At 45.6% G+C, this 576,716-nt stretch overlaps 17 protein-coding genes across 63 annotated transcripts in view; 9 read left to right on the forward strand and 8 right to left on the reverse strand.

The window, feature by feature from the left end:
* Positions 1-56,027, reverse strand: part of PITPNM2 (phosphatidylinositol transfer protein membrane associated 2) — a 206,790-nt gene extending 150,763 nt beyond the window's left edge. For all 11 annotated transcript variants that reach the window (XM_075568304.1, XM_075568312.1, XM_075568309.1 and 8 more), the window contains exons 1-2: positions 55,792-56,027; positions 17,229-17,312 (exon numbers count right to left, since the gene is read on the reverse strand). The gene's annotated coding sequence lies outside the window, so the exon portion shown is untranslated. The remainder of the gene's footprint in view (positions 1-17,228; positions 17,313-55,791) is intronic.
* Positions 56,028-58,755: 2,728 nt separating this feature from the next.
* MPHOSPH9 (M-phase phosphoprotein 9) lies at positions 58,756-93,000 on the reverse strand. 5 transcript variants are annotated; one of them, XM_075568321.1, is made up of 25 exons: positions 92,723-92,970; positions 91,918-92,037; positions 88,928-89,046; positions 87,783-87,909; positions 86,489-86,578; positions 84,411-84,952; positions 83,165-83,288; positions 82,155-82,239; positions 81,168-81,262; positions 80,583-80,699; positions 78,472-78,902; positions 77,468-77,623; positions 77,097-77,184; positions 75,139-75,354; positions 74,543-74,590; positions 73,045-73,109; positions 72,637-72,738; positions 69,143-69,277; positions 68,011-68,183; positions 66,952-67,113; positions 65,271-65,391; positions 64,899-64,987; positions 63,375-63,541; positions 61,218-61,286; positions 58,756-59,808 (listed from the first exon to the last, which is right to left on the reverse strand). In XM_075568321.1, the coding sequence occupies exons 3-25, from the start codon at positions 89,011-89,013 to the stop codon at positions 59,707-59,709; spliced, it is 3,390 nt and encodes a 1,129-aa protein (XP_075424436.1). In that variant the 5' UTR covers positions 89,014-89,046; positions 91,918-92,037; positions 92,723-92,970; the 3' UTR covers positions 58,756-59,706. The 5 variants fall into 5 exon arrangements, with proteins under 5 accessions (XP_075424436.1, XP_075424438.1, XP_075424434.1 ...); XM_075568323.1 differs by having other exon boundaries at positions 91,918-92,040; positions 92,879-92,940; XM_075568319.1 differs by lacking the exon at positions 91,918-92,037 and having other exon boundaries at positions 92,879-93,000.
* Positions 93,001-93,094: 94 nt separating this feature from the next.
* Positions 93,095-99,117, forward strand: MTRFR (mitochondrial translation release factor in rescue). 2 transcript variants are annotated; one of them, XM_075568324.1, is made up of 3 exons: positions 93,095-93,232; positions 96,423-96,710; positions 97,590-99,117. In XM_075568324.1, exons 1-3 carry the CDS (start codon positions 93,143-93,145, stop codon positions 97,809-97,811), a joined length of 600 nt encoding a protein of 199 aa, XP_075424439.1. In that variant the 5' UTR covers positions 93,095-93,142; the 3' UTR covers positions 97,812-99,117. The 2 variants fall into 2 exon arrangements, with proteins under 2 accessions (XP_075424439.1, XP_075424440.1); XM_075568325.1 differs by lacking the exon at positions 93,095-93,232 and adding an exon at positions 93,253-93,353.
* A 2,685-nt stretch (positions 99,118-101,802) lies between these two features.
* CDK2AP1 (cyclin dependent kinase 2 associated protein 1) lies at positions 101,803-109,875 on the reverse strand. 6 transcript variants are annotated; one of them, XM_075568328.1, is made up of 4 exons: positions 109,781-109,875; positions 106,840-106,937; positions 104,393-104,519; positions 101,803-103,737 (listed from the first exon to the last, which is right to left on the reverse strand). In XM_075568328.1, the coding sequence occupies exons 2-4, from the start codon at positions 106,906-106,908 to the stop codon at positions 103,670-103,672; spliced, it is 264 nt and encodes an 87-aa protein (XP_075424443.1). In that variant the 5' UTR covers positions 106,909-106,937; positions 109,781-109,875; the 3' UTR covers positions 101,803-103,669. The 6 variants fall into 6 exon arrangements, with proteins under 6 accessions (XP_075424443.1, XP_075424444.1, XP_075424442.1 ...); XM_075568329.1 differs by having other exon boundaries at positions 109,787-109,863; XM_075568327.1 differs by having other exon boundaries at positions 104,453-104,519; positions 109,600-109,851.
* Positions 109,876-122,637: 12,762 nt separating this feature from the next.
* On the reverse strand, positions 122,638-154,580 carry SBNO1 (strawberry notch homolog 1). Of its 4 annotated transcripts, XM_075568333.1 has the most exons (33): positions 154,209-154,580; positions 151,692-151,823; positions 151,150-151,254; positions 149,422-149,728; positions 148,853-148,897; positions 148,010-148,110; positions 147,349-147,442; positions 146,690-146,850; positions 145,993-146,126; positions 145,354-145,444; positions 144,498-144,659; positions 143,884-144,019; positions 143,701-143,806; positions 143,416-143,569; positions 143,025-143,207; positions 141,551-141,648; positions 139,291-139,442; positions 138,539-138,742; positions 137,861-138,040; positions 136,811-136,986; positions 135,195-135,326; positions 134,946-135,081; positions 133,396-133,508; positions 133,060-133,131; positions 132,876-132,975; positions 131,555-131,629; positions 129,493-129,639; positions 129,309-129,403; positions 128,600-128,692; positions 127,519-127,656; positions 127,308-127,384; positions 124,493-124,686; positions 122,638-124,177 (listed from the first exon to the last, which is right to left on the reverse strand). In XM_075568333.1, exons 2-33 carry the CDS (start codon positions 151,821-151,823, stop codon positions 124,035-124,037), a joined length of 4,236 nt encoding a protein of 1,411 aa, XP_075424448.1. In that variant the 5' UTR covers positions 154,209-154,580; the 3' UTR covers positions 122,638-124,034. The 4 variants fall into 4 exon arrangements, with proteins under 4 accessions (XP_075424448.1, XP_075424449.1, XP_075424450.1 ...); XM_075568334.1 differs by lacking the exon at positions 148,853-148,897; XM_075568335.1 differs by lacking the exon at positions 151,150-151,254 and having other exon boundaries at positions 154,209-154,579.
* Positions 154,581-163,327: 8,747 nt separating this feature from the next.
* KMT5A (lysine methyltransferase 5A) lies at positions 163,328-182,807 on the forward strand. The gene is made up of 8 exons (XM_075568337.1): positions 163,328-163,453; positions 172,259-172,356; positions 173,766-173,922; positions 175,850-176,048; positions 177,146-177,233; positions 177,329-177,388; positions 178,350-178,540; positions 181,192-182,807. The coding sequence occupies exons 1-8, from the start codon at positions 163,444-163,446 to the stop codon at positions 181,400-181,402; spliced, it is 1,014 nt and encodes a 337-aa protein (XP_075424452.1). The 5' UTR covers positions 163,328-163,443; the 3' UTR covers positions 181,403-182,807.
* A 1,658-nt stretch (positions 182,808-184,465) lies between these two features.
* Positions 184,466-202,750, reverse strand: RILPL2 (Rab interacting lysosomal protein like 2). Its single transcript, XM_075568338.1, has 4 exons — positions 202,280-202,750; positions 201,085-201,236; positions 186,079-186,189; positions 184,466-185,268 (listed from the first exon to the last, which is right to left on the reverse strand). The coding sequence occupies exons 1-4, from the start codon at positions 202,592-202,594 to the stop codon at positions 185,238-185,240; spliced, it is 609 nt and encodes a 202-aa protein (XP_075424453.1). The 5' UTR covers positions 202,595-202,750; the 3' UTR covers positions 184,466-185,237.
* A 79-nt stretch (positions 202,751-202,829) lies between these two features.
* SNRNP35 (small nuclear ribonucleoprotein U11/U12 subunit 35) lies at positions 202,830-221,065 on the forward strand. 2 transcript variants are annotated; one of them, XM_075568347.1, is made up of 3 exons: positions 202,830-202,969; positions 204,233-205,041; positions 220,907-221,065. In XM_075568347.1, the coding sequence occupies exons 2-3, from the start codon at positions 204,236-204,238 to the stop codon at positions 220,941-220,943; spliced, it is 843 nt and encodes a 280-aa protein (XP_075424462.1). In that variant the 5' UTR covers positions 202,830-202,969; positions 204,233-204,235; the 3' UTR covers positions 220,944-221,065. The 2 variants fall into 2 exon arrangements, with proteins under 2 accessions (XP_075424462.1, XP_075424461.1); XM_075568346.1 differs by having other exon boundaries at positions 202,881-202,997.
* Positions 206,290-233,624, reverse strand: RILPL1 (Rab interacting lysosomal protein like 1). Of its 6 annotated transcripts, XM_075568342.1 has the most exons (9): positions 233,102-233,624; positions 229,917-230,067; positions 222,155-222,273; positions 219,068-219,286; positions 218,335-218,501; positions 216,611-216,706; positions 213,806-213,892; positions 212,113-212,200; positions 208,794-208,931 (listed from the first exon to the last, which is right to left on the reverse strand). In XM_075568342.1, exons 1-9 carry the CDS (start codon positions 233,384-233,386, stop codon positions 208,926-208,928), a joined length of 1,218 nt encoding a protein of 405 aa, XP_075424457.1. In that variant the 5' UTR covers positions 233,387-233,624; the 3' UTR covers positions 208,794-208,925. The 6 variants fall into 6 exon arrangements, with proteins under 6 accessions (XP_075424454.1, XP_075424455.1, XP_075424458.1 ...); XM_075568339.1 differs by lacking the exon at positions 212,113-212,200 and having other exon boundaries at positions 206,290-208,931; XM_075568340.1 differs by lacking the exon at positions 212,113-212,200 and having other exon boundaries at positions 206,290-208,931; positions 218,335-218,498; positions 233,102-233,623.
* A 9,413-nt stretch (positions 233,625-243,037) lies between these two features.
* On the forward strand, positions 243,038-252,382 carry TMED2 (transmembrane p24 trafficking protein 2). Of its 3 annotated transcripts, none has more exons than XM_075568350.1 (5): positions 243,038-243,162; positions 246,169-246,361; positions 248,406-248,426; positions 249,586-249,693; positions 250,124-252,382. In XM_075568350.1, exons 1-5 carry the CDS (start codon positions 243,070-243,072, stop codon positions 250,246-250,248), a joined length of 540 nt encoding a protein of 179 aa, XP_075424465.1. In that variant the 5' UTR covers positions 243,038-243,069; the 3' UTR covers positions 250,249-252,382. The 3 variants fall into 3 exon arrangements, with proteins under 3 accessions (XP_075424465.1, XP_075424463.1, XP_075424464.1); XM_075568348.1 differs by lacking the exon at positions 243,038-243,162 and adding an exon at positions 244,627-245,009; XM_075568349.1 differs by lacking the exons at positions 243,038-243,162; positions 248,406-248,426 and adding an exon at positions 244,630-245,009.
* Positions 252,383-257,552: 5,170 nt separating this feature from the next.
* Positions 257,553-272,870, forward strand: DDX55 (DEAD-box helicase 55). The gene is made up of 14 exons (XM_075568352.1): positions 257,553-257,703; positions 258,890-258,940; positions 259,438-259,524; positions 260,214-260,305; positions 260,763-260,825; positions 261,332-261,481; positions 262,322-262,511; positions 263,802-263,884; positions 264,341-264,472; positions 265,895-265,987; positions 266,459-266,573; positions 268,978-269,146; positions 271,079-271,386; positions 271,840-272,870. The coding sequence occupies exons 1-14, from the start codon at positions 257,596-257,598 to the stop codon at positions 271,990-271,992; spliced, it is 1,794 nt and encodes a 597-aa protein (XP_075424467.1). The 5' UTR covers positions 257,553-257,595; the 3' UTR covers positions 271,993-272,870.
* EIF2B1 (eukaryotic translation initiation factor 2B subunit alpha) lies at positions 272,684-280,157 on the reverse strand. The gene is made up of 9 exons (XM_075568356.1): positions 280,000-280,157; positions 277,802-277,903; positions 276,965-277,104; positions 276,155-276,271; positions 275,733-275,845; positions 274,458-274,526; positions 274,297-274,372; positions 273,186-273,311; positions 272,684-272,877 (listed from the first exon to the last, which is right to left on the reverse strand). The coding sequence occupies exons 1-9, from the start codon at positions 280,010-280,012 to the stop codon at positions 272,722-272,724; spliced, it is 912 nt and encodes a 303-aa protein (XP_075424471.1). The 5' UTR covers positions 280,013-280,157; the 3' UTR covers positions 272,684-272,721.
* Positions 280,106-289,567, forward strand: GTF2H3 (general transcription factor IIH subunit 3). 3 transcript variants are annotated; one of them, XM_075568353.1, is made up of 13 exons: positions 280,106-280,251; positions 281,244-281,323; positions 281,437-281,543; positions 282,307-282,467; positions 282,982-283,047; positions 283,665-283,694; positions 284,711-284,739; positions 284,854-284,928; positions 285,145-285,198; positions 286,453-286,521; positions 287,349-287,484; positions 288,144-288,180; positions 289,124-289,567. In XM_075568353.1, exons 1-13 carry the CDS (start codon positions 280,242-280,244, stop codon positions 289,191-289,193), a joined length of 924 nt encoding a protein of 307 aa, XP_075424468.1. In that variant the 5' UTR covers positions 280,106-280,241; the 3' UTR covers positions 289,194-289,567. The 3 variants fall into 3 exon arrangements, with proteins under 3 accessions (XP_075424468.1, XP_075424469.1, XP_075424470.1); XM_075568354.1 differs by having other exon boundaries at positions 282,985-283,047; XM_075568355.1 differs by lacking the exons at positions 282,982-283,047; positions 283,665-283,694.
* Positions 289,568-297,682: 8,115 nt separating this feature from the next.
* TCTN2 (tectonic family member 2) lies at positions 297,683-326,560 on the forward strand. Of its 6 annotated transcripts, none has more exons than XM_075568365.1 (19): positions 297,683-297,843; positions 297,927-298,031; positions 298,578-298,663; positions 299,806-300,001; positions 301,068-301,168; positions 301,852-302,051; positions 303,529-303,661; positions 304,421-304,562; positions 304,655-304,720; positions 305,046-305,180; positions 305,929-306,003; positions 309,630-309,710; positions 311,579-311,687; positions 311,829-311,932; positions 318,189-318,342; positions 320,628-320,744; positions 323,745-323,779; positions 324,008-324,061; positions 326,184-326,560. In XM_075568365.1, exons 1-19 carry the CDS (start codon positions 297,759-297,761, stop codon positions 326,303-326,305), a joined length of 2,100 nt encoding a protein of 699 aa, XP_075424480.1. In that variant the 5' UTR covers positions 297,683-297,758; the 3' UTR covers positions 326,306-326,560. The 6 variants fall into 6 exon arrangements, 5 of the variants coding, with proteins under 5 accessions (XP_075424480.1, XP_075424479.1, XP_075424478.1 ...); XM_075568364.1 differs by lacking the exon at positions 324,008-324,061 and adding an exon at positions 325,034-325,087; XM_075568363.1 differs by lacking the exon at positions 324,008-324,061 and adding an exon at positions 325,718-325,771.
* Positions 326,561-328,791: 2,231 nt separating this feature from the next.
* On the forward strand, positions 328,792-352,266 carry ATP6V0A2 (ATPase H+ transporting V0 subunit a2). 2 transcript variants are annotated; one of them, XM_075568359.1, is made up of 20 exons: positions 328,792-329,139; positions 329,788-329,866; positions 332,655-332,752; positions 333,462-333,599; positions 335,537-335,637; positions 335,928-336,054; positions 336,402-336,484; positions 338,448-338,541; positions 339,698-339,910; positions 341,367-341,517; positions 342,075-342,214; positions 342,993-343,150; positions 343,674-343,761; positions 343,952-344,070; positions 344,780-344,990; positions 345,243-345,362; positions 345,967-346,086; positions 348,423-348,540; positions 349,074-349,245; positions 349,633-352,266. In XM_075568359.1, exons 1-20 carry the CDS (start codon positions 329,023-329,025, stop codon positions 349,733-349,735), a joined length of 2,550 nt encoding a protein of 849 aa, XP_075424474.1. In that variant the 5' UTR covers positions 328,792-329,022; the 3' UTR covers positions 349,736-352,266. The 2 variants fall into 2 exon arrangements, with proteins under 2 accessions (XP_075424474.1, XP_075424475.1); XM_075568360.1 differs by having other exon boundaries at positions 335,540-335,637.
* A 490-nt stretch (positions 352,267-352,756) lies between these two features.
* Positions 352,757-446,978, forward strand: DNAH10 (dynein axonemal heavy chain 10). The gene is made up of 79 exons (XM_075568357.1): positions 352,757-353,046; positions 355,423-355,539; positions 356,883-357,043; positions 357,551-357,659; positions 358,481-358,596; positions 359,025-359,253; positions 359,947-360,104; positions 360,419-360,649; positions 361,874-362,064; positions 364,116-364,314; positions 364,852-365,046; positions 365,260-365,430; positions 366,761-366,937; positions 367,380-367,556; positions 369,781-369,950; positions 371,812-371,963; positions 372,964-373,128; positions 373,430-373,637; positions 374,437-374,593; positions 374,953-375,429; positions 377,294-377,452; positions 379,265-379,381; positions 379,678-379,780; positions 382,536-382,714; positions 382,848-383,059; positions 383,527-383,683; positions 386,936-387,169; positions 387,263-387,385; positions 389,010-389,243; positions 390,303-390,526; positions 391,711-391,980; positions 392,077-392,260; positions 393,410-393,544; positions 396,139-396,291; positions 397,356-397,544; positions 398,777-398,923; positions 400,107-400,298; positions 401,586-401,704; positions 403,572-403,730; positions 405,493-405,628; positions 407,182-407,304; positions 408,147-408,281; positions 408,753-408,969; positions 409,082-409,201; positions 410,258-410,403; positions 410,909-411,061; positions 411,803-412,063; positions 412,856-413,028; positions 413,206-413,299; positions 413,545-413,712; positions 413,853-414,041; positions 414,125-414,296; positions 415,856-416,059; positions 417,684-417,764; positions 418,526-418,723; positions 419,868-420,029; positions 422,280-422,454; positions 425,348-425,529; positions 426,751-426,887; positions 427,525-427,742; positions 428,927-429,148; positions 430,261-430,408; positions 431,078-431,357; positions 433,981-434,210; positions 435,107-435,380; positions 436,175-436,279; positions 436,961-437,115; positions 437,687-437,841; positions 439,181-439,364; positions 439,720-439,920; positions 440,264-440,473; positions 441,726-441,821; positions 442,561-442,732; positions 442,898-443,029; positions 443,847-444,058; positions 444,251-444,418; positions 444,711-444,891; positions 445,885-446,030; positions 446,651-446,978. The coding sequence occupies exons 1-79, from the start codon at positions 352,812-352,814 to the stop codon at positions 446,795-446,797; spliced, it is 13,947 nt and encodes a 4,648-aa protein (XP_075424472.1). The 5' UTR covers positions 352,757-352,811; the 3' UTR covers positions 446,798-446,978.
* Positions 446,979-448,717: 1,739 nt separating this feature from the next.
* On the reverse strand, positions 448,718-476,215 carry CCDC92 (coiled-coil domain containing 92). 8 transcript variants are annotated; one of them, XM_075568370.1, is made up of 5 exons: positions 475,924-476,215; positions 472,735-472,807; positions 461,798-462,000; positions 460,951-460,992; positions 448,718-450,064 (listed from the first exon to the last, which is right to left on the reverse strand). In XM_075568370.1, exons 3-5 carry the CDS (start codon positions 461,925-461,927, stop codon positions 449,289-449,291), a joined length of 948 nt encoding a protein of 315 aa, XP_075424485.1. In that variant the 5' UTR covers positions 461,928-462,000; positions 472,735-472,807; positions 475,924-476,215; the 3' UTR covers positions 448,718-449,288. The 8 variants fall into 8 exon arrangements, with proteins under 8 accessions (XP_075424485.1, XP_075424482.1, XP_075424484.1 ...); XM_075568367.1 differs by having other exon boundaries at positions 475,900-476,215; XM_075568369.1 differs by having other exon boundaries at positions 461,798-461,944; positions 475,972-476,214.
* Between the last annotated feature and the right edge of the window lie 100,501 nt (positions 476,216-576,716).

Genomic DNA, 576,716 nt, shown 5'->3' on the forward strand with positions numbered 1-576,716 from the left:
ATTATTATTATTAACGCCTTTGCTTACCACCAATGCAATCCTCTACGTTTGTAGTAAGGGTGGAAAATGTCTAAGAAATGGCTGCAAACCTGAAGGCAAAACAATACAGCCCAGAAACCAACAGACCCCCCCCCCCCCCTCCTCCCCGGGTGCATACCGTTTCGGGGAGCGACCTCCTCCTCAGGTGTGGGAGCGGCTCCCAGAAAGCGTTATGCAGCCCGGGGGATGATCTGGGTTGCTTTCTTCTCAACAAATGTGGTTGTGTTTTCATTGTATATGTTCTATTTCAGGGCTCCTCACGGGGTGGCCCCTGTGAGGGGCCCCGATGTTGCCCTTTGGACTCTCTGCTCTGGCTCATTTCATTCTAGTTGCCCAGGCTGCTAAGTGCAGGTTGTCGCACTGACACTCACGTGACACGTTAAGGTCACGGCATTGATACATGGCGCACATGTCATACATGCGGGCACAAGCCTGAAATATAGTCACTCTGAAGTCTTTAAATCAGGGGTAGCAAACTCAGTCCTTAAGGGGAACCAACAGGCCAGCTTTTATGGATATCTCTGCTTCAGCACAGGTGGATCAATCAGTCGAAGACTGAGCCAGTGATTGAGCCACCTGTGCTGAAGCAAGGACCGATTGAGCCACCTGTGCTGAAGCAGGGATATCCATAACAGCTGGCCTGCTGGTGGCCCTTGATAACTGAGTTTGAAACTCTTGCTTTAAATGTATCTAAAATGACATTACAATAAGCGTGTGGCCTGCGGCCCCCATGCGGTTTTTGATCGGGCCCTTAGGGGCCCTAGCTGAAGATCCCAGATCTACTTGCTTTGTATATTTATTCTTTGCATTTGAATATGTTTTTCTATTTTCATATGTTTGGACAGCGCGGGGTCATTTGGGTGGGGATTAGTTCTGGGCGGCAGCGCCATCCTCCCTTCCCCAGACATTATTTTTCCACCAATCAATTAGATTGTAAGCTCCTCGGGGCAGGGACTCCTCTTCCTTAATGTTATGTTTATGTCTAAAGCACTTATTCCCATGAACTGTTATTTATATTATCTGTTATTTATTCGATTACCACGTGTATTACTGCTGCGAAGCGCTATGTACATTAATGGCGCTATATAAATAAAGACATACAATACAATACAATACACCGCAGCTATTAATTGTAGTATATCTTTCTTTATACATGTTTAACTCCTATAATTTTGTATCTTGCCCCCCCGAGCATGTCCTGCTCTTTGGACTGGAAATGTCCGACTGCGTGTGGCTCTGGGGAGAGCTTCATGTTAACCCCCCAGATGCTTAATATTTGAAACTGTAATATATCCTGCACCAAGCATCAGATTTCCCAAATAACAAGAGCACTGGAAAAGGAAGAGGAGATATGCAAACAAATAATCAAATCAGTGCTGCTGCTTACAGCTGCAATCCTCTGCCTGCGGCTTTAACCCCGTCTCTGCCAGTGGCACCTGTGATACATGCGATCTGGCAGGGAAGGGGTTATGCCAACTTATCTATTTGCAGAACTCAGGAGTGGAACCAGTACGCATTGTGTGATGTGATGGGCCGCAATGTACCGAACACAAGATATTATAAACCTGCCACACACACACAGACACGACACACAGACAGACACACAGACAGACACACACAAACAGACACACACACACACACACACACACACACACACACAGACACACACACAGACAGACACACACAGACAGACACACACAAACAGACACACACAAACAGACACACACACACACAGACACACAGACACACACACACACAGACAGACACACACACAGACCCACAGACACTTTAAAGGATCTCGGTGATTCACGCTGATAACAAAAAAGTCTAAATATTTGAAATAATTTTTAAATGCCCCAAATGTTGGGGCGGGTTCTATTTACAGAAGGGAATATTAGGAAGGAGATTTAACCATTCGTCTCATTTCATTCACACCAATGATGTTGTAAGATAACAAGAGCAAGTCGCAAACCCCAGTTTAGACCGTTTGCCAGCATTTCCTACATTTTAATAATAAAGAAGAGACCTGTGAGGTTTGCAACGCTGCGTACGTGGTCATTTCATCTGGGAAGATTTCCCATATTGGTCTATTCACAGCGTGCTCAATCCTCACCACACATCTACACTTCTCTGGGACCAGTATGGCAGCTAGAGCTGAACTACTTAAATTAGCAGCCCCTCTCACCCGTTTAGCCCCTATTGTTTTACGGGGGGGGGTCCCCCCATGAGCCAAAGGCCACTATTTTTGGCTAATGGGATCCCCCAAGTTCCTGAGATACGAACTGGTGCAGTTACCGGGTTTAAAGCTCCCTCAGGGTAAACAAAATGCATGAGAAGTCTCAGGCCAATAGGAAGCTGCAACATCATCGGATGAGGCTTTCTATTGGTCAGCCATTTAAATCCCCTTTAAAATCAAGGAAGTAATACCGATAACTTCCCCAGCAAGTATCTCAGAACCCGTGGGCTGAAATCAGTGCGGGTTAGCCCCTGGGTGCTGTAAAGTAAATAATGGAGGATGTGTGCTTTAATCACGAAGGCCTGGATGTACTAAGCACAGTTAAGGCATGTAACGTGTACCCACTAAAGTGAACGTTACAAGCAAAGCGTTCATATTAACGTCGGTTAGTGGAAATGATATGCTAATTAGCCACTAAACGCCATTAATATTAACGAGGTTGCATAACGTTACATTAAGTCAGAGCTAAACATGGCATTAGCTATGCCTCATTACAGCGTGGGACCTACAACAGAAGACGAGACTTCATTCAACTTACAGCTACGTTGTATTATATTACCCCATTGCCCAGTACTAGATGGTAATTGGGTCTACTAAGGGTTTTATATAGTATAAAAAGTGAATTTAATTCATTTTTATCATGTGTGGTAGGGATAGGATTAACATCACATTATTTAAAGATAACATAGCATTAGCCTTCAAGCAGCAATACTACTTTCCCCCTTTTTTGTTTATTTGTACATGTAAAGCACGCAACAATGTATCATTCTACATTCTTATCTAAGCTGGCAATCGTTTGCAGCTCCTGTTATAAATCTGTAACAATCCTGATTGTGCGCCTAACGAAATGGCCGCCTTCTAACTTTGTGCTGCAGTCAGTGAAATGCTGCAGCTGAAATGTAACATTATATTACTAATTGTAACACATTATTGTTACAGCTTTCAGAGTAATAGACAGTCTGCTGTTTGGAACACAGCAACAGATCTGTTTGTGATACTTTGTTGCTCAAAGGTCAGAGCTCAAAAAGGTGCGTGTGAGAGACTGTTTCAAAAGAGAAAGTGGCTATAACATTCTAAATGGTTGCCGTAGCAACAAGAGGATGATCTGTACATTACAAACATAATTAAAAATTGCATTAGGAGGGGGAAAAATAATGCCGACGTATCATCTTATACTACAGAACTGATTTATTTCAAAAGAACAACACATATAACCTGTCGCCTCCCGGTGCCCCAGTGCAGGTATCGCAAGCGCAACGTACGAGTGACGTCACGCGGTCACGCACTGACGCCGACACTACGAACGAGGCCTAATGCTGCTTCCGGAACCACGGACAGCTCTGTAATTAATAGTAATTATGGCTCCTCTCTACTTTCATCCCAACAAAGCAGGAAAGATTCTATTGATTGACGCTGGGAGTTTGGTCATAGGGCGCCGTGATGTCCGGCTCTGCTTTGGATGTGTGGAGATGGGCACTGAGATATTCATTTCAACTTTAAAAGCATGAAACGCATCAGCAGAGCCACAGCGCAGAATTAAAGATGAAATGTTTCTGTACCAAATATAGAACATTTTGCATGAAATTTGGAACGATGACACATTTCCAGTGTGACGATATTTAAAACAAGCTCTAGGCTGGCTTCCAAAGATGTAACCCTATCACTGCTGCACAGACAAGCATACATAGTCCTCGTGGGAGATTTCCTATTGTAACAGATTTGCCTTTTTTGTTTGAAAGGGGAGAACCTCGACCCTCTTTAATAGCGTGTCAGCGATCAGATGCATTGTAAGGAACCCCAACCCTCTCTAATAGTGTGTCAGTGATCAGATGCATTGTAACGACCCCACACCCTCTCTAATAGCGCGTCTGAGATCAGATGCATTGTAAGGAACCCCGACCCTCTCTAATAGTGCGTCTGAGATCACATGTGTTATAAGGAACCCCAACCCTCTATAACAGCGCGCCTGAGATCAGATGTGTTATAAGGAACCCCAACCCTCTCTAATAGCGCGTCTAAGATCAGATGTGTTATAAGGAACCCCAACCCTCTCTAATAGCGCGTCTGAGATCAGATGCATTGTAAATTCTTCTGTATTTGGTACAATTTTCAAATGATCTGAAAATCGCAGGAAACCCTTTAGAGGATATCCGGAGAACCCAATGGTTCCTAGGAACCCCCGTTGAAAAACACTGGCCATCATTGATCTTTATGATATTTAGTATGCCAATGTTCATCTCATTGTTAAATCCCTTTACAGTCAAGTGAACATTATATACAAATCTCACTGCACAGAAAGAACGTGTAACCCCTTTCTGCCGTGCGTTCCCCTTTCTGCCGTGCGTTCCCCTTTCTGCCGTGCGTTCCCCTTTTTGCCGTGCGTTCCCCTTTCTGCCGTCCGTTGAGGGCTCTTCTTGCTGAAGAAGGGTTACTCAACTCAATCAACAATAGCCAAGTGATTGTAGTGTCAGTGTGAACGCATTATCCCCATTCTGCACGTGGGAGGCGGTGTATCTCTGAACACACATTTCACTTGCCACTTCCTTCCTCAGTGCGGTTTAACCGAAACAAAAGAACAACAACGCAAGGTTTTTCGGAGTGACTCAGAAATGATTGATGAGCCTTTTATGTGAAAAAAAAATAAAAAAAATTAAATTCAATAAACAAAACTAAGTGCTGTGTCTCTGCTGGTAACATGAAGTTAGGACATATTTCCGACGCAGCTAATTATGCCGGGAATTGTGCACACATAATGGTAAGTCGGTGCGGTTATTTCTTAGCTTATTGGGGCGGCTTCCCACTGGGGCGCTATGATGTGGTACCCAAAGAATTGCTCCTCTAAATGAATCAGAACGTGGACAGCACGGACATCAGGGAAACCGCAAATCTGTATCTCCATCTGTAGGAGTCGAGGTGTGGCTGAATCCACCCTCACTTGTATGGAGTTATACACGTGTAATCCTACTCTACCCGGCTCACAAAAGAGGGTACTTATTTACAATGGCGCCCAGCGTCTCTATTCACCTTCTCAGGGTGCTGGCATCGGGCTGGCTGGGCGTGTATGCTGAGATACGGTAATGAAGGGCGCCAGGAACTTTATTGGTACAAACAAGGAGCTTTATTCGTTGCCTTGATTAGATTTCACATATACGGACATCTTCTCTTTAGACAATAATGAGCGGCAAATAATACAGTTGAGTTAGGTATTCTTCCCTGGTAGCCTTCACCACTATCCTAGTGAGGTTCTGGACTTGGTACCCTTAGCACTGGGTCTGGTATCCTCTGTCCATGCGTTTGGATTTGCCTCCATCCCACCAGGACCCGTGTTAGAGATACTTCCATCGCCAGGGATACATATCCCGTCACCCTGCGTTGTACCCCCCTTATCGCGAGGCATCAGAAGGGGCTCGCAGTTAGAACGGAGCAGTATGGGGCCGATCCCGCGGTGCTCCGAAACACTTTATGTAAAAGGATTTCCCCCCCAGAGTACCGTGCATCCTCCTCTTTCAGGGCAGGGGGCTAACCTCGGACCATTACTATGGGCTATGCCAAGAGAGGGCACGTTCCCCAACTATAAAGTAATAAAGGTGACCAGACATCCTTAAACATGGCACGCTATATACACCGAGATCCCTCTTCTGTAACTCCTCCAGGGACCTGAAGCTAGAACCTCTTACCCCCACTATAACTACTAGTGACATCACTGGTCACCATGTCTACAGGGGGAGTGGTTTGGATTATACTGGACCAGGTGACAGGCTATGCACCTTCTAGAAGGTGGGCGTGGCTAGGCTTCTGCCTAGCCACCCTGTACCATGTGATGGGAGAGGGGCGTGCCACTTTCTAAGCACATAGGGTTAACCCTTTAAGGCCCTTAACCTTTAGTAACCCCTAACAAGGGAGCTACACGCGATAGGAGTCAGTGTAATCATTTCATTCGCGGTTTCATGGAACGCCGGGATTTACCGTCAGAATCTTCCCAGTAAAGAGGATTTCTCTTGGCATCCAAACCCCCAAATATCCCCTGTTTTTGGACCGGGGGGCCCCGACAGCCCTCCAAGCAAGAGAAGTATTTGGAATATTTGGACAAGCGGCATGATCATCGTTTCTGTTTGTTCTAATCGCCTCCTGAATTATTCACACAACAATGATCTTTTCCGGGGCGAATTAAAGGCTGCGTGGGCGTGCAAGATCAATGTGGGCGAGACAATCCCCGCTAAGAATATCTTTAAAAGGTTCAGTGCCATTTGTGGGCCGGAACAACAAACTAATGGCGGAGACTTGTGTAACAAGTAAAGGCGAGGTCAGGGGGTTCTCAAACCTTTGCTTCTCGCTGACCATTTCAAACGGATATGGACCGCCACCATATACACCGTAAATGTTCAAATAATACCCCGGGCCTCTGGAATGCCCTTCCCCTCAACATCCGACTGGCACCCCCTCTCTCTCCACCTTTAAGTTCTAGCCTAAAACATACCTCTGTCACAAAGCATATGAGTATCTCCGCTGGCTGATACTATATATCTCATATACACCGACCGTGGCCCCCTGCAGATGCACTTAGCAGAACGCCCCCCTACTGTCTCTGTACGTTCTTCCTACTTACCACTTAGATTGTAAGCTCTTCGGGGCAGGGACTTTAGTTTCCTAATGTTACTTTTATGTCTGAAGAGCTTATTCCCATGATGTGTTATATTATGTATGCCACCTGTATTACTGCTGTGAAGTTCTATACACAGTGGTGGGATTAAAACATTTTAACAACCGGTTCTTACCTGGGCCGCGGGCGGCATCTAACACCGACCCCAGGCATCGCGGCCATATTGAGAGGATTTGCAGGGAAATAGATGCAGGGAGATGCTGGCAGACGCCGCCTGCCGCCCGGACAGGTGAATGAAGGTAAGAGAATTAAGCACCGGTTCGGCAAACTTGTGAAATGTTCGTACAGTATCAGGTTCGCACCACTGGCTATATACATGGATGGCGCTATCTAAATAAAGCTATACATATACAAGTTGCAAACGTCCTTACCAACTGTATATTAATATTACAAGCGCTTTCGTTATTGACTTCACACCCGCACTGCTTCCAACATTAATCTTCATAAAATAACTAAGAATATTGCAAAGTGTTAGAGCCACCATAAATATAGAAACTGCATTCATAACACCTTTACTCCAGAGAACGCACCGCATTGACTGAAGGAGTTAGGTTACCATACGGAGTGCCCGGCCGTTCGCACACTGGCTCTGTGTTTATTGCAGGATAAATGTCAAGAAGTAACACACACACACACAGATCCACACCCAGTTTCACATTCGCACACAAAGTCTGCACCAAGACAGATACAAACAAGTCTATATCCGCCAGATCTGCTCAGCTAGTCCGTCCTCCCATAGGGATATAATGATGAACAATCACAGTTAAACTAATGGATGTGTGCTTCCTACTGAGGCTGTCCCATTAGTGTCTGCTCTGCACAGGGAGACTGGTCCAGACAATGGCAGTATTAACCCTTCGGCTTCCAGACAGGCCTTTCAATAGGTTGCAGAGCAATGCACTACAGGCTGCTCTGTCCGCCAAGGGGTTAAATCTATATAATGATTTTATATTCCTTTTGTTTCAACTTTGCCCCTCACTCCCTTTAGATCAAGGCAGGTAAACATGCGGCCAGCGGGCGGCGCCATGCAACCCTCTTCACTCAAGCAGAGACACTGCGCTGGTGAGCAGGTGAGTCCGCCTCCCCGATCGCCACCCCGTCCCAGAACGGGAGAGAGGAGGGGGAGAGAGAAAGGGGTGATGGGAGAGAGGTAGAGAGAGATGGGAGAGAGAAAGGGGTGAGGGGGAGAGAGAAAGGGGGGGAAAGAGAGAGAGAAAGGGGTGAGGGGTAGTGGTAGAGAGAAAGGGGTAAGAGGGAGAGAGAAAGGGGGGAAAGAGAGAGAGAAAGGGGTGAGGGGTAGTGGTAGAGAGAAAGAGGTGAGAGGGAGAGAGAAAGGGGGGAAAGAGAGAAAGGGGTGATGGGAGAGAGGTAGAGAGAGATGGGAGAGAGAAAGGGGTGAGGGGGAGAGAGAAAGGGGGGGAAAGAGAGAGAGAGAAAGGGGTGAGGGGTAATGGTAGAGAGAAAGGGGTGAGGGGGAGAGGGAGAGAGAAAGGGGGGAAAGAGAGTGAGAAAGGGGTGAGGGATAGTGGTAGAGAGAAAGGGGTGAGGGGGAGAGGGAGAGAGAAAGGGGGGAAAGAGAGAAAGGGGTGAGGGGTAGAGGTAAAGGGGTGAGGGGTAGAGGTAAAGGGGTGAGGGGTAGAGGTAAAGGGGTGAGGGGAGAGGTAAAGTGGGAGGGGGAGAGAAAGGGGTGAGGGGGAGAGAAAGGGGTGAGGGGGAGAGAAAGGGGTGAGGGGGAGAGAGAGAAAGGCGTAAAGGGGAGAGAGAGAGAAGGGTGATGGGGAGAGAGAAAGTGGTGATGAGAGAGAAAGAGAGAGAGAGATATGGGGAGAGAGAAAGGTGTGAGGGGGAGAGGAAGAGAGAAAGGGGGAGCGGGAGAGAGAAAGGGGGAGAGGGCGATGGGGGAGAGAGAGCACAGTCCTCTTCACTCAAGCAGAGACACTACGCTGGTGAGCAGGTGAGTCCGCCTCCTCGATCACCACCCCGTCCCAGAACGGGAGAGAGGAGGGGGAGAGAGGAGGGGGAGAGAGAAAGGGGTGATGGGAGAGAGGTAGAGAGAGATGAGGAGAAAGAGAGATGGGAGAGATGGGAGAGAGAGAGAAAGGGGGGGAAAGAGAGAAATGGGTGAAGGGTAGAGGTAGAAAGAAGGGGGTGAGGGGGAGAGGTAGAGAGAAAGGGGAGAGAGAGAAAGGGGTGAGGGGAGAGAGAGCGATATGGGGAGAGAGAAAGGTTTGAGTGGGAGAGGGAGAGAGAAAGGGGCGAGGAGAAGAGAGAGAGAAATGGATGAGCGGGAGAGGGGGAGAGGGAGAGAAAGGGGTGAGGGGGAGAGAGAGAAAGGGGTGAGGGGGAGAGAGAGAAAGGGGTGAGGGGGAGAGAGAGATGGGGAGAGAGAGAGAAAAGGGTGAGGGGGAGAGAGAGATGGGGAGAGAGAGAAAGGGGTGAAGGGGAGAGGGAGAGAGAAAGGGGTGAGGGGGAGAGAGATAAAGGGGTGAGGGGGAGAGAGAGAAAGGGGTGAGGGGGAGAGAGAGAAAGGGGTGAGGGGGAGAGAGAGAAAGGGGTGAGGGGGAGAGAGAGAAAGGGTTGAGGGGGAGAGAGAGATGGGGAGAGAGAGAGAAAGGGGTGAGGGGGAGAGAGAGAAAGGGGTGAAGGGGAGAGGGAGAGAGAAAGGGGTGAGGGGGAGAGGGAGAGAGAAAGGGGTGAGGGGGAGAGAGAGAGATAAAGGGACGGGGGGGGAGAGAGAGAGATAAAGGGACGGGGGGGAGAGAGATCGAGGGGATGGGGGGAGAAATACCAGTGATGTATACGTATTTTTAACAAGGAAAGCTCAAGAAAAAAAAGTGTACGCGTAGGATATAGTGAGTGTTTTATTTTTCCTTCCGCCGCTCTGATGACGCGGCCAGAGTCTGTCGGATTTAAGAATTGGCCCTCAGCTGTTTTGAGTTTAACGGGTCTAATTTAGATTGTAAGCTCCTAGGAACAGGATCCTCGTTACCTTCTTAACACTGACAAGACTGTAACAATGGTATTTGGGACCAAGACTAAATTTGTAAAGCTTCCAGTGACTGAGCTCCTGATTCGAACCAACGCTAACACCACCCTAACCCCTGTCACTAGTTTTAAATACCTGGGCTTATGGTTTGACTCCCACTTAACATTCGGGATGCACATTGATACCCTGACAACCAAGACCTATGCCAAACTAGGGGTACTTTACAGGAACAAATCCTCCCTAAGTCTCCTGGTCAGAAAGCGTATCGCACAGCAGATGCTAATGCCAATTATCGACTATGGGGACATAGTATATGGCTCGGCACCTCAAACCCACCTTAGCAAACTTGACACCCTCTACAATTCAATTTGTCGTTTTGTTCTCCAATGCAACTACAGCACACATCCCTGCGAAATGCTAAAAGAACTAGATTGGTCATCACTAGAGTCTAGGCGCAAAGTTCACCTTTCCTGTCTTGCCTTTAAATTCTTTATGGGTAAGCTACCCAGCTACCTGAACAAGCTCCTCACCCCTACCACATGCAGTACCTATCATCTGAGATCAGACTCCAAAAGACTATTCATGGTCCCAAGGCTCAACAAAGTATCCAGCCGTTCCTCCTTCTCCTTCCGTGCACCCCAAAACTGGAACAACCTACCAGAGACTCTCACATCCACCACCAGTTTAAGTTCTTTCAAAACTAAGGCTGTCTCACATTTTAATCTGGTCTGTAACTGTTTCATACGCCCATAACATATATTATCTGTAACTGTGCACGCAATGTCTTGTATATAATGTATACCTTGTTCATTTATGTAACTGTATTTGTAACCATGGATTATTTGTTTTACTCTGTGCCCAGGACATACTTGAAAACGAGAGGTAACCCTCAATGTATTACTTCCTGGTAAAATATTTTATAAATAAATAAATAAAATCTGTTTGTCATCATTTGTCTGGCATTCGGTTTATGCAAGTTATACAAGTCTGTGATATATATATATATATATATATATATATATATATATATTAGTCCAGCATCAAAACCGGACTGATAAAGGCAGCACTGCAGCGACTCAAAGACTTCTGTGCGCTTAGATACTGTGCTACTATTAAGGTTGGAACATTAGTGTAATTAAATTGGGCGCATTAATTGATTGAATGACATTTGGGATGGTTAATTTTTGCCGTCCGAGGCCCTGATGTAATTACACGGGGAGTCTTTGCAGCAAACTTGGTGGAGAAGCTGCATCCACGGGCAGCGGCGCCCGGCGATCAATACACTCATTTACTAGGCAACAGTTTGTGCCTAATCAGGTACCAACACTCGGCAGAGCGGAGTCTCTCAATCAGACGCAGGCCGGGCTGTCATCCCCGGCTCTGCGGAGGCGTCGGAGCAGGTTCCATCTATACCGGCTGCAGTATCAAGTACTCGTTCCCCACAGAGGCGCCTCCGAGCAAAACCCAAAGGTACAAACTGACATGGTTACCGTTTCCCCTGTGCATCTTGTGCCCATTTAACAAACAAAAAGAGATTACAATTCAGGCCCGGGGCTGAGACTACGGACACGCAGAAAATGAGAGGGATTCGTATACTGACCTCTACCACCTCTGCTTGGAGGGCGTCTTAACGTGTCCACTACACCTTCAGTGAAGGAACCCGTATCTTCCAGCTCAGCCCCGTATTAGGAGATTAGCGCCATCCCGGGTGCACCTGTCACGGAGACCCTAGTGACATGGCCGTGACAGCGGCAGTGTGAGAGCGAGTGTGCGCAGTAAACATTCGGAGAGGACGGAACCGCCGCTGCGGATGTCGCTGTGCAGGAAGGGCCATTCCTTCTGCGGCCGGAAGATATCACGTGGAAACAGAGCTGTACGTGGCCAAGCCACAAGGCCATCGCAGCAGAAAGAGAGATAAAGCATCAGTTCACATTTGGGAAAACTAAAAGCAGTATGAATTAGGACATTACACCGGGGGCAGAGCTGGTTTTTTATTTATTCTTCTAAAAGAAACCATTTAGGCCCACTTTTACTAAGCAGTGCTATTCCATAAAATACCTTGCAGGGATGGAAGAGACCCGATGGCTCATTGAAATGAATAGGCCCATAAGGTGCCTGCCGATGCCGGGAGGCGTTTTATGGATTAGCACCACTCAGTAAATATGGGCCTAAACGGTTTTCTTTAAAAATGTATTGAAAACAACAATTCCCCCAGATATCAATTTTCACGGTTCTAGATCTGAGATCTAGGGTGGGTGGGAGTCACCTGGAGTTCATCCAATATGATCCCAGCTCCGGTATCTGTGATAAGACTGCACATATGGCCGTGGGGTCACCAATAGAAATTCAGCGTTGTGAGCTTTCCATTGGTCATCGCATGACGTCATGTATGATGCCTGTAGCCATGTTGTATTGGTGTCCCATTGCTGTGCAATACGAGGGGACATTACAGTACATATTTATCCCACGGCTGACCGCTCACTAGAAAGGTCTCGTTGTGTCCACCCTCTGTTACCACACTTTGCTGGCAGAGGGACGCGCGGTGCATGGGTCTCACCAGTTGGTTTCGGAGACTCCCCCCTACATAAACGCCCTGGGGTAAATACGCTTCCTTCCTCCTGAGCTATTACAAGACACGAGGTCGGTACGGTCGAGATCGCCATTCACTGTAATTACCAAGTCTCATGTTGGTTCATTACAATGCATTACAGGCTACAACTAATCCACAAACCAAGAAGGCAACTTGCTCTTCACACTACAACTGTTGCCAGGAACGAGAACATGTTTCCAGTAAGTTCCGCCATTTCAACGGATCAAAAGATCTTCCAGCTCGTGCCCCCCTCTTAAATGAATTATAGCTGCGACAGAAGCCATGTCTGAGATACTTGGGAGACGAACGAAGCTGAATATGCAAATTATTTAAATAGCATATTTCCCAGGATGCTCACAGGGAGCTTCCCACATGTTGCAGGATGAGTGTTTTGTGAGGTACAAGTCATTAGGTTCTCACATAAATAGGACACGCTCTTCTTCTCCCTCTTCTCTCCAGTCCAGCACGAGCTCTGGCCTTAAAATGAGCAATCCCACATAGTCAGGCAGATGAATGTCTTAGGGGGGTCTCTGAATGGGGAAGTGTTCTCCTTCCCTTTATCCCACCCCCCACCCCCTCGTTCTTATCAAAGACACAATAAAGATAAGGGGACAGGGGGCTCTGGCTGTACAAGCGCTCGCTGATCGCATCGAGACATCACACGGAGACACATCCTGTGACACCACACAGAGTCACCACACGGAGTCACCACACGGAGACATATCCTGTGACACCATACAGAGTCACCACACGGAGTCACCACACGGAGACATATCCTGTGACACCACACAGAGTCACCACACAGAGTCACCACACGGACACATATCCTGTGACACCACACAGAGTCACCACACAGAGACACCACCACAAAGAGACACCACCACACAGAGACACCACCACACAGAGACACCACCACACAGAGACACCACCACACAGAGACACCACCACACAGAGTCACCATCACACAGAGACACCACACAGAGACGACACCACACAGAGACACCAATACACAGAGACACCATCACACAGAGACACCACACAGAGACGACACCACACAGAGACACCAATACACAGAGACACCACCACACAGAGACACCACCACACAGAGACACCACCACACAGACACCACCACACAGTCACCACCACACAGTCACCATCACACAGAGTCACCATCACACAGAGTCACCACACAGAAAGCATAGAACCCAGCACACAGACAATAAATAGAACCCAGCACACAGAATGCATAGAACCCAGCACACAGACAATACATAGAACCCAGCACACAGACAATAAATAGAACCCAGCACACAGACAATACATAGAACCCAGCACACAGACAATACATAGAACCCAGCACACAGACAATACATAGAACCCAGCACACAGACAATACATAGAACCCAGCACACAGACAATACATAGAACCCAGCACACAGACAATACATAGAACCCAGCACATAGACAATACATAGAACCCAGAACACAGACAATACCTAGAACCCAGCACACAGACAATACCTAGAACCCAGCACACAGACAATACATAGAACCCAGCACACAGACAATACATAGAACCCAGCACACAGACAATACATAGAACCCAGCACACAGACAATACATAGAACCCAGCACACAGACAATATATAGAACCCAGAACACATACAATACATAGAACCCAGCACACAGACAATACATAGAACCCAGCACACAGACAATACATAGAACCCAGCACACAGACAATGCATAGAACCCAGAACACAGACAATACATAGAACCCAGCACACAGACAATACATAGAACCCAGAACAGACAATACATAGAACCCAGAACACAGACAATACATAGAACCCAGCACACAGACAATACATAGAACCCAGCACACAGACAATGCATAGAACCCAGCACACAGACAATACATAGAACCCAGCACACAGACAATACATAGAACCCAGCACACAGACAATACATATAACCCAGCACACAGACAATACATAGAACCCAGCACACAGACAATACATAGAACCCAGCACACAGACAATACATAGAACCCAGCACACAGACAATACATATAACCCAGCACACAGACAAACTGATAGACAATTGCTATAACCAATAAGAAAGTACTCACTTTATTGTAATAATGTCCAATCCTGATAAGATCCGCTGTCTGCTAAACACTGACTGGCAAAGAAGCAGCACTACCTGCTGTATTACGGACGGGCCTCTGATCTAGCAATATTGCCACCTATGTCCACAATCGGTCTGCTTGCCCTGCTCCTACACATCAATATAACGTACAGAGAAAGCCACGGCTTTATAGATCATTTACAGCACGGGTACAAATGTACATGTAAATTATTCAGCAGGCAATTAGCGCAAACTCGTTAGCACACTCCTCCGTACAATCCCATTTTCACGGTATAATTAGGATTTTAAGCTTTTATAGGCTTCTCCAGCTTTTCCACTGCACATAACGGTTACTCTGTGCTTTGCATTATCAGCAACGTATACAGCACCGTGAGCCATGCATAAGGGAGAATGTGATATAGATATATAGATATATACCCACTTCATAATACAGTGTGTGCATATATTAGTGGGATAGTTAAATACAGGCATACCCCGCATTAACGTACGCAATGGGACTAGAGAATTTATGTAAAGCAAAAATGAACTTAAAGTGAAACACTACCTTTTTCCCACTTATCGATGCATGTACTGTACTGCAATCGTCATATACGTGCAGAACTGATGTAAATAACGCATTTGTAACAGGCTCTATAGTCTCCCCGCTTGTGCACAGCTTCGGTACAGGTAGGGAGCCGGTATTGCTGTTCAGGACGTGCTGACAGGCGCATGTGCGAGCTGCCGTTTGCCTATTGGGCTATATGTCCTTACTCGCGAGTGTACTTAAAGTGAGTGTCCTTAAACCGGGGTATGCCTGTAAAGGTACTCCAAATGTTGCTATATTGGTTGAAATCCATAAAAAAACATTTTAAGAGGGATCTCAAAAAGCAGGTTATAATAGAGTTAGTGTATTTAAAGAAATGATATACCGGTATGTAATATATCCCATTTATAAATTGTCATTTCTTTCCTATGCACACAGTAAGATATACAAGAGATTCTTGGACGTAAAACAGCAGTTGAACATGTTTTCCCCGTGTTAATGCGCTGGTTACAGTGTATATAGTGCTGCTAGTGCTTTTACCGAGCGTCTGCATTGAAGCATTACATCACATTTCCATCATGGTATCGTCCCGGAGTTGTGATAAGACAGGTGGGCTGTCTGCCTGAGATCCGTTACCTTGGCGCACTGCCTGCCCATCATACGCAGAACGCTATCCAACTGCTACATCCTTCACCAGGGCTGGCCAACTCCTGTCCTCAAGGGCCGCCAACAGGCCAGGTTTTCAGGTTATCCCTGCTTCAGCACAGGTAGCTCAGTTGAAGACTAAGCCACAGATTGAGCCACCTGTGCTGAAGCAGGGGTAGCCTGAAAACCTGACCTGTTGGGGGCCCTTGAGGACTGGCGTTGACCACCATTGCCATACATGTAAGCATGTCTTTATTTATATAGCGCCGTCTATGTACACAGCGCATTGCAGCAGCAACACACGGGACATTAGGAAACGGCGTCCCTGCCCCGAAGAGCTTACAGTCTAATCAATAAATACCACCGTTTATGAACAACGCGGGGTTAAATAACACACACTCTCGCGCACACACTCTCGCGCACACACTCACACACACACTCACACACACACTCTCACACACACACTCTCACACACACACTCTCACGTCCAAAATAAATACATTAATATAGGGCATTGTTCTTTAGAACTGCACAATGTTGGGACAAAACACATATACAGTAACAATACGTCCAGCACACGCCCACACTGAAGGAGTATACTGAAGCATACAGGACACCTGGGTAAGACTTTCCTGGTCACAGTATTACAGGATTGGGGGAAATAGTGACGTGATGGGTGGGTCAAACTCCTCGCCCCGAAAAACAATTCATACGTAAGATCCCCCAAAAAAATCCAGCAGACACACCAAGTAAAAGCTATTCTGCTTTAAGGGAATCAACCCCACCAACTTCAACTCATGCTGTGTGTGCCCGTTCGCTCGCCCGCCCGCCCGTTCGCTCGCCCGCCTGTGCGCCCGCCGGAACGAAATACACAGAAAGTCAAAATAACGAAGCAGTGGAACAGTTTCACATCAGCATCGTTCACAGTGACCTTCCAGTCCAAAATAGATTGCGATGGAGAAAATTGGATTAAATACAATTATTGTGCACATTTTCCGAAAATAAACGGAGCGCGGATGACAAATAACAGACTCGGCAAGCAAAGGGATATCTGGAAATAGCTCATGAAACAGATGTAATCTGGTTAAAGTACATGTCCTATTTGTATAACTAGTGAAATACCGCTCACCATAATAATACATAGTTTAATGAGAAATAAAGTTTCAGCTGGTGCAAAGGGGATAGGGATAACAGACATACATATAGAAGGAGCACCAGCTGAAACTTTATTTTTCATTTCCTTATATATGTATAAAGTACATGTCCCACTACAAAGACAAGATAAGAAAGGTACCAGGACGGGAGGGAGCAAAAACCCATCACTGGTCTGAGCGCTTCCGCGCCCCGTAATGGCGCGTTAACTGCGTTACTGAGCGATAGGGGAGGCGTGTGGTTTACCTGATGGATTCCTGGGTTTTGACGCAGTGGACACACGAAGGAATCGGGCGTTAGTGCTGCCTCCGATCTGACCCGGACATCATCCTGTTTGAAAGAAAATATGAAATATAACACGTTAGCCTTATCAAAACGTCGCTGTCTAGTGGAGCTGAAAGGGACTGCTGTATGCAAAACTATACACACACACACTCACGCGCACACACTCTCGCGCGCACACACTCTCGCGCGCACACACTCGCGCGCACACTCTCGCGCACACACTCTCGCGCACACACTCTCGCGCACACACTCTCGCGCACACACTCTCGCGCACACACTCACACACACACTCTCACACACACACTCTCACACACACACTCTCACGTCCAAAATAAATACATTAATATAGGGCATTGTTCTTTAGAACTGCACAATGTTGGGACAAAACACATATACAGTAACAATACGTCCAGCACACGCCCACACTGAAGGAGTATACTGAAGCATACAGGACACCTGGGTAAGACTTTCCTGGTCACAGTATTACCAGGTGGTCACTTTCTACCCCTCCCACCAAACAAAGCTCAATACAGTACATGGGATCTGGTTTATGATCTATTTACTGGGGGGGATATGTAGGAGACTGGGAGGGGGAGGGTTATTGTGTACACAAATGCGCAGTATAATGACAAGAATGCAGTCTTTGTTTTGAAGAGACTAGGGGCTCTATGCACTAAGCGCCGAAAAGCGTTTTATCGCCAAAAGAAGCCTTTGCAATTCAGTAAGTGCCGATAAGTGGCCAAAATCTGCATTTTTTCTTCCTGATAAAAAATTATAAAGCCACTTTTCGGCACCTTTCGCCACTTTTTTAAATCGGCTGTATTCTAGTAGCCCCGATCATGTTTTCGGTGCTTATCGGTGCTGATCGGCACTCTCGAAAAGCCATTTTTTCGGCAATTCGTCCCGCCAACTCAAAGTAGGCAGCTTGGTGGGGAGAAGCATCGGCAAGGGCGACACTTAGAAAAAATCAGGCCTTTTTCCTGTCTGTGATTGATGCCGGGGGTCTCCGGAGCTGAACCGCTTTGGTTTTAGGTCCGGGGACCCCCTGCTTCCCGAGATACAGGCCCCTTTATGGGGTGCCGGTATCCCTCTGCTTTGTTTACATTCCGCAGTCACGTGATCGGGACATTTAAATGCAGAGGGATACCGGCACCTCATTAAGGGGCCTGTATCTCGGGAAGCAGGGGGTCCCCGGACCTGAAACCAATGCGGTTCAGCTCCGGAGACCCCCTGCACATGTACACTATCAATAAAAGTTGTTTTGATATGTTTTTATTTTGCCGATGTTCGCGCAGAGAGAGCGGCGGGTCTCTCTCTGCTGCAAACACATATCGGCAGAAATGGCCTATCGCCAGGTTATCGGGAGCCAGGCTCTTTTATCACCGGCTCATCGGCGTTTTGCTTTCGCAGTGATTCGGCAGGGATTGGCATGGATTCGGACCTTATTGAATACTGCGAGGGCAAATCGCCAAAATCATGCCTATCGGCAACACTTGCCGAAAGCATTTTTTCGGCGCTTAGTGCAGGAGGCCCTAGATGTTTCTTCCCCTGTACGTAAAAAGATGCTTTAACCCATTCTCTGCCAGAGTGCATTGCAATGCATGATCCCATACAAACAAGGGGTTAAACTAAACACCAATGCAGGGGTGGACAACGCCAGTCTTCATGGGCCACCGGCAGGTCAGGTTTTCGGGATATCCCCAGCTTCAGCACAGGTGGTGCAGCCACTGACTGAGCCACCTGTGCTGAAGCAGGGATATCCTGAAAACCTGACCTGTTGGTGGCCCGTGAGGACTGGAGTTGGCCGCCCCCTGCACTAAGGAATGGCTGGCAAAACGTTGGCTCGATTTGATGCGGCTCATTTCTGCCCGGCAACAGCATTCAAGGTTTCGCTTGTCTCGACCCGTTATTTAATGAACATCTGCCCAGCAGCGGGCCACACTCTCATTTCACTGCGGCCGCTTTAGCCGAGTGCGGACTACAAGGCTGGGAGTCATCTGGCTGCTTTATCCAACGGAGGCAAACTTGGGGGGGTTTGTGTGTGTCGGTGTTTAAAAGAAAAGGCAACCTGCTCATATCAGACACGTGCTTTCTTGGCAAGAATACTACGGGGACACGAGAATGGCCACGAGTGCACGGAATGAATTATTAAAGACCCAGATTGGCTCTCACCCGTGGCCCCCTCGCCTCTACAAACACGGCAATGCTTTCTGCACCACAGGTGGCTCAATCAGTCCCTGCTTCAGCACAGGTGGCTCAATCAGTGGCTCAGTCGATATCCTGAAAACCTGACCTGTTGGTGGCCCTTGAGTTGGCCACCACTGACCTAAAGAGAGTGATGACTTCATAACTCAGACTAGATAGACGCCCTGTCCCCACAAACTCCCTTTGCAGCACTAGACAGCATCTATATATAGTCAGGCACCACTATTTGAGACATTACTTTTGTGTCTGTTCTCGAACTGAAGGGCACATGTGGGACTAGAAAGCCTGCCATTACCCTACCTACCCTGCTGAGATTTCAAGTTAAAAATACAGCATCCGCCTCTGGCGAGGTTTAACCCTAGTGAGGCTGAACAAAGCCTGGCGCTGGGGCAGTGGATATTTGTGGGTGACCTCCACAGCACACCTTGAAAGCGAAGGGTCGTCTCTGTATTAAACCCCTAGTCTGATCAAAAGGGCGTAGTGGCAGGGCCCGCTCTGTGTGTGCTATACAAGACATTGGGATAGATACTTATTTATTCATAACATGTGTTACCAGGAAGTAATACATTGAGAGTTACTGCTCGTTTTCAAGTATGTCCTGGGCATAGAGTTATAATGACAAATACATGGTTACAAATACATAGATACGAGTGAAAAGGGTTAAACATTATATACCTTGCATGCACAGCAAGAGATAATATATATTCTAGGCGTATGTAACAGTTACAGACCAGATTAAAATGTGAGACAGCTTTAGTTTTGAAAGAACTTAGACTGGTGGTGGATGTGAGAGTTTCTCGTAGACTGTTCCAGTTTTGGGGTGCACGGTAAGAGAAGGAGGAGCGGCCGGATACTTTGTTGAGCCTTGGGACCATGAACAGTCTTTTGGAGTCGGATCTCAGGTGATAAGTGCTGCGTGTGGTAGGGGTGAGGAGCTTGTTCAGATAGATGGGTAGCTTGCCCAGAAGGTATTTGAAGGCAAGACAGGAAAGGTGAACTTTGTGCCTAGACTCAAGTGATGACCAATCTAGTTCTTTGAGCATTTCGCAGTGATGTGTGTTGTAGTTGCATTGGAGGACAAAACGGCATATTGAGTTGTAGAGGGTATCAAGTTTGCTAAGGTGGGTTTGGGGTGCCGAGCCGTATACTATGTCCCCATAGTCGATAATTGGCATTGGCGTCTCCTGTGCGATACGCTTTCTGACCAGCAGACTTAAGGAGGATTTGTTCCTGTAAAATACACCTAGTTTGGCATAGGTTTTGGATGTCAGGGTATCAATGTGCATCCTTAATGTTAAATGGGAGTCAAACCATATGCCCAAATATCTGAAACTAGTAACAGGGGCTAGGATAGTATTAGAGTTGGTTCTGATCTGTAGCTCCTTAATTGGAAGCTTTGGAAATTTAGCCTTGGTCCCAAAATACCATTGTTACAGTCTTGTCAGTGTTTAGAAACAATTTGTTTTGGGAAATCAAATTTGCAAGTCTCAAAAAATCAGATTGAAGTATGTGTTCAAGGTCGGAGATAATAGGGCTGTGTGTATATAAGATTGTGTCATCAGCATACATGTGTATTGAGGCTCCCTTACAAGCTGTGGGAAGATCATTGATGAACACTGAGAAGAGTAGGGGCCCCAGAACAGAGCCTTGCGGGACACCACAGGTGATATCCAGGGGGTTGGAGTTAGAGCCTGAGATGGACACATGTTGGTAGCTTCCTGATAGGTAGGACAGAAACCAGTTTAAAGCATGTTTCCCTATTCCAGAGCTCTGGAGCTTGTCAAGCAGGATAGCATGATCAACTGTGTCAAAAGCCTTTGCAAAATCTAGGAATACTGCACCAGTGAGTTGTCCCCGTTCCATTCCACACTGGATCTCATTGCAGACTTTTAGCAGGGTAGTTACGGTGGAGTGTTTGGGACAGAAGCCAGATTGGAATTGGCTAGGGAAATTTGTCTTGGTGTAGTAATCGCTTAGTTGGGAGGGGACACTTTTTTCCATGACTTTGGATAGGATTGGGAGAAGAGAGGTCTGTATTGGCCCAATGACTTTATCGGCGCAGAGACAAATCATATTACATTCAGTCTCCTTTTGTAAAGGAAAACAAGGAAACCGCTTTCCACTTTCAAAACCGATTTCAAAACACTCCTGTGTGTCTGTTACCACATCAATCGCAAAGAAACAAGGGCCACCAACAGGTCAGGTTTTCAGGATATCCTTGCTTCAGCACAGGTGGCTAATCAGTCCCTGTTTCAGCACATGTGGCTAATCAATCCCTGCTTCAGCACATGTGGCACAATCAGTGATTCAGTTGAGCCACCTGTGCTGATGCAGGGATATCCTGAAAACCTGACCTGTTGGTGGCCCTTGAGGACTGGAGTTGGCCGCCCCTGCGCTACACAGACCTCTGGAACCAGTTCTCTTTGGTCCTATGCAGAACTACACATTAACCCTGCGAGTACCCCAGGATGTCGTCACTGACGTCATGGACTTTCATAGCTCACTTTTCATGAAGCGAGACCCGTCGCGCAGGAAAGAGGACGGTGCCCCCTCTTCCGTTTCCAGATCCGGTGACGTCACGTGGTCACGACGTGCCGTGGGACTCTGATGCCGACACTTGGAAGAGTTCAAAAGGAGGCGACTTTTTTTTTTGGCGCCAGCCTCAAAGACGTGCTCTTATTTCACGGTCCCTAGGAGACGTCTTCCAACGTGCCGGCGAGAATTTCCAACGCTGCCTTGGCTGTGACGCGGGGCGATAATGTCCACGGGACAAGGGAACGGATTAAAAACACACGGCTTCCATCTCCATGCTGGGACTCGCCAAACCCGACTGTCACTCTTCATTAGTGACCCAATTTAGCAAGGTTATGGGTCCGTGCTTGGCCTTCAGCCTCCCAAACTGATCGCTTCATTAGAGGTACAAGCAGGGGAGCAGCAGAGGATGAAAAGGCAAGAGAAGGGCACAAATGGGCTTTTCCCCCTGCTGTAACCCTTGTTCCTGCTACGGGGACCTGCAATGTATTACAAAGCAGCAGGAAGGGGACTCACTCACTGCAGTGACCAGGGGGTTGTGGTTCAGTGCAGATTCTCCACCTTTGTATATTATTCCTAAATACTTTGTGCGTGCAAATGCTTTATTTACAGAACCCTAAGATGCCCAAACACTGAATTTTACCTATACTTCTAGGGACCCGATGCTGCACCGGTGCGAGCTGGAGAAAACCCCAGACATGTCCGGAGTTAGCAGCTATTAAACGTTGGGTCTGTCTCATAGTGTGGATCACTGCGTCCTTAATATGGGGTCCCTGGCTGGCGAAAGAGGGAGCGGCAGATCTAACCCCAGACTTAGGCCTCGTTCAGGGTGCCGGCTTCGGAGGGGGGGGCGTGCTTACGTGCAGGCGGACGTTAGATACAAATTGTTTCAACTGAATAGCGGTTGTCAGGGTAGCAGCTGCCCTGTCGCTGAAGTACGGAGTTGACGCTGGCTACAGTTTCGATTAACAACCCAAGTTGTTTTTTGAAGCTGCAGCAGCGTCACTGGGACCTCGGCAGCCAATGAAATCATTCTTGAAAATGATTTCAACACAGCAACACCGATCCCCAAGCTGCTGCCTGTCGCCCCGCCTCCTCCCCGCCTCCTGAAAGCTTGAAAAGGTTTGCTGGGGGAGGATGTGCACACATCGCCCAGCAGACGCTCGCACACGCGAACGCCCGCCCTCCAACTCCTGTCTCTGGCACCCTGAACTCAGCCTTAGCATCACACTGGGTTCGGGAGGCAGAGACGGGAGCATGATGTTTGCAAAGATGTTGCAGAATATTTCCCGAACAGATCCTGGACAGCGTCATAAATGGAAGCAGACTGCTCACTGCACGCGGTGTCCCACCCCCGCTCACTGCACGCGGTGTCCCACCCCCGCTCACTGCACGCGGTGTCCCACCCCCGCTCACTGCACCCCCGCTCACTGCACGCGGTGTCCCACCCCCGCTCACTGCACGCGGTGTGTCCCACCCCCGCTCACTGCACCCCCGCTCACTGCACCCCCGCTCACTGCACCCCCGCTCACTGCACGCGGTGTCCCACCCCCGCTCACTGCACCCCCGCTCACTGCACCCCCGCTCACTGCACGCGGTGTCCCACCCCCGCTCACTGCACCCCCGCTCACTGCACCCCCGCTCACTGCACGTGGTGTCCCACCCCCGCTCACTGCACGCGGTGTGTCCCACCCCCGCTCACTGCACCCCCGCTCACTGCACCCCCGCTCACTGCACGTGGTGTCCCACCCCCGCTCACTGCACGCGGTGTGTCCCACCCCCGCTCACTGCACCCCCGCTCACTGCACCCCCGCTCACTGCACGTGGTGTCCCACCCCCGCTCACTGCACGCGGTGTGTCCCACCCCCGCTCACTGCACCCCCGCTCACTGCACCCCCGCTCACTGCACGTGGTGTCCCACCCCCGCTCACTGCACGCGGTGTGTCCCACCCCCGCTCACTGCACCCCCGCTCACTGCACGCGGTGTCCCACCCCCGCTCACTGCACCCCCGCTCACTGCACGCGGTGTCCCACCCCCGCTCACTGCACCCCCGCTCACTGCACCCCCGCTCACTGCACCCCCGCTCACTGCACGCGGTGTCCCACCCCCGCTCACTGCACCCCCGCTCACTGCACCCCCGCTCACTGCACGCGGTGTCCCACCCCCGCTCACTGCACCCCCGCTCACTGCACCCCCGCTCACTGCACGCGGTGTGTCCCACCCCCGCTCACTGCACCCCCGCTCACTGCACGCGGTGTGTCCCACCCCCGCTCACTGCACCCCCGCTCACTGCACCCCCGCTCACTGCACCCCCGCTCACTGCACCCCCGCTCACTGCACCCCCGCTCACTGCACGCGGTGTGTCCCACCCCCGCTCACTGCACCCCCGCTCACTGCACGCGGTGTGTCCCACCCCCGCTCACTGCACCCCCGCTCACTGCACCCCCGCTCACTGCACCCCCGCTCACTGCACCCCCGCTCACTGCACGCGGTGTGTCCCACCCCCGCTCACTGCACCCCCGCTCACTGCACCCCCGCTCACTGCACGCGGTGTGTCCCACCCCCGCTCACTGCACCCCCGCTCAATGCACCCCCGCTCACTGCACGCGGTGTGTCCCACCCCCGCTCACTGCACCCCCGCTCACTGCACCCCCGCTCACTGCACGCGGTGTGTCCCACCCCCGCTCACTGCACCCCCGCTCACTGCACCCCCGCTCAATGCACCCCCGCTCACTGCACGCGGTGTGTCCCACCCCCGCTCACTGCACCCCCGCTCACTGCACCCCCGCTCACTGCACCCCCGCTCACTGCACGCGGTGTGTCCCACCCCCGCTCACTGCACCCCCGCTCACTGCACCCCCGCTCACTGCACGCGGTGTGTCCCACCCCCGCTCACTGCTCCCCCGCTCACTGCACGCAGTGTGTCCCACCCCCGCTCACTGCACCCCCGCTCACTGCACGCGGTGTCCCACCCCCGCTCACTGCACCCCCGCTCACTGCTCCCCCGCTCACTGCACGCAGTGTGTCCCACCCCCGCTCACTGCACCCCCGCTCACTGCACGCGGTGTCCCACCCCCGCTCACTGCACCCCCGCTCACTGCACCCCCGCTCACTGCACGCGGTGTGTCCCACCCCCGCTCACTGCACCCCCGCTCACTGCACCCCCGCTCACTGCACCCCCGCTCACTGCACCCCCGCTCACTGCACCCCCGCTCACTGCACGCGGTGTGTCCCACCCCCGCTCACTGCACCCCCGCTCACTGCACGCGGTGTGTCCCACCCCCGCTCACTGCACCCCCGCTCACTGCACCCCCGCTCACTGCACCCCCGCTCACTGCACCCCCGCTCACTGCACGCGGTGTGTCCCACCCCCGCTCACTGCACCCCCGCTCACTGCACCCCCGCTCACTGCACGCGGTGTGTCCCACCCCCGCTCACTGCACCCCCGCTCAATGCACCCCCGCTCACTGCACGCGGTGTGTCCCACCCCCGCTCACTGCACCCCCGCTCACTGCACGCGGTGTGTCCCACCCCCGCTCACTGCACCCCCGCTCACTGCACCCCCGCTCAATGCACCCCCGCTCACTGCACGCGGTGTGTCCCACCCCCGCTCACTGCACCCCCGCTCACTGCACCCCCGCTCACTGCACCCCCGCTCACTGCACGCGGTGTGTCCCACCCCCGCTCACTGCACCCCCGCTCACTGCACCCCCGCTCACTGCACGCGGTGTGTCCCACCCCCGCTCACTGCTCCCCCGCTCACTGCACGCAGTGTGTCCCACCCCCGCTCACTGCACCCCCGCTCACTGCACGCGGTGTCCCACCCCCGCTCACTGCACCCCCGCTCACTGCTCCCCCGCTCACTGCACGCAGTGTGTCCCACCCCCGCTCACTGCACCCCCGCTCACTGCACGCGGTGTCCCACCCCCGCTCACTGCACCCCCGCTCACTGCACCCCCGCTCACTGCACGCGGTGTGTCCCACCCCCGCTCACTGCACCCCCGCTCACTGCACCCCCGCTCACTGCACCCCCGCTCACTGCACCCCCGCTCACTGCACCCCCGCTCACTGCACCCCCGCTCACTGCACCCCCGCTCACTGCACGCGGTGTCCCACCCCCGCTCACTGCACCCCCGCTCACTGCACGCGGTGTCCCAACCCCTCTCACTGCGCCCCCGCTCACTGCACGCGGTGTGTCCCACCCCCGCTCACTGCACCCCCGCTCACTGCACGCGGTGTGTCCCACCCCCGCTCACTGCACCCCCGCTCACTGCACGCGGTGTGTCCCACCCCCGCTCACTGCACCCCCGCTCACTGCACCCCCGCTCACTGCACCCCCGCTCACTGCACGCGGTGTGTCCCACCCACGCTCACTGCACCCCCGCTCACTGCACGCGGTTTGTCCCACCCCCGCTCGCTGCACCCCCGCTCACTGCACGCGGTGTGTCCCACCCCCGCTCACTGCACCCCCGCTCACTGCACGCGGTGTGTCCCACCCCCGCTCACTGCACCCCTGCTCACTGCACGCGGTGTGTCCCACCCCCGCTCACTGCACGCGGTGTGTCCCACCCCCACTCACTGCACGCGGTGTGTCCCACCCCCGCTCACTGCACGCGGTGTGTCCCACCCCCGCTCACTGCACCCCCGCTCACTGCACGCCGTGTGTCCCACCCCCGCTCACTGCACCCCCGCTCACTGCACGGGGTGTGTCCCACCCCCGCTCACTGCACGCGGTGTGTGTCCCCGCTCACTGCACACGGTGTGTGTGTGTGTCCCCGCTCACTGCACGCGGTGTGTCCCACCCCCGCTCACTGCACGCGGTGTGTCCCACCCCCGCTCACTGCACACGTTGTGTCCCACCCCCGCTCACTGCACCCCCGCTCACTGCACGCGGTGCGTCCCACCCCCGCTCACTGCACCCCCGTTCACTGCACGCGGTGCGTCCCACCCCCGCTCACTGCGCGGGGTGCGTCCCACCCCCGCTCACTGCAACCCCGCTCACAGCACGCGGTGTGTGTCCCCGCTCACTGCACGTGGTGTCCCACCCCCACTCACTGCACCTCCGCTCACTGCACGCGGTGTGTCCCACCCCCGCTCACTGCACCCCCGCTCACTGCACGCGGTGTGTCCCACCCCCGCTCACTGCACGCGGTGTGTCCCCGCTCACTCCACGCGGTGTGTCCCCGCTCACTGCACGCGGTGTGTCCCACCCCCGCTCACTGCACCCCCGCTCACTGCACGCGGTGTGTCCCACCCCCGCTCACTGCACCCCCGCTCACTGCACGCGGTGTGTCCCACCCCCGCTCACTGCACGCGGTGTGTCCCCGCTCACTCCACGCGGTGTGTCCCCGCTCACTGCACGCGGTGTGTCCCACCCCCGCTCACTGCACCCCCGCTCACTGCACGCGGTGTGTCCCACCCCCGCTCACTGCACGCGGTGTGTTCCCGCTCACTCCACGCGGTGTGTCCCCGCTCACTGCACGCGGTGTGTCCCCGCTCAGTGCACGCGGTGTGTGTCCCCCACGCTCACTGTACGTGGTGTGTGTCCCCCCACTCACTGTACGCGGTGTGTCGTCCCCCCACTCACTGTACGCAGTGTGTGTCCCCCACGCTCACTGTACGTGGTGTGTGTCCCCCCACTCACTGTACGCGGTGTGTCGTCCCCCCACTCACTGTACGCAGTGTGTCGTCCCCTAAGAAGATGATTGCCTGGCCCAAGTGCCTAAAGGTGGGGTACCCCTCCCGGATTTTTGGAGGTCTGTTCCTACTGAGCTGCCCATGGTGACCACATTTCCCCCCCCCCCCCTGTATTATTTCACTTTGTGTTTTATGCTGTACGCGGTGTGTCCCCCCCTTTTTGTGTTTTATGCTGTACGCGGTGTCCCCCCCCCTTTTTGTGTTTTATGCTGTACGATATTATGTCCGGCAAATATATTGAAAACAGTGTGTTAACAATTTCATAACAGCTGCTGCCGCTATTAAGTAAGGGTTACCGCACCTGTCCTGCTTTCTTTTTGTACCATTTAAATAAGTTTTTTTAGCAGTATTTTTGCTACATAGAAGGGGCAGAAATGTTGCTGATGAGACTGTAATCATAAGAGCATGCTATTATTTATATTATTATTATTCTTAATATTATTATTATTATTAATAATATGCCTATCAGCGTAACATGGAACAAATCTCCCCCATACACAGCCACACCAAAATATATCCAATACAGATTCAACAGACACATTTTGCTTAGTGATCTCTCAAAAATACAACCCCCTCCCCCCCCCCATTCTAACCTGGGACAAAATGGGTTAAACGGTTGTTTTACTCGGCACTCATTTACATAGGGTTACAGCAGTGTGGGGGTAAACAGGAACTAAGGTACAGAATATCCTTCCTGAGATGCAGGACAGATGGGAGCTGCGGCCGCGGTCTGCTTTCTACAGAAATCTCTCATCAGTCACTAATGAGCCTTCCTGTATCTCCTGCTCTGGTCCTGTTTGCCAATCCCCCACCCTCCCCGACACAAAGATCCTCCCCTCTCCCCCCTCCCACTCTGACACAAGGATCCCCCCTCCCACTCTGACACAAGGATCCTCCCCTCCCCCCCTCCCACTGACACAAGGATCCCCCTCCTCCCACTGACACAAGGATCCCTCTCCCCTCCCACTCTGACACAAGGATCCCCCTCCTCCCACTGACACAAGGATCCCTTCTCCCCTCCCACTCTGACACAAGGATCCCTCTCCTCCCACTCTGACACAAGGATCCCCCTCCTCCCACTGACACAAGGATCCCTTCTCCCCTCCCACTCTGACACAAGGATCCCTCTCCCCTCCCACTCTGACACAAGGATCCCCCCTCCCACTCTGACACAAGGATCCCCCTCCTCCCCTCCCACTCTGACACAAGGATCCCTCTCCTCCCACTCTGACACAAGGATCCCGCCCTCCCACTCTGACACAAGGATCCCCCCCTCCCACAAGGATCCCCCCTCCCACAAGGATCTCCCCCCTCCCTTTACGGATTGTATAAGGCCGCTGATGTTGGATGGCTGAGGTCAGCGTCCAATTTCTATAGAGCCCCCATAAAAGCAGCAATGCCCCCCCTCACCTGTGCGTATGGTCCCCAGCTATGGCTGCTTTAAGTGACAAGACGTCAGCTCCGAATCGCGATTGATGTGGACATTGCTATCTGTCCGTCTACAGATTATTACAGGTAACTCCAGTCCTCAAGGGCCACCAACAGGCCAGGTTTTAAAGGATATCCCAGCTTCAGCACAGGTGGCACAATCAAAGACTGAGCCACTGATTGAGCCACCTGTGCTGAAGCGGGGATATCCTGACCCCCCCCCCCCCCCAATCCCATCCACTTAATAATTCCAACGCTTCGAAACATCAGATTTTTAAAAGAAAAACAGCATTAGGAAGGGCGAGAAGCGATCCCGTAACCGGCCGGAGTCTGCCAGTGCTGAAATCCCACGGGTCAGCTGGAGACCCTCTAAATCGCACCTAGGAGGAAGGGAGATAGGGTAGACTGGATAGACAGGATAGGATAGGTAGGATAGATATGTATCTGATAGATATAGATATATCTGATAGATATAGATGTATCTGATAGATATGTATCTGTACCGTGTTAGCCGAGCTTAATAATCAAAAACGAATAGATGATACCGTCCTGTGGCTAACTAAATGCTTTTATTTGTGCGAGCGTTCGCGATACACTGATCTCTTCTTCCGGCGATGTTACAATGAATAAAGCAAGAAAGGTTTAACTTAAAAACAGCGCATCCTGGAATGTATCTGTGACTGAAGCCTATCCCTCCCCCCTGTGCTGTATGCAGTTTATGACTTAAGGTGTTAAATGGTCCCTGAATGTTAGTGATGTAAGAGTATCCATTGTAACACCGCTGGGAAAAGAGATCAGTGTATATATATATTTTTTTTTTTTATGTTCATTTTCTTTACGGAAAATAAAATGCTGAGACGTGTGGTCATACACAGACTGATTCAGCCACCTGTGCTGAAGCGGGGATATCCTGTGGTCACACTCAGACTTATGTCTCCTGCATAAAGCATGGGATATTAAGAATAAAAAAAAAACGCTTTGGAAAGTGCAAGTCTCTTAAAGGAAAGGATTTTAAAGGGGGCGGCGGGAAAATGGCAGATAGGGCAGGCTGCTGCTGTATTACACCTCTGACTGACTGTACCTCAGTACAGGAGCAGGCTGCTGCTGTATTACACCTCTGACTGACTGTACCTCAGTACAGGAGCAGGCTGCTGCTGCTGTATTACACCTCTGACTGACTGTACCTCAGTACAGGAGCAGGCTGCTGCTGTATTACACCTCTGACTGACTGTACCTCAGTACAGGAGCAGACTGCTGCTGTATTACACCTCTGACTGTACCTCAGTACAGGAGCAGGCTGCTGCTGTATTACACCTCTGACTGTACCTCAGTACAGGAGCAGGCTGCTGCTGTATTACACCTCTGACTGACTGTACCTCAGTACAGGAGCAGGCTGCTGCTGTATTACACCTCTGACTGTACCTCAGTACCGGAGCAGGCTGCTGCTGTATTACACCTCTGACTGACTGTACCTCAGTACAGGAGCAGGCTGCTGCTGTATTACACCTCTGACTGTACCTCAGTACAGGAGCAGGCTGCTGCTGTATTACACCTCTGACTGTACCTCAGTACAGGAGCAGGCTGCTGCTGTATTACACCTCTGACTGACTGTACCTCAGTACAGGAGCAGGCTGCTGCTGTATTACACCTCTGACTGTACCTCAGTACAGGAGCAGGCTGCTGCTGTATTACACCTCTAACTGTACCTCAGTACAGGAGCAGGCTGCTGCTGTATTACACCTCTGACTGTACCTCAGTACAGGAGCAGGCTGCTGCTGTATTACACCTCTAACTGACTGTACCTCAGTACAGGAGCAGGCTGCTGCTGTATTACACCTCTGACTGTACCTCAGTACAGGAGCAGGCTGCTGCTGTATTACACCTCTGACTGTACCTCAGTACAGGAGCAGGCTTCTGCTGTATTACACCTCTGACTGTACCTCAGTACAGAAGCAGGCTGCTGCTGTATTACACCTCTGACTGTACCTCAGTACAGGAGCAGGCTTCTGCTGTATTACACCTCTGACTGTACCTCAGTACCGGAGCAGGCTGCTGCTGTATTACACCTCTAACTGACTGTACCTCAGTACAGGAGCAGGCTGCTGCTGTATTACACCTCTGACTGACTGTGCCTCAGTACAGGAGCAGGCTGCTGATGTATTACACCTCTGACTGTACCTCAGTACAGGAGCAGGCTGCTGCTGCTGTATTACACCTCTGACTGTACCTCAGTACAGGAGCAGGCTGCTGCTGCTGTATTACACCTCTGACTGTACCTCAGTACAGGAGCAGGCTGCTGCTGCTGTATTACACCTCTGACTGTACCTCAGTACAGGAGCAGGCTGCTGCTGTATTACACCTCTAACTGACTGTACCTCAGTACAGGAGCAGGCTGCTGATGTATTACACCTCTAACTGACTGTACCTCAGTACAGGAGCAGGCTGCTGATGTATTACACCTCTGACTGACTGTACCTCAGTACAGGAGCAGGCTGCTGCTGTATTACACCTCTGACTGACTGTACCTCAGTACAGGAGCAGGCTGCTGCTGTATTACACCTCTGACTGTACCTCAGTACAGGAGCAGGCTGCTGCTGTATTACACCTCTGACTGACTGTACCTCAGTACAGGAGCAGGCTGCTGCTGTATTACACCTCTGACTGTACCTCAGTACAGGAGCAGGCTGCTGCTGTATTACACCTCTGACTGTACCTCAGTACAGGAGCAGGCTGCTGCTGTATTACACCTCTAACTGTACCTCAGTACAGGAGCAGACTGCTGCTGTATTACACCTCTGACTGTACCTCAGTACAGGAGCAGGCTGCTGCTGTATTACACCTCTGACTGTACCTCAGTACAGGAGCAGGCTGCTGCTGTATTACACCTCTGACTGTACCTCAGTACAGGAGCAGGCTGCTGCTGTATTACACCTCTGACTGTACCTCAGTACAGGAGCAGGCTGCTGCTGTATTACACCTCTAACTGACTGTACCTCAGTACAGGAGCAGGCTGCTGCTGTATTACACCTCTGACTGTACCTCAGTACAGGAGCAGGCTGCTGCTGTATTACACCTCTAACTGACTGTACCTCAGTACAGGAGCAGGCTGCTGATGTATTACACCTCTAACTGACTGTACCTCAGTACAGGAGCAGGCTGCTGATGTATTACACCTCTAACTGACTGTACCTCAGTACAGGAGCAGGCTGCTGCTGTATTACACCTCTAACTGACTGTACCTCAGTACAGGAGCAGGCTGCTGCTGTATTACACCTCTGACTGACTGTACCTCAGTACAGGAGCAGGCTGCTGCTGTATTACACCTCTGACTCTACCTCAGTACAGGAGCAGGCTGCTGCTGTATTACACCTCTGACTGACTGTACCTCAGTACAGGAGCAGGCTGCTGATGTATTAACTGACTGTACCTCAGTACAGGAGCAGGCTGCTGCTGTATTACACCTCTAACTGTACCTCAGTACAGGAGCAGGCTGCTGCTGTATTACACCTCTGACTGTACCTCAGTACAGGAGCAGGCTGCTGCTGTATTACACCTCTGACTGTACCTCAGTACAGGAGCAGGTTGCTGCTGTATTACACCTCTGACTGTACCTCAGTACAGGAGCAGGCTGCTGCTGTATTACACCTCTGACTGTACCTCAGTACAGGAGCAGGCTGCTGCTGTATTACACCTCTAACTGACTGTACCTTAGTACAGGAGCAGGCTGCTGCTGTATTACACCTCTGACTGTACCTCAGTACAGGAGCAGGCTGCTGCTGTATTACACCTCTAAATGACTGTACCTCAGTACAGGAGCAGGCTGCTGCTGTATTACACCTCTGACTGTACCTCAGTACAGGAGCAGGCTGCTGCTGTATTACACCTCTGACTGACTGTACCTCAGTACAGGAGCAGGCTGCTGCTGTATTACACCTCTGACTGTACCTCAGTACAGGAGCAGGCTGCTGCTGTATTACACCTCTGACTGACTGTACCTCAGTACAGGAGCAGGCTGCTGCTGTATTACACCTCTGACTGTACCTCAGTACAGGAGCAGGCTGCTGCTGTATTACACCTCTAACTGACTGTACCTCAGTACAGGAGCAGGCTGCTGCTGTATTACACCTCTGACTGTACCTCAGTACAGGAGCAGGCTGCTGCTGTATTACACCTCTAACTGACTGTACCTCAGTACAGGAGCAGGCTGCTGCTGTATTACACCTCTAAATGACTGTACCTCAGTACAGGAGCAGGCTGCTGCTGTATTACACCTCTGACTGTACCTCAGTACAGGAGCAGGCTGCTGCTGTATTACACCTCTGACTGTACCTCAGTACCGGAGCAGACTGCTGCTGTATTACACCTCTGACCGACTGTACCTCAGTACAGGAGCAGGCTGCTGCTGTATTACACCTCTAACTGTACCTCAGTACAGGAGCAGGCTGCTGCTGTATTACACCTCTGACTGTACCTCAGTACAGGAGCAGGCTGCTGCTGTATTACACCTCTGACTGTACCTCAGTACAGGAGCAGGCTGCTGCTGTATTACACCTCTGACTGTACCTCAGTACAGGAGCAGGCTTCTGCTGTATTACACCTCTGACTGACTGTACCTCAGTACATGAGCAGACTGCTGCTGTATTACACCTCTAACTGACTGTACCTCAGTACAGGAGCAGGCTGCTGCTGTATTACACCTCTAACTGACTGTACCTCAGTACAGGAGCAGGCTGCTGTTGTATTACACCTCTGACTGTACCTCAGTACAGGAGCAGGCTGCTGCTGTATTACACCTCTAACTGACTGTACCTCAGTACAGGAGCAGGCTGCTGCTGTATTACACCTCTAACTGACTGTACCTCAGTACAGGAGCAGGCTGCTGCTGTATTAGGCATGTTTTATAGTTGACGCTGGTGAGCGTGTGGGCGCGCACGGCATTGCGCATGCACGTGGCGCGCGCGTTTAGTTTATATAGTTGTAAGCGGTGGCGTGTTTGTGTATAAAAAAAACATTAAAAAAGTGTATTGTGGTTTTTAAAACTTTAAATTATTCAAATAGTTGTAATTTTAATGGAGACATAGGAACGCACCTATGCGCAATTCGGCTAGTGTTTCTCAATCTGTATTGCAGCCTCCCTGTGATTGGCTAAAGAGCGTGACGTGCAATGGCAGCAGCGCCAAAAGATTCTTTCCAGGTCTTTCCCCCGATCTGCCGGCTTAACGCTCACTGCCGAGCGTGCGCGCTGCCGAAGTATAGAGCGTCAGGCCTGGACACAGCCAATTCTAAGTGCCGCGCGCGCGCGCTCTATCACACGCCTTACACCTCTAACGAGCTGTCCCTTCAGTAAGGGAGCTGGCTGCAACAATTACACCCAGATAAGATAGCAATGATCATAAACAGTTATCAGCAGCAGTGTAAAAGTAAATGGATTTAAGTTAATAGCGTTTGATAAGAGTCAGTAAAGTCGGAAAATGTAACTCTTTCAGAGCCGACGTGGCCTAAACGCGGTGTGTGTGTGTATGTATGTATGTATGTATGTATGTATGTATGTATGTATGTATGTATGTATGTATGTATGTATATATATATATATATATATATATATATATATATCTATATCTTTCCCGCACCGCGTATGTGTCTTAGGCCGAGCTCATGGTGGCGGCGCGGGCACTCCTGTAGCCCCAGAGACGCGAGCGCTAGCTGCAGGAGATTGGGGAGGCGATTGGGGAGGCGATCAGGGTGGGGCGTCGCGAACGCATCACGGAGCTGGTTCGCCCTCATTGGCTGAACCAGCTCACGTGACGCTGACGTCACGCGATTGCAGCCTGAAATCTCAATTTGAGTTGTGGCGGCAAAATGTAGCAGCGTCGACGCGCACAGCGCCGCGGGCAGTTGAGGAACTACCATAGGGAATCAGGTAAGAGTCCCGGAAGTGTGCGCGGACGCAAGCGCGCGCACGTAGCGACGCCGCCACCGTGAGCTCGGCCTAGGCTGAGATTATACCAAGTCCTGCAAGGCGGCAGCGCTATTCTGTGATGTCACCCAGCGCTGCCGCCGAGCGGCATCCTGATTATACCGGGGAGACAGAGCAGAGGAAGCGTGGCAGAGGCGTGGCCACTAGTGGTTCGCCCTCATTGGCTGAACCGCTCACGTGACACGGCCGTCGCCAGTGAAAAACTAATATCGGAGTCTCTTCCTCTGCCGTCCACTTTGCAGTACGGCGTGCGCCGCGACCGCCCCCATCGGTATGAGCGCTTTGTTGTGGCGCAGCGCCACGCGTGTTTTTCGGGATAAACACAGCCTTACACTCCACTATTCTCTATAACAGGGGGCTCAACTCCAGTCCTCAAGACCTACCAACGGGTCAGGTTTTCAGGATATCCCTGCTTCAGCACACTGAGCCACTGGTTGAGCCACCTGTGCTGAAGCTGGGATATCCTGAAAACCTGACCTTTTGGGGGGGCTTGAGGACTGGCGTTGAGAAACTGTGCTCTATAATGATCCCGAATACCGTACCTACGTATTGTACACCGTTACTTATTAAATAAAGAATTCCAAAACCCACTGACAAGGTACAAAGCCAAATTAGCAGCCGCGCCGACACCTTATTTTCTAGGTCCAATAAAAACCGAAAAGGAACCTTGTGGGATACAAAAGACGTCTACCGTAAACTATGCAGTCCCGGTAAAAAGGTCTGATAAGGGAACAAGCCACTTATTGCGCCCTTTCTGGTAGTGCAGACACCGTTACATTCATTACTGCGACTGTATAAAAGAGAGAGGACTTTGGCGCGATTGGCATCTCATTCAATAAATTACCCAGTACCCTCTGGTTTCGCTGCTCGGTGGGAAGCTGGCATCTCATTACCCCGCGGGGAAAAGCCTGCGCACATTTTGATGACTAAACCTACAGTAGGTCTGAAGAAATATTTATATAAACCCCCATATATAGAGGCAAAGCTGTGTTTTAAAAACAACCATTTCAGCTAGAATAGAATGGGAGTCGTTCTGTTATAAATGAACAATTAAGTGGGATACAGGTTTAGAAATAAAAAGTGATCATCTGTGTTTGTAAATACAACCAACCATCCATCAGCCACTGCTATTATTCCTCATACAAAACAATACTCTGCAGTGACATACAGTACTACACTATCAGGAGGGGTCAACTCCAGCCCGCAAGGGCCACCAACAGGTCTGGTTTTCAGGATCTCTCTGCTTCAGCACAGATAGTGCTGTCATTCTGACGTGAGCCACCTGTGCTGAAGCAGGGACATTTTTAAATCCTGACCTGTTGACGGCCCTTGAGGACTGGTTTTGGCCACCCCTGCGGTAAGAAAAATAGGGGGTCTGTAGCCGCCTCGCTTTGCTCTTGGAATATACTCCTGGACCACGCGTAGAAAGCATTGCAGGGTATCAACTGCAAATTACTTTTAATTACAATGTTCTATTCTAAGAAAGGCCTTCTCCGCTGTGAATTACTGCCCAATTACCGTTACCACTACGAGCCCCTATAAATCTCCTATATACCAACTGCTAACCCAAATAACGCGCTGCTCATTCACACAGCGTGCTCACGTTGCAGGGAAGAGCGGCCCCCCCCAATTATCTCCCGAAAACCCACAACCCCTCACAGACCCCAAAACTGAAAATGCTAAATCCAGGTTTTTTATTTGGTTTATTTCTGCCAACTCCAGGTTGTAATTTAAGCGCCCGCATCCACAGCGGTAACTACGGCTAAAGATAAGATGGCGGTTTTATTAACTCCTTTGATGCCAGTGATGATTGCAGTGCGTGGAGGAACAGCGCACACGTGCGCAGTTACGGAATAATCTCGTGTCTACTAAACGGGGTTTGCATTCCAGCAACAAGGCATCAATCATTACCGAGCCCCTGTGTTATGTTACTCTCACACAGCTATACTGATCCGCGTTACCCACCCTCACACACGGCTATACTGATCCGCGTTACCCACTCTCACACAGCTATACTGATCCGCGTTTCCCACCCTCACACACGGCTATACTGATCCGCGTTACCCACCCTCACACACGGCTATACTGATCTGTGTTACCCACCCTCACACACGGCTATACTGATCTGTGTTACCCACCCTCACACACAGCTATACTGATCCGCGTTACCCACCCTCACACACGGCTATACTGATCCGCGTTACCCACCCTCACACACGTCTATACTGATCTGTGTTACCCACCCTCACACACGGCTATACTGATCTGTGTTACCCACCCTCACACACGGCTATACTGATCCGCGTTACCCACCCTCACACACGGCTATACTGATCCGCGTTACCCACCCTCACACACGGCTATACTGATCCGTGTTACCCACCCTCACACATGGCTATACTGATCTTTGTTACCCACCCTCACACACGGCTATACTGATCCGCGTTACCCACCCTCACACACGGCTATACTGATCCGCGTTACCCACTCTCACACACGGCTATACTGATCCGCGTTACCCACCCTCACACACATGGCTATACAGGCGGTCCTCGTTTTACGACGAACGGCTTATCCGACGCTTGTCAATGCATCCCTATGGCCCGTTTTACGACGCCCGAACGGCTTATCCGACGCTCTTACGACGCTTTAAAAAATTGCTACAAATGAACAACCAGACGGCTGCAGGCTAGGGAGATCATTCTGAACAGTCTGTGTGAAGGTTTGGTGGTGTATTTTAGGCCCTAAACCATGGCTGATCAAAGCAAAAAGCAAAGTGCTGTTACTCCAAAAAGGAATAGAAAATCTATAACTTTGGAGACCAAGCAAAACATCATAAAGCGCTCTGAGAAAGGAGAGACGAACACAGAAATTGGACGTGCCTTGGATATACCTCGCACAACTATTGTGACTATAATCAAAGACAAGGCAAGAATCTTGGAACAGATCAAGGGCTCAGCACCTATGCAAGGTACGACAATAAGGCAACGTGCTGGTCATATTGCTGAGGTGGAAATACTCCTCATCATATGGCTGGAAGATCAATCCCAGCGTCTTGTGCCAATTAGTTTAGCCTTAATTCAGGCCAAGGCTTTGAGTCTGTATGAGGACATTAAGCACCAGCATGGAGAAGGGGCCACTGAGGAAACGTTCACTGCAAGTAAGGGCTGGTTTATGCGGTTTAAAGAGAGGGCAAACTTGCATAACATTAAAGTGACCGGTGAAGCTGCTAGTGCTGATGAGGAGGCAGCTAAAACCTTCCCTGTTACATTGGCCAAAATTATAGAGGACGGTGGCTATTGCGCACGTCAAGTGTTCAATGTTGATGAGACTGGGCTCTACTGGAAGAAAATGCCCAGTAGAAGCTACATTGCAAGAGAGGAAAAATCTATGCCCGGGTTTAAAGTTGCAAAGGACAGGCTGACTCTTCTGCTTGGATCAAATGCTGCAGGTGATTTCAAGCTAAAACCTTTGCTTGTTTATCATGCAGAAAACCCTAGGGCATTCAAGGGTTATGCAAAGAGCACACTTCCAGTGATTTGGAAGTCCAACCGTAAGGCATGGGTAACAGGGAGCCTTTTTGAGGACTGGTTCCAGCATCAATTTGTTCCGGCTGTGCAATTATATTGCATGAACCAGAACCTCGATTTCAAAGCATTGCTGCTCCTGGACAATGCTCCTGGCCATCCCGTGTACCTGGATGACCATCATCCAAACGTCATGGTGGTGTTCATGCCCCCCAACACCACCTCACTGATACAGCCGATGGACCAGGGGGTTATCGCTTCCTTCAAGGCCTACTATCTTAGGCGAACATTTGCCCAGGCCATCAGAGCAACCGATGTGGAAGGTGGTCCAACCGTAAAAGAATTTTGGAAGGGTTACAACATTCTTCATGTAGTGAGAAACATCAGAGAGGCATGGAATGAGGTGAAACAATCCAATCTAAATGGAGTTTGGTGTAATTTGTGCCCGGATTTTGTGTCTGATGTCCAAGGCCTTACAGAGACTGTTGCAGAAGTTACAGAAACTGTTGTGCAAATGGCCAGAGATCTCAACTTGGAGGTGGAAACCGAGGATATTGAGGAGTTGCTCGCCTCACATTCTAACGAGTTGAGCAATGAAGACCTCATGCAATTAGAAGAGCAAAAAATTGCTGAAGAGGAGGCCCACCAATCTGCTGATGTGGCACAACCACAGCCACGTAAATCTTTGTCAAGCAAAATGTTGGCTGCGGCATTCAAGCACATTGATAGTGCACTGGCCATATTTGAGGACAATGACCCTAACATTGAACGGAGTTCAACAGTCAGTCGTGGGGTGTCTAACCAAATCAGCTGCTATAGAGAGATCTACACGCAGAAAAGGAAAGGATCTGACCAGACTTCAATGAAGAGGTTCTTCAAGAGGCCGAAACCTTCAACTGCACCTACACCACCTCCAAAAAGTCAGTTGTCTATTGAAGATCCCCCCCCCCTCATCATCTTCCTCCAATAATTGATGTGTTTTTTTTTTGCTCATGTACATTTCTGTACAGAATACAGCATAGTTTTATTTTTATAGTTTTATTTTACAGTTCTGGAATCAATAAATATAATGTTTACATCATAATCTATGTGTGTGCAGCATATCTTATTGCTTGAGTAACATTTTCTGTGTATTTTAGCATTAAAAACGCCTTCAGGAACGGAACGTTTAATTTAAACAGTGTTCCTATGGGAAAACGGGTTTCGCTTTACGACGCTTCACTATCCGACGCCATTTTGAGTAACGCATTGCGTCGGATAACCGAGGACCGCCTGTACTGATCCGCGTTACCAACCCTCACACACGGCTATACTGATCCGCGTTACTCACCCTCACACACGGCTATACTGATCCGCGTTACCCACTCTCACACAGCTATACTGATCCGCGTTACCCACCCTCACACACGTTTATACTGATCCGCGTTACCCACCCTCACACACGGCTATACTGATCCGCGTTACCCACCCTCACACACGGCTATACTGATCCGCGTTACCCACCCTCACACACGGCTATACTTATCTGCGTTACCCACCCTCACACACGTCTATACTGATCCGCGTTACCCACTCTCACACACGTCTATACTGATCCGCGTTACCCACTCTCACACACGTCTATACTGATCTGTGTTACCCACCCTCACACACGTCTATACTGATCTGTGTTACCCACCCTCACACACACGGCTATACTGATCTGTGTTACCCACTCACACACACGGCTATACTGATCTGTGTTACCCACTCACACACGTCTATACTGATCTGTGTTACCCACCCTCACACACACGGCTATACTGATCTGTGTTACCCACTCTCACACACGTCTATACTGATCTGTGTTACCCACCCTCACACACACGGCTATACTGATCTGTGTTACCCACTCACACACACGGCTATACTGATCTGTGTTACCCACTCACACACACGTCTATACTGATCCGCGTTACCCACCCTCACACACGTCTATACTGATCCGCGTTACCCACTCTCACACATGGCTATACTGATCCGCGTTACCCACTCTCACACACGGCTATACTGATCTGTGTTACCCACCCTCACACACATAGCTATACTGATCTGCGTTACCCACCCTCACACACGGCTATACTGATCCGCGTTACCCACCCTCACACACGTCTATACTGATCTGTGTTACCCACCCTCACACACGTCTATACTGATCCGCGTTACCCACTCACACACACGGCTATACTGATCTGCGTTACCCACCCGCACACACGTCTATACTGATCTGCGTTACCCACCCTCACACATGGCTATACTGATCCGCGTTACCCACCCTCACACACGGCTATACTGTTCCGCGTTACCCACCCTCACACACGTCTATACTGATCTGTGTTACCCACTCACACACACGGCTATACTGATCCACGTTACCCACACTCACACACGGCTATACTGATCTGCGTTACCCACCCGCACACATGGCTATACTGATCCGCGTTACCCACCCTCACACACGGCTATACTGATCTGTGATACCAACTCTCACACATGGCTATACTGATCCGCGTTACCCACCCTCACACATGGCTATACTGATCTGCGTTACACACCCTCACACACATGGCTATACTGATCCGCGTTACCCACCCTCACACACATGGCTATACTGATCCACGTTACCCACCCTCACACACGGCTATACTGATCGGTGTTACCCACCCTCACACACGTCTATACTGATCTGTGTTACCCACCCTCACACACGGCTATACTGATCTGCGTTACCCACCCTCACACACGGCTATACTGATCGGTGTTACCCACCCTCACACATGGCTATACTGATCCGCGTTACCCACCCTCACACACACGGCTATAGTGATCTGCGTTACCCACCCTCACACACGTCTATACTGATCCGCGTTACCCACTCACACACACGGCTATACTGATCTGCGTTACCCACCCGCACACACGTCTATACTGATCTGCGTTACCCACCCTCACACATGGCTATACTGATCCGCGTTACCCACCCTCACACATGGCTATACTGTTCCGCGTTACCCACCCTCACACACGTCTATACTGATCTGTGTTACCCACTCACACACACGGCTATACTGATCCACGTTACCCACACTCACACACGGCTATACTGATCTGCGTTACCCACCCGCACACATGGCTATACTGATCCGCGTTACCCACCCTCACACACGGCTATACTGATCTGTGATACCAACTCTCACACATGGCTATACTGATCCGCGTTACCCACCCTCACACATGGCTATACTGATCTGCGTTACACACCCTCACACACATGGCTATACTGATCCGCGTTACCCACCCTCACACACATGGCTATACTGATCCACGTTACCCACCCTCACACACGGCTATACTGATCGGTGTTACCCACCCTCACACACGTCTATACTGATCGGTGTTACCCACCCTCACACACGTCTATACTGATCTGTGTTACCCACCCTCACACACGGCTATACTGATCTGCGTTACCCACCCTCACACACGGCTATACTGATCAGTGTTACCCACCCTCACACATGGCTATACTGATCCGCATTACCCACTCTCACACACACGGCTATAGTGATCTGCGTTACCCACCCTCACACACGTCTATACTGATCCGCGTTACCCACCCTCACACACGACTATACTGATCCGCATTACCCACTCTCACACACACGTCTATACTGATCCGCGTTACCCACCCTCACACACACGTCTATACTGATCCGCGTTACCCACCCTCACACACGTCTATACTGATCTGTGTTACCCACCCTCACACATGGCTATACTGATCCGCGTTACCCACCCTCACACACACGGCTATAGTGATCTGCGTTACCCACCCTCACACACGTCTATACTGATCCGCGTTACCCACCCTCACACACGACTATACTGATCCGCATTACCCACTCTCACACACACGTCTATACTGATCCGCGTTACCCACCCTCACACACACGTCTATACTGATCCGCGTTACCCACCCTCACACACGTCTATACTGATCCGCGTTACCCACCGTCACACACGGCTATACTGATCCGCATTACCCACTCTCACACATGGCTATACTGATCTGCGTTACCCACCCTCACACATGGCTATACTGATCCGCGTTACCCACCCACACACACGTCTAAACTGATCTGTGTTACCCACCCTCACACACGGCTATACTGATCCGCGTTACCCACCCTCACACACGTCTATACTGATCCGCGTTACCCACCCTCACACACGTCTATACTGATCCGCGTTACCCACTCTCACACACGTCTATACTGATCTGTGTTACCCACCCTCACACACATGGCTATACTGATCCGCGTTACCCACCCTCACACACGTCTATACTGATCCGTGTTACTCACTCTCACACACGTCTATACTGATCTGTGTTACCCACCCTCACACACATGGCTATACTGATCCGCGTTACCCACTCACACACACGGCTATACTGATCCGCGTTACCCACTCTCACACATGGCTATACTGATCCGCGTTACCCACCCTCACACATGGCTATACTGATCCGCGTTACCCACTCTCACACATGGCTATACTGATCTGCGTTACCCACCCTCACACACGGCTATACTGATCCGCGTTACCCACCCTCACACACGGCTATACTGATCCGTGTTACCCACCCTCACACACGTCTATACTGATCTGTGTTACCCACCCTCACACACGGCTATACTGATCCGCATTACCCACCCTCACACATGGCTATACTGATCTGTGATACCCACACTCACAAACGGCTATACTGATCCGCATTACCCACCCTCACACATGGCTATACTGATCTGTGTTACCCACCCTCACACACGGCTATACTGATCCGCATTAACCACCCTCACACACGGCTATACTGATCTGCGTTACCCACCCTCACACACATGGCTATACTGATCCGCGTTACCCACCCTCACACACGGCTATACTGATCGGTGTTACCCACCCTCACACTCGTCTATACTGATCTGTGTTACCCACCCTCACACACGGCTATAGTGATCTGCGTTACCCACCCTCACACACGTCTATACTGATCCGCGTTACCCACCCTCACACATAGCTATACTGATCCGCGTTACCCACTCTCACACACGTCTATAGTGATCCGCGTTACCCACCCTCACACACGGCTATACTGATCTGCGTTACCCACCCTCACACACAGCTATACTGATCCGCGTTACCCACCCTCACACACGTCTATACTGATCCACGTTACCCACTCTCACACACGGCTATACTGATCCGCGTTACCCACTCTCACACACGTCTATACTGATCTGTGTTACCCACCCTCACACACACGGCTATACTGATCTGTGATACCCACCCTCACACACGGCTATACTGATCTGCGTTACCCACTCACACACACGGCTATACTGATCTGCGTTACCCACTCACACACACGGCTATACTGATCTGCGTTACCCACTCACACACACGGCTATACTGATCCGCGTTACCCACCCTCACACACGGCTATACTGATCTGTGTTACCCACCCTCACACACGTCTATACTGATCTGTGTTACCCACCCTCACACACGTCTATACTGATCTGCGTTACCCACCCTCCCACAGCTATACTGATCTGCGTTACCCACTCTCACACACGGCTATACTGATCTGTGTTACCCACCCTCACACACGGCTATACTGATCTGTGTTACCCACTCACACACACGGCTATACTGATCTGTGTTACCCACCCTCACACACACGTCTATACTGATCCGCGTTACCCACCCTCACACACGGCTATACTGATCCGCATTAACCACCCTCACACACGGCTATACTGATCTGCGTTACCCACCCTCACACACATGGCTATACTGATCCGCGTTACCCACCCTCACACACGGCAATACTGATCGGTGTTACCCACCCTCACACACGGCTATAGTGATCTGCGTTACCCACCCTCACACACGTCTATACTGATCCGCGTTACCCACCCTCACACATAGCTATACTGATCTGCGTTACCCACCCTCACACACAGCTATACTGATCCGCGTTACCCACCCTCACACACGGCTATACTGATCTGCGTTACCCACCCTCACACACAGCTATACTGATCCGCGTTACCCACCCTCACACACGTCTATACTGATCCGCGTTACCCACCCTCACACACGGCTATACTGATCTGCGTTACCCACTCACACACACGGCTATACTGATCTGCGTTACCCACTCACACACACGGCTATACTGATCTGCGTTACCCACTCACACACACGGCTATACTGATCTGCGTTACCCACTCACACACACGGCTATACTGATCTGCGTTACCCACTCACACACACGGCTATACTGATCCGCGTTACCCACCCTCACACACGGCTATACTGATCCGTGTTACCCACCCTCACACACGGCTATACTGATCCGTGTTACCCACCCTCACACACAGCTATACTGATCCGCGTTACCCACCCTCACACACGGCTATACTGATCCGTGTTACCCACCCTCACACACACGGCTATACTGATCTGTGTTACCCACTCACACACACGGCTATACTGATCCTCGTTACCCACCCTCACACACGGCTATACTGATCCGCGTTACCCACCCTCACACACGTCTATACTGATCTGTGTTACCCACCCTCACACACGGCTATACTGATCCGTGTTACCCACCCTCACACACAGCTATACTGATCCGCGTTACCCACCCTCACACACGGCTATACTGATCTGTGTTACCCACCCTCACACACGGCTATACTGATCCGTGTTACCCACCCTCACACACACGGCTATACTGATCTGTGTTACCCACTCACACACACGGCTATACTGATCTGCGTTACCCACTCACACACACGGCTATACTGATCCGCGTTACCCACCCTCACACACGTCTATACTGATCTGTGTTACCCACCCTCACACACGGCTATACTGATCCGCGTTACCCACCCTCACACACGGCTATACTGATCCGCGTTACCCACCCTCACACACGTCTATACTGATCTGTGTTACCCACCCTCACACACGGCTATACTGATCTGTGTTACCCACCCTCACACACGACTATACTGATCCGCGTTACCCACCCTCACACACGTCTATACTGATCTGTGTTACCCACCCTCACACACGTCTATACTGATCTGTGTTACCCACCCTCACACACGGCTATACTGATCTGTGTTACCCACCCTCACACACGTCTATACTGATCTGTGTTACCCACTCACACACACGGCTATACTGATCTGTGTTACCCACTCTCACACACGGCTATACTGATCTGTGAAACCCACCCTCACACACAGCTATACTGATCCGCGTTACCCACCCTCACACACGTCTATACTGATCCGCGTTACCCACCCTCACACACGTCTATACTGATCCGCGTTACCCACCCTCACACACGTCTATACTGATCTGTGTTACCCACTCTCACACACGTCTATACTGATCTGTGTTACCCACCCTCACACACGTCTATACTGATCTGTGTTACCCACCCTCACACACGGCTATACTGATCTGTGTTACCCACCCTCACACACGGCTATACTGATCCGCGTTACCCACTCACACACACGTCTATAATGATCCGCGTTACCCACTCACACACACGGCTATACTGATCCGCGTTACCCACCCTCACACATAGCTATACTGATCCACGTTACCCACTCTCACACACGTCTATACTGATCCGCGTTACCCACCCTCACACACGGCTATACTGATCTGCGTTACCCACCCTCACACACAGCTATACTGATCCGCGTTACCCACCCTCACACACGGCTATACTGATCTGCGTTACCCACCCTCACACACAGCTATACTGATCCGCGTTACCCACCCTCACACACGTCTATACTGATCCGCGTTACCCACCCTCACACACGGCTATACTGATCTGCGTTACCCACTCACACACACGGCTATACTGATCTGCGTTACCCACTCACACACACGGCTATACTGATCCGCGTTACCCACCCTCACACACGGCTATACTGATCTGTGTTACCCACCCTCACACACGGCTATACTGATCTGTGTTACCCACCCTCACACACGGCTATACTGATCCGCGTTACCCACCCTCACACACGGCTATACTGATCCGCGTTACCCACCCCCCCTCTCCTGGGATATACTGCGCCCCCCCCCCTCTCCTGGGATATACTGCGCCCCCCCCTCTCCTGGGATATACTGCGCCCCCCCCTCTCCTGGGATATACTGCCCCCCCTCTCCTGGGATATACTGCCCCCCCCTCTCCTGGGATATACTGCGCCCCCCCCCTCTCCAGGGATATACTGCCCCCCCTCTCCTGGGATATACTGCCCCCCCTCTCCTGGGATATACTGCGCCCCCCCTCTCCTGGGATATACTGCCCCCCCCCTCTCCTGGGATATACTGCCCCCCCCCTCTCCTGGGATATACTGCCCCCCCCCCTCTCCTGGGATATACTGCCCCCCCTCTCCTGGGATATACTGCGCCCCCCCTCTCCTGGGATATACTGCCCCCCCCCTCTCCTGGGATATACTGCCCCCCCCCTCTCCTGGGATATACTGCCCCCCCCTCTCCTGGGATATACTGCCCCCCCCCTCTCCTGGGATATACTGCCCTCCCCCTCTCCTGGGATATACTGCCCCCCCCTCTCCTGGGATATACTGCCCCCCCTCTCCTGGGATATACTGCCCCCCCCTCTCCTGGGATATACTGCCCCCCCCTCTCCTGGGATATACTGCCCCCCCCTCTCCTGGGATATACTGCCCCCCCCCCCTCTCCTGGGATATACTGCCCCCCCCTCTCCTGGGATATACTGCCCCCCCCTCTCCTGGGATATACTGCGCCCCCCCCCTCTCCTGGGATATACTGCGCCCCCCTCTCCTGGGATACTGCCCCCCCCTCTCCTGGGATATACTGCCCCCCCCTCTCCTGGGATATACTGCCCCCCCCTCTCCTGGGATATACTGCCCCCCCTCTCCTGGGATATACCGCCCCCCCCTCTCCTGGGATATACCGCCCCCCCCCCTCTCCTGGGATATACTGCCCCCCCCTCTCCTGGGATATACTGTCCCCCCCTCTCCTGGGATATACTGTCCCCCCCTCTCCTGGGATATACTGCCCCCCCTCTCCTGGGATATACTGCCCCCCCTCTCCTGGGATATACTGCCCCCCCTCTCCTGGGATATACTGCCCCCCCCTCTCCTGGGATATACTGCCCCCCCTCTCCTGGGATATACTGCCCCCCCCTCTCCTGGGATATACTGCCCCCCCTCTCCTGGGATATACTGCCCCCCCTCTCCTGGGATATACTGCCCCCCCTCTCCTGGGATATACTGCCCCCCTCTCCTGGGATATACTGCCCCCCCTCTCCTGGGATATACTGCCCCCCCCTCTCCTGGGATATACTGCCCCCCCCTCTCCTGGGATATACTGCCCCCCCCTCTCCTGGGATATACTGCCCCCCCCTCTCCTGGGATATACTGCCCCCCCTCTTCGGGGATATACTGCCCCCCCCCCCTCTCCTGGGATATACTGCCCCCCCCCTCTCCTGGGATATACTGCCCCCCCTCTCCTGGGATATACTGCGCCCCCCCTCTCCTGGGATATACTGCGCCCCCCCTCTCCTGGGATATACTGCCCCCCCCCCTATCCTGGGATATACTGCCCCCTCCCTATCCTGGGATATACTGCCCCCCCCTCTCCTGGGATATACTGCCCCCTCCCTCTCCTGGGATATACTGCGCCCCCCTCTCCTGGGATATACTGCGCCCCCCTCTCCTGGGATATACTGCCCCCCCTCTCCTGGGATATACTGCCCCCCCTCTCCTGGGATATACTGCCCCCCCCCTCTCCTGGGATATACTGCCCCCCCCCCTCTCCTGGGATATACTGCCCCCCCCCCTCTCCTGGGATATACTGCCCCCCCCTCTCCTGGGATATACTGCCCCCCCCTCTCCTGGGATATACTGCGCCCCCCTCTCCTGGGATATACTGCCCCCCCCTCTCCTGGGATATATACTGCCCCCCCCTCTCCTGGGATATACTGCCCCCCCCTCTCCTGGGATATACTGCCCCCCCCTCTCCTGGGATATACTGCCCCCCCCTCTCCTGGGATATACTGCCCCCCCCCTCTCCTGGGATATACTGCGCCCCCCTCTCCTGGGATATACTGCCCCCCCCCTCTCCTGGGATATACTGCCCCCCTCTCCTGGGATATACTGCCCCCCCCTCTCCTGGGATATACTGCGCCCCCCTCTCCTGGGATATACTGCCCCCCCTCTCCTGGGATATACTGCCCCCCCCTCTCCTGGGATATACTGCCCCCCCCTCTCCTGGGATATACTGCCCCCCCTCTCCTGGGATATACTGCCCCCCCCTCTCCTGGGATATACTGCCCCCCCCTCTCCTGGGATATACTGCCCCCCCCCTCCTGGGATATACTGCCCCCCCCCCTCCTGGGATATACTGCCCCCCCCCCTCTCCTGGGATATACTGCCCCCCCCCCCTCTCCTGGGATATACTGCCCCCCCCCCTCTCCTGGGATATACTGCCCCCCCCCTCTCCTGGGATATACTGCCCCCCCCTCTCCTGGGATATACTGCCCCCCCCTCTCCTGGGATATACTGCCCCCCCCCTCTCCTGGGATATACTGCCCCCCCCCCTCTCCTGGGATATACTGCCCCCCCCCCCTCTCCTGGGATATACTGCCCCCCCCCTCTCCTGGGATATACTGCCCCCCCCTCTCCTGGGATATACTGCCCCCCCCCTCTCCTGGGATATACTGCCCCCCCCTCTCCTGGGATATACTGCCCCCCCCCTCTCCTGGGATATACTGCCCCCCCCCTCTCCTGGGATATACTGCCCCCCCCTCTCCTGGGATATACTGCCCCCCCCCCTCTCCTGGGATATACTGCGCCCCCCCCCTCTCCTGGGATATACTGCCCCCCCCCTCTCCTGGGATATACTGCCCCCCCCTCTCCTGGGATATACTGCCCCCCCCTCTCCTGGGATATACTGCCCCCCCCTCTCCTGGGATATACTGCCCCCCTCCTCTCCTGGGATATACTCCCCCCCCCCTCTCCTGGGATATACTGCCCCCCCCTCTCCTGGGATATACTGCCCCCCCCCTCTCCTGGGATATACTGCCCCCCCTCTCCTGGGATATACTGCCCCCCCCCTCTCCTGGGATATACTACCCCCCCCCCTGTCCTGGGATATACTGCCCCCCCCCTCTCCTGGGATATACTGCCCCCCCTCTCCTGGGATATACTGCCCCCCCCCCTCTCCTGGGATATACTGCCCCCCCCTCTCCTGGGATATACTGCGCCCCCCCCCTCTCCTGGGATATACTGCCCCCCCCCCTCTCCTGGGATATACTGCCCCCCCTCTCCTGGGATATACTGCCCCCCCTCTCCTGGGATATACTGCCCCCCCCCTCTCCTGGGATATACTGCGCCCCCCCTCTCCTGGGATATACTGCCCCCCCCTCTCCTGGGATATACTGCCCCCCCCTCTCCTGGGATATACTGCCCCCCCCCTCTCCTGGGATATACTGTGCCCCCCCCTCTCCTGGGATATACTGCGCCCCCCCTCTCCTGGGATATACTGCCCCCCCCTCTCCTGGGATATACTGCCCCCCCCTCTCCTGGGATATACTGCCCCCCCCCCTCTCCTGGGATATACTGCCCCCCCCTCTCCTGGGATATACTGCCCCCCCCTCTCCTGGGATATACTGCGCCCCCCTCTCCTGGGATATACTGCCCCCCCCCTCTCCTGGGATATACTGCCCCCCCCTCTCCTGGGATATACTGCCCGTCCCCTCTCCTGGGATATACTGCCCCCCCTCTCCTGGGATATACTGCCCCCCCCCTCTCCTGGGATATACTGCCCCCCCCTCTCCTGGGATATACTGCCCCCCCCTCTCCTGGGCGTTACATTGAATAAGGACCAGACGGGTACATGGGAAGGGGCGTTACATTGAACAAGGACCAGACGGGTACATGGGAAGGGGTGTTACATTGAACAAGGACCAGACGGGTACATGGGAAGGGGCGTTACATTGAACAAGGACCAGACGGGTACATGGGAAGGGGCGTTACATTGAACAAGGACCAGACGGGTACATGGGAAGGGGCGTTACATTGAATAAGGACCAGGCGGGTACATGGGAAGGGGCGTTACATTGAATAAGGACCAGACGGGTACATGGGAAGGGGCGTTACATTGAATACGGACCAGACGGATACATGGGAAGGGGCGTTACATTGAACAAGGACCAGACGGGTACATGGGAAGGGGCGTTACATTGAATACGGACCAGACGGATACATGGGAAGGGGTGTTACATTGAACAAGGACCAGACGGGTACATGGGAAGGGGCGTTACATTGAACAAGGACCAGACGGGTACATGGGAAGGGGCGTTACATTGAATAAGGACCAGACGGGTACATGGGAAGGGGCGTTACATTGAACAAGGACCAGACGGGTACATGGGAAGGGGCGTTACATTGAATAAGGACCAGACGGGTACATGGGAAGGGGCGTTACATTGAACAAGGACCAGACGGGTACATGGGAAGGGGCGTTACATTGAACAAGGACCAGACGGGTACATGGGAAGGGACGTTACATTGAACAAGGACCAGACGGGTACATGGGATGGGGCGTTACATTGAATAAGGACCAGACGGGTACATGGGAAGGGGCGTTACATTGAATAAGGACCAGACGGGTACATGGGAAGGGGCGTTACATTGAATAAGGACCAGACGGGTACATGGGAATGGGCGTTACATTGAATAAGGACCAGACGGGTACATGGGAAGGGGCGTTACATTGAATAAGGACGAGACGGGTACATGGGAAGGGGCGTTACATTGAACAAGGACCAGACGGGTACATGGGAAGGGACGTTACATTGAACAAGGACCAGACGGGTACATGGGAAGGGACGTTACATTGAACAAGGACCAGACGGGTACATGGGATGGGGCGTTACATTGAATAAGGACCAGACGGGTACATGGGAAGGGGCGTTACATTGAATAAGGACCAGACGGGTACATGGGAAGGGGCGTTACATTGAATAAGAACCAGACGGGTACATGGGAAGGGGCGTTACATTGAATAAGAACCAGACGGGTACATGGGAAGGGGCGTTACATTGAATAAGGACGAGACGGGTACATGGGAAGGGGCGTTACATTGAATAAGGCAGAGACGGGTACATGGGAAGGGGCGTTACATTGAATAAGGACCAGACGGGTACATGGGAAGGGGCGTTACCCTCACACCTTAGCTGTATATTTGGGCAAATTATTTAGGTGCGATTCCTTTAGGATACACGGGACCCAACTCATCTTGATTTTGTTTTTTTATAGTAGAGGCTGTTTCTCTGGCGACCCGAGTAAGTAAACAGCTCGTTCAGTCTTATGTAACCCCAATATACCACCAGCCTTGCAATAACCCCAATATACCACCAGCCTTGCAATAACCCCAATATACCACCAGCCTTACAATAACCCCAATATACCACCAGCTTTACAATAACTCCAATATACCACCAGCTTTACAATAACTCCAATATACCATCAGCCTTACAATAACCCCAATATACCATCAGCCTTACAATAACCCCAATATACCACCAGCCTTACAATAACCCCAAAATACCACCAGCCTTACAATAACCCCAATATACCACCAGCCTTACAATAACCCCAATATACCACCAGCCATACAATAACCCCAATATACCACCAGCCATACAATAACCCCAATAAACCACCAGCCATACAATAACCCCAATAAACCACCAGCCATACAATAACCCCAATATACCACCAGCCTTACAATAACTCCAATATACCACCAGCCTTACAATAACTCCAATATACCACCAGCCTTACAATAACCCCAATATACCACCAGCCTTACAATAACCCCAATATACCACCAGCCTTACAAAAACCCCAATATACCACCAGCCTTACAATAACTCCAATATACCACCAGCCTTACAATAACCCCAATATACCACCAGCCTTACAATAACCCCAATATACCACCAGCCTTACAATAACCCCAATATACCACCAGCCTTACAATAACTCCAATATACCACCAGCCTTACAATAACCCCAATATACCATCAGCCTTACAATAACCCCAATATACCACCAGCCTTACAATAACCCCAATATACCACCAGCCTTACAATAACTCCAATATACCACCAGCCTTACAATAACCCCAATATACCACCAGCCTTACAATAACCCCAATATACCACCAGCCTTACAATAACCCCAATATACCACCAGCCTTACAATAACCCCAATATACCACTAGCCTTACAATAACCCCAATATACCACCAGCCTTACAATAACCCCAATATACCACCAGCCTTACAATAACCCCAATATAGCAGCATTACAATAACCCCAATATACCACCAGCCTTACAATAACCCCAATATACCAGCACCCTTACAATAACCCCAATATACCACCAGCCTTACAATAACCCCAATATACCACCAGCCTTACAATAACCCCAATATACCACCAGCCTTACAATAACCCCAATATACCACCAGCCTTACAATAACTCCAATATACCACCAGCCTTACAATAACCCCAATATAGCAGCCTTACAATAACCCCAATATACCACCAGCCTTACAATAACCCCAATATACCACCAGCCTTACAATAACCCCAATATACCAATCTTACCATAACGGTTATAGAGCCGGGTAAATAAGGGAGAGGGAGGAGGTTATAGAGCCGGGTAAATAAGGGAGAGGGAGGAGGTTATAGAGCCGGGTAAATAAGGAAGAGGGAGGAGGTTATAGAGCCGGGTAAATAAGGAAGAGGGAGGAGGTTATAGAGCCGGGAAATAAGGAAGAGGGAGGAGGTTATAGAGCCGGGTAAATAAGGGAGAGGGAGGAGGTTATAGAGCCGGGTAAATAAGGAAGAGGGAGGAGGTTATAGAGCCGGGAAATAAGGAAGAGGGAGGAGGTTATAGAGCCGGGTAAATAAGGAAGAGGGAGGAGGTTATAGAGCCGGGTAAATAAGAAGAGGGAGGAGGTTATAGAGCCGGGAAATAAGGAAGAGGGAGGAGGTTATAGAGCCGGAAAATAAAAGGAGAGGGAGGAGGTTATAGAGCCGGGTAAATAAAGGAGGGAGGAGGTTATAGAGCCGGGTAAATAAAGGAGAGGGAGGAGGTTATAGAGCCGGGTAAATAAGGAAGAGGGAGGAGGTTATAGAGCCGGGTAAATAAGGAAGAGGGGGGAGGTTATAGAGCCGGGTAAATAAAGGAGAGGGAGGAGGTTATAGAGCCGGGTAAATAAGGAAGAGGGAGGAGGTTATAGAGCCGGGTAAATAAGGAAGAAGGAGGAGGTTATAGAGACGGGTAAATAAAGGAGAGGGAGGAGGTTATAGAGCCGGGTAAATAAGGGAGAGGGAGGAGGTTATAGAGCCGGGTAAATAAGGAAGAGGGAGGAGGTTATAGAGCCGGGTAAATAAAGGAAGAGGGAGGAGGTTATAGAGCCAGCTGTCGGGTAAATATACACTTACATATATTATATGGCACACTTCAATACATATGGGATATTGTAGGGGGGACCAGCTTGCCTTAATACATATGGGCTATATACAGGACACCTACACATCAGGAAAACATGGATACATCAATGCATAAGGGATATATGGAGACATTTACTCATCTCAATATGCGACAATAACTAAGAATGCTATTCAACTCAATGTCAGAGACATATAGGGGACACCTGTCCCCCCTCCTTGTATTAATGTCATATATGGGCATTTTCTCATCTCCGTGTATTAGAATATATAGGGGGAGCCTTCCTTATCTAAGTGCATAGGAATATGCACGTATATGAACCCGCTATTCAACTACAATACATACATGCACTCTCACTTTAATACATCAGGTCTATATAAGGGACCTTTATTCACCTATAGAATACTCATTAGAAATATTAATGATATGTCTGTTTACCTCAATACATTAATGGCATTAGTGCTCTCACCTCAATGCAATGAGCGTACTAATATATATATATATATATATATATATATATACACACACACACACACGGTAGTCTTCATGTCCCTAATGTATTAGCTCTATATGGGATCCTTACTTGCCTACATGCATTAGAAATATTAACAGCGGAGCTGTTACCCTCCATTGATCATATAGGGCTACTTTCCCTTCAATGCATTAGGAATATATAGGGCAGCCGCTTATGTCAATGCATTAGGAATATACATAAGGGAAGCTGTGCTGTTCTCAATGCACTCTAGGTACATACGGGAGCCTAACATCAATGCATTGGGGAAATATATAAGGGAACCTTTGCTGTTCTATATGCATTAGAGGTATGAAAGGGAGCCGTTCACCCCCATGCATTAGAGGTATATAGGGGAAGCTTTACACATCTAAACGCATTAGAGTTATATAGGGGAGCTTATCACCATAACTGAGGTATATAGGGGGAGCCTCTCACCCCAATGCATTACATGTATATAGGGGAGTCTCTCACCCCAATGCAGTACAGGTATATAGGGGAGCCTCCTCCCCCCCATACATTACAGGTATATAGGGGAGCCTCCTCCCCCCCCCATACATTACAGGTATATAGGGGAGCCTCTCCCCCCCCATACATTACAGGTATATAGGGGGGCTCTCCCCCCCAATGCAGTACAGGTATATAGGGGGGCCTCTCCCCCTCCAATGCATTAGAGGTATATAGGTGAACCTATCCCGCCAATAAATTACAGGTATATAGGGGAGCCTCTCTCCCCAGCATTACAGGTATATAGGGGAGCCTCTCTCCCCAGCATTACAGGTATATAGGGGAGCCTCTCTCCCCAGCATTACAGGTATATAGGGGAGCCTCTCTCCCCAGCATTACAGGTATATAGGGGAGCCTCTTCTCCCCCCATACATTACAGTATATAGATATATAGGGCACAGCAGACACCGGGCACCGGGTTGGGGCAGCGCAGCCGCCTCCTGCACAATACGGGGAGACACCGAGATGCCACTTACCTCCCAGCACCGGCCGACCGGGGCCTACACCGTGCGCGGCGCTGTGCGCTCCCCTCAGCGGGAACCCCCTGCGGACACCCCGGGGAGATCCGTGCAACCCATTCCTCCTGCTCCCTGCACGGGGTGTCCCGCACCGCCGCCGCTCTGTGCCGGGGACCGGTCCGGGGATCGCTCGGGCAGGAGACTCCGGTGTGAATAAGGAGCCGCACACATTCCCTCACTGACCGGGAGCCGCCTGCTGGAGGCTGCGCGGTACTGCAGGGCGGGCAGGGGAGCCATCTGCTGGAGGCTGCGCGGTACTGCAGGGCGGGCAGGGGAGCCATCTGCTGGAGGCTGCGCGGTACTGCAGGGCGGGCAGGGGAGCCATCTGCTGGAGGCTGTGCGGTACTGCAGGGCGGGCAGGGGAGCCATCTGCTGGAGGCTGAGCTGTACTGCAGGGAAGACAGGGGATCCACCTGCTGGAGGCTGCGGCTACTGCAGGGCGGACAGGGGAGCCGCCTGCTGGAGGCTGCGCGCTACTGCAGGGCGGACAGGGGAGCCGCCTGCTGGAGGCTGCGCGCTACTGCAGGGCGGACAGGGGAGTCGCCTGCTGGAGGCTGCGCGCTACTGCAGGGCGGACAGAGGAGCCGCCTGCTGGAGGCTGCGCGGTACTGCAGGGCGGGCAGGGGAGCCGCCTGCTGGAGGCTGCGCGCTACTGCAGGGCGGGCAGGGGAGCTGCCTGCTGGAGGCTGCGCGCTACTGCAGGACGGGCAGGGGAGCCGCCTGCTGGAGGCTGCGCGGTACTGCAGGGCGGGCAGGGGAGCCATCTGCTGGAGGCTGCGCGGTACTGCAGGGCAGACAGGGGAGCCGCCTGCTGGAGGCTGCGCGGTACTGCAGGGCAGACAGGGGAGCCGCCATCTGGAGGCTGCGCGGTACTGCAGGGCGGACAGGGGAGCCGCCATCTGGAGGCTGCGCGGTACTGCAGGGCGGACAGGGGAGCCGCCATCTGGAAGCTGCGAGGTACTGCAGGGCGGGCAGGGGAGCCATCTGCTGGAGGCTGAGCTGTACTGCAGGGCAGACAGGGGAGCTGCCTGGAGGCTGCGCGGTACTGTAGGGCAGACAGGGGAGCCACCTGCTGGAGGTTGCGCGGTACTGCAGGGCAGACAGGGGAGCCGCCATCTGGAGGCTGCGCGGTACTGTAGGGCGGACAGGGGAGCCACCTGCTGGAGGTTGTGCGGTACTGCAGGGCAGACAGGGGAGCGGGGAGCCACCTACTGGAGGCTGCGCGGTACTGCAGGGCGGACAGGGGAGCCACCTGCTGGAGGTTGCGTGGTACTGCAAGGCGGACAGGGGAGCCACCTGCTGGAGGTTGCACGGTACTACAGGGCAGACAGGGAGCCACCTGCTGGAGGCAGCGAGGTACTGCAGGGGAGCCACCTGCTGGAGGCTGCGTGATACTGCAGGGAAGACTGGGGAGACACCTGCTGGAGGCTGCGTGATACTGCAGGGCGGACAGGGAGCCACCTGCTGGACGCTGCGCAGTACTGCAGGGAAGACACCTGCTGGAGGCACTGCAGGGAAGACACCTGCTGGAGGCACTGCAGGGTAGACAGGGGAGCCACCTGCTGGAGGCTGCGCGGTACTGCAGGGCGGATAGGGGAGCCGCCTGCTGGAGGCTGCGTGATACTGCAGGGCGGACAGGGAGCCACCTGCTGGAGGCTGTGCGGTACTACAGGACGGGCAGGGGCGCCACCTGCTGGAGGCTGCGCAGTACTACTGCAAGGCGACACAGGAGAGGATTGAGTGCCAGAACTCATGCCATAGCTACATACCAGGGCACTTAAAGGGTTAAAAAAATAATAACGCTTTCGCCCTAGGTGGGAAGCACGGGGTCTCAGAAACTGAACCGCTTTAAATTTCAGCTCCGGGACCCCCTGCTCTCCAAGATACTTACTTGATTCCAATATCTCACTTCTGTTTAAAAGATCCCACGGCATGCAGGCCAGCAGGAATCTGCAAGGGATGATGTTGCAACTTGCTATTGTCCTGATGGACCTTTGAACAGCCATATTGTTTGCCCAGCTATGGATGCTACGGCCGCCCCTTCAGATGTATGTATGTTGGGAAGCAAGCAGTCACCGGAACGTAAACCAGTGAGTTTTCGCTCCAGAGATCCCCTGCTGAAAACCTTGTACAAAAATGAAAAACGAACAGCAACGCCACTTTAAAACAGACAACAGATACTTTATCCTATATCTATACTTACATTATATTGATCCAGAGGAAGGCAAACATAAAAACCCCTGTGACATATCATCCAATGCCATCTCATAAGGGGAAAAATAAATTCCTTCCGGACTCCCAAGAATTGGCAAATCGGATTAATCCCTGGATCAACACCCTTCCCATGTGTACTTATTTGGTATATCCCTGTATACCTTTCCTTTCTAAAAAGATGTCCAACCTTTTTTTGAACAAATCTATTATATCTGCCATCACAGTCTCCATGGGTAATGAATCCCACATTGTAACTGCCCTTACTGTAAAGAACCCTTTCCTTTGTTGCTGGTGAAATCTCCTTTCCTCCAACCTAAAAGGATGGCCCCGAGTCCTCTGTACGTTGGACGAATAGTTCTTATAAAAGCACCTTGTATCTGTAGACAGATACAAGTAAGGTAGCAGTGATACCTTTAAATGGGTAACTCGTGGCTAAAAAGCGTTTAAGGTTTCAGGACCACAAAGGGCCCTTGGTTCAGGCCGGGCCACAAGAATTGTAATGCAATTTCAGATACATTTAGAGACTTAAAACAACATTTTGAAAGTATTCAACATTTGTGCATGGCCTGGAAAGAGCAGAAACAAGAATAACTACGTACAGTATTATTATTTTTGCCTTCTAAAGTAATTCTACAAGTCAACTTTTACATTGGATTCGTCTTAATGCAGCAAATCAAATCATTTTGCACACACACACGTATTTAGCACGTTTCAAAATATTTATTGCTGTATTGTTCTTTATTCCAAGCAAAACTGGTATTTCATTGGTATTCCTACAGAGCAGTGAAATCAGCACCGCCGGGCGCGTTTGAAGCAGGGGGAGGCAGAGCTGAACCGTTTTAGTTTCAGCTCTGCGGATCCCCCAGTTTCCTTTTAATTTGTAGTCCCCACTGTCCCAGGGGAAACAAAATGGCCACCAAAGCGCAGGCCAACAGGAAAACGCAACAGATGACATTGTGGCTTCCTATTGGATGACCACCGGCGCCATCTTTAAATACCCAGCTCGGGGAATCCCCCGGGTTCAAACCCAGCACACAAATCTGCAGCGGGGCCGCTGCTTTTAAATTGTTCCTCGCAGTCCGTGCAGGGGAGGATTGCAATGCATTAAAAGGCCTTTCCAACACTGAAAGGGTTAATGACAAGAAATGAGGTAAATATACATGGGAAACAAACACAGATTATAAAAATACATTGCTGCAATGCAAGCTTGATTGTAAGAAATAAACGTTCGTTGTGGAAGCGCTGTGTGTTACTAAACATTAAAACGAGCAGGGACCACAGGTAACGACTCTATAAAAGTGGGGGTCACGTAAAAGGTAGGAGACCCCCCTTCCCCCCTGTTGGTAATTATCTAATAGGGTACATTTTTATATCCTTAGAACAGAGTGAGATAACGTTCACCTTTAAAAAAAAAAAAAAAAATAGGAGCTCTTCGGATAGTAAAAAAATACAATTTACATTTCAGTTCCAAACCTGTGTAACAAAAATACAATTCCGTGTGAAGTAGAAAAGCGCTCGGTGTAAAGTACATCATGACTTGGGGGGGCTGCTGCCCTGGGGGTCCCCTGCCCTGGGATCACACACAGGAAGGAGATTCATATGAGCATAAAATAAAAACACTAGTGCCAGGCAGTCAGTTCGGGGATTTGTATATATGTCTCAAATGTTTGCGGACGTTGGTAAGACGTGAGATTTTCTCAGGGTCATTCGGATGGATCCCAGCTCCTGATTGATCTTTTCCAGACGATCTTCCAAAGTTTCCTGGGAAGAAAGAGAGGACGAGAGATGACCAGGGGTTTGGGAGGAGGAGTGAGCTTCTAATAAAGGCAGCCGGGCTACATATGGACGGTCAATTTTTCATTCAATATCCCTACCTTCCCTAAGCAGCATGGGGATGTAAGGAACTGGTTTCGGGTTCAAAACATGATACTTGCCAAATTGGTATGCGTGGCCCTCTGTTCCCCATTTGCTGCACTTAGACAACAGTTATATAATGTGCTGGGAAATATATATATATATATATATATATACATATATACACATATACACATATACACATACACACACACACACACACACACACACACACACAATATGGTCATAATATAAAAATATACTAGAGCAGGGGGGTGCAAAGTATTTAAGTCGCGCCCCCCCCCCCGCCCTCTTATCTGCGACGTTGCTATGAGAAGATGCTGGAGAGAAGGTACGAGGTAGTTACAGAGGCGCCGCGCTCTCCCCCGGCAATCAGTTTAAACGTTGTGGGGAAGAGCGCGGGGCTCGGGTCGGATACCCCCCTTAGAATGTTTCTCGCCCCCTGCCCCCCAGTTTCCAATTATCTGCATTGGATCTGTCACAACCAGCTGCATGAAAAGACATGTACATTTGGAAAGTGTCTTTTGACACACACGTAATTTTGGGGGTTTATACGAGCTTACTGGGTATCTGTGTGCTGAAAATAATGAGCTTTGGCTCAGATGAGACCACCTGCCCCACATCATGTAAATATATATATATATAAATAAAATCAATAAACACACACACCACACACCCCAACAAAAAGGGGGTAATACTCCTTTAAACAGAGGAAGAGGAATGCCAAACCAGGACCCCAAGAAGCAGAATTTGGTAGTTAACAGTGAATTTTGGGGGAAGCCAGCAAAGAGATTCCAGAAGGGGAACAAACACAGAAGAACCAGAGGGTTCCTGCTACAGTGTTTTGAAATCGAAAGTCAGAGCTCCACAAAGCACAAGGTTACAAGACAAGAAGGACACAAGTCCAAGGTTACAAGACAAGAAGGACACAAGTCCAAGGTTACAAGACAAGAAGGACACAAGTCCCAGGTTACAAGACAAGAAGGACACAAGTCCAAGGTTACAAGACAAGAAGGACACAAGTCCAAGGTTACAAGACAAGAAGGACACGAGTCCAAGGTTACAAGACAAGAAGGACACAAGTCCAAGGTTACAAGACAAGGACACGAGTCCAAGGTTACAAGACAAGAAGGACACGAGTCCAAGGTTACAAGACAAGAAGGACACGAGTCCAAGGTTACAAGACAAGAAGGACACGAGTCCAAGGTTACAAGACAAGAAGGACACGAGTCCAAGGCTATTCACTTTACCTACACAAACAAACAAAACGAGCGAAACACTAGAAAACGGGTTACCTTTTCTACTCTACTTTGCAAGCTCGATCTTCCGCCGGGACAGGGCACACGACTGAGAGCAGCTTCGATCTGTTGGCATAAAACACGTCACACTTACTACTTAGGCCTCGTTCTGGGTGCAGGCTTCGGAGGGAGGGCGTGCTGCCGTGCGAGCTGCCGTGGGACACAATGTATTCAAATTGAATACCGGTTGTCAGGGTAGCAGCTGCCCTGTCTCCGAAGCCCGGAGTTGACGCTGGCTACAGTTTCACTAAACAAAAAAATCGTTTTTTGAGGCTGCAGCAGCGTCACTGGGACCTCGGCAGCCAATGAAATCATTCTTGAGAATGATTTCCAGACTGCAACTTGGATCCCTAACCTCAGGTCTGTAGCCCCCTCCCCGCCCCCTGAAAACGTCTGCTGGGGATGAACACACATCGCCCAGCAGACTGCCGCCCTCCCGCCCTCCAACTCCTGTCTCTGGCACCCTGAACGAGGCCTTAACATTTAATGTCAAAAACATAATTAGGTGTTAAATAAGGAGAAGAAACCATGAATACAATGTTGCCATTTCTAACCGAACATGCAGAGATAATGTTAAAGGTTCAGTCCATGTAATATCACACGTGTTTTTTAATAAATGAGTTCTGTAGTATTAGATAATACTTACTGCATTATTTTTCTCTCCAAATTCTACTCTTAATACCATTTTTAATGAGTTTTAATACACTGAGCATCCTTTGATTTCTATAGCAGGCTTTATCCCACCTCCCCAGCGGTGCAAGATATGTGCAACACTTTCCTGTTTGTGATAATTTGTTGCAAATGTTTCCAGCAGTTTGAGTTCCAAACTGTAACAATATATGTTACTGTTGTGAAGATTGAGATAATGTGAGTGGCTATCATCACCTCCATTTTGGCCTAAACCACCATTTTCTGAGTGTTTGCTATATGAATGTATATTTGTCTCATTCGTGAATGAATGAATGAACTGTGAATGTTTGAATCTGCAGAGTATCGCTCCTAGATATAACTAACCCTTTTTAATTCCTACAAGGCAGGCAAGAATTGAAATAGCATTCGTAAGCGATTAGACATTCCTGCTGATCTGAGTTCTTTCTTATCTGACAGCCACAGCATACATACAGGGCTGGACACAGTAACTCCCTTATGTCACAGGGTTGGGAGGCCCACATTATGGTAAATTATCGATAAGAATATAGTAATGTAAAGCATATATATGTATCAACTAATATATTTTTGCATGTCATCATATCATCACTTATCTGTAAGCCAGCCCCCTTAAGGGGTGTATTACTCATTTTGAAATGTATAAAAATGTGATACTAAGCAATATGTTTTCAGAGGCTTGAGTTCTTTCTGAATTCTTGTCTCCCAAATTGTGCCTTGGTACAGATAAACTCATGTGTTACGTTTTGAACCCTGTATTTGACTCATTGATCTTATTTCTAAGCTTTGACACTGTAGTATTACAAGGATACATTGTAGCTGCTGAGTTACACAAACTGAAGGCTTGATTTAAAGTGGAAGGCAGCCATTTAGTGAACCCTGGAAACAGCATCTATGCTTATCGATTACGGGAGAACAAGTCGTTCAGCATTTTAGGTCATTTGTTTTCAACTAAGGTAATCTAAGGCTGCATATATTAATATATACATTTTTATATTTTTTGCAAGTGCTGCTTGGACTGCCTAAAGATTTCTTTTCACACCAACAATTAACACAAGACATCTGCTGAAGATGCATGGTGCACATTCAATAAAATGAGTGGCTTAAATAAGGGGTGCTCAACTCCAGCACTCAAGCTCCCCCTCCAACAGGTCAGGTTTTCAGGATATCCCAGCTTCAGCACAGGTGGTTCAATCAGAGGCTCAGTCGAAGAATGAGCCTCTGATTGAGCCACCTGTGCTGAAGCAGGGATATCCTAAAAACCTGACCTGTTGGGGGGGGGAGTGGGGCGCGTTTGAGGATTGGAGTTGAGCGCCCCATGGTTACATGACCGTTCCTTTACTGGGTTACTTTAGAACAGTGAAATATTTGACATGTTTAGTTGTGGGAAACAAACCATTTCCTTTCCTATATAAAAAACCACCACACAAGCCTAATACATACTGTACGTGTTGATTTACAAAGAAAGAAATGAATATAAAAAGTTACCTGCTGTTTTTCATGTATTAGTTCATCGAAAAGCTTCTCGGTATCAGCGATTTTCTTCCTCCTTTCTCTGAATGTGAATTCGGTCTCGTAGGGCGTTACTAGAAAAGGAGCCAGCGGGTCTTTACTGCGCCCGGGAGGGGTCCCCGGGCTAAGAAAACTCTTCCTGACTGTAGGAACAGGGCAAATAGAAAGACTTTGTTTGATGCGGCTTTCTCTACCACACAGAACGATGACGACGCGGAACATTAACATCGTCCCACAAAGACGTTAGAGAACCCGCATGTTCCAGAAGTTCCATTCGGACCGCACTTCATACGGGATTTATACAATAGTAATGGGTATGCAGGGATTGTACAAGGATAACAGCCAAGAATCAAAAGCAAAATATTGGTTGTTTTAGAAAGATATATAATTAAAAAAAAAAAAAAAAAAAAGAGAGAGAGCAGATGCCCCCCCAAAAATGGGGTCACCGGAACTGAACCACATTGGACCGCTCCCAGAGATATTTACCTCTGTATCTGATGCCAGGAGAAGCTCCGCAGGTTTAAATGTCCAGGTCACACGAGCCAATAGGATTCCGCAAGTGATGACGACCCAGCTTCCTATTGGCCCACGTGATGCGGGAGCTTTAAATCCGCCATTTCAATAGCCCCACATAGCACGGCTAGAGCTCCTACCGGCACCCCCTACGGGGGTATAGTATCTTGGGAAGTAGAGGGTCTCCGGAGCTGAAGTTAACACAGTTAAGCTCTGGAGACCCCCTGCTTCATTCCTATATAAAACTATTTTTTTAAAGAGGGGAAAGCAGAATTGCTGCTTTAATTGGTGGTAAACTATAGAATAAGGTATGTGATGGAGATCACATGCTCACGTTTTACTTTTCAGATGTACAAAAACAATTCTTAAAGTGATGGAGAAAACAAGAAAATGCAATTGTTTTCCCTGCAGCTTTGTCCAAGGCTGCGTCCACGCTGGCATTGAGAGCGCGGCGCCTGCAGTTTACTTACTGCAATATAATAATCCTTGCGTCCCCGCTCACGCAGCGCGCACGTAAGGTCCCCAAGCTTGGTGCTTGGGGAGACAGTTCGATTTGATTTTGGAGCACAGAGCAGTCACATGACCCTGCTCTGACCAATGGGGGGGAGAGAGGCAGTATTGCAGGACAGCGAGTGACGTCACTGCTCTCAAGCATGAGCGCGCTCAGCGGCAGCGTGGCCGCAGCCTAAGTTACATGTGCGTGTCATTACTACACTGTATTGTAATGTAGGCCACACAAGAAACAAGAGCAAGTCAAAGGGCGGCTTTGCACAAAAGGTTATCCGGTAGATTGTAAGCTCTCCGGGGCAGGGTGCACGTCTGATCGTAAGGTTTAATTGGTGTTTGAAGCTCTTATTCCCTTTATGTATTACACCTCATGATGGGATTTTGTTGTACCAATTACTATTGTGAAACACACACACGCACACGTGCACGCACGTTCCTTGTGGAATTCTGCGCACGCGAAAGCAGAACACATTTGATTACCCTCTGGGTCTTCATGCGACGTGAACTGAAGTCTCTTTCTTGGAGAGGGGTCTTTAAATGTAGGTGGATCATCCCAAACGACATCAAACCTAGAATATATATATTTTTTAAATTAAGTAAAATACAGCAAAGTCTGATCCATCAGAATCCCTCATCCACTGCAAACATGCAACATGCAACATGCAACTCCATTACATGCCATTCGGAAAACTATACAAAACCAAAAAGAACTGTACAGCTGCATTTATTAATGCAACAGAAAAGCAGAAATACCACACCCCTTGCCAAATCTTTACCAAGATTTGGGTTATGACGTAAAATTCCCCAAATCAATATTATAGTGAAAGGACTCCCGATTGATTAAAGTCTCACCTTGTCACTGTATTCTCCTCATTGCGCTGTAATTGACTGAACCCTGGGGATAAATTCTCCCTTGGCGAACGTTTTGGACTGTATTTCACAGACATCGGCGCCAGCATCAACTCTCGCTTTGCTGCAAAACAGAAAGCTCTGCGTTTACTGCAAGCAGATCGCAGGCCTCAATACCCTGCTATATACCACTATATATAGGATAGCCAAAAGATTACAGCCCGATTTGCCAATTGGTATCAACAAACTTTAGGATATTGCCATCACCAACAAGTAAACCTAGATTGGGCTCACTGATATGTTCTGCAGGCAAACCCAAAGAACAGAAGGAAGGGTGAACAAATTCATATTGTTCACCCTAAATGAGAAAATTATATATACATATAGCGCTTTACAGCAGTAATTCTCGTGACATAATATTATAACATAATGGGTATAAGCGCTTCAGACATAAAACAATAGGAAAAGAAATGCCTGCCCCGAAGAGCTTACAATCTAAGTGGGGAGAACTTAGAGACAGTAGGAGGGTGTTCTGGGAAGTGCGTCTGCAAGGGGCCACAGTCAGTGCATCGGAGATGTATAGTGTCAGCCAGCGGGGCTGCCCATACGCTGCGTTAGAGAGATGTCTTTTAAGAAAGGTGGAGCCGTTATCTGTACGTGATGTTGACCGGTATCACCTCCACCCCATTTCAAAGTCCAATAGGGAATAATTTATTCAGTTCGGTGTTACAGTGGGTAACAGCCATCAGATGTCAGAACCACAGAAGAATAGCCTGCATGGAATATGTATGTTGGGGCAAAATGCATTTTCTAGGGAGAAAGCAGCTTTGGGGTTTTTAAGAATAAGACGACCAAATTATCAACTCCTGTTTTGATCATCTGGCCTTATTTCTATATAATTGTGAAATGGGGACAATCCCCCCCGGGTGCTACTAAAATTCCTGTGGATAATGTAATCAACCATGGGGCAAAATCAAAGAGATAGTAGAGACGGACCATAAATAATCCTGTAAAAGCTGTTCCGTGGCACTATATGATGTGGTGTAGATAGACAGGTTACAGTGTCGACTCCATGTGTGGGATGGAGGAGGGGGGAGTCAGGGGAATGAGAATACTGCCCAATGATGAAGGGCAACCCCTGAATATGCACATCAATCCCTTACCCTCCACCTATGTAATCCTCCTGTTCTGAAAACACTGGATAGAATCCTGTATACCCACTGGCCACTTGTAACAGTATAGATACTTGATTGGTAGGTAGTATACTCACTACTGTGATCGTATGTCTCGTATGGCGTGCTTCGCTCCCAAGGTAAGCAGCAACAATAGGAGGAAACTGGAACGAGCACTGCAAGGAATCCGGACTGGAGGCAGGGTTAAAATAAAGGCGATAAAGGGCCTGTCGGCAAGAAACGCATCAGAGGAGCCTGATGTTTGTTATATGTCTTGAGGCATCATGCCTGAAATAAATTTGCCTTTATTTCAACCCTGGCTCCAGTCCGGATTCCTTGCAGTGCTAGTTCCAGTTTTCTCCTATTATTTCTATATAAAAGCAGTCAGGGTACATCGAGAAAACAACGAAGAAAGAAAGACTGGATCTAATACATCATACGCAGAGAAGGACAACGCATCCCTGGCCACAAAAGGTGCTCAAAACAATAAATAATGCCTCCAACATCCTCACTTGGAGTGGTTACGGAGGTTGGCTTCCTGTTGGAAGGTGGAAGGGACGAAGACCTTGGACTAGGAGAGTTCAGTCGTCTTTGGCGATCTCTGTGTTTCTCAGGAGACCCGCGAGGACTCCAGCGGTGAACAAACCCAATGCTTTCCCTCCGACTGGACAGTTCTGCAGGGCACAAACATAGAACATTGAAAATATGGAAAAGTGAAACTGGATCTGCGAAACGCGTAGGGCGGAGTTCCTGGGAAAGGCAGCGCGCCAGTATCCAGCTCGGAACACACAGTTTACGTTAGCGGACGCGTGAAGGAGCCATGAGGACGCTGGCGAGATCCCCCTGCCTGGATGAGTCCCCCTGGCACCATCTCGTATACCCACAGCCAAATTAAGCCACCTTCACATGCTCGCTCGGGGAGAGGATTTTTCATTGTATACATTTATTTTTATATACAAAAATACCTTACTGCTATGAACTAATTGTGCGAGTGCATTCCTTACCACTTCATTCTGTACTACTAATTATACTAATTAACTGTACTTCCATATATTATATAAACACACACACACGTATATATTTATTTATTTTTCCCAACCCCAGTTGCGTTTACAGTCTTTTTAAGACCATTTCTTTGAACCTGGAGTTACTAAGCCGTAATAAAAACTAGCAAGCTACATCCCTGTGCTATCTAACCTGGACATGTTTTATAATCATTTATCACCAACTCAGAATGGTAGGGAGATACAGTAGCACAGACAGCTTGCGGTGCAACAATAACATTCATATTTATACCAATATGTTAGTGCTCGACGGAGGTTCTATTGGTTATTGTATATTGAAATACATTTAGTCGTGAGCTCTCAATACGCCAACCTATGTTTGAACTTTTCTTATTTACATAAATCACTGATATCATCAATTATTCATTTGCTAGTCTGAGAAATAGGACAGACCCTTCTGCTGAGCAAAACTAAAAAAAGGATAAAAGCACAGAATCTTGTCACAAGTTCACTTTACTCTTATGGCTGATGTGAAAGTGAAAAGAAACCCAATTCAAGCAGACTTACTATAAGCAGCATTTTCTTTTTCAGTTTCCGTGCCCCAACTTTCCGATGCTTTTTTGTCTTCGAAATCTCTCATGGCTTTTATAATTGGGCTGTCCCGACTTCCGCCATCTTGTCTCTTCAGCTTTGTTGCTAACGTGTCATGTGAAGGATCCCTTTCTGGAGGAGAATGGTACCTTAAATAAGATTTGCAAAATGCCATATAAGAAGCATATATTTCCTACTGCATTCTGCTAGGGCCAGTTAAAAGCAGCTGCACACACTATGATCGCCACGTTTTTTGTGTGTTTTTTTTACTTTAAAGAGATCTCTACCAACGCGGTGTTATATATTTAAAAATAGGATGCTCCGTTCAGGAGATACAAGCTTTTGAAATATGTGTCCGAGGGGTTAAAATGGAGCTTTTCCCCCAGAGTTCAGTGCAGTCTAAAAGGTTAGCATGGTAACCTCAGAGGCCAGAGATTAAGAAAATAGTATTTTGGGGGAGTATTTTAATGCTTCAAAAACAAAATACAAAGCTGGACATGCTCAGGGGGGAAAGATATTAACTTTCAGTTAAACGGACACAGGATTCAATGCGAGATTGCGGCTTTATTAAACCATCCTCCAATTCAGTGGCTGCAGCAAAACAATTTGGATGATATACGGAAAAGCAAAGTGATATACAGTAGTAAAGGCCGTGTGTGTTCCAGGCTCGGTATGTTTTTTGTGCCTGTGTCTATATGTATACAAAAGTATATACATGTACACGCACACACGCGCATCTTATTCAGTATGCTGTGAATCCGCTTGACACTCATCAAAATGAATGAGACTAAGAACTCTGGCAAGAAGCAACTGCACCGCATACTGAATGCAGGTTATAGGGGGACATGCCGCTACGAGTTATCACACAAATTCTGGCGTTTACGGGTTAACACATCATTCATGTGCCCCATAGAAAGAAAAGGGGGTAACTCACTAACTAAAGAGTGCCAATCTGACACCATTACTCGTAACGTTCCACTGACTTCCATGTGCATCTTTGTTGCAATAGATCTGCACTCTCTCTCTCTCTCTCTCTCAGCTTACAGATCATCTCCCCGGGGGGCGAGCGATCATTACGCGAGAATTCCTTTCCTTGCGGCCGGCTCACCTGTTCGGCACATACGCCGCCTCCTGCATGTTATCCGCTTCCCTTGCTTTGTTATCCAGAGGCTGACCAGTGAAGATTGAGCACTCGGCTGGGGTGAGACACTTCCGCTTGACCACATCCACTGTACGGAAGTTACTAGAAGGGTGAAAAGTTTAAGGACTTTAAAAAAAAAAAAAAAAAAAAACTAACGACAAGTTACGTAAACATGTTACCTCAACAGGATTACACAAATCTCTAGATCTCTCTCAGGAATGGATAATCCTGGGTGCCTGATCGCCCAGGTGATAATAATAATAATAATAATAATAGCATGTTCTTGTATAGCGCTGCTAGTTTTACGTAGCGCTTTACAGAGACATTTTGGAGACAGTCCCTGCCCTGCAGAGCTTACAATCTATGTTTTTGGTGCCTGATTAAAGTTTGCCTCTGGCGCCTGTGCCGCCGCAGTGCTGCGCAGACCGACTGGTCAGTCACTGTCACGACCTGCAATCGTGCTTTCCTAGAGTGACCGAAAAACAGGATTGGGCCTCACTGTTAGCTGCTGCGGCGGTGACTGACTGGCCGGTCATAGCTGTGCCCCTTTGGCTTGCAGGGGGAGGAAGGGGAAAGAGATCGGAGCGGGTAGGAGCGAAACGCAAGAGGCGAGAAAGGGAGCGAGGCGCAGCGCTCCAGGATTCCCTGCTCCCAATACTGACAGTGTGGCCGGGAATGAGGGGAGGAGGGTATGTGTGCGTCAGTATCAAAATCGTTTGTCACACTACTCCTCACTGCATTTCTGCAAACAAAAAAACATTCATATTTATATTTATTTTATCCATCATCAGTTAAACGTGAAAAAAACAAAAACAAAAAAAACGATTCAACTCATATTCAGATGTGGTACACGACCTGTGGAGAGCCAACGCCCCAAGCCACATGGCTCTTGTAACGGTTTTGTTTGAGTCAGTGGGACTCACTCACTTCTGACAGCGTGGCTGGGGTGCGGGGGGTGCAGTTCGGTCAGTGTGTCAGTGTCAGAGTGTGTGTCACAGATGCACACTAACACACAAGGGCTTCAAAGTTCTGTCTGGCTCCTAAAGGTTTTATATGTTTGCCCACCTCTGGTATTATGCAGCATACACACACATACCAGTAACAGTACTGGTCTATATCTGATTTACATTGTCCATACCAGTAACAGTACTGCTATATATCCGATTTACATTGTCCATACCAGTAACAGTACTGCTATATATCCGATTTACATTGTCCATACCAGTAACAGTACTGCTATATCTGATTTACATTGTCCATACCAGTAACAGTACTGGTCTATATCCGATTTACATTGTCCATACCAGTAACAGTACTGCTATATATCCGATTTACATTGTCCATACCAGTAACAGTACTGGTCTATATCCGATTTACATTGTCCATACCAGTAACAGTACTTGTTTATATCCGATTTACATTGTCCATACCAGTAACAGTACTGCTATATATCCGATTTACATTGTCCATACCAGTAACAGTACTGCTATATATCCGATTTACATTGTCCATACCAGTAACAGTACTGCTATATATCCGATTTACATTGTCCATACCAGTAACAGTACTGCTATATCTGATTTACATTGTCCATACCAGTAACAGTACTGGTCTATATCCGATTTACATTGTCCATACCAGTAACAGTACTGGTATATATCCGATTTACATTGTCCATACCAGTAACAGTACTGCTATATATCCGATTTACATTGTCCATACCAGTAACAGTACTGGTCTATATCCGATTTACATTGTCCATACCAGTAACAGTACTGCTATATATCCGATTTACATTGTCCATACCAGTAACAGTACTGCTATATATCCGATTTACATTGTCCATACCAGTAAGAGTACTGCTATATATCCGATTTACATTGTCCATACCAGTAACAGTACAGGCATACCCCGCTTTAAGGACACTCACTTTAAGTACACTCGCGAGTAAGTACATATCGCCCAATAGGCAAACGGCAGCTCACGCATGCGCCTTTCAGCACGTCATGAACAGCAAAACCGGCTCCCTACCTGTACCGAAGCTGTGCGCAAGCGGGGAGACTATAGAGCCTGTTACACATGTGTTATTTACATCAGTTCTGCACGTATATGACGATTGCTGTACAGTACATCCATCGATAAGTAGAAAAAAGATAGTGCTTCCCTTTAAGTACATTTTCGCTTTACATACATGCTCCGGTCCCATTGCGTACGTTAATGCGGGGTATGCCTGTACTGCTCTATATCCGATTTACATTATCCATACCAGTAACAGTACTGCTATATATCCGATTTACATTGTCCATACCAGTAACAGTACTGCTATATATCTGATTTACATTGTCCATACCAGTAACAGTACTGCTATATATCCGATTTACATTGTCCATACCAGTAACAGTACTGCTATATATCCGATTTACATTGTCCATACCAGTAACAGTACTGCTATATATCCGATTTACATTGTCCATGCCAGTAACAGTACTGCTATATATCCGATTTACATTGTCCATACCAGTAACAGTACTGCTATATCTGATTTACATTGTCCATACCAGTAACAGTACTGCTATATATCCGATTTACATTGTCCATACCAGTAACAGTACTGCTATATATCCGATTTACATTGTCCATACCAGTAACAGTACTGCTATATCTGATTTACATTGTCCATACCAGTAACAGTACTGCTATATATCCGATTTACATTGTCCATACCAGTAACAGTACTGCTATATATCCGATTTACATTGTCCATACCAGTAACAGTACTGCTATATATCCGATTTACATTGTCCATACCAGTAACAGTACTGCTATATCTGATTTACATTGTTCATACCAGTAACAGTACTGCTATATATCCGATTTACATTGTCCATACCAGTAAGAGTACTGCTATATATCCAATTTACATTGTCCATACCAGTAAGAGTACTGGTATATATCCGATTTACATTGTCCATACCAGTAAGAGTACTGGTCTATATCCGGTTTACATTGTCCATACCAGTAAGAGTACTGGTCTATATCCGATTTACATTGTCCATACCAGTAACAGTACTGCTATATATCCGGTTTACATTGTCCATACCAGTAACAGTACTGCTATATATCCGATTTACATTGTCCATACCAGTAACAGTACTGCTATATATCCGATTTACATTGTCCATACCAGTAACAGTACTGCTATATATCCGATTTACATTGTCCATACCAGTAACAGTACTGGTATATATCCGATTTACATTGTCCATACCAGTAACAGTACTGCTATATATCCGATTTACATTGTCCATACCAGTAACAGTACTGCTATATATCCGATTTACATTGTCACGCATAGAAGGCAAACAAAAAAAAGAAACTAGTGCTGCTGAAGCAGAATACTTCCTGTGTTGTTCGCGGAAGGATCGCTTGTAGAAACAGTTAGCGTGCATATTGCAACTTACTTGGCCCCCGACTGCCATAGCTGACCTTCAGCGATATGACGAAGTTTCATCATGTTTTCATGCTCCACTTGCTTGATCTGAGCTTCAAGTTTGGAAACTGTTCTAGTTCAAGAAAAAAAAAACCGTGACAAGTAAAAACCCCTCTCTTCCACTGACGTCAAGCAAAAGAGCGGTCACAGACCTCAGAAACACAGCAGTAGTATGGACAGACTTCCCCAGTGCACATGGATGCTACTAACTGGCGTCAGAAGTGTTCAATGTTTAAATGTTGGAAATGACAAATGTGAAAAACACAAAATGTGGCTCTTACAAATGATCTGAACCCATCCATTATCCCAATGCAGAAAAGTGCGTTGCCAACCGGTTGAACAGTGAAAAGGGATGAACATTTATTTACACGAAAATTACCTTTTAAGTTCATTAATTTCAGTTTGTGCATCACAAAGTTTGTTCTCAGTTATATTTAGCGTATCCTGAAAACAGAAGGTAATTTAGCAAATTAAAGCCAAAGCAGACAGAGAGGGGAGCTGAAAACAGACATTGATTCGTTGACTAGCAACAGACTTGTCATAAAACCAATCATCTCTCACAGAATATGCAGACGTCCTGTACACAACTATTGTTTCCTCATCAGATTATACAAATTTACAGGTATCATTAAGAAAGATGTTAAAAAATAACAAAAAAAAAAGAATCCAAGCTGCACTTTGAAATTGATTAGTTCTCGTTTGATCGATCAGCAAAGATCCTGCTACCCAGGATACACTAAATGGCCGACCTTTCTGTTCAATCACTCCTTCAGTCAGTGTAACTCAGCAGCTACAATGTATCTTTATATTACTACGGTAACATTATATATTGTTACAGTTTGCAGCTCAAACTACTGGGAATATTGGCAACAAATGATCACATGCAGGAAAGTGTTGCAAAGATCTTGCACTGCTGGGGAGGTGCTAAAGCCTGCTGTAGAAACAAAAAGATGCTCAGTGTATTAAAACTAATAAAAAATGGCACTAAGAGTTGAATTTAAAAAAATAAAAAATGCAGTAAGTATTATCTAACTACAGAACTGATTTATTAAAAATAAATAAATCACACGCCTAGGATATTGCTTGCATTGCTCCTTTAACATATTTATGGTTGTATCATGAAGGTAACATTATTACTACATGCAATTAAAGATACACAATGTGTCATTTTACGATTGCACAATAATGGAAACAGACTTTACTAAGGAGTTATAGAATAAGAATTAATCCAAAAGAAATAAGCGGTGCACAGCAAAAAAAAGTACCAAACGCAGCTAGTAGAAAAAGGCTCGTTATAATGAAGAGACTCTGACAAAGTCCCGAACGGGATGAAACGCGTCAGAGTGCGCTTGGTTGTGTAAAGCGTGTCCGTTTTTTCATTAAAAACAAGCCTTTTTCTACCAGCTGCGTTTGGTACTGTTTTGCTGTGCACCGCTTTTTTTCTACGACGGACTCAGCTGGCAGCGCGCGCCTCTACTACGCAGACAGAGCACGGCCACCCTCGCCTCTTACCAGGGGATTCACCTCCGGAGCAGACGAGCAGGCGGGTCTCAGCGTGACAGCAGGTACAGTGGGGGCTGAGGGGTTACTTTTGGAGTGAGCTGGGTTGCTCCTTATTGGGGCGGTTGGCGGTTCCGGTACACACCCCAGTTATTACCCCTCGCCTGCACAATAGTCCGCTTTGCTTACAGACCGAGTATTTATGATGTGCCATCTTTTGTCCGATTGGCCAGATACCTTTATTATTAATAAGGATGTTATATTCTATTGTGCAAGCAGCGCTGCAGCACTGGCTGTGGGAGTACTGTCCCATTCTTTTCCATAGAATAAGATGTGACTGGGTCCGACATAACAGGAGAGATTATATTTTCTCTTACCTTCACTCTTTCGTGTTCCTTTCCAAGAGACTCATATTCTGATAGAAGCTGTAAAACAGGGAGATAATCACATTGCAGCATTTCCCTGGAGCCCACGCTCACATCCCGCTGACGGAAGATACAAGGTCACTGGGTGTAGAGGATTATGGGATACATCGGACCTTTTAGTATTGTGCAAAAAACAAGATCATAAAGAGGTTTTTAAAAGGGAACTAATCTATAAACAGGGGGGCTCAAACTGGGGGGCGCGGGATTTTTTTGGGGGGGGAAAGGGGGGAGCGGGCGGTTGCAGAGGACCCGTGATCTTCCACAAGGCATTTAAATTAAATCCCGGGGGATCGCGTGAGGCCTCTGTAACCTACAGAACGGTATTAGAAAAGCAGCCATATAGTGAACCCCAGAGAAGCTGCCGGCACCCCTTAAGGAGGTCTGCATCTCCGGAAGTAGGGGGTCCCCGTAGCTGAAATGTATGGGGTTCAGCTCCGGAGACCTCCTGCTTTAATCCCACATTTAAAAAAAAATGAAGGGGAAAAAACCATCTTGGATTGGGGTTTTATCTATATTAAATGTAGAAATGAGATTTAATTCTGACTTACGTCTTGAAACATTTTGTGTTCCTGTTGTATTCTCGCATCTTTATCGCCCGACAGTCTGACGGCTTTCTCAAACGCTTCCCCGACGTCTTTCAGTTTAGACTGTAATCTGCTGATGGCGTTCTCCCTCTCTTTGCCTTGTGTGCGCATTTCCTCAACGCGTTCCTGTAAAGCTTTGGCGGTGCCGTTTGTGGCGTGAAATCTCTCGCGACAATCGGTCTACAAGAACATGGCATAATAATTACTATTTTTAAAAAAAGGTGTGTGTGTGTGTGTTATATATATATATATATATATATATATATATATATATATATATATATATATATATATATATATATATATATATATATATATATATATCCCGCATTAACGTACGCAATGGGACCGGAGCATGTATGTAAAGCGAAAATGTACTTAAAGTGAAGCACTACCTTTTTCCCCACTTATTGATGTATGTACTGTATGCCAATCGTCATATACGTGCAGAACTGATGTAAATAACGCATGTGTAACAGGCTCTATAGTCTCCCCGCTTGCGCACAGCTTCGGTACAGGTAGGGAGCCGGTATTGCTGTTCAGGACGTGCTGACAGGCGCATGCGCGAGCTGCCGTTTGCCTATTGAGCGATATGTACTTACTCGCGAGTGTACTTAAAGTGAGTGTCCTTAAACCGGGGTATGCCTGTATATACATACATACATACATACATATATACAGTGTTCGACAAACCTATACATTTGCTCGCCCCGGGCGAGTGGATTTAACCCCCGGGCGAGTAAATATTGGCCCAAGCAGCACACGTTTGGTACTAGGTGGCGAGTAGATTTTTTTGTGTGGCGAGTAGATTTTTTGGTGATTTGTCAACCACTGCATACATACATATACACATATATACACACACACACGTCCATTCAAATTTCCATAATCTATAGGAACGCGGCAACGCCTCCTAAACACAAGCATTTCTTTTAACCTTGTATGAACACATGGGTCCTCGGGAGGTGAAGCGAGTACTCTCCGGGGAACACGCCAAATGCTTTTGACAGTAGTTGCAAGGAAAATAAATAAATAAATAAAAATATAGAGATATAGCCAATAAAGAATATCACTTGTCAGCACATTCACATGCCTTAGGCCGCGCGTATAGTGCCCGCGACGGGCGTCAGCCGTCGCCGCAAGAGAAAGTTATATTTCGCTTTGCGGCAGCGTCGCGGGCGTACTGGCATTTGATTGGTTATGGGGCTGTCACGAGGCGATAGCCCTTGAAAAATCAAATATTGCCAGCTACCAAAGTTCGCGACGCGACGTCGCTCCGTCGAATTGTCGCCGTCGCGCTGACTATAAGCGCACGTGGCGGGGCAATGCATTTGTTTTTGGGCGACGTCGCCGTCACTATACGCACGGCCTTAGGTCTGCAACCCTGTCTTTCACCATTAATCACCCAGCATACAGTACAGCAAGGGATTCTGGGAAAAGACATGCAAAATGAGCACACAATGAAGACGTGAATGTGCTCACAAGTGATCTGGCTTATTGGCTATATGACAACGGTGGAGGTTTTTTGTCGCCTTTTTCACCCACCATAACTTAAAAAGTGTGTGTATGTGTGTATATATTTATTTAGGCCCTGACCAGAGGAGCTTCCAATCTAATCTATGTCATCTCATGACATTCTATTGGCACAACCTTCTATTGGCAGCCAGAGTGAGGCTGTCCCGAGTGGTCTCACAGACAAGTATTCCTGAAAGGGAATTAAACAGGGGGTCCTCATCACATGGGAGCGCTGCGGTTCATCTCTGGGGACCCCTTGTTTCAAATACAGTAAAACTAAATACACACACACACACACACACACACACACACACAGCACAGATTGCTGCTTTAAGAGCTGCATAGGTTCCATGGTTTATAACATAATTAATATAAATGACACAACGGAGCACAATCTGAATTCTTACCAGTTCCATTTCAAGGTCATTGTTTTTGTTCTCGAGGACACGTATTCGCGTGCTGGCTTCTGTCAGGGCTCCCTCCATGTGGTCACAGCTAAGGAAATAAACATTCTATTTCACAAACAACAAATACATAGACGTACATACACATTTCTTTCACTTCTGCGTCACCAACCTAACATGTAACACTAACCCCGGCACTGAAAGGCATTACAATACAAGAATAGAATGATAAAAACGCAATACATGGATATGTGCACCTATCGGAAGAAAAGGAATTTCTGGGCTGAAGAGCGTACAATCTGGCAGCAAAAAATGAATACTTGGTAAATAACTAAGGATCTATAGTAGCAAAGTAGTATGAATGTCACAATTACCGCTCTGAAAGACTGTGGATTTTCCGCAGATCTTCTGGAGCAGAGGACGTGCTGTTGGCATGAATCTGCTGTTTTAAGTTGTTCATCTCCGACTCATAATAGTCACGCAAGTCTGCCAAGTGGCGACCATGCTTTTCCCTTAAACTTCGCCGGATCCTGAAAAACAAACACACAGTACTGTAGCCATGACTCTGATCATGGAGAGTAGCGAGGAGGTGGAACCCCATTGAAGGTCTCCACAGAACACAACGCAAACAATAACTGCGAAGAACTGCAGTTCCTGTGCCACTGTCACATTCAGAGTGTGTGTACATTTATAGCAGTCTTTAAATCAGGGCGGCTAAATGTGGCCCCGCGAAGAACTTTGCATGAGCCTTGGACTCTGCTCATTTCATACTGGTTGCTTTGGCAGGAAAGTGAAGGATTTCACACCGAAAAACATACTAGTACATTAAAATAATATAAATATATGTTTAGAAATGCTTGAAACAAATGTGAGAAGTATCATTTTAGTTCTCTAAATCTTTGGCGGGCAGCAGGTGGGCGCGGGCCGCATGCAGCGCTCAAGGGATTCCCTTGTGGACCCCCACCTCTGGCCTCCCCAGCAATAGAGATGTTACGGGTATGGATTATAGAGGGGTGGGGGAGATGGGGAGAAAATAGAGAGGGGGGGGAGAGAGAGGGAGAGAGAGGGAGAGAGAGAGGGGGAGAGGCGGAGGAGAGAGAATTATATAATGCCATGGCCCTTTAAGTATATCATGCTGTGTAATTAAACTCAAAGAAAAACAATGGTTTACGCATTCATATTTTTTCAACAATTTCCAAAACCATTGCTCAAATGTGAACTTCCAAAACTTGTACCTAAAATACCAATACAAAAATAGGAGCCGAATCTTAAATGAACTTATCATAAAAATATACATATATTTTTTTCTTTCAAAACAACTACTGAAAACCAGATACACGTAAAGTACTTTGTACCGGGCCAGATACAAAGGACTTACTTAGATAGCATTAAAGGATGATCAGCAGATAGGAAGTTGGTGGATTCGGACATGCCTTCCTCTGAGCATGGTACAGGCGACTGAGCGATTGATGAACGTGATGAACTATTTGTCTCGTCATCTGTACAAATGACCCGCTCATCACGACTGGCATCACTAAGGGACGGGGCGTAATTCATATTTACAATGTTTTGGAATCGAATCGCTTTCCACTGATCCAGATCCGTTCCTTGATGCTGGTGGGGAGAACGGTTTGGGCATTCCCCCAGCAAAGAGGAGCTAGAAGTTGCAGGAGAAACAGACTCTGCGTCATAATAATTAACAGAATCGTTTCCCAAAATAGAGTCAGGGGTAGAAGGAATTCTGCTGTTGTCGGTGTTGTGAAAACGGTGTTGTGGCTTTCTGTGTAAAGTTGGATCAAGTGTCAACACCTAGGAGTAAAATAAATTCAGATAGTTAAGCGCCATCATTTTCCTAGTGCACATAACCGCTTCCCGTCTTATCTCACTGCTGCAGAACTGTGCACAAACTGATAAGAGAGTGATGCTAGCTCAATGTCACACTGCCTGTAACACCACTGCTAAAAACAGCCCGGTCTTTTCCGCATTGCAATTAGCAACTTTCAAAAGCACTTTGATAAGAATGATTAATTATAAACAATACTACCAGCGACAAAAACAAAAAATCTATGTTGTGTAAAAATCCAACAATTTACCTTAATGGACTGTAAAGATAACAAACATCTATTGCATGACAAATATTCTGCACCTGTGTTACCCAAGGTCATTGTGACCATACTATTATTTCTGTTGAATATTAAAGTATTTAATTTATTCATTTATAACTATGTACAACATTTGTGGTTCTCAGGGTCCCGTGAAGCATTTTATGCTACCAAAAGCCATTTCTAGATGCGATATGCATGTATCAACCTTGCTACAAAATCCCATGCTGTTCTGCCTATTGTCTATGGTACTGTTATGATATCATCATGAGATATTGGGTCGTTTAGCCCCTTTGGTGCTTTAGGGGTTAATGAGCTACACTTGTTTAAACTAAATACAAAATGCTGGGTTTCAAACAGGTCAGGACTGTTTCTTTGTTCTGCTCTGAACTTCAAAAGGGACTTACTTGGGGGGCGGGGGTCCATCCTGGCCCACTCAAGGTGTCAACTGTTTTAAGCAAGTTCTATAGACATGGTCTGGGTAGAGCAGCTCCAAAGCATCCACTAGGAGGGGAGGGCCTATGCCGGTGCCATGCAGAAATAATGTACTTACGTCTGGGCAAAGATTTGGAAAAATCAGATCTCACCAGAGGCATGCTTTGGACAAACCACGAGACCTCCTGTTCTGAACCAGCCCCTCTCTGGGGAAAATCCATAGCATTTGGTAAAGTATAGGATTTTCTGTTTTACCCCTTTTATTTTAAGAAGCTGTTCTGCCTTGTATTGTAACTATGTTTTTTGTAATACCTTTTCTGTAATCGAAGCACTGTAATAATGTATATATATACATTTATTTTTTTATTTAAACATTTGATAAGTAATGCTTTGGGCTCTGAATGAACTGATTGCACGCTCTGGGGAGTAATTACAAGTCGGACACATTTTGGCTACAACTGATTTGTGTATGTTAAAGTGCATAGTTTTTTCTATACTAAACAGGGACCTGGAACCCTGGCAAATATTAGTCTGATATCTTATCATATTTGCATACCCTCAGGTGGTGGCAGTGGATAGATATGATTTGCCATTGAGTAGGGGTTAATGTTAACTCACTGGTTACTGGAGGAGGAGAATAGTGGGGTGGCTTGAGTAGCCATGTGTATTAACCCTGGTTACATATCAAAGTCACGTGCGCACTGGTGTGCTGTTCGTGGCGGTGGTATATGGGGACCGATTGAGGAGAGAGAACTCATTTGAGGGACCTTCGTGAACGTGAAGAGTGGGGCAGCCTGTGAGCTGTATATAAGTCCTTGATCCTGTAGAGGAGATATTGTCTATTTGACGGACCATTGTGGAGGGGAGAAGTGAAAGCGCTTGCGGGCGTGAGCATTAACCCGTGTCCCGTATGCAGGTCACGTGCTAGCTGGGTGTCAAACATGACAGGTACCTCTGGCGGATGAGTGTGTTCAGCGGGCGATGGAGACTTCCAGTCAGGATAATGGTTACTCTCTCTCTGCTTTCTCTGATAGAGATGTGTTAGGGACGGCATCCTTGCTTCATCAGACTTGAAAACATATTTTAAAAAATTGATTATATATGTATATATATTTATATATGTACGAGTACGTGTGTATACACGTGTAAATACATGTGTATATCCATATACACGTGTGCGTGCATGTGCATACGTGTAGCTAATTCATCAAAATTAAGAGTTCATGTAACAAAAATAATCAAATTAATGCACAAGGATACAAACCACTAAGGAAAAATACAAAAAAACATTGTTACTCAAACAATCCATGGTACAATATCGGTGGCAGCAATTAGCAACTTTTTCTTGCCCGGAGCAGCATACGGTAAATTAAATAGAAGAGTCTCCCAAATTAAAAGCTTCCTTTCAGTACATTTGGTAAAAGGCATTATCGTTATTATTATTCACAGTGGTGCAGATATTAAGCTTAACTGTCGAATACTAGAGACATGGAATGGTTTTTACACACAAGCAGTGAAATAAATGCATATACTGTACCTCTTTGGTGGAGAAAAGCTTGGAAAGTCCCATTTCAAAGTTTTCAGGCAAGGAGTGATACATCTCCTTCTCATCCAACCTCCAGTATGTGAGCCCTGTTAATAATACAGAGGACATAGAAAAGACTGGTTCCCTGAACTAGAAATGATGATAATTATTAATATTTGCCCTGTACAAAAGACCGCAGCCCCCATATACCAAGCAGTATTCTGCTGGAAACCACGTTACAGGCCATTCAAGGTCAGGCTGTAAAAGGGGTCTTGCAGCGCCAGGTGTCTTATGGCAGATGACCACTTAGTGAACATGGGCCTAAAACCCAATAAGAAGTCCTGTAGGACCAGATAAGACTACGGGAGTAATTCCAATACACAGGGAAGCGGATGTTTGGCTGTTTCCAGCAGAAGATCTGTTTCAGTTTATGGGGATCTGTGGCTGCTTTGGTGGATACAGAATAAGGCTGAGGTCCCGTTGCACGCGTCCGCACGGATGGCTTGCTTGCCGGCGGCGCGTGCAACTCGCTGTACCGCGATCTGCGGTCTACAGGCTGCTTTTCTCGGAGCGGGGGGGGGGCGTGGCCAAACGGGTCGGGGGGGGCGCGGCCATGACGGGAGGGGCGCGGCCATGACGGGAGGGGGCGCGGCCATGACGGAGGGGGGCGGGGTCCAAAACAAAGCAGGGCTCACAGCACTGCAGCAGCTCCACACACAAGCACACAATAGCTGGCTTGCCATTCGTTGAAGGGAGCCAGTCTATGATTGGCCCCTTCGCGTACCATGTGACGCGTTGCCGCAAGAGAACACCATTCTCTCGTGTCTCCTGCTGGCTACCGCGTCACAGCATGTAGCAAGTTAGAAGTGAGGAGGGACTGGGACCCGATCGTGAGTTCAAACAGGAATGGTAAGTTGAGCTCACGCCGCCGCCCGCGCACACGGGCGCAGCGGGTCCCAGCCCTAAGGCTCTATGTTGCAAAAGCATTTATTTATTCACCTGATCCAGCAGAAACTAAGGAGTTTGTACTTTCAGTACGGTTATCGAGGTAAAACGTATATGCAGAAGCATCCATGTTTTCAGCCTGAAAAAAAAACCAAATGTAAACAGAAGCATGATGTAATTAATAAAAATGTAATTAATCTAATGAATCACACATACATGGGAAGAGAATCATCAAGTCTACGCAAATATATATCTTTTTTTTAAAAACACAACAACTTTATTTCATAATAACCATTTCTCCCCAAGCGCGTCACAATTACAGTATAGTGCACGCTATGCATAGGAATGTTACAGACACAGGTCCCGGCCCAGATGAGCTTACAATCTATGATTTTGGCACTTGAGGCACAGGGAGATAAAGTGACTTGCCCAAGGTCACAAGGAGCAGACACCGGGAATTGAACCAGTGCTTCAAACTCAGTGTCGTAGTCAGTGTCTTTACTCACTGAGCCGCTCCTTCAGTCATTAACCTTCAAATGGTTACGTAAACTGTTATACATCCTTTGAAAAGAAGTTAACATTGGCTACCTACTTTGTACGTACGGTCATGATAACATAAGTCTATTTTTTTTTCCATCACTGTAGCATTAACTCAGAAAAGGAAAAAAAAAATACAGCTCAACCCCCTTATAACGCTGTATAAAGAATCACATTGCGTTATAAGCGGATCGCGTTAGAAATAATGTACAATTGTATGCATTGTACAATAAAGTATTTAAGACCCCAATAATCGTGTTGTGTAGTATTCATAAATACGAAAATTGAGAGCCACGCTTGCATCGCGTTATAAGCGGATTCGCGTTGTAACGGATCGCGTTATAACGGGGTTGAGCTGTACCTGTAATCAGGACAAATATCCTTAAAACACTTTATACAATATACATGAAGAAGGAATGCCAGCATGGATATAGTAAATGACTCCAAATGTCAGTGTTATTTTACGTATATCCAGGCACCAAACCAGAAGAAAGCACACACGCGCAAAAAATCTTTATACAACTCACATTGCCCGACGCGGCTTCGTCACGCGGAGGATTTGCGCACACAGGTGGGAGCGAGACCGGCTCCGATGGGTTTGACTTCTGATGATTGGGCTTCAGCTTCTGGGCCCAGGTTGTTAAAGGTTTACTAAAAAAAAAAGGAAAAAAAAGGTTAGAGATATATTCTCATTATTCTACTTAGACGGCAATCTTTTAATACAAACAAAAGGCAGAGTCCCAGAGCCCCCAATTAAATGTACCCCAGTGGGAAGAGAGCTTTAGATAAAAACCTAACCTTTATTATATTGCCTTAAGAAAAAAAAAAACTAAAATCAAGCAACCAAAACAAGCTATGTAACACGTAAGCTAGAAAGGGAGCGGGGAGGCCGCGGGTTTATTTCTGTGTTTCACGGTAATTATCTTCTTGGGGTCCCAGCCACAAACTGAGCCCCCGTGAAGCCGCCCACCACGAGAACATGATGCATCAGTTGTCCTCGTGACACTGCAACATAAGTATATACCAGGGGCGGCCAACGCCAGTCCTCAAGGGCCACCAACAGGTCAGCTTTTGCAGGATATCCCTGCTTCAGCACAGGGGGCTCAATCAGTGGCTCAGTCTTTGACTGAGCCACTGATTGAGCCCCCTGTGCTGAAGCAGGGATATCCTGAAAACCTGTTGCTGGCCCTTGAAGACAGGCGTTGGCCTCCCATGGTATATATTTTATCAACAAACATGAGCGCACGTAACGGGAGAACTTTGACGCAGTCCACGTTTCATATTTTGCCCACCACCTTCCACCCGGAGGATAAGGGGGCCTAGTAGTATATACGGCACATTTTTGTAATTATTATAAGTGGGCTCCTCTTCACTAAGAATATGTGGCTGTTTAAATACCCCCTTCCAATGTTATCACATTACTCGGGCAGAGAACGGTGCATTCAGACTCAGTCTTTGAAGTGGGAGATAATTCGCGCTAACTTCCGTGTTTCCCCAAAAGGAGTCTGCGACCTCCCTGCTAAGGGGCAAGGAAAGATGTGTGTGTGTAAAGTGCTGCGTACACTTGCTGTGCTATATAAGGAAATGCACTGTCCTGCATTGTTGCTTTGCAGCCGACCACATTTGCAGGTATAGCACATAAAACATAACTCAACAGTGAAAATAAATACCAAAACCTGTATGAATTTCCCAACATTTTGGTCATCCAATGATACTTTATTTTGGTCAAACACCATTCCTAGGTGCGTATTCCTCAGTAGTTACACTCCTTACCAGTTGGATCTTTCCTTGTTACTTTTATCACTGGGTAAACGGGATCCCACAGGTTCAGAGGTAAACAGAACTTCTTCCGATGATTTCTCAGGTGTCAGCAACCGACATTTTTGATCAGAAACCTGTATAACAGGTCTTTCATGTCCTAGAGGTGCCAGTGTTAAATTATTATTCAAAGATTCGTCTCTGCCTTCTTTCGAAGCCTTCCCCGTACATAGCCCGCTGTCCCATGTGGCATTTTGGTCGCACCCGCTTACACAAGCATTTGGCTCAAAGGCAGAATGTGTCCCGTACCCACTGCTAACTGATGTACTGTCCAGAAAATTATCTTGTGTACAAAAAGCTTTTTGCTGCATTTCAAGTTCACTAGGGATAGGAAAGTGATTGGTAACTGCTTCTCGCCTCTCGTGGTCATCTGGATACTGCACGGCATGGATTCCTAGTGAAGGTGTATTACTTGCCGTGGCATCTTCTTGGCAAGGATTCCGTTGAGACCGTCTGCCCTGTTCCTTCACCAAGTGTTTAATTTCATCATGTATGAGCTGAAAACAAGGGTACACTGAAAGTTAGGACACATGCATGATCAAATAGCACAGTATCAAGACCATTACCAAACTAAAACCACTGAAGAATGGAGTATAGAAGTTCAAAGGTGCAATGTTCAGTCCGATTTAATCCCCAACATTGTCCTTATGCTTATCTGTTAAAGACAGTCATACGCTCAGGATTAATATCTGTATTAACCAAATGAGGCCTCCGGTTTCCTCTTCAAAATCCTGTCATCTGAAGTATTCAAGATCAGGGAGAACATCAGTACTTATTCTGCTGCAAAAGGGAAACGAATTTGGGGACAGCCGCATAGCAGACAAGCAGCTAAAAAGTATAACGACATTTATTTATAGACTGAATTACGATGCCACTGAAGTCGAACAAGTAACCTTTCCAAAAACCCAAAGGGAAAACAATGTAAAAAGTATGACCTTAACGGTCACCAGTTTCATGAAGATTATAAATCTGTTATGAAGTTGTTATCTAACATTCTGCCACCATTTGTGTTTCTGGTGGAGACAAAACATTGGCAAACATATAATGGCTGGTTTATTAGTGCATCAAGAAGGGTGAAATGTGTATTACAGGAATAGATTACAGGATAATTTTACAGAATATTTGGGGAAATAAACTAATCCAGTTCTTGGTTAAAAAAAAAATATATAATAATTTGCTTTACTATAGCTTTCAAGATCAGCTCACAGCACAAATATTTAATTTATTCGTATTAGTTAATACTGGCGATATGTACATATATATGTACGTGTCTTTCTTTATATAGCGCCTACAACTGTACTTAGCGCTTTACAAGAGAGGCAATACAGTACAGGGAATTATAGTACAATACTATCAGACCATATCCGTGGCCTGGCGAGTTTGCAATCTAAGGCCGCGCTTATAGTGCTGGCGACGCGACCCATGACGTCACCCGCGAAAGTTATAATTAGATTTTCCGCAAATGTCGTCAGCTACATCACGAATGGGGGCAGGCTGTGGTCTCTGATTGGTTTAGAGACAGTCATGTGGCAACTGTCTCTAAAAAAAATCAAATAGACCTGGCTTCAACATTTTTTTGCCGCTCCGTCGCGCTTACTATAAGCGCTTGTGACGGAGTCAATGTATTTGATTTGGAGCGACGTCGCGTCGCCAGGCACTACAAGCGCAGCCTAAGTGGTATGATGGGAGACTTCCAGAGACAGCAGGTGAGGGAATAAGTGCAGTACAAGGCACTCAGTGGTAGGAGTGACTGTGGGTGTGGGACAGTAGCCATGAGTCAAGGCTAATAAAATACTTCATTTAAGAGGCGAGTTTTTAAGGTTAGTCTTAAAAGGTGGGGAGAGAGGGTGCTTGGCGTATACCTAGTGTAGGGGTTTCACAGGTAAGGGGCAGCAAGGGGAGAAGGTGGGATATGGGGTCCTGGTTAAGCAGTTATTCTGGAGCAGAGGAAGTTTATCTGCAAAATGTGAGGTCAAGGAAGTGCTGCTTTTATTGGAAAATGTACATCTTGTTTACAGACGACAAAAAGTTACCTGCATCTGGTTGTTAAACTGCTCTTGCTGGGCATCCATTTGGTCTTGGCATTGTCTCTCCACCAGCTGGAATAACTGTAACCATCTTGCCTAAAACAAAAGCAAGAGATAAGGTTAAGTTGAATCTATTGACAACAGCAAGAACATCAATATGTACAACAGATCATGCTAATACGCTAATATTTTTTTTATAATTCTGCACAGCAAAAAATGATCCAAGGTAAAAAAAAGCCCTGTCATATTCAGAGAGGCTCACAATGAAGCAACATTTCAGTTAATACCACATATGCTACAAATATCAAGAGATGACTTCCATTTTACTGTCATTTTTCTATCTCTTCTGCAACATGCCTCTTTCAAACTTTTCTGTATATTTGCACTCATCTTTGCTAGAGAACGCTGCAAAATTATTTCCACTTCAGGCAGAAAAAGGCTTTAGAGAAACAGTCACCGACGCTAAAAAATGTGGGAGGGGTTTAATCTTACCATCTAATGGGTTTAAAAGCAGAAAAATATGTAGCACTGCACGATTTAAATATTATTTTTATTAGAGGATTGAAGCAGGGGACCCCCTGCTTTCAGAGATACTCATCTCCGTAGGGGGTGCCGGTATCTATGCAGCCAGGGAACTTGTGTGCTTAACGAAATAGCGGCTTAACTGTCCTGAAGGCCAATAGGACGCCGTGACGTCATCCCTTTGCAGCTTCTCCTCATTGACCAGCGTGACCTGGACATTTAAACATGAAGGAGATACCGGCACCCCCTACGGTGGGATCTCTGGAAGGGCGTCCTCGGAGCTGAAATTAATGCACATCAACGCCGGAGACCCCCTGCTTCAAACATGTCTTTTTAACAAAATGTGCAGTACTACATGTTTTGCTGCTTGAAGTATTTAAATATAAGGCCTTGAAGGTTTGATTCCAGTCGTCACAATAGGAGCCTCCTGACAATATCAGACCCTGATTTGCCATCCCCAAACCATAGGCACGACTAAGACAAGCTGCTGCAAGTGATCCAAGGTCAAGCCTCACTGAGAAAGGCACAGGAGACGGTTCTGCCAACGTATACACAACGGCCATCTTCTCAGAACTTGCAACAACCACACTATGTCAATGACAAAGGAAAACAATGGGAATGCTTTATAAGGGCGATGGACTTCTAACCAAACAGAGCCACTCACCTCTCATTTAAAAGTGAATATACACCCTAGCAGGAAAGCTGTACCTCAGGGATTCTGGTATGATTAAGTCTTCCATAGAAGAACGGGATACAAATGTTATGTTCTGTCAAATACCTCACAGCTTTTCCTTGCTTCTAGATCTGTCCACTCTCTGTTGCACATCTCTTCTGTGAAAGAATTCTGCAGCAAAGCACATGGAGAAGACGTCCCCGAGATTGCCCCGCCACTGCTTGTTCTACTTCTAGAGTAAAAAAAATTAAAAAAAACCTATTAAAGGGTTACTTTGTTAATAAACATTTCATAACGTGTTCTTTTCAAGTTCCCAGACTTCAAAACATGCTTGTTTCTCCCCCCACCAAAAAAAAATATATACACAAATGGGGGTATCTCAAATACTTAATTAAATTTCCAATACTTTTGCAAAAGTGCCGACATAGATACATACATGCATACATAATCTCTCTCGTGCGCACATACCTTATAAAATGTTAGCAACACAGCAAGGAGTTTTTAAGACTCAAAACATGCATGTCCCAAAAACAAAATTAAGAAAAAAAAATCCTAGTGTGAGAATGGCTGGTTATGAAAACTAAATGAATGTGAGGCTTTAAGTCACTTTCTCTAAACTATTTAAAGCGCAGGCGAACTTGATGACAAAATTGGTTTCCCAAGACACCCAGCTGCATTAACTAAAAGGGAAGTCGTGCCATTTCCTGAGGGTAAAGACCGGGAAAGCGGTCACATTTCTGGGAGCCGCATGCTTGCGTGCAGGCAGCATGGGCAAAATAAGCACGTAAACAGCTATATAATTTAGCACGCACTATTCCATCATTCTTGTGCCATGTCTCCCTCTGTCAGAATTGATCACCAGGTTTCTGTGGCCCTTATCAGCAAGACCATGGTTTAATGAATTACCCACAGTGTCCTGTGAAGCTGCTCCTCCGATCATCATTTAGTGTACAAGGAGCTCAGAGGCTTCCCGGTCACGGAAACACAGGGTCACAGCATATTGAATAGGGAGCCATGTCTTGTTGTGTATTTTACTCACAACCGCTAAATCCGTGGTGTGTCAGAAGCTGTATTACAACACCAAGGACAACAATAGGTCAACACACCTCCATTTGTACATAAGTACAAAGGTCACACAACATGCGACTTCCCAACTGATTCACACATTTGGCACAATGCTGGATATAAAAAAAACAACTTTCAATGAATTTAACAAATAAAATATACTTGAATTATGAGATATCACTTACAGGTTACCGGGAGGAGTTTCCACACCATGTTCTGCCGGGAGCTCAGAGAGGTCTGGAATAGTTTTCGTCGCGTTCGACACATCCATGTTGACAATCGATTTGTTGCCTGCAATTATCCACTACGGATATAGAAGGGTCAAAGCCTCTTTACTTAAGAGAACACACAGCTTCATTACTTTAACATATCAAATTAGTTTCAGGCAATTTCTTTTAAGTGATCTGTATTGATGGTGGAGAACCATCTACTCTTCCAACAAAAGATTCTGAAAATAAAAAAAAAGGTACACACACACACACACACATTTATTCTAGGAGTGATAAAACAGGGGTGGCCATCTCTAGTTCTCAAGGGCTCAATCAGAGGCTATATAAGTGAAATACTTATTGCCCTTAAATATATATACACTGAACATGCAATGTTGCACTAAGTGTGTCATCTTTTTCATTGAGGGCTTATCCTGCCGAGACCTGATACTTCCAATTGAGAGAGCCTTCTATGCAACACGTTCATATCCACTGCTGTTATTCTATTGAGAAATTGTGAGTCCCCAACTGTGAATCATTGAGCTGTTTATTCTGTAGAACATACTACACTATATATTTTTATTTTTCTCCCCACATATGGTGACATCTGCACTCCCCACAAGCTTCTTTCTACAATCAACGACGGGAGTAATTGGATCTTCTCCTTAGAGGGTTGAGCTGCGAAGTTCACTATTTTATATTATTCACATTTATTTATAATTTATATTATTCACACATTTACACATAAGAGCACTTTTTTATCAAAAGGTTTACATTTATATATATATTGCACCTCTATAAGAAGCGCCTCACACACCTTTTTTGCATTTGAAAATACTTGCCAACATTGTGACAGAACACAATGGTAACTATTCTGGATCAGTTTCACCCTATTTATGATTATTTATACTGTGATCCAGTGACAAACCAATTATCAAAAAGTAACATCTGCTGCTGGGAGCAGGAAGCCCCACAGGTGGCCAGACGTTATAATGAGTAACATATTCCTTTCTGTAAAACCCACATCCATGAAGTCCATGGGGGCAGAGAATACCTGTGTTTAAAAATTCAGGAGGAATTGAGAACTGTATTATGTATACTACTAATATAGTACACACTTTACCCAGACATGTTTGTTCTCTACTAAAAATAATAATAATAATAATAATAATAATAGTGGATACATGCAATTGGGAAAGTACAGTAAGACATTAAAAAAATTAATTTAATTTTTTTTACACGCACACACACACACACACACACACACACACACACACACACACACACACACACACACACACACACACACACACACACACTAGGGTCGGGACAATGACAAGGGTCTGGACAATGACAGCACATGTGTATTCCTTTGCCCACTGCATCTATATTTACTTACATTATAATATTATTCTGTGCTCACTACTGATGCTGCCCTATTTCCCCCACACACTTCTCCCCAACCTCCCTCCTTTCCCTCTGGCCACATTATTAATTGCCACCTGCTGGGGGGTGGAGAGAGGTTTTGCTTGCCCACCCTCCCCAGACCTGCCCCCTCTTACCTGCCCTCATGCCAACACCCACACTGCATCTTCTGTAGCAAGTTTATCATGCTGTGGGTGGGAAGTAGTAAGTAGTCCCCGCCCCCCTCTCTAACTATTGGGCGGGAGGTCCCTCTTGTTGTAGAATGTTGACATCAGCTCGCTTCCTGATTGGACGGGACAAACGCCAATCACCTCTGCCCGTCGGCCCTGGATCTTATTGTTATATGTTGTTGGCGGGAAGGTCACGTGACAAAGGGCATCAGACTATAAAACACATGAAACCAGAACACCCAGGAAATACGTCTTATACAGGGGGTAGGGGCATCACGTCTTATACAGGGGGTAGGGGCATCACTATAATCATGCCAGCCACATGCATGCCACCGACCTGTCCCTCATTAGGACATCTTACTGTGAGGTCAAACATAACACTGCCTGCAGAGAAATGACCCCAGACACTGGGGCTGGTCACTGCTATCTAATGAACCTAAGGAAGGGGCAGTATTTTGATCACAGGTTTCAGTAGCTGATTTTGTCCATTTGGTCTCAATTCTACAACCCCCCTCCGACCTCCCCCCAAATGACAATTGTTTGCTACAAAATTTTTTTTTTTTAACATGGTGCTAAAAATACATAAAAATGAGATATAAAATGGGATGCATCTCAAGCACCAGGAGACGCTTGGATAGAAGCCTTGGGCGTATAATATAGTGCGCTACCGTGCGTCAATTTTAATTGGCTGTGTTCTATAGATGTTTCTATACTTGGGACGTGTGCGCGCGAGCACGGCCGTGATATTACAATAAAATTGAAATTTCGCACTGCTGCCACGCCGCAAACCAATCACAGCGCAGCCTAACGCTGTGATGTCAGAATCACGACCCCTAACCGCACACGTCACCGCTTGCACCCTAACAAGTAAACGAGCAACGCCACATGCGCACCAGCGAGGACTACATTACACCCCATGATTTTAAGAGATATATATACATATATACATATACACACACGAGGTTCTTAATGCCGAGGGTGAATGGTACGTTCTGTGCACGAGGAAGACTTAACAGGGTAACATGTTTGTCAGTTTGCCTCTGTTCACAGCACGTCTTACGCCTTATTGTGCCTCACACCGCTCTCCGTATATCTACACAACTTCTGCTGCTCGATTCCTCTCCTGCTCTTCTAGACGTGGATCTGGTCTTCTGACCTGAAATATCTCTCCTGGCTTCCTATTTATCTCGAATATTCTCGCGGCGGCGATAAAAACCGGGACAGTGGCCATAAAAGTCAGGACAAAAGGCCTAAAAACTGTGACTATCCCGGCTAAACGGGACGTCTAATCACTATATATCCCTCAACTCTGATCGCCTGTTACACCCCTATTCGTCTCATGCTTGAACCAGGAACGTCTCCTTTTTGCACCTCTACAGCCGTCTCCCACCATTTTCACTCGTCTCTCTCCACTTATGGAATGCTCCCGCATTCAATAATAGTCGTCCACCTTCACTTTCCATTTTTTCAAATCCCAGATTGAAAACTCACCTGCTGAAAGAAGCATCTCATTAAATTATTTCCGGGCCCCGACGCACTCCACCTCCCCGGAACTTGCACATTTACTCCTATTGTGCCAGCGAGTCTCCCAAAGTACCATTTAGATGGTAAGCTCCTCAGGGCAGGGCCTCCCTTTCCCTCATGTTATCATTGACTAGCAACTCTTCTCCCCATTGCTAGATACAATGATACATACATCATCACAGACTTGGAAGACATTTTTTAGTATCCCCGGGTCTCATGGCTTTCTATTGAATGTCACTACTTTTTTTTTTTCTTTGCAGGCAGTAGTATCAATAAATTATATTTTTGGGGAGAGGGGGGTGCACTGGATCAAAAACTTGAGTTTTAAATGACTTATAAGAATTAGAGACTATAACGTTTATGAAACCAGCTTTACTAAAATGAGTGACATAAGTGGGACTCACTGACAGGTCAGTAGGTTTACACATACATACATACATACATACATACAAATATATATATATTCTGACGTTATTTTTCACTACGGTTTTATTTTCTGACCAGAACCTTCAGGTTCCCCGGTATTTGGGTCACTGGGACCTGACACACGTGGGCCTCACAGTCCTTCAAAAGGGGGCTCATTCTTTATTAGCAACGATACTACGTTAACATGAATGCCCCGATTTGGAGAGAAATAACTTTCAAAACTCACTCATTTGGGATCCCAAACGGATAGAAAATGAGCGTAATAATGTCCTTTCCTGCTCAGAACCTCAACATAGCGCTTCTCCAAGTCACTGCCATCCAATTATCCCGCGCCATCTGTCCTCTACCTCTCTGCCAACCCACGGGAGCTTCTGTCACCAACCTGCTTGTCCCTGGCCATGTCACACACCGGGCCATCAAATCCGCCAAGAGCCTGATGTACCCTCTGCAGTGTTAACGTTGTCACGTAACAATAAAGATATGAAGGGAAAAAAAAAACGTCCTGCCTCTGAAGCCAGCGGGTAATAAATCGAACAAGTCGCAGCTGATTGGCTTCTCGAAGATTTCAAATGCGAGAGGAGCAAAAGTACGTGCGCATGCGCAGGCGGAATCCCTGACGCGGTTTAGCTTCTTGCCTTCAGTCAAGATGGACGACCCTCATTCCGCTGTGAAGTATGTGACTGGAAGTGGGTGCAGGCGTGTGAGTCTGCGCATGCGCAGTGAGCAGCAAGTGGATGTGAGTATAAAAATGTCTTCCTGTGTTGTCACGTAGTTGGAGTGGGTGGTGGCCCTGGCTGTTACGTTAACCTGGCCAGCCTCAGATTATGCTGGCCTTCCATTGTCTATCTTACATTGACGTAATATGAATTATTATCATTGAATAGTCCTTTCTCAGAGCCTCCCTCATTAGCCAATTCAAATGTATTTTGTATTCCACATACTTATAAATGTATCTAAATTGAGGTTGCGAGATGTCCAGTATTGAACCGGACTGTCCTGTATTTGGACACGATGTCCTGTAAAAAATGTGAGGTAATACTGGACATGTATGTATATACCGGTATTACCTCTCTGGCCATAGTAATTAGATTGTAAGCTCTTCGGGGCAGGGATTCCTTTTCCTAAATGTTACTTTTATGTCCGAAGTGCTTCTTCCCTTTATGTGTTATTGATATTATTTGTTATTTATATGATTGTCACGTGTATTACTGCTGTGAAGCGCTATGTACATTAATGGCGCTATATAAACACATATATACACATACATAGTGGCCTGACTGACTTGGGGGGCTGTGGGATTTCCCCGAGCAGGGCTGTTGTTATGGTGTTGGGCAGCTTCCTCCATCCTGATTGGCTACTGCTGGGTAATGCAGCCAATCAGAGAGAGATATGTGGGACCAAGGAGAGGAGGAAACAGCATGGAGAGCAGAGTGTTTGTGTGTGTGTGTCTTTCGAGCGCGTCGCACCTTTCACCATTTTGTCCAGTATTTTTGGAGAACCCACCTGGCAACCCTACTAAAGATTGTTACTACACTACAACCAGACTATGTATTCCCAAAGGAGATCTCGTCAATTTCTTCTGGGAAGCGATGTTTCGATTAGGGCTGAACATGTATCTGTGGGTTTGAAGTTCCAGTGCTATGTCGTAAGGTGTATTACAGATGCTATGTAGCAAAGTTCCCTCACTCCCTGGGGTTGCCTCCTGCCAATGTTTACCTTTTCATTTATTTAACTGGGATACTCTTATCCCAGTTTTGTGCCTAATTACTGGAGTTCTATTTCTGTTTCTAATTCATGGCTGAATTTGGCCATGGGGCAGCAAGTAGAAAAGCCCTTGTATATAAGAAAGAGACTAGTGCTTCGATATTGCAGGGTCCTGCATTAGACTAGTTTAAAACTTTCATATATTCACTTGAAAATATGACATGTTTTTAGGTGCAAAGTTTAATTGCCACACCTCTGAACTACACAAAGCTGAAATGATGCGGTGAAAAAAAAATGCAGAGTGCTTTATAATGCTTTGTTCATCCATACACCCGTTGCACAGGTGTTCAGCGGCCAACAGAAATGGGATCCCTTCAGGGTCTGGCTTAGTTTCCTTTGTTCCTTCCTTGACAATATAGATGGAAAGGAGACGTGGGATGTCAAAAGCCCCATTTAAAATACATCAATGAAGAATTCTCAGGTCCATCGCACATTGTAGACACTCCATCTGTATCCTATATTTTGTCTACACTTAAGTATAACGCAGTGACTTCAGGAAAGGTCTTTAGCAAAATAACTTCTATGTAGACTTGTTTAATGGATTTTGCCAACATCCAAATCCGTAGTGGCTTGAAAGCTGGAATCTAACATATTCTTCACCTTCTACCAGAATCCAGCAATGGTTTTTGTAAGGTACAATCTTTAAAATAAGAATAAGTATTGGAGGGAATCCTAAAAGAGCAAAATTCATTAGAAAATATATTTATTCGGTAGTGTAAATTTGTTGCAGGTTGATACCTTTCAATAGATTATCAAGAGAGATTTTCATAATATATTAGTGTACACATCGCTGTAAGGCTGCGCTTATAGTGCCTAGCGACGGCGATGCGACGTCGCTCCGAAACAAATACATTGACTCCGTCGCAAGCGCTTATAGTAAGCGCGCCGGCGACGTCGCAACCCAAAATGTTGAAGCTGGGTCTATTTGATTTTTTTTTAGCGACAGTTGCCACATGTGACTGTCTCTAAACCAATCAGAGACCGCGGCCCGCCCCCTTTCGTGACGTCGCTGGCGACAGTCGCTGAAAATCAAATGATAACTTTTGCTGGTGGCGACAGCGACGGGTGACGTCATCGGTCGCGTTGCCAGCACTATAAGCACGGCCTTGAGATTCTGAAAGCTCTGTACACATTGTTGGTTCATTAAAGCAGAAGACCATGCTGATATATATAAATATTTTAATATTTTTTTTATATTTATTCAAGAGATCAGGCGTGTGAAATTTATAAGTAGAAATTGGAGGTTAAAATGGAGCTCTCCCCCAAAGCCCAGTGCAGTATAAAGGTTGCAATGGTAACCTCAGAAGCTTAACAAACAAAAACAACACTTTTTTTTATTTTTCTAGTGTTTTTTTTTTTTTAATTTTTATAAAGAGCAGGACACTAACATAACTCACAAAGGCGTCTGGAGGGAATTGCTTCTTTAAATGGAATTACAACAATCGCTCTCCTTCAGTACTAATACAGCTTCTAAACCCTTACACTACAGTACATCAGTGGTGTTCAATCTTTTTTTGGTTAAGGAATCTAATTGAGAGATTTTCAGTTCCACAGAATTTCACAAAAATAGCGCGTCTGAGATCAGATGCATTGTAAGGAACCGCAACCCTCTCTAATAGCGCGTCTGAGATCAGATGAATTGTAAGGAACCCCAACCCTCTCTAATAGCGTGTCTGAGATCAGATGCATTGTAAGGAACCCCAACCCTCTCTAATAGCGTGTCTGAGATCAGATGCATTGTAAGGAACCCCAACCCTCTCTAATAGCGCGTCTGAGATCAGATGCATTGTTAGGAACCCCGACCCTCTCTAATAGCGCGTCTGAGATGAGATGCATTGTTAGGAACCCCAACCCTCTCCAATAAATTCTTCTGTATTTGGTACAATTTTCAAATGACCTGAAAATTGCAGGGAACCCTTTAGGGGTGCACACTGAACCCCTGTTAAAATACACCGCACTACACCATTAACATATTCAATACTTAAGTGTCCGGACCTAATTTTGCAAGCAGCTCTTTCTTTATATCTTACTCTATCTTATAATACAGTTGATAACAGACCAGCAAATAAGAGAACACAAAACCGGGTCCTTACCTTAGCGTTGACCTACATTCCTTGCAAGATTTGTAATTATTGATGCTCTATTTGTTCCTCATCCTTTAGACAACCACAATAACCATGACAACCCAGGGCATCTTTTGTTTGGCCAAATTACAGCCGTCTTGGAAACCATGGATCTTTGGGACGCAGCTGAAGTTTCTGCACCCGTTCAATGCGGGGATATTATCCCAGGCAGCGGGGAAGAAGGATTCCCCTTTCGATCTCCTTGAACTGCACGAGAAGGATTTGGAAGAGCAGTTCGTTAGGGGCCACGGCCCCGGGGGCCAATCCACTAATAAAACCAGCAACTGTGTGGTTCTGAAGCACATCCCTTCTGGGATTGTAGTAAAGGTAACGCTTTGTTCTCTCTCTCTCCTTTATTTAGTATTAAAAGTAATGTGCCGGATCTAACCATATACGGCGGGCATCTGTCTCTTAACCCTTTCCCTGCCGTGGGGTAATGTCTGGCTACCTTTTTGAAGTGGGTGATCCCAGTGTCCGCAGCCCCCCCCCACCTCCTGAGACCTTGGACAAGCCAAAGTGTGTCTCGGGCAGCAAAAATTAGATTGCAAGCTCTTTGGGGACAAGATTGTGTAAATGTGCATGTACATCGCGGGGTATAATGTTAATGCTATACAATAAAAATATATATATATATTTAGAAAAGGCCCAGTTCAATCTATACAGTCTGAAAAAAAATCAGCTTAAACTTCCTTTATTCTCAATTTATATCCTGATCACAAAGTTAATTAGGCAATCATTTTGGTAGTTTTATAATTTAGTGAAATATTGGTGTGTTGTTTTTTTAGTATATGGAAATATTTTTGCAGAAATTCCTTAAAATTGTAATTTCTGTTTTGTTTGTTGTTGTTGTAAACTGCCTCCTTAGTCAGTGCAACATTGGAATCGCAGCTGCATTCTGTCCTAAGTTAATAGGCGTGTGTGTGTGTGTGATCGTGCATTGAGATTTTTCAATGGGGTGGGCAATTCCACTCCTCAAGGGCCACCATCAGGTCTGGTTTTCGGGATACCCCTGCTTCAGCACATGTGGCTCAGTCAAGGACTGCACCACCTGTGCTGAAGCAGAGATATCCTGAAAAGCTGACCCTTGAGGACTGAAGTTGCCCGCCACTGAGCGATCACGTATGAAGGAGGAAAGCAGGGAGGAGTATGTAACACATACACGCCAAAGGAAATTAATCATATGGGGGGGGGGGGGGTTGTCCTCAGTGTCACCAAACAAGATCCGTCGAGCAGAACAGGAAGAGAGCACGAGAGATTCTACGGGGAAAAATGGACGTTTTCTACAAAGGAGAAAGTAGTGAGATCCTCAAACAGAAAGACGAAGGGGAGAGAAGAAAACAAGAGAAGAGGAAAAAAGCTAAAGAAATCCTGGAAAAGAAGAAACATTTTAGAGTGATGCAGTCTATGGAGTCGGAGAGTGAAAAATAAAATCATATGTTTAAGTTGCAACCGTTGTGTAGTCGTGGTAAATGTTTGTCCTTAAAAAGTGGTTAGCTCAGTGGTTTCCAAACTTTTTTTTTTTTGTTAAGGAATCCTATAATTATATTGTGAATTTCTGTGGAACTCCGCTCCCTCTCTAATAGCGGAGATAAAGTGACTTGCCCAAGGTCGCAAGGAGCCAACAACCGGGAATTGAACCAGGTTCCCCTGCTTCAAACTCGGTGCCAGTCAGTGTCTTTAATCATTGAGCCACTTCTCCTGGATGCATTGTAAGGAACCCCGACCCTCTCTAATAGCGCGTCTGAGATCAGATGCATTGTAAGGAACCCCGACCCTCTCTAATAGCGCGTCTGACATCAGATGCATTGTAAGGAACCCCGACCCTCTCAAATAGCGCGTCTGAGATCAGATGCATTGTAAGGAACCCCAACCCTCTCAAATAGCGCGTCTGAGATCAGATGCATTGTAAGGAACCCCGACCCTCTCTAATAGCGCGTCTGAGATCAGATGCATTGTAAGGAACCCCGACCCTCTCTAATAGCACGTCTGAGATCGAATGCATTGTAAGGAACCCCCAACCCTCTCTAATAGCGTGTCTGAAATCAGATGCATTGTAAGGAACCCCAACCCTCTCTAATAGCACGTCTGAGATCGAATGCATTGTAAGGAACCCCCAACCCTCTCTAATAGCGCATCTGAGATCAGATGCATTGTAAGGAACCCCAACCCTCTCTAATAGCGCGTCTGAGATCAGATGCATTGTAAGGAACCCCAACCCTCTCTAATAGCGCGTCTGAGATCAGATGCATTGTAAGGAACCCCCAACCCTCTCTAATAGCATGTCTGAGATGAGATGCATTGTAAATTCTTCTGTATTTGATACAATTTTCAAATGACCTAAACATGCAGAGAACCCTGGTTGAAAAATGCTGGGTTATCTGTATGTTGTAAAGTAAACAATACGTATAGATGAAAACTACTCCCAGCTCCAAAAAATAGCACAAAATGTGAGTATTCAAGGTAAACCAAGAAACGCAAATAAATATCCATGCAAATTAATTTAAGTGATGCAGTAAGGATTTGTCATCCGCAGCTTCAAGCAGGTTGGGGAAAGAGTATATGGAATGATGTCACTGGGTGATTGAGGATGAGGAAACCAGAGGGGAAAGGTGGACACTGAAAGACTCCTTGAGAAAGGGCTGCATAACCTGAAACGCGTGGGAGAATTGTCCTGTTATGTTTTCATGTTTTTTTTAATATGTAACTAATAAACTTTTTTTATTTTTTTTCTCTACCTGGTGAGTTGATCGTTGCCCTTTTTTGGATTTTTTGCTTGTCTACCAATTTTTTTTCACTCTTGTAAAGTGAACAAAACTGTCCAGACAACTGGTCTTGTGTCAAATCAATAGTATGTTTTATTGTGCAAATATATTCCATCAACATTTTCGGTCCTATTTTTGAAACACAAGACCAGAGGAGGGCCGCCCAGTCTTGACTTCCCCACATTCTACCCCCCCCCCCCCGAGGACGTTGGGGCGATGGGCACCCATGGCAGGGGACAGTGGAGTGCTTCTCTGTGTATGATAGAGCTGTATGGTGTGACCTGCTTTAACCTTTAGGCCACGTCCATGCTGTGCGCGACCCAACACATTGAGGTCTATGCTCACGTCCACAGCGCACGCGAGCGTCAGCGCGGCTGTTTTTGTGCGAGATTTGTCTTTTTCGCGCCACGGCCGGGTCACGTGAGCGGTTCGCCCAATGAGGGCGAGCCAGCTCTGTGACGTCATCAGCTAAGTCTCACTGTGGCGCAGATCTATAGTCCACAGATCGCTCCGGCTGACAGGCACGTGCTGGCACCATGGACTCGGCCTTAGGTTGACCTTATTTATGACGTTACCTGAATGTTACAAGAGCCAGCGCTCCAGGGGCCCCTCCAAACATTCTGGGAACATCATGCTGTTTGTACTCGTTTCCTGTCGCCGCAGCAGTGGAGGACACCCACTTTCCTCCCGCATCATCAAGAGGCTGCTCGAGATCATGTGATCTCTACCCAAGCACATGGTCAAGATTTCCGGGGGTCCCAGACATCCAGCATGAAGCAGGAGTCTCTCTACCTTTTGTTTTAGAATTAGAACAGGGGGTGGGGGGAGGTTGCAGGAGCAGAGCAGCTCAGCGCTGGGGAGCTGAGGAGTTTTACCTTTTTATTTTGCCAATAAAATTAAGATGGCTGCCAAGTCACACTGTCATGCCTTGGTGAATGGGTTAAAAAGGTGTCGTAGCCTGCAACAGGCCCTGAGGTGGTGCTATTTACAGGCATACCCCGGTTTAAGGACACTCACTTTAAGTACACTCGCGAGTAAGGACATATCACCCAATAGGCAAATAGCAGCTCACGCATGCGCCCGTCAGCACGTCCTGAAAATCAATACCAGCTCCCTACCTGTGCCGAAGCTGTGCGCAAGCGGGGAGACTATAGAGCCTGATACAAATGTGTTATTTACATCAGTTATGCACGTATACGACGATTGCAGTACAGTACATGCATCGATAAGTGGATAAAAGGTAGTGCTTCACTTTAAGTACATTTTCGCTTTACATACATGCTCCGGTCCCATTGCGTACGTTAATGCGGGGTATGCCTGTACTAAGTTGTCCTTAACATGTACTACAGCAGGGGCAGCCAACGCCAGCCCCACCAACAGGTCAGGTATTAGGATATATCCCTGCTTCAGCACAGGTGGCTCAGTCAACAATTGAGCCACCCGTGCTGAAGCAGAGATATCCCTAATACCTGGCCTGTTGGTGGCTGCTGCTGTTGAATCGCACTATTTAATGGATCTGGTCATTTCCAAACCTACGCACATTATTAAAGTCGCAATCCCTGCTGTTTTTTTTTTTTTGGTTTTTTTTACACACTCGTACTTTTTACCAATAAGTATCTCAGGAACCAGAGGGTCTCCGGTGTTAAGAGCATGGTTCAGCTCCGGGGACCCCCGATTCCCATTCTGTATAAAAAAAAAGGTTTTTATTAAAAGCGGGTGTCAAAACGCCAGGATTGCCACTTTAGATTTGTTCTTTAAAAAAAACACATACACCGGATGTCTGCTGGAGGGGGTGTGGCCTGAGAGGAGATATGGCACATATATGGTGGCTCTGCCCAAAGACACAGCGTTTCTGGACGCACATACAAAATATGCTGCAAGAGGCCACGGAGCTGAGAATCCCTCTGGACCCGATGATATACCTGCTGGGATAGCCTGTGGAAGAGATCCCCTCGCCGGAAGGTAAAATGATCAGATTCATCCTCACTGCCGCACGCTGATCAATAGCAGCTGCCTGGAAAAACGTCAACGTGCCTTCCACACAAACAGTGAACAAAAGGCTGCGAGAGGTCAAAATCATGGAACTGCTATCGGCCCAGCTCTCCCAAAAAGTGGGAAAATTCCACAAGATCTGGGACTTATGGTCCCCATTCTAGGCTAAACCCCCAGGCCAACCTTTAATACAGAGAAATAAGGGAAAAAGCAGTAGCAACTAACAAAAGAATAGCAAGAATACCGCCTAGTTCCTGCACGCTCAAACCACACCAGACTTCCCCCCCAACGCCCCCCTTCTCTCCCTCTATCTCTATCCTCTCTCTCTCTCTGTCCTTTCATACCAAATTGATGAACCACAAGAGTGGGTAAATAAAATTAAGAATATTCATGCATATGAGGTCACCCTCGTCTAACTCATAAAGGTATGGGGAGCCATACTATCAGATCAAACGTGTACGTTCCTGAAACCTAATTGTTATTAAGTATGTGAACCCTAGTGACTACTTGGTTAAAATGTATTCCACTCTTTGTTGATGTATCTGAAATGCATAAACCAATATTATATGTGAAAATCAATAAAAAAAATTGAAAAAAAAAAAAAAAAAAGAAATACAAATAAAGCTAAAACAAGTGGTTATCTTAAAATACCCCCAATGCTACTCCTTAGTGAAAATAAGCTTTATTACATCAAGTAATAAATACATACAAAGATGCAAAGAGTTAGTTCCCCATCATTTTGTTCCACCAACATTTACAGCCTTAATGTGAATATGTATTAATTGCAGGTAAGGCAGAAACCTACATCCACCCCTAGAAAAGTCGTCGTCTGCTTTTTGTTAATAACTCATGCATGTTGAATGGTTACCGAAGTGCTTACAGCAGGGCTGCTCAACACCAGTCCTCAAGACCTACCCAACAGGTCAGGTTTTCAGGATATCCCTGCTTCAGCAGTCTTCAACTGAGCCACTGATTGAGGCACCTGTGCTGGAGCTGGGATATCCTGAAAACCTGACCTGTTTGGTAGGTCTTGAGACCCGAGTTGAGCACCCCTGGCTTACAGACATGCAAGTGCATGGGCTCACGGTGCAATCCCCACCCCAAAAATAACGTGGCGTTGAACACATCGTAGGATACAGCGGCCAATAACCGGTCAGATCCTAAATTATTTCCAAACAGAATGTAAAAACATTAGCAATTTCTAAAGTTTGAAGAATTGCGTAATATCCGCGTATCGGCCCCGATCTGGCAGTAACTGCCACTGACTTGAACTGCGGTTACCGCCAGACCGGGCGCCATACTCCGGCATCTCGGCTTTTGAGTCTGTGACTGCTATTTCGTCTCCCAGAATCCTCCTCGGCCGTCCTTCCCAGTGACATCACCAGATTAGAAATAAAGCTCCAATCGGCCACATTTTTCTACCAAAAAAAAATACAAAGGAACAAGTGTAGAATTTCACACTATAATAATAATAATAAAAGGCAAGGTCCTCATTGGTAAGCTGGCTCCAAACTGGGGAACCAAAACCAATACATCAAAGAGAAGCTGCAACACCTGTATTTTGCAACTCTTGCTTCAATAAAGACTTGGGAGTAGACGGCATCTTCACAGATGTATTTTGATGTGCGCCGTTCCGGGCTGCACCGAGCCCTTTGCCAGGCATTGCAAAATACAGGCGCTCCGGCTTTCTTTCATGTATTGCAGTGGTTCCCAACTCATCCTCAAGAACCCCTCCAAACCAGCCAGGTTATGATATCCTGGCTTGAACACAGGTGGCTGACAACCCCCCCCCTGTGCTGAAGCTGGGATATCCATCAAACTGCTGGGGGTCTTGAGGACGAGTTGGAAACCACTAAAATCTATCAGATCCTTTTTTCTACCAGGCTGCAGCTATTTCCAACAGTGTTTTTTTTCTACCACTTCTAAAAAGGTCTAAAAGGGATTTTAGGTGGGGGGCTGCAGAGATGCTTGCTCAGGAGAAATAAACTACTATAGGGGGGTTGCACCTTTTTTAAATGATTGTATGAGAGATTGTGTTTCTTACAAACATGCATTGTTATTATAAAACCAACACAAATGATGCAGTATGTACAGCATGAAAATCAATATGGACCCCAAGTTTGGGTTTTGCGAATGTAGAAGTAAAAAAACAAAAAAAAGAAGCTAGAAAACTAATGCAGATTATGAAGCAATGTATTCCTAATTTCCATGAAAAATTATTTGAAAAAGTAAGTAACACTTTTTTTTTTTTTTTTTTTCCTTTTTTTAATGGAAATCCTGTTTACTTGTAAAAATCTCATTGTGTTCATCATCTGTACAGTATATAAGATAAGCGGGGTTGGGGGGGGGGGGGTGGAGAAAAAAAATTATGTTAACCCCTTGATGCGCTGTGTCGCAGGCCTCTTCCGGCAGTGAGGGGTTGAAAGTATTCAGAAAGACTGCCCTGAAGGTTTGGAAAATCCAGAAAGAAAGAACCGTTTGTATGCTTCGGAGTGGTAGCGTTGGCGTGGCTAGGATCTAGCGTTGGCGTGGCTAGGATCTAGCGTTGCGTTCTGTTTCAGCCAAACATTCTCGTACCAGTCCCCTTGCGTGGATGATACCTGGGGAAGGATAGTTGGGTTAGTCTGACATAAGACGGTTAAAGTACTGTACAAACAAAACACCCACGAGTGTCTCTGCATGTGTTCCATGTATCCCCCTCAAACCTGCTCTTTCATCCCACTGTCAAACATACTGCCGTGAAGGATTCTGGGTAATGCCATGCAAATGAGCACGGCAAGTGTGCTACTTTAGCTCCCTTTTATTTTTAAGCATGGATATTTCCTGAGACAATGCACCTGCCGCGGCCGGCGTACAGCAAATCCTGGGTTGTGGAAGTGCAAAGTCCGCTAACCCACTGACAGACTGTGTCTAACTAAAAAACAGCTATAAGCATGTTTTTCATGCGTTAAAACAGGGGTGCGCGGGATTTTCTGGGGGGTGGGGGCGCGGCGCTTACAGATGCCCTGCGCTCTTCCCGAAGGCATTTAAATCAAATGCCGGGGGAGTGGTGAAGGCCTCTTTAAGGTCCCTTACCTTGGCTCAGACTGCTTCTGGCGACGCGTCACCATGGCAACGCAGCATCAAATTACGCCGTGGGGGTCACGTGATGCACATGACGTTGTGACATCAGAACGCCGGAGCCAAGGTAAGGAGGGGGGGGGGCGCGCGAGCAGGGGAGAAAGATTGCGCACCCCTGCATTAGAACATCTTTACCTCGTTTTAGTCTCTCCATAGCACTTTTGCTACCCGCATAGGTTGGTCTAATTTCTTTACCGAGTTCTTCTATGATGACTAGAAGCTCTGCATACTTGCTTTGGGGCACTTGGTTACTGCTGCTTCCCTAAAGCAAGAGATGATACGAGGTTAAATGTACAGCACGGGGCAAAGCAACCACCCAGGTAACACATATTCACAAGTTTGTGTCGTATCTCTGAGGTCCAGTACTTGCAGCCAGGGCCGCCATCGTGGGGTTGGGGGGGGGGGGGGCGGAAGAGATACAAACACAACTGTCCCGGGCCCGGTCGGTTGAGGGGGGCCTGTCTGTCAGACCTGGAGATTGTTCTTGACCCAAGGTAGGTCACGACTTCCGGGATCATCCGAGTGGCCTGGGCCTTTTCTGAGCCCATGCAAGAAATGTCAGTAACATGAGAGCCTTCGCCCCACCTACCCGCTGCTCAATAAGTTCGCTGAGCACCCCACCCCGGCGATGATAACTTGGGGCCCTGGGTTACATTTGCGTTCCGGGGCCCCATAGACGCTACATACACACACACACACACACACACACACACACACACACACGAATAAAGCAGTCAATAATGCCGGGTTTTACGTTTTCCTTCTCCCACTCCTCTCTCTCCCCCCTTCATCTCATTTAATACCTTATGGATGTCCCCAATGCGTTCCGCCTCTCCTCTAGCATTCTTGCTTTCTCATTGCATGTCAACTGACTTCCTCTCCTTTTCTGTCTAAACTATATAGCTATCCGAATCCCCATATCTGCCAGCAGGCTATGTGCAGTATGATGTCACCGATGAGCTCACGCTTGATACATACAAGACCCACTGGCTTTTACATATAACCCGCCAGCAGGAGCGATATAACCTTTGTTACATCTCTATCAATATCTCACAACAAATATTTTCAAGAGGATATTATAAACATAGATAAGTTAAAATATCTATACATTATAGATTGGTCAAAAACCTATGACCACCAAAAATACCATTGAGAAAATGTAGGCAAGTAGCATTGTTACTTATAAGTAAGGTAATGGCATATGTTAGTGACCCTTATTTAGCAATCATTCATTATGCCACTTATTCTTAATGCATGTATCCTTTAAAATGTGCAATTCCATCCAGAAACAGGGTTTCTTTTAATCCGTAGTTCTTAACCTTTTTTTGCAACCCCCTCCCCCCCATCTTATTTTTAAAATGTCGCTGGTATTCCATGTACGAGATGAGACGCGATTGTTGCCTCTTTGCCTGGAAATAATCCGCTCTATCCCCAGGGTCTTATTCTGCATATTCCAAAGTGGCCATTCTCAGATGAAAATTTTCCCAAGGGAGTTTGGGACCGCAAAAGCCAGAACGGCCGCTACTGAATATATAGTTACCGCAGGGTTTCTCAACTCCAGTCCTCGAGACCCCCCCCCCACCAACAGATCAGGTTTCAGGATATCCCTGCTTCAGCGCCAGGTGGCTCAATCAGTGGCTCAGTCTTCGATTGAGCCACCTGTGCTTTAGCAAGGATATCCTGAAAACCTGACCTGTTGGGAGGGCTGGGGGGGTTCTTGAGGACTGGAGTTGAGACCCCCTCAGATTACCTCCTTAGGCCAGGTCCCCACTGGCCACTGCAGCGCCCGCTGTTGGGGACGCTGCAGGGACAATAGCCGCTGCACAATGGAACCGGGACCGCTGCGAGGGGGGCGCTGCGCTCTGCCGACAGTGACTCCTGCTCGCAAGAGAATTGTGATCAGGAGTCGCGACGGAGCGCTAAGCCACGCCCCCCGGCGGTTCAGCCAATGAGGGCAAACCTGCCGGGTGATGTCATGGCCGCGCCCCCGTCACCCCCCCCCCCCCCCGTCTTTTGGTCTGCAGCTCCCTGCAGGGGAATGGGCTGCCCGCGCCGCCAGCCTCGCTGACGCGCATGCAGCGCAGGTACTGTGGCCGCAGCCTTAGGCCTTGCCCCCGCTGCCTACTACAGCGTCCGCTGTGGCGGACACTGCGCGCACGAGAGCCCTCCCCGCAATGGCGCCGGGCCCGCTGCGAGGGGGGGCCGCAGCGCTCGCGCGACAGCTACTCCTGCTCTCAATAGAATTGAGAGCAGGACTCGCGTCGAGCGATTAGGCACGCCCCCCGGCGGTTCAGCCAATGAGGGCGAACCTGCCGGGTGACGTCATGGCCGCACCCCCGTCACTCCTCCGCCACGCCCCCCCCGGTCTCTCCTCCTGCAGTGAGCTGCAGACTGGGGAATCGGCTTAACGCGCCACCAAAAGCGCGGGCGCGCGTTACAGTGGCGTGACCGGGGCCTTAGCCTTACTCCTCTTCATCACAACCATACTTGATGACCAATATAGGACTCGTCGTCACCTTTATCAGACCAACATAACAACACCCTTTATAGACCGGATGACACCAACCCACATTGTAACTCACCTGTGTGTACCCCAATGAGGGCGGTCCATAATCATTCACCAGCTGTCTGTATTGTGCAGACGATGCCATGCTGGTTGAAGGCGAGTGAGCGCTTCCAGCTGTTAAGAAATTCATATTGTTACAATAGGAAGTGTCAGCAGGGAGAGGGGAACACAACTTCTGGATTATGTTTGCTTGGTTAACCTGCTAGGTTGGGCAGTAACAATGCCACAGTTTTACATCACTAAGTGATCACGTCATCACAATGGCTCAGGGTTGCTGTAGAGATCGGTGTTAACCCCTTAACTACCAGACAGGGCCCAAACCACATCGATCCATATATGTTGTTACTGTATGTTGCACTATGCCGCGGGACATTTTGCCGCAACGTAGAAACGCTAAATATTAAAACTAAATTATTATTAACTCTCCATGTATATCAATATATTTTTTTATTTATTAATGCCATACTTACAATCATTGGTTTTCCACTCTATTTAATCGTCATTTAAATATCCATTCATAAGCCAGTTAAAATTCCACATAATTGTTACTCGATTATTAACTGAACAGGGATTATTTGATGAATTAATACTAACAAAGGGGTGTAAATGTGCTAAATAATACCCATTACTCAATGTAATTATCTAGTTAATATATTTAACATATATAAATATCTATATATAGATATAGATACACTGAGAGAAATAAATCCATACATACACAGATTGTGTTGGTAATGTGATTTTGCACATAGCAAATTCTATGTGTTATTGGGCCTCCTACAAGGGGTCACTTGTTTGGTGCGCTCCTGCAGCCCAGCGATCTCTGCTCAAACTGCAGGCGTTGGGTCGCGGCGTTTGGGGGCGTGTAACGGACACGTCACGTAGCTGGTTCGCCTCTATTGGCTGAACCAGCTCACGTCACGCGACAGTAGCACCAAATTTCAATTTGGGTTGTGGCGGCAAAATGTCGCAGCGACAACGCTGCACTTTGCCGCCGGTGGAGTTTTCAGTTTGAAAACTCCCACCGAACTCGAAATTGCGACGGAGGTGCGCGCATGTCGCATCGCGTTCTGTCTGAGCTGGCCCTTGGACAGGTTTGCAGTCCTGCCTGTCACCATTATCACCCAGCATACAGTGCTTCCACTGCAGCAAGGGATTCTGGGAAGTGACATGCAAATGAGCACAGTGCCACCTTTGCTTCAAAACCATATAACATGGTCCCCTAGCTTTAGGGACCATGTTATATGGTTTTGAAGCAAAAGGTGGCACTGTGTGCTCATTTGCATATCACATCCCAGAATCCCTTACTGCAGTGGAAGCACTGTATGCTGGGTGACAATGGTGAAAGGCAAGGTTGCAAACCTGTCTATGACATGCAAATGAGCACACAGTAAAATTTCCATTTGCTACCCTATTTCCTTGATTCTAAGACGCACCTTTTTTCCGATTTTCACATGTCGGAAATCGGGGTACGTCTTATAATTTTTTTTTTTAAAGTGTCTAACCCCCCTCTTCACTTTCCATGTTTCCGGAGAGGTCCCATGTCAGCAGAGGATGAAGCGAGCGGCGGCATGAGAGGTCCCACATCTGCAGATGGTTGAACAAGACGGCGAGCGTGCGGTGGCGGCAGGAGGCCATAATAGCAGGAGAGCTGAGCAGCAGCAGGTCGGCTTGGGAGGTGCACGCCAACACCGGACGTTGACCGGTGTCTGACTTCCGGTTACAGTGTGCACCTCCCAAGCCGTTCCCCTATGCCCCTGCTCAGCTCTCCTGCTATTATGATCTCCTGCTGCCGCTGCCAACGCACGCCCGCCGTCTTCTTATCTTCATTCACCTGCAGACTTGGGACCTGTCCTGCCGCCGCACACCTGCCCACTGTCCATCTTCAACCATCTGCAGACGTGGGACCTCTCCTGCCGCCGGCCACTTCTTCCTCCGCTGACATGGGACCTCTCCTGAAACATGGAAAGTGAAAGGGTAATTTTCCTCGATTGCAAGGGCCAAATCGATGGTGCGTCTTACAATCGAGGAAATACCATATACACACACACATATATACACACACACACACACACACACACACACATATATATATATATATATATATATATATATATATATAAAACACACACACACAGTATACACACACACATAGTATATACACACACACACACACTATACACACACTATACACACACACACTTAGTATATATACACACACACACACACACACACACACACACACAGTATACACACACACACACACACACACACACACACACACACACACACACACACTGCAGTTCCCACAGCCGCCAGCAGAGGTCCCGCGTACGGCGCCTCCCCGCTCCCGATCAATCAGCCGCCTTGGGGGAGCCGGCCATGGAGGCGCCGAGCGGGCTCAAATCAAAGGGCTCGTGTGCTGCCCCATGTCCCCCGTCACCGGGGCCTTCCCCCGTCACCGGGGCCTTCCGCTCCCCCCGCGGCCTCTCCCCGCTCCCTCTCCATCCAACGCCCCCCCCCCCAGCCCGGGGAATCCCACCTCACAGCGGTGAACCCCCACAGCCTGCGGCCTGGTCCCCCGACTCCCGGTCCCCGCCGCTCCTCACCCTGCGCCCCGGGGAGCTGCGCGCTCAACCCGCGGCCTCTCCATCCTCAAACCCCCCACCCCGAGGAATCCCCTCCCCCCCCACCTCACAGCGGTGACCCTCACACCCCGCGGCCTAGTCCCCCGCCTCCCGGTCCCATGTCCCCCCCTCCCGGTGCCCGCACTTACCCTGCGCCCCCCCGGGGAGCTGCGCGCTCACGTTGGGTTTGTAAGACATTCCCAGGGACATGGCTGAGGGGAGAAGTAATGTCACACACACACCGTGCCCTGAATCCGCCGCCTGTGCGCGTGTGTCAGTGTGTGTGTCTCAGTGTGTGTGTGTGTGTGTGTCTCTGTCTCCCTCACACACTTTTACTTGTTTACAGCGGCGGCACCGGCAAAATATGGCGCCCCCCTCCTCTGTCACCCACAATGCAATGAAAAGTCTTCTTCTCTCCAGGGCCCCCCTCCCTGACACACACCCCCACCCCCGACCTGACACACACCCACGGGCACACGCAGGGGGGGAGGCATTGTTTTTTTTTACCTTTTCTTTCTGAAATGTAAATAAAAGATAAATATGTATTTTTATTCTTTAAACTTTATTTTTTCTGGTACTTTTTTGGTGTGTGTGTGTGTGTGTGTATGTGTGCGCGTGTGTGCGTGCGCTCAAAATAACTTTTATAACAGGGTTTCAATATTCTTCATACCAGGTTTTTGTTTGTGTGTGTACCATTTGTTATTAAAATATAAGGTTAAATGAAGAGAGCAACTTCAATGACAATTTACAGTACTTGTATAGTAACATGATGTGTGCAAACAAAACGCTCCGTATTAATAAAAAAACAAATCTAGGCAGGTAAAAATAAAATGGTATGTATGCCTATAAACCGTAAAACTCAAAGCAGCATAAAAAGGTGTGTAACAGGGTATGTCTATTCTGTCTGTCTTTCCCCCTGTTATGTAAGTTCCTGCTAGCTGCAGGCTGTGACAGTTTAATTCTGTGGCTTGTGACACCCCACCCCACATGCTCCTCTCTCATGGACAGAAGTAAGGTGGTTACTCACGGCCTGTGTAAGCCTATCGGGGATAGGTATAGACCATGAGGCCGCCCCTTCTGGTTCCTGATGGGAGGGAGTGCCAAATTTAGTCCGTCCTGCTAGGGAGGAGGAAGAGAGCATTAGGTCTGTGAGTCTCTCCCATCGCGGGATGAGAGTGCCCACCCCCAGTCCCTGGGGCTGGGGGAACATCTGACTAGACCAACAGATGCCTTGTAATATCTGGGGTGAGCATCATCCAGAGGCCTGGAACCTCTGAGACCCTGCACCGCTGTATGGAGAACATCTGCAGTGATTGCCAGAATAAAGATCCCTTATTCATCATACTCCTGTCTAAGTAAGTGTCAGTCCCTGGGAAAAAGGGAAGAAGTATGCAATAGTGGGGGCTGATCTCCCAACACCCTGGAGCCCATTACTGCTGGAGGCGCTAAGCACCCTGAGAAGAAGCTCAGAGAAAGAACCTAAGCCAGTCCTGATCTCTATACCACCGCAGATCAGCTCAGCTCTCCTGACCCTAACAAGTACACGCACCACACCCTAGGTAGCATAGGCTGTGTATCTTCCACTGTGGGGGGGGGGGAAACATGCTACATGTGTATTTTGTGCCTGTTCCTATGTAGGATTTATGATCTGATTAAAATCTCTATTTAATGCAACAATCCGGCTTGCTCAGTTTTTTTATTATTATTTTTATACATTTTCATATCACTCCACATTTGATCCGAGAGATCCTCCTGAGCTGCACTGCTATTTTCAGCTCTGGGAAATAAAAATGGCCACACCGCAGGCCAGTAGGGAAACCGCAACAGATGACATTGCGGCTTCCTAATGGATGACCTCAGCCACCATGTTTAACTGTAACTTTAATTGTGCATGCAATGTCTTGTATATAATAAGAAAAAGAAAACACAAGAGCGCACCAAAATGAGAGAAATAAAGTGTATTACCAACAATAAACAATAGTAACCACTTACATGAATAAAAACTTTAATAATCCCCGGTCTCGATCGTCACTTCTATGGTAGAGCATGAAATAGGGTAAGCAGGGGCAGTATCACTCCTCAGAGACCAGTCCCGCTCGCTGGGGCTGTCCCTGTAGCGCTGTCAGACCTCCACGAGTGTCAGCGTGGTGGACCGCGTAGCGCGCATGAAATGAAGCCCCCTGTAGCTGTCCTGGAGATGCCTGTCCGTTTTGGTTTGTGCGATCGTGAGCGGAATAAAAAACCACTTGTGTGTAGGCTGGCTATGAGTATACGAAACGCGTCGCGAATGGTGTTGCTGGCTCATTGTATACTCATAGCCAGCCTACACACAAGTGTTTTTTTATTCCGCTCACGATCGCACAAACCAAAACGGACAGGCATCTCCAGGATAGCTACAGGGGGCTTCATTTCATGCGCGCTACGCGGTCCACCACGCTGACACTCGTGGAGGTCTGACAGCGCTACAGGGACAGCCCCAGCGAGCGGGACTGGTCTCTTAGGAGTGATACTGCCCCTGCTTACCCTATTTCATGCTCTACCATAGAAGTGACGATCGAGACCGGGGATTATTAAAGTTTTTATTCATGTAAGTGGTTACTATTGTTTATTGTTGGTAATACACTTTATTTCTCTCATTTTGGTGCGCTCTTGTGTTTTCTTTTTCTTGGAACTTGGCATCGCCATCGGAGTTTTCCGTTGGGATCCATCTTGGAGGTGGGGGAAGACACCTTGAACAACAGGAGCAGCAAAAGATCAGAGAGGAATTACCATTCCACACCCTTAAAGAGCAAGAGCGCGGACTGGACACTTTTTGTCTTGTATATAATGTATAAACCTTTTCACTTAATGTAACTATGTATTCGTAACCATGTATTGTTATAACTCTGTGCCTAGGACATACATGAAAACAAGAGGTAACTCAATGTATTACTTCCTGGTAACACATTTTATAAATAAATGTTTAAATAACCAGGAAGTGTACCATCACCTAAAACTCTGAGCTTTAAACAATGCAATTTAGTTGCAGAGGAACCCTCCGTTCAAATTCTTTAAAAAAAATCCCTTTTAATTTGAGGTGGGATTGCTGCTTTAAAGCAGAAAACCTATTATATATATATATATATATATATATATATATATATATATATATATATATGTGTGAAAATCTTGGTTGTGAGTGTCTGGAGACCATTTGATTGGTCCATCGGTCCGCCCGCCCTCCCACGGCTCTCATTGGCCGGTGTCTCGCCCCGCCCCCCACGGCTCTCATTGGCCGGTCTACTCTAAGCCACTGTTCCACTCACACACCACACTCTCACCCGTGTGGACTGCTCACACCCCAGAAGCTTCCTCATAATGTGTGAGATCTGTGAGCCTACCCTGCGGATTACATCCGTAACAAACACACACACACACACACACATCCCTGGAGACGCTGACCACGACACCAAAAGTAAGTACAACACTCCCACTCTCTCATCCCTCCGGACTTGCCCCCCCCACTATCACCCCTCAGGCCCTCCTCAACGGCTGTCCGTCCTTATCTTAGTTAATGAGTAGTTTATTGCCTGTACAGCATAGAGTATGATCATACACACACACGTCAATGAGACGCTCTTCCAGGGGAGGGCCCAAGCAGGTCTTATATACATTTTAGATTCCTTTGTTTAACATAGGTTACTAGGCAGAATATAATAACGACTCCCTTATTCTAAGCCAATCATTTTACAGATCATTAAAAGCTGGTTAAAACTGGATTAAAAATAATAGCATGTTCTTGTATAGCGCTGCTTGTTTTACGTAGCGCTTTACAGAGACATTTTGCAGGCACAGGTCCCTGCCCCGTGGAGCTTACAATCTATGTTTTTGGTGCCTGAGGCACAGCGAGATAAAGTGACTTGCCAAAGGTCACAAGGAGCTGACACTGGTAATTGAACCAGGTTCCCCTGCTTCAATCTCAGTGCCAGTCAGTGTCTTTACTCACTGAGCCGCTCCTTCTCCCAAAACAGCTCTTTATGGGAACCAGGTACTTCTTTATACCAGGAATGCGGATGTTAAACTACTGGCACAGTCGAAAATCTACTGTGAGCGAATCTCATTCATACCACACACACACATTTTTACACACAAAATGGACACTAAAGACATAACAGAACAGACAAAATGTAATCAGAACATAGCCATCAATTCTTCTCCAGAGACCCCCCAGTCCTTTTCAACAGAGCCAGGAGGACAAAGGACTTTTAATTCAAAGCTGTATTCAATCTGAACCCCTTCAGTGTACATTTGTGTCGCCCCAAAGGGTGTGAGCCGTTTGCTGCCATTCACTGCTGTTTGGTGATGTTAAAGCTTCTCTATTTCAATGTGATACTCACCAGCCCTTTTATCCCCTGTACCCAATTTTCCTACTCTATCTGTCCATGAAATGTCTGTGAATCGACTGTATAACCCTGTTCTTTTAACGTAACCATGTATTGTTATAACTCTATATACAGTCATGTGAAAAAGAAAGTACACCCTCTTTGAATTCCATGGTTTTACATATCGGGACATAATAACAATCATCTGTTCCTTAGCAGGTCTTAAAATTAGGTAAATACAACCTCAGATGAACAACAACACATGACATATTACACCGTGTCATGATTTATTTAACACAAATAAAGCCAACATGGAGAAGCTATGTGTGATAAACTAAGTACACCCTTACTGCTTCCATAGGAATTAAGATGCTAAGTAGCAGACAGGTGCTGCCAATCAAATGCCCTCGATTAATTGATCATCAGCAAGTGTGACCACCTCTATAAAAGCCAAAGTTTTAGCAGTTTGCTGGCCTGGAGCATTCAGGTGTGTGTTAACACAATGCCAAGGAGGAAAGACAGCAGCAATGATCTTAGAGAAGCAATTGTTGCTGCCCATCAATCTGGGAAGGGTTATAAGGCCATTTCCAAACAATTTAAAGTCCATCATTCTACAGTGAGAAAGATTATTAAAAAGTTGAAAACATTCAAGACAGTTGCCAATTTTCCCGGGAGTGGACATCCCAGCAAATTCACCCCAAGGTCAGACCGTGCAATGCTCAGAGAAATTGCAAAATACCAAAGAGTTACATCTCAGACTCTACAAGCCTCAGTAAGCATGTTAAATGTTAAAGTTCATGACAGTACAATAGAAAAAGACTGAACAAGTATGGTTTGTTTGGAAGGGTTGCCAGGAGAACGCCTCTTCTCTCTAAAAAGAACATGGCAGCATGGCTTAGGCTTGCAAAGTTGCATCTGAACAAACCACAAGACTTCTGGAACAATGTCCTTTGGACAGACAAGACCAAAGTGGAGATGTTTGGCCATAATGCACAGCGCCACGTTTGGCGAAAACAAAACACAGCATATCAGCACAAACACCTCATACCAACTGTCAAGCATGGTGGTGGATGGGTGATTATTTGGGCTTGTTTTTGCAGCCACAGGACCTGGGAACCTTGCAGTTATTGAGTCGACCATGAACACCTCTGTATACCAAAGTATTCAAGCGTCAAATGTGAGGCCATCTGTCCGACAGCTAAAGCATGGCCGAAATTGGATCATGCAACAGGACAATGATCCCAAGCACACCAGCAAATCTACAACAGAATGGTTGAAAAAGAAAAGAATCAAGGTGTTGCAATGGCCCAGTCAAAGTCCAGACCTCAACCCGATTGCAATGCTGTGGCTGGACCATAAGAGAGCTGTGCATAAACAAATGCCCACAAACCTCAATGAACTGAAGCAACGTTGTAAAGAAGAGTGGGCCAAAATTCCCCCACAACGATGTGAAAGACTGATAAAGTCATACAGAAAACGATTACTTCAAGTTATTGCTGCTAAAGGTGGTTCTACAAGCTATTGAATCATAAGGTGTACTTAGCTTTTCACACATGGCTTCTCCATTTTGGCTTTATTTGTGTTAAATAAATCATGACACGGTGTAATATGTCATGTGTTGTTGTTCATCCGAGGTTGTATTTACCTAATTTGTAGACCTGCTAAGGAACAGATGATTGTTATTTTGTCCTGATATGTAAAACCATGGAATTCAAAGAGGGTGCACTTTCTTTTTCACATGACTGTGTGTGTATATATATAAGACATGCAGATGAGCATACAGTTGTATTTACATTTGCATATTTGCTTTGCTGTGGAGGGTTTTTGTCACTTTTTTAACTCACCATAACTTAACTCAGTATGGTAAACCCCATCCTTTAGCTTCTTTGCCTAGCCAGTTAATCAACCCCACACTGATGAGACCCATTAAGGTCGAAACAGCTGTCTGTGGGTGGGTTTTCTGGCTATGCACCTTAACCCTGGCTGTGCTCAAAGCTGTGACCATGCAGCAAGCTTAAGCCTATAGGGAACCATGTTAAAAATGGTTTTTGAAGCAAAAAGTGGCACTGTTTGCTCATTTGCATGTCATTTCCCAGAATCCCTTGCTGCAGTGGAAGTGCTGTGTGCTGGGTGATAATGGTGAAAGGCGGGGTTGCAGACCTGCCTAAGACATGCAGATGAGCATACAGTTGTATTTACACATATATATATATATATATATATATATATATAAAACAATGGAAGAACAAGGCACTAGTGGAGTAACTACCACCCGGGATGCCTGGGCACGTCCTGGGGGCCCCAGCTCGGGAGGCCTCCGGACTCTTGATGAACCTCTCCAAGCGGTTACAGAGGCCCTGCGCTCTTTCCCACAGCAATGAAAGTGATTGCCACAGAGAGACGGCCTCTGTAACCCAGCAGCCCTCCTCCATGCGCTGCGTCATCATGGCGTCACAACGTGACATGGTGACGCAGGGGCCCCTTAAGGCGAAGTTATGCCACTGTAAAGCACCTGGGTAGGTAGAGGCTAAACTATACCCTCTGTATATCCCAACAAACCCTGGAGGAAATTCAGAAAGAGATTGAGACATATTTTCCGTTAAACGTTTCTCCTGATTTGAGCAGTTTAACGATCTGGGAAGCCCATGAGGCCAACAATCAGAGTAAAACTAATCTCTATAGCTATATCCTATATACTTTGTACCCTGCATCATGTTCCATTTGTATCTTTTTAACTATTCTGTGCCGTTTTGTGGTTTGTCACTGCGTGTCTTACATTACCCTGTGGCAACCAAGAGGTTTAATTCAGGATCTTTTTGAGTACGGTTGTACTGGGTCCTGTCAGTTGGCAGCTGATTAAAGATGTGCTTCTGGTTTGGGCTGTATACCTGCCCTTGTGATCCATCCAACAGGTGTATATAATTATTTTAAACCTGGAGTTGTCACGCGCAAACCAGTATTTATAGATCTGATAACATACGTGTTACTCATTCTTTGATAAAGCGCTGTTCTAGCGTGAAACGCGTTAGAGGTAACTGTCCTCCGCTTTCTGTATCCTGTGTTCAATAAATCATTTTTATTAGTACTCCGCTTTCCAGCTCTCGCCGCCGTTTGTCAGCTGTGCAACCCCAAGCGTTCGTTCTCCTAATCTCCATAGCTGCCTGGAAAAGAAAGCAGAAAAGAGATTGATGCCTTGTCGACTGAACTGGGAAGGCCAGTTACCAACCATCAACTAAACTCCTCAGAGGCGAACCTAGACAAGATCTTGGAACGTAAGATTGAGCTCAACTCACTTATGATGGATAAGACAGAAAGGGACATAAGATGATCGCAGCGGAATTTTTTATCAACAGAGCAATAAGCCAGATAGGATGCTGGCTGCTATATTGTAAATGTATACTCAGGTGGGTATGTTGAGTGGCAGGCAGGCTTACATGATATACGACATGCCTATGATATGTGAGGCATTTCGGGCCTTTCTGAATCCCTATATAATTTACCAAAGAAGCCCCCCTAACCAGCGCCCATAACAGACAAGACCTCTCCGCTTTCTTGAGTTCCTGTAACCTTCCTAGAATACCACTGGAAATCCAGGGTGACTTGGACAAACCAGTATCCACTGAAGAAATAGCGTTGGCTAGGAAATCATTGAATAATGGTAAAGCCTCAAGAGCCTGAGGGGTTCCCGAATACGTATTACAAAAAATGGGGTGTCCTGCTTGCCCCCCATCTGACCCGGATGTGTAATGACTTTTCAGGTTCCGCTCCCTCAGATCTCATGGCCCAGGCGCACATTGTCATGGTCCCCTTGGAGGGCAGAGAAGCTCTGGATTGTGGCCTTACACGCAGAAAAAGCCGTTGATAGACTCCAAAAGGGACTTCATGTTTGCCACATTGCAAAGCTTCGGCTTTGGTCCCAGGTGGACTAAGGGCCCTATACAAGTGCCCCTCAGCGGCAGTTAAAATGAACCGCATGACATCAAGTTATATTCCCAATGGTACCAGACAGGGTTGCCCCTTATCTCCCCTGTAATTTGCGCTATCAATGGAGCCCCTGAGTAATCTTATCTGCTCTAACCCCAACATTTCCGGTTGTCAGATAGGTCAGAAGGAATATATCCCTGCTTCAGCAGAGGTGGCTCAGACCCGGCTTCAGCCTCTGATTGCGCCACCTGTGCTAAAGCGGAGATATCCTGAAAACCTGACCTGTTGGTGGGGGCCTTGAGGAATGGAGTTGAGCACTACTGAATTAGAGCATGTTAAACGTGGGTAATGTATGTTCCAGAACATTAACTGTGTATTTACACGACTGAATCCTTTCCTTATTGTATGCCATTAACGCATCTTACTTCCACAGCTGTTAGACGTCCTGGCTATTTTTGCCATGTGGCAATGCTTGTGTTTTTGAAGTGGTAAAGAACCTTTACATTCCAGGGGGGATTTCTACACATTCCCCCCCCATTATTATTATCTTTGCGGTTTTATTGGACAAACCTTAAAATGTGAACATTGTGTATGCCTCAGCTGCACCGTGGGTGTCCGGGCAGGTTTATTTCCGGTTACCAGCCAGTACAACAGCTCACACCTCTCTCCCAAGGAACAGCTGCATACAAGTCCCGTGCCACTCCCTGCTGCCAAGGGGAACGTGTACACTTCTTCACATCCTGCACACTAGCAGCACAAAGGGGGGGTTGGTAAAGACAATTTGTCTTCCAACATTTGTAAGACTTTCCGTTCCAAGGGTAACAATCTGAACCAAAAGGCTGCCTTATCCTTGGATTTCTTTTCCCATAAAGTGATTATACAGTGTGTGTGTGTATATTAAAGGAAAAAAAGGACTCTAGCCAAGGATTTGTCATTTTCTATATGTGCAGCTCGGAGAGATAATATGGACCACTCATGCAGGGCAATGACTGACGCTCGCACACAGACAATTTGGTTAGTACTGAGCCATTTTGTGACGTATGAGATTAAAGCAGCAAATGTGACTGCAAGTGAATAATAGAGCGCAGATAAAGTGATCCCGGTATAGTGCAGCGGTGGGCAACGCCAGTCCACAAAGCCCCCCCCAACAGGTCAGGATATCCCTGCCTCAGCACAGATAACCTGACCTGTTGGTGGCCCTTGAGGACTGGAGTAGGCCGCCCCTGGCATAGTATCTGTGTGCTGGTATATTTGCACGCAGCACACGCACAGCCTTTGCCGATTGTTACAGCGGTAAATAGGCCAATTCATTTCACCGCAAAGCACCAAACTTTCAAGTAACAATCCTGGCAACTTCGGGTTGTTTTTTTTTCCCCCTTTTACATCGGAAGCAGGGGAGCGGATTCTCCGGAGGGAAACCGCGCCATGTTCAACGCCAGGGACCCCCCAGTTCCCGATATACATACTGGTGTAGACTTAGTGCATTTAAACGGGAGTCCAATAGGAAGACGCAAACAATGGAGGTATTGAACATTCCTATTTGCACGCAGGACACGGGATTGGGTGACCAAAATGAATTCACGAAAGAGTACACCACAAGTAACTTAACCCGTCAGGTCAGGAACCAGGTTACGAATATGGAGCAAATTCCGGTCTGGCGGTCCCCATGGTTTCCAGAATTGATCAAATGAGAACGCCTAGTAACCGGCTTTATCTCTTATAGGACATTCCCACAACTTCCATGTTGTGAAGTATCTGTGTATATATCAATATGTATGTCACAAAGGTTTGCTTTTTACTTATTAAATAAATGGGTTACCTTATAAATTTGTAATACCAGCAAACATGTATTTATAATGCAGTGTTTGAATGTTAACCCTTGCAGTTCCAGGGGTGCTAGGTGATATACTGCTAACCGGTCTGGTGCTGAACTGGTTAATACAGCATTCTATGACACCCAGTGCCACTGGTGACAAATTGACACCCTTTCACTTAACAAGGTCTGCCAAATGTTGCAGCCTCCCCACCGCTGGCAGCACAGGGGGGGTAAGGAAGTTATGGTTTCAAAAAAACAGATCACTGTCAAGATACGTAATGCCTTTGTTTTCCAGTGACTTGCCAGCACAGCCCACGCCCCTCCCAAAGTGCATCTCTTCAAGTTCCACGTCACTCCCTGCTGCCGAGGCGTACACTTCTTTACACCCTGAACACTAAAATGGCACAAAGTCTATTGTTGGTAAAAGACTGCTTATTTATCCAACACTTCTAGGACTTCCAGTTCCAATGGTAACAATCTTAACCAAAAAGGTTACCTTATCCATGGTATTTTTTTCAAAAAGCCATAAAAATAATTAAGACTTTAGCCAAGGATGATCACTGTGCTGCTCTGTATGATCGTATGTAACGCACATGAAGAGAAATTTGAATTATAACCAGAAATCATTTTACAGCAAAAGCAGTTACCCAAGCAAAATAAAAACCCAATGGGTGTTTAATGCAAAAAATAAATAAAAAATATTCAAATAAAGCAAAAAAAAAAAAGACCTAGCAAACCATCTTCAGGTGTACCCTAGTTTTTGCATTTTAGGTTAGGATCTGTAAGTCTCAAATCCAAAGGCAAAAAAAAGGCTCTTGCACAGCATTGTGGGTAAATGTGAAACAAATTGCATGCTTGCTAATCTAGCAGCCACTGAGGGTTCTTTTCTTAAACAGCCACGTCTATTTTTAAATAGAGCATCGCCAGTTATGATTATTTAGAACATGTTTTACCAGGAAGTAATACATTGAGAGTTACTTTTCATGTATGTCCTGTGCATTACTTACCAAGATTCAAAGTGGCCCAGTTTTAAGTGGTATGGTCGAGTTTAACAGGAGGGAAACAAGGGGACTACAGAACACCTACGGACCCTCAATCCTGGATGTGAACTACGCTGGAAAGGTGGACACTTTCTATTCCAGACCACACATCTCAGCACTAAACTACTGCTGCCATGATGCTGCTATTTATATTTGTCCTGACTTTGCTTCTTTTCAAAATACACATTTCTTTCTACCAGCCCCATGTCTCCAACTCTATTCATATATCTCCATCTTCTTTACCCCTCAATAAAAACACCCACACAAATACTCTATTCACACCCTCTATCTACTCCTTCCTGCTGCTGGGGATCTCCCCTAAGCCTGAAGCCAGACATACACCCCTGATCTCACCTACGCCTCCCTGCCATCTTTTCCCCTTTAAATGGTGTTAACCTTTTCATTTAACACCCATCTACAGCACTTATTCCCTCACCTGCTGTCTCTAAATTTCCCCTCAAACCTCTTAGATTGTAAGCTCTTCGGGGCAGGGATTTCCTTTCCCAGTCTGATTTTTGCTGCACTTATTGTATTTTTAAAATTCCCTGTACTGTATTCTTTGTAAAGTGCTGAGTACACTTTTGGCGCTATATAAATAAAGACATACAATTAGGAGTAACTGTCAACATGATCCAGTTCAATACCACATAAAAAAATAAATAAAAAAAAAAAGTGTAGCCTCCTGAGTTTCACGAAACCAGCATTACGATTCTGAAAACACAATGCACCGACATCACCAGTTTAGCCTGAGACTAATGAAACACACGGTGTGCATTACAGACAATGATGGCAATGAACAGCATTTGTTGGACTGTGGAATCCCAATGACAGAGTATGACGCTTTTTTACGTTGCTGGCGTGTTGCATTCCTGCACAGACGGGGTAAATGTTCAGTATGAGACTAGATCATGCCAAACACGGCTGTAGGAGACAGAAAGGAAATACATCTCCAGAGAAGCTGAACGTCTCTCGCAGTGGTCCTTCCTTAGCCAAACACGATTTAGGCTCGAACTGTAGCCACTGGATAGGAAAGGAGCCGCCCCCTTATACAGGTTATCCCAGAGGAATGCAGAAGACACAGAATGTATGGGAAATTGATCACAGAAGATAAAGCCAGCATAGAGAGAACATCTCTTTAGCCTGCTGTCTGGACTGGAGCACGCTGTGAAGTTCAAGTCACTCTGCCTACAAGGAAGACGGTGAGTACTGCTACAATGTTCATGTATCACAGCCATGCTACTGGTTACTACCACTTAAAGATTTAGATTGCTGTTTCTTCAATCAAGTTAATGTGATACTTCATACTCACTGCATATATTCCTACAATTCTTGGGCAAAAGGAACGGTTGAGATATAGATATCTATATCTATTTGTTCACTGCTGCACATTTCTGATGGACATTTACCTGTGTTGATGGTTTGGATGCACTGTTTGGGTTTGCTACATAGCTTACCCTGGTAATCTTCTTGGAAGATAAGCCAGGGCAGGGATAGTATGTGTAAGAATGAAGTAGGGATAATGCTTTACGTCTATGTACTGGTGCTTTGGGAGAGTCTGTGTCAGATCAGGCTGCTTATCCTCATCACACAGAGGTAGCCCCGTACTATTTATCCCAATTGCGTGCGGTGCTTAAATAAAACAAAATCTACTTTGAGAAACTTCTTGTCAGATTAGTTCCTACAGCACTCATATGATTTCTTAAAAAAAAAAAAAAAAAGTATTTTCCAAAACAAAGAACAGGGTTATGGATATTTAAATGGGGATTTTAATGCTGGATTTCACCTTTTTAACCTTCCCACTGCTAAAAAGCCATTTGAAATAAAGCACCAACAATTTCCCTCGGAAGCTCAGTAAACCAAGTAGCCAAACACCAATAAAAACCAAAATCTCAGTTGCTGCATATGATTTGATCAGTTGAAATAATATTATTGGAGGTAAGGAAATACATGAAGGCCATTTGTAAAACATAATTTTTTTTTAAGTCAATTATAGCCACAAAGGCAGAAATGTTCTGCATGAAGGAGCACCCAAACACAGAAATCTGCTTCTCATTAGTACAATAACTTTTATTTTATTTGCTTCCCACAAGATGTTGATATCTTGTAGCTGTTTTTTGTGGTTGTTTTATTTTGAACAGGTTTATACAATCTCAAAACGTTCAATAGTGCAACCTGTGCAAGCAAGAGACAGAACATTGTCCTTTCACATCCTTATAAACATCTACTAAATCGGAGGCAAAAAAAAAACCTTACCCATATAGATAAGTGACTATTCACATTTGTACATTACAATTTTAAACAGCTCAAGAAACTCTACAATGTCTTACAACATATTAAATGGTATTCAAGTTACAGATTAGGCAAACACAGCAGGAAGACATTGAGTGTTCTATGTAACATAGCTTACAACTCAAGATCTTTCTCATCTTACCAGTGAAATTTACCTTTTATTAATTTACAATAAGCGATAAAAAAAAAAAAATTGTATGTGATGGAATTATATTACTCCCAATATCAGATTAGGGAAATTTTCTTAAAAAAAAAAATACATGGCACAAGCCCTTTTCTGCAGCACATTAGAAAAATTGCATTTATACATTTAAAAGGATTTGTAGTAATTTATGATTTACATCACAAATTTTAAGAGCAAACGCGTTGAAAAACCCCCTTACGGAGGGAAGTAATACACTTAAATTAAATACCGGGATAAAAATACGATGTAAATAATAAAGGGGGGTGAGGGGAAAAAAAAAAAGTTCAGCAAATCTTATTTTTCTTCCTCTGCGACTGGACTTGCTAAACTTATTCATGCTTCCTTGCGCTGCCTTAACCAAAACCGGAGGGGAACACAAATATACCCTTTTAAATACAGTGCATTAATGAAAGCATGCATCCTTAAAGGTTACACAAGTGGAGGGTGGGGGGAGAAAACCTAGATATATATATACATATTTATTCGCATTATACCTGCCAAGTACATGCATTTAGGGAAAACTCCCACAGGAAAAAAAATCATTGATCACCGAGTTAAACCCTGAGCACTGTATGGAAAATGAATGAAATTAAGCGAGCCGTTCAGTACAGTTTCCAAACGGACAACCAGTGCGATAAGGGGGTTGCCATTTCTACCCAGCACTGAAAGTGTTCAATAGAAATAAAACAAAAAAAAAAAACCCAGCAACAAGGGGAGCAGATGGGACGCAACAAAAAGAAATGTAGCAACAAAAAGAAGGAAGTAGGGAGATGTGCCACTATAAGGATCTTGTCATGTTCCACCAACATCCCTACAAGTGCTCGAAGTCCTGACTTGCAACAAGACGGAGCCTCCAGCTATCCCGCAATTAGGTTGAATTCTTTGGAATCTGTCCCTGATTTGTGCGCAAAAAGTGATGCATCTACAGCTTGTCCTAATACACCCAAGTCTCTTGGCGGCCCGTTCCCATCTACAGGGCGCTGAAATTGCTGATACTCTGAGGGTGAAGTTGCTGCCACATCTGCTGCTGTTGTACTGCGATCTGCTGAGACTGGTCCGACGTTGACAAGAGAGTCACAAGTGATGAGAAACAATTTGCAGGAATGATTAAACCTGTTTAAAGATAAAAAAAAAAATGAAGTGTTAGCTGTGTATTGTTTTGATAGCGCCGCAGCATTGTACATAGACATTTTTGCAGGCATGGGGCAGCCGTTGAGTTTACATCATCATTTTGGCGCCTGAGGCACAGGGAGATATATGGAACTTGTACAAGGTCACAAGAAGCAGACACTGGGATTAGAAACAGGCTCAAACTCCATTGTTCATTTACTCACTGAGCCGCCCCTTCTAAATGATTCTAATACTGTTAAACAGGAGTATAACACATACATCATCTAGTTGTATAGGATACTGGCAGCAAACACTAACCAACAATCCTTTGTCCGTCTTCAGTTCGGAGCCGAACTATTTGCATTTTTACGTTTGTACCGCTGACGGAGGCTAGGACGCCTTCCACTTTAGTCCACACGCTTAGGACTGAGCCGCACAACACATAGTATGTTCGGCACCGCAGGCCGATCTCGCAGACGAGGCCGAGACTCGCTTTCTTGCAGTTACCTCTCCTAGAGAGAAAAAGGGATCCCGAAGAGAACATTAGTATACAGAGCAGCTTCTAGTGCATTTCTGGAGGAGAGGGAGACGAAGAGGGATTCATTGTGTTTGCAAACCGCTACACTTACTGCCAAGGTCGCAACGGTCAAGAGGTTTCAAAACGTTCTGGGCACTTTATACAGAATCAAATATACGTTTTTCTTCTAATGATTTTACACAGCACTAATATGCATTTAATGACAAGACATTGGATAATGGATGGATGGAAGTGATGGATAATTCTGATCATTTACTACCATTTGCTTTAAATATACAAGCTATAGAAGCGGAAAATCAGCACTTTGCACCAATGAACTTTTTCTTGAACTTTAAAGAGATCTCATGTTCTTTCCAAAGCGGTTTTTATTTTTAAGCTCTGATGCTGCGCTCCGGAGAAACGTTTGAAATATGAAGTGTCTCCACAGAGTTCACTGCCATCTAGAGCAGTGCCAGTCCTTAGAGGCAAAGAATAGGTCAGGATATCCCTGCTTCAGCACAGGTGGCTCAGTCTTTGACTGCACCCCCTGTGCTGAAGCAGGGATATACTGAAAAACCCAACCTGTTGGTGGCCCTTGAGCACTGGCAGTGCCCGCCCCCTGCTCTAGAGGTTACCAGTAGAAACCTCAGATGCTAGAGATTTAAAAACAATATACAGGCCAGGTCATGCTCAGTGAGCAATACACCAACATTATAGGACTTGAGCTTTTGATGGGGATTGCTTTATCAGTTAGATAGGCAAGATTAATTAAGTTACATATCAATTTGGAATACAGTTACTACAGTCTATTTTATGGAAACTCAAGTACATGCAAATTCCACCCTAACCAGGAGTTGGGAATGCTGCAAATCCCCCCCATAACCGGAGTAGGGAACGCTGCAAATTCTCCCCCAACCAGTCAGGAAAGCTGCAAATCCCCCCCATAACCAGATTCAGGAAAGCTGCAAATCCCCCCCATAACCAGATTCTGGAATGCTGCAAATCCCCCCCATAACCGGTGTCAGGAAAGCTGCAAATCCCCCCCATAACCGGAGTAGGGAACGCTGCAAATTCTCCCCCAACCAGAGAGTCAGGAAAGCTGCAAATCCCCCCCATAACCGGAGTCAGGAAAGCTGCAAATCCCCCCCATAACCGGAGTCGGGAATGCTGTGTTGGTTTTACAAAGTGCTTTTAATTGCCGCTTCCAGAGTTATTTTACCGGTTTGATGAAGGATGAGAAGCCAAAGTACACACCCTTTTAGGCCTTTTGTTTCAAATTAAACAGACTTAACCCTTCGTCCCTAACCAATGCTCTGAAATGCATTACTAGGTGTAACGCAGAGAATACATAAAGGAAAAAAGGTTGATCTGCAGAAATATAATAAAGGCTGCAGTGTCAGATATTCCAGGCTATTACATAATTAGTAAAAACAAAAGAAAAAACAGGCGCACTCCTAGTGTATTGAAGTATAAAAAAGTTTTATAGGACTGTAACATATAAAAAAACCGCACTCACAAAGAGAGTTCAATAAAGAGCATGTATGAGATATACTCAATCGCCCGAGAACTGCAGGGGTCCACGCCAAAACTTCGCGTTGGTGCCACCTCTGGTGTATCCGGTGACCTAGCAGGATGTGTGAGTGCTCCAGGAACCGGATGATGTCAGACTCAGTGTCCCATGCAGAGACTTCCTCCGACTACACCTCCTTCAACTGGCACTGCTCACCATAGGAACCAGCAGACAACCGCAGTTTGTTTCTGCAGATATCTTTGGGATTTGGTGATCCTTACATTCGGGCTGCAAGTCTCCGCTGGATTATGTATACTTATGGACTCTAAGTTGTGAACTGCTTTTTATATATTTTTATACATTTTTTATTTATTTTTCCTATTTTTGTATTGCTTTATAATACTATTTATTAGTTATATATTTTTATTATTGGTATATATTTCAGTTTACCGTAGGTCAGCTGCTATATATACAATTCGCCTTTAGGGATTCATTGGTCATATAGCCTTAATATTCCAATCTGTCTGATACAGCTGATCACAATTTAAATCGGTTATACTAAGGCGCTACTCCAATCTGTTCTTGTCTTTATTAAATAATTAGTGTACACATTTGAGAAACTAGTTAAAGGCAATGAAGAAATGACTTAACCATTAATAAAATGTTTTTCTAGGTACTTCCATCACAACGTTACATTAGAAGATCTGCTTGTGAAGTCCACAGAGGGCGTCCACAGAGGGCGTCCACAGAGGGCGTCCACAGAGGGCGTCCACAGAGGGCGTCCACAGAGGGCGTCCACAGAGGGCGTCCACAGAGGGCGTCCACAGAGGGCGTCCACAGAGGGCAGCAGCGGTTTCAGCAGACAAGCTAATTTGTTTTTGTCGCACGACGGACAGGTCACGTGAGCGGTTCAGCCAATGAGGGCGAACCAGCCTCGTGACGTCACGGCCACGTCGCTGTGGATCATGGGCCACAGATCGCTCGGCCCAACAGGCGCGCGACGCCATGCGCACCCACTATATCCGAGGCCCAAGACCCAGAGAGTTTATTTTGCAAGCTCCAACAGCAATGATAACATTACAGGACAGCAGCACGTGAATACTCACCAATACGCATGGGTACAGATCACAGCAGACGAGGTGTACTGCTCTCTCCAGTGGGATACAGCATCTTCAGAAACCACCTGCCAAAAACCACCGCATAGAAACGTTAACACGCTGTCCGGGAGGTTACAGGTGGAAACAATAAATAATGCCCTGTGGGTATTTTAAAATATCCTGTGTCCTTGAAGTGATTCTTAATCACACCCAAATTTACCTTCTTGTATTTCTTTTTTAGATCTGCCAATGTCTCGAGTTTCAGCTGCTTCCCTGTGTTTGGTCTGTACACCAGGAAAAGCTTCTTTTTGGGGTTTATTTCTTTGACTAGGATGGCGGTTTTCTTGTTATTTCTTATCTGAAGGGAAATGTGTAAGAAAAGTACAGTTGTAAGCAACAAATATGGCCTGGCAAGATACGATTGTAACACTGGAACAACCGATTTTCCCTGTATCAGTTGCATTTCACATCATAATGTTCAGCAGGAAAATAGCATCTAACCCCTTGGGCAACAGGTGGCCAGACGGGCTTCACGTGCAGCCTCCGACCCATGGGAAGGGCCCCTGCAGCCCGTTCTCCCCACAGCAGACTGCGTTGGGACAGTTGCTGTAGATCAGAGCTTGTCCCTGCTCCCTCCGATGAGCTATGCTATGATTTCGCGCTCATGAATTGAGTCCCACTTCTCTCCGGTGCTCAACAACTTCTAAGGGCAAGAGTAGCGGGACAGTATTCGTGAGCATACTGGCGTCATCAAGCAGCTGACCCGAGGGCGTTGGGAAGGGCACTCCTACTCAGCGCTGGAGTGAGCCCGCTACATGTGCTCCGGGGAAGAGGGACAGACACCACACACGTTACACTCCCTCCCCCAAACCTCTTCCATATGCTTTACTACCTCAGTGAATGTTAACCCTTTCACGGTCAGTGGGGCCATTGTAAAAGGCACATGGGCCCCACATGCCGCAAGTAGTTCATGTTGCCCACCGCTGATTAATGCGTTTCATGTAGAAGCCATGAGAGGTATATCGCAGACAGAAGAGACCGTGAAAGCATTTACACCTTCGATCCCAGATACTTCCATTTCTAACGCAGTACGGCTTACATAACAGTAATGAGTAGGAAAAACTACACACACGTCCCAAAGACTCAATTAGTGACACTTGTGTGATGCTTGAAATGATTTTTTGTGTGAAGGTAAATTGCTTACAATGCTTTGCGGGCTGCAGCAGGTTAACCGAACACTTTAATCACGTTGCTTTTAAACGGATGCAAAGGTATTCAGGAAAAAAAAATGCTTTTCTTACTTGTAGAGATAAATAAAATCCATCATCTGGTCCAATCTGTTCAGCCCAAATCTTTGTTGCATCCTCCCAAGACATTCCTCTTTCTACACTTATCTGTAGATAAAATAGAAAGCGCTCAGCACACACAGACTGCCATTTCAAATTTGTATAATGTGTATTTTTGTCACATTGGATGTAGCATTGGGCTTTTCTGTCTTCTGATGTATACATTTCTAATTTGTATTCAGTTGTTTCAATACAACTTAAAGGGCCTGTAACCTGCAGAATATACAATTCAATATTGGCCACAAATAAATAAATATATATTTATTTTTTTTACAGATTTATGGAAAGACAAGAAATTGTTCTATACGGCAGCTCTAGCTCCTATTTTAGGTTTGAAGCTATATTCATAATAAAACCAAGTATATAACCCATCTCTCCCTACTCCCCCAAAACAATATAACCCATCTCTCCCTACTCCCCCAAAACAATATAACCCATCTCTCCCTACTCCCCCAAAACAATATAACCCCTCTCCCTGCTCCCCCAAAACAATATAACCCATCTCTCCCTACTCCCCCAAAACAATATAACCCATCTCTCCCTACTCCCCGCTACTCCCCCAAAACAATATAACCCATCTCTCCCTACTCCCCCAAAACAATATAACCCATCTCTCCCTACTCCCCGCTACTCCCCCAAAACGGAACAGTTTGCAAATAAATACCGTGTACAACTCTACGTGGCCCGAGGTAGAATATCCGGGTGTCAGGAACTTCTTAACGTCGGCCTTCCTTACTTTCTCATCTCCGGAGCCGAGATCTTACAAATAATAAAAACAAAACATGAGCTTGGCTCAGAAGCAAAAACATTCCTGCACAAAAAGATACACAAGAAACCCAAGTCTTTACCTAAAATACCCATGTCATATCTCCCATTCTTCTTGGCATTCAGTATAACTGCACTTAAGGTATCGGAGAAATACTGGAAGAGGGAATTTTGTTGATGTACTTCCATTCCCAAGATCCGGTTAAGGAATTTTCCTATATTATTGTAATCTAAAAAAAAAAAAATTAAAAACAGCCATCACCAGATGAATATATCACAATTACCATTATACAATAAATTAACCGTTACATAGAAATGTGTTCAGGTCACCCAACGTGGCTGACTTCCTGTAAAGCCCCGGGGATCCCTTGCTTCCAAAGATACTTACAGAGCACTTCTGGCATCTCATACATATTTAAACGTTACGTACCACGCCAGCCAATAGGAAGCTGCCTTCCTATTGGCCAAGGTGATGCCGGACCTTTAAACTGCCGTATTAGCCACGCCCCCTGTTTTCCAACCAGTACAAATAAAAAATAAAATGTAGGTGGAAATACCTCTTTAAAAGCAGCCGTCTGTGCTAATCTGCATTCGTTTGCATTTTTTTTCTTTTCTTACTGTTTAACAGATCTATTCTTGCTCTTTCCAACACATCTTACTTTTAATGCAAACACTACGCTAAATACTAAATAAAAAAAAAAAGTGCTAGTCTACTGCGAAGCTGAATCCCCCAATAAGGGAACCTTAAACGTTTCTTCTCACAAAACCAGAAGACAAAGTACTTGGCAGTAAAGATGTCCTCCTTGGCGCCAAACATCTCCTCGGGAAGTATGATAAATAGGATAATCCTTAAAGTTGTCCTTAATGCGTTAATAGCAATTTGCAGCTGTTGCTTCTCAGATGTAGACTAACAATGTTCATGGAGGAGCAATTTAAGACTTGTATAAAGGTGATGTCACCCGTGAGACGCAGAGACTCAGGAGCGAGTGCGACCAGAATTACCATCCTGGTTCCAGCAATAGGAGACGGACGCCGACGCCGGTCTTGATGCGGACGGCATTTTAAAAGTGCACGCAGCACCCAGCACCCAGCACCCAGCACAATTGTAAGAATGCAACTGGCTGAATGTGCACATTAAACAGTGTTCTTAGTTTTACACTAAGGCATATTTTGCCTTATTTTGGGCGATCGCGGAGTTGCCGTTGATGCACTGTAGCAGCCGATATGACCTTTATACAAGTCTTAAATCGCTCCTCTATCAACATTGTTTTTAGTCTACATCTGAGAAGCAGCAACGGCTGCCATTACAGCCTTAAGGATTGTCCTATTGACCAAACTTTCGGTTTAGTTGTTTGGGGCAAAGGAGGACTTCTTGACTGCGAAGGACTTTAAAAATCTGATGCTTCGTTCAGGAGATACAAACATTTTAAATATTAGTGTCTGGGAGCTCAAAACAGTTCTTCCCAGACAAGTCTAAAGGTCATCATGGTAACAGTACTCTAGCTTGTAAGAAAGAAATGATTTAACACTAGCTTTTTTAAAGACTAGAGCAGGACCAGTAGCGGATTTCCTATTTGGCCCGGGCCCAGCAGGGCAAAATCTTGGGGCGGCAAAAATGTCAGCACCATATACTTTTGACGCGCTCTTGGAACTATCGGACCTAATGGGAAGTCATTATCTGTTGCGGTCGGCTCCTTACCTGCCGCCCTCCTCCTCTTTCAGAACCGCACGCCTAATGACATCAGGGAGTCACTGCGTCACATTGCCATAGCAGCGTCAAATAATGTCCTGACGTCGCGTTACCATGGAAACGTGACCCGGTTCGACATCACATTGGTGACGTCAGCTGCGGTTCAGAAGGAGATGGGGCGCGTCAGGTAAGGAGGCGGCCGCAACAGCCGAGTGCCATGGGGCAGTGTATTTTGAGCAGGACATGAAGGGACAAGATTGTAACCTAGGCATTAAACTCATGTAGGCTCCTGGGGGAGAGCGGGGAGAGAAGAGTGTTGCTTTAAGGCTGAAGGATTGCCTTCATCACCAGAGATGCTCGCTCAGCCCTGCTAAATACCAGTTACGTAATATATCCCAAAACTCCTACTTTCCTATACCTCTAGTTCAAGTGCCACCAACGGTTTCGAGAGTTACCTTTATCAAGGGTCAGAATTCCAGACCGGTCTTCCACATTTATAAGACCAACGCCGATTAACCCTTGTCGGACATCTGGAGGGGGGCAGGAAAAAAATACAACAGGCTTTTTTTTATAAGAAAGGATGGTTTCTGGTCCACTGAGGATCATTCAAGTAAATGGGATTTTCTGTGAGAAGCAAAAAACGCAGAGATGCTTTTAAAGTACATTTTGGGACGGGAGTTTCCATTGGGAAACTGCAGGTGGAGGAAATATGAGTCACAAGCATGTTTGGGGCAATGATTTCTACTGCCCATAACAGGATCGGATCCCCATAAAACGCATGAGCAAACCTATTAAAGCTGCAGTTCAAGCTGCCGGTTTTTTTGTTTTTTTTTAAGTGTTTTTTTACTTCAATAGTTAAATGTGTGTAATACCAACTTACCTACTGAAGATCAAAGCTGCAGGTCAATCCCTTCTCCTTTGATTGATCAGTGAAGATTGGTGACATCATTACAATTTGGTGTCTGATAAACACCCCCTTTTTCAGTGTGAGTGAAATGCTTATGAATATTCATGAGCACTCCTGCACTGACATGTGCAAGAGGGAGGGCAGGGCTCACAAAGGGGTGTGCCAGGGTTTGTGACATGACGGGGCTGTGCCTTAGCAAATGGTTGATATAGGAACAACACGCTTGTTAAAATAGAATACAAGAAAATTGGTCTTTCAAAGTTGTTTTTTTTAAAACAGAAAATGCTAAAAGTATTTGTGATTTATTAAAAAAACACACATGCAGGATATTGCTTGAACTGCAGCTTTAATGACTTCTTGATTGGGTGCCTTAAGAAAAGCAATTATGGGTTACTTCAGCCTATCAGTATAAACAGCACTGGGAGATTACATTTCAGGACCAGTCAACCAGTTTTATATTGGTTACACATTTGTGCCCACTGTTATATACCGAATGGGACAGATGGGAATAGTTATTTTGGGGATATTATAAGGAATCATCTCCAGGTCTGAGGTTCAGGATACCCTTGCTTCAGCACAGGTGGCTCAATCAGTCCCTGCTTCAGCACAGGTGGCTTAATCAGAGGCTCAGTCGAAGACCGAGCCTCTGATTGAGCCACTCGTGCTGAAGCTGGGATATCCTGAAAACCTGAAGTGTTTGGGGGTGGGGAGGCTTGAGGACTGGCGTTTAGCATCCCCTGTATTAGAGGTTACTTCATGCAATCCTGTTTATATTTAATAGGTAGTGCTTGCTTTCAGCGAGCAGCAGAAACACGGTGTGTGGAAAATGAAGGACCTCACATGAAATGACCTGTGCACTTAGAACTCACCTTTAAAGAAGTCGCCAGGATAATCCGCAGGCGGAGATACCAGAGGAGCATCCAAGTTTACGATGGACTTCATAACTATTTCCAATGCATTTCTACCATACTGCAGAGACACAAAACATACTGTAGCAGAAAGTACAATAAAGTATAACAAGGCAGCAACACAAAAACAACACACACAACTTACCTTATTGTCAAAGTTAAAGCGACTCAAATCCCTGGACTCTGTTGCTCTCCTGTCTCCATGTGTTAAGGCCCCCTACAAAAGCATCAAAATGCATCAAACCTCGCAGGCTACCGAATCCAAAAAAGGTCATCTTTACTGACCGTAGAAAACAACCAAACATACACACGTAAAAAAGGTGGAATTTATTTCTTAACAGTAACAGAGCATAAAGCCATCTTCAGTACCTAAAATCCAATTTGTGGCTATGAAATGGTAAACCATTTAAGTTCATATATAAAACATGCAGGCTGTGCGTGCGCTCTCTGGTAAAAACTATTCTACAAAAATCCTCCTTACCAAACTTTCCAATCTTTTTGCAACTATTGAAGCAAATCTTTGTTCTCCGGCTAATTCAGAAATCAAGAAGACGTATTCTGGAGCTGTAACCTGATTGGATCTGTGAGTTCTTCCTACAGAGGACACAGAATTAACAATTTAGCAAGAGAGACAGAAGCTTCCCCACCCCCCCAAAAAAAGGTGTTGGTCCTGAACGTGTAGATTTAGCATAGATTTGATACAAGAGTATTACACAAAAGTTCATGAAGGAGAAATTTAAAGTTTACACAATATGAACCCTTTACAGTGCACTCTTGAGAATGCACAAAATTATTTATGAAATTAAAACTATGTACACGACTCATTGAAACATTTAAAAGCAGAAAACAAGAAACCAAACACACCAGCTATACAGGCATACCCCGCATTAACGTACGCAATGGGTCCAGAGCATGTATGTAAAGCGAAACACTACCTTTTCCCCATTTATCGATGCATGTACGGTACTGCAATCGTCATATGTGCATAACTGATGTAAATAACGCATGTGTAATAGTCTCCCCGCTTGCGCACAGCTTCGGTACAGGTAGAGAGCCGGTATTGCTGATCAGGACGTGCTGACAGGCGCATGCATGAGCTGCCGTTTGCCTATTGGGCGATATGTCCTTACTCGCGAGTGTACTTAAAGTGAGTGTCCTTAAACCGGGGTATGCCTGTATAATCTGCGCATTGGTAATGACTAAAACCAGTCACAAGACTAGACTTCTGAACACAGCTGCCCTGGTGAGAGCTGTATATGCAATTAATCATGTCTAAGATAATAGCGAGCCATGAAAAATTCTGTATAAATTCCTAACATTGTCTTCTTTCCCTTCTCAGTGCCAATTATAGTGCAGTGAAGGTAAACCCCAAATTTAAAAAGAAAATCAATGTGAAGTCAAAAAACATGTGACAGAAATGTATGTGCGAGCAAAAATATTAAGGAGCAAGAAAGGAACGATGAATCAATTAGCTGATGTATGTAAAGTAGAAGCATAGCAGTATAGCTGTGGAGACAGACACACAGACACACTTCAATGCATTAAAATTGATAACAATTGTGTTACAATATGTAGCATGTGAATGCTTGTCATTTTATACTAGCTAGCTAAAAAAGGTGACATAGATGAGGTATATATACATTTGTAAACAAAATCAAAACCTCAAATGCCATGCGGCTTATCATAATTGCTTGTCCAAAGCTACGTACTGCACAATTTATGTTCGTAATTCATGTTGCTCTACAAGAAAAAAGATTAATTATTCTGATAATGAAGTTTCTAGGCTCGATCGGCCAGTATCACGTGTTTAAAGCAATTCAGAGACAAGCAGAGGGATCATGGCTAGCACTAAGCTCGAACACCCGTCTCGTGGTCTTTTAAAAGTGCACTGATTAGGGTTGTCTTCTGTGGGTACATGTTCAACTTCTCCCTTAGTTGTACCACACTCAAATGCATATTTGATCAAGTGGAGCAGGGCCTCTATTCTGTTGTATATAACAAGATCACACACACACACACACGCTCTCTCACCAAACTGCTGAATGGCCCTGTCCGCACTCCACGGTAACTCCAAGGTCATGTGCACTCTCCTCCTCTGATTCTTAACCCTGCGGTCGGCTTGCAGGGAGATCCCTGAGCTGGCGGCCTCGGAGATTATGGCGATGTTCTGCAAGAGACCCACCCACTCATTCCATTAGCAAAACACGTTCTATATGGAGCTTGGGCTGTACATTGCAGCAGAGCTCTACACCAGGAGACATTACAGTAACGTGCGCGTACCTTCTCCCCATCCATGAAACGCTGCTTTTCTGTGATATTTAGAATTTCAACAGGCACATCAAGTTCTGACCGGGACTCGTAAGATATGCTTCCGTCGTCATTACTGACCACTCGACCTTTCCGACCCGTCATCTTTATAAAAGAAATGTCAGATGAATCAAACAAATGGGTTAATGTCAACATTATGGGAATGTTTAGAAAATATGGAGCCAATTCTATTTTAAAATCAAGGCAAGGCCCATTGAAATGACATTTTTTGCATCCATGCTTGTACCTACAAGTGTATTTTAACATTTGCATTTCATATAACTTGGTTGTAGTAATAATAAAAAACGCTAATGTCTCTACACTCGTCAGTAATTTTACAATTCAAGGCATGAATGCATCTGTACCTAACCAGAGTGAAATAAACTGACTGCTAGAGAAGGGGTGCGCAATCTTTCCCTGCCTGCTTCCCTCCCTCCGGCTCCCAGCGCCGTCATTTCATGCTGCGTTGCCGAAGACGAGGTAAGTGAAGTTGGAGAGGCCTCACGTGATCCCCCGGCATTAATTTAAATGCCTTGGGGGGGGGGGGGGGGAAGGGGGGGAAGAGCGCAGGGCCTTTGCAACCACCGTGTCCTTCCTGAAAAATCTTGCGGCGCACCCCCCCCCAGTTTGCGCACCCCTGCGCTAGAGAGTGATTTCCATACACGGTTTGAATCACTGATAATTAAGTCTAACTGTGCACATACAAAACATCAATGTCTACACTTCTGCTCCCAACTGCCCCACGTCCATCACTGCAGGTACCGTGAAGTTGTTTCGAGTCCAATGTCAATCCTGTGCTTTTAATATACGGACATGTTAAACTGGACACTTCGTTGGTAATATAATCTTCTTACAGACATTCGCGACCATGACATCAGGATACCTTATTTCCGTGCGTAACAATCATGAGGTGGTTGCAGGGCACGAACCAACAATGTGAGTTGCAGGTAAGTCCCGCACTAAAGCTACCTAGCAGGCAACTTACATACACACGTTACTGTGTGGATGTGGCTTTAACCCTTTCCCTGACACAGGTGATTGCTTTGCAGTGCATCGCCGGCCGCTCTGGTAGCAAAAAACAAAAACAAGTGTCGAGCACGCGCATTTTAAGTGAAACTTTGTCTTTTGTCAATGTTTTGTCACAGAAATTGTATTTGTGATGATGTTTTCAATGAATAATCAAAAACAGTGACAAAACGCAAAGAAGTTTGACTTAGAACGCGCCTGCTCGGCATACACCCCATTTTAGCCATTTGCATTTCTATATTTATACAAACTGAATTCCGTGGGTGTCCCTGAATCCCGTGGCTGCTGCTGTGGTCGTTCACAGGAGCCCTACGAGGATGCGCGCCGAGCTGCCAGCAGAGCCAACGGCCTCTTCTGCCAGTAGTGATGTCACTTCCGGGAGTGCACTTCCGTCACCAACAAGGCAATTTACTCCAAGGGAACGTTTCATATGTTAGGTGCCAGCATAGAAGTTTCACATCAAAAGGGTTTCTTACACGTTACCCATGAAAAAAATACGTTTGTTTCTTGCATGGAATAAACGTCAAAACTTCAATAAAAGAAAAAACAGAAACAACGTGTACCTCTGCAACGTTATCGGGGCCTCCAAGCTCATCAATGAGCTCATCCAGTGTGTTCGGAGGAAGAACCTCCGCTAGGTCATCAAGCTTGTCAAGCAGCTCTTTCTTCATTTGCTGGGCCCTCTCCACAGCATCCTGACTTGTCACACAGCTGTAACTGGTATTAATACTGGCAGGGGCTGGACAGACAGAAGAGATCGATCACTTTTACTTAATACACACAAATATAATGTCCATCTAATGAGGTTTGCTATACACAAAAAAAATCTTTATTTGAATACAGCTTAACCCCGTTACAACGCGAATCCGCTTATAACGCGATGCAAGGGTGGCTCCCAATTTTCATATTTATGAATGCTTTACAACACGATTATTGGGATCTTAAATACTTTATTGTACAATGCATACACTTGTATATTATTTCTAACGCGATCCACTTATAGCGCGATGTGATTCTTTGGACCCCAAGCACAGCGTTATAAGGGGGTTGAGCTGTATGTATAATTATAAAATGAAACTGAACCCTGTACGGTCCCTGGAAATTGACAATGCTGCCGAGTCCAGATCCCACAGTCCCATTGTATTAATAGAACAAATCTACATCTTGGGGGAACCGCAGATTTGTTTAAAATCAATTTAACTTTATTGCCTATAACACGGTTTTCTCCCAATGGGACACACCTCTTGACATTACAATAAAGCACACCGTACGCAGCACTGTGTACATAGAACTTTAAAGGTACACGCCCTTCCTCAACAAGCGTACATTTAATATTTGGTGCCCGAGGCACAGGGAGAAAAGGTGACCCGTCAGTCACAAGGAGCCGACACCAGGATGTGAACGGAGCTCCCCCTGCTTCAGTCAGTGCCTTCACTTGTACAAGGAAGGGAAGAAAATCAGGGCTCCACGGATTTGCTCAATAAACTAATTTATTGCCAATAGACAACGTTTCGGCCACACAGGCCTTTCTCAAAAGCAGAAATCATCATTCTTCTATTCACTTGTACAAGGACATTGTTTTAAAGTGTGCCCAAGTTGGATGGCGGCCTTACCTGGAGGAGGGTGGATAACACTACTGACAGGAGCCGGTTTAACGACGGATGAGAAGCTGGGACGTTTAGACCCAAGTCCAGATGCTAATAAGGCACTGTGAATGGAATCTGGATCTATGCTTTTCTTTTTCTTCTTTTTGTCTTTGCTTTTCTTATGGTCTTTTCTGATTAACCAAGGATCTACCAGAGCAAACAAAAATGCTAAATTACATCGATCGCTTTGTAAACATTCCTTTGATTTACAGCATCACTAGTTTCATTTCAGAATGAGGACACTTTAGATCAGATAGATATAATAAAAAAATAAATAAAAAAAGTTATTTAAATGAAGTGACGTATTAAAAAAGTACACGCTCACTTGAAGGAGCCTGTAACTCCAAGAACATTTAAACTTTGCTGCCCAAGAGCTTAAAATCCCTGCAAATCAAAGAGCTGCCAACACCTCTTGCAGTTAAGGGGAGACATTATTCATCTTACTATATTCTTTCAAGTTATCGGGTGTTTCCAATGTTTCAGTAACTAGGCCATTGGTTGGAATTCAATTTTCCTCAGGGCATGGAGGAGCACAATTTAACCTTTGTGGTGCTGGTAGGTCCACACACCCACCCATCCCCCCCCCCCTCGGGCAACAGAACTTTGCAGAAAAATGTATCGTTATAAAGGATAAAAATAACTCACCGTCTTCATTATCTTCACTCGATTCATCTCTGAAAGGGTTAAAATCATCCTCATCATCCCCGGAGCTAACGGACTTAAAACTTTCGCTTTCACTTTCCGCGTCCTTATCGGAGGCATCTGACGCGCTATCCATTTCATCTGAACTGCTACCGGCAAGGCCACCCGACTTCCGTGGTTTCTTAGCTTCCCGAGACAGCTCGTCACCTGACAGATACACAGCGGAAAAGTGTTAGGAAGAAATAGAAAAAACAACGAACAGTAGATTTGGAAATCAGATCTGCAGGCTTACAAACAAAACATTTAAGTAAATAAACAAATTGCTTAAAATATGGTCAGTTCCATATGTGAAACAGTTTGCATAACTAGTGTTGCCAAAGCAATTCAGCAGGTCACCCAGGGACTTCATGATCCGAAAAGCAAGAGCTCAAATAATTTGTAACAGGAAAAAAAACAAACTTGCTCATTCAATTCCAACGTAAATATTGGATTAATCTCGCGTTTGTTACTATAGAATGCAGTGAAAGGGCACAGTTCATATTAGACCAGAGGGGCTCAAATCCAGTCATCAAGCCCCAACAGGTCAGGTTTCCAGGATATTCCAGCTTCAGCACATGTGTTTCAAATCAGAGGCTCAGTGAAAGAGTGCCACTTGTGCTGAAGCTGGGATATCCTGAAAAGCAGACCTGTTGGGGGCGCTTGAGGACTGGAGTTGAGCACCCCGGTGTTAAAAGGGCAGTAGAACCCTGGCCTACCTTTTCTCTTCTTCGCTTTGTTGTCTTTGCACGGACTGTCCCTGGGAGAGTTGTTATTGCTTTGTGCAGATAAATCTATTCCTAGCAAACTAAAAAGCTTCTTCCGATCAGGAGCAGGGAAATGTTTCTCAACCAGAGACTGCAGAACTCCTCTGTAAAATTTGAAGACAGAGGGAGAGGCATTTAGCACATCAATACCAATAAAGACATACAATACAAGCGAGAACAAGACATGTCTACTTGACTAGAGAAAAAAAAAAAAAGGGGGGGGGGACCAAGACATTCAATGCCAGTTGCAGGCAACAGAACGAGAGCCAGAACCCTCAACAGGGCTGCACATTACCCACAGCCAGAAGGGACATTGCAGCTGCATTTAGGAGATTCTCACTGCCAGTCAGCTGTATAATGCCAGCGCGCTGATAAATACTGCCACGCTCCTTAGTCTAGTAAATAATGATTAGCAGAGGAGAGGACAAGTTTTTAATAGCACACTGTCATTAAGGGAACAGCTCACTGGAGAGGGGGAAGAGAGCTGCTAGAGTGACCAACCCCAAATACAGCATCGACGGGGCAAGATATAGATATATATATATAGATATATAGATATATAAAAATATATATAGATATATAGATATATATAGATATATATATATATTGGTGTACAATTTTTTAATAAATAGAGCATTCATTACCGTTATGTTTTTTTTTCCTACTAGCTTTCAAAGCAGGTTGTCTCCGGAATTGAACCGCACTTATTTTAGATCCAGGGACACCCTGCTTCCCGAAATACAGGCACCCCAAAAACGGAGGTACGTATCCCACTGCTGTTTAAATGTCCCGTCACATGGGCCAATAGGAAGTCGCAAGGGCTGACAGCACAGCTTTCTACTGGCCCGTGTGATGCAGGACTTCTAAACCGCCATATTTTTAAAACCATCCAGGGCTTTCACTGGAACCCCAAACTGAGGTATGTACCTGAGGAAGCAAGGGGCCCCCAGAGCTTAAATCAATGCTGATTATCTCCAGAGATCTGCTTCAAATTATTATTATTTTATTTATTTTAAAGCATAACCGTAAGGATGACTCCATGAAAGGCTACAAAAATACCTGTGGAACTCGTATATTTAAATATCGGAAGACTTCTACAGCAGCCAAGTATATCGTATTTTAAAGCGATATGAAATTCTATTTTAAACGCGTGATTTTTACTTGAGTTGTTTGGCATTGTCACCCCATCAGAGCCAGAAGGATTAGAAAATCATAGCTCTGCCCGAAAGGGGTTAGAAGCGGTCTCGTGGAAAAACAGAGTTCCACACTTTTCTTTAGGACAAGCAATTTGTCTAGAGACTTTTATTGCAACAGCTGTAGCAAGAGTATCATTCACAAATCAAGACATGCGTCTGATCCAAAAAATTAAACTTAACTATAGGCTCCAAGTAAACTCTTCTATAAAATTTAAAAAAGTGGCATGCATTTTCACAATGGCAGCACTTATGACTTCATTAGATACCTTACTTCCTTATCGTGTTTTTCTTGCAGTTACTGATTAAATATTTTGCTATATTTTAACTAGCTGAGCAGGAAAAAGCAAAAATATAATGAGTAGCACACCTCTCTCCCACTTCTCCTCCCCCAAAAAAACTCACAGCTGCATTCCTCCCCTCGCATAACTCTTCAAGGGGGGGCTAATAGATAAGAGGAAGCGAGATTACTACCCAACAAAGGAATAACAGATTCAGCGTTTTAATAAGGTGAAAGAAAGTTCAAAGAAGAAAAATAATTTAAAAAAATAAACTTCATTACACACCATTTACTGCTACCCATAATATACCAATATATAGCATGACATTTCTTTCCAGCTCATCGAAAAACAAGAGACTTGTTACAGTTATACATAGAAAATAATGTGAAAATAGAGGCTCTGGCTAAATTGATATCAAAACTATTGTTACCATGTGAAGATCGAAGGAAATAGGAATTGTTTATGGAAAGGTTTAGTTCAGGGGTGGGCAACTCCAGTCCTCAAGAGCCACGAACAGGCCAGGTTCTGGATATCCCTGCTTCAGCACAGGTGGCTCAATTGGTGGTTCAATCATTTACTGCACCAACTGTGCTGAAGCAGGGATATCCTTAAAACCTGACCTGTTCGTGGCCTTTGAGGACTGGAGTTACTCCCACCCAGGTTTAGTGCATTACAGGGAAAAATAATAATTCTTCACTATAAGTTTCATGCGACGTTACTATATATGTAAAAACTCACTTTGCAGTTGACACAAAGTCATTCAGTTCCCCACCACCTTCCTCCAAAGCTTCCAACGTCCTAGCTTCTCCAGTGGATTGCAGGCCAATAACCACACACTGAGCCACAGAAGAAAAAAAAAGAGAGACAAAGTGTTTTGTATACAGAACATGTGTTTAGTCATCACACCGCAGCACTGCATTAAAACGCCTACTTAATCCGATCTGAACAGTTAGATCACTGAATACAAATTTACAAGTCATTATTGATAAATGTGAAAATACAAATGCTAGCAGTTTGACTTGTAACTACATCATTGACAGGACAGCCACGTTAGTTGATGCCCGCAATGCATCCTTCCACTAAGCCCAATACAAAGGGAGCTCCCAAATTCACAGCAAAAGGTCTGTGGCTACGTGTAAGGCCGAGTCCATGGTCCCTGCTGGTGTGCTGAGGCCTTGCGGTTGCTTACCGCAAGCGCTCTCAGCAGCCGTCAGGGGGCGGTCCAGGGGCGGTCGCGTCACTGGCTGAGGGCGGGCCAGTGACGTCACGGAGCTGGTTCGACCTCATTGGGCGAACCGCTCACGTGACCGGCCTGTCTCGCCGGCAAGCGGGGGAATTTTAAATTCCCCCAAGACCTGCGCTTCCGCAAGCGCAGGTGAGCCCCTACTAAAGCCGCTCTAATTGCGACTGTAGGGGCTCAGTGCTGAGCGGGAGCGCGCGTCAGCACGCTTCCGCAAGCACGCAGCAAACATGTCCGGGGCCTAAGGGTGAAAGGTATAAGAGAGACAAATTGTGACCAACTCATTTGCATATTTTCTTTACATAAAGTAAACCATCTCATCCAACCCAGACACTACCCAACCAAAATAGTCAAATTTAAAAAATGGGCATGTTTTAGAACAGGGTAGCATTGACAATAAAACAGCAGCAAATTATCCAGACAATATTTTCTACCTAGTGCGATCTTTGTACGATGCAACCGCTATAGAAAGGATTTTAATAAACTATTTTTCAGGGACATTAAAGCCACTTGAACCAGAAATAAAACAATGCTTTGCAATGTGTCAGCACTTTTACACAGGTTCTGCGAGCTGCCCAGAGGACCCTGTAATGGGTTACAGGTAGAGCCGGGCGATTTTTGGATCCACAGTGGATTTGCCGGTTTCTTTTTGTTCGCGTATTTCAGCAAATCAATTTCAAATAAGGCGATACACTTCGCTGATTGATTTGTAGAATCCGCCAACAGATTGCTGAATCCGCGGATAGGAAACTACAAATCCGTCCACGGGTTGTGGCCAATGGCGGATGTTTGACGAATCTGTCCGGATTGAAACCGCCCAAATCAGTTTGCGGATTTTACACCGCAAAATGGATTTTTGGGGGTAACATCAGCGAACGGCCCATCTCTAGTTAGACACCACGGTAAGCAAACGAACACAATCCATCAAATCGGACATGCACAAAAACAGAAACAAGTGCACGGAACCCTTACTTTGCCATTCTTTATTTCCTCTCGGGCAAGCTGGACCACTCGTCTGACTTTGGATGCTATGCAGAGGTATTTGAAAAATCTCTGGTGAGCAGACCAGAACTGACCCCACATGGACTTCTTCATTCGCTGTTCGGCATCTATCAGGTCAGCAGCTTGTTGGAACCTCTCTCTGGCCAACACCCACTTGTGAAAAAAATAAAAACACATTGTCACTAAGCAGTACCACTTTTATTAAATGCCATATCTTGCCTCTGGAGAACTATGCAACGATCAAATAGTCACAACAATCCACTGTACAACATCGTAAGTTTAAAGGTCAGTCAACAGGACCCCCAACAAATCTTAAGACTATTAAAAAAAAAAGCATGTATCAGATGTAATGGTTTCTTACCAACTTTACAGACTTGTTGTACATTTTGACATAGATGTGAGACAGAGGAACTTCTTCAATTTTGAAAGTCACGCCGGTGAAGCTCAACTGTCTTGCAATATACATCCCTCTTAATTTCATATCCATGGCTACGATTTCCATAGCACCCACACCTCTAAAATTAAAAAGAAGCAACGGGTTATAAACTGGCCATCTACAACATGAGGTGCTGAGAAACCAGTGTCAAAACAAAATGTATAACCAGCACCTTTTCACAGTGCAATATATTATATATAACAACGTTACCTTCTTTCAACTGCCTGGATAAAGTCGTTGAACTCTCTGAATGGGGTGCCTTCTCCCCATATTCCCAAACGGCTCATATAAGCCATGTTTCTTGGTTCAGAGGCACCTGGAAAGAAGATACACTTTACAATGCACTGTTGGGCAAGAACACAATGTAACTGTACTGTATATAGATATACATACCTGTGGCACTGGCATACACAACTCTGGCTTTTGGCAGCTTGTTCTGAAGTTCTAACACCGCTAAACCAGTCTTCGTAGGTTTTGAAGAACCGACAGGACACAGATTCTTAGCTTTGTGACACTCGTCAAATACAATCTGAGGTAGGCCGAGTTAAAGAGTGTGGAAGAAACTGAATGGTTAAAATAAACCCTTTTGTAGCAATACACTGGAGAGAAAAATGTATTCAAACTGCAAAATTAGCTGCACTAAATCACACCATGAACAGATTTGCCAGATAAAAAGCACATGTTTTTCTAACATTAACCCTAGAATCTCAAATTCACCTTCCTGGAAAAGGTGGTGGATTTGTGCAATAGTCGCCAAACAGAGGTCTAATACAGCAAGGGAATTTAAACATGCTTCGGATAGACAGAAGGCTATACTAAATAGGAAAGACAAGGATTAATTAAGGTCTGAGGTGTTACAGCAGGTAGAAAAATAGGCAGACTAGGGTTTTTTTTTTTTAAATCTGGCATCACATTCTATGTTCCACTTGCAATTGAAGTAAGGGAAGGAACGACGCAACGGGCTCCCGATTTCTTGTGATGCCAAACCAACATATTGAAAAGGATACGACACCATCGAATTCATCTCCGCACCAATGAAGAAGCTGCTTTAAGCGGGTTTTGTATTTTCCCCCTGACTGGCTCTCACCGATTAGTGACGAGTAGGTAGCGAATATGACTCCTTTCTTCACACTCCCATTATGTTTGGAAGAAATTTTCCCATATTTGAACTGCAGAGGGTGGGGGGAGAAGCACAAAGCAGTCTCATTATGTACAGAAAAATGGAATGATACAAAGAAATAAATAGTGCTATTGTTAGATACTTAAAGCTGCAGTTCAGTCTTTTTTTTTTTTTTTAACATTTATTTTTTTACTTCAATAGTTTCATGTGTGCAATCTCTAATTAGCTAAAGAACAGTATAGCTGCAGCTCAATTCGTTTTCCATGTATTGATAGGTCGAAATTTGGTGACATATTAAAAGCTGGCATTTGTTTATAATCTGCTTGTCTGTCAGTGGAAGTTCATGAATATTCATGAGCAATCCTGCACAGACTAGTGCTAGAGGGAGGGCAGGGCTGACAAAGGGGTGTGCCAGGGCTTGTGACAGGACATGAAGGGGCAGTGCCTTAGCAAATGGCTGTTAAAATAGAATACAAGAAAATTGGCCTTTCAAATTTGTTGTTTTTTAAACAGAAAATGCTAAAAGTATTTTTTCTTACTACAGAACTGATTTATTAAAAAACACACATGCAGGATATTGACTGAACTGCAGCTTTAAATAATGTAGGATCTATTGGCAATGAAGAAACTACTTCGAAATAGATTATACATACAAATTGCTTTTAAACATTTACATATTAAGATTTTACCTTACTTTAACCGATTTATACGTTTCTTTACTTAGTAATTTAAATTCAACATACCTTGTTTAGAGAATGAACCTGAATATTCTTTGCTCCAATATCTCTCAAATCTCTTTCAGCATCGTACTTCAAGTCATTTGAGACACTAAACCTGTCCAATAATAACAAACAATTATTGGAAACAGAATCAGTGTGTTAGTGTTATTTATTTCAGCAATAAAGCTTCTGAAAACAACTTGCTGTACTTAAGAGTATTACCTTAAAAATCCTGTGTGTTTTTCCAATATCACTCGTGTAGTATTGGACAAACCGTACTAATTTTTTACGCGCTTTTATAATGTGTTAAGCTTCCTTGGGTTGCTACAGCGACAATTTAGAAAAAAAAAAAAAACCACAACACTTGCTCTTGAAATAGGATCTTTGCCAAACGATCATGGGAGAACGGATTGATTGGCAGCTTAAATAATTATATTGCCTTTTATTAAAAAAAAAAAAAAAAAAAAAAAAAGGAGTATGGAATTGCAGATTTGTTTTTGTTAAACTGCTAGAGGTACTGCAAGACCCCTTTAACTTAAAGCCAATACAGTTTAACATAAAAGAACCATTCTTAAATGCCGAATATTACCTACTGTGATGGATAAAGGGTAACTGGATTATTTTCTGTACAAAAGATGAAGTATAGAAGATTTGTTAACTTACCATAAAGATCTTTTCCTACTAAGCAAGTAATTTTCAAATATAATTCCAGCTATGGTTCTCCCCTTCCCAACTCCAGCACCATCACCAATCAAAAAGCCGGCTCGTTCGCCATTGGGAAGGTAGGTTTCATGTTGCTAAAACAATAGAAATTATATATATGAAACATTTTTTTAAATCTCAATACACAAATCCACCACAAGAAGTCATTAAAGACGGTGGTAACAGTGATGGGAAGACCACTTGGAAAGCACATCATATGCTACATCTTAATTTGTCCCCAGAACATAGTATCTTTATCACACACAGACACCCTACTATGATAAACATTTTGTATCCAGGTCATGGACCCCATTGAAGAACGAGTAATACAACATGTATACAGAGGCACTACCAATGTGAGTACAAGGGAAGGAGAACCCATTGGTGCAAGCCACCCATCAATGCCTCTATGTTACCTCTAATAAAGGCCTATAGTAGTATAAATGTAGAAGAAAAAAAAAAGATGGCAGCACACAAGTAGTTCTGCAAAAATGCTATGGTTTACTGTATAGTAGTAGGCAGAACTCACAGCATTTCGCAGAACTACGTGTGCCGACATCTTTTTCTCTACATTAATATAGAACAAGCAAAAGTAACTTGTTCAAAGCAGGATTGGCGGAATAGGACGTGGATTGTAAATGACTGAGGTGCAACCTACCTGAGCTGCATAAGTGACTGCTTCTAACTGCAGAGCAGACAACCAGCCGTTATCAACGGTTTCTTCGGGGATAGAGGCCTGGAACCAAACATCAGGGGGTGTTACACTAGACAAAGAGCTGGTTTCTACCACAGGATCAGGATGTCGCAAACCAGCTTTTACTGAAAAGTGGGAAAAAGTGATCATTTAAATACAGCTGTAAAATTGACTTGGATACCATTAACCCTTTTTAAAATCTGATCTCTAATTAACGTCTTCCAACTATGACCTTTGATTGTTTTTATTAACAAGTCTTCCTGTAGCGAGGATCTTCTGTCCTCAAAGTCATAGGTGTAATGAGAACCAGAAAAGCTGCATTTTAAAGAACTATACATTTGTATTTTGTGCTAACTCCTATTAGTGTCAGAGAGGCCTGCAATAAACTACAACCACTCTGTTGCTGACCCCCCCCCCCCCCACGGCATTGACAGGGTTAAATACAAAGAGGCTCTGCGGTCACCAAACTTTTGGTGTATCTTTTCATCACAAGCACCTGTGACGATGTAAAAGCTTATAAACGGCTCTCATCGTAAATCAAGGAGAAAAAATGTGCAATTAAATAAAACCTAAGGACTGAAGATCAACCCCCCCCCCCCCCAAAAAAAAACACTGTAGCGTACGTTTTATTGGCATGTACTCTGCATATGTCTCTGCATGTCCCATTTCATCCTCATCTTCCTCTTCAGGTTCCTCCTCTTCCTTAACGGGGACTTTCTGTAAAACAATGAATCTGGTATTTACAGGGATCCGAAGTCGACGCTTTTAGAAACTAGTCAACACATTTATGGGGGTGTCCGAATGGTAACTAAGAGGTTACACACATTACTTTACCTAGGAAAAATTAGACCTGTAGATCATATGCTTCTATATTTCACACGATTTTCATTTAACAAAACTACAATTTTCTTTTAAAATCAGAATTTAAGATAAAGGGTTTGAACAAATTATACAACTAGAGCTCTGATTATACAAGGGTTCCCTTTTCAGTGCCCTAATGATATACCTGGCACAATGCACCAAGGCACGCCAGAGGCCCTATTGACGTCCCAGGTACATCACGGCAAAATGCCTTGCGCAGCCCCTCCACTACCGTATCTGGCAGCAGTCACATGATTGCTACGGAAGTGATCACATGACTCAATGCCAGATGTTCAGTGGCACTCTGATGCCCCCAGGCATCCAGCACTGAAAAGGGTAATAACTGTATAAACCAATACTCTTGTTTAAATACCGAACACATACTGCCCACATTCTCAGTCGTCCGAAACTATGTGCACTTACATTGGTAGGAGAAAAACTTCTCATCTTGATATCATCATTGATCCATATCCGTGTTACTTCCTTGTTAGTAATGTCTTTTTTTGCTCCATTGAGTAAGTCAGCTATAAAAGAAAACGATAGATGTTTTACCATTAAGGAATGTACAAAATCAATCCAACACTGGAAGAAAATCGAATGCAAGTTAAATAATAATAAAAAATATATATAATACACCATTATACCACCCAGATGCAAAACTATAATATTTAAAGCAGTTGTCCATGTAAACATTATCCAGATTTGCTGAGTGTAAGAAACTTTATATAATAATGATGGTTTAAAATGAAATTACCACAACAGTATGTCAAGCTCTGCCTTGTAGTAACAATTACTTGATCACCCAGCCTATCAAAGAAATTGTAAAGTCTGCAAAAATGTAGACACTTTCTTCAATTAAAAAAAACGCTTTTATTTATATTTTCGGAAACCCAATCTTTATTTTATTATGAGAACCGTCTGTATTTTCCTCTTGAACAGATCCAGGTGGAAGAAAAACAGAAATCTGGGGCCTGGATGAAGTGGCCTTCATGTAGCAAATTGACCAAGACCTGCTTCACAACCAAAACTAGTTCAATGCAAGCGTCGAAGGAGTCACATTGGAAAATTTCCCAGTAAATCGGTGATGTATGGACGGCATCTTTAAAATTCTGCAGAAACATACTTAAAACCTGAACAGTGCACACTTAACTAGCTCCAGTGACGTGCATATGCTTACTCAAAAAAAGTGTGAATATTTCCCAGACTGGAAGACAGAAAGCAGCCATGTGCAGTGTTTAAAAGACGAAAACCAACCTCTGACCTTACCTGGTTTGGTGGCGCATACCACCTTTGGAGAGTATACAATAAATTCTGTAAGAAAGGTAACATGTATAGGCTTTTTTAAAGATGTTTGCACTAATAGGCATATGATATACTATTACTTTAAGATTGTAGCACCCTGACCACAAAATACCAAAAAATAAAAAAAGGACGCCTTAGTATTACTAGAAACTGCTATTCATGTACCGGTAGTAAACTCCTATTAGGATGTCTATTGCAACACACCCACAATAGCATGTGGATATATAATCCGGATTATGTCAGACATGACCAGACAAAAAGTAGTATTGGGATAAAAGTTACTCCAATTATCAGGATGCGCTTCTTTGGCTTTTAAAGTAAAATGATCAGAGCAAGGGAGATATTCACAATCTTTGGTGTTTTGCATCTAAAGTGGTTATCCAATGAGATTGTTAACAGAGGCAGATGTAATTACAAATAAAGCCACTTAATCTTTAACCTGCTAGTGGGGTCAGACACATTACAGGCCCCTCCTAAGGAAAAAGGGATTACAAAAACAGCCATTTTTACACCAGGCCGGGGGTTGTACTTACTGGCAGCTGTTGCCACTGGCTGAGCAATGTTGGAAGGTGGTTTCAGTTTCATCAGCTTATTCAGACTACTGTTCTTCAGTAAATCCTTCAGCTGAATCTGTTCCTTGGCAGGTACAGTCGTCACCGTGTTCTGTACTACAGGTGAGGCTGTGGATGGTCTTGTCATAGCGTTGGTCTGAATGATTTTTGCTACTGTGATGGTCTGGCGAGAAGTGGTAACAGGTGTTGTTTTTGTCATCACTACAGTGTTACCTAGAGTTGGTAACTGGTTGATTTGATTCAGTACAAATGTTGTGGTTGATGGAGGCTGCAATGGGAAGAATTAAGATGACGTTAAGCGAAAGTCCCTTCAAAGAGCCGAACGAGTCCTAATATATTATACATGTTAAAGCAACAACCCTGCAGCGTACCCCATTTGTGGTCCCCTGACATCCAGGGATACCCCCCCCCCCCCCGGTGTGCCAGAGATATGTCGGTTTTTTATATTGGTATTGGCACAAATCGCTACACATATGGTGCTACAAACATGGCTGCCAAGGTCACCAGTAAAAACCCTACTATGTCATTGCCTTTTCTACTGGTGAGCCCTGATCTAGTTTGCCCACTGAACCCTGGAGACATCAGGGAGACAACGAATAACTACGGTGGATCCACTTTAGATACGACTGCTCCTTTAAAGAGGTTAAATATGGGTATGGGGTGGCCAAATCCAGTCCACGGGTATTAAGTATCTCCCTGCTTCAGTACAGATGACTCAGTTGTTGACTTAGACACCTGTGCTGAACCAGGGATATTCTTAATACGTGCCCTGCTGGTGGCCCTTTAAGACTGGAGTTAGCTGTCCCTGATATAGTTAATACCCACTAGTATTTTCAAATATTTTGTAACGTTTGTCAACTTAATAAACACACTGGAGGGGATTGGTTTCCTCTGGCTAATCCGTTTTGAGCAATGTCACTTTGTTCATGAAGAGTTTGCAGAGGCAATGCGCCTTCCCTTTAATGGCTCTCCAATAAGGACAGGGCAGGACATGAGTAGAGGAAACATTAAAATTACAACACTCAACCCCCCCACCCCCCAAAAGTTGAAAAAAGTGCTTAATTTCCAAATGAACAAATACATTTATTTAAGGACGCCAATTTGATTGTTAAATGCTTTACAAAACGTTGGTCTTTGGTTGGCTATCACGGACTGTATCTTTAACTGAAGTATTATGGGGAACATGCATAACTGCCGGGCAGGTCATCATTCAAGTCAATGGCAGTGAACACAAGAACGTGTGCTATATAATTGGAACTAGTGGCATACCGGAGCAGAACCGCACTACTTTCATCTACAGGGACCCTTGGTTCAGAACAGGTAAAAAAAGATCAATTGTTTTATTTTAGGGTTTGGTGCTTTAAACAGGTCACTGAGGGGAAGGCAGAGGAATGTGTTACATGTCCTTTTGGCCGAGAAGTTCATTAACTTGCTAGGTACAATGCATAACAAGTTACTGGTACCCAACATATAAAACCAGTTCCTGGGCTGGGCTGCCAATCAAATCACTTCGCTCAATGCCACATTAGTTTTGCCTATATCACATCTCAAAATAAACTTCACACAGTTATGCACACACTCAGGCAGGCAGCCTTTGAGGGGGAGGACTGGCAAGAATAGGCAATCTAAACATGGTAACAGTTCAAATTCTGTACCGAGAACACTGATTAAACAAATGTCATGTCTTACCCTGACATTTAATAGTGTTGGGGTAGGTACAGCCACTGCTTGTTGTTTGATAGAAACTGCTGCTTCAGTCTCTTTGCCTAAATCTAAAGCACTAGTTGGCACTGACTGGAAAGAAAGAAAGGAAAGATGGGTCTTTTCTACTGGATGTACAACTTAGAGTTCATGAACATTTACTACTCTGAAAAATCAGTCAGCGCACCATCCTCAAAATATTTTAAAAAGTGAAAGTGTCAATTACAGCTACTTAGTCAATATGTAACCAACACATATTGATAGCATTTATAAGATTCTGAAGCCTATCCACCACAATGTACAATGCTACAAATGGGTTAAATGTAAAATATGGAGGAACAGCAAAGCACAAGAAACCAAACACTTCCCCTTTGTCATAGTATATATTCTAACTAAATGAATATTTAGACTAGATTTCTAATAAGCCAAACACAGCTGCTAAAAATATAATCTGCAAATTAACACTGCAGTAAGGAAGGTTACTGCATTAAAACTCTTCAACTTTCACATTACAAAGACATTTTACTTACCTGCTGAATGGCTGGAACTGGCGCTGGGGCAATGAGGCCAATATCCAAAGAATCGCTGTCGAACAGATCATTGGGACTGATCCCGCACTCACTCAGAGCAGCAAGCAACAGATCTTGCCCTGGATCCATCATCTTAAAAATAATAACAAATGCAATAAATAATTAAATATATATTCATATATATTCAAAATGTCAAAGGAGAAACTAAGAGCACATATTCATGAATTCTCATGTGAAAGTGAGGGCGGTATGATAATGCAAGTGCTCTCCTACCGAAATATGGCAAATACCGAGAAGAGTAGAACATGAAATGCAACATACCCGTTTCACTAAATTGTTATTGGTGGAAATACCACGGAACAAAAGGTTTTCCCATGGATAACAAGTGTGTTTGCCTCAGAGCCAAACTGGAGCATTGTGACCTCACCTAAATCAACTTTATCTACAAACCTTTCACATTGTAATGAGAAAGCCCTTATGGTGATCAGTGTTAAGTACAGGTTAAGTCCTTTCAACCATTTTAGTTAGGGAAACAGAGTGGCAGTTGTCTTTAGAGTGATTCTTTTTGTCATTGGAAACTAAAAGATGTATGCAATGAAATATTACAAAAGAAACTCTTTATGAAAAAGAGATGATTAGCCTTCAAATCATACGCAAGTGGTTTCTGCAGGGCCATATGTTTAAAAGTTACCTAATGAAAAGAAAAATCCAGTGCACCATGTTGTAACAAAGAAGAAAAAAGTTAGAAGCGCAGTCAATATGGGGTTGTGGTCAAACTCTATATCTGGTTCATGTCACATGTTTTTTGTTTTTGTTTTTATTTTTTTACAACTCTTGCTTATTGCCCATATTCGTAGTAACATCCCATTTGGCGCTTTTTTATTTTTTGTTTTTTCCACCATGTTGTAAGACTGTTAGTGTACTGTAAAGAAAAATTGTGCCCATTCATTTCTCCAGAACGTAATATATTCAGTTAAGTACTTTTTTGCTAATGCAAAGTCTCAGACACACTATTTCTTTCCCCCAATAATATTGCAGAAAAAATAAATTATTCAATTAAACATACTTTACAAAATTATGGTTGCTACATAAAAGTTGGAATTAGCCAACATGTGCAAGTTTTCTGCACGTGAAAGTCACATATGACAAAATCATACAGGCCATACCAACTTGGTCTCAACCATACAACGGAGACAAGGAATCTACTTGCAGATGAAAAGGACATATGAAGGTGAGGAACACTCCTCATATGTCATGGTCAGTGCCTTAAAGTATTACTATCACACACACACAAATAAGTACTGTATAAAGCGAGATTTTTCCCCCAGAGAATACTGTACTCATTATGCCTTTTCAACTTGTAATACATTTAAACTACAGGCATTACATGGGACAAAAAACAATATTTAGCTCAAAATAATCAAAACTTCAAATCACAAACTGTGATAGATACATACTTGACAGCATGCTACAATAAAAGGCTCAACTTTAAAAGGTATTACTGGACTAACATTTCATACAACATATAATTGGTTTAGAAAACTTTGAATAATCTATATTTACAACATTCCCAGCAATCTACTGAGGTTCCCAAATACGTACAGGTTCCTCAAAATGTATCCATTCAACTAATATGATGCATGTTGAACGAAACAAAAAACACCTGTACATATAAATTGTGACAAAATTCAGTTACCAGCAATGATAAAACGGTGTGCTTACACGTTCCAAGGAAAATGTGGAAAACTGAACACGTGTTTGTTAATCATGGAACCAACCGAGCTGCATATAATCAGCCTTCATGGCCAGGGCACCATGTGTACAAATGGGGTCTGTTTGAGGCAACCTTAGTGTCCTAAAATAATTGTAAAGAGCGATCACACTACCCCCCGCCCCCCAAACATGTCCAGCAACACAAATGCCCCTGAAACTCCTAACCTCCCCCTTACCTTACCACGTGTTCAGAATATAAACTTCCGGGTTGCGATAGAGCAAGATGACTAATCTAATGCCCAGGAGATAAAATAATAATAAAATAATAATATCTATGGGCAGTGTTGTACGGCCCTCGTGGAACTTAGAATGCAAGATGTTACCAACATGCAAATACAGCAACAATAAATGCCCGTTCTCCCAGCAGTGACTAGCGGCCCCTTCCCGCAGGGTGCAGCCGCAGATAGGACGGGGGGGTATTATTATTACGGAGGGATCCCGGGCCATCACTCTGCCCCACTCCTCCATCATAAACAAGGCCCCGTGTAAACGGCACCCCCAGCACCCCAATAAACATGGCCCAGGGTCACCCCTTATAACCGTGACCCCGTAACAACCGAACACCCCCCCACCCTACTCCCCCATACACAAGGCCTCGGTGACGACCCCCTCCCCCCCCCCGACAATGGAAGGGCCGCCTTGGTGTGAGGGAGAAGCGCGGTGTTCGGGCCCCTGTGAGTTAAGTACAAGGCCTCGCGCGGTGTGACCCGAGCCTCGCCTGGATCCCCTCCCTCCGTCACTCACTCTGTCGGTTCCGGAGCCGTCTCCCGGTCCCCTCGCGCCTCACTCGGTAGGGGTAGGTTTGAAGCTGCTGCTTCTTGCTGGGACCCGACGCTTTCTACCTCACCGCCGCCATCTTTACCGGGGAAACACCACAGCGCAGCACCACGTGACCCGCGCCCAGCCAGCTCCGCGGGCCTCCCCTCCGCCGCAGACACGTCCGGCCTCTCTCCGGGAACCTCCCCCACAGAAACCATCTTCGGGCACCCGGTTGCTGTTCTTTTTTTTTTCCTCTTGATAATTGTTATTTTAATTTTTTTTCGGTTATAGGGAGCGGGCGGCGGTTTAGAGTCACGTGACGCGGGGACGAGCAGCCCCTCCTCCTGCGACGCTGGAAGTGACGTCGATAGGACGCATGGGGGGGAGGGGAGGAAGGGGCATGTCCTGACTTCTGCGCCATCTTGAGAAGGTCATGTCCAATGGAGCGCTGGGTTTGGACACGCACGCAGTTCACGTGACTGGAGGGGGAGCACGTGCTTGGGCATTTACATAGGGGAGCATCATTGTCACCTGATGTGAATGGGGAGAACTTTCTCCTGAATGTGTTATGCTGCTGCAACTCTGCTGAATTCTTTGTTTCCTGTCTTGCAGCTATGAACCATGCATCAGTAACATGTATAATATGTGCAAAGAGTGACACTGAGTTGGTATCTTTAAATATGGCAGCCAAGCAAAGAGATGTCAGATCTGTGGTTATTTATTTTATTTATTTATTTATAAAATGTGCTACCAGGAAGTAATGCATTGAGAGTTACCTCTCGTTTTCAAGTATGTCCTGGGCACAGTTATAATGACGGATACATGGTTACAAATACAGTTACATAAATGAACAGGGTATACATTATATATACAAGACATTGCATGCACAGTTAGAGATAATATATATTATAGGCGTATGTAACAGACCAGATTAAAATGTGAGACAGCTTTAGTTTTGAAAGAATTTAGACTGGTGGCGGCTGTGAAAGTCTCCGGTAGAATGTTCCAGTTTTGGGGTGTATGGTAAGGGAAGGAGGAGCGGCCGGATACTTTGCTGAACCTGTGTTGATGTTGCACTGTATGTGGTATTTGGAGTGGGGTTTTTTTTTTTTTGCTATAAATTGAGTTACGCCAGATCTTTTAAGACCTGATTTTAAAAAAACAAGAACAAAATGTAATACCTGCAGCTCAAAACTTTCCATGTACATGCATATATTTTTAACCTTTCTACTGCCAGAGGGGTAGCTGGCACATGGGGTTATCCCTACTTATGAACCCCAAAGTCACCCTGGCTTTTTAGTGTTGTCATTTTTTGCACTGCTTGGTATATAAAACAACAATGCAAGATGCTATGTTCAAGACCCTTCTAACTACATTTTGGTGATAAATTTATAACGGGCATAAAGACCCTCTATTCACATCCCTAAGATCTAATCTGTGCACTTGGATATTGTGCTGATCCTATACTATAGGTAATGGAACATGACAGAGGTGCCCACTTTCTCTGTTAATGTTTGATTTATCAATTAAAGCACTAGCAAACTATGTTAGATCAAATCCAGATATTTTTGGATTCTTCATTGGCAATTCAGAATACAACATTTCACTTTTCGACGATTATATTATCCTAACCTTGATCAAACCCTTAATTACTTTCCCCAATTTATCTCAAAATTAGGTACATTTGGTAAGCACTCACATTTTATTATCAACAATTCAAAATCTATACCACTTGACCTTAATCTACCCTAACATATAGCTAAACGTCTACCAAATAAATGTTGACTTAAAATGGGACACAAACCATATTAAATGTCTTGGGGACAATATCACTTCATTATCTGATTCACTTTACAAAGCCAATTACCCAACTCTTTCAGGAAATATTGGAAGGAGGTGAAAATACAAAAGGAATTCCATTAATTCATTTAGGGCCACAACAAAAACCTTATACTGTATATATAGTACAACCTTACAAAGGCCTCAAGATAAACAAGGATCAGCAATTCCAAACATCTCCAAATATTATAAAGCAGCCCCACCTTGGACAATTAATATGTATGTTTGTATATCTTTATTTGTATAGCGCCATTCGTGTAAATAGTACTTTACAGCAGTAATACACGACATAAAAATGGGAGACACAATAGGAATAAAAAGGAATCCCTGCCTCGGAGCATACAATCTAAGTGGTAAATTGGGAAAACTTACAGAGATAGTAGGACGGTGTAATGGTAAGTGCATCTGCAAGGGGTCATGGGGAATGCATATGAGATGTTGTACACCTCATAACGGGGTTACCCCTCTAAATGTCGTGCTCTGATGTTTATCTGTAAATAAAGTACTAATTAAATTCATGTAAGATGCTTCTGACCCTTATGTGCGTCGGAGACACTGTTGAATGTGGCTTGACGTGTTTCTATGGCAGTGAAGCGGTCCCTGTCTATATCTCCAACACCAACAATACAGCAAGATAAGAATAGACGTGAGTGCACCTTAAAAGCTTTGGAGATTGTACACTAGGCGAAAGAAGATGACATTGAGGCTACAATTTGTGACAATTTAGTCTCCACGATGTTTTGTGGCTCTCCAAAGAGTTCAGACTTTTGGCAATTTAAAAAACACAATCTCACCAACCATATATGGCAACTTTGGGATATCAATAGATCAATGTATCTAAATCCCCCTTGTGCCTATTTACAATAACCCAGACTTCCTTCCTGGTTCTATCCAAGGAGCTTTCTCTTATTGGAAAAAGCTCAGTTTTGTTAGAATTTCTTATTTTTTCCTCCGTTGGCTCAGTCAAAACATTTGACTCCATTTACTCACAATTTAATTTATCCAAGTGTGCATTTGTGAGTTTTCTCTAACATAGGCATTTCATGGCCTCTAGGTTACCCAAACGAGCTAACATGACATTTGAATATCTCGGATTACACAATCTTGATGTAAAACCGGTCACCACAGCTGTTTTTTTCCAATTGTTGTTTCCGTCTGGGGTGAGAGAGAGAATTGGGACAGGTGCTCGATTTAGAAGACTGGTCTGAAATTTGGGAGGCTGTACTCATTGCACTTCAATGGAAGAAAACTCATACAAAATTATGCATCTGCGGTACCTTACCCCTCCCCCCCCCCCAGCAAAGTTACACAGGATATAACCATCCTGCTCTTAGCTATGTGGGCGACATTGCAACCAAATCGGTTCAATATTACACATCTGCTGCTCCTGCCCCTAAATGATCCCAATATGTGACACAATACTCAATCTAATTGCTCAGCTTGGTAAGGTTGCTGTTCTTAGAGAACCTTGGGTTGCGAGATGATAGGAAGATATGGATTACAGCTTCGTATGTTGGCAATTTTCTTTTTAAACCAGATAGAATATACAATTGGGTATTTGACATTAGGTTGGTTTAGATCACAGTAAGTCGCCCATGGATCCCAGATCCCTTGGGATCCAGTGTATCTGCCAGCAGGCTCGTTAGTTTTTCCAAGGCCATATCATTAATTTTTTTTTGACTGTCCTAACCATTGGAGGGTCTATCTGTCTCTAGTGGCTCGCCATCATAAATGTAGCTGCCGATAGAATATGAGTAATCAATATATCTAAGTTTCTATCTAAGTCTTCGTTGGGCATGTGTATCAACACTGACTATATTCCAGGGTGGGTTGCAGGCCTGTGATTTGGGTTATTAACCTTTTGATTTTTCCCCAGAACAACGTGATCTTGGGAAATAACCACCAAATGTGTTTAAATGGGCCATTTTGTTCACAGATATACCAGCATGGGGTTGGGGGTCGTTGGGAAGGAGTGCTGGGGTGTAATACCACCTGTGGAGGACTTCGATACTAATTTCCCATACTGCTGAGCCTCTGGAGGACCTAGCAACTCTGTCTTAAGTGCCCAGAGCTAGTCCCATAGCTCTATCCCAATCAAGGATAGTTTTATTTGTTTGCTCTTTATTTTGTGGTAATAAAATTTGGTTACATTGTGCTATCATCCTTTTATGATACTCGGTTTTGGAACAAAGGTCTTCAAATATTGTTTGGGGCCTGCAAATTTCTTTCATTAGCTGGATTGATGAGATAAGTGTCTCACTTGGAGGTACTGATATCGTGGCTTGTGTGGTATGTTATGTTTGTTGTGGATCTCCCCTACTTTAGTCAGGCCTTCCTCCCTCCAGGGAGGAGACACATTTATATCGGCAAACTGCGTCCCCAAATCTTTAGCGGGTGTTCTATAACGGGGTCCGTTTTAATCTGTGGAGCTCTGGCCTCCTTTTTCAGCCATAGCAGTGTTGACATATCTGTTACCTATTCCTCTGCCTTTTCTATATCCACCCATGGTTTTGTGCCTTTCAGCAGTGACCAGTACTGTAGATCAATGGGCTCAGCCTGGCCACCTCACAGTATCGTATCCCGTTCGGTTGGGCCAGCCCCCCCCCCCCCCCCTGAGGACGTTGGTAGAGTCATAGTGCTCTTCTAGGCTTTTTGCCCCTCCATATAAAATACATTACGTCTTTCTTCAGATCTCTAATGTGGGGTAAAGGTACCATGACTGGGAGAACCTGGAAGAGGTACAGAAGTACAGGTACATACGGACAAACCTCAAATCTGGCAACCATTCCTTGCTAGATTTGATTCTATCCTCTTGTCCCATCAGAATCCAATCCTCTGGTATCCTACCTGACATTTTCAGTGACAATGCAATAGTGTACTGTGTAAGGAAAATCAAACCACCCATGTCCAGACCTAAAGTTCTCCTCACTAGAACATTTAGAAACTTTAACCCACAGCTATTTCAGGCTAATCTTACCAACTGCCCTTGGTACAGAATCAACGTGACCCTGATTCTGCGCTTGTTTCTTTCCAAACAGAGTTCTTAAGGGGCACTTAGGGGCAGATATTCATTTGTCGCTCAGGTTTTGAAGTACGACGTCATGCTTAGTCTTGTCGCGTCCGACATGAGCGCCTGAACGTATTGATGTGACTCACGTGTGTGTAAGTTTTAGTTAAGGAAAGTTATGAGTAGATTTAGATATTGAAGAGGAGTTTAAACGTCGTTGGTAAAGTTTTTTTTTTAACTCTGTCATAAAACTGTCAATCTAACATCTGACAAATGACGGGGGTAGGCTTATGTTGTTTCCATGAGGAAAGAATGTATTTAAGTCTTAGCAAAGTTTATGAAAAGCAGCTCGCAATAGAAGTGTGTTTGGACCAAACACGTGAGTCTCAATTCTGCACTAGTGACCTCTCTGGGATAAAATATGACATTTGGTAATGTACTGCAGCGGTGCGCAAACGTTTTGAGCTGCGCCCCCTTCCTGGGGCGGGTGCAATACATAATTTTGTTCTGTTAAAGGTAACATCTAGGGTTGCCAGACGGCTTCTCCAAAAATACTGGACACAATGGTGAAAGGTGTGACACGCTCGAGAGACACACACACCCCTCTCACATCTCTCTGCTCCATGTGGTTTCCTCTCCTTGGCCCCACCCCAAGGCTCCTGACACCTCCTGCTGATTAGCTGCATTGCTCAGCAGCAGCCAATCAGGATGGAGGAATTTGCCCAGCCCCCTAGCAAAAGCCCTACTCTCTCCCTGCTCTGGGAAATCCTGCGGCCCCCCAAGCCGGTCAGGTCACTATGCCCAGAGAGGTAATACCGGTATACACATACACGCCCAGAGAGGTAATACCGGTATACACATACACGCCCAGAGAGGTAATACCGGTATACACATACACGCCCAGAGAGGTAATACCGGTATACACATACACGCCCAGAGAGGTAATACCGGTATACACATACACGCCCAGAGAGGTAATACCGGTATACACATACACGCCCAGAGAGGTAATACCGGTATACACATACGCGCCCAGAGAGGTAATACCGGTATACACATACACGCCCAGAGAGGTAATACCGGTATACACATACACACCAAGAGAGGTGATACCGGTATAAACATACATGTGCAGTATTACCTCTCATTTTTTGCTGGACAGTGTTCAATACTGGACACCTGGCAGCCCTACGTAACATTGCCAGTTTTTTGTTTGTTTTAAAGAAATCACAGCAATGTTTGTATTTATTACAAAGCATAACATTATTTTCCTGTGCATTTAAATTTGCAGTCCCCCCCTCCCCCCACTTATTCGCGGATTTCCCATTAGGGCGGCAGAATTTGGCGGCGGTGACAAATGTCCCTTTTTTTCCCATATACAGAGGCCCCACTCACTTCCCCACTGATTGCCGGGGGAGAGCTTGGGGCCTGTAAAGGTCTCTTAACTTCTCCTTCAAGCTGCCACCTGATGCTGCGACGTCACATGATGATACGTTACATGGCATCGCATTGCCAAGGTAAGAGAGCTGGAGGAGGAGGCGCTGTGGGAGGCACCAAAGTAAGTGCCTACGGGTGGCGGATTTTTTAATCTGCCACTGCCCCTACTAGTTTCTTTTTAGCTCAGAGGATCCCCTGCTTCCCGAGATACTTACTGTTGCAGTAAACAGGTTTAAATCTCCCTCCAGGGGAAACAAAATGGCTGCACTAATCTCGTGCCAGTAGGAAGGCGTAACGTCATATTTTGTGGCTTCCTATTGGATGACCATTTAAATCCCCTTTGAAACCAGGAAGTAATACTGGTAACGTCACTTGTAAGTTGTAAGTATCTCAGGAATCGGGATGTTCCAAGAGGTGAAAATAATGTTCAAATCCAGGGACACCTGGTTCCAATGCTGTAAAAACAGAAAAGGGGGTTTAGTTTAAGGGGATTGCTGCTTTAACCAAGAGATGGCAAAACTGTTCCTTCGGAATGAACACTGTGTCACCACTCTCACATAATACAAGCAGCAAGCAGGTACAGTACATATGTGCAACCCCATAAAAACAGCAGGAGGCCGTATAAAGGGCTTATTAATATTCAACTTCGACCTAAAAACATATTTTATATCCTGTATCAGAGTTGCACTTTTTAAGACGTAATCACAACAGTTATAATGATAAAAATAACACAACAGCGATATCCCTGCACTGAAACTCAAGAATCCATCCGTGTAACCAAAGCAATGGAATGCATGCCAAAGTCTGGGCAAACGCTGCATACAGCGCAGTACAATGAGGGAGGACAATAACTTTGTATGACAGAAAGTATAAAGCTTAGACAGTAGGAGGTGCATTGTATTAAACACACCGACCAGGAGCATATACTAATTATATTCCGACAACTGTTTCTCCCATTTCTGCGCTTTACTGAGGCAGGGGATCCTATTGAGAGCCACCACGATTAAATACTCCTTTCCATAGATATTTTCCTGCAAAAACCCAGCAGTCACTACATTTAATTGAGTTAAATTGAAGGAATCCCTGAGGCAGGCGCTCTCAACTCCAGCCCTGAAGCCCTCCCTGCCCCCCAACAGGTCAGGTTTTCAGGCTATCCCTGCTTCAGTACAATCCAAAGGTTAAAGTGACAAAGGCGCTCCAACGCTGGATCCTTTCCATATGATGGTATATGTAATATACAATTAAACAGGATAGGACAGGGGGATATTCTGATTGATGCTTGTAGGAAAGTCCCCAGACAGACCAATTGTCCCTGAAGGGTAAGATACGGGCTGTGAAACCCAGTCAGACCCTCATTGGGATGGATCCTGGACTCACAATAAGTATTTGAAATGAATAATAAATGATACTCACAGATGCCCCTGTCCCAAATCCTGATGGGCGTGCAGCCAAGTAGAGTGAGATAAGATGAATCTTCAGGAACAAACAAGAGAAAAACTGGCGCACAGCCAAGAATGGGTCCCAAATGAATGTATAAAAAATCTTCTTTATTAATCCATCTTAAAAAATGGAGGTGAACACCCTCCTACGCGTTTCGTGTAAAAAACACTTCATCAAGGAGCATGTACTGTACCAAACATTACTTCCTTATAACATAGACATTTGGGACCCATTCTTGGCTGTGCGCCAGTTTTTCTCTTGTTTATCCCTGCTTCAGCACAGGTGGCTCAAACAGTGGCTCAGTCTTAGGCCGCGCGTATAGTGCCCGTGACCGGCGGCACCCGTCGCTAGCAATACTTAGATTTCGCTTTGCGCGGCGTCGCAGGCATTTGATTTGTTCAGGGGCTGTCACATGAGACGACAGCCCTTGAAAAATCAAATATTCCCGGCTTCCAAAGTCCGCGACGCGACGTACTCCGTCGCATTGCCGCGGTCGCGCTTACTATAAGCGCACGCGGAGGCGGCAATGTATTTGTTTTGGGGCGGCGTCGCCGTCGCAGGCACTATACGCACGGCCTTAGCCTTGTATGTTGATATCCATAGATCGATGCAAAGAAAAGTAGTAAAATATGAGTATGAAATTATATTTCATAACAATATTATAATACGGTTAATAGGAAAGTCCTGAAATATTATATACTATAGGGAATACATTACTTACACCCACCAACAAATACAAGGTAAGATACTAGGAATGAGTAGCCATTATATACATGTATGTATGTATGTCTTTATTTGTATAGCGCCATAAAATGTACATAGCGCTTCACAGTAGTAATACATGTCATATAAATAACAAATATAAATAACAGATCAAGGCAATAAGTGCTTCAGACATACTGTAAAAGTAACATTAAGGAAGGAGTCCCTGCTCCGAGGAGCTTACAATCTAATTATGTGTATCTTATATTAAATGATCAGGTATGTTATCACTTGAAGGATATATATATATATATATATATAACCTTAATAAGTATATATATATTAATGTGAGTTAACTTAAATACTATATTGTCCCTTTCGTGCATTAATTAGGACCAATGGACCAATCAGGTTCCTGCTGCATTTCTACATGAGCCAATCAAATAAAAGGGAAGGGAAATTTAAAAATACACTCACTATACAAAGGGGCGGGGCGATGAGGTGTGTATGGCGGAAGACAACCAATAGGAAACCCAACCCGCTTAACAGACAGCGAGACGAGTCAATCAGGAGAGAGATGGGCGGTGATATTTGCTGCCCAGCTTCCCTTTGCAAGCCGATGTAGCGTGTTGGGATTTAAACCCAGTGTAGCTGCATTGTGCACATCTATACCGTAGTTCCATTTTAAGTATTATTATTATTATTATTATTATTATTTTTGTTGTTGCTATTTTATTTTTTATCCTCAGGTTTTGTATTCCTGGAGGATTTACTGAATCCGATCCTAAAGACATCATGGGAAGAGGTACTTTTTCTTTCAATTAATTTTGGCCACGCTGGTAACAATGATGCTATGTTGTAACAAAGAAGCAAAATGCACCAGTTTACAAAGAGATCTTGGCTGTGGTAGTGTCCAGGATCATCACCAGGGCTAGGCTTGTCCACCCTGTCTTTCTAATGGAAGTTTATCATAGGCAAAAGATAAGGAATTGGCCCCTAGGATTGTTTTGAGTCCTTGTAACTTAGTCATTTAAACGGAGTGATGGTAATACCTCTAGCTGCAAATTGGGGATAGGGCTGGAATGGTGATTCCCCAATCAAGGGTTTAATGAGGGTGTCTGTGAAATGTTCGTTCCTTTCAGGGACTTGCCCAGTACTCTGCCCCACTCCCAACATGAGGAATGCTGTATCATTATTATTGCATATCTATAAAGCGCTATTGTATTCTGCAACGCGATACCATGGGGGACGTGTGTGACACAAATTGTATAAATGGAATTGCACACCAAATAAAAACGAACGCAAAGGTAATGTGCTTGTGAGTTTACAATATAGAGCAGTGTTTTAAACAGGGGTTCCTAAGAAACCTTGGGTTTCCTGGACATCCCTAAAGGGTTCTCTGCAATTTTCAAGTCATTTGAAAATTGTACCAAATACAAAAGAATTTACAATGTATCTGCTCAGACGCGCTATTAGAGAGGGTTGGGGTTCCTTACAATGCATCTGATCTCAGACGCGCTATTAGAGAGGGTTGGGGTTCCTTACAATGCATCTGATCTCAGACGCGCTATTAGAGAGGGTTGGGGTTCCTTACAATGTATCTGATCTCAGACGCGCTATTAGAGAGGGTTGGGGTTCCTTACAACGCATGTGATCTCAGACGCGCTATTAGCGCGGGTCAGGGTTCCGCAGAATTTCACAATATGATTATAGTGTTCCTTAACCCCCAAAAAGTTCAACACTGATCTAGAGGGATCAATGGGCATAATCGAAACATAGGTATAAGTCGCTGCTCATTTGTGGGACAAAGTCCCTGTATACTTAGTATATGTGTTTAATCATGAAGCTGGTATGAGTAGCTAATCACTAATTGAGTACTACTTGGGGCTACATCCTTTGCCATACTTACATTCTGTAATATATATATATTTTTTTGGGGTAATACCCAATGAGCCTTTTTATGAGGGGGGGGGGGAAGATTAGGCAACTTTATTATTTATTTTTTTTCTAAAAATCCCTGGCCTAGGATAGTGTAACCCCCTTAGTCTATTTGGTACTAATATTGCCTGTCTTTTATATCAGCGGTGTGCAAACTGGGGGGGGGGGGCGAGATTGCGTGGGATTTACAGAGGCCCCCCGCACGTTTCCCGAAGGCACTTAATTTAAGTGTCGGGGAAGCGGCGAATGCCTCTGTAGACTGCACTTACCTTGGCTCCGGCGGCTTCTGGAGTCGCGTGGCAACGCCGCGAGATCATGTGACGTCACTTTGCCATGGCAACACAATGCCGAGGTTAGAGGGGAACAGCCGGCAGGGAGGCGAAGGGAAAAAAAGATTGCGCTCCCCTGTTTCTATATGAATATTGTGTGCTGGGAAGTAGGACTACAATTTTCTTAAGTAGAAGCTGACTAGCCCTACTTTTTTTTCTCTTTAGGCCGAGTCCATAGAAGGACAGGCCGTGCTGAGCCGCGCGGACGCTCCGCGCTGAGCCCCTGCATCCTCAATGAGGATGCCTTGAGAGGGGGCTCATGCGAGCGTCCGCAGGCGCGCTGACGAGTTGGAGTTTTCAGCCGAGCGCCAAGCTGTTTTTCAGCGCGTTGTCGGCTGAAAACCTCCAATCACAGCACAGCAGTGTCAACGTCACGGCGCCGTGACGTCAGTGCGTCACGGGCGATTGGCCCAGCGACGTCACTGCCCCGCCTCCCTCAGTCTCCCCCCGCCTCCGATCGCGCCCGCTGGCTCGCCTGCATGGGCATGAAATCGCGCAGATTTCAGCAGGCGAGCGTCAGCGCGGCTCCGAACTCCTCACCCCTCTATGGCCCGGGCCGTAGACTTGTAACTCATACACTATACAAGCGGCCTAAAGCACACACCTCCCATGCTCTGGTCACCCATTGTGTCATATTTGGTGCAGATCATTCTTCCAGTTAGAAGCAGTGCACAATCTGGCGGCTAATAGTGAACGTGTGATTAGAAAACTGGTGTTAGATTTAAAGACCTACTTTTTAACCACATCTGCTCAATTTTTGTTTTTAAAGAAAGAAAAGGACATTTTTTTTTTTTTAAATAAAGAACATTCCCTTTTGTATGTATGTCTTTATATAGCGCCATTAATGTAAATAGCGCTTCACAGTAGTAATACACGTGACAATCGTATGACAAATAAATAATAAAAATAACAGATCATGGGAATAAGTGCTTCAGACTGAAACATTTACATTTCGGAAGAGGAGTCCCTGCTCTGAAGAGCTTGCAATCTAGTAATGGTAGGTTGGAAGGATGTACAGAGACAGTAGGAGGGCGTTTTGTTAAGTGCGTCTTAAAGGGGCTCAGCTTTATGTATCATGTGTATAGTATTAGCCGTGGAGCCTACTCGTATGCTTCGTTTAGCAGGTGTTTTTTAAGGTGGGTCTTAAAGGGGGATAGAGAGGGTGCCTGGCGGGTATTGAGGGGAAGGGCATTCCAGACGTTTGGGGCAGTCAGTGGAGAGGTTTAAGGCGGGAGAGGGCTTTAGATACAAAGAGGGTAGAGAGAAGACATCCTTGAGCGGAACGCAAGAGTCGGGATGGTGCATAGCGAGAAATTAGGGCTGAGATGTAAGGAGGGGCAGAAGAGTGTAAAGCTGTAAAAGTGAGGAGGAGAATTGAGTGTGAGATGCGGGATTTGATAGGAAGCCGGGAGAGGGATTTCAGGAGGGGAGACGCTGAGACAGATTTAGGAAAGAGTAGAGTGATTCTGGCAGCAGCGTTTAGGATAGATTGTAGGGGAGACAGGTGAGAGGCAGGAAGGCCGGACAGCAGGAGGTTACAGTAATCAAGACGGGAGAGAATGAGGGCCTGAGTCAGAGTTTTAGCAGTCCAGCAACAGAGGAAAGGGCGTATCTTTGTTATATTGCGGAGGAAAAAGCGACAGGTTTTAGATACGTTTTGAATGTGAGAGAGGAGTAGAGTGTGACCCCTAGGCAGCTTGCTTGCGCTACTGGGTGTATGATCGTATTTCCAACAGTAATGTGGAAGAAGGTAGTGGGACCAGGTTCGGGATGAAATATGAGGAGCTCTGTTTTTGACATGTTGATTTTAAGTTGCGGAGGGCCATCCAGGATGATATCCCAGAGAGACATACATAAACTTTGGTCTGTACAGCAGGTGTAAGGTCGGGGGCTGAAAAGAAAATTTGCGTGTTGTCAGCATAGAGGTGATATTTGAACCCAAGAGATGTGGTTAGGTCACCTAGAGAGAGAGAGTGTGTACAGAGAAATGAGGTCCCAGGACAGAGCCCTGGCGTACCCCCACAGAGAGATCGAAAGAGGAGGAGGTGTTGGCAGAAGAGACACAAAGTATGTTGGGAGAGGTAAGAGGAGATCCAGGATAGAGCATTGTTACAAATATCAAGAGTATGGAGAATGTGAAGGAGGAGAGAGGGTGGTCCAAGGTATCAAATGCTGCAGAGATCAAGTAATATGAGCAGAGTGTAATGACCTCTGTCTTTGGCAGCATGGTGGTCATTAGTTATTTTAGTGAGGGCTGTTTCAGTGGAGTGAGCAGTGCGGAAGCCAGATTGTAGAGGGTCTAGGAGAGAATAGGTGGTGAGAAAATGGAGCGGGCGTGAGAATACAAGCTGTTCAAGGAGTTTAGAGGCAAAAAGTAGGAGGGAGAGAGGTCGATAGTTAGAAAGACGGGTAGGGTTAAGCTTGCTGGGGTGTTTTTTTTTTTTTTTTTTCCCCAACTTCAATTTTATTGGTTTTTCATTTACAAGGTACAGCATTACGTTGTACATACTGTCACTAAACTTCCCCTGTTCAACTGTAATACCGATACCCTGCATCGTACGAAACCAAAGACACACAACATAAAACTCTCAACAAAAGGCGGGGGGGGGGGGGTGTGTGGTGTAGGCACCACCTTGTCCAATTCTTTTGGTCCTGGTTCCCAGCGGCACTCAGTATTTGCTGATTGGGCGAGCTCCTCTTGACCTCCTTTGGGGGCCTAGTCCAGTCCTACTATCCTAAACCTCTACCTGCTGTTTTTGAGTAATGGCAGAACTGTTGCATGTTTGAAGGAGGAGGGAAAGGTACCAGAGTAGAGGGAGGAAAAAATGTGTGTGTGTGTGTGTGTGTGTGTGTGTGTGTGTGTGTGTGTGTGTGTGTGTGTGTGTGTGTGTGTGAGCGTAGGGATTATAGTAGGTGCAAGAGGTTTTAGGAGGGAATGGGATCAAGAGGGCAAGTGGTAGAGGGAGAAGTGAAGATCAACAGTGCCACATCCTCCTCTGTGACAGCGGAAATAGAGTCAAGGAAGGCAGGAGGAGAGTTAGGAAGCGGTGTAGGGTGGTAGGAGGAAACAGAGGGGATGTTCTGCCGTATGGATTCCAGCTTTTCCTTAAAATAGTCAGCAAAGTCCTCAGTTCAGATGGAGGAAGAGGCGGCAGCTGAGGGTGGTCTGAGTCGGGAGTCCAAGACAGAGAAGAGTCAGCGTAGATTTGACTTGTGCGTGTTGATTAGTGAAGAAAAGTAGGTTTGTTTAGCCTGAGAGAGGGCAGAATTGAAACTGGATAGCATAAATTTGTAGGGAAGGAAGTCTGCGAGAGTGTGAGATTTCCTCCAGAGATTGTATTTTCAGTTTGGAATTGTCAGGCACTGTAACACTGTTTTACTTTTGATATATTCATCTGCTTTGACCACTGACACTGCTTGGCAAAGGCTGTGTGGGACTTTGGAATTCCTTACTAGGGTTCTATAGGTTCCATTCAACATTTTTATTGGTTAACCCATCTACATACGTAAATCAATTGGTTTGAGATGTTATCAGATGGCACATGAGAACATGAAAAGCGGAGGTGGATACTTTTTCCCCACTGCCTCCCCCCCCACCCGTCCTCCCCTCATTTGCCCCACAATTTAGAGGTGCTCCAGGAAGTGGACCCCTTGATGCTATGAATCGTAGCGCATGGCACCTGCTGCACCAACTATTCTGCCACTGATGCAAAGCAACTAAAATCCTGCCCAGTTGCATAGTACTGAGGGCCTAGCCTACCCAGACTATGGGATTGTGTTGAGTTCTCTTTCATACCCCAGATTTTTTATTATTTTATTTATTGACTTTTTTAATGATATAAGCTGGTCAGAAAAAAAACGGGACCCCTTTTTGTTTTCGTCCTATCTTGCAGAAAAATAACTCAATTTTCATGAAAAATTCGAGCAATTATAGGCCTGTCACAGTAGATTACATTTCAAAATGATTTGATAATCTAATAAATATTCTTAGAAATTGGTGACGGCGTGATGACCTCATCAAGTGCATAGTTACAAAATGGTGCTCAGCGCAGAAGATAAGCGCGTTATAAAGTGCTTGAGACAGCGCAAGAATGGGGGTGCCAAACTCTTGCATACAATGTTTCCTGATAAAGGGCGGTCGCTAGGAGACTGAAAAAACTATTTTGTCAAATGTATTGTTCAGGATTGGGAGCGGCTGGATCAACGCGTTATCGGATTTATGCAATCGGATAGTGGCGTTCTCGTCTTCGGACGTGCGTTTCAGCTGCAGGAGGATATTTGTAACGTTTTGAACCATACTTTATAGTAATCCTTGGTGTTTCAGATTAGATTGCACCAGTTTAACACATTTACATGCTACGAAGGCAACTCCCATTTCTTGTTTATTGAAATGAACCTCCAGTAGAGTACCTGGTACTTGTCGACCTAATAGTGACATCAATGTAGTCAACCTCAGTTGATTGTCTACATTGTGCTTCTTGTATAGTGTTAATCTACATAAGAATACCAACAATTGTGCACATTTTCATGGGGATTGAGCGAGAAGCATATGATAAACCGTGTGTATGTCAGAGAGAGGCACACCACAAATATGCAAAAAATTGATTTTATTGGCCCAGCCTTTCAGCTCTGATAAGAGCACTTGATAAAGGCTCCCGAGGGTAGCCAGAACAAGACCTTTTGTTATTTTTGTAAAGTATCTTCTAGGTACTCTGTTAGTAGCACATGACAAAATATGCGCCTTGTATTTATCTTTTATTTATATAGCGCCTACACCTGTACTTGGTGCTTTGCAAGAGACAATACAGTACAGGGAATTATAGTACAATAAGCGCAACACGAGATCAGAAAACGGGAAAGGAAATCCCTGGATGGAGCAGTATTGCTCCCTCTAAGGCTGCGCTTATAGTGCTGGTGACAGCGACGCAATGTCACAACAAAGGCATTGCCGCCGTCGCGTGCGCTTATAGTAAAGACGGCGCGACGGCTTGGTCGCGATCGCTGGAAGTCATCTCAATTTGATTTTTCCAGCGACCGCAGCCTGACGTCGCCGGCACTATAAGCGCAGCCTTTGTGTTAAGTTGTTGCTCCACATCCAGTTATAAATGATTCATTGCACTTTACAGTGTGTGCAGTTCTGTACTTAAGAGTTAGCAGGCCCATCCTTGTTAACCATGAGCACATTCTAATAACTCCTAATCAGTGACTTGCAGCTTTTTGCCATCATTGGTCCTGGACGTCAATGGAGTGTCACAGATAGATAGCTAGAAATCTGCACTTCAACATTAAAATGAAAATGTTCGGTCCTCATGCCCCTAAAATGTCTCCGATTTAGGAGACTGATATCTTCGCCAGGAGTTGGCAGTGGGATCCTGAACCTATGTGCTAGCATAGTGCAATTACCAATGGAAGTGTCTATTTACCCAGCTGCCAGCTCTATAACCTCCCTCTCCCTTATTTACCCGTCCTCTATATATCCTCCTCCCTCTCCCTTATTAACCCGCCAGTCTGCTCTATATAACCTCCCTCTCCCTTTAATTAAATGGTGGCCGGCGCTATATAACCTCCTCCCACTCCCTTAGCTGGCAGTGGTTTTCTCCTGGGTTAGGGTAAGCGGTTGGTTTGTTTGGGTTTTTAGGCTGGCATATTAGGATTAGGTTACCCTATTACGGTTAAAGCAGGCTTTAGGCTGGCAGGTTAGGGTCCGGCTGAGCACGTCTTTTATTCAACCAGCTGCCGATATTGACATAAGGTTGACCAAGTGCCTTTCTTACCCAGCGAGCCTTTTCCAATAGGCTTCTCCTCAGTGTTTTCCCACCGATCACGTATGCTTTTCTGACTATGGCTGCACTAATGGTGACGGTGACAGCGACGCTGACGTCGCACTGTGGTCGCTGGAAAAATCAAATTGAAGTGACTTCCAGCGATTGCGACCAAGCTGTCGCGCCTACGACAAGTGCACGCGATGGCGTCAATACATTTGTTTTGAAGTAGTGAAGTAGAGTCACAGATGCAAAGGGAGGAATCCAAACTGATTGATCCTTGCTAAAGGGAATATAAACTACCTTTTGCAGTCTTTGAGCAGAGACTGTGCCATAATACACAAATTACACACCTTGTTCACTCTTAAGTGTGCATGGGGTCTAGGGGGGTGGGGTTAATCTTTAAACTTCGATAGTGCCAAATCCGGGGAATGTCGCACAAAGTCTAATTTAAATCACCTTTTGATGAATAAACCCTTTTAACTGTTGCTTTAAGGTACTAGCAGAGCTGTGGGCACTGAGCGGCTTTTAGGACAAGGAGTTGAGCTTTTTCATACACTGCGCTGTCTCATTCCCAGGAGGGCTGGATTTATCTGAACTGTCTCTGGCTGTCAGAAGCACTGGGTTGAGCTCTATGGCTACCAAACATGCTGGGCTTATCTGAGCGATGTCATGCACAGTTAACCAATGTATTGCTTTTAGCTGAGCTGGCTACCAGGAGGGCTTTGTTAGCAGAGCGGTCTCATTCTTTGAGCAGTCTCTGTATAGGAGGGCTAGCTTAGATGAGCTGTCTCTCTATACCAGGGAGAGGGATGGGTTAGCTGAGCTGTCTCATGCAATGGCCAGCCTCTGTATAGGAGGGCTGGGTTAGCTGAGGTGTCTCTCTACAGGGGGGCTGGTTTAGCTGAACTGTCTCATGCACTAGGCAGTCTGTACAGGAAGGCTGGGTGAGGTGTCTCTGTACAGGAGGGTTGGGTTAGCTGAGCTGTCTCTGTATAGGAGGGTTGGGTTAGCTGAGCTGTCTCTATAGGAGGGTTGGGTTAGCTGAGCTGTCTCTGTATAGGAGGGCTGGGTTAGCTGAGCTGTCTCTATAGGAGGGTTGGGTTAGCTGAGCTGTCTCTGTATAGGAGGGCTGGCTTAGCTGAGCTGTCTCTATAGGAGGGCTGGCTGAGCTGTCTGTATAGGAGGGCTGGGTTAGCTGAGGTGTCTCTGTACAGGAGGGCTGGCTTAGCTGAGCTGTCTCTGTATAGGAGGGCTGGCTGAGCTGTCTGTATAGGAGGGCTGGCTTAGCTGAGCTGTCTCTCTCTGTATAGGAGGGCTGGGTTAGCCGAGCTGTCTCTCTCTCTCTGTACAGGAGGGCTGGCTTAGCTGAGCTGTCTCATGCACTGGGCAGTCTGTACAGGAGGGCTGGGTTAGCTGAGCTGTCTCATGCACTCCCAAGTCTCTGCCTCTCCTCCCCCCAAGTCCCTTTAAAGATGGCGGCGCCGTGCCCTGCCGCTCCTGTCACAATGCGCTGAGCCTCCCCCTCGGCATCCTACACAAACACAGCCCTGTCTCCCCCCTACCCTCCCTCTCCCCCAGGAAAGAAAATGTCCAAACCCAGCGACGGAAGGACAGGAGACACCTTGGAACCGTCCCGGACCGGGGGCACCAACGAGAACCACCCGAAAATGAACGGGGTCGGTCGGCTCTATTCACTTTTATTACCCAGAGCAACCTTACATACTACTTTCCAGAACCCAAGAGGTTAAATGTACAACTGGGGGATCCTCCGAGGTTAAATGTGTGGTTCTAGTTGCCATGTACTCAAAGTTTAAATTGTATAGTGATTAAATGAACGGGAGATATATGGGGGGAGGGTCACCCTTATTCTGCATGTTTCAGTACTTGGGGTGTTATAATTTGGGGGATTATAGAGGCAAAAAAAAACCAATGTGCAAATGTAATGTGTACTGTTCTGCTAACTTCTGATGCAGCTTGGAATGGGTTAACAGATTGCAGGAGTTGGTAGGTCAATTTGGCAGTCAAATGGTTAAATAAATGCACAGATCTTTCCTGTGTACACCTATATCCGTCCCTGGAGGGGTTAAACGACTCCTGTCCAATTCTTGTCCACGCATATAAATAAACAACCTTATTTGCCCCTAAATCCCTAGGAAGGCTGGTGTCCAGTTTGTGTGAGGTTTATTGAAGGGAACTTGTTTTGGGGGAGGGAGAGGGAGAGGGGGGTTTATGATGGACAGACACCATAATGATAAACAGACTGGATATTGGCTTTAATTGTACATGCATTAACCTCTTTGCTGCCAAAGGATATGGAAAGGATTAAACTGGATTTCTGGGTTGCATCTAAACGTAATCCTTTGGTTATGGGTTTTTATGAAATTAGCCATAAGGACAACTCTAAACCCAATATTAAAAGTAATATATATTTTTACATGTAAGTGGTAACGTCCGCTTAGAGAGGCCAATTACTTCGTTAAGTTTACATGTTAATGGCATACGGAATGCTTTTAATAGTTTGCACAATTCCATGGCACTGTCTAAATCAGGGGTCTCAAACTTAGCCCTCAAGGGCCAACAGACCAGGTTTTATGGATATCCCTGCTTCAGCACAGGTGGCCCAGTCTTTGACTGACTAAGCCACCTGTGCTGAAGCAGGGATATCCATAAAAGCTGGCCAGGTAGTGGCCCTTGAGGACTGAGTTTGAGACCCCTGGTCTAAAACTTTTGGTTGAGTTCAACAAAAATAACACTTTGCATGATGTTTTATCTCACCAACCTAGCAGTCTTAGGCTGAGTCCCCGCTGGCGCAAAGCGCGCTCATGCTTGCAGAGCGCTTCAAGCATGAGCGCCGGGTGTCCTGTTATTTACGCATTTAACGCGCGCTGGAGAGTTAGATTTTTTTGTTTACATAAGTGCCAGTGAGCGTGGGGACTTGCATATATAGATATCTGTAAGTAACCGTGCCCGCTCAGCGCTAGCGGGGATGCAGCCTTATATTTGTGTGTATATGGCTACTGTGGCTTGTGAATGTAGAATGTTACTGAACTACTCTGACCAATGGACAACTGTTTCCCTTCTCCAGGAATTGGTATTTATAGGCCAGTCCAAAATATACTCATATATGAGCCCAAGTAAATTTCTCAGCGTTCGTCCGCCCCTGCAAGAAGAAAATTCAGTCACACACCATGAAGGGAAAGGTCCGGGAAAAACACCAGGCGAAACGCACAAAAAAGCGGAAGGTATGTGTTTTTGTTTTGTTGTACTGAGCCTTTGTATAAATGGGCACACGCATGAATCTAATGCAGGTTAACTAATGCATCTAAAATGCACGCTGCAGCAAAAAAATTAAAGATTAATGATCAAATATCATTAATATTGATTGTGTGCTAGCAATATTTGGACAAAACAAGTAAACTTGTCTCACGTATGTGTTGGTTATCATTAATGTAATTAATGTGGTTATCATTATAATGTAATGCAGCAACATGACTAATGCAAGCAGTGTTTCTCACTGCAGCATATCAATATTTTGCATAATGACCCTTCCACGGTTGTTATAGTGAAAAAGAATTCACGGTTTATCATCTCTGCACCTCTGATACCAATACCTAGTTTTAGCTGTTCATTTTCTTCAAAAAGTTGAGATTCCACAAGCCGTGGCGATCTCCCTCTCATTCAGGTGTCCTTTGTGCTTAAAATATTATCAAAAAAAGCTTTGAGCATAAACATGTGGACCACTTACCAACCTAATTATGCCCAAGTAGCACAAAATATTTTGAAAGCTGAAAGGCCCGCTATTTAATAAAGACGGCATACCACTACTGTTTAGCACATTGAGGTTAAGGAAACTCTTACATTTGACACTTAAATACTCAAAATATATCATTTGCATCTGTTACGTAGGCTGAAATTGTAGTTTGGTGGCAAGAACGCAGCCTTTGAAGAATGTGAAACCTGGTTCAAATCCCATTTGTATCCTCTCCTTGTGACCTGGGCAAGTGACTTTATCTTCCTTTGCCTCAGGCACTAAAATTAGAATGTAAGCTCTTTGGGGCAGTAATGTACACTGTAATAAAATAATATATTTTTCATCAGCCCTTGTCGATCCACTGCTTGATGAAGGCCTCTCCAATGATCATCCAGGTACTGCAGCTGCAAGCCTCTTCTTCCCGATGCTCAAACACATTTTTTTTAAATTTCATCCACCCATCTTGCTTTTGGTCGTCGTCTTGGTCTTTTTAATTTCCTTTGGAATCCAGTCGAGTTCCATCTTTGTCCAACGATGGTCATTTCTTCTTGCGATATGTCCCCCTCACTGCCATTTTAATTACTTAAGCTTTTATGTCAGACTTTTGTTTGGTTTCAAACCCATTCCTTCTTTTTCCTGTCTCTGTGGGCAATATCCATCATACATCTCTCCATACTGAGTAGTCTGAAGCTTCTGTGTTATCTTCGGACTTGGGGTCCAAGTTTCACATTCATACGTAAGCACATGCAGGGTCACAGTGGTCAAAAACTTTACTCTTGGAAGTAGAAGGTTCCCTTGTAAGATTCTTGCTTCTTCCCAACGCCTCCATCCCATCTTCATTCTCCTATTGATTTCATTCAAAAGTTTCTCCTTCATTGTTACTTGCTGGCCAAGGTAGACATAGTCGTCGACTTCTCCCTAGTTCTATTCCATTTATTTCAATCTTTACAGAGGTGTACACATTTGTTGAACATCACTTTGGTCTTCATGAGATTCATATGGAGGTCACCTTCTTACTTGCAGCGGCGAGTTCTCCAATTTGCAAGAGGTCTTCTGGACTTGTGGCAAATAAAAGTTATCTGCCAATCAGAGTGTGACCCAAGTGTTCACATTTTGAGTTTGATTTCTTTGTTTTCCCAGTTAAATGTGTTGCTTTGGTGACATGGTGTCTCCCCTTGCTGATCCTTCTTCTCTTGCTTGTATCTTCATGTAATCTAATGGTTCATGTCGCGTTCTTGTAAATGTTCTTTATAATATCAATGTCCGCTTCAACCCAGTCTTCGTAATGCACGTGGAACCACTGAGGTGTAGACAGAATCAAATGCTTTTTTATAATTTTCTATAATGGACACATTACATGCATCACAAATAAATGTTTCCGCTAACAAGCAAGGGTTTTTATGTATGTTATATTTTAGTTGAGAAAAGGAAAAGTGTTCATGCAACAGAACCGACGGTGAAACCTGGAGAACACAAGGAAAGTGGATGTAATTCTTCTGAACCATTTCCTGGCCACAAACTAGAAGTGACGGAGACGCAGAAAAACGTAGCATTGCCACCTGCTGTCAAGAAACCAGAAACTCCGAAGATGGTCAAAGTGAAGCCGACAAGAAGGAAGTGAGTGGGAGGGGTGGCGAGGGGGGGAGGGTTTGTGTTTGGGGTGTGTCTGAAATATGATGCAGAATGTGGCTTTTTTTTTTATGGCTGTCAAAACCATTACTGGCCAGCAAAGGAGATTAACACCTTCACTGCCACTCCCAAGCAGTGTTGCTGGCAGTGGAGGGGTTAAAGAAGCTGAACCTCTCTATTTTCAGCTAAATTGGCCCTCCTATAGGAAGCCACAGTCTATGTTGCAGCTTCCTGTTGGCCTGAGACTTGCAGCCATTTTGTCTCCCTGGAGAAGTTACTGGAAGGTATATTGCGAACTGAGGAGTCCCCATAGCGGAAAATTGTGTTTGGCTCCTTTTTTATAAAGAAAAATACAATCATGGATTCGGCAGCACCAATTCTTTAACCCCTTTTTCGTGCCCTAATGACGTACGGTGTACATCAAGAAAAGTGCCACCCCTGGGGCCCTTATTACAAACCCTGTATGTCATTGGCCGTTACTCACCTTTTAGGGGCTGTACTTGCCCGTGCCCGTACCCTCCCCATTACATCTGGCCGTCTGCCAAAACTGCTTGGTCACATGATCTTCCCCAGAGAACTTGGCATCTTTGGTCCTCTGCTGCTGCACTGACAGCCATTTAGTGAACCCCCGAGCCGAATCTTCACCGACCGATCGGCAATTTAGCTAATTACATCGTGTGGATTGTATTGATACACATATTAAAGAGGGGAAAAATAAATATTATATATATTTTTTTTTTTAACGGCAACTTGGGACTGCTGCTTTAAGGTAGGAGACACAAAACTGTTATCGGAAACCAGAAATGGTCTCCTTGTGACCTAATGGCCCCTTTCCAGAGTCACTACATTATTTTATATGCTGGAGACTTTTTTTTTTTTTTCTTCCCTTATGCAATTGTTTTTTCATGATTTGTAGACCATCTTGTGAAGGATCAAATATATTTTCAATAGGAGCAGATAAAATCTTTCTTGGCTTGATTTGGTATTGGACAGCAAGAGGACAACTGCAAAATCTTTCCTACATGCATGAATATTTACTCTCCCCCATCCCCCCCCCCCCCCTATTTTTTTTTTTTTTTTTACAGGGTTCAAGCAAAGAATTCTCCAAACAGGAAAGTCACTGATTATTTCCCTATTAGACGAAGCTGTAGGAAGAGTAAAACGGAGCTACAGGTACATAATGTGTGTGTTTAGGAGTTTGGCTTCAGAAATTCCAACACACTTTCTTGTGAAATCATGTATCAATAACTCTGCACCTTCTCCTATAGTGCGAAGAAAAGAAGAGAATAGATGAATTGATTAAAACTGGCGAAGAAGATGGGATGAAGGTAATTTATTCTCCATCACTTTGTGCCATTTGGGGTGTAGATTAAAAACTAATAATGCCTAATATTAAAGGCTGATTGTAAGCATATTTCATTGATCCTAGTGCAGGAGTGGTCAACTCCAGTTCTCAAGGGCCACCAACAAGCCAGGTTGTAAGGATATCCCTGGTTCAGCACAGGGTTGGGCAGTTGTTGACTGAGCCACCTGTGCTGAAGCAGGGACATCCCTAATACCTGGCCTGTTTGTGGCTTTTGATGACTGGAGTTGGCCACTCCTGCACTAGGATCAATGTAAGCATATTTCAATCAGCCTTTAACAATAGGCAGCATTAGTTTTTAATCTACACAACTTGCACAGCCACCCCTATCCTAGTGTAACTTGCAATACACGTGTGTGTGTGTGTATATATACACTGAGTGAAGGATCTACTATGCTTATGTACACTTAAAGATCGATAAACAGCATTGTGTGTATGTGTACATAGGTGGATCTCATTACATCTAGTTTTGTATATATGTTTATATAGATTAGATACAAAAATGAAGAACCACTTAAGTAGTTGGTGTTGAGATCCAAACCCTAAAATAAAGGGGTTCCCAAATGGTGCTTGGAGCTAATAAAGATTAGTGACACTACTTTAAATAGATAGATAGATATATCTTAATGATACCTGTGGTTAGAACTGGTCTAGGTGTGTTTTTTTTGCTCTTTACTTGTACTATTTTGCACTTGATGGTAGTCAGAACGTTCTTTTCAATGGTGCAGTGTAGCCAGGGAGTGCAAAGGTCATTCTGCCGTGAGACTATGCTACTGCATATTGTTGCTTTTTGCGTAAATACACTTGTCCTGTGGTGTTTGTGCTTTTTTATAGGTTCTGTTGTTAGTTTTTGTACAATCGCTATGTACATTACACAATGTAAATACTCTTACAAAGCTTTGCTTGACATTGTTCCTTCTGCCCAGGTTGATGTTATTCTCGGCAAAGGGAGAGGGGTGATAGCAACAAAACACTTTCCTCGAGGGGCGTTCGTGGTAGAGTACCACGGGGACCTCATAGAGATCACGGACGCTAAAAGGCGAGAAGCGTTGTATGCACAAGATATATCAACTGGCTGCTACATGTACTACTTCCAATATCTAAACAAGACCTATTGGTGAGTGTGTTCCTTCCACCTCTCTCTCTTTTAATGAGGTTTCCAACACCAGAAAAGGTAATCGGTGCTTAACCCTTTAGCTGCCAGAGGGGCTAGCACCGCAAAATCCTTGTTGGCGGGGTAGGGGTTAACTCGGGGGTGGCCAACTCCAGTCCTCAAGGGCCACCAACAGGTCAGGCTTTCAGGATATTCCTGCTTCAGCACAGGTGGCTCAATCAACAACTGCACCACCTGTGCTGAAGCAGGGATATCCTTAAAACCTGACCTGTCGGTGGCCCTTGGAGTTGGGTTGGCCACCGCAGGGTTACCACCTCTGCTGCCAGAAGAGCCAATGAAGGGGTTAATGGCGCATTCATTGGTGTGCGGTTTATAAAATAAATATTGTATGAAGAATATGCTTCCTCTCTCATCCCTTGCAGAGAAGCATTGAGTCTTCTCTAGGCAGCCTGCTTTATATAAGCTTATTTTTCCATTATTACCCATGTTGGAATTCAGTCATGTACGTACTATTAGGTGCACTTCCGCATGAAAGGAAAGATCTGAAAGGGACCTACTAGCAACACAAAAATTAAAGCAAAAAATAAATAAATCATGGGATATAATCCATACTGATGGATGGATTCACCAAGTTTCTGCAATAGGTATCTAAACTCTATCCTGAGTGAATGGTAGTTAAGGTCAGATCAAGCTCCATTACCCCTTATTATAGGCTAATGCTGTTAAATTATTGAAATCCCGGCTTTCTGGTTAAAATTCCGGGCATTATCCAATTAGTAATGGCCTGGAATTTTTGGCACCGTGACAACTTTTTCAGCCAATCAGCTTTCAGTTCTCATTCACAAAGAGTGAGATCAGCTCTGACAGGGGAGGCGATTGGACAGGAGGCAGCAGCAAGGCACTGACTCCTCCCCCTCTCTGCCTGCAGCCGGGCACTGACTCCTCCCCCCCACCCTGCAGCCAGGCACTGACTCCTCCCCTGCCTGCGGCCAGGCACTGACTCCTCCCCCCCACCCTGCCTGCAGCCAGGCACTGACTCCTCCCCCCCAACCCTGCCTGCAGCCAGGCACTGACTCCTCCCCCCACCTTGCCTGCAGCCAGGCACTGACTCCTCCCCCCCACCTTGCCTGCAGCCAGGCACTGACTCCTCCCCCCCCACCTTGCCTGCAGCCAGGCACTGACTCCTCCCCCCCACCTTGCCTGCAGCCAGGCACTGACTCCTCCCCCCCCACCTTGCCTGCAGCCAGGCACTGACTCCTCCCCCCCACCTTGCCTGCAGCCAGGCACTCCTCCCCCCACCTTGCCTGCAGCCAGGCACTGACTCCTCCCCCCCACCTTGCCTGCAGCCAGGCACTGACTCCTCCCCCCCACCCTGCCTGCAGCCAGGCACTGACTCCTCCCCCCCACCCTGCCTGCAGCCAGGCACTGACTCCCCCCCCCACCTTGCCTGCAGCCAGGCACTGACTCCTCCCCCCCACCCTGCCTGCAGCCAGGCACTGACTCCTCCCCCCCACCCTGCCTGCAGCCAGGCACTGACTCCTCCCCCCCACCCTGCCTGCAGCCAGGCACTGACTCCTCCCCCCCACCCTGCCTGCAGCCAGGCACTGACTTCTCCCCCCCACCTTGCCTGCAGCCAGGCACTGACTCCTCCCTCCCCCCCACCTTGCCTGCAGCCAGGCACTGACTTCTCCCCCCCCCCCACCTTGACTGCAGCCAGGCACTGACTCCTCCCCCCCACCTTGCCTGTAGCCAGGCACCGACTCCTACAAAAGTGTTCATTTTTTTTTTTAAATTAAATGTGTGTTAAAAAAAAAAAAGCCTGCATGTACCCTGTAATAGTAATAATCCCCTCGGGACAAGGCATTACTGGCCAATAATGCCCTGGCTGGGTTAAAGACCCTCGGCTTCGCCTCGGGCCTTCAACTCTTCCAGCCAGGGCATTATTGACCAGTAATGCCCTTTTCTTCAGGGATTATTACTTAAATAAAGCATTAGCGAAACCCAGCGACAGGATTAACAGAACCGTAGTAACATTCTGACTGTCTCCCTGTGGAGCTTTCAACTCCTGGTTAGGTTGCTGCATTATGGTGTAAAATAAATGATCGCAAAGCATGGGATCGGGTAGGGAGGCAGCTTTAGGGCCTACTTATTTGCAAAATGAAACCAATTTTGGAATAATGTATAAAATAAGTGAAAATACCATTACCTCTTAAGTGCAGGAAAGGCCTGAAGCCTGGAGCAGTCCACCCTACACCCAGCTCCAGAGATGGTTTCCGGTGTTAATTTTTTAAAGGGAATTTAAATGGCCATCCAATAGGAAACCACAACCAGTGATGTTGCAGCGCCCTATTGGCCCACGATTTGGCAGCCATTGTTTCACGTCAGGGAAGTTGAAATTCGGTAACTTCATCAGTGTGTATCTTGGTAATCGGGGGAGTCCTTGGAGCTGAATATAGTGGCATTTGGTTCACCCCCTTTAAAGAAGCATTATTTTTTAGAAAGTTGCATTGCTAGACTCTGCCGCATTAATGTGCTAAAATAACAGTTCAGTCCATAATTCGCTTGCTTGTGGATTTTAGGGGATTTGTTGTGTGCGGTTTTTCCCTTTTTGTATGATCTCTTGTTTGCTAACATCTCTTTGTATCCATTCTCAGTGTTGATGCCACAAAAGAAAGCAGCCGCCTAGGCAGATTGATCAACCATAGCAAGACGGGCAACTGCCACACAAAGCTACACGACATCAACAATATACCTCATCTTATACTGATTGCTTCACGGGACATTAAAGCCGGGGAAGAATTATTATACGATTATGGCGACAGGAGCAGGTCTTCCATTGAAGCACATCCATGGCTCAAAAATTGACTCCAATTTCAGATAGACTTGACCCTTTTTTTACAGTTTGGTGAGCTGCTTGTTTGGTTTTAAATCCGCCTTTTTACATTAGCATATAAGCAAGTGACATGGATTTAAACAGGCTGTCTTAGATTACCAAAACTTTTATATTCAGTTTTGCATAGAGGTAAGTCGGTGCTTCTAAAGCATGCAATGAAATATTATGCAGTTTTTTTTAGGAGTGTGTAAATAAGAAAGAAAAAAAATCCAATGTTTTTCCGGTTTCATTATCTGTGCTAACAATTATTGTTAATCTTGTGGAAGGGTTATTGAAGGAACCTGTTTCAATAGGGCAAATACAAAAATATCATCTCTAATCTTTAGCGGTAGCAAATTGAGGATCGGGGTTTAGCAGCAATCTGTTAACTATCTGACCGCCTAAATTAGTCTACACCGGACTGGGCAACTTAAGTCCTCCAAGGACCACCAACAGGTCAGGTGTAGATCCATCCATGCATACTGCTGATCCGGGGACAAAATGACATTATTTCATACTTCTTTCCCCCTACATATTGAAAGCACCACAATACATAATGTGGGGCAAACAGGTTTAATCCCAGTGAAAATACTATTTAATATCCATACGTGTTCAGTTCCTCAAAGCTTGGGGAAAATACTGTAGTGCTGTACCCCCAGTTCACTGATCTCTGGCCATTTCTGTGCTTCTTGCCACTGCTGCCCCAACACATACCCATAAATTGCAGTACACACTGCCCTACAGAGCTAGTTTGTCACTTCTCGCCAAGGGCTTGGACCATAGAGGGCATGTACGGGGGACACAATTATGTTTGGTCTCTAAAAAAGTAAAGAAAACAATTATATCCACCTTTGCTGTGAAAAGGGCCGACAGTAAATGTGACTTGTACAGCAATTCAGAATGAATGTGTAGTTTTTTTCATAGGGAGTAAACATGTAGCTTTTAAATCATTAGTAGATAAACTGAACATGGCGTACATCATTCCACGAAGAATCTTTACATTTCCTTGGTGCACACAACTATTGGGATTATGGAAGTTGACCAACTATTAAACATAATTGCCACCTAGTATCTTAGCCTTTTTACGTGGGTCCTTGTGTGGCAATGACTGAGAAAGCAGCACCTTACTAGAATCAAAATCTAATTGGGATTGTGTTCCTTCCCATGGCCGTGCCTGGTTTAAGAATGAATGTATGGCTTTTCTGTAGATGATTTTTGCTCTTGCTTCAGAAGGCCATGCACAAACTGTTACTGTAATGGATCATTGCTCTAGAAGGAATTTTAATGCAGTCGGTGTAGAATTTATCAGGTTGAACAAATGTCAAATGTTTTATATTAAAAGAAATGAGGACTGTCTCAAAAAAAAAATATAAAAAAATAAAAAATATTTATTGGTAATGAGCACTGGACTGAACTTCTTACTGATGTATAGATATCACTAGATCTCAAACACAAGTGTTTGCTACAGAGGAAATACTGACCCCACAGAAGTACACTGCACTGTTCTGTGCAGCAGCTTCCCTGTGCTGGAGAAGACGCCCATTCAAATTGATAAGAAAACCTTCATTGCGGAGAAGTGATCTTCACCCCAGTGCATTCAATAAGCCCCAAAGGGGCTCATTTTGGGTTTTTGGCCGGTCACGGTGCAATCAGCCACTTCGGGACTTATTGAATCTGCGCCCAAGGGCCTTATTCTACATACCCCTAAGCGGCCATTGAAGTCGGAGGGTTTTCATCCGAAATGGCAGCTTTGGACTACAGGGCAGAATTCTGTATTTCTACCATGTGAGATTTCCTCTTGAAAAGATTGCCAAAACGTTGAGGATTTCTCAGGTGTTGTCTTTTTTTTTTTTTTATAAACTTTTTTTTTTACATTATTTTGTTGACGTTTTTTCTGTATATACTGTATTTTACACATTGTCATTATAATTGATGTACATTTCTAGTGTGCAGACTTTTTTCTCCCTTACATTGCACTATTACAGTTTTCCAGCTGGAAGATGCACTTTGCTCTTACACCGTTATACTTTTTTTTTTTTTTCCATTTCTGAGTTTGTTTGCAGAAATCCTGATTGGGAAGTAAGTCGTATTATTTGCCTGCAACTGCATCATTAGTTGGGACATGAGATCTTAATTACTGCATCAAAAAAATAATGGAGATGTTGGTAGTCAGCTGGGAAATGACACAGCGGATATCGGTCATTCATAAATTCAGTATTTACTTTAACGCACCTTACATCTGTACTACGGAACTGAGGGGAAAGTCTGAGGGAGGGCTTTTCTTTATTATAACTTTGTGGCTAAGGAAATTATTCGATACAATTTATAATCTAGTTTTATTGGCAGTATATTAATTACTGAAGAAATCTAGGTCTGTAGATGGAAAAGTATTACATAGGAGCCTGCCACCCTGCATTGTATGTATACACAAGGGCACCACTAACTATACAGAGCAGGATTTCCACTCAGATTTAGAAGAGTAGATACCTTTCACAGATTAATATAGTAAATAAAAACGATACTCCAAGGCCTAAAGGGAAGAAAGCAATGTGCTGTAGTCCTGGCACTGCAAGGGTTAACATGACAATGCTGCTGCAATTGTTCATAAGCACCGTTTAAAGGACCAATCCAAGCATTTTTTTCCCTCCATTAATACAGATTAGAAGCAAGCGGTCTTTGGAACTGAACCCCATTAATTTCAGTTCTGGGGGGACCCCCTTGCTCCCAGGGATACTTGCCTCCAAAAGGTGGGTGCTAATATCGCCTGCTGTTTAAAGCACCCATTCACATGGGCCAATAGGAAGCTGCACGAGATGACGACATGGCTTCCTATTAGTCCGGGAAAAGCAGCCATATAGTGAACCCTGAAGTGGCTACTGGCACCCACTACAGAGGTAAGCAACTCTGGAAGCAGGGGGGGGGGTCCCCAGAGCTGAAATGAATGGGGTTCAGCTTGAGACCCCTTGCTTCAATCATGTATGAAAACAGATTGGATTGTCTCTATAAACAATGTTGGAGGCAAAAGTATGTCTGCATATGAGTCTTCTACAAAACGACACTTTTTAAAACCAATTTAATCTGTTCATATAGAAAGGTTAAGAAATGCAAGTTGGCTTAAGACACATTGGTGGTATGTTCAATATGTGCTTTTTACACTGTACAAAACAATTCTGTATGGGACTGGCCAACTTAATAAACCAAATTATTAAATTCTTAAACTTGCAGCTCTCGCTATTGGCAATACCATACTATCTCATTGTCCCTTGAAGGTCATCTTGGATTTCAATCTTTTGTTAAGGTTCCTATTGAGCTATCGCTGTAAATTTTGCTACAGGAGGCGGTTAACATGGGTAAGTGTCCCACACAAATGTATTTTCATAGTTGTGGGTCTTTGTCCATGTTGGATATAATACTGATTATTTTTGTTCCCATTTTCACGTAATTGAAAGTAGTCTAGTTTGGTTAATTAGACTCATTAAGTGTGAGAGTATTTGAAAGATTTTCATGAAAGTACAAAGCATCAAAAACAGGATGAGACCTGGTAAAGCCAGTATCGATGCCGATTCTTGGATATACGCTAGTAACAAATTGCTTAATGTTCTCAAACGTTGTATTTGATGGACAGTGATTTCGGATTTTGAGTATCGTAAAACAAATTTGGGGAATCAGGCAGACATTGGCAGGCACTGTATATTCGGGTTAGGCCACAAAGAATGAAGTTAACATATAAAAACAATGGATTTACAGGCACAAGCCTAAAATAACACAAAAATAAAATATACAAGGTAAAAGGAAACCGAATCATACGACCGCACAGAAAACACTTCATTACGTTTGATTCCCTTGTTTAAAGGAAAACCTGTTTTGGGGAAAAGGGAGAGAGTCACAATTAGACCAAACAAAAAAAAAACTCCCTATCCAAAGCTTGTTTTTCTGACGAACCTTGCTACCGCTTACAGAAAATAGTCATCTCATGCAATTTAAGGCCAGGTCGCTGTGGCGTGTGCGCCACACACCACAGCACAGCCCCCTATGGGGCAAACCCCAGTGGCCGTGTGTGTGGGCACGCAAAGTGCTGTGACACGTACGCTGGCAGGGAAGGCAAGAGTTTTGTCTTCCCATGCTTGGCGGGCAGCCAATGGAAGGGGAGATATGCCTCGCCCCCACCCATATCATCGCTCCCCTACAGACCGCCGATCGTGGCTGTAGTGTGTGCAATCGCCGCCATGCGCGTGTGCAGCAGTGAGGACTGGGGCCACAGCCTAACTCTAGCTGCTGGAGAGACAGCCGTATTGAAGGGGACGTGCAATAAAATATAGAGTATGTTTAAAAAACAAAAAAAACAAATATGATTCCGAGGTGTGTAAGTTGTCACCTCTACGGTGGATTTCCAGCAGCGCTATTTTGATCTACATTACAGCATCCGAAGGGAGGTGGAGAAGCGTGCTCATGTTCATTAATTACAGCTTCGGTAGGAAATTTTGAACACTAACAAAGCGTCACTAAACCATTACAGCTCACTGCGAAGTGGTTGTACAAAATGGAATGGTATTCATTCATTGTGTATATATCTGGTGAAGAATGCAGGGTGTGGGTGGCCTGACTGCATGCCATCTGTATCTTACAATCTACCTAGCTCAGGAACTTTGACACAGCAGTAAATACTCACATTCGTTTTATCCTTTTATCTTTGTTTTTTCCGTTTGGTCTCGGAGAGCTGGTGATTATGGATTCATTTTCTATTGTTACAATGTGGTCTTCAGTTGGAGGAATGATGCCACTGAAATAACACAAGGGATATTGTATAGTCCCGACTTCCAAAACTTGCCTAATATTCCAATATTTCTTTCCTCATAATTGTGTCTATTGATACAACATAGAACATATTGTGTATTATTGTTATCCTGTGGGCTCATGGGACATTATAAAAATCCCCTAGGCTCCTTCACACATATCCAACCATAATCTCTGTGTTGAAGTGGTAAAGCCAATAACGCTTGGTATCTCGACCTCCTACTGTTCTTCCTCAAACACCTCCATGTTGATTTTTCTCACCAGGCACTCTCTCCCATGCAGACACCAGACATGTTCATTTCCCAATGTCTAGGATTAAATTGTAAACTCTGAGGCTAAGGCCCCACAGCACGCGCCCGCACGGCCGCCTTGCTAGGCGGCGCGTGCAATTCACTGCACCGCAATCTGCAGTGATTTTTTTCCCCCGGGGCGTGGCCAAAACAGGTGGGGGGGGGGGGGGGGGGCGCAGCCATGACGTGAGGGGGTGGGACCATCACACAGCTCCACAGCGCAGGCCCTCAGTCACACTCTCACACACACGGGGGGGTGAATTGGAGCAAGGGGGGAAGCAGAGGGGGGGAAATCGGAGCAGGAGGGGAAGCAGAGGGGGGAAATCGAAGCAGAGGGGGGAAATCGAAGCAGGGGGAGGTGATCGGAGCAGAGGGGGGAATCGGAACGGGGGGGATCGGAGCAGAGGGTGGAATCGGAACGGGGGGGGGGATATCGGATTGGCTGCCTTGCGTGTCACGTGACGTGGAACTCGCCGAAACCACAAGCTCCTTGTAGCTTCGGCTGGCTGACGCGTCACAGCATGCAGTCAGCCACGCCGGAAGGAGCCAGCGGGGACATCCAGACCGGAGGCAAGCAGCTGGTGGAACGAGGCCGCGCGCGCTGGTGGAACGAGGCCGCGCGCGCCGCCGGACCAAGGCCTTAGGGGGTAGGGAATTCCCTCTCTGCCTTCTGAATTTACCCTAATAACATTGTTTGTCTAATATTACTAACCATGCAGTGCAACACTTAATATCACAAAGGTTCTAAATGGATAATTCTTATGTCTCTATAGAACAGCTGTAAATGAATTCCATATTTGTCTTGTTAAAGCTGAGCTTTCATGTAAAATAGCAGTTCTATCTTATCTCCTTTTAGTGTTTTCGATTGTATAACGCAGGCATGAATTAGATTAAATTTGGTTTCAGCTGAGAAGTGAAAGCATATTTATTGCTAACACTTAGCAACTAGAAGCTCATTTCGTAGTGCACTCCTAGGCTTTTAAAACTTAACATTTAATTATTAATGGAGATAAAATAAGTTCTTAACACAAAGTGATAGTAATAAATACATATAATGTACAGTGGCGGGAGGGAATGAGGAGATGATAGATGGCCAAGGTATATAGTCTGATATACTGATGCTTAATTATACAGATCAAAAGCAGTGATACCTATTAGGCCTTGGTGGGAGAGTGGGTTACTCAGCTGGGAAAGCTCAAAAAATGCTTGCCCTGTGTATGTGTATTGTGTGTCATGTGGCATAGCGTACCGAGCACCCAACCTGTATTGATAAATAGCCCAAATCAGTGTGCTAGTCCTAAGTTTAATAAATATGATGTTATGGCTAATAAATGTAACCTACCATATTGAAACTGGTAGATATAATCACTGTATGTGCAACTCAATAACAGGTTGGTGGTACGTGGATTGATCCTGCGCCCAATGACATTTAACAATCACTCTACACAGATAGTATATACGGCAAGCTATTAATTAATAAAAGACCAGAATAAGCTGATGCTAAACACTCTGCTAAGTATTAAAGCAGTAAACAGATTTTTACTGTGGTTGTAAAGTAAGCCGTCAACAAATAATCAATACTGTAAATAATTGTCCTTAGCAAAGATCCCTGCACACATAACCTTTTAACAAGTCATTGAACTATAAGTGCATGAATGGGTTTCAGTGTGTAGCAGATGCTAGCAGACTAGCAGTGTGGGATAGAGCATACATGGAATCGCAACTAATTGCTACAAAATCCCTGCTAGCTGCAGGACAGAGTAACACAATGTATCACAGTATAGAGGCAGGCTGTAACAAAAAACCACTGAGCGAGTAGAGCCAGTTAACCCTGGACACGATCGCATTTAAAAGGAGCACCAGCAGAGACCACAAGCACAAAATGTTGATACTACCCGTCTCTCTCAATTCTCTCGCGCTGACGTCACCACGCCAAAACGCCCTACGCGTTTCCCTCCTTGACGGAGATTCTTCAGGGGCGAGTGATAACCAGCTGATCTCAGAAGCATGTTTATATAGCGTCATGGGCTGCCATAGCAACCCGCGGGCCAATAGAAAACTTACTCAATGCTTATACTGATCAGTAGGGAACTGTATGTTTAGAACAGCAATGGTTAAAGGGGTACACACTAATTACAACAATAATAATGGCTAATAAAGGTTTAAAAGACTCACCAGCGTATGGGATATGAGCTCATGTATGAGGGCATGTATTAGACTTATTTGGCCCATACCAAATTAACAGATACTGATTGGCTGTTCAGTGATATGTGGCAAAACTTGATCATAGTGGGCTGGAGGTATTTAAACATGTACTGATGTAAATGCATATTAAACTTTGCTAGGTTCACGATTAAAGATGTATTTGCTTGCTTGCCAGTAAGATAGGGAGACAGTAAATAACAGATATATAGTTTATAACAGCATGAGACAAATTGTAGATAATTTGAACATAATGTCGATCTCCACAGATGATCAAATAAATGGAGTATATGTAAAACCCTCATTTAACCCTTGAGGGTATAGAGTTTTTAGTTTATATATCCATTCTGCCTCACGTTTTAATAGTCTGTTATTTATATCACCACCACGTATATTGTTTTTAAGGTGGTCAATGCCTATAAAAGATAGGCACTTAATGTCTCCCTGATGAATATTATTTACATGACGTGCAACTGGTGTTTCTAATTTGTTGTGGACCGAGTTTATATGTTCAAGTACTCGTTTTTTAAACTCCCTGATGGTTTTACCAACATATCTGAGGCCACACTCACAACTGATCAAATATATTACATTGATGGTTTTGCAACTTATATGGTGTCTGATATCAAATGTCACTGATTTGTCGTGAGATAAGAAGAATTTAGCAGGGTTGATATATTGACATGCTTTGCAGTTCTTGCACTTGTGCATGCCCATTGGTGGAGGTGTTAACCAAGTAGATGATATGGCGCGTTTAAAGTGACTGTGCACAAGGCCGTCCTGCAGATTAGCTGATCTCCTGCTAGTGATACTTGGAGTATCTTTTAGGATTTTAACAAGGTCATCATCAGATCTTAAGATGTACCAATGTTTCATGAAAATCTTCTTGATCTCATGCCACCTATAATTATAAGTTCCAATGCAACGAACCTGTGTATTAGGTGATTTCATATTAGGACCCAGTAATTGTGCTCTGTCACTATCTCTTGCACGATGATATGCGTGTTTCAATGTAGACATTGGGTATCCCCTATCTAAGAACCGATCTTTCAGGTCTTGAGCCTGTATGTAAAATTCTCTCAATGTGGAGCAATTGCGACGTAGTCGCAGATATTGCCCAATGGGGATGCTTTTGACTAAAGATGGAGGGTGGTGGCTGGTAGCCGCCAAAAGACTATTAGTGGCCGTCTTTTTTCTAAAGATCGTGGTTTGCACATTACCATCTGGGTCCTTGCTAATTTTCAGGTCCAAAAATGTTATCTCAGTTGCATTGTACTCAAATGTCAATTTTAGGTTCAAATCATTAGCATTCAATAGAGACACGAATTCAACCAATATATTTACTGGACCATGCCAGATCAATAGTATGTCGTCTATGAAACGAATCCACAAATCAATGTATTGTGTGTATTGCACCAATTTGTCACTGAACACATGTTGATCTTCCCACCAGCCCAGGTATAGATTAGCGTATGTTGGTGCACAGGATGTGCCCATCGCTGTTCCCTGGGTCTGGTGGTACAGTGTTCCGTCAAATAGAAAGAAGTTGTGACAAAGGACAAATTGCAGAAGGTCTATCATAAATTTGTTATGTTCAATGTAACCAGAGCCCCTTGTAGAGAGAAAATGGCTACATGCTTTAACACCATTACAATGGATGATACTGGAATAGAGAGATTCCACATCCATTGTGACAAACAGGGTTTGGTTATCACAATTGATGCCATCTAGTCTTCGTAAGGTGTCTTTCGTGTCCTTAATGTGAGATGGTAAATTTGACACGAAAGGACGCATGATTTGATCCAGGTATACACTACAGTGTTCAGTAAGGTTATTATTGCCGGAGACAATAGGCCTACCTGGCGGTCTTTTTTGATCTTTATGAATTTTAGGCAATGTATAAAATGTTGCCACTGTAGGTGTCCTGGGTAACAAATAATCATGCTCATTTTGGTCAATGATGTTGTTGGTGAGGGCACTTTTCAAGATGGATTGAAGTTCTTTAATGAACCTCATAGTAGGATTGCAATCCAGTATCTTATATGTTGTTCTATCTTTTAAGATACGTTTGCATTCCTTGACATAAAATTCAGTGTCCATAACAACAACATTCCCACCTTTGTCTGAAGGTTTGATTGTGATTTCTTGTTGTGTCATTAATTCCCTGAATGCCACATTTTCTTTTTTTGTGATGTTATGTCGCATGTGTTTTTTAATTTTCATTTTCTCTAGGTCCCGAGTAACTAGGTTGGTAAAGACTTCAACCTGGGGACATAATGACATAAAGGGGGTAAATTTACTTTTTGGTTTACAACTAGAGAACGGACCTTCTCTCTTATCAGGTGGACTTTCGTTTTCATCTAATAGTGACATAAGGTTCTGTACATTTGTCTGATCGGATGCGGCGAGGCCAATAGTGTCAATTTCACGTCTAGATTTTTTAGCGTGAAATTTATGCAGTAGCAGTTTACGGGAAAACAGATTTAGATCCTTTACCCACTCAAACAGATTAAAATCCTTGGTGGGTGAAAAGGATAGTCCCTTCTCTAATAGTGAGATGTGATCGCCAGTTAGATTAATTTTTGACAGATTAAAGATCTTTAATTTCCCGTCTTCTACTGCTATAGAATTTATTTTCTGCGTTGGCTTTTGCCTGCTTTTTCCTTGGTCAATTGTTTTTTTGTTATTGCCCCCTCGTCTTGTTGGTCTCTTGCGAGGGGGTATTCCAAAAAAGCAATCGTATTGGTATCAGTTTGAGAGATCCCACTTGTAGAGGGAGATGGGGCAGACATTCTGGTTTCTGAACCACTAGCTGTTTCAGACTCTGAATTCTCAGCCTCCGCGGAGGAGTAATTGATCGTGGGCTGTCTTCTCTTCTGGGATTTTTTATAACTGTACACCTGATGTAGACTGTAATCTAGAGCATCCCTCTGAAATTTTCTGTGTTTCCTTTCTTTGATTTCATTTCTAAACTTATCAACTTCTCTTTGTAGTTTAGATTCCATATCATCAAAATCTTTGTGGGCTCTAAAGTCATCCAGTTTGCGTAATTGGATATCAAGTTCCTTTTGTATATTCAGTAACCTGGTCTGTTGAGTTTCAACCAATAATTTTATTAGGGACTGTGAACATGTTGATAGTATGTTCTCCCATTGCTGGGTAAACTCAACAGTGGTTATATGATACGCTGGAGAGAGGCCTATCCGTAAGCCCCGTGGAATCATATCTTGTGTATCATAATTCTGCAAACTAGAGACCTCCCACCAAGTCTGTGCTTGAGACTTGAATAGGCGATTAAGGATTCGGAAAAAATCAGTGATATTATCTGTGTTGTTGTAGGGTGTGTACGTGTTCTCCACAGAGAAGACTTTTTTTGCCTCATCATGCCAGGAGCTGGTATCCCAGCTGGTGGACAAAAAACCTGTCATATTTAGATGAATTTAACTAATAATCTCTTAATAGAGGTAGGAGCAAAATAAAGAAGAGGATTCTTACGTTCCCCTATAGTAAACACTAAATGAAAACCAAAGAAAAGTATATAATGCTCTCTAAATCAAATAGTGTGATGATAATATGGTGGTGCCTGAGCCGTCAAGATTGGCGGTGGGTGCAACTGATGAGCTGCACTAGACAGAATTTGGTTTCAGCTGAGAAGTGAAAGCATATTTATTGCTAACACTTAGCAACTAGAAGCTCATTTCGTAGTGCACTCCTAGGCTTTTAAAACTTAACATTTAATTATTAATGGAGATAAAATAAGTTCTTAACACAAAGTGATAGTAATAAATACATATAATGTACAGTGGCGGGAGGGAATGAGGAGATGATAGATGGCCAAGGTATATAGTCTGATATACTGATGCTTAATTATACAGATCAAAAGCAGTGATACCTATTAGGCCTTGGTGGGAGAGTGGGTTACTCAGCTGGGAAAGCTCAAAAAATGCTTGCCCTGTGTATGTGTATTGTGTGTCATGTGGCATAGCGTACCGAGCACCCAACCTGTATTGATAAATAGCCCAAATCAGTGTGCTAGTCCTAAGTTTAATAAATATGATGTTATGGCTAATAAATGTAACCTACCATATTGAAACTGGTAGATATAATCACTGTATGTGCAACTCAATAACAGGTTGGTGGTACGTGGATTGATCCTGCGCCCAATGACATTTAACAATCACTCTACACAGATAGTATATACGGCAAGCTATTAATTAATAAAAGACCAGAATAAGCTGATGCTAAACACTCTGCTAAGTATTAAAGCAGTAAACAGATTTTTACTGTGGTTGTAAAGTAAGCCGTCAACAAATAATCAATACTGTAAATAATTGTCCTTAGCAAAGATCCCTGCACACATAACCTTTTAACAAGTCATTGAACTATAAGTGCATGAATGGGTTTCAGTGTGTAGCAGATGCTAGCAGACTAGCAGTGTGGGATAGAGCATACATGGAATCGCAACTAATTGCTACAAAATCCCTGCTAGCTGCAGGACAGAGTAACACAATGTATCACAGTATAGAGGCAGGCTGTAACAAAAAACCACTGAGCGAGTAGAGCCAGTTAACCCTGGACACGATCGCATTTAAAAGGAGCACCAGCAGAGACCACAAGCACAAAATGTTGATACTACCCGTCTCTCTCAATTCTCTCGCGCTGACGTCACCACGCCAAAACGCCCTACGCGTTTCCCTCCTTGACGGAGATTCTTCAGGGGCGAGTGATAACCAGCTGATCTCAGAAGCATGTTTATATAGCGTCATGGGCTGCCATAGCAACCCGCGGGCCAATAGAAAACTTACTCAATGCTTATACTGATCAGTAGGGAACTGTATGTTTAGAACAGCAATGGTTAAAGGGGTACACACTAATTACAACAATAATAATGGCTAATAAAGGTTTAAAAGACTCACCAGCGTATGGGATATGAGCTCATGTATGAGGGCATGTATTAGACTTATTTGGCCCATACCAAATTAACAGATACTGATTGGCTGTTCAGTGATATGTGGCAAAACTTGATCATAGTGGGCTGGAGGTATTTAAACATGTACTGATGTAAATGCATATTAAACTTTGCTAGGTTCACGATTAAAGATGTATTTGCTTGCTTGCCAGTAAGATAGGGAGACAGTAAATAACAGATATATAGTTTATAACAGCATGAGACAAATTGTAGATAATTTGAACATAATGTCGATCTCCACAGATGATCAAATAAATGGAGTATATGTAAAACCCTCATTTAACCCTTGAGGGTATAGAGTTTTTAGTTTATATATCCATTCTGCCTCACGTTTTAATAGTCTGTTATTTATATCACCACCACGTATATTGTTTTTAAGGTGGTCAATGCCTATAAAAGATAGGCACTTAATGTCTCCCTGATGAATATTATTTACATGACGTGCAACTGGTGTTTCTAATTTGTTGTGGACCGAGTTTATATGTTCAAGTACTCGTTTTTTAAACTCCCTGATGGTTTTACCAACATATCTGAGGCCACACTCACAACTGATCAAATATATTACATTGATGGTTTTGCAACTTATATGGTGTCTGATATCAAATGTCACTGATTTGTCGTGAGATAAGAAGAATTTAGCAGGGTTGATATATTGACATGCTTTGCAGTTCTTGCACTTGTGCATGCCCATTGGTGGAGGTGTTAACCAAGTAGATGATATGGCGCGTTTAAAGTGACTGTGCACAAGGCCGTCCTGCAGATTAGCTGATCTCCTGCTAGTGATACTTGGAGTATCTTTTAGGATTTTAACAAGGTCATCATCAGATCTTAAGATGTACCAATGTTTCATGAAAATCTTCTTGATCTCATGCCACCTATAATTATAAGTTCCAATGCAACGAACCTGTGTATTAGGTGATTTCATATTAGGACCCAGTAATTGTGCTCTGTCACTATCTCTTGCACGATGATATGCGTGTTTCAATGTAGACATTGGGTATCCCCTATCTAAGAACCGATCTTTCAGGTCTTGAGCCTGTATGTAAAATTCTCTCAATGTGGAGCAATTGCGACGTAGTCGCAGATATTGCCCAATGGGGATGCTTTTGACTAAAGATGGAGGGTGGTGGCTGGTAGCCGCCAAAAGACTATTAGTGGCCGTCTTTTTTCTAAAGATCGTGGTTTGCACATTACCATCTGGGTCCTTGCTAATTTTCAGGTCCAAAAATGTTATCTCAGTTGCATTGTACTCAAATGTCAATTTTAGGTTCAAATCATTAGCATTCAATAGAGACACGAATTCAACCAATATATTTACTGGACCATGCCAGATCAATAGTATGTCGTCTATGAAACGAATCCACAAATCAATGTATTGTGTGTATTGCACCAATTTGTCACTGAACACATGTTGATCTTCCCACCAGCCCAGGTATAGATTAGCGTATGTTGGTGCACAGGATGTGCCCATCGCTGTTCCCTGGGTCTGGTGGTACAGTGTTCCGTCAAATAGAAAGAAGTTGTGACAAAGGACAAATTGCAGAAGGTCTATCATAAATTTGTTATGTTCAATGTAACCAGAGCCCCTTGTAGAGAGAAAATGGCTACATGCTTTAACACCATTACAATGGATGATACTGGAATAGAGAGATTCCACATCCATTGTGACAAACAGGGTTTGGTTATCACAATTGATGCCATCTAGTCTTCGTAAGGTGTCTTTCGTGTCCTTAATGTGAGATGGTAAATTTGACACGAAAGGACGCATGATTTGATCCAGGTATACACTACAGTGTTCAGTAAGGTTATTATTGCCGGAGACAATAGGCCTACCTGGCGGTCTTTTTTGATCTTTATGAATTTTAGGCAATGTATAAAATGTTGCCACTGTAGGTGTCCTGGGTAACAAATAATCATGCTCATTTTGGTCAATGATGTTGTTGGTGAGGGCACTTTTCAAGATGGATTGAAGTTCTTTAATGAACCTCATAGTAGGATTGCAATCCAGTATCTTATATGTTGTTCTATCTTTTAAGATACGTTTGCATTCCTTGACATAAAATTCAGTGTCCATAACAACAACATTCCCACCTTTGTCTGAAGGTTTGATTGTGATTTCTTGTTGTGTCATTAATTCCCTGAATGCCACATTTTCTTTTTTTGTGATGTTATGTCGCATGTGTTTTTTAATTTTCATTTTCTCTAGGTCCCGAGTAACTAGGTTGGTAAAGACTTCAACCTGGGGACATAATGACATAAAGGGGGTAAATTTACTTTTTGGTTTACAACTAGAGAACGGACCTTCTCTCTTATCAGGTGGACTTTCGTTTTCATCTAATAGTGACATAAGGTTCTGTACATTTGTCTGATCGGATGCGGCGAGGCCAATAGTGTCAATTTCACGTCTAGATTTTTTAGCGTGAAATTTATGCAGTAGCAGTTTACGGGAAAACAGATTTAGATCCTTTACCCACTCAAACAGATTAAAATCCTTGGTGGGTGAAAAGGATAGTCCCTTCTCTAATAGTGAGATGTGATCGCCAGTTAGATTAATTTTTGACAGATTAAAGATCTTTAATTTTATGATTCCACGGGGCTTACGGATAGGCCTCTCTCCAGCGTATCATATAACCACTGTTGAGTTTACCCAGCAATGGGAGAACATACTATCAACATGTTCACAGTCCCTAATAAAATTATTGGTTGAAACTCAACAGACCAGGTTACTGAATATACAAAAGGAACTTGATATCCAATTACGCAAACTGGATGACTTTAGAGCCCACAAAGATTTTGATGATATGGAATCTAAACTACAAAGAGAAGTTGATAAGTTTAGAAATGAAATCAAAGAAAGGAAACACAGAAAATTTCAGAGGGATGCTCTAGATTACAGTCTACATCAGGTGTACAGTTATAAAAAATCCCAGAAGAGAAGACAGCCCACGATCAATTACTCCTCCGCGGAGGCTGAGAATTCAGAGTCTGAAACAGCTAGTGGTTCAGAAACCAGAATGTCTGCCCCATCTCCCTCTACAAGTGGGATCTCTCAAACTGATACCAATACTATTGCTTTTTTGGAATACCCCCTCGCAAGAGACCAACAAGACGAGGGGGCAATAACAAAAAAACAATTGACCAAGGAAAAAGCAGGCAAAAGCCAACGCAGAAAATAAATTCTATAGCAGTAGAAGACGGGAAATTAAAGATCTTTAATCTGTCAAAAATTAATCTAACTGGCGATCACATCTCACTATTAGAGAAGGGACTATCCTTTTCACCCACCAAGGATTTTAATCTGTTTGAGTGGGTAAAGGATCTAAATCTGTTTTCCCGTAAACTGCTACTGCATAAATTTCACGCTAAAAAATCTAGACGTGAAATTGACACTATTGGCCTCGCCGCATCCGATCAGACAAATGTACAGAACCTTAGGTCACTATTAGATGAAAACGAAAGTCCACCTGATAAGAGAGAAGGTCCGTTCTCTAGTTGTAAACCAAAAAGTAAATTTACCCCCTTTATGTCATTATGTCCCCAGGTTGAAGTCTTTACCAACCTAGTTACTCGGGACCTAGAGAAAATGAAAATTAAAAAACACATGCGACATAACATCACAAAAAAAGAAAATGTGGCATTCAGGGAATTAATGACACAACAAGAAATCACAATCAAACCTTCAGACAAAGGTGGGAATGTTGTTGTTATGGACACTGAATTTTATGTCAAGGAATGCAAACGTATCTTAAAAGATAGAACAACATATAAGATACTGGATTGCAATCCTACTATGAGGTTCATTAAAGAACTTCAATCCATCTTGAAAAGTGCCCTCACCAACAACATCATTGACCAAAATGAGCATGATTATTTGTTACCCAGGACACCTACAGTGGCAACATTTTATACATTGCCTAAAATTCATAAAGATCAAAAAAGACCGCCAGGTAGGCCTATTGTCTCCGGCAATAATAACCTTACTGAACACTGTAGTGTATACCTGGATCAAATCATGCGTCCTTTCGTGTCAAATTTACCATCTCACATTAAGGACACGAAAGACACCTTACGAAGACTAGATGGCATCAATTGTGATAACCAAACCCTGTTTGTCACAATGGATGTGGAATCTCTCTATTCCAGTATCATCCATTGTAATGGTGTTAAAGCATGTAGCCATTTTCTCTCTACAAGGGGCTCTGGTTACATTGAACATAACAAATTTATGATAGACCTTCTGCAATTTGTCCTTTGTCACAACTTCTTTCTATTTGACGGAACACTGTACCACCAGACCCAGGGAACAGCGATGGGCACATCCTGTGCACCAACATACGCTAATCTATACCTGGGCTGGTGGGAAGATCAACATGTGTTCAGTGACAAATTGGTGCAATACACACAATACATTGATTTGTGGATTCGTTTCATAGACGACATACTATTGATCTGGCATGGTCCAGTAAATATATTGGTTGAATTCGTGTCTCTATTGAATGCTAATGATTTGAACCTAAAATTGACATTTGAGTACAATGCAACTGAGATAACATTTTTGGACCTGAAAATTAGCAAGGACCCAGATGGTAATGTGCAAACCACGATCTTTAGAAAAAAGACGGCCACTAATAGTCTTTTGGCGGCTACCAGCCACCACCCTCCATCTTTAGTCAAAAGCATCCCCATTGGGCAATATCTGCGACTACGTCGCAATTGCTCCACATTGAGAGAATTTTACATACAGGCTCAAGACCTGAAAGATCGGTTCTTAGATAGGGGATACCCAATGTCTACATTGAAACACGCATATCATCGTGCAAGAGATAGTGACAGAGCACAATTACTGGGTCCTAATATGAAATCACCTAATACACAGGTTCGTTGCATTGGAACTTATAATTATAGGTGGCATGAGATCAAGAAGATTTTCATGAAACATTGGTACATCTTAAGATCTGATGATGACCTTGTTAAAATCCTAAAAGATACTCCAAGTATCACTAGCAGGAGATCAGCTAATCTGCAGGACGGCCTTGTGCACAGTCACTTTAAACGCGCCATATCATCTACTTGGTTAACACCTCCACCAATGGGCATGCACAAGTGCAAGAACTGCAAAGCATGTCAATATATCAACCCTGCTAAATTCTTCTTATCTCACGACAAATCAGTGACATTTGATATCAGACACCATATAAGTTGCAAAACCATCAATGTAATATATTTGATCAGTTGTGAGTGTGGCCTCAGATATGTTGGTAAAACCATCAGGGAGTTTAAAAAACGAGTACTTGAACATATAAACTCGGTCCACAACAAATTAGAAACACCAGTTGCACGTCATGTAAATAATATTCATCAGGGAGACATTAAGTGCCTATCTTTTATAGGCATTGACCACCTTAAAAACAATATACGTGGTGGTGATATAAATAACAGACTATTAAAACGTGAGGCAGAATGGATATATAAACTAAAAACTCTATACCCTCAAGGGTTAAATGAGGGTTTTACATATACTCCATTTATTTGATCATCTGTGGAGATCGACATTATGTTCAAATTATCTACAATTTGTCTCATGCTGTTATAAACTATATATCTGTTATTTACTGTCTCCCTATCTTACTGGCAAGCAAGCAAATACATCTTTAATCGTGAACCTAGCAAAGTTTAATATGCATTTACATCAGTACATGTTTAAATACCTCCAGCCCACTATGATCAAGTTTTGCCACATATCACTGAACAGCCAATCAGTATCTGTTAATTTGGTATGGGCCAAATAAGTCTAATACATGCCCTCATACATGAGCTCATATCCCATACGCTGGTGAGTCTTTTAAACCTTTATTAGCCATTATTATTGTTGTAATTAGTGTGTACCCCTTTAACCATTGCTGTTCTAAACATACAGTTCCCTACTGATCAGTATAAGCATTGAGTAAGTTTTCTATTGGCCCGCGGGTTGCTATGGCAGCCCATGACGCTATATAAACATGCTTCTGAGATCAGCTGGTTATCACTCGCCCCTGAAGAATCTCCGTCAAGGAGGGAAACGCGTAGGGCGTTTTGGCGTGGTGACGTCAGCGCGAGAGAATTGAGAGAGACGGGTAGTATCAACATTTTGTGCTTGTGGTCTCTGCTGGTGCTCCTTTTAAATGCGATCGTGTCCAGGGTTAACTGGCTCTACTCGCTCAGTGGTTTTTTGTTACAGCCTGCCTCTATACTGTGATACATTGTGTTACTCTGTCCTGCAGCTAGCAGGGATTTTGTAGCAATTAGTTGCGATTCCATGTATGCTCTATCCCACACTGCTAGTCTGCTAGCATCTGCTACACACTGAAACCCATTCATGCACTTATAGTTCAATGACTTGTTAAAAGGTTATGTGTGCAGGGATCTTTGCTAAGGACAATTATTTACAGTATTGATTATTTGTTGACGGCTTACTTTACAACCACAGTAAAAATCTGTTTACTGCTTTAATACTTAGCAGAGTGTTTAGCATCAGCTTATTCTGGTCTTTTATTAATTAATAGCTTGCCGTATATACTATCTGTGTAGAGTGATTGTTAAATGTCATTGGGCGCAGGATCAATCCACGTACCACCAACCTGTTATTGAGTTGCACATACAGTGATTATATCTACCAGTTTCAATATGGTAGGTTACATTTATTAGCCATAACATCATATTTATTAAACTTAGGACTAGCACACTGATTTGGGCTATTTATCAATACAGGTTGGGTGCTCGGTACGCTATGCCACATGACACACAATACACATACACAGGGCAAGCATTTTTTGAGCTTTCCCAGCTGAGTAACCCACTCTCCCACCAAGGCCTAATAGGTATCACTGCTTTTGATCTGTATAATTAAGCATCAGTATATCAGACTATATACCTTGGCCATCTATCATCTCCTCATTCCCTCCCGCCACTGTACATTATATGTATTTATTACTATCACTTTGTGTTAAGAACTTATTTTATCTCCATTAATAATTAAATGTTAAGTTTTAAAAGCCTAGGAGTGCACTACGAAATGAGCTTCTAGTTGCTAAGTGTTAGCAATAAATATGCTTTCACTTCTCAGCTGAAACCAAATTCTGTCTAGTGCAGCTCATCAGTTGCACCCACCGCCAATCTTGACGGCTCAGGCACCACCATATTATCATCACACTATTTGATTTAGAGAGCATTATATACTTTTCTTTGGTTTTCATTTATGAATTAGATTAATAATAATAGATTGTTCTTGTATAGTGCTGCTAGTTTTACGTAGCGCTTTACAGAGACATTTTGCCCATGGTCACAAGGAGCCGACACCAGGAAGTGAACCAAGTTCCCCTGCTTCAGACTCAGTGCCAGTCAGTGTCTTTACTCACTGAGCCACTCCTCCCTTTAGATTTACCTTTTATAGCACTGCAATTCCTCTTGGGCCACCAGAAGTTGAACTTTCAGCTTGTTTCTTTCTTGCAGCACGTCTCTCAACTCCTGCAGTGTGAATCGAGGACGGTTTGGGTCTGTAAGATCGATTACCATTTTATCTTGTCCAATACCCACCTGTAAAACAAGGATTATTGTGTGTTTAATCCTAGATTTAGAATGGAAGCAGGTGGTGTGAGCGAAACAAAATGTAACATGATTTCAAGATGAATAAATATTATTTTTCTACTCCGTTATTCTAAACACAGCTCCTATAATTAAGTCTGTCTGATTGACCTGCAGGGTTTGATTATCCCATCAGTGACTTCCCAACAGGCCCGTTAGCGTGGAAGAAGGGGCGGACATTTTTGCCGCCGTGGCCCCAGGCCCAACGGGACTAAGGGAAATCTGTCACTGACTAGAACAATTAAATGAAAAATCTAGTTACAGGATGGAGGTTTCAAATTACAGAACTACTTCAGAAATAAGCAAATAATTCTGTTACTTTTGCTATGGGTCAACTGAAGGCTTAAATTTAAAACATAGCTGGGCCCATGGATGTTTCCACTGGGAGATATTACCTTCACTGTGTTATCTGTTATTCTCCAAAATGGATCCAGAGAACGTTGGACATGAACTCCTTTGCAACAACGCAACATGCTGCAGATCCCTCTGCCAATGGATGAGTTTACAGGGTTGTGAACTCTTGAAATCACTGTACAACTACTTTTTTAAAAATAATTATTTCAACTTAGATTGTAAGCTCCCGGGACAGGTATTTTATTTTTGTGGCACTTATAGTATTATAATTCCCTGTATTGTACTGGCGTTTTCCAAAGTGCTGCCTACATTGTTGGCACAATAAAAAATATACAAAATAGGTGAACACAGAGAATTTGTTTTTGTTTTTGTCCCTTTCTGAAAGTGAAAAGGGCGAAGGGGCTTATGTATATATCATTTTATTGATATAGCACCAACAATCTACGCAATTCTTTACAACATTACAATAGACGGTAAATCAATTACAAACAATGGGAATAACTGCAACAGGTAAATGACAATATAAGGCAAAAGGAGACCTTGCCCCAAAGAGCTTACAATCTAAGTGTATGATCTCTTGATACCAGCCACAGTACCACTACTTTTAGCTGCCGATAAAGATCCTTCAGCTCCTCAGTTACCTGTCCTGACCCTGCCTGGGCTCCGTCCGTCCGCAGCCTCTGCACCTCGTCCCTCAGGTTGTCCCTCTCCATCCTCAGCTCTTCGGCCGCCAGGCTGGACCGGTTGACCAGGGCCTCCAACACCTCCAAGACCCGCACGATCTTAAACTGCAGCTCGGACACGGTGTCGGACACTCGGGCCTCCCGGCTGATCTTCAACAGGTCCCGGCCTACGACGTGGGAGATGTCGTACACATCCTCCACGGTCATCTGGAAGGGGTCCTTGTCCAAGGCTGCCTCGGGGCCCAGGTCCTCCGGCTCCATCTCCACGGACATCACGCACTTCCCCGGGTTGGGCCTCCGTCCCTGTCTCTGTCACCCACTTCCTCTTCACAAGTCGCTGCACTTCGGTAGCGGTTGCCATGGCGACGGCATTCTTCACACCTACCTTCCCGGCCAACGAGGGTGCGCGCGCTGTGTATTTTACCCAGCCAATCAGGGCTCACCTGTACTGGCACGTGGTTGCGCGGCTGCGGCTCAAGCCTCGTTTTGGTATACCGAAGCATTTGGCCAATCCAAAAGATTGTTTGGGATGCCAGCAGTGTCTTGATTGGCTGAGGCGATGAGCGCGGTCGCCTAGGTCATTGCTAGAGCGACTTGTGTGGCTGGTGATATGGTGGCTGCTGGTACCTCAGGGGTTCCTGCGTTTCAGTAGGTCGCTACTCCTGTTATTGTCAGTGTAAGCTGAGTATACATCGCGCATGGCTGGTTATTTGTAAGAGAAGTGTATGTTCACTTGGCAGCCGGCTCTGTGACCTCCTGCCTGCGTTATATCCCTCAGTGGGTTTCTCACAGATTTGTAGGATTTTGAGTGTTGGGTTCAGGCTGGCATGTTGGAGTCCAGGATTGCATGTTAGGGTTGGACTCGCATGTTGGGTTTAGGCTTGCATATTAGGGTTGGGATAAGGGTTAGACTTTAAGTAATTTATTGTGCTGCCTTTTAAATAAGGCTGAACAATGCCTCAAATATATATCTGTACTGTTTTAGCTGAGCTTAATAATCAAAAACGTATAGACAATACCGTTCTGTGGCATATATATATATCATTGACAACTTAATAGTCACAATGAACACACACCCAGGCACATTGGGCACGTGATAATAGGTCCACTCTAGTTCATCTGTTAGTGGGATATTGGAGCTTATAAGCAAGTGAATAGTTGCTCTGAAGGCATGGTAACACATGCAGTTTATTATATGCAAAGATAATTTTACTAATAAAACCATAGTAATCTGGATTTGTGTGCATGTAGCAGAAGTAGGGATAACTTCCCTGTAGCACTGATTTAGTTTATGAAATCCATTATCAGTCTTCAAGCTGCTTTTTGTTAGCTAAAGGTTCAGAGCTTCAAACAATGGGGGACAGGCAGGTGTGTGCGCCTCTGCTCTCTCACACAAGCAGAAATGGGTACACCTGATTTTGATAGGGATATAAAAAATCAATTACAGTATCTGCTAAATCGGTACAGTTGTAAGGTTATGCGAATACCTACCCTAACCAGCTTACCTAACTTGTTATCTCTTTGGGGCATGTGTGAATTTATTGTAATAAATTGTGCTTTTCAATCGGGCTGTAACCTCTTTGGATAACATCTGTGTATTGTTAAATTACACACGATGGTTGTAAGATGAAGAACATCTAAGATAACCGCTATTATAAATGTGAGCCACAGAAAATAAATATTGGTTATGTTTGTGACTTTGTAAATGCTAAATATTTATCAATTTCTACCAACTACAATTAAAATACAGTAATCTATTTTCTTTGCCACAAGAAAGTGTGGCAAAAAATGACTAATACAATATTAAAATGAAGATCTTAGAATAAATTTCAAGGTGTTGGCATATTAAGTAAATGTATAACTGTTACAATATATTTGCTTCAGTGATTTATACATTTCCTTTTCATTTAGAAAATGAGTGAATGGACACCTATAGCAAAAGCATACAACCCTCTCAAAGCCGGGAGTATTGATGGTACTGATGAAGAGCCCCATGATCGTGCAGTGCTCAGGGCAATTCTGGCCCGGTATGTACCAAATAAAGGAGTTAGTGGGGACCCCCATCTTACCCTGTTTGTATCCAGATTAAGCCAACAGACAACTGAAGAAAAATTAAAGGAGTCGTTTTCTCGTTATGGAGACATCAGGAAGATTCGGCTCGTTAGGGACTTGGTAACTGGTTTCTCGAAGGGCTACGCATTCATTGAATATAAACAAGAAAGCGCAATAATGAAAGCACACAGAGATGCAAACAAGCTGGTGATTGACCAGCATGAAGTGTTCGTGGACTTTGAACTGGAGCGAAATCTAAGAGGCTGGGTTCCTCGCAGGTTGGGAGGAGGGTTTGGGGGCAAGAAGGAATCTGGCCAGCTGAGATTTGGTGGTCGTGACCGACCTTTTCGGAAGCCCATCAATCTGCCAATGTTTGCAAATCATGTTAACGCAGAGGGACGTGGAGAAAGGAGAGAAAGATCTCGCTCAAGAGAGAGAGCTCGGGAATGGAGGGGGATGAGGAATGAGTATGGGAGGGACACTAGGTGGCAAGAGAAAGAGAGGTCACAGAGCAGGGGTGACAAAGAACGGAATGCAGAAAGACACTCCAAGGACGACAGGAGCAGAGACAGGGAAAGAAGTGATAAAGACAGGCGAAAGAAAGATAGCAAGAGGGAGAAAAGCAGACAAAGAGATGACAGAAAACGGAGAGATGAGGAACATGACAGGTAGAGAAGGCTTTTTACGTTTAGCCTCTGCTTGTTTTTTTCAGTTGAATATACATTACATTATAGTGCAGGGTGGGCTACTCTAGCCCTCAAGGGCCACCAACTGGTCATGTTTTCAGGATATCTCTGCTTCAGCACAGGTCGTTCGGTCTTTCACTGAGCCACTGATTGAGCCACCTGTGCTTAAGCAGGGATATCCTGAAAGCCTGACCTGTTGGTGGCCCTTCAGGATTGGAGTTTCCCACCCCTGCACTATAGTGTAAAACACAAGTGTCACAGTACACACGACCATGCCATTTGGGTTTTAATCCACTGGACACAAAGCTATGGAAGGAAGGGGTGGTATTTCATCATGTGTAGGACAATATTTAAAAATAAAATAAAGACGCAAATGGTTAAATGGAGATCCTGTGATCCATTTTTAAACATGTATTTTCTTCATCGCAATTTATATGTTATATGTACAACTGCTGTTTTCTTTACTTGTATTTCCGTCCTCACAGGCAGTTAATAGGTTGAGCTGTTTAGTACACGAAGTCTCTTCAACAATTTCTAAAGTACATATTTATTTCTTGCTTTGTAACAGGGTAAGCCACAAAGCAGTGTTATCATATGTTTACTTGGCACTAACCGTGTACGAAGACAAGAAAATCAGCACAAAAACCGTTTTAAATTAAACCAAGGGAACACACTAGTGAGATTAGGAGAATACATTTATACACTCCTCTAAAGTGGGGCAGCTCCAGATGTGGGCTCAATCCAAATCCTTGTAATAATCGCAGAAACAGAAGATCGGGAGCGCACTCATATCCAGGTGTATATAAAGACGTTGTAGGTGTAATTAAAAATAAATTGCTCACAATTTATTCTTTAACAATTTTCACTCATCTGTTTCCACTGGCCGTGTACGCAGTGCTTTACATAGCATTTTGTTGGCACACAGTCTTTTCTCCAAAGAGCTTACAATAATATAGGAAAGGAAGGTAAAGTGCCTAGCTCAACATCACAAAGAGGGCCGACACTGGGGTTCGAACTTGGTGCACCCACTCCAAACGCTGTGACATTGGCATGTGGCGCAAATGCCCATGCATTCATTACAGCTCCGTTTGTATCATTCTTCTTTTTTTTTTTTTGCTTCCTGAAGAGACCCCCATGTATTGCAAAGCAACGAAAGACTTAATCTTTAGTTTCTCAGTTTGTGAAAGAAAACCCGACCCCGAGTCTGTAAAAAATGACCAGGCAAATATCAAAGTTTCAAATGTTTTAATATCCAAACCATTCTCTGTTAATACTGTAAAACCCATATGGCAAAACACAAGGCCCCAAGACTTTGTCTTTCGGTATCTACATTATCTACATGCTTTTTTAGGCACTATGAACAAGGGGACACTACATTCACAGTCCTTTACAATATGTCTCAGGAGTACACTGCGGGGCCCACAAGTCTCCCTAGTGGATGTTGACTATGTCCACATCAGTAGTTAGAGGACCCTCATGTTGACATCGCTTCAATAACCATGTGCAAAATATCCCCTTGCTAAATGCTCGTTAAATAAAAGCTAAGCAAGAAGTTGGTGTTTGTTAATTGACCCTTTTGCTGCCACGGGGGACTGCATTGCCGAGCAGTGAAAAGGGTTAAATCTACACGCGGTACCTTGTGTAGATACAGCACATCTCGCCGCCTTGAAAATGTCACATACGGAACTAAAAGTAGCATTTTTCCATAGCTTGCTGGTCTACGTACATCAGGAGTGGGCAACTTCAGTCCTCAAGGGCCACCAACAGGTCAGGTTTTCAGGATATCCCTGCTCAAGCACAGGTGACTCCGTTAGAACTGAAGGGATACTGGTGTACACCGTGTAAGGGGTGTCCTGTAGTGCAAGCATATTGCCGAATCCTAAAGTTCATTGTTTAGGGTAATTAAAGAAATCCAACTGGAAGCCACATGATTAACACTGTTACATCTGATGTAGTCACCCCCCCCCCCCCTCACCCCCAACCATTACCTCTTCTTTTTTTTCTGAAGCTCGGAGACGTTAAGGAGAAACCTCTCCCTGCTTGTAAACCCCAAAGGATTGATGGGATAAATCCCAGCACCTCCGGTTATTTCCCACGCAGGGTTTTCACTATAACCATTTTCTACGGTCTTTGTGTAAATGTAACCTGTGTGTAATCGCCAAACACAAGGTCCTAAACTGCATCAAACGGAAGGATTTAACATGACATGCCTAGTGAATGTGGACACTTCTGGCCTTATTTATGACGTTCTGTGTTAATCAGCGGGATTAATAGGGGAAGGTGGGCTATTTTGTTTCAGCGTGGAGGTATGTGGACATCCTGTGGCTAAACTGAAAGGGGCTTCGAGAAGGAAGCAGCATAATACTTGCTCCTCTGATGTACACTGAATTTGCTCACTTATGGCCTTACTCTATATCCGTTAAAGTGGTTGATGTGGTCGTTTTGTTTGTTTTTTTTCTGGACCAAATTCCCCATTGACTTCAAAGGGGAATATCTGAGGCTGAAAGAGGCCACATGGGGGGGGGGGGGGGTGGTTTGGGATATAGAATAAGCCCATAAGCATATGCAGCTACCACAAGGACACCGTTTGGTGCTGGATAGTGCAGATCTGTTCTAAATGTGCTTTTGTCCTTGGGTGTTAGGTTACATAGCTGCTCGTTCTGGATAAGGCACCAGCACACTTTCTATAACGTAGAGTGGTTGCACATGTGCAGGAGGCTCACATTTTCCTCTCGGGTGTCCTTCCCAGCAGAATATTAAACCCCCTGTTTGTGGATTTACAGAAGTCTATAAGATATTTTAGGGGGGGGGCAGGAGAACTGAACCCCTTTCTCACAATAACAATATACTGGGCAACGCACTGATCATTTGTTAGACAGCATTGCATTTCTGTTAACTAGACAGAGCCAATATAAACTGTTCAGTTCATGCTTGATTTTATAAACTAATATAGTTAGTGTTCACATCAGTCTAAATCAGGGGTGGCCAACTCCAGTCCTCAAGGGCCACCAACAGGTCAGGTTTTCCAGATATCCCAAGTTCAGCAAAGGTGGTGCAGTCGAAGACTGAGCCACGGATTGATCTACCTGTGCTGAAGCAGGGGTATCATGAAAACCAGACCTGTTGGTGGCCCTTGAGGACTGGAGTTGCCCATCCCTGGGCTAAATATTATATGAATAAAGCAATGGTGGAAGTAATAGGCTTATCGACCCCTTTAATCCCTCGTGTTAGTGTTAAAAAACCCACAATACCCTGTATATAATACAATGTATCACAGGCAGCAATATAAGTGTTTAATCAAGAGATGGACCAATATCTTATGTTACCCCAGTACCCAATTTTATCATACTTCTAATGTGCTGGGAAATCCTCCATTGCCTCTTCTGTTTTTGCAGATTTGTTATAAAACTGAGAAACATCCTTAAAAATGGCACTCTTAATTTTTTAATGTTGTTTTCTTTTCCCTTTTGTTCTGTTTTTTTTTTTATACAAAATGTTTGTGGTTACTAAAATCTTTAGTTACTAAAAGTCTCTTGAATTTCGGTTTCTAAGCAGCTATTTCATCCCCAATCGTGCAAACATCTACTAGTTTTCCCCGGCAAACACAGACACATGGGTTGCATGTTTTATACTGTATGTGGTTATTTGGCTGTGAAATGTGTCTCTCGGGTATGTAAGGCAAAGCAAAACGTCAGCTGCTGAGTGCGCACACACCATGTCCCGTTTGTCACATGTGCTGTAACGCTTCTTGTCCTTGTTCTGTATAATCGTCATCTTTGTTGTAATCCGCCCAGGCGCCAAAAGACTCCTGAAAGTCGACGTTCTTCTGTGTCATTGGCATCCTTTTTTTATCCCGTGAGAAAAAGCTAAATCTAAGGAGATAAGAAAGAACCGTCAGATTGATAAACTCATCTAGGTGCCCTACCGCAACACAAGCTTGTAGGATCTGGAATTATTAATGTCCATTTGTTACACAGCTCCAGATCTTCTGAGCTGATATTTAAGCAAGGGGACATAGATACAATTCCAATTTGCTGATTGGTTTGTTTGTAGTGGATGACTCCAGATTATTGGAGGTAGCTCATCCAGTTAGATATGTTTTATCTTCCCACCCTGGTTAAACATCTTCGCTACCAGTAGGGTCTGGAATGCTTTGCTGGCCTCTAGCATCATAGGGTTTAAGACAAGTGGTTGTATCTGTCCAGGGAATGTGGAGACAATGTCCTTCGCTGGTAAGTTTGTGTTGACTGTTCTCTTGTACTTCCTATTGGTTAGTGGTGCTCAAATGCAGTCCTCTAGGGCTCCCAAACAAGCAATACCTAAGCAAATTGTCTTAGTAATAATGAAGACATTGGTTAGTAGGTTACGAGGTAAATAGTACTGTATATACTCCAAAGCGGACGTTCTGGCTTTTTTGCCCGAATATCCACATTGCCTTCAATGGGGATTTGTGGCCAAAAACATCCCGAATATCCGCTTCGAAGTATATACAATTTACCCCTAAATATGTTTAAATTCGAGAACGCCTAAAAACCTGGTCTAAGAGTAGCCCACAAGGACTCTGCTTGAGCGCCACTGGGCTAAACGGTAACGTGTTGGTAACAAAATAGGCTGGGGCTAAAGGTAATATACATACTTTAAAAACAGGGAGTGGTCCCTACACACACGTATTGTAGCTAGTAATGATCCTTAACCCTTTCACTGATGGTGGCCACTGAAAGTGATAATCTTCCCATTCCAATACATCTTCCCTGTTGTCAACTACATCCAACTTCAAAATGACTGCTCCTTACTGAGCGTGTCCCTAGTCATTTGAATAATCTAAACCGTTTTATTTGACATGCTATTAAAACCGCACACGGCTCGCCATGCTCTGTGCACCATCACTCTGCGTTTAGGGCAGTAACAAACACTGCCGTTACAGCGCAGTCCCCGAATTCTTTTGCCGTTGGTTGGAACAGCCATGCATCCGCATTTCCGTGCTACCAAACACAAGCACCCTTATTCTTTGTAGTGTGAGGCCGCTTCCCTGGGCCAGAGAAGATGTTTGATCCCATTCATGAGAATGGAGATGGTCTTTACTCCAGCATTGAGAAGTTGCTTCCCAGTATATGGAACATTGGGGGACAGAGAGGAAGAAATATATCTTATAATGGGATCATGGTATTATCAGAGTCGCAGGTCGAAGTGGCTTAAATAAAAATGCAGTAATACTGTCTGATTTGGGAAAAACAGGTTTGTTTGTTTGTTTTTAATAGTCATTGAAGCAAAACTCTAGACTTTGTTTTTTTAAATATTTAAATTATGTGTATGCTGTAAGATTGAAAATAAATGATTTGTTCTTTAAAAATAAAGTGGTAAATGTGTGAAAATGAAGCCGAGGTACAGCGGGGTTGTAAATAATAATCATCATTTAAAAAAAAAAAAAAAAAAAAGTAGTTACTCTGTACCCCATTGGACAGGGAAGGCCAACTCCAGTTTTCAAGAGGCACAAACAGGCCAGGTATTGGGGATATCCCTGCTTCAGCACAGGTGGCTCAATGAGGGGCTCGGCCGTTGATTGAGCCACCTGTGCCGACGCAGGGATATCCAGAAAACTTGACCTATTGGTGGCCGTTGAGGACTGGAGTTGGCCGCTCCTGGTGTAGTACCACTGCAAAGCGCCATAATGCAAACTCCTGCTGCCGCCGCCCTTATACAGGGTACGAGGTGTTTGCAATAAGCAAATAATGACTTTAAAAAGATATAATTTGCAGACATGTTTCAGGAGAGATATTTACCCAATATAAAGAAGTGATACACAGGCATAAGGAAATAAAATGATGGTGTGATGTCAGCTCTGCGTCCTGCTTTAATTAAGGCTGAGAGCGGCTGTGGTTGGATGGTGAACGCCGGCGGTAATTTGTCACGGCCCTGTTTGCAGTAGAAGAATCAGGCCGCGCTTATAGTGCTGGCGACGTCAGGCTACGGTCGCTGGAAAAATCAAATTGAGATGACTTCCAGCGATCGCGACCAAGCCGTCGCGCCAAGTATAAGCGCACGCGACGGCGCCAATGCATTTGTTTTGACGCTGCGTCGCTCTCGCCGGCACTATAAGCGCAGCATAACGACTTCTGAGCTCACGTGTGTAAATCACACAATGCAGTGTTAGTTAGCCCTGTTGTTATCTGACGAACCTATGTACATAAGGATCTGTGATTATAATGAATGCTTCTGCTGGTGGCCTTGAAATGAATGCTCGTGTGAACGCAGCAGCTGCGGCCTGTGCCGACCGTACCTTCCTTTTTCCCACCTGATGCTTCGATCAGGAGATATGAGTTTGACATTTTAAGAGCGGGACTGCTGGGGGTGCAAGGTATCCGCTAACCTCCTGGCCATTTGGGGGGAGGATTGCCGCTTTAAGGGAAACTGAATTCAATATCTCACATTAGATTTTGTTCAACATCTTACTATATCTATTCAACGAACGCGTTCATGAGATAAAGCAGAGATGAAGGGGTTACAATATTTACCTGACTCGTGTTCCTACCTTTGGAAATTGCCAGTATGATCATTTTGGAAAGTTCTGAGTACATCACTGGTCTGTTGCTGTTACATTAATTATAATTGGTGCAATATTTTCTAAGGGGGGGGGGGGGGGGGAGATAGCCAAAATGGCACTTTGCTTGCCCAGCTCCCGCACGACCACAATCTGAGTGTGTGCGGGGGTGAGGACAATCGCTCATTTAGGAGAAATTGATGGATCTGTGGAGTTTCAATGACAGATCCGAGCAGCGTCTTCGACTAAATGCACTGGAGTCATTTTCCTAATTGCTGTTCTTGGTCTCTACATGACCCCCAAGGTCTGGAACATTGGGGGGGGGGGGGCTCTTTTTCCTTTCTGAGATTTTTAGTTGGTCATTCTGATTGGCAGCTAATTGGTTTACTTTTTTTTTTTTTATTATACCAATCCCACAATCAGCCAATCAGAATGCCACGAGCAGCACACATGGACAGACACACCTATGCATGCAGAAACACCACCCGGCATTACAAAGAGAGAAAAAATCCTACAAGGGAAACAAGCCTTCTGATTGGCTGCAAAGTGGGATCATCTGGAATCAACCCAGCTGCTACCATGGGCATTATAGCTGTAAAGAGCCTAGTTAACAAAGTACAGACAAGATGAGTGTAGAATAAGGTATGTCACATTGCAAGGAATAATTACATCCGCTGTCACAGTGAAGCCGTGTTTTGTGCACCAGATCCCTTTCCTGAAAACTAACATCCTGTATTATATAGCAGTAAAAAGTATCAAAAGAAAAGTGTGTCTATTTGCTTTGCTTCTTGAGCTGATCCTGAAACCGCCTCTCTCCAAATGTATTGCTATTAAAAGCTATTTTCCTATCCTAAGTCTAATTTTCACTTTGTGATCAGCGAGTGGTTTCTCCTGCCACTCTCTCTAAACCTCGCGTCGCATCCCGTTTTAAATTAAACACAACAGGATTGTAATAGGTAAAACAAAACAACAAAACACCCTACGGAATGCATATTTCAAACAAACTCAATGGTCTGATTTCATAATGAGTCTTTGGTCCAATCCTTGTGTTCTAACTCGAATCCCAGGGCATTCTGGGTAGTAGGAGGGGGTTCTTTTTATGGACGATGGAGCTTTGGAAAAGCAGAACTGGTCTCCAGTCTCTTGATGGTAAAGTCATTGGGTTTATTTTATTGCTTCACTACCAAACCAGGTTCTGAAACCCAGCTTCTGGGAACTGGGAGATTGTGCATGCCATTCTGCATAGCTGAAACCGACCGCACAACCCAATATTGTGTGAAAAAAACCATGTTAACCGTTCTTTTCTTTTCTGTGATGCATCAATTTGAATGAAGGACGGAGTCAACTGAAAAAGCTAATGTCGGATCTGACTTGTATTGTATGTATTGGCTACTGAGGACAGCAGATGTCAAGGATCCAAGTACCACTTCCTGAGCCTTGGACACAACAATAATAGAGTGTAAGCTCATCTGTGCCTGTAACATTCCTATGTGCTGCGTACCGCGCGCTACACTGTGATTGTGACGCGCTGTGTCCCATTACATATGTCCCAGGACACACTTGAAAACGAGAGGTAACTCTCAATGTATTACTTCCTGGTAAAATATTTTATAAATAAAATAAAATTGGGAGAAAAGTGCTATAGGAAATAGTTATTATTATTATAAAACCGATCCAAATTGAACTTGTCCAATTTTGGATACTTTTGCTTCATTTGCAGAACGTCTCTGCGCCCAGGAGCTGGGATCAGAACCCGGTTTGGTTGTGGACCAAAAAAAATAATAATCCGATTTTTGTTTGGGAGCAAAAAACCTTCATGTGCACGGGGTGGGCTGCTCTGAGTGGGCTGCACTGGGTGGGCTGCACTGGGTGGGCTGCTCTGAGTGGGCTGCTCTGAGTGGGCTGCTCTGGGTGGGCTGCACTGGGTGGGCTGCTCTGAGCTTAACGCTTTCACTGCCGCAGGATCTTGCAACACTGCATGTGAAGTGAATGAAAGATGCAAGTACACAACTCTGCTACACATAACTGTATACAACAGTTATGTGAAGTGCAACTGTCATTCTGCAAGGGCCACAATGTTCCACAGCACGTGGGGAGGACCAAAGTACATGGGGACAGGATGGGAGATGTTGTAATCATGCATGTGACGGCCAAGGCATGCTCGGGGAGTATGAAACTGGTTTCGGGTGCAAAGGAAGACCTTGTTACCTGGAATAACACACCGCCGAGGAGAGGAGACAGACAAGCCATGATATAAAAATAAGCAAATAACTGTATGTTGGATGATATTCAACACTAAAAAAAGACGAAAACATCTTTGTTGATGGGGGTTTGCGGAGCCGGAATGTGGTGTTTAGGTTGTTTTATTTAACACAAAGGGACATATTTACGAAGCAACGCTCTGCCGTAAGCGCCTAGTGCTGGAAGACCCGCGATAGCCCATTCAAGTGAAGTGGGGTCTTCATTATGCAGACTCTTGTGTTCGGAGCATACTTACAAAGTGACGCTTCGCCATGAGGCCCAGTTGGGCCCGTTTACCTAAATGGTCCGCAAGGTGGCTCATGGCTTAGAACAGCTTAATAAATATGGGCCTGCGTCTGTTAGTGATAGACTGATGTGCCTCAGATATAAAAATTAGACTGTAAGCTACTCGGGCCAAGGATTCAAGGACGTCCTTAAGAGGACATGTGAAACCGTACTTCACTGTGCGGGTGATGGATGCATGACCTTGGATTAGATGGCTTTAATGTACATATTTATTGTTGTTATTATTATTGCTTGTAGTGGAGTAGGCCTGGCTAGGGTATAGTACAGTACGATTTGGGATTAATGACCCCAAACATATATTTTCATAAACAAAAAGGAAATGGCAGCTGATGCTCACAACGTTTAGCTGGAATCACTTTGCAGCAGGGGTGGGCAACTCCAGTCCTCAGGGGCCACCAACAGGTCAGGTTTTCAGGATTCCCCTGCTTCAGCACAGGTGTCTCAGACCTGTGCTGAAGGCAGGGATATCCTGAAAACCTGACCTGTTGCTGGCCCTTGAGGACAGGAGTTGCCCACCCCTGCATTACAAGATGTTGGTAATATGAGAAGCGGTTCCTGGTTTTCAGCTGTGAGGAACAGTCTGTGATTTATTGCTGAAAAGCTCTTTTGTTTGGCCCCAGCACATGCGGTGGGATACACATTTAACGAGTGTCTAGCTGACATTGTGTAACCTTGGAGTGCTGTACATTGCTACAAGTTCTAGGAATGCATTGAGTTGCACGCTTTGTCCATTCAGCATACGAGTCATTGTGAAAGCATTATTGTGTAACACGTGAGCTATTCTCAGCGTGTCGGGTCTTATTGGCCATGTGTGAATAACCCCCTTTGGTTCTGTGGCTTTGTCAGTCTCTAACAATCTTAACCTCTTCGGTACAAGATGGCGTTGCAGTGCACTGCATTGTTCTGCATTCCCCTTCTAAAGAAAGGCTTAAAAAGCCACATTAGCAAAGACAAAAATGAACAAGTAGTTATCTAGTAGCTGCATGGCAAGCCGGACAAGCAAGCTTCTTTGCTGCTTTTTCCATGCATTACTCCAAATTGGACTCTGATTACATCTGGCCTAATCCTCAGATTGCAATCGCTTAATCTTTTATTCATTGCCTGACCTCAGTGCAGATGTCTTTAATAGGTACCTACACTGCATTGCCTTTCTGCTTTATAAAACATCTCTAACATATGCTGTAAACGCTAGGTGAAAATATACACTTCTATATGTCCCCTTGCAATGCCGGCTTCTGCTTAAAGCTGCAAGGTGGGTTACCTTTTAAAATAAAAAATGTTTATTACAGGTTTGAAACCGGGGTCTCCGGAGCTGAACCCCGTTAATTTCAGTTCTGGGGAACCCCTGCTTGCAGAGATACTTACCTCCGTAGTGGTGCCGGTATCCCTACAAGCAGAGAAACTGTGATCCTTAATCGAATGGCAGCGTTTAAATGTCCCGCGTCACACGGGCCAACGGGAAGCTGTGACGTCATCCAGCGCGGCTTCCTATTGGCCTGCGTGACCAGGACCTTTAAACTCCAAAGAGTTACCGGTGACCCCTACGGAGGTAAGTATCTCTGCAAGCAGGGGGTCCCCAGAGCTGAAATTAATGGGGTTCAGCCCCAGAGACCCTCTGCTTCAATCCTGTAATACACACACATTATATATATATATATATATATATATATATATATATATATATATATATATATATATATATATGTGTGTGTATTACAGGATTGATATATATATATATATATATATATGCAAATATAGCTGTATGCTCATCTGCATGTCTTAGGCAGGTCTGCAACCCCGCCTTTCCCCATTATCACCCAGCATACAGCACTTCCACTGCAGCAAGGGATTCTGGGAAATAACATGCAAATGAGCACACAGTGTCACTTTTTGCCTCAATAACCATTTTTAACATGGTTCCCTATATATATATATATATAGAGCAGAAAATAGCCGTGTTAGTCCAGTTGCGATAGTGCAGAATAAATTAGTTCTTCAGTATTCGGTGATACCTATATAATATATATATATATTTTAAAGTGAACCCGTATTGCTGCTTGACCCCTCATCTACGATATCGCAGCTTAGCAATATTCTGCAGTATTAGACCCTGCGCGCTTCATTATAAGATGCAGTAAAGCAGAAATGACAGGTGTTACTGCACTCTGTTCTTTGCACCTGAAAGCACTCGGAATGTGAGCGCAGGTACGAGCCACTTATTCTGCCTAATTCCTACCTGCTGTAAAAACTCAGACCCTGCACCCACAGTATGTGCTCCTTGGCTTTCGGCCGTACTTAAGGTATCCTCGTTTCTACCCCAAGCATCTTTGTGCACCCTTACTGAGAAGATCTGATCTTATAAAGCAAGGCGAAGAGCGTGTATCAGGAGATCTATAACGATACTTTAAAAGACTACGCAACATTGCGCATAAACATGCAGTATATGGTCAGGGTATTATTACTTACAGGCGTTTGATGCCAGACTCCTGAGGAGGGGTGGATGTTTTGGGGGTCATTATGGGGGAAGATTGTGGAAGCTTGTTTTCCTCTTCTGCTTCTTCACTAAAAAAGGGGAAGAAAAAATGTCTCAGTCACATTTTATATACAGGAGATTTGGCAACAATTGCAAAGCAGTAAATACAATTGTACAAGATGGCAATGTGCAGTAGAAAAATGTCTGTATCTAGCAGAATAGATCAGTAAATATTGGGTACACTCCTATTTTATTTGTTATTGGTAATTAATAATCCTGTATTGAGGGCTGTGTGTCGGGCACAGACACTGAGTTTTTTGCCCTCAAATTGGTGACCAGAAAGGCCTTTTTGACCATGAGTCAGTGTAGCAAGGTACTTTGACTAAGGCCCTCGGGTGTGGTCATGTTTGGGGAGTGGTTACAGAAGGAGTTATTAGATGCTCATACCATAATGGGATCCAACGCCATAAATCTAAACACATTTTAACGGAACTAGATACATAAATACACACAGTGCCCCTGTAATGCTCCACATATATCGCCAGAGAGGGCTCCATACATATATATACAGCAGCGTGTCATATTAGGGTTAACATGTTAGCAAAATTAACTATGGATGTCCAACGCATACAGTGCTCCCACTGCAGCAAGGGATTCTGGGAAATGACATGCAAATGAGCACACAATGTGTCACCTTTTACCTGGAATATCCATACACATGGAGCCCATTTAAGCAGATGCATCGCCCTTCACACAGCTTTTAAGCACAGCATGGGACTAGCAAAGCAAGTCAAACCACTCACAGGCATGTCTCAACCTTGATGGGTATCATCAGTGTGAGGTTGGTTTATACTTGCAAGCAAGTATAAACTAACCTCACACTAATGATGCAGGGTGCAAGAGTTATAGTCTTTGTCTATCTATCCAATTAGATTTTGGGAGCTATTGGTGTATATAAATAGTCATTAGCACTATGCAATACGCTGGACTGTGGAATCCCCATAACAGACAGAGTATGACTTGGTGTGTTACTGGCGTGTTGCATTCCTGCACAGACGGGGTTAATGTTCAGTATGAAACTAGATCATGCCAAACACAGCTGTAGGAGACAGAACGGAAATACATCTCCAGAGAAGCTGAACGTCTCTCGCAGTGCTCCCTCCTTAGCCACCAAACACGATTTAGGCTCGAACAGTAGACGCTGGATATAAAAGAAGCCGCCCCCTTATACAGGTTATCCCAGAGGAATGCAGAAGATACAGGAAATTGATCACAGAAGATAAAGCCAGGGCCGGGATAGTATGTGTAAGAATGAAGTAGGGATAATGCTTTACGTCTATGTACTGGTGCTTTGGGAGAGTCTGTGTCAGATCAGGCTGCTTATCCTCATCACACGGAGGTAGCCCCGTACTATTTATCCTAATTGCATGCGGTGGTTAAATAAAACAAATATCAGGTATTAGGGATATCCCTGCTTCAGCGCAGGGGGCTCATTCATACTGATTTAGCCACCTGTGCTGAAGCAGGGATATCCTTAATAGCTGACCTGTTGATGGCCCTTGAGGACTGGAGTTGGCCACCCCTGATGTAGATAAATTTTAACCCCCTTTGGTTCATATTTGCTAAGTGGGTACTAAGCTCTAACTGACCTTGGGTGCCTTACGACCTAGCACCCCTTAGTAAACAGAGCCCTTTCTCTCAGCCATGGCTGTTTTACCTTTTGTAGTAGGCAAGCTCTTCCTGCAACAAGAACACTTTGGCTTTCAGCTCATTCCTCTCGTGTAAGACGTCTCGCAGCTCTTGCAATGTAAACCGCGGCCGGCTGGGGTCTGGGGGCATCTTGTCCGACTCAAAGATACAGTCGTCATTCATCGCTCCGGCCTGCTGAGCGGAAGAAGGGAACACGGAAACCGTGACCATTTATCTAACTCGCAGGGAAAGCTATTCAGACCGGGTCTTTATTCAGTATTTATGCTTAACAAGGAGACAAGGGCAAAGGGTTCCTCAAATAAATCATTGTTCTTTACATAATAAAGGAAACTCTGTTAATAACATAGCAGAGGTTCATTAGGGTTGTAAAATTAAATAGTGGTACTCTGGGATTGTAAATTAAAAAGTAGTGGTACTCCATACCCCCTAAGTCCACAGGGTTGCCACCATGGACAACTTGTAGGGCACGAGGGGGGCAGACTGGTGCTTGGACCCGGTGGAGGGGGGGGGGGCCCGGTTGGGCGATGTTGGACTTGACCGACTGAAAGTTAGGCCCAGCTTCCACGAGCCGGTGGGAGACTGGTTTGGGCCACTTCCTCTGCAGGGCCCCAGCACCGTCTGCCTCCGTCTGCCCTACAAGATGTCTGTAGCTTCTTCCATCCCCTGCTCAACAAGCCACTTCCATTCTAGGCCCTGGAAATGCCGGCGACGGGCCGGAGCGCACTGATCATCCCTCTCACGTTTGTCTCCTGCCCGTTGTGGCGTTGGTCGCCCTTCAGCTTGTCCCTCAGTTTGCTGATCTCCGCTCTCATGCTTCCCGACTCCTGCCCCTTCGTTTGCAGATCCGCCTCCAGCTCCACCTTCTGCTCAATCAGAGACTTCCCCTGCGCCTCCACCACGGTGATGCGGTGGCGCAGGTCGTGATTGATCTTCATCAGGCGGCTCTGCTGCTGCTGTAGCTGCGCCGGGATGGAAGAGAGAAACACAGGCCGCCGTTAGACCGATCAAATCCTAAAAAGTGAGGCAAACGCCCCAGCTCCAGCAGGTTGCCCGGTATTTTGCCGTCGTCCCCCCAGACCGATTTGTAAAAGTTTTTTTCTTCATTGTTTAGTACATGGGTGACCAACTCCAGTCCTGAAGGGCCCCCACCATGTGCAGGTTACAGGGTATCCACGCTTCAGCACAGGTGGCTCAACAAGTCCCAGCTTCAGCACAGGTGGCTCACTCTTCGACTGAGCCACTGATTGTGCCATCTGTGCTGAAGCAGGGATATCCTGAACACCTGACCTGTTGGTGGCCCTTGAGAACTGGAGTTGGTTACCCCTGGCTTAGAGCATATTGTGTTCTCTGCACCAATAGCGTTTTTTACATGCAGATTAATGCAAAATTAACAAAAAAGGACGAGGGGCGTTTCCTGCAAATGTGGTTTTGCCAACAAAAAATAGGCAAGCAAAGAAGTGTGGGGCGCCGTGTTATGAGGTAAGGCAGGGGTGCCAAAACTGGGGGGTGCGACAGTTACAGAGGCTCCGCACTCTCCCACAAGGCATTTAAATTAAATTCCGGGGGACCGCGCGAGGTCACTATAACTAACTTACCTTGGCTTTCAGCGACGCGTTGTCATGGTAACTTGGCGTGAAATGACGCTGAGGGCTCACGTGACATCACATGACCCTGAGGGGTTATTTGATGCCGGAGCCGAGCGGGGGTGAGGGTCGCGCGAGCAGGGAAGGAGAGCAGACAGGGGGGTTCAGGGAGAAAAGATTGTGCACCCCTGGGGTAAGGGTAGGAATGAGGATGTATTTACTATGTATTAGGTGGTTTACAACAACAGAATAAAACTCTCACGTTGCTTCATTGACAATCAGGATTGTAAATCAAGTCTTCCTAAAAGCAGGGCTCCATGTTAAAATGGATAAGAAGCAAAAAGGTGAGACTGTGCATGTCCATTACCCAGAGTCCCTTGCTGCAGCGGAAGCACTGTACGCTAGGAGAGAATGCTGAAAAGCAGGGTGGCAGACCTCTCGGACACGTGAATGTGCTCACAAGTGATCTTTATATTTGCTGTAAAACCAGTGCCCACTTGGGAATCAATTAGCAAGAGAGAAAAATGTCCAGCCGTCTTTAACTTGAGCGTTCGTTGATGGCGTCCCACAGAAAGGGTGTTGGCACTTCGCAATTTGGTTCTAATGAGCCAGCCTCATGCCAGCCTCATGCCCTCATGTTGGCCAGCCTCATGCCCTCTTCCAAAACCCTCAATAAGTAACCCTTTCCCTCCTACATGATTTGTGTGTTATTAGCCCACTGGACAAGAAGATGCCATGTATACGTTATAGGTGAGTAACCCCCCAAACCCAGAAACAACAAAAGGATAAAGGTAGATTCACTTTGGCAAGCTGCCTTCACTTATTGTGCCCACATATCAAAAATACAGTGTATTACTGGGTGAGGGGTTTATAGTGCATTTAGAGTATAGTATACTAATATAACATGTTGTTATCGGGTTTATAAATACAATTGTATAGGCCGAATAATTGATATTTCTGAGGCTTTTATCTTATAATCATCTTTTTCGTTCACAGAAATGTTCCTGCTGTAGTGGAATTATCTTCTGTATAACTGGTGTCATCTGGGGCCCTGAAAATACCCTGTCCAATGTCATTTGGGGTTATCAGATACCCAGTCCAGTGTCATCACAAGCCATGAGATACCCAGGCCAGTGTCATCAAGAGCCATCAGATACCCAGTCCAGTGTCATCAAGAGCCATCAGATACCCAGTCCAGTGTCATCAAGAGCCATTAGATACCCAGTCCAGTGTCATCAAGAGCCATTAGATACCCAGCCCAATGTCATCAAGAGCCATCAGATACCCAGTCTAGTGTCATCAAGAGCCATGAGTTACCCAGTCCAGTGTCATCAAGAGCAATCAGTTACCCAGTCCAGCGTCATCAAGAGCCATCAGATACCCAGTCCAGTGTCATCAAGGGCCATTAGATACCCAGTCCAGTGTCATCAAGAGCCATTAGATACCCAGTCCAGTGTCATCAAGAGCCATCAGATACCCAGTCCAGTGTCATCAAGGGCCATCAGATACCCAGTCCAGTGTCATCAAGAGCCATCAGATACCCAGTCCAGTGTCATCAAGAGCCATCAGATACCCAGTCCAGTGTCATCAAGAGCCATCAGATACCCAGTCCAGTGTCATCAAGGGCCATCAGATACCCAGTCCAGTGTCATCAAGAGCCATCAGATACCCAGTTCAGTGTCATCAAGAGCCATCAATACCCAGTCCAGTGTCATCAAGAGCCATCAGATACCCAGTCCAGTGTCATCAAGAGCCATCAGATACCCAGTCCAGTGTCATCAAGAGCCATCAATACCCAGTCCAGTGTCATCAAGAGCCATCAGATACCCAGTCCAGTGTCATCAAGAGCCATCAGATACCCAGTCCAGTGTCATCAAGAGCCATCAGATACCCAGTTCAGTGTCATCAAGAGCCATCAGATACCCATTCCAATGTCAACAAGAGCCATCAGATACCCAGTCCAATGTCAACAACAGCCATGAGGTACCCAGTTCAATGTCATCAAGAGCCATCAGATACCCAGTCCAATGTCATCAAGAGCCATCAGAAACCCAGTTCAGTGTCATCAACATTACCAGTCCAATGTGGTGTGTCTTCTCTCCTGATATATCATTTAAAGTGTAGGATTCCTGGATTTCTCAGCTTCTTTCTATATGTGGGTCTGTGTTCCTCTAATCCCATTGAATGTATGCTGCGATGTTATGAATGTACGCGGATAGTAATAAAAAGGATTCCACCACTCACTGCTTCCACGTCCTCGCTCTTTAGTACCAGCTCCCGATCTTTGGCTCTGATTTCATCCCTCTGCTTGTCCACCACCTCTTTCAACTTCTTCATCACTTGTCTTTCTCTCTCCGACATACCTTGTGAAAACCAGAAGAGTGTGATACAAGATCCAGTGTATGTATGCCTACCGTACAGAAGCATGCTCTCACTGTGCCTGGAGGAACCGGATTGCCGATAGTGTTGCGTTGTGTACATAAAGACACTGAACATCACAAAACCTGAACACAGACACTGGATTCATGGCCCATAGAGCACTGGTGACTGATTTTAATTTGAAATAATCATATATTTTATTCTCATATAGTGCTGACAGTGTATGCAGGGCTGTACATAGACGGCACCGTTAGTCCCTGCCCCAAAGAGCTTACCATCTATTTTTTGGCACTTGAAGCACAGGGAAGTGTGCTGAAGGTCACAAGAAGCTGACACTGACTCGAACCTGGGTTTATCTGCGTTACTACCACTGAGCGTCACCTTTAGTCCATTATTGAGTCAGCATTGTGTAGCACAGGAGTGGACAACTCCAGTCTTCAAGGGCCACCAACAGGTCAGGTTTTAAGGATATCCCTGCTCCAGCACAGGTAGCTCAGTCAAAGACTGAGCCACCTGTGCTCAAGCAAGGATATCCTTAAAACCTGACCTGTTGGTGGCCCTTGAGGACTGGAGTTGGCCACCCCTAGTTTAGCAACAGATCAGATTTTCAGCGTATCCCTGCTTCAGCACAGGTGACTCAATCGTTGACTGATGGCCAACTCCAGTCCTCAAAGGGCCACAAACAAGTCAGGTGTTACGGATATCTCTGCTTCAGCACAGGTGGCTCAATCAGTGGCTCTGTCTTCGATTGAGCCACCTATGCTGAAGCAAGCATATTCTTAAAACCTGACCTGTTGGTGGTCCTTGAGGACTGGACTTGGCCACCGCTATTTTAGCAGGAGTCCCCTCCCCCCATCAAAACCGTCCGCTATACCTGTATCTGTATTTGTTCAGCCCAACAGATTGCGAGGCGCGTGGTCCACTACCTTCTTTCAATGCTACAGTGGTCTCCAATGAATTGTACACCCCTTTTGACCTGAAGGGCAGGCTTGACCTTGTTACAATGGTAAAACTGTATATATACACGTTTGCTACATTAGACATATAAAAAAAAGCTATTGAGTTAGTCTTCCTGTCTCCTGAAGAGTTAGAAGAGATCCATGTATGTGATTTATAACACAAAGTATCAGAGAGGCGGCGCTGTAGTGAGATTCCTCACAAATCTCTGTGGGTTGCATGCCTTTGCAGGTTATTGTGTCTCTTTGGCAGAATAAGGCCTGGGACATAGTGAGTTTTAAGCTCGCTGAGGCGGGCTGAGCCGCGCTGAGCAGATGCACAAAGCCCCTGCATCTGTCATCAGCGGGGCTATAGTTTCTCCCTCTGCATGCGCGCTGATGCGTGCGGAGGCTGAGAAACTTTGCCGAGACAGGCAGGTTTCAAATTTGCCGCTCGGGGAAGCGATGTGAGCGGTCACGTGACCGCTCACATCCAATGGGAGCGAGGGACTAGCCTCGTCTCCCGCTCCGCCTCCTGGCACGCCTCCGCCCCCTGAGCGCGCTCACTGCCTCGCCTGCAAGGACAGGAAAAAGCAGCATTTTGGAGCAGGTGAGGCAGAGCAGGAGCGCGGCTCAGCGCTGTTTGCTCCTCTGTCCCAGGCCTTAGATTGCAATCCCTTTGGCTCAAAGATTCAATCACGCACAGCACTTTATACAAAAGAAATGATAGTACATTATTAGAGATGCTTGTTGGATTTGGACTTCATTCAATACACTACAAATATAACATAATGCATTGGATCCCAGCTCCAGTCTTCAAGAACCCCCAACAGGTCAGGTTTTAAAGATATCCCAGCTTCAGCACAGGTGAGTCACTGATTGAGCCACCTGGGCATAAGCAGGGATATCCTTAAAACTTGACCTGTTGGGTGTTCTTGAGAACTGGAGTTGGGAACCACTGATACATGAGATATCAACTTGTGTGTATCTCATTACCGGCATTGCAGTGAGAATGGGGCTTACCTGCCATAGGTCATTCTTAAATCCAGTGGCAAAACAGAGTCAATTTGTTTAAAACAAAAAAGTTCTACCTTGCTAGAGTTCTTTGGAAATTGGCCAATATTTAACTACATTACAACATGAGCGCGTGTTTTTTTTGTGTGAACACATTTTGCATATCGTGTTGTCATTTCCCCCCCCCCCCCCCCCCCCACTTTTAGGAGTCAATTTATCTGCAGGTCGGAGCTAGTAATAACTGTCTGTGTAAAAAGCAGAATTACATGTTGCAAACCTGAGAGAGTAGTCAGATGCAGATGCTAAATAATGGCATCGTTCATTTCTCACTCACTGCATGGTGATAATACATCCTACTTCATACTCAGGGGCTCATCCACTAAGCAGTGATAAGTGCTTTTAAGTGAGATACATGCCTTTATAGCGGGATACTGCCTGTTGTGAGATTCACAGAGCAGTGATAACACTGCAGTATTGTGCTATAATGGCATTTTTTCCCACTTAAAAGCACTTATCACTGCTTTGTGAATCTCATAGCAGACAGTATCACGCTATAAAGGCATTTTTCTCACTTAAAACACTGTGAGTTGTCCCTTCCCTCTGTGTTGTTTGTATCTGAGTAAAGTGTGAACGCATTATGCACTATTCTCTATGCATTTGTGTCTTCTTCTCCATATGAGGTCTACAAGGAGTCCCTACAACCAGAGGATTTGGGTGTGTGGAGTAACAGCATTGTGTGGTATCAGTGTTTAGCAAATCACTGGGATAATCTGCACTTTATATTGCACATTGCAATCTGCGCCAGGAACACCCGTTGGTCAGGATTGGCGTTGCCTATCCCTGATATAGGGTGTCATTAAAGGTAGGCGTGAATTCATGCCACAAAGCAAATATATATATATATTGGTATGATCTCTCTCTTTCTCTCTCTCTATATATACCTGTATAGTAGTATAGTGAAATATCAGCTAATCCTTTCACCAAATGTTTCTATCCTGTAATGTAAAAGTCCCTTTGTACTGACCCAAGTTACGCACACAGAAAGTATCGATGTGCCAATGTATGGTGGTCCTGAAGGAGGGGCTGGTATTGTTTCTGTTCTGCATGAAGCTCACTTCAGACGCTAGTCACCTGGAGCCAAATGTGAAGGTTACCGTGCGTGTTTTAATGGATGGGGACACTGAAACTAACCAAATACCTTCAGAACAGAAACTCACGGGGTAAATCATTGGCCATAGCCACTGGAATTGCATATTGTGGAAGCAGCAAGTGGCACTTGTGTGAAGTATAATATTTTCACAACGGGATCCCAAAAATACAGATCTACATCAACCCTCTTCATGGAGAGTACGGCAAAGCTTGTGATGGTTATATACGACACACACAATGGGATATAGCAGCAAAGCTTGTGATGGTTATATACGACACACACAATGGGATATAGCAGCAAAGCTTGTGATGGTAATATACGACACACACAATGGGATATAGCAGCAAAGCTTGTGATGGTTATATACGACACACACAATGGGATATAGCAGCAAAGCTTGTGATGGTTATATACAACACACACAATGGGATATAGCAGCAAAGCTTGTGATGGTTATATACGACACACACAATGGGATATAGCAGCAAAGCTTGTGATGGTTATATACGACACACACAATGGGATATAGCAGCAAAGCTTGTGATGGTTATATACGACACACACAATGGGATATAGCAGCAAAGCTTGTGATGGTTATATACGACACACACAATGGGATATAGCAGCAAAGCTTGTGATGGTTATATACGACACACACAATGGGATATAGCAGCAAAGCTTGTGATGGTTATATACGATACACACAATGGGATATAGCAGCAAAGGGATTCGGAAGTAGTTATAAAAGCATGACAACGTTTTCATTTATTAACTAAACATCCTCATTTCTATGGTGATCCTACAGGACACAGCCCAAACATCTAAAACTACAGTAAAAAGAGCTGTCATAAGTTTGTTATATTGTAATTAAGCGCACACCAACATTTTTAATTGGTCTCTCCAGGCAACTTCTATAAAACAAAATAGTTCAATCCCCTCGTTGTAATCTCACACGCCTTATATATATATTTTATAACTTGCTTTCTTCTTTTATCTGTTCTGTGTTCACACTGTGTGTTCTCACATCATGCTGCTTGGGGAGAGTTTTGTATGTGTTATATATGGTGATGCATTAGTGTTAAAAAAAACATCTCTCACGTTGAGACAGTTTAACCACCTGACTAAATACAGTCTGAGCCCCCCCCCCTGCACCAGAAGTATGGAGGCACAGCACACATTATAATACAAGTTGAATCAAACCCTGTTTAAAATAATGTATTGCACACTTAAGTCCCAATATATTTAACATAGTAAGCAAAGAAGGGGGGGTAGCAGTGTGGGCCATTTCTTCAATGTAGTAACAGAGGAGGGAGAGGGAGTAGGGGGCTTGTAGGAAGAGGAAGATGTCCAGCCAGGCAATAATGACTCAATGCAGCGCCCGGCGTTCTCGCTCAGCAGAATATGCTTCACTATTTCCGACCCGAGCTGTTCTATTCTAGTTTAATAAAAGTGACGCGGAAAGGCATGTCTGCCTGGACCCCGGAATGGCTTGAACAAGCCGAGCTATATTTAAATGTGTGACACCGATTAGAATGGTGTATGCGTGTACAAGGAGCACAGGTTGAAATGTGATGGTATTAGGGCAGGGGGGTGCAACTCCCGTCCTCAAGACCGCCCCCCAAACAGGTCAGGTTTTCAGGATATCCCTGCTTCAGCACAGGTGGCTCAATCAGTGGCTCAGTCAAAGACTGAGCCACCTGTGCTGAAGTAGGCTCTTCGACTGAGCCACTGATTGAGCCACTTGTGCTGAACTAAGCACTTTGACTGAGCCACTGATTGAGCCACCTGTGCTGAAGCAGGAATAGCCTTAACACCTGACCTGTTGGGGGGGGGTGGAGGACTGTAGTTGAGAACCCCTGTATTAGGGGATCCAGTGTACCAGTACTTTTTTCTGGGCCCCTGAATGGGATCGTGCTCGGACATCAAGTATTAACGCAAACTCTGGCCAACTCTGTCCCATTCGCCCCCTGCAGGGGGCGACATTTCAGGCATCAGAGAGTATTTCAGGCCCTTGCAGCTGGCGGCAAAATTAAGAGATGTATTGCGGGGAGAATAACCGTGAGGCCTGGTTATACGCGTATGGGCTAGTAGCCCCTACTAACATCGTTGGGCTCCTGTACCTTCCGGTTGGTGAACACACTGTGCTTGTCCCGATCAGCTCATTCTGGCCTCCCTGCTGTGCATCTGAGGGGCTTAGCTGACGGGTTAATCTGTGCACCTTCCAGGATCATCTACCTCTGCTGTGAGATTGGTGAGATTGTCCCTATACCCATTTCTCCCTGCAAGCGCTTTCTTTCCCTGCCATGGGACTGGCTACATACTGACACTTTCTATCAATACTCTCAGCCAGGATTCAGCCAGCATTGTGCTACATATTATCCATTAACCTCCACCAGCCTGCTGCTGTGCTTCCAGCCATTTATTTGCAGGGATTCCTCACTTGGATATCACGTATCCTCCTTCATTGGGTGTTTTTCAGCAATTGATGGGACATTTCAGGGTTTCTTTATATGCATTTGTATGCATTGTATTTTATTATATGTTCATTGCCTCCTGTGTCATATTTGTCATTTCAATGTTACAGCGACTTTGCTTTCCCTGTTTTTATTAAACTTGCCCATATTGACATTTACTATCAGAGGTTTGCGCCCTTTTCTCTTTTTGTTCATGTATGGATTAGGTTTATCCTCAGAGCAGCGCCTCTCTTCAGTACAGGCCTCCCCCTTGATCACTACATATTTTTGTTTTACTTATTTGATTGGACACTTTATCACGTTTTTATTCTCTCTCTCTCTCTCTCTCTCTCTCTCTCTCTCTCTCTCTCTCTCTCTCATTATGGTGGGTGAAAAGGTGACTAAAAACCCTCCACCGTATACCATATAGCATATAAAGATATCACTTGTGAGCACATTCACGTGCCTTAGACAGGTCTGCAACCCTGCTTTTTCACCATCATCACCTAGCATACAGTGCTTCCACCACAGCAAGGGATTCTGGGAAATTACATGCAAATGAGCACACAGTGCCACCTGTTGTCTCAAGTCCATTATTACACGAAACCCTTAAGTCAATGCTCGCTGTTTTAAACACAGCTTTTAAACATATGGGTAGTTGTAGACACACGTCCAAATAGCAGTCTCAGTCCGAATCAGACACAATGAAGATCCATATATCAAAGTATCAAAGTCCACATATCATGGTGTAAACAGAAGCACATTAGCCTAAAGGGAGTATTGGACCCAGTGTGTAAGAAACAGTGACTCTTCAATAACACATGACTGTCCATAGAGTGGAGACAATTAAAGGGTTAACATACCAGTTTCTTGCAGTACTCCACAGAACAGGGTTCTCTCACTGTTACACTGTTGCTGGTCAACAACTCCCCATGGATAATAGGGGAGAGACAATACTCACGAAATAGCTGCTTCCTGGGGTGCGTGCATCACGCTGATCTTGTCTTTGTAGAGAGGAATCCTAGGATTGGAGCGGAGCACAGCGAGAAGAGAAGGGACCAGCAAGGTGTGGGTTAAAAATATTATTTATTGAAGAACATGGTATCGGAAACAAATACTCTGACGCGTTTCGGGCAAAAAAGTGCCCTTTATCAAAGAGGCACTTTATCTCTTTGATAAAGGGCACTTTTTTGCCCGAAACGCGTCAGAGTATTTGTTCCCGATACCATGTTCTTCAATAAATAATATTTTTAACCCACACCTTGCTGGTCCCTTCTCTTCTCGCTGTGCTCCGCTCCAATCCGCTCCAATCCTAGGATTCTTCTCTACAGCTTTTAAACATAGCCTGGGATGAGATGCAAAACCAGTGTACCCACTCACAGACAGACTGTTTCGACCTTTTGGGTCTCATCAGTGTGAGGTTGGTTGTACTGGCTTTGCAATTTGAGACTTTGGGTAGGTATATATATATATATATATATATATATATATATATATATATATATATATATATACATATATATATATATATAAAATATATATATATATAAAATATATATATATATACATACACACACACACACACACACACACACACATCTATATATATATATATCATGTATGACTGTCTGTTCTTCAGGCTCAGACCTGTGATTTTCCTATCTAAACGCCACATGGGGAAAAACAAATCTTTACAAAGCTGCATTCCAAAGATAGAATGCCAGTCACCCAGCGATTTGCCACAACATAGGTGCCGGGGGGGGGGGGGGGCAATTTTAGGCGCCTAAGATTTTGACATCCCTGTATGGAATAACACTGCTTAGCCAATATGTGCCTAGTGTGTGTGACCGTGCACATGTCACCTCAACTTTCATCGCCTGTTATTCCAAAAATAGATTGCAAGCTCTTTGAGCAGAGACTCGTTGGGTGGTAGCTGCATCACAGCACTGAGGTCCTTCAGCCTCACAATGAATACACCCCACTATTATCTGTCTGTGTACAGCACCGCACTCACTAGAAGTGCAATCGGAAAACTATAATGTACGGATGTAATTGTCGTTACGTTCTGCAGATACCTTCGTGCTTCTGGAATTCCTCCTCTGTGAAATTGACATCCTTGAGAGACAGGTTGGATAAAAGCTGCTTGTTCTCTTCCTGAAGCTGGGAGATTTGACTCAACAAGTCTTGGGCTTCCCCTCTCCACACATCTTCCACCAGTTCCAGTTCCTGCAACATCAACATGTCAGCACAAGCACACACACGTCCCGGCACCGTACCTTCTTCTTTATAGAACGCTCTGCAGCATCTCAGATCTTCGCTCCCACACACATCAAACGGTGACTGATTTGTGTGAGAAACAGGTTGTGTCCCTCGTGTAGACCTACACTCTATGGGCTGCAGGGCCCTTTGGGAACGCACTGTGACTCTATGGAAGCTCAGCCCACTTACACTGTGTACTTAAAGCTTCTACCTTAAGGCTTACTTGTTTTAAATAAACGAATAGTTTTCTATGTTATGGATCATTTATAACATTACAAAATAACCTTTTTTAAATTATTCATGTGAAAAAAAGGGAGCAGAAACGGTATGGGCCTCTCATGAAATCCCAAGGTTCCACGGGCTTCTATAGGGTCTATCATTAATACATGATATCAGGGGCTCTAAACTTCAGTCCTCAAGACCCCCCAACAGGTCAGGTTTTCGGGATATCCCTGCTTCAGCACAGGTGGCTCAATCAGTCCCTGTTTCATCATAGGGGGCTCAATTAGTTCCTGCTCAGCATAGGTGGCCCAATCAGAGACTCAGTCAAGAGCCACCTGTGCTGAAGCAGAGATATCCTCAAAACCTGACCTGTTGGGGGGTCTGGAGGGCTGGGGTTGAGAAACCCTGCATTATATAATTATAGAAACATATGTGGTGTTTAGTGCCAACGAATATGTTAAATCTTACATTCAAAGGATGAGATAAAGAAACACACATATCTGTTTAAATGAGTGAGCCTTACACTTGGGGATATTTTACAAACAATACCTTACTTACAATGTATGGCAAGAATACAATGAAACAGGACGGCCGGACGTAGCTACAGCTATGTGTTGTGTACATATTGTAGGAGGGGAAAATAGAAACAAAATGTACTGTGTAGTGATAAAATATGTTTTATGGGATATAATGTAGCAGGGCGATTCCCAAAAAGTATCATTTTACAAGAACAAAATGGGCTTCAGAAATATTTGCCATAGCAGAAAAGGAATGTATGACCTCATACAGTGGTAACGAGTATCTCTAAACATTGCAAGTCCATGAAGCTCCTCTGATTGAGAAACAAAAATATAACAATGTTGCCAGATTAGCCCTTTTTTTTTGGGTGGGCTCACCTGATATGGGACAAGTTGGTCCCACTTTGCAGAAGTTCCTGCACATATCTGTAACCTTGGCAATGGCAGAAGTCTGGCAGCACAGAATGATTCCAATGGAGGAAGAGGGGGAGAGATTCTCCTCCAGCCAAGACATGTGGTGAAAAGTCTGGCAAAAGTTTATTTTTATTTTACAAATGCCACGAAATATTGAAGTTCACAACCAAAAAAAGTGTAAATCTGATTATTATTTTTTGTGTTCCCATTTTTTTTTTTACTTATTATGAACATTCTCAGCGTTTGCGATCTTTGCTTAGTGTAGCGAAGGGCTGCAAACGTGGGGTGAAAATCGCCACGTTTAGCGAATTATATGGGTTTCTACAGGGGCAGCTTCCCCTGGTGACTTTTGTCAAACTATCATTTCTAATGCTTCGCCAAATAAAGGTCCCAAGTTTGGCGCACTCACAAGACTTAGGTGAAGGTTTTGACTAACCCTGGTGCCTTTCATCTGCTGCCTTCTAACTCCTAGTAATACAACAAAAAATAAAAAACAACAAGAAACAAAAATGCCCAAAGCTACTTCCATTGTGACAAAAATACAGAGTGCAATACCTACATATCTCTTGTAAAAAGGGTCATTTAGTTTAACCCTTTGGCCAAAGCGTTTTAAGCCTGCTGCCACTTACAAGGCATGACCGAAAGCAAGTCCTAACACTCACCTGGGTTAAAATTCCCACTAGCACTCCGTTTGACACTTATATGCATATATATATATATATATATATATATATATATATATATATATATATATATATATATATATATATATATAACAAAAAGCAGCAGCCAGCACTCCAAGCAACAAATGTAAAGTCAAGGTGCATGCTCCATAGAAATCAATATTGTGCTGCTTTTGTGCCTTTTCTTATGGGAAGACAGGGTTTCTATATATATATATATATATATATATATATATATATATATATATATATATATATATATATATATATATATATATATATATATATATATATATATATATATATATATTATGTGGTAATGGTTGGGGTTTCTCAGAGCTTGTTGGGAATCTGTGTATTTTGCTAACCCCTAGTAATATCCTATTGTACACTTTATTCTAAATATGGAAGGGATTTAAGCACTGGGTGAGTGGTATTATTTTCTTTTTCATTCTCTAAGAAAAAGATGTACAAGGTTAGGGAGGGTGTATTTATAACCAGTAAAGTTTTAAGCTGTGCCATGTTTATATTGAGGAGAGTTAAACAAACTCTGTATTTGCTTAGAATTGGGCTCAGAATGGTACAATGTCAGTGTTCCCTCTCCCTGAAGGACACAGCAAACACAGAATGTATGTTATCAGCACAGAATCGAGGTACTGTGTGGTGACTGCATTCAGAAGTGCTGACTTCAAAGAGTGAGATTCAATTAAAGTCTAACAGGTCAGTCTGGGCCAAAATAAGTGAGATTTGTGGTTCCTGGATACAAATAAAATTATATTTAAGTAGAAAAGTGCTTCATAAAGTGAGACTCAGTGATGGTTCACCAGACCTCTTCTATCAGGAACACTGTGTAAGTGAACCAAAACTGAGACCTCCCAGATTGGATATGGCAAGTGTGGCCGGTCCTCCCATGTCCCTCTCATCACCCTCTCTGCCCCTTATCCATTTCACTGGATCAGGGGGCAGAACAGTTGGGAAGCCCCTATCCTCCTGGATAAAGAGAGATGATCTCTCCCTCTCCCTCTTCTTGTCTCTCCCTCTCTGTCCCCCCCCCCCCCACTCTATCTCTCTCTCCCTTCCTCTCCCTCCCTCTCCCTTCTCTCCCTCCCTCTCTCCCCCCTCTCTCTCTCCCTCCCCCCTCTCCCCCTCTCTCTCCCTCCTCACCTTCTGGTGTTTCTTCTCCTTGTCTATCCTGTCCATCCGCTCCAGCCTCAGCCTGTCCAGCTCCAGCCTCAGCTCTTCCATCTCTGGGTTGATGTGGTTCCTGCTCACCAGGACCTCCAGGACCTCCAGCACCCGGACCACTTTGGGCATCACCCTGGCTATGGCCTCACAGCCGTAGTGGTCAATGACCCGCTCAAACTCTTGGCCCACCACAGAGGCGATGTCATACACATCCATGACAGTCAGCTCGGCCACATTCTTCTCCAGGGCTGAGGTCCCATCCATGTCTGCTCTCCTCCTCCCCACCTCCTTCCAGATAGAACACAGCCTCCCCAGGCAGGAGAGCCGGGGCCAGGGCGATCTCCTGCTGCGAAGACCTCAGATTATGGGGGTGAGGGTCTCATATAAAATGCAAGGGCTTCATGGTCTCCAAGGCTGAGGCTGCTGCTGCTGGCCTTTAAAATCAGGGCAGGGAAGCTTCCCAACGCCTCCCAGTGCAACCAACAAGAGATCTGGTTACATGACACCAGAGGGCGCTACTGCGCATGTCCAGCATGGCAGCAAGGTTAACCCAATACTGACCAGTCTCTCTTTATACAGAGGTGAATATTATAATAATAATAATAATAATAATAATAATAACAATAACAATAATATACTGTGTAATCATTCATGAAAGATAATAATAATAACATAAATAATAATATACTGTATGCATTTAATGAATACCAGGATTTAAAATATAATGATAATTATTTATTAAAATTCATAAATACTATGATTTTAATTATTATTATTATTATTATTATATAGTTCATAAATACTATGATTTTAACAATAAAAACATAATTTCAATCATTTATGAATACCACGTTTTGAATTATAGGTTGAGCTTGATGGACGGAAGTCTTTTTTCAACCTCATCTACTATGTAACTATGTAATACTGTAATAGAATAATTTATATAATTCATGAATACTCTTTGTAATCATTATAATATCATTTTTAAAATGAATGAATAGTATCATTGTAATAATAATAATAATAATAATAATATGAATAAAATCTATATAACTCATGATTACATATAGTTATAATCATCATAATAATAAAACGTATGTAATTAATGAACAGTATTACTTTAATAATAATAATTGTCATTATTAATGACAATACGTTCTATAATGAGACATATTGTTTGTATGTATATGTACTTTACAGCATTATCATAATGACAATACAATGATTATCTTAGAAAATAATCGCTCCCCTAAGGAGCTTACACTCTAAGTGCAATATAGCTCACACTGTGTTAATTGACATGTGCATTTGCTTAACCTGTATGTTATCTCATGTGGCTGTTAACATATCCAGCGCTGTACATAGATTTGCACAAGCACAGGGGATCACTGCCCTGCAGAGTATCCATGCAGCCAGCAGCCCTCTGCTTCTACCTTATTATAACTTACTGAGCTGGCCAACTGCTGGAACAGTTAAAAAGATCTGGAACAGCAGCGGCTAATTCCAGTCCTCAAGGGCCCCCAACAGGTCAGGTTTGAAGGATATCTGTGCTTCAGCACAGGTGGCTCAATCAGTGGCTCAGTCAAAGACTGACCCGCCTGTGCTGAAGCAGGGATATCTTAAAATCCTGACCTGTTGGGGGGGGCCTTGAGGACTGGAGTTGAAATGATTCTATCAACAACGAACATCTGATTGGTCTCTATTGGGGACCGACCAGAAAAATCCGTCAATAAACGAAACATGAACAGAAATCGCGTATTAAGTGCGCCTGTGAATAAAAATAAAAGGGCACTAAAAGAGGAGGTGCAGCTCCGGAGAAAACACGCGGGGATACCGAGCAGATCACCTCGCTGAAAGCCCACTGGGAGGTGACCGCTGGTACCTGTCCAGTGGCCATAGCGCGGGTGACCTCTGCTCGGATTCAAAGTTCTAGTAGCTGTTTTGATAACGGAGAAGTGTAGACTTGTGACAGATTGATACCTTTAAATGGAGCACTTCCTTCATTGGTGAAATCACAGCGTATACAGCTGTCTCATCGTGCTCTTCTTCAGGTCACTGTGCAGTGTATTACAGCTGAAGAAGAGACCAGTGAGGTAATTCTCATGTGGGTCTGTTATATTGTATCACAGCCTACAACACTTGGCACATAAAAATAGGTACACTTTATTTGCTATGCCAATGTGGGATAGAGGAGCTTCCAGACTAGTGACCCCACCGAAAGTGGCACAATAACACATACAATTTACTATGTGCAAAGATCATATTATCAATATTATGTGTATTTATGGATTCATTTGTATGTACGTATATACACATACGCACATACGTACAATAGAAGTGATATCAAACCTTTGTGTGCCCGAGGGGCTGCGGCACCAGAGGGCCAAGTGACTGCTTCCCCAAAGTGACCAAGTGACCGCTCTGTCACATAATGACAGAACAGATGAGGAGATGTCCTCCTCTCCCCTTCCTCTTCCTGTAGGATCCGCAGAACGCGATTTCCCCTACAAAAAATGGGCAATTAGATTACGATGTAGCTCCTAAGTTATGGAGCCGTGGAGAGCCAGAACCCCGCAACATAGTGACTATATCCATGGGCACCTGTAGATGGATGTTCACAGAGGTACACAATTGGAGACTTTTATAAGATGAAATTATAATAAGGCTTTATTGTGCCTTTTCCTTTTCATCAGGAAATCCATCCAAACACAGGGGGGGGGGGGGGGGAACAAAGCTTCTATTCCCTTGGGAGTATTTCTAGTGAAACACTATGCAATAATTCACATCTCCCTTAGTCAAGCATTTCTCCCAGCCCCAAACACATAGCATGAAATAAGCAGATATAAGAAGTCTCTTAAGAATGAAAGTCTTATCTGTTTCTTGGAGGGAAAATCTTCTCAGTTCCTGGTTCAGCTCCCTTCTCTCAGGGTGTGTCAGCTTCAGGTTTAGTAGTTTTCCCTGTGTCTTGAAATCAGCTATGCTGTGTCTTCTGGCAGAGCTCAAGACATGGTCAGCTCCAGAGATCTGTGTTCTCTTGGTCAGTCTCTCCTGGGAGACTCAAGAACCCCTGCTCTGTCTCCAAAGGTCAGCTCACAAGTGAGCTAAGGAGTCACTTCCTGTCTCAACAGACATGCTTTTGTAAGCAATCTAAATCAGGCAGGTGGTGTTTATTAATTGACTACCAGCAGTTAACCACCACACTGCTAGATTAAAGGCACATTACTTGAACAGGGATTACTCCCCTGTTACAGCACCCAAAGGGTTAAATACCCCTCGAACCAGCTGATCATTAGCAGATAAATCATCACTCTCCCAGCCACTGGCAGCAATAGGTTCAATAGGTGCAGGATATAAGAAACAGGTACAGTACCTGCTAAATAGGTTCGGTTGGAGGGTATCCCCACACTGCCCACAACAATCCAACCTGCATGAACACGCAGAACACAGGAATTGTTCTATTTTTGAACACTTTAATTTTATTGTGTTTTTGTCTGGGCGGGGGCTGTACAGTGCTTCACAGTATATGTATGCGCAAACATGAGTTTATAGGTAGGACAGTTACAATAGACTTTATGCACCATTATTCAGTTAGGATTACTGATGCTCAAATACAATACAGATAGGCAGCAACATTCTTAGACAACATGGATTCCATTTTAATGAAAGGAAAGAGCTTAAAGCTGCAGACAAAGCAATATCCTACGTGTGTTTTAAAAAAAAAAAAATCAGTTCTGTACTATGAGAAAATACTTGTAGCATTTAAAAACAAAAAAACTACTGTGAATGATTTTTTTAATGTATTTAATGTAACAAGCATTTTTTGTTTCTATAGCAACCATTCAGAAAGTCCCATCCCCTTCCTCTTCTGAAACTGGCTGTGGCACACTCCTTTTTGAGCCCTGCCCTCTCTCTAGCACTGCACCAATTGCATCTAGTGACTGCCTGGTCACATGATCTTCCCCACAGAACTTTGCATCTCTGGTCCTCTTCTGCTGCACTGACGGCCATTTAGTGAACCCCCCGAGCCGAATCTTCGCTGATTGATCACAGGAGAACGGATCGATCGGCAACTTAGCTAATTACTTATTGTGGAGATTGTATTGATGCACATATTTTAATGGGGGGGGGGGGGGGCGGGTGCGGGGGTGAGGGAAACGACAGCTTGGACGGCAGCTTTAACCCCATTTTTTTTCTTAGTCCTTTGTCCTTTTTTTCTTAAACCCTTAATGTCAGAAAATCTAACATGAAGTTATGATCCCTTTTAGAGAGTGTGTTGTGGGTTTGATATTCTCATATATTATAAAAAAGAAAAGCATTCCATGTTTAATACATTCTGCCATACAGTGCCAACATTAGTCATGTGTAGACATATATTTTTTGCTGGCACAAGTTTGTCCAGTGTCAGCTTTAGAAAATGGCTTGCAACGCGAGTGTGTGACAGCGGCAAGCGTGCCTGGCTGTCATATCAATTCAGCGTACCCTGCCGGATCGAACAATAGTGAGGCTGCTTGGCCGTTCTCCAAGGTTCAATTGATTGATAGGCCAGTGTGGAATGACATGCCGGTGGCGCTATGTGACCTTCAGAGTATGTGTTCACCTTCACCTTCATCGTTCTCTTCCCGTGTAGAGAAATATATATTCTAATGCTTGTATCTGTGAGTTATCTTTGTGCTTGGTTAGGAATTGGACTTTCTTGTTAAAAAGGCGACTACTAGTGATTATTTTCTCAATCCCCTAACAAAAAGGAACCGAAAAAATCTTAAATGTGCATTCACTCGCCCTCACATGGGGAAACAAAAAACCTTATCCATTCAACTGCGATAGTGCCGATCAGGGCACTATCGCATGGAAACGCCTTAACTCCAGCGCCACTCAGAGCCACCAGTCTTCCGGATCTCAGCCACGTGAGGGATTGGTGTAGCGATGACGTGGTTGGGGGGCAAGACCCCCCAGGATGTGAATGGAAGGCGTGGATACAACTCTTAGAAATCGAGCATTGCTAGCATTGTATGCTGTATGTCAGGGGAGTGCAAACTTTTGCTGCTGTGCCCCCCTGTCTTGCTTGCCCCGGTTTTCGCGTCCCCCCCTACCTTGCATCCGCGTCAAATGATGCTGCGGTGTCATGGGACGTCACGTTCTACAGGCTCTACGGGCCCTGTCCCATGCCGCCGCTCCGTCAATGTCCTGCATGGCCGGGCACACTCGTCAATGTCCTTTGCTACTGCCGCTGCTCCAAGTACCGCGCGTATGCGCCCTCCACTCCGGCGCCATCTTTAAATGTCCTTATGACATTGACTAGGCTGTGCAGGACATTTAAAGATGATGCTGGGGTTGGAGCACAGGGTGCCCCACACAAGTGCCTGCCCAGCCCGCCCCTTAATCCGGTTTTGTGCACGGGGCAGACCAAGAGTTTAACCCCTTTAGAACGCTTTTGCTTGCAGGGAAAATATGTGACGCAGGATTAGATCTTTCATCGACAAAATAGCTGGTGGTGACAGGTTGTAACCCGCATAGGACCCCCACACCCCCCCACCCCTTCTTCTTTTTGTTTTGTTTTTGTGTGTGTTAACTATTAGTTTGATGTGTGTATCAGGGATGGTCTGAAGTTTACTGGATAAATATAATTATATTTGAACGTGCGGATGTACAATCCCCCTTCTAGAGTCACACCACACCCCCACTTCTTCTTTCTGCACCCTTCAAATCTGAAAAATAAACCGTTTAAAAAAAATAAAAATGATTTTTTCTTATTCTCTCGCATCTGCACTGAGACGACGCTGGGTCGTGGAGCGCCATTTCAATCTCCCGGACATATAATATATCAAATGCTTATATATCCTGAAAGGAGCATCAGATTTCAAAATAAAAACAAACGTTTGAAAGGGCAAGAAGAGATTTCTTAAATGAAGTTTTTAAACAAAAAGCAAAATAAACAATAAATGGCGGGCAGGCGGGTTGCGGCTTTTGGCGTTTGTACCTTAACGGCTCTGGTTACAGCTAATCAGACAAAACGATCTGGGCACCCCACTCATTAGTCACAATTTCCACTCGATATCACAAACTGCAGCTTCAAATGGGAAAGTTAAAGAGCTTGGAAGCCGGAAAAGTCAACACATAAATATTATTATTATCGTTTATTTGTAGAGCGCCAGCGTATTCCGCAGTGCGGTACAATGGCGGTACAGAGTGACATCAATTACATAAACTGAATAACATACAAGTAAGGACAGACAAGCGCAAACTGATACAGAAGGTAATGAGGGCCCAGCTCATGAGCTTAAAATCTAGAGGGTATGTGTATGTGTGTGTGTGTGTGTGTATGTGTGTATGTGTGTATGTGTGTATGTGTGTGTATGTGTGTGTATGTGTGTGTGTATATATATATATATATATCCATGTCCATGGGTATCACTGGACAAAGCACGCAGCTCCTGCAACCTGCTGTGCTCCCACACACCGATCCCAGATAAGAATGTGTTTAGAAATGTAACTCTTTGTGTGTAAGTAAAAGCAGCTCGCCTCGTCTGTGCGCAGCTCGCCTCGTCTGTGTGCGCGGCCCGCCTCGTCTGTGCGCAGCTCGCCTCGTCTGTGCGCAGCTCGCCTCGTCTGTGTGCGCGGCCCGCCTCGTCTGTGCGCAGCTCGCCTCGTCTGTGCGCAGCTCGCCTCGTCTGTGTGCGCGGCCCGCCTCGTCTGTGCGCAGCTCGCCTCGTTTGTGCGCAGCTCGCCTCGTCTGTGTGCGCGGCCCGCCTCGTCTGTGCGCAGCTCGCCTCGTCTGTGCGCAGCTCGCCTCGTCTGTGCGCAGCTCGCCTTGTCTGTGCGCAGCTCGCCTCGTCTGTGCGCAGCTCGCCTTGTCTTTATCAACCACTAAAGACACAAATCAGTGAGGGTAAGGGCTTGTGGACTACAAAATTGTATTTGAATCTCTTCGCAGCTAGACTAGCAGCGAGTGTGTTAAAGTCCTGATTTTTAGCTGTGCGGCTCCATTATAGTCTTTGAGACGCTGATGTTAAAAAATATTTTTACATTTATTTTGAATGTTGCAACCCATCTCTTTTTGTGTAGAGCTGTAACTTGATATATAATGATTTAGACCATACAGAACCTAGATACTCTGTCTAATAGTTGCCAGAACCTAGATACTCTGTCTAATTATATATATTAAGCAAATAAAAAGATCACTTGTGAGCACATTCAAATGACTTACAGGTCTGCACCCCCGCCTTTCACCATTATCACCCAGCATACAGTGCTTCCACTACAGCAAGGGATTCTAGAAATCAAAATGAGCACACTTTGTCACCTTTTGCCTGAAATAACTTTTTACATGGAACCCTTATAAGCCAATGGTCACTCCTTATTGTTAGTAAACATTTACGAGCGTGGCTTGCCCCGTTACATCACTTCCGGTGTACGGATTCAAGCCAATCAGCATCTTAGAATGCTTTGCTGCGTCACTTCCGCTGGACGGATGATGCCTTACCGTGTCATTTCCGGTGGGCAGATACGGGCCATAAGAAGGGGCACCAAGTCGACACTCTGTACTCTCTGACGAAGCACCAGTCGTGGCGTGAAACGCGTAAGAGCTATCCTTCTCTGCACCACGTTGTCACTTACTCAATAAAGAAGTTTTTTTACCTGACCGGCTGTTATCCTGAATGATTGCTCCTTGGCACGACTGTGCTCCGCTTCACCTTCCCTGTTCGGGGGTCACCATTCTACAGATTCCAGGGGATGCACGCCCACGGAGGAACACCAGGCTACTGCATGTGAGTTACCTTTCAATTTGGTTACTGGGATGTATATGTAAGGAATCCGCTCCGCGGTTTACTGGTTGCCTTACCTTGCAGACCTGTGCGGTCCTGGAGCACCTCTCCTGATATTTGCGGAAGCCTGGATTCACTCACCAAAGCAATACACACTCCCTCTGGTATCTACTGCAGCTGTGCAGCCTATCACTGCAACCTAGACTTGCATTCACTCATTGGAGCAGTACCTTCACACCCCCCTCCGGGGATTGGCCCGCTGGCCTTTAAGTACTGTCTTCCCACAATGCTCCCTGCCGAGCATAGTCCTTACTGGATGTCACTATCGTTCTGCCACAAGCCCTCGCTTGTTCTCCTATGCTGATACGGAGGTTCCGCCCTGCGTCCTTCAGCTTCCTTCAAGCCCGCTTGTTCTCCTATGCTGATACGAAGGTTCCGCCCTGCGTCCTTCAGCTCCCTTCAAGCCCGCTTGTTCTCCTATGCTGATACGGAGGTTCCGCCCTGCGTCCTTCAGCTTCCTTCAAGCTCCCGCTTGTTCTCCTGTGCTGAAGCGGAGGTTTCGTCCTGCATCCTTCAGCTTCCAGTTCTCCTGTGCTGAAGCAAAGGTTTCGTCCCTGCGTCCTTCAGCCTCCTGGATTCCTGCACTGAAGCGGAGGTTTCCCTGTGTATCTACAGCTTCCTGGTTCCTGGGGCCTACTCTTTCCCTAATCTAGAGAGGCCGTGTCCTGGTTCCTGCGCTGAAACAGAGGATTCCCTAACCCGCTCAGGACTCTTGTGCTGTGCACTGGTTTACCCGTGCAGCTAGGCGGTGTGCTACGCTGGTCTGCTTACCATCTCCGGTGACCAGCACCATGGGCCATGGTCGTCGCTCGCGCAGAGGCCAACCCCGCGCTCCTAAGCTGAAGCGGGGCTCTCCTGACTACATGTTGCCGAACTATTGCTTGAACAATGTTTATCCTGATGTCTCCTGTCCTGACCCTGGCTTGTACAACGACGACGCTGTCTTCTCCTATCCTGATCCTGCGATGTATGACAACGAACTGCGCAATCCGGATCAGCCTGCGCGGTTTAAGGTCGGTGCTTTTACAACCCCACCTCAGCCTCGCGGTCCGACCCAGGTTTGTGGCGAGCACAACCGTGACAGTATACACATGGTGGATGTCAGCGCTTGAGATGTAGTCCCACTTGGAAGGGATTTAGTGGAGTTGTTACATCTCTCATCTACAGTTCCTACCAGGACTTTATACGTGCCTCTCATTGCTTAGCGCTTACCTGTGTACCCCAGCACTCACTACACTTGCAGATTCCTGTTTGAGGAAGTTCTTCAATCAAGATTATATGTATTATTTGTCTTATTTGGACTAGTTACCTCAGTCATTGGAGCACTATTTACCAGAACTTTGTTCTATAAACCTAACATCACCAAACATCAGCAAAACGGCTCACACCGTTTGGCTGCCCTTCGGCTGCGCCAAAGGCTGTCTACCTTTGGGGCGACGCAGATGTACATTGAAGGGTTTCAGACGAAAGTAAAATTCCCTAAAATCACTAGATTCGCTTAATGCTGACACTAAGTAGGGCGCACACTCACCCTGCTTCGCTCTCACTGCCTGCCGATATTTCCCTGAAAGCTTACTGATTTCGTGACATTATTAGCCATTTCGAAGCTTGGCAGGAAATAACATTTGTGGGGGAAAAACGCTTAATAGTTTGCGTATGCACGTTGGACAGTTTTACACTTTCACCCAGGACATGGTAACGTTGTCAACTAAGGTGATTTAATAGAACCGTACCACGTAATGGGTAAAAAAAATAAAAAAATGATGTATATTTGTAGCATATAGGATTTATGGTTTTAAATGTATATTTGTAGCCCCTGATGCAAATATATGTATACTGTGGACAATACAGAATGAATTTGCTGCACCTATCACACAGTGCTATAAGTATAAGGGATAAGACACTGTCCCTGATCTGCCTGGCAACACATGACAGGAGATATGGGATTGGATAAGATAAAAAAACAGATAGAATGTTGAAACAAACTGTCAGTATGAGAGACACAGAGAGTGTCCAACTGCCAGCCTGAGACCAGACACAGAGAGAGGGGGTGACACTGTGAGTGATACACAGTGAGACAGCCCAGGTAACGGAGCAGCTTAAGAGACAGTCTGACATTCACAGATGGTGAAAGGGGAGGTTTGTAAGAGACTGTTAGCCAAAAGGAGAGAAAGTGAGAGACAGCAGCAGAAACATTTCCTACACACAACGAGAAGTGTAAGAGTCCACAGTAAGAAAGATCCAGATACTTACCGGGCTGTTAAAGAGCGGCCGGATAACAGAAAGCCGGGGGGGGGGGGGGGGGGGCTTTTCCTGCAACTTGAGTATCCTTTACATGTTACCCACGCACCTCACAAATGTTTAACCCTTATCAGGCCTGCAACGCGCCTACATGGCAATATGTGAGATAAGAGCGCTGGTAATAATATTGGCCTGAGTGGCTTCTACATTGGACACTGGGACTAGTAAAATGGACACTTGCGCAGCGTCCTTGTGTGTTGCAACATATATATCTCTCACAAACAAATACTCTCGTGGCTAACGAAATGCTTTTATTTGTGCGAGCTTTCGAGATCCAGTGATCTCTTCTTCCGGCGATGTTACAATGGATAAAGCAAGAAAAGTTTTACATTAAAACAGGCTGGAATATTATCTGTGGGTGAAACCTATCCCTCCCCCCTGTGCAGTATGCGGTTTATGACTTTAGGTGTTAAATGTCAAACGCACAGGGGGGGAGGGATAGGTTTCATCCACAGATAAGATTCCAGTTTTAATGTAAAACTTTTTCTTACATCGCCCGAAGAAGAGATCAGTGTATCTCGAAAGCAAATAAAAGCATTTTGATAGCCACAGAACGGTATCAAGTGTTTGTTTTTAATTATTAACCTCGGCTAACACGGTACAGGTATGTGTGTGTGTAATGGGATATTGTTTTAATTACGAGTGAGCCCCACCGGGTTAAGGTTGCCCAGGGGGCATAAAACACCGGTCAATATATACACACGTGTCGTCTGGTATTATTCAAGGGGTCCAATTATGGTGCAGTGACGGAGGAGAGACTCCGGCCCAACAACAGCGCATATAGTCTGTGGAAATAAGAGAGGTTGCATTTTTTTATTTTAATTTATAGGTTGAACTTGATGGACGTACGTCTTTTTTCAACCTCATCTACTATGTAACTATGTAATTGATTTTTTTAAACAGCTCATCAGCATATTTAGCTTTATAACGAAGATTTGATCACCCTTAACATAACAGGCGTACTTTTTGCATCCTGTGAAATTTATGTTTTTTTTTAATTTTTTAACTAGTAACATAGTAACATCATTACTTTGCAAAGAACAGAGCAAAACAGGCAATGTCCTTGCAGATTTGATGACTGACAACCCGCCTTATCAATAAAATGAGATGAAGGTTGTCCAAGTTCCAGGAGGGAATACCTTTAATAACAGTGTTTTGGTTACCAGTGTGTGCTGGGTTTTGTTCATAATAATAAAAAATGTAATGCATTATAAACACATTCAGTCACATCAGGCTGCTCCCCCCTTCCCAGCGCGGAAGGGGTTAATTATAGGCTACGTTTGCCCAGAAGCAACATGGCCGCCGCGCCTTCCTGTCTTCCCGTGACTTTGCACGTCAACGGCAAAGTCTCCCTTCAGTGTGAACTCCCCGGATGTGACCGTGCCCCTCGCAGGCCGCCGTAGTTAAGGGAGCCGTTACGTGGCACTCGCTGCCTGGTGAGGTGACGCCGCCTCTTTCCGGAGCGAGGCCCAGATTGCGCCGCGCGGCAGCAGCTCCAGCTCCTCTCCCTCGGGTCACCCTCCCGCTCTCTCCCTCCTCCCCGGGTCACCCCTCGCTCTCTCGCGTCCTTTCTTTTCGGCGCCATGTTGACTGTGTCCGAGCTGGTGGCCCTGGTCGCCTTCCTCTCCGCCACGGCCTCCGGTTACTTCGTCAGCATCGACGCGCACGCCGAGGAATGCTTCTACGAGCAGGTCACGTCCGGCACTAAGATGGGCCTCATCTTCGAGGTGGCGGAGGGGGGGTTCCTGGACATCGACGTGGAGGTGAGGCCGGGGATCCGGGCCCTGTCTGGGGCACACCACAAGGGTCTGATAGGGGCAGGTGTGCCAATTCGTACTAGTGCCGCTCGGGTCCCTATGTCACCACCCTGATAATGCTCAGGCCTCTGTGACCTAATCGTCCCAAAGAGCTTTCGCCCCCCCCCCCCCCCTGTCACCCCACTAATACCATATGCTGATATCAGGGACAGCACCTACATCGTGTGCTGTCACCCCGTCCCACGCATCAGGGACATCACCCCAAACAGTGGGGACACAAGTCTGTCAGTGCATCAAGCTGTTACTCAGCACTTGTTGCAGAATTAAGCATTTATAGGGGATCTGTCACCCCATTACCTTGTTATCTAGGGCACAAAGCTTTCATCCCTGCAACTCCCTCTGTAAATATCTGTTACATCGGCACCTTCGCAAATTCATCTTGCACACTGGCCTGTCACCAAAACAACTCATTGCAGACAGTAGGGACCTTGTCCTCGGGCCACCCATCTTTCCAGAAATAGACCTATTGCCCCACCAAGAAGTTGGACATTGGGGCCATATTTGTCCCACCAAAGTTAAGGCATCTGGGGTGCAGACCTGTCACTCAAACACACATTTTGGCTATTCAAATACTACAGTCAGTTCTGTAACAAAATCGGTGAAATTCCGCACCAACACAAAGCGTAGCACTTCCCATCAACTGACACAAATATTGTGCCACAGCAGCTAATAAGCAAATGATAAAATACCCTCTCTGGTTACTTAAACATCAGTGGGTACAGCAGTTACTCCCATATATGTGGCATCGGGGCCCACTTTATTCTTGAAGCACATCACACGTTTTTAATTGAATATAATGTTTGCATGTGAATAAGTGCAGTTTAGTGATTCACAAAGTTACATTTAAAGTAATAAAATAGTGTTGTGGTCTTGTCTCACAATAAAAAGTGAATGTGATTTCTAGACCTAGTCTCTCCTTTAAATGTCATTGTAACGATCTTGTAATTTAAGGAGTTCTGTGTGTGCCGAAGTGGCTGTCATGCCGTTTTTGGCTAACAAATCGCCATAGACTTAAACAGGGATTTTTGTATGGAAACAGTACGAACAGTCGTATATATATATAATATATATATATATAATCACTAATGCTAACTTTCTATTTCAGATTACGGGGCCAGACAATAAAGGCATCTATAAAGGAGACAGAGAGTCTAGTGGGAAATACACATTTGCTGCTCACATGGATGGAACTTACAAATTTTGTTTTAGTAACAGAATGTCAACCATGACTCCCAAGATAGTGATGTTTACTGTCGATATAGGAGAAGCCCCCAAAGGTCAAGACATGGAAACAGAAGGTGGGAATGGTTCTAGTGGCTGGGAATATTGGTTCCTAATCCCTGTCACAAGGGTGACCTGTTAATGGTTTTGTCACCAATGATTACTTGGTTTAAAATTTGGTTTGTTCACTTATAAATTAAACTCCATTATGTTACAAGCAGAAAATCAACCACGTAACATTTTATTTGACAGAAATTATTGATGCAATTATATAGGAGAAAAAACTTCTAACAGCGCTCTAAGGAGATAATAACAGTGATGGGTATAATGTGACTTAGACAATAATAGTGCATAAATAATATATATACAATATTGTGCAAATAAGTGAAATAAGTAAAATGAAAAATGCTGCTCAAAACCCTTGGAAGAATGATCCACAGGAATCCCTCTTGCTGGAACGTGTGGAAGTTTGAAGGGGAGCGCAACTCATTCGGTGGTGAATATGTGGAATGAAAAATAAACACAATAGTGCAACACAGTCTCTATAGATGTCTCTCCAATTTCAGTAGGCTTCTATAAATTCAGAACTCACTTTTCATCTGAAATCAACGAGCATGTAACCCAAACTCAAGTGGGTAGTGAATGATGTGTTAGGATCGTGTAGTCTCTCTCTCTCTCTCTCTCTCTCTCTCTCTCTCTCTCTCTCTCTCTCTCTCTCTCTCTCTCTCTCTCTCTCTCTCTCTCTCTCTCTCTCTCTCCTTGGGGATGTCTGGATGTCACTCAAAATGATGTAATGGCAGTCGTGTATAGATGAGAAAACGAAAAGCCAAACATAGTGGGTACCGTATAAAAGTAACAATTTGAATCTCTAAAAACCATATAGGTGTATGCTTACATCAATAAAACATGTACTGGGCACATAAGAAAGTGAACTCTGCCTCCCAATTCTCACCCCCTCTGCACGAATCTCCCGTCGCGTCACTTCCTGACGAAGCGAGAACAGCGAAACGCGTTGTCAGAAGCGCCCTGCTGACGCCACTCACCTGCACTGGTCTGCACCTGGGATCCCCTTCATTCAGTGAATTCACCCGCGCCGCGATACCGGAAACGAAACGCCGGCAAACTGGAAGTGACGCGACGGGAGATTCGTGTAGAGGGGGTGAGAATTGGGAGGCAGAGTTCGCTTTGCTTATGTGCCCAGTACATGTTTTATTGATGTAAGCATACACCTATATGGTTTTTAGAGATTCAAATTGTTACTTTTGTATGGTAAACACTGTTTGGCTTTTCGTTTTCTCATCTATACACGACTGCCATTACATCATTCTGAGTGACATCCAGACATCCCCAAGAACCCTAGGATACAGAGAGAGGATCTACACGATCGTAACACATCATTCATTACCCACTTGAGTTTGGGTTATATGCTCGTTGATTTCAGATAAAATGTGAGTTCTGAATTTATAGAAGCCTACTGAATTTGCAAATATATAGGAACCTGGTAGATATTGTTGACGAGTTTGTAAACCAGCTTTTTATCTCCAATTTCAGTGGAATGTTTTAAATGTTAGATTTGCTAACCAGTCACAATCCTTAAGTATGTCTTTCTTTGTGATGTATCCTTCATAGCTTGTATTTAGACATTGTGAGCCATTTGTGATAAGAGCAGTGTGCTGACGCTGTGTTGCGTATTCATCAATAATCACAAACCCCGTCGTTTAATAAACCTTAACGTCCTCTGTGGTAGTTACACTTGATGTCCCCATACTCGCTGAAATGGGTTAATCAGCCATGAAAGCTGAAGCATATTAAATCTCCTCTCATTACATATAATGTGCAAACAGCCCAGAAATAGGTTACAAGCTTTAACTCTCTAACAGTCTCATGCTTTTCCATTACAAAACCCCATCTATTTCCTTACATGAACACAAATCATTATTACAGAGGCAGAAGCACAATTACTTGTCTCTTCTGTCCAAAGGTGGTTTTAAATTTGACACGAGCCGCATCTTTTTGGCATTTAGCAGTCGGTCATTCTGGTTTGACTACTTTTACATCTAGCTTAAGCTTTATTCATCACACCCTCCTTTACCTGTTCTCATCTCTTGTACTTCTCCCCAGGTGGTGGAGATACATGGGATGGTATGTCTTCTGCACTTTGAAAGCTCCCTTGCATTCTCCTCCTGTTTTTGCGGAGTGAATTAACTTCTAATTTGTGCTTCCACGTTTATCTAACCCCCCTTCGTGTCGGCATGGCAGCGATTTTCTGTTGACGTAGACATTGGGCAACATTTGGGGTGGTTACTTTCCTAACATGCCTTAACATTTCAGTTTCTGAAGCATCGAGGTGTTAAGAGCTAGCATGCTGTTTGATGACATCTTGCTCAGACAAGCTTTACAAGACCAAATTCTAACTGGATACTGCTTTTGTCATCTTAGTAAAATGCATTTCATTAAAAAAAGTATGCAGTGTAAACATCGGTTGTGTATTTTTCTGAAGCATGCAATCTTACCTTTTAAAGATCCAATTTCATATACTTTATTAAAAATAATACAGTTTATGAGCTTTGCTTCCATTCTGAAATCCATGTGATTTTTTCTTTAACGTGCTGTAGAGTTTGGGGGAACTTGAAGTTTAGACGGTAGTTTATTATTATTAAAGCCTTCCAGTCCCTCATTGTAGGTGATGATAGGACTGGGGTTGATTTTAAGGTATATATTGGATGTAACCTTTTAAAATTGAAATTACTTTAAAAAGAAACAAAAGCTGACATGAATGGTATAGCAAGTACTTCTGTTTTAAATGCTTTGTTAACACTTTCCCTGCCAGAAGGGCCAGCAAACTATTACTCTGAAAGAGGTGTGTGTGTGTGCTTGGTTACCATAGCCTTAGATTTGCTGGTTGTAAATATTAAACATAAGCACCTAAAAAGAACATTGGCTGTTCTGACTAACGTTTGATTGTATTCCAGTTACCATATCTTAAAATATTTAATTGCACTTTTTTTTTACATGGTTGAATTATTAAACATTGATCGTATTGGTTTATAATTGAAGCTTGTAAGTCCATAATAACATTCATTAATTTTGCTTGTGCAAGGGTCTGCTCTGTAACATCGCAACTGAAAGGAGTTTGCAGAGGACATTAGACCCTCATGTTTTAGCGTGACCATATGATATCAAGTGTCTTAATCATGTGGAAATGGGCGTGTAATGTTTTTGTTGTTTAAGCATGAGCAGTCCGTTTTTAATGGTATTTCCAGTCATTTATGTTAATCTTTCTGTGTTATTTGTTCCACAGCACATCAGAACAAGCTGGAAGAGATGATCAATGAGCTAGCGGTGGCCATGACCGCAGTGAAACATGAGCAGGAGTACATGGAGGTGCGGGAGAGAATACACAGAGCCAGTGAGTCACCTCCTTAAATATCTATTCACCTTGGTAAGGGTGGGAGCTGGTCTCCAGCAGACGGGGTGCTTAACACAGGAGTGGGCAACTCCTGTCCTCAAGGGCCACCAACAGGTCAGGTTTTCAGGATATCCCTGCTTAAGCACAGGTGGTGCAGTCGAAGATTGAGCAACTTGTGCTGAAGCGGGGATATCCTGAAAATCTGACCTGTTGGTGGCCCTTGAGGACAGGAGTTGCCCACCCCTGCATCTAAATGATTACCGTAGATGTGGTCTGTAGGCGGGAAAGGTTTGATAGCCTTTAAACGAAGGTATCTAAATACCTTGGAGAGGGGTACTGTAGTTATTATAAAACAGGGAATGTGGGTGTAGCTGTTACTACATCTAAAGATCCAATTATCTTAACTGATTAAACCATTTTCTCTCTACAGTTAACGACAACACGAACAGCAGAGTGGTTCTGTGGTCCTTTTTTGAAGCCCTTGTTCTTGTTGCCATGACTTTGGGACAGATCTATTATTTGAAGAGATTTTTCGAAGTCCGACGGGTGGTTTAAAGAAAAGAAAAAAAAAAGCTGGGTTTTTGTTAATTTTTTTTTTTTTTTTGTCCTAGCTAATAATCCGAAACTCATAACTGTTTTTTGTTTCTAACTCCCCCACCCCCCTCTCCACTTCCAACAGCTTGGTCATAAGAACTTCACTTGGCCTTCAAGGATTATTTCCCCAAAATTTAGTTTAGGTTTGTTTCTGAAATGCCCCATGTGGAACTTAACATCTTTGTTACAAATATTACTCTGCAGGAGAAACCCTAAAACGTGAAATAAATTGACATCTGACCCAGGGGAGCGCAAACTTTTGCTGCTGCGCCCCCTGCCTTTCCTCCTCTGGTGCTCGCGTCCCACCTCCCCCCTTTAACGTGATGCGGCGTCATTTGATGCCATGTTGCCATGGACACAAGTCCTGACACCGGTAGAGTAAAGGTAAGTTTAGAGTTGCAGAGGCCTGACGCGATCCCCGGCATTTAATTTAAATGCCTTAAGGAAGAGTGCAGGGCCTCTGCAATGCTGCGCCCCCCAGAAAAATCTCACGCACCCCTGATCTAACCGATTCTCTAGAATAAGTATTGTGGTACCAGACTGGAACAGAAATGCAGCTACAGTATACATGTATCCCGTACCAATTCGTTCTTTCCATACTTGAGGCGTTTCTATTGACTTCGCTCCTACAGAGTTTGATGGTATCATAGATTAGACTACTGAGAGAATTGGCAAAGGAAGTATAGCTTTGAACACATTGCAAATCAGAGCGGTTACCTTTAATCTCTAGAATGATAGACCTGCAATGCATTGTACATTACAACATTTTCTTTTAATGCATACAAGAGGTGTGGAATTCTATTGCATAACCACTATGCCAACTACGGTAGTGTCACATTTTTCTGTGCTGCAGTGGTTAGCAGGCAAGGGTGAGGCAAACATCAGCATGCCTGACTCTCCTGCGTGTGGGATCCGAAACCAAAAACCACGTTGCATCCTCCCAGCCAAGTCCTTGTAACCTCTCTGCCCCCCAGTGACGTTGTGGATGTTCGTATCATTCACGAACAGCGCATGTGTACTCTGCCGCCAGACAAGAGAGGCTGCTGCTGCTGGTCACCTTATCACTGGGCAGAGCAGCCACTGGACTTGGGTGACACACAGGACATTGACAAATAAACGAAGTCACCTGTATTTATTGGTCATTTTCAGCATGACTTCTACTTTATTGATCCTGTAGGTAACTAGATGCGTCTGCAAGTGGTCATAGCTTTTAATTTGTCCCGCATAAGTTTTTTATTTTTAATCATAAAAGTTGATCCCAATACAAAATCGCATATACAGCAAACTAATTTACATTTCCAGCATGCGATTAGTTCTACTTCCACTAGTCCCATTCAGTCTCTTTCCATCAGCTTGTGGGTAGGATTACATCTTTATTTGTGCTTGCTAAATTCCATGTACACACACTACCGGTGTGAGATTTAGAAAGTGAAATGCATTTTTTTTTTAAATTTGTATTTTCCGGATTTGTTTGGTTCCAGCGCTGTATGTTAATACCACCTTGTGTGCAGTGTGGTGGCAGAAAGATCATTACAATGAGTAGATGCATTTTAATCTCCCAGTGGTACCCCTGCTTCGCCGTTATATTTTGTTCTGGCGCTTGCTATGCTTCGTACGTTCTCTTTCTTTTTAGTTTATGTGGGTTTCAATTTCTGTGCAGAACGAAGCTACTTTTTTTTCATCCTTATTTTTGCCGTTTAATGAAGGGTTCAAAATTAAATCAAAAACTGGCTTCTGGTGTGGGTGCAGATCAGGATTATGTAGTCGCTGACGTAACTTTAGTTGCTTGTAATTTTTTTTTTTTGTTTCAATACAGAATAAATATTTACAAGTAACACAACTGTTTTGTATAATTAATTTAAGTTTTCTTACAGGTTTTCATGTTAAAAATAACATTTTCAACTTTGGGCAAGACCTTTATTGCAGCAGCTTTAAGAAGATTGACCTATTCTTTCTTTCTTTGAAGTCTGTTGCGTGCCAATTCTTGTTAAAATATCACTTTTCGATTGACTACTAAGATGTAAATCTAAAAAGATGCTTGTCTAAATATTACCCGGGTTCAGTGAAAAATAAACACAACATTCTTTTAAATAAAGTGTATTAGTTTGTTTTTGTTGGTGTGATAATGTGCATTATTAAAGGGTAAACAATTTCCAGGCCTGCATTATGAGACCCTGAAGGCTACAACATTGGAGTAACTGCAGTGTTTGCTCAGTTACACAGCAAAAGAACCAAAACTGTACTGCGCTGTGGAATGTTGGAGCCATACAAATAAAAGCTTTTACTGGGACTGGACACAGCTTCACTGTTTGAGCGGGGGGGTTGGGGGGGGGGGGAGAGTTGTGTGTTGAGAATGAAGAGGGCAGGAAGTATTGGCTGGGGTGATGTGTGAGCAAGGTTTAAGAAGCAGGGTTTTGGACAGTATTTTGAAGCCATTTAATGTGCCCCTCTCTTCGCCAGTATGGAGGAAGTGCGGGACACCGCAAGTGCGTAATAAAGCATGCCCACTGTGGTCAGCAGCTTTCTGCCGGTTCCCTGGTTATTCGTTTCCCAGTTGCCGTGATCCCCGGCAGAGGAAGAGAGGGGGCAATAATGAACAGTGCTCTGGCAGGAAGCAGCTGCCCGCAGGGGGCAAGGAGGCTGTAAATAGGCAGGAAAATAACTAGAGCAGTGAAAACAGACGTGAAGGACAGTATGGGGAAGAAATCTTTATGGGAAGTGTACGTGGTGAGGAGGCACGCTGCAAGAAAGCCACTGAGGCGCCTGTGCTGAAGCAGGGACTAATTGAGCCACCTGTGCAGAAGCAGGGATATCCCAAAAACTGAACATGTTGGGGTTGAAAACTGAGCCACTGATTGAGCTACCTGTGCTGAAGCAGGGATATCCCTAATACCTGGCCTGTTGGTGGCCCTTGAGGACTGGAGTTGGCCTTACGAGCTCTAGCTGTATTTATTTTTTGTGTTCTGTACTTGCTAAAACCAGCTGCACTGATTGTGCTCATTCCTGTCTGTGTTTAAGCGCCAAGGAGCACTTAACTGCCTCTCTCCCATTGGTTGTAGCTCAGAACCTCCAGGTAATTACATCAGTTTGAAGATTGACAACAATGTATCACGCCCATTATTTTATGTACAGACGGGCCCTGCTAATACAGCGGTTCCGTTCTATGGCCCTGCCGCAAAGCAAAAAAAATGTTGGTGTCTGCGCACGTGCAGACCGGCAATCCCCCCTTCTACGCATGCGTGATCTCCGTTCTGCGCATGCGCAACCTCTCCACCCCCTGTTCTGCGCATGCGCAGACATGGCGGCCCCCTTCTCGGTACCGCTGTATGAGCGGAACGCCAAAAAGCGGGGCCCTACTGTACACATTTGCATGTACAAATAGATCCAGAGATACAAGTGTTTTATTTCTGACATGATCTTTGCCTATGATAAATTGTATGTGGCCTCGGATATAGTAGGTGTGTGAGTGCGATGGTGTGCAGAGGGGGAGGCGAGTCCGTGACATCACGTGAGCGGGTCGCTCTCATTGGCTGATGTGCGCACGTGACCAGGCCGTCGCGCGACAAAATCAAATATTTTGTTTCGCGAAAAATCGGCCCCGTCGTCACTTGTGCAGGCCCGCTCTTTGGCCGTCCTCATTGAGGTACGGCCTTTTGTTTGCGGCGCGCATAACGTCGCACGGACTATGGACGCGGGCTTACTGTGATGTCATAGGAGGTTCTCAATCGATCGTAAGATCCTGTAGACATATTTTCCTGTGCCCGAATCCTAGAATTCGGAATGAACGGGCCACTTTAGGCGAAGGTGCAAAACGTGACATTACACAGTATTACTTATATATTTTATTTTAGGTCACTGCTCCATTTTAACCCCTTCTTGTCAGTAAAGCGGAGGAATAAAAAAAGTTCATTTCGCTTCTATTTTTTGGGGGGACACACACATTTTAATAAATGAATACATTTAAACACAATACGATATATAAAAAGGAACAATAAATATCAGGCGATTAAGAAATATGTAAAATAAGATGAACACAATGTAAACATTTGGGGAAAAAAAAAGTGTATATGTAGAAATATATTTAAAAAAAAGCAATCCAAAGCAGAGCAACACATTGGAGCACTCGCCAAAACAAATAAGAAGGTGGCGTGCCTGTTAATCTCAGCGAGAGCAAAGTGGTGTTCAACAATTGTGTCAACTCTACAAAGATCGAAATAAATGGAATAGAACTGGAAGAAGTCTCAGACTGTGTCTACCTTGGCCGGCAAGTATCAATGGATGGGAACCTCTCAAATGAAATCAGTAGGAGAATGAAGATGGGATGGTGGCGTTTGGAAGGAACTAGACACACACTCAAGGGAACATTCCACGGTGCCTCAAGAAGAACGTTTTCGGCCAATGTTTCCTACCCGTGCTCACGTATGGATGTGAAACGTTATTATTCAGAAGCTTCAGACAACACAAAGAAGCATGGTCAGCTTCACTAAAGAAGCCATTTAAAGGGTTAATTTTGCATACTCTGTGAAAATGCCGAGATCGACATTCACACAATCCAAATAAAACATATTTTCCTGGTGTTTGGGAGAGTATACCGGAGTTAGATAGTGATGGTTCAGAACACTGAGTGACAGTAGATATAGGGCCTTGAACAATGAATATATGCTTTATGCTGTCTCTCCATACTAAACAAGCCTAAAATGAATAGGTTCATTTATAGTTAGAAAAAGCCTTGCTTGAGGAAAATTACCTCATAGCAGAAAGAAATAGATAGCCAAATACGATGCTCTCCGTCTATAACCTGTGTTACATCTCATTCCTGCTAAGAACTGAAGATATTGTATATTGTAAAATGTCTCAGGAATAAATATATTAGAATTGCAAGAAACCTGTGTCGGGATCTGTATTTTCACACAACAAGGACTCTATGGTATTCATAGAATAAAAGAACAAATCTCATTTATTTTCAGTGGGTATTGCCTGAAGAGCCAACCAACAAATTCCAGTCAAAGAAAACAAGAAGACAAGTATTCCCAATGTTTGCACTCTACTTAAATAAACTAAGAGCAGGTACAGTTAAATCAGCAAATTGATTACTCATAGAAAATCAAATGGTAATTGCAAAGAGGACCCTATAGCGCACAGGAGAGAAGAAAACAAAAACAGAACATAAAGAAATCCGTAAAAAATAGATATTCCCTGCTATAAAGAGATGCACTTACAAGATATAAATTCAAATCAAGCAGCACAAATACTCTTAGCTGGATAAGTTGGCGAAGGGAATCCACATCACCAGACTTCACTTAGTTCCTCTATATAGATGCAGAAGCTTGGCTCAATCAGAAGGGATTTTCTTCACTGGGGAAGCTTCCTCTGAACTGTTAGGCCGAGTCCATAGAAGGACAGGCTGTGCTGAGGCGTGCGGACACTCCGCGCTGAGCCCCTGCATCCTCAATGAGGATGCCTTGAGAGGGGGCTTACGCGAGCGTCCGCAGGCGTGCTGAGGAGTTGGGGGTTTCAGCCGAACGCCAAGCTGTTTTTCAGCGCGCTGTCGGCTGAAAACCTCCAATCAAAGCACAGCAGTGTCGACGTCACGGCGCCGTGACGTCGACGTCAGTGCGTCGCGGGCGATTGGCCCAGCGACGTCACTGCCCCGCCTCCAACCACCTCCCCCCGGCTCCGATCGCGCCCGCTGGCTCGCCTGTATGGGCATGAAATCGCCCAGATTTCAGCGGGCGAGCCTCAGCGTCAGCGCGGCTCGGATCGCCTCACCCCTCTATGGCCCGGGCCTTAGGCTCAGCTGGGCTCTCAGATATTGGAGAGAGGGGGGCGTACTCACGTGCAGAAAACAGATTTATTAAGCTAAAACCATCAAGGATATATCCGCAGGAAGAACTCCGCACATCAGCTGTATCCTGCAAAAGTTCAAACACTGCTTCCGAAAGGAACATCCCGCATCCCTCCTTCACGGTATCACCGTGCGCACAGCGTCCGCCTATCACCCGGGAATACTCAGCTGTTAGAGGCGGCAACCCGCGTCCCTCTCTGCCGGCACCTCTGCGTACACCAGACTCTTCCGCGTCGCATGAGATTTCCTACTCGAGTCATCACCACAGAACTGCAGGAAAGCTTCAGTCACGGCTGTTCGTCCTCACAAGGCTTCACCTTACACTCCACATACTCAACCTTACTAGTTTCGCCGTCGGCTTCATCAGGGGGAACATAATAGAGCTGCTATCCCTGTCCCTATATACACACCATTACCCCATAATGAGGCTAATTGACCAACATAAAGGTTAACTAATACACCTGATGCACATATACAATCCTTGGGACAATCCCTATGATAGGGCTATTGAGCAAGCATATAATATAAGCAAATCTAACTACTGCACATTATAATAATAAAATAAACCCATATACACACACAGACTGGTCAAAAATCCTTTTGCTATTACTGATATAATATACTTGTATTAGGGTCGGGTGGTGACTTCTCGTTGTATTGCCCGAAGAGACAGGACAAAAAATAAATGGATTTGAAAAACCAAACAAAAGTCAGTGACATCATCATAAAGGTGAAGAAATTAAAATGGCGGTGGGCCGGACATATCGCAAGAAGAAATTACCATCTTTGGACAAAGATGGCACTCGTCTGGATCCTAAGGGATATCAACAGCACGGACTGTACTCTTAGCCTAAAAGTAAGATGGGAGGAAGAAATCAGAAAATGTGTGGGAGGAACATGGATAAGGCTGCGCTTATAGTGCCGGTGACAGCAAAACAAATGCATTGCTGCCGTTGCGTGCGCTTATAGTAAGCGTGGTGCGACGCCTTGGTCGCAATATGTGGAAGTCATCTCAATTTGAATTTTTCCAGCGACCCGTAGCCTGACGTTGCTGTCGCAGGCACCATAAGCGCAGCCTAAGAGAGGCTGCAATCGCAATACCTGGGAGATCATTGGGGAGGCTGCAATCGCAATACCTGGGAGATCATTGGGGAGGCTTCACCCAGCAGTGGGGAGACAAGTGTGCTGATGATGATATATAAATATGTATAAAATTGAAAGCTTCTATTTTAATAATTATTTCCAAATAGACACAATTCAAATAACCCAACAAGATGGGTGACACCGAGACCAGTGCTGATCACTTGCTTCATTACCCCAGAACACAACACTATTCTAACACACAGCTGGGTCACTGCGCGGAACCTTGTCTGCTGCGCTCAATGTTTCCGTAGGGAAGCATCACTCGCCCGGACCAGGAAGCACGTGTGGACTCCAGGACTGCCCGTAGCAGAGGGAGGAAGATGGAGAGTGTGACTGAGGGGACATGGGACAGTTTACGCCAGAGATTACATGACAGGATCCGGCAGACACTGAGGGACCTAAACTTCTCCCACATGACCCCAGTGCAGGTAGGGTCCCCGTTAACCTTTTCACCGCTGGAGTGGGAGATTGTAAGAGATGTCAGACTCCCAGAGACCAAAACCAGTGAGATTTGGGAATTCCATATAAACAACAGTATAAATGGGCAAAGGCAAACAGTCAGTATAACATGTATTGCATTCAGCAAAACATTAATCATGAACATTACACAATTAAAACATGCAACCTACAAATGATAAATCAAACTTAGAAATGCATTGAATTTACAATTGTGTTTAAAATAAGATGATCAGTATAAATGATGCTGCAAAACCCTCTGGGTACATTTTCCTAAACGTCTTGTTTATGTATATCAGCTTACAGGGATGTTACAAGTTCTTAGTACCCCACATTGAACATTAAAACATAGCGGTGCTTAGTGTGGTGGGAAAAAAAGAATATTTCAATTTCCCTGTTGCCTGAATTTGAAAGCTTTTTTAGTCCATGGTGCATAAAGGGGAATTAATATGGGGAAAAGGAGAGACACACCTAATTGTGTAGTATAAATAAGAGTGCTGAGACGTGCAATCAGTTATAAAACTTGTGAGTCTTATATTGTCTTTTTTAGTTTTCCTTTATGCACCATGAACCTATTCTGACGTGTGTGTGTGTGTGTGCGTGCGTGCGTGCGCGCGCTTCCATGTATATTGTACAAAGTGATGTGAATGTGGCTGTTGCTAATACATAAGAATATACATACACATTTTGGCATCTCATTATAGGGCCAATAGATACCTGTCTCTCACAATATACAGTACATTTGAAGGAGCTTGTAAGTTTTGGAAAACTCTGTTCATGATAATTTCATCTGACGTTGAAAAGTGTTAAGTGCATTATACTGTCATTCAATGTTGCCATTGGATGAAAGCAGTGCAGGCCGTAAAGATCTTTTTGCAATCTTCTAGTATTCGCTGATCCCTGCCCCTATTATGTAACCATATTACTTTCACAGCAAGAAAAGTATTTATATGTCCGGCTGTTATTGCTGTAGCTCCAAAGTTTTAACTTCGACTGTCAGCTCTTCTGGGCTTTTTCCTAATGTTTACTTCTGTCTGTAGCGCTTATTCCATTATGTGTCCTATTATTTTGTCACATGTATTGCTGTTGTGCAGCGCTGTGTATACAAATAAAGATATGCACGCATCCAACTCTGATGGTTTTTATTTCTATTTGTAGTCGGCGACGATTCCTCTGTTCATGAGCAACAAAGATATTGCAGCGGAAGCGGTGAGTGTGCGATCCCTTTCCTTGGCGGACTGCAGTACTTGTAGTCGTAGAGTTAATATAATGGGTCGGTTATCCCCAAGTGTCTTACTGCACTACAGTTGTAAGGAAGCTTTTTCTTCATGCAAAGGGTGGTGAATACGTGGAATGGCCTCCCAACGGAGGTGGTAGGCGCTGATGCAGTAAGGGAATTCAAACATGCTTGGGGTAGACACAAGGCTATCCTAGATACGAAAGAACGCCCCAAGGATCAAATAGGGTCTGAGGTTTTATAGCAGATAGGAAACTGGGCAAATGGGTGAGTCAAGTGATTCTTAACTTCCGTCACATTCTGTGTTTCTATGTGACATGGAATGTTTTTAAACTTCACTTTGCGTGTTTATCACATGTTGTGAAAACTGCTCCTCAAACGTGTGTGTTTCGGGGTGGAAAGGAATAAAGACGTAGGTGGCTTCCGTTACACGATTCTCAACTATTCTCTCTTTATAAACCTCCTGCAGGTAACTGGAAGCGGCAAAACGCTGGCTTTTGTAATTCCGCTTTTGGAAATTCTCCTGAGAAGAGAAGAAAAGTTAAAGAAAAATCAGGTAAGCTTTTATTTCACACCCCACATCCACTATGACACGTTTGGGCAACTCCAGTAAGGGCCACCAGCAGGGCAGGTTTTCTGGATATCCCTGCTTCAGCACAGGTGGCTCAGACTGAGCGACTGATTAAGCCACCTGTGCTGAAGCAGGGATATCCTGAAAACCTGCCCTGCTGGTGGCTCTTGAGGACTGGAGTTGCACACCCCTGCACTACGCTGTACTTCCTGTAATCTCTTTAGAACTGCAGGCACCTCTACCTGTATTTGCCAAACAGTTGGGTGTCTTTATTTGTGTAACTTTGCCACCCACTGACATTATCTGCACATAATGTGAAGCCGCAGTCCACGCTCTTCACATTTTATTTATTTGACTTCCTTTAAGATGTCTTCCCAAACCTGGCTTTTATTTTTGAAGTCCGACGCTCCATTCACGAGATATTAAGTGTCCCAGGAGGTTAAAATGAAGCTTTCCCTAAAACCTTGGTAACCTCAGATGCGAAAGATTTAGGAAAATCAGGATTTTAACACTAACAATATTTATTTTCTCTCTTGGTTTTAAAGAGCATGACATGCTCACGGAGTATGATACCAACGTTATGAGTTAAATTCATATGGGGGGATGGCGGATTACTTTTTTTTAAACCATTTTTAAACTAAGTTCCCAGTGTTGCTTTTTTCGCCCTTCTGCAGGTGGGAGCTATAATAATTACACCAACGCGTGAGCTTGCTGTGCAGATAGATGAGGTGCTGTCATGTTTTACTGAACATTTCCCACAGTTTAGGTGAGTGCACTTTTGTTCCCATGTAGTTTTTGTGCCTTCACCCTGTATCGCTCTGCAGTTCCGTATTGTGACATATATTCAATGCGGTGATTCTACCAATCTTAGCGCAGTGTGAAAACTGTGGCCATGTTGTAATGAAGGAGCCGCCCCCCCTTGCAGACTCATGTGGTAGCCAAGGGATTTAGGCCCAGATCCAACAACAGTGCTAAGCTTTAGCATGCCTCAGTTCCCATTCATTTCAGTGTAAAGGCTTGCTAAATCGTAGCACCGTTTTGTGGATCTGGCCCTTTCTGCTCTGTAACACTCATCGCATCGATCCTAGAGAGCTGGAACTACATTTTAATATCATTTTTTGAGACACCTTGCCCGCTGACCAGATAAAAAGCCATCACCACCTTAGTGTGCAGTGTTCTCTTCCAGTGCAAATAACCGTGTTTCTCTTCTGTCCTTTGTCCAGTCAGATTCTCCTCATCGGCGGCAGTAACCCGGTGGAAGATGTCAGGAAGTTTAAAGAACACGGGTATGTGTCCCGAGCCCGTCACTGCGCAGAAATGTTTCTACAGTGCACGAATTAGACAAACTGCGCACCTTTCCACAACACAATCCTTTATTAATGGCGACTCAGTTGATGACACATCCAGGATATGAATATGCTATAGGGAATACGTACAATTCCCTTTTGGAGGTTGAGATTTGTGTTACTTCACCTTACATTGTTATAATAGTACACACTGAGCACTATTAATTACTTTATTTATATTATATAGCACTGTGTTTTTAGCGCCTATCTGAATCACTTGGGTTCCTAAGACTCAGTCGATGAGCCAGTGTCTTTTTCCCCCCTCTGTTACACAGGGATTAGTTTTATCCCTACTTACCACTTAGAGTGTGAGCTCTTCGGGGCAGGGACTTATTTTCCTAAATGTCTACTTGTATGTGTGAGGCGCTTATTCCTGATATGTTACAGCTGTAAAGCGCTGTATAAATACACATCCTAACGGGGTGTCTCCTGCTTGTTTGGGATAGGGGGAACATTATTGTGGCCACGCCGGGCCGGTTGGAAGACATGTTCCGGAGACAGGCGGACGGGCTGGATTTGGTCAGCTGCGTGAAAACACTGGATGTCCTGATCCTGGACGAAGCAGACAGACTGCTGGATATGGGATTTGAAGCCAGGTGCTGTACGCTTAATAACGGAGGAGTTCTGCAGCTGCCGGGAGATCACTGAATGCGGGAAACCTCTGACTCGCTCGCATTTGTAATCTTGATCTTTTATGTGATATAGATTATTCTAGGTCAGAGGGTTCTCAACTCCAGTCCTCAAGACACCCTCCCCCCCTCCCCCAACAGGTCAGGTTTTCAGTATATCCCAGCTTCGGCACAGGTGGCTCAATCAAAGACTGAGCCACCTGTGCTGAAGCAGGGAATGATTGAGCTATCTTTGCTGAAGCAGGGACTGATTCAGCCACCTGTGCTGAAGCTGGGATATCCTGAAAACCTGACCTGTCGGGGGGGGGGTCTTGAGGGCTGGCGTTGAGAACCTCTGTCTTAGGTAAGTTATTCATTGAAAAGCTTGAACTACTAACAGTAATCAATCAGCATTTGATCTGCTGTTCAATAACCACTTGCACATTTGAGTGAATGATCCCTTTAGTACTTGGTTTGAAGAGATTGCTGAATGTCTGCAGATCAGGCTTTAACATTATCAGTTGAACAGTCAATCTTCAAACCAAAGCTGGTGAGCCAGGCATACATCAATCCCCTGACGGCTCATAAACCCTGCGACAGCGGCAGCAAAATAAGTGATCCCTTCACTGCCGTAACATTGCGATTATCGACCCTCTGGCATTTAAAATGCTTCATTTCACCCACTGACTCCCGCAGGTACAGAGCCGTGCGGCTCTTGCAGCCGTGCCTCCCGAGTTTGCTAACATCAGGTAACCTCAGAGGCAGCCCTGTCAGTCTGCGGGGCTGAGATCATCTCTGCTTCACATTTTGTAATGTTTCCGTTTTCAGCATAAACACCATCCTGGGTTTCCTGCCCAAGCAGCGCAGAACGGGGCTGTTCTCGGCCACGCAAACGCAGGAGGTGGAGAATCTGGTACGAGCCGGGCTACGCAATCCTGTCCGAATCGCGGTGAAAGAGAAGGGGGTCGCTGCCAGCTGCACTCAGAAAACACCCACCCGCCTGCAGAATTATTACATGGTGAGGGGTTCCCCCGGATGTGAACTTACATTTCTACTGGGTTTCTAAAATATCCCAAAGAATAAGGAAAACCGCTGCAAGTCGGGTAATAAAAATTTAGGGACGATTTGAGGACAATTCATTTAGGACAACCAGGTTATAAGATATAAAATTGGGAAGATGGATTCATTATAATATAAAAACACAATTCTATTTTCAGTGAGAACGTGCTTTTTTGTTTTTATTGAGTTTTCGGGGGGAGGGGGGTACAAAAAGCAAAAAAAGGTTTGGGTAGGAAGAAGTAATTGGGTTACAGCTTAGTACAGTATATAGCAAGATACAGTTTGCACCGGATATTATGCAGTTGTTTAATGCGTAGAGGTGCTATCTGATCCTGTACTACAGCCGGGTTTGATTGGTTTGATGTACATGATACGGCTTTCTGCTGAACACATACTGTACCATGCACTTGGATGAACCCATAAATAATCTTTAGGGTCTTGTCTCCAGCAATGGATGCGGTTTAGAGCGTTAGTAGATTTTAATTGTGAGCGAGGGCGGTTTCCTCTGAGATCCATGGATCCCATAACCCCCGGAGTGCATTCATATCATGCAGTCATCGTTTCCAATACCATAGTTTGATTCATTCTATTTCTAATTTCCATCATTACTGGAGCGGGTCGATCCAATGAAAGGTTTATACAGCATCTGGTGGCTGAACGAACGTGCGTCATAAGATTGTGTTACTTTGTTAATGCTTCGGGGTCGCTTATGAAGTAAAGCTATAGCTGGGTTTGGATGAATTGCCTGGAGTACAAATTGGTTCCATAGAGTTTTTAGTATGGGACATTCCCAGGAGGGATGAGAGAAAGTGTCCCGCACTCCACCATTTCCAAAACCCTGTGATGAGGTCTGAGGATATACTTTCTGAAGTTTCCCAGTGGTGAGATACCATGTATAAAGTAGTATGTAACCGTTCTCTTTCACAGTGGTGGTAGAGCGAGCTGATATTGTCTCCCAAATCTTTTCCCAATCACCAGGTTCCAGTGCTTTTATTTTAAGCAAAATACCACTTTATATGCCTCTCTTTGAGCTACAATTTATTACCATTTCTATATCCTATTGGATGCACGCAGCTCATTTCCCAGTTTAAAAGAGGGTTTTCTTAAGTGACATATTTTGGAAGTTGAACTTGACATCCTGCCAGTGTGAACCCCAAGAGGCAGATCCGACACTCCCTTTTATATCTTGAGGTCACTCCTAAAATCCGCATTTCAGTCTCTGATCCAAGTTTCCTTTTTTTCTGCGCAGATCTGCAAAGCTGATGAAAAATTCAACTATCTGGTGGGATTCCTGCGACAGAGGAAACAGGAGAAGCACCTTGTGTTCTTTAGGTATGCGTGCAAACTGTGGGGCAGTCCATCTTCTACAGGACTGGGATTGGGGGCCCCCAGAGATATGACACACGTGTCTGCCCCTGGTTCCTGCGATACTTACTGGTGATGTTACAGGTCACTTCCTGGTTTTTAAAGGGGATTTAAATGGCCGTCCAATAGGAAGCCACAACCGATGATGTTGCAGATTTTCTATTGGCTGGAGAATTGGCAGCCATTTTGTTTCCCCTGAGCGAGATTGAACCCCAGTAAATTGATCGATGAGTCTCCCCGTAGCTGAAAATAATGATGTTTAGCTTCGTGGGACCCCAATGCCCCCCCCCCCCCCGTAATAAAATTGGCTAAAAAAAAATACGAGCGGAGAAGCTGCTCCTTTTAATTTATTATCTGCCAGCCGGGGACCTGCGCTGCCGCCGTTTCTCACCCGCGATGCTCCTGTCCCCATGTTTGCTGCAGCACCTGCGCCTGCGTGGAGTATTACGGGAAAGCTTTGGAAGCCCTGGTGAAAAACGTGACGGTCATGAGCATTCACGGGAAGATGAAACACAAGCGCAACAAGATCTTCACGGACTTTCGGAAGCTGGACAGGTGAGCGGCGCAGCGTCTTGTCGCATGAAGTCTCGCATCATTGGTCACTGCGTGGCCCGGAAGTGGGGGTGCTTTCAGGTGGAATTTTCAGCACCGAAGGCGCACATGCGCAGGCGATTTACCTTGACCATGTGACCGGAAAGGATGAGCAATGAGTAATCTATTAGCACATAATTTATAATATATTACAATTCAGTTACAACATACACTGTATATATGTAGGATACAGGATCAGTGAGGAGCTGACAGACTGGGTCTTACTGTTTACTGCAGGGGAGCGCAAACTGGGGGGCGCAAGATTTTCCTGGGGTGGGGGGGGGGGGGGCATGGGCGGTTGCAGAGGCCCAGCGCTCTTCCCCAAAGCAATTAAATTAAATGCTGGGGGATCGCGTGAGACCTCTGCATACCTTGTCTGTGGTAACGCGGCGTCAAATGGCGCCCAAGGTAAGGAGGGGGCGCTAGAAGGGCAGGAGAGCAGCCAGGGGGGCACAGGGGGAAAAGTTTGCGCACCCCTGGTTTACTGTATAGTTTTTAAAGTATATTAACAACAAACCGTCAGTCTTACCCCTACCCCCAGCGCTGCCATGGGAACCATGCACAATTGCCCCTTTTTCGTTCTGTGCATCACTCGGCGTTGTCGCAGCGCTGTCAGAATTTGCAACGTTTGTTGGTATTAGAGGCTAACGCCCCCAGACCCCAAATCTGGGGTTTTCTGGAGAGGAGAAAATCTTTGGCGAATCACTCGCAAAATGTGACCGAGTTGCGATTCATTTGGCGAAACCGCGAATTGATGGTGGAAATGTGGGATGTGCCTTCCTGCGCCGCCCCCCTTATTTTGAAGAAAAAAAACGGGGGGGGGGGGGGGGCCCTGAAACTGAACCGCGATAATTTGAGCTTCAGGGACCCCCTGCTTCCCGAAGTACGTACTGGGACGGTGGCACCGGTACTGGTTCCTATGGACCCACGTGAGGCCGGGGATTTAAACCTCCATGAATTATTGGTGAGGATCTCCAGATGCTCTGGGGCTGAAATGAATGCGGGGTAACCCCGGAGACCCCTGGTTTGCTAGAGATGTAATATGAAAGGGTTACGGGGGAGGACAAGGCTCCTTTACAAGTTCTGCAAACTAATTCGCCAGGCGCCGGTCTGGCAAGTGCATTTTGGGGATTTATACAAAGCTGTGTGTGATATTAACTAGATGAGGGATGGCTAACTCCAGTCCTCTAGGGCCATCAACATGTCAGGTAGTCGGGATATCCCTGCTTCAGCACAGGTGACTCAGTCAGGGATATCCTGAAAACCTGGCCTGTTGGTGGCCCTGGCGGACTGGAGTTGGCCTCTGGTGATGTACGTGTTGGTGATAATCTCCGGGCAGCATGCTTTGTTACAGCGGGGCCGCACGCTCCTCTCTTTCTCTTGCAGTGGTATTTTAGTTTGCACCGATGTGATGGCTCGGGGGATTGACATCGCTGAAGTGAACTGGGTCCTGCAGTACGATCCCCCCAGCAATGCCAGGTATGTCATCCTTTAAATCCCAATGTCTCGTGTAAAGGTAGGAGGGCCTTTAACCCTCAAATTTACTGTGTACTATGGGACGAAAGCCCTTGTATCTGTTGGACGAGGCTACATCTTATCCCTGTAACTATCCCTGGCATTTAATGGTGTCTGTTTCCCAGTCCCCTCTGCTGCACAACAAATAATCATTTCAAACATTACTGCTCTTATATGTTATATTTAGTGAATCCCACAGGGCTCCTGGTGTTACCCACTCAGCAGTTAGGATTGCGTCTTACTGCAGGTTAAAGAATGTTACCCTCCTGCTACAATAAAGGGGATACAAACCTTTGTTAATCATTGTGGATATAGTAGCCGTGTGGGTCCTGACACTGGGCTTGCAGAGCAGCCCCTTACCCCTTGATCCTCCGTGCAGTCGCGTTCCTTCCATAGAAGGTGACCTTGAGACCGCTGACCCGCTTTCCCTTGCAGCGCCTTTGTTCACCGTTGCGGACGCACAGCCCGGATTGGCCACCATGGCAGCGCGCTCGTGTTTCTGCTTCCCATGGAAGACGCGTACGTCAGTTTCCTTTCAATAAACCAAAAGGTGACTTTATCCTTCCACGTTAATGTCGTTTGTTTACAACAAAAGGATGTGGCGGGGGGTGGTGGGGGGGGATATTTAGTTGTGTTGCCGAGTTTAACGCTCTCTCCTTTTCACATCAGACCCGGCCATTTCAATGTCTGCCTCCTTAGTATATAAATGTTATCCGTGGGATTTCCACGCTGCATTCACTTTAAAGCAGAATTATTTGTTTTATCCAATACCTTCCTGATGACTGAATCAGTTTTGTACTTTTATTGTCCATGACTGTTCCAAGATACGCGAAGTTGAATTGTGATATTTGAATATAGTTCCCCCTGTAACTATTTCCTTTGTCATAATCACACCCGCTTTTAATTCGTATAAAACCGTTGGTGCAAGAATTTATTTTTATAGGTTCCTGTTGAGTGTTAGGGGATTGCGTTTTCTAAAACTTTGCACCTTTTATTAAACGTTGGTGACAAAAAGTAACCAATTGCAGATCTCAAAATAGTCAGTAGTGGATTTTCCAAGCAGGGCGATTGGAATTATTATAATTAATTATAATGGAGATATTATTGAAGTAGCGGAAATGAGTTGTAAGTTGTGATCCTTTTTTAATGGATCTACAACAGGGGTGAGCAAACTTTTTATGCCGAGCCCCCCTTTTCATCCATGAAATTTCTCGGGCCCCCCTGCCTGATGTAATCAAAATCACATGACGTCAGTGCATGTGCAGTGCATGACGTCAGTGCGAACCAGCTTTGTAACGCCCCCGCCACGCGTCTACAAAAAAAGTATTTATAGCACAAATTACATAACTTAAAAATAAATATTATAATATTTGTCTAATAGCGTTCCCATTTCTGCTGTATTATTAATCTCTCTCTTCCCGCCACATTAGAACACCTCAGGACCTCTCGAACCTCTTCCAGTCTCTCCCTGTATTTCTCACTCCCCCTCCAGTCCCTCTCTATTTCTTTTGACAAAGTCTCTAAACGAGACGAAACGCGTCAAGAAGTACCTTGTAGCAGTTTTTGTCCTGTGCTGTCATGCACTCATTAAACATGGACTTTTAGATTAACAGCGTGTGGACTCCCTGTTTCATATCCTGACGGCAGCTGTGCACCGCCTGATTACCCGCTTTCTACCTCTCTATTCCTCCCCTCAGTGTCTCCCCCTCCCCCCCACTCTCTTTCCCTCCCCCCAGTGTGTGTCTCTTTCTCCCTCCCCCCATTGTCTCTCACTCTCTCCCCTCTTCCAGTCTCACACTCCTCTTCCAGTCTCTCCAACTCCCTGTATTTCACACTCCCCCTCCAGTCCCTCTCTATCCCTCCCCTCAGTGTCTCCCCCCACTCTCTTTCCCTCCCCCTGTGTGTCTCTCTCTCTTTCTCCCTCCCCCTAGTGTCTCCCTCCCTCCATTGTCTCTCACTCTCCTTCCAGCCATTGCCTCTCCCTCCCCCCAGTGTCTCTCTTGCACTCTCCAACCAGCTATTGTTTCTCCCTCCACCCGGTGTCTCTCTCACACTCTCCCTCCAGCCATTGTGTGTCTCTCTCCCTCCTGCCAGTGTCTCCCTCCCTCCCACCAATGTCTCTCTCATCCCCATCCCCATGTAGCTCTTTCACCCCCCCTCCCCATGTCACACTCACTCTCACCCCCCTCCCCATCTCACACTCTCACCCCCCTCATGTCACTCACACCCTCCCCATGTCCCAGTCTCACACTCACTCCCCCATGTCCCAGTCTCACTCTCCCACCCCCCCATGTCCCAGTCTCACTCCCCCCCCCATGTCCCAATCTCACTCCCCCACCCCCCCATGTCCCAGTCTCACTCCCCCCATGTGCCAGTCTCACTCCCCCATGTTCCAGTCTCACTCACCCCATGTCCCAGTCTCACTCCCCCCATGTGCCAGTTTCACTCACCCCATGTGCCAGTCTCACTCACCCCCTCTCCCCATGTCGCTGATGCAGGAAGCAACGAGATGCTGCTGTGTACTGTAGCACAGCGCAGCACAGCGCCACCTAATGGCCAAAAGAAAAATTGCAGCTGCAGCCGGCTTTTTTCCCTCTGCTCCTGGCAAAATCGCCGCTGCTTCCTGCGCCCCCCCTAAACAATCTTGCGCCCCCCAGTTTGCGCACCGCTGATCTACAAGATCCTTCTGCGAGACTGTGAAGTAGGTGCGGAAATCTCACATCTCGTCACGTACACGTTGGAAGGTTACTGTAAATATTATTTTGCTCCTTTTTGAAGTCCCCTTGACCTCCACCCGTGAGGGGTGACCGCTGTATTCCGAATGCGCACTTGAATAATCTTGGCGACCGGCAGAGTTTATGGATCCGCTACGTACCGCCGCTCGGTAAAGGTTTGTCGCGAGTACGGGTCGCACATTCTTGTTGCCTAAGTGCAGATCCCCTTCTTTTCCGTAGTGCCCCCTGCAGGAAATGACGCTGCAGAACAGTTCTGTGGATCACCTCCCGAAGCTGAGGACCATTGCTGCCTCCGACCGCGCGGTGTTTGAGAAAGGGATGAAGGCGTTTGTGTCCTTTGTGCAGGCGTACGCCAAACACCAGTGCAATCTAATCTTCAGGGTGAAAGGTATGGCGTGTATTCTGTCATATCGCCAGCGTACATCCCGGTCGTCTGTCGGATGTCTTTATATTTTAGTCCAAAATGTGTTTGCCGCCGAAAAATGTAAGTGGCCGTTAAGTCGTAAAGCAGCGATTCCCCCAGATTTTAACTCCTATAGTGTTCATATCCCGCACCCCAAGCACTTTGTGTTAAAAATCATGATTATCGTAATCTCCAGCTGCTGAGGTTAGCAGGGTAACGATGGAGCTGCTCTGGGGAGAGCTTGATTTTAATCTCCCGGACACTTCAGGGCTTATTCTATATCGGCCGATATCGTCTGAAATTCCCCACTAACTTCAATGGGGAGTTACATCCAAAAGATGGCCCCATCGGCAGCAGCAGAGGAATAAGCCCGAAAATACGCCAAATGCTTCTATCTCCTGAACGGAGCAAAATAATTTAATATGAACACCGAGTTAGGCTGCGTTCATAGAAGGACAAGCAGCGCTGAGCCGTGCGGACGCTCCGCGCTGAGCCCCTGCATCCTCAATGAGGATGCCTTGAGAGGGGGCTCACGCGAGTGTCCGCAGGCGTGCTGAGGCTTTGGAATTTTCAGCCGAGCGCCAAGCTGTTTTTCAGCGCACTGTCGGCTGAAAACATCCAATCAGCCTGAAGCAGCGTCAACGTCACGGCGCCGTGATGTCGGTGCCGTGACGTTGACGTCAGTGCGTCGTGGGCGATTGGCCCAGCGACGTCACTGCCCCACCTCCAACCACCTCCCCCCGGCTTCCTTCGCGCACGCTGGCTCGCCTGCAAGTCCATGGAATCGCACTGACTGAAGCAGGCGAGCCTCAGCGTCAGCGTGCCTCCGCTCTGCTGAAGCCTCTATGGCCCCGGCCTTAGAAAGGGCAGGGAGAGATCTCGTCAAGCAAGGCTGGCCAAAGCCAGTCCTCCAGGGCCACCAACAGGACAGGTTTTCAGAATATCCCAACTTCAGCACAGGTGGCTCAATCGAAGGCTAAGCCTCTGATTGACCCACCTGTGCTGAAGCAGGGATATCCTGAAAGTCTGATCTGTTGGGGGGGGGGTCTTGAGGACTGAAGTTGGCCACCCCTGTCAAAGCTATAACGGACATGTTTCTCTCTCCCTAAGAAGTAATGTTATCCCTCAGTCCCTCTCTCTGCTTATATTGCGACCTGTATGTATTTGGATGGACTTCACGTAGCTTTACTTTAATGTCGTGAACACCTTTAGTTTCCGTCATTTCATTTTCTTCCCTACACTATATATGTATATATTCTGTTTGACACTGGTGTCCGTTGTATTAATTCCCTGTCCCCGTTTCTCCCTCGCTCAGTTCTCTCCCCGGCAAAAAAAACAAGTCACTATTTTTTTTTTAATGACTGCTGCACAGTGTAATGATTCTGAGTATCTCTGTGCATTTCTTAATATCATATTGGGTAGTGTCAAACGTATACATTTTACATAGAAATACTTAATAGTACTTTATACTACGGCACATTTATTAAGGGTATACACTGCTTAAAGCAGCAGTCCAAGTAACGTGTTGAAGCAGGGGGTCTCCAGACCTGGACTGTGTTTATTTCCACTCCGGGGACCCCCTGCTTCCAGAGATACTTACCGCCAAAGGGGGTACCGGTATCTGTGCTGTTTAAAGGTCCTGATCACGTGGGCCAATGGGAAAGTGCAAGGGATGACGTCACAGCTTCCTATTGGCCCGTGTGACACGGGACATTTAAGCCACCATTTCGATAGCCCCACAGAGCCCAGCCGGAGCTCCTACCCCCTACGGCGGTCAGTATCTCTGGAAACAGGGGGGTCCGGGAGCTGAAATCAACGTGGTTCAGCTCTGGAGACCCCCTGCTTCAATACCATATTAAAAAAAAGTCTTTTGGACGGAATTTTTTACAGAGTCGTTTTTTTCGTGGTTGTTTTTAGATTTGGATTTTGTGTCTCTCGCCCGGGGCTTCGCTTTGCTGAAAATGCCCCGGATGCCGGAGCTCAAAGGAAAAGACTTCTCCGGTTTTGTACCCACTCCCATCGATACGTACGCCATCCCGTACAAGGACAAGAACCGGGAAAAGCAGCGCCAGAAGCTGCTGCGGGAGAGGGAAGAGAAACGCCAGCAGGAACAGCAGCAGGAGGGAGAGAGGCGGAAAACCTTCACAAAGAACAAAGCCTGGTCCAGGCAGAAAGCCAGGAAGGACCGGAGGAAGAAGGTGGCGGTGAAACGGAAACACGAGGAGGTAAATGATATACGTTTTATTCCCTGCCATTGTTTTATTAATTAGACCTTGGATACAAAGTCATGTTTTCCTTGTACTGTCTTAATATACGAGAGGCGCCCCTTTAATTCCATATATTGAGACTGGACATATTCTATGTGCAGGGCTGCGTAAACTGTCGGTGCCACACAAGAAAACCCATTATTATATAGCATGCGTTCCAAACTCCCATTAGCTGTTAACCAGCACCCTAGAGGAGGGAAAGCAAGTGGGACACGATCTGAAATCTGTAGAAAGTAAAAAGATATAAATTGAATAGAAGATGAGGACACTACAGTAATGCAACACATCCCCAGCAAGCAACGTAGGGTGGGACGTGCCCAACTTGAGTGTGTTTTGTGCGTCTTTAATTTGATGCACCGCTGTTTATGCGTCGCGCTGTGTATATGATCATGGTCTTCTTGACCTTGGCAGGGTTCGGATGTCGATGACAAGGATGTGGATGAGCTACTCCGTGATACCAAACTGCTCAAGAGGCTGAAGAAGGGGAAAATCAGCGAGGAGGAGTTCGAGAAGCAGCTGACTGCTGGGAAACAGACTGAGGAGGGATCTGGGGACTCCGATTGAACTAGTTGCTTGTGGGGGACACTTTTTTTAATCTGCCCCCTTCCGTAGCAGGGTCAGGGAGCAGCTTTACGTTGGACTAATACCGTTGGAGGTTTGAAGTGTTACTCAAGGGCAGACACTTCTTCCAGCACCGTGAGTGGAGAGGTGCTTCCTTTTAATGGACTAACATTGGAAGTCTTTCCGGCATTAGCTGCACTCGCCGCAAGTCTTCAAATGTACAAGTGAAAGTGTAAACATATCTAACCGTGCTCTCGCCTTTATATTGACTGTACATAAAACCTCTACGCTCCTCGTGTAGATGATACAGAACAGTGTTTTATTGTTGGCCAGAATTCAGCGGCTTATTTTGTTTAAAGCCAAATCCCGTTTACCCAGCTACGGTAGTGTTAGTTTCCATCAGTGTGAGTTTCAAATAAGATATTTCTCAAATGGCGGCTTTTGCTGCCTGAAGGGCATTCAGCGGTCAGCCCTGCAGCTGTTAAAGAGCACGTGTAACAATGTTTTATAAATGTTTTGCGCAAGAGGTAGAAAAGGGGTTTATTTTGTCTAACAATTACCATAAAAGTATTGCAGGCTTGTTACTAATATTATAGGCGTACATCACATGTCACACCTGCATCATCGCCACCCTTATTACACACAGCCTCATTATCTGGTATTCTTAGTTATAGGAATAAAGACACAACACCGCTAATATCTCACTGGTTTAACGCTCTTCAAAATAAAACATTACAGGTAAAGTTTGATGAGTTCGTCACTGATTGCGGAGGGGGTCAGAACGCCAAGGTCGGTGAAGAGCAGCGTGATTAGTGAGGGAGACGTGTAGTCAATCCATGGGTGCTCCGTCGTCAGGTCCTTGTTTTCTTGCTGGGTGTTCGCTTTGTACTAAATAGGAAGGAGCGTCCGTTAGCGATCCTACAAATACTATCACGGACTAGATCTATATGCACGCAGCTTGTTCAAAAGCTGCCTGGGTTCCTGCTTCCTTAAACATGTCATGCTCTCAGATACCTGTCACAGTGTGTGGCCTAATGCAAAGCTCTAGCAAGCAACATTAACCCCTCCCGGCAGAGAAGGTGTTAATCCACCAACCCATGCTTCCAAAAACAAGAGACTAAAATGTATGCGCCACAGGTCACAAGGGCGAGCGTTCGAACGTTACAATGTATCGCTTACAGCGCACATCCGCTCACCTTAAAAGTGTCGGGAACGTCTCGCTGATTGAGAGGAAAGAGTCGTACAAACTTAAAGCTTTCTGCCACCACGTAAAAAGGTTTGTTCTGCGCCTTGGCACACACGCCCATCTGATTGGTTCCAATCTGTTCATAGGCAAAACACACACACTATGAAAAGACTCGTTTATAGACCAATATACACAAACACGTGTAAGATGTATAATCGCCCACACACACGGTTCCGAGGAATGGGCGTAGCTCACGGGAATTGGTGAAATAAGGTCATTATAGTGAAGTCAGAACCAAAACCAACGTTTCCATCCACCGATCGTCATGAGGGTGGTGAAGATCAGTGGCTCGAAACGTAGGTTTTCGGTTCTGACCTATATATTTACCTTATTTCCCCAATGTGCTGCGTCCATTCTTCTGAACCATGTGGTCGGGTTGATACTTTATTACTTTGGTTACGATACGTGCCCACGTCAGTGTATATTTTCATACCTACTTGAGGTGGTGCCGATCGTTTTCAATATGTAATTACATTATAAACACACGTGAATGCAAATAATACATTACAGGGCACTTTGTAGTACAAAGGTTAAACATTCTGCATATTATTTTGGCTGGGACAGCTTTCATGGAAACAAATATATCTTGTTTGAAAGATTTGAAGTGCAAAACCAGTGTAGTATAGGGAGCACAAAATGCTAAGCACTAACCAATGCACTCATATTTCAGATATAAATTGTGGGCCTTGTATCTCAGCCCCTGGATACCATTCGGCTCCGGTGCTGGCACTGGCCGGTTAGTATCTCTTTCCTGCAGAGTGTTTGTGTGCTGAACATGTCCCTGTGCGCTCCAATCACCGGTCACCTTCTCCGTCAGGTCCATGGCTGCTCGTTAGTGCGAAATACCGCAGACCCTTCCCAACGCGTTTCCCTGCTCCCTCGGACGCTCTACACCTCTTTGTTCTTCCCCCCCCAAGAATTTATTTTAAGAGCGCTACAAATCTTTGAAACAAGATAAGAGTAAGAGGAACCTTTTTGGAGGATCTTAGAAGAGAAGCAGCAGAGTAATGTGATATTGGATTCATACCCAAAACGTAATGCTGTGTGAATAACAGCCTTACCTTATTAATTATTCCTCCGCTCTCAACTACTCCTTCAGCTCCCACAATAACCAGGTCTACCTTCTCCATGATGTAACTGTTTAGCAAGAGGAGGAAAGTATTAGACGCACGTTAGGGCCACCAGCTTCCAAACGAGTATCCACAGCATGTATTGCACATACCCAACAGCAGCGTCAAGGATCATTGTTGCTGGCACTTTACGGATTCTTAGGGCCTCCGCCATCTCTTTGCTATGGGAGAGAAAACAGAACAGTTACCAGCACTGGATAAACACACTGTGTGATATCTGCACACCTGAATGTAATAATCCACTTTCAATCCGTAAGTGTCTCAGGAGACTAGTGTACGGAGTTAATCTCCTTTTATTCCTAGTGTCCAGTCTCACTGCGCCAATATGGCGGCAGGTAATCTGCTCTTCGTGCGAGTGATTGTAACGCGATGTCGGAATGTTTCCTCCGCTGTTTGTGTATTAGGTGTGATGCTCTTTATCCCATATTGGATGTAATCCATGTATGCCAATCCTGTATAGAATTGTGTATGTGACTCTGGTTCATCTCTAATTTAAAGCATCCATCATACTCCCAAAATAAAGTGGTGGTGGTTTTTTTTACATTATATGAGCCAGGGGGTCCCTGGGGCTGAACTGCATCAGTCAAAGCTTCCGGGACCCCCCGATTGCAGAAACATCCATTAAAAATAATAATTTTGCCAGTACTTTCAAGAAAAAAAACAAAATGGCTCTAGTTCCCCCAATGTCATCTCACGACGAAGCCACTGCATTCTATTGGCCACCAGACCACGTCTGACCCAAGTGGCCTCATTGTTTCACGTGGGTCAGGATTCTTGTAAGGGAATTTTAAAGTTTAAGTTGGGGACTGTAACTTCGAGGGCCGGGGTTCAGCTCTGGGGGGGAAACCTCTTGTTTGAAATAAGGATAGACATAAATAAAAGAAAAAACAGAGCAGCACATGGATTTCTGCTTTAAATCCCCACATGGGCATCGCAATCTATTAACCTTTCAATGTCCCAAATCATAGTAGCTGTAACATGGGCTTTCTGTTCGGGTTGTAGCGGGGGGGGGGAGATTGCATTCTGTGGCGCGCTGAACGCAATCTAAACAGAAATGGAATGAAATAGGGAACTTCTTGTATTGTCGCGCCGAAGATAAATCACAACCTGGTGGAGTGGCTGGTGCTCAAAGGGTTAAAGAGGAGTCTCTCCAAGGTCGCAAATAAACAGGCAGTGACACAAGCCTTATCCTAAACTTGAAGCTGTGATAGGAGTTTCACAGTGAACAGGAGAATGGGCAGCTCAGGGGGGCACAGCGATTCTTATCCGCCACCGAGTTCTGCATTCCACGTGATGTCCCCTCGTTCAGCTTCTGCACCTGCTCACTGCTGAGAGGGCAGATTACACGCATGTTCCGACTTCCTCACCCTGAGAGGTCGGGCTGGGATTCCGTGACGTAGACGCTGAAACGCTTCTTCGCAGCTGCAGCTTCCTCCAATACTCGCAGGACCACCCGGGAGTAACCGTGCGTTAGGATTTTCTGGATATTCGGAGCAAGTTACAAGTTAGCTATTTAGGGCACTTTTCCCCCCACACACTCAATCCCGCATTAACTACTATTCAAAGGCAAGGGCAGTCCACGGGAAACCGACCCCCAATACCCCTTATCAGAGTTTAGTATTCTATAAAAAATGTTGATGATAATGCTACAGTTATTAGGGGTTAATCCTTGCCACTAGTGCCTCGTTTAACAGCCTATAGCGCCTTTGCTCAGAGTTCTAAATAGAGCCTTAGAACAGCGCACATACGGTTAACATTTTAGCTCACACTAACGTCCCCTCTTACTTACAGCTCCGTCCTTAATAAAGGGGTGGCATAGCTTCGCGATTTTGTTCCTAGACAGAGATATTCTCTTTAGAAAAAGCTCCCCTCTTTCACTCATTTTTATTTTGCATTTGTCATAATCCTGAAATAGAAACACACAAAAGAAACGGAATAGTCCATCACAATCATGATGAGCTTATAAACAGCAGATACTTCCAGGACATGAAGTTTAAATTATCTGTGATAAGACTAATGTTTGTGTAGAATTTAACATAAAGGCTTTTAAGTTATTGCAGGGGACTGGGTTATCTGCTGGAAACTCAATTGTATAATGTTCTATACACAGAACTTGTCCCAGTTGCTGCATGCCTGCAGAAGGCAAAGACACGTGGCACCATCAGGAGACAGATGTCACTCCCAAACAGCCTTAAAAAGCTGCATATTTCAGATTTCCATTTATGAGTATTGCTATAGATATATCCTATATCTGTTACTCCACCTCCAGAATGATGTCTCCATTACGTTTTACCTTCTCTTTTTTTGGCTTACAACCTCTTGAAACATTTAACACAATTTAAACAAGGGGTGGCCAACTCTAGTCCTCAAGAGCTACCAACAGGTCAGGTTTACAGGATATCTTCGACTTCACCACCTGTGCTGAAGCAGGGATATCCTGAAACCTGACCTGTTGGTAGCCCTTGAGGACTGGAGTTGGCTACCCCTGTTTTAAAACATTTAACGCAAAGCAATGTGTTAAAAGCCACCCTGGCAGGATTAAAATTAGGCGGAAATCCCATTTTATACTTGGACAGTTTCATATCTTTTCCGTACTTACAGAGTGCTCCAATTCAGATGTGAGTGTGATAAACCTCACAAAAAGTTCTCCGCCGGATGACACCGCAACGGATGAGTCCACCTTCGAGAGGGTTTTACTTGCATCTTTTAGACTCCCTATCAAGCCTTGGAGCGTTTCACCTGCAAAACATAAAAGCATTTCAGCCCAATACTATTACAGCTGCTGCTGGCTGCAGCATATCACGATTACTTTACAGATACACCGCACAGGATTTCGGAAATACTTGGGATAGATATGGAAATAGCTGTATAGGTCTACGGCTTTATCCCACATTATGAAGATGAACAGATTAGCTGGGCCAAGCAAGTGTTTCACATCAGCTGTTAGATTCTTTGTTTATGTAGAAAAGGATAGGTGGTTTTTTTTGTCACTTTTGTACCCAACATAACCTTCTTGTCTCCGTTTAGCAGCTGCACCATGCAGAATAAATAACCAAGGTCTGACTTATGTATCTAATAAGGATCCAATCCCTCTTTCGGATTGGTTTTGTAATGGTTTGCTCTTCCTTATCCCAGGCTTTGCTGTATAAAGTGTTGTTTAAAGTTTGAGTTGCCGTATTGGTCCTAGAACAATGGAGAGGAGTTGTAGGTTGTGACATTTTTAGGAGACATAAATGAGAGTTCTAGGTAGATTAAATAAATCGGGTACACAGCTTTTAATACCTCATAGGTGACTTCAAGTGCACGGCCATCTATCAAGAACCATATTTACTTTACTGGTGAGACATATGAACCAGGATTGGGGTAACTCAATTCCAACAGAGAAACAAGTTCATCATTATCATCATACAACAATATAAATATATATTAATATTACCTGTATCCTTCTTCAAAAACTCCAACAAGGTTCTGATAGCTGCAACTGCAGTAGCAACATCTGGGTCTTTCACCCGTTGACCTTTAAAATACTGAATGATCTCTAACACGGGACAAAATATGAGCATCAATAAATTATTTTTATTTTTTTAATTCATCCAATGTCATTGCAGCATTATAGTATTTATTAGTGTTTTTCAGGATCCCAAAGAGTTAGATAGCAGCCAGTGAAAGGGTTAATCAAACACAACCTTTAATTACTAGTTCAGGAGTGACCAACTCCAGACCTCAAGGGCCACCAACAGGTCAGGTTTTAAGGATATCCCTGCTTCGGCACAGGTGTCTCAATCAGTGGCGTGCTGAAGCAGTGATATCCTTAAAACCAGACCTGTTAGGGACTGGAGTTGAGAACCCCTGTACAGTACTAGGTGAAGGGATATCCTAACACACGGCTTTTCAACTAGTGGCTCCTGTGGGGTCCTCACGTGGCCCTTGGTTGTGTCCGACCATGATCATTTCATATTAGCTGCTTACGTGCAGTTTTTCACGCTAAAACTATTGGTAATATAAATATATAATGGCAAAATGTTGAAATATAATCATTTAAGTCTTTAAATGGCATTACAATAACCTTGTGGTCCTTCCTGCTCCTCAATGTGTTCTGACCTGGCCCCTTCGGAGGAGAGCCTGATCATAACATATACGTACAGCTGGATTTTACTGGGTGGAAATGAAAATGGAGTGTGTTTCATAATGAAGAGAAATTCCGGTGTGACAGCAAACAGCCAAATGACGTCAGATCCAAGGTTGAACACAGTAGCTTTATTCATATGAACACACACAGGTAAACCAGCAGGCTGCAGCACAGCCTCCTCCTCTACGCGTTTCACGCTCTGCTGGCGCTTCGTCTAGACGAAGAAGATGCGTGAAACGCGGAGGAGAAGGCTGTGCTGCAGCCTGCTGGTTTACCTGTGTGTGTTCATATGAATAAAGCTACTGTGTTCAACTCTGCATCTGACGTCATTTGGCTGTTTGATGTCGCACCGGAATTTCTCTTCATTTCTTCATGTTCACCTTGCCGGATGCACGCTGCGGGACTGGCTACTGAGGAGCTGCAGGACCCAGGACGGATGAGCTGACAGGGGTAAGATTGCTTTCTTTGCCCCTGAGCCCCGACCTCCCTAGTGGTCCCATGATGCTCCTTATGCCTCACCTTCAGCCTATTCACACTTCCTAAGTGTGTTCATCATTCGGCGCAAGCCAGAGCGCATGACAGTTCATTCATTCTTTCATAATGAAGAAGCCTACTGATATCGTTGCAGCCAGCATGGCTGGAGATCTAGTTCTCATTATAATCAGGAATGTTGGCGATTCCATCCTGAGGCCGACAGCGAGACAATCACACCTGGGATAGACTAAGGTTATGTATATCTTCATTTGTATACAGGGTTACCACATTCTACTGAAGGCTAACCCGGAGATAACATTTTTACATTTAGCGCTTACCTTCAGCGACGGCAACTCCCGGACATCTCCCCTTGCAACTCCTGTCAATATAGCTGCGCGGCCTCAAATGGCGCTGCATTGCCATGACAATGGGACTCTACGTGACATCACGCGGCGTCAAGTTGCCATGACAATGGGACATCTTATGGCGCCAAGGCATCACGCGCCACGTCGTGTCTCGTTGTCATGGCAACGGTGATCACGTGATGTAGAGTTCCCGTTGACACCGCACAGCCATATTGACGGGAGTTGCTGGGGGAGATGCCAGAGGATGCCGCCGCCGCCGCCGCTGCCACCGCCCGGATCTTTACAAGGCAAATCGTAGCCCGGCGATACGTGGCCAAAACCCTTAGTCTCCGGATCAAACCCGGAGTGGTGGCGACCCTGTTTGTATAGCGCCGTGCATGTCCATAGCGTGTCGCAGCAATAATACACACGTCAAGAGACATAATGGGAAGAAGCGCTACAGATAGAAGAGTAAACATTAGGAAAAAGAAGACCCTGTTACAAAGAGCTTACAATCTAAGTGGATAGTTAGTTCTATCCATAATAATGATTTAAATAAACAAAGCACTATTGGGGCCGTAATAATAACCCCAGTGCTATAAAAACCAGTGCATTGGGGCCCTCAGTATGTGCTTATGTTGCTGTGCCCCACATTAAATATGGCTGCGCAGCGGTTTCCCAAACTACCTTCCTCATTCATGGCTGGAGGCCTCGTGTCTCTGTCACCGGATGATTCTTGCTCACCGCCAAAGGGCGGAACCAAAGAACCGCAGAGCAGGGGGAAGGAATTCCGTGCCGGACCCGCAGTGTACAGCGAGCCTGAGGGGCCGAACCGCGAACTTCGGAGTCCCGCTCATCACAGGTTACGTCATCAGGCAGCGACATGAGTTGTTGACGTTTTCCGGCTGCAGAGAGTCAGGGGGATTGTTATGGACTCGGGTGAGAAAAAACTGTGGGAGACAAGCAATATATACATAGGGCGGGGCACACGGACATTAGGAACACATACATATTACCTCCTGTCATAGGACATTAGGCACACATACCTGTCACCTCCTGTCATAGGACATTAGGCACACATACCTGTCACCTCCTGTCATAGGACATTAGGCACACATACCTGTCACCTCCTGTCATAGGACATTAGGCACACATACCTGTCACCTCCTGTCATAGGACATTAGGCACACATACCTGTCACCTCCTGTCATAGGACATTAGGCACACATACCTGTCACCTCCTGTCATAGGACATTAGGCACACATACCTGTCACCTCCTGTCATAGGACATTAGGCACACATACCTGTCACCTCCTGTCATAGGACATTAGGCACACATTCCTGTCATAGGACATTAGGCACACATACCTGTCACCTCCTGTCATAGGACATTAGGCACACATTCCTGTCATAGGACATTAGGCACACATACCTGTCACCTCCTGTCATAGGACATTAGGCACACATATCTGTCAAGACATTAGTCACACATCCCTGTCACCTCCTGACATAGGACATTAGGCACACATACATGTCACCCCCTGTCATAGGACATTAGTGACACATATCTGTCAAGACATTAGTCACACATCCCTGTCACCTCCTGACATAGGACATTAGGGACATATACCCTATGTAACTGTCATATTTTTAATTAAAGATACATCAATGACACATTTGTCACATTTTATCGTACAGTTATCAGGGTCACATACCTGACAAATCTTTCTATGACAGAGACATCAGGGACATATATCTGTCACCTACTATATCAGATACACGAGGAACCTCGCCCCTGCTCCTTAAGGACATATATACTGTACAGACCATTAAGGGGGACATACCGCTGATTCCCCAAGGTGTTGTGACACCAGGGACACATATCTCCCACTTGCACTCCCCTTAACACTGTCACTCTGTGTATTTCCAGAAGACGAAGTTAACCTTTTAGTTATCGTGGTCGATGTGAATCCTATTTGGTGGGGACAGCAAGCGCAGAAACAGTCCCAGGTACAATATGTCATCAGCAATGACTAATCTTGTACTTGTGACCCTCACTCTGCTGCCGTCCAACAGCTGTCTTTGCCTGTTGTGATCAGTTTTGCTGTCTCGTTATGCAACAGGTTACACTGCCAAAATGCATCGACACAGTGCTGGTGCTGGGGAATGCCCACCTGTTCATGGGCCGTAACAACAAGCTGGCTGTGATTGCTAGCCATATACAGGAAAGGTAAGCTGGAGCACATTACGGGGAGCACATGCAAACTTTATTCAGTCACTTTATTAGACCAACAAATGAACGTTGTCCTAGGAACATGTGTCTTATTCCTGGTGCTTGATGCCTTTTAAACCACATTTAGAAAAAAATATATAGGCGTGCTAATTTGGCAATTGCCAGGACATGTCACCAGCAACCTTTAAGTCCTGTGTTGGTAATGTACTGCTAATAACTTCATGTAAATGGCTACATTAGTGGGTCAGTGTCCTCTGCTTTTGTTCACACGTGTGTGCCTGACCAGGCACTGCTTTTGTTATAATGAATTTACTCATAAGATGTAGAGGTCGGCCCTGTCTTTCTATTCCAAGAGAACACTGCCAATATTAAGTTAGTAGTTACGGGGTTATATATATATATACATATATACATATATATATATATATATATATATATATATATATATATATATATATATATATATATACTTGTACACACACACTTAGGTGGGGAGTAGTTTGAATTCCAGTGTCAGCTCCTTGGGATCTGAGCAAGTCAGTGACAGTCGCCAACATTTAATTGTAAGCTCTTCCGGGCAGGGTATTGTGCCATGCAAAATTCTGAGTACCTTGAGAGTGCTATACAGGTAGGAAATATCACTGTATACATTGTCTTGGTGGATGAAGACGCGCTTGCAGTTGAATGGAGCAACATGAAAGTTGTGTGTAGATGTATTTTTTGATACATGGGTGTACAACGCTTGATCCTTCCCACATAGCCGGCTCTTATTTCCCGGGAAGCAGTGGAAATCTGGGGACCTCTCTGCTGAAGCCTGTATCCTGGAATCCAATGTGTCCGGCAGTAAGGACGGCAAATACGAATTGCTGACCGCGGCCAATGACATGATCGCGGAGGACATCAAAGATCTCATGACCAAGAGTAAGAGAGCACTGTTAACCCCTTCAGTGTTGGAGGGGTGAAGGCACTTACCGATCACTGCAAAAATCGAGTTACGTCGCATGGTTAATACACAGTGTAGATGATGTTGGAAAAAAAAGGCCCAACAAGTTCAATTCAATGTGGACGGGTATCGTAAACGTTTCCGTAAAGGTGCAGCCCCTTCTAGGAGCAAAGGGAACTCTTAGCAGCGGTTTGTTTAACCCTGTTGCTGCGAGTGGGGCCTGCAACGCAATACGTAAAACAAAAAATAGCGATGTACGATTTAAATCTTGCTAATGAAGCAAATGACATTAGTACGTTGTTTGAAAATGTTGTTTTGCCCGCGGTGTAGGACTGCCCCCGAAGGAATTACTACGGAACGCAAATATGGCAACCTCACTTCCTCTAGATCCACTGGAAACCAGAATGTATTAGTTCTGCGCTGAAGTCTGTGCCTTTTTGTGTGTAACATGCTGTTTTACAACATTGTCTTGTGTCTGGCTTTTGTGTGCAGCAGGAGACATTAAGGGCCAGCAGACAGAGACCCTGTTAGCAGGATCCTTGGCGAAAGCTCTATGCTGTATCCTTTTAAACATGAGCGTTGGAATGAAATGTCGTCTACGTGCGGGAGATGTGTAATAACATATTGAGTAGCTGTTTATTATGATGTGTTCAAAGCCTCTTCTTAGGCTTCTTGTTTGAGACAGATCATTTCTGATCAGTGTAATGTTAGGTACACGGGGTGAAAGATACACTTCGCCCCCACATTTGTAAGAGTGTTTAAAGGAGCAATTTAAGCCGTTTTTTTTACACCATATTGAAGCAGGGGTTCGTTTCAGCTTCGGGGACCCCCTGCTTCCAGAGATACAGACCTCCGTCAGGGGTGCCATAGCCACTCTGATTGGGCTAGCTGGGGTTAAAGTTTAAAGCTCCCGCTTCACAAGGGCCAATAGGAAGCCGAACCGGATGACGTCATGGCCTCCTATTGGCCCACAGGGCGCGGTAGCCTTGAAACATATATACACATACACACACATACACACACACACGACATGGGACACAATGATAAACAGGAATCCATTCCAACAAACAATTATACTGTATCAATGGGAACATGTTCTACAATGTAAACGAGTCTAAAACCGTGAAGGTTATTTGTTTCTGCAAGTGCATATTTCTGAAAATAAAAATGTCCAGATATTAACAGGATACACAAGGAGTCTAAAGGTACTGTGTGTGTGTGTGTGTGTGTGTGTGTGTGTGTGTGTGTGTGGTTTGATATGATTATCCTGTTTCCCTTATGATTGTAGCTGAAAGCTGTTTTAAAATGTTGTATTTTGTACTAGGAACTGCTCATGCGAACGGTCATTTTGCCCTGTTATAAATACAAATAGCTAACTTACTAATCAGCATTTTTTAGCATACTGCTTCTTTGGCTTTGCACCCAATTTAGTGTAATCATCAAAAGGAGCCATACAAAGGCATAAAATATTTATTTTTCGAGGTCTTGTCAAAGACTGAATGGCACCTAGAGATCTCCGGAAGAGAACTAGCTCAGAGTATGACGGGTAAGGGGACATTTCCAGGTCCTGTGTACCTGTATTTTTAGAAGTGGTGGGAATATTAGGATGTGATTCATGAAGCTCCGATAACGGGTATCGATGTTCGATCAGCGTTAACTGCCATTGACTTAAATAGTCGTTATCGGAGTTTTGTGACCCGCACCTCTAATGGGCTTATTCCTTTGTGTTTTTTTTCTTTTTCGTTCCCTATTGAAGTCAGTGTGGAATTTCGGCTTAAAATTTCCCCATTGGACACTTCAGCTGATATAGAATAAGTCCCTAAATGTGGAATTTGAGATTTTTGCATTTTATGTATAATTTTATTTATATAGCACCACAGTGTACGCGGCGCTATACAAAATTACACGGCAATGTAAATAAGGTACAAACGATGGGGTAAGCGTGACGGGTAAATGTAAACATAAGACAAAGGGAGACACTGGCCCAAAGAGCTTACAATCTATGTACAGGTGATGTGATGTGCCCTTAATTTCTGGAGAAAACTAATGCCTCCCCCCCCCTCTCCCCCTCCAAGCGTCACTTGTTCCAAAATCAGGCGAGATTGCCCTGTAATGTTCAGACCAGGCCTAAGAAGAGAGGGGTGTAGAAGCCCAATGCACTTTGTGATATAGGCGGCAGACACAAATCTAACATCCGTTTTGTTTTCCTTGTGATACACAGCTGGACAGGAAGTGAAATCCAGGATTTTGGTGAGAATCTGATGTTTACTGCATTGTGTATGTGCATCATAGCGTTTTCTGATGGATATTTCCTGTTTGGGGTTTTGGTGTAACGTCAATATCTTTCCCATCTCCCTCTTCTAGGTAATCAAAGCAGCAGAAGACAGTGCACTGCAGTATATGAACTTTATGAATGTGATATTTGCGGCTCAGAAGCAGGTACCAAGCTGTTTTGACTCCCAAAGGCCCCTCGGAAGTGCTACAGAATAATAAGAATGAATCACTGTAGCCATTATAAAAGTACAGCATGAGCAAAAAAAAATGTGTTTAAAATAGCCTTCAGCTCATTGCATTTGGCAATGAAAACAGTTGTGTGGATCTGATGGTTTTTCTTAGGGCTGATCAACGTAACCAATATTTGCTGCTGTTTTGCAGAACATTCTCATTGATGCTTGTGTGTTGGACTCGGACTCGGGGCTTCTACAACAGGTAGCACCACTATTTTATATGTGTTTGGAGATAACTGCATTTTGCAGGTTGTGAGACTTTTTTTATTGTAACAATCCAGTATTTGGAAACCTGAGACACTTCCTGGGGATGGAAGTGAAAGGATAATTCTGGCGATGGCCGTGTTATTAAATAGATACATTTGCATTTACGTTCAGAGTTCAGATGCCTACATTGCTTAGTGATATATATATATTTTTTAATCCGGAAAGAAAAATCACTTGAAAGGTGATGGGGATTTTTCTGTTGTTTTCAAGACGCGATCGATCCCGCCCACAATCAGCTGTGAGCTGAACACCTCGGGGCTATGGAAAAAGCCTCGCTAAAAGCAATGTTCTAAAAGTGACGCACGAAAGAGTAACAAGAATGATGTATATATAAAGAATTATGGATGTATATGTGGCCCGTGCCATTATTTTATCTTTCCACGAACGATAAAATGACGCTGGAGGCGGAGTTAGCAGGCGACGCACTTATGCAAATATTAAGCAGAAAACCAATTGCTAGCAGGCACCAGAAATGCGTCAAAATTGTCCATCAATATTTTCTTGCCGGTAAAGAGACAAATGCAAGGAGACGCAAAATAATTCTTAATGCGTTCATATGTCCGAACACGAATAATGAGATCCCAACACAGGCTGCTAATGATTTTAGGTGAGAAATCGATTTTATTTTTTTTGACGCAACGCAGTCCTTTGATTCATTTAAAAAAAAAACCATTACATAGCCCCTTCATGTGAAACAATAATAACTTTACTTTATATAGCGATTTTCTCCCAATGGGACACAAAGCGCGTCACAATTACAGTATAGCGCGCGGTACGCAGCACATAGGAATGTTACAGACACAGTCCCTGCCCCGTGGAGCTTACACTCTATGATTTTGGTGCCTGAGGCACAGGGAGTTAAAGTGACTTGCCCAAAGTCACCAGGAGCCGACGCCAGATGTTGAACCAGGTTCCCCTGACTCAAACACCGGGTCATTGTTTTCAGTCAGGTTCTTTACTCACTGAGGTTTAGGAGGGGCCTGCAGGAATGTGGGCGGGACACCCTTTCAAAGAAGGGGGAAAAAATAAGAGTTGGGGGGGTGGGAGGGATTACAACTTTAGATCAAAGCAATATAATACCACATGGTTAATGAAGTAATCCAGTGCAAAGTGTGCGCGGTGAACATGGAGAAGCAAATAAAACACGGAGTGAGAGAGATACATGCCACACTTTTCATTGTACCCGCAGGCTTGTGACATCACAGGAGGGATCTACCTGAAGATACCGCAGGTCACGTCACTCCTGCAGTACTTGCTGGTAAGACATTGCATGTTCATGTCTGGGAACCCTGCGTCTTCCGGGGACGAGCCAGGAGAATAAAGTAGTCCTAAAATCACCGCCAGGGTAAGGCGCTTACTCTATATTCACCAACGTGGCCGTTTTCGGATTCAGTTCCCCATTGATTGGTTGCTGGGGGGGATATAGACTAAGCCCATGAATGTTTGCTTTCTGGGTGATTAATAGAGTGTAAGCTCTTTGGGGTAGCCGGATAGGGTTTGTCTTTCACATCCGTTTAATGCTCTTATCTCTAATTGTATAAGTAACCCTCTTTATTTTTAGAATCGTCTGTACGCTTGCACTGTAAGGTTCTGCTGACGAGGATTAAACAATTAAAATAAGTGATAACATTAATAAAAGTGGCAAGTAATGCAACTTCTACATCTTCTATCTGGCTGTATACATGGGAAACTTTGTTAAAATAAACATACGCAGGAATACAGAATGTGACCACAGATAAGAGCCACGTGGCCCAAAGTGTAGGACCATTTCCTATCTATCTGTTTGATACTTGGGGTTTTCTTTCGTATTTAGGTTTAAGCCTTATGTCTATCCCTCGCATGTTTGTATTCCCTTACTGTATTTGCCCCTTACCAACTCTGTTGGGAGGATATTCCACGCATCCACCACCCTTTCTGTAAAGAAGCACTTCCTCACATTTTGCCTTAGCTGCCACCCACCAAATCAGAGCGATATACATTTTACAATCTGTAGTAATGTAACAACTGGACGCAGTAACACTGTATTGTGTTATAGGGTATATGGATATTGTCTCGTCCGTAAGAAGTGACCTCTCTCTGTTACAGTGGGTTTTCCTGCCCGATCCGGATCAGAGAACCCAGCTGATTCTTCCACCACCGGTCCATGTGGATTACCGTGCTGCTTGCTTCTGCCATCGCAACCTGATTGAGATTGGCTATGTTTGCTCTGTCTGCTTATCAAGTAAGAGCAGAAGGGATAGCGGCACTGCCTACTCTGACCAGAAACTGGCTGCAATAAATAGCTAAGGCTTGGCGTCACCAGGTTTAGGGCCATGTTCATTAAGCAGTGCTACTGCAGGAAACCCCTTTCAGCACGGCCCGTTCTAGTGAATGGGATGCAAAGTGTCTTCCGGCCCAGGGGTGTCTTATGGAGTAACACCTCTTAGTAAATGCTTCATGCTTCATTCTATCAACATTCCAGAGCTAATCAGAATAATCAAGTACCCCCCCCCCCCCAGCGCGCGTCTGTCGCCCCTTTACTAGCACATTGCAACAAGTCCAAAGGGATCAATGCATCCGCCCCAGCGCCATTTCCAAATTTTTATTGGGGGGGGGGGGGGGGGAGCTTTCTACAGTGATTCTTACACACTGATACTTCCATGAAAAGAATGACTGTTTTTACCATTCATAAAAATAACTAGAATGAGGCCTGAGTACCGAAATAATTTGGTATCATTTATAGATAAATTGGGAAAAACAGCCTGTGGAGTAGTCTCCGTGTGTGTCTCCCCCCCCCCCCCCCATTGCTTTGTAGTGAATGCAGATTGACCTGGGACAGTTTGCACGTCCCCAGTTTGAGACTAAACACGTCTTTCTTTTTTTTTTTTTTGTCCTTTTCAGTATTTTGCAACTTCAGTCCCATCTGCACCACATGCGAGTGAGTAACCCGTGTTTCTATCTCCTTCACATTTCACGCATGCGTGTTACAATGATTACAGATAAGCGTGTTATGTTTTGAAGCCCTGGCCTAAAAAAAAACAATACAGAATATGGCTAAACCATTTTATTAGGTGTGAAAGCTTCTTCACTTAAAGGCCCCCCGAAAAAAGAACTGGTGAGATCTGCCCATCACCCATACTGACATCTGCTCAAACCACTCTAATAGTTTTAAACAAGAGGTGAACCGAGGGAAAGGTGCACTCTCGATTAGCAGCCGCCTGCCCTAGGCGCTCAGTCTCAGCACGCGATGTGCAATGCAGACACCGCCAAAGTACAGGGATGAAAGAAGAGTCACTCCGATGGTCTTAGCATAATAAAAAGTGGGTTTAATGAGTAGCGATCACCTGATGGAAGGTCCGTGTGGGACCTGAAACGTCTTCCCACTGTTCTCGGCTGTCACATTAAATGGAGAATGGCATTATGAACGTGTGAGTAGAGCTGTACTTTGTATCTCTGTCTTTGAGGAGACCGGCGCTATAAATAAATCGCTTGTCTGTGTTGTGTTGGCTGCACGAGCCGGCTTCTCCGCGGCCGAGGCTGTTTCCCCGCACTTTTGGAATTAAGACTATCGGAGTTCCGCTCTTCCTACATCTCTTTAAACAAGAGGTGACACTTGAATTAAGTGGAGGGTCGTTGCTCCACAGAGTTGTTTTTAATCTGGGTCCTCATATATTCTAATACCCAAATCCTCAGATCCAGGGAAAAACATAGCTAGACCGTTAGCTAGTGTAACAAATAAAGTCCCTGCCCTCCAAAATATAGTCTTCAGTATCCTTCAGGCCTCAGAAATTGTAGGTTTGATGTGCAGTGACTGAACTGAATCTATGACTACCTTTTTGTTAGTATGTTTTTAACCACACACTGTTGTTTCCTTTATACAGGACCGCCTTTAAGATCTCGCTGCCGCCTGTTATGAAAGCAAAGAAGAAGAAAATAAAACCTATGTTTTAAAAAGAGACGTGGATCTTATTCAGATGGCTTTAAGGTCCTTCACTGGCCATTCCTGAAGGGTGGACTGTGTAACACTATACAAAGAGGTACACGTTGAACCCAAGATCAAACAGATGTAAAGCTATTACAAACTGTACAGACACCGTGTGATGGGACATGCTGCTTTCGGCTTATTACTTACAATGGTTAAATGTTAGCAGTAGCCTAACCCAGTGTTTCTCAACACCAGTCCTCAAGAACCCACAACAAGTTAAGTTCTCAGGATATCCCAGCTCCAGCACACGTGGCTCAATCAGTCCCTGCTTCAGCACAGGGGTTTTGGAACTAAGTATTTTGTAAGACAGTTGAGTAAATAAAATAAGTGTTTTTTTGTTTTTTTTAATTGTTATTATTACTGGGGGACGATGTGTTTGAAGTGAATGTTATAATGATATAAATTGTAATATGGGCAGGAGAGGGCTCATCACACGAGGGGCTGCCGGCCCAGCTGGTGTTAAAGGGTTTAGAACTGAAAACCCGGACGGTATCTCCAGCCGACGCCTTCCTGCTCCTTATTTCACCTCGCAAGCCGTACGGGAGAAGGTTTTGCCGATTATATTCTGCCGCTTTCGCTCCTTGTCGGGCGTTTTGGAGCCGGCGCACATCCGTTCTGCGGGGGAACGGCGGTGAAATACGACCGGGATATCTGAAACCAGAGAAACAGATCATTTTCAGCTATGTTTCAGAGTCTACTGATAAACTGGAAGAGTTGCTATATACGACCGTCACATTAAAACAGTCTCTTTATAAGAGGACAATGGGATTGACAAGGGAAGAAATTCCTAGAAACGCCCAAAATGATTTTCTCTGACTACCATCTTTGGTATGATATCAATCGAAAGATAAAACCGTGGTATAACCCCCTTATTTCTCCCATTTCCCGTCTCCTCATTCGCCCTCGGACTGAGACTGCTCCCCCCATTCTGTGGTCCCGATGAAAAGGAAAACTTTCTTAATGAGCTCATTTGCATGTCATTACCCAGAATCCCCGGCTGCAGTGGAAGCATGGCATGCTACGAGATAATGGGGAAGGGCAGCGCTGCAGACCTGTCTGAGACGTGAATGTGCTCACGTGGGATTTTTATTTAATTTCCTACGACAAAAGCAGCCACATATTTGCTTTAATTATTACACTTGTGTCTTAAAAGAAGCTGATGAAATAGATCACTGTACTTTTCTTTTTTTAGCCACCCGCTAAACATGTCACTGCCATTAGTGCACTTTGGTCCTAGTAGAGATTCAACATGAATGATCCATGACTAAGATTGTCAGGTGGCTTCTCCAAAAATATTGGTCGAAGGTGCGACGAACTCGAGACACACACACACAAGACACAGGCTACACTGTTTCATCTTGACCCCACCCCCAGGCTCTTGCCACCGCCTCCTTATTGGCTGCATTACCCAGCAGCAGCCAATTGGGATCGAGGAAGCCACAACAGCCCTGCTCGGGGAAATCCCGCGGGCCCCCCCAAGCCGGTCAGGTCACTATGTCCAGAGAGGTAATACCGGTATACACACACACGCCCAGAGAGGTAATACCGGAATACACGTACACGCCCAGAGAGGTAATACCGGTATACACATACACGCCCAGAGAGGTAATACCGGTATACACATACATGTCCAGTATTACCTCTCATCTTTTACTGGACAGAGTGTCCAAATACAGGACAGTCCGGTCCAATACTGAACACCTGCCAGCCCATGATTGGAGCTTCCACTTGTTGGCTAGTATGGAGATCACTTACTTTTAGATGTCTTGTGTGATTAAAGGCCTGTTTATTCGAAGCCATTGACACTGCAGGGCCAGTGCTGTAGGTGGACACTGTTTCAAAGCTCCGGACGCTGCTTTTACTGGAAGCTAGGTCTGAAAAGTTCTTGGTGGAGAAAGTCCTCCTAGATTCTCTGTCCCCTGCGAGGGAGGAAAGCCGACTGACTCTGGGGGCCAGCTTCCTGTTCATTAGCAGAGCAAACTGTCTCCTCTCTTCGTTGAGTTGTCCTATTCTGCTTCGTTGATGGTGGTCTATTTTCTTCAGCGTCTAGGAAGGAAGCAAAGCGCAATCTTAGCCGCTTGTGTCAGTCAATAACCCCTTCACTTTGTTCTACTATCCCAATAACCCCTTCACTTTGTTCTACTATCCCAATAACCCCTTCACCGCCATATAGGGCAAAATGCAGCCAAGGTTTGGATTCCCATTACAACATGGGTACATCAGCATACTGCGATAGGTTTCAATCCTTTCTGTGGAGTACCAGGCGGTTTTAAAGATGGCGTACCTACAAAATTCAGGCATTGGAAAATGAAAGTCATCTAGGGTTGATGCCATTAATTAATAGGAATTTTGAAATGAGAAACAAACATCGTTTATTTTGCTCCTTTCCAGTGCAAAGTGATTTACTATAGAGCAGGGTTATTCTACTGGTGACCCTGCGAAGAGTGTTGACGTGGCCATTGGACCCTCTTGCTGCTCCTAATGTCACACTAGTTGCTTGGGCAGCCAAGGGCAGGGTTTTTTTTTACCCTTGACGCTCACTTGTACGGTAAGCTCATGCAAATATGTACAGATTTTATAATGATATTACAATACGCCCGAGGTCCTTCTGCTACTAAATGACTTCTGGTCTGGCCCCTATAGAGAACTAGTTTGCTCTGGGGTGGTATCTTGGCACCATATTTCTAATACCCTGGGCTGCATGGTAGCACCCCAAAAAGGGACACAATAATTCCATTACTAATCAGGTCCAGGATAAGCTAAGACACTGAGAGATAATGATATCGAGAGGTCGCCCAAAGTGATTGCAACTGGTTCTCATAACCAGAGACCATAGTGTAGGGGCAGCCACCGCCAGGTCAGGTTTTCAGGATACTGTATCCCTGCTTCAGCACAGGTGGTGCAGTAGTGGACTTAGCCACTGATTGAGCCACCTCTGCTGAAGCAGGGATATCCATAAAAGGTGGCCCTTGAGGACTGAGTTTGACACCCCTGCTTTAAATCCACGGATGTTTACCATTTATGGCATAAAAAAGGCAAATACTGCTGTAATCATTGAGCTTCCTGTTTATGACATAATAAAAGCACTGCGCGGTTTCCTTTACATATTGTTCACATTTGGCAGCAATTAGCAGTTGGAAAATGAGCCACGTCTTGGTCACATCGCCTGTCTTGCCAATTGAGAGCAGTCATCTTGTCTTACCGTCTCTTCGCTTGGCCATGTGTGATTGGCCAGTAAAACTGTTCCTCTTTCCCCTGTTGAGTCTGCTAATATACAGCACTCTTCTGCCGCCTGATTTGTACACCAGAAGTGGCTGCATGAAAAACCCTTGGCGTACAAAAGGTCGAAACAGCTGTCTGAGTAGGGTTATTGGCTGTACACTTCTTGTGCTGAAAAAGCTGGGTACTACGGGTTGGCATACGCTTATAGGGATCCATGTTAAATTGGATAAGACGAGTGATACACTGAGAGTGCTCATTAGCATGTCAGTACCCAGAATCCCTGGCTGCAGTGGAAGCACTGTTTGCTAAGAGATAATGGGGAATGACAGGGTTGCAGAGCTGCCTGAGACGTGCGAATGCACCCACAAGTGGCATGTTTATTTACTAAGGAGCTATGGCAATAAACAACATTATATGAATACATCTCATGATACATTTATAACAGGAGAAAAACTCACCTCTAGAAGACTTCTGTGTTCCTTCAGAAACTGGTTGTTCACAGACTGGGAGGCACTCATTAAATCCGAGAGGCAGAGAGAATAGAAGGGGTCATTTTTGTACAGGAATGACAATGAGAACTTTGGGTTAGCGTCCATCGTCCAGTCTGTAAGTATAGGTTTGCCAGCCCCCTGCACGGCTGAGATATTTGAATCAATGCATTGCGGAAGGGAAATATCCCTGAACTTTGTGAATAGATCGGGACACTGACTGATGAACACATGAGCTAAAGATTCTGCTGATCCCAGGGGGAGCTGTTACAAACTATCTGGGTTGGCCTAAACCAGTTGGATTCTGAATCACCTCCAGGGAAGGTTTTGCTAGATTTGGCTGTTCCCATTACGAAGCTAAACATTTACCCAGCCTTTGGGAGGTCTAGTAATTAAATAAATGCACTGAAGCGGACGATTTGAGAGCAGCCCTGGAAGATATCGGAGATATCACATGTTTCAGGTGAAAGCCTTCAATTAAATATCTGTCACTGAAGGGTTTCTTGGTCTCCAAAGCGCAGGAGGCAAACATGGTACTTACTAAGTGTACAACACTTCAATGCATTCCACAGGTCCAGTAAATTTGTTTTGCCATGGTTAGAACCCCGGCATAAAGTGTTAGTGTTTCTATTGTTCTGGATAATGTATTAACCACATCCACAATTCCACTTTGCAGTCTTTACTGCACAAGTGGTAGTCAAATAAATATTAACATTGTTACAACATGGTAGTTTAGAGGCTGATTCCTCTACAGTCCTGGCTGTTCGGATGACCCAGAAGAAGGCAAACAAAATCCCTTCCTAACATTTCACATATCTGGTTCGTCCAAAGCTTTTCTAATCTCCCAAACATTAAATGACCATATTTCAGCTATCATGACGTGGGGTCGGAATACAAGAGGAGATACTTGGTACCATACCATTTTTGGCTGTGTGTAACATCTTAAAGTGTCACATATAAAGTGTCTGTGGAGTTAATTTTGGAGTTAGAATTGGAGGTGAACATTATAAGAAAATCTGGACTCTGGAATCTGTAACAGAACAACAACAACAACTCTGCAACTGTGAGAACGTGACTTTCTAAATGCTGTGATTATTTGTACTCTTCCTCTCCTCCAATAACTGGGAAGTCTCTCCTCCTGCATCTCACTACGCCCTCCTTATTGCTTTTTCTATTTTCCGTTCCCTCACTCCTTTGTGAACGTCTCTGTTCTCTCCAACTTCTCCACTGCACCATTCTTTATACACCTCTCTCCCAACAACTTCTTTACCCCTCAATAAAAAACACCCACACAAATCCTCTATTCACACTCTCTTTCTACTCCTTCCTGCTGCTGGGAATCTCTGAAATGTAATATGTTTTGTTATGAAAAACGTAAAAAAAACGATGGGGTCTACAGAGCTTTGTCCCCTTGTTAAACAATAGTAATAATTCATAAACACAGTACCACCACCTTATTAGTACATTGCCCTATGATATGTGAAAGAAAGCAAATGATTTACTTGATGAAAAACAAAACAGGCGTATCTAATGTCGGATACTAAAAACACAGTAACAATTATTTAGGAACTAGGACAGAGAATAATGTGTCCTTTATTGGACACAAACGTTTCTTTAACCTCCCTCCCAGGTTATTGAATGGAACACTTGTTCCCGTGTAAGAATGCAGCATACGCCACACAGGGAGGTAAAAGCAATGATCGAGTTGGCTTATGGGAAAAGTTCGACATCAATGCATCACTGACCTCATTTATATATTAATTCCGAGGGTGGGTGGGGGCTCAATGAAGCACTTGACATTTCTCCATGGAGAGATCTGGAACTGTCAGGAGTATGAGCTTCTGCATGAGGGATGACTGATTTATCCTTCCTTAGGCCGCGCGTATAGTGATGGCGACGTCACCCAAAAAACAAATGCATTGCCACCGCGTGCGCTTATAGTAAGCACGACGGCGACAATGCGACGGAGCGTCGTGAATTTTGGTAGCTGGCAATATTTGATTTTTCAAGGGCTGTCACCTCATGTGACAGCCCCTGAACCAATCAAATGTCAGTACGCCCGCGACGCCACAGCAAAGCAAAATATAACTTTCGCTAGCGGCGACGGGTGACGTCACCTGTCGCGGGCACTATACGTGCGGTCTTACTGTGGGAATATATATACTGTATATTCAGTGTATATGTATGTATATCAGGGTTTCCCAAACTTTTTTTTCCGTGACCCAGTTATTTTTGAACTTCTCCTTCGTGACCCACTAAAATTTTTATCGCCTATAGGGCCTGCACAGACACACACACAGCCACTGATACACACACACACACAGCCACTGACACACGCAGCCACTGACACACACACTGATACACACACAGCCACTGATACACACACGCAGCCACACAGAGACACGGCTACACACACACACACACTGATACACACACAGAGACACTGCTACACACACACACAGACACACACAGAGACACTGATACACATACACACAGACACTGATACACACAGACACTGATACACAGACACTAATACACACACACACACACACACACACACACACTGATACTGATACACACACACACACACACTGATATATACACACACACAAACACACACACTGATATATACACACACACACAAACACACACACAGACACTGATACAGATACACACACACACACTCGCTCTCCCCTATACGCACACAGACACAAACAGTGAATTACAGGCAATGACGGATGTGAGTGACTGGAGGGGGGGCCAGGGACTGGGTGGGTGGGAGGAGGGGGGGACTGGGTGGGTGGGAGGAGGGGGGGACTGGGTGGGGGGGGAGGGGGGACTGGGTGGGTGGGGGGGAGGGGGGACTGCCATTTTTTTTTAACTCGAGCGGGGGGGGGGGGGGGAGGGTGGCGCGGACGGGAGACACCGCGCGGCCAGCCTCGCTGCGACCCGGCAATTTTGGTGCCGTGGCGCGACCCACCATTTGGGAAACGCTGATGTATATGTATACACACTTCACCCAAAGAATGATCCCATGAAGAAGACACAGCACAGCAACAGCGTTGATCAAAAAGATATATTGTTTTTAGCATAGAATCCAACATTTTGTTCCTCTATGCTGGGACCTTCATCAGGGCTGTATCCGTTGGATTCTGTACTATGGACAATATATCTTTTTTGGATCACCATTGTTGCTTTGCTGTGCCTTCTTCATTGCACCATTCTATGGGTCAAGTATTTCTCTATATTGATTTTTTATGATGCATGCCCATGCTTTATATATTTGATAGTTGAGGTGTGCCTACTATTTTGTTTATATATATATAAATAAATATTAGGGAGGCCTTAATCCAGCAGTGGGTCGACAAGGGCTGAAGATAATATATATATATATATATATATATATATATATATATATATATATATATATATACAGTGGTTGACAAATCACCAAAAAATCTACTCGCCACCTAGTACCAAACCTGTGCTGCTTGGGCCAATATTTACTCGCCCGGGGGTTAAATCCACTCGCCCGGGGCGAGCAAATGTATAGGTTTGTCGAACACTGTATATATATATATATATATATATATATATATATATATACACACAGTATGCGCAAAGTTCATCTTTAATGTCTTGCCTTCAAATACTTTCTGGGCAGGCTACCCGTCTATCTGAACAAGCTCCTCACCCATACCACATGCAGCACTTATCATCTGAGATCTGACTTTAAAAGACTGTTCATGGTCCCAAGGTTCAACAAAGTATCCGGCCGCTCCTCCTCCTCTTACCGTGCACCCCAAAACTGGAACAATCTACTGGAGACTCTTAAAGCTGCCTCCAGTATTAGTAATTTCAAGATTTCAGCTGTCTCACATTTTAATCTGGTGTGTAACCGTTACATTGGCCTATAACATATATTATCTCTTTCTGTGCATGCAATGTCTTGTATATAATGTATAACCATGCTCACTTAATGTAACTATGTATTTGTGACCATGTATTTGTCATTATAACTCTGTGCCCAGGACATACTTGAAAACAAGCGGTAACTCTCAATGCATTACTTCCTGGTAACACTTTTTATAAATAAATATATATCAAATTCCAGCATCATAATTTAGCGCTAGTCACTTTAAGCTTTATCTCCCTCTGCCACGGGCGCCAACATTTAATTAAAAAACTTTTTAATACATATAATTTACCCGGAAAAATTGTGAGGTGCTTTATACCAAAACAAGTATTATTATTAGCAGATGTCAACTAGGATGAGTAAAGATGATGAGGCTGTGTATTAAACTCCCAGCGGCAAAATTCGTGTAATAATGATGTATAAAAAAAATCACCAGAATTATTAAAGGTAAATCGCCACTAGCCATGGAATTTATTTGTTTTTATGTAAAAAAATCTGGTGCTGTTTTTTTTTATTTTGCACCATTTTTGCAGCCAGGCGACGTTGAAACACGTTCCCTTGAATTGATTTAGTGGTTTATTTCAGTTTTTTCTGAATCTCAGACACTTGTGACCGGGATACCGAAAGCTGAAACTAGACATAAGTTTACTTAAGGCCCTATTCTACGTTATCCAACATCCATGGGGATTTCCTGCCCGAAAACCACCTGCACGTCCGCTTTGACCAACATAAAATAAGGCCCTATATCTTGTCATTGTCGCCTGTTGATGATTTTTTCCCCCCATGTGACACGCAGCGGCGCTCTGATTGGTCGACCCGTCGGCCTGCCCTTGGTTACTGTGGCGTTTTCCAACATGGCGTCCTAGCAACGCGGCTGCTCCTGTGTCCTAAGTGCAGCGAGTACGATGTGTCCCGGGCTGCGGGTCCCGGGCCTGGCCTGGCTGGCTCTCCCCGTGCTGATCGCGGTGACACGGGGGCAGAGCGGCCCCGGTGGGTGTGAGACGGGATGATGGGGGAGGGGCAGATCCAGGCGGCGTGGCCTTGTAATTAACCCCTTCGTGTCTGTTTTGTAGGGTTTTATCCCTCCAGGATCCTCCTGTCTGGACCCAGAGCCACATCATTCCTTGTAACAAACACATCCGCTTTCAGTTTGTCTCTGACTGTGGCTAAGAATACAAGTAAGCTGAAGCATTCTATATATATATATTTTTTTTGCAAGAGATCTCCTCTTGCCCTTTCCAAAGCTGTGTTTATGTATACAACCTGATGCCACGTCCGGCAGATATAAGCGTTTGAAATATGAAGTGTCCGGAAGGTTAAAATTGAGCTCTCCCCAGAGCCCAGTACATTCTGAAGGTTACCGTAGTAACCGTAGATGGTAGAAATGAAGAAAATCATAATTTTTAACACGAAACGTTTTCTTTTGCTTTCAAAAGAGCAGGACATGCGTGACATAGATGCCATTATTTAAGCCTATGTATCACCAGATCGACGAAACATGGTGTGTGCGCCCTATTTTTTTAGAGGATTTAGCATATTACCCAACAATGCACTGCACATTTACTACATTCTTGCAGATTCGCTTGTAAACAATTTTTTTCCCCGGCTGACATTAGGCACATTTAGCCTTGTTCGCGACATTTTCTAATTACAATCTGACAAGAAAGCAACTTCTGATGTATCGCTGTATATCTCTATTATTATTATTCTTTTTTTCAATGTAGCTGTGGTATCATCACCTGGCTGTGATGGGAGTAACAGCACAAACAGCTGGTTCCTGACCTTGGAGAACACGAACCAGCCAGCAATGGTTAGCAACATTTCACTAATCACTTTATCTATCTCTACATGTGTTTGACCCAGAGAACACCAATACATAGTAAGATGATACTCACCCTATATTTAGCGGTATATCTATATAAACATACCTGGGTATGTGTAGCTTGTGATTCCTTCTATTGCACCAATAAATATTTGTGACTCATGCGTTCAGTTGGATTCGATACAGGGTGGCAATGGTAAATGATATGTAGGCATTCATTATGTTGTGAATATCTTCTCATAAGCAAGATCTACAGATAAGTATATAACTATATAATATGTCAAGTTAGATGTCGCTCTAGGCAGTGGCGTAGAAGGATATGTGCGGGACCCCAAGCAAAATGTTGCCGTCTACTCCTGCGCATGCGCAGTCTGCACTTGCCGATCATGCATGCGCAGTTGATACTTGCCGGTTGCGCATGCGATGGAATCCGCAAATGCCAACTGCGCATGCGCGATTGGCAAGTGCCGGCTGCTCTTGCGTATGCGCAGTCGGAGATTGGCGGTCGCGCATGCTTATTATTTACCGGAAATGGGCGATCGCGCAGTCGGCGAGCAGATTGCCAGATTCGCGCATGCACAGTTGGGGATAACTATGCGAGACAGCGGGCCCCCCAAGAGTACGGGCCACTGGCCTGCCCGGGCTATAGTTACGCCACTGGCACTGGGCCTTTTTGTCTTTTGCTCTATACATAAGGTCACAATACTAGTAGCAATGTATTTGAGGAAAAAAAACAATATACACACACAGCTTACAGGGGCTGTGTGCGTTCATTATGTTGTGTCTGTTTTTAGCAATCTCCATCAAAGTCTGAAATAAAGGCTTTTCCAGCCCAGTTTAAGACATGTACTCTCTTGTGACTTTACCTCTCTGTGTCTCGGTCACAAAAATGATATACAGATGTAGCCAACTGTACACGTGCGGGGCTATTGCGATATTTCACCCACGGGAGTGAGTTATCTACGTCTGTATCTGTGTTAATTGCCCATCTAAATGCTTAATGATTGTTTAATCGCATGTGCAGCACTGTTAACACTGCCAGCGCTGTATACCAGTAAATCCGTCTGAATAACAACCTATCCTTACATGGAAAGTGGACGTCTGACGGTGTGTTCCCATTGTATTTGCAGAACGTGTACAAGGTCACCCTGACTTTGAATAGAACTCTGACGCTGTGCTCGCTGAATGAGACTGGTTGCTGCAGTGAGAGTCTCTGCGTGGTGGCGACCCTGCGCGTGTCTGCATGCCAGAACAATAAATCCGTGGCGAGTCTGCTCATTCAAGCAGAAATCTATACCAACACCACTTTCTCAGGGACCGCGTCAGGTAAGGAACAAGGCTGCGTAATCCTGTGAGAGCCAGAGCGTTGCTGGCACTCAATGGGTTAACTGGGCCTAATTATTAAGGCAGGGGTGCTCAACTCTAGGTCTTAAGACCCCCACAACAGGTCAGGTTTTAAGGCTATCCCTGCTTCAGCAGAGGTGGCTCAGTCAAAGGCTGAGCCACTGATTGAGCCACCTCTGCTGAAGCAGGGACTGATTGAACTACCTGTGCTGAAGCAGGGATATCCTGAAAACCTGACCTGTTTGTGGGGTCTGGAGGACTGGCGTTCAGCACCCCTGCATTAAGGTATAAGCACCCATAAACATTGAGCCTGTGTTTCCATTGTGGGGTTATTTTAGCATGTGATCCTTTTAGAATGAAGCCACGCAGATCCATGCGAATATCTCCATCCCAGTATCATCTATATGAAAAGATGGTGGGAGTTTTGTTGTCTTGCCAAATGACATCTTGTAAACCACACAAGGAATTGGAAGGATGCTGGGTGGATTCATAGTAAAGGAGCCTCAGCCAATGTAAATATTGTGTACAGGATCGGAATAATAACTGTTAGAATTGAACTGATTGGTGAAAGTAAAATAAAAACCAATGCCGTTGTGTAAGATTTTCTTTACCAACTTGGAATTAGAGTTACTACTTGTGCGCTTTAAACGTAATCTATGCTGGTCGCTTGTATTAAAAGTGCTTAAAGGTATGACATGTATTTAACACAGTAAGCAAGGAGGGGGCTGTGCACACCAAAAATGATGCAAACACATTAATGCAAAAGAGTAATTTAATGACTGAACACAGCCACAGAGATCCAACGTTTCGGTGCTTGCACCTTCATCCCTGATGTCTCACGTCAGCAAACCTGTGTGGAGTAGAAAGGGATAACATGATATTGTTACCTGCCTCCAGCAGAAAGGTCTAAATCTCTAAACAATGGATTAAGGGTACTTCCTCACAGGCAAACCCAATTGATCTCTGCACTGACATATGTTGGTTTGAAGTCCACAAGAAAAATTACAGATTTATAAAGGGATGGGGTGTATTTTTGTTATTTTTACAGACAATGCAACGGTGATCCCGACCCAAGCATACCAGCCCCTGGGATCCTGCCCTTGTAATCTGACAGCTGGAGCCTGTGATGTTCGCTGTTGCTGTGACCAGGTAACTGCTTCATGCTGCAAACCTGAGCACCAGCTTTGTGTTTCAACATAGGGAGAAGCTGGTAACACATTGTGTTCACTTCCACTCACACCCGTGGCAGGCCCACCTCGTGGAGAAGCGAGCGTGCTGCTACTCCAGGATCAGTACGGTGTGCAGGAAGGCAGACTTTTCAGCAGCTCTTATCATGGGCCGCACAGATAATGCACAGCAAGACAATGCGTTCCAGTGGGGAGCGACACGTCCCATCCCTTTTGCATTCTCACAAACCCTCCATTAGAAACGGGTATCTGGAGTATCCCAGCACACTCAAAAAAGAAGAAAAATAACAGTAGAACATAGGAAAAAAATGTAATTAATGGATAAATTAACCCAAACTGTTTTATGTATGTGTGTTCTTATAGTGCCCACCAAGTACTCAGCGCTTTAACATATAGACAAACATTGCAATAGAAGCAATATAAGAATACAGATAAGTGCATCAAGACATGCATGTCACATAGGAAGTAAGGCGTCTCTGTTCCGAAGAGCTGACAATCTAATTGACATGTGGGGAGATATTGAATATAATGGACGGACTCTTTACATAGGATCCCACGCTGTAATAATTATAGATGGCATTTAAAAAATAATCTATTGTCTCTTGCCGTGCAGAATGATCCATATCCCATCTTTCCCTTTTCAAGGAGTGCAGCGCAATGATGACAGAGCTGTTTAATGGATCCTGTTACACGGGGGTGTTTGGTGGAAATGTTAACCCACCTTTCGACCAGCTTTGCAGTGTCCAGGCAAAGAATCGTGCCCCTGACTGGTTTCCCTTCCTCTGTGTTCAGTCTCCCATGGATAATTCACCATTTCTGGGCTATTTTTACCAAGGTGCCACAGTGTAAGTATGAAGAAATAATCTGTGTGTGTGTTGCAAACATAATTGATGAAATACAGTGCTAAGCCCACCCTGTATAGGTATAATTACAGACTTCATACTTTCTACATTGCTGGGGTAAGACCTTATGTGCAAAATAAACACACAATAATACCAAGGTACCTCCTTTTAAACCCATGTTTTTTTTAGCATCAAATCTGAATGAAAGACTGATGTACATTATCATTACCTCCTATTTCTTAATTTGCCTATAACAAGCTTGCAATTCATTAATAATAATAGCATGTTCTTGTATAGCGCTGCTAGTTTTACGTAGCGCTTTACAGAGACATTTTGCAGGCATAGGTCCCTGCCCCTTGGAGCTTACAATCTGTTTTTGGTGCCTGGGGCACAGGGAGATAAAGTGACTTGCCCAAGGTCACAAGGAGCCGACACCGGGAATTGAACCAGGCTCCCCTTGACTCAGTGCCAGTCAGTGTCTTTACTCACTGAGCCGCTCTTTCTCCCTTTACCATTAACTATTTCTTATTTCTTAGTTCAAACAAGTTGTTCTCTAGTTTTTTTGTTTTGGGTTTATATTTTTACTCTGGATTTATATTGTTTTAGATACAAGCTATCTTGCAATAGAGGCAGTTAAAGCAAGCGGGTGTTTACAAAATATGAATATCAAGTGTTCACGTTACCGTCTTGTGAGGGTTTTTTTTTTTTAAGGTACGATGAGGCCGTACCGGCTGAAAAACGTTCACTGACTTAAACTGGTGTTTTCGAACGTTGATGGTGTAATCAGCAACTACGGAGCATATTCAATAAGACCGAAGGGACATATTTTCTAAGTCATAAAGCCCATTTACTTGAATCGCCTGTAAGGTCCCTTAAGTCTTGGTGTTGCTTACTAAATCTACGACACAGAACCTAACTTTTGTCACTCCTAAGGAAACTCCAGTGTAAGATTTACACCGTCCCGACTCTTGCGTTGTGCTCAAGGATGTCTTCTGTCTATCCCTTTTGTATCTAAAGCCCTCTCCCGCCTTAAACCTTTCTCACTGACTGCCCCACACCTCTGGAATACCCTTCCCCTCTATCTGACTGGCACCCTCTCTCTCACACTGTAGGGACTTTCTTAAAACACACCTCTTTAACGAAGCCTAACGAAGCCTATGAGTAGCTCCGTGGCTGATACTTTACACCTCATACATGGCCCCCTGCAGACGCTTTTACCAGAACGCCCTCCTACTGTCACTGTACGTTCTTCCTACTTACCACTTAGATTGTAAGCTCTTCAGGGTAGGGACTCTTTTTCCGAATGTTACTCTGATGTCTCAAGTGCTTATTCCCATGATGTATTATTATGTCACGTGTATTACTGCGCTATGTGTATAGAGGGCGCTATATAAATAAAGATCTACATACATTTGAACCATACTACAAACACATTGAATGGACCATCTTCTGAGCCTTCCATGGCCCTTTCTGTTTACAGGTCCCCCTTACAACCCGCCGCTTTCAATGTAACGTTCCAGTCTGCCCCAGATTGCGTTTCCAGTGCTTACAAACAAGGGGATCCAGTGTTAGTAGAGCAGAATGGCTGTACGGAGTATTTTACAGTCCCGCAGGTATGACTTCCAGATCCGGAAACAAGTATAAACTAGAAACTCCAGTTTTATTTTTGAATACCTGAACCATTCTTTCTGGTAGCAGATAAGTAACATTTTGTATATGAATTTGAGTGCCAGGGAGCGTTTGATCTGTTGGCGATAGAAAGGCAAATAACTCCTGTAGCTGCACATGGCATTGTGTGTGTTTGCTGGGACTGGGTGACATGTTGGGATATAGATGTGTAGGGAAGACGGTGCTCAATTTTAGTGTGTGCACTATATTTATATAGTCATAGTCATTGAAATATAGAAAAAGTCCCACGGGACGAAACGCGTTGGTGCGTTTGTGCTTTTCATCTCCTTGTGAGCTTACATAATAAATACCCTTCATTTTTTATTCTGGAGTTGCCCTATATTATTCCTTTTCAAGGATCTTCGTTGGATAAAGGCTGTGCTTCTTTGCTTCACCTACTATCGACATGATGGGGTAACAAGAGAAAATGAATCCAGCAAGATAAGCGGAATGACACTTGTGGGTCTCGGACCCATTCAATGTAAATAATTACTTGGAGGAACCCCATTCTTACCCATCAACATAGTTACGTAGACGTATAGTCTATGTACAAAAATAAATACTGGCCTTGTATTTCGCAAGCCTTCGGGGATCACCCACGAAAGTCTTGAGGGATTTCCGTAGATCCAGGGAGCGCAGTTTGTGGATTGGGCGTTTAGAATATGCATTCCTGTCCTTAGTACTTCCTTGTGCCTTCTTTTCAGCAATCTACGATGGGGTTGTGTGAACGTAACGCCCCCGTGGCCTACCTTCACAATTTCAACGCCACATGTGTCAGTAACCTGACAACATGCACAAGTGTTTTGACGACAGATTTGGATGGGATTGTTAAGGACGGTAGAGGAGGTGAGGCAGGATTTAGATTCCCTTGTTTTCCCCCCTTGCTGTGAAATCTCTCCGGGACTTAATGGTTCCATTTCCTTCATGTTTCTTTTCAGGTTCCGTCAGTGTGGTCATTCGTGAGCAGAACATTACCAGTGTGGACCGCTACATCACAGAGACAGGTACAGGATTCCCTTCCAGACTTCATGCTACCTCCAACGGCAGAAATATTCCATCTATCCTATATCCCAGTTCCTAACTTTGAAATCCCTGACTATCGTGGCTGAGTACTTAGGAGGAAGCCACGTTAGCAGGTGGCTCGGGGTGGCTCAGGCAGCTTGGAGACTTCGCTCTCAGACCACGTCAGCTTCACGTTTTCAGCACTCCGAATGTCTCTGAAGATCCTCTGCTCGCTTCCTCTAGTAACCGTTGCAGTAGGGATGCCTTACTGAGTAATATCTTCGGTTTCCCTGTGTTGCCTCTGATGGAGCATGTTTTATTTTGCAGGAACGGCCCTCCCACAACCCATGCTGTGTCAGAAAGTCATTGTGGCTGCAGACTACACATTCATTTGGGAGGCCAATAATCTGAGAGAGATCAACGTAAACATCCTCACTGCAAACCTCAACTTAACTCATCACGGTAACTTCTTTACGGACTGGATGCCTGTGATAAAAAGCCATTGTATAAATGTGTAACTCTTTCATTGCATTGGCAAGTAGCACATTGCATGCCCTTGCACAGCAGTGACAGCTACTAAATGAATGCATGAGATAACAAGGGGGCTCTATGGTAATTATAATGATGAGTTTTTATACGAGTGGAGGTGACAATAAAAAGGGTTGAGAGGCTGCACCCAAAATGTTAAAGGATCAGTTCCTTGTTTTACATTTTGTAAGCATTACAGAGTGGGAGCCAAGCATCACTATCCTCAGCTTTGGGGATCCTCCGGTTCTCGAGATACATCTCCGTAAAGTTACCGGGTTTGAATGAAATGCGAATTAGAAAAAAATGGTTGTCAAATATCGACCCAATAGGAATCTGCCACATCATCGGATGTCGTTTCCTATTGGACGACTGTTTAAAACCCCTTAAAAAAAAACACAAATTAATACCTGTATCTTCACTAGTAAATATCTCAGAAACTGGGGGTCCCTCGAGCTGACAATAGTGGGGTTCCGCTCTCGAGGACCCTCCCTTGTTCCAATCATGTAAAAAATAAAAAAAACAGAGTTTAGTTTGCGTAAATTGCTCCTTTAAAATAACTTTGAAAAGCAGGTGGTCACTTAACCCCCTCAGTGCCACAGTGCAAAGCATAGCAGTAATTTGTCATAGTATATAGGGGTAATCCATTAGCTATAGTGACATACTCTGCTCTATTTATTCACAGCAAAACTGGTTCAGCGATTCACAGCAACGTTTGTCACCAGCAACAGCACATGGTCCGTCCTGTCCGGCAATCCAGGTAACCTACCTAATTACTTAACTCTTGCTGCCCTGGTTGAAAGCACCGGATCTGATTAATTATGACACTAGTTTTGCTTTATCGCCAATAACGCCCAACAGTGGTTACAAATCTCACTTTGTTCTCCACCACAAGCTATTTACAGGTGTCTACAGAGTATCTGTACTCGTGTTGCACACAGATCGACGCTTTTCAATGCAGTTTAGTAAATGATTGCAATGAAACCCTACATGACCTTATTGTGTATATTCAGCCTGTTTAATGGGGGGCCTCTGATCTCTCCCTGACCGACCTGAGCCTTCAGAAATCCAGAGTTTTCAATACCACTTTGCAGCACTTTGTGTACTGTACGATGGTAACAGGCTACAGACCATGAGAGGCCGTGCCCTGCCAGAGAGGGGCCCTGCCAGAGAGAGCCCCCCGTGCCCTGCCAGAGAGGGGCCCTGCCAGAGAGAGCCCCCCGTGCCCTGCCAGAGAGGGGCCCTCGTGAAATGCCAGAGAGCGGAGCGTGCCCTGCCAGAGAGCGGAGCGTGCCCTGCCAGAGAGAGCCCTCCTGCCCTGCCAGAGAGCGGGCCATGCCCTGCCAGAGAGGGGCCCTGCCAGAGAGGGGCCCTGCCAGAGAGGGGTCCTGCCAGAGAGGGGTCCTGCCAGAGAGGGGTCCTGCCAGAGAGGGGCCCTGCCAGAGAGGGGCCCTGCCAGAGAGAGCCCCCCGTGCCATGCCAGAGAGAGCCCCTCGTGAAATGCCAGAGAGCGGAGCGTGCCCTGCCAGAGAGCGGAGCGTGCCCTGCCAGAGAGAGCCCTCCTGCCCTGCCAGGGAGCGGGCCGTGCCCTGCCAGAGAGGGGCCCTGCCAGAGAGGGGTCCTGCCAGAGAGGGGCCCTGCCAGAGAGGGGCCCTGCCAGAGAGCGGAGCGTGCCCTGCCAGAGAGGGGCCCTGCCAGAGAGGGGCCCTGCCAGAGAGAGCCCCCCGTGCCATGCCAGAGAGAGCCCCTCGTGAAATGCCAGAGAGCGGAGCGTGCCCTGCCAGAGAGCGGAGCGTGCCCTGCCAGAGAGAGCCCTCCTGCCCTGCCAGAGAGCGGGCCATGCCCTGCCAGAGAGGGGCCCTGCCAGAGAGGGGCCCTGCCAGAGAGGGGCCCTGCCAGAGAGGGGCCCTGCCAGAGAGGGGCCCTGCCAGAGAGGGGTCCTGCCAGAGAGGGGCCCTGCCAGAGAGGGGTCCTGCCAGAGAGGGGCCCTGCCAGAGAGGGGCCCTGCCAGAGAGAGCCCCCCGTGCCATGCCAGAGAGAGCCCCTCGTGCCCTGCCAGAGAGCGGAGCGTGCCCTGCCAGAGAGAGCCCTCCTGCCCTGCCAGAGAGAGCCCTCCTGCCCTGCCAGGGAGCGGGCCGTGCCCTGCCAGAGAGGGGCCCTGCCAGAGAGGGGTCCTGCCAGAGAGGGGCCCTGCCAGAGAGGGGCCCTGCCAGAGAGCGGAGCGTGCCCTGCCAGAGAGGGGCCCTGCCAGAGAGGGGTCCTGCCAGAGAGGGGCCCTGCCAGAGAGGGGCCCTGCCAGAGAGCGGGCCGTGCCCTGCCAGAGAGCGGGCCGTGCCCTGCCAGAGAGCGGAGCGTGCCCTGCCAGAGAGAGCCCTCCTGCCCTGCCAGAGAGCGGGCCGTGCCCTGCCAGAGAGGGGCCGTGCCCTGCCAGAGAGAGCCCTCGTGCCCTGCCAGAGAGAGCCCCCCGTGCCCTGCCAGAGAGCGGAGCGTGCCCTGCCAGAGAGAGCCCTCCTGCCCTGCCAGAGAGCGGCCCTGCCAGAGAGCGGGCCGTGCCCTGCCAGAGAGCCCCCCGTGCCCTGCCAGAGAGCGGAGCGTGCCCTGCCAGAGAGCGGAGCGTGCCCTGCCAGAGAGCGGAGCGTGCCCTGCCAGAGAGAGCCCTCCGTGCCCTGCCAGAGAGAGCCCCCCGTGCCCTGCCAGAGAGAGCCCCCCGTGCCCTGCCAGAGAGAGCCCCCCGTGCCCTGCCAGAGAGAGCCCCCCGTGCCCTGCCAGAGAGAGCCCCCCGTGCCCTGCCAGAGAGAGCCCCACCGTGCCCTGCCAGAGAGAGCCCCCCCGTGCCCTGCCAGAGAGAGCCCCCCCGTGCCCTGCCAGAGAGAGCCCCCCCGTGCCCTGCCAGAGAGAGCCCCCCCGTGCCCTGCCAGAGAGAGCCCCCCGTGCCCTGCCAGAGAGCCCCCCGTGCCCTGCCAGAGAGCCCCCCGTGCCCTGCCAGAGAGCCCCCCGTGCCCTGCCAGAGAGCCCCCCCGTGCCCTGCCAGAGAGAGCCCCCCGTGCCCTGCCAGAGAGAGCCCCCCGTGCCCTGCCAGAGAGAGCCCCCCGTGCCCTGCCAGAGAGAGCCCCCCGTGCCCTGCCAGAGAGAGCCCCCCGTGCCCTGCCAGAGAGAGCCCCCCGTGTCCTGCCAGAGAGAGCCCCCCGTGTCCTGCCAGAGAGGGCCCCCCGTGTCCTGCCAGAGAGAGCCCCCCCGTGCCCTGCCAGAGAGAGCCCCCCGTGCCCTGCCAGAGAGAGCCCCCCGTGCCCTGCCAGAGAGAGCCCCCCGTGCCCTGCCAGAGAGAGCCCCCCGTGCCCTGCCAGAGAGAGCCCCCCGTGTCCTGCCAGAGAGGGACCACACAATATGTTTACGCCCCATTGACAACAAGACCACAAATCCCCGGAGCGCCTTATAAAGGAACCTCCACCCGTCGCAGTGACTGTGGGGAACCTCCACCCGTCGCAGTGACTGTGGGGAACCTCCACCCGTCGCAGTGACTGTGGGGAACCTCCACCCGTCGCAGTGACTGTGGGGAACCTCCACCCGTCGCAGTGACTGTGGGGAACCTCCACCCGTCGCAGTGACTGGGGAACCTCCACCCGCCGCAGTGACTGGGGAACCTCCACCCGCCGCAGTGACTGTGGGGAACCTCCACCCGTCGCAGTGACTGTGGGGAACCTCCACCCGTCGCAGTGACTGTGGGGAACCTCCACCCGCCGCAGTGACTGTGGGGAACCTCCACCCGCCGCAGTGACTGGGGAACCTCCACCCGTCGCAGTGACTGTGGGGAACCTCCACCCGTCGCAGTGACTGTGGGGAACCTCCACCCGTCGCAGTGACTGTGGGGAACCTCCACCCGTCGCAGTGACTGTGGGGAACCTCCACCCGTCGCAGTGACTGTGGGGAACAAGAAGCCGGTCCAGCCCAGAAGATCTTCTTTAGCCATTCGCTGCCCCGAATACTGACTGATAAATACACTTTCTTGCAGCTGTTCTCGCTTTCAATACAACTTGCATTCGGGGGCCCAAAATGACATGTGATAAGCCGCGGTGTATCTACGACAGGGGCGGCCAATTCCCACCCTCAGGGGCCACCAACGGGTCAGGTTTTCAGGTTATCCCTGCTTCAGCACAGGTGGCTGTCGAAGACAGCCACCTGTGCTGAAGCAGGGATATCCTGAAAACCTGACCCGTTGGTGGCCCCTGAGGGCTGGAGTTGCCCACCCCTGCTCTTCCCGCTCCGTGAGTAACTTTAGGAAGTAATTTGGGTCACAGATGTAGTTGGAAAGTGAACGTGTTTTACAAACGGACGTGGCATTCTGGTTAAAGGCGCACCATACTGACAAACCTGTTTCCTCCCTTGCAGGTTACCAGGTTGGCAAGCCAGTTATAGCCGCTAATGGAAGCTCGTCTCCTGTTAGAACAACTGTGGATCTTTGGCAGCCTGGTAGTACTTGGTATTTTGGGAACGTGTGCTGGGTCGATGTAAAGAATATATTTTTATTTACTTGTATAAGTTGGAAAAGAAAATATTACACAGGCAGCCATCTTAAATGTGGCTTGGATAAAATCCTGTTGACCTATTTATATTTTTCTCCTGTGTAGTTTTTTTTTTTTTTGCATAATTACTTAAAGCAGGGTCCCCAATTCTCGCTGATCTCTTCTCGCCCTTTCCAACACGGTTTTTATTTTTCAAATCGAATGCTTCATTCGGGAGATAGAAGCGTTTGAAATGTGATGTGTCCGGGAGGTTAAAAGGGAGCTCTCCCCACAGCCCGGTAAACCCCCAGAAGCCAGAGAGGATTTTTAACAGGGGGAGGAGGGGAGGTTGCTGCTGTCAAGTTAACTGATACACTACTACAGGGGTGGCCAACTCCAGCCCTCAAGGGCTATCAACAAGCCAGGTATTAGGGATATCCCTGCTTCAGCACTGGTGGCTCAATGAGCCACCTGCACTGAAGCAGGGACCGATTGAGCCACCAATGCTGAAGCAGGGGCCGATTGAGCCACCAGTGCTGAAGCAGGGGCCGATTGAGCCACCAGTGCTGAAGCAGGGGCCGATTGAGCCACCAGTGCTGAAGCAGGGATATCCTTAAAACCTGAGCTGTTGGTTGGCCCTTGAGGGCTGGAGCTGGCCCACACCTGCACTACTACAATAAACCGGGATAAACATAAACCCGGGCTAAAACTAAGCTACTGATATATAAAGCAACGGCAAAGCAAATGCCACATTCAGATAAATATCAGGCGGGATATGCGAGCCCGGCGCTGTAACGCAGCGACAATGAACCGCGAGAGATTGCCGTCAACTCGCAAGGCTGGGAAGGGAACGAGCCCCGAGTGCTCCGGGGGGGGGAACGGAAGAGGGCGACCGTATTAATATAACTAAGGGCCAGGGGGCAGGATGTATCTGAGTAAGGAAAATGTATGTCATGTACTGTTTAATTTGGGATATTTCCCAGGGAAGCCAAGTAAATGCACAGATTAAACCAGTTTCTCATTATACCCCCCCCTCCCCAAATAACAAGCAAATAATGTGAGCACATTCACGTGTGTCAGACAGGTCCGCAACCCTGCCGTTCCCCATTATCTCTTAGCATAGTGTGCTTCCCCTGCAGACAGGGATGCTGGGAAATGACATGCAAATGAAACACATGTAGGGTAACGAGGATACCTCATTAATGGCAGACTGACCTTACAAGAGATTTTGGGAGCACTAAAGTCCCTTCTCCTCTCTGCCTCAGGACAGGCGGTGCTGAATTACAGAGGTTCCAGGAGTTCAACCCTGGTGTAGAAACCAAGATAATCTAACCCAGGGGGGTGCTCAATTCCAGTCCTCAAGCTCTCCCTCCCTCACCCCTCCCCCCAACAGGTCAGGTTTTCAGGATATTGCAGCTTCAGCACAGGTGGCTCAACCAGAGGCTCAGTCGAACACTGGGCCACTGATTGAGCCACCTGTGCTGAAGAAGGGACTGATTGGCCCACCTGTGCTGAAGCAGGGACTGATTGGCCCACCTGTGCTGAAGCAGGGACTGATTGCCCCACCAGAGCTGAAGCAGGGACTGATTGAGCCACCTTTGCTGAATCTGGTATATCCTGAAAACCTGACCTGTTGGTGGGGGGAGGTTTGAGGACTGGAGTTGAGCGCCCCTCGAGCTAAGGCAGAGAATGGAGAGCAGTCATGGCAGAGGGGATGGGAAATACCCAGACAGGGCAATAACTGGCTGACATGGGGAGAGTATGTAGGACCAGCCATCAGCGGTGTGTAGGTGGGGGGAGGAGGGGTTCAAGTCTAAAGTCATATTTATGTTGCAGTTGGAGATGGCGCATGCTCCTCAGCATCTCGCACCGCAGTACTGTTTGGACAAGACTCCTTCTCCGGGTGCCTTCTACAAGTGGTCAGCGAAACCTGCAGCGAGATGAGGTTAGTCTTCTGTAAACTCCCCTTCTGAGTGTCAGTAACGTGTCTTTTCCGTAAGCTGCGGCAGTTGGCAACTGGTTCGCCGTGTGAAGAGCAGCAAGCGGATGCTCCTAAATGTCACCTGTATTGTTTTGTGTGTTGCAGGAAGACTGTCCCTGCGACATTGATGTCATTGATTCCAGCTAATTACATAGCTATGAGAGGCAACTCTAATTCCAGTGACCTGAGTGAATGGGTGCCCATTATCTGTAAGTAGCGTTGCCAGGTGTCCAGTATTGAACCGGACTGTCCTGTATTTTGACACTCTGTCCAGTAAAGAAATGAAAGGGAATACTGGAATACTGGACATGTATGTGTCCGGTATTACCTCTCTGGGCGTGTATGTGTATTTGTTGAGTATTACCTCTCTGGGCGTGTATGTGTCTGGTATTACCTCTCTCGGCGTTTATGTGTATGTGTTGAGTATTACCTCTCTGGGCGTGTATGTGTCTGGTATTGCCTCTCTGGGCGTGTATGTGTCCGGTATTACCTCTCTGGGCGTGTATTTGTCCGGTATTACTTCTCTGGGCGTGTATGTGTCCGGTATTACCTCTCTGGGCGTGTATGTGTCCGGTATTACTTCTCTGGGCGTGTATGTATCCGGTATTACCTCTCTGGACATGTATGTATCCGGTATTACCTCTCTGGACATGTATGTATCCGGTATTACCTCTCTGGGCGTGTATGTGTCCGGTATTACTTCTCTGGGCGTGTATGTGTCCGGTATTACCTCTCTGGACATGTATGTATCCGGTATTACCTCTCTGGGCGTGTATGTGTCCGGTATTACCTCTCTGGGCGTGTATGTGTCCGGTATTACCTCTCTGGGCGTGTATGTGTCCGGTATTACCTCTCTGGGCGTGTATGTATCCGGTATTATCTCTCTGGGCGTGTATGTGTATACCGGTATTACTTCTCTGGGCGTGTATGTGTATACCGGTATTACCTCTCTGGGCGTGTATGTGTATACCAGTATTACCTCTCTGGGCGTGTATGTGTATACCAGTATTACCTCTCTGGGCGTGTATGTGTCCGGTATTACCTCTCTGGACGTGTATGTGTATACCAGTATTACCTCTCTGGGCGTGTATGTGTATACCGGTATTACCTCTCTGGGCGTGTATGTGTATACCAGTATTACCTCTCTGGGCGTGTATGTGTATACCAGTATTACCTCTCTGGGCGTGTATGTGTCCGGTATTACCTCTCTGGACGTGTATGTGTATACCAGTATTACCTCTCTGGGCGTGTATGTGTATACCGGTATTACCTCTCTGGGCGTGTATGTGTATACCGGTATTACCTCTCTGGGTGTGTATGTGTATAGCGATATTACCTCTCTGGGCGTGTGTGTATTGGTATTACCTCTCTGGGCGTGTATGTGTATACCGGTATTACCTCTCGGGGCGTGTGTGTGTATTGGTATTACCTCTCTGGGCGTGTATGTGTATACCGGTATTACCTCTCTGGGCGTGTATGTGTATACCGGTATTACCTCTCTAGGCGTTTATGTGTATACCGGTATTACCTCTCTGGGCGTGTATGTGTATACCGGTATTACCTCTCTGGACGTGTATGTGTATACCGGTATTACCTTTCTGGGCGTGTATACCGGTATTACCTCTCTGGGCGTGTATGTGTATACCGGTATTACCTTTCTGGGCGTGTATGTGTATACCGGTATTACCTCTCTGGGCGTGTATGTATATACCGGTATTACCTCTCTGGGCGTGTATGTGTATACCGGTATTACCTCTCTGGGCGTGTATGTGTATACCGGTATTACCTCTCTGGGCGTGTATGTGTATACCAGTATTACCTCTCTGGGCGTGTATGTGTCCGGTATTACCTCTCTGGGCGTGTACGTGTATACCGGTATTACCTCTCTGGGCGTGTATGTGTATACCGGTATTACCTTTCTGGGCATGTATGTGTATACCGGTATTACCTCTCTGGGCGTGTATGTGTATACCGGTATTACCTTTCTGGGCGTGTATGTGTATACCGGTATTACCTCTCTGGGCGTGTATGTATATACCGGTATTACCTCTCTGGGCGTGTATGTGTATACCGGTATTACCTCTCTGGGCGTGTATGTGTATACCAGTATTACCTCTCTGGGCGTGTATGTGTATACCGGTATTACCTCTCTGGACGTGTATGTATCCGGTATTACCTCTCTGGGCGTGTATGTGTATACCGGTATTACCTCTCTGGGCGTGTATGTGTATACCGGTATTACCTCTCTGGGCGTGTATATGTATACCAGTATTACCTCTCTGGGCGTGTATGTGTATACCGGTATTACCTCTCTGGGCGTGTGTGTGTATACCGGTATTACCTCTCTGGGCGTGTATGTGTATACCAGTATTACCTCTCTGGGCGTGTGTGTGTATACCGGTATTACCTCTCTGGGCGTGTATGTGTCCGGTATTACCTCTCTGGGCGTGTATGTGTATACCGGTATTACCTCTCTGGGCGTGTATGTGTATACCGGTATTACCTCTCTGGGCGTGTGTGTGTATACCGGTATTACCTCTCTGGGCGTGTATGTGTATACCGGTATTACCTCTCTGGGCGTGTGTGTGTATACCGGTATTACCTCCCTGGCGTGTACGTGTATACCGGTATTACCTCTCTGGGCGTGTATGTGTATACCGGTATTACCTCTCTGGGCGTGTATGTGTATACCGGTATTACCTCTCTGGGCGTGTACGTGTATACCGGTATTATCTCTCTGGGTGTGTATGTGTATACCGGTATTACCTCTCTGGGCGTGTATGTGTATACCGGTATTACCTCTCTGGGCGTGTATGTGTATACCGGTATTACCTCTCTGGGCGTGTGTGTGTATACCGGTATTACCTCTCTGGGCGTGTGTGTGTATACCGGTATTACCTCTCTGGGCGTGTGTGTGTATACCGGTATTACCTCTCTGGGCGTGTATGTGTATACCGGTATTACCTCTCTGGGCGTGTATGTGTATACCGGTATTATCTCTCTGGGCGTGTATGTGTATACCGGTATTACCTCTCTGGGCGTGTATGTGTATACCGGTATTACCTCTCTGGGCGTGTATGTGTATACCGGTATTACCTCTCTGGGCGTGTATGTGTATACCGGTATTACCTCTCTGGGTGTGTATGTGTATACCGGTATTACCTCTCTGGGTGTGTATGTGTATACCGGTATTACCTCTCTGGGCGTGTATGTGTATACCGGTATTACCTCTCTGGGTGTGTGTGTATACCGGTATTACCTCTCTGGGTGTGTGTGTGTGTGTATACCGGTATTACCTCTCTGGGCGTGTATGTGTATACCGGTATTACCTCTCTGGGCGTGTATGTGTATACCGGTATTACCTCTCTGGGCGTGTATGTGTATACCGGTATTACCTCTCTGGGCGTGTATGTGTATACCGGTATTACCTCTCTGGGCGTGTATGTGTATACCGGTATTACCTCTCTGGACGTGTATGTGTATACCGGTATTACCTCTCTGGGCGTGTATGTGTATACCGGTATTACCTCTCTGGGCGTGTATGTGTATACCGGTATTACCTCTCTGGGCGTGTGTGTGTATACCGGTATTACCTCTCTGGGCGTGTGTGTGTATACCGGTATTACCTCTCTGGGCGTGTATGTGTATACCGGTATTACCTCTCTGGACGTGTATGTGTATACCGGTATTACCTCTCTGGGCGTGTATGTGTATACCGGTATTACCTCTCTGGGCGTGTATGTGTATACCGGTATTACCTCTCTGGGCGTGTATGTGTATACCGGTATTACCTCTCTGGGCGTGTATGTGTATACCGGTATTACCTCTCTGGGCGTGTATGTGTATACCGGTATTACCTCTCTGGGCGTGTATGTGTATACCGGTATTACCTCTCTGGGCGTGTATGTGTATACCGGTATTACCTCTCTGGGCGTGTATGTGTATACCGGTATTACCTCTCTGGGCGTGTATGTGTCCGGTATTACCTCTCTGGGCGTGTCTGTGTCCGGTATTACCTCTCTGGGCGTGTATGTGTATACCGGTATTACCTCTCTGGGCGTGTACGTGTATACCGGTATTACCTCTCTGGGCGTGTACGTGTATACCGGTATTACCTCTCTGGGCGTGTACGTGTATACCGGTATTACCTCTCTGGGCGTGTATGTGTATACCGATATTACCTCTCTGGGCGTGTATGTGTATACCGGTATTACCTCTCTGGGCGTGTATGTGTATACCGGTATTACCTCTCTGGGCGTGTGTGTGTATACCGGTATTACCTCTCTGGGCGTGTATGTATATACCGGTATTACCTCTCTGGGCGTGTATGTGTATACCGGTATTACCTCTCTGGGCGTGTATGTGTATACCGGTATTACGTCTCTGGGCGTGTATGTGTATACCGGTATTACCTCTCTGGGCGTGTATGTGTATACCGGTATTACCTCTCTGGGCGTGTATGTGTATACCGGTATTACCTCTCTGGGCGTGTATGTGTATACCGGTATTACCTCTCTGGGCGTGTATGTGTATACCGGTATTACCTCTCTGGACGTGTATGTGTATACCGGTATTACCTCTCTGGGCGTGTATGTGTATACCGGTATTACCTCTCTGGGCGTGTATGTGTATACCGGTATTACCTCTCTGGGCGTGTATGTGTATACCGGTATTACCTCTCTGGGCGTGTATGTGTATACCGGTATTACCTCTCTGGGCGTGTATGTGTATACCGGTATTACCTCTCTGGGCGTGTATGTGTATACCGGTATTACCTCTCTGGGTGTGTATGTGTATACCGGTATTACCTCTCTGGGTGTGTATGTGTATACCGGTATTACCTCTCTGGGTGTGTATGTGTATACCGGTATTACCTCTCTGGGCGTGTATGTGTATACCGGTATTACCTCTCTGGGTGTGTATGTGTATACCGGTATTACCTCTCTGGGTGTGTATGTGTATACCGGTATTACCTCTCTGGGTGTGTATGTGTATACCGGTATTACCTCTCTGGGTGTGTATGTGTATACCGGTATTACCTCTCTGGGCGTGTATGTGTATACCGGTATTACCTCTCTGGGCGTGTATGTGTCCGGTATTACCTCTCTGGGCGTATATGTGTATACCGGTATTACCTCTCTGGGCGTATATGTGTATACCGGTATTACCTCTCTGGGCGTGTATGTGTATACCGGTATTACCTCTCTGGGCGTGTATGTGTATACCGGTATTACCTCTCTGGGCGTGTATGTGTATACCGGTATTACCTCTCTGGGCGTGTATGTGTATACCGGTATTACCTCTCTGGGCGTGTATGTGTATACCTGTATTACCTCTCTGGGCGTGTGTGTGTATACCGGTATTACCTCTCTGGGCGTGTATGTGTATACCGGTATTACCTCTCTGGGCGTGTATGTGTCCGGTATTACCTCTCTGGGCGTGTATGTGTCCGGTATTAAGTCTCTGGACATAGTGACCTGACCGGCTTGGGGGGTGCGGGATTTCTCAGAGCAGGGAGAGAGCCGGGCTGTTGCTAGGGGGCTGGTTAGCTTCCTCTATCCTGATTGGCTGCTGCTGGGTAATGCAGCCAATCAGCAGGAGGTGTCAGGAGCCTTGGGGTGGGGCCAAGGAGAAGAGGAAACAGCATGGAGCGGAGAGCAGGCGAGAGAGGTGTGTGTGTGTGTCTCGAGCATGTGTGTGTGGGTCTCGCACCTGTCACCATTGTGTCCAGTATTTTTGGAGAAGCCACCTGGGGACCCTATCTGTAAGTCAACAGGTCTCATGCAAAATAAAAATAAAAATTTTTTCTTTGTACTGTTCTCTGCTATGCTCCATGTATCATGATTTGGGAGATGTCACCTTTAGGGGTTAATTTTATATCTACTGTATTGGCAAGTTGGGCTATTTTTTTGGCTGAAATTCTCCACTGAATTTTGGCCCGATTGGTCTACTTTAACTGATGTAGAATAAGCCCATTAGTCGTAGATGGAATGCAGATCACAGTGTGTTAGACCAATATGTCAACGCTGATTATCGGGCACTCTTACAATGTGGGGAGATCAGGCTTCTCCAGCTGGGAAGGTGTTCACATCCGGGAACCTTTGGGCAAGGGGACACAGTATGTGGATGCTCGGAAGATCCCCTTAGTAGCTATGTAAATGACTCGCTGTTTGAAGTCTGCAGGGTGGAGGCACCTCAAGTGAAGTTTGAGAGGTCTTGTGGGCTGCTACTAAAGTCTTCATGGATCACTGCTTCAGACTGGCATATATCAGTAATAAGCTCCCACACCATAATCTAACTTGTATTTTTATTACAGCCGTACTGGTAGTTGAGAAGTTAATTGGCAGGTTCTGTTACCTTTTAATGGATCAACATGCAGGTTCTGTATTTCTGCCCACGAGGTCAGGAAGTCTCCCACAACTAGAGATGTAGTGTGAATAAATACTGTGTCTTGTTTTCGTCTAGATGAAGAACCCAACACCACGTGCTCGGGAGAATGTGCGGCCGGATATCGAATGTGTTTAAATGTGCCGGCTAACATGAATCTCCAGATCATGACGGCAGTGACCGGCGCGGTGGAGGGGATTCCCCAGGAAGAAATCCTTGCGGCAAAAATAAGGTTACTTCCTACACTGGGATATTGGGCTATGTTACATTACAATGTTAGAATACATCTTCCGGTATCTGAAGACTGTACAATGTAGTTTTAGTTTGTATGTATATCTTTATTTATGTAGCGCCCACAGACTCCTCAGCTCTTTACAAAAGAAACCATACAATGCAGCAAATTATAATACAATAAGAGTAACAGACAAAAGGAAAACCCTGCCCCGGAGAGCTTACAATCTAAGTGTTATCTGAGAGCCGTCGGACAACGTGTAACCCATTGAAGTGATTTGCCCGATGTTGTACAGAGCCTCCCCTGACTTTTGCAGCCTCTCTGGCAGTGACGGGATAACAGGAGGAGCATTATAACGCTTGCGGTGTTATCGTATAGCAACTCTTATATGGAACGAGTCTCGCGTATTCCTTGCTCATTCAAATGACTGGTATCATTTCCCAAAATATAAATAGTTACACAGTAGATTAGATTGAAAAAAGACACGCGTCCATCAAGTTCAACCTATGCTAAATGTAGACGACAGATACTTTATCCTATATTTGTACTTACAGTATATTGATCCAGAGGAAGGCAAACAAAAAACCCCAGTGACACATTATCCAATGCTGTCTCATAAGGGGAAAAATAAATTCCTTCCTGACTCCAAGATTTGGCAATCAGATTACTCCCTGTATCAACATTTTCCCCAGGTTTACTTATATGAGAGAAGGAGCGGCTCAGTGAGTAAAGACACTGAGTTTGAAGCAGGGGAACCTGGTTTAATTCCTGATGTCGGATCCTTGTGACCTTGGGCAAGTCACTTTATCTCCCTGTGTCTCAGCCACCAAAATCATAGATAGTAAGCCCTACGGGGCAGGGACTATCAGCAAAATGTAAAACTAGCAGCGCTATGCAAGAACAAACAATTATTATTATTATTTGTTATATCCCTCTATATCTTTCCTTTCTAAAAAGATGTCCAACCTTTTTTTGAACATATCTATTGTATCTGCCATCACAGTCTCCATGGGTAATGAGTCCCACACTGTAACTGCCCTTACTGATCCCTTTCCTTTGTTGCTGGTGAAATCTCCTTTCCTCCAACCTTAAGGGATGGCCCGAGTCCTTTGTACTGCCTGTGGGATGAATAGTTCTTTAGAAAGCTCCTTGTAGTGTCCCCGAATATATTTGTGTATAGTTATCATATCCCCTCTTAGACACCTCCTTTTCTAATGTAATCAAATCTAATTTAGCTAGCCTCTCCTCATAAGTTAGATTATCCATCCCCTTTATTGATTTGGTGACTCTTCTCTGCACTTTTTCTAGTTCCATAATGTCTTTTTTATGGAGTGGTGCCCAACATTGTACTCAATATTCAAGGTGTGGTCATACTAGTGCTTTGTAAAGTGACATAATTATGTTTACTTCCCTTCCACCCATTGCCCGTTTAATGCAAGATAAGATCTTGTTTGTCTTTGCAGCTACTGCATGACTTTGGCCACTTGGCAAACAGTCCTAAATCCTTCTCCATCAATGATTCATCTAATTTTTTCCCCATTTAATTTGTAAGTCGCCTGTTTATTCTTGTTTCCCAAATACATAACCTTACATTTATCTGTATTAAACCTCATCTGCCATTTACCTGCCCAAGTTTCCAGTTTCACCAAGTCCTTCTGGAGAGAAATTACATCTTGCTCTGATTCTACTACCTTACACAATTTAGTATCATCTGCAAAGATGGAGACTTTGCTCTCGATGCCAACCTCAAGGTCATTAATAAACAAGTAAAAAAGCAGGGGTCCCAGTACCGATCCCTGAGGTACTCCACTCCCGACTTTAGCCCAACCTGAAAAAGTCCCATTTATTAGAACTCTGTTTTCTATCCTTCAACCAGAGTCAAATATTCTTTATTTTATACAATAACCTCTTGTTTGGAACCGTATCAAAATCCTTTGCAAAATCTAAGTAGACCACATCAACTGCATTACCCTGATCTAAATTCCTACTTACCGACTCAATTAAACAAATAAGGTTAGTTTGCATGACCTATCCTTCATAAATCCATGCTGACTATTACTAATAATTTTGTTTTCCATTAGGTATTCCTGAATATTATCCCGTATTAAACCTTCAAGTAGCTTCCCCACTGTTGATATCAGGCTTACAGGTCTGTAATTCCCCGGTTGTGATCTAGCTCCCTTTTTAAAAATAGGAAATTAATTTGCAGTGTAATCATGCAGTTATTCAGTACCGCAATTTTTTTTCTCATATTCTTCTTTTTTTTATTTTTATTTTGTAATTAGTTTTTCTACAGTTCACATAAATTGTGTCCCCGGCGACAATTGCACTTTGTCCCTTCCAATCAGCGCTTCAGTGCGGTTTATCAAAGTCCCAGCTCAACCACCTCCCAGAGTCACCAGGTAAGCGCCACGATTAGTGTGTGTGTTTGTGTGCACAGTATATGTGGTGGCAGCTATATGCACCAACTATGACGCGGGGAATGTGCAATAGATTTTTGCGCTAAAAGCTTAGAATCTAAGTAAGTGATTCTCAAACTGTGGGACCCTCTGCTAACCTACTAACACAGATGCATCCAACAGAGTATTAACATTTCAAAGTCAGTGGGATGTTGGGGTGTATAGGGAGAGGTATTAGCAGCGGGATGTTAGGGTGTATAGGGAGAGGTATTAGCAGCGGGGTGTATAGGGAGAGGTATTAGCAGGGGGGTGTTAGGGTGTATAGGGAGAGGCATTAGCAGCGGGATGTTAGGGTGTATAGGGAGAGGTATTAGCAGCAGGATGTTAGGATGTATAGGGAGAGATATTAGCAGCAGGATGTTAGGGTGTATAGGGAGAGGTATTAGCAGCGGGATGTTAGGGTGTATAGGGAGAGGTATTAGCAGCAGGGTGTTAGGGTGTATAGGGAGAGATATTAGCAGCAGGATGTTAGGGTGTATAGGGAGAGGTATTAGCAGCGGGATGTTAGGGTGTATAGGGAGAGGTATTAGCAGCGGGATGTTAGGGTGTATAGGGAGAGGTATTAGCAGCAGGATGTTAGGATGTATAGGGAGAGATATTAGCAGCAGGATGTTAGGGTGTATAGGGAGAGGTATTAGCAGCGGGATGTTAGGGTGTATAGGGAGAGGTATTGGCAGCAGGGTGTTAGGGTGTATAGGGAGAGGTATTAGCAGCAGGATGTTTGGGTGTATAGGGAGAGGTATTAGCAGCGGGATGTTAGGGTATATAGGGAGAGGTATTAGCAGCGGGATGTTAGGGTGTATAGGGAGCGGTATTAGCAGCAGGGTGTTAGGGTGTATAGGGAGAGGTATTAGCAGCGGGATGTTAGGGTATATAGGGAGAGGTATTAGCAGCAGGATGTTAGGGTATATAGGGAGAGGTATTAGCAGCAGGATGTTAGGGTGTATAGGGAGAGGTATTAGCAGCGGGATGTTAGGGTGTATAGGGAGAGGTATTAGCAGCGGGATGTTAGGGTATATAGGGAGAGGTATTAGCAGCGGGATGTTGGGGTGTATAGAGGGAGGTATTAGCAGCGGGATGTTAGGGTGTATAGGGAGAGGTATTAGCAGCAGGATGTTAGGGTGTATAGGGAGAGGTATTAGCAGCGGGATGTTAGGGTATATAGGGAGAGGTATTAGCAGCAGGGTATTAGGGTGTATAGGGAGAGATATTAGCAGCGGGATGTTAGGGTGTATAGGGAGAGGTATTAGCAGCGGGGTGTTAGGGTGTATAGGGAGAGGTATTAGCAGCGGGATGTTATGGTGTATAGGGAGAGGTATTAGCAGCGGGTGTTAGGGTGTATAGGGAGAGGTATTAGCAGCAGGATGTTAGGATGTATAGGGAGAGGTATTAGCAGCAGGATGTTAGGGTGTCTAGGGAGAGGTATTAGCAGCGGGGTATTAGGGTGTATAGGGAGAGGTATTAGCAGCGGGATGTTAGGGTGTATAGGGAGAGGTATTAGCAGCAGGATGTTAGGGTGTATAGGGAGAGGTATTAGCAGCGGGATGTTAGGGTGTATAGGGAGAGGTATTAGCAGCGGGATGTTAGGGTGTATAGGGAGAGGTATTAGCAGCGGGATGTTAGGGTGTATAGGGAGAGGTATTAGCAGCGGGATGTTAGGGTGTATAGGGAGAGGTATTAGCAGCGGGATGTTAGGGTGTATAGGGAGAGGTATTAGCAGTGGGGTGTTAGGGTGTATAGGGAGAGGTATTAGCAGCAGGATGTTGGGGTGTATAGGGAGAGGTATTAGCAGCAGGATGTTAGGGTGTATAGGGAGAGGTATTAGCAGCGGGGTGTTAGGGTGTATAGGGAGAGGTATTAGCAGCGGGGTGTTAGGGTGTATAGGGAGAGGTATTAGCAGCAGGGTGTTAGGGTGTATAGGGAGAGGTATTAGCAGCAGGGTGTTAGGGTGTATAGGGACAGGTATTAGCAGCGGGGTGTTAGGGTGTATAGGGAGAGGTATTAGCAGCGGGGTGTTGGGGTGTATAGGGAGAGGTATTAGCAGCAGGATGTTAGGGTGTATAGGGAGAGGTATTAGTAGCAGGATGTTAGGGTGTATAGGGAGAGGTATTAGTAGCAGGGTGTTAGGGTGTATAGGGAGAGTTATTAGTAGCAGGGTGTTAGGGTGTATAGGGAGAGGTATTGGCAGCGGGGTGTTAGGGTGTATAGGGAGAGGTATTAGCAGCGGGACGTTAGGGTGTATAGGGTAAGTGTATAGGGTAAGCAGCAGGAAGAGAGGGTGGTGATGCCACTTTATAGATCATCGGTGTAACCTCACGTAGGGCACGGTGCTCAGTTCTGGAGATCATATCTCCGGGAGACGTTAATAAATGGGAGGTTGTGCATGATCGCCAACGTAAGACGTATTAGGAAAGACCTTAATAGGGCAGCGGATTTCAGAGAAAGAGAAGTGCCAGAACAGGAGGCTATTCTCTAACGCTGGAGGGTGGGAGCCTCGGGGGGGGGGGGGGGGGGGGAGATGTGAGGAGGTACTTCACAGAAAGGGTAGTGGATTCGTGGAATAGCCTCCCAGCAGAGGTGGTAGGGGCAAATGCAGTAAAGTAGTTCAAACATGCTTGGGATAGACATGAGGCTAAAGCCTAATACAAAAGAAAGCCCCAAGGGTCAAATAGGGTCAAATCTTTTACATCAGATCATAAAATGGGCAGAATAAGGGATCCAAGTGCCTCTTATCTGCCGTTAAATTCTGTGTTACTAAAATGTGAATTATTATGCAATGTTCAGCACTGAAAGGGGTTAATATTATGTGAAAATAACTGTCTCTTTCTGGTCACGTTGAGCTAACGCTGCGGTCTGTGTGACTGCTATTGTGGTAACAATCCGCCTCTTTACACAACTTCCTTTTGAAGTTCAAGTGTTGCTAAAACAGCGCGTGTGTTTCAGTTTCCAGGTGAATTACACGGACTACGACTGTGACCGTAACGCTGTGTGCTGGCAGCATCTCGCATACCCGCTGACGCAATATTACACAGGTACACACAGCGCTGTCACAATGTGCTCCGTATACTCATGCAGCCGGTTCGTTACTGCAGGTAACGCTGTGTGCTGGCAGCATCTCGCATACCCGCTGACGCAGTATTACACAGGTACACACAGCGCTGTCACCATGTGCTCCGTATACTCATGCAGCTTGTTGGTTACTGCAGGTAATGCTGTGTGCTGGCCGCATCTCGCATACCCGCTGACGCAATATTACACAGGTACACACAGCGCTGTCACAATGTGCTCCGTATACTCATGCAGCCGGTTCGTTACTGCAGGTAACGCTGTGTGCTGGCAGCATCTCGCATACCCGCTGACGCAGTATTACACAGGTACACACAGCGCTGTCACCATGTGCTCCGTATACTCATGCAGCTTGTTGGTTACTGCAGATAATGCTGTGTGCTGGCAGCATCTCGCATACCCGCTGACGCAGTATTACACAGGTACACACAGCGCTGTCACCATGTGCTCCGTATACTCATGCAGCCGGTTGGTTACTGCAGATAATGCTGTGTGCTGGCCGCATCTCGCATACCCGCTGACGCAGTATTACACAGGTACACACAGCGCTGTCACCATGTGCTCCGTATACTCATGCAGCTTGTTGGTTACTGCAGGTAATGCTGTGTGCTGGCCGCATCTCGCATACCCGCTGACGCAATATTACACAGGTACACACAGCGCTGTCACAATGTGCTCCGTATACTCATGCAGCTTGTTGGTTACTGCAGGTAACGCTGTGTGCTGGCAGCATCTCGCATACCCGCTGACGCAGTATTACACAGGTACACACAGCGCTGTCACCATGTGCTCCGTATACTCATGCAGCTTGTTGGTTACTGCAGGTAATGCTGTGTGCTGGCCGCATCTCGCATACCCGCTGACGCAATATTACACAGGTACACACAGCGCTGTCACAATGTGCTCCGTATACTCATGCAGCCGGTTCGTTACTGCAGGTAACGCTGTGTGCTGGCAGCATCTCGCATACCCGCTGACGCAGTATTACACAGGTACACACAGCGCTGTCACCATGTGCTCCGTATACTCATGCAGCTTGTTGGTTACTGCAGGTAATGCTGTGTGCTGGCCGCATCTCGCATACCCGCTGACGCAATATTACACAGGTACACACAGCGCTGTCACAATGTGCTCCGTATACTCATGCAGGCGGTTGGTTACTGCAGGTAATGCTGTGTGCTGGCCGCATCTCGCATACCCGCTGACGCAGTATTACACAGGTACACACAGCGCTGTCACCATGTGCTCCGTATACTCATGCAGCCGGTTGGTTACTGCAGATAATGCTGTGTGCTGGCCGCATCTCGCATACCCGCTGACGCAATATTACACAGGTACACACAGCGCTGTCACCATGTGCTCCGTATACTCATGCAGCTTGTTGGTTACTGCAGGTAATGCTGTGTGCTGGCCACATCTCGCATACCCGCTGACGCAATATTACACAGGTACACACAGCGCTGTCACAATGTGCTCCGTATACTCATGCAGCCGGTTGGTTACTGCAGGTAATGCTGTGTGCTGGCCGTATCTCGCATACCCGCTGACGCAGTATTACACAGGTACACACAGCGCTGTCACCATGTGCTCCGTATACTCATGCAGCCGGTTGGTTACTGCAGGTAATGCTGTGTGCTGGCCGCATCTCGCATACCCGCTGACGCAGTATTACACAGGTACACACAGCGCTGTCACCGTGTGCTCCGTATACTCATGCAGCTTGTTGGTTACTGCAGGTAATGCTGTGTGCTGGCAGCATCTCGCATACCCGCTGACGCAGTATTACACAGGTACACACAGCGCTGTCACCATGTGCTCCGTATACTCATGCAGCTTGTTGGTTACTGCAGGTAATGCTGTGTGCTGGCCGCATCTCGCATACCCGCTGACGCAGTATTACACAGGTACACACAGCGCTGTCACCGTGTGCTCCGTATACTCATGCAGCTTGTTGGTTACTGCAGGTAATGCTGTGTGCTGGCAGCATCTCGCATACCCGCTGACGCAGTATTACACAGGTACACACAGCGCTGTCACCATGTGCTCCGTATACTCATGCAGCTTGTTGGTTACTGCAGGTAATGCTCTGAATCGGGTTGACAACTCCTCTCCTCAAGGGCCCCCAACAGGTCAGGTTTTTAGGATATCCGTGCTTCAGCACAGGTGGCTCAGTCCCTATGACTGAGCCGCCCGTGATGAAGCCGGGATATCCAGAAAACCTGACCTGTTGGTGGCCCTGGAGGACTGGAGTTGCCCACCAGATGAGTTTGTGGTTTCCTCCAATCACGTGATCTCTCTGAATATTTCTTATTCCAGGTGAGCCGCGTCACCTGGCCCTCGCTAAGGGAATGGTGCTGGTTTTCTTCTTCATCGCAGCCGCGGTTCTGGGGGGTCCGTGGAACAGAATCCGTAAAGCCTGGAACGATACCGCATTGTAATGATCTCCCATTGTTAAAGAACCTGCTGTTTTGATACAACGTTGTGTTTTCTCTGCGCAGTACGACAATAATGACACTATGTGGAAATGTAAATATATAGGAATAAGCATATTTGTTTGTAAAAATATTCGTGGGTTTTTTTTTTTGTACGACGAGAAATTATATTTTTGTAATGTACAATTATTTAAATTGGATACAAAGAAATGAATGTTTGACTGATTTTATTTCATGTTGGATTAAATCGTTTTAACTCTTCATGTCCTGATTTGATTTCAGTATTGAGGGACGCTTTAGAACATTGCAATGGTTTGGGGGGGGGTCATTCTATATAGTCCAGTCAGGATGTTTTTAGCGGAAAATACCCAATGACTTGAACGGAGATTTTTCGGCTGAAAATAGCCGTTTCGGTATATATAGAATGGCGGCCTTTAATCTGTTCACAACCTGCCAACTAGATTCAGAGCGCCAGTCTGCTGATCACCAACTGGTCTCGTATTCCTGTGTGCTGCTGTGTTGGCAACTTCTATATAGAGTGAGCCCAGCATATAACACCTGCATATCATATCCGTGATCTTACTGTAGACATGGAGTTGCCAGGTGTTGTTTATATGAAGAACTTGTAATGATTCAGTGTCAATAAAATGATGCCCTTTCAAACAAGGGAAGTATGGACACGCCATAGTGGCACTGTGAAAAACATCTGGCTGAACAGGACACGTTAGCAGTCTGTGGCTTACTGTGCATTTCGGCTGTCAACCTCTATACAGAGCTGTCTTTACCTGTCTCTCTCTCCTTTTTCCTTATTGCTTTCTTCTCTGTGCAATTATAGTCCATGACAGCAAATTACTCAACTAATTAATGAGCATTAAAAAAAAAATTCCAGGATACTCCAAATTCAGAACATGTTGCTTCCACGCTCTGTTTCAGTTCCTAAAGAATTGGGACAGTTGGTAACCCTACTTATCAGCTCATAACGGTACAGAGTTATTCATTTTATACATGCTACATGATGTCTTACAATATTATCACACAAATCACCCAACTCTGTATTGTATTTGTATTCACATAGCGCTGGTCTGTGATAACTAATTTAGCTTGCACACCAACCTGCTGGCATTTTTCCACATTGTAATAACTTTCAATGTGATTCAGGCCTATACCAGAATTAACTAATTACAACGTGATAAATACACATGTAAAGTGTATTCAGACTTGCAGTATAATAACTGCTGATGGCTTCTAATCAAATGAAATGTAGGGCAATAATGGATAAACCGTATGACTAATTAAAAGCACTGTTCAATGGCAATTACAAACCTGCCACCTATCACTGTGGGACACGTGCTTTTGACCCCTTTATCATGCCCAAGTTTCCAGTGTCGCCAAGCCCTTCTAGAGAGAAATTACATCCTGCTCTGATTCTATTACCTTACACAATTTAGTATCATCAGCAAAGATGGAGACTTTGCTCTCGATGCCAACCTCGAGGTCATTAATAAACAAGTTAAAAAGCAGGGGTACCAGCACTGATCCCTCCACTCACGACCTTAGCCCAACCTGAAAAAGTTCAATTTATGACAGCCCTCTATTGTCTGTCCTTCAATCAGTTTTCAATCCAGGTGCATATATTTTTACTGAGTCCAATTTGCTTTATTTTGTACACCACCCTCGTGTGTGTGGAACCATATCAAAAGCCTTTGCAAAAATGTGTGGTCCTGTTCCTTGGAAACACCAATCCTATCAAACAGTAGTACATTACACTTCATTTTAGAAACATTTATGCAATACATTAATCGTCACGTAGCTTCACTTTCTGCATTCAAAGCCCAACTGAAAAATCTCTTAACCCTTTGAGTGCCACGGGGAGTGTCAGAAGATACGTGGCCATAACCCGTAGTCTCCAGGTCAAACCCGGAGTGGTGTCCATCCTGCTTGCAGTATTCCTGTTGTTTGTAATGTATTTACTTCCTATTCTAATGTTTTAAAGTGCTGCACCAACAGCTCTATATAAATAACAAGACTGATACATATGGGGAGTTAAAAAAAGTGACAAAAAAAACCCTCCGCCGCCGGAGAAGGTAAGAGAAGTAAATATATAAATAAAAAATGTAATTTCATTGCAAAAAGTCTCTGGGGGTAGCCTTCAACAGAAGGTGGCAAACCTGACTGCAAGTGCAACAGGTAAATAACAACATAAGGCAAAAGGAGGCCCTGCCGCGAAGAGCTAGCAATCTAAGGCTGCGTCCCCCCTGGCGCTGACCACGCTCATGCTTGAGAGCGGTGACGCCACCAACTCTCTAAGCATAAAATAAAAGTAAAATAAATCCCTATGCTGAGTCCCTCTGGAGACTGGCAGCTCCAGCAGCTGGCACAGAGCTAGCTGTCACTTGTGCTGTCACACCCACCTACCTGATTGGCTGCCTCACCCACCCACCTGATTGGCTGCCACACCCACCCACCTGATTGGCTGCCTCGCCCACCACGTGCAGCGCAAGGTAAGTCATCTGCCCGACTCACTTCCGGGTGTCCGCCTATCCCGGAAGTAACGGAGATTTGGAGGATCGGAGCCGGGGAAGAAGCGACGTGGAATGTACCGGTAGAAACCGGGGGTCCCCTGCGCCCTTCATCAGCCGCCGAGGCGAGAGGAGAGGAGGGCTGGCTGCAGGGGGGGTTTCGGAGGTACCGGGGGTCCCCCCCTCTCCACCACCGGCCCTGTCATGGGCTCCCTATTCCGCAGCGACACCATGTGCCTTGCCCAGCTCTTCCTGCAGTCCGGTTCGGCCTATGACTGTGTCAGCGAGCTGGGGGAGTTGGGGCTGGCCGAGTTCAGAGATGTGAGTAAGGGGGTTGGGGAGGTGGGGGTTTGTAAGTTGGGAAGGTGGGGGCTACAGGGGGTGTTTTGATTGTAAATTTATTTTTATTTTTCAGGACAATAAAAATCCCTATTTATTGTTTTGCTAAATTTGGTTGAACTTTTTGTATATCCCCCGCGTCATGCAGGCAAACAGGAAGCTGCAGCGAATAACTGCGTGACTTTCTGTTGTCCTACGTGACGTGGTAGGTTTAATTGCCGTTTTGTTGGCCCTGGAGGGGACTGAAATGTGCTCCTTTTTTCCCTGTTAGAATCTTGGCAATCGGGGGTCCCCAGAGATTAAATGAGTGTTTTCCTCAGGGGACCCCCATGTTAACATCCTGATGATTTTATGTAATCCCTTCGCTGAAGGTCAGTACCCACTGTCGGCAGAAGGGTTTACATGCGTAAATTTTCAGCTTGCGCTATTTTGATCTTAGTCCCTGCAAGAGAGAGGAGATACTTGAATGGTAACCAAACCCCTGCAGTTCTATGGGATGAAGGCTGTTAGGAAGTTCCTTAACTTGAACAACAAATCACTGATGCCTTAATAGTTGTGTAATGCTTTACAAAGCGCTGGAAGTGCGTGAATAAAGTAATGACGATCTGTGTTTTTTATTTTTTCCGACAGCTGAACCCTCACGTAAACGCTTTTCAGAGAAAGTTTGTTGGCGAAGTTAAAAAGTGTGAAGAGATGGAGCGAATATTGGGTGCGTAGCCTGGAACTAACGTGCTCACCATCACATCTGTAGATAACGCTCTGTTCAACTGGTGTGTCGTTTGGGCCTGTCTGGAATAACTTTGCTAAAATCTATATTAGATGGGTAACACCTTTTCCTCTTGGCTCCTAATCCCATTGTGTTTTGTGGAATCCACCATTTATGAAGATGTTAACTGTATTTGTGATGAGAATTGGGTGATGGGTTGTGCTAGCGGTTCTGAGACTGTGTTCCCTAAAGATCTAAATAGTGGTTCCCAAAACCCTTCATAGTTCACGTCAAGGAGTTTTCTCTATTTCTACTGTAGGCTGAGCTTTGTATCCAAGTTCCGTGCTGTTCTACACGCTGGTAGTATACCCAAGGTCGATAAAAGGGCTTTTTTATATGACTGCACAAATTCCCCTATCATCCCTTGAGCTTAGAGTAAGAAGATTTCACCGTCTGACAAGAGTTCTTTTACAGTAAGGGCAGTGATGAGGGGGAATTTACTACCCATGCAGACTGTGATTGCAGATACAATACATATGTCTAAGAAAAGGTTCTGAAGTCTGATTTAGCATTACTTGAGAACTCGCCTTCACTTGAATTTGAGTATGGTCGTGCTAAAGCCTTGCGCCCTTTAGTTGATATGGCCCAGAATTCGCAAATGTTTACTGGCTTTGTGCTTGCCTTCCTCTGGATCAAAATAAGTGTAACCATAATTGTAGGGTGAGTATCTTGCACGATTGTACTTTAACTAAGGTTTGATTCGAGTGATGCATCTGAGCCTAGTTTACCATGCATGTTTCTGTTTATGTAGTGTGTGTATAAATAAATATACTGATGAATAGAGCTAAGTGTGAATGGGATAGTTCTCCAAATTCTTCTTGATGCCTTATTCCGCAGTAAAGAGAGGTTGGGACTCTTTGTGCTGGAGGCCGTGCTGAAGGCCTCTCTATTTTATTGTTGCATAGGGGACACCATCACTGCAAGAACAGGATCTTGTTTACATTTTGGGGAGCACATTAAGGGTGTCTGACACAGGCGACGGTAGTTTTGCCAGACGTCCTTATTGTTCTGTTTTCGTGCTCTTGTGTGATTTTTATGTATTTCATTTCCCGCACCCCAGAGTTTTTGTGACTTCTTGTTTCTTTTCCATTGGACTTATTTTTATCCTTTTTTGTATTCTTTGGCTGTAACTCGAGCTGGTTTCCTTAACATACAAGGATTTATGTACAATCGTCCAGCATGTTACGGTGTCGCCCCCTGGCAAAAATCATGAGCTCATATATTTTCTGGAGCGAACGTATGACTTGCTTTATCTAATCCGCTCGATATGTTTCACGTGGTAACCTCACGGAAACAGTTAGAGGATGAGTGTTCACACAATATCGGGACGGTTAAGGCCAAGCACAGAAAGCAATCCTCTTTTCATGCAGCCGTTTGTATTTGTGTTCTGCTCTGGGGAAAAAGTTTGCCCGTAACTCGGAGAGACCTGCAATGCATTGCTCTGAGATCAAGTTCCCTTAGTACAAAGGAACCCATTATGTGACATTTAAAAACCATGTACACAGATTCCCAATAAGCTCTGAGAAACCCCAACCATTACCACATAATATATATGTAAATGCCTGTAAGTGTCACAAGGAGTGCTCGTGGGCGTGGCTAAATGTATACAACAAAGAACAAAAATGCCCAAAGCTACATCCATTGTGCCAAAAATACACAGTGCAATACCTTCATATCTCTTGTAAAAAGGGTCATTTAGTTTAACCGTTGGCCAAAGCGTCTTAAGCCTGCTGCCACTTACAAGGCATGACCGAAAGCCGGTCCTAACACTAACCTGGGTTAAAATTCTTATTTACCTGTATAATTACAGGAAGAATGATCACATTGGATCTGTCGTAACCTGGCAAAATGAAACTGACCTGCCAACTTGGAAAGTGGGGCGGGGCGAGCTTAAACCTTGGTGGGGAGGAGCCACAACCCTCCCATAAGCAGCTGAGACCAGCTGCACACAATTAACAAGTACACAAATTCCCAACAAGCTCTGAGAAACCCCAACCATTACCACATAATATATTTGTTCTTTGTTGTATTTAAAAACCATGGGCATGTTGTATGCTGTAAATTTACGTGTATTTCCAAATCCATAGGATTCCCAAATTGGATAAGGATAATACCTCTATTTATGATAGTAACCGCCAATATGTACAATACATATGGTAACCCTGATCTTACCTTCCCAAGAACACGAATATTCTTATTTTAATGTGTTCTCTGGTCTCGGTCCTCCCCTTTTTCTATTTTATTGTTGTATTTTAGCTCTGTTTTTTTTTTTTTAAATGAAAGCATGTTAAACAAGCAGTGCACTTTGGATACCATGTTTTGATATATTTATTGTATAGCGGCAGAGCTAGGGGGATCTATTATAATGGAAGTTCCCTCTAAAAAAAACAAAGCCTGGCTTGGTAATACAACGTAATGGTACTCTGTAGTTCCTTGGACCATCATATTTCATTACCAACCCACAGTATATTACAGAATTACAACTACAGGAGGCAGGGTGAGGGGCTTGCCGAGATTCAGGAGGCAGGGTGAGGGGCTTGCCGAGATTTAGGAGGACCGATGCTAATATTCCAATTGGTTGGGAACTGCTCAGCCAAATACAATCATTTAGCTGATTGCATCAAGGCGCAAAGTTCACATGCGGATAATTGCAGCAGACGCCTAACCGTGTCAGTACATCGCACTGAATGCAATATATGAATATATATCTTTGTTTTTTTACAATTTATAGGATATTTAGTACAAGAAATCCGAAAAGCGGATATCCATCTCCCAGAGGGCACCATCACACCTGCGGCTCCTCTTCCAAAACACGTGCTAGAAATCCAGGTCAGTTACCACTTGGACGGTATTTTTTTACGACTCCTTTTATTGTACGCACACAGTGTAAAATGCAGTTTAATTGCAAGTAATAAGATTGTTGACGCGGCGATCAGCTGATGTATCAGAGCAAAGTTGACAGTGCCTGGATGTTATAGGGCTTTGACGTCACTTCCTTTGAATCACACGAGATGACATCATTGCACACGGCCTGACATCATTGCACACGGCCTGACACCTGTCGGCGTTAACCCCTTCACTGCTAGCAAGAACGTGTCGTAACGGCTGCAGGTGTTTTTAGAAATGTGGAAAATGAGGGCAGATAAGTAGCACATAGCCGACCTGATCTGCCCATTTATCTACTTGGCAGGAGCGTCCGACCACATTAGATCTCTGCCTTCGTTCCGTATTTGCCTTCGTTCCTTATTTAACGTTGTGTTGCTAATTGCTTACTTAAGCTTGGAGCAGTCAGGGGTTTCTAAAGTTCGTTTAGTTCAGAGGGTGCCAACTCCAGTTCTGAAGGGCCACCAACAGGTCAGGCTTTAAGACTATTCCTGCTTCAGCACAGGTGGCTCAGTCTTTGACTGATTGTACCACCTGTGCTGAAGCTGGGATATCCTGAAAACCTGGCCTGTTGGTGGCCCTTGAGGACCACAGTTGGCCACTCCTGGCATATAGCTTCCTCAGCCTGATTGTTCCCACCTCCTTTTTTGTTCAGGAGCAGCTGCAGAAGCTGGAAGCTGAGCTCCGTGAAGTGAATAAGAACAAGGAAAAGCTGCGCAAGAACCTCGTGGAGGTGACCGAGTATGCACACATGCTGCGGGCGACCAAGAACTTTGTGCAGAGGTCCACCGAGGTACAGAACCATCTGCGTCGGACCAGGTTGTGTTAGGGCTGTCCCACTTCCACGTAGCAAAGTCTGAACTGTTCTGTGCAGACTACGGTGTGTTCATGAGCAGCCATAATTCCGTAGGGTCCAATTAAAAAAAAAAGATCAGAAGAATAGCCATCCCTTGAAGAGGCAGAACTCGCCAGCCGAAAGTTAGGTTAAAAAACACTTTTATTAGAACTACATAAGAGTTTGACATCCACAGACGAAAAAGCTCCTCCCATGCGTTTCACACCGTCACTGGCGCTTTCTGAAGTCTTACTCGAGAAAGCGCCAGTGACGACGTGAAACGCGTGGGTGGAGGAGCGTTTTTTTCTGTGGATGTCAAACTCTTACGTAGTTAAAAGAAAAGCGTTTTGTTAACCTAACTTTCGGCTGGCGAGTTCTGCCTCTTCAAGGAATGGCCGTTCTTCTGATCTTTTTTTTTTTTTTTAATTGGAGCTTACGTGGATCGGACAGACGCTGCCAAGGGACGCAGAATATATTCAGTGTTTTTGCCTGGCCATGGGGAACGGTGAATTCTAGTGAGTACTATTGCATACTCTACACCGGATACACTAACTGAATACGGGTCAACAGTGGGAGCTGCAGATGACTTGCCGGGGAGATTATAACGTTCATCTCAAGGCTTCCTTGGTCAGGTATTTGGTCACCCCAACATACCTCGCATGTATAGTGCCTGCTACCCTATTTTGTTCCTTGTTGCTGCATTAGTCCATTCAATACATATATATCATACTATCCGTTGTTTCCTAGAGCTTTCAGCTGTTTTTTTTTTTCATGTATACTTCCATAGGTCTCTCTTATTCAGAGCCCTCCATCTCTTGGTGTCTGCTGATTTCCCCTCCCGGCATTGTCGGAATAAATGCCTCTTGGGGCAGTGAGCTTGATCACTATATTGTATATAATGGCATTCACGTTGGCTGGACCAGTCTCATTTCTTACTCATAGTAAAGATCCCTGGACATGAGAAACAGGACACAATATGGAGCTGGTCGCGGCCTCAACCCAAAACTGGATACGTTTTTACAGGCGAAAATAGCTAATTTACCAATATTGGCTTTATTGCAGTCATTAATAATCCTGTGTCTCTGTGATCAATTTGATGTGGATTCAGTTACTTTACGGCAGCATTCCAACTAACCTTATTATTGACTTCCCTAACCAAATATAACAGTGCTAAAAGCAACAATTTAGCTGTTTGTATTTTTGTGTGCAAATAAATGATAAATTGCCAATTTAGAGGTCCATAAAAATGCAATGTTTGTCAATCAAATATTTTATTCACCTTTTTAGCCCAGTCTTTCGTTATCAGAAAGCCAATAAAGTTAAAAGGAGGGGTGTGACTCGGTACAAACTCTTACTGATCACACAGTATGTATGTCTTTATTTATATAGCAGAAGAAAGGTCCGTGTGTTTGACCGAAACATTGATCTGTGTGGATTAATTTTTTTGTATGAAGACCCCTGGGAGTGCCGGCTTCTTGTTTTCGGAGGATGTGCCCTTTATTTATATAGCGCCATTAATGTACATAGCGTCGCAGCAGTAATACACGTGACAATCATATAAATAACAAATAATATCAATAACACATAAAGGGGAAAAGTGCTTCAGACATAAAAGTAAGATTTAGGAAAAGGAGTCCCTGCTCCGAAGAGCTTACAATCTAATTGACCGTGACATGAAACAAAAGGGAGAAGCCAGAGGAACTCGAACCCCTCCCAAATCTCAGGTCACCATGTTTACAAACTCGCTTTAAAAAAAAATATTTAAAAATACTTCTAGGTGTCAGATTTTGGTAAAACCATTCACCCCGATATAACCTTTTAATCGCCACTGCCTAGGTGGGACGGACCCCTTTTTAAACGTATCCGAATTGTCATTTTATTTTCTTTCTATCTAGCAGGAAACCTCTTCAACCTCCAGTTATGAAGAATTTCCGGCTTTAGAGAAAGAATCCTTGATGGATTACACCTGCATGCAGAGACTGGGGGCGAAGCTGGGGTGAGGAGCGCTGAAATGCTCAATTAGATAACCGCCGTCTCTCTGCGTTGAGAGGAGCGGACTTATTGGTCTCCGCTGTTTGTCACCCATGGGTGTCCACATCCGCCTGGTTTGTCTTACTCTTGACACGTCTTTCTGCAGTAGGATGCACAGACGCCCAAGTTCTCTTGTCTTTGTCTTGCTGCTCCCTGTGTCGCGGTAACTACGACTTAACCCCATGCTGGCCCTTTCTGCCAACAAAAGGGTTATTGTGGTGACCCGTCGTGACCGTCGCTTCTGTTCCTCTGCAGCTTTGTCTCTGGCTTGGTTCACCGTGCCAGACGGGAGTCCTTTGAGAAAATGCTGTGGCGGGTGTGTAAAGGATACACCATCCTGACGTTCGCCGAGCTTGACGAGTTCCTTGAAGACCCGGACACGGTGAGGACCAGCGTTTATCTGCCCAGCCTCCTGCCTGTTTGTTTTTCCTGGGCAGATGTTTGCAGAGCACAGAATTCCCGCAGAGCACTTTAACCTGTGCATTGCCAGAAGGACCAGAAGTGTATTCTCTCTATTTTGTTTTGCATTTCGTATAAGCTACAAGTTAATTGGGCACGATCGGGTTTATGAAGCAGAGCGTAAAACGCCTCCTTTACTTTCAAAGGCGCTATATAAAGGCGCTATATAAAGGCGCTATATAAAGATGCCTTTCTCAAATGCTGCTATGTAATGATGATATATCAAACGGGTGTGTTTAAGTGTTCAACTTTTTTTTTTTCTCTCCCTAGAAAGAACCGACCAAATGGTTTGTGTTTTTAGTTTCCTATTGGGGTGACCAAATCGGACAGAAAGTGAAAAAGATCTGTGATTGGTGAGCAATTGCGTCTCTAAGGAGAAGTGAGAATAAGATAATTTGTTTTGTGTATCTTCTAAGGCTGCGCTTATACTCCCGCATGTAATCCGTCGCATGCGCCTATAGTGAGCGCGACACAGCGACCAGAATCGCTGAAATCAATGGATTTTGATATTTACCGCGACGGACGAACCATGTGACTGCAATAAGCCAATCACATAAAGTCACCGCCCCTTGCAGCCAGCGACATCGTAAAAACTCAATTACAACTTTTGTGACCGCGACGGATGACGTCACTGGTCGCGTCGCCTCAATGTAGCCAGCACTCTAAGCTCAGCCTAACACTGTATCTGGGTGCTGGGAGGCCCTGCATATATTACTACTTTACTGGGCTCTTCCAAACAAAAAGGATAGTTTTTTTCTGTTACTTTTTTATTTGCTGAGTTACATTTCAGTTTATGGTGTTTTCATTGGTTCCAGTTTGTGTAAATTACTTTTTCGGTTGTAATAATAATAATTTATTTTTTTTAAATAACTAAAAGCGGGGAGGGAAAGGCTTGTACGCTCAACAGCATGACAGCACTGGCGCACACAATTACATTTACTTGTGGTTTGTAGCAAACGCCGCCCAGGCATCGAGGTGGGGAAGGGTGCAGGTGACGCGCTAGTACGTATAGAGAAATTAGAGGCAGTGTTCATCCTCTGAAGAGATCCGCAATATGAATTTAGCGAGGCCGGATATAATGCACCTAGATCACTTTCTAAAACGGTTTCAACCAAGGTTTGATTAGTTAGTTATAAATATGCTGAAAGTCTCAAACGCACAGTCTACCTGCCGTCCCCTGCTGCAAAGTGTATCATGCGTGTGAAAGGGTTGGCGTTCCATGGAAACCACATGCCCATGTTGGGTAGAACTTCCCCATCACCTCTCCGTGGGCAGGTCCAGTTTTCCATATTTGCCACAACCTTCTAATCAACACGGGCATTGCGGGAGTTTCACTAGCGTTCTCTGAGAAGGCCAGCGAGCGTCCCGCGCCAAGATGACATGACTAGAGAACTGCAGATTTGGATCTGGATTCCGCGGTTTCTTTGGTTTGCAGATTTTCCATGAATCGATCTCAAAAAGGAGCGGTTTTGCGGTTTTTAAATTATTACCAATACACTTCGCGGATTCCGCAATGCGTGGCCGGATTCTTAAGAACCGCGGGCTCGACATTAAGAATCTGCCAGCAGGATTGTATCCGATGGCGGATTTTGATCCGCGCGGATTAACACCGAACAAATCCGTTCGTGGATTTTACGCCGCCAAACGGATTTGGATGGGGAAAATGCGAGAAAATCCACGAAACTTATTTGAGCGAATGCGCACATTGCTAAACATGACAAAATAACGGATATCTTTTTTTTTTTTGACGTGAGTGGTGATATCGTAGTGTACAGAGCTTTAAAACATCACAAGGTGTGTACAGTATATACACATCAATACACACACACAACAGACTTGCGAGCTTTGGAAAGCTCTGTACGCTGTAATTGCATCTATGAAGTACTCTTGTTTGTCCCACTGAAAGGTATGACCACCTGCAAGAAATCTACACTTCTTTTGGGTCTATATGGCTCCTAGACCGTTGAACTATATTTGATTGGCACAAAATGAAAATATAAAGCAATATATTCTAAATTGGTTTCATACCAGTTTCTCTTTTCAGTACAGACTTCTCTATATTGTGCTATTTGAGCTGTTTTGTATAATGAGTTGGCGCAAGGTCATTTTAGCATCATTAATTGGGCCTTGAACCAGGTCCTGCCAGAAGGACCGCGAACACGATGCAGAACTACAGCGTTGCGTATTGTATGTCTTTATTTATATAGCGCCATTAATGTACATAGCGCTTCACAGTAGATTTGTTGCGCCTTCCTGTCTGTGTTTTATTCTACGATGCCTAATTAATCAAGTTTTGTGTTTTTCATGTTGCCTCAGTTACCACTGCCGTGTGTATCCGTATCCGACTTCTACTGATGAGCGTAACGAGACCATATCGGGCCTGAGCAGTCGTATGCAAGACTTGCACACGGTGAGCAGGGTGAAGGGGGCACATCGATGGTGATCAGTCAACCTTTTCTGGTGCTGTGTTTTCATTCCCAATGTGGGACTGGGAGTGAGACCTCAATTTGGCAGACTTGGCAAAGGTTGGATAGAATGGATTCAAAATGAGAAATTCACCTGCTTAATGACTTGGGACAATTCTACATACTCCGAAGCGGGCGGGCGTTTAATGGGACTTTTTTGTGGAACGGCAACTTCGGAGAATATAGAATTTTTAACCTGGACTATCTGTGTACTAATCCGATATTCTAAGGACAGATGGAACTTCCATGTTCTTGGGATGGTCGGGTCACTATACTCCTAGCATGAAGATAATCTGGTCTCTTCCCATGCTGATTCATGGGACAGATAATGGTTTTATTGCTGAATTATACAAGATCGTTTATTTCCTGGGGTTTTTTTTGTGTCTCCCTCTGGATCAATATACCTGTAAATCTAGAACGAGTGTTTCTCCCTCAATTAGAATTGAACAAAGGCGAAACTCTATGGACACATTTTTATTTTCAACAGTAAAGCAAAAATGGATCCGCACTCCACAATAAATCAGGAATAATCAATAAAATGTCATGTAGGCAAAGCACATTTTGCTAAGCAACATAGAATCTGCTGTTTTAATGTGTAACCCTCACAGGGTATAAAGTAAAGATTATACAATAGCTAAGAGTCCCGTAGGATAACTATTATACAATAGCTGAGTCCCATAGGATAACGATTATACAATAGCTAAGAGTCCCATAAGATAACAGTTTCGACCCATATACTCACTAAATGCAATGTTTAAAGGGCCACGGCCCTTTGCTCGGGTTTCACTGCTATGTAACCCAGGGGTGGCCAAATCCAGTGCTGAAGCAGGGATATCCTGAAAACCTGACCTGTTGGTGGCCCTTGAGGACTGGAGTTGGCCGCCCCTGATGTAACCAATTATAGGAGGCGTTGATTAATTTTGGTTAACCCTAAGGATTTGGGTCATTCTTGAGTTATATTATAATTTAAATTACAAGTATCCTTTGGCAATCAGAAGCAAATGTGTCTGAGCGTTCAGCTTGGAGTTGACGCACAGATCTTTGGGTTCTGACGCACAGATCTTTGGGTTCTGACGCACAGATCTTTGGGTTCTGACGCAGGTGATGTACCGGACAGACGATTACCTGAAGCAAGTCCTGTCCAAGGCTTCAGAGTCCATATGCATGTGGATGATCCAGATAAAGAAGATGAAGGCCATTTATCACGTCCTGAACCTGTGTAGTTTTGATGTCACCAACAAGTGCCTGATTGCCGAGGTTTGGTGTCCGGTGGCGGACCTGCCAAACCTGAGGAGGGGGCTTGAGGAAGGCTCGGTAAGCTACCCTTGCTGTTACCCTGGGGCATTAGCAGGGGGTTTACAAAGCGAAAAGGTTTTCAATAGAGCAAGCCAGGTTATAGGGCTCTGTTACTACCGGGGTACCAGGATTATGTTGCTACTTAAAGTTTTTTTTGATGGGCAAAAAAAGTACTTTATTTCCTTCACTTTCTTAGATAAATATAATGACTCAAAGTAAAAGTTTTTGCTCCAGTGAGAAATTAGTCATTTTGTTTTTCGGCCGGTTCTGCATGGGCTGCAACTTCTCCAATTGTATTAAAGTGGGGGTCTCAAACTCGAGTCCTCAAGGGCCACCAACAGGTCTGGTTTTCAGGATATCCCTGCTTCAGCACAGGTGACTCAAAGACTGACCTGTGCTGAAGCAAGGATATCCATAAAACCTGGCCTGTTGGTGACCCTTGCGGACTGAGTTTGAGACCCCTGTATTAAAGTTTGTATCTGTTTTAACGATGCCTGGACAATGACCTTTTAAAGCCAATCAACAAGAATTCGAAAATGTATCCGATCATGAAAGAGCATAGATACAGATGGTTAAACCCGCCAAAGCGTTTGGTTCCCGTGCAGACCTTTGAAGTGTAAACGATGAATGTAAAGAAAAGTCCTACAGATTGCAATGGCTGTGCCAAGCTTATGGAACCAGAGACGACACTAAACGTTTTAAACTGTATTTAATAATACTTTATGCTTGCCTGATTTGTAAGGTGTTAATCAGATACCCTGCACCCAGTGGAAATGTCCCTGCCGTGCCTTCACTTTGGTCCGAGGCGGGGCTGCCCATTTAAATGTAATGTTGGGGACCTAATTGCAAGTCTGGTGTCAGCTGTGTCAGTGTTTCCAGAACCATCACATTAGATCTGGAGTGGCCAACTCCAGTCCTCGAGGGCCACCAACAGGACGTCCCGACTTCAGCACAGCTGGTGCAGGCATAATGACTGAGCCACCTGTGCTGAAGCAGGTGTAGCCTGAAGACCTGACCTGTTGGTGGCCCTTGAGGACTGGAGTTGGCCACTCCTGGTCTACGGCAGGGGTGCTCAACTCCAGTCATCAAGCCCTACCAACAGGTCAGGTTTTCAGGATATCTCGGCTTCAGCACAGGTGGCTCAATCAGTCCCTGCTTCAGCACAGGTGGCTCAATCAGTCCCTGCTTCAGCACAGGTGGCTCAATCAGAGGCTCAGTCTTTGACCGAGCCTCTGAGCTAACTGTGCTGAATCGGGGGTATCCTGAAAACCTGACCTGTTGGTAGGGCTTGAAGACTGGAGTTGGTCACTCTTGCATTAGATGGTGAAGAGACTCGCGTCACCTGTTCTAGATGCAGAACATGACTTGCACTCCATGGGGGGAGTTTGGCAATCTCTTACGGTCACTGGGTAATCTAGCCACATTTCTCCGCTCGTGGCACCCGCTGAACACTGATCTCCTCTTCTTTCTTCAGAGGAAAAACGGAGCCTCCGTCCCCTCGTTTATAAACCGGATCCCCAGCAACGAGACGCCCCCGACGTTAATCCGCACCAACAAGTTCACTGTGGGCTTTCAGAACATTGTGGACGCTTACGGGGTGGGGAACTACCGAGAAGTGAATCCAGGTTCGGCCATTTTTAAGCTCGGCCTGATAATTTGGTGCCGCAAAGAGACGCTGAACTGTTAGGGTGCCCCGTTCGTGGTATCTGTGTTTTTGAACTGATTTTGTAAATGTACTTTGTGTTTCAGTATTTGTTTTTGGAATTCGGTCCATTAGGTTACGGTTCTAGGTTGTAAGCCTGGGAATGATCCAGGGAGTAATCTGATTGCCAATTACTGGCGTCGGGAAGGAATTAATTTTTCCCCATTATGAGATATCATTGGATGATGTGTCACTGGGGTTTGCTGTATGCCTTCCTCTGGATCAATATACTGTAAATACAAATATAGGATAAAGTATCTGGTTTCTTTTGTTTTAAAGTTTTTGGGGTATAGGAAGGCGAGCATTGTACGCTGATGTAAATATTTGACATCTTAGTATTGGCGTACAGAATGACATTAATGTAACAAACTACCCAGATTAAAATGCAGGGGGAGGGAAGAGGCGTTGGGGGGGGGGGGGGGGGGGGGGGCCCTGCATTCAAGGGGTTCACATCGCGGTTCTCTCTGCTCCGACCCGCAGCTCCCTTCACCATCATCACTTTTCCGTTCCTGTTCGGTGTCATGTTTGGAGATTTCGGGCACGGGATACTCATGTCTCTCTTCGCCCTTTGGATGGTGCTTTACGAAAGCAGCCCCATGTTCCTACGCTCACGCGATGAGGTAAGTGATAACATATCGCGCTGCAAATACATTCCAATTATAGCCAAAGGTGCGCTGGAGTTCTGTAAATTCCCCCGCCCCCCCCCCTGTGCGTGGGTTTCGCGGCTCATAGGTTGGGCGGGAGTAGATCTGCACTCATCTTGCTCTCGTCAACGCTTCTGTTTGCCAGTCATCCCATCTCTCTGTACACGGTTACTCGGGAAGGGAAAGTATACAGATCACAGATAAAGGACATAGATATAAGATTGTTAATACCAATGTACTGGGCATATTGCAGCACGCAAGGCCTCTTAACCAGCGGTGGAAGTGTAATGACACTTGGGTGTACAAAGTACCACTTACGTTATTTTCACACCCCAGAGGATCACTACTGTTTTATTTACAAATCCCTCATTAAAGAAGAAAGTGATTCTTATTTTAGAAAGCCTTCACCCCTTTCTATTAAGTAAATTTTGCTGACATATTTGCAAAATGCCGACCGACGCGTTTCGCCTCACTGTTGAAATGTAGATCTTTTAATTGGACACTTGACCACTACTTTAAGCCATTTCACCCCCTGCTCGCGTGTATTTTTCAGAGGATGGCAGAATGGTCACCGTCTGCCCCGCGTCTTTTTTTTATTTTTTTTTAAAAAAAAATGAATTTTTTTTAAAATTTTTTAAAAAAAAATTTAAATTTTTTTAAAACATTTTTTTTTTTTTTTTTTTAATATGAATTTGGACAAGATTTCCGTGTCTTGTCTGACCTTTCTCCCTACGTCCTATTCGTTATCCAACAGATTATGAAGATCTTTTTTGAGGGCCGCTACATCATCCTCCTGATGGGCCTCTTCTCCATTTACACCGGGCTGATCTACAACGACTGTTTCTCCAAGTCGTTGAATATATTCGGCTCCGGCTGGAACGTGTCGGCCATGTTTGTCCCGGGCGGTTGGAAGTGAGTATCGCCGTTTGACGTAGACCACTCGGAGCCTTCCTCATCCCCCTTTACCCTCCTATTTCCATTCCAAACAGCGCTTGATGTACGGTGGGAAACTCTCGTGGGACCCCTCGCCAATGCGCAGAGCGAGCGCAAGCTGCACCGAAAATATCCATCCCCTTCCGCGCTGCATCGTGTCGCGGTATCACCGGGGCGGGCAACTCCAGTCCGCAAGGGCCAGCAACCGGTCAGTTTTTCAGGATATCTCTGCTTCAGCACAGGTAGCTCAGTTGAAGACTGAGCCACCTGTGCTGAAGCAGGGACTGGTTGAGCCACCTGTGCTGAAGCAGGGAGATCCTGAAACCCTGACCTGTTGTCCCTTGAGGACTAAAGTTGCCCACTCCTGCAGTATCGATTACCTAAGTCCCCCCCCCCCCCCCCCGCCCCATAACTGATTACTGACGCGGTTCTAGAGAAACCCTACTCTGGCTTTCATTCTTTGTAATACTAATCTGTGTTTTTTGGGGGGGGATTTCAACAGAAAAGCAGATTTATCAAATCAGTACTTGACCATGGATCCAAATATAACAGGCGTCATGAACGGAGTTTATCCTTTCGGTATAGACCCAGTGAGTACTCTTAATTCTTCTGTAATCCTTTTTAATAACGCCACAATAAAACCGGAATATTCCTTTGTTTGTAAAGCTGGTGCTCCAGGCACAGACAGGGCTGTTACACGTTTATCTCCGTGCTGAGCCGTCTCCTCTGCTTCCCTTCCTGCTGGGGTCTCGTGTGACGCGTTCTCTTTTTCACGCACAGATTTGGAACTTGGCCAGCAATCGGCTCACTTTTCTGAACTCTTTCAAGATGAAGATGTCCATTATTATCGGTGTGACACACATGACATTTGGAATCGTTTTGAGTGTCTTTAACCATCTGTAAGTATAGAGGTGATGAGGCTTTTCGGTAGTGTTGTGTGTTCCCTTTTTATATGTCCATTGGCTCTTGCCCCTCATATGCTCTCTTATTGGCTCTTATACAAATAAGAGGGGTACCTGATGTGCTGGAGACCGGAGTATGATGAAGGCGAAACGTTTCAGACTTCCTGTAAACAATTTGGGAGGGGCGCAACAGGCGGACAAGACCTTCCTCTGACCCTATATTGCTTCACCTGCGGCCCCAACTATTAGTTGCTCCAGCAGTTTGGTGTCTCACCCAACGCAGAAGGAGTAGAGCTGTTATTGGCGTGGATCGTAGCTCCCAACGCGCTTCACTATTGCAGTACAGCGCACCGCACATAGGATTTGACACAGTCCCTGTCCCCCAGAGCTTACAATCCTTTTTTTGGGGCCCAGATAAAGTGACTTGGACACAAGGCGCTGACCCCGGGATATGAAGCAGGCTCCTCTGTCGTTATTCGTGGCAGCGCCGTTACACGGAGCCGCTCCTACTTTCATTAATTACTTTTGTAATGCTTTGTGTTCCCTATAATCCCCCCCCCCCCCCCGGCATCTCCGCTCTACAATGGTTTCCTAATTTGCTGCCCTACGGGTAATGCTTCTTTTGACGTTGAATGAAAGGACCTGCCCGTATGTAGAAGAAACCAGCTCTCGCCGGGCTGCTTTCTAATCTCCTGTTTATTGGCAGGCACTTCAGGAAGCGCTTCTGCATTTTCCTGGTCTTCCTCCCCGAACTCCTCTTCCTGACGTGCATTTTCGGCTACCTGGTGTTCATGATTCTGTACAAGTGGTGGATGTATTCCGCCGAGAACTCCATGCAGGCGCCGAGCATTCTCATTCACTTTATCAACATGTTCCTGTTCACGGGAGCGGACATGAAAGACTTTTACACCGGGCAGGTCAGTCATAAGCTGAAGAAACTCAGCAAGAGGGAATTGGAGGGGTGTACTGGTCATTCTAGGGGTTTGTGTGGCCAACTCCGGTCCTCAAGGGCCACCAAGAGGTTAGGTTTTCAGGATATCCCTGCTTCAGCACAGGTGTGTGCAGTCTTTGACTGAGCCACCTGTGCTGAGGGGAAGAGGGCACACACACACGTTAATCAAATGTAACCTATTTAATATGCCACTTTCCTCCTTTTGCCCCCATTGTAGAAAGGTTTCCAGACGTTCCTGGTGGTGATCGTGTTCCTCTCGGTGCCAGTCCTGGTATTTGGGAAACCTCTTTACCTTTATTGGCAGCACCACGGAGGCCAAACCTTTGGGAATTACAGAGTAGGTGCTTTTTCGCCCCCCCCCACCTTGTTTCTATAGGTGCATGTCTCGTAAAGTAAACCGCGTCCTCTGGAAATGGGGGGCCATGGGGTCTTTTGAAGGTTTTATTGACTTGGGATCATTTTCTAGTTGGGCCTGCCGAGGTCTAGAAGAAGTAGCGGTAAATGGTAATGATCGGTCTATAAGGAAAGGCAGTGGCCCTGGTTTTAGAAGATTATGTATTTACTGAATAGTCTTCTGCTATAAGGCACCTTCTTGTTTTGGAAGACGCCTTGCAGCCCAGGGAAGTCAATGCCTGTAGACGGCACAGTATATATGTCCTTGGTGGTGGATGGTCTTAGCTTGGTTGTAGTTTTGTAGAAACCTACACTTGTTAAACCAGGGGTGGCCAACTCCAGTCTTCAAGGGCCACCACCAGGTCAGGTTGTATAGATATCCCTGCTTCAGCACAGGTGGCTGTGCCACTGATTGAGCCACCTGTGCTGAAGCTAGGATATCTATACAACCTGACCTGGTGGTGGCCCTTGAAGACTGGAGTTGGCCATGTTGGGAAGGAAAGTGTTTCATACTGAAAGGATGGCTCATCTTTGTTTTTTGTCTGTAGAAAGGGTACACGTTGGTGCGTCGGGGAAGCGAGGAGGAGCTTTCTCTGCTGAGATCGCATGATTTGGAAGAAGGAGGCAACCATTCTGACCACGAGGCTAGAGAAAGAGACAAAGAGGAGGTGAGGCCGTCACCGGCGTTCTTCCCACGACAGGGGACCTGACTGCATTACCTGGCCCCAGAACCTCCTGCTGTGTAGTCTTCTGCAGTTTGGAGGGGCAGAGGGATACATGGCGAACGCTAGCACTGAGCTGCATGGTAGCAGTGCCTTTGGGTAGTAGTGCAGAGTTAATGAGTACTTCAGTATTAGGTGGTACCTTTTTTTATTTGGACTAACAATAGATATAAGACAAGCTTTCGAGAGTTCTCCTCCCTTCCTCAAGTCAGCTACCCTGATTTACAGAGATTCCAGGAGTTTAACACATGTAAAAAAACAAAACAAGATAGTCATCTAAGCCAGATGATGCAGAGAAGAAACAGACAGGGCTATACATGGATGAAAGGGGCAGTGAGACACCGGACCCTACATCCATCAGCAGTGTGCGGGGGGGGGGGGGGGGGGCGGTAAGGGACAGTGAGACACCGGACCCTACATCCATCAGCAGTGTGCAGGGGGGGCGGTCAGGGACAGTGAGACACCAGACCCTACATCCATCAGCAGTGTGCAGGGGGGGCGGTCAGGGACAGTGAGACACCGGACCCTACATCCATCAGCAGTGTGCGGGGGGGGGGCGGTAAGGGACAGTGAGACACCGGACCCTACATCCATCAGCAGTGTGCGGGGGGGGGGCGGTAAGGGACAGTAAGACACCGGACCCTACATCCATCAGCAGTGTGCGGGGGGGGGGGGGCGGTAAGGGATAGTGAGACACCGGACCCTACATCCATCAGCAGTGTGCGGGGGGAGGGGGGGGCGGTAAGGGACAGGGAGACACCGGACCCTACATCCATCAGCAGTGTGCGGGGGGGGCGGTAAGGGACAGTAAGACACCGGACCCTACATCCATCAGCAGTGTGCGGGGGGGGGGGGGGGGCGGTAAGGGACAGTGAGACACCGGATCCAGTGCTTGGTCGTAAAACAGGTTTTGGAAATTATGTCCCAAGGGGGAAGGAGGAGGCGGTGCACTGCGTTCCAAGGGCACTCTTTGACAAAGCGAACGTAAGCGTGAAACGCGTCGGAGGTTCCTCAAGACTCCGGTTTGTCAGCATGTTGCTGTGGATCCAATAAAGAAATTTTTTAACTAGTGACCCAGCCTCTGTCTTCCGTTTTTTTTTTTCCCCTCCCCCTTGGACGCAGTGCACCGCCTCCTTCTTCCCCCTTGGACGCAGTGCACCGCCTCCTTCTTCCCCATTGGACGCAGTGCACCGCCTCCTTCTTCCCCCTTGGACGCAGTGCACCGCCTCCTTCTTCCCCCTTGGACGCAGTGCACCGCCTCCTTCTTCCCCCTTGGACGCAGTGCACCGCCTCCTTCTTCCCCCTTGGACGCAGTGCACCGCCTCCTTCTTCCCCCTTGGACGCAGTGCACCGCCTCCTTCTTCCCCCTTGGACGCAGTGCACCGCCTCCTTCTTCCCCCTTGGACGCAGTGCACCGCCTCCTTCTTCCCCCTTGGACGCAGTGCACAGCCTCCTTCTTCCCCCTTGGACGCAGTGCGCCGCCTCCTTCCCCCTTGGACGCAGTGCACCGCCTCCTTCTTCCCCCTTGGACGCAGTGCACCGCCTCCTTCTTCCCCCTTGGACGCAGTGCACCGCCTCCTTCTTCCCCCTTGGACGCAGTGCACCGCCTCCTTCTTCCCCCTTGGGATATCATTTCCGGTATTCTATCCATGTTGAGAGCACCTGGGTATCTAGATCCACAAGGTCGTGAGTACCCGTTTATTTTTTCAAGTTTAAGGACTATTCTACTTCATACCACTATGGTCTATCTCTATGGGTCATACTTTATTAGCAGACTAGGGGGTCTGGTTTCCCCATCATGCGGGTTCCCCAGACATCCCTGGCGCATTAATAAGATTTATACCCTGCACATAAGAGCATTCCTGACCTCCCTCTAACTTGACTCACGTGATCTCCAAACATCTTTATTGAACTGTTATTATATTATACATACTTCATACATCCTATTATAAGAGTATTAACTTGCATGGATGCATCTGCACACTTTTGAGCCCTGATTTGGGAAGCCTCGGGTTCAGTATTTTTCTTTTTGTTTTTGCCTGTAGTTTGTAGGTGAAAAGTTTTCGCCGTAAAACAATTTTTATAAGAAAGCTCATCGGCCAAGAAATGTGCGTAGTTTCTAAGGTTTAGTTTTAATTTCTTTGCAAGTCGTGTATACTATGAATGTACTCTGCATGTCATGGGGTGTAACATTCGTGTCTGTGTGTTAACCCTTTACATTGCGACTCTGCCAGCGAAGATCTCCCTTGTTTGAATCTTTTTTTTATTTTTTTGTTTTTCAGTTTGACTTTGGAGACGTATTTTTGCGCCAGGCTATCCACAGTATTGAATACTGCCTGGGCTGCATCTCCAATACGGCGTCCTACCTGCGGCTCTGGGCATTAAGTTTGGCTCACGCCCGTAAGTCTGACCACTCAGAAATATACACAATGGAGATCTCCTCCCCTATCCTTCTCCCCCCTTCTCTCTCTTCTCCCCCTCCTCCTCGCTGGCCTCTCAAGGCTGCCCCGTCTGTTCCTCCTGTTTGAAAGATTTTGGAATCTTTAGATCATTAAACCTAAAGGAAAAACAGTCCAAGTAATGTGTAAACACCTTGGTTCAATATACTTAATGAACAATGTATTGTTTCTCCAAAGAATATTTGTGAGGATGTGGAAACAATTCCACATTGGCTCACTTTGAACATCTGGGAAGCCATTGTCCTATCTACTGCGCCCGAGTCAGTAGCTGGGGAAGGGACATGAGATGGCTTTATGGGGTAAAGACCCAGATTGCATGATGAAACTCCTCCTGACGCAGAGCACCTCTTCCCCCCCTGCCCCCCCCCCCCCCCCGACCCCTGTGTGCTTCCCACATCTGCTCATGGAATACCGGGAAGGGAAAATGGAAGTAATTTCACCGGTTCATCCCACGCGTCCTTCCTCCCTTTCCAGAGCTTTCCGAGGTGCTGTGGGGCATGGTAATGCGGATGGGCCTCCGCGTAGCTCCCAGCGTGGGAGTCTTCTTGCTGGTCCCAGTCCTGGCCGTGTTTGCCGCGCTCACAGTATTTATTCTCCTGGTGATGGAGGGTCTCTCCGCTTTCCTGCACGCCCTCCGATTACACTGGTAGGTTTCTCCAGCTGCTGGCGCAGGAAGCTCACGGCCGCTGCGCAGGTCGCTGCAGATGTATACATAGGAAAAGGAAAATGCTGGTGACAAATGTGATGTCTGAGTATATACATTTGGAAATACATGGATACATAAAGATCTTCTTGGAAAGATTACAGATTTATTTCTGCGTGTGCGCACGCATGCATAATTTTTATGAGGGGAGGGGCATTTTTACACTCGCAAATGAGCACTTGGTGCGTATTTAAATATACCGTGCTTGCATGCACAAGTAGAGCATTATTAATATACAGTATCTGATGTATGTCTGCAAAGCGTATGATCTAGGCGTGTTGGATGGATATTGATGTATTTCTTTTTCTTTTTTTTTATTTTTTATAACAGGGTGGAATTTCAGAACAAGTTTTATTCCGGCGAAGGATACAAGTTTGCCCCTTTCTCCTTCAAACACGTGTCTCTTCATCTCGAGAGGGAACACGCTCTGTAGATCTGTTTTGCTGGTAACTCGGGATCCATAATGTATACAATCATGTGACAGAGTCCGGCGTGTTTACCAAGAAGAATTTCACACCCGTTGCCTTAGAACGCAGGCCAGCCATTTTAATTTTTTCATTTTAATAGGGCTTTTATTTATCCCATACAGGCCTCTGCGTTATTAAACTGGTTACATTTGGCTTTGCCAAAAATGTACTTTTTTTTTTTGTGTTTTTAAATGGGCCTATGCACTTAACTGTGAATATATTCAAGTCCAGTATTCCGTATATAATAACGGCGAGTAAAATTAAAGTATACAATGGCCTAACATCTGATTGAAGAAAACATTTTTGAGGGAGAAAACACAATAAAATAGATGCATTTACTCTTACCTGTTCCTGTTGCGGAATATACTAAATATGTCACCTCATTGTAGTAACAATTGCTGCAGATTTAACTAAAAGCTATATCTTCTCCATGAAAAAAATACACGTTGGGTTTTCTTTGCTGATTTTTTTTTTTTAAACACCACATTTAAGATGGCTGCCTCCAAGTTTTTCCTACCTCGATCGAGAACACTGTCTTTGAGTGTCAAGGATCACATTACAGTACATAGTCGCTTTAAACAAATGCCTAATAAAGTTGAGAGGAAGAGAGAGTGCCTGCATTGTGTGCTTTTTGTGTGTCTTGCATAGGGCTCTGGAATCTACATTTTTAGAATCTTAATTGTATATTAAATTAAATATATGGTAAGGCAAGTGACAAATAGTATATGATTGGATGAGGAGTTGGGATGAATCTTTAAAGATTTTATATATTTGTAAGATTGAATACACCTTTTTAACTCGGACAATAATGGCAGCATTTGGAGAATGTGTACCCCACTGAACATTTCAGTATTGACTTAAATGTATATTTCTCCCCGACAGTGACTGGCTGATGTTGTACATGACGACTGAAAGTTTGTATGTTGCTTATTTTGGAGAATAATTCAGACAATTCAAATGTAACTAGCCTATTTTTAAGTCTTTGTTCTCTCTGTTTTTATAATGTAATTTCTCTGACTTCATCTGTTAATGACATTCCATAAAAAAAAAACCCTAATCTCTTCATCTTGCTGTGTAAATTCTGTGCAGGAGCGACCAATATTGTGGGATTTATTTTAATGTTCTATGATTTATTACAAGGATTACATATTTTTGGGTGTCTGGTTGCATATCCTGTTGAATCCGAATTACAGCACCCTTCTCCAATCTATGAACCGACTAATATCCCTTCTCCTGTGTTTTTGTTTTCACTGGCTCCATTTCCACTACATCCAGAACTATTTTATTTTTAAATGCATTAAAAAAAGTCTATGTGCAGCCCCACTTAGAAATATCTGTCTCCCAACAGAATGAAAGCACAGCCACTTAACACCGTATCTACCATTTCATATTTATTAATACCAATTGCAACGTCTGACGCAGCTGCAAAGCACGCGAAATGATTATTGTGTGCATTATTTTGGAAGGCATTTGCCTTTAGATTTATAATACATACCATTTGCACCGCAAGCGCATCCTTTAGTAAGGAAACCACGCAGAAGGTCATTGCAAAGTCGAAATCCTCTTTGCAGATCGAAAGCTGCTTTTTAGAACATTCTAACTAATGCCGACTTAAACCACATGGGAGCCCACAACAGATAGAAGGAAAGAACATGTGAAAACATTTCATCCCAATTTTTATGTTGTAGATCTAGGAAGGGATGCAGAACCCTTATAAAATGTCCACAAGGTCCCCCCCCCCCCCCCCCCCCCGAGCTATTTTGCGATGTTTAAAGCTTGTCTTCATGTCTCATAATAAAAAGGTCAGGAGGTTTTAAAGACTCTTCTTTAAAAGGCTGTGAGGCCGTCTTCTCTTTGCTTGGGAAGACATAAGTCCTTTTAATCTTCCCCAAGCAAATGTGACGACTTCACAGCATGTTAAATAGAGGTCTAAATGTATTTATTTCCACTGTGTTGTATGTGCCAAAATGAACTATTAATAAAACTTGCTCAAATAGGCTCATTCAGCATAATGAACATGTTGCATTTTATACAATGCTGCAGAGTATCCGCCGTGTGTCCTTTTGAGAATGCTCTTTATTCCGTGGCGAAGACGGGGCGGGAGAGCTTGCATTAGACTAGCTGTTTTATTAGCACTGACCACTTGCATGGTTTGGTGTGTAAGGCCCGCTCCCCCAGGCCTTGGTATGACGTTTGCTATTGTTTAAATAGAGGACTTGTTTTAAATGTCTTCTGTAAGGGGGGGGCTGCGATACTTAGGCCCACCGCCCTGAGAGGGTGCTAAGCATTCGCATGTTAAAGGGTTGCACCCTTTTGCTGATCTGAGCCTTCGTATTACTATATACACTCCCTTTGCTCTCGTCTCCACATGTTTTTACGAGAAAAGGACATTATCTTTTGTGTTACAATGCAACTGGTTGTATAAAAGGTGGGAAAAGGTTGCACACCGTTAACCGCAATTTAACATTGCGATTGTCAATAAAATTCCGTATTATAAGCGATGTGTTTTGTGTTGGTTTTTCACCTGTCGTATTCAGAAGTCTTTGTGGGAGGGGGGGATTTAAACTGAGTTTTAACCCAGCTAGTGGTGACCTGATCTAAATGGGAGTTTCTGTGTGCTAGTGATCTGATTGGCACTACCACATTTTAATTAATAACCCTCCCAAAAAGTCTTCATGCAGAGGGGCTAGACAAAGGTTGTAAAAAAATAATCATAGCATTGGGTTTGCTATGGAAAACTGATTTAAATATATAGTTTTCATATTTTTTTTTTTTAAATGAAACATGCTATTCACTGGCCTTTAACCAAATGAACATGCAAATAGCAATCAGCTGCCTGCCGTTGCTTGGATTTTGCCCTAGAAGTTCTTTGAAGCATTAATATGATTCTCATGTAATCCCTTGATGCTGCGGATGGTTACGGTGTATGCACTTTGTGTGAGCTGCCTGCGCACTGATATCGACCGGCGGGATGTAGGCCCGGCGTTGGCAGCGTGGTGTTGCCATGGCGACGCCACACTGACGCGCCGGAGAGCTGCGGACATGTCCCTGGAGGACGCGCGCGTGGAATGGATCCGGGACCGGGTGTACGGCGCCTTCCGCCTGACGGACCCGGCCCACTTCGAGGAGCTGCTGAACCGCAACGACGGGGAGCACGGGGGTCAGCTGCTGAGGTTCCTGAACGAGAGGGAGGAGGGGCAGGAGGAGGAGGGGGCCTCGGCCCTGCTCTTCTTCAAGAGCACCGGGGTGGAGGAGGTGCAGGTGGAGGTACCCCTAGGTGAGAGGGGGCGGTGAGCCGACTCCGCAGTGCCCTGGGTATAGTGCCCGGTGGTAACCCAACTGTTGAGTGCCTGTGTATTGTATCTGATGGTAACCCAACTGCTGAGTGCCTGTGTATAGTGCTTGATGGTAACCCAACTGCTGAGTGCTGTGTATAGTGCTTGATGGTAACCCAACTGCTGAGTGCCTGTGTATAGTGCTTGATGATAACCCAACTGCTGAGTGCCTTTGTATAGTGCCTGATGGTAACCCAACTGCTGAGTGCCTTTGTATAGTGCCTGATGGTAACCCAACTGCTGAGTGCCTGTGTATAGTGCCTGATGGTAACCCAACTGCTGAGTGGCTGTGTATAGTATCTGATGGTAAACTAACTGCAGAGTGGCTGTGTATAGTATCTGATGGTAACCCAACTGCTGAGTGGCTGTGTATAGTATCTGATGGTAACCCAACTGCTGAGTGGCTGTGTATAGTATCTGATGGTAACCTAATGTTACTGAGCATAAGGTAACCAGGAGTTATTACTGCCTGGCAGCTAAAGCCCCAAGTGCGTTGTGATTAAGTAATATTACATTGTGATAACCAAACTCACAACTACACTGGGTAAAGTATCACTGTTTATTGTGATATTAACTATTATTAACCCAACTCTGAGTGCCCTGTTGATAGTACCTGATGGTAACCAAACCGAGTTACAAATACATAAGGAACAGGCAGTGTGAGTAGTGTCACTATCAGGTGCAGGCAGTGCGAGTAGCTGTCACTATAAGGTGCAGGCGGTGTGAGTAGCTGTCACTATAAGGTACAGGCAGTGGGAGTGGCTGTCACTATAAGGTACAGGCAGTGGGAGTAGCTGTCACTATAAGGTACAGGCAGTGCGAGTAGCTGTCACTATAAGGTACAGGTAGTGGGAGTGGCTGTCACTATAAGGTACAGGCAGTGGGAGTAGCTGTCACTATAAGGTGCAGGCAGTGGGAGTGGCTGTCACTATAAGGTACAGGCAGTGGGAGTAGCTGTCACTATAAGGTGCAGGCAGTGGGAGTAGCTGTCACTATAAGGTATTGGCAGTGGGAGTAGCTGTCACTATAAGGTACAGGCAGTGGGAGTGGCTGTCACTATAAGGTACAGGCAGTGGGAGTAGCTGTCACTATAAGGTGCAGGCAGTGGGAGTAGCTGTCACTATAAGGTGCAGGCAGTGGGAGTAGCTGTCACTATAAGGTGCAGGCAGTGGGAGTGGCTGTCACTATAAGGTGCAGGCAGTGGGATTAGCTGTCACTATAAGGTACAGGCAGTGGGAGTGGCTGTCACTATAAGGTACAGGCGGTGTGAGTAGCTGTCACTATAAGGTACAGGCAGTGGGAGTGGCTGTCACTATAAGGTACAGGCGGTGTGAGTAGCTGTCACTATAAGGTGCAGGCAGTGGGAGTGGCTGTCACTATAAGGTACAGGCGGTGTGAGTAGCTGTCACTATAAGGTACAGGCAGTGGGAGTGGCTGTCACTATAAGGTGCAGGCAGTGTGAGTAGTGTCACTATAAGGTGCAGGCAGTGTGAGTAACTGTCACTATAAGGTACAGGCAGTGTGAGTAGCTGTCACTATAAGGTACAGGCAGTGTGAGTAGCTGTCACTATAAGGTACAGGCAGTGGGAGTAGTTGTCACTATAAGGTACAGGCAGTGTGAGTAGCTGTCACTATAAGGTACAGGCAGTGTGAGTAGCTGTCACTATAAGGTACAGGCAGTGGGAGTAGTTGTCACTATACGGTACAGGCAGTGGGAGTAGCTGTCAGTCTCCATGTCCTGGGCTTGTTCTCGGAATTTTAAACAATATGTTTTACCATTATAAAATTACCATTATCATTATATGTACACTCAATGATAACCACAAATTCTATTTATGCTGCTGAAAATGTCTTAATGTCAAAGGGAATATTTGTACAAAAAACGGTGCTGTACACATGTAGCGGATATTACCCTCGTTAACACAGAACATAACCCGTGGGGAGAAAAAGCGGCTCAGTGAGTAAAGACACTGACTGGCACTGAACTTGAAGCAGGGAAACCTGGTTCAATTCCCAGTGTCAGCTCCTTGTGACCTTGGGCAAGTCACCTTATCTCCCTGTGTCTCAGGCACCAAAAACATAGATTGTAAGCTCCACTGGGCAGGGACCTGTGCCTGCAAAATGTCTCTGTAAAGCGCTACGTAAAACTAGCAGCGCTATACAAGACCATGCTGCTATTATTATTATTATTATTATCATCATCCCTTAACCGTGTTTTTCAGTAGCGCTGCTATATAATAACGCCTGCTTCATCTGTATATAGAAAGAGCCCTTTTGTATTTCGGTATTATAGAAAGTGTCATTTTGTCTCCTCCTAGAACCAGAGGAGCTTTTAAACCTTAATAATGTCCCATATGAAGGAGATGCTAACAATTCCGCACCCAGCCAGGGAATCGAGGCGGAAAACATGGACACGCTTGTTCCATCTGATCCAAGTAAGTGTTATCACAGGAAATACAAAGCGTGCATGGCACAGGTGTGATATGCAGCTTTGGGTCGCTCTGGGAAGCAGACATAAGCGGATAGGACACGCTTTTGTTTCTATCTTTTCTTGCCTATGTAAGAAAATATGGTTATTCTACATCTTTCAATCTAATTGGAACACGATGGACTCAGATTTACTAAACAGTGCTATACTGCAAGGTAATTTACCATCCTTTCAAGTATTAAAGGGGACTGCAATGCGTTTGTTGTTCCCCTCTTTCATTCACGGGTTGAAATGTTTTAAGTCTTAGCACTGTTTACGCAACATGGCCCATAAAGCGTGTTTCATTTCTTCATATACAGTATAGTGCTGACAGTGCCCCATGCGCTGTACACAGCAAGATGTACAGTATAAGCCGTTTACAACCCCAGTTGTACATACACTAGCAGGCATTGTTTTGCAATGTACTTGCAATCCCCCTGTGGTAGCAAAGGGTTACATAATAGATCAGGTTGAAAAAAGGACACATGTCCATCAAGTTCAACCTATGCTAAATTTAGACGCCAGATGCTTATCCTGTATTTATATTGACCGTATATTGATCTAGAAGAAGGCAAACACACAACCCCAGTAACACATCATCCAATAACAATCTGATAAGGGGAAATCAATTCCTTCCTGACTCCAAATATTGGCAATCAGATTATTCCCTGGATGAACATCCTTCCCATGTTTACTTATGTGGTATATCCCTGTATACCTTTCCTTTCTAAAAAGATGTCCAACCTTTTTTTGAACAAATCTATTGTATCTGCCATCACAGTCTCCATAAGTAATGAATCCCACACTGTAACTGCCCTTACTGTAAAGAACCCTTTCCTTTGGTGCTGCAGGAATTACTGTACCAAATTAAACACAATTAACGGTTGTGATCTAAAATGGTTTATGTATTGACTTTGCCCTTGTGGGTCTTTAAGAAAAGGGATCAGTAGTAAAAAAAAAAAAATGCAAATATTGGCGGTTTATTTCCGGTTTTAATTATTTATTTATAAAATGTGTTACCAAGAAGTAATGCATTGAGAGTTACCTCTCGTTTTCACGTATGTCCCGGGCACAGTTCTGATGACGAATACATGATAACATTAAGTGAGCAGGGTTATACATTATGTATAAAGACATTGCATGCACAGTAAGAGGTAATATATGTTATAGGCGTATGTAACCGTTACAGACCAGATTAAAATGTGAGAAAGCTTTAGTTTTTTAAAGAATTTAGACCATTTTATAGCTGTTGCGGACTCTGCGGAGGTTCGAACAACTGATCTAATGTTCGTGCTATTCTCTCTTGTTCAGAAAAAGAGCGATATCAGGAGAATGTTGTGAATCTGAAAGAGGGCGCAAACGGAGAAGCAGCTGCCACCAGGGCAGAGACATCCACCCTATTACACCCTGGAAGTTTTACAGGATCGTTTCACGAGGCTGCTCCTGAGAACGAGGTCTCCGTTCGTCCTACTGTAAGAAGTTCATATCTTTCTAACAGTTTCCTTATATCTACTAGCTTTGATTTGCCTGCAATCCGCGCATTATTAAAGTAATTATTAATTACAGTCCCACCCTGTTCTACTGCCTATTCTAGAAAACTAAAGTTCTTATATCAGGGGTTCTCAACTCCAGTCCTCAAGACCCCCCCCCCCCCTCCCCACCCCCCAACAGGTCAGGTTTTCAGGATATCCCCGCTTCGGCAGAAGTGGCTTAATCAGTCTTCGACTGAGAAACTGATTGAGGCACCTGTGCTGAAGCAGGGATATCCTGAAAATCTGACCCGTTGGGGGATCTTGAGGACTGGAGTTGAGCGCCCCTGTCATGTATCTCCAATTTGTATACCCTATTATTTTTGTAATTGCTGCACCTGTCCTAAACCGTGTCCAATTTTATTCTCCTGTCTTTTTAATGTTAAAGGCGGAATCCAGTTCTCCGGTCAGTTTCCAGGTGAATTATCCTGAATGTTTTTTCTGTTTCAGAAGACGATCACACGGACTGTGTCCCGCACCGTCCTGCATGTCGCCTACAAATGCATCCCCGAACAATTTGCCAACTCCAACGCTGTGTTCTTCCTCCGAAACACCAAAGGTATACAGTAGTGGAGTCGAAACATGCGTGGGGTAGACACGAGGCTACCCTAAATGTGACAGAAAGCCAGGGATGGAACAGGGTCTGAGTTTTTACAGCTAGGAAACGGGCAGAATAAGTGACCAAGTGGCTCTTACCTGCGGCCACATGCGCTGTTTCTTTACGGCGTTATGTGTTACTCATTGTAGAACTGACAATGCAGTGAGATCCACTTTGAGTAAGGGGAATTATTCGCAAGAGATCTACAGCAAATAAAAATCCCCCCCCCCCCCCCCGGTGTGAGCACTTTCACACGTCTCAGACAGCTCTGCAACCCTGCCCTTCCCCATTATCTCTTAGCACAGTGCTTCCACTGCAGCCAGGGATTCTGGGAAAAGACATGCAAATGAGCACTCACTGTGTCAACTTCTGCTTCAAATCCTTTTTAACAGGGACCCCTATGAGCCCATGCCTGCCATATTACACAGCTTTTCAGCACAGCCTGGGATAAAGAAGTGCAGAGCCAGTACCCCTACTCACAGACAGCTATTTTGACCTTTTGGGTTTCTTCAGTGTGAGGCTGGTTATACTGGCTTTTGCCAAGTGAAGCTGGGATAGGTTTCAACCCCACATTATATAAGTTATGTTGGGTAAAAAAGTGACAAAAACCCTCCACCGTGAGAGATCTACCAAATATACGTTGTCGAGAATGGGTGCTTATGCTTGTCATTTTGAACATGGCTTTCCATAATTAATGTTTCATCTGATTGAGACGATTGTGATTGAAATGCTGCCTGTAACTGCATCTGTTATCCGAGTACCTTTTCTTTTTGTTCATCTAGAAACGATCACCGAGCCTAATGACATACAGGAGGCTAACGATGTCATACCTAAATTCCTGGAGTATGGGATCTTGAACGGCCATTCCCTGCTGATGCTCAAACAAGTGTTCTCACAGGTAGCATCGTAAAAACAAAATCGGCCCTCGGCAAACTGGGATGTTAAAAAGCAGAATGAATGAAGGAGAGATGTAATGTGGCTGGGATGAAACACACACTGGATCGGATCTACATTTGCTTATAAGCCTCTTCTCTACCTGTTCCGTGTGTACAACTGTGAAGCGCTATGTACATTAATGGCGCTATATAAATAAAGACATACAATACAATACAAGGCAGTGTTATAATATTGAGCATTTTGAGTAGTGAGACAATTCTAGTTATATTGCAATTCTTCAGTGGTTATTCCTTCTATTCTTCATTGGCTTACAATGTAGTGTAGAAAGTCTCGTGTCCGTGTGACAGTTTTGTATTGATTCTGTGAGCTATAGAATGGTAGTGGTTTAGGCGGCTGATGTGAGTATTATAACATGTGTTTGTTACTCAGGTTTTCATGCCCCTTCTGTCTTACAATCAACACAAAAACGGAGACGGCTCCTTTAATCCGGATCAAGTGCAGCAGCCGGAGCACGAGGAGCAGCAGAAAGATGCAGAAGCCTCCAAACAGGACGAGCCGGCCGTAGAATTACTCAGCGTTCAGCTGATCCGGGACGAGTTCCTGATGAACATGCAGAAGTTCCTGAACCACATTCAGCAGACCATACAGCAGCTCGAGGGTAAGTTCTGAAAAGCATATTGTCTGTTAGCGTTTCTGTATCAGAACATCTTTATTGCTATATGGGCATGCCACCCACTAAGGTAGTTATTGGCTTTTGGATAATAAATGTGCAATCCCACACAGTCGGCCAGTTACATTTCTTAGGGGTCTCTGAATGGGGTAGTGATTGTCAATCAAGTGTTTTCTTTCCCCTTATCCCCCCCCTTGTCCTTATTAGAGACCCAATAGAAATATGGGGAGGTGGGGCTCTGGCTGTACAAGCGCTCGCTGATCACAGTGACATCACACAGTGACATCACACAGATGGGAGCAGCCAGAGGAAATTACACCACTCCCAAGTCTCACTTTAACAAATACATTATAAATACTTATAGGTGTCAGATTTAGGTGGAAAAAAAAGTATCAATTACCTAGATGAGACCCGAGGAAGCACCCTGAGAGGTTTATTGGACCAGGTTTGTAGTTGGTCCAATAAAAGTATCATATCACCTACTCCCTCCCCCTCTCTTAAACATGTGACCGGCATTAGTTTACTTTGGTGCTAAGATGGATTGCCCCTTTAATAACGCATTCGCCGTAACTCTTGCAGTGTAATAGAATTCCATCTCTATTCCCTCCTCTTTACGTTTAGAAGAAGTATAATTCTGAATGATGTTAGACGTCACTTCTCACTTTACCCGTCTATATTCAGGAGAAATTAAATTAGAAATGCCAGCGGTAAACCTCGATGTCGACCCAGCCCAATTGGCAGCAGACGCAGCGACCGTCGAAAAATTGGAGCAGTGCGTAATGAACTGGCAGACACAGATGTCCGCAGCTATTGAGGAACAGCTGCAGAAGAAACCAGAGGTATCCGTGTAACACATCTGTATGTGATGATACCAATTCGCACTAGTTATAAGCTGTCATGTTTTTGGTTAGGAGCTAAGGGAGTCGTTCTATACCCATTGAAGCGGAAGTTTGGGGCGTTGTCAGACGTAAATCCCAGCTGAACTGCCACTGGGGTGTATATTGAATAAGGCTCTAAATCTTCAATATTCCTATAATTAACAACAGTATTAAAAAAGGGATCCCGGAATATAGGTTGTTGGCACAATTATTTTGGTGGCTGTGTACATTGTAATATACGTTATTGCGAATCCTTTCTGAATTCCTGTTTGCAGGGGAACGGTCCTCTAGCGGAGATAGATTTCTGGCGGGAACGGAACGCCACTTTGAGCGCACTCAGCGAGCAGCTGAAACTCCCCCCGGTGAAGAAGGTACTGAATATCTTGTCCCATGCTGACTCTGGTGTGATCCAAAACCTGAATCTAACAGTCACCGAGCTGAACAAGTACCACATCGAAGCAGCAGACAATGTCCGGTTCCTGTCCACGCTGGAACGCCATTTGAAGGTAAGCATGTCCTGAGACCGCCATTCAATATGACGATTTCAGCCAAAGTGAGTCCTTGTCACTTTGTATTTGACAACCTTGTTAGCTGTATGGCTGACATCCCATTGGAAGTAACACATTGCAGGACCCTCTGCCGGCAAACAGTTGTAGCATGGCCTCTGACAGAGAGAGAATTAGCAATACAGGATTCAATTAATGTTATTTTTTTTTATTACAGGATTGGTGCAGCGGGTCTTCGGAGCGGAACTGTGTTCATTTCAGCTCCGAGGACCCCCTTATTCCAGAGCCTTCATAAAGGGGGCCGGTTTCTCTGCAGCCAGGGAACTGTGTACCTAACGAAATGGCGGTGTTTAAATGTCTCGCATTACGCAGGCAAATAGGAAGCCGTGACGTCATCCGGTGCGGCTTCCCGTGTGACTGTGACATTTAAACTCCAGAGAGATTAGAACAAGCTCTATTTTTAGGGAAAAATGAAATCACACCTACAATTTCCCTTAGTGTGAAATAGAGGAGCAGTCTCCAGTACTCGACTTTATTTTTTTTGGCCCCCCTTTTTTTTAAATTTTTACATGGGTGGGAAGGAGGGGATCCCCGGAGCTGAAACGCCCTGGTTTCTGAGATACTTAACGCTGAAGGTAGCGCCGACACAGTCCCTCCATTGGAAACAAAATGGCAGTTTCAATCTCCGGTGTCACGGGGGCCTATAGGAAGTCATAATGTCATCTGTTGCAGCTTCCTATTGGCCCAGGTGACGCATGGGCTTTAAATACAAGGAATTACCGGCGTTACTTTTACCGGTAAGCATCTCGGGAACCAGGGGTCCCTGTCGCTAAAATTGACGCTGTTTAGTTCTGGGAACCTCCTGCTTCCCATCCATGTAAAAACAAAAAAGCGTAGATGCAGAGAGGGAACTGTTGCTTCAAATGGGCTTATGGTAGGTGGCCTGAAATGCAATGTACCTACCATGTAATACGGGGCTTAATCCTGGGCTTGCTAGCAGTCTTTATTTCCCGTAACCAGCAACGTTTTAACATTTCAGGATAACTGTACCTACTCTTCTGTCTCCCAGGAAATATTTATTTGCTTTGCAATCTATATCTTACAGTTAAAGAACAATACATCGCAGTATAAAGCTGATTCTAGTTTGATTCCTTCGCAGCTGGATGGGTGCTTTTTTAATAAACCTTTTTCTGTATCTTTTTTTGTGTGTGCGTGTCCTTGCAGAATTTAACCCACGGGACAGGATTTAACATTGTCCTGGATACGATTCCATCCATGATGAATGCGCTGAGAATGGTATGGATCATCTCCCGACATTATAATAAGGATGAAAGGATGGTACCGTTAATGGAACGAATTGGCTGGGAAATTGCAGAAAGGGTTTGCAGAGTCCTTAACATCCGCTCGTTGTTTCGGTAAGTAATGTTCAGTACGTTTTGCTCAGTTTATGCAGCAAACACATCACAGGAAGCGTTGCCTGCTTATAACAGGAGTATAGTTCTTGGGTGTCAAAAATTCCTGGATATAAAAGGAAAAGCAAGTTCCCCATCAACTACTTTGTGTGCCCGATTCACCAAGCTCTGTAACGACAGTAACATTAACGGGTGTTAATTTCCCTAAGGTTATAAAAGAGGCAATCGAAGTGGCACTTACAATTTTTTTTTTTATATATATACATATTTTTTTGTTTGTTTTAATAAATGCAGCCTTTGATTACCTTTATTGAAAACTAATTACCTAATCTATTAGTTCTCCCATGATCGATCAGCAAAGATCCTGCTTCCCAGGGTTCTCTAAATGGCCGCCTTTCTGCTTCAATCACTCCTTCAGTTAGTGTAACTCAGTAGCTACAGTGTATCCTGATATTAGTAAGGTAACATTATCTATTGTTACAGTTTGCAGCTCAAACTGCTGGGAATATTGGCAGCAAATGATCACACACAGGAGAGTGTTGCAAAGATCTTGCACTGCTGGGGAGGTGGGCTAAAAGGCTATAGAAATCAAAGGATGCTCAGCATATTAAAACTCATAAAAAATGGCATTAAGAGCTGAATAATAAAAAATGCCGTAAGTGTCTAATACTGCAGAACTGATTTATTTAAAAAACACATGTAGGATATTGCCACAAATCTCCGACTCCGGGATCATATCGTGACATTACCTAATACAGCAATGGCCCTTTCCCCCCCTGAAATTAACGAGTATCCACAAGGCTAATTATATGCAAAAACAATGGCCGAAATGCATCTCATTAGGATAGGCCCAATGGCATGTTATTATAATACAATGTTGTGTTTTCTGCCAAGATAATATCGACCTGTATACCTCCCCCAGCACTCCACTCCTTTAGGCTGCGATTATAGTGACCGCTGCGGGGCGCGCACGCAAAAACCTGCACTGCCGGTGCAGGAGACATCGGTAGCCAACGGAGGCGTGGCCAGTGACATCACGTGAGCGGTTCCCCATCATTGGCTGAACCGCCTCACGTGACGCTGACGTCACGCGGCCATCTCTAGGATTCTTCCTCTCCATCGTGCCTCCGCTCGGTCGCGCACACTATGTGCACCTTCACGGAATTCATGTAATTGATTTGGCGGCGCGCACCGTCGCGGCCACTATAATCGCGGCCTTATACAACATTTGGAGAGAGACCGCGGAACACACCCGATATACACATGATTGTATTAATTTAGATTTTTAATTATGAAACAAATTTTAACAGCACAGAAGTAGCACAGATCTAAACAGGCGGGCCTGAGACTTACTACATTTGGTCGAAAATTATACATTTCAGAAGTTATCACAGTTTAAATTAATATCTTTATAAATATATATGTGTATGTGTAGAGGTATCTGTACCGTGTTATCCAAGCTTAATAATCAAAAACAAATATATATATATATATATGATTTTGGAGAGGGAGGTACAGAACAAATAGGGAGGGATTAGGGGGGATTCACAAAACATTAACAGAGTTGTATTAATGAATAGCTTTGCAAATATTTTAACTATTTCAAAAGTCAAACAAAAAGAGGGATCAGGACCCAGCAAATTAGGATGCCCCAAGGAAAGAAAGGGGACTGGGAAAATGAAACAAAATAGAGTGGGTGCTACAAAAAAAGTTTACTGCAAAAGAATCATTTAATGACTGATAGTCAAACGCATCCAACGTTTCAGTGCAAAGCACCTTCATCATCCTGGCACCGAAACGGTGGATGCTTTTGACTATCACAGCCATTAAATGATTATTTTGCAGTAACCTTTTAACTATTTGAAAAGAACATTAGTCTAAGTACACAATTCCTTTTAACTAAAGGTGAAACTTCACCTGTATCTATTCGAGGTGAAAAATTGTTGTTAGCGGTACAAATGTAACGCCCAAAAATGGACACATCATTTCTGCGGCACCTTTGTATACGCATGGAATTACTATTTCATGAGGGCCTTTCTATATATTCTCGTTAGAGAGATTAGAGAAGCTGCAAAAACCAAGACGCTGGAAGCCAAGCGCACCCTGGAATTGTGGAAAAGCTCTTATTTCGACATCCGTGCCAAGATCGAGGCTTCAGGAAGAGACCAGCGGTGGGAATTCGACAGAAAACGCTTGTTTGACAAAACCGACTATTTGGCTGCTATCTGTCAGGATCTCTTTGATATGCTACAGGTGCAGTACACGTGTTTGTAAATACATTCATAAATATTAAGCCATTTAAACAGTGACATGGCCCTTGCATACGCCCCAGGGTCACAAGGGCTGAGCTTTATCAAACATAACGGCAATGACTATTAAAAGCAAAAGAACAGCCAGCAGTGGGTGTTCATTGGAGCAATGAGGCTTCTATTCAATATGGTGAGAGGTCAGTTAATGCACAGTGGAGATCGGGAGGAATAGGGCACAGAGATACCGGCACCACTGCAGAGGTGAGTATCTCTGTAAGCAGGGGGTCCCCAGAGCTGAAATTAATGGGGTTCTTCTCCGGAGACCCCCTGCATCAATCCTGTAATAAAAAGAAAATGAAACCAGAATTGCTGCTTTAGGCCCTTAATAATTGTTCTAACATAATTCTTCTCCTTTATTTCATCGGAAAAGATGTATTTGGTTTATTTTCTGTTTTTAAAGCTGCACAGTAAGATATTCGTAGACGTAAGATTATATATTTTTTTAAAAACACCTTTATTTGTGACATTTTGAAATGAGCAGGTTTTGGAAGAGTTTTACAACATATTCGGCCCCGAGTTGAAAGCGGTCACCGGAGATCCCAAACGGATCGATGACGTCTTGCGGAGAGTCGATGGTCTCATGAAGCCAATGGAAACCCTGTCCTTCGATCCTTTCAACATGAAATACACACAGCAATGGAAGCTTGTCATGGAAGAGTTTAAAAGCGAAGTTTTGGTATGTTCGCCCTTATGCCTAAAGAACAGGCTATTTTACTGTTAAATGTATTGTACGAGCTATACAGAATAAAATATGGAAGAATTAGCACGACATACAAAGAGGGATGTGTACGGTTATTGAGAAATGGTATGTAGATCTGTAGATGCACAGAAATGAGCTGTATTGTCTATTAATGTACTATAGTCTGACCTTTTACTTTGGTTTAAATAGGCCATTGAAGGAGAAGCAACACATTTTATAGACGAGTCATTTAAATCCCTTCGATCTGCCGAAGCTGCGTTCGACATGCTGTTGAAATTCAAGCACATCCGTTCTCGGGAAGCCATCAACAAGAAGATGATGATGAAATTTAACGATATTCTGGAACAATATTGTAAAGAGGTATGGACGAACAGTGCCAACTTGCTATTGGTGCTGTAATCTATATACAAAAAATGCATTTATTCAAAATGAGATTATAAATGTTTAATTATATTTCTCTGATAGAGAACTGCACTGTAAACGGGGCTGTGTGTATATATATATATATATATATATATATATATATATATATATATATATAATCAAAAAATAAATAGATGATACCGTTCTGTGGCTAACGAAATGCTTTTATTTGTGCGAGCTTTCGAGATACACTGATCTCTTCTTTCGGCGATGTTACAATGAATGAAGCAAGCAAAAGGTATACTTAAAAACAGTGTCTCTTGGAATGTTATCTGTGCTGTTCCATCCCCAGGTGTGGATGTGTTTTATGGCTAGAGGTGTCAAAAGGTTACTGTGAAAGCAAGTGAAGAAAGAGTATGTGTGTGTATCTGTGTGAATAAAAATGAATGGAGAGCCCTGTTCACCATTATCATTGTGCAAACTGGGGGGGCGCTAGATTTTTTTGGGGGACACGGCAGTTATAAAGGTCCCGAGCTCTCCCCCCAGGCATTTCAATTAAATGCCGGGGGACCGTGCGAGGCCTCTATAACACACCTTCCCTTCCGGCGACGCGTCGTCCTGGTAACCCAGCGTCAAATGACGCTGCGGGGGCGGCGTGATGTCACATGACCCTGCACGTAATTTGACGCTAGGGTCGAGCGGGGGGTGAGGGGGGGAGGAGGCGTGAGGTGCTGAGGAGAACAGGCAGGGGTGCGCACGGGGAAAAGTTTGCGCACCCCTGACCTAGCATACATTGCTTCAACTGCAGCAAGGGATTCTGCGAAATGACATGCCAATGCTCACATTTCCTTGCTTAAGGGTTCCATGTAATCATGGATTTAAGACAAAAGGTGGCACTGTGTGCTCATTTGCATGTCATTTCCCAAAATCCCTTGCTGCAGTGGTAGCACTGTATGGTAGGAGATAATGGTGAAAAACAGGGTTGCAGACCTGTCTAAGACATGTGAATATGCTCACAAGTGATCTTTTTATATGCTATACGGTGGAGGGTTTTCAGTCACCTTTTCACTCACCATAACCTAAAAAATATATACTGTATAATATGTATGTGTAATATAATGTATGTATGTATGTATGTATGTATGTTATTCAATAGAAGCCGGGAACTGGGGTCAGAGTCGGATTCATACTTCTCTTTCCTGTATCTTCTGCCGATTTCTGCTTCTATCGATTTTTACTTGTTGAGTGCAAAGGAGAATGGTAGGGACCTAGAAACACTATGACAACTCCTACTGTGATATATTTGTGTCTTTATTTTTCATTGCAGATTGATCTACTGAACAACCTCTTTGTGCAAAACCATGATAATCCTCCTATATACAAGAACCACCCCCCTGTGGCTGGATCAATATATTGGGAGAGATCCCTTTTCCATCGCCTCAAGAGGACAATCATCCGATTTTTGGAGATGGAGGAGCTGCTATCTTGTGAACGCGGAAGGGCAGTAAGTGTTGGGTTTTCAGTACAGTAGCTAACACAGGTCTCACAATCCTTGTCTCTTTTCAAGCATACCACACAGTATTCATGATTATAGCAAAAGCTCAGCGCGCTGCCTTATAATAGTAAAGATGGAAGTACTCCCCGTAGTGCGTTCCCATGTCTCCAAGTCTGTCCAAGTGTCTTAAACATCACACATTGTATTAACTTCCATGTAACAATTGAGATCGGCAACTATACAACCTGCTTTGTAGGCCTCAATAAAAAACTAATTTTGTAACGTCTGCAATCAATATTTAGATATGTGTGTGTATATGAGTAATTAAATAGTATACAAATACAATTATTACTATAATTGAACCGCACCTTTGATGCATGAAAAAAAATCTTAAGTTGGTCCAATACATTTTTTCAGTTGCAATTTGGTCATTGTCCTCTTTCTTTTTCAGGCTAAAGCCAAGTATTTGGAAGTGGTGAAACGGATGAAGGAGTATGAAGATAAGAAATCCGAAGCTTGGAAAGAGAACACAGAACAGATGCTGCCCTTATTGCTGAAAAGAAGCTTGCTTGTGAAAGTTCATGCATCCGGGGTCATTATCCAGGCAAATATGTCGACTTCTGAACCGGTAAGAAAATAGGATGGGATTTTGTTCGTTTTGTTTTTAACTCTCTCACTGCAGGAAGAAACAGCAGCCTATTAGTTTAGTCGGCATTTAAAGCAACAAGCCCCTTTTATTACAGGGTGGTCCCTGGAGCTGAACCACATTATTATTATTATTATTTTTTAGCCCCAGGGGACCTCATGTTTCCGAGATACTTGGTCGTTGAAGGGTATGGCGTTTCAGTCCCCACCAGGTGAAACAAAATAACCAATCAACTCTCCCGCATCAGGCCGGCCAATAGGAAGCCACCATGTAATCCGTTGTCTTCCTATTGGACAGCTATTTAAAGTGGCAATACCGTTTGCATTTGTTTTATAGATGCAGCAGTTGCTTAGCTTTAAGGAAATCTAATTCCCTAAACTGCCGATTGATCCGTTCTTCCATGATCGATCGACAAAGATCATACTTCCAAAGGTTCACACCATGGCTGCCTATTACAAATGAGGAAGTGCAGAGCCTTTGTAAATGATTGCTATAGCAATCTAAGGAAGGTTAATACATTCAAACTTATTAAAAAGACATTGAGGGGGGGGGATGCAGTAAGTGTTATCTAATACTACACAACTGGTGTATTAAAAAAACTTTGTTAGGAGTTTGAATGTTAGCTTAATACATATACACTCTTCTGCCCCTCCTTATATCTCAGCCCTAATTTCTCGCTATGCACCATCCCGACTCTTGCGTTCTGCTCAAGGATATCTTCTCTCTACCCCCTTTGTATCTAAAGCCCTCTCCCGCCTTAAACCTCTCTCACTGACTGCCCCGCACCTCTGGAATGCCCTTCCCCTCAATACCCAACTAGCACCCTCTCTCTGCACCTTTCTTAAAACACACCTTTTTAACGAAGCATATGAGTAGCTCCGCTGGCTGATACTAAACAGGGCATCTCATGCGCCGACCTTGACACCTTGCAGAAGCACTTACCCGAATACCCACTTTTGTCTCTAAGTTTTCTCTACTTACCACTTAGATTGGCAAAAGTTCTAAGAAGGGACTGATCACAGCCAGTGATAGGGCTGGAGGCAGGTAACCAATAAAAAAAGGATTTATTTAATATAACAGCAGACAGATACAGGGTCCTCTATCTGTCTGCTGTTATGCTGTTTAATTAAATAAATACTTTTTTTATTGGTTACCTGCCTCCAGCCCTATCACTGGCTGTGATCAGTCCCCTCTTTGAACGTTTGCTGTACTTACCTGGACTGAAGCCTCACCGGGATCCAGCTGACTCCGTGAGTTTATTTATTTATTTACACGGAACTTCCCTCGGTTGCCAGTGTGCTTCTCACCTCCCTCCAGCCGCCCAGACCGCCGGGCAGCGGCATGTGCTTTCACACAGGGTAAGTGTTGATTTTTCTTCACTTCCCCTTGTCAGCACAGTCAGACCCCCCTACTGGTCTTACCTTATGGGGCTCTAATAGGAGTGAGATGGCCTTCTTTTACACACCTCATTGTGCACCTGGATTGATTTGTCATTTCATGTTACATGGATTCCGGATTTGTTCCTATACCACATAGTGACGTTTGTAGCACCAGTTAGGGAATTATTCCCTATTCCCCTATGCTCCATTACCACTTAGATTGTAAGCTCTTCAGGGCAGGGAATAATTTTCCTATTGTTTTTATGTCTGAAGCACTTATTCCCATTATGTTATAATATTATGTCACGTGTATTGTAAAACGTTAAATACCTGGATGGCCCTATATAAATAACGATGTACATTCATTCATACATACATACCTACTTAGGTGAGTATCTCTGGAACTGGGGGGTCCCCGGAGCTGGAAATAGTGCAGTTGAACTTCAGCACCCCCAAACCTTTTAATATTTCTTATATGTTTTATTTTTGTTGCCTTTTATACCTTATTGTATTGTGCTTCAGAACACGCTGCATCTTATAAAGACATAATATTAACGAATAAACAAAGCGCTTGGTGCTTTTACATTCATTAAAACACAGCTTATGGAAAATCTTACAGTATGAGGTTGGTTTTATTTTGCGGTGGGGATTCCCAACTTACCTATTAAAAACAGTTATGTTTCTATATTCACTGCAACGAGTGCCTGCATTTTCTGCATATTCTGCATTTTCTGCATTTTCTGCATATTCTGCATATTCTGCATATTCTGTCAGCTGTATAAAAATGAAAAGAATGCATTTAGTTTGCTTGATTTTTTCTTTTGCAGAACGTGGACCACATTGAGGTGGATATTGACGATAAAAGTGTCCGCTACGTGGTAAACTTTGCCCCTGAACTGCGGGAGATTATTACAGAAACGAAACACATGGAGCAGCTGGGGTTTTCTGTCGGGGAATTGGCAAGAAATGTTGCATTACAGGAAGACAAGTTCTTGAGGTGAGGAAGAGGCGCCGTACATCAGTTTTAAAATAAGGCCATTCATCATTTGCAGTGGGAGCTGGTAGGGTTATTTTGGGCCTGTATGAAATACTGAGGACGACCTACAGCAAAACCATTCTTCATAATGTCATTTTTACTACAGGCATACCCCGGTTTAAGGACACTCACTTTAAGTGCACTTGCGAGTAAGGACATATCGCCCAATAGGCAAACGGCAGCTCACGCATGCGCCTGTCAGCACGTCCTGAACAGCAATACCGGCTCCCTACCTGTACCGAAGCTGTGCGCAAGCGGGGAGACTATAGAGCCTGTTACACATGCGTTATATACATCAGTTATGTACGTATATGACGCTTGCAGTACAGTACATGCATCGATAAGTGGAAAAAGTTAGTGCTTCACTTTAAGTACATTTTCGCTTTACATACATGTTCCTGTCCCATTGCGTACGTTAATGCGGGGTATGCCTGTACTAAAGTTTGTGTGGGCCCAAAATGTTTTGCTAGTGAGCGTCCGTTATGGTCGTCAACAACAGTGATGTGTGATTGTCCACGTGTCTAATCGTGACCAAGATAATGGCATTTCTGCATTAACGCCGGACTTATACACACATTGAAAAGGGTTATTACATGGAAAGGCTGATACCACTAAACTCCAGCAACCTGGAAGTGCCCTTCCCTGTGTCTCCTGATGGCAGAACTGTGCTTTATACTGGAGTACAGGGGAGGCCAACTCCAGTCCTCAAGGGCCACCAAAAGGCCATGTATTAGGGATATCCTGCTTCAGCACAAGAAGTGATGAACCTCTTCGCTGCCAGCATTGCTATGTCTTTATCCTTCTATATTTCATACCTGTGCAATGCAGCGGTTCGAGAAACAAAGTACAGCAAATTCAATGATGGATTCAGCTGACTGGTTCTTACACACAAACGCAACAGATTGAAAGTCGGGCGGTTACCCGGTCCCGCTTTGTGAAGCATGTTAAAGTAGCAGTCTGCACTGATCGCCAATCTTCTCTTCTTGCCCTTTTCAATGCGGCTTTTATTTCTTTTTTTTTCCAGCTACCTTTTAACATCATGTTTGATAAAAGCAATACATCGGGTAACGTTTATTAATGACATAACATTTCCCATTCTCTAAGGTCGAGGATCCCAACTCCAGTCCTCAAGGACCAGTAACAGTTCAGGGTTTAAGTGTACTCCGACTTGAGCACAGGTGGTTCAGTCAAAATGATCGGGTCACCTCTGCTAATGAGAGGATTGTCTTACAGCAGCAGGCCAAGGTGCCGATTAAAAAAAAAAAAAAAAAAAATTTCCCTTCCCTTTTAATATGCGCATCAATCCAATCCACACAATGATAAGTAATTAGCTAACTTGCCGATCGATCTGTTCTCTTGTGATCGATCAGCGAAGATTCGGCTCGGGGGTTCACTAAATGGCCGTCAGTGCAGCAGAAGAGGACCAAAGATGCAAAGTTCTGTGGGGAAGATCATGTGACCAGGCAGTCACTAGATACAATTGGTGCACTGCTAGCGAGAGGGCGGGGCTCAAACAGTGGTGTGTCAGAGCCTGTTTCAGAAGAGGAAAGGGATGTGACTTTGTAAATGGTTGCTATAGAAACAAAAAATGCTTGTTACATTTTACCATACATTAAAAATGTCATTCAGTGGTTTAAAAAAAAAATGCTTTAAGTATTTTCTCATAGTACAGAACTGATTTTATTAAAAAAAACTCACATGTAGGATATTGCTTGGTATGTAGCTTCAAAAGCCGCAATCCCCCTCAGCAGCCTGTATAAGCTTAAGAATTAGACACGGATATCACTGTTGGTTTGGCGTGACCATGTAAGAACTGTTTTAGGTACACGGATGGAATGAAACACATGCTGGCTGCTTACGAGAAACTTATGGGATCCCTGAATGAAGCCGAAGTCCAACTTCTTGATGACCACATTCGGGAACTTTGGAGGGTGTTTCGATCTGGCTATAAAAGATTGAACTGGAACTCCTTAGGTAATACAATTAGAACGTGTTACACAACTGGTGTTTTGATGAAACCTTGAAATGTTTAATGGACTTGCAGTGTTTTTTCTCATTGGGCTTCCAAGACCCCATAGCAGCTCAGGGAGTCGGCTAATTCAAAGCTGTTTTATTCAAACGCTATTATATTACATTGTTTTTATGCAAGGTCCCCGTGACCTATGTAATTACTCCTTTATTACATCAGAAAATTAGCAGAGGTAAAATACCCTATGGTGTATTTTCATGTTTTCTACAGGTCCACAAAACCTGCCTCATTCACCCCACTGTCACATAATAGAGTGCGCAAGCTGCAGACAAGGATTCTGGGTAGTGACATGCAAATGAGAACCAATTGGGCGCCTCACTTTTAGCTTCCTATCCACTTTATTATGTGGATTCTCTAGAGCAGGGACGGCCAGCTCCTGTCCTCAAGTGCCACCAACAGGTCAGGTATTGGGGATATCCCTGCTTCAGCACAGGTGGCTGAATCAGTGGCTCAGTCTCCAACTCAATCGAGCCACCTGTGCGGAAGCAGGGATATCGTTAAAACCTGAATTGTTGGTGGCCCTTGAGGACTGGAGTTGCCCTGCCCTGCTCTAGAGATGTTGCCTGCTGCATCCACTGTGGGCGGGAGAATTTCCAGGGGGAGCGCGGCTACAGAGGTCCCGCGCTCTCCCCCAAGGCATTTAAAGTAAATGCCGGGGGCGACACCGCACGAGGCCTCTGCAGCTTCTCCTAACTGATCTTCGACGCCGCGTCGCCATGGTAATCGGCGGCAAATGACTCAGCGGGGTCACGTGATGTCGGAGCCGAGGAGGAGGGGGGGCGCGAACCGGGAGGTAGACAGGCAGGGGGGGGCGTAGGTTAAAAAATTTGCACACCTAGGCTCTTCATTGGCCTGGGGGCCGCCAGCTGGAGACCCCTGCACTGTTGTTTGATGACATGAAGAGATGACTCTTCTTAAAGACCACATTTGTTTGTTTTGTTTAAGGCATTGGAGACTACATCATTCGATGCAGCCAGGCCATTTCAAAGTTTGAATCCCTGATCCATCAAGTACAGAAGAGTGCGAAAGATATCGATTCCAAGCTAGCAGTGATTGAGTCTGCAAATCTCTTTAAATTTATGGATATGAAACCAGGAGCTGAACTCCCAGGTACGTGTGTTTTCTTACCCGCAAAACCGTGCGGTAAAAAAAAAAATCACCAACTCTGAAGGTTATTTACTCATCAAATATGTTACCATTGAAATGTGAATCTCATTTTCAAGTATGTCCTGGGGGAAATGGATTGAAATCCTGCACTTTTAGAGCAGGGGGGTTGGTCTGTTGGGATTTGTGGGAGGGATGGTTTATTCATTGTCCATAGAAATGTGATATATTTTTTTAATGGAGTAGCATCTACATCTCAGGGGGCACATCTAACATGCATGTTTGACTATGTTCTTTTTGATTGCAGGGGTAAAGGAATTCTACGACTACATTGAAAATGAAAGAACCAAGGACCTGCAGGTCATGGTTCGAAAGTGTGCTGCCATTGGGCCACTGCTAACAAAAATGGAAGGCTTGGTGGTGCACACAAACACGGGAAAAAACCCCAAAATGGCTCAATATTACGCCTACTGGGAACGCAGGGTGTTCAACACCTTGACAAAAATGATTATAAAGTAAGAGGAAGATTATTGTATTCTGTATTTGTTTGGCTGATTTTTCTTCAACTAACCCAGGGGCAGCCAATTCCAGTACTCAAGGGCCACCAAAAGGCCAGATATTAGGGATAGCCCTGGGGCGGCCAATTCCAGTGCTCAAGGGCCACCAACAGGCCAGATATTAGGGATAGCCCTGGGGCGGCCAATTCCAGTGCTCAAGGGCCACCAACAGGCCAGATTTTAGGGATAGCCCTGCTTCAGTGGTTCAATCAGTGGCTTAGTCACTCTGACTGGTTACCCGATGAAAGACCCTGAGATGTTGGAAAGCTTGTAACGTATCAACTACTTGTTGGTCCAATCAAAGGTATCAGACCCCCTACTCCCTCTCCCAACATTCTTACTACATGGAAGAGAGGACCAGCACGGCTACCCATCCTTTTTTGCCTAAAGGGATGAACAGTCGAGTCAGTAATCTGCGATAAATCTAGTGGTCCGTGATGAAGATTTTGTAGGGCACATTTTTGGTATCCAATAACCCTGTTCATTTTAACTTAAAAAGTGAAGTTAAATGTAAATTGAAAACTCTTCATTTAAAATGTGCGTGGAGCACTTCACATCTAGAAGGACCTGCAAGTCGAAGACTTAAAAAATAAAGGTTCATCGATGGTGAGAGTTTCTTTCTGTAGTAAAATGGTTAGGAGGATGTCACTCAGTAACATTTGAAAATTGCATCTTTGTGATCGCTTCATTTTCCTTTTGATGTCCAGTGAGCTAACATTTCTTCATATTGTTTTTTTTCTTTTTTCATTTGATGAAGAAATTTCCAGGCTTTTAACGGTGTTCTCCTCGGGGAGGTTCCACTCTTCCAAGCCGAAACGATCCTGTCTGCTCCAGAGATAATCCTTCATCCCAATGCCAATGAAATCTACAAGATGACTGTTCAGTGCATCCGGGGATGCGTGGAAACCACAAAGGTATAACCATAAATTAGCTATAGCCGGGAGAGTGGCTGCAAAGTTAGAATTGCCAGCAGGGCTCCGGGTAACTACCGAGTGTAGGGTACCAATCGTGTAATCCTATATGCTTAGTCATCTATTTAAATATAGGAGAATGGATTGCAGGCAGGGGATGCATTTGGTAGCAGAAAAAAACGAATGGTACATGCCATGAAGGTTGGCAAACTCAGGAAAAAGCGTCATCAGAGGTGGTAGATGGGCGTGTGGTAAAGGAGATATAAACGTGTTTGGGATAGAGACAAAGTGATGCTTGGGATCAAATAGAGTGTGTGTTGGGTTCTATGGTTCTTTGTAACGCTTTCCCGCACTGATTTCAGGGCTTTGTACGGTGGATGCATGGGACCTGCATTGAATGCCCTCCACAGAGAGCAGAAGAAGACGAACTCGTTGTCTTCAGTTTCTTCAGTGACATTTCTCAAAACCCTCAGATCATAGAGCAAGCTATTGTCATCTCCCAGAACATGCACAAACTCCTCAGCTCCCTCGCAAAGTACCTCAACCGGTGGAAGAGATACCGCCCTCTATGGAAGCTGGATAAAGCCATTGTCATGGAGAAGTTTGCTGCCAAAAAGCCCTCCTGCGTCATATATGATGAGAAGTTGCAGTTCTACGCTAGGATAGCTCAAGAGGTGACGCAGCAGCCTTTAATCAAAGATGAACAATGCATCAGGCTGCACCTGGCACCTTTGGCTTACACCGTGCAGAAGAATGCAAGAGCTTGGGTGAATTCTCTTGGAAAACTCCTCAATGAATCTGCACGGGAAGAACTATACAACCTCAGAAATGAGCTGGAGGTATGTGTTTTATCTTCACAGGCACCTGGGGGAGCGTGTTGACTATTTTGGGCTATATTGGACATGAGGCTCCAGATGGGTGATGTGCAGTGGCGGATTTAACATTTTGCCGCCCGTAGGCACTTACCTTTTTAACGCCCGGGCCACTGCCGCTTCATGCAGCGCCACCCGCCTCCTCCTGCAGCGTAATAACACGTTACCAGGACAATGCGATGTAATGTGACGTCCCGATGTCATGGCAATGCATCGCCATTTCCTGCGGCGATGCTGCAGTAGGAGGAGGGCGGAGGAGGAGGTAAGAGACCTTTACAGAGGTCCCGCACTTTCTCTCCGCCTATTGGGCCTAATGGGAAATCCGCCACTGGTGCTGTGAGAACCTCTGTAATTAGGAAGAACAGCCTGACAGTTATTTAAAGGTCCAGCTCCCCCTGCACGGTCATTTCTTAACCCTTTCAGTGCCAGAGCGTCATGGCAACCCGGTGGCCACGAAACCTTTTGGCAATTCGTGATCACGTGACCTCTCTTCGGAGCGATCATGTGATCAGTTCCCGTGTTGTGACCAGATTTAACGGGGAAGGGACGCCCCCCCCCCCCCTTCTGTGTGCTATGCGATGGCAGCGCCGATCGCGGACATCCCCTAAAAAATAAGCGAAGGGTAATGATGTGCGGTGTACATCATAAGGGTCCTTGGGGTGGCATTTTTTCGTGACGTACAAGGTACCCTGGAGGGGTTTGGGTTTCTTCACCGTATTGTTGAATAAAGAGTCTGTTTTCACCCCTCTAGTTTTTTTCCGGTTCACTGATTTTGACACTTCTATTCTATAATGCAGGGCTGCTCAACTCCGGCCCTCAAGCCCCCCAGCAGGTCAGGTTTTCAGGATATCTCTGCTTCAGCACAAGTGGCTCAATCAGAGGCTCAGTTTTCGCCTGAGCCTCTGATTGAGCCACCTGTGCTGAAGCTGGGATATCCTGAAAACCTAACTTGTTGAGGAGGGGGGGCTTGAGGGCTGGAGTTGAGCACCCCCGCTATTAGGTGCGAGAACACCAATCTGGCGTTATCGCACGGATAATTGTAATTGAAGTAAATGGGGTTTGCCATACGGGGCACATGCATGATCGGCACTCTCGCACTTTATAGAATAAAGGCCTTTGGGCCACATGCTTGAAGTGCCAGGATGGGTTATCGCACCTGTTAAAGTGTAAATGTCCATTCAAGTCAATAAGGGTTAACACCAGAACCAGCACTGGATGTATGTGCCCCCGTGTTTTATTTCCTGAAATGAGCAGTTACATGGCTGCAAATACCCTCCTGCTGTCTTACATTGCTGGACTTCAAAGAGCCTCATATAAGAAGCTCAAAATAAGACCATTTCTTAAATATTTATTTGAAATCTGCATGGAAAACAGCCCTGGTGCGATGAGCACGTGAGAATAAAACGGCAGTGATGTGGACACTAATCTGTGGGCCTTTTAAAATTGAAATAAAATCGAAAACAGCTAAGGTATCACATTGAGCTCATTTTCAAGATGTCAGTTTTTGGGGGAATAGCACCTTTAAAGAATGTAGCACTAGTACATAGTAACTTAACTCCAGTAACATCATTGTGAACACCCCAAATGTTTGTTTCTATTTTGTACATGTTTACCATTGCAACTGGGTTGCATTAATTAAATACAGATGTGTTGCCGGCACTTGCAGTGAAAGGTTCACCTCCCCATCACTAAATGCTGTTTGGAGCCATTGCTTAAACAATGTATTGCTTTGTATTGCACTGCTTGCAACATTAGCGGCAATGTGATAAATAGGAGAATAAAAACTTATGTTCTCCATATCCTCAAACTTTTTAACATTCTTCTTTTGTAGAAATTGTCTGTAAATTTAAAGAAAACCCCAGACACACTTGAAGATCTCAAGTTTGTACTCGCCACCATCACAGCGGTTAGAGATATGTCTTTGATGGTTGAATTAAGATTCAGAGATATCCAGGAGAGATACCGAACCTTGACAATGTATAATATTAAGGTGAGTAAGGACTATAGCAGGCCTTTTGGAATTGTGACCCACGGACCAAATTGAGCCCACATTAGGCCTTTGGGTGGCCCTTGGGGCGAGCCTTGGGGTGGCCCTTGGACGGTCTGCTCCTTATAATTGCAGTGCACACTGAAATTCACTTGTAAGCTAAGATAATGTAGATACATATGGCACAGGTGTTACAAATGCTTGGAAAATGTTGAACTAGACCAGGGGTGTGCAAACTGGGGGCAGGGGGGGTGCAGCGGTTACAGAGGCCCTGCGTTTCCCCGGAGGCATTTAAATTAAACGCCGGGTCAACCGTGCAAGGCCTCTGAAACTCCCTTACCTTGACTTCCAGTGACACGACTCCATGGCAACCCGGCGTCAAATGACCCCGCAGGGTCACATGATGTTGCGTTGTCATTTGACGCCGGAGTCTAATGGGTGGGCGGCGGCGCGAGCAGTGGGGGAGAGCAGGCAGGGAGGTGCAGACTGAAAAGTTTGCACACACCTGAACTAGACTCCTTTCTAAGCCGTTTAAATGTATCCATAATGACATTATAATACTCTTATGGCCCGTCTACTCTCTAATTAGTTTTTTTTTCGAACCGGCCCGTTTGCAAAACTAGTTGGAAATCCCTTGACCACAGAAATACACAATAATGACTTCAGCCACTGTACCTTTATTAGCACAGCATGTTGAAGGTGCCTTCATCACGGAAATAGTCACAATAATGATATGTAGTTGTCTTTTATCAGAAACGTGGAATAATATGAAAAAACTATTACTTAACCATCCCATAATGGAGTCATCATCTTCCTGTGCATGCCCTTAACGCAGAGGTTCCCATCTCCAGTCCTCAAGGACCGCGGCCAGTCCGGGTTTTAAAGCCTCAGACCAAGCAATATCCTACGTGGTTTTTTTTTTGTTTTTTTTAAATAAATGGGTTCTGTACTAGGAGAAAATACTTGTAGCATTAAAAACAATTTTTTTAATGTATTATAATGTAACAAGCATTTTTTGTTTCTATAGCAACCATTTACAAAGTCACACCCCCTTCCTCTCCTGAAACAAGCTCTGGCACACCCCTTTTTGAGCCCCGCCGTCTCGCTAGCAGTGCACCAATTGTATCTAGTGACTGCCTGGTCACATGATCTTCCCCACAGAACTTTGCATCTTTGGTCCTCTTCAGCTGCACTGACGGCCATTTAGTGAACCCCCAAACTGAACCTTCGCTGATCGATCACAAGAGAACAGATCGATCGGCAACTTAGCCAATTACTTATCATTGTGTGGATTGTATTGATGCGCATATTAAAGGGAAGGAAATGTTTAAAAAAAAAAAAAATTTTAATCGGCACCTTGGCCTGCTGCTGTAAGACAATCCTCTCATTAGCAGAGATGACCCGATCATTTTGACTGAACCACCTGTGCTCAAGCTGGGGCACACTTAAACCCTGAACTGTTATTGGTCCTTGAGGACTGGAGTTTGGATCCTCCACCTTAGAGAATGGGCAATGTTATGTCATTAATAAACGTTACCCGATGTATTGCTTTTATCAAACATGGTGTTCACTAGTGTTGCAAAGGTAGCTGGAAACTTACATTAATCATCACTCCCATTGGACGCACATCCCACCCATGGGTGCACATGTAGTAGTTTGCGTCTTGTCCCGATCAGCTATTATTAATGATCTTAGAATAAATTAAAAAAAATTGATGTATGCAGCGGTGAGCAAATCTGGTTGAATTTGGTCAGGGATGTGGCCAGTGCATTCTCATTTAATTGGATTAAAAACCACATCTTATATTTCCTCCAGTTTGAAGAAGAAGAGAAAGATTTGGCAGAGAGAATCACGCACATCTGGGAAGACCTCTTTCAAGAATCAATGCACGTGGATCACAGCCTCGGAAAAGTCAAAAATACCTTTACACAGGTAATTGGTTTTTAGCACAGGCTTTTAAATGCTTTAAGACAGGGGTTCTCGACTCCAGTCCTCAAGATCCCACAACAGGTCAGCTTTTAAGGATATCCCTGCTTCAGCAGAGGTGGCTCAGTGGAAAACTGAGCCACTGATTGAGCCACCCTTTGCTGATGAAGGGATATCCTGAAAACCGGACCTGGTGGGGGGTGAGAGGAGTAGGGGGGGGGGGGCTTGAGGACTGGAGTCGAGGACCCCTGCTCTAAAATACAGTATCAATAAATATCTGCCAAAACTGCTCTTTCCCATAGATCACCAAAAATCAAATTAAGGACTACAAGACGGAGCTGGTCCAGTTTGCAGACCTGTTCCGTGTGGAAGGACCTGGTGCTGTTGGAGACGACCTTGAAAATGGTAAAATGTCCTATGTCCTATTAGATGCTGCTTGCAATGATTCCTTACCATATATCCTCTTGGCTATACTAAAACATACTTTAACAGCATCATTAACAGTTTAAGTAGCTTAGTTATCAAGAACCTATCGAATTATTGTTGGGGCTTCTAACACAGAAGGAACAGACTTGACACACCAGTCCCCCGCCACATAAATGAGTCACACTCGGGAGACATCAAGATGTTACGTTTTCGGGGCATGGACCATCATAAAATTGGCCCCAGGAAAGGTGACTGGGACAAACGCCTTTTGAGGTGTGAGACATTTACAAGCTCCAAAGCCAGTACCCACGGGATCTCAATGACGGCTTTCTATTTACATCCTTCACCTAGAGCAGGGGTCCGCAAACTTTTTGTCCTACGCCCCCCTGCCTGCTCTCCCCCACAACTCGTGCTCCCCTTCACCTTGTATACAGCGTCAAATGACGCCTCAGAGTCATGACGTCACGTGACCCTGCAACGTCATTTGACACCGCGGGCCATGTGATGTCATGTGACCCCGTGGCGTCATTTGATGCCACGTTGCCATGGCGACGCGTCATACCAGCCATCTGAATCAAAGTAAGGGAGATGGTCCCAAGGTTCCGCAAAGTATCCGGCCGCTCCTCCTTCTCTTACTTTGCACCCCACAACTGGAACAATCTACCGGACACTCACAGCCACCACCGGTCTAAGTTCTTTCAAAACTAAAGCAGTCTCACATTTTAACCTGGTCTGTAACTGTTACATACGCTCATCTTATACTATATTAGTGAAAGCACTGTATGCCTGCCTGCCTGCCTGCCTGCCTGCCTGCCTGCCTGGATGTCCGGTGTCCCTAGGAGAAATCTCATTGGTCCATTGGCCCGCCCCCGCACACCTCTCATTGGCCTGAGGCGGAGTGACGGGCCAAAGGACACACAGGGGGAGAGACACACACACACACACACACCTCTCTCTGTCCTCTCCACCCCCCCCCATCACACTCACCTCCCTCTCCACTCACCTCCCTCCACCTCCCGCTCCACTCACCTCCCTCTCCACTCACCTCCCTCCCGCTCAACTCCCTCCACCTCCCGCTCCATTCACCTCCCTCTCCATTCACCTCCCTCCCGCTCAACTCCCTCCCCGGCGCGGGGACAGGCAGTGGGCAGGGCAGCCTGCCGCTGCCTCCACTCACCTCCCGCTCCCTCCACCCACCTCCCGCTCCCTCCACCCACCTCCCGCTCCCTCCGCTCACCTCCCCTCACCTCCCACTCACCTCCCGCTCACCTCCCTGGCGCGGGGACAGGCATTGGCCAGGGCAGCCTACCGCTGCCACGCGGCACCTAAGATGGCGGCGGAAGGACCTCTTCCTCCCTCGCGGACTAACTAACATGGCGGCGGCCAGAAGGAGAGGTGAGTGTGTGTGAGTGTGTGAGTGAGTGAGTGTGTGTGTGTGTGTCTGTGTGTGTGTGTGTGTCACAGCGTGACAGTGTGTGTGTGGGACACTGTGTGTGTGTCTGTGTGCGTGTGTGTGTGTGTTACACTGTGTCTCAGACACTGTAGAGTGGGGACCGGAGCTACACATGGGGGGTGGGGGGGGGGGTCAGGAGCGGAGAAAGATACAGGGGGAGTGGAGAGGAGGGACCCGTCAATTTAAACCAAACCAACCCCCCTCCTGTCCACTGCCCCCCCCCCTCCTGTCCACTGCCCCCCCCCCTCCTGTCCACTGTCACCCCCCCTCCTGTCCACTGTCACCCCCCCTCCTGTCCACTGTCACCCCCCTCCTGGCCACACTCCCCCCCTCCTGGCCACTGTCACCCCCCTCCTGTCCACTGATCTTCGCCTGCCTCCCCGCCTCTGCCTTTCACCCGCCCTTACTCCGCCCGCCTCTGCCTTTCACCCACCGCCTCACAGCCGCTGCATGCACTCAACAGACTCCCGCCACACACGACCTATACCTGCCGCCACACACACCTGCTGCCTCCCGCCCCTACGCACCGACATCACTGACCCACCGCCTCACACCCTAGCAGGACCCCCACTCACAGAGAGCACTCACAACCCACGCGACACCTGCCGCCTCACACCCTAGCAGGACCCCACTCACAGACAGCACTCACAACCCATGTGCCACCCGCCGCCTCACACCCTAGCAGGACCCCCACTCACAGACAGCACTCACAACCCACGCGCCACCTGCCGCCTCACACCCTAGCAGGACCCCCACTCACAGACAGCACTCACAATCCACGCGCCACCTGCCGCCTCACACCCTAGCAGGACACACGCCTCACATTTTTACATCTGTTATGTCACCAAAATATACATTGTACTGTGGTGTGTTTACAATGAACCATTTTTATACAACATCGTATTACATTTTATTCCATCTTTCTTTTCAATATTATTATCCAACCTTTACAACAAACAGTCACCTATTGTTCCACCATTTATAAATAATACTACCTATTACGCATTTACATCCCGGGCAACGCCGGGTCTCTCAGCTAGTAATATATATTATCTCTAACTGTGCATGCAATGTCTTGTATATAATGTATAACCCTGCTCACTTAATATAACCATGTATTGTCATCATAACTCTGTGTCCAGGACATACTTGAAATCGAGAGGTAACTCTCAATGCATTACTTCCTAGTAAAACATTTTTATAAATAAATAAAAATAAATACATCAGCAGGCAGACAAATCAATTGAACAAGTGCAATAATGTTCTCTGACTCGTTCACAGGATTGCAGGTCCTGGCAGTGTTTGAACAAAAGTTAGCAAAGCAGGAAAAGAACCGCCAGGAATTGGCGAATGCTGAAAAGCTGTTTGACCTGTCCATTACAATGTATCCTGACCTCATACAAGTGCAGAAGGAAATGAGGGGCTTACGACAGATATATGAAATATACATAGCACAAAAGGTTTGTCAATTTAAGATCATTTGCCTCCATAAGAATCCGCATGGTCAATCCCTTCACCAATGGGGACTCATGCAAGAGATGGAGTAATATTAAACACTTTGAGTCAGTCACACAGTTGTGTGCTGTATTTCAGCTTGCCGAAGAAGAATGGTCGCAGATGCTGTGGGCAAATTTAAATGTTCAGGTTCTTCAGGATGGAATCGACGGCTTTCTCAAGGCTTTCAGAAAGCTATCCAAAGAAGTCCGCAGCCTGCCAGTGGCGTTTTATCTAGAATCCAAAATGAAGGAGTTTAAAGCGTCCATCCCTTTGCTTCTTGATCTAAAGAATGAAGCTCTGAGAGACAGGTTTGAACACACTTTTGTATGTATGCATATTTTTATTTATATAGCGCCAAAAGTGGACTCAACGCTTCACAAAGAATACAGTACAGGAAATTATAATAATACAATAAGTGTAGCAAAATCAGACAATGGGAAAGGAAATCCCTGCCCCGAAGAGCTTACAATCTAAGTGGAAAGATGGTAGAGTTACAGGAGACAGCAGGTGAGGGAATAAGTACTGTAGATGGCAGCGCTTGGCCACAATGGTTGGTAGGAGTGACAGTGGGTGTGGGACAATAGCCATGGGTGCAGGCTATTGGGATGCTTGATGTGTGAGGCGAGTTTTAAAGGTTAGTCAGTATTAAATCAGATAGGTTAACACCATTAGCAGGGGAAGAGGTGGCAGGGAGACGTGGGTGCTTAAAATGGCCCTGGTCTGTGCGGTCCTGTTTCTCCACTCTGCGGTGTTTGACCAGTTAATGTACTTTCAGGCACTGGAGAGATCTTATGGTCAGAACAAGTACAAGTTTTGAGCTGAACCTCGAGACATTCACGTTGGAAAATATGTTTGCTATGGAGCTTCACAAGTATGCGGAGGTCATCAGCGAGATTGTGGCATCAGCTGTTAAGGAGCTAAGCATTGAGAAGGTAACATGCTTGTATTTATACATATTAACTATTCTCAAGCTTGTTATTTAAAGAGGCAATCCAAGTGTGTCATTTTTTTGGGGCGATTGTTTCGTTATTTTATTTATTTTATTACTTTTGTTTATTGAACATTTTGATGGGATACAGAACAAACACGGGAAACCAGGGGCAAAATAATTGTATGATGTAATACACAAGTTTTATTTTATTTTTTACATAGAATTGATGCAGCGAGTCTCCGTAGCGGAATCCCATTAATTTCAGCTCCGGGGACCACGTATGTCACGTACGGCACACCGTGACCTGCATACGGGACAAGTGTTAATACACATCTCGCAAGCGGTCCCACCCTTTGCCAAGGTCCCTCAAATTAGTAATATCTCCCCTAAATCTGTCACCATATACTACGTACCACCTGTCACAAACAGCACCAAAGTGGGCACGTGACTTGGATATGCAGCCAGGGTTAACACACACGGTTTTTCTAGCCAACTCGCCTTTCTCCTCCGCAAGGTACTTTCAATGAGTTAATATTAACCCTAACTCAATTGCAATCATATATATAGGCTGCCAGCACCCTAGAAAAGCAAATAAAAGATGTAAAATTAATAAACCTGCCAGGGTCTCAGGTCCCTGTTTGTGATAGAAAAAAACTACGCACTTAATGCACAAAAATCTGTTGTAGCCAAATGTGTCCGAAAATGTAAATACTCTCTCCAGAGCGTGCAACAGTTCATTAGAGCCCAAAGCATCACCTATTAAATGTTTTAATATCTATAAAAATACAGTGCTTATGTTACAGAAAAAGGATTACAAGAACAAATACAATTACAATTACAATAAATGCAGAACAGTTTCTCAAAATAATAGGATAAAATATAACATAGAAATTCCTATACACTACATCACCCAAATGCTATAGGTTTTCTCCCAGAGAGGTAATTGGCTCATGAAGATGAGATATCATGTGTTTGGTCCAAGCACACCTCTGTTGAAATCTGATTTTTATAATAATTGCTGGGACATAAGTAAGATTTCCCCCACCCTCCCCCCCATTGAAACAAACTAAGCCCAACCCCCGTCGTAAATTGGCTATGAGAGTGACAGTTTTACGACTGGGTAAAAAATAACTTTTACAAAACGACGTTTAAACTTCCCTCAGTATATAACCGCACTCATAACTTCGCGACTCTAATACTTACACACGTGAGCTACATCAGTACATTCAGGCGCTCATGGCGGACGCAACTAGACTAATCACGACCATCTTAATCCTAAATTTGAGCAACAAATGGTATCTGTCCCATAGTACCTTCTAAATCTGACGTGTCTGCAATCATTATATGCCGCTCAGTGCCACGGATACACACATGCAACTCCCAGCATGTTCGACAGATGATGTCACATGATATTCTCATTTTTAATAAAGTCCTTAACTGAAGCTTACGCGGTGTGTCACCTCTCTCTGGAATGTACCAGTAATTGCTCACCAACATTTAGCTTTCTTTGAGGCCAACAGACCAGTATCTGGTTAGTGTTTACGACCTTCTAAACCAACACGTCACCTTGAGTGGGCCACCGGTGACAGCCCCCCACTCCCCCCGAATTAAGCCCTCTTTGAAGACCAGCAGAAACCCGGAAAAAGTACTGACCCAACATATTGTATTTTTAAACCAATTGTAGCTCATTAACCCCTGAAGCACCAGATGGATTCAAATACATAATATCTCATGATATTATCATGACACCCTGCTTCTGGAAACACTTACCTCTGTAGGTTGTGCCGGTAGCCGCACGGCTAGCAGGATTCGCGTAATGGCGGAGTTTCAAAGGTCCTGCGCCCTGCGATCCAATAAGAAGCTGCAACGTCATCCGGTGCGGCTTCCTATTTGGCCTGCGTGGTGCGGGAGCTTTAAACTTTGCTGAGATCCCGGCACCCCCTTCGGAGGTCTGTACCTCGTGAACGAGGGGATCCCCGAAGCTGTAATTAATGGGGTTCAGCTCCGGAGACCCCCTGCTTCAATCCTATGTAAAAAATATATATAAATAACCTCTTATGTTCTCATTCAGTTTTCCTTCTTAATGCAGTTTAGCCATGTGCGCTGATCGACATTAAATATTCCATTAACTCAAACAAGCAAATCTATGTATAACAGGTTCTCCAACAACAGACATGTCACAATTGCACAAACATAATACAGTGATAGTAGTTTATACTTCAGCCACCAGTGGCTCCAATACATGTATTGCATATGTCATGTAATCTTATGGAATTACCTGTCGTTTCTCCTACAGCTAAGTGGCTCCAATATTGTCCTCCTATAATATACTCTAAAAGACAAAAATGCCCAAAGCTACATCCAATGTGACAAAATACATACAGGCAGTCCTCGGTTATCCGACACAATGCGTTACTCAAAATGGCGTTGTAAAGCGAAACGTTGTATAGCGAAACACGTTTTCCCATAGGAACACTGTTTAAATGAAAGATTCCGTTCCTGGAGGCATTTTTAACACTAAAATACACCAAATATTTTATGCAGGCAATAAGATATGCACGCAATAAGATATGCAGCACACACATAAATTATATAGTGTATATACTGTATTATATATAATATAACATAATAAATAATATATTATATAGTATAATATTATATATATACGCTCTTACGACCCTTTGCAACGTTGTTTATGTGTATGTGTATGTATATATATATACACACATGCACAATGTTGCAAAGCGTCGTAAGAGCGTTGGATAAGCCATTTTGGCGTTGTAAAAATGAATATAGGTATGCATTGCACAGCGATGGATAAGCCATTCGTTGTAAAGCGAAGCGTTGTAAAACGAGGACTGCCTGTACTGCAATACTTCAGTGCTGATATTATCATGAGTTAGGGTAATTTAGTTATAAGCGTTATAAGCCTGCAGCCACGTCAAGGCAGGACCCAAATTGCAGGTCCTAACACTACCTGATAAAAATCTCATGTACCTCTGTGAGAGGGAGAATGACCACATTGGATCGGGTCCTATAATGTACTGTCCGTATGTCATACTGTTTGACATTTTTGTCAAGGTTTCCTTATCTTTTGCACATGTATGTAAAAAACAACAGAGTTACCAACGTGCCTCTCAGGATATTATTGGCTAAATTGTTGAAATAGAAACTTTGTAACTTTTAGCAGTCTTGTTCTTATTCCATGTAACTAAATGCCGTCTTTTATCTTCTTCTTTTTTTTTTTAACCAGGGTGTGAAGGATATTGTAGACTTGTGGGAAAATATGAAATTTACTGTGCAAAGATACATCAAGGGAACTCAGGATCGTGGCAATATACTGGGATCCGTTGATGATATCCTTCAGATTCTTGACGATAACGCCATGAATCTGCAAAGCATAGCAGGAAGTCGGTTCGCGGGCCCCTTCCTAAACTCTGTGCAGCTCTGGGAAAAAACCCTCTCTTTAATTGGAGAAGTTATTGAGGTAACCAAGCATTTGTTGCCATCAGAGCTAATATTTCACCCCGAAGGTAATTACTGGGAATTCTCATTGATGTTTTGCTGTGCTGCTTCACAGGTGTGGATGGTGGTTCAGCGGAAATGGATGTATCTTGAAAGCATTTTTATTGGAGGTGACATCCGGTCACAGTTGCCAGAAGAAGCCAAAAAATTTGACAATATTGACAAAATATTGAAAAGGGCAAGTATTTCTCTCACCTCTAGCAGCAAAAGGGATTGAACATGTTGAAAATAACGTGCAACCTGTTTCTGAATAGTTTATAAAACAATGGTAATTCTTTTATGGATAAATTACATTGCTATTTGTTTTTTGTTTTTTTGATAATTTTGTGCATTTACAGTTGTTTTTTTTGCTGCACACTTGAAACATGAAGATATGTTAGTATCTCTTCATAAGAGAGAAACAGTGCACTAAAATGATGCATTACAAATATGCTCCCCCTATCCTGAATTCATTAGTATAGCCCAACAAAGCCCATATACCATTATGTTATGAAAGTGGGCCTGTAGATTTTTAACTGCTACCTTCTAAAATATTGTTTTTTTTATGGTTCATTTATGTGGAATCGCAGATCTTTTACACTTCTTTTCTCCCCATAAATGTGTTATTGTTTTACAGTGGTTTCACAGTTGCTTGCAGGGATAGAGGAGTTAACACATTATATCAGGGTTTACACCGTAGAGTATATTTGTCCCTAACAGCTGTATAGTTGAGATCACACGTAGACTAATTAGTGTTAAAGTATTTTGTCCATAGAGGATCGATCGTCTGTGCTTCATATCTTCACGCTTCCTGTGCTTAGCTCGAACTTAATACAGTAATAATGTGATAACTAGTGAAATTTATTTATTTATAAAAATGTTTTACCAGGAAGTAATATATTGAGAGTTACCTCTCGTTTTCAAGTATGTCCTGGGCATAGAGTTATGATGACAAATAATCCATGGTTACAAATACATGCATTGAGTGAACAGGGTTACACATTATATACAAGACAAGTGGGACCTTTCTCAAGAGATAATATATATTACAGGCGTATGTAACAGTTACAGACCAGATTAAAATATGAGACAGCTTTAGTTTTGAAAGAACCTAGACTGGTAGCGGCTGTGAGAGTCTCCGGTAGATTGTTCCAGTTGTGGGGTGTATGGTAAGAGAAGGAGGAGCGGACGGATACTTTGCTGAGCCTTGGGACCATGAACAGTCTTATAACTCTCAACCTACTTAAACTATAACAATATGGGGAAAAGAGGTATAAAAGTGAGTCAGACAATGTATTTGGTATAACCATGTGTGAATCCTTTACACTTCTAAACATGGCTTCTTCACTTGGTGTGTGTGACGAGACCAGTGAACCCTGGGGCTCCTTGAACCAGTCTCAGGGGTTCCTCCTTTGGACCACAGACCGCCCCCCCTCCCCCCGGGGGTGTTTTTTTTTTGGTATGTATTTTGTAGGGTGGATTGAGTGAGAGTGGGGTAATTGACGGAAGGTAGGGGCGAGAGTGAGAGAAGAGTTGGGGTCATGAGGGAGTGAGTGTGGTAAAGAGGGAGTAAGAGTGAGACGCAAGGGATAAATAATATATGTGTCAGCCAGATAGGGGATCCCCCGAGATTTTTCAAAATACTTCAAGGGTTCCTCCAAACAAAAAAGGTTGGAACTCACTGGACTAGACACTTTCCCTGATGTGAATCAGTCATTATTTATGGTACATGGTATAGGAGAGATAAGGCATTCCGCTTCCTGCACATCACTTGACACATTGTGGCATGGGTTCTAATGGCAGCATTGACTCTTCCTCTACAGATAATGTCTGAAACGGTAAAAGATCCGGTGATAAAGCGATGTTGCCAAGCCCCTAACCGCCTCGGTGAATTACAAAACCTAAGCGAGGGCCTGGAAAAATGTCAGAAAAGCTTGAATGATTACCTGGACTCTAAGAGAAATGCTTTCCCTCGGTTTTTCTTCATATCGGATGACGAGCTGCTCAGTATCCTAGGCAGCAGCGACCCCACATGTGTGCAGGAGCATATAATCAAGGTAGCCTGCTGGGTATTGTGTGGGGGGGGGGGGGGAGGGGGGAAACGGGTGCAAGGTTTCAGCGAAACAATGTGTTCCGTTCTCCAAACTTTGGCCGTCTCATGACACCCCCCCTTGGTTTTAAGAAAGGCAAGCTGAATATTGTAAGCTGTATACGGGTAGATATTGAAAAATACCTTCAGGCAATCCAGATTTTGTAATCAAACCTTCTTTCATGTTTATTTAGAAAACATCTTTATACAGAGCAACGTTTCAGCATTCAGTTGTCTTCATCATGGTAATATTCGGCTGATGAAGACCTTTGCATGCCGAAACGTTGCTCTGTATAAAGATGTTTTCTAAATAAACATGAAAGAAGTTTAATTAGAAAATCTGGATTTCCTGGAGGTATTTTTCGTATTTTTGTATTATATTGCTGTGTATAACTTTAATGTTTTAACTTAGGAGTTCTCAACTCCAGTGCTCAAGACTCACTCAACAGGTCAGGTTTTAAGGATATCCCTGCTTCAGCACAGGTGGCTCAGTGTGCTAAAGCAGGGATATCCTGGAAACCTGGAGGGGGGTGTGGGGGGAAGAGTTGAGAACCCCCTGATTTAACTAGAAGTTGTAAATAGGCAAATAATGTAGAGTTTGTTTAGAATGGGCCTGATGGGGTTTTATATTATGTGAGCCTGATTAATTTTGGGGTTAGGATGAAAAAAAGAACATTTTTATTGAACAATTCTGTGAGACAGAGAATGTGTCCCATTCACCTGGCAGTTTCTTCTGTTTACAGTAAGTAATTCTCTGAAGTCGTTTATAAGTTTCAAGTTTGGAGTCCTCACCACTGTGCTCATTTGCATGTCATTACCCAGAATCCCTGGTTGCAGTGAAAGCACTGTTTGCTAAGCGATAATGGGGAAAGACAGGGGTTGCAGACCTGTCTGAGACATGCGAATGCACCACAAGGGGTATTTTTATTTACTGTACGGTGAAGAGTTTTTGTCACTTTTGTTACCCGCCATAATTTGATTTTAATGTCTGGTTGAGTCCTCTCCACAAACTGTCCTGTTTTTTCAGATGTATGATAACATAGCATCCCTGAAATTCCAAGTGGGTGATACGGGTGAGACGGTGGCTACTGCCATGATTTCGGCTGAAGGGGAGGTTATGGCATTCCGCCAGGCCATAGCCGCTGAAGGACGTGTCGAGGACTGGATGACCGCCGTTCTGCAGGAAATGAGGAGGACCAACAGACTCATCACAAAGGAGGCTATATTTAGATACTGCGAGGACAAGAGCAGGTACGGCCACAGTGGCAAATATTAATGCTCATCATATTTACAGCGCTGCTCTTGCAAACATAGGACAGCATATTGCGAATGCAGGCACTGTGAATTTATTTACAAAAGAGCTTACAATTTAATTCCCAGGACATAATTGAAAACGAGAGGTAACTCTCAATGTATTTTTCTCCTGGTTAAATATTTTATAAATAAATACATATTGTGTATTTGTAATATGGTACTCCGTATAACAAAGATAAAAGCCATTTGTCTTCCTTAAGATTTTGCAATGGGTTGGTGCTCCCACCCTAGCTGCAAAAAGGTTAATGCTAACCTGAATAGAACTGTGTTCAATGCTCTTTTGCAGCGGAAGGAATAATAAATTAAGATTTTAATCACAGCATTAATGCAACCAGCATCCACGTTTCATAAATATAAATGGCCAAGCACTGCCACCTACTGCACTTATTCCCTCACCTGCAGTCTCTGTTAGTCTCCCAACATAACACTTCGATTGTAAGGTCTACGGGGCAGGGATTTCCCTTCCTATTATCCCATTTTGTTTGCTGCATTTATTGTATTATAACTTCCTGTATTCCCTCTTTTAGAAATCGCCGAGTACACAGTGAGCGCAATATAAATGGAGATATACATACAGTACATTACATATAAATGGAGATATACATACAGTACATACATACATACAGTACATTACATACATATAAATGGAGATATACATACAGTACATTACATATATGGAGATATGTATACATTACATCTAGTACATTGCATACATACAATATATATATATATATATATATATATATATATATATATATATATATATATATATACACCATACGATACTGCAGGTAAGTAAATCATACATTTTCTATATTTGATAGAAGACACAAAAAACTACGTTTCGGTCCCCCAGTGGGACCTTTCTCAAGGTGGTATATATACAGTACATATATATCGAGATATACATACAGTACATTACATACATATACATGGATACATACATACAAATGGTTTGTATTCCTATGAATGAAATACATTGTTGTTTATAATCATACGGTAGGTATACTTCTGCCTTTGTTGCTGGTGTATATAGAATGGATATAGGTTGTTGTTCATGAGATCTGAAAACTACACAACTCCTTTCTTGACACCCGTGAATCACGATCCATGTCTCACAGGGTTGACTGGATGCTCTCGTACCAGGGGATGGTTGTGCTGGCTGGTAACCAGGTCTGGTGGACCTGGGAAGTGGGGGATGTCTTCTGCAAAATCAAGAAGGGAGATAAGCAAGCCCTGAAACATTACGCTAAGAAGATGCATCAACAGATTAACGAACTGGTCACTCGAATCACAAAGCCTTTAAGCAGAAACGATCGAAAAAAGTATAACTCCGTCCTTATCATTGACGTCCATGCCCGAGACATAGTGGACATATTCGTAAGAGACAGGTAAACAAACGTTATGTTACACTGAGTAATCGCGTGCGTGATACTGCTGGCAGTGACTGTTACTTACTGTATGGTGGATACATTTCTCTTTGTCAGTATTATGGATGCCCGGGAGTTTGAGTGGGAAAGCCAGCTTCGTTTTTACTGGGACAGAGAACCCGATGATCTTAATGTACGCCAGTGCACTGGGACCTTTGCCTACGGTTATGAATACATGGGTCTAAATGGGAGACTGGTTATCACCCCACTGACTGATCGGATATACCTAACTCTTACACAGGTACAGTGCATTCAGCAGATAAGAAATATGTTTTAATGTATGTTAATGTTCATTCGATCTATAGGTCTTCCTGCACTTTGCATTTCACTTGAATGTAACCGTAGTCCCGTTCTTTCTTTTGTTTTGCATAATCGTGTAATTACAATGAGAGATGTAACAGGCAAGTTGTATTTAGCAAATAACTGCTTTTCTAACGTCAGAAAAGCAAGATCAAAAAGCACTTCACTGGTTTGCTTAAAAGAAACCTGTGCCGTTGTTTCTAGTTTTTATTATTATTATTATTATTGTATCTGCCTTTTTTTAACACTTTATTTTCAGTTTTAACACTGTTTTAATGAGGCATGGAAGGAACAGAAAAGAAATGGGATAGTGGGAAAGAGGGCGGAGGGGAGGTGCGAAGGGGCGCGTTAGGATGAATGTCCATCATTGGCATATATACTCTTCAGGTTTCGGATGTTCTGCGGGTGATTTAAAACAAAGATCACATAAGAGGAATTGCTACACTTCAGTTATAGGGGGTGGTGACATATATAAAAGGATACTTCCATGAGCGTTATTGATAACCATAGAGATTGTCATGTACTCTCCGATAATGAACCATGGGGAAAGTGACCAGCAAATGTGATCCAAGGGGCCACACTATCAAGTGTATGTCTGTTACTTCTAATGAGACTAGTTCATTTCTTCATTTCCACGTTGTTGACTCTTAATAGATTGGTGCGGCGGTCCGGGAAATGAAGGGTGGTTGCCGGTTGCGATTACTGTTAACAGACCAACATGAGTGTTCTTCATAGAGATGCTGCAGCTGCGAGAGCTTTGGAGACGTCACACATCTCCTCTTCAGATGTCCACAGACCTTAATAGAACTACAAAATAACCATAAATATGCTAAAAGTTAATTATTATTATTTATTCAAGCCTGGTGTGCCATTCTCTCCACACCGGGGTATAGTAAATACACCTGCAGTTGCAGTATCTGCATTTGAATGTAGCACTCAGTACCACCCATTTATTCAGGAGCGCATCCCGACACTCTCTTTTGACTGTAAATATAATAATAATAATAATTTGAAATGAAATATGTAAATATGCAGGATAGATTTCGGTTTTTTTTTGCATTAAAGCTGTTGTTTTATTTTTCTGTACCAGGCGCTATCTATGTATTTAGGTGGTGCGCCTGCTGGCCCAGCAGGAACTGGTAAGACCGAGACAACCAAAGATCTGGCTAAAGCCCTGGGATTGCTGTGTGTAGTAACAAACTGCGGTGAAGGCATGGATTACAAAGTAAGTGTCATTGTAAATCATTCATTCAGCACCTATGTGATGAGTAACCTCAAAGAATGTTTAGTATTATCCCATAAACTTTTAATTCAGTCGACCTGCCCAGGCCAGTCACATCTGTTTCCTCTCTCAAACCTATGACTCAAGGCACATAGAATAAATTCCCCTAGTAACTCTTCCTACCACTGATGGGTGTCTCCAACTCCGAGAAACAGGGAGTTAGGACTTTTGTGCATTGTGCATAATCCCAGCCCTCAGCATCACATCTAGATAATAAGTCTCTCTCTTGCTCTCAATATAAAATGAATGATGATGAAGCAAATATTTGGTTTCCAACTTAACATTCCAATGAAATGACCAACCCCTTTCTGATAATACAGTAAACGTTATGGAAACACAGCCCGGTTCCCTGGTCTTTTTTCTATCTGCAGTTCTATATATTGACCTCTGGATGCACTATTGCATCAATACTTTTCATACTTTTCCCTGTGTATGCTGTAAGCACAACTGGTAGTCATACACAGTGGGATAGACTTTACTCGCAGAGTCTGTTCTGATCTTCGACTGGGCGGCCATTTTAGACCCCAACATTAACTCTCAAACCTTTCAGTGTCTGTCTGAATTCTCCATCATATGTGACAAACGACTTCCCTAAGTTGCCATGCCGTCAGTCCGAGCTCTTTATGACAGTCTTTTAGGGTAACTAAACCGATAATACGTGGCACAACATCGTATGATTCAGGCTTCTGCCTGCTTTATTCTGTCCCAGCAGGGGTCTGCCATACTTTCACTGAAACACATCACAAAATAAACCCTGCTCAATCGGAGCACTTACTAGACAGAGATTTCCTTCTCTAGGGTTGGGCGGCTTATCCGCTTTCCAACTATACGAAATATAGAACATTTATACTAAATATATATACGAACATTCATAATAGGTTCCAGAATTCATAAGAAGAAGGTTTTTGTTGCCTTGCAGGGGGAAGGTCCTCCCCTATCTGGCTGCTAGCAGCAGCCCAAGCCCCTAGGCTCTAAGAGAGGCAGAGGCAGTAGGATAACTGCCTTAAGTACACGTTCCTCAAATAGGAGGGCAGGTGAGGGAAATTAGAATAATTGTGAATTCTGGTCTGTCTTTCCCATCCACCATCTACAGCAACTGTGAAGCTGTGGGATGGATCACATTTACTCTGTGGCTGCACTTTCTGATCTAAATAGGACAGAAAGCTGCCTAATATCTTGGGACTATGTCACAATATATACACAGAATGAAAGTAGGTATAGGCACACCTTATAAAGAAAACTTTTTTTTAAAAATGCCAATAGTGTAATTCCATGTTTATATTCAATTTAAAAGGTAAACAATGCACTCAAAATATCAAAGACAGTATGGCTCAACATAAATAATAAATAAGAGTAGTATATAAAACAGAACAAAGAAAAAACCGTGTCAAAGCTCCAGGAGGTTGGAAATAAAGCCTTTAGGCAGTAGTAAAGTGATAATAGGAGTTGACACCGGAAAATAAAGGATTAAGGGGCTGCAGTTTTCTGTATTCAGATAGATAATGGTGACAAGGAGGGGACACGGGGGGACAACCTATTGTGAGGTGCAGTCACTATCGTCCCCCTTACCCTGGCTATGCCCGGCGTGGAGTACCCTTTACTCACGATGATACGCCGCCTTGGTCATCCTTTCTTGCTGCAGCTGCCCTGACGCTGCCAAAAGCGTCTCCTCCAGGCATCCGGTGGTGAAGCAGATTCTCATACACAGCAACAGAACAAGGTAAGAATCAAAAATCCAGCCGCTCCATAATACAAAAAGTAGGCACTCACCAGCAAAAAAGGGGTTAAAAAGGTATACTTTAATGAACTACATAAAAAACAAAAAAACAGACAGTACTAACTACTCTCCCACATGTTTCACGCCTACTGTGGTGCTTTCAGTAGGCGTGAAACATGTGGGAGAGTAGTTAGTACTGTCTGTTTTTTTGTTTTTTATGTAGTTCATTAAAGTATACCTTTTTAACCCCTTTTTTGCTTGTGAGTGCCTACTTTTTGTATTATGGAGCGGCTGGATTTTTGATTCTTACCTTGTTCTATTAGTATATAAAACACCTGGCTTTTTGTGTCTCTTTGACAAAGGCCCGGTGCGGCTGAAACGCGTCAAGAGTTGCTGTTGCTGTTTTTTATGTGCCAATAAATTTATTTTGTACCCAGTTCCTGCAAGTTTGGTCCCACGCTATTTTTTCCAGGCAGATGCACCACCATCCACGAATTCTTTGCATGGCTTTTTGTGTAGTTCCTATAGATGGATTGCAGACAAGTTTCTGGATTTACACACGGTTTATGAATCTCATCCTCAGAGGAATTTTACATGCTATAATTTCTCACTAGACAAAAGGGATCATTTTGTTTTAACATTAATCCTCCTCACAGAAACCAATTTTGCACATTGCAGTAGCCAATGCAAAGGATTGATGTATATGAAAGTATATCATGGCTTCTAATTTTAGCCCGTTCTGGAAATGATGTCTTTTTCTCTCATTGTGTTGGTGAATGACAACTGGATATGCGCTTCTAACATGGCTTTATGTTTGCAGGCAGTGGGTAAAATCTTCTCTGGCCTTGCCCAATGTGGCGCCTGGGGCTGCTTCGATGAGTTCAATCGTATAGATGCCTCTGTGCTCTCTGTGATCTCGTCTCAGATACAGACCATTCGAAATGCCTTAATACATCACTTAAAAAGGTTTCAGGTCAGTATTGCCTGCTGCTGGATCCCTAGGATTCACCTTCAGTACCTTCCAAACCCTTCCCGAGCCCTAGGAAAATGAATCTCTTTGCTGTTTGGGTGGGGCTCCAATGTACTATAAAGCAAGGATCTTATGAGGGCATCTCGGAAATAATACATCTATAACAGTTTAGACATGTGGAAGTCAGGGCATTGAAGGTTTAAACCAGACTAGTTTTAGTCCAGGATCTCTCTTCTATAAGGTGCTGTCCTATTATACATCAAGTGTCAGGAATGCATGAATCTAAAGCCCTTTCCTGCCTAAAACCTTTCTCACTTACTGCCCCCCTGGAATGGCCCTCCCCTCAATATCCGACTAGCACCTTCTACACTCTTTAAGTCTATCTTAAAACACACCTCTTTAATGAAGCATTTGAGTAACTCCAAATTACTAGTCCCTTGGCTAGTATTATACATCTCATAAGCACTTACCTTGACCCCTTGCATATACACTTACCATAACCCCTTCCTACTGTCTCTGTAAGTTCTTGCACTACTTAGATTGTAAGCTCTTCAGGGCAGGAACTCCTTTTCCTAATGATTACTTTGATGTCTGTAGTCATACTAAGGCTGCGCTTATAGTGCCTGGGGACCGCGACGGCGACGGAGTGCCCAAAAATTTTGAAGCCGGGTAAATTAGATTTTTTTTTAGAGACAGTCGCCACGTGTGACTGTCTCTAAACCAATCAGAGAGCGCTGCCTGCCACCTTCGTGATGTCACTGGCCTTGTCGCCAGCGACGTCGCTTAAAGCTACAATATAACTTTCGCTAGTGGCGACGGGTGACCTAATCGGTCGCGTCGCCGGCACTATAAGTGCGGCCTTTCTGGACATTCACTGTGCTTACTCCATGTTTAGTTACAAACTTCATCAGAGCAAATGTATTGAAATAAATAACAGGGTTATTCTCTGCCAGGCGGGCTTGTAGTTGCGTTGCTGGCTCCTTTGGCAGAGAAGGGGTCAAACTAACCCTGTCAATGAGTCAAGTTACATACATTGTATCGAAGTGACCCACCTTTTCTTTTCACAGTTTGAGGGGCAGGAAATCGCTCTGGACTCTCGGATGGGTATCTTCATCACGATGAACCCCGGCTACGCCGGCCGCACAGAATTGCCGGAATCTGTGAAGGCGCTGTTCAGGCCCGTGGTTGTGATTGTGCCGGATCTCCAGCAGATCTGTGAGATCATGCTCTTTTCGGAAGGATTTCTCTTGGCCAAGGTAACTAGTTTCATTGTCTGGCTACTTTGTGATTCTTTTTAGTGCATATGCTAGAACAGGGGGGGGGGGGGGGGCAACTCCAGTCCTCAATGGCCACCAACAGATCAGGTTTTAAGGATATCCCTGCTTCAGCACAGGTGGTGCAGTCTTCAATTGAGCCACTGATTGAGCCACTTGTGCTAAAGTACCCCTGTACTAGAGCAGGGGAGCGCAAACTTTTGCTGCTGCGCCCCCCTGGCTTGCCTGCTCCCCTGGTGCTCGCGCCCCCTCTCCCCCCCACTCTACCTTGCAGCTGCATCAAATGACACGGCGGGGTCATGTCACGTGACCCCAGCATAATTTGACGCTTGTGACGTCACGTGACCCGCTGCGGCATTTGACGTGTGCGACGTCACGTCACATGACCCGCGGCGTCATTTGACGCCGTGTTGCCATGGCGATGCTTCACACAGCCATCTGAATCATAGTAAGTTGAGTGTTGCAGAGGCCTCGCGCGATTCCCCGACATTTAATTTAAGTGCCTTGTGGAAGAGCGCGGGGCCTCTACAACCGCCCGCGCCCCCCAGAAAAATCTCCCGCCCCCCAGTTTGCGCACCCCCTGTACTAGAGCATTAAAAGACTTCTTGTCATTGCAATTAATCTAGCTGGAAAAAAACTAGACGACTGTCTTGAAAAGTTTTCTTAGAGCATTAAAGGAACAATATACTTTAATCAGCCTTCAGTTACAAGCAGATGTGCTGAAACAATAAGAAAGAGGGTTGTGCACGCACTCAGACATTCAGGTGATAGTGGGGTACTTAGCTGCCGGTGCGCTGGTTCTGGGGAGCTCCTGAAGTCCCCAAAATGGTCCAGTAGAGAAGAAGAAGCCGGCACACGGTCTTAATCAGCAGTGAAAAGGGTTTAATGTGCCAAGAAATGCAACGTTTCGGCAGTAATACTGCCTTTCTCACCTTGATGCCTGCTTCTTCTCTACTGAAACAATAAGACACATGGGGGTTTGCTCATTAGGCGATGCTAGCTGTCACCATGTGATAATGAGTAGCACCGTTTAGCAAATGAGCCCTATTGTCCTGAATTTGTTTAGCAGTGTTTTCAAATAACCTTATTCCCCCCCCCCCCCCCTCTCCCCCACCCTGGTGAGGTTATGTTTTGGTCTGCCTTGCCAGGCGTTTTGTGTGCCTGGGCGTGCCATTTCCAGTGATATTTCCTCTTTTCCCCATGGTCCGGCTCAGAATCTTGCTAAGAAGATGACCGTGCTATATAAGCTGGCAAGGGAGCAGCTGTCCAAGCAGCATCATTATGACTTCGGTCTGCGTGCCTTAAAGTCTGTGTTGGTAATGGCTGGAGAGCTGAAAAGGGGTTCCCCCGATCTAAGCGAGGTAAACTTTGTCACTAACAGCAATGGCTTTGCAGGTCCCCCCCAGCAGCAAGTTCATGAAATGTCGAGGGGCAGAATTACTAAGCAGTGCTCTACTTCTGTGTTCTGGCGCCGGGAAAAACACTTGCAGACCGTTCCCTTGAATGGGCCATAATGTGTTTTCAGGCGCTGGAAGGTGTATTATGGGATAGCATTGCTTAGTAAACATGGGCCTTAACATACAGTATTCTGGGTGGTTGATATTGTCTTGTTTGTCTTGATAAAGGCTTGTGTGTTAGCCGAAATGTCGGCTAATTATTCATAAATACATTCACTGGAGTGCAAGTTTATTTATAAAATGTGTTACCAGGAAGTAATACATTGAGTGTTACCTCTCGTTTCAAGTAGGTCCTGGGAACAGAGTAATAATAATACATGGGTGCGTTAAATGAACAGAGATTATACATTCAATTTACAGACATTTCATGGACAGTTAGAGATAATATAGGATTATGGGCGTATGTAACAGTTTTCAGACATGATTAATATTGTGTTAGAAGAAGTAGGATAGGCCTGCAACGTAATGTGTTAGGAGAGGTAGGATAGGCCTGCTATGTGTTAGGGGAGGTAGGATAGGCCTGCAATGTAATGTGTTAGGAGAGGTAGGATAGGCCTGCAATGTGCTGTGTTAGGAGAGGTAGGATAGGCCTGCAATGTAATGTGTTAGGAGAGGTAGGATAGGCCTGCTATGTGTTAGGAGAGGTAGGATAGGCCTGCAATGTAATGTGTTAGGAGAGGTAGGATAGGCCTGCTATGTGTTAGGAGAGGTAGGATAGGCCTGCAATGTAATGTGTTTGGAGAGGTAGGATAGGCCTGCTATGTGTTAGGAGAGGTAGGATAGGCCTGCAATGTAATGTGTTAGGAGAGGTAGGATAGGCCTGCGATGTGCTGTGTTAGAAGAGGTAGGATAAGCCTGCTATGTAATGTATTAGAAGAGGCCCTGCCTCGATGAGCTTACAATCTATAAGGAACTATACAGTAACTTTTCTGTTACATTAAATGTAAAGTATCATAAGAACTGTTCCCTTTCGTGGATAAATAAATAATCTACTATACTATTGTTATATGTTTTATTTTTTGCTTCATCAGTGTTAATGTTATACAGGTAAATGATGCAGATGTTCTGTATACGTTGTCTGTTTTAGGATGTTGTGTTGATGAGGGCTCTAAGGGACATGAACCTACCCAAGTTTGTATTTGAAGACGTCCCTCTGTTCCTGGGTTTAATTTCTGATCTGTTTCCGGGGTTGGATTGCCCCCGTGTTCGCTACCCCAAATTTAACGATGCGGTGGAAGAAGCCCTTCAGGACCACCATTACATCCTTCTACCTGTGCAGGTAAATGTATCCCAACACACAGGTTCATTACACCTCAACCAGTTAAGGGCTCTAGTCCTAGCCAGTAACCCGTGTGCATCACTTTACAGTCAGTGTTGTATTCTTTTGGACCACTTTTTAACACCCCACACATACAGCAGCAGTGGACTTTCTTGGGGAAAAACATACTCATTAAAACTTAACTTGAATTGATTTTAAAGGTACGTGTAATACAAAGGACAAAGATAAAATCCCCGCGTGTATTTGTACGTCTTCCACGGGTTTGTAAACCCGGTCTGACCCCGCAGCTTGAAGCTGACGCTAATCGCCACTTCGCCGCTAAGGTGAGTGCCTTACCCCAGGGGAGCGCAAACATTTGGAGCTGCGCCTCCCTGCCTGCTCCCCCTCGCTCTTGCGCCCCCCCTTACCTTGTTTGGCGGTGTCTAATGACGCTGTGACGGCCATGTGACGTCCCTCCGCATGACACCGCGGCGTCATTTGACGTCGAATTTCCATGACGACGCGTCCCAGCAACTCTTCTGAATCCCAGTAAGTGAGTTGCAGAGGCCTCACGCGATCCCCCGGCATTTAATTTAAATCCCTCGGGGAAGAGCGCGGGGCCTCTGCAACCGCCCGTGCCTCCCAAAAAAAATCCTGCGCGCCCCCCCCCCCTTTGCGCACCACTGCCTTATCCTAAAAAAAACTTAAATTAACCCTTATATTAACCCCCTACCCTAAGCACTAAAACTCATTAAATTAACCCCCTTCACTAAACAGTCATTAAACTTACCTTAGTAGCGGCCGGCGGCGGGTATTCCAGTGGCGGATCGGCTGCGGTGGCCGGGTGAGTTGTGGCGAAGCACCGGCGGCTATTTTGGTCACGGCGAAACGGGCGTGACCAAATGTCTCATTCCGCCGTAAACCATCTTCATTCGCCGCATGTGTCCTACAGTGATTAATCTGCAGACAAGGATTCTGGGTAGTGACTTGCAAATGAGCACCAGGTGGGCGTGTCCCTTTTATCTTCCTGCCTACGGTATTACGTGGATTCTCTGGAGTTTTTGCTTGCTGCATTAACAAGTTCTACAGCTAAGCCTGGGCCAAGGAAGATGCAGAACCAGTGGACCCGCGCAGAACACTGTGTCGTCCTTTTAGTCTGAGGTTCAGCCTGGTCACTGAATTTGCATTGTGAAGCTGGCAGTGGTTACATGGATTTACTAGTAGGAAATAAAGGTGTAGTTTAGTAGCAGGAATATGCTTTTGTTTTGTTTTTTAAACATTACTCTTGATGTCTGATCTGTTTTAAAGGTGGATAAAGTCGTTCAGATGTACGAGACAATGCTGACTCGTCATACCACCATGGTGGTTGGACCCACAGGAGGAGGCAAGTCTGTCGTAATTAACACCTTGTGCATGGCACAGACTAAGTAAGTACAATATTTCATATCCCCTTTTCCGTGTTCGGTATAGGTGATACACTCCCAGGTTGTACAACAGGGCTCTACAAATGGCGGCCCGCGGAGCCAAAGGTTGCCACGAAGGGCCTTGATGTGACCCTTGGACTAGGGGCGCAAACTTTTCTCCCTGCGCCTCCCTGCCTGCTCGGCTCCATGGCAACACGACGTTATGTGACCCCGCTGCATCATTTGACGCCGGGTTGCCATGGTGACGCATCGCTGGAAAGTAACGTTACAGAGGTCTCGCGCGATCCCCGGCATTTAATTTAAATGCCTTTGGGGAAGCAAGCAGCCTCTGTAACCGCCGTCCCGCCCAAGAAAATCTCATGCCCCCCAGTTTGAGCACCCCTGCCTTAGGCCTGGGACATGGTGCAGGGAGCGGCGCTGGGCAGTGCTGACGCTCATGCTCACCTGCTCACGCAGGAGATTTTTCTTGTCCCTGCATGAGCGTCAGCGAGCGCGCTTGTGTGCAGGGTGGGAGCCGTCCGGGAGGCGGGCATGGAGGCGGGCCGGGAGGCGGGGCTAGGGAGCCACGTCATGGCGCCGACGTCACGGACTGCCATTGGCTTCTGGCAGTCACGTGACCGGCCCTGCGCTTGCATGAGCGGCAAAATTTAAACTTGCCTGTCTCCTGCATTTCCACACGCCTCCGGAAACACTGTCTAAAGCCGCGCTGATAGGGATAATGTTTCCCCTCAGCGCGCCTCAGCACGGTCTTTTTGACCATGTCCGAGGCCTTAGACTCTCAGGTGCCCAATCTGAGAGCAGGAGCAAATTGCATATAATGGGTGTTTAATCCAGTGGTAAGCAGGGGCATATAAAGCCAGAATGCTACGTTTTAATTAATAGTATTAAATATTGTAATTTACAGTGTTAACTAAACCATAATAAAAAAAACATATATGTACAATCTAACACTTTTTTTAATTTTTGTTTCATTTTCCACAATGATTGTGGCTTTTGGTGGATCCTACTTGTCTCTCCTTATAGGTGACACTGAGTAATGGGGCTATGACCCAGTTGAAACAGCACTACTTTTAGGGAGTCAGTACGCCAATACATCTAATGGGATAATATAAGGGCGGCCAACTCCAGTCCTCAAGGGCCACCAACAGGTCAAGTTTTAAGAATATCCTTGCTTCAGCACAGGTGGCTCAATCAGTGGCTCAGCCAACTACTGCACCACCTGTACTGAAGCAGGGATATGTATGTATGTATGTATGTATGTATGTATGTATGTCTTTATTTATATAGCGCCATTAATGTACATAGCGCTTCACAGCAGTAATACATGTGACAATCATATAAATAACAAATAATACAAATAACAGATCATGGGAATAAGTGTTTCAGACATAAAAGTAACATTTAGGAAAAGGAGTCCCTGCTCCGAAGAGCTTACAATCTAATTGGTAGGTATGAAGAACATACAGAGACAGTAGGGAGGTGTTCTAGTAAGTGCGTCTGCAGGGGGCCAAGGTTTATGTATGAGGTGTTAATTATCAGCCACGGAGCTACTCATATGCTTCCTTAAGCAGGTGTGTTTTGAGGTGGGTCTTAAAGGTGGATAGAGAGGGTGCTAGTCGGGTACTGAGGGGAAGGGCATTCCAGAGGTGTGGGGCAGTCAGTGAGAAAGGTTTAAGGCGGGAGAGGGCATAAGATACAAAAGGGGTATAGAGAAGACATCCTTGAGCAGAACGCAAGAGTCGAATATCCTTAAAACCTGACCTGTTGGTGGCCCTTGAGTTCTGGAGTTGGCCACCCCTGGGATAATACTACTTTGGCATAGTGGTTATTATCAACTGTCTGGGTCCTAAAATTATTCTACTCCCACTAGGCTTGGACTAGTTACCAAGTTGTACACCATAAATCCCAAAGCCATGAGCGTGATTGAGATGTACGGCATCCTGGATCCTGCGACAAGAGATTGGACGGACGGGGTTCTTTCAAACATCTTCAGGGAAATCAATCGGCCCACTGACAAAAAAGAGAGAAGGTAAGGATGGTGTTTGGAAGGCATACGGGGTAAGTTCATCAACTTTGATACCCCAGGTTGTGACTTAAATTCTCTGAGGTCATAAACAGGTTGGTGCGGCCGACAGATTTCCTGGGGCCCAGGAGTAGAGATTGACCCGCCCCCTCCCCCCCATGTCAGCGGCCTTGTGAGCCCTCCTCTTTCACACCTTATTTCTCTCCCCACTCTGTCTCTCACTCTTCCCCTCTCTCTCTCCTCTCTTCCCCCCCTCCGCTATAACTCAATTGCCCCCTCTCACTCAATCCCCCTTTCCTCATATTCATTTTCCCCTCCGCCCTTGGCCACGCACACAATTCCCCCCAGTACACATACAATTCTCAGTGCCACACTACACACACAATCCCCTCCCCCAATAAACACACAATACCCCCTCCCATTACAGACACCACTACACCCCCCCAGGTACAGACACACAACACATACCCCAGATGCAAACACCCCCCTCCCCAGTTACAAAGACCCCTCTACCAGATACAAACACCACCCCCATCAGATACAAATTACCACTACCCCCCAAAACAATTACCACCCCCCCCACGCAAATACAATTCAATTCCCCCCTCCACAATACAATTCTCCCCCTCCGCACAAATACAATTCCCCTTCCTCTCCCCCTCCGCACAAATACAATTCCCCTTCCTCTCCCCCTCCGCACAAATACAATTCCCCTCCCTCTCCCCCTCCGCACAAATACAATTCCCTACCCACCCCCACTTACCTCTGGTTGCCGCCACCGGGCCTCGGCTCTCGCCAGCTGCTGCTTCCTCTTCACACGCCAGGCCTCTCTCTCAATCCAGTGGACGCCAGAATCTGAGCCTGACTTCCGGGTACACCCAGCTTCCGGCACACACAGGCAGGGGAGAGAGGACCGTGGGAGATGAGGCAGCGGCTGGGGTGAGCCGGGAACCAGGGTCCAGTGGCAGCAACCAGAGGCCCGGCAGCGGGACACAGAAGTTGGCAGGGCCCAATTTCCTGTGCCGGCTGGGCCCCCCCGCAGCCACCGGGCCCAGGACACGTGTCCCGGCTCTCACCCCCCTGTTGGCGGCCCTGGATATGGGCCATACTTACTAAGCAGTATTTAAGTCTATGGGCTGTAAGGTGTTTTACAGAACGTAGTAAATATGGGCCCTTCTCTCCCAGTCCTTCAGAGTATGTCCCTGTCCTTTAGCTGACCCACTTGTAGTTGGATAACAATAACATGATTTTCATTTGTTTAATGCCAAGAGAAGATTCCACCCCATGTGGGGCTACATGAATGCTGCCGACACACAGTATCATTTGCTGTAATGTACAGTTGTGTAAAAACATGCTTGAAACAAAGGATTTTGCATACAATTCCGTGAAAACCCAGGTTATACGGTGGAAGTTACAACGTGCCAAAATGTAGATTTTTATTGCCCCATGATTACATTGGTGCAACTCGTGGTATCATAATATATGAAAAAGTACACAATAATGTAATAGAATAGAAATATATTTCAACAGCGACACATATAGTATAATGCACTTAGGCCAATATTTACTTAGCTGTGCTATGCTACAAGACCGCTTCCAGCCCATTCACTTGAACAGACATAAGATGTCTCGTGGCATAACACCGCTCAGTAAATATGACCTTTAATATTGAATTACTATTTACCTGATACATGATGCATTGTGTCATTTATTACATCGCATTGTGTAGGTAACTTATTCCTTAAAGCAAACGATTGTGTTTCTACAGGTATATATTATTTGACGGAGACGTTGATGCTCTGTGGGTGGAAAATATGAATTCAGTGATGGACGACAACAAGTTATTGACCATGGCAAATGGAGAACGCATTAGACTTCAACCACACTGCGCATTATTATTTGAGGTCTAGACCTTTTTTCTTCCCTTTATCGATCTGTCCTGTGTTAAGGAGCAATCCGTGCAATATCCTACATGTGTGTTTTCTAATAAATCAGTTCTCTAGTATTTGATAATACTGCATTTTTTAAACATTTTATTATTCAACTAGCTTTTGTGCCCGGCTTCGCCCGGGGAATGTAATATTGAATACATGTCCCCGCCCCTCCCCCCCCCCCCGGTGCCGGCACATCTCCCCGGGCCCCCCCACTCGCTGCTGGATATAGTGCGGGGTGAGATTTGTCTGTCTGTGTGTGTCTGTGTGTCTGTATATGTGTGTGTCTGTCTGTGTGTGTGACCCGCCTGCTGCAGGAACATTACCCCGGCCCCCCCCCCCCCGGTGCCGGCACATCTCCTCGGGCCCCCCCACTCGCTGCTGGATATAGTGCGGGGTGAGATTTGTCTGTCTGTGTGTGTCTGTGTGTGTCTGTGTGTCTGTATATGTGTGTGTCTGTCTGTGTGTGTGTGTGACCCGCCTGCTGCAGGAACATTACCCCGGCCCTCCCCTCCTCCCCCCCCCCCCAGCTGACGGCACATCTCTCTGCGCTGCTGTAGCATGTCCCCTCGCTGTGGCACATCTCCCCGCTTCCCCCCCCCCGTTGGTAAATCTCCCCTCGCTGGCGGCACATTTTCCCTCCCCCCCCCCTATTGGTACATCTCCCCCCGCTGCCGGCAAATGTCCCCCTCCCCGCTGGTACATCTCCCCCCGCTAGCTGGCACATCTCCCCCGCTAGCTGGCACATCTCCCCCCCCCCTGCTGGCACATCTCCCCCCCTCCCTCTCCCCCGCTGGCACATCTCCCCCGCACATCTCACATCACAGACACAGAGAGACACACACACAGCCCCGATCCAGACAAGGACACACACCCTCCATTAGTTGCTATGCCCTCTCCCCCCCCTTCCCCCGCCTCCTGCTCTAACAGATTTGCTGGACAGCCAAGGGAAACTTAGAATGTCCATAATTTGGGAAGTGAGTCACATTGGAAGCTCAAAATAGTTGCGTTGACCTACAAATCCGCAGCAGAATGTACAGTGAAAGTTTCGTTGTGCTACGTGGTGCTGTTTCTGAGATTTCTATGCTTCTGACATACAAACAAACAGACGGAATCCAACTTAGAATTATAGTATAGATTCAATGCCATTTTGTATGAGTTTTAATACACTGAGCATCCTGTGATTTCTATAGCAGGCTTTATCCCACCTCCCCAGCAGTGCAAGATCTTTGCAACACTCTCCTGCTTGTGATAATGTTCCCAGCAGTGTGAGCTGCAAATTGTAACAATAGATAATGTTACCTTGGTAGTATAAGGATACATTGTAGCTGCTGAGTTACACTGAAGGATTGATCGAAACTGAAAGGCAGCCATTTAGTGAACCCTGGGAAGCAGGATCTTTGCTGATCGATCACGAGTGCCGCTTGGATTGTTTCTTTAACCCATTTCAGCAACATTGCAGCCCTGGGAGTATACAGTAAATATATAACTTGTAAGTGTATATTCTCTCTCTCCTGTTTCACTAGGTTGGGGATTTACAGTATGCTTCACCTGCCACAGTGTCCCGTTGCGGGATGGTCTTTGTAGATCCCAAGAACCTCAGATATAACCCCTATTGGCAGAAGTGGGTCAATAACAGACAGAACAAGGTACAAATAAAATATACGTTTTGACCATTGGATGAATGTTTCCTTGGGACTTGAAATGAATCCAGCCCATAAACAACACGCTTCATTAAATGCTTAATTTCTGCTGAGTATTTGAGAACTGTGATCCGAAGATTAGAATTTCTATAGCAGGGGTGCTCAACCCCAATCCTCAAGCCTCCCCAACAGGTCAGGTTTTCAGAGTATCCCAGCTTCAGCACAGGTGGCTCAATCAGTCCCTGCTTGAGCACAGGTGGCTCAATTGACCGAGCCTCTGATTGAGCCACCTGTGCTGGGATATCCTGAAAACCTGACCTGTTGGGGAGACTTGAGGACTGGCAGGTTAGATGTAACCTGCTGGGCAGCATTTAAACTATACATTTTTTTAAACGTGGTTTTAAAATAAAAAAAATGAATAAATAACCTTTTTTTTATTATATTTTCTCTGTGTGTACGATGGTTTCTCTAATCTCTGTGCTTTTTCGTGGAATAAATACATGACATTTTTTTTTATACTGCTCAAGATTTATCATTTGTAATAATGCAAGCGACATTAGAAGATTATTTTTTAGATGCCCCTATTTTTGTGTTGAATACCTCCTTTGAAAGGCATTGTGCACCACCAAAAAAGGGGTTCTCTGTCAATGTATAGAGCAAGTTAGAACGCAAAGTATTTGTGCGTAAAGAGTTATTTCAATTACACGTGTTGTTAATCAACATCTCTTTGTAATCCACGAATCTATTATATGTTTGATCTGCTAATTATGTACATTTTAAATGTATCTTGCAGCATTGCTTCAATGTATTTTACTTGCTTCTTTACACTTCTTTTTATTTATTTTTAGCAAGAGCAAACTGAATTAAGCCGCTTGTATGAGAAATATGTTCCCCAATGTCTAGAAATGATTGTGGAAGGAATAATGGACGGAAAACAAGGACGGAAGTTAAAAACTATTGTTCCTCAGACTGATCTAAATATGGTAGGACATTGTCGCTAAAACCATCGTCAAAAATATCAATTTGTTATCTACTGTACTTGTTTAGCTTGTGTTCTGCGGAGCAGCGGTGGAAGTGGCTTGCATGGTTTCTTACAGTGTAACTGTTTGCCACTATTATCTGTTGAAGTGGCTTGCATGGCTTGTTACAGTGTAACTGTTTGCCACTATTATCTGTTGAAGTGGACCTCAACACCCTGCTTCCCGGCATTAAAATTAGTTATATGCCAACACGTGGACATCTGAATGCATGAATCCAGGTGGCGCTTAACTCCAGTCCTCAAAGCCCACCTCCCCCCCAACAGGTCAGGTTTTAAAGATATCCCTGCTTCAGCACAAGTGGCTCAGTCTGCGATTGAGTCACCTGTGCTAAAGTCTTGAGGACTGGTGTTGAGAACCCCTGCACTAATCCTTTAAGGACTCGAATCTTTCAACTGTTCCCATCGGCTTTCACAGGTGACGCAGTTTACCATGATGTTGGACTCACTACTTGACAAAGAAATTGATGATGTTGATATTTTGGAATGCTACTTCATTGAAGCCTTGTATTGTTCCTTGGGAGGAACATTGCTCGAAGCAGGAAGGGTCAGATTTGACGAGTATATTAAACGCTTAGCCTCAATGTCAACTGCAAGCGATGAGCAGGTTCTGGCTGGACCCGGAGAACTTCCAGGTGGGTCACCCTGTAAATGAACTTGCCACGACAAGAAGGTACATGTCATTATTCGGTCCCAGTGTATTGGAAGGAACTTAAACATGAAATAAGTCTCTATGTGTATTTGCAGGCCAGCTGCCCACCATTTATGACTTTCATTTTGACGGAGAGACAAAGAAGTGGGTACCTTGGAGCAAACTGGTTCCTAAATACATTCATAACCCCGCGGAGAAATTTATTGATATACTAGGTAAGTTGGGGGATCTCTGATCTGTACAAACAAACAATGGAAGTTGGAATGAAGGCTTAACGGTTCTGTATGATATAAAGTATGACATAGGATTTCATACATAAAATAGCTTTATGACCTCGTAGTTCCTGTCTCTTTTTCCGTGACGAGTTTGACACAATGCCATCTATAAACCACCCATTTGTGCTCTACATATCAAAGGCAAGATTTAGGAGAAAAGGTGTTATTCTTTTGCAACTCACACTTAAAGGCAGCGTCTATATATTAATTTTAGTTGCCCCATTTTTTAGTATGTCTCCGTATGTCTGCGACAAAGTAGTGGGAGTAATTATTTCAGAGTTACAATTGCATATTGGCTGTAAGACTTTCTATCTTAGTCTTCCTCACCCTCCTAAAATCAGTGTCTGAATAGATTAAAGACGGCTGATGATGTCTAGCTCTCTGAAGGATAGATCTGGAGTAGAAGGTTGAATTCCTTATATGTAAGAAGCTATTCAGAAAATATGTTGTGTAGACAAAAGATCAAACGTCCTTGTGAGGAAAGAATATGCTTACGTATGTAATATTGTGTGTATAAGAAACTAGTCTAGCACAAATTTGACAGAGTCACCAAAGTCATGAGTCACCAGAGAAGGAAACCTTCTAGGAGAACACAAGTCATCTTGATGTAAATACCATATGTCTGTAAGTTACTTTGAAGAATAAAACTTATGTATCTGACAAAACGTGAGTGCTGCGATGTACGAATTTCGGCAGAAGAAAAGAGATTTAACATTGGCGTAGCTTTATGTGTAGTGTTATTAGCGCATAATACTAGCATAGCATGCGCCAAATTCTACAACAGTGGAAATACTTAATAAATATATCAAATCTCAGACACGAAAAATGCAAATTCTTTTTCAAAAAATGCGTCGGCCCAGACCACTTTCTTGAAACACAGACTCAATTGTTTACTTGCCATAGGAGAATCCAACACACACACTTTGCCTCTTTAATTCAAATTATATTAAGTGGTTCAACCCAACTAACGACTCTTTTTTTGGTATGTTTTTCTAGTTCCCACTGTGGACACCACCCGTACTTCATGGCTGTTGGAGCAGATGGTGAAAATTAAACGTCCGGTAGTTCTAGTTGGTGAATCTGGCACTTCTAAGACCGCAACTACAATGAATCGCCTTAAAACCCTTAACAGTGACACCACGGTATGTAACTCTCATATTTGAATTTGTCTTTCAACTTGTGATGAATTACTCATGCATCTCACCAGAGGGCATGATGTGTGGAATAGCATTCTGCTGAAAGGTCGAGTCTACTGCAGAAAGCAGAGTGAGGACAATTACTTGGAAGAAATTCACCCGAGTCCATCATTCACAACCCACTTCGGTTCTCTTATTGGAAGACCTACTTCTTTTTACCCTTCAAATCTTGTACAAAGAGCATCTATACGATACATAAAGATGAATCAGTGAAAGTTTATAGTTAACCCATGCATTGGCCTTTGTACGGATATAGCATACTGTGTATTGACCTTGGGGAACATTTCGTCATACCAGTTGTGGGTCAACAGCAATGTCTTTTCATACACAATACAAAATGAAAAACATGCCCCAGCTGGAAAGAATGTAAATGTCTTCACACTAAACGTAAGCTGAATACATGTACAAATGACCATCATAAACAACTTGTGTGTTTGATCTCTTAATGTAGATGCTGCTGACCATAAACTTCTCCTCTCGTACTACGTCCATGGATATCCAAAGAAATCTGGAAGCAAATGTGGAGAAACGTACCAAGGATACCTACGGACCTCCCATGGGGAAGCGTCTGCTGGTGTTCATGGACGACATGAACATGCCAAAGGTTCGATCAGACCTCGTCGTAGATTCGTTGTGGGTTGTAATGCATTTTTAGGTGACCTGTAGGGTTCTTCATTCATTGTAGATTTATAAGCATTTTAGGGGACCTCTAGGGTCCTTCATTCGTTGTAGGTTGTAATGCATTGTGACCATGTATTATTTGTCTTAACTCTATGCCCAGGACATACTTGAAAACGAGAGGTAACTCTCAATGTGTTACTTCCTGGTAACACATGTTATAAATAAATAATTTCAGGGGACCTGTATGGTTCTTCATTCATTCTAGGTTTTAATGAATTTTAGGGGACTTCTAGGGTTCTTCATTCGTTGTAGGATGTAATACATTTTTTGGGGACCTGTAGGTTCTTCATTCGTTGTAGGTTGCAATGCATTTTTAGGGGACCTCTAGGGTTCTTCATTCGTTGTAGGTTGTAATACATTTTTTGGGGACCTGTAGGTTCTTCATTCGTTGTAGGTTGCAATGCATTTTTAGGGGACCTGTAGGGTTCTTCACAGATGAAATTATACTGTATAGAGGCTTTGAAATCTCTTGGGTTCATTATTAAATGCACTTCACTAAGCTACTCCTTCATCCTTTGTTTAATAGCTGTGCTCTTGTGAAGTTAAACCCCCAAACCATATGTTTAAGGGCACCTCCACCGGTGCTCATACCTAAATATCTTCCCTTTCTTCTGCTGGATAACTCTCTCGTCTCATGACAGTATTTGTCCCGTCTCATGTGCAGGTGGATGAATATGGCACCCAGCAACCCATTGCCCTCCTGAAACTGCTCCTGGAAAAAGGTGGCATGTATGATCGCGGCAAGGAGCTGAACTGCAAGACCCTTCGCGACCTCGGCTTCGTGGCTGCAATGGGGAAAGCCGGTGGAGGGCGCAATGAAGTGGACACCCGTTTTATTTCCCTCTTCACTGTATTTAATGTGCTGTTCCCTTCAGAGGAGTCCTTGCATCTAATTTATTCCTCTATCTTACAAGGCCATATAACGGTAATTTCAGTAACATGGAGCGTTTGGAGGGTGATGTTAAACTGTTTCATAATAAACCAGTTTATTTGTGCAGCACTATAAAAACCAAAATACATCACAGTGGGAATTTAAAGAAGAATGAAGGAGAAATCTGAACATAATTTGAAAGTAAATAGGCATATGTGTGAAGAACCATATGTAACGAGGCGGCAGACAGGAGTAGGAGAGGAAGATTTACAGGGGAATAAAAAGCACAGATCTTTTCCCACAGGAGGCAGAACCATAGGGCAGGGGTGCTGAACTCCAGCCCCCAGCCCCCCCCCCCAACAGGTCAGGCTTTCAGGATATCCCAGCTTCAGCAAAGGTGGCTCAATCAGGGGGGTGGGCTTGAGGATTGGAGTTGAGTACTGCAGCCATAGAGTGATAACGTAAGACACATGAATCTCTGCCCTGAAGAGCTTACTATCTAATTTCCCTACCGGAGACACAGAGAGATAAAACTTTCCCACGGTCACATGGATGTGGGGGTCCCCTTTGGCTCCTGGAGGGGTTTCCAGTGACGTGGTGAAAGGCCAGTTTCTTAACCCTTATATGACGACTCCTCATTGCGGCTGGAGGGATTTGAGAGGTTATTGTAGCTCATTTAAGCACAGGTGCATTGCAGACCCATACCTTACTGAAAAGGCGTCATCTGCTTCAGCTACAGTAGTTTTACGGTCTGTGACCAGTGGAAACCCCAGAGATGGGAAAATGGATGCGTTTAAAAAAAAAGACCACTGAATGATTAAATTACTCTGTCTCTGTCATCTGCAGCTTTTTCACGAGGATATCCAGGCAATCTGTGACAAGCTGACTTTCTGTACCCTGGAGCTTTACAAACTGATTGTCCGGGACCTACCCCCTACTCCCTCAAAGTTCCATTACATATTTAACCTCCGGGACCTCTCCAGGGTCTACAATGGACTGGTTCTTACTACCCCAGAAAGGTACTATGTATTTCTGTTTGGTTCCCATGCACCTTTGCATCTTTTTATGAGGAAGTAACTGAAAACTAACCAGTTCGCCTGAATAATAAACGGTTCTAATATCACATCGGTCCACGGGAAAACCGTATTGTTTGGCGGTTGTGATTCTAATAAACATTTGGCCATGTTTCATGGCAGGTTCCAAACCGTGGCACAGATGGTGAGAGTGTGGAGGAATGAGGGCCTGAGAGTTTTCCACGACAGACTCATTAATGAAGTGGATAAGAGAGTGGTAAGTTGGGTTTCAAAGGTTAAGAATTCCTTTGCTTCAACATTGTGGTAGCCTGGTGTTGCAAACATGATACAACTAATGAAGGACACTTCAACCAATGTACAGATCCCCATCATGCACAGCATGTATACCGTATATATCCATATGGATACAGGAGTGCTGCCAATTATGAACCACGCAGTGCCATCGAGATAGAGAAGTCACCGAGAAATCTGATGCATTTTATTTTTACCGTACGCATCAAGGTACAAGGCCACATACATCATTTGATTGAAGAACATTTTCAAGCTGACCTGGAGCACGCCATAAGAGACCCCATTCTTTTTGGCGACTACAGAACCGCGATGCATGAAGGCGAGCCGCGGGTATACGAAGACATCCAAGACTATGATGCTGCTAAAGCGCTCTTTCAGGTGAGGTGTTTAAAATACTCTCTAGGAGCCAGGATACAATCCATAACTCCTTTGTATTCGCCGCGATCGATGCTTTTCACCTGCCATAACTCGTCGGGTTTCGTTGTATGAATAATGTTGGCGGTTCATTGTATGTTTAGGAAATTCTCGAGGAATACAACGAAATTAAGACCAAAATGAACCTGGTTCTTTTCGATGATGCACTTGAGCATTTAACCCGTATACATCGCGCTATAAGGATGGACCGAGGCCATGCACTGCTGGTTGGTGTAGGAGGTTCAGGGAAGCAGTCCCTGTGTAGGCTGGCTGCTTTTGCTGCTGGATATGAGGTTTGTTATAACACACCATTGGTCTCAGGCTTCCAACACTTTCCACAGCACCGCATAAAGCCTATTGTTTTTCCACGTGATAGGTTTTTGAAATCATTCTTACCCGAGGTTACGGGGAGAACAGTTTCCGTGACGACTTGAAGAATCTTTACATGAAACTTGGCCTGGAGAACAAAAAGATGATTTTCCTGTTTACCGATGCTCATGTGGCAGAAGAAGGCTTCCTGGAACTTATCAACAATATGTTAACCTCAGGTGATGGTTACTTACAATGCCCAGTTCACTTTCACTGTAGTGGCACTTGTGTATTTCCATTAAGACTCCCTTCCCAACAGCTACATGGTGTACCAGCCGTATTGGCTTTCTTAATAACTAGTGTCTTGGACTAAATGCATCCTGTGAATTTGCAGCCCATAGGGCAATCTGTAATTCAGGTGCAGCTTTTGAAGGGTTTCAGTGCCATATTGTATATACCGTATTAGCCCGATTATAAAGCGATGATTTAAAAAATAAAAATAAAGTTATGTTGAAAGGTACATACTCGCCTTATAATCGGTCCCGTCCGCTTTGCAAGCCAAATAGCAGTCAGCTGTATGAGGTTGGAGGGTGTAATGGAGGAAGCTCCACCTTTGGGGGCTCAAGGCAGCCATGTTGCTTGTGGCAGGCAGCTGGAACCGAGAGAGAGAGAGAGACAGAGAGAACTGTTTTTTTTTCCAGCTGCTTCTTAAATGAGTGGGTCGCCTTATAATTGGGCAAATGCGGGCACATGGGCTGCTTTCCAACACAAATCAGACTATATTGAATTAACCCCTTAGTGTAGCTTTTTCCGTGTGTGTTTACTATAAAAAAAATATATGCTAAAAATCACTTCCTATAAATTTACCACACATCTTTTCAGTAAAATGGTTTTATTGTATTGACTAATTACAAAAGTCTGCCAGAAGCCCTAATTGAGGCATTTCCATGGCTTCCTCAGATGTTGCCTTGACATCAGCTTCCTGTCATCATGAATAATGAGTGACCATTTACAATGACATACAGTAACTAATGTATTATTGTTTGATGGAGGGGATGGGGGGGGGAGAATCCATTATACATGTGACCCATAAATAAATAAAAATAAATATAATGGAGTCATTGCATGTATCGGCCAGTGCCAGCCATTTCCAATGCCATTACATTAAGCAAGTGTGTTTGTTCTTGCAATGGTACATAACCAGCCATTGAAGCAGCAAATGAGAATGAGTGAAACATTAGGTAATCCCATAGCAGTGCCACTGAAAGATGACATTGCTCTTTACTGCACGCTCAGGCCAAAGCACATCTGCATTGCGATGATTCCAAGTGCATTAAAATGGGCCATCGCTTACTGGAAGCCACATCTTTCAGATGAATAATAACTCAGAGTCATCCAACCGTTTAGTTTTTTATATGCTGGGGGAGCATGAAATGTATATCCTCAAATATGCTATCATTTAACTTTAATGGTGATAGTATCATTTCCAAAAAGCTAATTATATGAATGTTTTTATATTGATTTTGCCGACTGCATGGGGCTGCCCATTTAACTTATACTTCACTAAACTGCATTTTTTGAATGAATTTTATAAATGGTACACAGCTACATTTCCCCCCAAGTGTTATTAAACCGGTATAAAAACATGCGATAAATGTGAAATATCTTTGTTTTGATGAGGGGAGAAGGTTGTCAATTAAAACGAAATGAGTCCGTAAAAATAACGCAAATAACAGACGTGTTAATGTATTTTCTTCTATACACCCGAAGTGCAATATCATGTGTCTTCATTGGGTAGGAATGGTTCCGGCACTTTTCCCAGATGATGAGAAGGAATCTATTTTGGGGCAAGTCAGGGAGGAAGCTATGAAAAACGACGTGGGCCCCGCCAAAGAGAGCGTCTGGCAATTCTTTGTAAATAAAAGTGCCAACAACCTTCACATTATACTTGGAATGTCCCCCGTTGGTGACACCCTAAGGACGAGATGCAGAAATTTCCCCGGTAAGCTGGGACCATATGTATTATAAACCTTTATTCATTTTATTTATTTATAACATGTGTTACCAGGAAGTAATGCATTGAGAGTTACCTCTCGTTTTCAGGTATGTTTCAGGTATAACAGAGTTATAACAATACATGATTACATTAAAAGAACAGGGTTATAAAGTCAATTCACAGACATTTCATGGACAGATAGAGTTGGAAAATTGGGTACAGGGGATAAAAGGGCTGGTGAGTTTCAGATTGAAATAGAAATGCTTTAACATCACTGAACGGCAGCAAACAGCCCACACCGTTTAGCTGCCCTTCGGCTGCGTCAAAGGCTGTCCGCCTTTGGGGCGAGCCAGATGTACACTGAAGGGGTTCAGATTAAATGCAGCTGTGAATTCAAAGTCCTTTGTCTTCCTGGCTCATTAACATTCCAGTGGGTGGGGTTGACATTCCACATAGTACAAGCAAATGTTAACCCTTGGCATGCTGGTTCTCTGCAGAGGGGAGCAGCTCTTGGGGAACATGTTAAATTAGCCATCTTTAGAACAGCTTGTGTGGAAGAAAGAAGTCCTCCAGCGCATAGACTCAGTACATCATCACAAACAGATGTATGTGGGGAAAAAGAGATAGTGGTATAGTAAATATTATTTTTAAACTCTTAAAGAACTATAGAAATACTAAAAATAAATTTACATGTGCTGAATCACACTGGGGATGGGGATATAACCTTCCACAGGAACAAGTGGGTGACTTTAAAAAAAGGTAGAGAGAAAAAGAACATAGTATAGTACAATTTTAATAACAATAGGTTAAAAATATGGATGCACTCACAAACGGCTTATTCACAAAGGCATTCGTGAATAGCTTTCCAGCCTAGTATCCATTCACTCGAGTCATGCCCTCTCACGTCTGTCCATCTGCCTTAGGGCTGCGGGGTTTCTCCGTGGTATTTATCTCAGCCACTCCTGGGTCACTCTGTGCCTTCTGCTTTGCGGCGGCTCCCCCAGGCTCGTGCACAGCCCGGTTTGAGCCCTCCGATACCGTTCCTACCAGGGTCCGGTTTGCGCATGCGCACAGAGGTCTGTCAGGGTGTTTGCTGATTCGTCAGTCGCCGGTTTGGTGGAGTATGGTGGCTTACAATTATCAGAATTCATCAAATGCGTTTCTCATACAGCTTCTTCAGTGAAGTGTGTATTTGAGTGCAGAATAAACTTGGATCACTGTACACCAGGGGAGGCCAACTCCAGTCCTCAAGGGCCAGCAACAGGCCAGGTATTAGGGATATTCCTGCTTCAGCACAGGTTGAGCCACCTGTGCTGAAGCAGTGATATCCTTTCAACCTGGCCTGTTGGTGGCCCTTGAGGACTGGAGTTGGCCGCCCCTGTCACAGTGCTAGTTTAATGAAGGGTTGGCTGCAGCACAAAGTTAGAGGCCCTGCACAGTAATGCAAGTTGCTGATTGATTACTAAATTATACATTTTCATCTCGGGATAAAGGAGCTTTTTGTCCAAGCAGCTGCACAAATTTCAGTTGCCATAACTTGTCAATGATGACAGTTGGTTCTTAACTCTGAGCTCCTGTAAAAATAAAGTGTTCTTGTGCATATTTGATGCAAATGTAATTTGATTTCCAGGATTGGTAAATAATACTGGGATAGATTGGTTCCTACCATGGCCGCCACAGGCACTCTATGCAGTTGCGAAGTCATTTTTAGGTAAGTACACGCCATTACCCAATAGTACCTACAATGTCATAGTACCTGCAATGTATTTTGTACTTGTTGAGAATAATACATTTTATTTAACCTTATGAGACATATAGGGACATATTTGGTGCTACAGCTGTAAAGTCCATTCATTGAATAGGCCATAAGATGCCTTGTAGCAGTGATTCCCAACAGTCCTCAAGGACCCCTAACGGTCCAGGTGTTAAGGATATCCTTGCATGAGCACAGGTGGCTCAATCAGTAGCTCAGTCATTTTGATGGGACCATCGGTGCTCAAACAGAGACATCCTTACAATCTGGCCTGTTGGAATCCTTGATGACTGGAGTTGGGAACCAACGCTTGATGGCTTAGAACCATTTAGTAAATCTGGGCCATGATGTCTGTTTCATGTAGTAAGGTTCAAGCAATCTTTTGTATCAAAAGCTAAACCTTGTACTGTTTTTTAATCTCAATTCTCTTACTGTAGGCCTTTAGGCTTGGGGGACAATGTATGGATGCAAAGGATGCTGGGTACAGACATGCAAATAATAATACAACTAGATATACTAGTTTTCTTTTGCAAAATACACGTATTACACTTACTGTAACAAGAATAAAGGTTGTCGTTTTCAGAATAGTTCTTTAAAAATGCAATAGTGTAAACCCCGCTGATTTAACTAGATTATATTCTAAGGCATTGTTACTGCCATTTAATCATCGTACCAATTTATTTTCATGTTCACAAAGCACCTTTTTCTGGACATTTCAGGAGAGAATCCCCTGATCCCCTCTCAGTACTCAGAACCAGTCACTAGCCATGTGGTTATGGTGCATGATTCTGTTGGAAAGTACAGCAAGACGTTTCAGCAGAAACTGAGACGCAGTAACTACGTCACGCCAAAGAATTATCTTGATTTCATCAGCACCTATTCAAGACTGTTAGAAGAAAAGAACCAGTTTAACCTGGGTAAGATAGCAATGTGGGAATAGTGATTGGCCATAATACCCAATCATCTTTTGTAGAGATAGTAAAGAACTCGGGCTGTCATCACAGATGACGTCCGTCTTGTTCCACTAAAGACTTTTCTTAACACATTCTATCCGGACAGAGCATTTGTTTCCTCCAGTAGGAATGGGGATCGGAGTAGAAGAGGGCAGGTGACAGCTCTGGGATAGACAAGTGTACAAGGCCTTCAGGTTATTAGCTGGAGTGTGGATACCTTTGTGTGTGTGTTTTAGAAAGACCACAGGAGGCATCACTTGCCCTTTACACACGTAAAGCTAAAAAGACACTGCTTTACTATTGGATTCTGCCAGAAGTGTGGCCTTAAAGCTGCAGTTCAGTCTTTTTTTTTTTTACATTTATTTTTTTACTTCAATAGTTTCATGTGTGCAATCTCTAATTAGCTAAAGAACAGTATAGCTGCAGGTCAATTCGTTCTCCATGTATTGATAGGTCGAAATTTGGTGACATATTAAAAGCTGGGATTTGTTTATAATCTGCTTGACTGGCAGTGGAAGCTCATGAATATTCATGAGCAGTTCTGCACTGACAAGTGCTAGAGGGAGGGCAGGGCTGACAAAGGGGTGTGCCAGGGCTTGTGACAGGACATGAAGGGGCAGTGCCTTAGCAAATGGCTGTTAAAATAGAATACAAGAAAATTGGTCTTTCAAAGTTGTTTTTTTTTAAAAACAGAAAATGCTAAAAGTATTTTTTCTTACTACAGAACTGATTTATTTTAAAAAAAACACACATGCAGAATATTGACTGAACTGCAGCTTTAATGCAGTAAAAATTGACAGTGCAACACTTTTCTTCCTGATACTTTTCATCCCGTTCTATGGGATACAAGTTATGGATACCAGCAAGAGGAAAACTAATATATATATTTTTAGAGTATGTTTTGTAATGTACTTCTGTATATTTGTGTGCATCTACATTTGATATGTAGGTTGCCATTGTGCCTATAAACAATGATATCTGTTGAAATAGAATGAAAGATTACATATTGCATGAATCTTTCTCCTGTACAACATCCCGTATAGAATGTGTAAAGGAATCAATCATTATTTGACAAATAATCGGTCATTATCGCTGTGTGTGGGTGTAGCGCAATGCAAACGCCTGGAAGGAGGTCTGGACAAGCTGAAGGAAGCCACCGTCCAGCTGGCTGAGCTGAACGTGAAGCTGGCTGAGCAAAAGGTGGTGTTGGCTGAGAAGTCGTCTGCATGTGAAGCCTTGTTGGATGAGATATCCATCAACACGGCAGTAGGTGAGCACACAATCTCTCCCACTGATGAAGATAGTTCCACTCCTGCTGTGCACTGTGATGCACAAATATGTGCAATGTGCAAGGTATTAGCCACGCAGACCATAAAGCAGGAGTGGCCAACTCCAGTCCTCAAGGGTCGCAACAGGTCCGGGTTTAATGATACCCCTGCTTCAGTACAGGTGGTTCAATCAGTGGCTCTGTCAATGACTGCACCACCAGTGCTGCAGCAGGGATATCCTGAAAACCTGACCTGTTGGTGGGCCTTGAGGACTTGAGTTGGCCACCCCTGTCCTAAAGCAACCGTATGAACATAGGTATACTTATGAAAATGCTACTGTATTTATATTTTTACTCAAGGGTGATCTTTATGGGTATTTACCTGTATCTGGCATTACATACTGTATCATGCAAACACAGCAGAATAATAATAAGAAAAAGAATGCAGAAGTTTCAGTTGAGGAACACGTCTTTTGGGTTCATATGGTTCTTTTTGGCAGTTCCTTGTATATCAGAAGCCAGAATAAGTTCTTTCGTGTTGGTGTGAAATTCCGTGTTCTCGGCTTCGTGCTTGTAACCCCTCCTTGCCCGGCTCCTGGAAGAGGCTCACATCAAAGTGTACTATTCATGCACAGGTGCTGAAAATCTTTGGTTACCTTTCTCTGGGTGCTGGCGTCCGTGCAGGCTGGTGTTGTAGGCTGTGGTGATAAGGAAGGACGCCAGGAACTTTTATCTGACAGTTTCTTTATTTCCATCTTGCATCATACACACTTCTTCCCTGGGTGCTCATGCAGCATCCCAGAGAGGCACGTGGCTTGCCACCTGTTTCCAGCATCCCGTCGGAACTCTTTGTATAAGGGTACACTATCCTTCAAGGATCTGAATCCTATCACCCTGTGCAGCACCCTCCTAGTCCCTACCTTGGGTGCCAGGGTGCTGATGGGACTTGTAATCAATCGACTCCCTCATGACACTCAAGTCCTATTCAAGGGGTCCTCTGGCATGAGTTTCATGCACATCTCCTGTACTGAGTAGGGCACACCTTATATATTGTTGCTCTGTTGTAATATGGGACACATTCCCTCACTATAAAACAATAAAAGGTGACCACTCATCCCCAGCGCCGGACCGAGACATTATCGCGCCCCGGGCAGACAAAGTTTGGCGGCCCTCCTCCTTCTGCTTGATCGCCATAACGTTACGTGGCGACGTGTTGCCATGACAACACGACGCCACATGACGCCCCGTTGTCATAGAAACGCGTCGGAATGCTGAAAGAGGAGGAGGCCAGGGTGGCAAATGGGTAAGTGCAACATTCTAACACCGCCACCCGCACTCCGTCGTTTGACTTTTCGGAGCTCTGACCACGGCGCCATCTTTAAATGTCCGAGTTCTGTGCACCCTCGTTAATGTTGAGGGAAATTTAAAGATGGCGCGTTGGAGCGGCCGCGCTCTTGCACAGGGATATTGATGAGGGCGGCGGCGGCAGCAGCAAGGGACATTGACAAGGCCGCTCGGCCACGTGGGACATTAATGGAGCAGTGGCGTGGGACAGGTCCAGCTGGGAAAAGTTTGTCCAGCTAGACCAGAACTTAACCCAGGGATCAAGGCACCAGACTGGGCATACGGAGAGGGGGGAATCCTAGCTGACCAAGTGCTGAGTACCACATTAAAGGCTTACCCAGGGCTTGCTTCCACTCCTGTGGGGATAGCGACCGCCCAGACCTCTTTGGGGCAATTCACGGCAGAGCACTTTCAGAATCCCTGCTCAGATGGGCTCCCAGCCTGGTTTCTCTGGGGCATTGGCTGAGTTTCCATGTCTTGTGAGCGCTTTGTACAATATTTAAAGTAGCAGTCTGCGTTGCTCACGTTTTCTTTTATCTGTCCTGAACTTGGGGTCCCCCAGAAATGAGTGGTCTACCGAACTCCGGAACCCCCCCCCCCCCATTTCACAATTGATGAACAGCCTTGTCCGCTGGGCAGGAAAAATGACCAGTGGAAAACACAACGGCCGCATGGCCAGGACTCTCCGGTATTCTACAGAACGCGGAAACCTCATTAGGAGATGATGCAACTTTCTATTGGTGACACTGCGACCATATTTGTAGTTTTGTGTAGTTTTTGTTAAAACAAATCCTACAAATATCTCTCTCCCCCCCCCAACCCCCTACCCCCCTCCGTGCAGGTAAGCTAGAAAAGAAAATGTTGCTGGGGGAATTGCTGTTTTAATGTGACTTATCCCATCTGTCGCAGCGGAGGATAAAAGGAAGCTTGCTGAAGAAAAGGCTGCAGAGATAGAGGAACAGAACAAAGTGATTGCAGTGGAAAAGCACGACGCAGAGAGCTCCCTGGCAGAGGCAATGCCCATACTGGAGGCTGCCAAGCTAGAGCTGCAGAAGCTGGACAAGTCTGATGTCACAGAGATTAGGTAACAGGCTCCCCCGGGCAGGGCCCCCAGTATCTCCTGTATCTGTGTGCGCTGCTTTGTCCTTACTTAGTATGTCATTCTCTCTGTGTATTTTATATCGCTAGGGTTGTTCCTCTCTTGTACCGCACTACAGAATATGTTGGTGCTTTAGAAATGAAGAACAATAATATTGCAGCACATGCATCAATGTGGGTGAACACATTTGCCGTATAGAGGGGCAAGCCCGTGCTGGCACTTAAGGGGTTAAGGTCCAAGTGCCGTTTTATATTGTCCTTTATTATTAAAGAGCAAGAGCTTTTAATTAACCCTGTGACAACGGAATAGGTATTACGGGAGCTGTGCTTTAAAGCAGAAATCACCACAGAAGCATACATGAACTTGGGGGTGGGTCCTCAAGGGCCAACAACAGGGCAGGTTTTCAGGATATCCCTGCTTCAGAACAGGTGGTGCAGTTGAAGACTGTACCACCTGTGCTGAAGCAGGGTTATCCTTAGAACCTGACCTGTTGGAGGCCCTTGGGCAGTGCCCACCCCTGGTTTAACAGCTATAATGTTATTATCTTGCCCCCCTGAGCATGTCCTGCTGTTTAAAAATAAAAACAATTCTTTATCTCCAGCTTCATTTTAACCTCCCGGACACGTAAAACTTCAAATGCTTTAAACCAGGGGTGCGCAAACTGGGGGGCATGAGATTTTCGGGAGGGGGGGGGGGGGGGGAGGAGGGTTACAGAGGCTCCACGCTCTTCCCCAAAGCATTTAAATGAAATGCCGGGGAGCGCGTGCGAGGCCTCTGTAACTTTCCTTACCTGGTCTCTGGCGGCTTCAAATGACACTGTGGGGTCACATGGCGTCACATGATGTTGTGACGTCGGAAGACGCCGGACACCAGGTAAGGGGTTGGTACGCAAACAGGGGGAGGTAGAGCAGGCAGAGGAGCGCAGACTGAAAAGTTTGGGCATCCCTGCTTTAACCCACCGAACAAAGCAACAGATTTAAATTTAAATAAAAACAGTGGTGGAAAAGGAAAGAAGAGATTTCCTGAAGTTAGTAAAAAAAATAATGAACCGCTAAAAAAAGAGCGATCAGCGCGAACGGTTTTAACACCTTCACCTCGAAATGCGTTGCTGGCCCATCAGGCAGCGATAGTTATGTCTTAAAAAGACCAGCACTCTTCCATGGCTGTCCGCTAGCACTTGCACATGCACTACAGGGAGTCCGGCGCTCGCGACACAAACAAGTTTGTATTTCCCGCGCGACGCCGGGTCACGTGAGCTACGCCAAGGAGCGCTAAAGCTAGCGCGTTCTACTATGGACGCAGACTTAAAGGTAAGACTTTTTACCTTGTTTGATGTTCATCTTGCGTTTCATTGTAACATTGTTTAAAGTAAGACCAATGAAGCCCTCTCTCTTGCTTTACGCGTATCAAAGGAAGCTGTAAGTACCTTGCTGACAGAAAGCTGAAGAGGTTTTTATGACTTGTGGTGCAGTGAGATTTCCGTGTGAGTGACCCGGAGTTTGGGGGTTCTGTGCAGTGTCAAAAATATGCATTAAGACCATAAAACACATACATGGTATTCCAGGAGGCCGTGCTTTTAAAAATGAGATTGATATCTTAATCCATCTTTCCTCATAACATTTTTTTATATAAATGATTTGAACATAGGTTCAATTCAATGGACATATGTCTATTTTTCAACCTCATCTAATATGTAACTATACTGCGTCACCAGGATTACAGCGTATTTCTTCACCTCTATTGATTTTGAGATGGCAGGCAATTTTGTGGCATTAGTGCATTTAGACCTGGGGCGGCCAACTCCAGTCCTCAAGGGCCACCAACAGGTCAGGTTTTCCGGATTTACCTGCTTCAGCACAGGTGGCTCAATCAGTGGCTCAGTTGAAGCACCAGCTTCAGCACGGGTTGCTCAATCAGTCGCTCAATCTTTGACTGAGGTACTGATTGAGCCACCTGTGCTGAAGCAGGGATATCCTGAAAACCTGACCTGTTGGTAGCCCTTGAGGACTGGAGTTAGCATTGCAGGTAGCAACGATAATACAGTGTTTGTAAAACCACATTTACATGGGGAAGTTTTAAAGTATATAGCGACGTCTTCCAGGTGCAAAACGGGAGCAATTCTAGTGCAAATAATCTTCACTACATTTATCCCTCAAAAAAAGACCATTATTTAACATGGGGTTCAGTTTCTTTGATAAATCAAGGGCATTGCAGTGGTTTTGCAATTAGAAATACACAATCTTAGTGCGCTCAATATGACCAAATCCATGGCATTACTGTATATATGCACAGTATATACAGTACTTAACAGTGCCAACTGGAGTGTACTAGTCTAGCCCCAGTTTTTCAGCTGCAAGACTTTTAGAAATAGACCCCTAGATTTTGTAGTTGTAATTAATCTATTTTTTTTTTATGTGACAAAGCATTGTTCTACTTGCAGAGAATCTTGTGTTAGAGAACTCATACTTAAGTTGCATGTGCATAAACCGTGCTAGGTTCCTTACAGGCTTTTTCCTATAGTGGGACCACTACAGACTTACATTTACCATAACATGCAGTTTCGTATTTACAGAGTAATGCCTTCAGCTCTTGTTCACGTGTCGTTGGCAGGATGTCCGCCTGCTTTGAGTATCATGCAATGAGTGACGTAACGCTGGCAGAAAGGATTCTGGATATGAGCAGATGAGCACACGAGCTCACTCTGTTGTAATTCATTAAACAATTGTAACAATCACATAGTACTCCTGCATGGGTTTGTGCGTTGGAAAAATGTTTGCGCTTGACCAGTTTGAAGTGAGCTAGTTTATCACCAAACCATAGGGTTCCCTTATAAATATACAAATTATGCGTTTGGTGTTTTTTTTTTGTTGTTCAACAGGTCATTTGCCAAACCCCCAAGGGCAGTTCAAGTTGTGTGTGAATGCATCCTTGTAATGAGAGGATACAAGGAGATAAGCTGGAAAGCGGCAAAGGGAATGATGTCCGACCCAAGCTTCCTGAAATCTCTCATGGAAATAGATTTTGATGCGATTACCCAGAGTCAAGTCAAGACTGTGAGAGGTAGCAACGCATGGATAAAGACATAACATACAGTATATAACTCTCACAACATAACATACAGTATATAACAATATCAACATGACATATAGTACAGTATGTAACGCTCACATCTATTCTTGTACACATTTTGCAGGCAGAGTTTCATGTGGAACACTGTATTGTTTTTATTTCACACCGTCCTTCTTTCTTCAACAGCTTCCATTAGGAGTTACAGCTTCTTTTTAATTGGAAGGAGCAATTAATAAAGTAATATTACATGATAGGACATGCAAAGAGATACCTCAAATCTGACTTCCAATCAGGGAGTCCACTCAAATTGAATTTCTACTAATGCAAATCTATCTTTTATTTTATATACTTATTTTCTTGGATTGCCCTTTTTTTTTATTGGGCTAATTATACTAATGTATGCATGAAAATATTTTAATATGCATTATTCAACACCTTGAATGAATACATGATGTACCTTTGCCAAGCTATATAAGGCTTATCCAAATCAATTTGCAGCCATTCTGGGCTCACCTCTTTGTCACCCAAATACCAAATTCACCTAATAGAAGGAGATCACCCAATCTTACTTGGTAACCGTGTTGGTGTATGTTGGTAACCGTGTTGGTGTATGTTGGTAACCGTGTTGGTGTATGTTGGTAACCGTGTTGGTAACCGTGTTGGTGTATGTTGGTAACCGTGTTGGTGTATGTTGGAACCATGTTGGTAACCGTGTTGGTGTATGTTGGTAACCGTGTTGGTGTATGTTGGTAACCGTGTTGGTAACCGTGTTGGTGTATGTTGGTAACCGTGTTGGTGTACGTTGGTAACCGCGTTGGTGTACGTTGGTAACCGCGTTGGTGTACGTTGGTAACCGCGTTGGTGTACATTGGTAACCGTGTTGGTGTATGTTGGTAACCGTGTTGTTGTATGTTGGTAACCGCGTTGGTGTATGTTGGTAACCGCGTTGGTGTATGTTGGTAACCGCGTTGGTGTATGTTGGTAACTGCGTTGGTGTATGTTGGTAACCGTGTTGGTGTATGTTGGTAACCGTGTTGGTGTATGTTGGTAACTGTGTTGGTGTATGTTGGTAACCGTGTTGGTGTATGTTGGTAACCGTGTTGTTGTATGTTGGTAACCGCGTTGGTGTATGTTGGTAACCGCGTTGGTGTATGTTGGTAACCGTGTTGGTGTATGTTGGTAACCGTGTTGGTGTTCTATCCAACCATGTAGGTTTCTTGAAGACTCTGAACACAACGTTTGAAGAAATGGAGGCCATCAGCAGAGCGGGCTTAGGGATGCTGAAGTTTGTTGAAGCTGTAATGGGTTATTGTGATGTGGCGAAAGAGATCAAACCAAAGAGAGAGAAGGTACAACCAGCCAACGGAAATCACATCTTACAACACGTACCGTTACATCAACACTTGTGGTTCAATTAGCCTTCTATTTCCATCCTACAAATGGCTTTTAAATAAATCATGTCTGTGTATCTGCCCTTGTTTCTAAGACAAGCAATGTCACTCTCTGTTGAGCTGAGAGATGCTGGCTGATTTATTGTGTTGTAAGCCAACTTCAGAAGTTGTTGACGCAGCGAGACCGGAATCTATTTACTAAAGGCTTCTTTTACTGCAAAACTGGAGTAAAAACGGTACAAAAAAAAGCAACATTCTAAATGTACCCTTTTTACAATGCTTCTACATTTTGCTGTCTTTTTGAATAATATAGCTGATCATTAGGGCAGGGGTATTCAACTCCAGTCCTCAAGACCCCCAAACAGGTCAGATTTTACGGATATCCCAGCTTCAGCACAGGTGGCTCAGTCTGCGACTGAGCCACTGATTGAGCCACCTGTGCTGAAGCAGGGACTGATTTTGAGTCACCTTTGCTGAAGAACCTGAGCTGTTGGGTGGTCCTTGAGGACTGATGTTGAGAGCCCCTGATTTCGGGTGTAGAGAAATTGCATTGTAATTGTGCTTATGATGAGAAATCACCGCCCCTACAATGCAGGTAGCAAAACTGGAGCGGAACTACTACTTAAGCAAGCGCGACCTGGAGAAGATACAGACTGAGCTGGCGACTATTCAGAGAGAGCTGAAAGCACTGGGAGAAAAGTACGAGGCGGCAATAGCGGAGAAGCAAAAACTGCAGGAGGAGGCGGAAATCATGGAGCGCAGACTGATCGCAGCCGACAAACTCATCTCTGGTTTAGGATCTGAAAATATAAGGCAGGTTTGACGTGGCGTATCTGAGAAGAGGAGAGAAACAATGTACTAATATAAGTAAAAGTGTACTTAACCATCCTGTCATTATACAGATGTATCATATTATAAAGAAGCAGACACGTTAACCACTGGGTAGACGTATGCATACATGATTGTAGGAGACGAGTGCAGAGGTATAGCCAGGGAGACATATATTGGGGAAATTGAGGGGCTCTTTCCCTTAGTCCGGGTCTCGGTTGGTATCCGGGGGGTGCACCCTCTGGCGGGTTCCAGGGACCGCTGGTTCCCTGGGATCCCTCTCTGTCAGTGTACACCTTAGTGCTAGAGAGATCCCCTGCAGTTTATGCAGGAGTGTTTTCTACCTGACTGATGAGCCAGGTGGCGACTGGTTAATTGTCTGCAGCTGCAATTAACCAGCTCCCTGCTGGACTCATAGGTCAGATCCAGGCTTTCGATTTGGAGCCCTTTTTAGACAGGGGTTAAGGCTGTCACAATGATGAGCAACAAGGCTCTTTCTCTAATTTAAATCTAGGGTAGAGCTAAAAAATGCTGACCATGATAAAAGACCCCACGTCCAAAACATATTTGTGGTGCTGTCCGACTTCTACACAACTATGGCATGCGATAAAGTATAGCATCACTACAAGAATGAGCTCTTTGCCATCCAGTTGATGATACTTTAGCAGAAGCCAAGATGTTGAGGATCACGTTTATCTTTGTGCCCGGGGTTCCTTTGTGATCATATAATCTTTCCATCAAAAATGTTGCATTCTTCAGTTGCAGTTCCCTTCCTTTGTTAGCTTATATGCGCTTAGATCACGTGGTTTCCAAGTAGTCCTTGAATTTACGTCATCAATATATTATTTTCCTTAATAGACAAACACTAGGAAAGCTTCAGCTAACCCCGATATATGCGACTGACAAAACTCTGCCATGCATAGTAGATTTACAAAGCATTTACTTCCGGGGTCGCCAATTTAAGTTCTCAAGGGCCAGATTTTCAGGATATCCCAACTTCAGCACGGGTGGCTCAGTCAAAGACTGAGCCTCTGAGCCACCTGTGCTGAAGCAGGGACTGATTGAGCCACCTGTGCTGAAGCAAGAATATCCTGAAAACCTGACCTGTCGCTGGCTCTTGAGGACTGGAGTTGGCGACTCCTGACTTACTTCTGGTATGTCTCCATCAGATGGATGAAGGACTTGGAGGAATTGAAGGAGCGGAGAGTGAAGTTATTGGGGGATTGCCTCCTTTGCGCTGCGTTCCTCAGCTACGAAGGCGCGTTCAACTGGGAATTCCGTAATGAGATGGTGTACACAGACTGGCAGCGGGATATTCTAGATCGCGAAGTTCCTCTGAGCCAGCCCTTCCGGGTGGAGCTTCTCCTCACCGATGACGTTGAAGTTAGCAGGTAAGCGAGATGATATCGCATTTATTTTTGGCAGGGTTCACCGACCTATTAAAAAGTTTGAGTGGCTGATGTTTGTTGCGTGCTGGTACACATCGTTAAAGGAGGAGGAACGCAAGGTGTACAATAAGGAAGAGAGGGGATGTGATAGAAACGTTCAACTTCATCAAGAGTTTCCATAAGGTACGGCAGGAGGGGAGCGTTTGTCATAGAAAAAGGAGCGTTAGAATAAGAGGTTATACTTTGTAGCAGGAGGGCGGCAGGCTCGGGGGGGAGGGGAGGACGTCCTTCATTCAGAGGGTGATGGTTTCATGGAAGAGTCTCCCAGCAGGAGGGGGGGTAAAGGCGAATGCAGTAAGGGAGTTCAAAACTGCTTGGGATAGACACATGGATATCTTAAATGTGAGAGAAGCCTGAGGTTTTGCAGCAGATACGAGAATGGCCAGACACGGTGGGCAAGGGGATCTGCAGTTCATTTCTATGTTTTAAAAAGCTGCCATGTGAGGTCTGTATTACATACCAGAACAATGCATTACTGGCCCATTATTCTATAGAACAGGGGGGCTCAACTCCAGTCCTCAAGGCCCCCCCCCTCCCAACAGGTCATATCTTCAGGATATCCCTGCTTCAGCACAGGTGGCTCAATCAGTCCCTGCTTCAGCACAGATGGCTCAATCAGATGTTCTTCAACTGAGGCTCTTATTGAGCCACCTGTGCTGAAGCTGGGATATCCTGAAAACCTGACCTGTTGGGGGAGAGAGGACTGGAGTTGCGCGCCCCTGCTATAGAAGAGATACCCCATCACTTGCCTTTATGCGCAGGTGTAAGCTTCTCTGCTTACAGTTGTATTAGTGGTGCAGGGTCTACTTACAAGAACCATTTGTAAGAGCTACAAGGCCAGTTCCCCTGACATTCGCGGGGTTAGCATGGACATTAGCCCCGGCTAATGGTATGTTATTCAGCGACGAGCTTGTCCGATATGTAAACGTGTGGGACTTGATTCCCGCATCACACTGCGAGTGTCGGCGTGTGCGTTTTTTGGGATCCTTTTAGAGCGATTGTAACTGATGGCGCACGTCACAGCTGTACCTAACCTCTGTGCGGTTCTTGTGCAGGTGGGTTTCAGAAGGGCTGCCCCCCGATGAACTCTCAATACAGAACGGCATATTGACCTCGCGAGCCAGCCGCTTCCCACTGTGCATAGACCCCCAGCAACAAGCGTTAAACTGGATCAAGAGGAAGGAGGAAAGGAACAACCTTAAGGTGTGTGCAGAATCCTTTACGGCAGGGGGGAGGGGGGGCAACTCCAGTCCTCAAGGGCCATCAACAGGTCAGGTCTTAAGGATATCCCTGCTTGAGCACAGATGGCTCAATCAGAGGCTTAATCGAAGATTAAGCCTCTGATTGAGCCACCTGTGCTGAAGCAGGGGCTGATTGAGCTACCTGTGCTGAAGCAAGGACTGATTGAGCAACCTGTCATAATGACTGATGTATATATTCATTTTTTTTAATATACATTACCGAACTTGTATGCAGAGCTTTACAATGCAAGCACACAGGTGATGCAAAATACAGGGAGTTACATGTACAATTTGCTATCAGAGCATTGAACATAAGGGGAGAGACGAGGAAAAGGGGAATCCCTGACCCAAGGAGCTTACAATCTAATGGGATGATGGGAGACATACAGAAACCCTACAAATGGCTCTGAGACATCTCAGTGCATGACAGAGAATGTAGGTGGATATATTGGTATCTCCATGCTGTTGAAATGCCTTGAAATGCTTCAGTGTCTTGTTGTGCTGTTCTCTAAGCAGTCAAATTAACACCTTTTAGTATTGTATTTACGGGTAAATCTATTTGAATGGGATGAAAGGGGCTGCCTAGGTACGTCTTCTTTATTTCTGAATATTTAATGCCTTCCTTTTCCAGATTTCTTCCTTCAACGACCCTGATTTCCTAAAGCAGCTAGAAATGGCCATCAAGTATGGCTTCCCATTCCTGTTTCAGGATGTGGATGAGTATATCGACCCCGTGATCGACAACGTTTTGGAAAAGAACATCAAGGGGCCTCGAGGCCAGCAATTTATTATTTTAGGAGATAAGGAGGTTGATTATGACCCAAATTTTAAACTGTATCTAAATACCAAATTGTCAAACCCCAAGTATTCACCTTCAGTGTTTGGTAAAGCCATGGTTATCAATTACACAGGTGAGAACATGGAGCACGTTTTCATTCTTTTCATCAGCTGTAAGAAACTGGTGTCTCAAGTTTGTTTCACAGTGATCGTTTTGTTTGGTAATGCACCAAAAGCTTGGCAGGTGTTTTGACACAGGGTCCAGGGAGATAAATAACAGAATATTATGTATACCAATGTTTTTCAACAGGGGTTCCTAGGAACCATTGGGTTCCCCGGGTTTTCCCTAAAGGGTTCCCTGCAATTTTCAGGTCATTTGAAAATTGTACCAAATACAGAAGAATTTACAATGCATCTGATCTCAGACGCGCTATTAGAGAGGGTCGGGGTTCCTTACAATGCATCTGATCTCAGACGCGCTATTAGAGAGGGTTGGGGTTCCTTACAATGCACCTGATCTCAGACACGCTATTAGAGAGGGTTGGGGTTCCTTACAATGCATCTAATCTCAGACGCGCTATTACAGGGGGTAGGGGTTCCTTACAATGCATCTTATCTCAGACGCGCTATTAGAGAGGGTTGGGGTTCCTTACAATGCATCTGATCTCAAACGCGCTATTACAGAGGGTTGGGGTTCCTTACAATGCATCTGATCTCAGACGCGCTATTAGAGAGGGTCGGGGTTCCTTACAATGCATCTGATCTCAGACGCGCTATTAGAGAGGGTCGGGGTTCCTTACAATGCATCTGATCTCAGACATGCTATTAGAGAGGGTTGGGGTTCCTTACAATGCATCTGATCTCAGACACGCTATTAGAGAGGGTTGGGGTTCCTTACAATGCATCTGATCTCAGACATGCTATTAGAGAGGGTTGGGGTTCCTTACAATGCATCTGATCTCATAAACGCTATTAGAGAGGGTTGGGGTTCCTTACAATGCATCTGATCTCAGACACGCTATTAGAGAGGGTTGGGGTTCCTTACAATGCATCTGATCTCAGACGCGCTATTAGAGAGGGTTGGGGTTCCTTACAATGCATCTGATCTCAGACATGCTATTAGAGAGGGTTGGGGTTCCTTACAATGCATCTGATCTCAGACACGCTATTAGAGGGGGTTGGGGTTCCTTACAATGCATCTGATCTCAGACACGCTATTAGAGAGGGTTGGGGTTCCTTACAATGCATCTGATCTCAGACATGCTATTACAGAGGGTTGGGGTTCCTTACAATGCATCTGATCTCAGACACGCTATTAGAGAGGGTTGGGGTTCCTTACAATGCATCTGATCTCAGACATGCTATTAGAGGGGGTTGGGGTTCCTTACAATGCATCTGATCTCAGACATGCTATTACAGAGGGTTGGGGTTCCTTACAATGCATCTGATCTCAGACACGCTATTAGAGAGGGTTGGGGTTCCTTACAATGCATCTGATCTCAGACATGCTATTAGAGGGGGTTGGGGTTCCTTACAATGCATCTGATCTCAGACATGCTATTAGAGAGGGTTGGGGTTCCTTACAATGCATCTGATCTCATAAACGCTATTAGAGAGGGTTGGGGTTCCTTACAATGCATCTGATCTCAGACACGCTATTAGAGAGGGTTGGGGTTCCTTACAATGCATCTGATCTCAGACGCGCTATTAGAGAGGGTTGGGGTTCCTTACAATGCATCTGATCTCAGACATGCTATTAGAGAGGGTTGGGGTTCCTTACAATGCATCTGATCTCAGACACGCTATTAGAGGGGGTTGGGGTTCCTTACAATGCATCTGATCTCAGACACGCTATTAGAGAGGGTTGGGGTTCCTTACAATGCATCTGATCTCAGACATGCTATTACAGAGGGTTGGGGTTCCTTACAATGCATCTGATCTCAGACACGCTATTAGAGAGGGTTGGGGTTCCTTACAATGCATCTGATCTCAGACATGCTATTAGAGGGGGTTGGGGTTCCTTACAATGCATCTGATCTCAGACATGCTATTACAGAGGGTTGGGGTTCCTTACAATGCATCTGATCTCAGACACGCTATTAGAGAGGGTTGGGGTTCCTTACAATGCATCTGATCTCAGACATGCTATTAGAGGGGGTTGGGGTTCCTTACAATGCATCTGATCTCAGACACGCTATTAGAGAGGGTTGGGGTTCCTTACAATGCATCTGATCTCAGACACTATTAGAGAGGGTTGGGGTTCCTGACAATGCATCTGATCTCAGACACGCTATTAGAGAGGGTTGGGGTTCCTTACAATGCATCTGATCTCAGACACTATTAGAGGGAGTTGGGGTTCCTCACAATTTCACAAAGGGTTCCTTCACCAAAAAAAGCTTGGAAACCACTGATGTATACCATTATAATGGTCACTGTTTATAACCTCTCCCCAAATTACTCACGAGCAGAAAACAATGTACTTGATATGTTGATGTTGAGATACATTTAGAAAATAACTCCCTTAGCATCAGTTTACCAGCAGACATCATTTTCCCCCTTGATACATAACCCTTGCATTCAAGTTGGTATTATTGTATTGGATCCATTCTGTCTACGTGGAAGTGATATGACTAAAATAATGAATGGCCAACACACAGTTGGTACCTGGATAAATCCACTTTTATCTTCTAGACATAAAGTTAATTACATCTGACAACACAGTCAGTTTCCTACATGTCTCCTCTTTATTTTATGCAGTTACTCTGAAGGGTCTGGAAGACCAGTTACTCAGTGTAATTGTTGGCTTTGAACGAAGAGAGTTGGAAGAGCAGCGAGAAAATCTCATTCTGGAAACCAGTGATAACAAAAAACTGCTGAAGGACTTGGAAGATTCGCTGCTCCGAGAGCTCGCAACCTCCACGGGAAACATGTTGGATAACGTGGAGCTGGTTCATACTCTGGAAGAAACAAAGGCCAAAGCCACTGAGGTAACACTTGCGTTGCGTCCTAACGCTTGTTATAAGAAGGTATTTCACACCGTTATCAGCATGTTTGCAATACGGATTTTGGAGACCGTGAACTGGAATGGCGCTGATTCGGTGCTACCACACGGAGAGTCCCATTGACTTGATTAGGACTTTCCGCGCAGTCGGTGTAAGTGAGTGTTATTAAATAAGCCCCTAAGTGAGAATGTTTAAATGTCTGGTGAAACAAAAGAGGTACAGTATTCTCTTTCAAAGACACGCAGCAGGAAAGGGACATGGACATATACAGCAGGAAAGGGACATGGACATATACAGCAGGAAAGGGACATGGACATATACAGCAGGAAAGGTACATGGACATATACAGCAGGAAAGGTACATGGACATATACACCAGCTCTTGTTGCATCTCCTTCCTAAGCACATTTATGGCTTTCCTTTTTAAGTGGTGCTATGCTGTAATGCACCATTAACTTGAATGCCCTGCAAATGGCTTTACGGCTTAGCACTGCTTAGTAATTAGTCCCTTACTGTGTAGTTTTACAGCTCTGTGCTGTGACATCTACACTTTGACATTTCATGCACAATACATACACCGAGGACAATCTACAGCTGTATAAATATAATAAAAGGACACAGTGATCTGTACCTATAGACTATATAATATATATACCTGTACACTATATAATATATACCTATAGACTATATAATATATACCTATAGACTATATAATATATATACACCTATACACTATATAATATATATATACACCTATACACTATATAATATATATACCGATACACAATATAATATATACCTATAGACTATATAATATATACTGTACCTAAAGACTATATAATACATATACCTATAGACTAACATTCTTTTCCGTGACTTAAGGTGTCAGAGAAACTGAAACTGGCAGAGAAGACGGCAGCTGACATAGACAAGTTGCGGGATGGCTACAGGCCAGCTGCCCGGCGCGGTGCCATCCTGTTCTTCGTCCTGTCCGAGATGGCTCTGGTCAACTCCATGTATCAGTATTCATTGTCATCCTTCTTGACCGTCTTTGATTTTTCACTACGAAAGTCTTTGCCGGATGGAATTTTAGCCAAGAGACTGAAAAACATCATGGGCACTTTGACTTTCAACGTGTATAATTATGGATGTACAGGTTAGTATAACAATGTTTTGTCACAAGCTGTAAAAAAATATAGAAACACAGAATTTAATGGCAGTTAAGAACTATCTGGTCCGTCCATTATCCTATCATCTGTAAAACGTCAGACTCTGTTTGATCCTTGACTTTCTTTTCATATTTAGGAATTAGTCTTATGTCAATCTCACACACGTTTAAATTCCCTTACTGTATTAGCCCCTACCACCACTGTTGGGAGGCCATTGCACGTATCCACCACCCTTTCGGTGAAAAAGAACTTCCACACACTTCCCCTTAGCATGTCACCCACCAGCGTCAGAGAATGACCTTATGTTCTAGTACTTCTCTTTCTCTGAAATATTCTTCTCCACTTCAAACCATTTATGTATTTGAAAGTTTCAATCATACCCCCTCTGGCTCCCCCCTCCCCTGCCTTCCCTCCCCCTCTGATTTCCCCCCCTCTCCCTTCTCTCCTCCAAGCCGCACATATTACGGTTCTGTAGTCTTTCCTGATGAGTCTTGAGCTGTCGATCGTGCAATATACAGACACATGACTGGCAGGGATATCTTGAACCTGTTCAGGATTTGAAACATAAGAAGCAAAATGTTATAGCCTATCATTTGTTTTAAATGGACCCCACAACATAATATTAGGATATTAGTGAAACCCATAAACCATGCCAGAGAATCCACTGATTCTGTTATCGGTTTAAGCTTATAAATCTATAATCTCTCGTTACAAAGGAATGACTTTGTATTGTTTTCTATATGTGTGTGGATCAATGCATCAGTTCCGTTTTTCTTTTCAGGTTTATTTGAGAAACATAAATTGCTTTTTTCCTTCAATATGACGATCAAGATAGAGCAGGCAGAGGGCAAAGTCCCACAAGAAGAACTGGAGTTTTTCTTAAAAGGTAACAAACCCCTCCAAATAATTAGTCAGTTTGTAAAAATAGTCTGCATATCAAATAGGAAATAAAAGAGCCCTGTCTGCAAAATGGAACAAAACGTACTATTTCCTTCTTAATACACTTGAGGCTTCATATGAACGTAACCTGCAGTTTTGTTATCATTTGATGATTAAAGCTGCAAGCCAAGCTCATTTTTATTTTTTTGACCCAGGATTGAAGCAGTGGGTTACTGGAGCTGAACCCCATTATTTGAGCTCCGGGGGCCCCCTGCTTCCGGAGATACTCACCTCTGTGGTTGGTGATGGTAGGTGCTCTGGCTGACCCAGCTGGGCTTTAAAGTTTAAAGCTCTTGCCTCACGTGGGCCAATAGGAATCCGAACCTGATGACATCACGGCTTCCTATTGGCCCGCATGACGCTGGAGCTTAAATCTTTAAACCCCAGCTAGCTCAGCCAGAGTGGCTACCGGCAGAGGTATCTCCGGAAGCAGGGGGTCCCCAAAGCTGAAATTAATGGGGTTCAGCTCCAAAAAAAACCTGCTTCAATCCTGGGTCCAAAAAGCCTTTTAAGCTTCCTGAACAACTTCAATAAATGCTTCTTTTCCACGTCACGTGACCAGGAGTGTCCCCCGTGTTATTTCTGCAGTTCTAAATCCCATCCTTCCATTTTCTTTCTCTGCTGCTAGGAAATCTCTCCCTGGAGAAAAGCAAGAGGAAGAAGCCATGCCCGTGGCTCCTGGACCAAGGGTGGGAAGACATTATGCGTCTGTGTGAACTGTTCCCGTCATTGTTTGGGTCTCTCCCTGAAGATGTCGAGCGGCACGAGGCGGATTGGAAAGCTGTAAGGGGCACTTTCACTGGGAAACAAACTCGTACACTGCAGTTATGAGGGACTTCTAAGGAACTGGCTACTCACATGCTGCAAAGTCATTTGTTGCAGGCCCCTCTGGCACTGCAGGGGTTACGTGATCTGCTTAGGGGGATGTCAGTTTACAGCATTACAAAGACGCTGCTGTCCCTTTGCAGCCTAACCTTACGCTGCCTTAAGAGCCACAATGTCTCATACAGCTTCCAGTGGAAGTCCAAGAGTCCAACCTTGTCCTGAGAATTGTAACTACGTTACGTGAGCAATCCGCCCTAACTAACCTCCTGGTTTTTAAAGGGGATTTAAATAGCCATCCAATAGGAAGCCACAACCAAAGATGTTACAGCTTCCTATTGACCAAAGATTTGATAGCCATTTTGTTTCCCCTGACGGAGATTGAAACCTGGTAACAGACACAGTTACTCGCTGCTACATTTCTTTTGGGAGGGGGACATTACACTCGCATGCATTTCAAGCCCTTGCGACGGAAAAGCGGTTAACATTTATCCGTCCGCAATGTGCGCCATTCTTTCGTCTCTCATTTTAGTGGTATGACCTGGACACCTTGGAACAATTCCCCTTCCCTCTCAGCTACAAGGACAAGCTTTCCACCTTCCAGAAACTGCTTCTCCTGCGCTGCTTCCGAGTGGATCGCGTTTACCGCGCAGTGACGGAATACGTTACACTTACCATGGGAGAGCAGTAAGTCGCCGTTAGAATGATGGGAGACGCTCTCGCTGGTTAAACTCTGTGTATTTTAGAGTAGACAAAGTTAAGTAGCCCCAATGCACAGCCAACATGACTAACTATTTGATGCATTTCTATGTTTTTTTTCTTCTCATAGGTTTGGGTCATTTAATGAAATCTTTTGGCCAAAACATTTGAAGCCTGCAATCGCGTCAAGAAAAGACCGTTCCGTGACGTGGCGGCAGCTTAACATGTTTTGGTCAAAAGATTTAACTAAATGACCCATAATTAGGAAAAGAAAAAACATCTAGAAATGGACGTGCATTGGGGCTTCTGTGGTTACTGTTGTATATTTTAGGCCACTTTCCCAGTGGGCGCCATTAAATATATAAATATAATACAGTGGGACTGGGGTTTTGAGTTCGCTAAGGTTGCGTTTGTCTAATTGTGTGTATTTTAGGGCAGGGGTGCTAAACTCCAGTCCTCAAGACCCCCCTCCCCCCAGCAGGTCACTGATTGAGCCCCCTGGGGTGGGCCACCCCTGGCCTGAAAGGAATGAAACTGAACACTTTATGGAATGAGAGCTGCAAGACTAGGGCACGTTGACCTTGTAATGTGTATGACATGGCCCTCCTTTTGCAGGCCTTACAGGCTGCCAAGGGGTTAAATGGAGAGACTGCTGTCTATTCTCTGGCATTTTCTTGGGTCACAGGTAACATGGCTACGTGGTTTTAAACCTTTAGCATCTCAACGCACTATTATTTTAGGGAAATTCTGTGTTATTCAAAAGGTCATATAGTTATCTCCTACATGTACCTTGACTGAGTGTGCTTTGCATATGTAGGAAATATAATATATCCATGATACTGTAAATTCTGTGTAGGTAACGATGAAAGAAAGGTATGGGGTGTAGCTGCAATCTTTGCTTAATTGAAGATCCTATGATGTTGTTTTCCTTTTGGACTGGATGCTCCTTGGAGGGTCGTACTGTTATTTTTACTGGAACAATTATCTTGGAGCCAGCATGACCAGACATCCGGAAGAAAGCACCCCTGGGATGTGCTGAGTTACAAGCAGGAACATGATGCTTAGTGCTGGATATAGTTACAGCTCTCCTGCGTTAACCATTGCACTGCTGGGGAGGTGTACTGCAGAATCATCCAGCATCCAAAGGGTTACTAAGAAGCAACCAGCAGCTCTCATGCTGCAAGACCTGATTTTCCATTGATGCATCATTCAATATACAGTATGAATTAGAAGTGTGCTCCATGGGTTGTGCGAGCTCAAATGATAGACAGGTATAGACTTATAAATGTATGTAAACACGTTTTACAGTCTCCTGTTCCTTCTCCAGGTTCGTGCAACCACCGGTCATAAGCTTTGAAGCTATATTTGAACAAAGTATTCCCACTTCACCAATTGTCTTTATCCTGAGTCCCGGCTCTGACCCAGCTAGTGACCTCATGAAGCTGGCTGATAGGGCAGGGTTCGGAGGCAACCGTCTGAAGTTCCTTGCGATGGGGCAAGGTCAGGAAAAGGTAAGTCGCGTTCTTTCCAGTTCAGAGCAGTACGGCGGCGCAGGGCGTTCTGTGAACCACACTGATTTTGTGTTATGATGCAGTTTAACCCTTTCCCTGCCGCAGGGGCCTAAAACATGTTGCCATACAATACCATGCGGTCACCTCTCGCAGCAAAGGGGGTAATGGATCAACGTAAACGTTCTTCATAGTTGTGCCCAACATTTGGAAACCATACAATCTGGAAAGCTCGTGTACATCCACATCTACAAAAGCTCAAAACTTGGAGAGGGGGGGAGGTTAGGGGGACGGGACTGCGAGACAAGTATCTTATATAAATGGAGGCATGGACGCAAGTGTCTTTTTGGATGAGTAGGTGGCTCTTCAGCTCCTGGATACGGCAGTGGTTCGTGGGCAGTGGCTGATGTTACAGAACTGTCACCTCTTGGTGAACTGGCTGAAAGATTTGGAGAAGGCCCATGAGAGAATAAACAAACCTCACCCAGACTTCCGTCTGTGGCTCACTACCGACCCCACCAAGGACTTCCCAATTGGAATACTTCAGAAATCCCTCAAGGTACCGTAGATAGACACAGACTGGCTGGATAGCATTGTGTTACTATATGATGTAGCTTTATCCCTGATATGTCTGTCACAACAATTGCTCATTGTAAAAAACAAATATACAAGATGGGACTTGACTGTTGCATTTTCCTGGTGCTATTTGAAGTGGCGGAACATGCATTTTCTGCAGGTTACATTAAAGATGGTGGATTCATATTCTTCTTCGGTATAATAAGCATACTTACTATTGCTATAATTACTTGTTTGGGGGAGAAGTTGTCTTGAGGACTAGAGTTGAGCACCCCTGACCTAATCTATATAACTGTTAACTGTTCCTTCATTTGCACTGTATGTAGGTCGTTACAGAACCTCCGAATGGGCTGAAGCTGAATATGAGGGCAACCTACTTCAAGGTCACTCACGAAGCCCTTGACGCTTGTCAGCACCCGGCTTTTAAATCCCTGGTGTACGTGCTCGCGTTTTTCCATGCAGTGGTGCAAGAGAGGAGGAAGTTTGGCAAAATCGGCTGGAACGTGTCCTATGATTTCAATGAGTCTGATTTCCAGGTGCGCTCGCTCCTCTGGAGCTATTTATTCCCATGGGCGATGTTACTAATACATCTCTTGTTAATAGGTCTACAGTATCATTTTCTCCAATCACGAAATATGTAGGAAATGTAATTAGTCTTTCAGTGAAGTGTTCTAACGTTTGGAAAACATCCCCTTCATAACCATAGAGGTTCCGTTGGTACTATTGGACAGTGAATAGTTTGGCGAGAGTATCATCTATGTTCATAAAGCTCAATGAACACTTTCAATCGCTTTATGAAATGTAACGGTGAGGTTATGGCTAAGAAGCATTTATACATGCATTTTAATTGAACGGTATCATGTTCAGCTTGCAGAAAACAGTTCCAGTAACCGAGAATACATGTTTTGGTGACTGAATATTGTTCATAGACGTTGTATGTAAAATGTCATTTTGTCTTTCCTATAGTTGTCAACAGCATAACGGAACTCTGCATTCCGCTTTTAGCCCACAAAATAAAATGTTTATTCTGAAGATAAATACTTGCATACAAAAATGGCGGTGACGTCACATAAATTATAATATCTTCTAAGATGGGTACATAATTATTCTTTTCCTGGTGTTAACCCTCTTTCTGATCTTGGTGGTACATCTTCTCTCCCGATGTTAACCCGGTCTCTCTGCTTCTTAGTGTAATCGTTCTCTTCCAACCAGCTAAATCTATCAGTATTTATCCAAAGAATATCCCTTAGTCAGCTCTTCCTTCTTCCAATACTGTGACCGAATAAGGTATCCACACGTGTTCCTACAGCTTAAAACTGATGTCATATCTGAGAAGGAACTGCCCATCCTCCACACAAGGGAATAGACTTATATTACAGAAATTATTAGCTCAGCGTATCATCCGGTATCAATAGCAACTGTATGTCGATTGTAACTCAAATGTCACCCGCAGGCCCCTCCCCAGATATCCCAAGACAGCTGTTCAATTAGAGCTTGTAACCCTATCCTAATGTAACAATGAATCTACAAAGAAGATTCATTTACTATTAGAATAATTCACGTATGTATGCGACATAGTCTGTATTAAGGTAGAATTGTTGCAAATCGGAATAATTACTATGTATGACACCTTGTTTTGACACACAGGATTCAAACCTAAATACAATATAATAATGGCCTGGACTGGACATGTTACATTGTATATGCCCTTTAAAACCGGTCACTTTGTTACTGTCCTGTCTTCAGCTAGGATGTACTGAGGGTTGTTTGTAACATTGTCTCTTACAGGTCTGCATGGAAATATTAAATACTTACCTGACCAAAGCTTTGCAGCAAAATGATACCAAAATACCCTGGGGCAGCCTGAAGTATCTGATTGGAGAGGTAAACTTGGGTGATAAACCTATACATCACCTACATATGTATCTTTGTCCGACTAGTATTTGTTGTATAGAAACATACTGTAGATATAAACGTGTTCTTGCTGGTGAGGTCGGATGTGCAGTTTGAAACAATCCCTTTTACAACAGATTTAGGCTCATATTTACTAAACGATGCTATGCCATAGGATAACTTGGGACAGGGGTGCTCAACTCCAGTCCTCAAGACCCCCCAACAGGTCCGGTTTTAAGGATATCCCAGCTTAACACAGGTGGCTCCATCAGTGGCTCAGTCTTCTGAGCCACTGATGGAGCCACCTGTGGCTGAAGCAGGGACTGATTGAGCCACCTGTGCTGAAGCAGAGAGATCCTGAAAACCTGACCTGTTAGGGGGGCTTGAGGACTGGGGTTGAGTACCTCTGCCTTGGGAGACACCTAATGGCCCACTGAAATGGAGATGCTGTAAGATGTCTTGTGGTGCTGGAAGGTGTCTTCTGGAATAGCTCAGTAAATAAGGGCCGTAACCTGATCAGGCATGTTACTGCAGACATTCGCAAAGCATCCTACAGTACCTTTTATGGTCCATGGGGTATTTAAAGTATAAATAGATTAAATATTATCGGATACATTAAAGTACTCTGTGTGTGATGTGCGGCGTCTCCGAAGCGACGCAGCTCTCCAGGTGACTCCGATTTAACGTGGCAGTTAATAGGCTCCTGATTGTATACTGCTAAACACTGCAGGTGATGTACGGGGGACGTGCCATCGACAGCTTCGACCGCCGGATTCTCACCATCTACATGGATGAATATCTGGGCGACTTTATATTTGACACTTTCCAGTTGTTCCATTTCTATAAGAATGAGGAGGTTGATTACAGAATTCCAGAGGGAGATAAAAAAGATGATTTTGTTGGTAAGATCTCTTCATTTCTGCACTAGGATATCAAACCTGTATATTATAGCCGGGCACATTGGCCGGTGTTAGAGTTCTGGCAGATGTAGAACAGCCTTCTATGCCTTTCTGAGCTGGAGCTTCCTGTAACTGTACTTGTTTGTTTGCGACATTTCTATGTTACAGAGGAGATAGAATCGCTTCCGCTTGCAAATACTCCCGAGGTGTTTGGCCTTCATTCTAATGCTGAGATTGGATACTATACACAGGCTGCTCGAGACATGTGGTCCCATCTTCTGGAACTGCAGCCTCAAACAGGTATCTGAAAGGTCACCATGTTCAGACTGACCCATGGGCAAGGCCCAGATGGGCCCGTTTAGCCCATCAAGTCTCCCAGAATGATCAGGGGAGAATGGGAGAATCACGCATGGCAGCCTGAGTATGGCTGCAGGGAGAGACAGACTACTTATATGTGTCTATTTAAATCAGTTTGTTCTGCGTCAATCTGTATGCATGTATTTAGAAGTGTATGTATCTATGAGTGCATGTACTGTATGTATGAGTGAATGGACATCTGAGCTTGTGTATATATGTGCATTAGTGCAAGCCCTATTATCACTTTGTGTCCATTATGGCCCTATAGAGAACCCTTAAGATCTGTGAGCCCTTGATATCCCAGTCTGACAATGGATTTCACTGTTTACTGGCAAACATATAGCTTCACCTTTATGTGCATTGTGTGGTGGTAACAGTTGATCATGTTGCAAAATAAGTGAATACTTCTATACCGTGAGATGCTCATCCAATATTTGTATCTAGTCCTCTAAATGTAACAAAGTTGAACTTGGACATATGTCTTTTTTCAACCCTATGTAACTATATACTTCCACAGTTTGAATCAACAGAATATATTCTTAACACCAGTCAACAAGAGCAATGCAGTCTTCCTTAGGTCAAGCAGTACACACACAGACACCATTGCTCTCAAAGGCTTATCTAAAAACACATTCTTATAGTCCATATCGAAAGGGTATCATTTACTATTGAAGTTTTTGCTCATCCTACAGTATATGTGAAATAAAGACCAACGTAAAGAACATGAAATTCTGAACTCCGCTTTAAAATGTCTTTACAGGGGAATCTGGCAGCGGTATCAGTCGTGACGACTACATCGGGCAAGTGGCCAAAGACATAGAGAACAAGTTGCCCCAGATATTCGATCTGGATCAAATAAGAAAGCATTTTCGCTTAGAAATAACACCTACGACAGTAGTGCTACTGCAGGAGCTGGAACGGTTCAACAAACTCATCGTGCGCATGTCCAAATCACTGGCAGAATTGCAGAGGGTGAGTAGTTGTAAAAATAACAATAAACCGCGCGGAGTTGGCAGAAGGTGGGCATTCAGCATGATCTCAAAACGGCTGCTCTAAAATGACCTCGGATTGAATGATGTTGGGATGAGAGATACTCCCTACTTACCTACTTGAATAAGTGGTGCAGCGATGTCATGACATTCCTATCTGGTATTGTACGCACAGGCTTTGGCTGGGGAAGTTGGGATGAGCAGTGAGTTGGATGAAGTGGCTCGGGCGTTATTCAACGGGCAGATCCCGAACATATGGAGGAGACTGGCTCCTGACACTTTGAAGTCATTAGGAAACTGGATGATTCACTTCAGAAGACGGTTTAATCAATACACATCCTGGGTAAGTTGTGCGATCTCTATAATACAGAAGATAGTGAGCCGTGTATGTTGCTTATTCTGCGATACATTCCATTGTTGTTTGACATATGGACTATTAAAACATATCTTCTAAGAGAACTGATGACGTGACACATGGGCGATGCGACATTACGCCAGTATATCCTGTGAACTGCTGCTTTCTTCTAGTGAGATCGCAAACGGACATTTCTATTTGTTTCAAGTTACTGTTGATTTTGAGATGAGGGGACGTGGTGGAAACGCAAGGAATTACCCGGGGGCTTCTCCTTTATTAGGTTAATGAGGGGGAACCACATGTCATGTGGCTGTCAGGACTTCATATTCCAGAGTCCTACCTGACCGCTCTCGTGCAGGCCACCTGCAGGAAGAACGGGTGGCCACTTGACCGCTCCACTTTGTACACACACGTGACCAAGTTGCACACCGCAGACGAAGTTATCGAGAGACCCGGACAAGGTTAGTAGAGTTTATTGGATTTAGGGGGTTATTCGTTCAACTGCGGCATGCAGATCAGAACACAATCGCACGGAAACTCAGTGCCGTCACAATTTAATAAATAACCCTCTTAGAACTGTAATTTTTACTGTGTGGTAACATTTTGTTATCCTGTAGTATAAAGAGAAGGTTACCTACCCAATATATTAAAGCTGCAGTTCAAGGAATATCCTACATTTTTAAAAAAAATAAATCAGTTCTGTACTATAAGAAAATACTTGTTGCATTTAAAAATAAAAAAACAAACTATTTTTAAAGACATTTTTAATGTATTATATGTAACAAGTATATATTTTTTCTATAGCAACCATTTACAAAGTCACATCCCCTTCCTCTTCTGAGACAGGCTCTGGCTCTTGAGCCCTGCCCTCTTTCTAGCAGTATACCAATTGTATCTAGTGTCTGCCTGGTCACATGATCTTCCCCACAGAACTTTGCATCTTTGGTCCTCTTCTGCTGCACTGACAGAGATTTAGTGAACCCCCGAGCCGAATCTTCGCCGATCGATCAGCAATGTTGCACATATTCAAAGGAATTTTATTTTTAATGACAGCTTGAACTGCAGCTTTAATGACCTTAAACTCCATTAATTCCAATCGTGTACATCATTGTGAAATCTAACACTGGTTTCCTGTTCTGAAGATATGTAAAAGTATATATTTTTTCACTTCCTCTCTAATTTACACCATTGGGAAATTTCTGGCATTATAATTATTATGTGACCGCTACAACTTATTTTTCTTCCTGTGCGACTGATAAAATACTGTGTGTGTTTGTCTGGCCCTGTGTTTGCATTGGTTCCTCGTGTTATCATCATCATTTGTATCTGATTCAATAAATTACTCAATACGTTGTGCAACATAGTAGAGAAACACAGAAAATGTGACTACATGGTGTTACAATGTTGTATTTCTGATGTAATACTTGTTTTTTGTGCGTGTGTTCCCATCACAGGATGTTTTATTTCTGGTCTCTATCTGGAAGGAGCTGACTGGGATATAGAAAAGTCGTGTCTGATCAAAAGCAAACCCAAATTACTTGTGGTGGAGCTGCCTATTGTGAAGGTCATTCCAATTGAAGCTCATCGTCTTAAACTACAGGTGAGAAACTGTCATTAAAGCAAATGATGTTCCTCTGACTCCTTCATCTCTTCAATCTTCCTGGACCATATCTTTGGCATGATTTACGAGGTCAGCTCTGCACCTATGGCAGCCTGCCAGTTGTAACATGATTATCACTATACAGTAGTAATCAAGCACAATATAAGCAGCAAAAAAAACCTTTGAACCCCCCTCTGTATGGCTTATTGTGAACCGAGTGCCCTCCTGGTATAGTTCTGCGGTGGTCTTATACTCGGACACCCAAAGGTTCTGGAGAAATATAATTTGTTAGGCTTGTCCTGAGATGGTTTACTGGCAGCTTCCTGCTGGGAGACAGGCAGGAAAACTGATCTCATAGTTACTGCTAGGCTGCAGACAGGAAACAGGCAGCGAGCCACTTTAATCTTTTAATATTTCCTGAAACAGGTGGACTCTAAGGGCTGCTGTTAGTAAAACAGCAGAGATTCTGCACTCGGGGATCCCGCAGTTCAAACAATTAAAACAAAATAATGCAATTCTGCATTCAGAAGGCAAATGGCCCCACTGACAGCAGAAGGGTTATGAATATAGAATTGTAATGGATACATGTTTACATGTACACACACTTCCTTTTGTTACAGAACACCTTGAAGACTCCTGTGTACACCACTTCCATGAGGCGGAACGCGATGGGAGTCGGTTTGGTCTTCGAGGCAGACCTCTTCACTACAAAGCACATTTCTCACTGGGTGCTGCAGGGCGTCTGTCTCGCTCTGAACTCTGATTAGAACAAAGTCAGATTATTTTGTATGTTTCCTTAGAATATTTAAATACAGTGAAACTTACAATGTAACTTATTAATAAAGATATATATTTTGCTTGTTAAAATGTTCATAAGTTTATATATTCTGAAATATGCCAGTTGTATGTTTCTGTAAACATTTAAATAAAAGCTACTTGATAAACAAATATTTATCTTATTAATCAAAATCTCTTCTGACCGGGAGTAATGTAAGTATTACTGCCAGGAAACATATCAGCATTCATCAAGCACATGCCACACACGCAAACTAATTGTAGATGAAGCACATTTTACCCCCGTTAACGTGAAATAATGAATGTGTTTTCAGTAACAGTACTGTTAAATAAGGCGTTGGCATTAACACAACATACCGCTTCCATTAATGCGATAATATCTGATACATCTGTACAGGCATACCCCGCGTTAACGTACGCAATGGGACCGGAGCATGTATGTAAAGCGAAAATGTACTTAAAGTGAAGCACTGCCTTTTCCCACTTATCGATGCATGTGCTGTACTGCAATCATCATATACGTGCATAACTGATGTAAATAAGGCATGTGTAACAGGCTCTATAGTCTCCCCGCTTGCGCACAGCTTCGGTACAGGTAGGGAGCCGGTATTGCTGTTCAGGACGTGATGACAGGCGCATGCGCGAGCTGCCGTTTGCCTATTGGGCGATATGTACTTACTCGTGAGTGTACTTAAAGCGGGGTATGCCTGTACATGTCAACTGCTGGGGCTGCAATTTCTTTTACTTCACAACCTTTCCTTACGTTTCCTAGGAAGCTAAATAGTTCCTTGGACTTCAGTTCACTGGAATGTTCCAGATGGACCACTCGTTGGCCATTGCTAAGTAAGATGACCTGTTGCTTGATCTGTGTGTGTATAATCATGATAAAGGAAGTGAATTCACTAGTCCCAGCTTTGCTCTAGCACAAACAAATGACTACCAGAATTATCATTTCATTTTCACTACAAACCTGTACAAATTTGATTTTATATATATATATATATATATATATATATATATATATATATATATATATATATATATATATATATAAATATTTTTTTTTATTAAGTATGTTGTCTGGTTATAGTGTGGACAGGTGCTACTGGATGGGAAAGTCTGGCACTACCTCCACACATTTAGCCATTTGAACAGTGGTATTATTTAAATCAGGAGTGCGCAACTCCAGTCCTCGCGGGCCACCCACAGGTCATGTTTTCAGGATATCCCTGCTTCAGCACAGGTGGCTGTCTTTGACAGCCACGAATTGAGCGACCTGTGCCGAAGCAGGTTTATCCCAAAAACCTGACCTGTTGGGGGTCTTGAGGACTGGAGTTGGCCACCCCTGATTTAAATTATCAGCAATACTGTTCTCTGAGAAGGTTCAAAGGGATGTTTAGTTGAAGTATTTTTCCTAAATGTTTCCCTTTTTACTGCCTGTAAATCCTCAGGTGGCTGCCGGGGTTACACACATAATTTTGGGAACCCCTGCAGGAGGAAAGTGATTAGCACAGTGTCAAATAATAAATAGATTTATAGCCCAATCCAAATAAAACACTGAGACACATACTATTAATCCCATCACTGACAGTGACGTCCCAGTGCTGTTGCAGCTTTCTCTTTGCTCGCCGGACTGTGGCTGAGCCAGCAGCCATATTGGTTTCACCCATTTAAAAATCTTTTGAGTATCTTGGGAATTTGAAAATTCTCTAAGTCTGAATCATATTTTGTATCTTAAAAAATAAAATAATAATGAAAAAAAAAGTACTTTAAAATCTAATTTGGGTGAATATGTGATAAAATCCAATTGTACGAAACATTCATTTAAGTATAAGTATTATGATACCAATAGGCTGTGTACAAAGGAAAATGAGTGCTAGCACAAAGGAAACCTCAGTGATAAATTGTATAAAAAGATATACACACTAACACTGTCTCAGTAAGAGTACAGTTGTCTTATTAAGTCCATCAAACATATACATATATATCTGCATTGTCTTCAGTGCTGCCAGAGAAAAAGGCTTTGTTTATAAGTTATACAGAGTGTGTAACAGAGAGACACAGAGTAACAGGAGCATTGTTCAGTGGTAACAGCTGCATATCATTTGCTGTCGGTTCACAGTCGATCAATATTACTGTCTAAGGAGTAGTATTATTGCAGAGAGTAACGCGGGCGGCCTGTGCTTTTGTCAACGTACACAGTTATTAGTAGCAAGCAGTAAATACATCTATACTTGGCCACAACGCTTAGTAATTGAGTACTTTTGTAATTTGGGTTTCAGGCGAGCGGATATCAGGTTATCGCCAGAGAATCGGTTTACATTTGGCATGCTGGGGAATTTCAAATAATAGTATTTAAAAAAAAAAAAATCTACCTTTGTTTTTATGTCCTATGTGATCAAACAGTGCATAAAAAGCAACATACTTTTTATAGTTTTAACATTGGGTTTAGGAATATGATTTTTAAATAGTTCTGTCAGTCCCCGAGTGTTTTCTAACAACCTTGCCTCCATTGACTTGATCCACTGCTAGTGTTTCAACCTCTGGCTGGGGCAACAGTTGACTCTGGGCTGGAGTTGCATGGGGAATGCGATGTGCTACTCCGATGTGAGCCTTCTGCTTCTTCTCTTTAGCTGGGCTGCTGGAGTCGGAGCGACTCGAATGAATGGGAGGGATCACTTGCGGCCGCTCTTTCATGAGCTGCGTCTCTGCGGACTGCCGCGCTAACAGAAACGGAGTTGGGTCGGGCATGGCATCCACAGGTTCACGCAGCAGTACCTTCCTCCCGTCGGCCCCGAGTCGGTACACTTCGGCGAAGTCGGCGTTTAGGGGAGTGGAGAGACTCTTCTTCATCCTTCGCCTCGGAGTCTCGGGTAGCTTTTCTTTGGGGGGGAATGGCTTATAGCTGGAGAGCGCTGGGCTTCCAGACGGAGCAACGTCGGACGTCCCGCTCAGTAGTTTTTTCTTGGTAGCATGCAGCTGAGATGTCAGATATGCGATGGTGCTGGCTCTCTGCTCGAGTTCGCTGGACAGCATGTTGAGCTTATGGCTTTTAACCTTCAGTTCTTCCAAATACTTTTTCTCTCTCTCCTTAATTGTGTTTTCTAGCACCATTATCATTGCATTTTTCTGCTCCAACTCCTTTAGCAACTCATTGTTTTCGGTCTCTTTGTCCTTCACCTGACCTTCCAGCTCTTCACATTTTATCCTCAGTTCGTCGCTTCTCGAAATCCCGTTTCCTAGAGAAATGAAAACAGGAGAAAATGTGACATCTTTATCAACAGGCGGTGAGACTTCACCTGGCAGGCAACTCAGAATCTGGATCCGTGTTACAGAAGGTCTCGGTGCCACACAGGGAATCAAAACCATTCTAAACAGAAACCCCATATTATGCAACTAATCCTTAGAGGACAGAGATTTCTTCCTTTAAACACTTCTACATTTTTACTGATCTCTATGGAAAGCAGCATAGAAACATCATATAATGCAGAGAACAGGACCACTCTGTTGTTTCTGTTTTAAACTTAAGGATCACAAATTGCATCCTTCAAAAGGTTGAAAGAATTTGGCACGATGTTAATGTATTACCTGGATACATATCCTGCTGCCGCTTGTCATTCAATAATTAGTTGACTGCTAACCTAACACACCTGGTTGGTGAGTGATTCCCTATTTAAAACAGTGGCTTTTAACGAAACCTGAGCTTGCGTTTCCTGATCTGTGTGACTGGTTGATTTCAAGTGCTGGTTGAATTAAGTGTGGAGTTAGAAACAGAAGGAGGTTAAACAAGGTATAGTATAGTGAAGTACAGTTCATTGTTAGTACTTATAACTCCATAGTTGCAATAATGAGCAGTATTGAGACTGCCACTCAATGCACATCTTGCTGCATGTGTATGAGAAGGAGCGGCTCAGTGAGTAACGACACTGGCCGGTACTGAGTTTGAAGCAGGGGAACCTGGTTCAATTCCCAGTGTCGGCTCCTTGTGACCTTGGGCAAGTAATTTTCTCCCTGTGCTACAGGCACCAAAAACAGATTATAAGCTCATCTGGGCAGGGACTGCAAAATGTCTACGTAAAACTAGCAGCACTATACAAGAACAAAAAATGATTATGATTATGTGCACTTGGAGAAGCTGTTCCAGGGAGCAGTGTGAGCGCACGCTCTCTTTAGAGTCAGAGATTGCTAATCCGAAGAGGAAATTTGCAATATTGAGGGACATTGACAATCTTGAAAGGAGTTTAGTGCTCACTGAGCATGCCCTGGCTTGGACTAGTGGTGCAGATGGTGGCGCTGTGAACGAGGGACAGGTAAATAGCTGGGTAACAGTTAGAAGGGGAAACAGGTGGAAGAGGAAGATAGCAGGCCTGCTCTGAGCTGACCCATAGATTTGCCATATAGAGTAAAGATATTAGCGAACAATTAGTTCACTCAGGAAGAAGTTCATAGGCGGCTTGATAAAATGAAAGTAAATAAGGCATAAATCCAAGAGTTCTTAAGGAGTTAAGTTCAGTAATAGCCAAACCATTACATTTAATATTCAAGGACTCCATTTCCACAGGCTCAGTACCACAAGATTGGCGTAGAGCAGATGTGGTGCCTATATTTAAAGGGAGCTAGATCACAACCGGGGAGTTACAGACCTGTAAGCCTGACTTCAATAGTGGGGAAACTACTTTAATACGGGATAATATTCAGGAATACCTAATGGAAAACAAAATTATTAGTAATAGTCAGCAGGGATTTATGAAGGATAGGTCCTGCCAAACTAACCTTATTTGTTTCTTTGAGGAGGTAAGTAGGAATTTAGATCAGGGTAATGCAGTTGATCTGGTCTACTTAGATTTTGCCAAGGCTTTTGATACGGTTTCACACAAGAGGTTGGTGTACAAAATAAAGAAAATTGAACTCAGTACAAATATATGCACCTTGATTGAAAACTGGTTGAAGGATAGACAACAGAGGGTTGTCATAAATTGAACCTTTTCACGGTTGGACTAAAGTTGTGAGTGGAGTACGTCAGGGATCGGTACTGGGGCCCCTGCTTTTTAACTTGTTTATTAATGACCTTGAGGTTGGCATAGAGAGCAAAGTCTCCATCTTTGCTGATCACACAAAATTGTGTAAGGTAGTAGAATCAGAGCAGGATGTACTTTCTCTCCAGAAGGACTTGGAGAGACTGGAAACTTGGTCAGGTAAATGACAGATGAGGTTTAATACAGATAAATGTAAGGTTATGCATTTGGGAAACAAGAATAAACAGGCGACTTACAAATTAAATGGGGATAAATTGGGGAATCTTTGATGAAGAAGGATTTAGGAGTGCTTGTAGGCAGCAGGCTTAGCAATAGTGCCCAAAGTCATGCAGTAGCTGCAAATGCAAACAAGATCTTATCTTGCATTAAACGAGCAATGGATGGAAGGGAAGTAAACATAATTATGACCCTTTATAAAGCACTAGTAAGACCACACCTTGAATATAGAGTACAATTTTGGGCACCACTCCTTAGAAAAGACATTATGGAACTAGAGAGAGTGCAGAGAAGAGCCACCAAATTAATAAAGGGGATGGACAATCTAACTTATGAGGAAAGGCTAGCTAAATTAGATTTATTTACATTAGAAAAGAGGCGTCTAAGAGCGGATATGATAACTATATACAAATATATTCGGCGACACTACAAGAAGCTTTCAAAGGAACTATTCATCCCAAGGGCAGTACAAAAGACACAGGGTCATCCCTTAAGGTTGGAGGAAAGAAGATTTCACCAGCAACAAAGGAAAGGGTTCTTTACAGTAAGGGCAGTTACAATGTGGAATTCATTACCCATGGAGACTGTGATGGCAGATACAATAGATTTGTTTAAAAAAAAAAAAGGATGGACATCTTTTTAGATGGGAAAGGTATACAGGGATATACCAAATAAGTAAACATGGGAAGGATGTTGATCCAGGGAGTAATCTGATTGCAAATTCTTGGAGTCAGGAAGGAATTTATTTTTCCCCTTATAAGATATCATTGGATGATATGACTCTGGGTTTTTTGTTTGCTTCCTCTGTTCTCCAATGCAACTACAACACACATCACTGCGATATGCTCAAAGAACTAGATTGGTCATCACTAGAGTCTAGGCGCAAAGTTCACCTTTCCTGTCTTACCTTTAAATTCTTCATGGGCAAGCTACCCAGCTATCTGAACAAGCTCCTCACCCCTACCACTTGCAGCACATATCACCTGAGATCAGACTCCAAAAGACTGTTCATGGTCCCAAGGCTCAACAAAGTATCCGGCCGTTCCTCCTTCTCCTACCATGCACCCCAAAACTGGAACAACCTACCAGAGACTCTCACATCCACCACCAGTTTAAGTTCTTTCAAATCTAAGGCTGTCTCACACTTTAATCTGGTCTGTAACTGTTTCATACACCCATCTACTATATATTTCTGAAAGCATTGTATGTATGTATGTTTCACTGTGTTCCCTGTCCCTAGCGGCAATCTCATTGGTCCCTTGGCCCGCCCGCCCGCCCCCGCCCTCACACCTCTCATTGGCCTCACACACTCACACCACCCCCTTGGCCCGCCCCCCACACCTCTCATTGGCCTGAGGCAGAGTGACGGGCCAAAGGTCCAAAAAAACACACACACACACCTCTCTCTCTGTCCTCTCCCCCCCCCCATCACACTCACCTCCCCCCCTCCCCGGTGCTCCACTCACCTCCCCGCCTCCGCTCCACTCACCTCCACCCCGCTCCACCCCGCTCCACTCCCTCCCCACTCACCTCCCTCCCCACTCACCTCCCGCTCCACTCACCTCCCTCCCAGGCGCGGGGACAGGCAGTGGGCAGGGCAGCCTGCCACTGCCACGCGGCACCTAAGATGGCGGCGGACGGAAGGACCCCCTTCCTCCCTCGCGGACTAAGTAACATGGCGGCGGCCGAAAGGAGAGGTGACGTGTGTGTGTGTGTCACTGTGTGTGTGTGACACTGTGTGTGTGTGTGACACTTTGTGTGTGTGTGACACTGTGTGTGACACTTTGTGTGTGTGTGGGACACAGTGTGTGTGCCCCCCCTCCTGTCCACTCTCCTCCCCCTCCTGTCCACTCTCCTCCCCCTCCTGTCCACTGTCCCCCCCCTCCTGTCCACGGTCCCCCCCCTCCTGTCCACTGTCCTCCCCCTCCTGTCCACTGTCCTCCCCCTCCTGTCCACTCTCCTCCCCCTCCTGTCCACTCTCCTCCCCCTCCTGTCCACTCTCCTCCCCCTCCTGTCCACTCTCCTCCCCCTCCTGTCCACTCTCCCCCCCCTCCTGTCCACTGTCCCCCCCTTCCTGTCCACTGTCCCCCCCCCTCTGTCCACTGTCCCCCCCCTCTGTCCACTGTCCCCCCCCCTCCTGTCCACTGCCCCACCCCCTCCTGTCCACTGTCCCCCCCCCTCCTGTCCACTGTCCCCCCCCTCCTGTCCACTGTCCCCCCCCACTCCTGTCCACTGTCCCCCCCCTCCTGTCCACCGTCCCCCCCCTCCTTTCCACCGCCCCCCCCCATGTCCACTGCCCCCCCTCCTGTCCACTGTCCCCCTCCTGTCCACTGTCCCCTCCTGTCCACTGTCCCCGTCCCTCCCCTCCTCCTGTCCACTGTCCCTCCCCCCACCTTTTCCTAGCGGCAAATTTAACTCACGGGCAACGCCGGGTCTCTCAGCTAGTAATATATATTTTCTTTAACTATGCACGCAATGTCTTGTATATAATGTATACCCTGTTCATTTATGTAACTGTACTTGTAACCATGTATTATTTGTTTTACTCTGTGCCCAGGACATACTTGAAAACGAGAGGTAACTCTCAATGTATTACTTCCTGGTAAAATATTTTATAAATAAAAAAAGCTGTGTGTGCTGAGCACGCGCATAGTAAGTGAAACTTCTTTGACTTTTGTCACAGAAATTGTATTTGTGTTGGTGTTGGTGATGTTTTAATTAAAAATCAAAATACAATCTCAATGACAAAATGCAAATAAATTTGACTTAGAATGCGCGTGCTCGGCACACATCCCCTGTATTAGCTATTTGCACTAAGTGTGAATTCCGCGTGTGACTGTGCGTGTGACTGTGCATGTGACTGAGAGTGTGCGTGTGACTGAGAGTGTGCGTGTGACTGAGAGTGTGCGTGTGACTGAGAGTGTGCGTGTGACTGAGAGTGTGCGTGTGTGACTGAGAGTGTGCGCGTGTGACTGAGAGTGTGCGCGTGTGACTGAGAGAGTGCGCGTGTGACTGAGAGTGTGCGTGACTGAGAGTGTGCGTGACTGAGAGTGTGCGTGTGACTGAGAGTGTGCGTGTGACTGAGAGTGTGCGCGTGTGACTGAGAGTGTGCGCGTGTGACTGAGAGTGTGCGCGTGTGACTGAGAGTGTGCGCGTGTGACTGAGAGAGTGCGCGTGTGACTGAGAGAGTGCGCGTGTGACAGAGTGCGCGTGTGACAGAGTGCGCGTGTGACAGAGTGCGCGTGTGACAGAGTGCGCGTGTGACAGAGTGCGCGTGTGACAGAGTGCGCGTGTGACAGAGTGCGCGTGTGACAGAGTGCGCGTGTGACTGAGAGTGCGCGTGTGACTGAGAGTGCGCGTGACTGAGAGTGCGCGTGTGACAGAGTGTGCGCGTGTGACAGAGTGTGCGCGTGTGACAGAGTGCGCGTGTGACAGAGTGCGCGTGTGACAGAGTGCGCGTGTGACTGAGAGTGCGCGTGTGACTGAGAGTGCGCGTGACTGAGAGTGCGCGTGTGACAGAGTGTGCGCGTGTGACAGAGTGTGCGCGTGTGACAGAGTGCGCGTGTGACAGAGTGCGCGTGTGACAGAGTGTGCGTGTGACAGAGTGTGCGTGTGACAGAGTGTGCGTGTGACAGAGTGTGCGTGTGACTGAGAGTGTGCGTGTGACTGAGAGTGTGCGTGTGACTGTGCGTGTGACTATGCGTGTGCGTGTGACTGTGCGTGTGACTATGCGTGTGACTATGCGTGTGCGTGTGACTGTACGTGTGCGTCTGACTGTGAGTGTGACTGAGTGCGTCTGACTGTGAGTGTGACTGAGTGTGAGTGTGACTGAGTGTACGTGTGACTGTGAGTGTGCGTGTGAGTGTGACTAAGTGTGCGTGTGACTGTGTGTGTGTGGGGGTCGTGGGGGTCAGTGTGTGGGGGTCTGGGGGGGTCAGTCAGTGTGTGTGGGGCTCTGGGGGGGTCAGTGTGTGTGGGGGTCTGGGGGGGTCAGGCAGTGTGTGTGGGGGTCTGGGGGGGTCAGGCAGTGTGTGTGGGGGTCTGGGGGGTCAGGCAGTGTGTGTGGGGGTCTGTCAGTGTGTGTGGGGGTCTGGGGGGTTCAGTCAGTGTGTGTGGGGGTCAGTCAGTGTGTGTGGGTCTCTGGGGGGGTCAGTCAGTGTGTGGGGGTCTGGGGTGGTCAGTCAGTGTGTTTGGGGGTCTGGGGGGGTCAGTCAGTGTGTGTGGGGGTCTGGGGGGGTCAGGCAGTGTGTGTGGGGGTCTGTCAGTGTGTGTGGGGGTCTGGGGGGTTCAGTCAGTGTGTGTGGGGGTCTGGGGGGTTCAGTCAGTGTGTGTGGGGGTCTGGGGGGTTCAGTCAGTGTGTGTGGGGGTCTGGGGGGTTAGTCAGTGTGTGTGGGGGTCTGGGGGGGTCAGTCAGTGTGTGTGGGGGTCTGGGGGGGTCAGTCAGTGTGTGTGGGGGTCTGGGGGGGTCAGTCAATGTGTGTGGGGGTCTGGGGGGGTCAGTCAGTGTGTGTGGGGGTCTGGGGGGTTCAGTCAGTGTGTGTGGGTCTCTGGGGGGTCAGTCAGTGTGTGTGGGGGTCTGGGGTGGTCAGTCAGTGTGTTTGGTGGTCTGGGGGGTCAGTCAGTATGTGTGGGGGTCTGGGGGGGTCAGTCAGTGTGTGTGGGGGTCTGGGGGGGTCAGTCAGTGTGTGTGGGGGTCTGGGGGGGGTCAGTCAGTGTGTGTGGGGGTCTGGGGGGGTCAGTCAGTGTGTGTGGAGGTCTGAGGGGATCTGTCAGTGTGTGGGGGGGTCCGGGGGGGGTCAGTCAGTATGTGGGGGGGTCCGTCAGTGTGTGGGGGGTCCGGGGGGGTCCGTCAATGTGTGGGGGGTCTGGGGGGGGGGGGTCCGCGCGGGTTGCGCCCGGGTTTTTGTAACACCGCTTCCTGGGGGGCCCGCAAACGCCCGCGTCACTGGAGGGCTGAATGGCGCCGCTGCCAGCCGCTTCTGCGCATGCGCGGCATGGCAGCGGTAGTGGAAGTTAGGCGGGCACATGTGTGGGCTGGGAGGGAGGTCCCATTCGGGTTAGGAAAGGGGGGGGGGGCTGTCCCGGTCGGGCGGTCTCTGCTGTCCCGGTCGGGCGGTCTCTGCTGTCCCGGTCAGGCGGTCTCTGCTGTCCCGGGCAGCAGACGGGGAACGGCAACACATGTTTACAGCCGTGGCAGCGGGCGGGGAACGGCGCCGCTGCCAACCGCTTCTGCGCATGCGTGGCTTTCCTCCAGTCCCCATGATTACTGAGCATGCGCGGCTTGGCAGCGGATGTGCGGGGGGAATGGCGGCCGTTAGGAGCGGCGCCGGCGGCTATCGCCGCCGCCGCCGCATATGTCATTAGCCATGTGGGGGGAGCAGCGCCCGTTAGGAGCGGCGCCGGCGGCTATCGCCGCCGCCGCCGCATCTGATTTGTGGAGCGGGTGTGATGTCAGTGTTGGGGTCGGGCTGAGCCAGAACACAGCCCGGCCTCAACTGCCAGCACTGACGTCACATCCGTTTCATTTCTGTCTCCACAATCCATTTTTGCCCCATCACGAATGAGGTGCCACTAAGGAAGTTTCACTTCAATAAATAAATACTGTAAGTACAAATATAGGATAAAGTATCTGTCGTCTAAATTTAGCATAGGTTGAACTTGATGGACGCATTTCTTTTTCCAACCTCATCTACTATGTAACTATGTAACTGTGTAATAATAGTGGGTGAAGGAATACAAATTAATTTAGGTTAGGGGCGGCCAACTACAGTCCTCAAGGGCCACCAACAGGTCAGGTTTTAAGGATATACCTGCTTCCTTGTGCTGAAGCAAGGACTGATTGCGCCACCTTTGCTGAAACAGGGATATCCGGAAAAACTGACCTGTTGGCCACTCCTGGTTTTCGCTATCTGCACATAAAGTGGGGGTGGTTGGCAGTTTGGGACATTATGGCCCATAGAAGTAGATACTTTTGGGGTACTGGTCCCCCCTCCCAAGTCCTTCACTGCCTAACTCAGTTTTTTTTGGTTATAGATTTTAACACGAATTATAACAATTATCCCAATGATCTTTTAATGATAAAGAAAAGGAACGAGGTTGGCCGGAATATATTTGATCACTACTGACTATAATATAACTTTTACAGAGTATTTATTCACAATGTGCCTGCTTAATCCATACACAAGAAGCATTTTGAATGTGAAATATAAGTATTTTCCCCGTACTATTTTTGCTGTATGCCCTTCATAGCCCTGTTTTCCATGTGACAATGCGGTTATTCTTCGATATTAAACGTCACAAAGACATTTAACGAGCGCACATGTTCAGACACTAATGGGCCACAAAATCAATATGAGAGACATTTATTGCTCACGTGTCCAGTTTTCCCATTTTTAGATACATTGATGTATGTCAGCTAAAAAGCCAATCAATGGCCAGTGACAAGGTTACGTGCAACATTTATAACCGATATTAAAACCCACAGGGGACACAGAGGCAATCCAAAATCCAAGCGGCTGGTTTTTTTTTTTTACACAGGATTGAAGCAGGGGGTCTCCAGAGTGGAACTGTGTTAATTTCCGCTCCGGGGACCCCTGCTTCCAGAGATACAATCCTCCATAGGGGGCGCTGGTGGCCGCTCAGGTACACGCAATAGTCGCTTTTCACAGCTTCCGCGCCCTGCGGGCCAATCGGTGCAGCTTCCTGAGTGATATCATCTGGCGTGGTTCCTGCGTGACGTCATCCGGCGTGGTTCCTGCGTGACGTCATCTGGTGCGGCTTCCTGTGTAACGTCATCCGGTGCGGCTTCCTATTGGCGCGCGTGAAGCAGAAGCTTTAATCTTTGTTGAGATACTGGCGCCCCCTTACGGAGGGTCTGTATCTCAGGAAGCACGAGGTCCCCAGAGCTGAGATTAAGGGGCTTCAGCTCCGGTGACCCCCTGCTTCAATCCTAGGTAAAAAAAATAAATAAAAACAGACCGCTTGGATTATTCCTTTACAATCACCGCACAATTTCAGCTACATAGTGAACATTATATGGACTTCCATGTGGCCTTATTGCCTTATTTATATACCCCTTTCTGCCAGGGGCATTTATTCATTCTGCTATTGAGCAATGTGTGTTACGAAAGAAAGACACTAATATTTACCTCCATAGCACAATTCTTAAATAATGATATATTTGGAGTGCAACAGCCTAAATAACAGGAAATAACTAATGCAGAAACCATAGAAAGGGAGCAAGAAAAATGCTTTGTCATAATCAAGTATCATGCACATAGAACCTGCAACCCTGGCGGTCAAGGGGTAACACGCTGTGAAAGCGTGGATCAATTTGCAATTAACGGCAATATAGAAATGTATTGTAACTTCATATTGGTCAAAGGAGAGGGAGCTGCTCAGTGAATAAAGACGCTGACTCTGGAAACAAAACACTGAGTGTGAAGCAGGGGAACCTGGTTCCATTCCCGGTGTCGGCCCCTTGTGACCTTGGGCAAATCACTTTATCTCCCTGTGCCCCAAGCACCAAAACCATAGATTGTAAACTCATAAGTACATAAGTAAGTACTCAGTACTCAACAGGGACTGTGTCTGTAACATTACTATGGTCCTGGTTGTAGGCCTGGGATGCGTGTCCTCCCCAAGTTCCCACGCGCGCTCTAGTACTGAGTTTCGTGCTGAGTAGCGCGTTAGAAAAAAAATCAAATAAATAAAAGGATTCAAATCTTTAAAGGTGCAATCCCGCATAAATCGGCCAGTTGAATGGGGGAAGTGTTTGTCAATCAAGTGTTTTCTTTCCCCTTATCCCACCCCGTCCTTATCAGAAACCCAATAAAGATAAGGGGTGGGGGGACCCTGGCTGTACAAGCGCTCGCTGATCACACAGTGACATCACACACAGGGAGCAGCCAGCGGAAAACACACCCCTCCCAAGTCTCCCTTTCACAAATACATTAAATATACTTCTAGGTATCAGATTTGGGTAAAAAAAAAAAAAAAGTGTCAATCGCCCAGATAAGACCCCGTTATGTCGCTGGAATTAGTTCACTTCGGTCCTAAGAGGCGTTGCCCCTTTAATTGAACTAAAAAAATCTGAGTCACATAAAACTCGTCAAAATTGATAGCTAAAAGGATCCAAGGAATTTAAGACAAGGTCCTTGATAGGACAAAAAGTACAAAGGGATCAGTGTGTCTGGATATTTGGAACGTCCACTGGCACACTGCACAGAGGCGCACTGTACGGAGGCACACTGTACAGAGGCACACTGTACAGAGGCACTGTATGTACCTTTGTTCTCATCCACTAATACTGCTCCCTTGTCACCTTCGCGTATCAGGTTCAAACTCGCAGAATACATGTCTGGCCGAGCTCTCAGAATCATTTCTCCTGGCTCAATTAGTCCCTGCTTCAGCACAGGTGGCTCCATCAGTCCCTGCATCAGCACAGGTCAAAGACTGAGCCACATGTGCTGAAGCTGGGATATCCTGAAAACCTGACCTGTTGGGGGGGTCTTAAGGTCTGAGTTGAGCGCCCCTGATTTCGATGATAAAATTGCCCATCATGCGGCTGTATTTTTTATGCACTTATTGTACTGTATTCCTATTTCTCTGGTTTTGTGAAGAGCCGAGTATGTTGTTGGCGCTATACAAATACGCCTGCTAGCCCTGAATTGGTGATTTAAGGCTGATTGTTGCTTGAAGAACATTGCTTTGCAGCAATTAAACATGGTACCCAGACAAGCTGCAAATCGCCTATTTTCCTAGATATATCCTCTGCATTGTAATTTGCTGTAGAACATTCTGGCAAGGAAGGTGGAATGCCAAGTCCCATTCAGGTAAGGGGTTACTTTAATGGCCAGAAAGCCATTTCTTACCTGTTTTGTCAGAACTTTTAAGAGTCAGTTCATAGGTCAAATCTGGAGGGGGAAAAAGGAACACACAAATGTTGATGACTAAATATATTTCTTGGTTATTTATTATTTACAGTACTGTATATTTACAGTTCAGGAATGAAACAACATACATCCAAAGCATTAAACCATTACCTTATACATTTTGAAAACATGTTACCAAATACAATTATTTTGCAGATTATATGTACACAAAAATAATACGTGTGTGGTTAATAACACAGCAATACAATGAAGGCCGTTGATAGGAAACCCATACGTAGTTGAGTAAAGACGATACATCGAATACTGAAGTGAGGACTTTGGTAAACCGATCTCTCAGAGGGAAAAAGCTGCATCTTGTGCATCAAAGAGGGAAAGAAATTCCTCAGCTCAATTAATTTTTTTTGGTGCCATTTTTCACCATAGTTTTGTAGACGGATAAAGAGACCCCTTAGGTCAGGAACGCTCAACTCCAGTCCTCAATCCCCCCCCCCCCCTTTAGGCCAGGTTTTCAAAGACTGAGCCTCTGATTCAGCTACCTGTGCTGAAGCAGGGATATCCTGAAAACCTGACCTGGTGGGGGTGGGGCGGCCTTGAGGACTGGAGTTGAGCACCCCTGCCTTAGGACTTTTAACTCATTTTCATTGCTCTGGTACATAAAACCCAACATGCTGTTAAGCTTCCGCCATAGAAAATGAGCCGGAACCCAACAGATTTTGCAGTCCCACTTACCGTAGGATGCAAGGACCTGTGGGAGAAGCTGCATCATGAACTTATATTTATCTATGTGATCTAATGTTGCCTATTGCACTGGTCAGTGCAGTATTACCTGTGCAGTGCTGCTGTAGTCGTCGGATCTCGGCGTGCAAACCTTTCAGTGTGCTGGCGTGCTCCTGCTGCAGGAACAGCAGGTTCTTCTGGGCACTGTGCAGCTGGTTCTCCAGGTTAGAAGTGGCCATGCTGATACCCACTCAGTCTGTCGGAAGATAGCAAGGAATTCGATTGGCCATGGTAACACAGCGAGAAGTCACACTGTCGCACAAGCCAAGGAGAATGTATGTATTAGGAGTAGTTTTAGTAATTAAAACCAAAAGGAAAAAGTACTACAATTGTATCATCTTAAGGGAAAAAGAGATATAATGACAGTTATTTCAGGTTGGTTCACTGCAACCACAACATGTGACTGTTCAGCTGTGACATCACTACTAGTCACTGTGACACAGGCCAACAGATACAATGTATCTGACACTATACGATGTTGCATATTACAGTATATGTCAGCGTTGTCCCTTCTTTATATAGATACTAGATCAGTGATTTTCAACTGTGGTTCCGCGGGCACCCCTCAGAGAGAGAGAGAGGGGGGAGCGCAAGATGGGGAGAGAGGGGGGAGCGCAAGATGGGAAGAGAGGGGGGAGCGAGAAAGGGGAGCATAAGAGAGGAAGAGAGAGGGGGAGCAACAGAGAGGAAGAGAGAGTGGGGGGAGCGCAAGAGGGGAAGAGAGAAAGGAGAGCATAAGAGGGGAAAAGAGAGCGGGGAGCGAGAGAGGGGAAGAGAGAGAGGGGGGAGCATAAGAGGGGAAGAGACAGAGGGTGGATTCCCCAGATTTTCACAATATAATTTTAGGTTTCCTTAACCAAAAAAAGGTTGAAAACCCCTTTACCACATGGCCACAGCCAGGTTTCACACGGGTTTCAGTACAAAATTACTACAGCTGAACCCCGTTATAACGCGGTGCTCGGGATCCACCCGATACGACCGCGTTATAACCGGGATCGCTGAAAAAAATTACAAATATCAGCCGCGATCAGGGAACTCCCGGAGCAGGGTGCTGGGGATCCGACACCACGGGTCAGCCATCACGCGTGTGTGTGTGTGGGTGTGTCTCCGTGTGTAGGTAGCAATAAAGCATTGAATTTTAGAGTGGAGAAAAATGGCCGCCGCAATCAGGGAACCCGGCGGCACCCCCACGCAGGGGAGCAGGGGGCCAAATTAAACCACAGGTAGAGGTGTGTGTGTGAGTGTGAGTGAGTGCCCCCGTCCACATAGCTCATTATAGTGTACATTGAATGAAAGGTTTCAATTCCTGCAATAAAACCCAGTTACTAAGCCAAATTTCATTTCAGAAATTGCTTGGGGGAACAAATGTGTTTGTTCAAAATGTTAACTCTGAAAAATGCATTTGAGGAGGCAAACAGAGGACTACCAAGCACATTAGATGCAGGAATGGTGTCTTTGAAGATATATACCTTCAGTTAACTGTAGACAGCTGGTAGAGATCAACATTGCAACCCATCAGCTGTGTATGGGGAAAACTGTCATAGACTCAAACTGCAACCAACACATTCTGCAGAAATTGTATTTAGTGGGAAATTCCTGGGCTGTGGCTGGAGCCTTTGCTTTAAACTGACAGTGCGATTAAGCTTATACATTATGCTAGAAACACAGCACATGCTCTTCTAGGCAGTAAAGAGCAAACAGAAGAGAGGACTGTGGGAGCTCTCGCATGCCAAACAGGTGGTGTGTGTGTGTGTGTGTGTGTGTGTGTCCGGACATGGCAAATCCTGGAAGTTTGCCCAAAAAAAATATATACATACATATTTTTTTTTTAAACGGGAGCCATGCTAACACCGCGTTATATGCGGATCCGCGTTGTAGCGAATAACGCTATAACAGGGTTGAGCTGTACTAATACATTTTGTTTACCTCCCCCAGCACTTTTCTTTAATACCTTACGATGTCCCCAATTCTTTCCGCCTCCCTCCTTCTCCAGCGTTCTTACTTACTCCTCACGCGCCAACTGACTTCCTCTTTCTTTCTTTGTCTGCACACGCACACACCATAAATTAATCATACACACACACACCTCAAATGGAAATAGTCTTGTCAGTCCAATTGCAATAGTGCAGAATAAATGAGTACTTCAGTATTAGTAATAAAATAGAAAAGGTATCAACTAACAATTGATATCATTGGACAAGCTTTCTTTCGAGAGTGTGCCTCTCTTCCTCAGGTCAGCAATACTGATTTACCCCATACATGCATCATATATATATATATATATATATATATATATATATATATATATATATATATATATATATATAAATAAAGTGTGTGTGTGTGAGAGAGACTGTGTGAGTGTGTGTGTGAGTGTGTGAGTGTGTGTGTGTGTGTGTGTGCGCGCGAGTGTGTGAAAGATGGTGAAAGAGAGAGAGAGAGGGAGAGGGAGTGCGAGGGAGTGTGTGTGAGAGAGAGAGAGAGAGAGAGAGAGAGAGAGTGTGTGTGTAGAGAGTTTGAGAGAGTGTGAGAGAGAGAGAGTGTGTGAGAGAGAGTGAAAGAGTGTGCGTAATAAAATACTGAGCTGTGACCATTAGAAAAGGCATGAAATCCCTAAATCCCTGGGAATTTGGGACCTAGAATAATATGCAGAACATTTCTTTTCCGCTTTCAGTTTTTGAAGCCACAAAAGGTCTTTCAGAGCCTAGACTTAATGACGACATAATGGCGGTAACACAATGCACATCATAACTCAGAGATGACTGATTCGGTACCTAATGCACATGGAGCGATTTTCCAAAAGCGTTTATAACGCGCCCATTCAGACCCCAAATCAGTTTCCAGTCATATACCACAACCGGGCTGCTGCTAACACTGCACATACACACAAGATCAATTCAATTGGCCAAAGTAGTATTATATTATTTAATTCTATTGCAAACCTGTGATACTGTGACATATTGTATCTGTTGTGATAGTATTCTGACCAATGACACAGCTTACATCTGTATGGCATATCAATTTCTCTGGCTGTCCAGTGACCAAAGCCAGAGCAGAAAATCAATTTTGCTACCATGCCCTTCCCTTTAACAGCCGGAATATAGCAGGATTCATTGTTCCCGCTACTACACTGGGGGCAACAGTTATCCCGGGTGCTGCACCGGAGGCCCCCAAACTCTAGTCGCCCCATCATTCCGTTCTCCCCAGTGCAGAAGGAGAAGAGATATTACTGCCGTGGATTGTAGCTTCTGTTCACTCCCTCAGCTGCTGATAAATACAGTATTGGCCGCTCCCCTCCTACACTGATACATACAGTACTGCCCACTCCCCTCCTGCGCTGATAAATACAGTACTGCCTTCTCCTCCCCTGTGCTGATAAATACAGTACTGCCCGCTCCTCTCCTGTGCTGATAAATACAGTACTGCCCGCTCCTCTCCTGCGCTGATACATACAGAACTGCCCGCTCCCCTCCTGTGCTGATATATACAGTACTGCCCGCTCCCCTCCTGTGCTGATAAATACAGTACTGCCCGCTCCCCTTCTGTGCTGATATATACAGTACTGCCCGCTCCTCTCCTGTGCTGATAAATACAGTACTGCCCGCTCCACTCCTGTGCTGATATATACAGTACTGCCCGCTCCTCTGCTGTGCTGATAAATACAGTACTGCCCGCTCCTCTCCTGTGCTGATAAATACAGTACTGCCCGCTCCTCTCCTGTGCTGATAAATACAGTACTGCCCGCTCCCCTCCTGTGCTGATAAATACAGTACTGCCCGCTCCTCTCCTGTGCTGATATATACAGTACTGCCCGCTCCTCTCCTGCGCTGATACATACAGTACTGCCCGCTCCTCTCCTGCGCTGATAAATATAGTACTGCCCGCTCCTCTCCTGTGCTGATAAATACAGTACTGCCCGCTCCTCTCCTGCGCTGATAAATACAGTACTGCCCGCTCCCTTCCTGTGCTGATAAATACAGTACTGCCCGCTCCTCTCCTACTCTGATACATACAGATAAGATATGGTTTTCTTATTGGCTTTACCAAAAATGACATTTCTGGCTCAAACCGCAGGTACATTTACCTTTGAGACTTCATTTTAAGTCATTTGCTGAAACTTCTACCAGTTTCGTTACAATTTCCTGTTCATTTGAAAGGGAAATAGCAAAAAACTAATCATGTGTTGACCTTAAATCTCAAACGTTTATAACTTTGATCCAAAAATGTGATGCATTTAGGGTTGTATTTCCATTCTTCTATACCAGGCATACACAATCTTCACAAGCTCAAAACCCAGATATCTTCCCCCAGGAGAGAGGTTGAGTACCTTTGATGTATCAATAAGCAGGGGAGGTATATCCTTTTCTCAATATAATTATTGGGGCACTTCTGTTATTTATCCAGTTTTAACTTCACTGCAGCTCAGGGGTGCTGAACACCAGTCCCCAATAGGTCAGGTTTTTAGGATATCTCAGCTTCAGCGCAGGTGGCTCAATCGAAGACTGAGTTTCTGAATGAGCCACCTGTACTGAAGATGGTATATCCTGAAAACCTGACCTGTTAGGGAGGGGGGGGGGGGGGGGGTGAGCATGAGGACTGGAGTTGAGCGCCCCTGCTAATAGGGGATCCTTTCCAGAATTTGGCAAGTTCAGGGGGTATGCAGCTTTTACCAATAATCTACACCTGCCATTAATATTTCTAGTATTTACTTATTTAAAGCTGGCGAATGAGTAATTGAGATAAAGGTATAACCTACATTAACCCATTCATTAATCTGTGACCATGCCAAACATATCTCCGAGGCAGCAATCCAATCATTTAATAACCCCTTTGCTGCCGGGAACAATACAGATAAGGAACTCAGACATACCTACCCGTGATAAATTGTAAACTACTGTAAACAGCTGCACAATAAACCTAACAATAACGCTTCAGCAGCAAGCTGTGTGTTTGTCATACACAGAGGATTGGTGTTTTGTCTAAAAATCTGAGATTTATCTCCAGGCAAAACAATTGCTGCCTTCTCCTTAGTACTACAACTATTCTGTGCTTTTAATGTCCCGCAAGGCTCTGTTCTGGGGCCCCTACTCTTCTCAGTGTTCATCAATGATCTTCCCACAGCTTGTAAGGGAGCCTCAATACACATGTATGCAGATGACACAATCTTATATACACACAGCCCTATTATCTCCGACCTTGAACACATACTTCAATCTGACTTTGAGACTTGAAAATTGGATTTCCCAAAACAAACTGTTTTTAAACACTGACAAGACTGTAACAATGGTATTTGGGACCAAGGCTACATTTCTAAAGCTTCCAATGACTGAGCTCCAGATCAGAACCAACGCTAACACCACCCTAACTCCTGTTACTAGTTTTAAATACCTGGGCTTATGGTTTGACTCCCATTTAACATTCAGGATGCACATTGTTACCCTGACATCCAAGACCTATGCCAAACGAGGTGTACTCTATAGGAACAAATCCTCCCTAAGTCTGCTGGTCAGAAAGTTTATCGCACAGCAGATGCTAATGCCAGTTATCCACTATGGGGACATAGTATATGGCTCAGCACTCCAAACCCACCTTAGCAAACTTGATACCCTCTACAACTCAATATGCTGTTTTGTTCTCCAATGCAACTACAACACACATCACTGCGAAATGCTCAAATAACTAGATTGGCTATCACTTGAGTCTAGGCGCAAAGTTCATCTTTCCTGTCTTGCCTTCAAATACTTTCTGGGCAAGCTACCCAGCTACCTGAACAAGCTCCTCGCCCCTACCACATGCAGCACCTATCACCTGAGATCAGACTCCAAAAGACTGCTTATGGTCCCAAGGCTCAACAAAGTATCCGGCCGCTCCTCCTTCTCTTACCGTACACCCCAAAACTGAAACAGTCTCCCGGAGACTCTCACAGCCACCCCCAGTCTAAGTTCTTTCAAAACTAAAGCTGTCTCACATTTTAATCTGGTCTGTAACTGTTCCATACGCCTGTAATATATATTATGTCTAACTGTGCATGCAATGTCTTGTATATAATGTATAACTCTGCTCACTTATGTAACTATGTATTTGTAACCATGTATTATTTGTCATCTTAACTCTGTACCGAGGACATACGTGAAAACGAGAGGTAACTCTCAATGTAATACTTCCTGATAACACGTTTTATAAATAAATACTTTGCTTATATCTTGTGAGAAATTAAATGTGTTCCTTGGTTCAGTTCAATTTATAAATATCATCTCATTCTGTTTATCTGTTTGACTAATGAGGTAATCGGAGTTATTTAACAAATGAAGCACAAAACATACACAACTTTTTTTTTGCCATTAAACGTGACCCCCATCCTTCCGCCCTAGGTGGGACTCCCCATTTAAACGCAGCTTTCCGTGCTGACCTCCTTTTGTTTTACTTACTTTAAGATATCTATTCTTGCCCTTTCAAACACGGTTTTTATTTTTTACATCTGATACTCGGTTCAGGAGATAGAAGCGGTTGAAATATTAAGTGTCCAGGTGGTTAAAATGGAGCTCTCCCCTGAGCCCAGCGCAGTGTCAAGGTTACCGTGGTAACCTCAAATGCTTATGCTTACGAAAATCAGAATTTTTAAGAGTAGAACATTTAAAAAAAAAAATTTTAAAGAGCAGGACACGCTCAGGGGGTAAGATAGTAATTACATAGGCACATGGGGGGATTGCTGATTTAAAGAGCTTACACTCTAACTTCCCCCTTACTTTTCAGTTGAGTTACAGTAGCGCTGACACATGGTGGGATTCTCTCACAAATGGACCCGCTTCTGTTCAACCATAAAAAGCGTCGTATCATTGCACGTGCTCCCCAAATATCAGGGATGAAGTGATGGGACCAGGAAAAGCGATGTAGGGATCCAATATTAGGACAAGAAAAACCCAGATTAAAGTAAAACCTTTTCTGTGCAAACACTAAGAAACAGATATTCCAACCTTTGCAGCTGGAGTCGCCAACAACTCAATTCCAGTGCTAAAAAGTCATACAACCCATCATATAACCTGCCCCGTACAGTACGAAGGTCTGTATGTGACTTCATATAAAGTAAGGCGTACAGTACGAAGGTCTGTATGTGACTTAATATAACGTAAGGCGTACAGTACGAAGGTCTGTATGTGACTTCATATAAAGTAAGGCGTACAGTACGAAGGTCTGTATGTGACTTAATATAACGTAAGGCGTACAGTACGAAGGTCTGTATGTGACTTCATATAAAGTAAGGCGTACAGTACGAAGGTCTGTATGTGACTTAATATAACGTAAGGCGTACAGTACGAAGGTCTGTATGTGACTTCATATAAAGTAAGGCGTACAGTATGAAGGTCTGTATGTGACTTCATATAAAGTAAGGCGTACAGTATGAAGGTCTGTATGTGACTTCATATAACGTAAGGCGTACAGTATGAAGGTCTGTATGTGACTTCATATAACGTAAGGCGTACAGTATGAAGAAAAACAAAAAGACAAGGCGCACAACGCACATAGTGTAATACGGTTAAAATAGTGACTTTATGGTTAAAAGTAAATATATCTGCGTACATCAAGTGAGAATCAACAAGCAGTTGGTATATTGGTTTACCACACCAGAAGATGACACTGTGCAGCACCCTCGGATGGATCTCAGCATGCAGAGGATCAGGAAGCGTCTTATCTGTCCCTTTGCAGCATCCTCCGTTTGGGGGTAGTGTGGGTGAGTCTCTTGTGAAGAAAGGATGAGTGATCGTGGACACTGTTTATTAGCCGCCTGCTAAGTATCCCTTCCCGCTGCCAAGCACTGCTGAACTGACACGCACGCTGTGCGTTCCACGAGAAGCATCGCGGAAGCTGCGGAGCGACTCGTGACGTCATCGCCGAGCGCACAGTGAGGAAGTGGCGGCAAACGGTACAGAGATCTACGGACGCTGAATCTTGCGGCTCCACTACCATCCAGAGAGCTGTGTGCTGTGGGGCTTTCTTCACAAGAGACTCACCCACACTACCCCCAAACGGAGGATGCTGCAAAGGGACAGATAAGACGCTTCCTGATCCTCTGCATGCTGAGATCCATCCGAGGGTGCTGCACAGTGTCATCTTCTGGTGTGGTAAACCAATATACCAACTGCTTGTTGATTCTCACTTGATGTACGCAGATATATTTACTTTTAACCATAAAGTCACTATTTTAACCGTATTACACTATGTGCGTTGTGCGCCTTGTCTTTTTGTTTTTTGTCTAGTTCCTGGGGTGTCGAGCCACCCCCAAGAAAGGCTGCAGACTCACGAATAATACAAGATCCACTTTTAAGGTCCACAATATTGTTTGTTTAAGTCACGGTGCACTGTTCACTGGTTATTTACTGTTTACTAGTTATTAGCTGCGCACTGTTATTTTTCTTTTCCCTTGTACAGTATGAAGGCCTGTATGTGACTTCATATAACGTAAGGCGTACAGTATGAAGGTCTGTATGTGACTTCATACAACGTAAGGCGTACAGTATGAAGGTCTGTATGTGACTTCATATAACGTAAGGCGTACAGTATGAAGGTCTGTATGTGACTTCATATAACGTAAGGCGTACAGTATGAAGGTCTGTATGCGACTTCATATAACGTAAGGCGTACAGTATGAAGGTCTGTATGTGACTTAATATAACGTAAGGCGTACAGTATGAAGGTCTGTATGTGACTTCATATAACGTAAGGCGTACAGTATGAAGGTCTGTATGTGACTTGCATAATTTTTGATGCATCCCTAATGTTGAATGCCCATCTGATGCAATTTAACCATTTGAGTGCCCAATGAGGAAGCCGTCACATCATGGGGTCTGGCTATGTCCTGGTCTTCCCGCTGGGAGACCGCGTTCTGCGCTCATGTGATTGCGATGTGCTGGAGGCGCTGCGGCCAGTCGGGTGCTCAAGAGGTTAAATGAAAGCAGAATGACGCCTTTATTTTTAATTTATAAACTAGTACTAGTAAATACCAATTACTGTAAAATTAGTTAGAATAGCCACACTGTGAAAACAAATATACTTTGGTAACCTATATAATAAACATCCATACTGCGTCAAATATCGTTTTGGGCTCATACATAGCAAATTAATTCTGCGCCAACACTAATAACAGACTTTTTAGGATTTCCGCCATCAATTTGGCGGACGATTTCGACGCATTTTTAATTGATTTTTTTTTTAGCACAAAGAATACCATTTACATCGTTACACCCAACGCCATTTCTGTGCGCCGCAACAAATGGGGGGAGCGGGGGATTCCTTTTGACGCTGCTGGAGAAATTGGAGGAGCACCCAAGCGCAACTAAAATGGGGAGTTTCACATGCAAAACCCCACTGTTTGTGACTCCCAGTATACTAGTAATTTAGATCTATAACATGAGGATTTTCATTTGTAAATATGAAAGCTTTTATTTGTGGCCAGGCAAAAGCTGAGAGCCTGGTAAGGAAAGTAAAGCTTCTAATGCTGGGTATAATGAAACATCATTATCTATGGGATCTGTATAGCAGGGGTGTGCAAACTTCCTGGGTTGCAGCCCCCTGCCTGATTGCCGCTGTGGCACGCTCCCCCCCCCCCCACCAGGCCACAAATGACGGTTTGGGGTCACGCGACATCACGTCACACACCGAGTCATTTGACGTCACACACCGAGTCATCAGTGTCTCCATGGCAACGGGTATCAAATGAAGCCGCGTTGTCATGGAGATGAGTGGACCACAGAAGCCAGGTAAGTGAGCCACACAGCCCGCGCCCCCCAAAAAAGTATTGCGCTCCCCCCTGGGGGCGCGTCCCCTCCAGTTTGCGCACCGCTGCTCTATAGGATAGAGCAGATGTGGCCAACTCCAGTCCTCAAGGGCCATCAACAGGTCTTCAGGATATCTTCTTCGACTGAGCCACTGATTGAGCCACCTGTGCTGAAGCAGGGATATCCTGACCTGTTGGTGGCCCTTGAGGCCTGGAGTTGGCCAACCCTGGAATAGAGGGAGCAGACTGCTAACATTGGTTACATGTAGACAACAGAAGATACAGCATGGTTGAAGTAATTGAATAAGCCCAGGAGAGTAGAAGAGAGTAGGTCACAAGGGCACATGGCTAAATCATTGTTCTCTTTGTTTGCTCCATTAAATAATTGTACTGCCTAAAAGCAACGAATGACCCACTTTATTAAAATTGGCATTAAGCTTCCCGATTCTTTACATAGGATGCAATTCCTAATTACCTGAACCTTGCAGCTTTACAATAAAAATGTAATAGCGCAGAATAAAGGAGTACTTCCGTTTTAGGCGATACCTTTTTCATTTGGACTAACAATTGATATTTTAGGACAAGTTTTAGGGAGTTCTCACTCTCTTCCACGACAAGCGATGCTGATTTACAAATATATATATTTTTTAAATCAGCTGTTAAAACATTGTATCCTTCATTTAAAATTAAAGTTGAACCACAAGTATATTTTACAAGTTCTGTTGTGACAAAAATAGAATATACACACACACCCCCCTAAAATGAAAGATTAACATGTGATGTAACCGTTTGTCACATTATATGTTGTCATGCTATACCCAGAGTGAGAATGCATACTTTAATAACATTACTTTGCTGGTATCCAGCACACTGGGGAAAGCTTACACAGAACAACACAACTCCCACTGGTTTGCCTTACAAGCCAGAGAAGCATAATGAAGTCATACGGATGGGTACCACGATGCAGCATCCTTTCTAGCACAGGAGTGAAGAGCACAGATTTATGGAGATACAGATAAGGCACCACATACGTTGTTATACATCTGCATTGCGGATCATAATATCTTCAGCCCCCCATCCCTATTAAACATGTATCTGAAGCCTCCACACGTCAAAGGGTTAACATGACTGTGATATAAACATGAGAATGCATTGCAAGGGAGAAAGCTTTCATTCCCCCCCTCCCCTCAGATCTCAAGCTGCAAACAACTCACCCTGTTAGGCTCCGGTCTTCAGCCTCATGTGTAAAAGGGTCAGCTCATTGGGAAGTGTCCAGATTCTCACACTCTGTAAAGGGATGACATCCTTAGGATAAACATATACCACCTCTACCTTCTGAAAACACTGGCTCTTTGGGATCCGCTAAGTTTCCCCCACCCTATTTAAAAAGGGATCACAGCTTTAGGATGCTTCCAGGCCCCTTACCCTTTGTGATCAGTGATGGAAAACGCCCTTCATATATCCCGGGGGATTTAAATGGATCGTTTATTCTAAGGCGATGCCCTGTACAGTGATGACGAGGATGGGAGGGGTGGCAGGCAGATATGTCCCTCCCTTCAGAACCAGATCAAAGGAGAGGCTGAAAACCAGATTGCAGCTCATGCTGAGGACCAGATCTAAAAATAGACAGGCTGACCCAGTCACCCAATCCACATACCGAAATATGAAGTGGGAGTCGCAGCTAGCTCCAAATACAAAAATATACTGTGCATATAATGCCGACAGCCAAACCCAGTCACTTTAACTAGCTCCAGATTCACAATATAAAAATAATCTAATGCTAATAGCCAGCAAAAATATAAAGTTCATATAATGCCGATACCCAGACAAATAAAACAGATAGCCAAGGCGATATAATGCCGACAGCCAGACTATATATCCAGTCCCAGGTACACAATATACAGTGCAGATGCAGCAGACACACCTCTCACCAAACCTATATATGAAGGATCTACCCTATCCCTGCATTAAAAGATTTATCATTTCTCCTCTGCATGAAGGCTTATCAATCAGGAATCAGTTTAAGATTTCATAGTTTATTCTAGCGGACAGTGAAAAGCTCGCACAACATTTCATCAGATGCATAAAATACATTTTGGGGCATATTTATGGCGTGCCTATCCCTTTGATTTTATATATTATTAGGGGACTGACACGGACGATATAATTTAAACTCGGGCACAAGATTGTAGTTCAACCCCTCCCTCAGAGGGAGATACAAAGAAATCTGACGACACACACATGCCTGCCCCATAACCATATATACAATGATTAGGATCTACCACACACAAAACATATGATTATGTTCAGTATACACCGGCTTACTGACTGTCCTCAGATATAAAGATATACCAGTTCTGACAGGCATGTGCCAATGTGATGCCAAGCCCTGGGTACAGGCTTCCTATGTGCCACCATAGTAAGATACACTTCTAAACAGAAAGGCTTCCCTGATAGATAACTGCAACAATAAGAAATCAGGATCGACCCCCCATTCCCCCTCAAAGTCATCAGGCTGACATCCCTCTCAGTGCTAAGAGATCTAGCTGACATGCCCCATACTGTATACAGTATATCCTCTCCTAATACAAAGCAACACTGTATGTATGTATGTATGTATAGTTGATCAGTAGCACTCTTGAATGTAGTTAGTAAACTTGTCCTTGATGAAGGTCTCGAGGACATATATTATGGACAGCGTTTTTTAAATACATAGATATAATTGATTATAGTTGGCACTCCACTAAAAGTCGCGTTCTGTCCGGGTGCATTAACTACAAAGGCATTAGGAATAGAAGAAAGTGTTAGCAGGCACACCAGTAGACACACACAATAGATGTCACTAATATATAAAATTGTCAACCCCAAAAGAGCAAACAAAGAACAGCACTCAGTCGTAGGATGCAAAGAAAAAACCTGAATTTAAGATGGTATATAAGCACACTTAGTCCAACGTTTCGTCCAGAAAGGACCTTCCTCAGGGGAGTGCCGAATCGTTGGACTAAGTGTGCTTGTATACCATCTTAAATACAGGGTTTTTCTTTGCATCTTACGGCTGAGTGCTGTTCTTTATTTGCTCTTTTGGGGTTGACAATTTTTTACTATTGATGTCTATAGAACATGCACGGCACCATATTACTGCATTTGGAGTGCCAGCTGCATATACATATACACATATATATACATACACATACAGGCATACCCCGCATTAACATACGCAATGGGACCGGAGCATGTATGTAAAGTGAAAATGTACTTAAAATGAAGCACTACCTTTTTCCACTTATCAATGCATGTACTGTACTGCAATCGTCATATACGTGCATAACTGATGTAAATAACACATGTGTAACAGGCTCTATAGTCTCCCCACTTGCGCACAGCTTTGGTACAGGTAGGGAGCCGGTATTGCTGTTCAGGGCGTGCTGACAGGCGCATGCGTGAGCTACCGTTTGCCTATTGAGCGATATGTACTTACTTGCGAGTGTACTTAAAGTGAGTGTCCTTAAACCGGGGTATGCCTGTATATATTAGAACCACGACAGCCGGTACTCCAAAAGTTATCCACCAATAATTGTTGGTGTATGTCCCATATAATAAAGACAATTATACGATACCGTGTTCCACAAAATCAGAAGACAGAACTCTGGTAAGTCAAGAAAATCCGTAACTGTATTAAACAATGCACAAAATTCCAACGTTTCGGTCCCAACAGTGGACCTTCCTCCGGGCAGTGATATATATATATATATATATATATATATATATAGATATATAAAACAGGAAGATGAGCACACACTCATATTAGCATATAATAGCAAATGTAATAAAAACCAGACATGTAACCACTGAAAATGGGAATAGGCAGACAGTGAGTAAAACAATACAAAAATATTAAAAAGTTGGACTCGGATGTATGCTGTACAGATGAGGATATTGAATCTTAACCTTGGGGGTTAATAGAGATTCGGCTATGCATATTGTTCAGTATTGTATTGTAATACACTAGGATCAGGCGTGTGTGTATATATATATATATATATATATATATATATATATATATATATATATATATATATGTGTGTGTGTGTGTGTGTGTGTGTGTGCGCGCACGCACGCACGCACACACACACACACACACACACACACACACACACACACACACACACACACACTAATGAGTATACATACAGTATTAGTGACAGACAGACAGACATATATATATATATATATATATATATATATATATATATATAGTTAGTGACAGTCCCCCTAATGTACATACTGTATATATATATATATATATATATATATATTATTGACAGACATATATACCCCCTCCCTCCCTCCGGGCCCGGGTTCCCGCCGCCGGTGCTCACGGTGCTGTGCCGGGTCCGGGTTACCGGTGCGCGCGCTGTCTCCTGTCCCCCGGTCTCATCTCCCTGAGTTACCGGACACAATAACGCGGTGCATGATGGGAGGCCCCCCGGAGCCGGCACCTCCCGCCCGGCTGTGTGTGTGGGGCGGGTGTGTTCTCCGCTCACGGACCTCGCCCGGGGTAAGCTAGGCCCGGGGTGCGGGGTAGGATAGGCCCGGGGAAGCCGGTTCTCCCGCCGGGCACCGGTTTGGGCCAAATTCGTTGACGTTTCCCCCGGAGAGGACGCAGGCGCAGGGCTCAGGTGCAATGCGGTTACCATGGCAACGGGGTCACCAGGAAGCGGAGGCAGGGGTTGCAGTGCTAGAGACAACCATGGTGGGGCAGGGTGACACCTGCGGTCATTATTATAATCATCATTATCTTCATTATAATATATATATATATATATATATATATATATATATATATATATATATATATATATATATATATATATATATATATATATATATTATAACTTCATTATAGTTTTCATATTAATATATTAATATTATTATTATTATCATCATTATTATCTTATAGTATTCATTTTATTATATTAATATATTATGATCATTATTTTCATTATAGTATATATATATATATATATATATATATATATATATACACCCTCATCATCTCATTTCACCCCCCCTCATCATCATCTCATTCCCCCCCCATCATCATCTCCTCACCACCCTCATCATCATCTCATTTCACCACCCTCATCATCATCATCATCATCATCATCATCATCATCATCATCATCATCATCATCATCATCATCTCATTTCACCACCCTCATCATCATCTCATCCCCCCTCATCATCATCTCCTCACCCCCCTCATCATCTCAATTCCCCCATCATCATCATCATCATCATCATCATCATCATCATCATCATCATCTCATTTCACCCCCTCATCATCATCTCATTTCCCCCCTCATCATCATCTCCTCACCACCCTCATCATCATCTCATTTCACCACCCCATCATCATCATCATCTCATTTCACTCGCCTCATCATCATCTCATTTCACCCCCTCATCATCATCTCATTTCCCCTCCTCATCATCATCTCCTCACCACCCTCATCATCATCTCATTTCACCACCCCATCATCATCATCATCTCATCCCCTCATCATCATCTCCTCACCACCTTCATCATTATCTCAATTCCCCCCCCTCATCATCATCTCCTCACCAGCCTCATCATCTCATTTCACCACCCCCCCCATAATCATCATCTCCTCACCACCTTCATCATCTCATTTCACCACCCCCATCATCATCATCTCATCCCCCTCATCATCATCTCCTCACCACCTTCATCATCATCTCAGTCCCCCCCTCATCATCATCTCCTCACCAGCCTCATCATCTAATTTCACCCCCCCTTAATCATCATCTCCTCACCACCCTCATCATCATCTCATTTCACCACCCTCATCATCATCATCTCAATTCCCCCCTCGTCATAATCTCCTCACTAGCCTCATCATCTCATTTCATCCCCCCCTTAATCATCATCTCCTCACCACCCTCATCATCATGATCTCATTTCACCACCCTCATCATCATCATCTCAATTCCCCCCCTCATCATAATCTCAATTCCCCCCCTCATCATCATCTCATTTCCCCCCTTGTAAGGTTCTTAAACTCAATACGGGCTGGGAACCTCAGGTCAGCCGGCCGTGACTGGAAACAGTGTTGCTCTGACCGGGGAGACTTAACCACGCCCTGGGCTATTGGATCTCGATCTGATGACGTACGAGTACTCGGGAAATGAAGAAAAAGACGCACACAGGGTAATTCTGATTCCTCGTCTCAGCTTTGGAGAAAAGCAATACTATTTATACAGAGAAATAAGGTGTTAATTAGAGGCGTAACAATATTAGCATATAACTAAATAACAGCTTTTCTGGGGACTTTCCATTTAGCCTTGGTTACTGTAAAGAAAACTCGCAGTTAAGCCGATTCTAAGGAAAACACAGTACTGGTGTCCAGCCAACAGAACAGCGCTGCTTTTCTGACAATATCTAGCGAAAGTTGATTAAACTGCCTGCATGTTTGTAGGTCGTTTTCTGCTTACATATATAAAAGTTCAAGAAGACAAGATGGAGATTCTGCTACACCCTTTCACCCCCTCCTCATCATCTCATTTCACCCCCCCTCATCATCAGCTAATTTCCACCCCATCATCATCGTCTCCTCACCACCCTCATCATCATCTCATTTCACCCCCCCTCAACATCATCTCCTCACCACCCTCATCATCATCTCATTTCCCATCTCCCCCCCACCCATCATGATCATCATGAGCCAGCTTCTTGCTTCTTACCTTGCTTAGCACAGCACCGGAACAGTAGTCTGTGGTGCGGTCAGCGCCGGGGTGTGTGCTCCGCCCCTGCCGTTCTCTCATTGGTTTCTCTCCACTCGCCTCCCGGGCCACCGTCCGCGACCCGTCCCCTCAGCACTAGCGGCGTACTCGCGCTTGCCGCGGGACTTGCGCTTGCCGCCACGTTGCCCATTACCTCACACTGGGAACCTACAATTTGCCACACAAGTTGCGAATGGCGACAGGGTTTCCCACCTCGGGTCTAGGGTGTTTTTAAGAATAGGTTCGCAAAAACAACCGAGACCTAATTATTAATATTATAATCATCAAAATATTATCATAATATTATTATTAATATTATCATTATTACTATTATCTATTATTTTGTGGCTAAAGGGGCTTACAAATGTTGTGGTACTGTACAAGATTTAATTATATTATTACCATTATATTATTATCATTAATTGTATTATTGTTTATTAGTTAGTAGCCAAAGGGGCTTACAAATGTTGTGGTACTGTACAAGATTGAATTATATTATTACCATTATATTATTATTATTAATTGTATTATGTTTATTATTTTGTAGCCAAAGAGGCTTACAAATATTTCACTGCTATCTGTTTCAACCTCATTTGAGAACGGTTTGTATAATACTAACGCTCTAAAAACAAACTGGGAGAAAGTCATTATAATATAAATAGTTTTTTTTTCTTTAATAAGAACGTGAAGCTGTAAGTTTGCATGTAAAGAAAATACTGGTGCCATCGATTTTGTAATGACAAAATGTGGTACTGATGCCTCTGTTCTGTTTCCGGTCCAATCACGCTGACCCAGACATGTCCGTTCTTACTGATGTTCTGTGAGGGTCGGGGATTTGAAGTCGGTCTCATCCACCGCAATAGACTGCAACCCATAACAATCTGATATAAGACTATTTTGTGGTTCCAAACCCCGGTTTTTGGCCCTTGGCGGTTAACATGTCTCTGCTGACCTATGATTTCTTGGTAAAGAGGCAGCATAATCCAGAGGGACATTTTGCACCGGAAGGGCTGGAACGGATGGATTTGTCCTTACCTGCCTGAGACGCGCATCTGCTCACAAGCGATACTTTTCCGTGCTGTTTCTTTTGGATAGAAACACACTGATTGATGGCAAAACGCACAAAACAAATCTCACAATCTATTGGTTTCGGCGTTTCCAACGAGAGCCGGAACCCACCCGACTTCCTCCGTGATATCCTGGGCGTATTGCATTTTAAGATAAACTGAACTTAAAAAGATATAGATGTGACGTATGATTTTTTAATTTTATTCTAACAATTCAAAAAGAAATCCCTGCTCTGGAGAACCGTAATTTTGGGGGCACAGGTAGATCAACAATTCAATAAATGACCAAAAAGGATGGAAACAATGTTGCAGAAATGTGCATCTTTTAGGTAGACATAGGAGATTTCTGTTAAATAAAGGGTTTATAGTGCAGGGGAGCTTAACTGCAGTCCTCGAGGGCCACCAACAGGTCAGGTTTTCAGGATATCCCTGCTTCAGCAAAGGTGGCTCAGTCAAAGTCTGAAGCAGGGATATCCTGAAAACCTGACCTGTTGGTGGCCCTCCAGGACAGCAGTTGGCCAGCCCCGTTTTATATTGTATAATGTTAGATCACTATGCCACCGCCTCATTGCTAGAACAGCTATGTAGGAAATGGAGAGAAGGAGCGGCTCAGCGAGTATAGACACAGACTGGCCCTGAGGGTCTGATTCTGGTCTGGGGACACTGGGGAGCCTGGTTCAATTCCCGGTGTCGGCTCCTTGTGACCTTGGGCAAGTCACTTTATCTCCCTGTGCCCCAGGCACCAAAAAACATCGATTGTAAGCTCCACGGGGCAGGGACCCGTGCCTGCAAAATGTCTCTGTAAAGCGCTGCGTACAATTAGCAGCGCTATACAAGACCATGCTGCTATTATTATTATTATTATGTCAAATGCTTCTTCAAGCTTAGATAATGGGCAGACCTGCCACACAAAGGCGGGAGGGTTAAACAAATTAAATGCAAATACCCCTATCCAAGCCTTTCATCCACACATATTACATTCCACCTTTTCAGCAGCAAGCCAGGAGCGTAACTAATTGTGTTTGCACCGTTTGTGATGCTAATGATCTGAACGATTTGCATATACAGTCCAGGTCTTATTAGGGGAGGTGTTGGTATAAGCCTGTTTTGGCATTGAAGAGGGCTGCACGAGTATTATGGCTGCGGATTATTAGAAGACATTAGGCAGACCCCAATTATTTGATTTTGTTCATTTTTTTTTAAATTTATCCTTTACCTTAGACCAGGGGTGGGGCAACTCCAATCAATCTTCAAGAGCCACCAACAGGTCAGGTTTTCAGGATATCCCTGCTTCAGCACAGGGGGCTCAATCAGTGGCTCAGACTACTGAGCCACTGATTGAGCCCCCTGTGCTGAAGCAAGGACTGATTGAGCCACCTGTGCTGGAGCAGGGATATCCTGAAAACCTGACCTGTTGGTGGCCCTTGAGGACTGGAGTTGCCGCACCCCTGCCTTAAATTTTAGTTGTGATTGCATTTTGCAGCAGTGTAATGAAAAGTGAGGTGTTTTATTTACCCACTCTCTATTTAGGCTTCCCATGGCCTCAGATACACCAGCAAGGGTAAGAACGGAGTCATTGTATCTCTGACTCTTTATGTAGAGATCTTTGTGACTGCGAGAGACCAACACAGGAATGGAATCCACAATATCAGGCTTGCCACCTTCTATTGAAGGCTAACCCAGAGCCTTTTTGCAATAAAATGTATTTATTTTATTTATAGATTTACTTCTCGGGCGGCGGCATCTCCCCCTGCAGGATTCTGTCAACATGGCTCCGCGTGGTCAAATGCTGCCGCGTTGCCATGACAACGGCACGCCTCATGGCGCCGTAACATCCCGTTGTCATGGCAACACACCGCCATTTGACGTCGTGGAGCCATGTTGATGGGACCCTGCAGGGGGAGATGCCGCCGCCCGGAGATTTAACCGGTAATCCCGTAGCCACGTGGCCGAAACCCGTAGTCTCTGGGTCAAACCCAGAGTGGTGGTAAACATGTATGTGTGTATGTACGTGTGTGTGTGTGTATGTATGTATGTATGTATGTATGTATGTACGTACGTATGTGTGTATGTATGTATGTGTGTGTGTATGTATGTATGTATGTGTGTATGTACGTGTGTGTGTGTGTATGTATGTATGTATGTACGTGTGTGTGTGTATGTATGTATGTATGTACGTGTGTGTGTGTGTGTATGTATGTATGTATGTATGTATGTACGTACTTATGTGTGTATGTATGTATGTGTGTGTGTATGTATGTATGTGTGTGTATGTATGTGTGTGTGTGTGTATGTATGTATGTATGTGTGTGTATGTATGTGTGTGTGTGTGTGTGTGTGTGTGCGCACTTAATCCAATTATATGAATACTGAAATGAACAGTTTCAAATGTGATTCCAAATTGTGCAAACAGATAATATAAAACAATATAATTATAAGCGTCAATATGCAAAAAATAAATAATTCTGTATATTAAGTGAAAAAGTCCGAAATAAGTCCAAAACAAATCCAAAGGATATATGTGAAACGCTCACAATGGAGTCAGGAGTCTGCGCGGCTTCTCCAAAGATGAACCACATCCTGGGAACTTTCTATAAAACATCAAAATGGAAACATTTTATTAAAGGGTTTATTTGCCCCTCTAGTAATTAGTCATTTATATCATGTGTCGGCGCCGTGGCTGCCACCACTCGGGGTTTGACCCGGAGACTACGCGTTTCGCTATCCAATCTCCGGGCTATGGGTTTACTTTTAAAATCTCCGGGGGAGGTGCGCAAACTGGGGGGCGGCGGCAAAAGTGGACGTAGGAGCGCCAGAGCGGCAATCAGAGGAGTTACATGGCGAGAGAAAAGCAGGGAGGCGGGGACGTCGGCTGGGGAGGAGCGCGCCCCGGCCCTCCGACCCAAATGTCTCCACTGACTTCTCGGGGCGGCATCTCCCCCTGCATGCTCCCGTCAAAATGGTGTCGCGTTGTCATGACAACGTGATGTCTCATGGCGCCGTGACATCACGTGACATCCCATAGTCAGCGGAAGATGGCGCCCGGCCAGCACGGAGTGATCTTCTCGTGTGTGCAATTGTACAATTGTTTATTTGCTCAGTGTGTGATTTCAATAGATGCGATATTTTAGCGAAACATCTTATAGAATACGGCGAGATCGCACATTTTCCCCATTACGCATTGCTGTGTCACACTGCGCAATTTAACATGCACAATCCCGCAGCTACTAGAGTGGGCCCCAGTTTGTCATAACATGGAATCGCAGCACCGGCGCTATTTTTATTTACTGTGCACTGTACGGTGGGGGGCTGCAGAGCCAGCAACCAACCTCGCACTGATGAGACCCAAGAGGTCGAAACAACTGTCTCTGAGTAGGGTTCCTGGCTCTGCACTTCTTTAACCCATGCTGTGCTGAAAAGCTGTGTAATACGCAGTGGCGGATTTCCCGTTAGGCTCGATAGGGCCGGGCCTAGGGTGGAAACTTGTCTCTTTTCCCCCCCATATATACAGAGAAAGATTGGCTGCGGCCGGGACACATCGCCGCAGGGCAGCTTGCCGCTGGACAAGCCAGGTCCGATAATTGCATGTTTAAACGCCCCGCGTCGAGGCAGTGTAGCGGTCCTACGCGCGGGGACATTTACAACTGCACTTATCAGACCTGGTTTATGGGAATGGGCGAGCGCAGACATTGTGGCGCAGTCTCCCGGCTGCGTTTGTGCCGCGGCCAAACGTTCTGGATCAGATACAGAGGCCCCGCGCTCTCTTCCCCCCCCGGCCTCTGTAAAGTGCTGATCTCCTTCGTGCCGCCATCCTCCTTCAGTGTCACGACGTCACGTTGTCATAGAAATGCGACGTCACAACGCAGAAGGACGGTGGCACGAAGGTAAGTGCCTATTGGCGGCGGAATTTAAAATCCGCCACTGGTAATGCGACAAGCATAAGCGCATGTTGGAGTAAAGCATGACACACTGTGCTCATTTGCATGTCATTACCCAGAATCCCTGGCTGCAGTGGAAGCATTATTTTGCTAAGAGATAATGGGGAAAGACAGGTTTTCAGCAGTGGCGTAACGACTACCTTGGCATGTGCCCCCCAGCTCGGGACCCTCCCTCCGGACTCCCCAAAGCGGTTACAGAGGCCCCAAGCTCTTGACCACAGCAATGAAACTGATTGCCAGAGGGCCATGGCACATGGCGACGCGTTGTCATGACAACACAGCAACATCATAACGTCGCGGGATTAGGGCCCGCAGGTAAGTGAACTGTCCAGGAGGTCGCTTATACTGACGTTACGCCACTGGGACTGCGGCCTTATACTGACGTTACGCCACTGGGACTGCGGCCTTATACTGACGTTACGCCACTGGGACTGCGGCCTACTACTGACGTTACGCCACTGGGACTGCGGCCTTATACTGACGTTACGCCACTGGGACTGCGGCCTAATACTGACGTTACGCCACTGGGACTGCGGCCTTATACTGACGATACGCCACTGGGACTGCGGCCTTATACTGACGTTACGCCACTGGGACTGCGGCCTTATACTGACGTTACGCCATTGGGACTGCGGCCTTATACTGACGTAACGCCACTGGGACTGCGGCCTTATACTGACGTTACGCCACTGGGACTGCGGCCTTATACTGACGTTACGCCACTGGGACTGCGGCCTACTACTGACGTTACGCCACTGGGACTGCGGCCTTATACTGACGTTACGCCACTGGGACTGCGGCCTAATACTGACGTTACGCCACTGGGACTGCGGCCTTATACTGACGATATGCCACTGGGACTGCGGCCTTATACTGACGTTACGCCACTGGGACTGCGGCCTTATACTGACGTTACGCCACTGGGACTGCGGCCTTATACTGACGTTACGCCACTGGGACTGCGGCCTTATACTGACGTTACGCCACTGGGACTGCGGCCTTATACTGACGTTACGCCACTGGGACTGCGGCCTTATACTGACGTTACGCCACTGGGACTGCGGCCTTATACTGACGTTACGCCACTGGGACTGCGGCCTTATACTGACGTTACGCCACTGGGACTGCGGCCTTATACTGACGTTACGCCACTGGGACTGCGGCCTTATACTGACGTTACGCCACTGGGACTGCGGCCTTATACTGACGTTACGCCACTGGGACTGCGGCCTTATACTGACGTTACGCCACTGGGACTGCGGCCTTATACTGACGTTACGCCACTGGGACTGCGGACTTACACTGACGTTACGCCACTGGGACTGCGGCCTTACACTGACGTTACGCCACTGGGACTGCGGCCTAATACTGACGTTACGCCACTGGGACTGCGGCCTTATACTGACGTTACGCCACTGGGACTGCGGCCTTATACTGACGTTACGCCACTGGGACTGCGGCCTTATACTGACGTTACGCCACTGGGACTGCGGCCTTATACTGACGTTACGCCACTGGGACTGCGGCCTAATACTGACGTTACGCCACTGGGACTGCGGCCTTATACTGACGTTACGCCACTGGGACTGCGGCCTTATACTGACGTTACGCCACTGTGTTGCAGACCTGTGGGGATTCTTATTTACTGTTCATAACAAGAACAAGCAGTAGGTGGCGCTGGCGTTACATGTATGTATGTCTTTATTTATATAGCGCCATTAATGTACATAGAGATTCACAGCAGTAATACACGAGACAATCATATAAATAACAAATAATACAAATAACAGATCATGGGAATAAGTGCTTTAGACATAAAAGAAACATTTTGGAAGAGGAGTCCCTGCTCCGGGGAGCTTACAATCTTACATGACATATTTCAAGGATTGGGACAAGAAAGTCAATTTTCTACACAGCATAGAAACTCTGATTATTTCCCTGTTTATCTGGAAACACACGCCATGTGTGGCATTGGTAAACGTGTCTGTGAATTTCTACATAAAGAAATATATGAAATAGGTTCCCATTGTCAAACAAAAACCCGTTAAAAAATGGGTTAAAAGGGATAGCATTTTTTTCCCCTCTGCTAAATCTATTTCCAATAAGTGCCCCCATTTCTCAACGCAGAATTCTTTATATACAATCCCAGAACGTTTATATTTTTCAATAAGCGAAGAGGGAGGGGGTGGGTAACAGATTTAATCTCTTTGCACCCGAAGAGGGCAGTATCCCCATTCCTCTGAATGGTTCCTAAGCGTTATTAGCAAATATAATAATAACAAATTATAATGATACCCGCCCCAATTAGTAAACCTGGTCAAGAAGGACATCTCCAGGTGATAAGGAGCGAGGCACCAGCCCCATCTTTGGAGACGTTTCCGTTTGGAAGCATATACAACAGGGGCGGCCAACTCCAGTCCTCAAGGGCCACCAACAGGTCAGGTTTTAGGGATATCCCTGCTTCAGCACAGGGGGTGCAGTCATTGATTGAGCCGTTGTTTTTTTATTTGTTTTTATAATTGCCTATCTTTGCACTAGCAATCTCCAATTAAAAGGCGCAGTCCCTCCTAGGAACCAAAATCAACCAGTGTCCGCGACCTACCTGTTCAAGGGGTACACCTGGCTGCCTTCGAGCACGCTCATTACATTGTAACACGTTTGTGGGGTAAGTGTGGCATTGCTCCTTGAAGACTAACGTACGCGGTCACATACATTTGAAAATAATCCGCTGTGAGAGAGTAGCCGGGGAATGCAGCGGTGCTGCAGAAAAAGGGACGCTTCACCTTATTATCTTCCAGTTGACTGTGATTAACTGACGCTTCTGGCTGAGGGACCCTCATTCACACCTAATGCCGCAGAACTCACCCCGTGTAGATAAAATGAATTCCTCGCATAGTGGGGTTTTTTCCAGCAGAGCCTGGCCTGCTGATTCTTGCTAGGAATCTTGGAGAGCTGAACAAATATTCACTTTCAGCAGTCGGACTGGGCAAATCTGTCTTTCTTCATAATCATTCACCTCAAAGCTGGGTTCAGCACAGATGTGCTGGCAGGGAGCGTGACACCGTTAACTCATCAGCTGCAATCAGGGGTGGCCGAGTCCCATCCTCAAGGGCCACCAACAGGTCAGGTTTTCAGGATATCCCTGCTTCAGCACAGGTGGTGTCGTCATTGACCACGGAAATGAGGAATAAACGCAGAATACGGGCACCCGCGCCCCGTTTCTTGTTGTTCCTAAAAGATTAGGGTGCGTTCATTTCCAGCGGTTGGAACTGAAAAATAAGGGAAGGACAAAAAAAACGCATGTTTTATTTTTTATGTTGAGTTGGGCGAATTTTTCACCAAAGTTCCAATTCGCAGGAAATAAAACGGAAGATGTTCAAATATTCACGAAAAAAAGATGCAGCTAATGTTTTAAAAATGGGAGGGGGAAGATTTAAATCTAAAAACTTTGAAAAGGAAAAACTTGTTTATTAATGACCTTGAGGTGGGCATCGAGAGCAAAGTCTCCATCTTTGCTGATGATACTAAATTGTGTAAGGTAGTAGAATCAGAGCAGGATGTCATTTCTCTCCAGAAGGACTTGGAGAGACTGGAAACGTGGGCAGGTAAATGGCAAATGAAGTTTAATACAGGTAAATGTAAAGTTATGCATTTGGGATGCAAGAATAAAAAGGCGACTTACAAATTAAATGGGGATACATTGGGGAATCCTTGATGGAGAAGGATTTAGGAGTGCTTGTAGACAGCAGGCTTAGCAATAGTGCCCAAAGTCATGCAGTCGCTGCAAAGGCAAAAAAGATCTTATCTTGCACTAAACGGGCAATGGGTGGAAGGGAAGTAAACATAATTATTCCCTTTTATAAAGCACTAGCTGAGAGACCCGGCGTTGCCCGGGATGTAAATGCGTAATAGGTAGTATTATTTATAAATCGTGGAACAATAGGTGACTGTTTGTTGGAAAGGTTGGATAATAATGTTGAAAAGAAAGATGGAAGAAAATGTAATACGATGTTGTATAAAAATGGTTTATTGTAAACACACCGCAGTACAATGTATATTTTGGTGCTATAAGTGATGTAAAAATGTGAGGCGTGTGTCCTGCTAGGGTGTGAGGCGGCGGGTGGCGCGTGGGTTGTGAGTGCTGTCTGCGAGTGGGTGTCCTGCTAGGGTGTGAGGCGGCAGGTGGCGCGTGGGTTGTGAGTGCTGTCTGTGAGTGGGGGTCCTGCTAGGGTGTGAGGCGGCAGGTGGCGCGTGGGTTGTGAGTGCTGTCTGTGAGTGGGGGTCCTGCTAGGGTGTGAGGCGGCAGGTGGCGCGTGGGTTGTGAGTGCTGTCTGTGAGTGGGGGTCCTGCTAGGGTGTGAGGCGGCAGGTGGCGCGTGGGTTGTGAGTGCTGTCTGTGAGTGGGGGTCCTGCTAGGGTGTGAGGCGGCGGGTGGTGCGTGGGTTGTGAGTGCTGTCTGTGAGTGTGGGTCCTGCTAGGGTGTGAGGCGGCGGGTGGCACGTGGGTTGTGAGTGCTGTCTGTGAGTGGGGGTCCTGCTAGGGTGTGAGGCGGTGGGTCAGTGATGTCGGTGCGTAGGGGCGGGAGGCAGCAGGTGTGTGTGGCGGCAGGTATGTGTCGAGTGTGGCGGGTGTCTGTTGAGTGCGTGCAGCGGCTGTGAGGCGGTGGGTGAAAGGCAGAGGCGGCCGGAGTAAGGGCGGGTGAAAGGCAGAGGCGGGGGTGGGGAGGCGGTAAGGCGGGCAGGAAGGCGAAGGGCGGCGGGAAGGGGAGGAGTGGGTGGAGGAGGGGGGCAAGGGGTGGAGGAGGGGGGCAAGGGGTGGAGGAGGGGGGAAGGGTTAGAGGAGGGGGGGGAAGGGGTGGAAGGGGGTGGGAGGGGAAAGGGGTGGAGGGGAAAAAGGGGTGGAGGGGAGGGGGGGGAAAGGGGAGCGGAGGGGGGGGGGAAAGGGGAGCGGAGGGGGGGTGGAAAGGGGAGCGGAGGGGGGGGGAAGGGGAGCGGAGGGGGGGGGGGAAGGGGAGCGGGGGAGGGGGAAAGGGGAGAAGTGGTGGGAAGGTGGAGGTGGTGGGAAGGGGGAGGAGGGGGGAGGTGGTGGGAAGGGGGAGAAGGGGGGAGGTGGTGGGAAGGGGGAGAAGGGGGGAGGTGGTGGGAAGGGGGGAGGTGGTGGGAAGGGGGAGAAGGGGGGATGTGGTGGGAAGGGGGAGGAGGGGGAAGGTGGTGGGAAGGGGGAGGAGGGGGAAGGTGGTGGGAAGGGGGAGGAGGGGGGATGTGGTGGGAAGGGGGAGGAGGGGGGAGGTGGTGGGAAGGGGGGGAGGGGGAAGGTGGTGGGAAGGGGGGGAGGGGGAAGGTGGTGGGAAGGGGGGGAGGGGGAAGGTGGTGGGAAGGGGGGGGGAGTTGGTTGGAAGGGGGAGGAGGGGGAAGGTGGTGGGAAGGGGGGGGGAGTTGGTTGGAAGGGGGAGGAGGGGTAAGGTCTTGGGAAGGGGGAGGAGGGGGGAGGTGGTGGGAAGGGGGAGGAGGGGTGAGGTGGTGGGAAGGGGGAGGAGGGGTGAGGGGGTGGGAAGGGGAGGAGGGGGGAGGCGGTGGGAAGGGGGGCGAGGCGGTGGGAAGGGGGGGGGAGGCGGTGGGAAGGGGGGGAGGCGGTGGGAAGGGGGGGGGAGGCGGTGGGAAGGGGGGGGGAGGCGGTGGGAAGGGGGGGGAGGCAGTGGGAAGGGGGGGGGAGGCTGTGGGAAGAGGGGGGGGGGAGGCGGTGGGAAGGAGGTGGGAAGGGGGGGGAGGCGGTGGGAAGGGGGGGGGGAGGCGGTGGGAAGGGGGGGGGGAGGCGGTGGGAAGGAGGTGGGAAGGGGGGGGGAGGCGGTGGGAAGGAGGGGGGGAGGCGGTGGGAAGGGGGGGGAGGCGGTGGGAAGGGGGGGGAGGCGGTGGGAAGGGGTGGGGGAGGTGGAGGGGAGGTGAAGGGGGGTGGAGGGGAGGTGAAGGGGGGGGTGGAAGGGAGGTGAAGGGGGGGGTGGAAGGGAGGTGAAGGGGGGGGGGTGGAAGGGAGGTGAAGGGAGGTGAAGGGGGGGGGGTGGAAGGGAGGTGAAGGGGGGGGGTGGAGGGGAGGTGAAGAGGGGGGGGGTGGAGGGGAGGTGAAGAGGGGGGGGGTGGAGGGGAGGTGAAGAGGGGGGGGTGGAGGGGAGGTGAAGGGGGGGAGGTAAATGGGGAGGTGAAGGGAGGAGAAGTGGAGTGAGGGGAGGTGAAAGGGGGTGAGGGGAGGTGAACGGGGGCGAGGGGTGGGTGAGGGGAGGTGAAGGCCGCTCACTCACCCGTCCGGCAGGTCCCACGTGGATCTGAGGCGGGAGGCAGCGTGTTGTGGCCGCTCCCCCGCGGTGTCCCGGCCGCTCGCTCGCTCGCTCACTCCGCTCCCCCGCTGACTGTAGCGGCGCCGGGGGGGGGGGGGGAGGTGAAGGGGGGGTGGAGGGGAGGTGAAGGCCGCTCACTCACCCATCCGGCAGGTCCCACGTGGATCTGAGGCGGCCGCTCCCCCGCAGGCTGCCTCGCCACTGGCTGTTCCCCCGCCGGGGAAGGGGTGAGTTGTAGCGCCGGGGAGGGGGGGCATGTATATGTGTGGGGGGGGAGAGGTGGGAGATATAGAAGGGGGGTCTCGCACGGCCGCTGACACTGGGTGGGGGGTGGGGGGCGCTGAAGGGGTAATAATAGTGTGTGTATCCCGCTGACTGTAGCGGCGCCGGGGGAGGGGGGGCGGGTGAAGGCGCGGGAGACACGGGGAGAGGAGGAGGTGCGCATGTCAGCTGTTTCGACCTTGATGGGTCTCATCAGTGTGGGGTTGGATTTATTGGGAATGCAAGAGAGGCTATGGGATAGGCTAAACCATAATACTGAGTTAAGTTATGGTGAGTAAAAAAATGTTAAAAATGGTTATTGAGGCAAAAAGTGACACTGTGTGCTCATTTGCATGTCATTTCCCAGAATCCCTTGCTGCAGTGGAAGTGCTGTATGCTGGGTGATAATGGGGAAAGGCGGGGTTGCAGACCTGCCTAAGACATGCAGATGAGCATACAGCTATATTTGCATATTTGCTTTCCTGTGGAGGGTTTTTGTTACTTTTTTTACTCACCATAACTTAACTCAGTATTATGGTGTGTGTGTGTGTGTGTGTGTGTGTGTGTGTGTGTGTGTGTGTGTGTGTGTGTGTGTGTGTGTGTGTGTGTGTGTGTGTGTGTGTGTGTGTGTGTGTGTGTGTGTGTGTGTGTGTGTGTGTGTGTGTGTGTGTGTGTGTGTGTCTCCCTGTCCCTGTGTGTGTCCTTTGGCCCGTCACTCCGCCTCAGGCCAATGAGAGGTGTGCGGGGGCGGGCGGGCCAAGGGACCAATGAGATTGCCGCTAGGGACGCAGACATACAGTGCTTTCACAAATATATAGTAGATTAGTAAGACCACACTTTGAATATGGAGTACAATTTTGGACACCACTCCTTAGAAAAGACATTCTGGAACTAGAGAGAGTGCAGAGAAGAGCCACCAAATTAATAAAAGGGATGGACAATCTTATTAGTAGAGGCTAGCTAAATTAGATTTATTTACATTAGAAAAGAGGCGTCTAGAAGGGGATATGATAACTATATACAAATATATTCGGGGACAGTACAGGGAGCTTTCAAAAGAACGATTTATCCCAAGGGCAGTACTAAGGACTCGGGGGCATCCCTTAAGGTTGGAGGAAAGGAGATTTCACCAGCAACAAAGGAAACTCTGTAACCATGTAACTCTGTAACCATGTAACCATGTAACTCTGTAACTTTGTAACTCTGTAACCATGTAACTCTGTAACCATGTAACTCTGTAACTCTGTAACCATGTAACTTTGTAACCATGTAACTCTGTAACTATGTAACCATGTAACTCTGTAACCATGTAACTCTGTAACTCTGTAACTCTGTAACTTTGTAACCATGTAACTCTGTAACCATGTAACCATGTAACTCTGTAACCATGTAACTCTGTAACCATGTAACTCTGTAACTATGTAACCATGTAACCATGTAACTCTGTAACCATGTAACTCTGTAACCATGTAACTCTGTAACCATGTAACTCTGTAACCATGTAACTCTGTAACCATGTAACTATGTAACCATGTAACTCTGTAAGAATGAAAAAAACAAAATAAAAGAGAGCAGGGCAGCATTATTTTTGCTATTTATTTAAAGAAACAGCGAAAATGATTTGTACGGCAAAATTGAAGAATTTTGCGCACATTTTTTTTTTACCTTGAAAGCTCCATCGAAATATTCAGGAATTTTCGCAAAGCAAATTTCACCACATTTGCCCGTGTCTATTAACGCTTTGCGTGCTGAGGGCCGCTGTCACATGATCTCTCCGTCACTGATGACGGAACACGAGGGGAGAGTCCTCTTTCCACTCCCCTTACTGATGCATCACGTTCTGCGCTCCGCGGATAAACGCACAGGGACATTATGATGCCGGCGTCTGGAGTGCCACACCCCATGATGTAGTGCAGGGGTCGCCAACGCGGTGCCCATGGGCACCATGGCGCCCCACCCAGCCTTTTGCGGATGCCCGCGACTGACTGGCCAACCAGTTGATAATATGGCGAAGATCCGAGGTCTCCAATGCGTTGATGGCGAGCTACCGGCAGCTCTCCGGCTGTCAGCGAGTGGCTCACCGCAGCGCCGCCGACAGCTGCTGCGTGCGTCTCTCTCTCATGCCGGCCCGTGCCTGGAGGTCGGGCCCAACACCTGCACCCACGAGAAGGACCGGCGTGGCACCAGAGCCACAAGGTGAGTGTGTGGGTGTTAATTGGTTGGCGCCCGCCACCCTCTTCTGAACTGCCAAGCGTGCCCTTGAGCACAGTAAGGTTGGGGGACCCCTGACGTAGTAGGTACATCTAAGATTTAATGAACACTGAATGGTGACATACCAATGCAATGCTCTGTTCCCAAAGCTTACAATGAACCTCTTTCTACGTTAAGCGAAGTACTTCAGAACCATTGATGAAAATCTTATTTTTCTGCCATTTAGCACAACACAAAGATCACTTGGGCCTGTTATAATAACACCGTCCGGCGGATTCATTCCTGTGCACACACTCGTTTGCACGTGCAATTGCTGTTCAAGCAGAAGCCGATTACGCACACAATGGCACTGCAGTGAGACGACCCGATAAACCCATTTGTTGCTGATCCGGCTCTCTAACTAACTACAAAACCCGCCCTCCGCCGCCTCACATCGCTTGTAGGAAACCTGACCCGACAAACAACACGGGCTAAAAAAAAATTATTTCATTCACGTTGCGTCAATCTCCTTCCCTAATGTATATCTCCCCCCTAGGAATAGAATGGTGTACTGTATACATGCACAGTGTGTTAGAGCAGCAGTCTCTCTCTTCTTTTTGCACGTGCTTTTGCTTTAGAAGAATCCTCTTGCTCTTTCAGTGGATGTTTTTATTTAATTTTTAATCTGATGCTTTGTTCAGGAGTAGGGTCGCCAAGCGGCTTCTCCATAAAATACTGGACACAATGTTGAAAGATGCGACACGCTTGACACACACACACCCCTCTCACCTTTCTAACCTCCTTGCGGTTTCCTCCTCTCCTTGGCCCCACCCCCATGCTCCTGACACCTCCTGATTGACTGCATTACCTAGCAGCAGCCAGTCAGGATGGAGGAAGCTGCCCAGCCCCCCAACAGCAAGAGCCCTGCTCTCTCCCTGCTCAGGAAAATCCCGTGCCCCCCCAAGCCGGTCAGGTCACTATGTCCAGAGAGGTAATACCGGACACACACACGCCCAGAGAGGTAATACCGGTATACACGTACACGCCTAGAGAGGTAATACCGGTATACGCATACACGCCCAGAGAGGTAATACCGGTATACACATACAAGCCCAGAGAGGTAATACCGGTATACACATACACGCCCAGAGAGGTAATACCGGTATACACATACATGTCCAGAGAGATAATACCGGACACATACATGTCCAGAGAGGTAATACCGGTATACACATACATGTCCAGAGAGATAATACCGGTATACACATACACGCCCAGAGAGGTAATACCGGTATACACATACACGCCCAGAGAGGTAATACCGGTATACACATACACGCCCAGAGAGGTAATACCGGTATACACATACACGCCCAGAGAGGTAACACCGGTTTACACATACACGCCCAGAGAGGTAATACCGGTATACACATACACGCCCAGAGAGCTAATACCGGACACACACACGTCCAGAGAGGTAATACCGGTATACACATACATGTCCAGAGAGATAATACCGGACACATACATGTCCAGAGAGGTAATACCGGTATACACATACATGTCCAGAGAGATAATACCGGACACACACATGTCCAGTATTACCTCTAATTATTTACAGGACAGTGTCCAAATACAGGACAGTCTGGTTAAATACTGGACACCTGGCAACCTTATAACTCTGCCCCCCTCTGCCTCCTTTGACTCCTGCGACTGTCTGTTTCTGTTCTGTGTCTTTTGTGACTGTGCCTGTCCTGTTGTGGGGGTGGCTCAGTAACTGAGCACTGTGATTAGGGATGCTCCGAGAAAACAAAGGTTGAACCCCCCTGTTCGGTGCAGTCCGAAGCAGCTGATCAGGATGTATTCTGCCTGAAAAATCCCCATTGACTTCAGCGTATCTTTAAAGGGCAATAACATCATGTCAGGATATGTTTGCTCCCGTACAGAGCATTACGTGTAATGGATGTTAATGATAATAACATGACAATGATTTGCAAGGCATTATCATAACATTGCATATACTTAGATTGCAAGCTCTCTGGGGCAGGGTCTTAGGATATAATTTACCTGTTGCACTTCCCATTGTGTGCATTGTATTGTATTTACCTCCCTTTGTAACGTTGTGTAGTGTTTATCTTCTTCACCATCCCTTCCTTTTCTTAAAACCGACACCCCTTAAACACAAGAGAAGAAGTCCCACCCTCGTCGGTTGGGCGGGCGAGAACAAGAGAAGAAGTCCCACCCTTGTCGGTTGGGCGGGCGAGAACAAGAGAAGAAGTCCCACCCTTGTCGGTTGGGCGGGCGAGAACAAGAGAAGAAGTCCCACCCTTGTCGGTTGGGCGGGCGAGAACAAGAGAAGAAGTCCCACCCTTGTCGGTTGGGCGGGCGAGAACAAGAGAAGAAGTCCCACCCTTGTCGGTTGGGCGGGCGAGAACAAGAGAAGAAGTCCCACCCTTGTCGGTTGGGCGGGCGAGAACAAGAGAAGAAGTCCCACCCTTGTCGGTTGGGCGGGCGAGAACTTCTTGGTGCTAGGAAGAAGCAAGAGGGTGAGTTCTTCTTGCTTACCCCCCTTTTAAAGGCTGCCTGCCTTAACCCCCCCCCTTTGTGACCCTACCTTACATCACTAATCAACCCCTTAACCCTTCCCCTTAAGGGGACCTCGACCCCTCTGTCAGGCCCCCTTCCTTCGTCCTGGGGGGATCTTTCTACTACACGACCTTCTATAAAGCCGAGAATACTATGTAATCACACGTTATAGGACTGTACTCAAACCCCCAAAAAGCCATTAGTTGGCAGATCCCCTTTTGCTGAACAGAACGCTGGAAAAGTTTCTAAAAACACAAACTCGGTTGGAAAACATGAAGTAATAATGTCCACCTACATCTAGCGTTATAAACTGGGGGGGGGGGGGGTGAAAGAACCCGCCGCCGAAAATAATTTAGCTAATTATTTTTTAAGCCGCGCTGTTTGAAAAAAAAGGAGCATTCGCTGACTGCGAAATATAACAAGGGCGCCCATTGAGCTGAAAATAGCTGGCACTAAAAATGTAACGCAGGTTTGGGACGACAGGTTCGGAGCTGAGCAAACAGCTGTGGTCATAATTAAATACAGGGAAATGAGACTGATGTGTGCGGTTTACAAAGAACCCAATTGTACCTGCAGGTGCCTGGCTCTGTAGGTCTGTTAAAGCTTGTAAACCACAGCAAATGAAGCTTGGAAGAAGCAGACAGAATGCAGAATGCTTCAATGTAACCTCGATATAAGGGCAGATGGAGGGGACGTTTCTATAAAAACGGCATAACATACAAATCAGACGTCAAACGCTCTATTAGAAGAGAAACAGATACCAAGACTAAGGTGGTCATTTTAAATATAGTACGAAAAAGAGGTTATTTGGGGCAAAAATCCCCTTTCGTGTCAATAGGGTTTTTATGGCCGAAAATAGCTCTAACGGCCACTTCAGCATTCTGTATATAGCAATACCCTTTACATTAAGGATATTCAGGAAATCTTAAGGTTTTACATTCATGTAACAAAGAAGGGAGCCCAGCATGTATAATAAATATCCCTGTTCAGCTCCCATTTAATACGTTGAGGCGCTTCTCCGTGCGAGAGACGAGTCTACCTCTGCTCAAACGGCGAGGACGGAAACCTTCCCCAGCGGGTTTGCAGAGTATGGAATACGGGCCTTCGTCGGACACAGAGAACAAACGAGAGTCGTGGACACCGAGGTTTGTCGTTTTCAAAACGTGGGGACAGCCAAGATATATTCAATTGTCCGTTCTTGCCGGTCGCTACTCTGTTATTTTATTTCCCTCGGCACCGCGGCGTTTATTGGTTAAGTCGGCGACTTTGCTCGGGAGATATGAGCAAGCAAGCGGTTCCCCGAAGCCCAGTGCGGTCTGAGGTTTATCGTGGGGACCTCGGAGATGAAGAAAATTAGCGTTTTTAACACTAAAATTTTTTTTTCTAAAGAGCAGAACATGCTCAGGACAGAAGATACGAACATTATATAAGGTACACGTATACAGGCTCCTGGGAGGGATGGCTGCTTTTCCTCTAGGCCTTCCCGCACTAATTAAATAGGCCTATACCAAGAGCCAGAGTAGCCACTCTTTATGCTGTTCGTCCTTTAAAGCAGGGGGGCTCAAATCCAGTCCTCCCCCCCCCCCCACAACAGGTCAGACTTTCAGGATATCACAGCTTCTGCACAGGTGGCTTAAGACTGAGCCACGGATTGAGCCACCTGTGCTGAAGCTGCGTCGAAGTCAGAGCCACTGATTTAGCTACCTGTGCTGAAGCTGAGTTAACCTGAAATCCTGACCTGTCGGGGGGTGTTGAGGACTGGAGTTATGCTTTAGAGACTAGAACTATATATATATATATATATATATATATATATACACTGTATATATACTGTATATATACTGTATATATACAGCCATTAGCTCACACTTCCCTCCCTCTACATACTGCTGTCAAGATGTGTTTTTAAAATCGAATGATTTATAACCGTAATTAAGTCTATTTATTTAACGCTAGTTATAAATTCCATATTGTTTTTTTCCATAATTTTTCATTCAAACAGGGACCTAATTGCTACTGTACGTATGATTTAACACATTGCCACCTTCATTGCCTGCGGAGGTTATACCTTGTTGTAGGACCCGGCAGAACGGAAGGGGTTTCGTTTTGCAAACCAACATCAAAACAACGCCACTTCAAATGAAGGGAGTATAACTCGAGAAAAGGGGAGAAGCTGGGGTGGGGGACCCAAAATATTCCTGTACCCCTTTCTCTAGTTCCATCGCTGTTCAAGTTAATAGAAGTGTTTATTTTTTAGAAAGCTTAGAAGAATCTCAGATGAAGCTTCCAGGACGTTCGGTACAATGCGGAGAGCCGCGGGCGGCGTTCTCAAACATCATTTGCACGCTGCAATTACGCGAATGTCTTCCACAAAGGTCAATCTTGGCAAAGAAAGGGAACCGCCACAGTGGCCTTCTGTGATTTACTGAGTAATTATTCCCCCAAAAAGCTGCAGAGCGAGTCGAATGTTCGTGAAACGCTCTCACTTTCCAGAGACGGTAGATGAGGCACAAGGGATTTGGCGCTTTGTATACAGCAGTATCAGGCTTGTTTGATTTTACGCGAACATCAAGAATGTTTGTGCGTCTTCTGGTACATTCTTCTGTGAATGTTTGTGGCCTCTCTCAAATAAAAGAAGCACTGATATGTTTGCCTCAAGAATTTAGCAAATGTGCAACTTTTTGTTAAAATTAGGAAGACACTGACACGTACGTACCGAGGTAATAGTGATTCTAGGAGAGCTCTAAGTGGTACTTTTTTTGGGAATTCATCCTTTACTTACATGAAGTTTAATATATATATATATATACACACACACACATATACAGGGCTCGACAAATTATAAAAAACATCACTCGCCCGAAAAAAAAGGCACTAGCCCCACCCTCCCACCTCCCCCTCTCAAATATATATTTTTTATTGTATTGTATGTCTTTATTTATATAGCGCCAAAAGTGTACTCAGCGCTTCACAAAGAATACAGTACAGGGAATTATAATTATACAATAAGTGCAGCAAAATCAGACAATAGGAAAGGAAATCCCTGCCCCTAAGAGCTTACAATCTAAGAGGTTTAATGGAAAACTTACAGAGACAGCAGGGGAGGGAGTAAGTGCTGTAGATGGCAGTGCTTGGTCACAATGAGTGGTAGGAGTGACTGAGTGTGGGACAATAGCCATGAGTGCAGGCTATTGGGATGCTTGATTTGTGGGGTAAAATTTAAGGAAGGTCAGTGTTAATATATATATATATATAAATATATATATATATATATAAAGTCCTTATTACCATACAGCATTGTCAAACTAACCCCACGTCATTAGGAAGTTATGGTCCTGGTTCTTCAGGTCTAATTTCCATAGAATACAGGACAAGGGGGATCCCACAAAGCACCAGGCTTAAAGTTAAAAAAAAACAAGGATTGGATCAGGATCCAATGGTGATATGGATTTTGGACAGCCGTGAACAGAACAGACATGATTGCACCTATTGATTGATTGTGCCGATCAGGACACTATTGCACCTATTGACTTCATTGTGCGTTTCCGTCCAACAATGTTCCAATCGGCACCACCGCAGTTTAATGAGTAACACGTTTTAGTCAGTAGACTTACAGTATGTATAGCTCTCATGTTCTTGGACTGACACAAATAATATTTGGACACGTACATCAAAACGTGACATTTTAGTGGAATAATTCTGACTTTGAAGGGACTTTATTGGAATGTGTGAGGCTACATTCTACTGTGCGAGACTCCCTGTAGTAAGCGAGGCACGAGAGACCTGCCGATGTGATATGTACTACACTTGTAGCAGTGGAGTGATGACGTATCGGCTGGACATTTCATGGTCTGGTTGTAAATGATAATCTCTGCTCACATATATTTCATGTGTTCGGTTTAGGAAGACTTTGAAGGATTTGGCAACGTTCTTAGGAGGCTGGTGGTAAAGTTACAGATGACGAGACCCTTCAGGAAAGACCATGCTGAGGTTGGAAATATAGGCAAAAAATAAAAAAAAGAGCTTGGGGAATTAGAATCCTAATATAAACGACAACCCTTTATTCCAAGAGGCGTCATGCCATTTCTGAAGATATTTCTTATTCTCCGACGCTTGGAGAGATGCAAATCTATGTGATCCGGACAAGAGCCAGCTGAATAAGTTCAAACACTTCTGTATGTCAAGTCATTGGCTTTAAATCTCAAATAGATGACAGGGAACTGACTGGCAGCTGAGAAGAGGCCAGGTTTGTACCAAGGCCATGTGAGAATACTCAGCGACTTGGCCAAGATCGTTTCGGAGTTTTCTTTACACTGCTATAGATTCTTTGCATTCTTTCCGTTGATCCAACACCAGCATAGTACTAGATACACAAGCTCCAAAAACATTTTACAGTAACATCGGAGAGTCAATGGTCGCGAGTCACGAAGCCGCGATGCTGGACATTGCGCCAAATTTGTGGTAACTGCCGTTCAAGTCCATGAGACCCGGCCAAAGTGACATTCTCTTTTTAGTGCGAGGGCAATAAGGCACTTTGCTTTGAATAGTGCTTCTACTAATCCAGCTTTGAACATACTGTAGAGTATTATAATCAAAACGAGTCCCCGTTTCAAAAAGCCCACGGTAACTTGCAAAAAATCAGAGAGAAGTCTACGTATTAATGTCATTTTAAAGCAAAATGGGAGAAAAATTGGGTAATTTTGATGTTGTGCCTGTGCATGTCCAAGATTTCCCCACGTTTTTGCGCCATGTACATCAGCTTGTTTTTCGAGGAGTATCCAAAGCAGGCGTGACATGGTGCTCAGATTATAATGGGATGTGTCAACTACAAATTATATAAATTGTGGTGGGTAAATAAAGTGACAAAATCCCCCCACTGTACAGCAAATAAAAATCCTTCAGAGCCGAACAAGAAGGGTCACATTTAAACGATTACAAAGAAAAACGTCCGTGCTGGAATATCCTGAAAATCTGCCGCTCTCCCCCACCCAATATACCCTATTTTGAAATAAAAAAAATATATTTTCCAATGTTAAACTTTACAAGCGGTGTACATTGATCGTTACCGTTCTGTACACGTTATAGCAATGCCTGGGGCTTTGGGGACGCACTCCAAAATATCTGCTGCTTCCTTCATTAGCATTGGTTTTGAGCCCATGCGTATAGTAAAAGGTGACATTTCCGAAAGGAGATGCAATAAGCACTCTCGTGTCTTTCTCAAAACCTTTTTGGAATCACTGCATGTTTAAGCATTTGCATATAATAGGGAGAGTGAATATACCTTAAGACCTTCCAACTGCTTGGGCCTTTAGTCACTGCGTATCTTTGTATTAAAGTCTCCTGGCACAGGAGGGGTTAAGCTACATTAGTACATAAAACGACATAATGCCACCCTTGCTTTGAAAGCTACTTGCGTTCTAGTTACCAATACAATCTCATCTGTGTTTAGCTGAATGCTTCCTGAATCTTCACAGACAGGCTTTAAAGCCGCAATTATGTTCAGATTCCACAACCATCTCCAGGCCAGTTTATAAACCGTTGCGTATTAAACAACCAGATAAAAAGAGACCCGTCCACACCGTGACCCCCCCAAGGTCAAGCTTTAGTACCAAATGGAGGTGAGTTTCCTTGCAAGACAGAAGCAAGGGAGAGAAGTTTAAATATGCCATTTTTCAAGCATGGAATGCCAGGGTCTAGGAGAGCAGATGGACAGTGTCTGTTCAGAGCCAAAATCAACTCAGCAAAACCGAAAAGATTACTTCTGTAAAAGCTGAAAGCCCAGTCAGTGGTGTTATAGACTGGAGAGAGGAAATAGTTCAACCGTACTAAAAACAAAAAAAATTGCAGTAGCTCAGAAATGTGAACATTCCTCTTTCCTGATTAGAAAAGAGCGTTTGTTAAGTCGTCTGGCGACGAAAAGCATTTCAAGGTAAGAAAAGTGCAGGCAACGTCGAATGGAAAGTAGAGGTCAAAAGTTGGGCAAAACGGCGCCCAATTCCTCTTAAATCTGGTATTGAACGCAGTCGAATTTTAATTGGACGTTGTGATGCTAGTTTTGCAGCATAGAAACTTTAATACATGTCTTCTGTAGAGTCAACGCCAACTGGAGATGTCCAGATGGATCATCTTGTTGGCCCTGTTGCTATGATAATGCAAAAAGTCATTGATGCAAAGCCAAAAAGAAAAATGTAACAATCTAATCCCATACCACGCCCATGTGGATTTATATTCCCCAGCACCGAAAAAACGCTTTAATAAGGAAAACTACAGATGTAGCAAGCGGGCCGTGACATTTTTCCTGGGACCGACGACTAGTCTCCACCTGGGCTGGGGCTTTTAGCCTTGGTGTGGGCATGCCCTAACTGTTGTCCTGGGCGAGGGGAACGCTACCCGCCTGTCAGTGGCCCTGCGTGTCTCCGCCCCTCCCCCCCCCACACTCTGTCTCACATATTCCCCCTTTCACTCCGTCTCTTGCAAAGCCTTTTTTAAGCCCTGCCCTCTTTCTAGCAGTGCACCAATTGTATCTAGTGACTGCCTGGTCACATGATTTTCCCCACAGAACGTTGCATCTTTGGTCTTCTTCTGCTGCACTGATAGCCATTTAGTGAACCCCCCCGAGCCGAATCTTCGCCGATCGATCACAGGGGAACGGATCGATCGGCAACTTAGCTAATTACTTATCATTGTGTGGATTGTATTGATGCGCATATTAAAGGGGGGGGGGGGAATAAAAAAAATAAAAAAACAGCAGCTTGGAGTGCTGCTTTTTTAACACGTAGACCCCATAGAGGAGTAATTGTTGAGCTACGTAATGGCCAGAAGGGGCCGTGTACACTGTTTCCCATTGCTTGTTGCCTCTGCAAAGATGTCTTTTTGCACCTGGACAATTGAACAACCGCAACAGAAAATGTATATCTCGTACATTTCTGCCTACAAATGCCCCACTTTGCTTTAGTGCATTCTTCCAGCTATTACTAGACTTCAAAAGAGCCTCGGTGTGGTCCATTGTTTTTAGATCTGATAGCATACCATTAGCACACCTAATCTTATTCCAACACATGGCTGAACACGTTGGGCTTAGTTAACCTTTCCTTGTGGCTTTCCTTGACAAACCCTGGGACGTCTTCATTGTTGTTTGAGCTGTGGTGGTATTTAACGGAACAGAATGGAAAGCCTTAACCATATTCATAGGTGAAGATATCATTCAACCGCGAGTTCAATCCAACCTAAATCGGTTTAATCGCAAAGACTTTACCCCTTCAGTGATGCATCGTTTGCAGTATATTATACCTGGGGTTGCCAGGTGGCTTGTCCAAAGATACTGGACATAATGGTGCCAGGTGCGAGACGCACGAGAATCATTGGTGAGGAAGAATGTTATTTATAATCACCCCCGCCCTTCAGCCTCTCTCACCCCCTCCCTTTATCCTCTCACCTCCCTCCCTTCATCCTCTCTCACCTCCCCTCCCTTCAGCCTCTCACCCCCCTCCCTTTATCCTCTCACCCCCCTCCCTTCATCCTCTCTCACCCCCCCTCACTTCATCTTCTCTCACCCCCCCTCACTTCATCCTCTCTCACCCCCCTCCCTTCATCCTCTCACCCCCCTCCCTTCATCGTTTCACCCCCCCCCCTCCTTTCATCCTCTCTCACCCCCCCTCCCTTCATCCTCTCACCCCCCTCCCTTCATCCTCTCTCATCCCCCCTCCCTTCATCCTCTCTCACCCCCCCTCCCTTCATCCTCTCTCACCCCCCTCCCTTCATCCTCTCTCACCCCCTCCCCACCCTTCATCCTCTCTCACCCCACCCCCCTCCCTTCATCCTCTCTCACCCCCCCCTTGTCATTATCACCTCCACAGGACACCCAGAAAACACACACACACACACACAAAACAAATACACACAGGACACAGGACACAGCCTCACCTCTCTCTGGTCCATGCTTTTCCTCCGCTCTTTGGACCCACCCCCAGGCTCCTTCCACCTCCATCCTAATTGGCTGCTGCTGTGTAATGCAGCAAATCAGAATGGAGGAAGCTGCCCAGCCCCCTAGCAGCAGCAGCAGCGCTCTATCTCTTCTCGGGGGAAATCCCGCGATTGGTTACTAAGTCCAGAGAAGTAATACCGACATACACATACATGTCCCCCCCCCACCCGCACACATACATGTCCCCCCCACCCGCACACATACATGTCCCACCCGCACACATACATGTCCCACCCCCCCACCCGCACACATACATGTCCCTCCCCCCCACCCACACACATACATGTCCCCCCCACCCGCACACATACATGTCCCTCCCCCCACCCGCACACATACATGTCCCCCCCACCAGCACACATACATGTCCCCCCCACCCGCACACATTCATGCTCCCCCCCCACCCGCACACATACATGTCCCCCCCCCACCCGCACACATACATGTCCCCACCCCACCCGCACACATACATGTCCCCCCCCACCCGCACACATACATGTCCCCCCCACCCGCACACATACATGTCCCCCCCCACCCGCACACATACATGCCCCCCCAACCCGCACACATACATGTCCCCCCCACCCGCACACATACATGTCCCCCCCCCACCCGCACACATACATGCCCCCCCCCCACCCGCACACATACATGTCCCCCCCACCCGCACACATACATGTCCCCCCCCACCCGCACACATACATGTCCCCACCCCACTCGCACACATACATGTCCCTCCCCCCACCCGCACACATACATGCCCCCCTCCCTTCCCCCCCACCCACACACATACCCCCCTCCCTTCCCCCCCACCCACACACATACATGTCCAAATACCGGGCTGTCTGGTTCAATACCGGACACCTGGCAACCCTAATTATACCAGAGGTAGTTAACTCCAGTCCTCAAAACTCCCCCACCCCCCCAACAGGTCAGGTTTTCAGAATATCCCTGCTTCAGCACAGCCACTGATTGAGCCACCTGTGCTGGAGCTGGGATATTCTCAAAGCCTGAACTGTTGAGGGAGGGGGGGGGGGTCTTGAGGACTGGAGCGGGTCACCCCTGTATTGTACCATGCTGCTTATCACTATAACACAGAAAGCGTGCAAGTCTCGGTGGTTTAGATGCCGGTAGCACGCTGCGCGGTAATGTGCTCGGGTTCCCTGGCGCAGTACAATGATAATCACCTCCAGGAGAAGAATGAAGAACCCCGCAAGAACGATGCTGAGAATATGTAGCAACGCCACCCTGCCTGGCTGTATCTGCTACTGGGGTTATTGGGTGGTGTCTACACCTAGTAACGGCGAATTAATATACTGTGCACATTTTCTTACCGCATCCCAATAAAAAGAAAACAAGACCAGTTTTCAATAATAATGTCTCAAATGTATTACACCTTCAAATTGTACTTTATATCTGTATAGACATCTTCAGCACAGGGGGCTCAATCAGTCCCTGCTTCAGCATAGGGTGCTCAATTTGTGGCTCAGTCGAAGATTGAGCCCCCTGTGCTGACGCAGGGATATCCTTAAAAACTAGCCTGTTTGTAGCCCTTGAGGATTGAGTTTGAGACCTCTGTATTACACATTCAAATTGTACTTAACATCTATATAGACATCCAATTCCCCCCTGCTCCTGTGTGAGGTCAGGCACCTAGAATTAAAGTGGGGCGCAGGAGATAAAATGAACGCATGCGTGTTTTTTTTTAGACCTCGCTTCACTTAAGAGAAGCATCTTGGGGTTATACAGATGTAGCAAACCTCATTGTGAGATATTCTGCGATACTCTGCGTTTTCACTGCCAGTGAACAATAGTTATCTTCAAAAAAAAAGGTTGGACATCTTTTTAGATAGGAAAGGTATACAGGGATATACCAAATAAGTAAACATGGGAAGGATGGTGATCCAGGGATTAATCCGATTGCCAATACTGGAGTCAGGAAGGAATTTATTTCCCCCTTATGAGACAGCATTGGATGATGTGTCACTGGGGCTGTGTGTTTGCTTCGTCTGGATCAAAATACTGTAAGTACAGATATAGGATAAAGTGTCTGTCGTCTACATTTAGCATAGGTTGAACTTGATGGACATGTGTCTTTTTTTAACCTCATCTACTGTGTAACTATGTAACCGTGTAAGTATGTAACTGTGTAAGTATGTAACTGTGTAAGTATGTAACTGTGTAACTATGTAACTGTGTAAGTATTTAAGTGCGTAAGTGCGTAATTGTGTAAGTATGTAACTGTGTAAGTGCGTAAGTATGTAACTGTGTAAGTGCGTAAGTATGTAACTGTGTAATCCTAGGGAAGCTCTATGCTGTGCTTCCTAACTGGCTATGTTGTGTTATCAGTAGGAGCAGTGAAGTCCGCTGGATGTGTAGGTGTATTGTCCTACTAAGTATTACATTATATCATAGCATGTTTGGTTTTTAGGTACACACTGTTTCTGACATCCTGTCACTTTAACACCGTTTCATTTCCTGCACGTCTTCACGTCTTCGGCACAGATTACGCTGGAACACCGGGCTGAGGGGGCCCTGGGAGGTAACTGGAAGGCTATTGAACTTGATGAATGGCAAAGTTAATTTTCAACAGAAATAAGCATGTAACTATTTAATCCTTTTGCTGCCAGAGGCGCCTGCTCTGCTTTGCTGACACCTCTATCTGAAAATGGGTTAAACATTTACCTGTACTCGATGGGTTAATCCAGGCGTTCTGACCTCCAGTCCTCAAGACACCCCAACAGGTCAGGTTTTCAGGATATCCCTGCTTCAGCACAGGTGGTGCAGTCTACGACCTGAGCCACCTGTGCTGAAGCAGGGATATCCTATAAACCTGCCCTGTTGGAGGGTCTTGAGGACTGGAGTTGAGAACCTCTGGGTTCATCTTTATTTTGACGCGAAGCGAGATATTTGTAGCGAGGCCATTCAATCTGATGCAAGCGGGTACTGGAACAAGCACAGCGATGAATAATTAATCATTGCAGATTAGAACATCACATTATGATATTCATGGAAACCTCTTCTCTATTCTTCTGTGTTTCCTGGAAAAGTCAACAGAAAACCCTGACCTAATTCTACAATTCCTATATTGTTCCTGTTGTATAAAAACCTGACTTGAGAAGGTCTTGAATTTCAAGTCTAGCCCTAATGTAAATAGCAAAAGTAGAGAAATATAATATTTGTGTGCTATTTTTAAAGGTCTTTTATTTTGTGGTACAATGATGAACAGATTAAAGAATTTTTTTTTTTTTGAAGAGTCTCTTGGAATTAAAATATATTTTCTGCACGCCCCTGACAGTGTGGCGTTTTTTTAATCGATTTGCTGATTTTAATCCCTGAAGTCGGTGGTTGATGTTTCGTGGCACTGAGCCACGTGGAGAATCACTACTTTTTATTTACAAACCCAGAGTGGCACTTTTTTTTAAAGAGAAAGGGAACCCTGGAAACACAGAAGTTATTGGCAGATAAGACGCTTGGCCCAACGGGTCACCCCATTTCCCTATCTGCTGGGAAATCCTTTTAGATCCCTTTTGTTTCTTTCTAAGATGTTTTATCAGAGCGGTTTCGAATTCTCGCACGGTGTATTAGCTTGTACCACCTCCACTGGGCGGCTTTCCCATGTATCCACAATCTTTTCCGCGACTAAGTACTTCCTCACATTCCCCCGCTAGCGTCTAGCGTCAAGAAAGGCACCTCTCATTCTCTGAAATGCATGATTGCATAATTACAGGGTTACATAGTTACACAGTTACATAGTTACAGGGTTACATACAGGGTTACATAGTTACAGGGTTACATAGTTACAGGGTTACATAGTTACACAGTTACAGGGTTACATACAGGGTTACATAGTTACAGGGTTACATAGTAGATGAGGTTAAAAAAAGCCATATGTCCATCATGTCCAACCTATGCTAAATGTAGACGACAGATACTTTATCCTATATCTGTACTTAAAGTATATTGATCTAGAGGAAGCAAACACACAACCCCAGTGACATATCATCCAATGCTGTCTCATAAGGGGGAAATAAATTCCTTCCTGACTCCAAGAAATGGCAATCGGATTAATCCCTGGATCCACATCCTTCCCATGTTTACTTATGTGGTATATCCCTATATACCTTTCCTTTCTAAAAAGATGGCCAACCTATTTTGGAACATATCCATTGTATCTGCCATCACAGTCTCCGTGGGTAATGAATCCCACACTGTAACTGCCCTTACTGTAAAGAACCCTTTCCTTTGTTGCTGGTGAAATCTCCTTTCCTCCAACTGTAAGGGATCATGTTCCTTGTTGAAACCCTTGATATGTTTGAATGTTTCTATCATACCTCCCCTCTCCCTATTCTCCTGCAAGCAGTACACGTTGACATACATTTCTCTTTCCTGATAAGTTTTATAATATATTCCACACCTCATTTAGTATATCTGTGCTGATAAATATCCCTGTACTATTGGTACTAGATGGTATAGGGATTTCATATCTGAAATAAATGTTTCTAAGTGCTAGGTTGCCTCCAAGTGCAATTCTAGTGAAGTTACCATCTGATAAAAAAAGATAAATATATCTATATATAACATTGTTTTGAAGCAATTAAACAGGGACTCTCTTTCAAAAGTCATTTGTGTAGGCTTTTTGAAATTCGCTCAAGAAATAAAATATCTACAGTAATTCTGCTGGGAGCTACACACAGGTTAGGTCTTGAAAAGCAAACCCCAGCAGCATATTAAATGCACGCGTGACATTTACAGTAAATTTAACTGATTCAAACTCTGCATTTTACGAGTTTGTTTTTATAAAAACAGAGTTTTTACATCTTTGCTGCTTGAAGACAGTCTCAGAAGGTGAAGAACAGCAGAACTGACACTGCTATGTGAGATAAATTACAGCTTCAAAGAGAGCGAGCTGTTATTAGGATAGCAGGCCTCAGACAGCTCGTGCCAGTTATATTTGGTTCCTTGACACATTGAGACAGCATTCCTCTTCATTTTAAAATCCACATTTTTTGTGTTGATGCAACAATTTAACAAGACGTTTAGATATTTCCAAGTTCTGTTTCAGAATAGAAGAGGGCTAATTATCGATCACAGACGTAATAGGATTTGAGGATAGTTTGGGGCAGGGGCGGCCAACTCCAGTCCTCAAGGGCCATCAACAGGTCAGGTTTTCGGGATATCCATGGTTCAGTACAGGTGGCTCAATCAGTAGCTTAAGTCATGCACCAGCTGCGCTGAAGCAGGGATATCCCGAAAACCTGACCTGTTGGTGGCCCTTGAGGACTGGAGTTGCCCACCCCTGGTTTAGGGTTTAATCAGTTTGCCTCATTATACTGTATCTCTGTTTTCGGACACTGTAAATGTGTATGTTTTTACGCTAGCCGGGGTAATAATACTCCCCGTCTCAGACTTTGAGAACTTAAAAAACTGTCCTTCTTTTGAACTTGTTTAAACAACCGGAATACCAAATCCATTACTAGGTAAATAAAGCTGGGAAGGAACCAAAAGAAAGCCTGAATGATATTTAGTCCGGGCAGTATTTAAGAAAATCAAATACATAACTGCTATGTGGGCTGTGATTGTGCTTTTAGCACATTACATGTTTAGCATTATTACCTCTTTTTTCCGGCTCTTCCCATGCTTGGGTCACACGCTCAAGTTGAAACTTGGTGGTTTTGAATCTGAAAATATTCCCCCAACTTTCCTAAAATGGAACCAACATTTCCCCTTTAACCTGCTGAATATTTGGGCCTTAAAACATACGACATCTACAAGCTCATATTGAACCCCCAGAACAACCACAACATATATATAAGCGTATAAGTGTCACAGAGGTGTGACACTGAATATTTGGGCCTACAAGAACAGAAACGGTTTAATTAATGATCGCAGAGCATCGCTGACCTGCGGGAGAGGAGAACTCGCGAAAGCGCGTCTTACCTTTTTTATTTGGACTAACAACTAATTATTGTATCACCTGGTACTGAAATACTCGTTTACTCTGCACTGTCGCAACTGGACTAACACGGCTATTTCTGCTTCGTGTGGTTATTATTGCCAACCTTGCCAGAGCTATGGAGGATGTGTGTTTCAGTGTCCATGTTTAGTTCATTCCTTATCCAGATTAGCATCTCATTGGGCCAATTCTTTCATTCATACAGTGCTGGGCATCTCATCTTATTTATCACCTCGGGGCAGGTTCACTTTCCATCACCAGCAACGTCCTTTCACTGTGTTATTAAAATGGATTTGTGAAGCAGGCAGAGGTCTCGGGGCATTTAATCACTTAGTGCAGGGGTGGGCAACTCCAGTCCTCAAGGGCCACCAGTACTTCAGGTATTGGGGATATCCCTGCTTCAGTGCAGGTAGCTCAATCAGTCCTTGCTTCAGCGCAGGTGGCTCAATCAGTGGCTCAGTCTTTGACTGATTGAGCCCCCTGCGCTGAAGCAGGGATATCCTGAAAACCTGACTTGTTGGTGGCCCTTGAGAACTGGAGCTGGCCGCCCCTGACTTAGTGACTACCACGTCTACATCTTTCAAAGGTCACAGCCACAAGTCACCTCTTTGTGATACAAACAGAAATGGTTCTTTTAGGATGAGAAATGGGGGTGGGGGGGGGGGGGGGAGTGGGTAGGGGGGGAGGCACCAAGTGCTTCCTTAATGTGATCGATTCATCCATTCAGCTCCCTCCCTTTAATCCTATGATCACAAGCCATATTCTACAATACCTTCTTCTGCAATACATTAATACGTGTCAAGGTCTGTGTACAGAAATGAGGTATAGTTTTGGACCAAACACTTATTTTCTGCTTATTTGCGTGCGGTGGCATTGAAGTCTATGAGGTCATCCGCACAGGCAATGAGTGAAACTGCCTCGTAATGAGTACGGCGCGCTCCACATGATTGGGAAGTGACAGGCCTGTATATTTTCAATAGCTCACATACGTATTTATTTAACGTGTCTTTCTCCCCTGGCTGCTCTGCCGGGCCTGACAGGAGTCTCCTCCAGCTGAAGTCTAAATCCTCGTCTTTAAACCGGAGAAAGTTTTCTACCAAAGCCAGCTCCAGAACATAGGATCTGGGAAGCGCAATCATCCTTTCGGTGCCTTTTCGGGGGTTTCTATGCCAAAATCAAGTCGTTCTTAACCACTTCCCTGCCGGAAGGACCTCAAACTCAGCAGGACGTTACATACCGTCCCAGCAATGGAGGGGTTACGGCGTTCGGGTACAGATGAGGAGTTAAGACTCCAGAAATTCAGATAATTTTAGGTCACATATGTTTGTTATTGTTTTCATTTATTTATGTCTGGAAATCTCGTAGAGTAACGGAGATCAGGCTGTGGAAGGGCGACGTTGCTGAATCGTGCAGGGGACGGGGTAATGAGGCAATCCAAGCGGCACGTAAAAACAAACACAAATAAAAATGCATTTCTCTTTTAATATATGCAGCCTTTGATTACCTTTATTGAAAACTAATAACCTAAGCTGCCGATCAATTGGGTCTCCCGTGATCGGTCAGCAAAGATGCTGCTTCCCCGGGTTTCACTAAATGGCTGCCTTTCAGTTTTGTTCAATCCTTCTGTCAGTGTAACTCAGCTGCTACAATGTATCCTTATATTACTAAGGTAACATTATCTATTGTTACAGTTTGCAGCTCAAACTGCTGGGAATATTGTCAACAAATGATCACAAACAGGAAAGTGTTGCAAAGCTCTTGCACTGCTGTGGAGGTGGGATAAAACCTGCTATAGAAATGAAAGGATGCTCAGTGTATTAAAACTCATTGAATCGCATTAAGTTGAGTAATAAAATGCAGTAAATATTATATATTACTACAGAACTGATTTTTTTTTAAACCCACATGTAGGATATTGCAGGGGTGCACAATCTTTCTTGCTGCGCCCCCCCCTGCCTGCTTCCCTCCCTGCTCGTGCCCCCCCTCCCTTACCTTGTTACCTTGTCTCCAGCGTCAAATGACGCAGCGGGGCTCATGTGACGTCACAATGCCATGCCAACGTGACGTCACGTGACCCAGCAGCGTCATTTGACGCCGTGTTGCAGAGGCTTCACGCGATCCCCCGGCATTAATTTCAATGCATTGGGGGAAGAGCGTGGGGCCTCTGCAACTGCCACGCCCCCCTGAAAAAATCTTGCGCCCCCCAGTTTGCGCCCCCTGAGATATTGCATGCATTGCCCCCTTTAAAAGCAAATTGTCTCAGTTGCATGTTAACATAATATTTATATATATATGTGAGTGGGTTCACTGGCTTTGCATCTCACCCCCGCCTATGCTTAAAAGCTGTGTTTAAAGCAGCATGCATTGGCTTAAGGGTTGCTCGTGTAATATGAGCTTGAGACAAAAGGTGGCACTGTGTGTGCATTTGCATGTCATTTCCCAGAATCCCTTGCTGCAGTGGAAGTGCTGTGTGCTGGGTGATAATGGTGAAAGACGGGGTTGCAGACCTGTCTAAGAATTGCAAATGAACATACAGTAATATTTCCATTTGCTATATATATATATATATATATATATATATATATATATATATAGCTGTGACCATGCAGCAAGCTTAAGCCTATAGGGAATCATTTTAAAAATGGTTTTTGAAGCAAAAAGTGGCACTGAGTGCTTATTTGCATGTCATTTCCCAGAATCCCTTGCTGCAGTGGAAGTGCTGTATGCTGGGTGATAATGGGGAAAGGCGGGGTTGCAGACCTGTCTAAGACATGCAGATGAGCATACAGTAATATTTGTATATATATATATATATATATATATATATATATATATATATATATCTTTTCAAACAAATATAATCGAGTCCTCTCCCTAAAAAAATATTTGGGTTGAAATGATGCTGAAGGCCAGATCCACAAAGCTGTGTAAATCAGGGCTGGTAACGTGACGTTACCTAAAGCAGGAACGCATGTTATTGTCCCGCCAGAGGTTACTGCGTATCCTGTTAGCTAATCATTAGCATAGCCTTAATATCACGTTATTGTAGCACAAGCACGTTGCATTATCTGCCAATAATGTGACGTTAAGTATGTGTAGCCCTTTTTGTGAACCGGCCGACCCACCCAATCTCACATTGGCCCCTCGTGGTCTAACCGGTCCCTTTCGCCGCAACACACCTGCTCTAAAGGACTACTGGTACTGCATAACCTGTGTGGCTCCAGGAGATCTGAGCCTCCGCTAGCTGGGAGCCTGGGGAAAACCCTTACCATTACCTGGTGCAGCGCCTCCACTTACCCAGGATCCCCCGTTAGGAAAGATAGCCCTGAGTAAGAAATACCATAACACACGTAGATATAAAACAATAGCTAACACTTTACTTAATAACACATAACACAGTACATAACATCATAACATAACCGGATGCTCTATCCGCATCACCTCAGCCCAATGTCTGGTATTCCCCACCCAGTGTCCTGTGATCCCCCACACCCAATGTCCCGCAATCCTGCGAAAGGTCGTGGGTGACTGCGCAGTCACTATATTAAGCTAGGGCCCAGTTGGTGCACTTATAATACTTGAAGATACCTTCCGAGCACTCCGATGCTCGGGACCGCAACTTTCTTCTCAAAGGGTCAGACGTCCGTCTGATCCTTTCCAGGTACTCTGCCGGTGGACCCCAACGAGGGTCCCACCGCTCAACGGGAACTGCAACCGGATCACGGCAACACCAACCGCGTGGGAACAGCAACCGCCGCTATCCCTATCACTAACCACTGCTAGAGCGACAGCAACCCTAACCTAGGGCCTGTCCCTGAAGAACCGCAACCTGGGATGGCTTGAGGGAAACTCCTAGGGCCTGTGGACATAACCTGCCCCCCACTTCCCCTAGCTACCCAGTCCTAACTGTAACTGCTACTAGTTATTCCCAACTAACCTGCAGCTGACACACCGCACACACTGTCAGCCTGCAGGGATCCACACTTCACACACACTGCACGCACTGTGCCCAGCACATACAGCGACACTACTCACAGGCAGCTGCAATCACACACAGCCCCTGGATCCCGCAGCAAACACACTGATAGCACGCCGTGCCTCTTTGACAGTGCCCACAGCACTCTCCGCTGCGACACTGCCAAACCAGCACCTTCCACACTCAAGGGTCACCTCCCTAGCTAAGGCGTCCCTCTTCAGTTACCCCCTGCCCTTTACCCGGGAATTGGGGCCTGCCTGGGAATCTAGGGAGGACCCTTACCTGATGCAGGAGCCACGCGCTCCCTGCACCCTTCCTACTCCTTCCTCTGCTCCTTCCTGACTGACTGTTGCAAAGCCCGGGAAATGTATCTATATTCCCGGGCTGAGCTTCCTTCAGCCCTATTGGCTACACTCAGGCACCTGATGCCTGTCTCCCTAAGCCTCCTGGGAATTGTAGTTCCCAGGGGGCTGTCTATGCATTGGGGCCGCGTGCGCGCTTCCCTTGCGCATGCGCGAACCCCTAATGGCCGCCTCAACCTCTCTACTACCTTCCCTACTCTCGCGCGACCTACGCGCAATGGCGGCGCACTCTCCTCAAGCCGCCAAGCCGATGGCAACGCGATCGCGGCCCTAGCGACGGCCCGATCGCGTCCCCGGCAACCAGCCTGCACCGCTCCCTGCACTGGCCCCCACCCTCGCGAAGTGCCGGCGGGTCCGTCGCAGCCTCCGGCGGCACCCGCTACCTCACGGCACTCGCGGAGAGGGGCCAGGGATTCAAATTTTACCTCGGGGCTACATTCTCCCCCTCGCAGAATCCCAACGCCCTCGCTTGGGTAGCAGCCATACATGTTGTTATATAATGGAAAATGCATTGTAAACAGTACATTATACACAAGCAATTTCCCATTTGTACCCAACATCATCCCCGCATGGATACCCGAGGCCAGCTGAGTCTCAGAGTGGAGTGCCCCTAACAGACTGGGTGAGGGTATCCCACCTTGACTCCTGCGAGTCTTTTGGAGTTCAAAACTTGTCCCTTCTTTCAAAACACCGCCTCCCCCTCGCGAAAAAAATAGTAAGGGGTCCTGGGTATTGACCCTTGCCGGATCCTCCGGTCTCGTCTCAAGGGAGACAGGGAGGCTCAGTCTCTTTCCTCGGTCCACCACATGGCGAACATAGCGCTCCATCGCGCACCTGGGAGAGGCCACAACTACCAGAGCGGTCTCAACAGAGTCTTTGTCCGCTCCAACCATCCCTTTAACGGTGACTTCTTCCGCAGACGGCACCACTTCTTCGGGTAGGCCCGTTTGGAGACTCCTCCCACAGGAGTATGTGTCGCTCCGGTCCGCTACACCGGATACCTGGATAAGGTCGAGTTCATTCCACGATCTGCAGAGATCTTCTGGGGGAGACACCTCCACCAGGACGCGATGACGGGGTGAGCCCATCGCCCGGGTGACCCTACCTTTGGAGTCACCAGGCCCCACGATCACCGGGGAGCCCACACCCGACACCCCTGGGGCAGTCAACTTACCCCGGTTGGTATTGGCAGGTACTGATCCCACGCCTGGGACTGCCGGTACCTCGGTGGTAGGCCGGACTGGCCGTTGCAGGGCACACGGGCCCACATCATGGTCTGGATCAGTTGAGACGGTCGCTTCGGTGACCTCACTGGAGTGGTCCGCCGGCAGGCGCATCACCACGCTCGGTGGGTCGCTAGAATCATCACACATGGGCGGGGGTACAAGCACCTTACCCTGGCCTTCCGGGACTTGTGGTTCTGGTCTCGGTGGTTCCTGCTCGGGAACCGGGTCTGGAACCGACATCTGGAGCTCCGCCTTCAGCGGCTCTGGCTCAGCATCTAGAAAGTTCATTTGGGCACACGGGCCCTCCACCACCTCCATCGCTGAAGTGGAAAAATTAGTAACGGCTTCACCCACCTCGGTAGCACCATCAGGCGCCTCTTCCTCCGCAGGTTCCGCCATCAGAGGTTCCTGCTCTTCCTTCCCAGGGAAAGGACAATCCAGTTCTGCTACAGTGTCCTCCCCCACTGGCAGCTCGGTAGGCTGCGGCAGTTTGGGTTGCAGGAACTGTGCCGCACAGTCAGGGCACTCGGGCCCTCGGGTCAGTTCACCCACAGGGCACTCACATTCATACAGACGGCCGTGCAGGCATTCTTCCCCGTCTACCACGGTCATCGTGAGGGCAACGGCTAACTCAGGGGACCCGTCCGCCCAGCCACCAGTCGCCTTCCAGTCTCTTAATGCACACGGGCACACCGCCATTGACAAGTCTAAATGGGGGGCCCGTACGATTCTATACAGCCAAGGGTGCTTTTCTCGGCATCCCTTGCTTTCCTTAGGGGGAACAGAGTTGGCTGATTTCTGCTCACGACACTCCCTCCCCCTGGTGGACTCTAGAGGAAAAGCAGCACAGTCTTTTGGGGAATGTTGCAAACTCTGTTCTGAGTCACTCACAGTGTGGGGGCGGGGCTCTGGCTTTCCCGCCAGTCCTGGGAGAAGGGTTGCAACATTTTCCTGTGCATGCTGGCAGTCAGCCGCACACGTGCCATTTTGATTTGGCGGGAGCCGCCATTTTAGGTGGGGCTCACGGTCAATGTCTATAGGGCTCTCGATGCAGGTAGAAACTGCCAAGTCAGGGTAGATAAAGGGGCACCCATCAGTCGGACCCCCGGGCAAATTTAAGAACTTAGGGCCATCTTCCTCGCTTAGGGTCTGGCCTACATATATCAGGACAGTACTCCATTGCACGGTGTCATCATACCTTCGCCCTCTGACCCACGTACCCGACAGTCCAGGGAGCTTCCGAACCTGCGCCTGGACTTCTAACAAGGGCACGCCAGCCGGGACTGCCCCCACGGCAACCACGCGGTTAGGAGTCACGTTCACTTTCAAGGCCCAAGCGTAAACCTCCTGCTTTGAGAGCACCCACATGGTGGAACAAAAATAGGACAATTTAGAACAAAAAACATACAGGGCACCCCAGGTCTGATCTCTCAGCAGCGCCTCCAAATGTAGCCCTTTTTGTGAACCGGCCGACCCACCCAATCTCACATTGGCCCCTCGTGGTCTAACCGGTCCCTTTCGCCGCAACACACCTGCTCTAAAGGACTACTGGTACTGCATAACCTGTGTGGCTCCAGGAGATCTGAGCCTCCGCTAGCTGGGAGCCTGGGGAAAACCCTTACCATTACCTGGTGCAGCGCCTCCACTTACCCAGGATCCCCCGTTAGGAAAGATAGCCCTGAGTAAGAAATACCATAACACACGTAGATATAAAACAATAGCTAACACTTTACTTAATAACACATAACACAGTACATAACATCATAACATAACCGGATGCTCTATCCGCATCACCTCAGCCCAATGTCTGGTATTCCCCACCCAGTGTCCTGTGATCCCCCACACCCAATGTCCCGCAATCCTGCGAAAGGTCGTGGGTGACTGCGCAGTCACTATATTAAGCTAGGGCCCAGTTGGTGCACTTATAATACTTGAAGATACCTTCCGAGCACTCCGATGCTCGGGACCGCAACTTTCTTCTCAAAGGGTCAGACGTCCGTCTGATCCTTTCCAGGTACTCTGCCGGTGGACCCCAACGAGGGTCCCACCGCTCAACGGGAACTGCAACCGGATCACGGCAACACCAACCGCGTGGGAACAGCAACCGCCGCTATCCCTATCACTAACCACTGCTAGAGCGACAGCAACCCTAACCTAGGGCCTGTCCCTGAAGAACCGCAACCTGGGATGGCTTGAGGGAAACTCCTAGGGCCTGTGGACATAACCTGCCCCCCACTTCCCCTAGCTACCCAGTCCTAACTGTAACTGCTACTAGTTATTCCCAACTAACCTGCAGCTGACACACCGCACACACTGTCAGCCTGCAGGGATCCACACTTCACACACACTGCACGCACTGTGCCCAGCACATACAGCGACACTACTCACAGGCAGCTGCAATCACACACAGCCCCTGGATCCCGCAGCAAACACACTGATAGCACGCCGTGCCTCTTTGACAGTGCCCACAGCACTCTCCGCTGCGACACTGCCAAACCAGCACCTTCCACACTCAAGGGTCACCTCCCTAGCTAAGGCGTCCCTCTTCAGTTACCCCCTGCCCTTTACCCGGGAATTGGGGCCTGCCTGGGAATCTAGGGAGGACCCTTACCTGATGCAGGAGCCACGCGCTCCCTGCACCCTTCCTACTCCTTCCTCTGCTCCTTCCTGACTGACTGTTGCAAAGCCCGGGAAATGTATCTATATTCCCGGGCTGAGCTTCCTTCAGCCCTATTGGCTACACTCAGGCACCTGATGCCTGTCTCCCTAAGCCTCCTGGGAATTGTAGTTCCCAGGGGGCTGTCTATGCATTGGGGCCGCGTGCGCGCTTCCCTTGCGCATGCGCGAACCCCTAATGGCCGCCTCAACCTCTCTACTACCTTCCCTACTCTCGCGCGACCTACGCGCAATGGCGGCGCACTCTCCTCAAGCCGCCAAGCCGATGGCAACGCGATCGCGGCCCTAGCGACGGCCCGATCGCGTCCCCGGCAACCAGCCTGCACCGCTCCCTGCACTGGCCCCCACCCTCGCGAAGTGCCGGCGGGTCCGTCGCAGCCTCCGGCGGCACCCGCTACCTCACGGCACTCGCGGAGAGGGGCCAGGGATTCAAATTTTACCTCGGGGCTACATATGTGTTAGCATTACGCCAGGGGTTCTCAACACCGGTCCTCAAGAATGTGGGTGTCAGGCCCACCCCCGGAAGTCGGTACCAATGTCTGCATCTGCCTGCGCGGATCCTGAGGCGTTCCCAGTCCCCCCCCCCCTAAGGTAAAGTAAGTGTGTGTTCTTGGGGGAGCTGCGTGTCTTTCCTGAGGGGGAGATATGTGTGTCTTTGGGGGGGGGGGGGCTGTGTGTGTATGTCTTGGGGTGAGGGGAGCTTTGTGTCCGGGGGGAGCTGTGTCTTGGGGGGAAGAGGAAGAGAGAGGACGGTGGAGTGAGTGGGAGGGATACGTGAGTGAGAGATGATTAATAAATAATGTTGTATTTTGTCCCGGTTTGTCAGCTTATTAATGTGACGTGAAGTTAGTTTAACCCCACGTTGGGCGATTTTGCAGAGAGTTGTGGATCTGGGCCAGAGCAGACTAGGTACAGTATGAGAATAATCTTAGTGCTACAATGAAGCTAAATTAACATTTAAAGTGTCAACTGCCTCCACTCCATATGGAACCATCGTTTCCTTGGTCGGGATGATGTAAGCCCCATCCCGATGTATGGAGTTGGAGAATACGGCTTAGCAACATATTTAATAGGGTCCTACAGTATGTATCAAGGTACTCAAAGTCCTTACTGCATATGCCGTGAAATTGCTTCCCCGCGACGGAGAAGATTTCCAATGTATTTAAATGGCGCTGATCTGTTCTCCAGCACAGGGAAGACATTTACACCGCAGACCGAATAGGGAACAAAAGGAGGCAGTTTCATCCCGTATTTCTTAGCGTCGGTGTATCAAGGTATTTTCGGCCCAGTTTTGCCTGTGTGCATCTTACATGGCCTCCAGAAAGCAGAACAGTGTCCCCCCTCCTCCATATCTTTGTAAGAGGCATCTGCCTTAGCCCTTTTGCCTTCTAAATCCTTAAATGACCCCATTTATCCTTCAACAGTCGGCCCCCTAAATTCCATTCTGTATAGGCTACCCCAGCCAAACGCTATGATGAAAAGCGCAAAATACTAAATCTTTAAGTAAGCTTGGTGTATAATCCAAGGTTTGTCTGAGCACGGTGTAACATATTACAAAAAGCATTAGGAGTCCTCAATACAACACTAAAGCTGCCCTTAACCACAAGTGCACGTACAATAGGCTTATGGGCTGACAAGGAGAGGAGAAATGGCTTAGCGTTCTATTAATATAAATTAGGGGGGGAGCAACTCCAGTCCTCAAGGGCCACCAACAGGTCAGGTTTTCAGGATATCCCTGCTTCAGCACAGGGGGCTCAATCAGTGGCTCAGTCTTCGACTGAGCCACTGATTGAGCCCCCTGTGCTGAAGCAGGGATATCCTGAAAACCTGACCTGTTGGTGGCCCTTGAGGACTGAAGTTACCCCCATCCCCCTGCATTACATCCCTGAAGTTGAATAAAAGAATCACTTTTTTTATATTTAGCAACGCAGGAAAAGAAATCGCTGCGGACGGGAGGGATATTTTCAGGAAATGTCTGTAAAAAAAAAAAAACGCTGTCTGTCTGCACAGGAAATAACTTTGTGTGAGAAAAATGCTGGACAGCCCGACCTGTCCCCCCCAGAACAGACACACTGCATCTCGCACCAAATACCCGACATTGTATCACACCGCCTGCATTTACACAATATCACGTTTTACTGCTGCGGCTGCACGCTGAATAGTCGGATGAGAATGCAAGTAACCATAAAATGGGGAAAGTCGGTGACCCACGATTCTTCCCTTTTCCATTGAGTCATTTTGGTTTTTTAACCCTCCTGCTGCTGCAGTGGCATCATTCTACAACATACGGCGAAGAACGATATCACTCGTGAGCAGCCCTGCCCTTCCCCATTATCTCTTCGCATACGCTGCTTCCACTGCCGCCAGGGATTCTGGGTAATGACATGCAGATGAGCACAGTGTCACTTTTTGCTTCTAATCCATTTGAACATGGATCCCTGTAAGCGTATGCCTGCCGCATTGCACAGCCTTTGTTAAAGGAAGTGCACAGCCAGTAAACCTACCCAAGGACAGCTGTTTCGACCCATTGGGCGTTATCAGTGGGAGGATGGTCACACTAGCTTTGCAAAAAAGGTGACACTGTGGTGATTAACCTATCATTGCCCAGAGTCCCTGGCTGCAGTGGCAGCTAACAGATAATGGGGAAGGGCAAGGTTGCATTCCTGTCTAACGTGTGAACATGCTCACAAGTGACATTTTTTATTTGCTGTACACTGTACGTACATACGTACGTATACGTGCACCTTCACGTTTATAATGTACAAACGTATAACACATATAGAATAAAAATGTCCCCCTTGTAAACATATGCAATTGTATGTATCAACGTAAAGAGAAGTGTGGTTTGACGCACTGCTTCGGTTTTTGGAGCAGGACTGCGGCGTGCGTAAGAGACGTTTCTGACGCAGAAATTTAGACTTATGCCACATCAGATATGGAAGCTTTTTGGAAGCAAATAAAAGGCAAAACGAATGATAGAGACGCAGAAGGTGATACCTCATCAATTGTGCACCAACTCCTCCTCCTAACACTCCCCAGGGTGCAAACTGGGGCAGATGGGGCAAAATTGGAGCAAAATACTTTGATTCATATGAGCAGTGGCCTGGTTTTATGCCAAAATTGATTTGATGCATAGAGCTCATGCTCGTTATGCACACGCATGCACACATACTATACACCTCATACATCGACCAGGGCCCCCTGCAGACGCACTTACCAGAACGCCCTCCTACTGTCTCTGTATGTTCTTCCTACCTACCAATTAGATTGTAAGCTCTTCGGGGCAGGGACTCCTTTTCCTAATGTTACTTTTATGTCTCAAGCGCTTATTCCCATTATGTGTTATATTATTTACGTCCCGTGTATTACTGTGATGCGCCATGTACATATAAATAAAGAAATACACACATATATGTACAATTAAAAAAAGGTTATATTGGGGCAGTCGGAACAATGCTCTCTCTTTGTGGGAACATGCACAGACTCCCGGAGGGACTTTTTCAGATAGACTAAAAGACAAATAAACTCGCAGATTTGTTTAACTTTATACCAAATCATATTTCCGGGGTTTCTCGCCAACAAAAGAGGCTGGCGGTATTTCCTAACTTTATGTGACACAGAGGCCAGAGGTGGATGGAAAACAGAAGTCACTCAAAGTGGCCTTCAGGAGAAAAGCGACCGGAGTCTTCACATCACGTTTTACTGCTGCAACTCCAAACATTGTGAGGCACATTAGGAGTTATTTGTCCAGCTGCTGGTAGCACCCAATGCACAGTAATGATTGCTCTGTTGCATGGCCAAAGTATATACTGTAGCAAATGCTACTGTGATTATCTAAGTCAGGGGCTATCCTGTCCATTTCTCAAGACCCTCTTCCCCCCCAACTGGTCAGGTTTTATGGATATCCCAGCTTCAGCACAGGTGGCTCCATCAGTCCCTGCTTCAGCACAAGACTGATTGAGCCACCTGTGCCCCTGACTTACGTTTTTAGACATTTAAGGGAAGTATTTCCTTTTCACCCCATATATATATATATATATATATATATATATATATATATAAAAATGTAGCGAATATATACAGTGTTCGACAAACCTATACATTTGCACGTCCCGGGCGAGTGGATTTAACATCGTGGCGAGCTCCTATTGACCCAAGCAGCACACGTGTGGTACTAGGTGGCGAGTAGATTTTTTGGTGATATGTAGAACACTGAATATATATATATATATATATATATATATATATATATATATATATATATATATATATATATATATATATATATATATATATATACAGAAACAAACAGAAAACAGGCGCACTCATAGTGTAGTATGGTTAAAATATTTATGGGACTGGAATTAAAATATGAACTTTGCACTCACAAACGGCCAAGTAATAATCGCATGTATGAGATATAACTGATTTGCCAACAACTGCAGCAGGTAACCAGCTCTGTCTCCGATGTAGAGCAGTGAATCGTCTCTGAGCAGGGGAGCCAGATGGTCGCGGTAAAATCTCGGTGTATCGATCGCAGGAAAAACTCCTACTCCTGCCGTTCACATGCTCCTCTCATCAGCATAGAGAGCTTCCGGGTTAGCAGTATCCTTCTGGCTGTAGTGAGCGTCACGGAGATGGTCCTCCCAGATGACAGAGGGCTACGCAGCTCCGTTTGATAGCACTAATATCAGTTCAACATGCAATAAAATGTACAATAAATGTACTCCGAATCATATGCCCTACGCGTTTCGTCTTTTGGACTTCATCAGGGGTCATCATGTATATATATATATACGCAGTCGCTACATTTTTTACTTTTTTCCAATTGAGATTTTTGGCAAAACGTCCCGCCAAGGCTCAAAGTGCTAATAATGCTACGAAATTAGTTTTAGATTTTGCTATTTTGCAAGCCCCCAGTGAAATACCAACAGACGGATAGAGACACACGGTGTGTGTGACCTAGTTATAGTGTCAGGGTTAGGCGACTCTAGAGAATTCCGCGAGCAAATGATTTGGAAGAATAATGGAAATGTGCACATTAGGCGCAATTGCAAGACACATTGACGCAATGCTCGGCTAACCGCCTGGTACGCGACATTGAGCGAAAGTGTCACGGAGTGGGACATTTGCCGTGACCAACTTCCAACCGGCATTTGGCACAGGGGGACCCTCTATCCCTGAACCCTCCGCCACCGGCCGCTTCGGCGAGAAGGTACGTGTTAGCGTATGGGTCTAGTTTTAGGGCTTGGGGTTAACTTAAGGGGTTTTAGTGGTTAGGATAGGGGGCTAACTTTATGGGGTTTTAGCGGTTAGGGTAGGGGGTTAACTTTATGGGGTTTTAGCGGTTAGGATGGTGGGTTAACTTTAGGGGTTTTAGTGGTTAGAGTAGGCAGGGGGTTAATTTGAGGGGTTTTAGGGTAGGGTGTAAGGGATTAAGGTGTTTAGGGTAGAGGGGCATAGAGGGGGGGTAGTATAGTACTAGGGGCTTTTAAGTTGAGGGCTAAGGTTAGTGACTTACCTTAGCAGCGAAGTGGCTGGCAGTGGAGGATCTTTGCGGCAAGGTCACTGGTGGCGAAATGCCGGTGGAGATTTGGTGGCGGAGAGATGGCCGCGACAAAATGTCCTAGACCAGGGGGGGGGGGGGGGCGCAAAACTCTGACATCATGATGTCATGTGACGTTAAATTGCCATGGCAACGGCGTCATTTGAGACACCGGAGACAAGGTAAGAGGGTCTCTTACCGAAGACAAGGTGCCGTGCCCGTGCGCTCCCCCGGCATTTAATTTAAAATGTTGTGGGGAAGAGCACGGGGGCCTCTGTGAGCGCCGCGTCCCCCCAGAAAATGTTGCACCCCCCAGTTTGCGCACCCCTGTCCTAGATCAAAAGTTTCACGCACCTCTACTCCCAATACTCCCTTTATTGTTTGCCTCATGCCACACCGGTAAAGATGTCGCCACCGACACTCAACCACGGTAAAGCATCAGTCCTTCGCATTCGGTTCAATTGACAGACAGATGATCTTAAAATATCCGATTTTATTGAAAACATTAAAAAAAAAATCCTTAACCTATTTTTAGCCCATAACCCCAACGCATTTCATGCCCCACAGTGCTTTTCCTTACGATTTCTGGGTCTTGACTGCCTTGGATCAAAGTGGTGAACTTTTATTCTTCCACATTTTCCTATAAAGAGACTGGCGCTTACATTTTAAATGAGCACGTCGCTCAAAGATTCCTAAATTCAGGCAGCATTGATGGACATTGTTACCAGAGTTGCCACTTACTTTCACTGCTGGCTCGGTTCTAAAACATTATTTGCGTTTTGGTTTTGCACATGGTTTTGGTTCCGAGTATTTTCCGTGTTTTGGGATTCGGACTGGTTTTGTCAAACCTCGATTATTTTTTTTGGTTTGGGCATTTTTTTAACCAAAATGATGAAAAGTACTCAATATAAGCAGGGAAATGCCAAAATAGCACAGTAACGCATGGAAGATGCTTAAAATAAGTACACCATCATAAAAACAACGAGGGAACTAAAATAATACAGCTGAAAATATTATAATTAATGAAAACAGTTATGATGAGAAGCCCACGATATGGGCACTTGGATCCAACGTTTAGGTTCTATAAAACCTTTAAGGGTTTTATATTTGCTTTTGGAATTTCAGACACCCGGTTTTGCCCATCTAGATAGCGACAAACAGCACTTTCTTTTTATATTAGCTGTTCAAAAAAAATAGGGGTTTCAAGTCAGGAGCAAGAAACAGGATCCAATGTGTGGCTGCAGCACCTGAGAAAATAAGACTTTCTATGCACTAAAACTCTATACACACACATCAAACGTTTCATTTAACTGACTTTTGTTAAAGGGGGCTAAAATAGAAGCAAAAATGTAGAAAGTTGTAGAGACACAGGTGTGCCTGTTAGCACAGCTCGCGGTATTGTGATAAGTAGAAATACATTCAGGCTGCGCTTATAGTGCCGGCGACAGAGACGGCAGGCTGCAGTCGCTGGAAAAATCAAACTGAGACGACTTCCAGCGACCGCGACCAAGCCTTCGCTCCGTTGCATCGCGCTTACTACAAGCGCACGCTTTTGTCATTTGCCACATTACAAAGTCACATCCCCTTCCCCTTCTGAAACAGCATCACCTTTTTGAACCCTGCCATGTCTCTTGCAGTGAACCAATTGAATCTAGTGCCTGCCTGGTCACATGATCTTCCTCACAGAACATTGACTGTCAGTGCAGCAGAAGAGTACCCAAGATGCATTTAGTGAACCCCGATCCGAATCTTCACTGTTCGATCACATGAGAATGGATAGATCGGCAATTTACCTAATCACTTCTGTGTAGATTGTATTGATGCACATATTGAATGAATTTTTTTTTTACGACAGCTTGAACTGCTGCTTTAATGAAATATTGAAGCTGCTATGGCTTGGTAATAGTGACGGAGTTGCATAGTTCCATACTGTAGGTAACAATAAAGGAGTTACATAGGTAACAGCGAAGGAGTTACATAGTTGCATAGGTAACAGCTAAGCAGCTGTAATTGATAATCCTGTATCTCAGGACATGTGCTACATTCCTGATATCACACTTTATAAAGAGGCAGTCCAGGCAGCACTTAAAACAATATATATATATATATATATATATATATATATATATATATATATATATATATAGCAAAACACAGGGGGTGCCCAGTGCTACATCCAAATGACAAAACATACATGGTAATAATTACAAGAAATGATGCTTAAGTACTAATAACAATGCTAATGCTAATAATAAAATATGGTTTTTTAGTTAGACATTTTGGCCAAAACATCATAAGCTTGCACACCAAATCGTCAAGGTAAACCATAATAAGTGCAAGTCCTACACTACACTGCATTTGTTCCCAATACCTCTGTATGAGGGGGAAGAACCATAATAGATTCATTACCTGCAGCAAGATGAGAAAATCCACCATTAAAAAGGGGGGAGTTGACATGAGCTCTGGGGGAGGTGCCACAACCTCCATACAACTGATTCCAGTCAGAAATTAATTAACACACAAACCCAGCAAGCTCAAACGCCCACACCCACCTAATCTTGACTATATGTAATGCCACATAGAGTGCAACTGGGCTGTGGCACATGAATATAGCAAAACACAGGGGGTGCCCAGTGCTACATCCAAATGACAAAACATACATGGTAATAATTACAAGAAATGATATATATATATATATAATATAGGCAGCCTTTGATTACCTTTATTGAAACCTAATTACCTAAGCTGCCAATCTATTCGTGATCGATCAGCAAAGATCCTGCTTCCCAGGGTTCACTAAATGGCCGCCTTTCAGTTTCAATCAATCCTTCAGTCAGCATAACTCAGCAGCTACAATGTATCCTTATATTACTAAGGCAACTTCTATTGTTACAGTTTGCAGCTCAAACTGCTGGGAATATTGGCAACACATTAGCACAAACAGGAAAGTGTTGCAAAGATCTTGCACTGCTGGGGAGGTGGCTAAAGCCTGTTATAGAAATCAAAGGATGCGCAGTATATTAAAACGAATTAAAAATGGCATTAAAGTTGATTTTTTTTATAATAATGCAGTAAGTATTATCTAATACTACAGAACTATATATTTATTTTAACATCACACCTGTAGGATATTGCTGGGATTGCCTATAGTGCCTACTGCACTTCAGTGTTTCCTAGAGACCAAGTCATTACTGGCAAGGCCAGTACTGGTTTGGGGCCACGTACGGTATATATACATTGCTGCCCCTATTTTATATCTATAGGCTCTCATCAGAATCCCCAGCAACACAAGGTGTCTAAGGCAACAATCCAACATTCTCTTCATATGTAAATGAGGTGCTTTCACCTGGGAACGGTTGTCCCTAAAACCTGGTGTGGCCGGGTGTCCCTGAGGATTGGGAAGCACTGGGTTAATACATGGAGCTACTTGTCAAAAGATGTGGCCAACTCCAGTCCTCAAGAGCCACCAACAGATCAGGTTTTTAGGATATCTCTGCTTGAGCACAGGTGGTGCCACAGTTGACTGAGCCACCTGTGCTGAAGCAGGGATATCCTTAAAACCTGAGCTGGTATAGCAGAAGAAACAGAAAAGAAATAAAACATATATATCTATATATTATACTTACTGTATATATAAAGTCATGCCTTAGCTGCAGTGAGTACCAGGCATGTCACCTCCCAATACTCATTTTTAGCATTGGTGGGGTTTCGTAGACTTCAATTGAGTGTCACTGGTAAAAATCAATATTTTTCAGCCTAAAACCCCCCCAAATCTCACAGATTTCGTTTCTTGGGGGGGTTGACGTCTCTATATTATCCCAATCTGAATCAGAATATCCCAGTCTTTTTAGTGTATTCAATGGTAATGTTAAAACAGCCAATGAGATCCACCTGTATAATACTACTTCACTTCCCTTTGGAGGGATTGCGGCTTTGAAGCAGCCGTCCAAGACGCCATTTTTTATTTATTTCAAATGTCCCCCCTTTAATATGTGCATCAATCCAATCCACACAATGACAAGTAATTAGCCAAGTTGCCGATCGATACGTTCTCCTGTGATCGATCGGCGAAGATTCGGCTCGGGGGTTCACTAAATGGCTGTCAGTGCAGCAGAAGAGGACCAAAGATGCAAAGTTCTGTGGGGAAGATCATGTGACCAGGCAGTCACTAGATACAATTGGTGCACTGCTAGAGAAAGGGCAGGGCTCAAAAAGGGGTGTGCCAGAGCCTGTTTCAGAAGAGGAAGGGGACGTGACTTTGTAGAGGGTTGCTATAGAAACAAAAAATGCTTGTTACATTATAATACATTAAAAATGTAATTTTAGATGTATTTAAAAAAAAAACACACATGTAGGATATTGCTTGGTCTGCAGCTTTAAGGCAGAAAAAAATGCGTGATAATAATCCTCTACTGAATAATAAGTTCCCTGCACAGATTGCTACAGAGGTGAAATAAATGCCAGCTTTATATACAGTTTATAACTGCAAGTTGCGCTGTACAGTATGTGCCATGTGCTACACTTCATGTCTCTGCTTTTAACACAATATCACACCTCACCGTGGCTGCTTTCTTTGGTGCAAGATCACACATGTGCGTTTCACCTACTCTGGGAAACAAAGAATAAAAGGTGCTGCCTTTCGGGTTTTTGATAGCTCTTAATAAAAAGTAGTGAAGGAGATGGCAAAATGCCCAGTTTCGGGGTAGCTGTTAAATGTCTTTTCATTTGCACAGAGAGCACACGTGTAATGATGTGAACCTGTCATGTTGGCGTGATTTATATCATACTGGGGTCTCATTTGTTTGATTTTAACTCCAGCTTTCTGAATAGGCCGGTCCCTGGGTTAGGAGGAATATCCGTGTGGCAAGGTTCTGACCTCTGAAGTGGGAACTGCTGGTTCGACACCCAATGCCGGCCAAGCTTGTTTATCCTTTTATGTTAATCTAAAATATGAGATTGATCTTATTCCTTTGGTTAAGAAATACAAAGCTATGTACACTGCAAGCACTACACGTGAGTATACAGTATATATTATAAACGGCAGTCCATTAATTAATTACCACATTTAGCCATCACAATCACCTATCTTGCTTTGCTCAGGCATCCTTTTGGTACATCCCAACAGGCACCAACACTGTGCTCGTCTTATACAGTGCTCAGGGATACTATAAACTAGCCGTGCTCAACTCCAGGCCTCGAGACCCTCCAACAGGTCAGGTTTTAAGGACATACCAGCTTCAGCACAGGTGGCTCAATCAGTCCCTGCTTCAGCACAGGTGGCTCAATCAGTGGCTCAGTCGAAGTCTGTACCACCTGTGCTGAAGCTGGGATATCTGACCTGTTGGGAGGTCTGGAGTTGAGCCCCCCTGCTATAAACCACTCATCTGTCTAAACAGCTGTGTGGAATGTTCCAGACATTCATGGGGGGGCTCCTGCTGACAGTATGATCCCAAACACGCCCTTTTTCCTGTGACTGTGATTAATGGCTAGAGAGAATTTCACCAATTTATGGAATTCCTGAAAGTAATAAGGTCTCAGCTTCTCCCTGCCATCCCCAGTTACCACATTCCCAGGTGTGTCAGAAGACCGAGGCCCCTTTTTACTAAGCAGCGCTATCTCTCGAGAACGGCCTCCAGGGCTGGAAGACACCGTACGGCCCAGATGGAGGATTTAAGTGTGTTTCAGTTGTTGTCTCGTGGAATAACACCACCTTGTGACGATGGCACATAAATTGCAGATATTTAGACCTGCAGTAAATGTTGGTATTTACAGTCTGATGTCCCCTACGGTTCTGGAGAGAAAAAGTTTTAACACAGTTCCTGGAACTGTTTTTTTTTTTGAGAACAATAAAAAATGTCATATAGTTATTATTAAATTTTTTTAGGAATCCGACTGGAATGCTAACTGGGACGGATACATGCCTTTTCTACCCCACAAGAACCCCACGTCTCAGATTATGTACGGAATTAGAATTAATTTTACCCATTGTGAAGTAGGACACGCGCATATTATAACAGGGTTCTTTCCTCTTTTCTGTCGCCTCTACCAGTGATGAAGGTGTTAACAAAAGCCTTAGCAGTTCTGCCTCTTGTAACGCTTGCGCTGCCCACGAGCAAGACAGAACCCCGGTACTGAGGTGGGGAAGTATAGAACCGCGCACCCACAGCAGCGGAAGCGTGCCCGGCAGGCGGATTGTCAGACGTAGCTGGGTCTGGGTTGGAGAGAGTGGGTTAGTTGGTACTTGCCAAGGTCTTGGAATGGAGAGTTCAGAATAGTCAAAGTCCTTGGTCTGGGGTTGGAGAGGTTAGAATCGTGGAGGTCCGTTAGCCGTGGTCTGGGGTTGGAGAGGTCAGAATCGTGGAGGTCCGTATAGTGGTGGTCTGGGGTTGGAGAGGTTAGAATCGTGGAGGTCCGTTAGCCGTGGTCTGGGGTTGGAGAGGTTAGAATCGTGGAGGTCCGTTAGCCGTGGTCTGGGGTTGGAGAGGTCAGAATCTTGGAAGTCCGTATAGCCGTGGTCTGGGGTTGGAGAGGTCCTTAAGATTTTCAGCTGCCAGACTGGGCCATATTCTAACCTGAGCCACACCTTATCCTACGATGAGCCGCCACCTTACCTTCTTGTTTCCACATCGTCCCTCATTCCCTATAGACTGTAAGTTCTCCCGAGCAGGGCCCTCGTTACCTCTCTGCATCTGTTTGTCCTCACCTGTATGTAACTGTTCAATGTAATGTACATAACTCTGTACCCTCTTGTACCGCACTGCGGAATATTTTGGCGCGCCACAAATAAACGATGATAATAATAATAATCTTGCGTGTAATGGTGATATGGAAAAACCAATGGGTGAACCTGGAGAGGACGATAGTTTAAAACCAAAATACTACCTACTGCACTCACCCCATTTTTTGGACATGGGGTTATGTTGATGTCATCCTTTAGGGTCTACATTTTGGGGGGGGGGTCTCAAAAGCTCTCGTCAAGAACATCTCTGAAGATCTGATGGTGTCATGCAACGTATGGCAACTTGTTGATTTCTTAAATTCTCTAGGATCAGTACGGCTACAAGAACGTCATCCTGGCACAGCTATGCTGCTTTAGGGACCCCAATAAATATGAGTTGGTGGTGCTAGACCCAGCAATGACTTTTTGATTCTGACTGAGCGTCTATTGAGGTCTATAAAACGGGTTACTCTGAATGAGACCCGGTATGTTTATACTTCATGGAATACCGGTGGCCAGGGATGACACACCATCCAAGGAGATCAAAGGCACTCAGCGTGCACATTCACAGCTCAGGTTGCTGCAGAAAGACTGCTTCTTTACAGCTGGGTAACATTTTTAGCTGTCTGCTCTTCGTCAGATGAAAAAACAAATACTGGATATTTACATGCATCTGTCAACAAGGAGTTCCAACCGCCCCCCCCCCCCTGCTGAACTCTCTACTGGATGTTACTCAATGAAGCAGTGTATAGAAGTGTATAGAAGTAGTAGAAGTAATAGAAGTGTATAGAAGTAAGCCGGAGTCTGCAGATACAGGACTGCGCTTTCGCTATCACCGGCTGACAACTTTTTGAGAATCTTCTCAATGTAGGATGCGATAGAAATGGCCGAGTTAGTTCAGTCGCGACAGTGCGCCATCCATCAGCGATGCTTGACCCGAGGAAGTGGGTGGAACTCTTGGAAAGCTTGTCCGAAAATATCAATTGTTCAAATAAATAAAAGATATCACCTAATACAGAAGTACTCATTTTTTCTGCTTAATGGAAAAGAATTTTCCCTTTTAATAATAATAATAGCATGTTCTTGTATAGTGCTGCTAGTTGTACGCAGCGCTTTACAGAGACATTTTGCAGGCACAGGTCCCTGCTCCGTGGAGCTTACAATCTATGTTTTTGGTGCCTGAGGCACTGGGAGATAAAGTGACTTGCCCAAGGTCACAAAGAGCCAACACCGGGAATTGAACCAGGCTCCCCTGTTTCAAATTCTCATTGCTAGTCAGTGTCATTACTCACTGAGCCACTCCCTCTCCTTTACTTTATTCTTGCACTTGTGATGCTGTTTTGGGCCATGTGCTAATATTTGATGAGATACAGTATGATATGCAGCCAGCTTTGGTGTTGAGTCCTAGGGTACTGTAGATGTTTCCCATTCACTCGCAGAGGTCCCAGCAATGCATCGCTTTGCATTGTTACACTGTGGTCAAGCAGCATATCTTTAAATGATTCTTACCCCATGTATATCTCGTGTTTTGAAGGCAGAGCACAACACAACTGTAATTCATTGCCCAATCTGTATTTCAGATAGAGCCCTGGCATGCAGGTGCACTCTGAAGGTTAGCATACGTATTAAAGGTTGGAGCGGGTACAGTGGCTGATATTAATTTAATGATATCACCGCAGGGCAAAACCAACAGACGAGGCTTTCAAATTCACATCTAGCAAACCTCTAATTAAGCAACCTAGGTATTCGTTAATGATGTACTAACGGCCTGAGAATGGGTTCTCTCCTTGTCTTAATCTAAAAACTATTCCAAAAACAACCTCCAATTACAGTTGGAACAAGTTTCAAAGATATGATCAACAAATGCTGTTTTCTTAAGTCACCAGCCGCCTACGTCTCCCAGGTATGTGGTCTGTGAGATCTTAATTGTTTTTCAAACCAAGGATGTTCAAAGCATTTTTTTGCACGGGGGGGTGGAGGAGTGTCACGCCAAGACAAAATACATACAAAAATAATAATAATTGTTAAATGCACTTTACCTGTGCAAATGGATACTTACATTGCATTCCCTAATACAGTACTACCTTTTTTATTAATAATGTTTTTCTTCTATATAGCTGCCCATTTACACAGTGCTGTACATAGAATATTTGCAGACACAATGAGGGACGTTGTCCATTAAAGTGCAATAGTGCCGATCAAGCACCACCGCATGGGAATGCTCATTCGCTTGAATAGGAGTTGCAATGCAGCGGTGCCTGATTGACACTCACATTAATAACCCCCTAATACGTTCCTGCACCGTAGCACCTATAGTATAATTCGGGTGAATATGGGGCAGGGAGGTAACAGGACTTGGTAGAAGTCACTAGTGAAGCTGATATTTACAGCAGATTAAAACAAAAGGGGTTTAACTGCTCTAAACCCATTAACATTGTCCCTGAGCTTCGTTAATACGTCTCCTCTGCTAACATGCAGGGGGCAGCCGGCCTTTCAGCAACTCATAGACAAGACGGTAATTAAGTCATTATACGTTGGGAAAATGTATGCCACTGATAAAGCACATACTGTATGTCAGGGGTTCTCAGTCCCCCTCAACAGGCCAGGTTTTAATGATATCCCAGCTTCAGCACAGGTGGCTCAGTCAGTGGCTCAGTCAACTGGAGTTGGCCATTCCTGGGCTAAACTATTCCTTGTCTCCACTCCCCTCCTAGAGCAGTCTTTGACTGAGCCACTGATTGAGCCACGGGTGCTGAAGCAGGGATATCCTGAAAACCTGACCTGTTGGGGAGCCTTGAGGACTGGAGTTGAGAACCCCTGACATATGATAATGACAGAAAAAGCACTTTAATGGACTTCCTCTGTTTGTAGATTAATTATTTTTTTTAAACAAATAATAAGACTACAAATGATTATCGCTGATCAGCATCCAGCGGCAAGAACGCTGAATTATTTGCAGTGATTGGTATCCTGGAACCAGGGTCACGAATGATGTATGAATAGTTCCAGTTAGCTTAACTCATGCCTTCCCTCTTCCAAAGCACAACAAGTCCCTTTGTCTTTCTTAGTTTTATTGAGGGAAAATCACAGGAAGAAAGGGACTTGAAGATGTAGTGTGGGGAGAGAGTGGTTCTCTGTCTGAAGTGCAGTGTATCAAGGTAAGACACTGTAAAACAGAGAGGCCTTGCTGGGGCAAATAGCAGGCAGGTACTCACTCAGAGTCCAGGGTGAAAAGGAAGCGAGGGGCAAGGGTCACACTAGAAGGGAAGCAAGACTATACTAACTGTCAGCAAGGACAGGGGGGTAGGAATAGCCCACTCTCAGCTAGGAGAATAAGGCTGCGTCCATAGGACAAGCAGCGCTGAGGCGTGCGGACGCTCCGCGCTGAGCCCCTGCATCCTCAATGAGGATGCCTTGAGAGGGGGCTCACGCGAGCGTCCGCAGGCGTGCTGAGGCTTTGGAATTTTCAGCCGACAGCCAAGCTGTTTTTCAGCGCGCTGTCGGCTGAAAACATCCAATCAGCCTGAAGCAGCGTCAACGTCACGGTGCTGTGACGTTGGCGCCGTGACGTTGACGTCATTGCGTCGCGGGCGATTGGCCCAGCGACGTCACTACACCGCCTCCAACCACCTCCCCCCGGCTCGCCTGCACGTCCATGGAATCGCGCTGACTTCAGCAGGCGAGCGTCAGCGCGCCTCCGCTCTGCTGAACCCTATATGGCCCCGGCCTAAGAGATTGCAGGCAACCAACACTGACTAGGGCTGTGTAAACAACATGTAACAATAATGTTGCCTTTTCACATGCAGCTAGCTGCTGGGACAGGGAAAATAGCAGGCAGCTAAACTATGGAGACATGAATCCCATGAGCTGCAAAGGGAGACAGAGAAATGTAAAATCCTGTTCAACGACAATTGGCCTATGTTACATAGTTACATAGTTACATAGTTACATAGTAGATGAGGTTGAAAAAAGACGTACGTCCATCAAGTTCAACCTATGCTAAATTTAGACAGCAGATACTATATCCTATATCTATACTTACTGATTGATCCAGAGGAAGACAAACACACAACCCCCGTGTCATATCATCCAATGAGATCTCATAAGGGGAAAAAATAAATTCCTTATGGAATGATACCTAGATGCTACTGGGAATTAGCTATTGAAATCACATAATCCAGATGTCACGATTTGTCACTACATTTCCAGCCCCCTGCTACGTTACACAATCTGCTAGTGACATGGTGAATGTGGCTACAGTGTGAAATAATCAATCGTGTTACTGTGTCCGTGCGAACACAGCTCTGCACTAAACCTCGAATAGGACCCAAGAGTAAAATAAAGTGGGAAGCAAGTTGCCAGGTAACCAAGCAAAATGTCGAAAAATAAATGGATCCCATTGATTGAATACGTTGAATAGAGCCCGTCCCTACCACTAGTCCATGTACTTGCAGGTAACCTTATCATTTCCACAAAGCGTTAACATGGAACCAGTTTTTGTCCCCGCTCGAGCGGTTTCCTTATTGCAAAACAACTAGGGGATAATATTACTGGCAAAAACGGAAATTATAAGCGGGATTAAACATGTATGTGTTACATATAATATATATTTCTTATATATTCATGTATGTGTTACATGAATATATGAGGGAAAAAATATTATGTGTAATATATAATATTATTTTCTTACATATATTCCTGTATGTGTTACATGTACTAATTTTTTCTTATATATTCATGTGTTATGTATAATATTTTCTTACATGAATATATATAAGAAAAACATATTATATGTAACACATGAATATATAAAACATATATGTAACAAATACATGAATATATGAAACATATTATACGTAACACATACTGTACATGAATATATAAAAAATATTATATGTAACTGTGGCATAACGGCCTGCAGGCGAGGTCAGTCAATAGTCCACAAGTATAGTTTCAGGTTAAAGCAAATGTTAAGTGGTTTTATTTCTCCACAGTAGAATGTAACATTTGGGCACACCGTCCCTTTAAGGCAATATAAAATATAGCAGCAAAATAACATCTACTCCACATTGGGAGAACTTACTCACAATAAAACCCCTATTTATCAGGCTGGCTGGCTATATCCAGTTACCAAACCTTTAACAGTCAGGAAAAACAATAGTAACAGTTCTTACGGTGTTTGTGAATCCATCTGCATAGCATCTTGTCTAGGATAGCTCTGCAGTATGAGGCAGCCACCTGCTTGTGAGCAATGGCTTCCTTATATCTCAAGCTGGTTGTTAGGTATGTCTGCTTAGTTCCTGATTGCCAGCTATTCTTCCTGGGTTAACCTTCTGAGTGATGGATGAAGGACTCAGATATAGGTTTCCCAGGCATAACTAGCAGTACCTTACTTTACCCTGTCACAGTAACACATACATGAATATATGTATGAATATACATGAATATATGTGTTACATATACTATTTTTTTCTTATATATTCATGTATGTGTTACATGTAATATATTTTTCTTATATATTGCTGTAGTTTATGCAGCATACATAGCAAAAAGATGCACATGGTTATCAGTATAACAATCTATAGTACCTGCATAGAAACTAATATTGAGGTTCGGAGAAATGTAGGGATTTTCTCACACGCATTCATTGTAATTCTATTAAATGAACATTGGATATATAGCACCTATTCTTTAAAGAACTAAAACATACATAATCTCTGGGGCACAGCCCAGGACTTGCCATGGGGTTAGGCATTTAGCAAAGCTAGGGCTGGGAGAAACCTTTTATGCCTCCCAATACCCAAATGACTTACCTGTCCTGGACAACCAGGTCGAAGTGTGGAGCCCAAAATAAAGCTACCACTTAACTGGGCCGCAGAACATGGTGTCTGGGATATACTCGGCCAACTTGAAGTCTAGGGGGCGACGTTCTCCGAACTCTTAGAACCTCCAACTGACAATCGCCGATAATAGTTTGGTAAAGTCGCAACCAGGAATTCATTGTGTTATCCCTCGGACACGCCCGGCACTGCACTCCGGGGGACAGTGTGAATAGCAGAATTCATTGTGTGATCCCTCGGACACGCCCGGCACTGCTCTTGCTACGCCGCTGCTAATCAAATAAGGGGCTTAGTCTATATTAGCCAAAACGGCAGGGCTGGCTTCTTCGGCTGACAGTACAGCCTTACAATTGAACTTGGATAGAAAGACACTAAAGTACTAGTAGATCAACTACATCATTGCAAATGTTTCTTTCCATTTCTTAACCACTCTCTCACCTTAAACCCTTTCCCTCCACTACCCCTTACCTGTGGGACTCCCTCACACACCGTGTACACCAAGCACCTTCTCTCCCTCACTGCCCCTTACCTGTGGGACTCCCTCACACACTGTGTACACCCAACACCTTCTCTCCCTCACTGCCCCTTACCTGTGGGACTCCCTCACACACCGTGTACACCAAGCACCTTCTCTCCCTCACTGCCCCTTACCTGTGGGACTCCCTCACACACTGTGTACACCCAAGCACCTTCTCTCCCTCACTGCCCCTTACCTGTGGGACTCCCTCACACACCGTGTACACCCAAGCACCTTCTCTCCCTCACTGCCCCTTACCTGTGGGACTCCCTCACACACCATGTACACCCAAGCACCTTCCCTCCCTCACTGCCCCTTACCTGTGGGACTCCCTCACACACCATGTACACCCAAGCACCTTCCCTCCCTCACTGCCCCTTACCTGTGGGATTCCCTCACACACCTTGTACACCCAAGCACCTTCCCTCCCTCACTGCCCCTTACCTGTGGGACTCCCTCACACACTGTGTACACCCAGCACCTTCTCTCCCTCACTGCCCCTTACCTGTGGGACTCCCTCACACACCATGTACACCCAAGCACCTTCTCTCCTTCACTGCCCCTTACCTGTGGGATTCGCTCACACACCGTGTACACCCAAGCACCTTCTCTCCCTCACTGCCCCTTACCTGTGGAACTCCCTCACACACAGTGTACACCCAGCACCTTCTCTCCCTCACTGCCCCTTACCTGTGGGACTCCCTCACACACCGTGTACACCCAAGCACCTTCTCTCCCTCACTGCCCCTTACCTGTGGGACTCCCTCACACACCATGTACACCCAGCACCTTCTCTCCCTCACTGCCCCTTACCTGTGGGACTCCCTCACACACCGTGTACACCCAAGCACCTTCTCTCCCTCACTGCCCCTTACCTGTGGAATTCCCTCACACACAGTGTACACCCAGCACCTTCTCTCGCTCACTGCCCCTTACCTGTGGGACTCCCTCACACACCGTGTACACCCAAGCACCTTCCCTCCCTCACTGCCCCTTACCTGTGGGATTCCCTCACACACCGTGTACACCCAAGCACCTTCCCTCCCTCACTGCCCCTTACCTGTGGGACTCCCTCACACACTGTGTACACCCAGCACCTTCTCTCCCTCACTGCCCCTTACCTGTGGGACTCCCTCACACACCGTGTACACCCAAGCACCTTCCCTCCCTCACTGCCCCTTACCTGTGGGACTCCCTCACACCCCGTGTACACCCAAGCACCTTCTCTCCCTCACTGCCCCTTACCTGTGGGACTCCCTCACACACCGTGTACACCCAGCACATTCTCTCCCTCACTGCCCCTTACCCGTGGGACTCCCTCACACACCGTGTAAACCCAGCACCTTCTCTCCCTCACTGCCCCTTACCTGTGGGACTCCGTCACACACCGTGTACACCCAAGCACCTTCCCTCCCTCACTGCCCCTTACCTGTGGGACTCCCTCACACACAGTGTACACCCAGCACCTTCTCTCCCTCACTGCCCCTTACCTGTGGGACTCCCTCACACACCGTGTACACCCAAGCACCTTCTCTCCCTCACTGCCCCTTACCTGTGGAACTCCCTCACACACAGTGTACACCCAGCACCTTCTCTCCCTCACTGCCCCTTACCTGTGGGACTCCCTCACACACCGTGTACACCCAAGCACCTTCTCTCCCTCACTGCCCCTTACCTGTGGGACTCCCTCACACACCATGTACACCCAGCACCTTCTCTCCCTCACTGCCCCTTACCTGTGGGACTCCCTCACACACCGTGTACACCCAAGCACCTTCTCTCCCTCACTGCCCCTTACCTGTGGAACTCCCTCACACACAGTGTACACCCAGCACCTTCTCTCGCTCACTGCCCCTTACCTGTGGGACTCCCTCACACACCGTGTACACCCAAGCACCTTCCCTCCCTCACTGCCCCTTACCTGTGGGATTCCCTCACACACCGTGTACACCCAAGCACCTTCTCTCCCTCACTGCCCCTTACCTGTGGGACTCCCTCACACACTGTGTACACCCAGCACCTTCTCTCCCTCACTGCCCCTTACCTGTGGGACTCCCTCACACACCGTGTACACCCAAGCACCTTCCCTCCCTCACTGCCCATTACCTGTGGGACTCCCTCACACCCCGTGTACACCCAAGCACCTTCTCTCCCTCACTGCCCCTTACCTGTGGGACTCCCTCACACACCGTGTACACCCAGCACATTCTCTCCCTCACTGCCCCTTACCTGTGGGACTCCCTCACACACCGTGTAAACCCAGCACCTTCTCTCCCTCACTGCCCCTTACCTGTGGGACTCCGTCACACACCGTGTACACCCAAGCACCTTCCCTCCCTCACTGCCCCTTACCTGTGGGACTCCCTCACACACAGTGTACACCCAGCACCTTCTCTCCCTCACTGCCCCTTACCTGTGGGACTCCCTCACACACCGTGTACACCCAAGCACCTTCTCTCCCTCACTGCCCCTTACCTGTGGAACTCCCTCACACACAGTGTACACCCAGCACCTTCTCTCGCTCACTGCCCCTTACCTGTGGGACTCCCTCACACACCGTGTAAACCCAAGCACCTTCTCTCCCTCACTGCCCCTTACCTGTGGGACTCCCTCACACACCGTGTACACCCAAGCACCTTCTCTCCCTCACTGCCCCTTACCTGTGGGACTCCATCACACACCGTGTAAACCCAAGCACCTTCTCTCCCTCACTGCCCCTTACCTGTGGGACTCCCTCACACTCAGTATACACCCAGCACCTTCTCTCCCTCACTGCCCCTTACCTGTGGGACTCCCTCACACACCGTGTAAACCCAGCACCTTCTCTCCCTCACTGCCCCTTACCTGTGGGACTCCGTCACACACCGTGTACACCCAAGCACCTTCCCTCCCTCACTGCCCCTTACCTGTGGGACTCCCTCACACACAGTGTACACCCAGCACCTTCTCTCCCTCACTGCCCCTTACCTGTGGGACTCCCTCACACACCGTGTACACCCAAGCACCTTCTCTCCCTCACTGCCCCTTACCTGTGGAACTCCCTCACACACAGTGTACACCCAGCACCTTCTCTCGCTCACTGCCCCTTACCTGTGGGACTCCCTCACACACCGTGTACACCCAAGCACCTTCCCTCCCTCACTGCCCCTTACCTGTGGGATTCCCTCACACACCGTGTACACCCAAGCACCTTCCCTCCCTCACTGCCCCTTACCTGTGGGACTCCCTCACACACTGTGTACACCCAGCACCTTCTCTCCCTCACTGCCCCTTACCTGTGGGACTCCCTCACACACCGTGTACACCCAAGCACCTTCCCTCCCTCACTGCCCCTTACCTGTGGGACTCCCTCACACCCCGTGTACACCCTAGCACCTTCTCTCCCTCACTGCCCCTTACCTGTGGGACTCCCTCACACACCGTGTACACCCAGCACATTCTCTCCCTCACTGCCCCTTACCTGTGGGACTCCCTCACACACCGTGTAAACCCAGCACCTTCTCTCCCTCACTGCCCCTTACCTGTGGGACTCCCTCAAACACCGTGTACACCCAAGCACCTTCCCTCCCTCACTGCCCCTTACCTGTGGGACTCCCTCACACATTGTGTACACCCAAGCACCTTCCCTCCCTCTCTGCCCCTTACCTGTGGGACTCCCTCACACACCGTGTACACCCAGCACCTTCTCTCCCTCACTGCCCCTTACCTGTGTGACTCCCTCACACACCGTGTACACCCAGCACCTTCTCTCCCTCACTGCCCCTTACCTGTGGGACTCCCTCACACACCGTGTACACCCAGCACCTTCTCTCCCTCACTGCCCCTTACCTGTGGGACTCCCTCACACACCGTGTACACCCAAGCACCTTCTCTCCCTCACTGCCCCTTACCTGTGGGACTCCCTCACACTCAGTATACACCCAGCACCTTCTCTCCCTCACTGCCCCTTACCTGTGGAACTCCCTCACACACCGTGTACACCCAAGCACCTTCTCTCCCTCACTGCCCCTTACCTGTGGGACTCCCTCACACACTGTATACACCCAGCACCTTCTCTCCCCACCTTTAAGTCAAACCTTAAAATTCACCTCTTAAATTATGCATCCCAATAGCCCAGACTAATGGCTTCTGTCCCACAGTCACTCCTGCCAACCACTGTGGCCAAGCACTGCCATCTACTGCACTTATTGCACACACACAGTGACACACACACACACAGTGACACACACACAGTGACACACACACACACACAGTGACACACACACACACAGTACCCTTCCAAGCCTGTCGCTCACAGCAGCACGGACCGTACACACGAAAAGTGCGCGTCACGTGCACGAGCGTTCGCACAGGCGTGCGCATGCACCCGCTATATTATGGGCCTTAGATTGTAAACTGTTTGAGGCAGGGATATTCTGTCTTATTGTCTGATTTTGTTTGCCCTTACTGTATTATAATTTCCTTTATTGTCTCTTTTGTAAAGCACTGAGTATGTTGTGGGCGCTATATAAATAAAGATACGCACACATTTAATTGAGAAACCATGGTGAAATGGATCCGTAAAATAATTCAGTATTTTTCTACCATCGGGTTTCTTGAAATATAAAACATTTCGCATCTGAATTCATGCAGAATTCTCACGTGGCTGCGATGCTCGGTATTTATTTCCTAACTAAGCCGCACAGGAAGTTAAATATCCAGTGTGACTGTTGGTATGCACTGCACACAACAGGGCTCCTAAGCTTATGAAACAGCAAGCTCTTTCACAAAAGGAATGTCCTACAGCTCGGACCGAGGTGATAAATCACCAAGACTCTTCTTATAATAATTGCCAATGCAATACTGTATTGATCTAGCTGCTAGCATTGTACTGTGCGCTGGGCTTCGGCAACACATTGGCCAAACAGAAGTAACAATAACAATATTATAAAGACACAATCAGTAGCCACTGTATGGACGCACAGTAAGTGTTTCCATTGTGCAATGAGGCGAGGCAGCTGTATCGCTCCTGGACAAAAGTAGATTCTTTGTGAGATTTGGACATTGGACCAGCATGAGAAATGTGGAAGGTTGTAATATTAATGTTTCTTCTTATATGCACTGACCGTGTATACAGCGCTCTGCACAGTATTTTGCCGGCACAATGAGACTGCGCCGTGGAGCTTACAATCGGCGCCTGAAGAACACGGAGCAAGAGGCCCATATGTACTAAGCACTCTTCTGCCCCAATGGACCTTCTGGTGCTGGGAGACGTCTTACAGCTCATTGACTTAAAGCAGCAATCACACTATTTTGACCCCCCCCTTTTTTTTACAGGATGGGAACTGGGGGGTTCCCCAGGGATGAACCTCAATATTTTGAGCATGTTGGACCCCCCCCTCGGTTCCCAAGATGCTTACCCGCCTAGTTACCAGCATTACTTCCTGGAGTGGCGCTGAGATTTAAACGGCCTTCCAATAGGAAGCCACAATGAATGACGTGACTGCTTCCCATTGGCTCGCGAGACTTGTGAGATTTGAACGGCCATTTTGTTTTCCCTGGAGGGGCTTCAACCCTGGGAAGCCAGGGGGTCACGAAAAATAAACACGCAGCCTCAGGCCACGTCCATGGTCGGGGAGACCGCGCGGAGGAGTGCGTGCGCGTGGCGCCATCACAATGTCTTAAGGCAATGATCGCGGCCATAGATCAGGAGCGTGCGACAGCACGATGGGGTGCGCAGAATCAGATCAATTTGATTCTGCGGCGCGACGGCCAGGTCACGCGAGCGGTTTGCCTAATGAGGGCGATCCCGCTCCGTGGTGGCGCGTGCAGCCGAATTCCCCGGTCTGCAGTGAGCTGCAGGGGGAAAGACAAGTGAGGGGGGTGGGGGAGGGGTCGTGACAGGGGCGCGGCTATGACATCACCCGGCAATTTCGGCCTCATTGGCTGAACCGCCAGGGGGCGTGACTTAGCGCTCCGTTGCCCGTGTCCATCTCAATTTTGGGTCTGGAAGAAAAACTCGCCGCGCGGCACCCCCCCCCCTCGCAGCAGGCCCAGCCCCATTGAGAGGCGATTCTTCTCCTCGCAGCGCCCGCAATAGCGAGCGCTGCAGCAGCCTGTGGGGACCTGGCCTAAGGGAGTGTCTGAGGTTCCACCCATTGGTGTAAATACTCCGTCATTTGTTTGCAACAGATCGAAAGAGCTCTCAGAACCCCAAACCTTTACACAGATTTATACCTTGTATTTCCATACGAATATTCTTTCCCAGTAACTTCCGATCTAGTATACCCACACGCTGGCTGCTATGTGACAGGGGTCATTAGTATATAGTAATGTTACCCGAGTATGTGTGAGTCAGAAAACTGAAATGCTCTTTTATATTGCGATGGGGGAGAGTCTAGACGGGGACGGGGTTTTTGTGCTGTAATCTTCCTCTGCTCTGGGAGTAAATTAGGCGGCTTATTCCAGTGCTCCTATTCTGTATAAATGAAAAAGTCATGCCGCAGAATATCCTATCACTTCATATTACAAATAGCAGTGCTGGTTATCTTCTTCTTCTAACACAGCGGATTTTTCCCTTGAACTACCACTTTTATTTAGTTATTAGGAACAATATACACATTAACGTGACACACGGGACCAAATGGTGCTAAAGGCACCGATATGTTTAATGGGGGAATGGGCGATGTGTTTAATGGGGGAATGGGCGATGTGTTTAATGGGGGAATGGGCGATGTGTTTAATGGGGGAATGGGCGATATGTTTAATGGGGGAATGGGCGATATGTTTAATGGGTGAATGGGTGATATGTTTAATGGGGGAATGGGTGATATGTTTAATGGGGGAATGGGTGATATGTTTAATGGGGGAATGGGTGATATGTTTAATTGGGGAATGGGCGATATGTTTAATGGGGGAATGGGTGATGTGTTTAATGGGGGAATGGGTGATATGTTTAATGGGGGAATGGGCAATATGTTTAATGGGGGAATGGGTGATGTGTTTAATGGGGGAATGGGCGATATGTTTAATGGGGGAATGGGCGATATGTTTAATGGGGGAGTGGGCGATGTGTTTAATGGGTGAATGGGCGATATGTTTAATGGGGGAATGGGCGATATGTTTAATGGGGGAATGGGTGATATGTTTAATGGGGGAATGGGCGATATGTTTAATGGGGGAATGGGTGATATGTTTAATGGGGGAATGGGCGATGTGTTTAATGGGGGAATGGGCGATGTGTTTAATGGGTGAATGGGCGATATGTTTAATGGGGGAATGGGTGATATGTTTAATGGGGGAATGGGTGATATGTTTAATGGGGGAATGGGCGATGTGTTTAATGTGGGAATGGGCGATGTGTTTAATGGGGGAATGGGCGATGTGTTTAATGGGTGAATGGGCGATATGTTTAATGGGGGAATGGGTGATATGTTTAATGGGGGAATGGGTGATATGTTTAATGGGGGAATGGGCGATATGTTTAATGGGGGAATGGGCGATGTGTTTAATGGGGGAATGGGCGATGTGTTTAATGGGGGAATGGGCGATATGTTTAATGGGGGAATGGGTGATATGTTTAATGGGGGAATGGGTGATATGTTTAATGGGGGAATGGGCGATATGTTTAATGGGGGAATGGGTGATATGTTTAATGGGGGAATGGGTGATATGTTTAATGGGGGAATGGGCGATGTGTTTAATGGGGGAATGGGTGATATGTTTAATGGGGGAATGGGTGATATGTTTAATGGGGGAATGGGCGATATGTTTAATGGGGGAATGGGTGATATGTTTAATGGGGGAATGGGTGATATGTTTAATGGGGGAATGGGCGATATGTTTAATGGGGGAATGGGTGATATGTTTAATGGGGGAATGGGTGATATGTTTAATGGGGGAATGGGTGATATGTTTAATGGGGGAATGGGTGATATGTTTAATGGGGGAATGGGCGATATGTTTAATGGGGGAATGGGCGATATGTTTAATGGGGGAATGGGGGATATGTTTAATGGGGGAATGGGTGATATGTTTAATGGGGGAATGGGCGATATGTTTAATGGGGGAATGGGCGATATGTTTAATGGGGGAATGGGGGATATGTTTAATGGGGGAATGGGTGATATGTTTAATGGGGGAATGGGCGATATGTTAAATGGGGGAATGGGTGATATGTTTAATGGGTGAATGGGCAATATGTTTAATGGGGGAATGGGCGATGTGTTTAATGGGTGAATGGGCGATATGTTTAATGGGGGAATGGGTGATATGTTTAATGGGGGAATGGGTGATATGTTTAATGGGGGAATGGGCGATATGTTTAATGGGGGAATGGGTGATATGTTTAATGGGGGAATGGGTGATATGTTTAATGGGGGAATGGGCGATATGTTTAATGGGGGAATGGGTGATATGTTTAATGGGGGAATGGGTGATATGTTTAATGGGGGAATGGGTGATATGTTTAATGGGGGAATGGGCGATATGTTTAATGGGGGAATGGGCGATATGTTTAATGGGGGAATGGGCGATATGTTTAATGGGGGAATGGGCGATATGTTTAATGGGGGAATGGGCGATATGTTTAATGGGTGAATGGGCGATATGTTTAATGGGGGAATGGGCGATATGTTTAATGGGTGAATGGGTGATATGTTTAATGGGGGAATGGGCGATATGTTTAATGGGGGAATGGGTGATATGTTTAATGGGGGAATGGGCGATATGTTTAATGGGGGAATGGGTGATATGTTTAATGGGGGAATGGGTGATATGTTTAATGGGGGAATGGGTGATATGTTTAATGGGGGAATGGGTGATATGTTTAATGGGGGAATGGGTGATATGTTTAATGGGGGAATGGGCGATATGTTTAATGGGGGAATGGGCGATATGTTTAATGGGGGAATGGGCGATATGTTTAATGGGGAAATGGGCGATATGTTTAATGGGTGAATGGGCGATATGTTTAATGGGTGAATGGGCGATATGTTTAATGGGGGAATGGGCGATATGTTTAATGGGGGAATGGGCGATATGTTTAATGGGGGAATGGGTGATGTGTTTAATGGGGGAATGGGTGATATGTTTAATGGGGGAATGGGCGATAGGTTTGAGTGAATGGGTGATATGTTTAATGGGGGAATGGGCGATATGTTTAGTGGGGGAATGGGTGATATGTTTAGTGGGGGAATGGGTGATATGTTTAATGGGTGAATGGGCGATATGTTTAGGTGACGTCACCTGTCGCGACAGGCGAAAGTTATATTTCGCCGGGCGGCGGTGTCGCGGGTTTCTGGCCATTTGATTGGTTCAAGGGACGTCACGAGGCGACAGCCCTTGAAAAATCAAATTTTGCTGGCTTCCAGTTTTTGCGACCGCGCTCCGTCGCATTGTCGCCGTCGCGCTTACTATAAGCGTTTTTAGTTGGTTAGTCCATGCCCCCTACATGTTAAATAATCAGAGGATTAACTCACCCGGGGTCCTCACCGCGAGTGGGAACAAATGGTATATTTCCGGACCTTCGACAACAAAACAGATCCAATATCTATTCTTGTCTGGTTAAAGGGCGTCCACCAGCAGGTCTGAACATATTAAACACATTCCTTTTATAAGTACAGATTGGCCCCCATCGCCTTTGTGACAAGATCTCCCTTTCTCAATATGCTCCTTGTTGCAATGTGCAGAACTTATACTGTATATATAAACACCATGCCACCTTGGCACGTTTAGGAAATATTTCACCAATTTATAGCCAGAGGGAAACTTGCTTGGAAAATTCGGAAGCGGTTTCCCGTGCCAGGAATGCTGCCAGTCCATCCGTTCCATTCCCGAGGCCAGATTTGCGGCGGCGATTGCTCTGGAGCTGTAACACGCCTGCCCGCCTCGCGTCTCGCTTGTATCTTTCCCAAATAAAGAGATGCTGAGACTGTTGCATGCCAGGGGTGGACCACTGACCGCGACTTCGCCACTGAGCTCCTGGCTATGAATCGCTGGACACTGACCTTTAAATGTCATCATTACTTAGAAACAGACGGCAGTCATTATTAAAGCTTTCATTTCGGGGTTTTTTTTGGGGGGGGAGCATAATTGTCACAAAACAGACGGCAGTAAAAATGGGGAGTCATCTATAAGTGCCGGGGGTCCGGCAGTACTGCAGTGCTATTGGAAGTCTGGCGCTTCCGGGTCACGCGATCTCTCCAGGAGTAATCACGCGACGCCGGAAAGTTAGGGACTTATTCTATATTGTCCGAAGTGGCCATTCAAAACAATTTCGGCTATAAAAAAAAAGCCATTGAAGCCAGTGTGGGTTTTTGGCTGAAAACGGCCCAAATGGCTATCTTGGACAATGCAGACTTACCCAGGTTCCTATTCTATACCTCCTGAAGCAGCCGATCAGGTAGTTTTTGGATAAAATTCCCCATTGATTTCAATTAAAATTGAAATAGCCCAAACGGCCATTTTTGGACTATATAGAATTACCCCCTAAACAATAGTTAGCCGCACATTTTGTTCCTCTGCTGGGGTATATAATACTCACACGTATTTCCCTTATTCCTTACAAGTTCTTCTAGGTCCATGGTGTAGTAGCCATAGTGGTCCTGTCCTGAAGCAGCATTAGCTTGCCTTAGTTTGTGACCCCATCATGAGATTTCTTCATAGATGAAAATGATAGTGTACAAACCTCACCGGTCTCTTCTTTATGTGAACAGTCCCATCCCGTTGGACCTATGCTTCCAGACATCTGCCTGTTGCTGAAATGCTTGTCCAGTTGGTGCACAGTATAGCCGAACGTGCCAGTTGTCACCTATGTGGGGTTTACATCTGAAATGATACCCACCCCCTGCTGCTGTTGGCATTTTCAAGCCTCTTTCTCTTTTTGATCTCATTTACTGCCGGGGATAGCAGCTGTGGCCAAACATGATGTAAACTCAGCAGCTGTGGAACCAGATGCCAAATCTATCTTTCCAGCGGGGAGAATCTTTATCAGCGAGATGCCAATCTTTCGCCATGATAATAATAATAATAATAGCATGTTCTTGTATAGTGCTGCTTGTTTTACGTTGCGCTTTACAGAGACATTTTGCAGGCACAGGTCCCTGCCCGTGGAGCTTACAATCTATGGTTTTGGTGCCTGAGGCACAGGGAGATAAAGTGACTTGCCCAAGGTCACAAGGAGCCGACACCGGGAATTGAACCAGGCTCCCCTGCTTCACACTCCAAACAACCTTCCAACGCGTTTCGAAAGCTGACGAAGAGAGACATCATTTGTGCTTTCGAAACGCGTTGGAAGGTTGTTTGGCCCCGTTGAGCCACCGTAGCAGAGGACCAATACTGGTGACGTCATCACGCTAGCGGATCGTGTGCATTCCAGGAAGCAATTCATGCAGGAGCACCGAATCGGATCCCCGGCTGCAGAGACGATTATACCACCAGGCGAGCGGTGATATCAACGGCAAAGACCAATAAAACCAAGTGCCTATTTCCTATTCACTTTTGGTGAGTAGGTTTTCAATTTTAACCAGGCGGAGCAAAGAAAGGAACTGTTGGACCAAGTTCCGAAGTGCAAGAGTGTGGATAGTACCTAGGCACTTGTCCATTATTCATTCATTTTTATTATATCATTTTGTATTAATATATGCATGTTCATTAATTGTTATCCATGGTTATTTTAACCTTGTTATTTTTAACTTTGTAATAAATTGCTCCTTCATTGTATTTTTGTTATCCCTTGGGTAATACACCATTGCAGGTTCCCTGCATGTTTTGTCTTTTCTTTTTCTCCTTTTCCTGAGGTCACAGCTCAACAGAAGAAATTTCAAGTACAATCTTCTATACCTCACCTCAGCGCCAGAAAAGATAATTTCCTGCCTTCAATCCGATTCTGGGTAGAAGATACCAGAATAATCTTTTCAAGGCAGCTCCAGGACTACCATTTGGACACTGTATCTAAGGTTTATTATTCTCATTTGCATAAGCGCTGATTTTACACCTATTTTTTCACCTATCAGTGTCTTTACTCACTGAGCCACTCCCTATCCATTGATTACAAGCTTGTCTATGATTGATGCCTACATGAGATATATATATATATATATATATATATATATATATATATACACACACAGTAGCAGCCCAAAACCCTCTGTGGTAATATCAGGCTGTTCAGAACAGTACATCACACAGGTCCCTGAGTGCAGGTGTGTGAGGTGCTGAGAGTGGGCCCAGGACGGTGCCTTGTGGGCCAAGCAGAGAAGTTGAATCCAGGTCTGAGAGCTGACCTAGCGCACCCCTCTCTTCCCCTCCCCTGGTGGCGGCCCTGTCACATACACAACTAGAGATATGTGAATTGTTTTTATAACGCTCACGAACCAGGCACATTTTTGAGTTTTTTTTTCCAAAAAGGTTTTGAAGACATTTCTCTCTCTCTCTCTCTCTCTCTCTCTCTCTCTTCCTTTCTCTCTCTCTCTCCCTCGCGCCCCTCCTCTCTCACGCCCCTCCTTTCTCGCCTTGCTCCTCTCTCGCGCCTCTCTCTCACCTCCCACCTCTCTCGCGCCTCTCACCTATCTTTCTATTCACGCAACTTGTATCACGTGACCTAAGGTCACCGGACTTACAGTATTATACTGCTATTTTTGTGTATTTCTGCGCATGTGTGAACTGTGATCTGGAATCAGTCTCCCTGACTATTGGTATCAGCAGTCTTATAGACTACAATGGAGTCCCACTGAAAAATAATTGGGGCTTTTTCATTTAAAATGACCGTTTTTAAGGAGGTACAACCCCCTAATCTCCCCGATTTGTTGCCCTTGGAAGGTGACGTCTCAGGGACTGGTTCAACCGCTGCTGTCAACCTGCAGCCCAGTGGCCCTCCACCTGCCAATGCATTGTCATCAGTAGCAACAGATATAAAGTACATCTTGAAATCCAGTTGCCGTTGGGTCAGAACAGAACAGAATAACGAGTTCTGGGAAACCCGTTGCCAAAGTCCTTCCGTTCTCCGACATTCCTACTGCCTGGCAAGAAAGCAGCGAGAACGAGCGTGTGATAGATCTCGCCGCGGAACGCGGGTGTCGCAGCAATTAGGTGATTTATACGTTACTCAACAGGCTGCCTAATGTTTAATGAAGTTTAAGTGTTTTCACATGTTTGTTTCTTTTAGCCAAATCTTCGCTTGGAAGCGGCACCCCCTTCTCTGCAATCAGCCCGGCACTCGCCGCAGTGGCGAGATGAACCAATCCTGCCAAGTAGGTTTATTTTCACCGAGAAAAGAATTGGCAGAAGGCGCGCCGAGCAGCAAAAACATTTATTTAATAAAAACCCACAAAGGGTATAATACAATATGACCAAAATATAGTCAATATACACAGTGCGCAAATAATGAATACAAATAAAAGTGAATAAAAAATAATACAGTTGGCTCAGAATTGCCCAAAACACGGAGAATTATGCCGGAGAGCTCCGGTTTAACAGCTGGGTGCAGTAAAAGGTCCGGACCAAAACCGCTCGCTCACGCTGTGGGAACGCTCACTCTCACGGACGTCACTCTACAGCTGGAGGTCCACGAAGCAGCCACACGTGACCTCTACGCGTTTCGCACGGAGTGCTTCAACAGGAGGACCAGCTGTTAAACCGGAGTTCTCCGGCACTATGCCTCTGATTGAGCCACCTGTGCTGAAGCAGGGACTGAGCCAACTGTGCTGAAGCCGGAATATCCTGAAATCCTGACCTAGTGGTGGCCCTTGAGGACTGGAGTTGCCTCCCCCCCTCATTCCTGCACTAGAAAATGATCACAAAGCCCATGATGTAGCCACGGGCCCCTGGAGCGCCAGACGCCATGATGTGGCTACATCGTGAGGCATCCAAAAAATGTAACGTGGTCCTAAACACAGCAATTAGGCCAACAGGACTGGCTGACGCTGGGAGAAGCTGGAGTAAAGTCTGCACGGTTACTATTAATAGGAGGGAAGCAGGAAACTTGCTTTGGTTGTTTAGCTGTGTGGGGTGGGGATCCCCCAAGTCTCACCCCCCCTCCCTATTTGTGGTCTCTTTCTCTGACCCCCTGTAAGCACTGGGGCGAGTTGGTCGGCTGTAGGTGGGGCCCAATCCTACAATCACACAATCCCTGCAAGCACCCACCACATCATATATCATATCTTATACTATATTAGTGAAAGCACTGTATGTTTGCCTGCCTGCCTGGATGTCCGGTGTCCCTAGGGGAAATCTCATTGGTCCCTTGGCCCGCCCCCGCACACCTCTCATTGGCCTGAGGCGGAGTGACGGGCCAAAGGACACACAGGGACACACACACACACAGGGAACACAGGGACACACACACACACACACACACAGGGAACACACACAGGGAACACAGGGACACACACACACACACACACACACACACACACACACACACACACACACACACACACACACACACACACACACACACACACACACACAGGGACACACAGGGACACACACACACACACAGGGACACACACACACACAGGGACACACACACACACTATCCCCTCCCGGTGCCCCTCACTCTCCCCCGTCAGCTGGACCGCACCTCAACTTTCACACCCCCCCACCCTCCCTGTGCCCGAACTTACCCGGAGTCCCGTGTACACACACACACACACACATTCCCACCCCCCCCCCAAGCTCACACACACCTCACCCCCCCCCCCCAAGCTCATCCCCCCCCCCAAGCTCACCCCCCCCCCACCCCCCCAAGCTCACACCCCCGCACCGCTACAGTCAGCGGGGGAGCGGAGCGAGCGCCCGGGACACACGCGGGGGAGCGGCCACAACACGCGGCCTCCCGCCTCACATCCACGTGGGAGCGGCCGGATGAGTGAGGCAGCGGCCGGATGAGTGAGGCAGCGGCAGGATGAGTGAGGCAGCGGCAGGACGGGTGAGCTCCCCCCCCCCCCTCCACATGCTACGTGCTGCTCTTGCCCCTCCACTCCCGGCTCCCCCCTGTCACCGCGTGACAGGCCGCGGGACGTGAGATGGGAGGGGGGATGCCCCTCCGCTCCCGGCTCCCCCCTGTCACCGCGTGACGTGAGATGGGAGTGGGGATGCCCCTCCGCTCCCGGCTCCCCCCTGTCACCGCGTGACAGGCCGCGGGACGTGAGATGGGAGTGGGGATGCCCCTCCGCTCCCGGCTCCCCCCTGTCACCGCGTGACAGGCCGCGGGACGTGAGATGGGAGGGGGGATGCCCCTCCGCTCCCGGCTCCCCCTTGTCACCGCGTGACAGGCCGCGGGACGTGAGATGGGAGGGGCGATGCCCCTCCGGTCCCCGCTTCACCTTCTCCCCACCGTTGTCCCCGCTGCCTGCGCAGGAGGAGGGGGGGGAGCGGGTGTTGGTGCTGGTGTGTGTAGTTGTATGAGACTGTGTGTGAGTGTCTGTGACTGTGTGTAAGTGTGTGTAAGTGTCTGTGACTGTGTGTGACTGTGTGTAACTGTGTGTGACAGTGTGTGTAAGTGTTTCACAGTGTGAGAGTGTGTGAGTGTGTGTAAGTCTGTGTAAGTGTCTATGACTGTGTGAAACTGTTTGAAACTGTGAAAGTGTGGGTAAGTGTGTGTGACTGTGTGTGAGTGTGTGTAACTGTCTGTGATTGTCTGTAACTGTGTGTGTGTGTGTGGTGCACTGTGCAGTGTGAGCAATGAGCAGTGTGTCAGTGTGTGCAGTGTGAGCAATGACCACTGTGTGTGCAGTGTGAGCAGTGTGTGTGCAGTGTGTGCAGTGTGAGCAATGAGCAGTGTGTGTGCACTGTGTGCAGTGTGAGCAATGAGCAGTGTGTCAGTGTGTGCAGTGTGACCAATGAGCAGTGTGTGCAGTATGCAGTGTGTGTCAGTCTGAGCAGTGTGTGTGCAGTGTGCAGTGTGACCATTGAGCAGTGTGTGTGCAGTATGCAGTGTGTGTCAGTGTGTGTCAGTGTGTGTCAGTGTGTGCAGTGTGAGCAGTGTGTCAGTGTGAGCAATGAGCTGTGTATGTGTGTGTGTGCAGTGTGAGCAGTGAGCAGTCTGTGTGCAGTGTGTGTCAGTGTGTGTCAGTGTGTGCAGTGTGAGCAGTGTGTCAGTGTGAGCAATGAGCTGTGTATGTGTGTGTGTGCAGTGTGAGCAATGAGCAGTGTGTGTGCACTGTGTGCAGTGTGAGCAATGAGCAGTGTGTCAGTGTGTGCAGTGTGACCAATGAGCAGTGTGTGCAGTATGCAGTGTGTGTCAGTCTGAGCAGTGTGTGTGCAGTGTGCAGTGTGACCATTGAGCAGTGTGTGTGCAGTATGCAGTGTGTGTCAGTGTGTGTCAGTGTGTGTCAGTGTGTGCAGTGTGAGCAGTGTGTCAGTGTGAGCAATGAGCTGTGTATGTGTGTGTGTGCAGTGTGAGCAGTGAGCAGTCTGTGTGCAGTGTGTGTCAGTGTGATCACTGTGTGTGCAGTGTGCAGTGTGTGTCACTGTGAGCTGTGTGTGCGCAGTGTGCGTCAGTGCGACCAATGAGCAGTGTGTGTGCAGTGTGCAGTGTGTGTGTGCAGTGTGCAGTGTGAACAATGAGCAGTGTGTGTCAGTGTGAGCACGGTTCACATCCCGGGCAACGCCGGGTCTCTCAGCTAGTATATATATATATATATATGTATTTGTGTCAAAAGGAGAGCTACTGGGCGTGACCAAATGTATACAACACAAGACAAAAATACCCAACGCTACATCCAATGTGACACAATACATAGTTAAATACTTCAATATTAGTAGTCTCCTGCGTAAGGGTCATTCAGTTAAATCTTTTGGACAACGCGTTATAAGCCAGCAGCCACGTCACGGCATGACCAGTATGCAGCCACATCACGGCATGACCACTATGCAGTCACGTCACAGCATGACCAGTATGCAGCCACGTCACGGCATGACTACTATGCAGTCACGTCACAGCATGACCACTCTGCAGCCACGTCACAGCATGACCACTCTGCAGCCACGTCACGGCATGACCAGTATGCAGCCACGTCACGGCATGACTACTATGCAGTCACGTCACAGCATGACCAGTATGCAGCCACGTCACGGCATGACCACTCTGCAGCCACGTCACGGCATGACCTGTTTGCAGCCAAATCACGACATGACCACTCTGCAGCCACGTCACAACATGACCACTCTGCAGCCACATCACGGCATGACCACTCTGCAGCCACGTCACGGCATGACCACTCTGCAGCCACGTCACGCCATGACCACTCTGCAGCCACGTCACGGCATGACCACTCTGCAGCCACATCACACCATGACCAGTATGCAGCCACGTCACACCATGACCAGTATGCAGCCACGTCACGCCATGACCACTCTGCAGCCACGTCACGGCATGACCACTCTGCAGCCACATCACACCATGACCAGTATGCAGCCACGTCACACCATGACCAGTATGCAGCCACGTCACGGCATGACCAGCCTGCAGCCACATCACGCCATGACCACTCTGCAGGTCCTAACACTACCTATGAATATTCTCATTGACCTCTGCAGTGGAGGGAGAACGGTCTCAGTAGACCAGTCCAATTGTACAATGGTTTATAGAGTTCCTGGAGCCGGAAGACTTCAGATCCCTGTGTTTCCTACTAAATCGAAGACAGTTAAAAAAAGAGCGCCATGTATTTAAAAAACATTTGGGCATAAGAAGAGTTCGCACTATTCTGACACTATAGGTGTAGCATAGCAAATGTAACCATTTATCTTCCCAATTAGCAATAGTATTTAATGCTAGTGGGACCAGAATGACAAGTATGTACTGTATGTAAGTATATCTTTATTTATATATCACCATCCAGGTACATAGCGCGTCACAGCAGTAACACACGTGACAAAGAATATAACACATAATGGGAATAAGCGCTTCAGACATAAAACAGTAGGGGTAGGTGTCCCTTTGCCAAAGAGCTTACAATCTAAGTGGTAAGTGGGGAGAATTTACAGAGGAGGGTGTTATGGGAAGTGCGTCTGCAAGGGGCCAAGGTCAGGGTATATGAGATGTATACTGTCAGCCTGCGGAGCTACCCATATGCTGCGTTAGGCCAGGTCCCCGCTGGCTACTGCAGCGCCCGCTGTTGGGGACGCTGCAGGGACAATAGCCGCTGCACAATGGGACCGGGCCCGCTGCGAGGGGGGGGGGCGCTACGCTCTGCCGACAGTGACTCCTGCTCGCAAGAGAATTGTGAGCAGGAGTCGCGACCGAGCGCTAAGCCACGCCCCCCGGCGGTTCAGCCAATGAGGGCGAACCTGCCTGGTGATGTCACGGCCACGCCCCGTCACAACCCCCCCCCCCCGTCTTTTGGTCTGCAGCTCCCTGCAGACCAGGGGAATCGGCAGCCTCGCTGACGCGCATGTACTGTGGCCGCAGCCTTAGAGAGAAGTGCTTTAAGAATGTAGAAATAAGGCAGGGACCAGGATGGGGAGAGATATTCCCAGAAGCGAAGAGGAGAAGCATGGAAAGAAAGAGAATGTGTGAGGAGGATTTATAGGGGTGTGTGTTTTAGTGCAGGGGGTATAGCTGTGCAGTGTCAGGGGGCGCAGATAGGAAAGGAGTTCATGTGAACTGAGAAGTGGAGAAGGAAGGAGAGATGGAGATATATGAATGGAGTTAGGCAGGAAAGCTGGAGATATATGAATGGAGTTAGGAAGGAGAGATGGAGATATATGAGTGGAGTTAGGAAGGAGAGATGGAGATATATGAATGGAGTTAGGAAGGAGAGCTTGAGATATATGAATGGAGTTAGGAAGGAGAGATGGAGATATATGAGAGGAATTAGGAAGGAGAGATGGAGATATATGAATGGAGTTAGGAAGGAGAGATGGAGATATATGAATGGAGTTAGGAAGGAGAGATGGAGATATATAAATGGAATTAGGAAGGAGTTATGGAGATATATTAATGGAATTAGGAAGGAGAGATGGAGATATATTAATGGAGTTAGGCAGGAAAGCTGGAGATATATGAATGGAGTTAGGAAGGAGAGATGGAGATATATGAATGGAGTTAGGATGGAGAGATGGAGATATATGAATGGAGTTAGGAAGGAGAGCTGGAGATATATGAATGGAGTTAGGAAGGAGAGATGGAGATATATGAGTGGAATTAGGAAGGAGAGATGGAGATATATGAATGGAGTTAGGAAGGAGAGATGGAGATATATGAATGGAGTTAGGAAGGAGAGATGGAGATATATAAATGGAATTAGGAAGGAGTTATGGAGATATATTAATGGAATTAGGAAGGAGAGATGGAGATATATTAATGGAGTTAGGAAGGAGAGATGGAGATATATGAGTGGAATTAGGAAGGAGAGATAGAGATATATGAGTGGAATTAGGAAGGAGAGATGGAGATATATGAATGGAGTTAGGAAGGAGAGATGGAGATATATGAATGGAGTTAGGAAGGTGAGATGGAGATATATGAATGGAGTTAGGCAGGAGAGCTGGAGATATATGAATGGAGTTAGAAAGGAGAGCTGGAGATATATGAATGGAATTAGGAAGGAGAGATGGAGATATATGAGTGGAATTAGGAAGGAGAGATGGAGATATATGAATGGAGTTAGGAAGGAGAGATGGAGATATATGAATGGAGTTAGGAAGGAGAGATGGATATATATGAATGGAGTTAGGAAGGAGAGATGGAGATATATGAATGGAGTTAGGAAGGAGAGATGGAGATATATGAATGGAGTTAGGAAGGAGAGATGGAGATATATGAATGGATTTAGGAAGGAGAGGTGGAGATATATGAATGGAATTAGGAAGGAGAGATGGAGATATATGAATGGAGTTAGGAAGGAGAGATGGAGATATATGAATGGAGTTAGGAAGGAGAGATGGAGATATATGAATAGGATTAGGAAGGAGAGATGGAGATATATGAATAAGATTAGGAAGGAGAGATGGAGATATATGAATGGAGTTAGGAAGTAGAGATAGAGATATATGAATGGAGTTAGGAAGGAGAGATGGAGATATTTGAATGGAGTTAGGAAGGAGAGATGGAGATATATGAGTGGAATTAGGAAGGAGAGATGGAGATATATGAATGGTGTTAGGAAGGAGAGATGGAGATATATGAATGGAGATATATGAATGGAGTTAGGCAGGAAAGCTGGAGATATATGAATGGAGTTAGGAAGGAGAGATGGAGATATATGAATGGAATTAGGAAGGAGATATGGAAATATATGAATGGAATTAGGAAGGAGAGATGGAGATATATGAATGGAGTTAGGAAGAAGAGATGGAGATATATGAATGGAATTAGGAAGGAGAGATGGAGATATATGAATGGAGTTAGGAAGGAGAGATGGAGATATATGAATGGAATTAGGAAGGAGAGATGGAGATATATGATTGGAATTAGGAAGGAGAGATGGAGATATATGATTGGAATTAGGAAGGAGAGATGGAGATATATGAATGGAGTTAGGAAGGAGAGATGGAGATATATGCATGGAATTAGGAAGGAGAGATGGAGATATTTGAATGGAGTTAGGAAGGAGAGATGGAGATATATGAGTGGAGTTAGGAAGGAGAGATGGAGATATATGAATGGAATTAGGAAGGAGAGATGGAGATATTTGAATGGAGTAAGGAAGGAGAGATGGAGATATTTGAGTGGAGTTAGGAAGGAGAGATGGAGATATATGAATGGAATTAGGAAGGAGAGATGGAGATCTATGAGTGGGATTAGGAAGGAGAGATGGAGATATATGAATGGAGTTAGGAAGGAGAGATGGAGATCTATGAGTGGGATTAGGAAGGAGAGATGGAGATATATGAATGGAGTTAGGAAGGAGAGATGGAGATCTATGAGTGGAATTAGGAAGGAGAGATGGAGATATATGAATGGAATTAGGAAGGAGAGATGGAGATATATGAATGGAGTTAGGAAGGAGAGATGGAGATATATGAGTGGAATTAGGAAGGAGAGATGGAGATATATGAGTGGAATTAGGAAGGAGAGATGGAGATATATGAATGGAGTTTGGAAGGAGAGATGGAGATATTTGAATGGAGTTAGGAAGGAGAGATGGAGATATATGAGTGGAGTTAGGAAGGAGAGATGGAGATATATGAATGGGATTAGGAAGGAGAGATGGAGATATATGAGTGGAATTAGGAAGGAGAGATGGAGATATATGAATGGAGTTAGGAAGGAGAGGTGGAGATATATGAATGGAGTTAGGAAGGAGAGATGGAGATATATGAATGGAATTAGGAAGGAGAGATGGAGATATATGAGTGGAATTAGGAAGGAGAGATGGAGATATATGAGTGGAATTAGGAAGGAGAGATGGAGATATATGAATGGAGTTAGGAAGGAGAGATGGAGATATATGAATGGAGTTAGGAAGGAGAGATGGAGATATATGAATGGAGTTTGAGGCTGGTAGACAGAAAGTTGTAGTTTGAAACGAAGTGAGATCAGAGCAAATACACGTACAGTGTCTCTCAACTTTAGTAGCAAAACTGATCTAAAAAAAGGCAAATTTGTGTTGGGAGCATAATAACCCTTTCAGATGCCGGACATATGGTATGGCGTTTTGCAAGGAAAGCAATGATCGTGTACTGTAGAAAAGGGGTTCTCAACTCCAGTCCTCAAGCCCCCCCAACAGGTCAGGTTTTCAGGATATCCCAGCTTCAACACAGGTGGCTTAATCAGAGGCTCAGTCAAGGAATGGGCCTCTGATTGAGCCACCTGTGCTGTAGCAGGCACTAATTGAGCCACCTGTGCTGAAGCAGGGACTGATTGAGCCACTGTGCTGAAGCAGGGACTGATTGAGCCACCTGTACTGACCTGACCTGTTTGGGCTGGGGGGGAGGGGGGGCGGTTGAGGACAGGAGTTGAGCACCCTTCCTGCAGAAGAAGACCAGCATTCACTTTTTTGCTGCCAGAGAGGCCGGCAGTGTAATACATTTGCTGACCCCTCTGCGTTGAAGGGGTTAAATAGAAATACATCAATTGAGCTCTGCATCCAAAACGAAGACGATTGCATTGAAGGTCCAAAGACTTAATGGGTTCAAAGATGTAAGGGTACTGTTCCAGACTGCGTACCGTCCCACCGGTCTACACCTTGGGCAGCTGTGCACCTCCGCTTACCCTATTTCCATGCCTTTCTGGGTCAAAAACAGAATACAATTGAGATATAGGGCCTCATTCAGAAAGCGTTCATAAGCCACTTATCAAGCACTTATCACCCAAAATGCCTACTGCTATTCAGTAAGCAGTGATAAGTGGGTGATAAAAGACTGAATTGCTCAAAACAAATTGGTCATAAAAAAAATCACAGAGGCAGCGGTGATAAGGCACTTATCACCACTTTTCGGCATGTTCATAAACTCGTGCAATTCTAGTAGCAGTGATTTGGCTATGAACGCCTATCACCGCTCTAGAATTGTGATTTTATCACAAAATCCGCACGCCAGAAAAAGTTGGCGTGAAGGTGTTGGAAACCTGCAGAGAAGCGGCGAGATGGGACTTAGAAAAAAAATGCATTTTTCCTGCATAGGATTGATGCCGGGAATCTCTGGAGCTGATATCCATTAATATTAGCACCAGAGACCCCTGGCATGAATCCTGTGCAATAAAAAATGCATTTACAGTAAACTTCATTGCCATAGCGGATAGCCTCGGGGACCCCCTACTTCCCGAGATATAGGCCCCGTTATGGGGGGCCTGTATCTCCTATGCATTTATATGTCCGCGTCACGTGACCATGGGAATAAAATGCATAGGAGATACCGGCACCCCATAACGGGGCCTGTATCTCGGGAAGTAGGGGGTCCCTGAGGCTGAAATCAATGCGGTTCAGCTCAGGAGACCCCCTGCTCATCTAAACTATTAACAAAATTAAAATTTATACACATACACTACCGACACACTTTATCACACTGCGGCCAGATCCGCAAGCCGGGAGATTTCCCGGCTTGCTAGTGGCAGCCCCTCGGCATGCCGCGCGTCACCGATGCGCGGTCACGCGTCATCGGGTGCCTGCGCCCCCTGCACGCGCGTCCAGGGCTCCCCGAGGGAGCCCTGGTGTCCCGCGATGTGGGGGATGGCGGCAGGGGGTTCCGGGGGACCCGGCGGACCCGGCAGCGGGAGGGAGAGCGCCCCGATCGGAGGGCGCTCCTCCGCTGCTTCGGCGCGCGCCCGGCACCCTCCGGCGCGCGCCAGGTTACTGCTGCGGCCGAGAACGGGCAAATGCTCGAATAAACTCGGCCGCAGCAGTACATTTCGGTCAATATTTGCACAGGGAGAGACGGCTCTCTCAGAGCAGCTCTCTCTGCAGCAGATACAACTCGCCGGGTAAGGCCTTTTCAGAGGGTCGTTCATCAGATCACCGGTTTATCACCCGTTTTGTGAATTTTGCTATGACAGGTAATGAAGGCTTTCTGAATACCATGATAGCAACGCTCATAAAAAGGGTGATTTAAATGGTCCGGTGATTTTTTTTATGAACCTTCTCTGAATGAGGCCCATAGTTTCTCCGAGCACATAGAAAATCCACCAAAGCTTTACATTTGCAGCAAAATACAGCATTCTTAGGGGTGACAAGTGGGTGCAAGTTCCCACAACCCCCCCCCCGAAAAATATATTGTCCCATCTCAATTGAAGTATTATGCGCGACCCAGTTCCCGACTAATAAAGCAGCCTCTGTGTTAATTGATTCAGCTCAGTTTCCCCAGATGTAACGCCAGCGCCTTCTCGTTCGGGCACCGACAATAGCCTACAGTATTTGATTCCTATTGATATTTCTTGAATTCGGAGGAATGCGTTCCTGGCAGCGAGAAATACAATCTCTCCATCTTCACAATGCCAAAAAGCGCGTTTCTTCTTCTTAAAGGCAAATAAAGCCCCACTGTTTTTGACGTGTTATAGGTTTGGCTTGAGTTTTGGGGCTGTTGATGAAACGCAAATCATTCCAGCTATGCAGAAGTGTTGGTTCAGTGCGGGAGACGCTCGGGGTTATTAGTTCCCGTTTTTTTCTGCCGCAGAAATGAGCTCTCCACCAAATGCGCTGCACGCCATTTCTCCTCCGCGTTCCGTAACCCTTTACAGTTACATTCCGCGTCATTCACTGACTGTGAACCATATGAACACTGATTGTGAACCATATAAACACTGATTGTGAACCATATGTGTAGGTTTGCCAGGCGGCTTCTCCAAAAATACTGGACACAAAAGGTGAAAGCTGTGACGCGCTCGAGACATACACACACACACACACACACACACACACACACACCCCTCTCACTTCTCTCCGCTCCATGCTGTTTCCTCCTCTCCTTGGCCCCACCACCAGGCTCCTGACACCTCCTGATTGGTTGCAATACCCAGCAGCAGCCAATCGGGATGGAGGAAGCTACCCAGCCCCCTAACAACAGCCCTGCTCTCTCCCTGCTCAGGGAAATCCTGCCCCCTCCCCCCCCCCCAAGCCAGTCAGGTCACTAACCACACACACATGTCCAGTATTACCTCACATTTTTTACTGGACAGAGTGTCCGAATACAGGAGAGTCCGGTTCAATACTGGACACCTGGCCACCTTACGTTGTGAACACTGACTGAACCATGAGATGTGCAAAAGTTCTGCATGCTGTCACAGAACATGTGGAAATGTGCCCTTTTTGAGCAGCGAAATAAGCTGCCGCTGAGTCAGACGTAACAAGCGATTCGCCAAGCGTTAAGTCAGCGTGCATTGTAAGTTTGTTTAATAAGCTCATTTTCAAAGTGTTCTAATGCTGAGCCTAAAAATGGGTCGCACCCGCCATGTTTCGCTCGCTGTCCGACGATCTTTAGCTGAAAGCTTACAAATTCTACTGTAATTTCTCAACATTATTAGCACTTTGAGGCTTGGCAAAACGTCTGGCAAGGAAATGAAATTTACATTTAGCATCACTTCTTCCATGGAATCAGGGCAGCAAATATTTAGTAGTATTCTCTGCACAAACAGAAAGCGACAGCAATATTCGTATTATAGAGAATGTTACTTGCCTTACGTCACGCAGACTAAGTTACCAAGGGCGACATTGAATCTCACCATCTCACTGTGAAAGTCCTATTGGGATAGAACATATGCGTAAAATCAGAACTAGGCAAGTATGCCCATGGTGATCTCTAGAAGGATGGGAATGCCTCTTAAAAATGCTAGAGGGCCAGCAATACATTGCAAATACAGACCTGTTACTTACACCTACCGAGTAAACCTGTGTGACAATGGTATCAAAAACCGGAAAGCGTTTCTCTTCTGCCAATGCTGGAAGAGTGTAGTAGTAGTGTCCACTACTAAGGCCAGTAATATAGTGGGCGCACGCGCCTGTGCAAACGCTCGTGCATGTGATGCACACGTTTTGTGTGTACGGTCCGTGCTGCTGTGAGCGACAGGCTTGGAAGGTAGTGTGTGTGTATCTCTCTGTGTGTGTGTGTGTGTGTGTCACCGTGTGTGTGTATATATATGTGTGTGTGTTTGTGTATATTATTTTTTTTTTAAAAGACATGCTGTGAGAATAAATTATTTATTAATATTGTGCACACACACACACACATACACACACACATACATTACAGCAGCGGTAGTGGCGCAAATACTTACTTTTCTGAATCTTCCCCCGTATCGGCCGGCTCCACACTCACAAGCGCGCCCGGTGCCGCAAGCGCACCCACTATATTACGGGCCTAAGTTGCACTTATATGAAAAGGTGATTTTGGAAGCAGTGATGCTTAAACACACTTATTTTTGTTACCAATTGAGAAGAAAGAAGGAATCCCCCCCCCCCCCCCTAAAATAAACAGGTTGTGGATCCACAAGTTCGGCAGCCGCAGGCCTTAAGGTTTTATTCGGTTTCCGTGCTTTGCCATGCCCAGAATGGGCAGATTGCATGTCTGTGGCCAGATAGAGTTAAAAGAAAACTCGCTGCATCAATCACTAGGTGTGACACCCACCCCTGTTTTACAGTGTTCCGATCAGTACTGTTTAGTATTCACTGTAAATTGGCTCATCTTGTTGGGAGAATGCCTTTCTTTATTGCTAACAGAACACATCTTGTCAGCAGAACACTCAGCATGAGAAGCCGGGCTTAAAAACAACCTTCCACTTGGAACTTCTGGCTGCAGCTCGCTGCCTAATTCTTTTGATTGAAAGCAGCTAAGGCGGAGATGCAGAAGAGGCAAAGTGTCCCCATTGATCTTCTCCAGTATACAGATAAATAGGTGCTTGATAAATGTCAGGCTGAAGCCGGTTGGATGAACGCACCATCTTATGCTCAGGGCTGTTTTAATGTTCTAGATGAATACCTGTGCGGGTGATGTTCTGTTTAGTGTCCTGTGGTGTCAGTGAGAGCTGGTACAATGAAGAAGCAGGCAAACGGTCTTAATCACAAGGAGGTTTAATATGCCATGGTCTCCATGGCATATTAAACCTCCTTGTGATTAAGACCGTGTGCCTGCTTCTTCTTTGTACTGGAATACTTTGGGACTTCAGGAGCTCCCCAGGACCAGCGCACCGGCAGCTAAGTACCCCACCTCTATCACTATTACTTCAGAGTGCGTGTCTCATCCTCTATCTGTGTCAGTGAGAGCTATCATTTCTGCGTCACGGAAGGACGGGAAAGGACACTGCAGATGTACAGCGCGGTGTTAATAGTCTGCTCCATACACACACCCTTCTGTTAAAAATAAAACATGGCTGATTCCAACTCACTGAACATTCTTCTGTAAGCGCCTTATTTTCCACTGCCGTTTTATTATCCTTCCTAATGAGCAAAGGACACGCGTGTATATTCCATGTAATCATCCCCCCTGCGATGCAAAGGTCTAGTGAATTACGACTGCAACCGTGTCACAGACAATAAAAGTATATACGGTATATAGTCCCCTAATACAGGGGTTCTTAACTGCAGTCCTCAAGCGCCCCACCCCCCTCCAACAGGTCAGGTTTTCAGGATATCCCTGCTCAAATTGTATCAACCAGGTATTCAACGGGACGCAATATTCACGTTGTACACAAATGACGCGCCATATGTATGAAGCCTCGAAACGCCCGACGCACATTTTGCGAAGGTTTGTACTACTGGGTAGCATCGAAATGTTGACGCCCCCCCCCCCCCAAATTCAAATATGATATGAGGACATAGGCCCCTTGTGGTGCCTATAATAATATGACATGCTGCTGTGAAACGAATACAGGTAACGCAGCCAGTACAAACATGCTGCTTGTGTTTAACCGGAGCAGAACCGTAGGAGCCTGTGCTGCACAGGGAGCTCACATGTTTCTGGACCGTACAGCACAGAAAAGGTTATTAGAGTTGGCTGCAGAAGTGGACATCTGCGCAACACCCTTAGCAGGGCCAAGAAAATGGATACAGTGTACGTATTAACAGACAGCTCCCGACATTACTGATTTGATTTCCTACCCTCAGCTATGTTGGATACTGCTCACACAGTAGCGGGACATGACAGCGCGGCAAGAGGACGAACCTATCAATCACGTCTTTAAGAGTATATATGGCCACATGTCTGGGTCAGTCGGACACCAGGAAGGTTGATTTTGTACTTTTAGGTTGTGTTTCTTCTCATTCAGTAAAATGGGCCGGATCGGTTGTTCCCGACGTCAGTCCTCAATAAGTTTTTAAGGATATCCCTGCTTCAGCACAGGTGGTTCTGTCAAACTGACTGAGCCACTGATTGACCCATCTGTGCTCAAGCAGGGATGTCCCTAAAACTTGGCCTGTTGGGGTTTCTTGAAGACTGAACTTATAAACCACTGGGCTAGAGGATTGGTGGGCAATAAGTGGCCCTCTGGGAATTCACCCATGGCCCCCAACCACTGGCCAACCTAGAAGCCCTCTCCTCAGTGCAGAGGGAGCAGAAATGTTGCTCCCGTGGATCACAGCTTTGCCTCAGCACCTAAGCTACTTAATGCCAGTGCGCTGATAAATACTGCAGTGTCCGGCGCCTCTCCTGTGCTAATCACTAGTTCCCTGTGTAAGGAGAGGAGCGCTGATATATACTGTATCACCCGGCCCCTCTCCTGTGCTAATCACTAGTCACCTGTGTAAGGAGAGGAGCGCTGATATATACTGTATCTCCCGGCCCCTCTCCTGTGCTAATCACTAGTTCCCTGTGTAAGGAGAGGAGTGCTGATATATACTGTATCTCCCGGCCCCTCTCCTGTGCTAATCACTAGTTCCCTGTGTAAGGAGAGGAGTGCTGATATATACTGTATCTCCCGGCCCCTCTCCTGTGCTAATCACTAGTTCCCTGTGTAAGGAGAGGAGTGCTGATATATACTGTATCACCCGGCCCCTCTCCTGTGCTAATCACTAGTTCCCTGTGTAAGGAGCGCTGATATATACTGTATCACCCGGCCCCTCTCCTGTGCTAATCACTAGTTCCCTGTGTAAGGAGCGCTGATATATACTGTATCACCCGGCCCCTCTCCTGTGCTAATCACTAGTTCCCTGTGTAAGGAGAGGAGCGCTGATATATACTGTATCACCCGGCCCCTCTCCTGTGCTAATCCCTAGTTCCCTGTGTAAGGAGAGGAGCGCTGATATATACTGTATCACCCGGCCCCTCTCCTGTGCTAATCACTAGTTCCCTGTGTAAGGAGAGGAGTGCTGATATATACTTTATCACCCGGCCCCTCTCCTGTGCTAATCACTAGTTCCCTGTGTAAGGAGAGGAGTGCTGATATATACTGTATCACCCGGCCCCTCTCCTGTGCTAATCACTAGTTCCCTGTGTAAGGAGAGGAGCGCTGATATATACTGTATCACCCGGCCCCTCTCCTGCGCTAATCACTAGTTCCCTGTGTAAGGAGCGCTGATATATACTGTATCACCCGGCCCCTCTCCTGTGCTAATCACTAGTTCCCTGTGTAAGGAGCGCTGATATATACTGTATCACCCGGCCCCTCTCCTGTGCTAATCACTAGTTCCCTATGTAAGGAGCACTGATATATACTGTATCACCCGGCCCCTCTCCTGTGCTAATCACTAGTTCCCTGTGTAAGGAGAGGAGCGCTGATATATACAGTATCACCCGGCCCCTCTCCTGTGCTAATCACTAGTTCCCTGTGTAAGGAGAGGAGTGCTGATATATACAGTATCACCTGGCCCCTCTCCTGCACTAATCACTAGTTCCCTGTGTAAGGAGAGGAGCGCTGATATATACTGTATCACCCGGCCCCTCTCCTGTGCTAATCACTAGTTCCCTGTGTAAGGAGTGCTGATATATACTGTATCACCCGGCCCCTCTCCTGAGCTAATCACTAGTTCCCTGTGTAAGGAGCGCTGATATATACTGTATCACCCGGCCCCTCTCCTGTGCTAATCACTAGTTCCCTGTGTAAGGAGCGCTGATATATACTGTATCACCCGGCCCCTCTCCTGTGCTAATCACTAGTTCCCTGTGTAAGGAGCGCTGATATATACTGTATCACCCGGCCCCTCTCCTGTGCTAATCACTAGTTCCCTGTGTAAGGAGCGCTGATATATACTGTATCACCCGGCCCCTCTCCTGTGCTAATCACTAGTTCCCTGTGTAAGGAGAGGAGTGTTGATATATACTGTATCACCCGGCCCCTCTCCTGTGCTAATCACTAGTTCCCTGTGTAAGGAGCGCTGATATATACTGTATCACCCGGCCCCTCTCCTGTGCTAATCACTAGTTCCCTGTGTAAGGAGAGGAGTGTTGATATATACTGTATCACCCGGCCCCTCTCCTGTGCTAATCACTAGTTCCCTGTGTAAGGATCGCTGATATATACTGTATCACCTGTCCCTCTCCTGTGCTAATCACTAGTTCCCTGTGTAAGGAGCGCTGATATATACTGTATCACCCGGCCCCTCTCCTGTGCTAATCACTAGTTCCCTGTGTAAGGAGAGGAGCGCTGATATATACTGTATCACCCGGCCCCTCTCCTGTGCTAATCACTAGTTCCCTGTGTAAGGAGCGCTGATATATACTGTATCACCCGGCCCCTCTCCTGCGCTAATCACTAGTTCCCTGTGTAAGGAGCGCTGATATATACTGTATCACCCGGCCCCTCTCCTGTGCTAATCACTAGTTCCCTGTGTAAGGAGCGCTGATATATACTGTATCACCCGGCCCCTCTCCTGTGCTAATCACTAGTTCCCTGTGTAAGGAGCGCTGATATATACTGTATCACCCGGCCCCTCTCCTGTGCTAATCACTAGTTCCCTGTGTAAGGAGAGGAGCGCTGATATATACTGTATCACCCGGCCCCTCTCCTGTGCTAATCACTAGTTCCCTGTGTAAGGAGCGCTGATATATACTGTATCACCCGGCCCCTCTCCTGTGCTAATCACTAGTTCCCTGTGTAAGGAGCGCTGATATATACTGTATCACCCGGCCCCTCTCCTGTGCTAATCACTAGTTCCCTGTGTAAGGAGCGCTGATATATACTGTATCACCCGGCCCCTCTCCTGTGCTAATCACTAGTTCCCTGTGTAAGGAGCGCTGATATATACTGTATCACCCGGCCCCTCTCCTGTGCTAATCACTAGTTCCCTGTGTAAGGAGCGCTGATATATACTGTATCACCCGGCCCCTCTCCTGTGCTAATCACTAGTTCCCTGTGTAAGGAGCGCTGATATATACTGTATCACCCGGCCCCTCTCCTGTGCTAATCACTAGTTCCCTGTGTAAGGAGCGCTGATATATACTGTATCACCCGGCCCCTCTCCTGTGCTAATCACTAGTTCCCTGTGTAAGGAGCGCTGATATATACTGTATCACCCGGCCCCTCTCCTGTGCTAATCACTAGTTCCCTGTGTAAGGAGCGCTGATATATACTGTATCACCCGGCCCCTCTCCTGTGCTAATCACTAGTTCCCTGTGTAAGGAGAGGAGTGGGTCAGTATTGAACAGGGCGCCGGAATTAAGCAGCTGACTGGAGCAGCGAGAATCTGCTACCCACGGCTGCATCATCTCTTCTGCCTGTGCACTATATATGTATATGTGGCCCTTTTGAGGGCACAAGGGCCACACATGCAACCCTTGAAGTATATCATGTTTCCTATCACTGACTAGAGGTTCCAAACTTCCAATCCTGGGGGTTAGGTAGGGCGGAGTGCTGCTTTGAGTGGCATTAACACCTTTGATGAACTATCTGCTGGCAAAGTGGTTAGATAATGTGTGACAGCGGGAAATGGTGCATTGCAGCAGCACACAGTTCTCTTTGCATTGAGCTCCCCATTGCATCCCAGTGCCCCAGTTTCATGGAGTAACGCTATCCTCAAAGCAGCGCACTTATATCTCTACCTGTTAGTTGCAAATACAACTCGAGCAGATTTGTCCGTTTTATCTTCAGGTCCCATGCCTGACACCGTGACACGGCACATCACACTCCATTCATCTTGTTCTTGTGTCATTTTTATTCTCAGAGGGAGCTTTAATTCCTGGCATGCAATGTAACTTGTCCCGTTCTGACATTTGCAGGACGTACGGAAACGTTTTTGCTGAAAACCAAACCACTCCAAAGTGGGCAAGAGGCGTCCAGCTTAAAAAATCAAAAAAACTTCAGGGTTGAAGCTGTGGTTAGAAAGTCAGAAAGAATCTTTTGTCTCCTGTCATTTCCTGGGGAATTTAAGAACTTTTCCCACAGGCAAAAAAAACAACAAAAAAAATACCTTTTGAAATATTTGCAAACCATATTTTTTCAAACATTTTATCAGACTGTCTACATTTAGACATTTCCTTCCGCACAGACAAACTTGTATTCTGGATGATATGAGTAGTGAGAGCACACATACAGTATGTAGCATGTAATATAAATACTTTTTGTGTCTGCTTGCACACACACACACACACACACACACACACACACACACACACACACACACACACACACACACACACACACACACACACACACACACACACACACACACACACACACACACACACACACACACACACACACACACACACACACACACACACACACACACACACACACACACACACACACACACACATTATATACAGGTTGCCCCAGAATACGCTTTTGGCACCGAACAGCCCAAGACAGATGTAGTTCAGCCCTACTATTATATTATAGATACTCTGTATCATTATACATTGAAACATGTCCATTATTAGCTAATAAATACTCAGCATCATATTTTCGATATTATTCTCACACTCCTCCCCTCAATCTCACCTCTTTTCATCTCTGTCTCTCTGTTTCTCTCCCCCCTCTATCTTTCACCTCCCTCTCTCATCCCCTCTCTCTTCTATTGTATTGTATGTCTTTATTTATATAGCGCCATTTATGTACATAGCGCTTCACAGTAGTAATACACGTGGTAATCAAATAAATAACAGATAATATAAATAACAGGTCATGGAAATAAGTGCTTCAGACATAAAATTAACATTAAGGAAGAGGAGTCCCTGCTCCGAGGAGCTTACAGTCTAATTGGTAGGTAGGGAGAACGTACAGAGACAGTAGGAGGGAATTCTGGTAAGTGCGTCTGCAGGGGGCCAAGCTTTATGTATCATGTGTTCAGAATATCCACAGTGCTATTCATATGCTTCTTTAAGCAAGTGTGTCTTAAGGTGGGTCTTTAAGGTGGATAGAGAGGGTGCTAGTCGGGTATTGAGGGGAAGGGCATTCCAGAGGTGCGGGGCAGTAAGTGAGAAAGGTTTAAGGCGGGAGAGGGCTTTAGATACAAAGGGGGTAGAAAGAAGACATCCTTGAGAGGAACGCAAGAGTCAGGATGGTGCATAACGAGAAATTAGGGCTGAGATGTAAGGAGGGGCAGAAGAGTGTAAAGCTTTAAAAGTGAGGAGGAGAATTGAGTGTGAGATGCGGGATTTGATCAGAAGCCAGGAGAGGGATTTCATGAGGGGAGATGCTCTCTAACCCCCGTCTCTATCCCCCGTCTCTCTCTTTCCCTCCCTCTCTTTCTCTCTATCCCGCTCTACCACTCACCCCCCTCTCTCTACATCTCCCCCCGTTCTCTCTATATATAGTGTCGAGAAAAAGTTTGTGAACCGCAATGATAATTACAGAAATTCCATAGTTTTTCCATGATAACCTTCTTGAATCAAAACCAGTCTTTTTTCTTAAATATCCAATAGGGTTTATATTAACCAATTCCATGTCTTTTAAAACAAAATGATGTATGAATTAGGCAAACAATGGGTAATTAAGAGTAGGGGTATATGGAAAAGTAAGTGAATCCCTGGTTTTATCAGCTAAATTAAAGAGGATGATTAGAATCAGGTGTTTAAATAATTAGGTAGTTCTTCAGGGGGAGTTTGGGAGGCTCCCACCCCATATAGAGAGATCAGAAACTTTGTGATTTGGGTTTTCACTATACAGGTGTGTGGAAACACGTGCCATGATCAAAAGAAATCTCTGGGGATCTCAGAAAATCAGTTATTGATGCTCATCAGTTTAAAAAGGGTTATAAACCAACTAAGGATTTGGGGCTCCACCCATCCATCGCCTGTCAGACAAAGGGAGAGTCTCTTCTTTGGCAATCTCTGGATACCCTTTGCACAAATAACGCTTTGAATACCGGAGGGGCTGCGGCACCAGCAGGCCGCAGCCTTTCTGGCTGGAAGTGGAAGTGGAAGAATCCTCCTCCGTCCCTCTGCTGGCCAGATCCACAGGAGCGCAGAACCGATCACCCCTAGAAAATACGCCTGAGAGCTCATGACATGGGGTCTCCATCATGGTCACCCATAGGGTTAAAGCTGCAGTTCAGGCAATATCCTGCATGTGTGTTTTTTTTTAATAAATCAGTTCTGTAGTAAGAAAAAATACTTTTAGCATTTTCTGTTTTAAAAAAAAAAAAAAACAACTTTGAAAGACCAATTTTCTTGTATTCTATTTTAACAAGCATGCTTGTTCCTATAGCAACGATTTACATTCCCCATATTTAAACATGTCGCCAAACTTTGCCGATCAATAGACGGAGAACGAATTAACCGGCAGCTATGCAGTTTTTTTAGGTAAGTAGAGATTGCCCACATGAAACTATTGAAGTAAAAAAAAAAAACTAAAAAAAAACGGGAGCCTGAACTGCAGCTTTAATGCACACACCGTGATTACTGAAAAATAATGTGCAAACAATCGTTTTCTCTGGGAAGGTGCAGTAACATGTAGATGGGGGCTGAAAGAGCAGTTTAGGGGTAGTGTCAGGTGACCCTGGTTCAAATCCCACTGACCACTCTCCTGATGACCACAGACAAGTCACCGTATCTCTCATTGTACCTGCACAACTGTGGTACCTGCGATGTGGGTGTCCATTTTGTTTCCATTGGCGCGTCAGTTTCAGTCGCCACACCCAATCCGTAAACCGCAAAAAATTGCAGAGGATTTAGACGCTGTTTTTCGCGGTCATGGGGACAGTAAGTCTGGCTAGATCTGTATATAAGAAAATAATTTTGTAATTATAACAAAATAATTACCAGCGCAAAACTGATGTTGAATTCTCTGACTGCATGTTATATATGCAACGTCTTTATTTACATTTGGACTTTGGCGGAGAACATTTCCCCAGTCCTCATTTTCCATCCTTTACTTTTATATATGGTTTTTAAGAAGATACTTTGTTTCCTGTTGATGGGAAGCAGATATTCCCTGCAGCTGTAGGAATGGTTTCAATTATATATGTGAAGCACTGTATGTGTTCCACTGTATACATTCCACTGCATTATCAAGTTGCCTGTCTCCAGGTCGAATACTTACTTGAGTACACAAATTAGCCCAGATGAAGGTCTAATAAGAACCATAACGATGGCATCACGTTCCTGTGTCCTTGCATTTGTCACACCCGGAGATCCTTTTGGACTGAAATGGTTCTTTGTTTTTCCTAACACGTTCATAGGGGTTTTTGCAACCATCGAATAAGAGAACTCCGTTACCTTTCCGAACGTAACTTTACAGCAGGGACGACTCCAAGGTGCCGGCTTTTTTTTCAGTTCTACAGCTAGCGATTCCTTCTAACGTCATCTTTTAGGACAAAAAAGAGCGTGTAGAGATGGTATTCTTTGTTAAGTGGACTTTCACAGCGCAGAATGGCATGTTGCAATAGCAACATCCCTTAAAAGCAGCGGCCAATGTGTGATGGTGTTAGGGTTATGGGGTACCACTAACTTTTTGTTTTCACACTCAACGTGAACATGTGCAAAAAGAGGTACACATTAACGAAACAAGACAATACAAGGGTTAGTGTTACTGGCATCAACGGAAACAATGTGAAAGGGAGCCTGGCGCCAAGAGCTTGCAATCTTTTTAGTAGCATACGGGTTAGACCCAAAAGAGATGTGTTTGGCATTTAGCTAGATACAGAACCCTGATCCATCAAAAGCACCAGTTTCCTAATGAATATCCGGTTAAAACACATATAGCAAATCCCCAGGCAGGAAATAATTACCAATTCAACGCAAACAGAAACTCTTGAGTAACCTAAGTATATAAATTACTTGCTTCATGCTCTAAGGCAGGGGGCTCAACTCCAGTCCTTAAGACACCCCCCCCCCCCAACAGGTCAGGTTTTCAGGATATCCCTGCTTCAGCACAGGTGGCTCAATCAGGTCGAAGACTGAACCGCTGATTGAGCCACCCGTGCTGAAGCAGGGATATCCTGAAAACCTGACCTGTTGGGAGGGGGGTATTAAGGACTGGCGTGGAGCACCTCTGCCCTAAGGGATGCTTTGTGCAGGGAGTTAGGACTATTAAGCACATTTGGACTTTATATAGGTCCTGGAAAGAGAGATGTAATATTAGTGGAGCTTTGTTATTCCTGGATCTGCATAGATGGAAAACATTCGGCAGTACTGGATGCTGAAGAAGCACTTTCCTCCTCTGCGTAACCCCTTCACTGCTGAATGACAGACCTTTAATTTATTTATTTACTTATAAAATATTTTACGAGGAAGTAATACATTGAGAGTTACCTCTCGTTTTCAAGTATGTCCTGGGCATAGAGTTAAGATGACAAATAATACATGGTTACAAATACAGTTACTTAAATGAACAGGGTATACATTATATACAAGACATTGCATGCACAGTTAGAGATAATATATATTATGGGCGTATGTAACAGTTACAGACCAGGTTAAAATGTGAGACAGCTTTAGTTTTGAAAGAAATTAGACTGGGGGTGGCTGTGAGTCTCCGGTAGCTTGTTCCAGTTTTGGGGGGCACGGTTTTGATGGGGTTCACTCATGCAATACCAGAGAGACCCAACCAGGGATTGCATGTCTGGCTCCTCCTGCAGTGAATGGGATCAGTTTTCTTCCTGATGACCTTAGCATTCTCTGAAACTTTTAGCATTCAGAGCAAAAAAATAATCGTTTGTATCTGTTTCTTTTTAACCAGCAGGATTTTGGTTACAGTGAAACAGTTACATTGCTTATCACGGGTATGGGTTCTTGGCCTTTGGCGATAGGAAAACACAGGGATACAAATACAATACAAATATTTGTAGAAATACAGTAACTAACTAAAATGAAGGGTGACAAATAGATATAAGTAGATACTTTGTCACAGCTGTAAATAGCTGTTGGTCTGAGAAGTTGTAGATGTTATTCCTCCCGCTAACGCACAAATAAACTTGTTAAATAATACGGGTGCTATCGCCTTAACCATTGTTTGCAATAGCAATACTGTTCAAGAGTGCGCCAGCATTAACACAATATATATATATATATATATATAAAAGTATACATTACCGCATAGCAGCAAATAGGGAGACAGCACTCAGGTGAATGAAAATAAATGTATTAAATACAGCACATAACTCCAACGTTTCGATCCCACAGGGGGATCTTCCTCAGGGTGGTGCAACAGACACAGGACAGACACACTCACTGTCCTGTGTCTGTTGCACCACCCTGAGGAAGATCCCCCTGTGGGATCGAAACGTTGGAGTTATGTGCTGTATTTAATACATTTATTTTCATTCACCTGAGTGCTGTCTCCCTATTTGCTGCTATGCGGTAATGTATACTTTTATTATTTATATGGGACATGCACCTATTCATTATTGAATTTCTATTGGAGTGCCAGTGATTTTTTATCACATATATATATATATATATATATATATATATATATATATATATATATATATATCGCAATAATGGGTGAAATAATGTCTGCTACTTCTGCATGTTGCTTTTTATGACATACATAGGGTTGCCAGGTGGCTTCTCCAAAAATAATAGACACAATGGTGAAAGGTGCGACGCGCTCGAGAGAGACACACACATCTCTCCGCTCCATGCTGTTTCCTTCTCTCCTTGGCCCCACCCCCAGGCTCCTGGCACCACCTCCTGATTGGCTGCTGCTGGATAATGCAGCCATTCAGGATTGAGGAAGCTGCCCAGCCCCCTAGCGACAGCCTTGCTCTCTCCCTGCTCAGGGAAATCCCGCGGCCCCCCAAGCCGGTCAGGTCACTATGTCCAGAGAGGTAATACCGGTATACACGTACATGTCCAGGGAGGTAATACTTGACACATACTGTACATATCCAGAGAGGTAATACCGGACACATGTCCAGTAATACCGGACACATTACTTCTAATGTTTTACTGGACAGAGTGTCCAAAATACAGGACAGTCCAGTTCAATACTGGACACCTGGCAACCCTAGCCCAAACAGCGATATGTGTTTCTCAAAAAGAAAAAAAATTAAATGAATAGCACGCAATTCGGATAATAGTACAGTGTTACCTCAGTGTGAGGAATGCCATACCATATTTTCAGCATGTTCTTCATCAGGATCGTAGAAACTCTCTTCCCCCCCCCCTTCCCTCCTCCACCCCCCACCCCCCCAATATGAAATATGCTTTTATTGGAGATTTTATCATAGAAAAAGAAATGACCCAGCTGTATTGCAAGTAGTTCAAATCCTTTAAAAAAAAAAAAAAAGAAAGAAAAAGAAAGAAAAGTAGCTCTGATTTCCATAAAAATAAACTGTTAAAGAGCTTAAAGAAGCAACAGCAAAAGCGGACACAAAGTTCTGAGCCGCATGGTGAAGAATGAGATAGGCTGATGTGTTTGGCTCAAGCGGCAAAAATGGGAAAGAGCATTTAGGATGTTATAAAGTTCTCCCAGCTTCATCTGGTTCCCTTCATGATAATAGCCATAATCCCACTCCCCCCCGGTAAATGTTATTGTACAGCAAAGCTGGCTCTTCCATTCACTGCCTTTATGTGAAGGATATCTTCGCATTGTGCCTAGCAGAAATGGCTCGTCAGGATATTAAACGTCACTTTGCTGTGGGTATAAAACACACAGGGAATATGGCTCGAGGCCTCTACCCTTCCAGAGGCAGCTTTATTCTGTCTCCAGATAAGCAGCAGAAAGGAAATATATATCGAACACAAAGGAATCTATGTAACAGGGACACTACGGGGGCTTTTTAAAAAGTGTGACAGGGACAATTGGGGCACTATTATACATTGTGATGCGTTAGCCCACTAGGGTGATGAATGACCCCACAGCCTGCGCTTATTGGGCTGATGGAATATCTCTCTATACCAATGAGACCATTGCCGCCGGGAAAGGCTCTTTTGTTGGTTGTTGCTGGGTTAAAGATTAACATGTGTGGGCAGACCACGAGCTTTGCAGTATAATGAAGAGAAGGGTGATTGAGAGGTCTGGAAGAGCATAGAGGAGCTCAATACCATCATATAATGCTGCATTCTCACGTTTGAATGTAATGTTTCCCCCCCCCGCAACATTACCTGCAGCTTTAAATATTGAAAACCTTTTTTTTCTTCTTTTCTTACAAAATAACAAGTTAACTTTCCAAGTTTTACATTCATCTCATAATATAACATGTTTTTCATATTCACTGAATATCTTTTATTACAATGCTGAGAGGACTTGGCATTCGCATTCATATTTTCAATTTTTTTTTGTAACTGGGAAAAATATTATCCTGAAAGTGCCCCATACAGTAACCTCCGTTAGCCACTTTTCCAGTGGCCAGACCCCAAGCCGATACCTTCTGCCAATCTCTGTTCTCCGTTCCTGCTTGGGAGTGCAATGTATTATTGCATGTGAAGCGTAGGAAAGTTCCACAAGGAATAAAAATCTCACGGGACTGGTTCGATAGTAAATACCAAGTAAGTCGTGAGCTGGGCACAGTTCACCGGAGATTATTATTTACTAGCTGAAAGTGACCGGCGTTGCTCAAGAATTCTAAGAAACCAAAAAATACTGAGGTTTATAAGTGGAGAATTACATTTTTTAGTTTCTTAATGACAATTTTTTAAATGTATTTTTATTCTAACATTGTTTTTTTCACCAGGCACAAAAACATACCATTTCTTCCAGTTTCCACTCTGGAGCATCCTACATGAAGTTGACCAATGAGCATAACATGGATTTTCTAACTTCAGTCCAGCTACGTCCAATCCTGCCGAAATTTGGTTAAAATCAGTGCAGTTCTGAAAGTTTCAGTCCGCCATCTTGATTAAAAATGGCGTCCAATCGTATCCAAACAGAAACCTGCTCCTTGCTCTCAGGAACCGTCATGCAAAATGTAGATACGATATCTTAAGAGGTGTCCAAGGGCATGGTGAACAGACAGACAACTTTCCAACATATATAGTAGATTCCATATTTGCTGCTGTTTCTGTCCGAAATGGGACCTTCGTCACGGCAGCGAATAATTAGAATAAACACCCCCGTTTTAATGACGTCACTACCAGGGAATTCTGTCATTGCAGGATCAACCATTCATTTAAGGCAAAACAAATCTAACAATGAAAAAAATGATAATAATTGGCATGTAATCTGGGCAAGTTTAAGAACCTCCAAACGAAGGCACATGAAAATGGCAAAACTATCCTACTAAAATCCTAACCTTCATTTGTCAAAACATCATCACCAGAGCCTCGGCAAGCCCTGGGACGGAACCAAGCGCTTAGAATACGCCGGGCTTTTGTCAATTTATTTGGGATTTACACGGGGGGTTTTCAAGCCGTATTAGTCAAGTTGCAATTGTGCAAAAATAAGTGGGTTCTTGATACCTTCTTTTTTTTTTTTGTACTTACATTTTTATTCAGTTTAGACAGGAAAGGACAATGCAACATTAGCTTGAGTACAGATTACAGAATGTATAAATCAAATACAGTGGTTCACTGGAACCTATACAAATAAAATGCTCATAGCATGGATCTGGGGTACTTCCTTTCTTATTGGTTAGTAAGGTCAAAAATGTGAGTTTTATCCACCCGTCTGTATACATGACCTGATTTCTCCTAATCAAAGGAAATCAACTTGGTGTAGTGGTGGGTCTAGATCCTAAAGTATTAAGAGGGAGGAAGAAATGGGTGGACAGAAAAAGAAAAGAAGAAAACGGGGGGGGGGGGGAGGGAGGGAAAAGAAGTGGGGGATGGGAGGGAGGGGGGGGGGCTGCCCCGGTCCACGGGTTCTCCCCAGTGCTGCGTCTCAAACCCGGCCGGACCTCATAGTTGTCCATGGGTCCCAGGTCCTGTAGAAACTGTCGGTGGACTGATTTAAAAATTCCATCATTTTTTCCATTTCCATAACCTCGCTAATTCTCCTTTCAACTGCGCGTTTGGGGGGAGGGGCCAATTTCTTCCAGGAGGCCGCAATAGCGCATCTGGCTGCCGTGAGAATAAAAGATATTAGTCTTCTCATCGGAGGGTCTATATCTGCCACCGGTTTAGCTAATAAAAAGACCAGTGGATCTAAAGGGATCTGGAGTTCTGTGATCTCCTCAATGATAGATTGAATCATTTTCCAATAATTCTGGATAACCGGACGTGTCCACCATATGTGGGCCATGTCTCCCTTTTGTCCACATCCCCTCCAACAGAGGTCAGACACCAGAGGGAATATCCGTTTAAGGCGCGCTGGGGTGAGGTACCAATAATACACGATTTTGTAAATGTTTTCTTTGATTGTAGTGCATATGGACGTTTTTGATGCAAACTCCCATATGTCCTCCCAATCGCCTTTGTCAATTTCAATATTGAGATCATTGGCCCATCTCATCATATAATCATGTTCTGCAGAGTCCGCTTTTGACCTTGATACCTTCTTTATGCTGCTTAACAATATATGTTAAAGACAAGCTTTCGGAAGTGATCCTCTCTTCCTCGGGTTCTGTTTACAAATCAACTTGACTTGTGGAAGAGTATTGTTCTTGTAACGTGTCTTGA

Source organism: Ascaphus truei, chromosome 13 (assembly GCF_040206685.1).
Source record: "Ascaphus truei isolate aAscTru1 chromosome 13, aAscTru1.hap1, whole genome shotgun sequence".
NCBI lineage: Eukaryota > Metazoa > Chordata > Amphibia > Anura > Ascaphidae > Ascaphus > Ascaphus truei.

Bases quoted from the DNA above. Each gene is read 5' to 3' on its own strand.
- MPHOSPH9 (XM_075568319.1), bottom strand. The intron at 82,240-83,164 runs GTGAGTTGTATA...TTTTTTTTTCAG, and splicing joins ACGAAGCCGCGTCGGGCAAT to GCTGAAAACATGGATGCTTC. The intron at 78,903-80,582 runs GTACCTGTCATG...TTTTACTCCTAG, and splicing joins AACACACTCATCCGCCAGAG to GTGTTGACACTTGATCCAAC.
- MTRFR (XM_075568324.1), top strand. From the start codon at position 93,143: ATGGACGACCCTCATTCCGCTGTGAAGTATGTGACTGGAAGTGGGTGC. The intron at 93,233-96,422 runs GTGAGTATAAAA...CTCATCCTTTAG, and splicing joins GCAGTGAGCAGCAAGTGGAT to ACAACCACAATAACCATGAC. The intron at 96,711-97,589 runs GTAACGCTTTGT...GGTTGTCCTCAG, and splicing joins CTTCTGGGATTGTAGTAAAG to TGTCACCAAACAAGATCCGT.
- CDK2AP1 (XM_075568326.1), bottom strand. From the start codon at position 109,660: ATGTCCCTGGGAATGTCTTACAAACCCAACGTGAGCGCGCAGCTCCCC. The intron at 104,520-106,839 runs GTGAGTTACAAT...CTCTTGCTTTAG, and splicing joins CCTCATTGGGGTACACACAG to GGAAGCAGCAGTAACCAAGT. The intron at 103,738-104,392 runs GTAAAGATGTTC...ATCCTTCCCCAG, and splicing joins TATGGAGAGACTAAAACGAG to GTATCATCCACGCAAGGGGA.
- SBNO1 (XM_075568333.1), bottom strand. From the start codon at position 151,823: ATGATGGATCCAGGGCAAGATCTGTTGCTTGCTGCTCTGAGTGAGTGC. The intron at 148,111-148,852 runs GTAAGGTCAGAG...TTTCTTTTATAG, and splicing joins GGTATGCGCCACCAAACCAG to CTGACTTACTCAATGGAGCA. The intron at 133,509-134,945 runs GTGAGAGAGCGT...TGTCCTCTGTAG, and splicing joins CAGGGCCATTCAGCAGTTTG to GAAGAACTCACAGATCCAAT.
- KMT5A (XM_075568337.1), top strand. The intron at 176,049-177,145 runs GTGAGTGGGAGG...TTTTTTTTACAG, and splicing joins GTGAAGCCGACAAGAAGGAA to GGTTCAAGCAAAGAATTCTC. The intron at 177,389-178,349 runs GTAATTTATTCT...CCTTCTGCCCAG, and splicing joins GCGAAGAAGATGGGATGAAG to GTTGATGTTATTCTCGGCAA.
- RILPL2 (XM_075568338.1), bottom strand. From the start codon at position 202,594: ATGTCCGTGGAGATGGAGCCGGAGGACCTGGGCCCCGAGGCAGCCTTG. The intron at 201,237-202,279 runs GTAACTGAGGAG...CTTGTTTTACAG, and splicing joins CCCAGGCAGGGTCAGGACAG to GTGGGTATTGGACAAGATAA. The intron at 185,269-186,078 runs GTGAGTATTTAC...TCCCCAAAACAG, and splicing joins GATAAAAGGATAAAACGAAT to GTTTTCCTTTAAACAAGGGA.
- SNRNP35 (XM_075568347.1), top strand. From the start codon at position 204,236: ATGAGTGAATGGACACCTATAGCAAAAGCATACAACCCTCTCAAAGCC. The intron at 205,042-220,906 runs GTAGAGAAGGCT...TTTCGTTCACAG, and splicing joins AGAGATGAGGAACATGACAG to AAATGTTCCTGCTGTAGTGG.
- RILPL1 (XM_075568339.1), bottom strand. From the start codon at position 233,386: ATGGATGGGACCTCAGCCCTGGAGAAGAATGTGGCCGAGCTGACTGTC. The intron at 230,068-233,101 runs GTGAGGAGGGAG...TTGATGTTGCAG, and splicing joins AGGAGAAGAAACACCAGAAG to GAACTGGAACTGGTGGAAGA. The intron at 208,932-213,805 runs GTAACAAGGTCT...TTATCTCCTTAG, and splicing joins TCGGCGGTGTGTTATTCCAG to ATTTAGCTTTTTCTCACGGG.
- TMED2 (XM_075568348.1), top strand. From the start codon at position 244,830: ATGTTGACTGTGTCCGAGCTGGTGGCCCTGGTCGCCTTCCTCTCCGCC. The intron at 245,010-246,168 runs GTGAGGCCGGGG...TTTCTATTTCAG, and splicing joins TCCTGGACATCGACGTGGAG to ATTACGGGGCCAGACAATAA. The intron at 246,362-248,405 runs GTGGGAATGGTT...ACTTCTCCCCAG, and splicing joins TCAAGACATGGAAACAGAAG to GTGGTGGAGATACATGGGAT.
- DDX55 (XM_075568352.1), top strand. From the start codon at position 257,596: ATGGAGAGTGTGACTGAGGGGACATGGGACAGTTTACGCCAGAGATTA. The intron at 260,306-260,762 runs GTGAGTGCACTT...TCCTTTGTCCAG, and splicing joins GAACATTTCCCACAGTTTAG to TCAGATTCTCCTCATCGGCG. The intron at 260,826-261,331 runs GTATGTGTCCCG...TGTTTGGGATAG, and splicing joins AGGAAGTTTAAAGAACACGG to GGGGAACATTATTGTGGCCA.
- EIF2B1 (XM_075568356.1), bottom strand. The intron at 277,105-277,801 runs GTAATATTAATA...TATGTTTTGCAG, and splicing joins GTTTTTGAAGAAGGATACAG to GTGAAACGCTCCAAGGCTTG. The intron at 274,373-274,457 runs GTATGTGCAATA...CTTGCTAAACAG, and splicing joins ATCCTTGACGCTGCTGTTGG to TTACATCATGGAGAAGGTAG.
- GTF2H3 (XM_075568353.1), top strand. The intron at 281,544-282,306 runs GTAAGCTGGAGC...CTTCCCACATAG, and splicing joins GCTAGCCATATACAGGAAAG to CCGGCTCTTATTTCCCGGGA. The intron at 283,695-284,710 runs GTACTGTGTGTG...TGTGATACACAG, and splicing joins GATACACAAGGAGTCTAAAG to CTGGACAGGAAGTGAAATCC.
- TCTN2 (XM_075568361.1), top strand. From the start codon at position 297,759: ATGTGTCCCGGGCTGCGGGTCCCGGGCCTGGCCTGGCTGGCTCTCCCC. The intron at 309,711-311,578 runs GTAGTACTTGGT...TTTATGTTGCAG, and splicing joins TGTGGATCTTTGGCAGCCTG to TTGGAGATGGCGCATGCTCC. The intron at 318,343-320,627 runs GTTACTTCCTAC...TTTTGTAATTAG, and splicing joins ATCCTTGCGGCAAAAATAAG to TTTTTCTACAGTTCACATAA.
- ATP6V0A2 (XM_075568359.1), top strand. From the start codon at position 329,023: ATGGGCTCCCTATTCCGCAGCGACACCATGTGCCTTGCCCAGCTCTTC. The intron at 344,071-344,779 runs GTAAGTATAGAG...GTTTATTGGCAG, and splicing joins TTGAGTGTCTTTAACCATCT to GCACTTCAGGAAGCGCTTCT. The intron at 344,991-345,242 runs GTCAGTCATAAG...CCCCCATTGTAG, and splicing joins AAGACTTTTACACCGGGCAG to AAAGGTTTCCAGACGTTCCT.
- DNAH10 (XM_075568357.1), top strand. From the start codon at position 352,812: ATGTCCCTGGAGGACGCGCGCGTGGAATGGATCCGGGACCGGGTGTAC. The intron at 353,047-355,422 runs GTGAGAGGGGGC...GTCTCCTCCTAG, and splicing joins GCAGGTGGAGGTACCCCTAG to AACCAGAGGAGCTTTTAAAC. The intron at 389,244-390,302 runs GTAGCCTGCTGG...CTGTTTTTTCAG, and splicing joins TGCAGGAGCATATAATCAAG to ATGTATGATAACATAGCATC.
- CCDC92 (XM_075568370.1), bottom strand. From the start codon at position 461,927: ATGGCCACTTCTAACCTGGAGAACCAGCTGCACAGTGCCCAGAAGAAC. The intron at 460,993-461,797 runs GTAATACTGCAC...TTCCCCCTCCAG, and splicing joins ACTACAGCAGCACTGCACAG to ATTTGACCTATGAACTGACT. The intron at 450,065-460,950 runs GTAAGAAATGGC...TCATTTCTCTAG, and splicing joins TAAAAGTTCTGACAAAACAG to GAAACGGGATTTCGAGAAGC.